This window comes from Vipera berus, assembly GCF_964194415.1.
Source record: "Vipera berus genome assembly, chromosome: 3".
Taxonomy (NCBI): Eukaryota; Metazoa; Chordata; class Lepidosauria; order Squamata; family Viperidae; genus Vipera; species Vipera berus.
Window position 1 is genome coordinate 69,310,676 of NC_138204.1, and position 487,587 is coordinate 69,798,262.

General features: G+C 39.6%; 6 protein-coding genes across 7 annotated transcripts; 5 read left to right on the plus strand and 1 right to left on the minus strand.

Moving 5' to 3' along the window:
• Positions 1-72,044: 72,044 nt before the first annotated feature.
• On the plus strand, positions 72,045-73,980 carry FOXD3 (forkhead box D3; the record flags this gene model as incomplete). The annotated part of the gene is made up of 1 exon (XM_081322462.1): positions 72,045-73,980. One exon carries the CDS (start codon positions 72,045-72,047, stop codon positions 73,362-73,364), a length of 1,320 nt encoding a protein of 439 aa, XP_081178588.1. The 3' UTR covers positions 73,365-73,980.
• Positions 73,981-88,272: 14,292 nt separating this feature from the next.
• On the plus strand, positions 88,273-116,591 carry ALG6 (ALG6 alpha-1,3-glucosyltransferase). Its single transcript, XM_081325879.1, has 16 exons — positions 88,273-88,287; positions 94,378-94,419; positions 95,030-95,131; positions 97,302-97,386; positions 100,969-101,058; positions 102,725-102,813; positions 107,252-107,334; positions 109,497-109,561; positions 109,867-110,061; positions 110,540-110,675; positions 112,270-112,355; positions 112,737-112,821; positions 114,618-114,688; positions 115,303-115,371; positions 115,503-115,701; positions 116,235-116,591. The coding sequence occupies exons 3-16, from the start codon at positions 95,050-95,052 to the stop codon at positions 116,430-116,432; spliced, it is 1,533 nt and encodes a 510-aa protein (XP_081182005.1). The 5' UTR covers positions 88,273-88,287; positions 94,378-94,419; positions 95,030-95,049; the 3' UTR covers positions 116,433-116,591.
• A 5,200-nt stretch (positions 116,592-121,791) lies between these two features.
• ITGB3BP (integrin subunit beta 3 binding protein) lies at positions 121,792-162,660 on the minus strand. The gene is made up of 10 exons (XM_081322645.1): positions 162,648-162,660; positions 151,691-151,733; positions 148,641-148,773; positions 147,681-147,719; positions 143,494-143,569; positions 141,186-141,264; positions 139,417-139,510; positions 138,204-138,263; positions 125,849-125,902; positions 121,792-122,382 (listed from the first exon to the last, which is right to left on the minus strand). The coding sequence occupies exons 1-9, from the start codon at positions 162,653-162,655 to the stop codon at positions 125,850-125,852; spliced, it is 585 nt and encodes a 194-aa protein (XP_081178771.1). The 5' UTR covers positions 162,656-162,660; the 3' UTR covers positions 121,792-122,382; position 125,849.
• A 20,424-nt stretch (positions 162,661-183,084) lies between these two features.
• Positions 183,085-224,821, plus strand: PGM1 (phosphoglucomutase 1; the record flags this gene model as incomplete). 2 transcript variants are annotated; one of them, XM_081325322.1, is made up of 11 exons in its annotated part: positions 183,085-183,378; positions 210,492-210,654; positions 212,770-212,916; positions 213,069-213,194; positions 213,970-214,160; positions 215,517-215,671; positions 218,096-218,211; positions 219,407-219,542; positions 221,339-221,522; positions 222,574-222,708; positions 223,803-224,818. In XM_081325322.1, the coding sequence occupies 11 exons, from the start codon at positions 183,133-183,135 to the stop codon at positions 223,890-223,892; spliced, it is 1,689 nt and encodes a 562-aa protein (XP_081181448.1). In that variant the 3' UTR covers positions 223,893-224,818. The 2 variants fall into 2 exon arrangements, with proteins under 2 accessions (XP_081181448.1, XP_081181449.1); XM_081325323.1 differs by lacking the exon at positions 183,085-183,378 and adding an exon at positions 196,106-196,363 and having other exon boundaries at positions 223,803-224,821.
• Positions 224,822-252,564: 27,743 nt separating this feature from the next.
• On the plus strand, positions 252,565-439,170 carry ROR1 (receptor tyrosine kinase like orphan receptor 1). The gene is made up of 9 exons (XM_081322646.1): positions 252,565-252,846; positions 386,280-386,351; positions 399,732-400,019; positions 401,128-401,158; positions 426,636-426,763; positions 427,442-427,759; positions 428,461-428,706; positions 432,860-433,071; positions 435,353-439,170. Exons 1-9 carry the CDS (start codon positions 252,744-252,746, stop codon positions 436,769-436,771), a joined length of 2,817 nt encoding a protein of 938 aa, XP_081178772.1. The 5' UTR covers positions 252,565-252,743; the 3' UTR covers positions 436,772-439,170.
• Positions 439,171-445,257: 6,087 nt separating this feature from the next.
• On the plus strand, positions 445,258-475,633 carry UBE2U (ubiquitin conjugating enzyme E2 U; the record flags this gene model as incomplete). Its single annotated transcript, XM_081322463.1, has 10 exons — positions 445,258-445,326; positions 446,434-446,515; positions 447,314-447,406; positions 447,820-447,917; positions 450,204-450,330; positions 451,407-451,476; positions 454,066-454,154; positions 457,252-457,333; positions 461,247-461,344; positions 475,497-475,633. The coding sequence occupies 10 exons, from the start codon at positions 445,258-445,260 to the stop codon at positions 475,631-475,633; spliced, it is 945 nt and encodes a 314-aa protein (XP_081178589.1).
• Positions 475,634-487,587: the final 11,954 nt, after the last annotated feature.

Sequence of the window (487,587 nt, forward strand, 5' to 3'; positions counted from 1 at the left end):
AGTGCAGCGCCTGTGATGCTTTCCACACCCCATCAAATCTGCTACACATGTAGGGTGTGAAGGGGAAAGCACTGTGATTCCAGGTTCCTGGGTGGCTAATAGATTGTGACATGAGAGAAGGAAACCTTTATTTTAAATTTTAAAAAAAAACACCAAAAACCAAATAGCCCTCTTCAGGCAATGCTGAACTTCTTCAGTCTCCATTCTTCCCTTTACCCTTCTGGACCATGGCCGTCTCTTTTTCTGTGGCTCCCTTTCTTGAGTGGAAAGTATTCAAATGCAAACAACTTTTGGCTGGCATCAAAGGAAAAAAGAGGTATTTGCAGATGTGGAGGAAGGCACAGAAAACATTTTTCAAATCAAAGGCTTGAATTATTGCATGGGCTTTGAGAAGTTTTGCAGGCAATGTAGACATGCCATTGTGTGCAGCTCCAAACAAGCTTCCCATTCTTCCAGGAAAGGGGGGGAAAAACCCAACAACTTCAGCTTTCTCCCAGTCCAATCTGCATGTATCAGGCAGCTATCTATATTTTGAAATTCTTTGCATTGTCTGGAGTATGGGTGTCCTGTTTGGGCCCAACAATAGCAACATTGATTTTAGAATTTCAGAATTTTGGTGTGCAGAACAAACTGCGGAACAAAAACCGCCTGCTCACAGTAGCACAACAACAGTGCTCTTACACAAACTTGCTTCTTTTTTTTACATAGCCAGAGATCAATATGCCTCATTCATCCGGCATTATTAAAGCCATTTATTTGTCATTCCCCTTTTCTAGCTCTCTTGTTCCCTTTTGTTAATAACAAGCAACTTGCCGACAAAATTATGTCATCTTCCTCTCATTCAGGGGCAGCGCAAGATAATTAGCTTTGTTGTCCCCATCCAACAATTGAGCTTTGTATATGAACTTACATTTATTAAGTGAAAGTATTTTGAAATGGATTGTACATTGAGGCTGGGTTGCCATGGGCAATGATCATCCTCGGAAAGCCGTGACCTCTCTGTTATGCAGCTAGTAACTAATTGAAATTATACAAATTACTCCGATTCTCTGTCTGCCAGTTTAGAGGCTGGTTCTGGTCAAGGGTCAAATGAGCTCCTATTCATGAAGCTATGTTTGAAGTGGCTGCTACCACAGCAGAGGGATGGAGCAAGGAGGCTCAGACTCCTCTGGATATGACCACATACTGGGGGAAAAGAGTGTTGTGGTGTTAGTAAGACAATAAGTCCCAGAAGGCTACCTTTATTTCACACATCAAAAGCTCTGCCTTGTCACTCAGCTTGGTTTTCTCTCAACAGCAGTCCTGTACACACCTTATTCAGGATAATGTTGCATTTATCTGCTGAGAAGGTCCTCCGTTATAGATTTAAACTTGTTTGCTAACCGCTGCATATTGAAAGAGGAGATGGGGGAAAATATTGCTGAAATCTGTCTTCATGTAGCCTCTTGATTATGGTGCTGCTGATTTCTATAGAAATACTAGCTTTGAAAAAGTAGCCACATAGGGATAAATGCCTAGTGAATTTCCCTTTGGGCTCATGTAATAAAATCCTAAAAGGAACACATAGGTGAAAATGTGCAGAAGAAATGACAGTTCTTCAGATGAACGCATAGTTGAATATCTCTTCTTTGGGCATTGTGGGAAAAGTGGAGAAAAAAAAGGGGTGGAAAGGACAGATTGAAGTATCCACACATCTGTTTGTTGGTTCCTCTTGTAATGGCCCAAAGCATGTTTGATTTTCAGCAGATAATCTTGGGAAACTCAAAGACAATGCTGCAACATATGAAACAAATTCTTCTGGAGCTTGCTAAAAGGCTTGTCATTTCCTATCTTCTGTCAGCTTTTGCCCTACTGGTTGCCACTGATCATGAACATAGGTTTACCTAGAACTCACTGATGGCTATTGACAGTTCTCACAAACATTCCCTGTGTCTATTCTGCTTTTGTGCTTTACTGCCCAAACAAATGATTAATTTCAACCCACCTTCAGAAGACCTGAAATAATATAGAAGAATTGTACTGTCTGAGGACTGCCCATTTTTTCATCCTATATAGACAATGTATCAATTGTGGTCCTTTTGTTAATGTCCAAGCTCTGGCATATTACCTATGTACAGCATCATATTTTTTGCTTTTCTAAACAAACTGCAACCTAAGATATCAAATGTTTGTGTTCAACTTACAATAGGACTAACACACCTACATTATTCTACCTAAACTTCCTAAATTCTCTTTTCCCCCCATTCCAAATTTTAAGAAATGGAATGGACATTCTAGACCTCCCCACTAGTGACATCATTGAATCACTGATGCCTGTTGTGTAGCCTTTAGACTTTTTTCTTTTTCTGTTTCAAAAATGGCCTGAAGCATCCTGACATTGGTGGCCAGGAATTCAGAAAAGGGTCAGGCTTTTGAAGCTGCCCTTCATTTGTGCAAAGATGAAATCCCTGAAATTGTCTAGTGCAGATCATTAATATTTGAAATGCAAATATCTTTTTTTAAAAAAAAAACAAACAAACCTGTATCCTGAGCTTATGTTATCAACATCCTCCTTTCTTTTCCTCCTGAAGTTACTCTTGAAAACTCAAACCATAACCCCTCGGCTTTCAACCTGCCATTCCACTACTTTATTGTGTTAAGTTCCAGATAAGCAAAAGGTCAGCAATATATATGGTGCATCTTCCTTTAACAAAAGAAGTGGGGGGGGAATCCTTACAGCTTGTCAGTTCAAGAGTAACGATGCTAAATGTTAATCTAAATGAATCTGGAGAAGGCAGCAATAAAAGTTAATAATTTACAGAGAATCTGTCCTTTAAGAAATCTTGACTGAATGCAGAGAATTCTGCTCACAGGCATATTAAACATGTCCCAAATGCAGGAGTTTACAAGATGCAGCATTTAAAAAGCACCAAATATGTTTCTTTTTCTTTTGTTTAAGCATCTACTAAACCTATCAGGGATCAAGAGAAGCAGCATGCTACATGAACAAGATTCCAGTCCTCTGATAATGAAGATTTAACATTTTCTGAGTTTCATATTACTGTCTGAAAGATTTGCCCACCTCATTTTATTGGAGTTACCGTTCCAATAGATGAAGAGAGCTTTAGGGCAGATTAACGCCTTTTCATTGATTATATGTCTATAAAGTAGACTCTCTTATAGTCACCAATATTCATGAAACACCCAGAGGAAGGAGCGAGAAAGAGATTTAATGCATCAAGGATGTGAACAAATACCTAGCAATAGAGAAGGGCTCAGATTGGGCTAGTATTACTTTTCACTAGGCTGTGGGGTTTAGTTTAACACTGTAAACAGAATGCTTAAATACAAATTCCACATAGTCATGATTCTAAATCAGAGATGGGCAGCTATGGCCCCTTTATGACCTATGGACTCCAATTCCCAGAATTCCTAGGCCTGCTATGCCACTATTCCGGCTCAGGAATTCTGGGAGATGAAGCCTACGGGTGGCCACAATTACCCACAGTTACCCACCATTGTTTTAAAAGGTGTAAATAAACACATACAGTATCAATAGCAAGCTACATCTAGTAACAGATGAGCAGAGTTGGAAGGGACCTTGGAAGTCTTCAAGTCCAGCCCTCTGGTCAGGCAGGAAACCCTATACCATTTCAGACAAAATGGTTGTCCAATCTCTTCTTTAAAATCTCCAGTGTCCTACCAATGGGACAGTACTTACACTATTCATTTTCTAGCCTTTATGTCGAAAGAATCTCTGAAGGCTAAAGGAAAGAGTACATTTTAGTTGGGATTGTGAACCTTTCAAGTGGTATCCAGAAGATAACATTTTGATGCAATATTGAAGTGAATTTATTTGGAGCAATAACCAAGGCATCAGATTCTCTTGCTTGTGTTTATTCCTGGGAAGGAAAGAAGGTATCATCTCTAATCAAATTAATTGAGACTTATTTTATCCTTATTTAAACCTTAAATTCTGAAACATAGACAGGCAAACAAATGCTTATCTATTACCAGCTGATATAATTGGAAGGAATGACCTGTGGTCTGAGAGTCATGTAACCTTTCCTATGATCCCACATCCCCCTCTGAAAATTCCCACTGAATTGCAGCTCTTAAGGCTGAGAAAAGAGGGAAATTTTGAAATAAAGAAGAAATAAGCATATTTACGCAGTCAAATAAAATGGTAACTACTTCTGTCCATTTGGCCCAGCACTGTCCTCTTCAAACTCTTGCTTTTTCCTGTTGTTGTTGTTGTTGTTGTTGTTGTTAGTTGCGACCCATGTGTCCGACCCATCACAACCCCATGGACAACGTTCCTCAAGGTCTTCCTGTCCTCTACCATCTTCTGGAGTCCATTTAAGCTCACGCCTACTGCTTTTTCCTACTCATAACAATTAATTTTAGAGTTGAATACCTTCATTTAGAAGGACCACATTGGGGACGGGATTTAAATAAATATTCCATAGAGCGGGGGATCGTTCCATTATTCTGATGGAAAATAGCAATAGCACTTAGTCTTATATACCGCTTCACAGTGCTTTAAAAGCCCTCCCTAAGCGGTTTACAGAGTCAGCCTATTGCCCCCAACAATCTGGGTCCTCATTTTAACAACCTTGGAAGAATGTAAGGCTGAGTCAACCTTGAGCCCTGTCAGAATTGAACTGCAATCAGCAGAAGTAGCCTGCAGTACTGCATTCTAAGCACTCAGCCACCACGGCTCTTTCTTTTTGTTTGGGGAGAAGTCTAGAGATTCTCTCATTAATACTTTTAATCTGCCTAATAACATCTCTAGGCATGTTGGCAAGATCAGATGCCTCCTTTAAAAACAAAAGTAAATGAAACTGTGACGTGCAAGAAAGACAAAAGCCATTATTCCAGCATAAAACTGTCATTTAAAATAAAACTAGGTACAGAACTATAAAAAGTCTGGAGGAATCTGGCATTTTTTCCTGCCAGAATGTTCTTCTGATTACTTTCTGGAATACACTCAGCCCTCATTTTCACAGATAACAACAGTTTTGTCAAGGTTTCCATGGTTCATATTGAAAACTATTTGTAGCTTGAACTGCACACTCAATATCCAGAGACGTGCAAAGTTCTCGCATTTCTCCTTTTGGAGACCAGTGAGAAAACCAAATAATAGGAAACCTGCTAAAGGTCTCCTTGGCTCCTTTCTGAAATCTGGAAGCCACTGTTACAGTTAGTCCTTGCAACCGCAACTGAGCCTAATTTTCCATTGCTAAACAAGAGAGTTGTTAAGTGAGCTTTGCCCCATTGTACAACCTTTCTTGCCACCGTTGTTAAATGAATCACTGCAGTTGTTAAGTTGGTAACATGGTTGTTAAATGAATCTGGCCTCCTCATTGACTTTGCTTGTCAGAAGGTCACAAAAAATGATCACATGACTCCAGGACACTGCAACCGTCATAAATACATGCCAGTTGCCAAACATCTGAATTTTGATCACATGACCACGGGAAAACTGCCACAGTCATAAATGTGAAAAACTGTCATTCGTCATTTCTTAGTACCATTGTAACTTCACAGTCTCAAATGGTTGTAAGTCAAGGATTACCTGTAGCGTATATATTTGTTCCCTTTTGCAAGTATTTGAAGGAATAATTGCAAAACATAAATGTCTTTTCTAGAATCTCATCAGCTAGTAAATATTGCTATCTAAGGGGTTACTTTTAGACATATTATCAGATGGACAATGTCAAATACGTTCTGTAAAACTGAGGGCGCCAAAAATCTTGACATTAACAGTACAGTTAGATTCTGTTTAATGGAGCATTGCTGAAGAGATTGGACAACCATTTGTCTGAAATGTTGTAGAGTCTCCTGTTTGAGCAATGGGTTGGACTAGAAGATCTCCAAGGTCCCTTTCAACTCTGTTACTCTGTTCTGTTAATGGAAGCATATTAGCACAACTACAAATCAGACACTGAGCTTGGAAAACATGATAGAGGTAGAGAAAAGGAAGCAATAACAAGGGGGGGAAACCACTTCTTTTAAGCATTTTGGCCTGAATGCAGTGGTAGGATTCGGGCGGTTCGCACTACTTTGGCAGAACCGGTAGCTAATTTTTTGTTGCCCAGGCCCAGAATGGATTTCTGGAAGCAGCATCCACACAGACAACTGGTTGTTCACATATTTGAATCCCACCACTGCCTGAATAGTAATAATTGTTTCTATTACAAAACAGTTGTTCAGTTGGATTTATCACAGGAGAGTAGAAACGAACCACGTTTTATGCACTATCACTGTATGTCATAATCATGATGGATCATAAACTCAGGTAAAAAAAGAAGCAATGGTCCATCAAGTCAATGATACTGTTTCTCCCAGGCTTCCTAAATCCAGGACCGAGGTGTCTCATCTTCAATTTAAAGAGTTCTAAATAGGTCTTCGCTTAATAAAACAGTGATCTATTTGAAAGGCCGTATTGTGGACTGTGTCAACTAATCCCTCCCTCCTAAAAAGGTCTTCATCTCTCCTGGAGATGCTCTTTTTTATTTTCAATTGCTACTTAGCTTCCTTTCTAAACCCCTCTTTTCTTCAAGCCCCTTGCCTTTACAATTATTACAGCCTCCAGGCATTCAGAGGGGGGGCGGGAAGAGAGAGATTGAAATCCCTCTTGATGACTGAGCATCCAAGCATCCTGAATTTTAAAACAAATCTAAATAAGTTGTCCACAGAACATGCGTACATTGTCTTCTTCTCAAAGCATATTATTACAAAACTATTTTTTGTTTATTTTATTAATCACATTTACAGGGCCACCCATTTCATACACACACACAAAAAAAACAACTCTGGGTAACCCTCCCACTTCCCCCCACCACCACCCCGTATCTAATTTTCTCTTATCCTTTCGATTTAAAAGCATCCATCAAACAGCTTGCCTATAGTACATTATATCTGCTAAGTATTGAAAGACAACTCAAACTTCCTAGGATGCATTCAAAGATAGGTTAGGAAGGACGAAGAACGTGAATCGTAATTTATTTATTAAATTTATATGCCACCCATCTGACTATCAAGCAGCCCTGGATGGCTTACAATGCCATAAATAATAGTACAAAAATATGAAAAGGTTAAAAATATTAAACCGTTGGATGCTGAAGTTAAAGCATTCAAACTGATAACAAAGTGGATAAAAAGACCCAGTGTATAGACAGGATGGAGGTGGGATCTTCTTCTAATCTGCTAGCTACCTCCAGAAAGGATGTGAGTGAGCAAATGAATAAAGTATGGATGAAATACAAAACTATATACAACTGGGCATCATCTTGTGGAATGGCGTATGCACAAAGTTAGCCAAAGACTTATAGTTTAAAGTGACGTCATTAACACTTGCACAAGATATAGAAAGCTGCTAGAAAAAGAAATAGAAAGCTGCTTGACATTGTAACCATCAGATGCCATGCTCTGTGTTCTTGAAACCATGACATATGCTGCACCGTTTGGCCACAGTAGAAAAAAGCATCTTTTAACAAGCAGAACTAAAATGTACATCGATAATCTGCATTTTGCCCCGATGATATATTTAACGTATATCATGCGTTAAGCATGTAGGCTACCTTGCATTAAATATAAACGGATATAAAAGATGTTATTAAAAATCTAAAATAATAACCCAACTGTTTTTGATGATATAGCAGATAAATTATTATTTATCAGTTGTTTGCTTATTTAAGGTCACTGGCCACCCACTAACTGGAGGTGCACAAAACTAGAAAAAAACCCCCACATAAAAACAGCTAAAAACATACAGTGAGACAGAAGCCCAAACTAAAATGATGCAATAAACAACTAAATCAACAATGAAAAAGATGGGTTTAAACAAATAGTGAATCTCAATACCAAAGACAGGTTTTCAAAACTTTCAAGAGCCTCAGGAGAGAAGGCAACATCCTTATCTCATGGGGTTGCTGTTCCAGAGGATAAGGACCACCACAGAGAAGACTCGCTTCACGGACCTCCAAGATGACAGTACGGAGAGACACGGAGTGCCCCCACTCTGCTGGAATATACTCAGTGGGCAGAAAAGTCATTTCCCCCCCAAAAAACATTAGATACATTCACTGAATATGGTAATAAAGATACAAATGTTGGGAGTGGGCATGGAGTGGAAAATGTTCTTTCAACTTTTGGATTGATCATCTGGAAGGACTAATGACTGCTCACCCTGTTCTCAGCATATTGAGGTCAAACAGGAGCACATTCTTTTTTTGACATCGAAGAAAATGTTCAAAAGGAAAAAAAACATAGAGCTGGAAGAAACTTCTAAACGAAAAAGGAATTAAACTAGGTATAATCATGTGGGAAAGAAGAAATACTAAAATTAACAGTTCCTTCACGCCTTTGGGCCTTTTTATGTCAGTCCACTGACACAAAACATTTCCCCTTTCTTCACAGAAGTGCTTGTCAGATTTGTTGTTTTTTTTTTTTAAAAAAAAGCCCTGCTTCCCCAGTTATTTTTCTTCTGGGTTTCTGTTTATTAAATCATTTGGCTCAAATTCAATGAGAGATGAAAACAGATGCAAAATGAAAAAGCCGGCACTAACAATGTGTCTCCAGTCACACCTCCCAACAAATAATAATGGTATGTTTATGCTGCATTACTCTTGTCTAATCTTCACATTTACCATAATTATTAACTACTAGTCCTAAAATCTATAGAGTTATCATTATTGTTATTATTATGAAACTCAATCCCATTTTCATGTCATGAAGATAAACCAAATCTCATTTCAATTAGTTGCAGCAGGAGAGAATGAACTTTAAAGAGACATTTAATTTCGGGGGGGGGGAAATTAGGAAGTTCTTCATGGAAATGTTATGGCATTTTGAAACAGATTAATAGTTCAGAATGAACACATCCACCCTGCAGCGATATGACGGCTGTGCTGTGATCAGAAGACAGGTTAAATGAGCAAAGCTAGTTGATACCACTGGCTTGGATCTAATCAGAGAGTCTTTGCTTTTTATGACTTTTATCTATACTGTTTTCTTATTCCTGCTACAATTTAGAACTGTTTCAGTGGGTGATTTGATTTGTGTCGGTGAACTCTTTGTTTCATTACGTAACTGGTTTATAAAGATGCTTTAGTGTAACCAGAAGACTGGTGCCATGTTTATTTTATTTATTTTTTATTTTTATTCCATTTATATCCCGCCCTTCTCCGAAGACTCAGGGCGGCTTACAAGCTTAGCAGTAGCCTTCATTCTATGTATATGCCTGCTTATTAGGGCTTTCACACACACACCCCAAGCGGCATTATTACAAAGTCAGCTTAATTGCCCCCAACAATCTGGGTCCTCATTTTACCTACCTCGGAAGGATGGAAGGCTGAGTCAACCTTGAGCCTGGTGGGATGCGAACCTGCACTAATTGCAGGCAGCTGTTGTTACTTAAGGAGGCATTAGCCCACTGCTCCACCAAAGCTCTAGAGAGAATGTTAGAGAATCTTTGGGATATCTCTTCAAGAGTTGTCATGGGGCACCAGAAGAATTAAAGGAGAACAAACTAACAGCACCAGTCATGAGAAAAGAATCAGCTACCAGACAAAAACCATCATGAATATATCTGGATAAAGACTGCCTCTGTGATACAGTAAGTCCATTTTGGTAGTCCAACCTCAGACTCAGCCACACAAATCCAACAAGAACCACCCCATTACAATTTCAGTGAAAATGAGTCCACAGTCAGAATGAGACCACTCTAGAAAATTAGGATTTTTGATGATGGAGAATCTGCTTGAGGAGAGAGGTTATGCACTGGAAATATTCACCTCTACACATGGAAAAAGAAGTCAGCAAAATGAAGCTAATTTTTTTTTAAATTTATTTTAATTCCATTTATATCCCGCCCTTCTCCGAAGACTCAGGGCGGCTTACAAGCTTAGCAGTAGCCTTCATTCTATGTATATGCCTGCTTATTAGGGCTTTCACACACACACCCCAAGCGGCATTATTACAAAGTCAGCTTAATTGCCCCCAACAATCTGGGTCCTCATTTTACCTACCTCGGAAGGATGGAAGACTGAGTCATGTACTAACCAAACTGGATTAGAAGTCTTAAGTGCCCTGAGTTCAGTGATAAACATGCATAATGGAGCCACTGAAAGCCAGTTTGGTCTAGTGGTTAGGGCACTAGTCTAGAAACCGTGAGACTATGAGTTCAAGTTCCACCTTAGCCATGAGCTGAGTGACTTTGGGCCAGTCACTCTCTCTCTGTGTGTCTGTCTCAGCCCAACCCATCTCCCTGGGTTGTTCTTGTGGGGAAAATAGAAGGAGGGAAAGCCTGTTGGATATGCTTGCCACCTTGAGTTATTTGTAAAAATAAGAAAGGTCAGATGCAAATTAATTAATTAAATAAATAATTTTCTTAAGACTCGTTCAAGATGAAAACTGCAAAAAAACAAAAAAACCCTACATCACAGCCCAATAGTTTCTTGCCCACTTTTCATTCCAGCTTGCATGTTCCCAACATCACAGTACCCAACACTAATTTATTTGGGTGTCAGTGACTGGCAGAAGCAGGCAGAAGTTTATATAATCTAATCAAAACTTCAATAATCTTTTTTTTTTCAGTGTATGAAAATGCCTGACAGGCTGAGTGAATGGTTTGTGTGCATGGTATGTATGTATGTATGGAGATGGATAATCTATTAATTTTTAAAATAGGAGTTTTTGCTTGTCCTTGATTTTTTTTTCCTTTTGAAGTGTGGCCTCTGACCAATGCTTGTTGACATGTTCATATGTGCATACGCAAACGGGTTAAACGCACACATTTGTGGAAGGGAAAATAACATCCAAGATGAGTTCCTAACTGACAAAGCAGGGTAGTGTCTTAAGACTTCATATCTGGGAGACAAGCTCTGTGGGGGTGGGAATGTCTTTCTATGGATCAATATAGTCTGGGGTTTTTTTTTAATTTGTATATGTCATTTGATCCTGAGGTATGTCTTCCTCAAATCCTTAAATTCTGAGCACACTCATCTGCTTCTCAATCCTGAAGACTACAGTGTTAGACAAATGTTCCATATGTATTAATCATACATTTAGACCAGGGGCTCCCAACCTTTTCTATACCCCACGCCCCTAGAACGCTTCTGATATATTCTCGTACCCCTTACAAAAGTTCAAAATAACAGCAACGAATTATGCATATAGACCAGGGGTGTCAAACTGCCGGCCCGTGGGCCAGAGCATCATGGAGAAACCGCGCCCATCCCATTTTCGGCAATGGGAAAAAGTTCCAATACGTCGCGTGACGTCACGTGACATCACGTGACATCGCGAGTTTGACATGCCTGATATAGACCATCATTTTGAAAACCTAAGTTTTTCGCACCCCCTGGAATATCATCTCGCACCCCCGGTTGGGAACCCCTGATTTAGACTCATATATTTGTTCAGTTCTATCCACATAAAAGGGCTACTCAGTGGCTCTGAAAGTGTGTCCTATAATTTGTTCGGTTTCATATTTTTGGAGATAGAAATGCCTATTTGTCCCAATAGACATAGACTCTTTTTTCATAGGAAATATACATTTAATCAATCCAGAGGTTTTCCTGTCACAAACAAAAGGTAGCATGGTTTCAAAAGCTATACTGGAATCTCATTTAGAATTTGCCACTAAATGACCATCTTCAGGCAGGATGGGGGGGGGAAGAATCTCTGCCTAGGGCTTTCAAAAGCAACAAATGTTACCGGCTGCAAACAACTGCATTACAATTGCTCAAAAAGAACATTATTTCTTCTGGAAAGCTATTGTTTCATTCTGATAAGAGAAAGCTACTTTGCAAAGAAGCAAGAACAATTATTTGTCTCATGATGCAGAGTTGGGCCAGTGAAATTATTTACATGCACTAATACCTACAGAAGAGAATATTTGTATTTCAGAATAATAGAATAACAGAGCTGGAACAGACCTTAGAGGTCTTCTAGTCCAAACCCCTGTTCAGGCAGGAAACCCTATACCATTTCAGATAAATGGTTGTCCATTTGTCCCGTGTTGTCCAACTTCCAGTGTTGGAGCATTCACAACTTCTGGAGGCAAGTTGTTCCACTGATTAATTGTTCTAACTGTCAGGAAATTTCTCCCTACTTCTAAGTTGCTTCTCTCCTTTATTAATTTCCATCCATTGCTTCTTGTCCTGCCTTCAAGTGCTTTGGAGAATAGCTTGACTTCTTTATAGCAACCCCTGAGATTTTGGAACACTGCTATCATGTCATCCGTAGTTCTTCTTTTCATCAAACGAGACATACCCAATTCCAGCAACTGTTCCTTATTTGTTTTAGCCTACGGTCCCCTAATCCTCTTTGTTGCTCTTCTCTGTACTCTTTCTAGGGTCTCAACATCTTGTTTACATTGCGGTGACCAAAACTGGATGCAATATTCCAAGTGTGGCCTTACCAAGGCATTGTAAAGTGGTATTAATACTTCACGTGATCTTGATTCTATCCCTCTGTTAATACAGCCTAGAACATGTTGGCTTTTTTGGCAGCTGCAGCACCCTGTTGGCTCATATTTAAATGATTATTTACTAGGACTCCTAGATCCCTCTCACAGTTACTACTATTGAGCCAGGTACCAGCTCAAGGTTACAACTTGGTGTTCTCTGAGCTGGGTTATTTTCTCGCAGATGTTTCACTATCCAACTGGTTCTGATGATACTGACAGTTCATCACTGATGATGCTACCTAGTTAGGTAATGAAATGTCTGCAAGAAAATAACCAAGCTCAGAGAACGCCAAAGACCTCACACTTGCAGTAATATTAAGGTTACCAGAACTGGGTTGCAGAAATCTGGAGGGCCATTAGAGGGCAATAAAGTCTGCTTCTTTGCTGGACTCTATTAATCATCCAGATTTTTGCAACCCAGTTCTGGTGGTCTTACAAATAACTAATTGTTTCTGGAATGACTTCCATGTTTTCCTTCAATAGCAGCTTCACTTTATTAATTTAACCAGGGAGGGAAGGGGAGGATTATTTTTGATATTTGTGTTGGATTTCCCCTGATCTATTTTCCTGCTGGGCTGAAAAAAGAGTTTTATGATCCTTACAAATCCTGCGGTTCTAGTCGCAGCAAAATGTGATTTACTGTAGTTGTTCAAATAAAATGGAAGGGGAAAGTGTTATAGGCCTTGGGAACTACAGAGAACTGCCATTTAAACCTCCATGAAATTTCAAGGGGAACAAGGAAATCTCCAGAGAATACATAAAGGAATATTTCTCCCGAGAGTCATTGAGAAGCAAGGGCAATTCTTTAGGGTGACCAATTGCCAAAAAAGAAGAAATGTTTCACTTAAAAAAGAAGGAAAGAAAATGAAAATTTGCATAAAATTTGCACAGGCTGATTTATGAAGAAAGACATATTGGAAAAATTGAAACCTAACATCTGCTGGGACATTTTTAAGGTGTGGATCGTCTTTCTTAATCGTTAAGCCATCCCATTAAAAAAAAGATACCTTCAAATACAGATTTGTCCTCTATTGAGTAGAACCCACAGGCACCCATTCTGCTTGAGTGATTTCTGGAGGAAATAAATATGCAAATACTGCATATTTATATTTCTGGTAAAGGTTAATGTGTACTCTCCAAAGTTGTAATTAAGGTGAGTGAAGAGTAAGCAACCTTTCTGGATTGGTAGTATGAAATGTTGGAAGTATGTTTTGGACTTTTTTTTCACAAAATAGTCACTGGGAAGGGTTTCCACCTGAATAAAATATCTGCCATGGATGTGGTACTATGTTTTCAATCATGGTAGGGTGCAATATATTCACATATTTTTATTGAAAAGAATGATGAATGCATCAGCCGAGGAAGCTGTGGATATTAAAGGATGTGTCCACAGGTGCTTGGATTTGTAAGAGCTCCATGTTGTCTATTCCAGGGGTCCCCAACCTTGGTCACTTTATGACTTGTGGACTTCAACTCCCAGAATCCCTCCCAGAATTCCACCACCATCACCGAAGTTCAAGCTTTGCCCATAATTCTCAGGCTGATCCCTCTTTTAATTCCGCCCCTAAGTTGCACCACATCACCTTTTTTAACTAATGGCTTAAGTTTATCATGTTATTTGAACTCAGAATGGCTGCCACTGTAGCTTTATAAAAACCACAGTTGGTAATCATGGAGAATAAAGCTGTAGTGCCTACTCATTAACAAAATGCACCATGTATTGTCTTCAAAGTTCTGCATGAAGAAAGAGAAGCCTATCCTTCCATTAATCTGATAATTCAAGGACAGAGAAAAAACTCTCAGGTGAGTTCTGAAACCTCTAAGAATTATTTGGGGTGTTCCAAATCACATATTTTCTAGTAAAAGAATGTTGCCTTTAGTTGCAACAAGACAAACAGAAATCCAATTCATATACATTTTTGGCATGGAGATGTAGCATTTTGAAAGAGTTCTCTGATAAATGTTTGCCTGAAATATAGACTTTATAGTAATTTACACCAAAGATCAATACCTATTTACCCTGGAGTAAGCATCATGGACTTCAGGGAGACTTGAATAGCAATTGATAAAAACTGTACAAAGACTTTGGTGTATATTTGTTGACAATTGACAATCCAAAATCGGTTCCATTCTATTTATTCAATGGAACAGCTGTTTGACAAAACAAATTATAGTTTTATAGTATAAAACCAAATTATTTGTTTCTCTAGCTTAAATTATGTCCTAAACAAGCTTGATTTATGGGGGGAAAGATCAAAGGTTGGTTGATTATAAAAATATGCTTGTGAAATGCAATAACTAAAGTTGTTCAATTATTATTTTATTTCAGTGATATTTTGTTAATCAATTGGTCTGTAATTATCCCATAATAATTGTTATTAATTGAAAATTAATTCTGGTCTGGAGTCACTTAATTTAAGTTGACTGTATCAGAAGAGAAAATATGTCAATGCTAGCATAAAGAAATCACTTTGAATGATAACTATTTAGTTTGTAGCAAGCTGAAATGACAGTGGATATGACTATCACACAGGAACGCCATTATCACATGTTCATAGTACACAAAATGAAGGGTTGCTAACAGCATCACTCATATTGGAATGTGTAAAATATACTATGGTAGCTAAAGGTGCTGTGATATTTTCACCACTTGTACCTAACTATGGTACAACCATTCCTTGGCCATGTATTTTCTGCTGTGTCTTTGTGAATAACTTTTTTTATCAGCAGCCCATTAGTGAGTAAGGTTTACATAATCCTTAGCAACATTAGAAACCACGAACATGTTATTTAATTATTGACTACCTGACCCAACCAAATATGTTCACTATCTAGTGAACATTCTCATATGCAAAATACAAAATGCCATGTTCAGTTGGTTATCTGACCAACTGATATCTTTGGGAAGGGTTAAATTCTGAATTGGATCATTTTTTACCTAAATTCTGGACTGGCCAATTTATAGACAATGTATGGCCTTTCCATATACCCAGTGCTTTTTTTTGTAAAAGAAAAAGTTGCCGGAACTCACATATGTCATACAACCTGCCTTGCCTAACCTACAAGTTTCCATCCAAAAAAGGTGCCGGAACTCCATTCTGCACGTTCAATGAGAAAAAAAGCCCTGCATACAGTATACCAAAAGGCCCTCTCTTTATTGGAGTATTTAATCAAGGGGCATTCAGGCTATTTTGACCTTCTAAGATGCTGGTGGGCTTGGTCAACATGGGACAGTGTTCTCCAGTTTGCTCTGCATTCATCTATATGCAAATGGTACAAAGAATATGATTTAAGATCTATTTGGGGTTTTTTTAATTCTTCAGATACATTATCTCAGAATATTCCTCCTAAAACCTCCTTGGTAATGGCATTCCTTTTTTAGATACAAGGAAGAAATTGGGGCAGAAGGATAGTAATTTTTTTTCAATCCACTGTGAACTGAGAACTATTTTATACGTGACATATGTATGCAAGAATTATATGTATGCAAGAATTATTAAGTACATTGTAGTGGGTCCACGGTAAGAATACAAAGCCTGTAACAATATCTTCAAAAAGACAGAAATTCCGTATCTTTCTTTAATTTTCCTTTGTACATTTAATCCTAATTATTTTAATAATAACAGAGATATGGTTTGCAAGCAGATTTTTGCAGATAAACATGCACGCACACATGCACACATACAGTACACACAAAGAGAGAGAGAAAAAGAGAGAGAGAGAAGCAGAAAAGGCCATACATTGCAGTGCCATCATTTCCTTCCTATCAAAATTGTGAATTGTGTGTGATGTCAAATGAAATTCCCCATGCCTCCTGAGATACAAAAGGCAAACTTTAATTCTTTTCCTGTTGTACGTGTCCCCTGCACACAGCTTGAGTAAATCATGTTCTGGCTGGGCTGTGTCCCAGAATTACCACAACCGGTGTAAGTGCTCGCCCTTCACCATTTTTACATCATGATTCATACACCCTGCCTGCACTTCTGGACTGCTTGCAATTGCTCTTGACAAATGGCTCATTGGTGTACTTTCTGCTTTACCTTTTCCAAGTGTTGCTATAGTTCAGAGATAAGTCAACTAATGTACACTCGGCTGCCACGCACAAAGTAAATCCCCAAGGTACACACAAAAATCGATCCAGTGCCACTTCTTCGGCACAGTTCCTAGAGCCACTTAAGGACTCAGCTTTTGGGTAGCTCAGGCAGAAAACCTGACTAGTGCTCAGCAATAAAAGTAAAATAGAATTAAACCCCCAAATAATTTCTAATGTTTATTATATTTCTATCTGATCCCTTCAAAACTGGATAATAGCAGGATTGGCCTTTCATCTGCTTTCCATATTAATTTGTGTCCATATATTTATTTATTTGATGTATGGTAATTAGATTTATTACGGCTACCAACTCCAGAGGACTTTAGTTTACAAAATCAAATGAAAATAAAAGTATGAACATACCAGTTCTAATGTTATAGTACAATTGTTGTAATGTTGCAATGAGGTTAAAATGTATGAACAATGGTTGCAGGAACTAGGTAAGTCAAGTCTAATGAAGAGAAGGGCTAGGAGTGACATGATAGCAGTCTTCCAATTCACAAGAGAAGAAGGGGGTCAACCTATTCTCCAAGCACCAGAAGGACATGAAGCAATGGTTGGGAACTTATCAAGAAGAGATCCAGCCTAGAACTAAGGAGAAATTTCCTGACAGTGAGAACAATTTCTCAGTGGAATGGCTTGCCTCCAGAAGTTGTGGGTGCTCCATCACTGGAAGTTCTTAAGAAGATTTTGGACAGCCATTTGTCCGGGATGGTAAAGGGTCTCCTGCTTGAGCAAGGGGTTGGACTAGAAGACCTCCAAGGTCCCTTCCAACTCTATTATTTTGTTAATTGAAGTCTCAATAGAAATCACACAAATATTTTCAATGCCTAAATCAAGATTGGGCAAGCTGATGGTCTTGATATTCAAGACTTCAAATGTTATTTGAAAGCATTGCTATCAGCCTAACTAATAACAATAGATTTATAGATTTTTAGTCCAAATACCTGGAAGATGCTAGGTTGCCTAGCCCCAGATCTACATAAAATTGGAGTTAATCCTTGTTCTTGGTCTGCTCCCATAATAACATTCAGAGCTGGATGCAACTAACAGAACAAACACAATTTAATTCCTGCCCCCACCTAACCCCACTCCACTGGATACAAACTAGGAGTATAAATAAGCAGTTAACTCCATGCAATGGTGTATTTGCTACAAGGTCTTTATCAATTATTTTAAAAATGACACACAATACTTTTCTCTAACTGGTAGGCCGAACGCTTTCACTGAGATTTTTCAGAGAAATTTTATTGCATTTGTTTTTAGTAAAAAAAAAAGAACCCAAAAGTTATAATCCTCCAAGAATAATAAATTTATATCATTGTGGGGGTTTATATTTGCATTTTGCCATTTTGCATCTATAAATCGCAATTTACACAGATTGTTTTAAGTAACCTCAGTTTCCCCCACACACAAAGAAAAGATTCAATCAAATCCAAAGAATTGTGTGGATGACATCTTGGTATATAGTTTGGCCCCCTATCTTCTCTTTAAAACAGTCACTGTAATTTGCAGGATTCTTCTAATAGTGGGGAATTATTCAAAGATCTCACTTTTACACATAGCTTCTGTCTAACAATTTGCACAGACCTACAGTAAATTCATTAGTGTCATTGTTTATTGGGTAACTGAAGGAAGCATTTGATAACTGGCCCAAATATTCTTAATTCAGCCAGACTGAAAGTCTCATTCTGGCTTTTCCTATCAGTTTTCTTCCTTAATAGCTAAAGACAGAAGCATAGAAATAAATGTGTCTCTACTTTTAGGCTGTTGGATCCTGACTACATTTTGTTAGAAGTACATTCTATTAATTTCAATAGGTTTGTCTTCCAAATCAGTATACATAAGATGGCAGCGGCATATCCATCTGACAATTAGCTATTGCTAAGTGTGACGTGTCTGTGTTGTAAAAATCAGAGTTGGAAGAGACTAAGCTGAGGCTGGAAAAGCTTAAAACAAATGGATTGATTGACATTCCAGGTGACAGCTCCTGACCACCTCATGTTTAACAGAATAACAGAATTGGAAGGGACCTTGGAGGTCTTCTAGTTCAACCCCCTGCTCAAGCAGGAAACCCTATACCAGGTGTGTCAAACTGCTGGCCCGCAGGCTGGATGCATCATGCCAAAACTGTGCCCACCCCATTGCCAGCAATGGAAAAAAAGTCATGATACATTGCGACACGTCACGTGACATTGCAAGTTTGACATCCCTGCCTTATAGCATGTTTCACTGAGGTCCCTTGGCCTGACTGTGTTCCTGTCCCTCTGTCTGTAAAGCACAGTTTTTACAAACTGCTTAGTTCTTGGTAAGGTTAAGCAGGGTTAACATGAGCAGTCTCTGCAACAAAGGTGAGCAACTATGGCCTCTTCATGACTTGTGGACTTCAACTCCCAGAATTCCTGAACCAAAATGGCTGGCTCATGAATTCTGGGAGTTGAAGTCCACAAGTCATAAAAGGGCCATAGTTCCCCACCCTTAGTCTACAACACGGGTGTCAAATTCACCATGTCACATGACATGTCGTGACGTATCATGACTTTTTTTTCATTGCTGGAGCTGAGGTGAGCGGGGCCTCCATATGATGTAACCAGCCGCAGGCCAGCAGTTTGACACCCCTGCTCTACAATGTTGCCAATAACATTAGCTTTCTTACAAAGCAGGTCTCAGTTTACAGCCATTGATTGGCCAACTGTTTGCAGTTACAACATTAATGGAAAAAATAATTTATGACTGGCCCTCACACTTACAACCATTGCAGCATTCCGTGGTCATGTGATCAAAATTCAGCACCAGCATGTATTTGCAATGGATGTAGTGTCCTGGCATCAAGTGATTGCCATTTGCAACCTTCTCAGGCAGTTTCCAATGACGAAGTCAATGGGGCAAACCAGATTCGCTTAATAGACTGATTCACTTAATAGCTTCAGTGATTCAGTTAACAACCATGGCAAAAAAGGGTCATGCAATTGGATGTGACTGACTTAATAACGTCTTTGCACAGTTACAGAAATTCCGATCCCAATTGTAGTCATATGTCAAGGACTACCTATATCGAGGCATTCATACCCTTTCCCAGTTGTGTATTTCCTGTGCCTCTGGGGGGGGGGGGGAAGAACAAGGAAAGACAATAATGCAGAAAGTTAAGCACATGTAACTGGCACCATAAATACTGTGAAAGTAGAGCATCAGTACCATAATGCCAGTAAATAGGTTTGTGGGGCAACCAGAATTGAACATCTGTGGATTGTTCTGATTGCCTTACCTTATCTAAAGTTCTTAAAACGATCAAGGGGATAGAACTGTTGATTTTAGGAAAGAAAAAAAAGTTAAGGAGAGAAAAGATGTATTAATGCAGGGGGTCCTCAAACTTGGCCACTTTAAAACTTGTGGACTTCAACTCCCAGAATTCTGGGAGTTGAAGTCCACAAGTCTTAAAGTGGACAAGTTTGAGAACCCCTATATTAATGGAAGATGAGCATCATTGGCTTAGTCTTCACCATGGAAAATCCTCTCTCTTTCTCTCTGCTCAAACTACCTTGCAGGGTTGTTGTGGGAATGAAATGAAGGAATAAACCCATATAAGCTACCTTGATCACTTAGATAAAAGTCTAATTATAAGTCAAATCCATTAATAGAGGATGATAGCCACGTACTACCAACTGCATTAGAGGCTTAATGCTTTTAATACCAGCTAGGGTAGAAGAACAGCAGGATTTTATCCACATTCTGCATATTAATAAACAATGATTTGGCTTTGTGGGAATCAAAGGCAGAGTTAACCAGGCCTTTTGACTGGATGAAGAAGGGTCTTCTTGCGTTCTTGCTTCAGTTGACACATAAAAGAAGGAAGAATTGTAGGTGAATTGTATGGCCTGTTTACGGAGATTTATTTTTATGCAAGTTTGTCAAGTTGTAGAAGAGAAGATACACCGTACAGTTGCCACACCAATTTGTGCAGGCTCCAGAAAGGCATTGGAGAGAGAGAAAAAAGTGATGGCAAATTGCCAATTTTTGCCAATATGATTTTTAATTTTTCTTCCTGGAGCAAGGGCTAAAATGGATGAATTAAGTCTAATCGCAGAGGTAGGCAACCTAGCTGACTCAGGAATTCTGGGAGTTGAAGTCCATGACTCATAAAAGAGCCAAGGTTGCCTACCCCTGGTCTAATGAATGTGTGCAAGCTTTATCCCCTTCCCCTTAGCTTCTTCAAACTGCTAGATAGCAGCTCAATCCCTTCCAGCATCGTTGCCCTTCCTGTTTGCCTCAGAAGGTGAAAGGAACCTGCGCTTTCGAACTGCCAGAGATTTTTGAGATACTGAAAATCAAAAATATATTTTTATTTCAGGATTTAAAGTAACTTTTCTGGCCTGTTGCTGGAATGCTTGCACTGTTAGTAGTGGAGGAGGATTGCTGCTGGATGATTTGTCCGATGGATGTAACCAGAGTCCATTCTAATGAGCATCTAAATAAACAGGGGGGGCAGGGGAGCCTATAGATAGGAAGTTTGCAGGACATACATGGAGATCTCAACATGCAACCATTCATTTAGTGACCATTTGAAGTTACAACAGCACTGAAAAAAATGACTCATGACTATTCCTCACATTTATGGAGTCATGTGACTTTTGTGACCTTCTGACAAGCAAGGTCAACGGGAAGGCCAGATTCATTTAACAACCATATTACTAACTTAACAAACTGAAGTGATTCACTTAACAACTGTGGCCAGAAAGGTCATAAAATGGAACTGTTTTGCTTCGCAATGGAAATTTCAGGCTCAATTGTGGTCATAAATCAAGGACTACCTGAAGTCTCTGTTTGATATTGGCTGAATATGTGTAAGCAAAATCAGTCCCAACTCAGTTGCTAAATGATTCCTTCAGTTAATTTTAACCATCTCTCCCCCCCCCCCGCCTTGTGTGTTTGTGTGTGAGAGAGACAGAGTATGTACATATACTTTCAAGTCAGCAGCAAGGATTTGGATTTTCATTCTTAAGGTGGACTTTAATGTTAACACAGGCAGAAACTAACACACATAGAATTTTCTTCTCTTTCTTATAGTTCTTCATATGTCTTCTAATTTGCTCAAGATTGTCATCCAAGAGAGGATGAGCAGGAAGCTGCAGTGTTGGGGAGGCTGGCAGACGTTGTCCAGTCCATGGATAAGAATCCCCTGGATTGCACTGCTGTATCAGTGCAGGATTATCATTCTCATATTGTGTTCTGTACCAGCCTGCTACCGGCCCTGCAGAAAAGGCAGGGACAACCCTGCAAGAGGCTGGAATACGCCTGCCAAATTTATTACCACAAAAACAAACGGAACAAGACAAACCAAGAAACAGGAGCTTTAAGAAACATGAACTATCCAAGCGGTTGCCTTCAGCAAACCAGCCCTCCCCACACATTCCCCTTATATAGAGTTCAGGGCGTGGCTTCTCTCTGCCTCCTTCCGAGAAGCCCCATTGCCTTCCTCTGTTTACTCCTAATTGACTGCCTCCTGCGTCAGGCGTCCTTGAACAGGGCCAGCTGTGGGTCATCTTCATCCACGCTGTCAGGCTCACACAGCTGGGTCTCCGTGGTGACCAAGTGGGAGGGGCCTGGCTGAGGGCTCTCATCAGCAAGATCTTCAACCCCCTCAGCAAGGTCTTCAACACCCCCCCTCCTCCTCCTCTGAGTCGTCCGACCCAACTGCCGAACCCACAGGCTGACCCTGAATCACAACATATTGCAGATGACAACCGTAATGTGGGAAAGTTCACTTGCTGACCTTGTGACTTTCATAATAGGGGATGGAGCACATCCCCTTTCATACACGTTACCATTATTCCACTTTAAATTTTTCCCAGAGATCCTGTTGCAAAGATTTGGGGAGCAGTTGCTAAGAGTCATTGCCTGTTAGCAACCAACAGCCTTCAGTGCACATTTCTGTCTAAGGGTGGAGACACTGAACAACTCACAAATGAAAAAGGTTTCTGCAGCCTGTTGCAGGATCTTATTGATGTCAATTATTTATTAAATGCATCTATAGCCTACCTTTCTAGCTAATCAATATTTAAGGTGGTTTATGACCCTCCTGGTTACCAATCCTTGACTAATAAGGAGTGCACTGCCTTTGCTGATTCTTATGGGCCAAAACAAGATGGTGGCTACAGGGATAAAGAGGACTGCTTGCATTTGACTGTCCAAACAAGAGAATAGAGAGGAAATTTTATATTCACTTATAAAACAGTGTGGTGTTTTTTTTTAAAAAAAAAAAACAAAACTTTCAGGTTTTCTTGCCCAAGCTTCTTTCCTTCTTTTCCCCCTCTCAGTTCAAATTCTTCTTGCTTGTCCTCTATTCTGTTTCTGGGCATGAAGGACCAGACAAGATCCAAATTAGCGAAGAATGAAAAAGATTCAGCAAAGAGGCCACCTGTGCCAAATAAAAGCTTTTTAAAAAAGAAAGAAAGAAAGAAAGAAAGAAAGAAAGAAAGAAAGAAAGAAAGAAAGAAAGAAAGAAAGAAAGAGGAAAGAAAGGAAAGAAAGAAAGAAAGAAAGAAAGAAAGAAAGAAAGAAAGAAAGAAAGAAAGAAAGAAAGAAAGAAAGAAAGAAAGAAAGAAAGAGTGGTATAAAGTTGAAAACGCATCCTCGATCTGGGTGTTTCATGCACAGCAACGTGAGTTATTTTCCAGTCTTTCAAAAGAAGCCTCTTTCTTTCATTTTCCCCCTGATTTTTACAGTTCGATAAATATTTTCCCAAGCTCCACTTGTCAAACAAAAGAGTTTAGCCTCAGTGTTCCTCCTCTGACAAATCTCCTTATGGTGTGGCCCCTGTGAGCCATTGATAAACAAATTAAAATTCTGTCCCAGCGCAGAGCTCAGCTGGCCCATTTCATCTTGTAGTATAGGTTCGTAAAGGTCTGGGTGTCTGTCATCCTCCCCTAACCTTGTCTTTGTCAAAGGGATACAAAAGCCTGCATGCTCGGGGGCCTTACGATACTGATTAGTGTGAGTGACAAAGTGGAGAGCAACTCCACTCAGCCTTTCATAATAAATCCATCAAAGAGTAATAGAATTCCATCAATCCTGCATCGTCCCCAAGGGTCACTATGCCAGGATAGAAAGCGTGTTCCGTTGGGATTGTACAACTGTTATTATTCAATTACACTCTTTTCTTCCTAGTTAAAGACCATGATATCATTATCACTTAATGAATACATATAATTGGATCTGGATTCTGTGTTTGGCTGATGAATACCGTTCACTATTCATTCAGTCTCAGCTCATCTTCTGACCATTTATTATAGACTTTTGGCTGAAAACCACGATGACAAAGGGAATTTGAAATTAGCTGAGGTTTCATTCGGTGCTCAGTTAGACACAAAGGCAAAACACAATCCAGATGCCTAAATGAAGCTGAGGCCACATGGAGAAGTTTTGTCTAACTTAATAGCCCCTCGTTTATATAAAATAGAAAGACACATACACTTAATCATGGGAAAGCTGTCGGCTTCCTTTTTCCCTTTCTTTCTTATTTCCTCCGAGGAATCCCTTAACTTTATGAAAGAGACAGCCCAAGAATGTTTCCGCATACCATCCAATCCCACTAGAAGACAGCTATTACATAAAAGCTAATTAGGACTACTACAAAAAATTATAACCTTTTTTCAGCACTCCCCCAACAAAAACAGCAATCCCCCTCCAAGTACTGTCATTTAGACCTCAAAAACGCCTCACTACTCCTAACACCATTTTTACAGGGAAAGAGCATTTAAACTGGAGATAAAAAAACTTTCAGCCCCATGTATTTATTACAGCTTATCAGGAGGCCATCATTAAGTTTCATCAGTGTGCCCCCAAAGGAAACTCGTCCTCCTCTTCATATTGTTGGGAGTAAATGTAGCATACCTCCTTTGGATCACTGGTGAACAGGGCACCTCATTAATCCTAGTTAGTCAATGCTGCTGGGCATGCGGAGCAGCCAAATCCAGATGGTACCCACAGAGACTCTCTAGGCAGTTGGGAATCACAGAGTATCACCTCAAGCCTTCCATACATCACTTCAAATTAAATTTACATTAAGTGCTACTCCATCAAAGATGAGAGAACCTGACATATCTGCAAAATACAGATAATAATCCATTACCTCCTATTATATGCATGTCTTCTCATTTTACCTGAGCTCGCACATATCCGAGTGTGAGTTTGTGTTAAAAATTAAAGACGTCTTACTAGAACAAAAGACTTTATGAACTGTTGACTTTGGGAAGGTTTATTATATGATTCTGTCAAGACAAGTAGTGGATTCATTTTCTTTCTTTCTCTTTCTCTTATTTTTCCTTGCCATAACATTTCTGGTTAATTATTTGTTTCTGGAATCACTTTTCTAACCTCTAAGCTATCCACTTCACACTCTTTGTTCTCTTTTCTAAGAACACAGCCTCTGCAATTAATCAAATGTTATGAATGAAACAGTGGGACTCATATTGTCTCTTTTTGCAATTAAGAAAATATTTACTGGCATTGCCCAAACTGGCAAGCGTAGGAACATGCTATAAAATCATCACAGTAAAAATGCAAAGGATTTAATTACCTCATTACCACATATGTTAATCTCTTTTTATTTTCGTAGTGCTTGGTTGCAGTTACTTTTACTTTGATGAGTCTTTCATTTCACAACCCTAATTTTATAATTATTTTGATTTGCAATACTTACATTTCTTTTATTTAAACTGTAGTGTTTTATATATTCATATTTTGGATCGGAAGTACTTGAAGCTCAATGGGGGGAAAATGGAAATTCAGTTAACCTCATGTTTTGTTCAGATATTAGGCAGTATATATTTCAAGGAACACAAACTTCTTCCCACTCACAACAAATAGTCAAATCAGCCATTTCAAATTTTAAATTACATCAGGATTATCTAGCAGTTAAAATCAGTGGTTTAAAAGAACTGCCCAATCAGGTAGATACACTCAATATTGTAGCTAAAGTATGGCTCATGCATTTGTGGCTGGAGAATTTGGTTTACTTCAGTAAACAATGGTTTAGCTGATTCTGGGTTAGTATATTATGCAAATAGAGCCCTCTTGTTTGGATCAGGTAGAAGTATGACAGGTAACCCCTGAGTAAGTACTGTACCTGAACATGCTGTACAAAAGCAAGGATTCATAAATTAAGAAAGGATATGTTAAGAATCAAAGCCTGTGAAAACATACACTAGGCAAATACTGTATCTGCTTGGACTTTATCTTGGCCAGACTGTATCGTAATCAATCTCATCTGCTGAAAACTGATCAGGGGCAAAGAAGTCACTCATTGGCCAGCTGATTTTGGGGCATAGGTTTGTTTTTATGGATTTTATGTAATTTTAAGTAAATTGCCAGGATTCTTTATGTAGCTGGAAGTATACAGATGCTGTAAGATGGATGGGAAACAAGGAAAGAGAACCACTGAATCTTAGAAAAGCAGCGCCAAGCACCCCTTGTCTGTGGATTCCAGACCCCATGGCCCAAAACTGGAATCGGCAGTGATTTAGACTCAGATCCAAAGAACATGCTTTGCCTATGTTTAGAAAAGCCAAATACTTGTTCTGTACCAGCCTGCTACCGGCCCTGCAGAAAAGGCAACCCCTTTACAAACGGCAAGAGGCTGGAATACGCCTGCCAAATTTATTACTACAAAAACAAACAAGACACGAACCAAGATACAGGAGCTTTGAAACACTATCCGAGCGGTTGCCTTCAGCAAACCAGCCCTCCCCACACATTCCCCTTATATAGAGTTCAGGGCGTGGCTTCTCTCTGCCTCCTTCCGAGAAGCCCCATTGCCTTCCTCTGCTTACTCCTAATTGACTGCCTCCTGCGTCGGGTGTCCTTGAACAGGGCCAGCTGTGGGTCATCTTCATCCACACTGTCAGGCTCACACAGCTGGGTCTCCGTGGTAACCAAGTGGGAGGGGCCTGGCTGAGGGCTATCATCAGCAAGATCTTCAACCCCCTCAGCAAGGTCTTCAACACCCCCCTCCTCCTCTGAGTCATCCGACCCAACTGCCGAACCCACAGGCTGACCCTGAATCACAACAATACTATTAATTCTGCTGCAGCTTTCCTATAATAATAAAATAATAATAATAATAGCATTACAGTACCTGGAGACAGAAAAAGAGAAGAGAAAGAACTGGTGAAAAATCACAAAATATAAAGACCCACAAATAGAAGTAGAATGACTGTGGCAAAAGAAAGCAAAGATAGTACCAATAGTCACAGGAGCCTTGGAACCATCTGGAGTACCACTTGAACATCATTGGCATTGACAAAATCATCATCAGTCAATTGCAAAAGGCAGCTTTACCTGGAATAGCTTACCTCCTGCAAGGATTACTTTTAGCACATCAAACAACCATCTCTACTCATCCCAAGTCCTTGGGAAGGACTCTGTTAAGTAAATAAAAAAGCTAAATCAAGTCTAAACGTATAGCTGTGCAACCAATCATAATTTAAAATTAATCTGTTAGCACTTCAGAACTACATTGAATACTGCACTGCCCATATTGAGATTTACACATTACATCCACCACCGCCACCACCACCCAGAACCATGGGCGCATCTTCCAGAGATCTCCAAACATTTCCCCAAAGTTAAAAATTTTATGTATCCCTTAAGACATTTCCCACCAAGGTACCCTGTAGTTATGGTAGCCATCCCCAACATACAGTATTTAGAGGACATAAGATGGGGAAGCATGCCTTAAGATCACATGCCTTAAGATCACCCGATCCTTCTTTAAAGTAATCTTATAGAGCCCTTGACAATATAGCAATGCCCTGAGTTCTTAGCATATGATACAAGAAGAGGCATTCTTAAAGACTTTTCAACAAGTCTTGAACCTTATAAACCTTTGCTTGAGTGGAATTGTCCCTAGATTGGGCTATTTTCCATTGTTGAATGAAATAATTAGAAGCCATCAGCATTCTATGTATTTCCGTATTAAGTATTGCAATCATGTTAGTTACAGTAGTCTAATGAGTATATCGAAAGAAGTTTTTAAAAAGGAGATAAAGTAAAGGTCTATAATAGAAAAAAGAACATAGATAGCTAGATCAGCTTGCTTGTTACAGCAGAGATGCTGTTTTTCTTCCTCTTAGTATTTGACCAAGTTTTAATCCTACTAAATTTTGAATATCGTGATCCTGAAACTCGTGCGTGAAGCAAGCAAAAAAATTCAGCCTCCATGCTTAGCACCTGAGTCAGCACTGTCATTTAAACAGGACTGGGGGGAAAAGAGAGGTCAAGAGTCATACTCAGAAGAACGACCAAGACAGCTTAACACAAGCTGAAGGAAGTGATACTATGACTCCGAAGACTTTTGCAACATTTCTTTTTGTACACCAGTTGCGCCACTCCTGTTCGGTAAGTCACTGCGCTCAGTCATTCATGGTAAGTTACCTTTTGTCTGAGTTATTCCGATGTGCTCTACATCAGTCTTGGAAAACACCCAGAAGTTTATTGACTGTATTTTAATGGTTTGCTTTAATTACATTGATTGTTTGGCTTTTTTTGTTATTAGTTGTACTGCACTGCCCAGAGTCACAAGCATGATATCGTTAATAAACAATAAGAATATTAGTGATTCCAGCAATTTGGAGAACAGGGAAGAGGAAGTTTATTTATTTATTTATTTATTTTTGGGACTTATATGCCAATGTTAAGTGTACATTCCTTTGCTATGTAGTTTTTGCACAAGGAGAGAAAAGTAAAATACTTATGGGGAAACCAGATTCACTTAACAACCATGTTGCCAGTTCAACCACTGCAATGATTCACTTAACAGCTGTGGCAAGAAAGGTCACGAAACGAGACAAAACTCACTTGACAAATGTCTCACTTAGCGGCAGAAATTTTGGGCTCCTTTGTGGGCATAAGTCGAGGACTGCCTGTAAAAGGAATATCTGTACTCGGATACATTTTCCCTTCAGGTAATTTATAGCTGCAGTCGCTTACAATTTTTGTTATACCAGTGCAGGAGCACCAGAATTCTACTGCCAATGTTGGTGCGGTGTGATTTTTTTTGGGGGGTGGTGGTGGTAGTAGCTAATATTTGACTGATGTTTTAAAAGAAGTGTTTTTCAGTTAAACTTCTGAGAGCTTAGGAATTCTGGGAGTTGAAGTCCACGAGTCATAAAAGAGCCAAGGTTGCCTACCCCTGTACTAGCCCATAATACCGGATATGTTTCAGTCTACAGTATATGTTCCAGTATATGAAATAATAATATTAACAAGGACCACATCAGATGCTAACGTTCCTGGGCCTCTGTTGATAAGTGAGCAATGAGACTCAGGAACTATGGCTAGACAACCAGGAGCCCAGTAGAATTATAGAAAGGACAAGAACCACAGACAAGACAAAAGTATATTGTGTTTGAAAATTGCACCATTGTGGCCTGCTCTTTTAAATTGGAAGCAACAAATGGGAGGTCTTTTGGGGCACTACTTTCAATGCTGGCAGTCTTTGTCTATGGGTGATTCTACACGTGCCATAATCTTTTTTAATTCTTTTTGTTGGGTCGTCAGTTCATAAGTTGTTTCAATGCTGGCCTGTATTGGTTCTGTTTTGTTTTTTTACTTCTTCTAAGTTCTAATTTGTGTAGTTCATATCACTTGTTTGCTTATAATTGTTCTTATCTGAATTTCCTTTACTATTCTACTGTTGCCTTTGGGCCTTCATGATTTTTCTGAATCTCTAACAATTTTGCTTCCTTGAATTTTTTTTTCTGGTAATGAATCTCCTTTGATTTGCTAATAATTTTTTTCAGTGATATTTAAGTTTGGATAAAGTCTTTTCCAATGTTCAGACACCTGACACCTATAATGAAGGATATGAATAAAGCGCTTATCATATACCAGTAAAGAAAAATTGGTGGGAACATTGAGTTGAAAAAATAGTTGAAAATGAGCAAATTAAAATATTATGGGCTTTCCAAATGCAGACTGGTAATGTCTTGGCTCATAACACACCAAATATAACTGTGATTGAAACGAAGAAAGTGTGGATAATTGATGTAGCAATATCAGAGGGAAATGGAGTAGAAGATAAAGAATTGGAGAAGATCACAAAGTATCAAGATCTGAAAGCTAAAGTTGAAAGATTATGACATAAACCAACCATGGTGATCCCAATGGTTACCAGCACACTGAGTGGCATACCAGAAAAATCTTAGATAAAAAATCTGCACATTGACAAAAAGTCCATCAGCCCATTGCAAAAACCTCACTGCTTGGATCCACACATATAATATGCCAATACATTATGACATCCTAGGTTCTTGGGAGGAAGTCTATGCTAATGAAGATCATCAGCAAAAGAAATGGTAGCTGTGATTACACGTTGTTGTGTATATAATAATAATAAATATCAGACTAGTATTTATTTATTTTCCTGTACATGAACGATTTATAGGCCCTTATTCTACATTCTTTTCTCTTTCAATTTAACTTTTTAAAAGTTCTTTTTTAGGATTTAACTTAAACATGAGTTACATTATGGTTAGCTTATATTATGATAACTTCCATTCTTCATCCTCTAAAGAAAGCAATAAAAATATTAGAGAGAGAAAAAAAACACACAGAGAGAGAGAGAAACACACACAAAGAGAGAAATACACACAGAGAGAGAGAGACACAGACATACATATTTGGAAACCAAAATCAGGACTGTATGGTGCACTATTTGTAAGAACCATGATTAGCTTAAATCTAGTACAACTAATGACTACAGTAGGATCAGAGCAACAAAAATAAGGGAAAGCTAAAGAATTTAATAGGTATAGTAGGCTACAGTACCCCATATTCCATAAAAGGACATATTGGTTGCAACTATAATTGAAGTTCCTTGGAGGTTTTACTGCTATTACAAGAGCAATTCAGAAATAAACCTCCATTTGGTTATCAATGACAGACATTTGCAGATACAGAACTTTTATTATACACTTTAGAAAACTACAACATTACATTATTTTTTGACATAATTGCCATTCAAATTGAGGCACTTGTCATAACGTCTTACAAGGTTTGAAATTCCTTAATAGTAGTCCCTCGGCGCCAAATTGGGCTATCGGGGGGGTGATCAAAAATATCCCAACGGAACTGCTTCAAAAGTTCTTGGATGTGTCTAGTAGTGTGTGCAGGCAAGCATTATCATGGATCAACACCATACCAGAAGTCAGCATGCCCTGACGCTTGTTATGGATGGCTCGCCTGAGTTTTTGTAACGTTTCACAGTAGACTTCTGAACTGATGGTCAAACCACGCTCCATGAACTTCACTAGCAGTACTCCTTTGGCATCTTCACATTTGGCGGGATTTTCTATGGCACCACTTCCAGTGTGGTGTTGGTCAAAATTCTTGATAGAGGATATTTTTTGCCTAATGTCTTCCCTGTCTTCAGGCTTATAATTTGACACTGAGCACACAATGTAATCAATGAAGTTTGTAGCACTTTTGACCAGGTTAAGTTGTTCCCTGCTGCATAATTATCATCCTTGTGATAATCACGGTGATAATTTTCCAATTATAGACTAATAAACCCTTTTTAATTTGTTAGGATTCATCGAGGTCAGGTTTATAAGTTCCTTATGAAACCCCTAGCAGAATGGCAATTTATTGTTTTAATTATTCCAGTTAGGGAACAATGTGCATCAACAAGTAATTTTTTTTTTAGAAATTTTGCATTAAAGGCCCTTTTTAGTTAGAAAAGGGGCACCTGGGAAAAGTAATTTTGAGATCCAATGTTAGGGACTTTTATAGATCTATCTCCTTTCATTTTAATCCTATATAACTGCACAAAGCAGAGAATAGAATCATAGAATCTCAGGGCTTGAAGTGACGTTGGAAGATTTTTAGTCCAGGGACTCCAACCCCATGTATGTGGATCAGAACCAGTACACCACTTGCCAGGAACCAGGCTGCGAGAGTGAACGAAACCCCATCTGTGGAAGTGTAGGATTCAGGCAGTGCGCAAAACCATGCACCCCACCCGGTCCCCAGAAAAACCACCTTCCCCAGAACCGGTCCCCTGGCACCCCAAAGGCTGTGGGCCACTGTTCTAGCCCTTATTTTGTTGATTCCACTGCTGAGTTAAAGGGCCAAAAATTACCGTGATGTAAAATGTACTGCCCCTTTAATCAATCCTACTGTATTGAGTTTGTTCTGAGACACTGCCAAATCGTTGTGTTCTTCTGGAAATTCTCAGTTATGGAAGGTAGCTTAGAGGTTGAACTGTAACTCCAATAATATGTCACCATGGTCTAGTCACTAGTGGGAAGCTTTGAAAGAATGTTCCTTGCCCATCTATACTTTAAAAGAGCTGATAGCGTTTTGGGCCAATCCAAGCCAATCTACCAGAGGAATTGAAAATGGCAGCAATGCACGCTACTTGGTGGAGAGTTTGTATTTTGCAACATACAACACTCTGGAATATCTTTCAGACACAAAACTCAAATGTGATATATTTGAAAAGAATATATTTAGCTGGGCGAGGAGTGGACTGATAGATACCAAAAATAACAATGGAAATTAAATGTGTTCATTGGTTCCCTCCAATAAAAATAATGCATACAGTTTATGTTTCTCATTCTTTTGTTTTTGATTAAGTAGTTACCCTACTCAAGAGATCACAGCTTATCTTGGATGAGAGGAAAAAAATATTCCTATTTCTGGAAGTTACCTCCCTCATTCATGCTATTTTTCATTCCTCTTTCCATGTTTCTCCTTCAATGCTTCTTATATTACTATCTGATCACTGAACAGGATGTGAAGTGCTACAAATCACATTATTAAATTTGCTTGAATATTAAACTTTTCACCAATGTTTATCTGGGTTGGGAAAATTATTTTTTTTCCATGTGACCAATGGCATGTAATTAAAAACAACAAATAATAGTCACATTCCCTAAGAGTATAATTATGCTCATATGAGGGAGCTGTAATTGAAAGACTGAAGATGTTTCACTCTGTATTAAAGAAGAATTTCCTTCAATGGGTTTCCTGCAGCTCATTAGCTATTCCCTGGACGCTTCTCATAAGTAATTAGATGTTAACAGGATTTGCAACAGATCACAGCAATCTCAGTGGGTGCCAGTAGGATTCACTCCCTCTGGCCTTCTCAGCACAGCAACATGGATAATACCCGCACTGGGAGTTAATAGGGACCATTACTGAGCCTTTTTAAATGAGTTACATTAATGCACTTAAGCTAAATGCTTCTGTATGTGATTAAATATTAACATCTGCAAAATATGAAATCGCGATATGCAATCAAGGTTTGTTGTTTTAATTTTTCCCAACGTAGGGGCTTCTGGCTTTCTTCAGCTGCATAGGAAAATGTTCAGTAAACATGTTCAGTAAAATTGTCAGAACTTAAATGGACCATTTTGGCCAATTGTTTTTGGTTGGTGCAAAAGAGAAAAAAGATAGAGAAAAGGAGTAGCGGGGTGGGGGAGAGGAATGGTTGCATTTTTAGAATTCCTTTACTGATATACAGGATCAGTGCTTTAATAAAAGATGTTGACCGCTAAGATAGATTTTTTTTATTATCTTCATACAAAGCAATGATGGAATCAATTAACAAAGTTTCTATAAATATTGGGAAACTTTGTTTAACGATTTTACTAACCCTTGATTTGACTTGAAAAGTTCATCCTGCAAACTGGAGGTATTTGTGAGATTCCATGAAACATGCATCTGTGCTAAATATATTCTTAAGTGACCCTCTAGCTCAACCTTTCTGGCACCAGAGACTGGTTTTGTAGAACACAATTTTTCCAGTGACTGGGGGGAGGCATTGTGTTCAACCAAGATCCTGCACATGTGCAGACGAAGCTTCACTTGCTCATCGCTGCTTGCATGTCCCAGTTCCTAACAGGTGACAGACCAGGACTGGTCCATGGCCCAGAGGTTAGGGATGCTGCTCTTCTTTACATCACATTTCCTGGGATAAATTTATTTGTGAAACAAATGCAAGCATTGAAATAAGCAAGAGCCAGTTTGGTCCAATGGTTAAGGCATCAGGCTAGAAAGTATTATTAATTTTAATTATTATGGTGCAGATTATTTGATAATTTTGTAAATTAGTATTACTATTTGTTAATAATTTATAGTATAAGTGATTTTTATTTTTTTCCTAAAGTTATTATAATTATTTCAAATTTGCTAGATAACTAAAGGATTTATTTCAATATAAAAGTGTGTGATATTCTCTTCCAGTTCTATTTCTGTGCAATCATATGTTATCTAGTTATCTAGTTATCTGCTCAGAGGTAAGCCACATTAGTAGTAGGAGTAGTAACTTTTATTTAGTGTGTGCACATAACTAAGCACAGTATGAGTAAATTAGTTCAATAAAGGTATATACATAACTAAGGTATGTAGGAAGCACATCACAATAGTAATGGGGGACTTTAATTATCCTGACATCAACTGGGAGGCAAACTCTGCACCAAGTGGAAGTTCAAACAGATTCCTGACAAACCTAGCAGACTACTTTGTCTCCCAAAACGTAGAGAAGAGAACTAGGGGATCAGCCATATTGGACTTAATTCTCACTAACAGAGATGAAATGATAGAAGGTGTTGAAGCCAAAGGAACCTTGTGGAGGAGTGATCATGCAGTATTGGAATTCAACATTATGCAAGCACAAGCAATAGAACACAGTCAAACTAGAGTCTTGGACTTTAAGAGAGCTAATTTCAATAAATTTAGAAAGAGCTTGGGAAGGATTCCGTGGATGAGAATCCTCAAGGGTAAAACAACTCAAGAAGCTTGGAAAATTTTAAAAAGTGAGATAATAAAAGCCCAGTCTAGCACAATACCAACAAAGAAGAAAAATAACAGCTCTCAAAAGAAACCAACATGGCTGCAAAAAGAACTCTCTGACAAATTGAAAGATAAAAAGGACAAGTATGAAAAGTGGAAAGAGGGGCACATAACTAATACCAGCAAATAGCCTGACCCTGCAAGAATGAAATGAGGAAAGCTAAGGCTCAAAATGAACTAAGGATTGCAACAAAAGTAAAAAATAACAAAAAAGAGCTTCTTTCAACATTTAAAAAACAAGAAAAAAGTTAAGGAAATTATTGGTCCTTTAGTGGGAGAAAGTGGCAAGAAGGAGACAAGCAACAGGGAGAAAGCAGAACTATTTAACTATTTTTTTGCATCCATCTTTACATAAGAGGGGGGGAAAGTCCAACCTATCAAAAACAGTACTGTAAAAACAGATTAAAAACACAAGTTAAAATAGGCAAGAAAATGGTAACTGAGCACATGTCTACTCTAGACAAGTTAAAATCACCAGGACCAGATGGATTACACTCCAAGGTTCTGAAGGAAGTGGCAGATGTGATCTCAGAACCACTGAACTATATCTTTCAAAGATCCTGGAGCACGGGGAACTACCAGAGGACTGGAAAAGAACTGATGTAGTTCCCATCTTCAAAAAAGGGGGGAAAATGGATTCAGGAAACTACAGACCTATCAGCCTGACTTCAATATCTAGGTAGATTCTGGAAAAGATAATCAAGCAACAAATCAGCAAACACCTACAGCAGGGGTGTCAAACTGCCAGCCCGCAGGCAAGACACATCACCAGGAAACCACACCCACTCCATTGCCGACAGTAGGGGAAAAGCTCCAATATGTTGCACGACATCATGTGATGTCGCGAGTTTGACATGTCTGACCTAGAAGAAAACAAAGTCATTACCAAAAGCCAACAGATCGTGACAGACAAATCTTATTGCATTCTTTGGCTAGGTGACAAAATTAGTGGACCAGAGGAATGCTGTGGATATAATTTACTTGGACTTCAGTAAGACATTTAATAAACTAGACAACAACCTACTACTTGATAAGATAGAAAAATGTGGGTTAGACAGCATTGCCACCCGATGGATTCATAGCTGGCTGACCAGCTGTACTCAGCATGTGGTCCCCAATGGGGACCCAGGGCTGTTCTTTTCTGAGCCCACTGCTCTTCAACAACTTCATCAATGATTTGGATGAGGGGATAAATGGGGAACTCATCAAACTTGCAGACAACATCAAGCGGGCAGGAATAGCCAACATTCCAGAAGATAAGCTTAAGATACAGAAGGATCTTGACAGATTTGAACATTGGGAGCTTTTATTTTATCTAATAAAATGAAATTCAGTGGTGAAAAAAGTAAGGTTCTACATTTAGACAAGAAAACCAAATGCACAGGTACAATATAGGTGGCACCTTACTCAATAGTAGTAACTGTGAGAGGGATCTTGGAGTCCTAGTGCACAATCACTTAAATATGAGCTAGCAATGTGCTGCAGCTGCCAAAAAAGCTAGGCTGCATTAACAGAAAGATAGAATCAAGATCACATGAAGTGTTAATACCACTTTACAATGCCTTTGTGAGGCCAGACTTGGAATACTGCATACAGTTTTGGTCATTGTAATGTATTGGGCTTGTTTTGTTAAATACCACATGGTATTGCTGGGAGGCTATTTAAGCTGGGAGCTAGCTAACGGCTCCCAGCACCTCAGACAACCCGTCTCCAGCGCTGTTATTGGTTGCCCCTAGGGCAGCAATAGGTTGCTTCAAACCTATTGGCTGCCGCCTAGGGGCCAGGGTATAAATTGCTGCATCTGCAGCCCTGTTCTTTAGTTCAGATCCTGCAAGCAATAAACCATGATCTTTGCTGAACTCACTCGCCTCGTCTTCATTCCTGCGCAACGAACCCAGTACACAACAGTCACCATGATGTAAAAAGATGTTGAGACTCTAGAAAGTGTACAGAGAAGAGGAACAAAGATGATTAGGGGACTGGAGGCTAAAACATATAAAGAATGGTTGCTGGAATTGGGTATGTCTATCAGGGGTCAGCAACCTGAAACAGTGAAAGAGCCACTCGGAACCGGTTCCCTCACAAAAGGAAAAACTGGGAGCCGCAAAAAAATGTGTGCGCATGTGCGTACATGCACACATGCGCAGAACAGGGTTTGATTGAAGAGTGGAGCCAAAGCGAGATATGCATCTACCCTGCATATTTGAATTGATTGGTTGAACTTTTTTAGTCCCACTTTTTTTTGGGGGGACTGCACATGGCAGAGGACTGGGAGCCGCAGGAGACGACTGAAAGAGCCGCATGCGGCTCCGGAGCCGCGGGTTGCAGACCTGTGGTCTAGTTTAATGAAGATAAGGAGTAGGAGAGACATGATAGCAATGTTCCAATGTCTCAGTGGTTGCCACAAAGAAGAGGGAGTCAAACTATTCTCCAAAGCATCTGAAGGCAGGACAAGAAGCAATGGATGGAAACTAATCAAACAGAGAATCCACCTAGAACTGAGGAGAAATTTCCTGACAGTTAGAACAATTAATCAGTGAGACATCCTGCCTCCAGAAGTTGTGAAAGTTGGGAAAGATTTATTTCCAGGCCCGTTAATTCATTCTGATTTATCTCTAAAAAAATACACATGATTGTAATTATTATATTTTAATACTTATTATTAACAAGCTTCTAAATAAGACAGAATCAGCAGATAAATTCAGGGATGTTCAACCTTGGAAACTTTAAGACCTGTAGACTTCAACTCCCAGAATTCCCCATGCTGCCTAGGGTATTCTGGGAGTTGAAGTCCACAATTCTTAAAGTCTTCAAGGTTGGACTCCCCTGAGATAGATAAAACTTGCTTTCTCTTATAGGTAGCTTTCTGTGAACTTTCCTTTTTTTTAATCCCCTGTGTTAGTCAGGCCACCAGATTTGATGACTAGGAAAGAAATATTTCCCCAAAGTATCACAATTTATGGCATTTGTATCACACTTTTTCTCTGAAAGTTCAATGGAAGTCTTCCCTAATTATATCCCCATAATAATTATATCCCTGTATAATTGTCACAGGAACCAGCCTGTGAAAAAGGTTGGACTGTGCAAGAGTGGCTGATGTGAAGTCACCCAGTGAGGTTTGTGGTCAAGTGAGAACTGGGTCTTCATATCCAAGACCAGAGCTTGAAGCACTAGAGTAGAGGACTGATTTACCACCACAGCATGGAGAACTTTAAAGGGTTGCAGGTACACTCCATCCTCATTATTCCCACACCATTGCCCCCTCTCTCTTCTTTCCATTACCATTTCATTCACTTTTCTTTAAGAATAATCATCTGGCAAAAGGGAGGAAGGAGGAAGAGGGGCTTGGTTGGCAGGGATACATCCAATATCATGTGAGAGAACTTGCACAACAGGATTTGGTTCAGCTCTCCTCTCTGCGTGTTCCTTAAGACCCCTCCATTCAGTTCCTTTAATTAAACCTAGATAGAGGACATATGAAGCGGCAGGGGGCAGAAGATCCTAATTCTCCAGGATTGATTTTACCCAAAGGTAATTGGTCCACTCCATTTACATATTGGTCCCTACCTAGTTTTTGTTAATTGTAATGTTTTAATTCTTATTGCTGGATATTTTAATGTTTTTAATGTCTTTATTGTTTTGCATTGTGCTTTTATGATACTGTGAGCTGCCCAGAGTCATATGAGAAGGATGGTAAATATATAAATTTAATAGTTAAGCAAATCATCATCTAAGCCAATTTAATTAAAATTAAATAAATCTTTTCTCATTTCTTTTAAGCCGAAGAATTTCTGAGTGCTGAAATAAAAGTGAAAAAGAATTAAGCTTCAAACCTGTACTCAGATATCCGAAAATAAATGTAATAGAAACCAGCAAAAGATTACATCTAAGTAAGGCACACATTGAATTTAAATGTAAGTCCATATATATTCCTTTCTGCTTTGTGCATACTTTGTATACATACCACAGACTTCCCCAAAATAATTCTTGGCTGTTCGGAGAATCACCATTTTCACAGTGTAGGTTTTATTAGTAACACACATTCAGTTCTGTCATTTATGATAAATAATGTTTATCGAAGTTTGCTTCCATCAGTGAAATAAAGTGTCTAATAGTACATCAGCATTAGCCCATTTTCTTTGCACATTTTATGTGATGTGCTTTTTAAGTTACATGCCTGATTAAAAATTTAAACATTATTACCATCAGTATTAAAATATCCTGCCAGCAAAGCTATAATTATGCTTATTCTATCTGCTCCAAGCAGAAACTGACATTTCTGGGGCAAGGTTTGGCTGAAGGAATTATCTAAAAACTACTTGTTATCCTCACATTGACAAAAAAGGCAAAACAGGCAAACTCTACTGAATTTACAGAAAAACAAAAAAGGGATGCAGATTTTTTTTCGCTGATATACTTTAAAAATATTCTTTTGTAATAATTTTTTTCAAATTTTCCTTAAACAACTTTATTAAATTTCAATAAAACAGAAAATAACAACAAAAAGGGGGAGAGAGAGGGATTCAAAATGGAGTATTTTTACTGGGTGTTTGTGTGTGGGGGTGTGTGTGCGCGCATGCGCGCAGGCGCGCATGTGTTTTTGTATGAAAGGTTTCCAACTTTCCTAAGTACAGATACAACTATATAATCAGGTAATCTCTTACTTTAAGTTAAACACAAGACAACCAATGTTTAACTCTTAAGTTTAACAAAATGTACAATATTTCCAACAATACTTACCTATCATTATCAAAAAAGATTTTTAAATGCTCTGCAATTTAGTAATAAACCTAAATGAAATCTTAAAATAACCATAATATTCAATTTCAACATCTCCATCAATTCATTTTTCCAAATCCACTTATTTGTTACTGGTTTTTATATTTGTTTTATCTCTATGCACTGTATTACTTCACTAACATGTTCCTTAAAAAATCCAATATTTCTTCCATTCTATTCATCCATCGTAACAAAAAATTCCTAATCTCAATTACACATCCATCCTTACATTCTTATATAAATCTTATTAAAAATATATTCCACCGTACAGTTCACTGCAGGTTATTTTTCACTTATATATTTTAAAAAATATTACTTTGTATAATTCTGAAATATCAACAAGTATAAGAATTTTCTTCCTGAATCAAACCATGTGTGCTTTTCCCAAGCACTAGTCAAATGCTATGACTAGAAAGGCATCAAGCCACAGGTCCAAAAGGCAATGTCACCCATCGATTCAACATCTGGACCTCAAAGAGATTTGTAGCTTTCTTTAACCCACAGCCATCCAGATGTATTGCATTGCAAACCATCACTTGCAGGCAGCAATACCTATTTGGAAGGCAGACATTGGGACTTTTTATCCCGAAACAAATGGAGAGACAAAAATTATGGAGGGTTGCTGTGCTATTTTGATAGTTGGGGATTCCATGCTAATTATTTAGAGAATCTAATTATCAACTAAGATAGTTATCATCCATATACGTCTTTATGCAGGGTTAAAATCTACACATAGGAAAATTATGAACTGGAAAACATTTCTATTGTTTATCTGAGCTTCAATGCTTCAAATTTATCTGTTTGAAATACTGTCCTCTAAAGCTAAGCTATCTTTTTTAAGGCTGTATTATCCTATCGAAACTTAAAGAATCATCAGTCCTCATGCACATTATTCAACTTAGTACAGACTATAATGAAATGGCAGGAATAATTCATCCAGGAATTATAAAGGTACTTACCGTATATTAAAGATGTAGTCCCACTGGGATTTATTTCAGAATAAATATATGTTGTGCACGGAGTTACTTTTTGGAAGAGAAAAATGTCCCAAAGTAGCAATATCTAGGCTGTCAGTTGGTATATAACAGAAAAATTATATGTTGTATTAAAAGATTTCCACAGATTGGCAGTTGTTTATTGGACATAATTGAGGATATAGGTATTGATATTCAAAAGCCTTCAACAGCTTAGGATCTGACGATCTGGGAAATGGTTTTATATCTTCTATATCTTTATGAACCTAAATAGGCTTCAATAACTTCAAGATAAGCTCTTCTGAAGAGGCTCTTGCTGTCAAGAGCTTGTCTATCTGGCACCAGCAGAAATGCATTTCTCTCACTAGATTTTAATTGTTTGTTAATTTAATATTAGTAGTGTTTCATTTTTAATTTCTTTTCTATTCTTTTCAATTTTGCTCGCTGCCTTGAATATGATCTTATGGCAGGAAACTGCCCATTGACTATAAATGTTGGGATTGGAATTCCATAATACAGATAGTCCTGGTTTAGTGATTGCCTCGTTTAGCAACGGTTCAGTTACAATGAGGACAAAAAAATAACTTTGGAGTCAGCCCTTGCATTTACAATGTTTTCAAGTTTGTAAAGTCCAGGAAAGCTGAAGTCAGTTTGTAAAATTGTGATATCTTGCTTAATGATCAAGTTGCCAGTCCTAGTTGTGGTCACTAAATGAGGGCTACCTGCAACTGGAAAGCTAATCACATCAATTATAGACTACTTTTTGCATGGACCAAAGAAACAGATGGTATAAAAAAAGTTTATTGATAAAAGAATGATGTGCTTTTCAGCAAAGAGTGAACGATAGTGAGGATATAGAGCAAATACATATTTCTAATGAAAACTCTGTGTGCACTGATTAAACTCTTATTCCACTGATTAATTTTCATAAAATCTATAAGTTTATCATCTCATAGATACCCACAGACTGTGAGAAATCACTATCATTTCACAGCTAAATCAAGACTCATTTTTCACAGCTTCTAAAATAAATATTCTATATACTGTAGAACATTATACAACAATCCAGCCCCTTTGTCACATAACCTCTCCTATCATTCATACCACTTTTTAGCCCAGAGAATACACTTAGGAGGGAAAGGCTGCATAGTTCAGTAAAAACATTTCAATAAAGTAATTTAGCTCATTAAAGTCAGGCCATTACAGTAAATCAAAAACTTCATCAGGATTAAGGAGTGTATACAGTTGTTTGTTTGAATAGTTAAGCTCCGCAAGTCAATTCTCCTGAAGGTCAAAGACACCATTGCTTCCACATTTTGTCACTGGGAAAAAAACAACAGCCTGCATCATAAGATAATATATTATCTCAACCTGATCAACTTCCTCCACCCTTGCTTTCCCGACTCTGGCTGATCATGTTAGGAAGCTATCTCAGATTAAATATATTGGAGATTTAAAAAAAAAATTTGCATAAATGAATCTCAAACAGTGGGATTTTTGCTGGTTTGCAGAAATATTTTTAGTTTGTTTTTCAAATGAGTGCCACAAACCGTACTATCGGAAGGCTTTATTTGTTTAATTCCATGCTAAGGATATGAATTGCTCCACGTTTTCACAGGTTCTATTTAGGCAAATGTCGGAAGCGAAGAGGAATATTTTCTTTCCCTTTTAAGCCATTTTTTTTCTATTTTCTTTCTTGCTTTTCTCATGTCAGGTGTACTCCAAAGGCATTCATTAAAAAAATAATTTTGTTGCCATTATAGCTAAGGTATAAGACAAAGGCAGGAAATGGCATTTGCAGGAGCCCCCCACCCTACCCCAAAAAAGCACTAAAAAGAGACAGACAGACACAGGGGATAAGACAATCAAAGGTGTTAGCAGAAAAAGAGAGACAAAGGGAAAAAGAGAGGTTATCTTGGCCCCAGTTGCTGGCTTTAGCCCTTTAGCCCACTGACAACATATATCCCTTGATGGGAAAATCATTTTGGGGGGACGGAGAGAGAGATGACCCAGTCAGGACAAAGAATGTGAGGCCATCGAGCAGAACTACTGGATCTGGATAGCCAAATCATTTAAATAATAAAATAAATGTCTGAAGGTCTGATGAGCTTTATTTAGCTCATCCTTGCCTATCTTCCCTATCTCTCTTCAGGTGCTTTTACAAACTATGTTACTGTGGTCCTCTAGCTCTGCTATTCAGGAAGAGGCACCTCAACTGCAAGCAGGAATCTTCATGCAGAGGCAAGTCTCTGCCCTCGCACCCTGTCGTGCGCAGATGATGCTGCGGAGCACAGGTGGAGGGCGTCGCTGCCATGGCACTGCAGGGCCACCTGGGCGATCTGCTGCGGCGGGCCATGGAGGCGGTGGGTGGCCCTGTTAATGGGCAGAGCGGAGGGCAGGCAGGCAGGGCGGTTTTGGGGCACTTGGTCTCTAAAAGATTCACCATCACTGCTCTGTGGCTTAGCATCACACCCAAACTTAGTATCAAAGTTCCTCAAAATGTTTCTATTTAGGCAAATCCATTAATCATTCTCCAATCAATAGAGAATAGCTACTGGCACTGCCTGCCAGGCCCTGAATTTATTTCTCCTCTGTAGGCATGTCGCCTTTGCTCACACATTAATCCACCCCAATGTCCCTAAATAAAAAGCAGCATAACAAGAGCATTTAAGAAGGACCCTGCTAAATTCTCCGGTGTCTCATCAGATCCTATAAATCTTCTGCTGGATCAGGCCAAAGGCTCAAGTGGTCCAGCATTCTGTGTCTCATACTCATACTTCCTAAATGCATTTAGATGCATTTAGGAAGCTCACAACACAGAAGAACAATAGCAGAGTTGCTGTCTACCAGCCTATCAGCCAGCAGAATGCCCAGTCTTTATAAATTGGTTGCCTCATTTAAGATCAGCCAAGTGTCTATCATCTATTAGGGTTTAATTCTGTCTTCTAGAAGTAATCCTTGACTTACAGCCATTTTTTATTGACTGTTCAAAATTACAAGACACTAAAAAAATGACTTATGACTGGCCCTCACCAGCATCCCCATGATCAAAATTCATGCACTTGGCAACCAGCATATATTTTCAATGGTTGTGATGTCCTGGAGTGATGTGATCTTCATTTGCAAGCTTTCCAGCCAGCTTCCAGCAAGCAAATCAATGGGAAAAGCCAGATTCACGTAATGACTGCATGTTTCCCTTAACTATATGGATTCGTTTATTAACTGTGGCAAAAAAGGTCATAAAATAAGGAACAACTCATTTAACAACTGTCTGGCTTAGCAATAGGAATTTTGGATTCAGTTATGGTCATAAGTCAAGCATTACCTGTATTTGTATCATATCTTTTTCTGAATCTGCTTTCACTCCCAAATTAAAAAGAGCAGTGATTTTAGTTGTTCCTTTAGCTTTCTTAACCATTTGGATGCAGATTTTTTGCACCCGGGCTTTCTTTGATATTTTAATTTGATCACAAACATGTGACTAGTCTACAATATAAGCTATTAATATAAGCCATTAATGATCCTTCAGTCTTGATTTTTCATTCATAATGGGGATTTGCTTCACTTACAAGCTATTGGAGAAGAGGAAGAGACAGCTTGTAAACTGCTAAAAAATGATGAACATTAGAAATGATGGATCATGTTCAGTCTGGGTTTGAAACAATCAGAAGCTTGTCCCCAAATTGGACATTGCCTATCTGTGTTTGTGGGGTTAGTTTAAATAAACTTGCTCCTTGTCAGGATCTATTGTAGCAGAGCAAATTTGGCTCAAGGGTGTGTGTGTGTGTGTGTGTGTGTGTGCGCGCGCGCGTGTGTGTGTGTGCAAAATGACACACTTCCTGAAATACTGAGTTCACAAAGAGAAGTGAAATAAGGCATTTGCATTCAGAATGATCTAGGCGGGTGCCCCAAAGCTGTGTACCTGGCATTAGGCATTAACACCCCTGAAAATGTGCTAATCCATGGTTCCTTTCACACATCCCTGAGGCTTAGCCAGCTTCATCAATTGCCTAGCAGAACCCCACCAAGGTTTACTCATGCTAATGGCGTTATAGGCACTTCCTCCTTTGCCAAACGTCAGTGACTGCTGATCACACAAATCTGGGTATGATTCAAAAACAATGGGAACTGCACCAAACCCTGTGAATGCCATCACTCCAACTCTTCGTTGTCTGATTATTTCTTGTTGCCGTGGTTAAAATCTGGAGAAGTTGACCAGTTCAGGGTTCAATAATATGTATGTTTCTTGATTCATTTCAGTGAGGGTTGTGTAGGAGATCTTCTGGAATAAGAAGAGAAAATTGTTTCTAGCACAAGCTAAAGTATTGCTATTATAACTGCTTCTTGGATGCAAAGATTGGATGAAAACTTTATCATTATGGCCCCCCTCCTGGGTCTTGGGAAGAAGTGGCCTATAAATCCAATTATCCATCCTCTGTTCACATCAGAATAATTTTTATACCTCAGAATATGCTTATATAAAGGCAGGAATTCTTAGTCATTGTTTATTGAACAAATCATAATTAGCTAGATGTGCACAACATGCTAAGTCAAAGACCATGCTTTACAAATCACAATTGCTGGATTTAAACAACATTTTAAGCCAGTGTGTTGATTAATTTTTTTATATATTATGTGTGAACCAATCAATATGAATTATGTACCGGTATTTGTCTTTTGGGGGGAATGCGTTTCCTAGTCTAAAATATTGTTGTTGACGTTTGGACAAAATTATCTAATATTATTAGAAATTACAGCAGACCTAAACAAGTGACTTCTAGATCTTTTTGAAATGTTGAGCCTTTAGTCAAGATCTATTAATTGGCTTAACTACTATGAATTTGGGAGACTTCAATATTTTGGAGTCTTGTCTAGTGAATGACTATTATGTGGACCAGCCTCAGAAGGCACCTATTTACAGTTTCATTCTGGTACAATTTTAAACTATATTTGACAATTAAAGTACCAAATGAAGCATCAACATGATAGCCGTTGTAACCATTTTGGATCAGATGAAAACAAGATGTTAGTTTGTTGTCCAGGGTGTGACACAATTACTGGTTAGTGCGGGGCTATTGAGCAAAACTTTCCACAGCAGGAAATGCACTGGAGACCAGTAAGTTCCCAGGGCATGGAAGGCGATATGTTTTGGGCATGCACATAGACACAGATGGCAGATTTGCAATAAACCCTCTGGACACAGCAGTCCCAGGATTGACAGCCTGCAAAGAAATGGCTCTAGTGCAAATGATCTTAGCCAATGAGGAAATCTGGCAAGGATCTCTGAAGCAGATGCTTTCAAAATGCCAGATTGCCCACTGGGAAATAGCCGGGGAAAGAAGCAGGGCAGGAGTAAGGATATGACCAAATCTTGCAGGATTCTAAGCGTGCTTTGCTAGAGGAAAGATATGTAATAGCAGGTGCTCAAAGTTGCCAGAAGGACATGGAGTCTGATGTGATGTCCTAAATATAGTACAGGTCCTCGAATTTAGTCATCAGATATATATTCAATCTGGCATCACTAAGCACAGGCTACAAGTTCTATTTTAGGGCAGGGTACAAAAGGGTGGGACCTGTCTCCGATGATAAGAGTCCAGGCATGTCTCTTACAATAGGAAAAGATGCAGCCAAAATAAGCAGCAATTGCAGACCTTTATGGTAGCATCATCTTGTAGGGCCACCCTTGAAGAGACCCTGTGCAAATAACAATTTGGTATCTCTTCCAGCCTGTGCATTCTGACAAAGGTAACCTCATGGGAGTAATGACAGTCAGAGAAGCAATGTCAAAGCCGGCTTAAGTTAGCTGGATGTCATTGTATTTCTGTGATTGTGTTTTATGTCTTCCATCTACATATATTCAATGTAGATCCTGACTTTCTTCTAAAAAGCGCAGGGCGGTATGAAATGATCTCTTCTAATCTTATCCTCAGAGTGATCCTGTAGTTGTGTTCACACAGTTCAGTAAACTCACAGCCTCACTTATCACTCTGCAAGGCCAGGACATGAGACAGGAAACTGGTTAACCAAGCACTCCCATTTCAAGCCCTTTTCAGCTCCTCCACACAGTGAGCCTATAAAGAGGCTCTGTTTTCGCAAGGCCTGAAGAACCCTAGGATATTATCTTTGCCATGGATGAAGAAAGACCCAGTTAGCATCCTAATCAGTTGTTTTATCTCAAATATATCTCAAGCAAATTTGACTTCTTTGACTTGTTGACTAGATCAATGGGCTTGTTCTTTCTGTTTGCACAACATACCCTTCTCCCAGTGATAGGATTCAAATATGTGGACAACCGGTTCTCTGTGTGGATGCTGCTTCCAGAAGTCCATTCTGGGCCTGGGCAACAAAAAAATAGCTACCAGTTGTGCCAAAGTGGTGCGAACTGGCTGAATCCCACTAATGCCTTCTCCCCATACCCATCTATGACATAGTCAAGCTTATCTTGTCAATAGGTTCCTTTGGACCAAGCATTATTTCTCAGTCCAATGTGCAGGACCTGTTCTATGGTTGAGTGGGGACTTGATACTGCATGTCCTTGGTCCCAGCCCAGCAGCTTAACCATACTAACTCCCTTACCAAATCCCATTGAAATTTTTGTCATGGTATAGAGAAAATTAAAATAGGCTACATTCAGCCATTCAGTTTCTCAGAGAGGTAGGTGGATGGACGATCCATTGCAAGTATCACCAGCAGAACCACGTCACGTTTTGACAGTAATGTTGCTTGCTTAAATAACCATTATTATATTATGTCACCTTTCCACAACCTGACTCCTTCCCAGTGTGATGGGCTCCATATCCCATAATTCCTAACCATCAAGCTCATGCTTCCTATAGATTATAGGAACTGTGATCCACCATATCTGAAGAATGCTAAGTAGGGGAAAACCAGACTAGAAGGGTATTTATTGAGTCTAAAGATTTTACAGCAGTGGCCTTCTTCGTGAAGATTGGTAAAGCATCACTCCACATGATTATAGACCATGTGGTCTATAATGGTGGTCTATATGTGGTCTATAATAATATGACCTGTTTGATCCTTTAAATGCAGCTCCGGTTGGGAGAAGACACTGCATCTGAACATTGACCATGTGTATTCCTCCCTGTGGTGAGCACAGAGTGAATCGTTATCTAAATGAATGTTTAACAAAGCAATAAACCTGTTTGAGAAATAAATTGATTGTATTGTAAGATTGTGCTTTGAGTCTGTCTATACTAGAAGAAAGGAACCTTGTCATTAGGTTTATATACAGTGTGAAACACCAGGCTGCATAACAATTTAAGCAATTAGTGGTCTTAATTCTCATGAAGAACTGCCTGCTAGTATACAGTATATTACTATAGATTTTGTTCACTTACAATAGTTCCCAGTCAGCAAAAATAATTTCGGCTCTATAGCAGCATAATGAAATAATTATATGCAAGGGAGGACTTCTGATCTTTTTAATTATTCTATTTCTCTTTTCTAAAGGAACTATTTGAAAATGCACTCTCATAATTGATTGCTATAAATCAGTCAAAAGCATTCTAAGGATCATAAATATTCTAACTTTTAAAAGACAAAGAAATGCTAAATATTCCATGAAATCCTTCAACATTCAGAAAATTTAATCTAGGGTAAAAGGATAGAGTGCTCTTTTGAAAATAAAAAGTAAATTTGTTGTCCCGTGAAAAATGAAATATCCTGAATGTCAGTAACAGAAGTGGAATTAACAAGAGATCCTTTTATTGTTTTTTAAGGTCATTAGGCTGTGAATTCTATAATTATGGAAATTGTCAGTCCAGTTCTGTAGAATGTTTGCTCCCATCCATAAGGTATTGAAATGTTCAATCAGTCTCTCTCTCGTGGGAAAGTTAGGTCATAACTGTAAGTGTACCAGCAAAATTGAATTAAGCAAAGAGATTTCATTAGTATTTATAGCCAGAAGGCATCTGTAAAAGTACAGGGCAAAGAAGTTATGTAGAAGTCAAAGGAGAAAAATGGGTTTCTGGTGACAAAGGCAAATCTGAAAGAGATATAAGTGTATAGAGAATAAAGGCTATTGAACGCTGTTCAGAAGAAGGAGTTGCAAAGATGTCAAATATTGATTTTCTAGAGTATGCTGTTGGACTAAATATGTAATTGTTTGGATTTGCTGTCTTCGTGATACTACAATATTTGTTGTCAAAGGTTAAAAAGCAAGATAGGAAATGACTCCAAAAATCATGAACATGCCAGAGAATAATAATAATTTTACAACTAAGATTCCAGAAAGGGAAATGTATTATTTTGTCTTGTAATTGCATATTTCCAAAAAAAACCCTAAAATGTGAAATCTGATTTTGTGAAAAGTGAACTAACATTCTAAAGATCAGGGCAGCAGCTGTAGTGTGACCTTGATATTGAGGGAAATAGACTATATCGATTCAAATGTCAGTACAAACCTAACAGATTGTACCCTCACCCTATTGTGGCAGGATGTGTACACAGGCTATGTTGTGGCATGGACTTTAGTTTGCACATCAGAATAACACTTGAACTATACAAAATGATTCATACCGTAGATTTTCTATTGGATATTATTACCCATTATCTTTTTACTATTGATCCATTGTTACATTCTTTTTAAGAAATTTCATTACACTTCATATAAACAATACAAATTCTGTATTTAAAAAAATCCATATCTTTGAAATAAAAAGCATGTCATTTAATGTCTTTATGTGGGTCTGTGTGCACACCTCTGTTTATAGACATATTAAAATCATTCTGTTTAGTCCATGGACACAAACAAAAGTCTAGAATTCATTTCAAAATTTCTACTAGTTAACATTAAGAATGATTGGATTCATCTATCACATTAAGCCAATGCATGATTTGCTTGCTTTGGAATCCATGTTGTATGGATTCAATCGCTGTGATTTGTAAGCCGTGTATATAGTATAATATATACACCTTGCCTTGAAGTTTATTTTTTTAAAAAATTAGCTTAATGCTGTGTGTAGTACCAGTTGGGACCACATATCATTTATTCAGTTATTCTTTCAGTTATTCATTCATTCATTCAGCATGTATATGGCCTCCTGCATGACATATGATTTTGGACAGTGAACAACAAATTGAAATAATTCCCCCAAAACTACCACAGTATACGAGGCAGCATATACATTTCTATCAATAACCCCAAAATCAGATCACTTATATTTCATGGACAAATATCTGGGGGAAATCCAAGTTCTAAAAGGTAAAGGTAAAGGTTCCCCCGCACATGCGTGCTAGTTGTTTCCAACTGTAGGGGCTGGTGCTCATCTCCGTTTCAAAGCCGAAGAGCCATCGCTTGTCCGAGGACGTCTCCGTGGTCATGTGGCCGGCATGACTAGACGCTAAAGGTGCATGGAGCGCTGTTACCTTCCCACCGTAGTGGTCCCTATTTTTCTACTTGCATTTTTACGTGCTTTCGAACTGCTAGGTTGGCAGAAGCTGGGACGAGTAACAGGTGCTCACTCTGTTATGCGGCACTCGGGATTCGACCCGCCAAACTGCCGATCTTCTGATTGACAAGCTCAGCGTCCTAACCCACTGAGCCACCACATCCAAGTTCTAAATACCTATAAATGTATTTAACTCATTGGAACTTTCTAAGGAAGTGTGTGGGGAATTACGGCCACCCAAATCTCATACGTTTGCTGTTCTGGAGGGCAGGCACAGGGACAAAGAAGGCAAGTTTCCTGAATCCCATCGGATGGCATTGCTTAGTCAAAGGGGACTTAAACAATTTCACAGCTCCTTCTCACCACTATCACTAGTCACCCTGTGCTGAACTTGAAGTGGGAAAAATAATCATGAAACAATAAGCAATACATACTCAATAAACCACCAAAAAAACGAAGTTTTACATTGATAGAAGAGAATATTTGTAGCTCAGGGTTCAACTGTGGGATCCTTGGTACTCTCTGAGCTTGGTTGTTTTCTTGAAGATGTTTCATTCATTCAATCATTCATTCATTCAATCAATCAATCATTCACTCATTCATTCATAAAAAATTATTTGTCACCCATCTCATATCCAATGACCCTGGACAGCTTACAACATAGAAACATTGAAAAACATTAAAATCATATTTTGTAAAAAGAAAAACACGCAACAGATAAAAAAACATTAACACATAAAATCATGGACACAAGATAGCAAAGAGGGGAGCCAGAGACATGAGGAGGAAGATGAGGGTTAGAATTTAATGAGTCAACCACCTCCAGTATGAAGCTGCCTGGCAGAGCCAGGTCTTAAGGTTCTTAAAAACATCAGGAGGGTGGGAGCCAATCTCACTTTAGGCAGTGATCCCCAACCTTTTGGGGACCAGGGACCAGTTCCATGGAGAAAGTTTTTTCCACGAACTGGAGGGGGCGTGGTTTTATGTGCTGCCTGCATCCCATGGGTGGGGCTTCGCTTGTTTGCATGGCCCAGTTGTTGGCATGCTATGGCCCGGTACTGTACCACGGACCGAGGGTTGGGGAGCCCTGCTTTAGGGGGAAAGATGTTCCAGAGGACAGGAGGCAAGGCAGAACAGGCTCTTCTCCTGGATCCCACCAGCTGAAATTCCTTGGCTGATGAGATCCTACCGTAGGTCCCCTCTGCTGGTGTGGGTGGAGCAGTTCAGTCCCATTTTGGTGAGACGGTTCCTCGAATAGCCTGGACCCATGCCATGCAGATGTTTACACTGATGATGATGCCTAGTTTGGTAATGAAATGCCTGCAGGAAAACGATCAGGCTCAGGAAGCACCAAGGACCTCAAAGTTTCACACGATATGTAAAGCCAGTCAACCTGTTATTTGCCTGTGAAATGTAAGTCTTTAAAAAAAAAGTTCAGCATCATTTACTGTACTCCTTTATCATTTTGGCGGGTTGAATCCCAAGTGCCACGTAGCAGAGTGAGCGCCTGTTACCCATCCCAGCTTCTGCCAACCTAGCAGTTCGAAAGCATGTAAAAATGCAAGTAGAAAAACAGGGACCACTACGGTGGGAAGGTAACAGCGTTCCGTGCACCTTTGGCGTCTAGTCATGCCGGCCACATGACCACGGAGACGTCCTCGGCAAAGGCTGGCTCTTCGGCTTCGAAACGGAGATGAGCACCAGCCCCTAGAATTGGAAATGACTAGCACACATGTGCGGGGGAACCTTTACCTTTATCATTTTAGAGAGCTAATCCCTCTGCCATTAGCCTGCAATGCCACATGGGAAAGAAGAATAGGATGAATATTGGGGTGTTGGAGTGGGAGAGTCAAAGATATGGTGGTAGGAAGAGAAAGGGGGGAAAAAGTGATCAGATTCATAGCTTGGGTACAGTAGCCTCTACAGGTGGGCCTTGACTTACAACAGTTCATTTAGTGACCATTTGAAGTTACAGCGGCACTGGGGGAAAAATGACTTATGACCATTTTTCACACTTATGCCACATCCTCATGGTTACATGATTTATATTCGGATGCTTGACAACTGACTCACATTTATGAGAGTTGCAGTGTCCCGGGGTCGTATGATCCCGTTTTGCGACCGTCTGACAAGCGATGTCAATGGGGAAACCAGATTCACTGAACAATGTGTTATTAATTTAACAACTGCAGTGATTCACTTAACAGCTGTGGCAACTGGGCATAAAATGGGGCAAAACTCAACACATATTTCATTTAGCAACATACATTTTGGGCTTATTTGTGGTCATAAGTTGAAGACTACCTGCACAACCTTTGCCAAACTGAAATAACTGAGCAAACTTGGTTTAATAAATAAGTAAACATGTTGGACAAATCTACCTAATCTCTTCAGGCCTGTTAACCATTAACACACATTTCCTTTTGACATAGGTTTTGCGGCCTAAGGAGTTAATTCTACCTTATCCTCAGTTGCCCACTTGTTACACAGAACGAAATGGGGTTGTTTTTGATTATTTTACACGGGTGCTATTCCTTTGGAAATTCTTAAAAGTTGACAAAGACCTGCCTTCTCAAACATCCTGGTGTTTTCACCAGTGAAAGAAAAGATGGTTTTAAAACACACAAACACTTCAATGGTGCTTTGCCAAAGCCATTTAAGTGGAAAGTCCTGCAATTTAGCAAGCCATCAGCCTGCTATACATTACAATCCCACCCATTCCCTCAGCCTGCTAATCTTTCCTGCTTGTTCTCTCTAGAACTAAAGAGGCTGGAAGTTTTTGGAGCCCTGCTGGCAAAATACAATGTTGCCTAAGCAAGCATTAAGAGATTATGGTAATGCTAGCCATGCTTTTCCTAAATATACGGTTTCATTAATCATACCATATTGAGATAAACCTGTCAGTGGGCAGAGGAAACCAGAAATCAAATACTGTGAAAGTTCTGACAGAGTGTTAAATAGAAACCCTTTAAAATGGAATTTAATTTACTGTGATATTATAGATATTTATGCATCAATAGGCAAGTGCAAATTGAGTTCAGGGGTCAGCTATGGTGCTTGAAAAATAAAAGCTTGGGAATGAAACAAAAGGTGACAGTTACCTGTGAGAGAAATTAGAGTTTACTAACCCAAATATCAATGTCCAGTGATTAGTATTGTGTGGAAGACATAAAAGCAGCTTGTAAATTTGGGCAACAGAGTAGATACCTGTTAAGGAAACCAGACCAAAGACTTGCCCCTTCTAGCGGAAATCACAATTGACCTGTAAACTTATGGTAAATGATGAAAGCAGAGAATGGCACAAATTATCTAGGAAGGCACTTGTTCCTCTATGGAAGGTGATACTTCAGGCATAGTCAAGGTAAAATCTGACAGTTTTCACTCAGTCATCATAAACTCAGGTCCCGATATTGTGGCAAGTATGTGATAAGGTGTTCAGCTGGGACCACAAAGATCTAAAGTCACGTTTCTGCTGTCTTGGAGATCTCTTTAATGGCTATTGCTATTTATTTAGTCTTTCGGTTTAATCCCTCAGGCTGCTTGTGAGGATAAAATAGGAAGGAATTCATAATTAGGATCTCAAAACTTGTTAGAGGAAAAAGTGGGACTTATCAAAGCAAAATTAATTTTATCTGGAATTCATTTGAGTAAGCAGTTGGCCTCCCATATTACAAAAAGGTATAACGCAGAGGGGTTTTGACATAAACTTAATATGCTTTCTTAAACCAGCTATTGTGATTTGTAGACCAGTGGCCTAAAGTGTTGCATGAACTCAAAAGGAGACCATGGTTGACGAAAGTATATGAAGCCAGTGAACAACAGTGCAACCAAACATTGGGTAAAATTGTTTAGCTCTGTCTCCTTTGCAATAATTTTTATTACGTGCATTTAGACTAGGTTTCTGTTTTCGTTTCTCCTGTTGTTTATTCTCTGCTCAGTTTTAAAAGGAAACTTGAAAGGCAACTTACTTGAAAGCTCTGGAAATCAAGCAGCCATGTTTTATCTGTGCAAAATAACTGTAAGACAAAAAAAGAAACCAAAGAAATTCATGAGTCCCTTTTTATTAGTGTACTGCTTTCTGCCCAGCTATACAAAGAAAGCCACTGTTTAAGAGTGATTCAAAGTGAAAAAAGGGGGAAGAAAGGATTACTGGAAGCAACCCAGTGGAATCTTATGAAAAGATGCTGTTTCTGGATCACACGGATTACCTGATTGCTTTTATAAGCAACCATTGTCATTTATAGGCAAACAGGCATAAATAATATTATATGGGCGTAGCAGATCTACCTTTAATGTAACTACTTAAATCTAGATAAGCTGAAACACTATTTCCCTCTTTGTGTATCCATTTTATTCTGAAGAACAGTTTCTTATAAATGGAATGAAAGCTTAAACTGTGTTCTTATAATAGTCATTGCCCTGTTTCAATGTATTATATAGTTCACATTATGAGGTTTATTGTGGGCAACCCTTGGGACTCATCTCAGAATACCAAGGTTGCTGTAAAATAATAACTATGATCTTGTTTCAAAAGGCAGTGAAAAAGTGATCTCAAAGCAGGAGGTGGTAAAAATTATCTAATAGTGCCCTTTGAATAACTAATAAACACATATGGGCTGAGGGTTCGGAGTTACATTTAAAAAGCCTGTGAAAATTTCTTGCCTCTACGACTCTCCTTCCTTCTTTCCATCCTTTTCATCTTTAACAACGGCAGCATGAGCAGATAAGATGGGGGGGGGAGTTGTTTGAAAATTAATTAATTAATTAATTAAATGTGTTTTCTCACCTTCTTTTTTGCAAGACTCAGGTGGCTTACAATTGAAAATATGTATTCTAAGGCAGAAAAATAAAAGAAATTTAGTTAAACCCAGAGATTTATGGAAGCATATTCCCATGCAGGACACCCTCCTCTCAGTCCAAAAGTTTTGCTTTTTCCTTACCTATATACAGAATCTCGGTTCTACCTGGATTTAATAATTAAAAACGAATCATGCCAAACCAATCTTATTTCATTCTTTAACGAAGTGGCTAAACTAATAGACCAGCAAAATACTGTGGACGTAGTATACTTAGAATTCAGTAAGGCATTTAATAAAGTAGACCACAACCTACTCCTTGGTAAGGTAGAAAAAGGTGGAATAGACAACATCACCACCAGATGGATCTGTAGCTGGTTGGCAAGCTGAACTCAAAGAGTAGTCCTCAATGGCGCTACATCCACATGGAGAGAAGCAAGCAGTGGGATACCACAAGGTTCCATCCTAGGCCCAGTACTCTTCAATATCTTCAATGACTTAGATGAGGGAATTGAAAGGGAACTCATCAAATTTGCAGATGACACCAAACTGGCAGGAGTAGCCAACACCCCAGAAGACCAACTAAGGATCCAAAAAGATCTTGACAAACTTGAACAATGGGCCCTATCCAACAAAATGAGTTTCAGTGTGGAGGAAAGCAAAGTTTTACATTTAGGCAAGAAAAATCAAAGGTACAAGTACAGATTGGGGAGACCTGGCTTAAAAACAATATCTGTGAGAGGGACCTTGGAGTCATAGTGGATGATCATTTAGCCATGAGCCAGCAGTGTGCAGCAGCTGCCAAAAAAGCTAATACGATCCTAGGTTGTATAAACAGAGGCATAGAATCAAGATCATGCAAGGTATTAGTACCGCTTTATAAAACCCTAGTAAGACCACACCTGGAATACTGCATCCAACTTTGGTCACTATCACAAAAAAGTTGTTGAGACTTTGGAAAAGATTCAAAGAGCAACTAAGATGATCAAAGGCCTGGAGACTAAAACATACGAAGAATAGCTGCAGGATTTGGGTTTGGCTAGTCTAAAGAAAAGAAGACATAGGGGAGACATGATAGCAGTATTCCAGTATTTGAGGGGCTGCCACAAAGAAGAGGGCATCAAACTATTCTCCAAAGCACCAGAAGGCAGGACCACGTTTTCTTCCAAATGTGTTGTCCTTTCATCTTTGGGGACATTTCTAAGAAAACATGCCTACAACCCAGTGGCTTTGATAAGAAGGCTTGTGAGGCAAGGCTGGGAGGTGATGTTATGTTCGTGGAAATTTTTTACTCAGCATGAATTAATATTGACTTGTATTGTATCCCTTTTATGTTTGTGTGTGTATTCAGAATCTGTCTATTTATGGGCTTTGCATTTCAACACATGCTCTGTTCTGGGTAATAAAAGAAACCAAGGATGTTCTCAGTGTGGCAGTGCTACAGGCTCAAAAGTGTATTTGGAAAAATACGCACAAAGCTTCCATTGACTCCCAGGGAAACAAGGGAACATGTGAAAGGGCAGAGCTGCCTGCATTGGAACTTTGGCCTGCTGTTCTCAAAGGACTACAGGAAAAAAATAAGTGAGAATGGGAAAGTGTGTCAGGAGTGGGGGAAGGATAGAGAGAGAAGGGAGAAAAGTGGGGAGAAAAGTGGGGAGAAGAGGAGAGGAGAGGAGAGGAGAGGAGAGGAGAGGAGAGGAGAGGAGAGGAGAGGAGAGGAGAGGAGAGGAGAGGAGAGGAGAGGAGAGGAGAGGAGAGAAGAGAAGAGAAGAGAAGAGAAGAGAAGAGAAGAGAAGAGAAGAGAAGAGAAGAGAAGAGAAGAGACCAGCCTGCTAAAGCTAATCTTGGAATTCACAAGAATATCTGGACATCAGCAATATACAGTAGTTTATTTCACATACCACACTACCACAATACAAATTCATACACTCCCTGAAACATTTTTTGAGAATTGTTAAGAGAGGAGTTTGAAGGGTATTTTTTTCATTGCTAGTAAGAAAAGCATTAATTGCCCCTCCTTTCTACAATCTTTCTGATGTAGTATATCCAACCCATCGCCAAAAATGAAAACAAAGCAAACAAAAAGGAATGAAATTTGGTTTTGAGAAAGATATGGGAGCAGACTCTGCATGTTAAATTCCACATGTCAGCTTAAGTTCCCATGATATTGAGGTTAAGATCCTGTCTTATACCATGTGTAAGTACACGTTCAGTTTGTACTGTGTCAGTCAATACGAGACCTTGGGAGTGATGGAAACCGACGTCAAGGAATTATCACTTGGAAATATCAGCCATAAATTCACATGATACCAGTCTTAAGGTAAGCTATTATTCTTTCATCCTAAGTCCCTTCTCTACAAAGGAGATGATAATATTATTCCTAATTGTCAAGGTTGTGACAAGGATTACTTTAATCGCTTCATATGAACTGATTTGAAATTAAGTATGCTATATATAGCCATGTGCCTCATATTAAAGCAAATAATTACCAATGCCTACTAGTGAATACGTGCACACACGCACACACATACACATCAACAAACATATGTGCATAATGTATTCTTATATCCTAAGAACTGGTGAGAATCTGCTTCTCCTTTTGGAGTTTGGGATTAGTCCACAATGAGACTCCAAGGATTTTTCTCTCTAGATGAGGCCCATCCCTGTTTCAATTTATCAGTGTTGATTCTCCAGTGAAGTTAAAATTGAAAGATTTTGTTGAAAAATACATTTGCATTCATCCTACGGTAGAATAAAACAAGGGACAGAGAAACTTATCCTTCTTTTTCCTTCTTTTATTACTGTACACTGTAGCATACCAAAAGTGTAACTTTGCTGCACGGAATTGTAGAAGAAAACTATACATGGATACAGATTATGCAGAACCATCGTCATCCAGCGGGATTGCCAAAAGCACATTTCCCTCACCTGTTCAATAACTGATGGAGGCATAAGAGATATCTACTTCTTGCCCATGACTAATGTGTCTATACTTGGATTTTCAGTCATTGCTGTGTTCCAAAGTCAAAAACAGGCTGGGCTGTTAGCGGCTGGATGATACATTTCCAGAACTGGAAATGATCTTTACAGTATCTGCTTGCTTCTTGATGTCAGCAAGCTTTGGGGGAGTCTCTGGTGTGACCTAGTATCTGCTCCATTCCTAATAAGGACCAACAATGTATTCAATTTATATCTAGCATGTTCACCAGGAGCTCCAGGAACTTACCTGGGATTTCTCTTCATTTTTCCACTCCAATAGCCCCTGTGTGATAGACTGGCATGATAGATCAGGGCTTTTCAACCAGTAGTACGGGTACCACCTGTGGTACATTGGCACCTGGCAGATGGTATGCGACCATCCTAGAAAAGTGGTAATGGGGTAGGGGAATGAGCTGAACCAGTGGTGGCACTGCACAAGCATGAGCGAAAGATGGCTGGAGCTGCAGGGCTGTCAGGGCTCAGCGGAAGCGTCAGGATCAGTGCTTCTTCAGGGCTGTCAGGGCTCAGTGGAAGTGCCAGGATCAGTGCTAGGCTCCACCTGGAGCTTGGCGCTGATCCTGGCGCTTCTGAGCCCAGAAGAAGCGCCGATCAGCTGGAATGTTGCAGCATCTCCAGGGTCTTGTGATTTACATTCAGATGGTTGGCAACTGATTCATATTTATGACGGTCAGTGTCCCAGGGTTAAGTGAAGGGACCAAAACCTGCTGCAACCACCCAGCAGATGGGGGGAATAAAAACCAAACACCCCCCCACCCCACCCCCGCTGCCAATCCTCAACAGAAATGCTCACAACAATGAAAACCTCAGACAGGAGGAAGAGCACCGCCAGGCGGGCAGGCAGGTGTCTTGCTTGGCTGTGGCTTGGGGGGCACTTTTTTCAGTGCCATTGTAACTTCGAACAGTCACTAAGCGAACTGTTGTAAGTCGAGGACTACCTGTACTTCATCACCTTTTTCCTTTTTTGGGGGGGGTCATCAAGTTTTTGACACCTTGCTAGGCGACTGGTGGTACTCGGATGTTGCCATATCCTAAAAGTGGTACAATGGGTAAAAAGGTTGAAAAGCCCTGGGATAGATGGCCTATCATCGTAGAAACTCCCATCATTCAGCAAGTTTCCATGGTTAATGGTGCCCACTTTGAACACGAATATGGGATCTCATCCAAGGGTTTCAATCAGAGGACAGGAAAGTGATCGTAACCTATTATATCATTTTTCCCAGGATCCCATTGCCCCTTTCTATCTTTTTGCAAGACCCAACACATCCATTTCATCTGGGGTATTTTTTTTATGAATTACTCTGTGGATTCTATTAATTAATATTTCAGTTGTTTAAATTATGCTGCAAATTTTTAGCCATACACGGGGCTAACTTTGTATTTTCCACTGCATCTTGAACACTTTCTCTCCCAACTCTTCTGATGAGTTGGATTGGGCTTCTTAGCAGCGCATCTGGGATTTGCCTTAACTTGCAGTTAACCATGGCACATAAAAAGCAGATGGAGGTTCCATCACACCATTGAGGTTGCCATTTTTTGAAGTTTTTTAACCAGGCCTTGAAGACACACACACACACCCGAATGACTATCAGGGAGCAATTTTTAGAGGAGCTCTAGGGGATTTCACCCCAGCATCAGCCTTTACCCCTCCTGTCATGTCAAAGAAGGATACTATGCAATTGTGAGCAGGAAGCTGCACATCAACCATAGAGAATTTGAATTTGAATTTGAATTTTATTGAATTTATACTGTATACCGCCCTTTCCCGAAGGACTCAGGGCAGTTTACAGGGTATATAAAACATCGATACAAAAATTAAGACCAATTTAAAAAGATTAAACTAAGTCCCTGCAACATGTAAAACCCCAGTTAAAACCCCAATTAAAACTCAGCCTGAGCCGGAAAGCTCGAAGAGCCAGGTCTTCAGGTCTCGGCGGAATGATCGAAGGTCGGGGGCAGTCCTAAGCTCCACGGGCAGCTGGTTCCAGAGGGCAGGCGCCCCCACAGAGAAGGCCCTCCCCCTGGGTGTCATCCGCCGGCATTCTTTGACCGGCGGCACCCTGAGAAGACTCTCCCTGTGGGAGCGCACAGGACAAAGGGAGCTTGATGCCGGCAGCAGGTGTTCCCTCAAATATCCTGGACCCAAGCCATATAGGGCTTTATAGGTCATCACCAGCACCTTGAATCTCACCCGGAGGGCAACTGGAAGCCAATGCAGCTCGCGGAGCAGAGGTGTTACATGGGAGTAATGGGAAACTCCCATCACATCTCGGTCCAGATAGGGTCGCAACTGGTGCACCAGGCGAACCTGGGCAAAAGCCCCCCTGGTCACGGCTCCTATATGATCATCAAAACTGAGCCGTGAATCCAGGAGGACACCCAAGTTGCGAGCCCTATCAACGGGGGGGGGGTAACACCTCACCCCCCATTGTTAACGATGGAATAACTTGGTCAACCCGAGATGCCGGTATGCACAGCCACTCAGTCTTGGCAGGGTTGAGACGAAGCCTGTTTCTCCCCATCCAAACCCGGACCGCCTCCAGGCAACGGGACATCACGGTGAGGGCATCACTGGGTTGGTTCGGGGTGGAGAAAAAAAAGTTGGGTATCATCAGCGTACTGATGATACCCCACCCCAAAACCAGAAGAATGAGTGGAGGGGAATGTCTATGGAGATTCTCAGTCATCCAGGTAATGATTGCCCCAATTGTGCTTTTTCAACTGGACTTCCTTGTTTCTTTGTTTGTTTTCTTTGAAGACGTTTCATTTCTCATCCAAGAAGCTTCTTCAGCTCTGACTGGATGGAAGGATTTGGAAGGAGTATAAATCCTTCCATTCCCCACTATCCAGTCAGAGCTGAAGAAGCTTTTGGATGAGAAGCGAAATGTCTTCAAAGAAAAACAAGAAAGTCCAGTTGCCTTGTGAAAAAGCACCTTTGGGACGAGTGGAGAGGAACAAGTTTCTACCAAAATTCAAAGCCTCCTATCAATGAACATTACTTGTTATGGGTCAAGCTTTAGACAAAGCACATCTGGTTTAGCCATTCCAGCTGGCCCCTGAAGACTTTTTAAATCTCCTTCAAGTCGCGTTCAGTTGTTGATGACTTCAACATTTTGCCTTTTTTTCAGCAACATCATCAGCGTGTTCTGCTATTGCCTTGTTCCAGGGGCAATAGTCTATCCAATAGGCCTTGAGCTTTCCTAGTGGTCTCCCATCCAAAGATTTTAGGGAGTCTTTTCACCCAACCTGGTACTTTCCATGTGTTAGATAAGTAACACTTTAATCTAGTAACGTCCTATGTGGAGGTCACAAAGTTTGGGAAGATAACTTTCCCTCACGTGCCCATTCTCTGCATCTCCCTAACATTCTCAACCAACTCATCATAGAGAATTTCCAGAAATGTTGATCTTTTAAACGGACCTGGGTCTCTCTCTCCACCCCCCCTGAACACCTCCCAAAAGAAAATTCAAAAAAACAAACAAACCCTTGTTGATGAAAAGAGTTAAAGTATGGATACTATCTATTTGGGTCAAAGTGAAGATCAATGGTTTCTGGGAAGGAAGAGAGTCCTGGTTTGGGTCAGTTGACCAAGTATATATAGTGGCATTTCCCATCCCTCCAGGGGTCCCTCCTGAGCACAGGAAAAAAATATGAGAGGATGCAGGTCTCAAGTGCTCTTGGCCTTCAACAGCTGTGACGTCTTGGGGTGAGCGAGGAACAGCCCAAGTGATCATCCCCTTTGGATCTCAGGACTCCCTGACTCAGCATCCCCAGCCCATTAATACACAAGTGCTTTAAATAGCATTATCAACAATAGAATAGAATTTGCTCTCATGTATGATGGTCACAAAGGGACGTGGTGGCTCAGTGGGTTAGGACGCTGAGCTTGTCGATCGGAAGGTCGGCAGTTTGGCGAGTCGAATCCCGAGTGCCGCATAACAGAGTGAGCGCCTGTTACTCGTCCCAGCTTCTTCCAACCTAGCAGTTCGAAAGCACGTCAAAATGCAAGTAGAAAAATAGGGACCACTACGGTGGGAAGGTAACAGCGTTCCGTGCGCCTTTGGTGTCTAGTCATGCTGGCCACATGACCACGGAGACGTCCTCGGACAAGCGCTGGCTCTTCGGCTTTGAAACGGAGATGAGCACCAGCCCCTAGAGTTGGAAACGCAGGCATGTGCGGGGGAACCTTTACCTTTACCTTTATAAAACCCTAGTAAGGCCACACCTGGAATGCTGCAACCAATTTTGGTCACCATACTACAAAAAAGAGGAATTCTGGGAGTTGAAGTCCACACGGCTTAAAATGATCAAAGGCCTGGAGACTAAAACATATGAAGAACAGCTGCAGGAGTTGGTATGGCTAGCTAGTCTAAAGAAAAGAAGAAACGGGCGCGACAGGATAGCAGTATTCCAGTATTTGAGGGGCTGCCACAAAGAAGAGGGAGTCAAACTATTCTCCAAAGCACCTTAGGGCAGGATGAGAAACAATGGTTGGAAACTGACCAAAGAGAGAAGCAACCTGGAATTAAGGAGAAACTTCCTGACAGTGAGGACAATTAACCAGTGGAACAGCTTGCCTTCAGAGATCATGGGCGCTCCATCACTGGAGATATTTAAGAAGGGGCAGGCAACCTTTGCTCTTTTATGACTCGTGGACTTCAACTCACAGAATTCCTGAGCCAACCTGGACTAGACAGTCACTTGTCTGAAATGGTATAGGTTTTCCTGCTTGAGCAGGGGGCTGGACTAAAAGACCTCCAAGGTCCCTTCCAGCTCTATTCTATTCTACTTTTGCAGGTTTTATCCTTAGAACTATTTTGGTCCCAAGCCACTGCCCTGCTTTTCTAAGAGGGGAGATGAACAAGCCAGACCATTGAGATACCTTGGCAACTTTTAAACCTTGTGGACTTCAACTCCCAGAATTCCCCAGCCAGCCATGCTGGCTGGGGAATTCTGGGAGTTGAAGTCCACACGGCTTAAAAGTTGCCAAGGTTGAAAAGCACTGATCTAGGGGTAACGAAAAAGAAGGTTGGGTACACCTTGCTTCATTTCACGTGGCTAGAAGACGACCCGGCGGCGTAGCAGCTCCGGTGAAAACCCCCTCAAACCGATGGACGGAATCCGCTTCCGCGGAAGGCCCGCCAACCTCCCGAAGAAACCGTGGCGTGGTCCCGTTCCCAGTCGCTTCGGAGGCGAATCTTCTTTCTCTCTCCTGCGAAGGAGCCGCGAACTCGCCTTTCCAGCCGAATCCTAGGGGATGCCTTTCGCCTGAGAAGGAGCCGTCAGGATCTCCTAGTGAGAGGAACGAAAATAAGCCCCTTTTCAGACGCTGGGGAAGGGGGGGGGGGTCACTTTTATTTCGAACTTTGGTTTAGTAGTAGTAGTAGTAGTAGTAGTAGGAGGAGGAGGAGGAGGAGGAGGAGGAGGAATATAGGGCGGTATATAAATATAAATAATAAATAATAAATAATAAATAAATAATAAATATGAGAGAGAGAGAGAGAGAGAGAGAGAGAGAATAATACATTGCTTTCGTCCTCAACGACTTCCTTAAATAAACTTCTGTAAAACCAGCCTCCGCCACGCCAGATTCTGATCCAAATCGGCGTCTGCAGGAAAGGCTGCGATCATTTTCCTCCGCCTTGCTACAGGAGGGGGGAACCTCTTTGCAGAGCCCACCACCATCACCACCCCGCCCCCCCCCAAATGGGTGTTGTAATTAGGCAGAGGGGTCGGATTTATTGGCGGAGAAAGAAAATCTTGTTTTGCCATTATTTCGATGCTTCTTTTTTTTTCCCTCGGCCTGTAGAGGCGGGCCGAACGCAGGCGAAGATCAAGGATCTCCCACCCAGGAGGAACCGCTACAAACCATCCCACAAGCAGTTCCGCGTCAACCAAGAACAATCCTAACTACCCAAGGGTTTAAAATCGTGGGCATAATTTCAATCCCCCCTTTTTTTAATCTGGGTTCCAATGCGCCCTCCCCCCCCCCCCACACACACGTAGCTGCCCGTTCTAGAGAATCGGTGGGGGAAGTCTTCCCGTTGAATTCTGTGGGGCGTCCTCTCCACTGCCCTAGTTATAAATTAAATACAATCGCCCACCCTTCCAGACATTTGGAAAGATAAGAAACGACTCTATATTCCTTTCCGTGGAGGGCTGGGAATTGAGCAGGTTGAGAATCCGGTAATAAAACTGAGGTGCTCTTCTAAGGCAATGGGAAATCAGCTGTCATTCTGATTTCCTTCATTTCCGCAGTTGGATTGATAATCGAAATCAACTCGATCCCTGCTCAAAATGTTGAAGCTGGAGGGATCTGGGAAGGGCTTGGGCGGGGGTCTCCCCTCTCTCCTTTTAGTATTCCCCACTGTTAGTTTCCATTGTTTGGATTCGATGGGGATGCCTTTTGTGGCAATTGGGGTACTTGAGTGGCATTGGAAAAGGAATCCCAGAACTCTGCAATCTGTCGAAGTGGCCAAAGCGGAAGTCTTGCGCTGGGCTAAACATTGCCTTGCTTTTATGAGTGGGATGCTGACAGCTATGGCTGCCTCCAAACGGGATGCTTTTCATAGCTACGAGCCCGACGTACAGCGTTCGCCTCATGGGCATTGTTAGCATCTGGAGACCATAAGAGATCCCCCCCCATCTCTCTTAGATTCAGAAGCCCCTTCAGTTGCTGAAGTTGTGAACTCGCCGGGTCGCGCCCGTCTTCACGGGGCCTGAATGAAGGCGTCGATGTTAAATCTAAATAACCAATCCATCACCCTCCATTTAAGCAAGAGGAACGGATAGGCGGTTCTCAAAATAACTCGGCGGCTGCCCCTGATCTTGAACTTCCTCTTAACCAAGACAAACGGGAGCTCCCAGGTTGAGAATTCGGAGGAGCTTCCCCTCGGCCGTGGAAGTTCACTTTTGAGACAGCCGCTATCTTTGGGCAATTGGTTTCATTGGGTTTCTATTGTGGGGTAAGGAGGGGGAGGGGGGCAATGTACCTTGTCCGGAAGGTATTGAGGAGAGGAGGAAGGTGACTGGAGAGGGACGGAAGTCCAGGTAGCGCCAAGTTCCTGAAATCTCTGCCAGAAAAGGAAGGAAGAGTCCTAGTTGGGAAGAGGAATCTGCCTGAAATTGACTAGTCAACGGGACTTCAGAGTTTTCCCTTTGGGGGGTAGGTCCGAGAAATTGACAAGACCCACTCTCGAATCCGTGTTGAATTTAATAAGGTCACTTTATAGTCCAATCCCCTCCATGCTGAGAAGTAGCCGAAGCAAGTTCCGTGAGATTCATTCCCAGGTAAGCAGAGACTTCCCAGTACGTTCGACTACAGCATCCCTCATCCTTGATTGACCCTGGACGAATTGGTGATGACTGGGACTTGAAATCCAGGACATCGAGCGAGCCCGGGTTGGGAGGGGAAAGGGGGAGGAGGGGGGTAGCCTGGACTGTGGGTCTGCAGGTTGAAGGAGGCAACAATCTGGGACTGGCTTAGACTGAGCTTAAGTCCCCTTAAATTGAAGACTTTTCTTCCTGAGAGGAACAGAGTCTAGAAAGTGGCTTTGGGGGGCAACAAAGACCCGCTGCATGCCCCAAGACAGTTCTCGCTCTCGCATCCAAGGCTCGCTTCCCCACCTGCAGGCAGGAGCTCCCCTTACTACCTGACGCTTTATTAAGAGGGGGGGACGCTCCCCTTGGCGGCCTCCCTGACCCTGATGGAAAGGGCACCCCTTGTACTCTTTTTTATATTATTGGCCAGTGCCGGACACCCCAGAATAATTTCACAGGGCAATTCAACCCCACCAAGCAGCCTCTGAACCTTACACTGTACGGGTTCTCCGAGGTGTTTCTCTCTCTCCCCCCCCCCGACTCCTCTCCCCCCCGCCCCGGTTTCCAAGCCAGGGGAGGGGGCGATGGGGCGAACTTTTCCCAACCCAAGACCGCGGGAGAGAAAATCTGGGCCACATTTTTGCAGGAGACACCCTCAGTCGGGGCCAAAATCCGGTCCCCCCCCAGGCGCCCCCTCCCTTGGATCCGGGCTCTCCAGTTCTTCCTCATCCTCCTCCCGCCCTGGGCTGGGCTGGGACCAGCGGATGCTCTAGGTTTCGGGGGATGCCAGGGTGTTTGGCGAGCGCTTTGAGCCCGGCCCGGGGGCGGGGGCGGGGGCGGGAAGGAGGGGGCGTCTGTAAAACGGGACGGATAAAAACGAGCCGGAACATCTTGTTTGACAGAGCGATCCGGCGTGATGAAGCGGCCTCTCTCTAAAGAAGGGGCGGAGAGGCGAAAGAGGGGAAAGGCCGGGCCAAGCGGTCTTTCTCGCCTCTCCCCGTCCTTTGGCCCGGAGGGGGATCTCCGGAGGCAGAAGCCCGAGCAGGATCGCGACGGGGAAGTCGTTTATTTTGTTCCCCTGTCGACCCTGGCCTTTTTTTGGAGGGGCCTCGGCTCTGCCTGCTCCTCTCTCCGCTGTCCCTGACGGCGGGTGGAAAGAGGCCATTTTCAAGAGAAAGCCTCGTTTTGATTAAAGCTGACAGGCCGCTGATAACTCCGTGCTAATGGGCAATAATTAACCTAATAGCCATAATTAAAAGCACGCTAACAATGCCATAAATTTATCGCACCATTTTAGTCGGGTTTTGGCCCCTAACTGCTCTCTCTCTCTCCTCGTTAATTAAACACGTTGCCTTTCACAAAATGGATGTTTGTACATTTCCAGGGCAAAGATATCCGTTTGGAAACACGAGGCTCTTCTTCCCCCACCCCACCCCACCCCACCTCACGACCCCACCCCACCCCACCCACCTCCATCCTTCGTGTTTGGGCACTCAAACGTCTCCCGTTGTTTCCGTTTCACGGCGGCAGCACGATTTAACACGCGATTTGTTATTCTTCCTTTAGAGATAACGGCACCAACAACTTTATATTACAACAGCCCCATCCGCACCATTCCATCACACAGAAACGGGGCCCGGATTGGATAGATTTCGATGGGATCTCGTGTGTGTGTGTGTGTCTGTTTGTGTTATCAAAAGGCCAAGCTGGATGCGCCTTCAGAACGAGCTCCGGTTGTGACCGTGAAACTCTTGCGGGGGGGGGTGTCAATTAGATCCTACAACTACCACCACACTACTACTTCTTCTCCTCCTCCTCCTCCTCCTTCTCCTCCCTTCTACCTTCCACCTTCCTTCCTTCCCCTCGCCGTATAGAAAGACTGGCCAGAGCGCGGCTTTCCCCCCAATTCTTTTTCCGAGCTGCTAACGAGAAAAGGCTGCCCTCTCAGTCCAGTAGCTGGGCTATTTCACAGCATCCACATCGAAACCTACAGACAGCGGCACTTTTCTTTTCTTTTTTTTCTCCCCTCTCTGCTGGCATGACAGTTGATCCGTACGCTTTCCCCTCTCTGCACTTATTCCCTCTTCGATTAAAAACGCCCCGGGGTTTTTTGTTTTTTTTTTAACGGTAAGGATTTAGGTCAACGGTTTCTACAACTATTCCGTGAAAGTCACGGGGCACAGGAGAGGAGCAAATAGATAGCTGGTTCCGGGAGAAGAACCGTACCCCCAACGCAGCTGGTCGTTCTCCCCTCTCCTGCTTTTCAGTCAGTCCTACCTCCCGTCCGGATTCATTTTTAACTCACTTTGCGAGCAGACACTCACTTGCTCATCCTAGGTTCCAAGTGAACTGTAATTAATTTCCCCTCTGCTATCATAAGTTTTCGTTCCGCATCTCCCCCACCTCCCAACTCCCCGCAGCCTAGCTACGTCTCTATTTGACTCCCTATCGATCTGGACAGTAGTTTCCGCCGTTGCTAAATCGCGCCTGGACATATCTACACGTAGCTCTTCTCTCTCTCTCTCTCTCTCTCTCTCTCTCTCTCTCTCTCTCTCTCTCTCTCTCTCTCTCTCTCTCTCTCTCTCTCTCTCTCTCTCTCTCTCTCTCTCATATGACTTGGCTCTCCCCTCTGTTTCAATAGAAATCTCTTTTTCAGCCTTCTCTTTCAGGAGAGAGTAATTAGGAGCATTTGTTCAGAGAAAGTTGAGGTGTTGTTCTAAAATTATTGTTTTCTTCAGCACACAACACAGAGGCTCCACAGACACCAAACTGGACGCAGTAGGGAAGCTTCGCCACGAACTTGGAAAACAGGGATATCAAGAGCAAACTTCACTGAAAGGTTTCCTTATTATACCCATTCTCTGGTGGGTGGTCCTGGCCTTTGGCTTAAGTTCATCCTTCCTTCTTCCTCTCTCTCTCTCCCTCTCTCTCCCTCCCTCTCTCTCTCATCCACTCACTCATTCACACACACACACATGCGAGGAAAGAGAGAGAGAGAGGAGAGAGAGAGTGACTGTCCCTTTCTTTCCCAAATTATCTTTTGGATGTGAGCGCCCGGCCTTTGTGCTTCGGACACTTTTCCAGATGAGAACAGCTTTCCTCTCCCTCACACCTCCTTTTGGGGAATATTTTACGGGAAGATACAATATACGCATTGATCAGATAAATAAAATACATAAATGTGGGGGGGGGTTGTTAACGGTTAACGGGAGACAAATCAAAGATGGGTTCCAAAGCCAGGTGAACCCCAGGTTGGCCCTTCCTCAAATGACACTAGCTTTGGGGATAGTGCCTGGCTTCAAACTCGGGCGCCCTGTTCCGTTTGCAAAAGCCCCAAACTTTGCCCTCCATGCTTTCTCCTGCCTCCTTTTTCTCTCCTTCCCCACCCCCACACAACCCCCACACCCCTCCGACCCGTCACCCCCCCTCTTCTTCCCAGCATCAGATGTTAACACTGATGGAACAAGAGATTAGCACAATAGAGTCCTAATCGAAGGGATACGTTTCTTCCACGCTAAGCACTGTAATTAATGGTATGAATCAATTAATTTGACTTCAGTTATGTCAAACCAAAAGCTCAACAAATGAAGGCGACGCTTTCTAGAGTGGTGTGTTTTCTCTCTCTCTCTCTCTCTCACTCTCACTTTCTCATCACCTTGTTACAATCCCCGGTAAGGTTTCACAGAAAACCACCCAAGAAACGGATGTTTTTGTAATGCGTGACTATATTTGAGGAAGGGATTTCTTTTTTTTTTCACGGAATGACGAAATCGGCCCGCACCTGCTCGGATCCCTTTTATTCATTGCTGTTTAAACGCGCGCACGGAGATCTGCAAAGGTTTGATGGTCCAAGGGGCGGAATTCACCCGAGGACCATTGAAAGGAAAAGCTCCATCACGAAGAGACCGGGGCGGGGGGGGGGGAAGAGAGAGAAAGAAAAATGGAAGGAGAAAGCCTCCCACGGCCACCCGCAGCGACTGGAAAGGGGACGCGTGTTTGTGGGATAGGAGAAACCTGGTTTACAATCCCACCCGCGAACAGGCGTCGCGCATCTCCTAAATCGTCCGAACTAGTCAACCTGGTTACTTCTTCGCTCATCTAAATCAAGACTGGGAAACGGCCGCCTTGCTCTTGCTACCTTAAGGAGTCCCAGCTGGATTGAATCGCTCCAAAGCAGCGATCGTAAAGCAGGACTGCACCCGAAGGTCTTCTGTAAAGGTGAGCTTCCGGGGAAAAAATGGAGCTACGGAAAGTCCTTTTCCTCTGCCCGAGGAAAGCGGCAGCGCTTTTGCAAACACAGAGGAGGACAAAATACAACGCGTCGCATTTGCTCGAAGTCCTGTCCGCTTGTTTTGGGATGTCCTGTGGCGGATCACCCAATAGGACGGTCGCCCCTCCATGCCATACCGATTGGCGGTGGGGGGGGGCGGCGGCGGTGGGGGGGAGGGAGGGAAGAAATGTAACTTACGGATGCCGTTTTTTTTCCAGAGGTGAAACTTGTAAGCCCCTCTCGTGTGAACAGTGACCTGGAGGTATAGTCTCCATTGCAGAAAGTCAGGTTTCCCTTGTTACTTTCCCTTTGCTCAGAGCATAAATCACTGGGGTTTCCCCCCCACACACACACCCAAACCCGGTGCCTTCTGTATACTATTCTTGCCATTTCTGTCTTCATTAGCACGTTTTGACTCTCGGTCTTAGCCAACTCCGCTTTTCTCCTCGCTAGAAGGACCCACCTTTTTGGTTCGTGTGTTTCGCTCCCGTTAAATATAAGGAAGTCTTGCTTTTTAATCCGAAAGCTGTAAAATGTTGTTACGAAAACAAAAAGCCGCAACACACAAGGAGACTCCAGGCAGGCAGGTGGATTTGGGCATTTCTTTTGGAGATTCAGAAAGACACAGATTTATTTTTTCCTCCCGAGGACTGTTGTTTTTGTTTTTGCTGTTGTTGTTCCTATCAACATTTCTCCGAAGTCACAACAATCATTACAACACTACATAGGGCGGAAAAACAAAAAGAAAAGCCACCTACCAAGCGAGTCATTTCCTACCTAAACCCCAAGTAATTGTTCTCTCTGGAAATGGAGGCTTTTGTTGAAAGAGGAGGAAATACTGTAGACATTTGCAAGAAACTTTTGACAACTGGCTACCTCCTGGAGTTTGTTTTCTTGGGACAAGGTTTACCTTGCAGGGAGGTGAATTAAAAAAATATTTCCATGCACACACATTCCCCCTTCCCCATTTCCTACTTTTTAATATGCTAATGAGCTATTATTACGTCGTTAACACCTCTGCGTGATACCACCAATAATAATAAAGCTACAGCCGAAATGCATATATATACACACACACACTATGTTCTTTCGGTTATTTTTCTTTCTCTTCCCATTTTTTTTTTTTTTTGGAGGGGAGGGAGGCGTGGTTATTTTATGTCTTTTGGTCTTATTGCGACCCCCAATTGACCTAAAAGATGAACAGATAGGCATCTTTTCCTTCTTCGTTTCCCAGCGGATGCTGGCTTATATTTGGTAAAGAGAGGAAAAGGAGAAAAAAAACCATTTTCTCTGAAGTTGAGGGGGATAGAGATGTTCAAATCCTAAAAACGGATTATTATTATTTTTTTTTAAAAAAAAACAAGGCAATATAATAATTGCATTTAAGACGCTCTATCATTTAATTCCTAATCCAGCCTGACTGACAGTTGAAGACTTCTTTCCATTCTCTCCTTTTAAAAATATTATTTTCCCAGATGCGGGGGGGGGGGGAAACACCCAGTTCTGAAAAGATTACATAGTCTCTCTCTCTCTCTCTCTCTCTCTCTCTCTCTCTCTCTCTCTCTCTCTCTCTCTCTCTCTCTCTCTCTCTCTCTCTCTTGTGTTTGTGTGTGTGCGTGCATTCATCGAATTCCAGCATGGTTGTTTTGTTTTGATTTGTTTTGATGCTCCATCCATTCCTATTAGAATAAACTCGGCGACCTGGGCAGATGTTTGTTTTTAAGGGGCCATGCCGGGGAGACCTGCCACGAGGCCTGTTTAGGCAAAGTTTTCCCTAAAGGGAGCTGAACTGATCACTTGGCGGTGATCAAGGGGAAAGAAGCCACCGTTGTCTCTTTGTTGACAATCCCCTGAAACAACTTGAGCCGGGCTTGGCCTGCCAGGGGGGGCCCTGACGTCAAGCCATCACGTGGCCCCGCCCCCTAGTATATCTTTAACTGGAAAGTAATCTATCAGGCAGCCTTTTTTTAAAAAAGGCACTTTCTAAGTGGCAACCGAGTTCCTTATAGCGCCCGTGGATTTCCCCGCCCTCTCCTGCTCGCTGGGCTGCCAAACCGAACCTTTCTCCCTCCGCCCATCCTCCCTTTCGGGACAGGAAAAAAAAGAGGGGGGGGACCTAAACAGAGAAGACGGAGGGGGTGTTTGTGGGATTTGAAAACAGCGAGGTGGGGGCAGAGAGAGGAGTAAAGGCAAAGAGAAAGAGGGAGGTTTGGAGCGAAGGCGGAGGAGAGATGGAGATCCCGCAGCCGAAGACAGCTAACCTGCAGCAATAAGCTCGGTGGTGGCGGGCAGAACCATTCCGATGAGCCGGGAGAGGATCGCCGGTCGCCAATCGCTTCGGCTGGAGAAAAGCACCGTCCAGCGCCACAACACCCGAGAGGCGTCTGGAAGCCGGGAGTCCTCCCGGGCCGGAGGAACCGTGAAGGGCTCCAGACCAGGAGCAAAAAACGGTACAGAAGCTCGAATCGCTCGCTCGGTTTTGCCGCCGCCGCCGCCGCCGCCGCCCCTTCGGCCTCTGCCTGCTCCCTGCCGCCCCGTCGTCGCTGCTGCTGCTGCCGCCGCCGCCGCCGCTGCTTGTCTGGTGGCCGGGAGAGGCTGCTGAAAGGAAAGCCCCGAGTGGCCGCCCCGCTTGCCGGCGTCGCACTCGAGCCGCGTCCAAGGCTTGGCCCGCAGATCGCCGGCCGCCTATCCGCGCAGTCGCCGCCAAGGTGGGCAAGGAAGGGTTGCGGTCTGCTCTCGGATGCCGACAGCTGGGTGAGGAGGAGGCCCCCGTGGCCGGCAGGTAGCGGAGGAGGAGCAGGAAAAAGAAGAGGAAGGCTGGGGGGGGCGGCCTTCGTTCTCTGGCTGCTGACGCCGCTACCTGTTGGAAAAGGGGCCGGATTGGCGTCCAAGTGTCCTCAGGAGCCCCCGTCTTCCTTCCTTCCTTCCTTCCTTCCTTCCTTCCTTCCTTCCTTCCTTCCCGTCCCCTCCCGACAGCGGCACTTCTCGTCCCTTCTCCTCTCCCAACTCTCTCCTTCCGGCTCTTCCCGATTATAGCCGCTGCAATTAATTGACACCCACCCGCCCTCCTCCCGCTTTCCCTTTCCTGAGCTGGGATGACTCTGTCGGGCAACCTGAGCGCCAGCGACATGTCCGGCCAGACGGTACTGACGGCGGAAGATGTGGACATCGACGTGGTGGGTGAGGGGGACGACTGCATGGAGGAGCGGGACAGCGGCGGCGGCGGCGGCAGTGACCTGGAGGCCGGCGGCAGCCCCGGCGGCGGCGGCTTGGGTAGGCTGCCCGCCACGCTGGCCTTGGACGAGGCGGCCGAGCTGCTGATGGCCAAAGAGGCGGCGGAGATGAGCTCGGCCAGCAGCAGCAACGGCGGCGGCGGCGGGAGCCCCGTCGAGGAGAAGGGAGGCGAGGAGGGCTCGGCGCCGTCCGCGGCGACGGCGGCGGCGAGCGCTGCGGCTGCTGCCTCCAGCGGCGGCAAGCCCAAGAGCAGCCTGGTGAAGCCGCCCTACTCGTACATCGCGCTGATCACCATGGCCATCCTGCAGAGCCCGCAGAAGAAGCTGACGCTGAGCGGCATCTGCGAGTTCATCAGCAACCGCTTCCCTTACTACCGGGAGAAGTTCCCGGCCTGGCAGAACTCCATCCGCCACAACCTCTCGCTCAACGACTGCTTCGTCAAGATCCCCCGCGAGCCGGGCAACCCGGGCAAGGGCAACTACTGGACGCTGGACCCGCAGTCCGAGGACATGTTCGACAACGGCTCCTTCCTGCGGCGCCGCAAGCGCTTCAAGCGGCACCAGCAGGAGCAGCTCCGCGAGCAGACGGCGCTCATGATGCACAGCTTCGGCGCCTACAGCCTGGCCGCCGCCGCCGCCGCGGCCGCCGCCTCCTCCTCGGGCCCCTACGGCCGCGCCTACGGCCTGCCCCACGGCGCCTACCCGCACCCGGCCGCCCTGCAGTACCCCTACATCCCCCCCGTCGGCCCCATGCTGCCGCCCGCCGTGCCGCTCCTGCCCTCGGGCGAGCTGAGCCGGAAAGCCTTCAACGCCCAGCTCAGCCCCAGCCTCCAGCTGCAGCTCAGCGGGCTCGGCGCGGCCGGCGCCGCGGCCGGCGGGGTCAAAGCCGAACCCAGCGGCCGGCCTTCCTTCAGCATCGAGAATATCATCGGGGCGGGCGGCGGCGGCGGCGGCGGCGGCGGGACGGCCGCCAGCTCCTCTTCGGCCGTCAGCGCCCAGACGTTCCTCCGCCCGCCCGTCACCGCGCAGTCGGGCTTGCTGGCCCACCAGCCGCTCTCGCTGGCCAGGAGCACGGCGGCCATCGCGCCCATCCTCAGCGTGCCTACAAACCTTCTCTCCGGACAGTTCCTGCAGCCCGCCGCTTCGGCCGGCGCGGTCCAGGCCAAGTGGCCGGCGCAGTAGCTCGGCCGGCGGGCGAGCGCGGGACCCGCTCTCCCTCCCTCCCTCCCTCCCTTCCTTCTTTCCCTCCTTTCCTCTCTCTCTCCTTCCTCCGCCTTTTGCGCCGAGTCTGCGGAGAAGTCTTCGAGGGGGTTCGTGGCCGCCTCCCCGCTTCGCCAGAGAGTAGACTCCTTCCTCGCCACGGCCCTCTGCGGACTCGATCGGCTCCAGTTGCCCCATCTCTGCCTTAGTCCGTGGCCTTCGCGGGGTAAAACCGGAGGCTTCGGAGCCCCGAAATAGGCTGGAAAGAAGGGTTCTGATGCCGCAGGTAAAGCTGACCACGCAACCCGCCGCGACCTATTTCTTCAATAATTTCTAGTGGGGAGGGCGAGAGGCGACGGCGGACTTTCCTTTGCGGTTTTTGTTTTTTTTTTAAAAAAAAAATGGTCCATATTTGGCAAAAAATAAAAATTTCAAAAGCGAAGAAAAAAAAAATGCAGAGAAAAAAGGAAAACGGAAAGTCGAGAACGCTCAAGCTTAGGAGTCCCGAACTTTCACTTTTGTTGAAGGTTCTTATTTTATTTTTCTCCGATGATTTTCTTTGAAATAAATGCAAATTTGCAGCCAACGATAAGGGAAGTCGTTTTAATTATGAAAGAACTGAGCAGAAAAAAGGGGAGAAATACCCCTGTTATTCTATTATAAAAGTCTGTTTATATATGAATGAATATATGTATTCTAAATGTTATTCCTTCGTGTTGTACACAGCTTTGTAAATAAATTTTTAAAATGGCACTTTGGGTGTTTGCTTTCCAATTAGTACAAAAAACGTTTTTGCTCCATTGGGAAAATTCTGTACTCATTCAGCTAGATGGAAACAAAAAAAAATCAATAGAACCTATATATGGGATACAATTATTCTGTTAAAAATACAACAGACTGAAAATTTTAACACCTTAAAGACCAAGAAGATACTTCCCAAAGATCATCCTTGACCTTTTCCATTACTCTATATCTAAATCTAGATATATCTACTGACACATCTCTAAAAAACGATATAAAATTGCTACAGACTGGACCATAATTATAGGTGAATTATTTGGATATTATATAAATATTAAGATAGAATTGGTAACTTCCATAATAAAGAAATATGACTGGGGCAATTTGTCAGATGATCTGGTGGTAAAAACAATAGGAAGGAAGGAAGGAAGGAAGGAAGGAAGGAAGGAAGGAAGGAAGGAAGGAAGGAAGGAAGGAAGGAAGGAAGGAAGGAAGGAAGGAAGGAAGGAAGGAAGGAATTTTGAATTAATACAGAATCAGGAAGACAAATCTCATTTCTGTTTTAATTAAATTTAATAAGTTAAAAACTTGAATTCTCCACCAGGGTTTTTATATTAACTGCATTTCCCCCCTCCCCCTGTTCAAAGAAATTCAGAAGGTGTTAGGATTCTGTTTATCTTTAAATTAAATACGTTTTTCTTCTGATGCAACAGTATCTAACTTTAGTCTCTGGAATGAAGTTCAAGAAAGCTTGTAATTCATTTCTTTTGACCTGCAATCAAAGTCACAAGACTCAGAATTTGATACCAATGCTCGCTCAGTTATTAACTGATATGCCACTGTTGACAGCCTGCCACTCCACAAAATTAGGAGAGAACCTTATTGCATATTCCTAATTGAATCTTGGTGAACAAATGCTTTGATGTACAAAATGACTTTAACCTAATTAAGCATTCTGGGCCTAATATAGGGAACTTCTTCGTTGATGTTATGTATTAGTCTTGCAGGCAAAGACCCGTGGCATCTTTTAAATCGGGATCGGCCTGGGAAATCAGGGCTCGGCGTCGCCGCACCGTTAGAGCCCATGGATATCATCACTAATTTAGAAGAGGGCTATGTTTCCTTTCTGTAAAATAAAAGGGAGATAAGATCAAAGAAGGGAGGATCATTTCCTCCTCCTCCCCTTTTTTTTTTTTTTTGAGGAAGCCGCGGGAATAAAATAACCCTTTATTCGTCCCAAAATGTGAAGCATGTGCCTTAGGGAAAGAAGGGAAGGGAGGAAGGCGCCTTTCCGCCGCTCGGCTGCAGAATATGCCCTCTCCCGTTAAGCAATCGGCTGGCGGGAGGAAGCCTGCCGGACAAGGGCCGGAGGACAAGCCTTGCCCGGGGCCCGATTTGTTTTCTAGAGAAACCATAAATATTATTCCACCCTAAGTAAACATTTATACCCGCGGATATGCGGACGAAAATAAAGTAAGCCGCCCGTTGACTTTGGGGGGCGGGAGGAAAACAGCTTGAACTTTATAAATAAGGACCTGCTAATCATTTGACACTCCGAGGCAGGCCAGGTGGCCTCCCGAACGAGCGGCGGATTCGGTGTCAGTCGCTGGTCCAGCAGGTCCCTACGCGGACACAAACCCGCCCCCCACGCCAGCTCCGCTCCCGAATTACCAAATCTCCTTAATACGAGACACGCAGGCGAGGCCGAGCGGGGTGGGGGAAGGACCGCACCTCCGCCGCCATTAAAGTCCCGCGGCGCTTCGCAGTTGTGTCTCGCTAATCGTTTTTTTACAACCCGCGGCCAACGGTCCGGGGGTTGGGCCCAGAGCCAAGCCGAGGGCCTATATTTAGCTGATCCCCCTGGGAAAAGAGAGCAGGGGCCTTTCCTGACTCGCCCAGCGGGCTCCCCGGGCTCGGCCGTGACATTGGATCGCGAGGCCTCGCTCCAGGCCGGAGCCTTTGGTAGCCGGAGTAGCGCGCCCTCCGCGTGCCTCGCATAGCTCCAATACCGCGCGGAGCGGCCTGGGCCGTGTGCGCCTCTCTTGTTTTTTTTTTCTCTAGGCGGGGAGGGTGGCTCGTTTCCCCGGCCTCAGGTTCAGGTGGGGAAGGCTTTCCCGTCCGCCTCTCTTCTGGAGGTGCGGGGGGGGGGGAGCGGGGAAGACCACCGGAGGAATTCGGGGCTTTGGCCTTCCAGGGATCCGAAGTGGGCAGGTCTTTCTGGTGTGCAGGTCCTCAGATTTGGGAATGGCAGGTTGTCCTCCTGAAGCTTCAGGGCAACCCCAAGCCTGGTGGATGATAGGGAGGCAGGGAGATGCCCCATGAAAGTAAAAGTGCCTAATAGCTTCTTGATCTGAATGACCCCATCCAGTGCTTTTTTTGTAAAAGAAAAAGGTGCCGGAACTCACACATGTTATACAACCCGCCTTGCCTACCCTATAAGGTTCCATCCAAAAAAGGTGCCGGAACTCCGTTCTGAGTGTTCTATGAGGAAAAAAAGCCCTGACCCCATCAATCTCAGCCCTTCTGCAAACACCCTTGCTGTGTTCACGTGGCATGGTGAACTTGGTGGCTCATCTTAAGTGGCTTCTTCTTTTGCCTTTAAAAGGTGTGGTGGTTAGTCTCCTGGCCTCAATTCCCCCAACACATTAAGCCATTTAAGAAAAGGAATAATCATCAAAAGTTAGCCACTTTGCTCGATCAGGTTTGACATGGGATGCTGACACAGCCATAGATGGTTTTGGTGCATCAGGAGCGACTTAAGGATGGCAAAGGAGTGTGTATCCAAATCCAGAAGCTGCTCAACTTTTATCAGATATAAATTACTGCATTAGCTTTAGTTGACCACTTGGTTTAGAGAAGCAGAAACAACCTACTTACAACCAGCTTTTTTCTGAGTGCAAGGGGGGAGGAGGGAGGGAGGGAGAGAGAGAGAGAGAGCTGGAAGAGGGCATCTTATCCCTTCATTTGGCCTTCTTCCATGAGAAGTGTTAAGGAATTTCTCCCAATGTGGGGGTGGGGCCTTCCAGATTGGAGAGGTTTCAACTCCCAACCATGCAGTGGTGGAGTGGTGGCCTAAATCATGGAGGGGAGGGGAAGCTCAGAGAGAACGAGGCCTAGTGAAACCAAAGATTCTCATTATAGTGAGCCAAAGGTGATCTTGGTTTATTGCTTTACAAGGGATAACGATTTGGAATACATAGGAAATATATTTAATTGAGGAAATATTTTAATACTTAGAGAGCAGAATGGAAGAGGAATTTGAGAGAAGGAATACTATGTAGATCCTTGAGCTCAGAGATAATGGCAACCAACAAAAAGAAGGCAGTCCACACCTACAGGCTGGTGTGGTTATGGTTCCTTTGATCAACCAGAGGTCAGATAATCTCATTGTTCACAGTCTGAAACCTAAGATCCCTAGGTAGCGCTTGAAAGCCTTGGGTGCAATCCCTGGAGGTATCCAAAAGTTGATATTAATTTGTGACTTCTAAAATGATAAAAAGGGAAAATGATCAAAAGCATGACCAGAAATCCTTTTTAAAAATCAAAGTTGATTAATTTTAATTACATTTATATGTAAAATATTTTGAAACATATTTAATTTTTGATGTGGTCCCATTCTTTGGGACAGTGATCCCTGGAATGCCACTTAAAGCTCAAGAGAAGCCTTTGGGTTTGCTTTTTAAAAGCCATGTTAGTTAAGTTCCTATGACCTGATTTCAGCTAACAAGGGGGCGGCTCTATGGGTATCATCTGATAGGAAATGTAGGCCTTAGATTAAGTCAGAATCCCACTCTGCTTTGATTTGAATGCACAAGCATTGTTTACAAGTATGACAATGAAATGCAATGGATGGAAAGGAGGATTTGGCAATATGAAAATATACAGATTGTTTGTAAGAACCACTTGGGACAAAAGAATTACATATATGTGGATACTTTCCTTGCTAACCTTTTTAATACAGCAAGTATTCAGACTGGTTGAAAGTTGGTTGCCTGCATGTCCAAATTTACAGTGAACTTGTGCCACAGACATTTATATACTTATAAGAGTTTACATGTTCTTTATGACAAAGAGGAACAATGGAAATGACAAAGCAGTTCTGGGGGCCTTTTCTCAAATTATTTCTTGAACTAGCAGAAGCCTATTCCAGTCCAAATTACACAGATACATCATAAGCAGAAAGGACCCATGTGTTACTTATTCAAATTTAAAATACATGGATGATCATCTTCCCTTCCTTTTTTATGTATTTTAAAGGGGAAACATAAAAAATAGGAGTTGCAAATACCTGCACATAAAAGCTCTCAGTCACTTATGAAAGGTTTACAGCACTTCTAAACTATAACTGATGACTGCAAAGAATCTAGGAAGAATTTCAGTGGGTGTCCATAGGTGTCACTATCTTTCAGTCTGGTTATCAAAAGACTGCTATGAAACCAACATTTCCGAATTTCTTCAAGGAATGGCATGGTGGAAGAACAATTAATCATAACACTATTCAACCCTGGTTTGTGCTGGTAAACTGCGAATAATAGTTACAAAGGGCTCTAAAGGTAGGCTTTATGACAAGTTGTGACCATCATAAAGGTAAAGGTTCCCCCGCACATGCATGCTAGTCGTTTCCGACTCTAAGGGCCGGTGCTCATCTCCGTTTCAAAGCCAAAGAGCCAGCGCTTGTCCGAGGACGTCTCCGTGGTCATGTGGCCGGCATGACTAGACGCCAAAGGCGCACGGAACGCTGTTACCTTCCCACCGTAGTGGTCCCTATTTTTCTACTTGCATTTTGACGTGCTTTCGAACTGCTAGGTTGGAAGAAGCTGGGACGAGTAACAGGCGCTCACTCTGTTATGCGGCACTCGGGATTCGACCCGCCAAACTGCCGACCTTCCGATCGACAAGCTCAGCGTCCTAACCCACTGAGCCACCACGTCCCTTTGTGACCATCATACATGAGAGCAAATTCTATTCTATTGTTGATAATGCTATTTAAAGCACTTGTGTATTAATACAGAGCATAAAGTGTATTTTGTTAAAGATAAGGTTGAATTAAATTCTGGTATAGACTGCTTAAGTTGCTTAATCATAACACAGCAGTTTTTTGGATGTTTTTTTTTCCAGTCTAATCTTTGACAAGGTGCAAAAAGAGGAATCCAAAATGATCAGGATGGATGGAGAAAGTTCCTGTGAAGAAATGCAGGCAGTGCTTTTTAGTTTAGAACAAATATGATTAGAAAACCAAACAAACATTCATAAAATTATGCATAGCAGAAACAAACTTAATAGTTATAGGCTCAGGACAGGCAAATCAATGTGCTTCTTTACATGACACATAATTCACATACAGGATTTACTTCCATATGTGAGAGTGATGACCATTAGCTCTGATGGAGTTTAAAGGAAACTCAGGAAATTCATGAAGGGTGAATCTATTAATGCCATTCACATAATGAATTCACTAATGTAATTGAAAGAAAATGCAATCATGGATTATTTATAAGAATTAAAATACACAGAGACAAGAAGGAGGCAGACTGTATGCAAAAGTTTTTTTTTTCAAAAGCCAGGAAATACTGTAGGTCATTGAGTAAAGATAATAGAACTAAATAAAGAAAGAATTGAGCCTGAACCTTATCTGAATCTCTAGATGGATAGGAGGAATATATGCCGCAAGATTTTGTGGCATATCCTATTTTGTTAATGGCTACTTCTCATACTAGCTATATGAAATTTACAGGGCACTTCTTTCCAAAAGGATTGGATGGAAAACAAGATTAATTAAATGAAATATACCCTGGTCCCAAAAGACATGTGTAAACTTGCATCAAATCAAATCAATTCTCTGTTTCCTCTATCTGTGTCATGAATGCAAAATCTACATTCATCGGATTATACAATCAGTTGACTGTCTCTTCCACTTTGCATTGTGTGGTTATTCTCAGAAATCAGAGACTAATATGGCTTACAGAGAATAAAATGGAGGAGCTTGAGGAGATGGAAGAGATTTGTATCTTGGATGGAAGGCTGTATCTCCCATGAAAGGAAATTGCTTATAAATTTTATTCCAGCCTGGATGAAGTCTCTATTGTGTTATTCTTTGGCTCAACAGAGATGACCCAGTGATACCTTTTCCCCTTAAAGTGTAATTCTAAGCATGTTTATTCATAAGTACAAATCTAGTTTGACTCCTGGCAGCTTACATGCACATGTCCATGTAGTTCTATTGACATAGTACAGGGGTAGGCAACCTTGGCTCTTTTATGACTTGTAGACTTCAACTCCCAAAATTCCTGAGCCAGCCATGCTAGCTCAGGAATTCTGGGAGTTGAAGTCCACGAGTCATAAAAGAGCCAAGGTTGCCTACCCCTGACATAGTAGATGTCAGTATAGAATGGTTTGTTTTGCCTTCTTCCAAGATGCTTTTCATCTTCCCAGTTTTGCCTACATTCCTGGGATTTTGGGATAGTCTTCCATCCCAGCCTAGGGTTTTTTTCCCCCCAAATCAGCTAACGATGCATAAGTGCTGTTTCATTCCATCAATATCAAATGGACATACCTGAGAGTAGCTATTCTCAACCACACAAACTAGGAATTCACTGTACTGAACTGAGACATCATTCATGATAGATCTACATTGGAGGATTGTGACAAAGGCGTCCGAGTTCCCATCCTGCAAAAGGGAAAATTGTAATAACTTAGTCCCCAATTCCTAAAATAAGATGATGTCTAGCTGATATTAGAATTAAACCCAAGGAACAAGTTTGGCCTCCAAATACATTGAGATTTCCCACAAAGCTTATTCTGCTAGGAGTATAATTTACGATTAACCTTTAGAAGCATAGGAACTCAGTTATTTCTTTAATTAGGATTGGGAATAACCTCATTAAACCCAACAGAACATCTTTTTGAGTTAAATGTAGGATCTATTACTTTTGTATCCGTGTTCATTCCCTTGGCAATTTTTTTTAAAGTTATTTACAAATAGACGATACAATTCTGCCTTCCATTATGATAGTATACAGGGTCTTTTCAAAGGGAGAGGCAATGAAATAATAACCCCAGATCTCCCACACAGAAGTTCACATTAAGTAGAATTCATTGTCTGAAATGCTCAGATGGATCTTTGTTTTTCCTTTAAGACATTAAAGCCAATCAGTTAATATAATGCTAAGTGATATTTCAATGTTTCCAGTTTCCCAATTTTTGAACCCCTGACTCTAATGGATGAACAGCAAGGGAGCAAAATACATAGGTTATAGGAAGAAGAAAGCGGGGTCAAGGCCTCCTGAAGTCTTAAAATGGTCCTAATGGAATGTCAGATTATGGTAACTGAATGGCTCTCTGCCCCGCCCGCCCGTCCCAAATAAATTTGTTTTTGCTTAATGTGTTCATGTATATACATTGTGCACATCACGCTATCCTTTCAGCCTGCCAGGCTACAAACTGATTTGTGTCTAATTAGAAACCAGCCCCATTTTGTTTAATAGGACTTTGTCCCCCTAGGTACGCAGAGGACTGCAGCAGGAAGTTGACCTAGTTTATTAAAATGTCTGTGAATGTGAACTGTGTAATCGTTCAGCCTGCCTCTGTAACCTGTCCTACAACAGCCAGGGTAAGCGTCACATTTCTGAGATCACTCACTTTGGCTTTGTTTGTTTGCTTCCCTGCTTGATTACTGAAGCACTGTGATCCATCCACTGAAAACCTGATGCAATATTAAAAGAATTCTGAGCCCAATCATGTGGAGTGCCTTCCAAATAGCAGGTTACAATAGCCCAACCTTTCCCCACTTCAGTAACACCATGGGTGTTATTTTGTTGTGGCATTGCTAAACACCTGAGTCAGGAATCCTCGTCAATCTATTGCAAATCACCAAGACAACCACCTGTTCTGCAAGATTAAATAACGTGGGCCCTTTCCTCACTTGTGATTTATTGCGTCTTATAGGATCATCCAGCCACCACTGAGCTGTGATAACAGTAGGGAGGACAAGCATTGAGTTTTTTCCCCACTTGCTATTAACACAACGCTGGCAACATCTCTGCCCTGGCCCTGGGATGCTGCCTTATCTTCTTGATCCATAAGTCAATCAATCAATCAAAATAGAGCTGGAAGGGACCTTCAAGGTCTTCTAGTGCAGCCCCCTGCTCAAGGAGGAGACCCAATACCATTTCAGAAAAATGGCTGTCCAGTCTGTTAAAAATTTCAAGGGATGAAGCACCCACAACATCTAAAGGCAAGCTGTTCCACTGGTTAATTGTCCGCACTGTTAGGAAGTTTCTTCTTGATTCCAGGTTGCTTCTCTCCTTGATTAGTTGCCATCCATTGTTTCTTGTCTTGCCTTCTGGTGGTTTGGAAAATAAATTGACTCCCTCCTCTTTGTGGCAACCTCTCAAAAATACTGGAATACTGCTGTCATGTCCCCCCTAGTCCTTCTTTTCTCTAGACTGGCCATACCCAAATCCTGCAACCGTTCTTCATATGTTTTAGTCTCCAGGCCTTTAATCATCTTAGTTGCTCTTCTTTGCACTTTTCCCAAAGACTCAACACCTTTTTTGTAATGGGGTGACCAAAACTGGATGCAGGTATTCCAGGTGCGGCTGTACTAAGGCTTTATAAGGGAGGCTTAAGTTATCCTTAGCAAAAATGGGTGCTGAAGTGGTTATTCCCGCCTTCCTTATTCTGACATCCCCCAAGGGCAAACCTACAAGTTTTCAATCTATTAGGTTTTGTCAGTCAAGGGAAGAGGCAGGTAGGGATGGTAGTAGGGGCAACAAAATTCATCTGATCTGGTTCCTGCTCACTCAAGAATGGAAGGGACAACAGTACAATGGGACAAGATCCTAAATGTTCCTGTGGTTTTTGTCTTTGTTTTTCAGGTCTAATAGGCTGTCAATCCCTGTTCTACCCGCCCTCCTAGCATTCCTTTGGGCTTCATTTCAGTCTTGTCTGCCTGTTGTCAGTCTGTGGCAAGTGGCTTCTCTCAGACTGCTGAGGGAATCATAGAATCATAGGGCTGGAAGGCCTTGGAGGTCTTCTAATCCAACCCCCTGCTCAGAGCAGGAGTCTTTATTCCATCCCAGACAAATGGTTGCCCAATATTTTATTGAAAACCTTTGGCAATGGAGCACCCACAACTCTGGGAGGCAAGCTGTTCGTATTGATTAGTTGTTCTCACTGTCAGGAAATTTCTCCTCAGTTCCAGGTTGGATCGTCCTCTGACAAAATTCCACCCAGTGCTTCTTCTCCTGACCTCAGAAGCTTTGAAGAATAAATCGACCCCCTCTTCCCTGTGACAGCTCATCAAGTGTTGGAAGACAGCTATCATGTCACATTCAAGCCATCTCTTTGTTAGGGTAAACATACCTAGTTCTCTTAGCCATTCACTGTACAAGTTAGTTTCCAGATCCCTTATCATCTTTGTTGCTCTCTTCTGCACTCTTTCTAGGGCTTCAGCATCTTGTTTGTATTGTGGGGACCTAAACTGGATGCAGTATTCCAAGTGCAGCCTCACTAGTATAAGTATAAAGTGCGGTACTACCGGTTCTCATGATCTTGATGCTGTCCCGCTGTTGATACAGCCTACGACTGTGTTGCCTTTTGGGGCAGCTGCAGCACACTGCTGGCTTATATTTAAGCAAGGGTCTGCTAGGACTGCCAAAAATCTTTCTTGGACTATTTGCCTAGCAATGACAATTGTGGCAATCTGGGAAAGAAATTAAGGAGGACACTTCAGAGCAAAGCTCAAGGAAGATGAGGGGATAAGTGGAAAAAAGAATCTGAAAGACAGCTACTGCATGCTAATTTTCTACACAATGGGTGGCTTTCTGGACCTGTCCTCCTTTCCCCCCCCCCAAAAAAAAAACACCTCAGTCCACTCATGCACCCTGGAAGCATAGTTCAGCTAAAGTGATGGAGTGGTGGAAGATGTCAATCTTCCAAAATGAAATTCAATTAAAATGCATCTCATTTAGGAGGCCAGCAAAAAAGCATTATAATAACTTTTGTAAATCACAGAAAGGTGGGGAGGTTTGTAGCAAAGATCACTGTTCAATTCCTCTTGGATTTAGAGCACTTGTGAGTAGTGAGAGCAGAGGACAAAATAAATATATTAGCAAGCAGACTCTGGGGGTTCAGACATTAGCAGAGTCTGGTCGATTGAAAGTAGTATATCCTAATTCTAAAATATTGACTTCTTGGGAAGTACAAATTGTCTTGATACAGATGGGACTTGTTGTGAGAAGTCCTATATTGGACTGTATAGTTGATTTTCTGGGGGGAAAAACATACCAGTAATACAATGGCTTATTTTCTAAAGATGTGATGTCAAGCAGTACAGTATTCGTAAAATAAATCAAATTAATGAAGTTTATCTATGATTGTAAGGCCAGAGTATACTCCTGAAAATAATTCTTAATTGTTCAGACAAATTCATTTTGCCCAAGCAGACCAATCTTATAATCTTTAAAAAATGTGCCCAAGCTAGGTTTAAACATACCCTCAGATGATGAATTGTTCGCCTGAAACAGATATTGGTCAAAAACTACTATAAACAAGTAGCCTTCTCCACTACTATCATTTAGTGTTGAAGGCAATCTTTATCTTATTGACCTTTTATTTTTTTTAATTTCTCATTTTAAAAAAGAGGCTGGATTAAAACTGGATTTATTTTCAAGGATTTCACCAGTGTTACCTAGACTGTTAAGTACATTTTATGAGGGGATTTTATTTTCTACATTTCAGCCCTGATTCACACCACACAGTAGAACTAACAGCTCTTAAATGACTGAAAGTTAAGCAGAAACGTTGTATTGCTATTCAATTTTAGAATATTTTCCAACTGTCTTCTAAGTCAGTCTAAATATCTTTTGGAAGGATGATTAATAAATACAAGTAATAAATAAGCATATCTGAGCATGCAGAAAACATGTCTTTCTAATTATATCTCCAAACTTATTTGAGATGGCATGTGTTCCAAATTAGAGCAGCATGTCTGAGTTCAGAGCAACTAAACATTTTCTTATTTGAAAACATTTAATAAGTGACAAGGGTTTCACACAATCAGATTAAAGAGTGAATTAAATGATTGCAGAAAAGTGCTGGATGGATAAAATTAGATGGAAGCATGAAAATGGAAGATCAGAGAGAAGATAAGAGATGGCCAGAGTTCATGGAATAGTTTTTGTCAGAAAACTGAGAATACAATCCATATTTTTGCAATTCTTTAAAGTTTTCATGAGGAAAGTGTCTATGCTTACTGATTGACCACATGCACAGATGAGAGTAAGATAACATAATGCCAAGTAAACTGAGCCTTCATATTATCAGTAAGCAATTTAAAGATTACAGTAATCCTAGTCTTATAGAAAAATCACATGTGTCTGGAGGTTTCAGAATATAGGCTAAGATAATGAGAAGACTGGAGGCTGAATGATTATATGAGCTTTCCCTTCTTTTTACTGCCTGCTATATCAATTATTTTTCCTCCATTATGATTTTTCACTAAAGTCAAAATAAATGAATTACTTCTTGGGCTTATATTCTAACTAACTAAATAGTTGTATTCAGCATGAATATTGTTCCATCTGATCATTTCAAATGCTGAATTGTATATTGAACCATATTCTAAGTGATTGCCCAATTACCTCTCTCAAATGGATGTTTTAATGTAATTTAGATGTCCCCATTTATGGCTTAAAAACAAACAAGAATCATTGACACTGATCTCATATAAGTAAATATAATGGCCAAACTGTTTTAGTGAGCAGGAACTAGCATTCTGATTATTTGAAATGTCTTACATATGAAGTGAAATATAAATATTTCCCATTATCATCCTTTTTTCTCTCTTCTTCTTATGTGGGATTCAGAGACCAGTCATCGCAGGGTGTCCCAAAAATGTCTCTCTGCCTACGCAGAGTTTATTATATTTATACAGTTTTAACAAGCAGGAAATTACGCACAGCAAAAGCATTGTTTATTGGTGTACTCCCTAGTCAATCTTAGAGAACATCCGAACATCCCAAGCCAGGGCAGAGTCTTCCTTATCTATCTGGTTCTTTGCAGTCCTTGGCAAGGCTAATTCGAATGAGCTCATAGACATGTGGATAACAGGATACTGAGGCAGGCAGTTTTCTGCGCACGGTCCCTTCATATCCTTGACCTCCATCTCTACATTCTTATATTATTTAGCCAAGTTGGTTACTGAGGAAGAAAACTTGACTGCAACTGGCCAATGCTATGTTGTTCTGTTGGAAGTGCATTAAAACACGTATTACCAATTTAAAGGTGAACAGTTGGAACGTCTTAATGTTTTTTATACATTCTATTAAAGCTTATCAGTGTTAACCTTAAGAAAAAGAACTATGGTTAAAGAAATCCACTCTCTTAGATCCTTCTGAAGTAAAGTTGTCAAGCAATTATTTTTTATTTTAATCTTGAGGTTCACCAAACAGGATTAGGAACCACACAGTGCTAGAGGAACAGAGCCAATACGAACATAAATCAACACTTGAGTTACCATAAATGAATCTCATATAGGACCATAAAACTGAGCAGAATTACAAAGGCCCTAACCAAAAGTAATTTAATACTAAGTAAGTAAAATCACTAGGCAGAAGGACATGAATTATAACTGGATCAGTCATAGCAGAACATGCTATCTGGGGCTGCACTGCCCCAGACCGACCTGGTATGTAATCTGGGGGTCCTCCTGGAGTCACGACTCCTGCTCAAAGGATAGCTGGCAACAGTGGTTAGGAGGGCCTTTGCTGAATTTTATGTTATGCAGCAGTTACAACCCTATCTGAATCAGGAGGCCCTTTTTTTCAATCACACATGCCCTGGTCATGTCCTTTATGGTCTACTACAATGTGCTCTACATGAAGATAGCCTTGAAGTATCCAGAAGCTTCGGCTGGTGGCTGCACAAGTAAATTTTTTGCTCAAGGATGGTGCATGTAACACTTCTGATGCGTGAAATGGATTAAATGTCAGTTTGCTTCTGGCGCCAATTCAGGGTGTTGGTTATTACTTTTAAAACCAAGAGGAACCATCCTACCCCCATCACGTCAGCTTATCCCACCCATTCAGGCAGGAAAAGTAAGTTACAGTTAAAGAATTTTGTCTGGTGGGGTCCAGGAAGAAAGCCTTCTCTGTTGTTTTTCCCATCCATTGGAATGTCTTCCCTCTAGAGATGAAGCAGGCCTTCACCCTCCTGACATTTCAAGAGATTTGAAAACCTGACTCTGCAAATTCACATGGGGCTTGCTGAGTGGTACACAATCCTGAGCGTGGTTAGCACTTTGAAGCCCCCCAACACGGTCTTTTAAATTTAGCTTATCCTTGTGTTTACTCGGCTCCTTTTATTGATGTATTGTATTTTTATATGGTTTTTATGCTTTAGTTGTACACCTGCCAGAATCACTGAGGGTGAGATGGGCACTATGTAAATATGACGAATGAATGTTATCTACTTTGTTTTTTTGCTTATTTTATTAATTTGCTTCTCCACAGACTTTAGACTTTCTCCACAGACTTTAGACCCTTGCCAATGTAAATACAAATAACTTATATAGTTGATCAGACTGTGATCTGTTTCTGCTTGTAGTGTTCTGGAATTATAAAATATGGCCTGAAGATGCATGATAATTTTTGCTAGAGTGAGGTTGTGTGTGCCAAACCGCCTCTAATGCATTTTTTAATTTTTCCCCGTGGGTATTATTATCCCTATTTTGATGCACACAAGGATACTGAACTTTGATGCGCACAAGGATACTGAACTTCTATAATGTGGCTTACTCAAGACATCATGATTAATAAATCCATAGCTTGGTACAGTATAACGTGCGATCCCAGTCTAAATAAAACAGCGGGCTACATTTTTTATTGCTTACAAACTAAGCAGCTTAACGTTGTGACTGTAAACACACAGAGACTTATCTCGGTGTCCGCCGGATTAAGCCTCACCTAAAATCAGCAGCCACGCTCCCTGATTTTGGACGAGTCTGCTGAAAAACTCAGCCCAGAGCCTGAGCGAGCAGAGAATAAGCGACGTCACCCACTCAGGAAATGAATTGCGCATGCGGCCGGGCCAGTAAGGCGGGACCAATGAGCGGGTCAGACGTGCGCACGCCCATTGGAACCCCCTCTCGCGCCTGTCAGTTTCGGTGAGTTGGGAGAGTGTCCAATGGCGGGTGGGGAGGTCGGTCGCGGTGGAAGACATGGCGCGAGGCAAAGGCGGGATTTATAATTTATAAGCGCTCCTGAGGGGAATGGAGCACGCGCTTAACAGCTGGATGAGGGCTCGGCTCTTCCTCTCAAGAGCAGCGCCTGTGTCCCTTCGGGGGTCAGGTGCTGCAATTCTTCCCCTGATGGGTGGCTCAGCTTCGTGCCTTTTAGACCCGGGAAGAAAAGCCCAACGGCCGGCAGTTACCTCAGTGCGCCGATTTGGAGGGCTGCAGGCAGGGAAAAGCGATGTAGAGGCGGGGCGACTTTTGATGCGGAGCTGAATCTTCTTCCGTTGAGGAAGGGAGGACTGTGGCAAGACAGAGATTCGTTAGCAGCCTCCTCTTCTTCAAGAGCATTTTTTACCTCTAGAGCAGGGGTCTTCAAACTTGGCCCTTTTATGACTTGTGGACTTCAACTCCCAGAATTCCTCAGCCAGCGTATGCTGGCTGAGGAATTCTGGGAGTTGAAGTCCACAAGTCATAAAAGGGCCAAGTTTGAAGACCCCTGCTCTAGAGACTGTGCTCCCACCCACCCACAGCGTGTGGGATGTAACACATGAAGGCTTTCCGTACTAAAAGTAATGGGCGTCGAGGACGTGCTAGTTGTATGCGCAGATTGCATATGGTTTAAATATTCACAGGAGCCCTAATCTGGTTTCCTTTCATAAATACCGAGGATGCTTCCTAGATAACTCTTGATGCATTCTGTGGCATGTTTACACGGTCTTTATTTTATATACCGTGTACATCCCCATTATGCTACTCCCTTTCTGGTATGTAATGTTTTGCCACGTACAGGGAAATAGCAAGAAATTTAAAACATGAAATAAAAGGAAATAGTGTACATTTACAGTTAAAACTAGTTTGCATCAATACCATTCAGGATATTACTTGTCATTCTCTAATTGTGAACCAGTCTTGCTTCTGCCATGTCTGTATATATTGCTTTCCTTAAATTTCTCACATTTCCACTTTTGAGGATCCAATCCTAACTTTCTCAGTTTTCCCTTTCCTCTCGGCCAACTCTTCATATTTTTGCAGTACAATTTTTACTTTCGTCCCTCTATGATCAAATCACTTTAATATACTACTTTCATGCCAGCAATTAACTTCTTTATTTGACTCATGTTAACTTGGTACCCCCTCCCCACTTTTTAATTTTTTTTATCTCTTCTTATTTTAACACCCAGCTCTCACACATATAGTGAGGAAAAAAATATTTGATCCCCTACTGATTTTGTACATTTGCCCACTGACAAAGAAATGATCAGTCTATAATTTTAATGGTAGATTTATTTTAACAGAGACAGAATAACAACAAAAAATCCAGAAAAACACATTTCAAAAAAGTTATAAATTGATTTGCATTTTAATGAGTGAAATAAGTATTTGATCCTTATCAATCAGCCAGATTTCTGGGTCCCAAGTGTCTTCTATACAGGTAAAGAGCTGAGATTAGGAGCACTCTCTTAAAGGGAGTGCTCCTAATCTCAGCTTGTTACCTGTATAAAAGACACCTGTGCACAGAAGCAATCCGATTCCAAACTCTCCACCATGGCCAAGACCAAAGGGCTGTCCAAGGATGTCAGGGACAAGACTGTAAACCAACACAAGGCTAGAATGGGCTTCAAGACTATTGCCAAGCAGGTTGGTGAGAAGGTGACAACAGTTGGTGTGATTATTCGCAAATGGAAGAAGCACAACTGTCAGTCTCCCTCAGTCTGGGACTCCATGCAAGATCTCACCTCCTGGAGTTTCAATGATCATAAGAATGGTGAGGAATCAGCCCAGAACTACACGGGAGGATCTTGTCAATGATCTCAAGGCAGCTGGGACCATAGTCACCAAGAAAACAATTGGCAACACGCTATGCCGTGAAGGACTGAAATCCTGCAGCGCCCGCAAGTTCCCCCTGCTCAAGAAAGCACATGTACAGGCCCGTCTGAAGTTTGCCAATGAACATCTGAATGATTCAGAGAAGAACTAAGTGAAAGTGTTATGGTCAGATGAGTCCAAAATTGAGCTCCTTGGCATCAATTCAACTCGCCGTGTTTGGAGGAAGAGGAATGCTGCCTATGATCCCAAGAACACCATCCCCACCATCAAACATGGATTGGAAACATGCTTTGGGGGTGTTTTTCTACTAAGGGGACAGGACAACTTCACCACATCAAAGGGATGATGGATGGGGCCATGTACCATCAAATCTTGGATGAGAACCTCCTTCCCTCAGCCAGGGCATTGAAAATGGGTCGTGGATGCGTATTCCAGCATGACAATGACCTGGCCAAGGCAACAAAGGAGTGGCTCAAGAAGAAGCACATTAAGGTCCTGGAGTGGCCTAGCTAGTCTCCAGACCTTAATCCCATAGAAAATATGTGGAGGGAGCTGAAGGTTCAAGCTGCCAAATGTCAGCCTTGAAACCTTAATGACTTGGAGAGGATCTGCAGAGGAGTGGGACAAAATCCCTCCTGAGATGTGTGCAAATCTGGTGGCGAACTACTACAAGAAACGTCTGACCTCGGTGATTGCCAACAAGGGTTTTGCCACCAAGTACTAAGTAATGTTTTGCAAAGGAGTCAAATTCTTATTTCACTCATTAAAATGCAAATCAATTTATAACTTTTTTTAAAATGCATTTTTCTGGATTATTTTTTTTGGTTGTTATTCTGTCGCTCACTGTTCAAATAAACCTACCATTAAAATTATAGACTGATCATTTCTTTGTCAGTGGGCAAACACACAAAATCAGTAGGGGATCAAATAATTTTTCCCCTCACTGTACATCTTAAATACTACATTTCCACTGCCTTCATCTTCTCTGTTTTTCCTGACATATCAAATTTATATTTCCCAATAAGAGGGTGAGCACAAGCATAGCTATTTTTTCTACTTCTTTTGATAAATGTTTCTTCCTGATAGAAGCATGTATCAATGCATCACCTGTTTTTATACCAACATTTTTCTAACCATTTTTCCATGCTACCAAGTCCTCAATTTCATCTACTTTTTATAGTTTTTCATCATCTACAGTCTCCAATTATTCACTCCACATCTCCTGTCAAACATAGCTACTCTGATTTTTGATTCTTTAATTTTCAGAGCCTTACTCCTTGTCACATTGTGCATTCTGTCTAACATTGTAATTAGTAGATTTCTACATCACTGCAGTCTAATCAAACTTTTGGTGTCTTACAGATAAGATAAAATTTATAAGATAAAACCACATACAGCAAGAACAACCCCCCAAATTAATGATTCTACAAACATTCCCTAGACATTTATCTATAAATATATTAAGTAATTCCAGGAACATTACACGTCCTTATCTTACTCCTTGTTTAATATTGAATCATTTGCTAAGAATTTCATTTATTTTCATGCATTTTTCATTGTCATTCTGTTTTCTGCATTTATACAAACTGAATCCTAAGATAATTACATAGTTACAATGTGATTGAGTACTGTGTGGTACTCTGCATTGCATGAACAGTCATTGGTATGGTTACTGCAACTGATGGGACTATCAGGGTGCATCATTCCTGGCTGGAGAAGGTTGCTTTAACAAACGTTAGAGGCCGGATTCATGCAAGCTGCAGCTCTGCCATGGTTTTCAGGTGACAACTACTCAGTTTAATTCAGAACGCTAAACTATATTGGCGGGATTTCTAAAATGCATTGCTTTGGGTAGTTTGTGTTTGGCCCTTTCTCTATGACTCGGTTAAAATGATATTCATCTGTCCTTGAGCCAGCAGATAACTAAAATCAGCACAAAATTTGCTAACCCTACTGCCCATTTCAATCTTACAGAAGGCAGTTGCGATGGACTAAGAACAACCTTGCAGTTTTAGCAAGCAGCTCCCTGGAAGACCATACAGTGGCCGTGACTAGGGGGGCTTTCGCCCAGGTTTGCCTGGTGCACCAGTTGCGGCCCTATCTGGACCGGGATGCCCTGTGTACGGTCACTCATGCGCTCGTGACCTCTCGTCTGGACTACTGCAATGCTCTCTACATGGGGCTGCCCTTGAAGACCACTCGGAGGCTCCAACTGGTACAGAATGCAGCCGCGAGAGTTGTCTTGGCAGTTTCCCGGTACTCCCATGTTACACCTTTGCTCCGCGAGCTGCATTGGTTGCCAGTTGTCTTCCGAGTGAGATTCAAGGTTCTGGTAATGGTTTTTAAGTCCCTACATGGCATGGATCCGGAGTACCTCAGGGACCACCTGCTGCCGGCGTCAACTTCCCTCCGCCCTGTGCGTTCCCACAGAGAGGGCCTCCTCAGGGTGCCTCCAGTCAGAGAATGTCGGCTGGTGGCCCCCAGGAGGAGGGCCTTCTCTGTGGGCGCTCCGGCTTTATGGAACCAGCTGACGGTCGAGCTCCGGATGGCACCGGACATTCGCTCCTTCCGACGCGGTCTGAAGACCCATTTATTTGAACAAGCTGGCCTGGCCTGATGGGGGATCTTAGGTTTTTTAATGGGGTTTTTTACATTGTTATTGTTTTATCTGGGCTATTATTTAATCCTTTTTAATTTTTGTATTTTCTATTTATATGTGCCCTGTTCACCGCCCTGAGTCCTTCGGGAGAAGGGCGGTATATAAATATAATGAAATGAAATGAAATGAAATATGCCATAGACTGGCTGTCAAGTGTCTTTGCAATTAACTCGGAGAGACCCAGTTGGTTGCCTGATAAATCAGGAATGTTTCTCCTTTCTTACTAGATAGCTTGGCATCAGGAGAGAAAAGGAAAGGGGAAAGGGAGAGGAAGGAGAGGGGAAAGGAAAGGAATTCCACTTTTTCTAGGTTTCCTGATTGCAGTACTCACATTTGTTCTAAGAAAACATCGGTATACATTCACTTGTTATGGGTTGTTGTCATCTTACGTGGGGAAAACATGGCTTTAAAAATAGAACAACAAAGTATTTTAAGTTTTTGTCATGTGTTGCTTGGGAAGGAGATGCCTTGGGGTATAATTCAAGGTATAATCCCAAAGGTATAATTCATACTGTAATTAAATTCAAGCAGGATGGAAACCAGCCCATGATTCTTTGGACAAAAATTAAGGTACAATTAGGTTAAAGTTCTTAAATTAAGAAGATAGGATCAGGTGTGCTATCACATACATGTTTCTCAAATAGAAACAAAGACTGGTTTTGCACAATGCACGTTTTGGTCTAATGTTCTGCAAACCCAGTCAATTCATTAGTTTATAGTCCAGTCTGTATATAAACACCGGAAATTGAGTTAACTGAATAATTTGCAATCTGGCCTGGGGATCCAGTGACATTGGTGGAAAGCTCACAAGCTATATGTCTAGGGAAATGAATATCTCAGATTTTGTTTAGATGGTTTTAAACATTTTAGATTATTTTTGTAGCTATTTTTTGGTTGTTTTTGTATTTTCTTGTATTTTTATTTTGTATTTGAAAGGGGGATTTTTTTTAACTTGTAAACCATCCAGTGTCATGGCAACAGCATGGGCTGCTATATAAATTTAATGCTTAATAACACATAACATCATTTGAGATGTTACATAATATTACTTTATAATAAAACATATTTTATTATATTAGAGAAATTAAATATAACACTTTAGTTCCTTTCCCATGTTTATACAAATAGTCCATAACTTGCAACAGTTGTTTAACAATCATTCAAAGTTACAATGGATGTAAAAAAAAGTTACTTACAATCCAGTCTCAAAGTAATGATTGCCGCACCACTCCAGTGGTCATGTGATTACATTTCAGCTGCTTGGCATCTGACTCCTGTTTATGAATGGTTGCAGTATCCTGCAGCTACTTAATTGTGTTTTGTAATTTTTGTTATGTTTTCCAGTAAAACTCATTGGAAAAAATTGATTTGCACTTACAATCATGTAGTTCGCTTAACGACCATGTAATTCACTTAATAACCACAGTGACTCACTTAACAATCATAATTAAAAACATGTAAAATTGACTCTGGTGATATGATGCCTCAACTTACAGTATGACTGCAATGACTTATAACTAAAATTCTCTTCTCAGCTGTGGTCATAAGTTGAAGACTCCTGGTACCTGTATTTGGGAGTAAGTTATCAATAGAATTTATTTCTAAACAGACTATATATATACAGTAGTTATGTATATATTTTGAGCAAGACCAAGATTTCATGTATAATCCAACTTGTTCAGTATGCTATGCAAACATAATCTCTGCTTGCTATAAATTTTATAGAAGATGCGATTCTTGTAGAATTATAGAATTTTGTTCCTAGAATTGAGATGATTACTTTAATTATACTATTAAAAAATAGTAGAGGGGCACACATTCCATTTATTTGTGTTTTTAGCTTGCCCAATTACTCTTATTACCAACAGTTCAAATATTTAAGTCAGCTACTTTTTCCTTTATAAAAAACAATCATCTTACTGCACTGTGGAATGGTATGTACGTCTAAGTGCTATTACTATGATTCTTTCAATAGCATTTCTGGTTGTTGCAGAATAGCCCTCTAATACTGTGCTGAATTCACTCATTGTTTTCACTTCCCCATAATAGTATTATAAAATGCCCACATTAGGTTGCTGCCTTTTGGAACAGAATTGTGTATATCATAGAGAAATGGTTTTATTATGGTCATAGACTAGGACTAAACTAGTATAAAACAATGTGTAACATAATTGTTCTTATTTCCAGACCTTGATTGAAGACCAGCAATGGAAAAATGGATCTTAATTACAATTACTGTGTTACTTGGACTTATTGTCCGATGGACTGTGTCACTTGGTCCTTATTCAGGTAATACACATTCATAATTTGAGCTAGTGCATGGAGATAATTTTCTTTAAAAGTTCAGATTATGATATTGGGAACTCTTAAAAATATATGGGATTATACAAAATGTAGGAAATACAAGCAACTATTTTGTATTTTTATAGAGCCAAAAATATCAGCATAATGAAATAAAAAACATTTATTTGATGTTTGCTCATTCTTCAGTATTATTCAGATATATCCTGAGCATCTTTGTACTATTTGAACGTCTTATAAAACTTAGATCATTCTTAACTGATCCAAGAATGGTCCATATATGAACAGACTAATCTAGTATTTCATCACTGTGTTAGTATTTCATCATTGTGTTACTAGTTATATAGGTTTAGGGAGTACTTACCTGAGCTGTTTTATTTAAAAATGCAACAACAAAATATTTGATGCATATAAGTTTAATTAAGTTTAAATGAAAGCAGATTTACTCTTTTCCTGACCTTATCTCACCCACACTTTAAATTGTGCCTCTTAGGCACCTAGTTGAGAGGTCAAGTACTGTTTGGCCTTCTGCTTCTCTCCCCCCCTGCCCCCATTCTATTTGTTTTATCTTTAATATGATTGAAATCATGTGAAGAAAGTAAGCTCATAGTTGCTGACTTTATTCAATTAATCTATTTCTGCCATTGTCTATGTGCTGTTGTTTTGAAGACTTGCAACAGTAGAAATTTCCAGAATAAAAATTGAAAATGTGGTTTTAAAATACTTCAGTAGCAATATTTCTTATACTTCGAGTAGAAGTAAAATAAATAAAAAGACTTATTGTTGAAGTTGTCTCTTCCTTGTCCTTGTTTAGCAATCGCTATGTCAATGCTGCAAACACTGACATGTTTTTGCACTGACTATATAAAAGACAGCCTGTTACTTTAATTGCTTCATTTGGGGAGGAGGAAATCTACCCGGATGTTGTGAGAAGATGAGAAAAGCCCGCGTACAGAATGGGAAGTGAAACCTCATATGTAAAACTAATTGGATAATGTGATTTATGACGTGTAGATAAGGGCAGGGATTGTGTGTGTGTTATGATGGGTTTGGGGGGAGGAGATTTCAGATTCTGGCATCCCTCCATGAGTGCCGATGTTTTGTTTCATTATTAAGACTTTTAGATAAACAATGTTTGCATTTTATTTGAACTTTCTCATTTATCGGAACCATGACACGCTAAAGAAGTTGTTAAGTGAAATGGTCATTAAGTGATTATTCAGAGGGCATAGGCTCTAATCATTACAATAAAGTAATAGTGGCGTGCTACTTTGAAGATTTGCAAATATTTAATAATAACTTTGAAATGTTATGATTGGCAGCTTTTTCTCCCCCACCCAAAGAGTTATAACATGAGTATGCTTTCATTAGCTAATCAGGAGACAAGAAATAAATAATTGTATATATTAAATATTAAACAGTTACACTGTTTCATATATCTTGCTTAAAAAGAAGCCCATTCATAAAAAATACTGGCTGAGAATAGCAAGTAGAAATGAGCAAAATGGAAATTTATATTGTTAAATATAAAACTGGTACAACTTCAAGCTGAATTTGACACAGATTTGACTCAAGCATAAAATGTTACAATAGCAAGAAATACTTTTTTGTGTAAAGCTTAAAAAGAGTGATGTATCTCCTTCATTGTGCATTAGTAAATGAATGGAGGTATATAACTGCAGTAGAGACCATATTTTTGAGGAAACCAGATATTAGGTGTTAGGTCCAAAAATTATGATTAGAGAAGGCCTTTGGTTATACGGCTGTACTTTTGCATTCCTGTGGCACCCCAATTCTTTTTCTTGAAGTTCAGAAGATCAAATTATATATTGCATGCTAATTGATCAGAGGAATCTGTGAAATGGGAGATGGGATACTGCATTAAGAAACATGGAAGATGGAATCTGCATATACTGTATGATATCATGTATGATTGTATGCTTCAGATTGCAGAATACCAATACTGTTTTCATTTTTGTATTTGAAAGAATTTGAAATATTTTTCTCTTTAACATGGACACACATTTAGAATAGAAAACATTTATTTCTCAAGAATTTAATAAAAAAGCACGAAAGTAATCATAACAATGGATAGCGTGTAATTTAACAAACAGGCACACAAACATATCTCTCATCTTTTCTTCCGTTTGTGTTTTAGGTGCAGGAAAACCACCTATGTATGGAGACTATGAAGCTCAAAGACACTGGCAAGAAATTACTTATAATCTGCCAGTCAAACAGTGGTATGACTTTATTTCCATTTATATAAGGAGAGACCATATATATATGCTTGGGGGGAAAAATCTTAGGTGGGCTGTATAGCTTTGTACATTATGATGTAGAAATAAGACAACTTTTCTTCAGTGGGATATCCCAAATAGTATTATAGGAATGCAATTATTTTTCATAACCCATATATTATATCTGTTCAGATTTATCTCAAAAGACACATTCAGTATTGATATCTACAATGGTTAGGCAGATTAATTAAAATATTAAACAGGTTTGCAAGTGTTATAGAAACATAGTTTAGAAACACCATTTCTAAAATACGGAATTGAAGCAGAAAGAATTGGTTTCTCATATATGGCTTTATATCTGTTGCCTCTATATTATGCTCTCCCTTTGAATGGAAGCACATGTCTCTTCTGTGCTGTTGCTTCTCTTTAAGAGACCTAGTTTGATTGGAATCTGAAAAGAGGAGAAAAATGATAGCTGTATTACATTCCTGTTTACCCATTAGATGAGCAAAGCACAGGAGAGAGAGCACTGAAGCTTTAGTTAGGAAAAACTGGTATCTAGTATTTACCTTTTCTCTCAACAATATCATGGGCAAGGGAAGATTATGATTCAGGACAGATAATGATTGGGAGGGTACACTAATGGAAGAGTCTGCCTGAAGGAGAAAGCCCATTGCCAAATTTTTCTCATCTTCCAGATGTAATAAAGTATCCAAAAAGATAAAAAGAAACAGTGATATTATAGAAGTTCTCTTCTTCACCCACTTTTCCTTTTTGTTTATTAAGCTATGCCTGTTTTGCAAATGAGTTGAAAGGTGCTGCGTTTTGGACATTGCAGGAATGCAGGCATGTATTGCAAGAATGCAGCCCCTCTTTTTTCATGCTTCTGTATCAAAGTTGAAGGTGTGACTGCTTAAGAGTCACCTTAACTCTAACAAGTCAGCTCTTTTAAAGCGAATGCACCTTTTTCAGGCTCACACAAAATTCTAAAGGAAGCTGGACTGTTTTACTGAATAGCAAAAAGATGCTGCACTCACATCAAGTTTTGAAAATGTGCACTGCCCTGATGTTTATTAAATGTATTATTTTAATTTCTAAAGATTCAGACTCAATATTTCCCTTCCACAGTTAAAACAAAAGATAGTGCTAAGACTAATAAATTTGGGATTTGTTGCTTACCAGAGCACAGAGTCCAGAAGCTAATGAGCTAATGTATAGACTCAGTATAAGTCTTCAATATATAATAATGGGAAATGTTTTTTGTGTAAATTTTATTTATACTTTTTATTTATTTATTATTGGGACTTATATGCCACCCTATTTCCTGAAGGACTCAGGGCGGCTAACAACAATAAAATACAACAATACAAAAGTTAAAAAGAATTAAATTAACAGCCCCAATAGAATAAATTAAAATTGTAGTTAAAAATTGAAAAACATTTTAAAATCCCTGTCATCAGTCCAGGTCAGCCTGATGGAAAAGAAGTGTTTTAAGGCCGCGGCGAAAGGACCGGAGATCCGGGGCCATCCGGAGCTCAAGGGGAAGTTGGTTCCACAGGGCAGGCGCTCCCACAGAGAAGGCCCTCCCCCTGGGGGTCGCCAGCCGACATTGTCTAGCCGATGGCACCCTGAGGAGGCCCTCTCTGTGTGAGCGCACTGGGCGATGGGAAGTCGTTCCCGGCAGCAGACGGTCCTGCAAGTATCCCGGGCCTAAGCCATTTATTATGCTTAATAATAAATACGTTTAAATTATAAGCAAATTGGGTTTGATGAAGTGATGGGAAAGGGAAAAAAATTGTTCCGCTCTGAAAGATTAATAAATGTAAGAATTTACAAGTAAGAGAATAAGTGCACTTATCTGCCATCAAAACATATAATTACAGCTACTGACTCCATTCTACTAGTTTACTATTTGGGTAATTAGAATTTTCCTTCAGGTATTGCTGAATAACAGGGTATAGCAGTATAGAGAGTATATTTGGAGGCAATTTTATATTAGCTTTGTTTTGCAACAGCATGAAATATTTTATGATAGATTATACTGCATGCAACTTGGCATTTCTAGAAAGTTGGTTCCCCAAAGTTTTTGCCTTTGAAGAGGCTACAGTGATAACACTATGCATATATACTCAAGTGATATTGCATGTACTTCACGTTTGCCTCCTTTGTTCAGAAGCAAAGTATATTAAAAAGGTGGGCAATAAACTAGAAATGTGATTTGTATGTAGTTTTCCTATATGTGGTTTTCCTGAGCCAGAGGCATGAATTTAAATCTTTCTGCCTTCCCTATCTTGCTTTGGAGTCCATGCATATATTTATCAAAGACAATCTTGACAGCATCTTTTCTTCCTTATTGCTAGTTAGAAATATGGAATTTCTTTGCCTTCTCTTCATCAGTATGCACAAATCTTTTCTAATGGAGTCTAAGACTGAATTAGAGGGCAATGCTGGATGAATAAATGAGATATTAACAAGTAAAATGCAGAATATTAATACTGTAATAAAGAAGTTAAAACTATCCTGGTGTGAGAAAATTTAAATAGTGGGATAAAAGGGTAGAGATGCAGCTGTAAGAAATATGATTTATCATGAATTGTTCATAAGATACTTCAGGCTGCTTATAAGGTATTCAAGAAAAATCATTTATTGCAATAAATGTCAGAAACTAGCTGCATTTGACTGGATAGACTGGAAAAACTAAGGACTTGCCCCTGGCAATTATAAAATAGTAGTCACTCTGTTTCACACAGATTTAAAGGTTCTGATATCTTATTTTTGTAATTTTTATTTTCATTGAATAAAATCTTCTGAAGTCTTTCAACTTGAAGATGTGTCTAAACTCTGATTACTTTCCACTCAAATGTGCAGTACAGAAGACTCTCATACTGAAAGACATTTTTTGTCTTTGCACTTTTGTATTATTCTCTAGAGGATTTAGAGGACCAGTTGAATTTGTTACTATTGATAAAAGTCTTGAGCTGGTTCATGATGCTTGTCCCTTGTGTTGAAATTCTGTAGTATCAACAGTTTTGTTACATTTGGTTAAGCTGCAATTAGTTTCCAAAAGCTCATCCTTCTGTAAAACTACAGTACCCTCTGAACACACTTGACATAGAACAGTGTTTTCTTCTAACTGCAGCATTTGCGTACTGACAAAAACAGTCAATCATTCCTTTTTATCTCTGGCGTTTGTGTGTTTTTACAGTGAAAGTAATAGAATTAGATCTTGGTTTCCCCTAAATATAGAAAAAGCTACATTAAAGACTACAAAACCTCTGTGAAATCTTATACCTATATTAGAGATTTTAAAGCCACTGTGGCATCTTATACAATTACATATAGTTAATATAAAAAACACATTTTATTTCCATTATTATTCTGCAGACTATTATTTAAGAAAAACTTATTCAGAAAACTGTCCAAAGATGATTTTGGGGAAGAAAAAAGCTTGCTTTCTCAGAAGCTGTCACAAAATAGCCTCAGATTTATATAAGAAAATAAAAGAGATATAGTTCCTAAAATATGCTATATTTATTTAGAATTTTAGAAGTGTATATTTATTTAGAATTTTACTTTATTTTTCAGGTACTTTAACACGAGTGACAATAATTTACAATATTGGGGCCTTGACTACCCACCTCTTACTGCTTATCACAGTCTTCTGTGTGCTTATGTGTAAGTTAATTATTATATAGCCAATTGTTTAAAATAGTTTTTTAAAAAGAAAAAAAAGAATGCTGATTCAGAAGTTCTTTATATCCCTAAGTGTTCTGTGGTACATTCAGAGATTAATATCCCTAACAAGATTTTTTTTATGGAGAATAAAGAAAATGATTGGATATGGATGTTATATATAGAAAGTTTGAATTCCTGAATTGGGGTCATATCAAGAAATTATTTCCATATTTGTTCCTTAAATTTTACCTCCTCTAAATTGGGGAGGTAAAATTCAATATACATTCTCCAAATTTTCCCCAAAGCAACATTCCAGCTACTTTGAAGAATTCTAGTGACCATGCTTTGGGTGCAGGAGACAATTGTAGGTTGCAAGTTGCCCACTCCTGTACAGTTTATCTTATATTAGTTAAAGCATTCATATTATTTCACCTTTTGCTAACAAACTGTATATGAAAGTACTACCCAAATACCAAAATTGTTACAGATGAGACACAGAGGAGATTATACACTGCAAATGGATCTTATATATAGCCCAGGATTTATGTATTCAGCTTAAGCATCTAATTCTTTTTGTCTGGTATATAACTACGTATATCTTATGTTTAAAAAGACTATTTTATTTTATTTTATATTATTGTATATGTCCAAGGCATTTTTCATTAAGATGTTGAAATATTTTATAGTTTTGATCATACAGTTCACTATCACAAGCTACCCAAAGTTGTTGAGAGTTGGGGTGGCACACAAATTTGATAAATGATCATTATCAATATCAATATCAGTATAAGAAGGATAGGCTTTAAGTGGGACTTCTCTGTTTTAATCTGTAGCAAGATAAAAAAAATTTGTTCACAGTGATCAATATGTACCTATGTTTCTAGTTTGCAGAGGCCAACTGAGAAGCAGCTTTGAAGAGATAATCACTTTAAAGTTTAAAAATGACAAATCTTGTGCTGCAGGACACAAAAGACTTTAGACTTTATTTCTTATATTCTGTCTCAGAAATGGGCAATCTCTCTAGATATTTAAAACTGCAGTTCTATGTAGGTGGTTATCCTACCTTGTGCTGACAGGACTGAAATTAAAAATATCAAGAGAACAGCAGGTTGCCTATTCTGTTCTTAACAAAATTGTAATTAACAAATTAATGGCCACAATTTCCTTTTTTTACTTTTATAAAAGAAATATAACTAGCTGATAAAAGCTCTGCATAGATCTAGAAAATTGTATGCTATTTTATTGCCTTGAACTGGCTTTATAATACTATTGTTACAATATGAGTTTTACTTTTTTTCTGTGATCAACATAGCTATTTTTTGTTTTAAAAAAACACTGGAATAGATATGTTGAAATTATCAGCAGTGTTTTACTATTGCTTTTAGTTGTCAGAAACTGGACTAAAAGCCAAAGAATTTTTGTAAATTCATTTAAGGTGAAGAATATTATTCAGAGTTGTCTCTGCTACCTTGTTTTACTGTTAAAAATCTGAGGAATATGTTTACAATATTCAAAAGAAAAACTACTATAAGGTTTTTTTTACATTTGATGATTAAGTACCATTAAATGAACAGTTATTACAGATTTAGATTAATTTATCCTATCATACCTTATAAGTATTCACCTAGGAGAATTCTCTGTTTTTTCTTATTTGTCACTTTTTTAGGGCAAAGTTAATAAATCCCAGCTGGATTGCTCTACACACATCTCGTGGGTATGAGAGTCAGTCACACAAGTTATTTATGCGTGCATCAGGTAGGAAATGTTGTTGTTTTTTAACAAAACTATACAAGGCATTTCATCGGATCCTATATTGTTCATTTGGAGATGCTCCATATAAGAAGAGTTTGCAGAGTTTGATAGAAGTAATTATAATCTCTAATGGCACCGGTGTACTATTAATAATACAGCTTTATACTTACAAAATACTATTATGAAAGGGATTGTTCAAGGAACTACATTACAGAATTCTGAATAACTAGCCAAATACAAATGATTATATAAATTGTAGCAGTTACATTGTTTTATTTTACATTAGGTAATTAAATCTGCTTTGTCTAATATGCAGGTAATATTTGAATACAAAATGCTCAAAAAATAATGGCAGTAAAGTAAAGTAACAGCTTGTCCTCCATTCCACATTATATAAAACTAAATTTTTGATAACACTGAAGCTCGAGTCAATAATATATAAAGGTGTACAAGATGACAACACTAAATGAAATAGAAGCTTTGACTAATTCTAATTTCATATATTATATAACGGGGTGTTTCTTCTTCCTTCAAGTATTTTCAGTTTTTATGGAAATACTAGACTAAACTTTGATAGAGTAGATCAGGAACGTTTGGCCTTGGCAACTTTAAGACTTGTGGACTTCAACTCCCAGAATTCCCTAACTAGCCAGGCTGGATTTGAAGCCGCAGGTCTTAAAGTTGCTAAGGTTGGATACCCCTGGAGTAGATGTTACCCTCCACGCTTCCTGGAAAGTTATTGTCAGGGATTTGGTGATTTTCCATAGAGGACTGGAACAGCAAAGAGAAAAAAAAGAGACAGTTGTATTGCTTGTCCAGTGCTCTTCTTGCAGTAGAGCTGGAACTGTTAATTTGGGTCCAGCCAACATTTTTAGGGTGCTACTGAAATGGATGCTAATATGCACATACAAAATTAAATGCTTCTTACTGTATAACAATATTTTTCTTATTATGTAATAACTTTTCCCAGCCATTTAAAAACTGCTAGTATTCTATACAGAATCATAACATTAAGTAGTGATTACTTTTACAATTAAATCAAAATGATTATTGTTTTCATAAACACATTAATTGATATTAATATGGTGGTTAATAATGATAGAAAAACAAAGCCAGCATATCATATGACTTCTTTATTAATCAGCTTAAACAATTAATTGGTTTGTGTTATTCGTTCTCTAGCAGTGAATAGAATTGTGCAAAAAAAACCCAAAAAACAACTTACATTAGTTTCTTCTTATTGCTGATAAACTTGGGCAGAATTAGACACTCCCCTGCATCACCTCTTATGTTGGCCACAAACCTTTCCATCTGGTCTTTAGTAATTGATTGCACTTTAAAAATCACTAGAACCAAATTACCCTTGAAATAGTCTTTAATAACACTCAAGTCAACACGCCTGATAAATCATTGATGTACAAACCAAACAAATGGATAGACATTTTTTAACAATAGCCATTAAATGAATGTTATCAAGGTTACAGAATCCAATATTGTTAAATGTTAACCATTATTTTTTTCCCATTTTAGAAAATTCTCCCTCTATATCTATATACTGGGGGGAAAACCCTAATGTTTTGAAAAATCACTCGTGTTGTAATTTGGCAGTATAATTCTATTTTTTTTAAAAAAAACTAACTTTATGTATATACGGTAATAATTTTATAATTATTATATAACAAATGAGTCTGCTTCCTATACCATGAAGTGCACACACTCAAGTGGGTGGTATAGTGGCAATAATCAAACGTAGTATTATGAAAATGAACCTCTGTCCCACATACTTCTTGTACTGCTCCCTTTTTTTGAGTTAGAAAATTGTCAACAGTTTCATTGGGTTAATATGAGCTTCAGCTGATGTTTTATTTTGGTATCTTTTGCTATGAATTGCTGCGATTCTATTTTCTATTTTTATAGTCTCCCTCAATCAGAGAATTCTAGGTAGATTTCAACAGCATAAATATAGAACAATAAATAAATTGTAAACATCTTCAAAATGGATGCTTCTGGCAATAAAATAGAGTCTAGATTTTGATGGTCTCCAAATACTTTGATAGCCTCCAACTTCCCAGCTGTTGCAGGCAGCCCAACAGAATACGAGGGCAATTCAGAAATAAACCTCCGTTTGGTTATCAATGACAGCCATTCAAATTGAGGCACTTGTCATAATGTCTTACAAGGTTTGAAATTCCTTAGTAGTAGTCACTCGGCGCCAAATCTGGGTTATAGGAAGGATGATCAAAAACATCCCAACGGAACTGCTTCAAAAGTTCTTGGGTGCGTCTAGCTTGGCGAGTGTTGTCGTGAACCAACACCACATCGGAAGTGGTGCCATAGAAAATCCCGCCAAATGTGAAGATGCCAAAGGAGTACTGCTAGTGAAGTTCATGGAGCGTGGTTCGACCATCAGTTCAGAAGTCTACTGTGAAACGTTACAAAAACTCAGGCAAGCCATCCATAACAAGTGTCGGGGCATGCTGACTTCTGGTGTGGTGTTGGTTCACGATAATGCTCGCCCGCACACTGGTAGACGCACCCAAGAAGTTTTTAAATAGTTCCGTTGGGATGTTTTTGATCACCCCCGCCCTATAACCCAGATTTGGCGCCAAGCTACTAGGGAATTTCAAACCTTGTAAGATGTTATGACAAGTGCCTCAATTTGAATGGCGATTATGTCAAAAAGTAATGTAATGTTGTAGTTGTCTCATGTGTATAATAAAAGTTCTGTATCTGCGAGTGTCTGTCATTGTTAACCAAATGGAGGTTTATTTCTGAATTGCCTTCATACAATGATGGATGGTAACAAACACCAATAGAGAGTTTAAAGGACCAAGAACAATACACTTCCCTCTTTGAGTTACTAATAAAGCATGCTCACTTCATTGAATGTAATCTCAAAAATATCTCAGATAACAGTACAGGATCCAGATTTGCTCACTGTATTTGCTCACCAGGCTTCAGCTGGTGCAGAATGCGGCCGAGTGGTGGTGGGGGCTTCCTGATACTCCCATGTAACACCTCTACTCCGCGAGCTGCATTGGCTTCCGGTTGCCCTCCGGGTGAGATTCAAGGTGCTGGTAATGACCTATAAAGCCCTAAATGGCATGGGTCCGGACTACCTACGGGAGCACCTGCTGCCAGCATCAACTTCCCTTTGTCCAGTGCGCTCCCAGAGAGGGCCTCCTCAGGGTGCCGTCGGTCAAAGAGTGTCGACTGGTGGCCCCCAGGGGGAGGGCATTCTCTGTGGGCACGCCAGACCATTGGAACCGTTTACCGGTTGAGCTCCGGATGGCTCCTGACCTTCGCTCCTTCCGCCGTGACCTAAACACTTACTTATTTGAACAAGCCGGCCTGGTCTGATGGGAGTGGGGTATTTTAATATTAATTTTATTAATTTTTATTGTAATTTTGGGCTACACTATTTAATTCCTTCTTAAATTTTGTACATTGTATTTTTTATTGTATTGCCCTGTACACCGCCCTGAGTCCTTCGGGAGAAGGGCGGTATAGAAATTAAATTACTATTATTATTATTATTGGGTTCTGTCCCACTGGCATCCAGCCCACGTGAGCAATGTTATGTGCCAAGAAACCCACAAAATCATTTACTGAGCCTGTAGGTATTTTAACCCACCCATATTTCCTTAAAAAAAACCAACCTCCGATGGCTTTGATTGAGTCTGCTAGGAGAAAATCTGTGAATGCAGTAAGTGCAGAGAATTCATGCTAGGCTTCTCTTGCTGCTCTGTGCAGCTTAAAAACAAACCCTTATCAGTACATGATCTGATGAATTTCTGGTTTTTCTGTGACCGCTGTTTGTGGATGTCCCTTTAGTCATTTCATTTCCCTTAATTCTTCATTAAACCAAGCAGCCACCCAGGATCATCAATTGGGAAGAGCCCTTGTAGGAACAGTCCCATCAAGCACTCCAGTGGTCTCCATGTTCCAAAGGCCCACCTGACACATGAGGATGTTTTGGTTGTTTTTCCTAGCTTTTTAAGCATCAGCAGTGCCTGTAACTAGGAACTCCTTCTCTAGGATTACTGCACACACACAAGCAAACATACATGCAGACACATACAGAAACAGCCATGTTTGCACATATTATAGTCATCTAGGTATGTATGAAATATGGACAGAAAATGTAGATGTGGATAAGCCTTCCCCATTTTGGCCATAGTGGTTTAACCTTGATTAGCTCATTTCAATGGAACGTTTAATTAGTTGTTGTTTTTTTCAATAAAAAAGAGGCAAAGTGGCAACCACACAGCTGTGGATAGTGCCCATTTGATCAGGTTGCATTCCTGAACCATAACATGCAGGGAAAAGTATGAAGGAAACTCCATCAATGGTTCATAATGAAAACAAGAATTAAGGAAAAACAAAAGGGAATTATGAGAAATATTGGTTTGATGATTGTATATCATTTTCTGTCTTGCAGTTCTTGTTGCTGATATGCTAGTTTATATTCCTGCAGTAATCTTATACTGCTGTTATTTAAAAGAGACATCAGTAAAAAAGAAGGTTGGTATATTTTTCTTTGCAACAAAAATAATGTTTCTATGTGAAAAAAGTAAGGAATGTAGTGAATAATTAGATAAACAATATTAGTCCAATTATAATAAAAACATTAATTTAACAGTGTTTATTATGGTATTTCACAAGAAAAAATACATGTTGATCTATTTATGTAAAATAAACAAGGATTACAATTAAAACAGGTAGCATAAAATATGATTAACATAGAGCCAGTTTGTTCTAGTGGTTAAAGTACCAGGCTAGGAAGTGGGAGACAGTGAGTTCTAGTCCCACCTTAGCCATGACAGCTGATGGGATGACTCAGCCCAACCCACCTCACAGGGTGGTTGTTGTGTGGAAAATAGAGGAAGGATGCTATGTTGGATATGTTCGCTATCTTGAGTTGCTTATAAAAATAATAAAACACAGGAAATAAATAAAATTAATTAATTAATTGCAATTTCTTTCTAATGACAATGCAAGTCAAACTTTTTCCCCTCCCTCATTGTATAGAAGTGAAATAATCAAGAGCACGAGGATAAAATAGAACTTTGTATTACTCCTCAAGTCAATGGCTGCTGGGAAGAGCAAATGTTTCAAAATCCTATCTCAAACTAATCTGTCAGAATGGATCAACATCACCTCTCGGTTCAGCCCAGCCAAATCACATAGAAGAATATTACTGTTGGTTGTATCGAAAACTGCCGAGGAGTCCTGAAAACTAGAGGTTGCCTAGATACAGAACTAGACATTAAACCAAATTTGAATGAATTAAAATTGTGCAGGACTGCTCTAGATTCTTATTCAAGACTTAGGATAGATAGCTGAATCAAATGTAACTTTTTAATGAACTGTAATATCCTTAGACCTGAGAGGCACTGTTCTACTCTCAAAATATACATTATGTCTGAATTCCAAATTCTTAGTCTTATTCTGATAAAAGATGAAGCAGTATGTAGTATATAGGAAATAGATATCAGTTCTCATAAATCTTTTCCAGATCTTCAGATTGCACAAATAAACCTCACTATGCTCCCAGAAACTGAAGAAATATCTTAAGCTTCTGTGATACTTATTTAGTTCCGTAATGCTATAACTTTTCCCAAAACCTTTTTCCTCAGAGACAAAAAGGACTAGTTTTGGTCCCATCTCCATTAGCGAGATCATATACACCTCTTATAATCTTTATAGACAGAACCTGTTTTTAAAATAAAGGAAATATAGCCCATAGTTAGGACAGATTATTTACTTTTTATTTGTTTATGACTAGAAAAAGCATACAGAAGTAATAGCCACTGCCAGTTTAATAACAATGAAATGCAATAGCAACCATCCAGTGTAAGATGATGATGATGATGATGATGATGATGATGATGATTATAATAATAATAAATGTAATTAATATAATATTTCTGGCACTAGAAATTTTATATGGGCTAGTCTCAAAGATATCCTGTTTTGACTAGCTAACAGGGTAAGGGGTCAAGTCCAAAAATGGAAGTTGTAAGCCTACAGAGAACCTTGTCTACTTCTTTGTAAATCACTGGCTGAAAAACCTCCCCCATGCCACCACAAGGCACTACCTTTGCCACCCCATGAGATACCTGTCCACATAGCATCCAATTCAGAGCACCTCTGAATGATTTCATACATAAAATCATCAGAGACATGTCATTCTTGTCTAGTGGGTGTTTCTATCAAATAAGCCCACTGTAACTTGTAATTCCTTGGGCCAAGTAAATCTCAGATCTTGTTATAGTAAAATGTCTGTGTGTCACGATCATTTTATTTTATGTTTCTGAGTCACAAAGGTACCCTCAGCCATGGAAGCTCACTTTGGGCCCAACACACACTGGCTCCAACCTGCCTTACAGGGTAGTTGTGGGGGGAAATGGAAGGCAAGAGTGTTACACTGTCTTGAGTTTGTGAACAAAGGTTGGAATATCAAGTTAAGAAACAAACATTAAACATGTAATTGGGTTATACTTTTGAAAAAAACCAATCAAAAACAAAATAGATTGCATCGCAATAGATTTAGCACTGTTTTGTTTGCATCTTTTTAGATGGAAGTTCAATGGGCTGACAGTTCCAGTATAATCTTTCTAAAGAAAAATGAATGTTCCCATTTTACCTGTTTCGTTGATTTTTGTTTGTTTGTTTGTTCTCAGATTTCTAGTGCTCTCTGCACATTGCTTTATCCAGGTCTCATTCTGATTGACTATGGACATTTTCAGTATCTTTTTTGTTGTTGTTGTTCTGTGAATTTTTTTGTAATGCATGGATATTGTGGAATAGGTCTGTTGCTGTGTGGGTAAGAAAAGGGAAGGGTTAAAGTGCACTAGAGTGCAAGCTACATTTTTTTCTGCCCCGTTTTATTATGTTAAGACATAAGAATTGCTTTCCTGCCATCTCAGAATGATGCTGTGTTACCTCTGTGGCATGAGGTAGGTTTTGGTGGCAGCGGACAACCAATAGAATCCTTGTTATATTTGCATATTCTTCAACAGCAAGCTCTTTATAGATTGTTACCCTTAACAGAACAAACATATATAATTCCGTGAGTCTTGGTCTCACTTTGTGGGGAGTGCTGTTTCTCTCTTATGACTTTGACCTTTTGGGCTCGATAGCATTTTGTTTTGCTATAAACTACAAACAAATGGAGCTCTACCACGCTTTGCCCTTCTTCTGCTACCTGCTGGGAAAGTGCTTCAAAAAAGGCCTGATGGGCAAGGGGTGAGTATCTTTACAAGCTGACATCCAGAAAATGGTCCTGGAATGCACTTAGGCTGTTTTGCCTTGGGAATTTGTGCATGTCATTCATTTCTTGATTAGCCTTTGCAGTAGGGATTCATGTCATTATCATCCCCCTTCCCCCCAGAGAAGCATGTTTCTCCTAAGTCATTAAATAACATACTAAATAGTTTTAAGAGTGTCTATAGTGTATCAAAATACACACAACTATCTTTTCTCTTCAACACCTGTCATTAGTTAAGCACAGGTCACAAATGTACACCCATATTTAGAAGATAAGAGTTTAGAATGTTTTCTTCTTCTTCTTGGGGGTGGCAGGGAGAGCATATTTAACAGTTTTCTTAATTTTTCTAATAGATATCCTACTTGGGAAAGTAAACTTTTAAGTTTGAAAGCACTATACATAAAAATCCACTTCTTCAGGGCTTGATATATTTTTTTTCCTTCTTTTTTCTTACAGGTTGTGGCTGTTGATGAAACTGTCTTTTATTGTCATTCTTTCTTTTGCAATCTGCTGGCTCCCATTTTGTACGGACACTGAACAAATTTTGCAAGTGCTCAGAAGGCTCTTTCCAGTAGATCGAGGTTTGTTTGAGGTATGCTTCATGTTCCCCCTCCCAAGCTTCTTGTAAATGTTTTATATTTTTAGCTCCCTTGAGAAACCTTCACTTTGACCCTTAGGGATTTCATGTGGAAGATACACCAGAAGGCTAGTAATATGATCTGGCTTCTCTGACTGTCATTTCTTGCCAGTTATTTAATCCAGCATTTAACCCCTAGCTCAGCTGGCATCTTCTAGGATATTATACAAATAGAATTAATCCCATCGTCAGATCTATAGTTCAGGCATACATTTTTCAAATACATTCCACAATAATAAACAATGTCCTTGCACAATCTAGAGGTTTTAAAAAAATAATACAATATGAAAAAAAACACGAATTCAATGTTTCTTTTTTTAAAAAAACAATCTTCCGAAATAGATATTGGGTTGATGCTCAAATTTGCATGATTTAAATTTGTCCTGGTGGAAAATTTACAATTTTGTTTGGGTGAGGTAAAGCCTAAAGATGTTGACCATAAACTGGGTGGTTTTTATCACTGGTATTACATTTATTAATTTGTTTGCACCAGACAGAGAAACAGTTATACAGTTTGCAGCAGACTCGCCCCTGAAAATCATTAAGAAGCACAGCATTGGTGATGGCACATTGTAAGAAACACTTAGGATCTTATTCCCCAGTCATATACTGACTGAAATGTTACACGATGAAATAGAAATAGAAATGTGACATGAAGAATAGAAATTCATAAACCAGAGGACTGACAAGCAGTTTGTTTTTCTGACTGTTAATCTCGCTTTATGCTTTTTTAAAAAATGTGTTGTAGATTTTAATAAAATGGGTCTGTATGATTTAAAAACTTCACACAGTGTATTCAGTGTTAACTGAAAGATTTTTAGAGCTGGCACAGGAATGGCTGATTGGGATATTAATCTGGGTAAACTAAGAAACTGTCTACCTAAGCAATGCACAGTAAGTTTATACTGGGGTGCCTATGACAGGTTCTTTGAATTGATTCCCATTTACAGACATGTCTTCAGTGCTGATAATTGTAAAACTTCACTGGCTATTAGTTTGGCACCTTATATGTTGGTAGTGCTGCCAAGCACTTGTCACCTTCAGCAAATTTGCAGTGCGCGTTCTGTATTCTTGTAAGAGAACAAGGAGATTGTTCAGTTGTTTGTAGTAGCTTTTTTGCTGTTATGTCTACACAGCTGTGATTCAAGCAGCTGTTTAGGGATGAGTTTCATGAGTATGCTAGCTGTGTGGTTACAAATTTAATTTGGAAAGTGATCCTAGCACAACTGCTAATGTCTTTAGACTTCGTGATTTATTAGGGGTTAACTCTGTCATTGCTGGCAGCTAGCAAGCGGTGCTAAATATGTACTAGTAAGAGAATGTGGCAGAATGTAGTATGGCTTCACATTTGGAAAAAAAATGTTTCATGTTGCTTTTTAAAATCTGGGTAATAGATAGTTACAGGTGATTTTGTAGCATTGACAGTCTGTGGTCTCTTCAAAAAGAGTACACAGATACGTTTAATTTCATGTAGATGATTTGTGCCATTCCATGTATATAAAATTATGCTTTACTTTCAATATAATGCATACATTAAATATATTTTCAGGATAAAGTAGCCAATATTTGGTGCGCTGTAAGCATTCTTTTCAAAATAAAGACAATTCTGCCAACAGAGATACAACTTAAATTAAGGTATGTAAATATCAAACTCCCAAGCAGTTTCATATTATGGTTTTAGCAAAAGATGAATTTCAAAGAACATAATTTAGAATTATTTAGATTTAGAATTATTTATGTTATATAAAACTATATAGAATTATATTTAAACGGCTTCGATAAAAAAAGATTATTTCAACATTTTGTGGAGCTGTTCTCTGCTTGTTGGTTTATTAATTTGTGATTCAGCTGAATCGATAACATCATCATCATGAAAGGAATCTTATTTCTCTTCGTAACTATAAAAACTGAGCAATACCAAAGTGTTCCTAAACAATTCTCATCTGATTCTTGATTCAGAATTAATCTGGTTATTGAAATCAATGGTTTTAATATATTATTACTTTATTTTTTTAGTTTTGCTTTAACATTCCTGACTGTACTTCCCAGTTGCATAAAACTGACTCTGCAACCTTCACTCAGAGGATTTAAATATGGCTTGGTAAGTGTTTAATAACACATATTTAAATATAGTTTAATTCATAGTTTTGCAATATGTAATAATCTCTTTTCTTCATCTCTGTTATGGCTGATAGGGATGTGGAGAAGTGAAAAAAAAATCCCAATTCCAATCAGTGATTCCCTATAAAACAATCAGTTGGGCAAAATGTTGCTGACTTCCCCATTCTTAATTTCCCCTTTCCTGCTTCATTTGAACATGTGATCTAGTATGGAGTTGGAAAGAATTGAAGAAATTATGTTCTGCATGCTTCCTCTTATTTATTAATTTGTGTGTGTGTGTGTAGTGGTTAAGGTTGTGGCCTAGAAACTAAGAACCATGAGTTCTAGTCCTGCCTTAGACCTGAAAGCCAGCTGTGTGACCTTGGGCCAGTCACTCTCTCTCAGCCCAAACCAGTTCACAGGATGTGTAGTGGGGAAAATAAGATAATAAGGAGTATTATCTATGTTTAATATGTATGCTCGCTGCTTGGGTTACTTAAAAAATAATAAGGTGAGGTAGAAATCTAATAAACAAAACAAAACAAAACATTTCTTTCCAAAGGAGGCCATCAGAGGCAACTTAAAACTTCATATTTTGTTCCTTTTTTTCTTTTGCCAAAAATTCCTTTAATTTTCTATTACTGAAGGAAAATAACATAGTAAAATTGATAAAAACAATTTTGGAATGCAATATTTATTTAGCAAAGATACAAATTACACCGTAGCATTGGGAATCATCATAAAATGAAAAGGATCTTACCGGTTATTTTGGTTAAAAAATCCCGAGTTGGGAAAATACGCCAAATCTATCTTTTATAATGCTTTGTCTACCATATTATTATGATTTGTCCATTTAAAGATTTGTTTTTATCAAGTTCTTTTAGTATCCTAGAATGCAGCTAATGGGAGCTAGATTTGTGGAGACCTTGATGCTCTCTGAGCTTAGTTGTTTGCTTGCAAACATTTCATTACCCACCTGGGCAACATCATGATTATGGCACATAATGATAACCCTAACCTTTGATGTTACCTTGTTACCTAATGAAATATCCTGAAGCAAACTAAGGTCAGAGAGTATTAAGAACTCCAAGTTCAACCCTGTGAACCACATATATTGCCTTGTGTTGTAGATAGCTATTTTCCTATCAATTCTTTTAAGGATCTTCAACTATGGTCTCTAATCTGTCATCATCTGCATGCACAATAAGTTAGGAGATATTCTACTCCATAGACAATAGTCTATTTATAAGGTCCCTGGAGTTATTTGGCAATAAAATAATCCATAATATCTCATTGAACAGTAAACATGGAATGAATAACTTGCTTAAATGATAGGCTCTTGCACTGTTAGTGGTCCTTGACATTGGACTGCTACCTCTCATATTTGTCAGAACACTGAAAAACTTAAAGGTGTGATTAAAAACTGATCATAAAACTTCACAGCCAAATTTAGTATTTCAGATCAGAGACGGGTAGAGCTCCACCATACCAGAAGCCTATTTTAAATCCTTCTCAATTTGTTTAGATCACTTAGTTTTTACATCAGTGATTTGTCAGTTATGTTCATTTGTTTAGAGGCCTTTACCTGGTTGATGGTTCATGCTAGCATCTCTCATCAACTAATCAGCTAATTTGAGGTATCCTATTGTGAGCCTTGGCCAAGTAGCCATAGTTTATGATACAAATAAAAGCTTTTGGTAATAAAAGTGTGGAATTGATGGCCATGATTAATAGCACAAAAATCCTCAGTAGCAGATCTTGTCTAGCATTTAACATTGTTAACTTTCTTTTTCAAAGGTTTGCTGTTCATTGTCTTTCTTTCTCTTCTCATTCCAAGTGCATGAAAAATCTATTCTTCTTGTTTCGGTGTAAGTAGTATTTTATATTAAAAATACTTTAATTATTATATTAAAACACTTCAAACTGATACCCTGGAAATATGTGTGAGAAAAACTGTAGTGCTGACAAAAAGGTTCTAGAATAAGATTCAAGCTCCTATACAGGACCACTACATTTGCATAACATGTGACTTGTGTCTACGAATTTATGCTCTCCCTTTCCAATAGAATCAGGAAGGTGAAATCATGGATTTTTCTTAGGTCCCAGAATACTGAGTATGCATTGAAGGTGTAGCTCAGGGGTGTCAAACTGCCGGCCGGCAGGCTAGATACGTCATGCTGAAACCGCACCCACCCCATTGCCGGCAGTGGAAAAAAAGTTGTGATATGTCGCAACAGGTCACATGACGTTGCGAGTTTGACACCCCTGGTGTAGCTGAGAAGCAATGACCACGCAACCAGATTCTTTTATTGCAGAAGGTATCAAAGACATGAAGTATTGCTTACTCCTATAGAAAGATCCAGTATTTAGTGTTAATTCATTTATTTTACTGCCCTTTACGATTATCAGAGAAGCAGCAGCTGAAAAGTTATTATGTTTCTTAAACAATGCTTTTGAGCTTATATTTCGGTTTTCTCCTTAGACCAGTCTGCTTAGTTATACATGACATTCCTTTTATCTCTACATGGTTTCTTCTAGTTTCAACTTTCAGGTGAGTTTGAATGTTATTTCTAAACAATTCTTCTTATTTTAAGAAGACATTTTAAGATTTATTTTACATAGTAATTATTTGGCTTGTATAACCTTGCTAGAATTCACAGTAATTCATGTTTCCCTTTACAGCATGCTTCCCCTTCTATTAAAGGATGGCCTTTTTTTGTCTTACACTGTCACAATGTTGGCTTTCCTCCTGGTGTGTACAACGTCTTTTTCAATATTTGAAAAAACATCTGAAGAAGATCTGCAGCTAAAAAAGCTTTCCAATTATCTAAGGAAATACATTACTTGGTTTAAGACATTTTCAAAAGTCATGAAGAGTTTAGTAAGTAACTGTTTCATATACATATTATGTGTACTAATTTTACCAAGACCACATTCATGATTTGCATTTGTTTTTCTTACCAAAGCACAAACCACTATATTAAGTTGCCAAACTCCCCAGCTGAATTATTGAATTACATTTATTCAGTAAGACTGTTATCAAATGACTGCTAGAACACGTATCCATTCTGCATTACTTCTGAGCAGCATCTAGCATCTTATAACCATAATCCTTCAAGTTGACTAATAAAATGAACTCCTTCATTCCAGTGTGTTACCATGTTGGTAATGCTGTGAGCACTTTATATACATTAGCAATAGTAGGATTATTTTTCTACTATTTAACGTATATTTAATGTTATTTGATTAGCATCAACTGGCAACTGGTCAATATGATGTGCTGCAGAGACAGTAAATTCATTGAAATATTTATTTATTAAATGTATATGCCACCACCTAATGAAAACACTTACTGGGCATTGTAAAGCTGTAGTAACCATCACCTCTTTTCTCTTCTCCTACCCCAACATTCAGTTCTTCATCTCAGTAACTCTGATGAGCATCCTGGCTCTACTGAGCGCTACGATGGAACCTCCAAAGCATCTACCAGATTTATTTCCAGTAGCTGTCTCTGTTGTATCCTGCTTACACTTTCTCTTTTTTTTACTATATTTTAACATCATTGCAATGTGGGAATCAAAAGATGGTCGAAACCAGAAAAAAAATAATTAATTTTAAGTGCCAACTTGGAAAATTAATGGCTCTTACTTGGGACATGCCATTAATGTTTCCATAGATCTTTGTCTTGAAGTGTTCTATAATGGAATGAAATTCTTTTTGTCATTTGATATATTTTCTAAGAAAAGCCAAATTAAAATATTTACATGTCAATATGTGCTGCTCATAAGAGGCTTGTGCTTACCTGCTCTTTTCTGTACAGTAAGTTTGATAGTAAGTTCAAAATAAATCCAGAAAATAAGAAGCATCTCAACAATCTGTGCAAGTTTATTTTAAACAGATATAATACCCCAATAATTTAATAATGTTATGATTGGTTTAGTGCACTTCCCAAAATAAAACATGTTGACGTTACTGATTGTATGTTACAGCAATTACTCATGTCTATTGCTGCTAAGTGCTATCTCTTACAGTGTATTTGATTACATATAATAAATTGCCTTATACTAAATTTCAGTATCCTATAAGCTTAAAATCATCAAGATCCAGTGTCATGATTCAGTGTCATCGTTCGTGCTTTCCTGACAGTCTTAATTTCAGTATTAACCTCAATAATATCTGAAGGCCATAACAGGAATCACAATGTATACTGTAGCTGTGGTTAATACTTTCCATGTATATTTTATTTATTTATTTATTTTATTTTATTACATTTATATACCGCCCTTTCCCGAAGGACTCAGGGCGGTTTACAGGGTGATTAAAAAACCAAGATACAAAAGTTAAAAACAAATTTTAAAAAAATTATATTTGTCCCTGCATAAATAAAACCCCAGTTAAAATTAAGATTAATTCTCAGCCTGGGCCAGAGAGCTCGAAGAGCCAGGTCTTCAGGTCCCGGTGGAATGAACGGAGGTCGGGGGCAGTCCTCAGCTCCACTGGCAGCTGGTTCCAAAGGGCAGGCGCCCCCACTGAGAAGGCCCTATCCCTGGGTGTCGTCCGCCGGCAATCTCTTACCGGTGGCACCCTGAGAAGACCCTCCCTGTAGGAGTGCACTGGACGAAGGGAACTTGATGCCGGCAGCAGGTGTTCCCTCAGATAACCCGGACCCAAGCCATTTAGGGCTTTATAGGTCATCACCAGCACCTTGAATCTCACCCGGAGGGCAACCGGGAGCCAATGCAGGTCGCGGAGTAGAGGTGTTACATGGGAGTATCAGGAAACCCCCATCACAACTCGCGCGGCCGCATTCTGTACCAGCTGAAGCCTCCGAGTGGTCCTCAAGGGCAGCCCCATGTAGAGAGCGTATCAACATGTAAGTCTTAATAGTATTGGAGATCTACACGCATATGAGTCACTGTGGTCATTAGGATTCAGATAATTGATTTAGGACTAGGGAGACCTGGGTTTTAGTCTTTTCATAGGCATGGAAGCTGGTTGTGTAATTTTGGGCCAGCCACGCTTTCTCTTCTGACTGGAAAGTTGAAAAACATCCATATACCAACGTGCTGGACTAAGAGGCCTCATTCTTCAGTAGGCCAAGAGAAAGAGAACCTCACTTCAGCACTAAAACTAAAATGCTTAATTAACAGATCACTGAGAAAAGCTCAAATCACGTTGCAAAATAATCGGGTTGTTTTGCATGTTGTCTTGTAAGAGACTTGCCTTTTCATAAGCTGACAATTGAAGGTAGTTTTATAGTACAAGGTCCTAACCAAAAAAAATTATTTCTTTAATTAGTCAGATTTCCATTCTGAGTAACAGAAGATTTAAAAGAGTTTTGCTTTTCTGTTATATATAAATATCCTCAATAGAGATGCAACTAAGTACAGTAAATCTTTCTTAGCCAAAGATCCCTGTTCAATTGACTTTGGATATTATTCTCTATTTCTCTTTCCTTTTTCCTCAAGATTTAGAGTATGTATGTATGTATGTATGTATGTATGCATGCATGCATGCATGCTTGCTACCTAGCTTGTCAGCTTGTTTGTTAGCTTGCCCTAGGGCAGGGGTAGGCAACCTCGGCTCTTTTATGACTCATGGACTTCAACTCCGCTGGCTCAGGAATTCTGGAAGTTGAAGTCCATGAGTCATAAAAGAGCCGAGGTTGCCTACCCCTGCCCTAGGGCATTCAGTGATGATTCTGGGATGAATGTAAACTTCTAAGTTCTGAAGAAATGGATGGGGTTCTCTTTGACATCTACCATATGTAGTCTGAATCCCTAGCATTAATGGCAGTGATCACATAACTGATTTGGGGCTGGTTTGAGGTACAGTCGTGGTAAATGTATATTTGCAGTGGTTCTTTTCCTTCCTAAAGGGTTAGTTTCATTCAGAAGTGGTAGGAAAGAGAGATTGTTGTGTATGTGGGCAAGTCTTTTTATGCAATACTGATTTTTATTGATGTACCATAACCATCCTCAGCCAGTACTGGCATTTCAAGACTATTCCAAATATTATCAGATTTATATTTAAACTTTTTATATTGGATAAAGTCTTTTAAAATACAGACACAATAGGTCTATTTTTGATAATTTTTTTCTCTAGATTCAGCTACCTGCTAGAAATACACATATGGAAAAACCATACCAATTAAATAGTACTATTGAATCTGATATTAGGTGTAATTTGGGAGGATCTATCACAACTTTGAACAGTTGCTAACTGGCACTCATAAGTTAAGGGCAACCTGTACTGGGCTGATGTTTTTATTACCCTACGCTATCCTTTTTCCCATGCAGTAATTAGAGGTCAAGAGTAAGTGCTCATTAACATAGAAAAATCTTAGTAATATATGAATTGTTTCCTTTCTCCTTCTGATGGCTTTCAGTAAGGGAGAAATATCTGATATTCCTTACATAGAAATATGAAATGATTGTTCACTTACACAGCTATTGTTGAAAAGGGGAAAGTGTCTAAAACTGGTAACTGTGATGCTTTAATAGATGAAATCCTTTGGAAACATGTAGAGAAGTAAATTCCATTAAAATTGGCAAGACAACTTGTAATTAAGAAATTTAGAACCAGCTGTGTTGTGTACTCAAGTTGTACTTACAACTTGCTGTAATACATTAAGCTCTTTGGAAACATGTTGATATGCTTGATTAGCAATTCCCTTTTATGAATAATTCCCTTTTCCTGCTTTTAAAACTGTGATCAACCCTATCCTTCAGTGGGTGTGTGTTTTCATATAACATACATACATTTTAGGAAAAAAACTACTTTTTAACACTGAAATGTCAAAATGAAAAGAACTGATAAATGGAAAATTATCAAATAAAAGTTTTACTGTATTAAAATCAAACATTATTATAATTTATCAGATTTATCTCTTGCTTTCCCACATGAAGACAATTTCCCATACAGGGCATCCCTCCCATTTTTCCCCAATAGCCATCTTGTGAAAGGCGCTGAGCTGAGAGTGTGATTGGTCCAAGGTCATTCAGTGGCCTTCAGCTCGGCCTCTCCACTCCTGGTCCAGCACCAGACCCACTACACTAAGCTAGTCTAATTCATACGTTTTGAAACCACATGGTGACTTTTCCCAACCAAGCCAACATGGTACAGAATAGTTCTATACAAACAGAAGCACTTTCTACTTTTTTTTAATGCTGTTCCTATAGTGCCTTCTCATGAGCGGTTTTTCAAAATGCATGAACAGCTAAACATGAAGAAAAACAAGAAAAAAGGGCTATAAGATGTAATGGTTTATGTACAAAGAGCAAATGCAAATTTAAAGCTCCAGTAATCTCCAGGCCTGTTCTCTTTGTGACTGATAGCTACCGATAGTGTTGGTATGAAACCTGTATGGAGAAATGATGTAGTCTTGCTCTTTCTACTGAATATATAGGCTACTTAATCCTTATGGAAGCCCATGCAATGGTAAAGCATTCATTCATGCTCCTGAATTTTAGCACCCAGTGTTAGACTGCTGCAAGCCCTGTTATTTACACAGTTTAACCGTAAGTATAGATGGCCCTTTCCTAAAGGTTGTTGTAATAAGTCTTCTGATTTCATTAACCTCCTTACTCTTGGAGACTTTGCCCCAATGGCTCTAGGGAGACAGATATAAGGTGTTCCGTACTGTGTATGGTATCCTGAGATGTGTTTTTTCCTCCCCAATTATTTCTAGATTTAAGTGTCATACAGATAAATGTTATGTTCTTTTCTTTAAAAAAAAAAAGATGAGAATTCTTAATTCACATTCTAGGTTGCCAAATACCTTTATTGAGTTATACAAGTACACAAAGTATTTGACTTAGAGGTGTTGCTCTTTTGTTTTATGATAATTTCTTGGTAATGAGTTTTCCGAAGCCATCTATTTTCTATCTCCATTTTTAAGAGAAAGAAATAATAAATAATAAAAGCCGTGCTGGCTAAAGGCAATTAGAAAGTAAATTTCAAGTTTCCAGTCTTTGCTATTCGTAAACTACCAAGCTATCAGTAATTTGGAAAAGTATACATTTTCATAAAGCAAACAAAACCTTTCATTGCTTCCGTTCAAAATAGTCTGTCTTAAAAATGTGCCTCTAATATGCAAACTGAAATGTGAAATCATTTATGGGTCCCCATGCATATATAGGTAGTCCTCACCAAGAGTAATTAGGACTAGTATAACAATCCGTGGAACGGCTTGACTTCAGAAGTTGTGGGTGCTCCATCACTGGAGGTTTTTAAGAAAAGACTGGACAGCCACTTCTCTGAAATGGCACATGGTCTCCTGCTTGAGAAGGGGTTGGATTAGAAGACCTCCAAGGTCCCTTCCATCTCTGTTATTTTGTTATTCAGTCATAAGATGGGTGGTGGTGTCATGACTTCACTGACTGACAGCATTAATTCCAGTAGTCCCAGTGTTGTCATCGTTTAGATGAATCCCAGGTAGTCATGTCCCACAGTCATGTGATCACCATTTGTAACTACCTTCTGGCTTCCCCACTGACTTTAATTGTTAGATGCTGGTAGCAAAGGTCACAGCTGGTGATTACATGATTGTGGGATGCTGCATCATAATTGTGAGCCAGTTGCACAGTGCCTGGATCTTGATCACATGATCACAGAGATGCTGGAATGGTTGTAAATTTGAGGACTGGTCATAAAGCTACCGTGAGGATGCTGTGAGGGTCAAAACTACAAGGATCCATGGGTAAGTACCCCTCGTTCAGTGCTGTAATTTCAAATGGTCAATGAACAAGTGGACATTAAGCAAGGATTACCTTATATTAGAACTAGTTTAATTTTTATGCTTGCAAATACTATTTCACAAAAATACTTAACCTTTTAAGGATTGAGTTTTAATGTATTAAGTAGTTTTAAGTTCCAATAACACAAGAGAGATATTAGATGGTTTCACTAGCAATAAAAAATACTGAACTTCACTGGGAAACCAATGTTGCTAAAACAGTAACTGCATATACAGTGTTTGGATCTGTCTTTATTAATAAATGAATGGTTATATCCAAAGATAAATGGCATATTTGCTTGAATTTGTGTGTGCTGATAAGATAAACAATGTGCTGTAAATTGGCAAGGCATCTCCATTGTTTGTGGTAGAATTGGCAGGGCATCAGAGGCAGCATGGAGCATATAATTACTGTGAAATTTGCAGTTTGTTTGAAGGCCTGGGAAATAGCATCCATCTCTAAGAATAGGCCTTCTTTCAAAATTTAGTGAAAAGCTCATTAAAGAATTTTTACCAACGCTGGGCAAGTTTTCTTAGCTTTTAAACTATACAGAAGGAATACAATTTGTGCCATTACATATTTGCATAAAAAGCTATGGCAAGTGTATTATTTACATTGAGATTAACTGGTTGTACAGATTGTAAGGTTTAAATTAGATGCAAGAAACTGTATCTAGATGTGCACCTGCCTGGTACACTGAGCAATCCTTAGCTGGTATTTGTTGGAGAGATAGATTTACAGGAAGGTTTTTTTTTAACCTTTTAAGTAGGATCAGACAGTTGTAGAATCTTGCAGCCAAGCTTGATATATTCTTAAGATAAAACCTGTGGTTAAAAAAAAGATTAAAATAACAGGAAATAGCACCAATGTTACAGTTTACCATTGCCAATTACCATTAAAAGGTACAACATACAAGCACACACAAAAACCATTGGAAAATAAAATATCCTGTTTTCCTTAATGTGCAAGGAAACATTTGTTACAATAGAAATGCTCACTACTGTTTTAGTTTATTTAAAATGGGAGCGTAGCCAAATGTCTTCATATTTCAAGAAAATAAAAAGGATGATGTTTAACGTAATACTGTTATTTTCATACTGTTTATTTGATCTATGTTGCACAAATAAATAAATACTCTTAATTGCTGTGGTAACAGACAACTTATAGCTACCAAGAACCAATAATAACACTTAAGTGTTCAAAGGTTTGGATTCGGAAACATGTATTAGGAAATTACTATAATAAAACAAATGAGTTTATGTCTCTTCAGGAAATTCCCCTTTTTACAATAAATTTAGGTTATTTTTTATTTTCTAAATATGCACTCTAATAAAAATAATAAAAACTCTAATAAAAACTCAAGGATTATGAGATACAGTGAGAACATGCATTCCTACTACTACTACTACTGCAGCTGCTGCTGTTGGGGGCCAGAGTCAACTGTCAGCCTGTCAATAACTCATAATCTACTGGAATTCTCCTTTATTATTAGGTAAAAAAGGTAAAGGTTCCCCCGCACATGCGTGCTAGTCGTTTCCGACTCTAGGGGCCGGTGCTCATTTCCATTTCAAAGCCGAAGAGCCAGCACTTGTCCGAGGACATCTCTGTGGTCATGTGGATGACTGGATGCCAAAGGCGCACGGAACGCTGTTACCTTCCCACCGTAGTGGTCCCTATTTTTCTACTTGCATTTTTATGTGCTTTCGAACTGCTAGGTTGGCAGAAGCTGGGACGAGTAACAGGCGCTCACTCTGCTACGCGGCACTCGGGATTCAACCCGCCAAACTGCCGACCTTCTGATCGACAAGCTCAGTGTCCTAATCCACTGAGCCACCGCGTCCCTTTGTTATTAGGTAGTGGTACTTAAAAGTTTATGAACCCTTTTGAATTTTCTGATAGTAACGGGAAATATAATCGTATTAACAAACTGTTAATCAATCTTCCTCTGGGGAGTTCATTCCTGTTTGCAGGGACGTCCCCGATGGAAAAGAGGATGCATAAGCCATTAAGCAGATGCTCACTTGACTCCACCAGGACCCTGCTTTATCTAGGATTCTTATTGGTGAACTCACATCTACTATTCTCATGCTCGGTGCACGAGGAAAGCTGAGCATTAACGAGAAGAGAGATTTCATCTGTTGGCTTAAATAGTAACACTGAACACTCTACTCTGCACTACCTGAGCAAGATGAGAAGATACTCACTTTTTGGCAATCAGTGCTCATATCTAACTAGATCCCAGCAACTGTTTCTCTGTACCAGCATCCTGAGCAAGACTATTCTCTGGAACAGGTTACGTAGTGACACTCCATGACTTAGTAGCAGAGTTAACCCATGCTTCCTGAGACAATATTGCCTCTATGGATCTGTAGTGGGACTGAGGGCTGGCTGCTTTTTCATTGGTAGATCCCTAGCAGCCACTTGCCTCTCAAAGCCCAGAGGAATGCTGTCTCCTAGACATTAACTCATCTGGGTTATATTCATAGCAGGTCATTGACTCACCTGAGAAAGTCATACCTCCGCTTCATGTTAGGAATACGTAAAATGCTCTGACATCAAATAGTACTTTCAATAAAATACATTTGTGGTGAGTGAAATTTAAAAAAAAACAACAACACTGGCTTTTTCATGTTTAAACTTTCTGGCCATTTTAAATGCCATGTTGTGGGTTGTTATACTATCATTTATGTGCAAGTTTCTTTTTCCAAACTTTTCCCCACGTAGCTAGTATAGCAGTCATTCCTGCTACTACTGGTTTATGCTGAATGGAATAAGAAGAGGAGAGAGTTGGACGGAAAGCAACAGATAAGTACATAGCCAAATGGAATAAGACTGCTGCAGGCGTGCTGGACATCTTGGGAAAACACTTTGGTCTTTAAAAAAAAATCTTTTCTGCATCAAAAGTACATATGGATGAACAAGTTACATTGTTCATAAGCATACATTCTTGCTTATGTGCTCTGCGGCATTTTGCAGACAAATAATGCAAAAAGTGTGCTTGTGTGTTCATACATGCATTACTATGCTTTGCACAGTTACTAATGCTATCTTGGTTGGTTTGTTGAGCTTTGGGGTGCACCCCTATTCTGTGTAGCATCTAGCATTCTACTAAAGCTGGGCTTCCGGGTATTTTTAAGATTGCCAAATCTCTCTCAGCTTATTGAGTGTTTAGGATGCACTTTGTGCATGCTCTTCTGCTGTACTGTTGAGTTTAAAGATTGTGTTTCAAAATGCCAAGGCTGAAGAAACTATATTGCTTTCTCACTGGCAGCAAATAACCTGTTTTTGTTCTGTACTGCACTAAGTTTTGTTGCTCAGCTTCTGCTGATTCAGCTCCAAACATGTATGCTTCTTTCATCCCTTAAGCCATTCAGAGTGCATTTTTCTTCCTAGCTGAACAACCTAAGACAGCACTATTTGTTGTTTTTCTTACTGCTGTACTCTTCAATAAAGTTATATTTATTAATATAAGTGTTACAAGCATCAGGGCTGCAGTGCAAACTGCAGTCCACTTGCTCTGATGATACAACAGTAGCAAACAAGGGAGTAACATTTATTTCATAGAATAAGAGGGTGAGTAGGCCCCTATGCAACCCAGAATCATCCACTTTTCAGTGATGCTGAAGCACAGGGCTGCCATCTTAAATTCCAATATAAATCAGCCTGGGATGATACAATACTGATTCTGTATTATATGTAAATTTTGTTTGACGATAAGATGACCATGGTCTTGAAAATACTATATACTTAAATGAGTACAACCTTATCTTGACTTAATAAGGAATAAACAACATTTAACTTGATGAACATTACTTCATGAAAATTTGTTCTAACTAGCACTGGTCTAGCACAACATGATTTTACAAAATTACAAAAGCAAACTAAAATATATTCTGGAATATGTTCTGAAATATGACCGTCTGATCAAGGCTGAATGAAATGCATTTCTAAAAACAAACACCAAACTGTACATTCCCTCTGAATAATGCAAGGATGGAATTACAACCTGTGAATATACAATTGGGTTAAAGAATGCTTTTTTGATTATATCATATATGCAACAGTACAAATTGGTGCCACTTGGGAATCACCCATTTGCATAGAAAATAATTATGATCACATTTGAGTTATTTTTCCATTGACTAATTAAACCAAGTGAACACTTTTGAAACATTTTTTTCCTAAATATTACATTACAAATGTAATGCTATCAGAGGTCTATAATTCTTGCAAAAATTCCCGTTACATGATTTTCTATATTATACTTTAGAAGCATTAATGTCTCCTCACCTTAGCCAATGAGAGATTTCAGGAATGCAAAGCTATCGTCAGGTTGGAGATTCTCTGCAAAACAAGAACAACTCACTCTTAACGTGGTGTTTTAACACACTCATGTTTCAGTTCTTCTCACTTATTAATGGGCTATAACAGAGTACAACCTATGACTAAATTCAAATAAATGTGAAGACTGAGGATTTTTCAGCTGAACAGCAGTGGCCAGAATGGATATTTACTTTTATAGGATTATTGGTATCTTATAATTATGAAACTGAACAAAAATAACCAAAACCCAAAATCCAATATTATTCCCATTCCATTTCCATTGCATTAGTCATTTTGTCCTGTTTTTTATTTCAGAGAAAAGGACCTCTTTTGTTAAAACTTTTTTTTTGCACTTTCCCTCCCCCCTTTTCCCCCCTCTCACAAGTAGGAAGATAGAGGTAACGTGGGACCTTCTACTTCAAGTGGGATTTGTAACTATTGGGTAGTCAGTAATCTCATCCATATCACAAGAGTTCACAAGCTCTCTAAAACTTTATTCTGGATGTTTGCTTTGATTTTTGCAAGTGCATGCAAAGTTTGAGCATTTTCAGCCATGTGCAACTCCAAAATGGATAAAGAAAGCAGAGACAGGGGGGGGGGGGGAAGTCACTTGACTGCAGTTATAAAACCTCTCTTTTCTTAAATGTGCCAGAATAATTTTTCTCCATAACCCTCAACCACAGTTAAAATCTTTAGACTATTCATTATGGTTCTTTTTATAGTATTTTTATTTAATAAAACCTATTAAGACTACCATACAAATCTCTTTACTTATGCTTTTATCTTTTAACTGATCAATTTTTATATTGCTGACATCTCCTCTTCACCATTTGCTCATTTAAAAATTCATAGTACATGAACTACGTCTCTGGAGAAAATGTCTATAAAATTTGTTACAGCTGGCAAATGTGTATGAGTCAGTGATAGCACATGACTAAATGCTTTGCAGAAAATAAAACTTGTTTCTGTAGTAAGCAGAACTGTTTAAATGTTATTTATTTTTATGTTTCAAAGAAAATATATTGTGAAGTGCTGCATTGATTTAATACGCAACATTGTCTGTGTACACGCTGTACAAGGAAAATTTATGAAACCTTTGCACAACTCCTTTAATTGAATTTTCCAAATCTCTCACCACACACAAATAATCAATATCTTCTGCAGAGAAAACCAGTCAGAATTATTACCATCTTTCTTTTCAATTTTGTTGTCATCAGCACATAAAGAGCACCTGGATATTTGTAATGTCTGGATAGCAAGTTATTTACACCTCTTTAAAAGTAATTGCTATTAATCGCCTCCGTTGTGCCTTCCCACACCCTGTTTTATTTTAAATAACCATTACATGTCTGAAAGAAAAGAAACAGGTATTCTTTTTGAGCGTTTGTAGTCATGAAGGAATGCAGTACTGATAACATTTTATAATTTAAGTTTTCATTTCACTTGATATTCATATTCCTATATTATTGTAAGGTTCGCTGAAAAAAACCCTATAAGAAATAAGAGCATACAACAATTGGATCCAAGTTCATGAGGCAATCTTGAAAGGTTTACCTATAAAAATGCAATTTGGTAAACTAGTGTATGTCTGGGTGCATTTGCATAGTTGATTTTGAATATAACTGAAGATATTCAGGTAAATATTTTCTGTAAATGTGTATCATGGCCAACATGATAAGTAACATTTAATCTTAAAAGTATAGAACATTAATCCACACTGGAAACATTCAATTTGCTTTCAAAATATCTAACATTACTGTAAACTATGATGCTACATACTTCAAATGTGGTATTTTAAAACTGAAATCTTAACTACTGCTAGGCCAAAGATTAAAATGACCACATTTTATACAGTGAAAAAAGTGTTATATCCTACAATATTCAGAAGTCAAAAGAATAATGGAGGACTAACCATTTTTCTTCCCACTAAGTAGCATTTCTCTGCTAGACAGATTAAAATCTCACCTAAAGCAAAAAAAATGCCACACAAAATCAATACAGCCCAAACTTAGTTCTTACAAAATAATTTCAAGAGTGGTTCAGACTTCAAAGGAAAGTGAAACCACAGTATTGTTCTCCTATTGAACTCTTGAGTTTACCTCTGAGTAGGCATGCATGGGTTTGCAATGCAGTTTCAGTCTTACATCATGCTATTGGAATTTATTTCTCAGAAATAAATAACAACATCAGCCATATTGAACATACTGGGGATTACTTTTGACTACACTTGTATGAAAGCATGAAGCGACTGGGCCAAAGCCAAAAGGACGCTCAGCTGTGGATGTATCTGGTGGTGAAAGGAAAGTCTGATGCTGTAAAGATTTTTTTCTCCATAGGAACCTGTTGAACAAGACTCCTGCGAGTCCCTTGGACTGCAAGATCAAACCGGTCAGTCCTAGAGGAGATCAATCCAAACTGCTCCTTAGAAGGCCAGATCCTGAAGTTGAAACTCAAATACTTTGGCCACCTAATGAGAAGGAAGGACTCACTGGAGAAGAGCCTAATGCTGGGAAAGGTTGAGGGCAAGAGAAGAAGGGGACGACAGAGAATGAGGTGGCTGGATGGAGTCACTGAAGCAGTAGGCGTGAGCTTAAATGGACTCCAGAAGATGGTAGAGGACAGGAAGGCCTGGAGGAACGTTGTCCATGGGGTCGCGATGGGTCGGATATGACTTCGCAACTAACAACACTACTTGTATGGGATTGACTCTAGGAATGTATTAAAATTGTAAAAAAAAAATAAGAAAAATATTGTAACAAATACCACAACAAATCCTATCTTATAGGTAAGCAGGTTTGATTTGCAAGTTGAAAAAAACTTTAATAGAAAGAAATGCAGAAAGGTTATTAAATAACATTTTAAAAAGCCTATTATACTGACTAAATTTATAAAATGCACTACTAAGTTACAAAACGATTTACTATGATCCAGTTTTCCATGATTCAGGTGTGTGGGACTATAATGCCCATTATCTCCAGCCAATGATACTTTGAATCCCTTACAGAGCAATTTCAGAATATACCTTTTTTAATGGAGAAGATAATAATGTATAAGGAAACTGCTATGACCAGCAAGTCTGTGGTCTACACTTTCAGATGATGTAGGACTTGGCCAACCTTGGTTAGATTGGGAAGTCAAGCAGATTTAGGCCACATGAGCATTTGAGTGGGAGAACATGACCAACTGATGTAGGTAACTCTGAACAAAAGGGATTAATGGTCTACCTTGGTATATGACACTTTTTATCTTCTCATGTGAAAATGTCATGTCTAAAGCAATGCTTTTCACTATTAGCAACTTTTAAGACAAGAACACTGGCTGGGGAATTCTAGGAGTTGACGTCCACCTACCTTAAAGCTTCCAAGGTTGACAAACAATTGTCTTTGTGGTTTATCTTGCTCTAAATATCAGGTCTAGACACCATTTGCCTTTTACCTGTCCAAAGATTCCATTCTACCTTTTTGGGATCAACAGCTGCAACCGAGGCAATATACAATTGTGGCAAATGGCAAACTGACTGGGGGAGCAAGCAAAGTCTGCTAGCTTTACATTGCTTGATTTTTTTCACAACAGAAAGCTAGATTTGATGGATTATCCAAAGCAGACTAAATGCAATACAATAATACTGCAAAACTCGGAAGGCAGCTTTACAAAAAAAAAAAAAGAAAAGAAAAAGACTGCAAAACTCCATTGCTTTGTCTTGGAGATGGCAAACCCATTTGTAACAGATCCTTCTGTTTTCTAATCAATTGGGAATTTGCCCAGTGGATAAGCACCACTTTTTCTATCTGGCACAAGACACAAGCCTCTCCCCAAGTGATCAAGTACTATCCGGGACTGAGCAGGATAAAGGTTAATTGTGTTTGGATTTGCTCCTCCAAATGCCGAAACACAAATTCCCTTTGGAAATATGCGGCACCCATCCTACACATAGACATGGCATGCTTTAGACAGCAGCAATGCAACTCGATTTCATCTCCTGGCAGCTGCTCTCAAGTTTGCTTACACTGTCTTCAAAAAACATTTTGTTTACTGTAAATGCTAGTCATGGGCAAACAATGGTGCTATTTTTTATGCTGCGAAAATGATATACTAAGATCTACATAATGCTGTCCATTGATGAAGGAATGCTCTGAATTAAGTTGTTTTAAGTAGAGGTTGTTTATGTAAAGTAAATAAATTTCATGCCTCACCATGTGATAATAACGTGACATTCTATCAGTACCAAGCCAAAGAACAGTCATAAGTTTTATGTCCTTAGCATAACTAATTAAAAAATAATTATAGAAAACAACATCCCAAAGTAAAAAAGCAAAATAAAACACTATGTTCCTTCTTCAGTTGCCCTTCCCTCCTTGCTGTTATTTTTGACACAGCCATTCTTATCAGGACAACAAAATATATACCATTGCAGCAGATAAAACCAATGTTGTTCAAATCTAAAAAAAAAACATTTTGTGTTCCACAACCAATTTCATACACCATGCTAAATTCTATGTGCTTTTGAGGGGCGGGAAGGAGTGTTAAATATGCCTTTAGCATTCAAAATGGAAGAAATCTTCTCAGTTCAACATCTCTTCAATCGCTGTTCTTGAACACTTAAACAATCAATGCTTTGTTCTGTGTTTGTATTAATTGACTACTACATTGAAAGGAGGTTCTGAGGAGGCTATGATATTGATAAATAAGCTTGGAATTTACTATCATGAGATGTTGTGCTGGATAACAGCCTGACTGGCTTCACAAAAAGGTTGGACCAATGGCTATTGGCCTAGATCAGGGGTAGGCAACCTTGGCTCTTTTATGACTCATGGACTTCAACTCCCAGAATTCTGGGAGTTGAAGTCCACGAGTCATAAAAGAGCCAAGGTTGCCTACCCCTGGCCTAGATCATCCGTGTTAAACTCGATCACATCATGTGATGTATCGTGATGTGGTTTTTTTTGCCTTTGCGGAGCCTGCACATGACACATCTGGCCCGCAGGCTGCCAGTTTGAAACCCCTGTCCTAAATGAAGTGTGTCATAAAGGCCATGGAAGACTAGTGGGTTTCTTGGTGCAGTTGGCTGGCCACTGTGAGAACAGCCTGCTGGACTAGATGGGCCAAGAATCCAATCCTGCTTAATTTTTTAGTTCCTTTCATTAGCTAATGGCCAGTTTTTAAAATAACGTCTGATTTCAAGACCAGAAGATTTCCATCATGTTAACATTCTTGATCTCAACTAGCAACTTTGATCTGCTTGTATCGTCACTGGATCTTCAGATTTCTCTGAAAACATAAAAATTTCAATGTTAGCCATAGATGATACAATAGATTTACTTTCCTCATAGCTATGCTATACATTAGTAAATGTTTGCTTGATTTTTTTCCCCCAGGGAACAAGAGAGAAAAGATGGGGGAAAGGACATAGCACTATCCTCAAAGCTTGTATAGTTTCTCTTTCTAACACTCCTGACCTAAGGAATTCATAGGTTGAAACCACAGTTTGACCTAGTTTTCCAGCTGTGGTTTGAAGTCTAGCTATAATTATAAAATAAGGAAAGCTTTTATATTACGTTCTTTCTTTAGTGAAAAGGGACATATTTCTGAGTAAAGCTTCAAACTTACAATAAATATTAAGAAAATACTGAAAAAACAAAAGCACAATCAGAAAAAGGAAATTTAAGAGAACCCCAATAATAATAAAAGTAAACGTTACAAAATAAAGTGATCCAGGTTAAACTGACACAGTAGTAGCTAGGCCTGTGATCTAACAGGTACAGGTGGCTAAAATGACCACGACCAAGAGAAATTTCGACAGTAACTCTTAAGTCAGATTTAACTAATTGCCCTTGCGTCATTCTATTCCATATCAAACAAAGATAGTAACACGTCTCACTACATATATATTTATTATTTATTAAATTTATAGGCTGTCTAGCTCCCTGATAAGGCAGCCCTGGGTGGCTTACAAACAAAAATAAAAAGATGGATTTTAAAAACAATTAAAATTTTAAAAACTATATCAAAACTAGAACCAAGGAAATACATCACACGGGGATGAGATCTTCTTATCCCATCAACCACCTCCAGAGCTGAGTGCCCCATTCAAGGCCCAGGCCAACCAGCAAAGCCAAGTTTTAATACCCTTCCAGAAAGTGAAAAGGGTGGGAACAGTTCTCACCTTGGGTGTAGATGTAAAATTTATATGAGGAATGATGTCAGGCTGAAGAAGTCAGGAGCTGGGATAGAGTTAAAAGCAGTACTAGTTTATTTCATGCTATTTATGCACAAGAATCTGATATACAGGGGAAATTGGCGGTAGATAAGAGTCAACAGAATTCACGGGGAGGAGGGGGGGCTGGACCTAGTCTCTTGTAGGAGCATAGCAAAACTCAAACTTGTGACGTGTTTGACTCTGCCCTCTGGCTCAGCTTGGTCATCCTCTACAGATGAGCAACCTTTGGGCCCTCAAGGCCCCAGCATCTTCTTGGTCACACCTTAGGAACTGCTTTTGCACACTGCAGAAGACGAACCCCCTTACACAAAAGCTAGCAAAGGGAAAGGATTCTTAGTCTTGTCTGCTATGAATAAATGGGAGTCCTCGTGGCTTCCCATTGCTCCCAGCAAATCAACTAGTGGCAGAGATATAGCAAAAAGCAGAATTTTTTTTTAAAAAAAGAAGACAAGTAGCAAAAGCAGAGAAAGAAAATCCAAGCTAAACCATTATTGGCTTTCACCAATGGGGCTCCAGGTTTTGCAATCAATTGATTAGTGCAGTATTTTTCAGCCTTGGCAGCATGAAGAAGAACTCCCAGAATTCCCCAACCAGCCATGCATTAGTGGCTTGCCTGGAACCACAAAGAGTTATGAGATTTTCAGCAAGCCACATATATCAACCGGAGGCTGTGTTCAATCTTTGGGCCATGCTCATTCCTGCTTTACATAGCTGGACTCTCTAATAAACTACATTTCATTGCTACTGTGGTAGTCCTATCATTAAAGTAAATTTTAAACAGCAACACCATTTACTAGATATAATGTTTTGATTAAGAACTGAAAAGCCCATCCTAAAGATTTCTATATACAGACACAAAGCATGTATAAAAGAACGTAGTAAGATTTGGGGGGGGAGAAACAAGGCTAGAATGCTATACGTTCAGTACATGTTAACAATAAAGAATGAGAAAACTCCACTCAACACATCTGACACCCAGCAAGCTAAGTCTTCATTGCTGAAATGTCCTTTATTCTGTTTCTTTTAAAAACTAAATCATAACCACAAGGGAAAACTAATCTATTTGATCAAGATGTGTGGATGCCTGTCTGGCACCAAGAACACACTGCTGAGCTACGGAGATTTCAGATATCAATAGAAACGCGAAATGACTTCAAGCTCAGGAAAAAAAAAGAAGTATTGCCTTGAGCTTTAAGACACAAGATTGGGAACTAGCTCTCTTCTCAGTTCACTTTTTGCCTGTGAGGATAGACAAACTACTTATCTTCCTAGCCTTTAACCAAACTTTGTGAAAGAAAACACACATTCCTGTCCTGGCATAAGTCGAAGGTTTTGCTCCTAATTCATATCCATTACTCGCATGTACCTAGGTAGTGAATACATCACCAAGAATAAAATTAGGCTCATAGCTTATGGAAGTGCATCTCCAAATATTATGGAAACAACGCTACATGGACAGCTATACTGTATACTGGTAAAAAATTTCTTTCTAAATGATCAACTAAGAAGTGATCGAACTTGGGATCAAGTCTTCCTGTAAACACGATCAGTGTACCAAAAAAGCAGACACACACATATGCCACAGCAAACATGACCCCATTAGAGGAAACAGAAAAGGGGGTTTTTTGCCTTGTCTTTTTAAGGAAAGTTCCACAGGACCCTGGACAAAGCAGATCATGCAATCCCCTTCCAGTTGAGTTTCACTATGGAACTGAGATGGCATTGGCCACATTCCTAGATGACCACGGGAGGGATCAGGATGAGAGTATAGTGTCCTTGGGTACTGCATTTCATGACAGAGAGCCAGTTTGTTGTGGTGGCTAAGATGCTACTTCTCGATCTCGCCTAGATATGAAAGCCGGCCAGTCCCTGTTTCAGCCCAACCAACGTGACAGGGTTGTATTTGTAGGGAAAATTGGAAGTGGGAGAACTGAGTACGAGCATTGTCTTGAACTGACCAAAAAAAAAAATATGAAGGCAGGATAAATCAAATAAATACATTTTCCATATATAAAAAGATAACATACAGCAAAAGACAAAGAGTGTTTCGATGTATAGGATATGGAATTGTGGTTTTAATATGAAAGAAGTCATAGAGCCTTGGTGGAGCAGTGGGCTAATGCCTCCTTAAGTAACACCAGCTGCCTGCAATTAGTGCAGGTTCAAGTCCCTCCAGGCTCAAGGTTGACTCAGCCTTCCATCCTTACGAGGTAGGTAAAATGAGGACCCAGACTGTTGGGGGCAATTAAGCTGACTTTGTAATAATGCCGCTTGGGGGGTGTATGAAAGCCCTAATAAGCAGGCATATACATAGAATGAAGGCTACTGCTAAGCTTGTAAGCCGCCCTGAGTCTTCGGAGAAGGGCGGGATATAAATGGAATTAAAATAAAAAATAAAATAAAAAATATCCTAATTGAATGTTCAAAAAAAATTTAAGAGCAAAACCTTACAGTCATCTGACGGGTGCTTTAATTTTGAGTCTGCACTAACAAGGAATTGGATTTGGTCTAAATAATCTTTCCATGAATCAGTGTAACACATGATATATTTATGTTTTCAAGGTGGATTTCCTTTTTCCTCCATCTCTCAAACTTGGATAACTTTAAGAAGAATCTCTGTGAAAATCTGATCAGAAATACTCCTTAAGACCATAGAAACAGATCATTTTATCTCACCAGCTCATAACCTCCTGATTTTAAGCCACTGAAGTGCATAACATGAAACAGAACTATAAGGTGCTTATTTTTAAATAAGATATGCTTAAACCTTCAGGTGGGTCAGCTAAGCAGTTAAGCATCTCATCTTTTTAAGTGCCTTGCTGAGATTGGACTTTGTAAAATAGAGTTCATTTGTCTCTGCAATGTGGCAAGGCTGTATTCATAAATGTTGAGTGCTCTCAAGTCCCCCCCCCCAGTAATAGACATTAGAGAAATATTATCATTATTAAAGCCTTGGGTGGCACCAAGGTTGTACTGTACATGGAAAGATTTGAAGGTAAGAAATGGTGATGTGGGTACGACAGAAAAGATACAGAAGTGTGTATGTGTGTGTGTAAATCCAGGCATCCACAGACTGTACTCTCTTTAAATATGCTGCTTGCATGGCGTCAAGAACACTAAAAACATTGTTATGTTCTGGCTCCTATTTGTTGTAAGCTTCCCAAAGAGCACTGCAAAAAAAGGTAGCTTTTATTAAGATCAATGAATTAAAGATGCCTGGGGGAGGGGGGGGGCAAAATAGCAGCATGTGTTTCCTTAAAGGGAGTTAAGTACTAAGTGGGGCTTAATCTGTATTAAAGACCAAGGATTCCACCAGCTATGAACTAATAGAGAGAATGGGGTTTGTGCAAAGTGCTCCTCATGAAAAAATGGCCATATCACTGCTGCTGCAGAAAACTGCACCACTGCCTTACCATAAAGGATAGCAACTGAAGTGCTCTAAGATCACATGGAGGCTCTAAAGCAGGGGAGTCCAACTGTGGCAACTTTAAGACTTGTGGACCAGAATTCCCAGAATTCCCCAACCGGCCATGCTGGACACCCCTGCTCTCACGTCTTCCTGGTCACGATCACAGAATCACATTGTCTTGCATTTTGTCCCACTCTTTCAAAATGGGAAACACAAACATGGTTGTATAAGTCCTAAAATAAAGATAGCATTTAAAAAAAAAAGCAAGCAACTCCCCAAAGGCGTACATACTGTTTGGTTCTTCTACATGTATTCAACATTACAAAGAAAAGGTTTTTGGTAGGAAAATAAATTTCATAAGAAAGACTTCTAAGTAAGCTGCACATTTGCATAAGGGCCTCCAGGGAGTGCAAAACAGTTTCAAAATAGTGGTGGCCAGTGCTTTTTTTGTAAAAGAAAAAGGTGCCAGAACTCACACATGTCATACAACCCGCCTTGCCTACCCTACAAGGTTCCATCCAAAAAAGGTGCCGGAACTCCGTTCTGAGCGTTCTATGACAAAAAAAGCCCTGGTGGTGGGCTTTAAGCACCTGGAGGGACGTGGTGGCTCAGTGGGTTAGGACGCTGAGCTTGTCAATCAGAAGGTTGGCAGTTTGGCGGGTCGAATCCCGAGTGCCGCATAGCAGAGTGAGCGCCTGTTACTTGTCCCAGCTTCTGCCAACCTAGCAGTTCGAAAGCACGTAAAAATGCAAGTAGAAAAATAGGGACCACTACGGTGGGAAGGTAACAGCGTTCCGTGCGCCTTTGGCGTCTAGTCATGCCGGCCACATGACCACGGAGACGTCCTCAGACAAGCGCTGGCTCTTCGGCTTTGAAACGGAGATGAGCACCGGCCCCTAGAGTTGGAAACGACTAGCACGCATGTGCGGGGGAACCTTTACCTTTACTTATAAGCACCTACGCAAAATGTTCCCAACTTTCTCCTCCCTCTCCAGACCTCTTTCCTATAGTTCCATTGTTTTATAAGGGCTCGGTCTTCTATAAAAAAATCTTTTGGACAATGCAAGAGCTCTGTGAGGAAGAATATACTTGTACTTCACTGGATATTATTTAGGATCTCTGAACAGCCCTGGTATCCTTTACAAAAAAACTTGTTGCAAATTCATTTTAGAAAATCAAAGAAATAAATAAAATAAATAAAAAGTCAAGAGCCACTATAACTGTCAAATTGCAGATCTAAAGCAGACTTGGTAAATAATAAATACCAATTCTATCAATGCTCATCCTGTAAGACTAAATTTTCCAAAGATGTAAGAGAATTATCAGATTTCATGGAAATTGGATTTCATACAGCTTATTCAAAGACCACAACAAAAGGTTGCAAAAACCAATGTTATGCTGTAAATTCTGTCATTTTATTATGTGAAAGCAAAGCTGCAATACAAATCAAAATTGTCCCTGATTTCTGGATCCTCTAAAGCAGGTGTGTCCAACCCATGGCCCATGAGCCTCATGCAGCTCTGGACAACTTGTAATGGGCCCCACAAAATCATAAAAAATATTAAAAAATAAAGGAACTTCGTTATTTATATACATTAACTATATTTTATGTGCGCCCAAGACCATTCCTCTTCTTCACTCTATGTGGCGCAGGCAAACCAAAAGATTGGACAACCGTGTTCTAAAGAGTTCCCTCTCAGGGCTTCCAATGAATTTGCAGATATAAAATAAATATTCCACCAATTGGTTCAGTTTGTGATACCCTACAGTAGTTGCTTTTGCACCAGCCAATCATCCCTGTTACAAAGATAAATACAATTTCCTTCATGTGGTCTCTTCAACTGTGTTGGACTTTACCTTCACCACTCCATACCACTTATTGCTGGGAGTTGAGGGAGAGAGTGTTAATTGGGGAAGCTTGTTAATAAAGTGAAAAAAATGGGAAGGAGGTTTTTGCAGTTCACCAGCAGTATGTGTCTTTCTCCTGGGGTGCCTAGGCACCTGCTTGGAGAAAACTGGGTTTGCTACTTCTGCTTCTGTGGTTCTCAATCCCTAAGAAAGGACGTCAATATCACAAGGAGCTGTAGATTTTCCTTCACCTCTTCAGCCAGAGGGGGAAGGTATATAAATAAGCATATTCAACATCACATTTGAAGTTTAAAAAATGAAACATCTGTCCAAGATATGTAGTTTCTTAGCATTTGATAAACTGCAAAATAACTAATACCAAACACAGCTCCTTAGACCATATCACTTTGGTTACACTAGGAGTCTCCAACCTTGGCAACATTAAGATCTATAGACATGGCTGCCTGGGGAAATTCTGGGAGTTGAATTCCACAGTTCTTAAAGTTGCCCTTGGGTTAGACCAGGGGTGTCAAACTGCCAGCCCATGAGCTGGATGTGTCATCTGGAAGCTGCGCCCACCCCATTGCCGGCAATGGCAAAACTCTCCTGATACGTTGCGCAATGTCACGTGACATCACGAGTTTGACATGTCTGGGTTAGACCCTAAAATGTGACAATGTGTTTTTATATATCTGCTTAAGTGCTTGGGGAAGAGAAGAAAGTTATATTATACTGCAAGGGGGTGGGTGGGATGGTGCCTTGTGAAACAGCGTGTCGAGAATGGTGTTCCCTATTAAGTTAGCCAGCAAAGCAAATGTTATACAATATTAAGGGGGGAAAAACGTCACCTTGAGTAGAAAATCCAACAGCACCCAGTTTTTGCAGATTTCTCTTTCTGACTTGCTCAACTGAAGAAGAAACAATATTTAGATGTCACAAGAACACTATTTGTGTGATTCTGATGTACAAAACGGTGGTTATGTAACATCCAATGGAATCATTACATAAAAAATGTTGAATTAGATGCAGATTTCTTCATGGAATGACATTTCTCATAGAATGATAACAGAGGGTTCCAGGTAGACAGGAAACCAAGCCATTTTATTTACATGACCAGCTATAGGCATAAAAATCAAATTTTAAATACTAACCAAGGTCTCGGAGATTTTATGCTTAATAGACCCTAATAATCCAGTCTGTATGTTTTGTTATTTTTCACTATTGCAACTTTTGTCCAAATTATATTTTATCACAGTTTGTAGGGTTTTTTTTCAGTTTTCTCATCTTACTTAAGGAAAAGAGAAGGGAAATCACCCTTAGACCTTATATCACTTCTATATTATCCCCAAAAAGAAGAGCAGCAAATAGAATCTTAGTAAATTTTACATAAATGCCAATAACGTATCTTAATTTAACATATGGACACCTTCAGTGGAGTTTAGGGGATGTCAGTGTTCTTCTGTTTTTTAAGTGCTTCAATCAAGTGACCCTCACTTAACACACTCACACCTGAAGCCCTTATAAACAGAAGAACACAGACACTGACATCCCCTAAGCTCCACTGAAGACGTTACCTAGCCAGGTAACAAAACGTTCAGAAACCAACCCACAAGCTCAGATAATGAACCTTGACCCTGGGTTTTATATATGAATGGGTTAGTAAGTTGAGAAATACAGTTAGGATGCCAAACCTGGGTCGTTTCATCTGTGAAGAATTAAACAGTAGGTTAATTTTTAACTTCCGCAACAGAACACTTATTTAAGGGTATAGTCCTATTTGCATGAGAGTGAGTCTCGCTAAATTTAATACTATATTTAACTAGATAAATACAGGATTGAGCTGGGTTGCCTTAAATAACTATTATTGTCACTTATCTTTTGTCATTGTTTTGTTCCATGTAAAGTTTCTTTAGAGCCTTCAGAAGTTATAAAAAAATAAACCAATGAAGGGAAAATGGTACATATTACAATTATAGCTCCATAATAACTACAAGCCCTCCTACAAAACGTAAACTTTAAATTCTGTAAAAAAAAACTGGAATGAGATACAGTTCTTCTTACTCAGTTTCCTGGATTTTCTCACTTCAATTTTTAAGTTACCAGACTTGTTTGAAGTGCCCAGAATATTTTCCAGCTCTCTGGTGCCCTCTAAAGCCTGAAAAACAGGGTTTTTTTGGAAAAAGTTAATATCATTGCTAAGGTTTTTAACCTAAAAACAACATTCCTTAAATCTTCCACTCTTTTCAATTAATAATGACTATACAAGCATACTATGTTACTAGTATGTGATATTAGAAATAGGTCCAATATGATCAGCCAAATGAAGCTGAAAGTTAATTTCCTGACTATATTTGATAAGTTAGAAAACTGGAAAATTAATCTTTGGATTATTTTAACATCTCTCCTAGAGCAAATCAGATCAAATGAAGGGTTCCCCATAACTCTGTCTTAATATCATGCACCAACATAGCCCAATGAAAATGCAGAGATGGTTGAACAGTGATTTCAATTCAGATGTCCCCCAATCCAAATTCATATTCAGATACTATATCAAAATCCAAACATTTTTTTTGGGGGGGGGGCGCTAAGGGAAGCATCAGACTTTTAAAAAGGATATCAGAGGTTGCACTGCAAAAGAATAGGGTTACTTACACATTTTAAAGATGTTTTTACTATTATTACTTATAATTAATTGAATTATTTCACGGTTACATTTTAGCACATTCACTTACAGTGACCCCCCACATTTTTTTTTGATGATTACTAACTTTAAACAAAATTAAAAGTATGAGCAAAGCCATCCCCGAATCCTCTTACACACATGCACCTCTCAGATTGTGGAAGTAGCAGGTGAATGCAGAAAGGGGCAACTTGCTAGCAAAGAATTTGTGAGAATGTAGAGACCCTCCTAGAAAGACTAATGGGCAAAAAGAAAAACCTTAAGTAAGAGGAGGAAGATCCATAACCGAGATTATAGTCAGAAAAGAAATCTAAATCCAGAGCAAAACTGTAGCCTGAGCAAACAATAATGATAATGATAATGATGATGATGATGATGATGATGATGATAATAATAATAATAATAATAATAATAATAATAATAATAATAATAATAATAAGAAGAAGAAGAAGAAGAAGAAGAAGAAGAAGAAGAAGAAGAAGAAGAAGAAGTAGTTGGAAGGGACCTTGTAGGTCATCTAGTCCAACCCCCTGCTCAGGCAGGAAACCCTATACCATTTTAGACAAATGGCTGTCCAGTCTCTCCTTAAAAACTTCCAGTGTTGGAGCATTCACATCTTCTGGAGTCAGGTTGTTCCACTGGTTAATTGTTCTAACTGTCAGGAAGTTTCTCCTTAGTTCTAGGTTGCTTCTCTCCTTGACTAGTTTCCATCCGTTGCTTCTTGTCCTGTTTTCAGGTGCTTTGGGGAATAGCTTGACTCCCTCTTGTTTGTGGAAGCCCCTGAGATATTGGAACACTGCTATCATGTCCTCCCTCGTCCTTCTCTTCGTTAAACTAGAGATACCCAATTCCAGCAGCCGTTCTCACAAAGACAAAGGGAGAGAGTGGGGAACGCACTCAGACTTATAAAATTCTGGTACTAAAAACTTATAAGGAATTGAGCATTAGCATGCATGACTTTGGTTCCCTACTCTGGTCTACCTTGAAGGGATGGCACAAGCACACCTATGCATCTATGGAGTGTTTAGTATTTCTACTGAACTCAACTCACAGTGTGAAAAGGAAGAACATAAAGACTCAACTGTAATAAAGAAAAAAAAATCAAGAGAACTGAATTCATTTGATAAAGCGGAAAAGAATAACGGTAGACCTTCAGATTGGTTAGTTTTTTTCGGATTTGCAGGAATCTTTCCAGGGAATGTTCAACTTCAGACTGCAATACCAAGAATCTAAGCAAAAAAAAAAGACAAATACAATATTAACGGTATGAAACAAGAATAAGCAAAATACAAACAAGAAAAACTAGACCTTCCATGTAAGATTGTGTTTTTAAGCAAACAGCCCCTCCCTACCCCAATTAAGGTTAAAACAACAGCCATATAAAGTTGCAACTATTTACATTATGGTATGCATCTGAAAAAAAACTATTTCTAGTTCATCAGGTTTCTTCCTGGCTGCATTAAAATTGCAAACATGCTTCGGTATACTAATTTAGCATCTACTGTATATCTTACCCAGATATCCCAGTGTTAGTGCTGTACATAAGAATTCCAACCAAGCCCCATTCCAAATTCATGGTTGCTCAAGATCAAGGAGAAAGTAAACAGTCGATATAAGAACAGAGAAAAAGAACAATGGAAACCACAGCTCTATTCTGAAGGCCGTTAGAAGGTCGATACTTGACAGAAGGACTACACTGTACCAATATATTAAGTAAAAGCTCAAGAAGCAATTGCTTGCTCCGAACAGCTGAAACAATCAAACTGATATTATAGGATAAAGTTGAGGATTCCACAGATGTTGCTAAGCTACAACTCTTAACCTCTCTCATCATCAACCATATCGCATGGCATTGAACTGCCAAATCCAGTTCCACAACACTAGAAGGAATAACAATTTCTTACAGGATTAGGCAATCCAGGTAATCCTGTATAACTGTTGAAACTATTCAAAGACCATTTGAATAGTATTGATGCTTGGTCCCCAAAGTTATGGCTGTTGCAGTATCGTCGAGGTCACATGCTCAAAATTCAGGCATGGTGGTTCACTCACACAAACAACTCATGACTTCAGGGGCGCTTCCAGTGTCCCCACCTCAGCCCGAGTGCTGCTTCAGTGGTGCTCGTAGTGCCAGCTGCACAGGGGCTGAAGTTGAGGCCTTTCAAAGAATCGTGAGAAGGGCACATGCAATTTGGAGAACAGTTCATACATATAATAGGGACGCGGTGGCTCAGTGGGTTAGGACGCTGAGCTTGTCGATCAGAAGGTCAGCAGTTTGGCGGGTCGAATCCCGAGTGCTGCGTAACAGAGTGAGCGCCTGTTATTCGTCTCAGCTTCTGCCAACCTAGCAGTTCGAAAGCACGTAAAAATGCAAGTAGAAAAATAGGGACCACTACGGTGGGAAGGTAACAGCGTTCCGTGCGCCTTTGGCGTCTAGTCATGTCGGCCACATGACCACAGAGACGTCCTCGGACAAGCTTTGAAATGGAGATGAGCACCGGCCCCTAGAGTCGAAAACGACTAGCATGCACGTGTGGGGGAACCTTTACCTTTTTACCTTACATACACTTATTGGGGAAAAAAGAAGAAGGCTGGGGCGGCCGGTGGCTGCCTTGCATAGGGCCAGGCCAGAGGTGCTTCAGCAGCAGCAGGAGAGAGAAAACAGCAAAGGTCACCTAGGTGCAGTAGGGCTGGTGAAGCACAAGATAGAGTAGACACTTGGTGGCGGAGCAGCTGTGGCTTTGTGCAGTGGTGCTGGGTGGCTAGCTGCAGCATGGAGCTTGAGGCAGCACTCCGCCATGGTGTTGGCAGTGCTGGGGCTGAAGTAGAGGCCCAAGGCCAGCTGACTCTGCTGAAAGCATTGGACTTTTACGTCAGTCCCAGAGCTGCCACTGCTGCTGAAGTGTGTCACTATGCAGGGTGTCCAAAAGAGCAGGGGGAGGAGCTAGGCAAATGGGGGGACTCCAAGAGGAGAAAATCCCTTATTTTACTGAGGCTCAGGGCTGGGAGGAACCAAGTCAGGAATGGCTTGGATTGGAGTGGGTCCCCACCAGGGGAATTCAATTAACCATACCAATGGGGACTGCTGAAATTTCTGCCACTAAATAATGGGATGGACTTTGTGCTTCACGACATTACTTTGTGATGGGAATTCGGGTTACAATCACCATCCTTAGCTAATAAATGATTTAACCCAGTTCACAACTTTCAATGACATAACATAAAATACAAAGGGAAAAATACGACACGTATGGTAAAAGTGAGGGTCTTATTCTCCCTTGCCAATCCCTTGGATGAATGTGTCATTTGGAACATTAAAACATGGAAATGCACAGGAAATACTAGTGCAAAAAAAAAAGTATTTGTACATATGTCATCTAGAAGCGCTAATGCTTTGAAGACTCCCAAATCACCTGCAGTTGGAACATCGTGATAATCACTCCCACAGAAAACCTTACTTGTCATCGTCTTTCATTTGACGCTGCTCCTTTCTATTGGATTGGATTGGCAGGACTTCGGAAGACACTCTGATTTCTAGAAAGAGAATTAAAGAAGTAGAAATAACAAGACACTCAATTTGAAATGGTTTGAAAAAATATTCAACGGAGAATATGCAAAGATTATCTCAATAATTTTGAAACCACTGAAAGGAAACAGCACACAGACTTTGATTTTAATTCAATGTCACCGCGCCATGTAATATGTGCAGTATCACCCCAAAGTGAGGAAAGCCCTATGGAAAGTCAGTCCCTTAGCAACCATGACACTTTTTAGCAGTCACTCTCATTGCAATAGCTGGGTAAGATAGGCAAACATTTTCTACAGAACAGAGGTTTAATTCCCAAACAGTGGCTTTTAAGTTAGGGGTGTATTTTCCTCTCTAGCCAGAGAAAGCTCAAAGGATCTGGAAAAAGGAATTCAACTAGAGAACTAGAACTTTTTGTATCATGGAGATAGGGGAGAAAGCAGGATAAGAAGCAACGGATGGAAACTAGTCAAAGAGAGAAGCAACCTAGAACTAAGGAGAAACTTCCTGACAGTTAGAATAATTAACCAGTGGAACAACCTGACTCCAGAAGCGGTGAATGCTCCAACACTGGAAGTTTTTAAGAAGAGACTGGACAGCCATTTGTCTGAAATGGTATAGGGTTTCCTGCCTGAGCAGGGGGTTGGACTAGATGACCTCCAAGGTCCCTTCCTTCTTCTTCTTCTTCTTCTTCTTCTTCTTCTTCTTCTTCTTCTTCTTCTTCTTCTTCTTATTATTATTATTATTATTATTATTATTATTATTATTATTATTATTATTATTATTATTATTATTATTATTATTATTATTATTATTATTATTATTTTCTTTCCTTTCCTCAAAACCCCAAATCCATCCTTTAACCAAGAAAGTTACAAAGAGCATGGAGGGGTTCCAAGCCATAGATTCTTCCCTCTCTTTACTGTTTTCTACTCTCTGGTTGCATAATTTAAAACCAATCCTTAAGGGGGCTTGGAAACAAACATGTGCAGTGTGAAAGGCTTCTGAATGCTTATGTTCAGCTTTGACTAGGCGACCAGTCTGCTTCTGGAGCCGATGCTATGGCAATAGTCACTCATGCCCTCATTACCTTGTGCTTGAGTTAATGTAATGCACTCTGCACATGGTTGCCTTTTAAGGAGTATTTGGAGGTTTCAATTCACCTTGTCAAATGTGGCAATCAGGGTGCAGACAGACAAAAGCTAAGTCAGCTAACACTGTCTTTGGTCCTGAACTGGTCATGTACATGTTTCCAGGCACATTCTGGTTATCACCTATCAAGTATTTCATCGTTTGAGTTCTAGTTACCTTCAGGCCTCTCTGTTTCGAATGGAAACTTACACTTTGGAGTAATAAGCATGCTAAATAGACAGGACATTTGTCTTTTGTGGCTGGCTCAGAGTATCAAGAAGTCTTCAACCAATGTAAGAATGGACCCCTCCTATTAAATTCAGGAGGAAAATCAAAATATTTTTTGGAGGGGTGGGGGTGGGGTCTGGATTTTGCTTTTGTAACAGGATTGCTGTTGCCATGGATTATCAATTACCTTTATTTTATTTGCACTATTTTAATAATGGTTAGGGCTTTAGGATTACGGCTTTATCTTTTTAGTTACAGAAGCTGCCAAGAGAGAATGTCACGGAGAGGATTGGGATAAAAATCCGAGCAACTAAATAGCTGCTGTTGAGATTCTGGCCAAATATTATCCTTGCAGTCTGTCTTGGTGGCAAATTGAATAAGAAAGTATATGCCCATAGCCTAACACAGGATGGGGAGATCAAGCCAAAAACAAGCAACAAACGTTCATTCGCACATGAATTAAGCTCACTCAAAAGAATCGCAACAGTTATATTCAGAAAACTAAAACGTCATCTGCATCGTGTTCAAATTAACAGGAAGGGACAATACAGGCAACATGACTGGGCTCATGTGAGTCTCCATTCTGAAGCTGGCTGGCTCAATTATTTTTCCTCTCCTGCCCTTAAGGAATAAGGCAAAGTGATAATCCACTGTGTGGTCTATGTCGCCTCCCTCTGGGAAGCAGGATGGACTGGGCTTAAAAGAAGAGGCAACAAAATTAGTGCTTAGCACACAGAGCACGAGTAGGAGGTGGCGAACCACTGAGCACGGCTTGCTCCCAAGTCTTGGGATACCAAATGATTCCAGCTAAGGGAGAGTTAAAGGCTATCTGAAAGCAAAAGAGGTGGATGAGGAGCGAAGTACCATGTGAATATCATTAGAAGTGTTTTCCTGCACTACGCTGGATCTATTGATTGTATGCGCGTCAAAGTCATGGCTTAAAATTTTTAAATCTAGAACATTGCCATTTTATTCCTTCAGGGATATATCTTAACTGCAGAACTGAAGTAGAGAAAGGCTGCAGGATCTCTACACGCAACCTTTCTGCAGATTACAACGTTCCCAAATTTAAATTGTGTTCGAAACACGATCAGATGGACCTTATGTTTGATTCATGAATAACAGTGCCTTTTATACTGGACCTAAGCTGAATGCCCTGAACATCCTGGAAAAATAGTCTTGAACGATTGCAAAATGTGTCCTCCTGGTTCCTGAATAACTATTATTAGTCTGAGAAACCTGGTCCTTTCCCATATTTGATACAGAAATAAAGCTCTCTCTCGTTAAAGTATATTAATTACCTTTCTATTTGGTCAGTGAATTTGGCACTCACAGATTTCTGCATTTATGTATAGCCATTAAAGGGATTTGTAGGGATTCAAATCCATTTTTAAAACATTAATTGCTTAGAAATCTAATTAAATTAGTAAAATAGCCTGTTATTATGTCATGCTAATATGGGCAGAATACTAGCTATGGGATCATATATTAGTTTATTTTATTTTCTTTTAATTTATTCAATTTAGGCACCGTCCAACTCCAAAATCACTTTGGGAGAGGCATAATAAAACAAAATAGAATAGAAAACACAATGTAATAGTTACAAAAACAAATAAAAAAGTGATAAATGCTAAGAACCAACGACAAAACCTCTGACCCTCTCAAACAAATCCTGACCATCCTAGCACGAAGCCTGGGAGAACAGCCAATTATTTAAGGCAGACATGTCAAACACAAGGCCCGGGGGCCAGATCCGGCCCGCAAAGTGGTTTCATGTGGCCCGCGAAGCCATCCTGCAAACAGTGAGGGAACGGCCCCCGCTGCCTTGGCCCTGGCCCAGAGACCCTCCTTCTGCCAGAGACCCTCAGATCTGTCCCACTCCTGCCCAGGCCCCAGCCACGCCCACCCAGTAGGCCACGCCCACCCTGGCCATACCCACCCGGCCCCCTGAGGGCAACCGCAATGCTGATGCGGCCCTCAATGAAATTGAGTTTGACACCCCTGATTTAAGGCCTTCTGGAATGAGAGCTACAGGGACATTAGGGGGAATCTGATTTTAGAGTCTGTGTGGGATCAGAAACAGAAAATACAGGCAGTCCTTGGTTAATGGCTGCCCTGTCTAGCAACCATTCAGATTTATTATGGCACTGAAAAAGTAGTTTTATAACTGGTCCTCAAACTTACAAGTATCATGGCATCCCCGTGGTAAATGTGACAATTTGGGTGGCACACATTTACAATCCTGCATCACAGAATCACCATTTGCAAGCTTCAGAGCCAGCTTCCAACAGTCAATGGAGAATCTGGCAACAAGTGACAAACTGTGGCCATGTGATCTTGTGCTTAACAACCGCAGCCGATTAATTTCACAACCACAGCAGAAGTGATGGACTAAGTCTGGTGCAGTCATGTGAAGTTTCACTTAACAGCCACTTCACTTAACCACGGAGTTATAGGTCCCAACTGCAGTTGTTATATGAGGCCTACCTGTAGCGTAACATGCATTAAGAAGGTATGTGGAACAATAAGGGATTTTTATTTAAAACCTTGCCTTAAATCAGGCTTAAGGCCAAGTAAAATGTCAAAACAGAGATGATATAGAGACACTGAAGAAAATATCATTTACTATTTTTAAAATGTTTCAATTTCCAACTATGCATTATGACATCTTTATCCTAATACACACATAACTTATTTATGTACACACTATTTGTAAGAAATTAAATTTAGCATTAAGAGAAGAATAAAGAAACAGCTTACCATCCAATTCCTCAGCATTATTTTTGCAGCTTGAATAATCTGAAAAAAAAAGGAAAGCTACTGAGGCTTTGCTGTATAATTATCCATCTAAATGTCAGCTGAGAACATGTGATTCCTTCTTTTATGTGCAAAAGGACTGCTCCCTTATGCCCATACTTAATTACAGCATGGAAATATAGCACACACTCACCTTTGCCTTTGACACTTAATGTTCAGGGAATTTTACTTCAGGCATTTCTCCTTTTTTCCTCACTCAAGAGTACAGGCATATGAAAAATTCAATCAGTCTCTATGTCACACACACATGTGCTACACAAACTAGAGATCATAGAGTTGGTAAAAGCAAACGCTTTGTATACTGTCGATAAAAGATTGATTCAGGAAATCCAATATTTGGAGTTTTGAAGTTATAGATCACACTATTGATTATGAATATAGATAAATCTATTATCAATATTCAGCTAAGAAGACAGGAATTACTGAGTGAATATGATAAATTCTTCAACTTGTATTGTTTTTTTTTACAAAGTAGCTCTAACTTACAATACAATGTACAAAGGGCATAGATTCACCTTATTAAGCCATACATTTCCAAATAATATTTTCTTTCTGTACTTGACTAACAAAACAAAGGCTTCTTCAAAATTGGCTTAACTCTTGACCCATGTAGGATATTTTTTTTTTTTTGGCCACAATTTTGCCACTGCATTTTTTTTGTTCCAGTTTTATTATTTTTAACAACTTAATATTTGCAAATCGACTTGAGTAAATTAGTGAGATTTCAATATTATCCTCATAATCCAATTTCATTGAGGGGTGGGTGTGAGAGAGAAATAAAGAGAATTAAAAAGAAATGATAGTTATTTATGTAACCATAGACATAAATTACTAAATCAAGAACCTGACTTGATCAATAACCAGAAAAGTTCTACAGTAAGTAGAACAGAATGTTCAACTAACCATTTGATAGGTCATTTCTCTGTTCTTTGACATGATTACTCCTGGGGCTTGAAAATGCACTGAGTAGACATGTTCCTGTCATTGGTGAAAAAGGGCCATTTTTCTTTCCTTTTACTGATGATGTTGCTGGCACCTGGACCAATAAAAAAACAACAAAGAACATTTTTTCTGCAGTAAAAAGCATCATCACATTCTCCCTTTCAATGCCTATACACTTATTATTTAAAATAGTCATTGCAGTGCAAAGAGAATGTAACCATCCTCCTCTCCCCCACACCAATGATCCACTTTATGCTCAGTTAATAAATCTTTAGAAGAGACTCCAGATTTAAGAACAAGAACAGACTCCAGATTTAGCAAGAATTCCCCATTGATATAGCTTATCCCTCAGCTGGACCTAACTGATAACAACTTAGAGCAGTGGTTCTTAACTTTATCTTCATCATGGACCCCCTTTTTGTGGCCACAGACCCCCAAGATTTAAATCAATATTTCAATCATAACATTTCTTCAAGCTTTTGTGGACCTCCTATGAAAACATTGTGGAGCCCCAGGTGTCCAATGACCACAGGTTGAGAACCACTGACTTAGAGGGCATTGTAACTGCCTAATGTACCTGTTCAATGCAGTTCCAAGAAGATGGGATTACTTCTATAGGCTTCAGCCTACAGTAGGACCCAAGAGTTAAGCAGCATGGTCCTCAAAGGCAAGATTTTCTCTTGTCTGATATTGACTTTGATTTAGACTGTGCTATACAAAATAACCTCTTAATCATCCTGTCACCGCCCTATTTAGAGGGAAGCTGCTACCTTACCTTTCACATTTTACTCCAGATGTTATTTCAACTTAAAAAAAAGGCTGACAATAGCCTAGCCTTCCCCAATCAATCTACTACATACCCTCAGAATTGGATGATGCTACTAATCATGAAATGAAATCATGAGGCAGGCATCACCAAACACTCAGATGCTGCTTATAGATGACTCAGGAGAAAGGGAATCTTCAACCTCAACAGATGCATTACAAAGATGGAGGTCAGAATGTGAATATAATGAACTATTGCTTTTTTCTTCCTTCATCATCACATTATAACTAAGCATGAGGCTATTTAATATAAAATTCCATGTTCCTTTCCACATCTCCATATTGCTAAAAATTAAAGTGTGTATGTGTGTATAAAACATTGATAATGTTTATTGCTCATTTATAATTGAAAATCTCTTTGCTCTTGTAATAGTATGTACACCTGAAGTAGTGTGTGTGTGTGGGGGGGGGATTTTGGTAAAAGCACTATGGTTTACCATGAAGGCGATGGTACACTCCAGAGAGAAGCCCAAAATAAGACTGAACAGTCCTGAACTGGATCGGAGGAGGATGAAGAAATTCAAGGAAGCAACACGCTATAAGCTCTCAGGGGTATATCTATTAGGTTAGAAGGTTATAGCTTTAATCTGGCAAGATTCTATCTATTAGGTGTAAGCCATTAAGGAGTGGAGTCAATTGGATTTTGCTGTCTAATGGGCTTGGACCTGATAGCCGCAAGTTTTTATTATGATTATTAATTCAATATTTAATAAATGTCATATAAATAGACATTTCTAACTCCCGTTTTACTACTCAAAATTTAGGGGAAAGTAAGAGGGGAAGGAGGAAAAGTAAAATGAAATAAGAAATAAAGGACATTCAGAACTTAATTCATAGGATTATAAATCAAACTTTCTATCACCTACATATATTCTCAAAACAGCCCACAGAAGTTACCTCTGGATGAGATATATTATAGCAGTCTTGTAATTTGAACCCTTTCCTGCAACATTTAGCAATACAGTTTTTACTCTTGAGCAAAAAGGTAGTTCTCCCAATTTTCACGATTAATTTTACCTCTGATTTTTGAAAAATTAATGAAATTATAAACCTGCAGCAAGAGGTCTGACTGAGCAAACATGCCAAATAATTATTCTTAAAATAAATATTTCCCCCTTTTTAAATTTCCATTTCAGAAAAAAAAGCAGCTTTAGGGTGGAATAAAATAATTTCAAGCTGGATCGCTTGTTTCCAAAAACACCCTTCGGACCTAGAAAGCAGATGCAAAATTACAGTCACAGCTGTACTGTATATACTGCAAATAATGAATAACAGAAAATGAAATTGCAAATTACATTGCTAATGATTGTTATTGCTATTTTGTCACTTTTGTTTCAATACAAACAAAGAGAAAGTATACATATCTTAATACAGTCAGATTTTCAGTTTAGCTAAGGCTATAGCAAATCTTCTGCAAAATAAAAAAATGGCACGTGCAGACAAAACTGGAGATTCATTTTATTCACATTTTGATACATTTTCCTATTATTTCTTCTCTTCCACAAGCTACCTGGCTAAGCTTCACAGAAACTCCCACAACTGGTATTGGAAGAAAATAAACTGGTATATGTCATGGCACAGTGTGTCTAGAAACACACAGTGCCACATTTTACCAAAGAGGGAGAACAAGAAAGAAACCCAGAAAAAATATAATTTCATTTTTATTGTGATAACTGTATGGGTAATTTATTACAAGGTTACAGTATATTATTTTATGTTAATCTACTTCTCTCAGCTAATTACATTCTCATCATAAAAATGTCTTTATTGTTTTGCTTTCAATTTCGCAGTTTATAATATGCAGATTATAGTATTATCATAATTGCATATTGTTATATGTACATTCAGATAGCAGTGCATTTGTTTCAGCAATTATAAAGCTAATTTCTAATAAACAATGTCATAAAAAACATTTGGCGCTGGAGAGATTTGAATATAACAAAACAAAGAATAGCGCTATATTTCTTTAGTTATAGTCAACTGTTTCATACAAAGTCAGAATATTATATAAAATAGCACTGCCTTCAAAGGTCTCTAGCAATCACTTCATATACATTAAGATATATATTATCATTGATTATTGAGTTATGATTTCTCTGAACTGTTGCTCATTTATACACCCACACATTTTCTACAAAATAATTTACAAATTTAAACACAGGACAGAAAAACAAAAATATTCTTACTTTTTCTGGAATAAGATTTTCCAGCTTCAAAGCTCTTTTAGCACTACAAAAGAAGGAAAGCAAGTGTTATTATTGCTCAAAGGGAAATTTTAATCTAAGAACATCCTTCACTGGTAGCTAGTAGTAATCCCCATTAACTAACCCTAACCACATTCAAGCAACATTTTCTTACAATAAGAGCTAACCTCATACAGGTATACATGAACAAGATGGTAAATACTGCTTTGAAAACTGATCACATTTGTGCTGTTTTCTCACATGTGGCATACAACTGGATCAAACAGGACATCAATATCAGATTACCCAAAATATTTATTAACTATAAAGTACTAATAATGAACATTGCTATACAGAATTGCATAGTAACTTACCTTGTTATTTTTCAAGGTGAAAAAAGCAATTCTTATATTTCAGCTCAACATGATTCAGTGCTGCTAGACTATGACTGAATTAAGGAACAGATGCTCTCTGACTTTACAGGTCCCTAAACCATAAGAAAACATTTTCTTGCATTTTTCACTGTACTGATTCAGGAACGTGCCAGCTTCTTCTGCAAAATCTGTTTTCCTGAACTGGATGCCCAGTTGTTAGTGGCAATACTAGGAATGAAAAGCTGAATATTTAGAATATTTTAGATTGTACAGCTGTCTTCTAAAGAGTGGTCGTCAGAATTTTATTGAATGCAGACTAAATACTTTAAAGAAAGAAAGGTCAAGGTAAATTAAGACTATTGTTCCCAGAGATAACTCCAATTTTCAATGTACTTCCTTAAATCTTTATAAGGAGGTATCGCTTTTTTTCCTGTAAAGCAACTAAACAACTAAGAACCTTTACAATCATTTAATAAATGTATCATAAGATAATTTTAGATTAAATAAGATTTGCAGGGGGTTTTCATTTTAGAAAAGAACATTACAGGTATCACATTGGAAACAGGCCAATTTTTCTGTTTCCAAACAACCACAGTGCTAGAAAGAGTAAACCTTACAAAAAATTACTGGCATAAATGACACTTATGAGCCAAAGACCAAGCTAATCACCCACAAAATATTTTTTTACTTTATTTTTTGTGATGAAACATATGAGAAACGTTTATGGACATCTTTGAAGTACGACTTTATATATTGCTAGCTTGAAATGAAAATGAAAAACATTTTTGTCTTTAAAACAAACAAGCAATGCTATATAGTATATGGTATTTACATTTTTCATGTTAAAAGCTACTTGCATTCTTGCCAAGATACAATCAAAGCTGAAAGAATTGGATAAAATTCTTAACGGCATGTTCTTTTTAAATATAGTGCCCTGTCTTGCTTAAAGAATGCAGACTCCATTACATCTTCTGTATCTCAGAGGCAGCAAGGAAACACTGTGTACATTAATACATTCACTCTGCAAAGATGCTGTAGGGGACATGCGTGCATTTGCATTCCACACTAAGGCATGTTATGATGGAAGTTTTTATGGTGGACTTCAAAGAAAGCTGGAAGCAAAAGTACAGTGGAATCTGGACCCAAGATAGCTTTATGATTAGAATAAATGGCAAATTACATGAAAATCCCATTAAACTACAGTATAGCAAACTGGGAAAAAAATCTAGGAAAAACGATAGACTGGTCAAGCAGCATACTATTTAAAATCTGTCAAAGACTTTGGGTGGCAGCAGAGTTACAGCACACCCAAATTTTCTTTCCTCTGCCTGTGGAGATGCTGAAAACTTGGAAATAGCTGAACTCGTTAGCCATTCTCAGTCCAAGAAATTACCACTTTACCGTGAGAAGAAAAGTCATTTTGCCACATTTCTGTTAGACAATTGTTTTAGGTACATATTTCCCCTATGCAATAATAGTAAAACTCAACAGTTGCAAAGACCTTTGCAGATTTAAGGAATGACATTTCTTAAATGGGAAAGCGAAGGGGCATCCATTCAAGGCTACATTGTGAAAAAGAAAGCATAATGTGAGAAGCATTTATTATATTTCTTTTGTATTGCTCTTCTATATCATACAGTTAGAGGAGCAGAAAATACCTTTTATTTAAGCAGGACTGGTTTATCATTCAGATCAAAAAGCCAAATGGGACAGTGAATGAACGAAATGTATTACAGTGTGGGAGGTAGCTTATCCTCATCTTCTCAAAAGGTAAGTCCTACTGAATGCAATGTGACATGCTTCCATGTAAAAATATGTAAGGAAGGCCAAAGCTCAAGCCAATCTTCCACAAAATATTTTCACTTTATTCTTTGAGATGAAACATACTGAGAAATGTTTAAGGACATCTTTGAAGCATGACTTTATATTGCTAGATTTGATTTTACAATTATTTTGAAAAGGGATTACTGAAAAAACATTTTTGTGTATAAAAAGAATAAGCTAAGTTATATGGTATTTATGTTTTCACAGTTAAGAGCCATTCGTATTCTTGCCAAGGGACAATCAAGTCAAGTCTTTAGTGTTCTCTGAACCTGGTTCTTCCTTTGCAGATATTTCATTACCTGACTAGGCACAGTGTAGCGAATGCACTGTGTGCTACTGAGTGTGGTGTTTGCTCCTTGTTTATAAACAGCAACTTGCCTTGTCATTGTCAGTGGGGGCATAGTTTTCTCATTACACTTCCTTGATTAGGCTTCCTTAATTCTTCATAGGCTTTCAGGATCAGGGTACCAAGGAGAACACCATTCCCTTACCAATACTGGCAAGACAGGCTACTGTATATAAACCCACAGCAAACACCACGATGGTACCTAGTCAGGTAATGAAACATCTATGAGCAAACAACTAAGCTCAGAGAGCACCAAGGACTCCACAATTCAACCTTAAGCTGCATATATTTTCTTCTATTGATAAAGCTAAAACAATTTTACAAGATTCTTAGCAGTATGTTCCCTTTTAAAATACAGGGCCCTGTAAATATAAAGGTAAAGGTAAAGGTTCCCCCGCACATGCGTGCTAGTCGTTTCCGACTCTAGGGGCCGAAGAGCCAGCGCTTGTCCGAGGACGTCTCCGTGGTCATGTGGCCGGCATGACTAGACGACAAAGGCGCACGGAACGCTGTTACCTTCCCACCGTAGTGGTCCCTATTTTTCTACTTGCATTTTTACGTGCTTTCGAACTGCTAGGTTGGCAGAAGCTAGGATGAGTAACAGGCGCTCACTCTGTTACGTGGCACTCAGGATTCGACCCGCCAAACTGCCATCTGATCGACAAGCTCAGCGTCCTAACCCACTGAGCCACCGCGTCCCTATACCTGTAAATATAGGGCCCTGTAAATATACATAAGCCTGTTTTAATTATATTTAGTTTCCAAAGAAATCCAGTCATGTGAAAGTCATAACACTCTTGCTCAGATGATTTCAACAGAATCTATCATAAATGATTAACAGCCTGGAACTAACAACCTTGTCTTTTGAGCATAGGCTCAGTTGTGGCATGGAATTCTTATGCTCTTATGAGGTAAGGTACACATATACCCATTCATTAAAGCTGGTGTGACATGATATTTGAAAATTGGCATGTTTTGAATAGCTTCCCATAGTGAACTTCTAATTTAGGGCATCAAGTTGCCTATTCCAGCAATAGAGTTTTTTGCTCTGAAGGAAATCCTATAATTTTCTTAGTATTCTGAAACCCATTATGTTAAGAATCATTGTATATTCATTTTTTGGCCATCTTGAGAATCAGCAATCCAAAACAGCAACATATAGCTGTTCTGCTCATTTAACCTCAAGAAATCTACCACTGTTACATCGAGTCTACCTGAAAAACATGTAGAATCTGCATTACATGAAAAGCAGCTAGAATTCATATTTCTATGACAATCATACACTTTAAAAGTCCTAAAAAAATTGGAAGCCTAATCAGGTCAATTTGCCCTAAGAAAGTGTTTCTGAGTAATCAGCTGCTTTTTTCAACCAGCAAGATATTTAAACCAAATAAGGTTTAAACTCAAAAGAACACTAACCTATTTCAATATCCTTCCAAAAGCTGATCTCAAGTGCAAATACTACACAAAAAAACTCTTTATAAGTGGAGATTGTACCCTTGTGGGAAAAGAATCATTGAATCCATTGCTCATGGCCTGTAGCTCCCTCTATAAGAACCCCAGTTCTTGCTTCATAATTCCCTAGTTCGCAAAGTATCCAATTTTGAATTATTTTTGGTACGGTTGTTTTTATCATACCTGTACATTTTATTTCTTTGAATGTAGTTAAAATTTGTTACACTGTCTATAAATTAAACATGCCCTGATTGCCTCAGTGACCTAGTTATAACTTTAAGTTGTTCTTGGTTTTATTCAAAGTAGAAATTATATGAACAACTCTGAGAATCCCAGTCAACCATAATAAATTATTACTATCACCATTTCTATGGATACATTAAGCTTCTTGAAATACTTCAAATATCCATTATACTATACCTCATAATCTCTCAGCAATGGAAATACAAGATCTAGAATTTGATTCAAGTCATTTTGGGAAATCTGAAATATTAATGAGTCACATGCAGAACACAGAATATAGCATAGTAGAATTGGAAGGGACCTTGGAGGTCTTCTAGTTCAACCCCCTGCTCGAGCAGGAGACCCTATACCAGAGGTCTTCAAACTCGGCCCTTTTATGACTCATGGACTTCAACTCCCAGAATTCCTCAGCCAGGCACACTGGCTGAGGAATTCTGGGAATTGAAGTCCATGAGTCATAAAAGGGCCGAGTTTGAAGACCCCTGCCCTATACCATTTCAGACAAATTGTCATCCAGTCTCTTTTTGAGCCTCCAGTGATGGAGCACCCACAACCTCTGAAGGTAAGCTATTTCATTGGTTTATTGCTCTCACTGTTAGGAAATGTCTTCTTAGCTCTAGGTTGCTTCTCTCCTTGGTGAGTTTCCAACCACTGTTTCTTGTCTTGCCTTTTGGTGCAAGATTTTCCACAGATTTTGGACCATATTTTCTGCATCCCTGATTTTAAAGAACTATAAAATGTACAGCAAATCCTGAAATAGACCCAGCATAGTTTAAAAATAAAAACTCTTCATAGTATCAGGGCCAAATAATAATAATAATAATAAAAAAAATCTTGTCAGACTTCCGGTTTGCGCTCATAGCGCATTGCTGCACGAGAGCCCTGCCAGGGGGATCCTAAATGGGTCTGAAGTTGCCCCGGAGAGTTGACCGCAAAGGAGGGGCGCCCTGTTGATCACGAAGTGATGGCAATCGCTTCGTTTGATCTGGGAAAAGGCTAGCCACATGCCAGCATGTAGCCCAAGCTACTGCAGCTGAAGTCCAAGAGAACCGGTGAACAGCATGCTTGGAACTGATGAGAGTATTTGATCTTCTCTCTCTTATTTTACAACTAGTCTCTGGGAAAGATCCCCAAAGCAAACAACCTCTGAAAGTGAGGGGAGGGGACTACATTTCCATTCCCCCATAGACAGAGGCAGCAAATTAATTTTTAAGGAGAAAAGAACCTTATTGAAATTAAATTCAAAATACTACAGTCTGATAAAACTTAGAAACTAAAACAAACTGCTAAGATTATATTCTAAAGGATTTTGACTGAATTACATAAAAAAAGAAAAATAATAAGAAATTTTTGTCTGAAAGAGCAGGAAAATAAATATTTGCTGACATCTAGTGGACAATGAGAATATAGCACATTAAAGACAATGCCCAGAAACAAAGAAAAAAAATCTGTTCCCATGAACTCTAATAACTTTTAAGAAGACAGTTGCTAAGGAACAGAGAAGAGATTGTATACTGGGGCAACTATAAGACTGGAAAGTGTTTGAAGGAAAAGAAATACTTTGATTGTGGTTTAAATTTATGAACTGTTTAAAAATGTTGATCTATGATAAATTATTGAGAAGGGAAGTTACAGGAAGGATTTAAGCTCGCTAAATATATTGAATTGACAATTGACTCCTGAAAGAAAGAATTGTTATAAAACATTGATTTTACTGAAACCCTGACAACTGAAAATTACAGTGTATTACAAAAAATTATATATAAAAACAAGAACTATACAAAATTGGACTGTATGAATTTTGAGTTTTGGTTAGCTTGACAAGGCTAATTACAGAGACTATGGCATTTATGATGGACAACTCGAAAAGGGGAGACAACATGGATATGACATACTCATCAAAAAATGATAGAAAACCACACTTATTATCTACTCCTGAAACATTAAAGACCTTTAGAAACATTTCAAGACAAGACAAATACTTCCCAAGATGAAATTTATGCAATGCTATGACAGATATAAACTACAATAGACTTAAACCACGAGATTAAACATAACTTTGATACTATAAGGAAGGGGTGTCAAACTGCCAGCCCATGGGCTGGACATGTCACGTGGAAGCTGCACCCACCCCATTGCTAGCAATGGCAAAGCTGTCCCAATACGTTGTGCGATGTCACATGAAAGCGTGGGTTTGACATGTCTGCTATACGTGAATATATTTCTAACTTAAATCTACAATGAAAAAACATCCAAAGAATAATGGTAAAGAATGAACAAACAATCCAGACAACAGAATGTAAACTAGAAAAAAATTATTTAACTGGTGAAGTTACAAATGAAGGGAATTATAACTTAATACAAAGAAGAAAAAACTTACAAGACTTGGATACAACAATAAATATGGAAAAGATATCTTATGCCCATGGTGGCGAACCTGTGGCACACAGAGCCCACTCTGTGGGCACACGCGCCGTCTCCCCAGTCCTAGGACTTCAGCTGGGTTTTATAAAACCTTTTCGCTTTAGGCCTCCACTGCCGTGTACCAAAAAAAAAGTTTCGATCAATCAATCAATTTCAACTTCTTGCGGGAAAAATGAAAGATCTCTCAAAGTTGAAATTGACTGAGTGAACTTTTTAGTCCCACCCAGTCTGCCATTACCACTGCAGCCACACCCACCCAATGGGCCATGACCACCCAATTGGCCACACCCACCCAATGGGTCACACCCATCCGGCACCCGACGATACATAAGTGGATTTTGGGTTGCAGTTTGGCCACTCAATCTCTAAAAGGTTTGCCATCATGCCTTATGCATTAGAATGTCAAAATAAACCTGAGAAAAAGCCTTAACAAAAATGGACACTGCTAGGAGAATCATTGTTTGGGAGACAAAAAGCATACATCCTATCTACTATGTATCCCCTACTCCTAACAATAATTACAAAAATATAAGAACTGGACAAGTTGAAAATATTAATTTGGGAAACAATTTGGCAAAGGAAGAAAATTAGAGACAGGCTGAAGAGACTGGATTAGCCCTACCAGATGGAATATTATATGAGTAAATAATTGTTTGAATATGGCTAAGTAAACAAATAATAAAGGGACTTTAGAATAAGTGTGATAAGAGATATAAGCAATATAGTATTTTTTTGATAAGATACAAAATGTAAAAATATTAGGATGTTGTAAGTGAAAGGAAAAGTTTGGATTTTAAAGACAAATTAAGTTTGAAAAGATTTAGGATTAAGGAAATTGAAATTGAGTGGAAATTAGGCTTAATAAGAACTCTGGAAAAAAGGACATATAGTGATTTAAGTAATTTTTACAAATAGAAGAGAAATATAAATTGACTAGAAAGATATGGATAGATGTTATAGATAAGTAGTATAGTATCTATAATATATGAAATATGAAAATATTGTGATATATTTAAATGGAAAATTTGAATATTTAGATGTTAAATATTGGGAAAAATATGATTGACAAGAATTGTTTGAATATTATGGAGAATGAGCTTAAACAAGATTATGAAAATAAGATACATGGTGAATCAAAAAGATGATTCTTACGAAAATAACATAAGCTGATAAAAAAATGCTATATATGGATGCTACTATTGTTGGTATAAATATAGAAGAAAATGTTTTTATTTAATCCTTTAAATATGGAAAATATCAAATATTAGAAATTATATTTGTTTAATGTTGTAGGAGGAGAATATTACTGGGTGAAGAGAAGATCAAGGAAATATATTATCAATTGATATACTAATTATAGAAATATAAAAATTAATTATTGTTTAACTATTATTAATTGTATATTCTTTTCTAAAAAATGTATGAACCAAGACAACACACTGTACACCAGGCACTAAGGTTGTTATTGTAAAAAACCAATAAAACTTTTTACAAAAAAAAAATCTTGTCTACTTACCTACTTAAGTACCTGTGTAAGTCCTCAGCTCTCCTCCATCATGTTAAGTAGAACTCCCACTCACCAAAAATTGATTAGTTGGAGAATAGAGGTCCGTCACATATGTGTCAGATCACATATGTACATGTGCCTGAACATTTTTAAAGCAATAGCTAATGAATACCTATGTTGATTATGGCTGGGTTCACATAATATTTATTTTATTTTATTTATTATTTATTTTATTACATTTATATACCGCCCTTTCCCGAAGGACTCAGGGCGGTTTACAGGGTGATTAAAAAACAAAGATACAAAAGTTAAAAACAAATTAAAAAAAATTATATTCGTCCCTGCATAAATAAAACCCCAGTTAAAATTAAGATTAATTCTCAGCCTGGGCCAGAGAGCTCGAAGAGCCAGGTCTTCAGGTCCCGGCGGAATGAACGGAGGTCGGGGGCAGTCCTCAGCTCCACTGGCAGCTGGTTCCAGAGGGCAGCCGCACCCACTGAGAAGGCCCTATCCCTGGGTGTCGTCCGCCGGCAATCTCTTACCGGTGGCACCCTGAGAAGACCCTCCCTGTGGGAGCGCACTGGACGAAGGGAACTTGATGCCGGCAGCAGGTGTTCCCTCAGATATCCCGGACCCAAGCCATTTAGGGCTTTATAGGTCATCACCAGCACCTTGAATCTCACCTGGAGGGCAACCGGGAGCCAATGCAGCTCGCGGAGTAGAGGTGTTACTTGGGAGTATCGGGAAACCCCCATCACAACTCGCGCGGCCGCATTCTGCACCAGCTGAAGCCTCCGAGTGGTCCTCAAGGGCAGCCCCATGTAGAGAGCGTTGCAGTAGTCTAAACGGGAGGTGACGAGCGCATGAGTGACTGTGTGTAGGGCATCTCGGTCCAGATAGGGTCGCAACTGGCGCACCAGGCGAACCTGGGCAAAAGCCCCCCTGGTCACGGCTCCTATATGGTCTTCAAAATTGAGTCGTGAATCCAGGAGGACTCAAGGTCAACCAAATTAGCAAGCAGACTATGGTCTAGCATTTAGTATAAATTCCAAGTTTGATGTTGCTCACTTTTTACTTTAATTGCATATCTTACTAGGATAGCATTACCTACATTTGCCTGCCAAATTAAACCATAAATCATAGTCTAGCATAGCATGTGGTATGAATCCAACCCTGATAGTTAATGGTCAGTGAAATGGATCATCATTATTGTATGGAGTTTCCAGCAGCAGCAGCTGTCAAGAGGAATGCTTCGTTAAAAAATAAAAACTTTACACAATAGTTGGGATCATATATTTAATCATAGGTTGCTGAAGATCCTAATAACATTGTGCTAAACCACCATGATTTAATGTGATGTGTGCACACATCAAAGTAACCTCATCTTTTATTATGCTAAATATATAAACTTTTCTGAAATAGTATAAAGTCTCAAAAATAAATATTTAGGACAAGCATTTAAATGGGAATTCTCATCAATGCTAAAGTACTATCAAATGAAGACAGGTGGAAAAGAATGCTTCAAATCACACTAAGAAACAAAGTGAGGTATATGTACTGCATTTTTTTTTACCTTTTCAGGTAAGAGAAAGGACATCCTCAACCTAAACATTATAAATCTCAGCAGGACTTTTTCCTAATTTATCAAGCTAAAACCTATTTGGTTCTCTAACCAGCAGATGGAAATCACTTCTTTTCACCTGAATATTCTACCTCATAAGTTCACAGCAGCTTTTCACAATCTAGTGCCCTTTTCATTTCATTCCCAAACAAAAAACCTGGTGTCACTTGGGCTGGAAATGATTGGGCTGCTAACGCAATACATTTGGGGGCACCAGACTAGTGGAGGCGGTTCAGCTAAGTGTTAGAAATATTTATTATGAGAGGAAGCTCATGGGCTGTACACACTTCAAAGCACAACTGCCTTAGTCATTTCTATATATTCCTGCATTAATAGCACTCTGAGAGGCAGCTTAGTGTAATGGTTAAGGTATTGGGCTAAAAACCAGGAGACCATGAGTTCTAATCCTACCTTAGGCACAAAGCCAACGGACTAGCCTTGGGCCAGTCACTCTCTGACCTAAGCAGCAGTGGCAAACCAACGTCTGGAAAACCTTGTCAAGAAAACTGCAGCGACTTTTCCAGGCACTGCCAAGAGTGAAAAAACTGACTTGGCAAACGCACACAAAAATTAGCACCTTACCTACAAAAGCCACACCTAAATACACTCCTCTGTCAGTGTAAAGCAGGGGTAGGCAACCTCGGCTCTTTTATGACTCATGGACTTCAACTCCCAGAATTCCTGAGCCAGCTTGGCTGGCTCAGGAATTCTGGGAGTTGAAGTCCATGAGTCATAAAAGAGCCGAGGTTGCCTACCCCTGGTGTAAAGGAACACAGATATTAATGCAGGGGTCTTCAAACTTGGCCCTTTTATGACTTGTGGACTTCAACTCCCAGAATTCTTCAGCCAACATGTCTGGCTGAGGAATTCTGGGAGTTGAAGTCCACAAGTCATAAAAGGGCCAAGTTTGAAGACCCCTGTATTAATGCAATAGGGAAAGAGGTCTCTGTCCGTCCTCCGGCTAACAGGCACTCTTAACTGACACTGTGTCATTATCAGAACCCGTTTGTCTTTGGCTGCGTTCGCAAGACCTACTGAACAGGATTCTCAGAACACAGTCAATTGAATTGCGACAAGCAAACCCAACCTCGGCTCTGCGCTGACATGACACTGACACACACACACACACACACACACACCATTTCCCGCTTCAGCTCGGGACTTACCGCGGCATCAGGACCGCTTCCAAAGCCTTTCCTCTGCAGCGAAGCTGAGCCTCCCGCCCTAAGTCCGAACGGTGCACCAGTCAAAAGGGGCCGGGCGGGAACACCAACCCTCAGCCTGAAAACGGCTTGGCTTGGCTTAGCATCAGTGGTCGAGTCTCTTATTCTGCTCGCTTACTCCTTCTCCTCTTTCGTTTTGTTCTCCCCTTGCCCTTTTCGAGCACCATCAGATTCTCACCAAGATAAAATTTCCCGAGCAGTGGCAAGAAGCAGAAAAGAGGCAGTCGTAAAACTCCTAATTTCATCTTAAAGATCAAGTAGAGTCACAATGAAAATAATCAGAGTTGGGTTGGTATTTTTTCTTTAGGGGTTATGACGAATTCTGCTAAGCTATAAGTTTTGCTGAAAAGAATTCCAGTGTTTTAGGTCCTTTGGTGTTTCACAGATGAAATTAAGGCTGTTGTCTGGTATTTTAATACTCTTTCTCCTTTCATTCTTTATTTTAAAAAAAGTTCCTAGAAGACTAGCGCTCTCTGCAACTATTCTGTTCTCAGTCAAGCAATTTATTGCAATACTCTTCTTATACACATGTGGGCGCACCGACAAAGGTTTAGAATAGATAACATCGTGACTAACTGAAAGGAAAATTAGCTATAATTTTTTCCAGGTGTGTGAAAATACTGTAGTAAATAAAAAGTGAATGTTATCTGTTGTTATCTCAGATGTTCTAAGAATAGTTATGCTTGTGCTCTGGAAAGAAAAAAGCTCTCTATACAGGCCTTGACATGTTTTGACTTACTTTGCCAGTTCCAAGTATAAAACTAATTTTGTAAAAAAGGGTTTTGGAATTGATTTCTAACGAAGATTTTTTTTATTGCATAAGTGAACCACTGTATGTGATATCCTAGGAATTAGCCGTTTCCTTACACCCAATGGAATATGTTATAGATTTTGAAGAGTGGCACTGTGGCCAATGGCCATGGAATCTACAAAAATATACTGCTCAAAAAAATAAAGGGAACACTTAAACAACACAATGTACTGTATTTAATAGTAAGATGTCTTATTTTCTGTTCCCTTTATTTTTTTGAGCAGTATAGTTGCTTGTACTAATAGTCATATATGTTACTGCTTCTCAATTATTTGTAAACTTAAGATATAAATTAAATGTTAAATGAGTCATTGCATCTGAGCCTCCCAAATCTTACCTATTTCTGGCTATCTGTTGAGCACATCAACATTTCTATACAGTAATACAACATTGCAGTTTCCCAATTCATAAAACTAGTTCTCCATTAATATCAAGCAAGTTCTCATTAAAGCAACTCAACAATACTTCTAACTACCCTTTTCCTTTAATGATCCTGTGATTTGTTCATCTCTCTTATACGCTATGGAATAAATAAACCTTGGTTTCCCCCTCTCCCCCAGCTATCAATTATCATCACTTTTGAGTAATATTTTTATTGTCAGATGCAATTGATTTCTTTTATTGAGGTTTATTTATTTAAAACATTAATTCTGGGCAGCTCCCAATCAATATGTTTATAAGCATAGATCTTCATTAGATGGAGGCATGTGCTATTATCTGAAGCATAACAGAATTATGTTTACATTGTTTGCCATTTTCATTCAGTTGTGGCCATATTATAGGTAGTATCTGAGAGAAGACATGTTAAGTGAGTAACAACTATTCCCTAATCCTGCAAAGCCTCAATTGCAGAGTAAAGAAAAGTAGAAACTAACAGTTTCCTTTAGTACAAATCAGATCTACTATCCTAGTACATCAAGGAGACATTGATAACATATTGGGAGGGCTGCTATTCAATATGCATACTGTATAACTGCCCAAATGAGAAATGGCTAAATAATAACAGAATTCATGAACAGAAACACGTGTTCATCCTTGATGGAATGGGTGACTGTAAAATTAACATTCTTTTGTTCACTCATTGGCTAGAACTCACTGTTCCTTGTGTGTGCGAACACTGGTCCTTAATTATTATAGTGACACAAGTTTGCAATAACTGGACTGTGTCCGTGGAGTCCTCCTTATGCCACTATAGTATGAAACTGTCAAGCAAGGCAAACAGTGTGTTATAAATAGGATGCTTTATCCATGATAAGTGATTATTATCTTTCTTTCCCAAGTGTAAAAGGCATATATCATTCAAAAGGTTGCAAGTGATTTAGGCCTCTCAAGTTAAGACTCCAATGAGTCCTGAAGGGGTCCCAACCTATTGTTGTCTTACTGAACTTGATGTATTCAATTTATTATACCAGAATATATTTTTCAGAAGTCAGCCATGGATAAAATGATGTTACAGGCTGTTCTACCAACAGTACAGTATACTACAGTTTTATGCATTTTGTGTTGGTCTTCTAAAAGCTTAAATCACTTTTGGTAAAAAAAGAAAATGACAATTGACATTTACTAGTTATACAGAAGAAAAAGGCTTGCTCCATCATAATTACTTAAAAAGAAATGCTGTATGGATTGCCACTTATAGTGGACAATGTAGTGCTGCTTTCCATAGACCTAATGAATTTACGTTCACTTGACTCTTTTCTGGGAAAAATAAAGCCCACAGCTCTGCACGAAAGGCAATAATTGACAGAACTTTTACAATAATTTTGACAAAACCTATTTTCATTGATGCATGCTTAGCAATTCGAACATCTACATCAGGGGTCCCCAATCCCCGGGCCACAGCCCATTAGTGGGCTGTGGCCTGTTCGCAACTGGGCCACGTGACTGGCTGGCTGGTGCACAGGTGCAACTCAATGTGCAAGTGGCAGTCTGGTGTGCATGCGCGCAGGTTGACTTCCACAAGTAGGGGGCTGGCATGCACGCAACTCAATTTGCACAAGTGCAGGCTAGCACATGTGTGCATGACGGGCCACCATTTGCACAGTCCCGTTCCCTTTTCTTTCCCCAGCCAGGCCGCCAAGCCGTAAAGGTTAGGGATCACTGATCTACATAGATAACCAGATGTGCCACAATAGCTCCCGTTCAGGTGTTACAATTATTTTGTGTTTCAATTTTCCTCTGAGGAATTCTAGAGAATTTTCCGCTTATAGGATAAGTATGGTAAGTGATCCAAAGTCAGTGAGTTTATAGCAGTTTAGCGATTTGAATCTGGGCCAGTTCTGGTCTAAAAATAACTGCACTCTTAAGCATTCTTTCTAAAAGGCAAACTCCATTCCGCTTGGTGGAGTTTGTATTATTAATTACATGGAATTAGATTGCAAAGAATTGTATTTTGTTTTGGTCTTAGCATGTAAAGCTTAGCACGGTAGCTTTCCAGTTATGGTTTACAACTTAAGTTACACAGATCCCAAAACTGGAGTTTATTCCACTCAGGGTCAGAAGAAGTCATGATTTAGCATAATGTGTAAATCTAAATAGGGGGAGGATAAAACCTAGCAGTTGTTCATCCGTAGTAATTACTACTTTGGACGGCATTCTGTTTATTTTGCAGATGGGACATTGCGGTAGAGAAGAAAAGTTGAATCCTCTAATCTCAGGCATCTGTGCTACATGGCCGGCAGTTGGCAAAATTGAAATGTATTTAATTTTTGCTTTCTGGTTGTTTAATCTTCAGAAAGGCAGCTCAGTGTGTGAGAGCCGTACCTCTCATATGCTCAGATTAGGGAAATGATATCAGTGAGGTACAGACAATCCTTGACATATGATCATAGCAACCATTCAAAATTATGATGGTGCTGAAAAAAAAATTGAATCATGATTAGTTCTCAGACTTACAACCTTTGCAGTGTCCTGGTGCTCATGTAATAAAAAATTGGTTGATTGGCAACCGGCATGTGTTTACAGAGGTTGCAGCATCCCAGGGTCACACGATCACCATTTGCAATCTTCTCAACTGGCTTCTGACAAGCAAAGCCAGATTAGGGCAAGCCAGATTCACTTAACAACTGCATGATTCACTTAACAATTGCAATGATTTGCTTAATGACCATGGCAAAAAAAAATCATATAATCAAGCACAATTAACTTTTTACTGATGGAAGTTCCAATTGTGGTCATAAATCAAGGACTACCTGTACATCTGGAAAACGGGTTGCAGCAGAAATTACCTGTGTATTACTCCAAAGCAAGAGGTAGGAGCACAGGAGAAAAGGAGATTGGTATCTTCCGGTTTCTCTCTTGGGAGACCTAACACTTTGCTGCAGAACGTTATCTTGTACCATATTCATGGATTTTCATTTTTTGCGTGTTATCATGATACTGTGATTTATTTTAACGAAATGCATTTTGGAACTGCACCTAAAATCTGAGTATTGGCAGAACAATTGACTTATGAGTTTGACATTATTATTGTGAACTGTTCCAGAACCACTGTGGTTTAATAGCAGTATACTAGCGTTACACTTTTGTATGAAAATGTAAATGTACATGGAAGTTTGTGAAGGTTTCTTTTTACAGAAATGGAAGTACAGTACACTGCTAATTTTTTAACGTATTTCCCATAAAGAGAAGGGATGGACAGATGGTGATGTGTAATGAAGCTTCCAAACAAAAGAAATGGGCTCTAAATATGTTTGCATTATTCACAGGATGTCTGGTAGTCAAAAGAGCACTACATTGCCATTCTGTAAGCAAATGCCATTCTCTTAAAAAAAAATCAGCATTATAAAGGGGAAATGTTTTATAAAGATTGCAGAGAAGCTTATTTAGCTGTCTCAAAAAGTAGCTTGGAAACCACTGAATCAAAAGAACAGCTGTATTTAGGTAAGTGTTTTTAATTTAAATATCATTAAGAAATGTGTTTGAATGGCAGTAGTGCATAGCATGTGTTTAATTCACCATTTTGTCTTATAATATATCTGGGAAACGTAGATTCATACTTTAAAACCATGGTAGCATATTTTGGATCATCAACCTGCTGACTACCTCTGCCTTATCTGCCCGCCATTGTTATTATACTGTGTTGGTGGATCTTAAATGTGAGGTATCAGGAGCACAACTGGAAGGATTAATTATGATAAGCAAATGAGGCCCAAGGAGAAAGAGAACACTTTTTCAGATGATGTTTGCTTTCCACTTCCCCATCTAACCAAGTGCTAGATATGCCCCATGCAGAGGACCATAGAATTTGGCTCAAAAAAGATGCATTAAGCCCACTATAGGGTTAATACACCTGTGGATAATTTCATTTAAAAATTGGGAAAAAAACAATTGCCCAAGTTAGTGATTTGCTGCAAATCATAAATTGTTACAAATCACTAATCAAAATGGCATATGGTATTCCTAGTTTGGGGGGGGGGGGTCATAGGTTTCATGGGTTGTCTACCTCTCATTTACAGGAACATGCTGAGTTTGCAAGAAATTGATATAGAGCAGGGGTTTTCAAACTTGGCCCTTTTATAACTTATGGACTTCAGCTCCCAGAATTCCTCACTCAACATGCCTGGCTGAAGAATTCTGGGAGTTGAAGTCCACAAGTCATAAAAGGGCCAAGTTTGAAGACCCCTGATATAGAGAAAACAAGAAGTACAATGGACATACTTTTTAATTTTTTGGTATATTTATCCAATATACAAAAAAAAGTGTCAACATTTTTGGTGTTAAAATTTTTTTGTAGTCTCCTTACTTGGTAGGTAGTTGTGGCTTTTACAAATATCAGCATTAGCTTTTGCTAATCTGCATATTAAAGATGATGTGAACTTTTCCCTCGTGTTTCTTTCATCGTTGTCCAAATGACCCTTGAGTACATAACAAATATTTGCCAAGGCCCATTTGAAGATCTATTCAATACAGACAGTACTGAGTTCAAGCTTTTTAGATAATTAGAAATGTCTGAAAAAAATCTGTTAGTTTATATCAAACTGCTGATAAGGAGTCAAATTACTAGACTGGGATAGAATGCAAGATAGTTGATAAATAAGATAAATTCTGCTTTATAATTTGTAGTATTTATAACATGTATAACTTGTATGTTTCAATTTTTTTCCCCATTCAATCTTGTCCAATTCTCTGAGACTACCAGGACAAATCTCTACAGTTTTCTGGACAAGATTTTTCAGAAGTGGTTTGCCATTACTTCCTTCCTAGCACTGACTAGCTCAAGGTCACTCAACTGTCTAGGTCAAGGGTAGGCAACCTGGGCTCTTTTATGACTCATGGACTTCAACTCCCAGAATTCCTGAGTCAGCTGACTCAGGAATTCTGGGAGTTGAAGTCCATGAGTCATAAAAGAGCCCAGGTTGCCTATCCCTGGTCTAGGTGCTTAAGGCAGGACTACGACTCAGTCTCCCAGTTTCTGGACTGATGCCTTATCCACTGCACCAAACTTTCAAATAGAGGTACATAAATGAATTGTAACTACTTGCCGAAATAGAAGGTTATGAACTAGGTAAAAATGTCTCAAGGCACTTAACGGTATCCAACTGTTCTTTTCAAGTACATTTAAAGAGTAATGTAAAAGACCTTGTTTTAAAAGTCTTTGGAGGCAAGTTAGCATTTCACAGCTAAGTATAGTTCCCAGGAAGTACAATATGCAGGTAACAGAATTTTACAGTATCTCTCTAGATAGTTGGGGTTTCCCCAGGTTTTTTTTAATGAACATTGTGTCAAAGAAGAAGGCTAATAACCTCTTCAGGAAACTAAAATAGCTATATAGCAAAAAAAAAACACCATGTAGTCGTTAATCGCAAAATATGAATAGTGGAAAGTACTGTAGATATAAATGCTGCCAGCCTTTAGAAGGGTTTTTTTTCATACCTGAAGCCTTCTCACAAACTATGCTGGAAACTTAGCAGAATTCAGATTCCTGTATAGTTAAATCATTTAGCATTGGAGGCTGCTGTTAAAAAAAAAACACCGTAAAAGTGCCATTAGGTAATACAGTGCCTAAAGGAAATTTATGGATTGTGATCTATGTTTCTAGATATGATTTAAAAATGTAAATAGGTGCTGTAAATTGTTTCTGATACAGGTTTTATTTCATATGCCCAAAATATGCTGTTTTGCTATGTATTGATCAAACTGATAGGAATCAGATATCAAAAGCCTCCATACAAATTTATTTTATAATAGATTTCATCAGCAATGAATAGGTGGGTCACATGTTATACCTGCATATAAGGTGTGGATTGAAGCCAGTAAAGCAGAACTATAGCAGTAATTTTAAAACAAATTGTGACCCTCAGGGCAATGTGGCAATTGGAAAAAGATAAGTCAGCCTAAGTTTTACAGCAAAAACTGTTAGTTCAAGAATGATTGCAAAAATAGTAGTTTTTATTTGGTTTCTGGTATTGTGCTAATGAAACAGAGATGAGCACCACCCACTATAGTTGGCAATGACTAACAGAATAAAATCCATAGGACTCCTTTACTTTATTGTGCTAATGGATTTTAAATAGTTCACAGTAGAATTGAAGTAGTATTGTAATCAAGAAAGTGAAATTTAAATCACTACAAATTTGGATTGCTTTGAAAAAAAAACAAAAGTATCAGTTTCAACAAATCTGAATATTTTGCTTTATTGTACAGTCCTTCTGCAAGCTGGGCAAAATCCATCTCAAAGGCCTGTTACAGTAATAAACATTAGACACTACTATACTGTATTTTACAGTGGACAAAATCAGTTTGGCTCCATTATTTCATTGATAACTTTAGCTTCATTAACGCCAGAAATTATAATTTGTCAATATTCCCACAGAGTTTTAAAAAAACTTGGTAATATCTGTCATTCTAGTTCTTTTCTTTGTATATTATTAGTTGACTCATGTACCACGTTCAAAAATTGAAGAAACAGTTGAACATAAAATATGGTATATCAACCATCTGTGAATCACTCCATTGATTTGACAGATTGAGTAGATTTTACTTCAAATATTGGTTGCGATGCAGCTAGTAAAAAACATTTAACTGTGCCATTGGCTGTAGTGCAGTAAGCTTAATTAGATACTTGATTGTCCCTCTAAAAGCAGGTGGACTCAAAACTACTGAAATATCATCATTGGCTGTGATTTGTATTTTAATTTGTGTTCTTCCCTCAATTGCAAAAGAAATAGCATAAAAGTTCCATAAATAAGTATTTCTTTTTTGCTTAAATAGTACAAATACAGCTTACAAATAAGATTATGTACTAGCAGTGCTCTGTTCTTACATCTAAATTCAAGTAATAAATATGCTATTGGGCAAATAATATGAGCTTAAGAACTTTCATTATACCCAGTCATATAACAAGTCAGTCATTGATTAACTGATAAAAACTTTTTTTTTAACTTCTGGCTGTATTCAATTCAGGCATTATTTTGATAATCTGGAAAAAAACATAAGCTAATGAACATAATGAGAAGGTTGTCTTTGCTTACTGCCAACTGTTTGAAGTTAGAACCCTGAGGGGAAAAAATCAACTTTGTGACCAATCCTCACATTTATGGCCATTGTAGCATCCCACGGTTAAATGATCAGCACTCCCGTGCTTTGCAACCAGCTTGTGACAAGCAGAGTTATTTGAGAAGGCAGAAGTAAAATCATAATTTGCAGTCATGTGGGGTTTTTTGCTTCTCAACCATGCCGCTTCGGTTAACAACTGAAAGGGAAGTATGGTCATACGACCGTCAGTCATGTGATTTTTCCACTTAGCAATTGTAGCAATTAGCAGCCAAGCTGCCAGTCCCAATTATGGTCACTAAACTAGAGCTCCCTTTAGTACAGACATGTCAAACACAAGGCCTGGGGGCCAGATCTGGCCCATGAAGTGGTTTCATGTGGCCCCCGAAGCCATCCTGGAAACAATGAGGGAACAGTCCCCACTGCCTTGGCCCTGGCCCAGAGACCCTCCTTCTGCCAGAGACTCCCAGATCTGTCCCACTCCTGCCCAGGCCCCCATAGGCACCCTTGATGCCAATGATGTAGAGCTGGCCATGCCCACCCAGTAGGCCATATACACTCCAGCTGCGCCCACCCAGTAGGCTGCACCCACCCTGGCCATACCCACCCGGCCCCCCAAGAGCAACCACAATGCTGATGTGGCCCTCAATGAAATTGAGTTTGACACCCCTGCTTTAGTATAATAATGATGCTGATTTCAAAATGTGGATTCTAATGTTTATTAATACAAACCAGATGGTAACTGTTTACTTTGACTACAGTATTGCTTGGCTGATGTAGGATGGAGGCTTATTACCAGTTATTAGTGAAGTCAGTGAAGATCACATGTACTGCTCTATTAGTATGGATGCCAGGAACAACAAAACCTCAAAACTTATTGAGGCAAATGAAACAAGTAAGGGCTGTGTTGTTGTTTTTGCTTTCCTCACCAGATTCAGGTCCTGCAGGTGTGAAAGTTCGGTAGAACAATCTAAATGTCTTTCCATAAAGCAAAGCATTATTGAATAAAATTGCACCGAGAAATTCAACATTGAATAATTTATTAGGACCTTAAATGCTTAAGTAGCCTGAAAGATTATATATCACAACCATCTATAGGAAAGGTAATTGGAAACAAATTTCTTCAAGCCTGCTCAGATCAGAAGACATTAATTGGTAAATATACACTGTTACTTGAAAATATTGACTGTTATCTAGACTAATAAGTTTTACAGGTAATTTCTTTTAAGTAAGTCATCCATTCAATACCCATTCCGGTGGGAGAAAAGCAACCAAGTCACTTTGCTAAGTCAATATTTGTAGAGTCTTAATATTGATCTTTTCCCATTTGTTTTCCCTTTCCTGATTCAACCTTTACTAATTTTCTTTCAACAGAAAATAATAGCTAGAGAAATAAAAAACATTAGTTGGAAACTGTTAAAACGCATTAAAAATGTGCACCTTGAAACCACTGTGTAAGGGAGAGAGAATGGTTATGACCACGTAATGTAACTGCAGCTAGAAGACTGAACTGATTGTTCTCTGGAGTTACATTTTTGTCTCAAATAACAACTCTCTATTTGTTATTGAACTCTGAAGTCCTTTATATCTTGAACACTGCTAGGCAGTGACATTTGTTCTATATTAAAATTTTAAAGAATCCTCTCTGAGGATATTTTTTCTCTGTGTTTAGATATTTGAACCCCTACACAATTTAGCCTGTAATTCCAATATGTTCAAAGATGATATATTGTGTGTGAAAATATTGAGTTCTGTACCACTAATAACAGGTTCTGTTTCAACAGCCTAATAAAGAAATAATGAGAACTAGCTTTCCAGTCTCTTGCTAGTAAACTATCAGGCTGGTAGCTATAAGAAATTTGTTTGGTTTGTTCAGTTTAGGCTGTATTTCTATGTAATCAGTAGACTGTCAGATGATATGAAAGTGATCTTTTGCAAGGAGACAGAATTCATTTATTTATATTGCTTAAATGCTGCCCATTTCAATAGGCTAGACAACCAGCATAGATGTACAAAGTTCTCCAAGAAACTCCTTACGTATCCTTACATTACATAAAAATTAAAAAACAAGCACCAATAAATACAAATACCACATGCCAGCAAAATCACCTCTCAGTCTAAGAATATTTATTTATTTATTTATTTATTTATTTGATTTGTATACCGCCCTTCTCCCTAAGGACTCAGGGCGGTGAACAGTGACATAAATATCAAAATGCACAAATACAGAAATTGAAAACAAATTAAACCCTAATGCCCAAATGCAGAAGATAAGTTATATTAAAACAATAATTACAACAGAACCCGTCAGACCAGACCGGATTGCTCAAACAGATAGGTTTTTAGGTCGCGTCGGAAGGAGCGAAGGTCGGGAGCCATCCGGAGCTCAACCGGTAAACAGTTCCATAGGTCAGGCGCGCCCACAGAGAACGCCCTCCCCCTGGGAGCCACCAGACGGCATTCTCCGAACGGCGGCACCCTTAGGAGGCCCTCTCTGTGGGAGCGCACTGGGCGGAGGGAAGTTGACGCTGGCAATATGTTATATGTTATATGGAATATGTTACTTCTCTGCAAGACAGAAGAGTTAGGAGTTTGATAATAAATCATATGTGCTCTATGTAGATTCTCAACCCAACCCAAAAAACGTGTACCACATTTACATAAGAAATGTATAAAATAAGTCTCTCAATTTAGAGAAAAGTTCAAGACCGAAATTTCCATGGAATAAAGGATTGAAAATCAGTAATTAGATACTTAGAGGCCTTTACCTACTCAATTTGGATGTTATTTTTATTTTTGTCTTAACTCTGGAAACCAAGCACACACAAGAAACAAGAGGGTCCTACTTATAAGGTGCCCAGACAAACACCCTCATGCCTGGCAAATGCACAACATCCACATTTGTGTTTTATTTTGCTTGTGCCTACTTTCAAAATGACTTTAGTAAAGACATGTTAGGGAATAAGAAAATAAATTAAAGCTATCCTTCCATTGCTCTATCTTCTCAGTTACCTGTCCTGTTGCAGCCTCAATAAATCTCACGTCAGTTATGGTAGTATTCCAGGTGGTCATTTTATTGCACAATAAATATGTAGCTATTCTCTCTCTCTCATTCTCAATCTCCCCCCTCTCTCTCTCTCTCTCTCTCTCTCTCTCTTTCTCCCCATCCTTTTTTTTGCAAGAGATATAAATTTCTTTCCTTTAAGGAACTCTCTCCTTTCCGATTTCCTAGCATTCCGAAGGTATTATTTTGTTCATGGAAAAAACATGTTATCTTCCAACTAGCATACTTTGTGGATTTCAAAGAAGTGCTTTTTGGAATATTTATGTTGAAGGCAGCAGGTGACTTAGGCTCCTGAGATTATCAGCAATGAGTGATAGGTTTCCCATTCTTCTTTCAGAATCGTTTTGAAAGGTTTTCCCCATGCCATGTCTACAGTAATGTCTCAGCAGCCCACCATATCCTTTCAAACTGAAAAGGAAAAATAGTCTGCCAAGTAGCAAGAAACCTATTCCACTGTAATTTCTTGCTGCTTGTGTCCATTATTATGCTGCTAAAATAGTGCGCTGATGTAGCCACCAACAGTCTAAATCAACTTGGGAGCAGCTTTATTTTTTATTTTTTGAAATAAATATTTCTAAATCATAAATTTTAGGGAGGACTTCTTTGAATAGAAGGATCTCTTGTCAGCTGCTTAGAAAAAATAGGATTCTGTTAAGAACTTTGTTAAAAACCCTAACTGCATACATTTTCTATATGTCATATTTCACTAAAAACATTCAAATGACCACATCCAAAACTGTAGATGCCTTGATCCAACCAAAAAAATTCATGTCAATCTATTGTCTTTTGGAATTACCTGAGTTTGTACAATAAAGTATGTAGACTTAAATGGAAGCCAACAGAGCTCCATATGTTGTCAAAATGGCTTTATTATAGTTCAATTATAAAGCTGTAAAATTATGTTTGCCTTCTGATTCTTTAATGAAACCATATATAGGTAATCTGCAGATCCAATTCATTTTAACACTTTTAAATCACCTTTAGGATAAGGTAAGGAATTGGGAACAGCATCCAGAGAACAGATTCTCTGGCACATAGATGTCAAATAGATGAATTCATTAATGTTGATAAGAAACTACACAATGCAGAAGAGAAACTGAAATTAATGAACTGTCTCAGGATTCCAACTATGAAAGAGCAGCAGCACATCAAGCATCTAAAGAATAAAGTTCAATCTGTTTATAATGCCCTGATTGTTTATTTCCAGCACTACATAATATTCAACATTATCTTGAAATGCAGAAACATTTTTTAAAAATATGTTATGAGAACATTTACATTTTCTGTTTATATGCTGATCACAAATATTTCAGTAGTTGATTTTCTACCCAGGGCATTAAGTGAATGATATTGGAAGAGCGGTACTTTTTACAAATTGTCTATCATTACAGATAAAATATATCATAAAAGGCTATTCTTTTCTGTGTTGAGACTCAATTATTATTGTCACAAGTAATATTGGGGACATGGTTGTAACAGCCCTATTTTCATTATGAGCATCATAAACCCATCCTTTATTGCACCCTGTGGAAGACTCTAGTTATACTTTATATTCTGTACTCTTTTACTCAGGTATATCTTGGCTTCCATTGACTAAAAATCTAAAGGATGCTTTTTTTAAAAAAAATAGGAAAAAATGATCATACAGAAGATGTAGAATAATTGCTTCACCTGCACTTAATGAATTAGCAAACTGTATTGGTTTTGAAGTGTTGATTAAGAGTATAGTTACTGGAGATCAGATATGTAGTTTTCCTCAGTGATTTTTGAAAGCCCTGGGAAGATAACAGAATCCTAAACAGGGAGATGATTAATTGAAATCTTCTGGAATGAAGGGATTATGCAGAGTAAATACTATTCTTTGATCATTCATAATTGTCTTCTCCTTTATATTTTAAGTCAGGGGTCTTCTGACTTGGCCCTTTTATGACTTGTGGACTTCAACTCCCAGAATTCCTCAGCCAGGCACATTGGCTGAGGAATTCTGGGAGTTGAAGTCCACAAGTCATAAAAGGGCCAAGTGACTGTGACAGTTTTTGTGGCTTTTTTACATTTTTCTTTGTTCTCACTTTCCACTGAACCCGGTATATTGTAATGTTCTGCTTCCATCCAAATATGTTTATTGTCACTACTTGAAAAGGCCCAGTTGAATTCAACAGAGCCTCACAGTCAGGGCTTTTTTTCTCATAGAACACCCAGAACGGAGTTCCGGCACCTTTTTGGGATGGAACCTTGTAGGGTAGGCAAGGTGGTTTGTATGACATGTGTGAGTTCCGGCACCTTTTTCTTTTACAAAAAAAGCACTGCTCACAGTATAGGATTGCAGTCTTTGAGTAAGTTTGTGATTAAATAAGATTTATAGGGAAAAAATGAATATTTTCTCAAATTGTTTGAAAGGAATATGTTGTCAGTTTCAGTAATGAAAACATTTTCATTGCCAACCATAGAGTCTCCAGAATCCTGGCATCACCATTGAATATGTATTTTTATAACTTCCATGATTAAATTTTCAAATCTGAGCATAGAAAAGGGTTGAGAAAGGCTGGTTATATAAATTATTTGTAGCATGTTGGTTGGATCCAAATTAAAAAGACTGAAAAATAGTAGTTCTGTCCAGTGAATGGAGAATTTTTAAAATTCAATGTTTCTTTACATTAATACTGAAATACACTGCTATTCCATTTATTTATTGTGTTTATTCAGTCTGAAGATTGATAGTCTTATCTGTTGCCTTCCTTCTACAAACAAGCTTAAAATTTCAGTAAGATACAGTATCAGATTTATATAACCTTCAAAAGCAAGAACTATTGAAATGCTATATTTATCTCAGAGTCCATCTCATACATTAACTTCAGAGGTAACAGAACACTGGACAAGTAAATGTCAGTTCTGAAATTAAAACCATGCTAGTAATTTCAGAATCTGTCCTTCAAGTCAAGCTGAAAGCATTCATACTGATGCTTAGTATAGCTGTATTTTCATTTATGGAAGAAATGAAATTATAATTAGAAAACAATTTTTGAGTCTAAAGCCTGCTTTAGACTGAAGCCACCGTTGGAATACATCCAGCATGGTAGGTCCCACTGAAAAAGAAAACCTCATGCAGCATTTTTATTCCATTAAACAACCCATAACCAGGGGGTAACATGGTCAAATAATAAGAAACTTGGTTATGGAGTGCCCTGTTGCAACCTCACCAAAGATGATACTTAGGATTGTGACTGACAGTGAAAAAAGAGCAAATGTGTACTCATTGCTATACACTTACTGAGGGGAAAAAAAGAAAATTGTTTCCAGTTTTCATCCATGTAAACCCATACTCAAGGGACAAAAATTGTGCTCTTAAGAGTTAAAGATCCACCTTCCTACTTACCAAAAATCAAATCAACAACATCTGGAAGACTTTGTGTGATATGATTGAAATGTATCATGATTTTGTAATTTATTGAGATTTTCTAGAATATAAACCTTCAAAATCTTTATTGCTAGTGTTGCATTGCCAACTCTTGGTGTAGTATGCAGACAGAAAAAAAGAAAAAAATGTATATGACAAAATATCCATCAATACAAGCCTGACTGGTAATCTATGATAATTCTGACCTGTATTGGCTCAACAAGTTTGTACTCAAAGAAAATAGACCAGGGGTGTCAAACTGCCAGCCCGCAGGCCGGATGCGTCATGCAGAAACCGGGCCCACCTCATTGCCAGCAATGGAGAAAAAAATGTGATACATCTTGACACATCACATGACGTTGCGAGTTTGACACCCCTTACATAGACCATGACAAGCAAAAACTTGGGACTTTTTTAAGTTTGCTCCCTGACTTAATTATTCATATCTTACCTTCTTATTTTTAGGTTTACCTGTTTACCTGTTAAACACAAAGGACACATATCAGGAACTGGGAACTTATTTCACACTCCCAGTCTGCAGCTTCTTTTTCATCCTCATATTTTACTATTTAGTCTTTGGTTATGCTAAACCCTTGTTTGTGCAATGTTTACACCCAGCCATTTTTCATTCATGCATGTTCTTCAAATCATAAACATATTCATGTAATAATAATAATAATAATAATAATAATAATAATAATAATAATAATAATAATAATAATAATAGTAATAATAATAATAATAATAATTGGAAGGGACCTTGCAATCCCCTGCTTAGGCAAGAAACCCTATACCATTTCAGACAAATGGCTGTCCAGTCTCTTCTTAAAAACCTCCAGTGTTGGAGCATTCACAGCTTCTGGAGACAGGTTGTTCCACTGGTTAATTGTCCTAATTGTCAGGAAATTTCTCCTTACCAGTAGTTCTAGGTTGCTTCTCTCTTTGATCCATTGGTTCTTGTCCTGCCTTCAGGTGTTTTGGAGAATAGCTTGACTCCCTCTTCTTTGTGGCAACCCCTGACATATTGGAACACTGCTATCATGTCACCCCTTATCCTTCTCTTCATTAAACTAGACATACCCGGTTCCAAATCTTTTAAGTATCATATCTTCGTTAAATATCAATGTTAAATGTGGGATAGAAGCAGTAATTGATTAACTCTTTGGAATTCAATCCAATGAATTTTGATTTTGTACAATATCCCAGGGTAAGATGTAGTTAGCTAGTTTATGGCTTAAAGAAACCAGCTGGGCTACCCTAAGCCAATCATTGTCTTTCAGCCCAATTCAACTCAGAAGGTTGTTGTGGGGAAAATAGGAGGAGGAAGGTATGTTGGGTAAGTTCACCACCTGAGTTATTTGTAAAAATGATAAAGGCGGGATACAAATAAAATAAAGATAATCTCAGCCTCAATTACTGTTGTGCAGGTCTACCCAACTGGATTAATCCCATAAACCACGGTTCAATTAAACATAAGTTAGTATGTGATGTGAACAGTCGTCATGCGTCTGACTGATTATTCATTCTTTGCATCATGGCTTACTCAGTCTCTTTCTTTAGGTGATGAAGCCGAAAGGATCTGAAGTAACAAGGCTAAAGATAATGGTTACAACAGTTAGTAATTTTGATTAATATTGGAAAAGTGTACATTTACATCATCCTTGATAAATATCTAAGAAATTCCTAGGTGTGTATGCTAAGTGAAAAGTTGGGATAATTAACTTAATTAAGAATTCTGGAAGAAAGCATGGCAACCTAATTGTATATTACTACTAAGGAAATTGCAAGAACAGGTCCATGTAGTCACCAAGAGTTAAGCTTGACCTAAAAAAATGCACCTTTCTAATATAGCCGTAACAAGGATGTAAAAATAGGAAGCTCAAATGGGAAGCTAGCTCATCCCCTTTGTAGGGAGAAGAAAAGTGAGATACTTCTAACATCAATACCTGGGAAGATCCTACAAAAGATAATCAAACAAACAGATCTGCAAACAACTAGAAGCAAACAAAGTCATAACCAGTAGCCAGCACGGGTTTGTTAAAAACAGATCATGCCAAACCAATCTTATTTCATTCTTTGATAAAGTGACTAAACTACTAGACCAGTGAAATGCTGTGGACGTAGTATACTTAGATTTCAGTAAGGCATTTGATAAAGTAGACCACAACCTACTCCTTGGTAAGGTAGAAAAAGGTGGAATAGACAGCATCACCACCAGATGAAGCTGTAGCTGGCTGGCAAACTGTACTCAATGAGTAGTCCTTAATGGCACTACATTCACATGGAGAAAAATAAGCAGTGGGGTACCACAAGGTTCTGTCTTAGACCCAGTACTCTTCAATATCTTCATAAATGATTTAGATAATGGAATTGAAGGGGAACTCATCAAATTTGCAGATGACACCAAACTGACGAGAGTAGCCAACACCCCCAGAAGACAAGCTCAAGATCCAAAAAGATCTAGACAAACTTGAACAATGAGCCCTATACAACAAAATGAGTTTCAATATGGAGAAAAGCAAAGTTTTACATTTAGGCAGGAAAAATCAAAGATATGAGTACAGATTGGGGAGACCTGGCTTAAAAACAGTAACTGTGAGAGGGACCTTGAAGTCCTAGTGGACGATCACTTGACTATGAGCCAGCAGTGTGCAGCAGCAATCAAAAAAACTAATACAATCCTGGGTTGTATAAACAGAGGCATAGAATCAAGATCACACGAAGTATTAGTACCACTTTATAAAATCCTAGTAAAACCACATCTGGAATACTGCAGCCAATTTTGATCACCATATCACAAAAACAATGTTGAGAGTTTGGAAAAAATTCAGAGAAGAGCAACTAAGATGATCAAAGGCCTGGAGACTAAACCATACAAAGAATGGCTGCGGGATGTGGGTTTGGCTAGTCCACAGGTCTGCAACCTGCGGCTCCGGAGCCGCATGCGGCTCTTTCAGCTGTCTCTTGCGGCTTCCAGTCCTCTGCCATGTGCAGTCCCCCCCAAAAAAAAGTGGGACTAAAAAAGTTCAACCAATCAATTCAAATATGCAGGGTAGGTGCATATCTCGCCTTGGCTCCACTCTTCAAACCCTGTTCTGCGCATGCGCGCATGTATGCGCATGTGCACACATTTTTTGCGGCTCCCAGTTTTTCCTTTTGTGAGGGAACCGGTTCCGAGTGGCTCTTTCACTGTTTCAGGTTGCTGACCCCTAGGCTAGTCTAAAGAAAAGAAGAAAAAGGGGAGACATGATAGCAGTATTCCAGTATCTGAGGGGTTGCTACAAGGAAGAGGGGGTCATGTTGTTCACCAGAGCACCAGAGGAAAGAATGAAAAACAATGGTTGGAAACTGATTAAAGAGAGAAGCAACCTGGAATTAAGGAGAAACTTCCTGATTGTGAGGACAATCAACCAGTGGAACAGCTTGCCTCCAGAAATCGTGGGCACTGCCTCACTGGAGATTTTAAGAAGAGGCTAGCGCTAGACTGTCTTCTGTCTCAAGCAGGTTCTGCTGCTTGAGCAGGGGGCTGGACTAGAAGACCTCCAAGGTCCCTTCCAAATTCTATTCTATTCTATTCTATTCTATTCTATTCTATTCTATTCTATTCTATTCTATTCTATTCTATTCTATTCTATTCTATTCTATTCTACTCTACTCTACTCTACTCTACTTTAGGCTGTAAGTTTTAGACAGAGAAAGCAGGTGGGTAAGTGAGATAGCATCCTTCAAAGCCCAGTTCTGTAATGGTGTGTGAGAATGTCCTTGAGACAGGAGGAGGAGGAGGAGAAGAAGAAGCTGCAGAAATTTGGCTATTTCTAAAACTCTAGACTAGAGCAAGGGTGTCAAACTGCCAGCCCAAGGGCCGGTTGCATCATGCGGAGGCTGCACCCACCCCAGCTCCAGCAATACAAAAAAAGTTACAATATGTCACAATACATCACGTGACGCGGTGAGTTTGATACCCGTGCTCTAGAGGATCTTCTTAGGAAGAGAAACTGCAAGATTGATGTTAGTTTTGCAAGATACTCCAGACAAAAAGCCCCACCCCCCAGAAGTACTAGGACTATCTTTATTGTGAGGTTAATAGAATCTTGCAAGCCTGACATTACATCTCTCTCCCCTCACCATTACAGTCCAAGAAACTAGGGAAGATGTTTGCCACACCTTCTTTCCTTTTGTGGGTATTGCTTTTAAGAGTCAGGTTGCTGTGTAACAAAACTGTCCTTGTCTACAACCTTACCTTGGAGGAGGGCACCAACCTGGCACATCTTACAGGAATCTGGTTTGGCTCAGAGGGTGAGGATCCCCTCTCAGAAATGTGCCCACTGGGTTTCAGGTGTTGGTGCAGTTGAGAGCCCAGGGGAGAGAGGAGAGGTCTGTCTGAAGCTGGGTTGAAAGGAACAATTGGGATTGCTGCTACTGAATCACCCTCTCCCTTCTGCCCAGTAGCTACCCTGTCTGAGCTACTGGATTCCCTGGCAACAGAATCCTGTAGCTGCTAGTTCTTGGAAATTTCAATTTGCCAACAGTAATGTTGAGTCTGGAGCAGCTCATGAGTTTGTAGCTTTCCTTGACAACCATGGATCTGTCCCATGTCATCAATGGCCTGACGCATACCAGAGGCTGCAGGTTAGATCTGGGTTTTGTCTCAGGGTAGCTGAGATGTGACTGACAGTGGAGGACATAATCTTTGATCCACCACTATGGAAAAATCATTCTTAGTTGACTTGGATCACTGGGATTACCCTTCCTATGCCGGGAGACATGGTCTGTTGGATCAGCCTGTGCCAGGTGTTTGATGGATCCAGGGGACTTCTAACAAAAGTTTGGAGTTTTCCCTGAGGATATAGCGGCGGTTTGGTGGAGGACGCAGTCATCTTTAGACATCTTAGGTATCCTTGGACAATGTCAGAATAAGGCATGAAATACTAATTTAATGGCAGTGCAGATAGGGACTCCTAAATATATATAGGGGTTTTATTTTATTCAAGGACTAAATTTAATTATTTTAATTGTTCTTAACTTTTGTAATGTGTATTGTTATTTTAAATTCCTTGTGAACCTACGGGAGAAGGGTGGTACATAAGTCCAATAAACATAAACGTATCTCAGTCATGGGCTGAGAGTGAGACAAAGGCACATCCTGAGGTCACACTAGATTTCCTTGAGCCCAGTGGGTGGTGGCACAGCTTACAAATTCCTACACACCTTGAGACTGCTGGATGGTGCAGAAATGAGTACAGCTAAGGACAATTTTAGACTGACTCTGATTTTTTTCCCCTCTCCACTTGTATCTAACTAGTGTACAGACATGCCCTGGAAATTTAGTGTGATCTCAGGATGTGCCTTTGTCTCACTCTCAGCCCATGACTGAGATATGCTTAGGAGTCCCTGTCTGCACTACCATTAACTTAGCATTTCATGCCTTATTCTGAGCAGGCTGGCACTAAAGAGAAGGGAAGGATCTGCTTAGGCAGCGCCTGGATACGGGCGCTTTAAAGGCGTTTTAACCCGGTCGTGGGGAAAGGATCCTCTGCCACTTTAAATTTCAGTGGGAGGAGATGGCTGCTTGGGATAAACCCAGCCCCGCAGCTGCTACGAAAGGTAGAGTCAGTCTGCAGCCAAGCCAGCTCCTCTCCGAGCCGCCCCGCCAGTCCCGGCCACCATGGTGCAGATCGTGACCGTCAAAACCAAAGCCTACCTCGACCAGAAGCCGGGCACCAGCGGCCTCCGCAAGCGGGTCAAGGTTTTCCAAGGCAATGCCCATTACGCCGAGAACTTCATCCAGAGCATTATCTCCACCATCGAGCCGGCGGAGAGGCAGGCGGCCACGCTGGTGGTGGGGGGCGACGGGAGGTTTTACATGACGGAGGCCATCCAGCTGATCCTCCGCATCGCCGCCGCCAACGGGGTAAGTCGGCTCTGCCTGTCGCCTTCCCGGCTCCCTCGCCTCGGGCGAAACCCCGAGTTTGCATGCCGGTTGGCGGGCACGTCGCGTTGTACGTGCCGGGAGAGCGACTCTTTCCGGTTGCCTTCCCCTCCACCACCACCACCTCCGCCCAATTCCGTTACCGGTGAGCTCGGTTTACGGGGCTGGGAGGAAATGCCTTCCGGAGAAGCAGCCAGCGGCGCTAACCGAGGCTCCTTTTTTTTGGCGGGCGCCTTTCGGCCTCCACCATTGGATTGGCTTGAAGTCTGCCTGCGGGGCGGGGGGGGGGACGGGACGCCTTAGGACAGGGGTCTTCAAACTCGGCCCTTTTATGACTCATGGACTTCAATTCCCAGAATTCCTCAGCCAGCAAAGCTGGCTGAGGAATTCTGGGAGTTGAAGTCCACAAGTCATAAAAGGGCCAAGTTTGAAGACCCCTGCCTTAGGAGTTTGAATGGCGTCTGCGAGCTTCGAGACTGGTGGAGAGGGGCAGTGCAGCGAAGTGCGCCCGTTTTGGGGACTTGGCTTAGAGACCCTTTCCTAACCGAGAAACCTGCTTCGGTTCCTCCCCGCAGGCCTCCTTAAGCCACGCACCAAGGCTCGGGGCCCGCGGCTTGCATCTTGTCAGTTCCCGAATAAAGATTACGTTGGGGGGAAGCGCACTCGGTTTGCAATGGGCCTTCCTAGTTGGTGCTGGGTTTTTGTTTTTATTGGTTTTGGGTGGGTTTTGTTTTTTGGGGGGGGAATGTCTATTCGGAGCTGCATTTATTTATTTAGCGTATGGCTGGTCACACGCAGAATTAAAAGCACTTCAGATTTACAAGTTAGAACAGTTAAAACAATTTTTAAAAAAGCAATTATAAAGCCTAAGAGGAAAACAGAAATAACATTTCAGAGTTTAATGTTGAGTTTGGAGATCCAGTCAGTAGCTGCCGTTGTTATGCAGAGGAAGTCCTTAAAATCTCCTGGGTATCTTCTATTAGTGCATTTCCTCACTGTATGTTGGATAGTCTGTCGGGAAAGCCCCGCAATCACATTGTGCTGAAGGTGTCTTTTCCCATTTATACAGAGAATCGGCACACACCCCATGAGTCGTTCTAATTCTATTGTATGTCACCCATATGTGTTGGGGTAGATTAAATCCTGGAGGTATACTATTAGGATTAATATGCTCAGAAATATCTTGGGAGGTATAGCTACTCCAAGGGACGCGGTGGCTCAGTGGGTTAGGACGCTGAGCTTGTCGATCAGAAGGTCAGCAGCTTGGCGGGTCGAATCCCGAGTGCCGCGTAACAGAGTGAGCGCCTGTTACTCGTCCCAGCTTCTGCCAACCTAGCAGTTCGAAAGCACGTAAAAATGCAAGTAGAAAAATAGGGACCGCTCCGGTGGGAAGGTAACAGCGTTCCGTGCGCCTTTGGTGTCTAGTCATGCCGGCCACATGACCACGGAGATGTCCTCGGACAAGCACTGGCTCTTCGGCTTTGAAACGGAGATGAGCACCGGCCCCTAGAGTCGGAAACGACTAGCACGCATGTGCAGGGGAACCTTTACCTTTACCTTTTATAGCTACTCCATGCTTCCATCCACTTTTGTATAGTGCTCTGATGTTCGGCCATCAGCTTAAGTGCTGTGAGGAGTGGTGGATTTCTTGACTTTAATCGACATCTTAAGAGATCAGAGGTATAGGCATAAATGGGTAGAGAGGAGTTTAGCAGGATCCTACTATACTCCCGGAGCTGCAAATAACCCTTCTTGAGGGAAATGATCTCTTGCAGAGAATGGAGGCAAGGCTCGCAACGTTAGGGCGATTTGGGATTGTGACACTGGCGAGATAATTATTTTTACACCCGGGTTCCTTGTCGTTTTTGAGGGTGTGTGTGTGACTGTGATGGCACTTACGGCTGGCTAAGCTGTACAAGGCTCTGCAATCTTTGACATTTAAGTTAACCTTTCGGGCATTGGAGATACGGTTTCTGTCCTGAGGTACTAGTCCGTCTAAAGGTTATCCTTGTTTTAAAATAAATAGGGTTTTCCTAACATGGGGAAATAGGCTTCATCTTGGATTCCTTGCTGATTTAAGAACGTTTTGGACAAACTTAAGTCTTCCAACTTTTCTGCGTGCAGGTGCAAAATTCATGGCAATACTTTTGTGAGGACTGGATGGTGCAAAACTCTGTCCTTAAAAGAGCAAAATTGATGTTTTAAACAAGTGTGCATTAAATTCCTGTGATTAAACATTTGTGTGATGAGTTGCCTATATATTTTAAAACATTTTATTTATTTACAACCTGCCTTTATTATTTGTACAAATAATTCTTTCCAATCAGGAACTGCACTAAACATTATTGATTCAAAAAAACTATCCTATTGGTATGATTTTCAGAAGGGCTATTCAGAAGCAGGGTGGAATTGCTGCTCCCTTAAACTGAACAGACTTTCTCCTCCCAACCTTTGTATCATGTTTTTTTAATGTTTTAACTTCTTGTAAGATGCCTAGAGTCCCTCTTGCTGAGATGGGCAGCATATAAATTTTAAAAAAAATCTAGTGCTTATCAGATCTTCATTTTCAAGACCTGTCTCACTTAAAAACACACCTTTTGGGGAGGGGTTATTATAGTGAATTACAACATGTGTGAAAGATACCAGCTTGAAAACAACAACAGAAAGATAGACGTACCTTTCCTGGGGCAGGGGATTAAATTGGTAAAGTTCTGGTGTATGTCAATTTTCTTGCAGCCTTTTTTCCCCATCATTTGTCAAAAGTTTCTCAGCTCTTTTTTTCAGATCCAGAAAGGAAACTCTTAGGGTCCTGATGCAATGGTAGCCAGCTTTTTACATCTAATGGGCACATCTGGAAATCTTATGTTATGAATTTTTGATCATGGGACCATGGGGATGCTACGATGGTCATAACTGTCAGGACTAGTTTTTTTTAGTGCTGTTGCTTGAGAAATATGTGCATGCAAAGTCACTCTCTCCTAGCCCAACTCACCTCACAGTGTGATTGTTGTGGGGAAAACAGGAGGTGGGGAAAACAGGAGGAGGAAGGTATGTTGGATATGTTTACCAGCTTGAGTTATTTGTAAAAATGAGAAAAGTGGGATATAAATAAATTTATATCTAACATACCTCCGGTTTTCCCCACAATAACCACCCTGTGAGGTAAGTTGAGCTGAGAGAAAGTGACTTTGCATGTGCATATTTCTCAAGCAATGGCACTGAAAAAAACTTGTGGGTGGATTCATCTAAAATTTGCTTATGATACATAGAGCTAAAATGATCCATAAAACAATGCAAACATCAAAAGAAAATCAGTTGCTTTCCTAACTAAAATGTTCCTGTGAAATGTTTTAGGGAAGAGGATTTACTTTACTAGTTTCCAGCTTAGACAAAAGGGTAAAGGGCAGCCTTGCCTCAAGGAACATATTATTCCCAAGTGAGATTGCTACCCTCAAGGATGTCATACTCTGTGTTCCAATTACCCAGTCTCTTACAGGGTAAGATCAATCTATCCCTGCTAGATTTGGTAGGGTAAGCATACTTTACCTGGATAAAATAGAGGGTAACAAGAACCCAAGCTATACATCAGGGGTAGGCAATCTTGGCTTTTATGACTCGTGGACTTCAACTCCCATAATTCCTGGGAGTTGAAGTCCATGAGTGATAAAAGAGCCAACACTATTGGCACTATTCAGCAAGTGGACAACCAAACAGCCACATTCTATGTTAGCTGCAGCTTTTAACTTTTCTTTGAGGGCAGGCCCCCATTAAGGAAGCTACAGTAGCTTGAGAGATGCCAAGATGGTGCACTTTAGATAACAAGATGAGGCATATCATTTTAATAAATAAATTAATCACGATCTTTAATATTTCATTGTTCAGGAAGGGGCACAATAACTAACCTGTCAAAACTGGACAAAGGTTCTCCTGGCTATCACTTCCATCTTCAGTTCTAGCAGGAGCCATGAATCTAGGAAAAACCCCAGGTTGCATACCAGATCTTTCAGGAAAGCGCATCCTCCCTATCTAGAACAAGAAATATGATTATGCAACAATGCCCATCATTTTTTTTAACAATTTAGTTTTGTATTGCTGGAATTATCTCACCCATTCAATCCCTCACAACTTCCAAGTACCAAATCAGGACATAATTATCATATTTATATAACATCCATCTGACAGAAACATGACTCTGGGTGGCGTACAATAAAACCATAAAAGAGAATAATTACAAAAATATTCTAAAACTAAAACATAAATATTTTTAAAAACCTAAAAATGGAAGGGAGAGCATAGACGTTACATACAATGTAGCCATCTCATTAAAACCTCATTTTCATGAAACCTCAAGCCTTTAGACATAACCAAGTTTATCAGACTTCCAGAATGACATCAAAAAAGGAACCAGTCTTAGGGAGGGGGGAACGGTGGCAGTGGCAGTTAATGTTCCTCAGGTTGGGCTCCATGGGAGAAAAGGCTCATATCTTGGGTTTTGCCCAACATAATTCCTTAATAATGGGACCTGGAGTATGCTTCTTCTGATGAACCTGATTGGACAGATGGAAGTATTTGGGAAAATGTGATCTTTTAAATAACCTGGCATCATTTCCTGTTTGGCTTGAGATGTTAAGTTGAATTGATTGATTGATTGATAAAAGTTATAGCCCGCCCATCTTATCTCAAGGTAACTCTGGGCAGCTTACAATCATAAAATATCATCAGCATATTGAAGATGTCTAACCTCAATCTAATGGATGACTCCTCCATTGATATGGGAGAGTGGGCCAAGTCCTGGGCACCCCACATTGGGTGACCCAAGGACTCAGTTTCTCTTTTCCATTTATAGAGATAGGAACCACCCAGTCAACAAGGAGGGAAGCAACTATAGAATAGTGCCTCCAATCCCCAATCCTTGATAACCAATTATGCCTGTCTTTCAGCAGGTCAGTCTGTTGAAAGCAAGATCCCATCTCCTCAGCAGTATATGAATCCCTTTTGTTCATATACTGCTGGTGCACAATATGACGGTGCTTTAATTGACAAGCATCAGAAGAGTTTGCAGATCCCCATGATGCCTAGTGAAAATTCATTTTAAACTACCGGTAATACAATTTCCCTAGTATAAAAATAAAATGCATCTCTTCTGTTTTATAGTTAATATCTTCTAGGTTACAGAAGAAATGTTCCCTTTCTTTTAAGATAAACTAAGAATTTTTCCCCTACAAAAGAGACCTTACAGAATAAGAGCTGTGAATAATTCCACTGAAAGTTACAGAGATTCTTTAGAACAGACATGTCAAACACAAGGCCCGGGGGCCGGATCCGGCCCGCGAAGTGGTTTCATGTGGCCCCCGAAGCCATCCTGGAAACAGTGAGGGAATGGCCCCCGCTGCGTTGGCCCTGGCCCAGAGACCCTCCTCCTGCCAGAGACCCCCAGATCTGTCCCACTCCTGCCCAGGTCCCCATAGGCACCCTTGATGCCAATGATGTAGAGCTGGCCATGCCCACCCAGTAGGCCATACGCACTCTAGCCACACCCACCCAGTAGGCCACGCCCACCCTGGCCATACCCACCTGGCCCTCCAAGGGCAACCACAATGCTGATGTGGCCCTCAATGAAATTGAGTTTGACACCTCTGCTTTAGAAGAAGAGATGAATAGTACAATATTATCCTAGTTTTCAGGTCACAGCTAAGAGGTTGTACAAACCCCTCTTGCCTGCAGAAAGCATGCAAATGGGCAATGCTCGCAATTAGTTAAATAGGCTGGTTTGTCCTGAATCTGGAAACATAGACGATCATAATAAAAGGGACATTTCCAGCACAGTAAGTAGCCGTCCAAGAGCAGCAGTCACTCTGCATGCCAAGAAGGAATTACTGAATACAAATCTAGGTCATGTTCAAGTCCCCAGCTGCTGCTTCTTTTGTTGTAGTTTTTTTGGGGTGGGGGGAGTTGGCTAGGAATATAGAAGGACTGACTCCTCAGTATCTATAGGTGGGATTTTCTGTACTTTTCTGAAACTGCCACAGGAAAAAAAGTTCCTCTTTCCTATATTCCAAATTTCTCTTTTTTATGGTACAGAGACCTGCCTCACATACCATAATTGTTGAAAGCTAAGATCAGATTTCTCTGTCCCACCTAAAATAGCAGGTTTATATGCTCATTTGGTTCCCCAAATTCATATTGGAGATTAGCCTTCCATGATCTCTAGATGTCTGAGTGTTAATTGAAAATTTGAACATAGTGAATTGAGGCACAGCATGCCTTGATTCTGCTAAGACTAAATTTGAGGGGGTTTTTACCCCTAGTGCAGGGGTAGGCAACCTCGGCTCTTTTATGACTCATGGACTTCGACTGCCAGAATTCCTCAGTCAGCATAGCTGACTGAGGGATTCTGGGAGTCGAAGTCCATGAGTCATAGAAGAACCGAGATTGCCTACCCCTGCCCTAGTGGGATAAAACATAATACGTTTCTGCAGCAAAAAGCCTGGATACAAGTAGTCCCCTTCCTTGTTTGTACAGAGATAAAGAGAGAGAAGAGGAAAGCACATTCAGACTTGCAAAATTCATGTCAGTCCTTCAAGGAAGATCACACTGGGAAATCGAGGTCATGCAGGCTAATATTTTTATTACTGTATAAAAATACAGTAACAGAATTTTCTCTTTAAGATATTTTCTTAGGCATAGTTCTATCCAGACTCAGGTTTCTTTTATCTGATCTCTGTCTTAGGAATAGCTGTTGTTCTTGTCCCTCCATCAAGTCCATTTCCTCTTCCCACAACATGCGTTAAATAAACACTTCCTTTTTAATGGTTCTCACCGTCCTAGTACGCAGCTAATTTTTCATAAGAAATGCTGAACAGGAAAGAGGGATTGCAGGCTAAATAACTTGCTCGGCAGGATTTCTAAAGTGTGGGAAGCTGTAAAATCCAGTAAACTACCTCCTAACATTGCTAGGATTAAACTGGGATTCTGAGATAACAGGCCTTAATGCCTTTGTAAGTACTTCAGGGCTTTCTAACCTCTTAGCATAGATTTTGACCTATTGAGGCTAGCACCTGAAGCATCTTCTTCTATCATTAGTTGCTATGATCTTTACAAGCCATCGAGAATGTTCTTGCATTTGCTTAGCATCTTTCTTTGAGATGTTCTTGTAATTCACGTTTTAAATACTGGTAATATCATTGCTGGAGCACAAAGGTTTATAACCAGCTATATAGTAAGAGAGGTCATTGCATAACCTCCAGGAGAACATACAGCCTGTTTAAAGCTAGCGGAAAGATATAATTTGTGAGTAGAGAGTAGCTTTAACCTGTAAATTGAGCTGTTCTGCATTTTTATAGGAGGAACTGTTTTATTGTCTGCAACACATGTTAACTGAAAAATAATTACCAATTAACCAGTACCTCCATTTTCAGAACCCATTACTTGTTGTGCTAAGTCATGTTTATGCAATCATATTTTGTGGAGTAATGTTAAGCTATAAACCATGATTTTAAAAATTCAGTGGCTAGATCTTACTAAATTGAATTAGGTACAAATCCTATCATGATCAGGGAACCTAGCTAATGGCCTACCATCAGAGATAGATGGCTATTATATGAAGTACTGTAAACTCTTATTAGACGCATGCAATTTAGGATACAAGCTTAAATATTTATTTAGGATGGAACTAGTACAAATGAATATTACTCATGAGAGTTATATATATTTTGTAAACAAACTTTGTTATTTATGGTAGTATCACAGATCAGGAGAATAGAGAGGGCTAAATAATAATAATAATAATAATAATAATAATAATAATAATAATAATAATAATAATAATAATAATAATAATAATAATAATAAAAAATAATTAAGGAGCCTTGGTGGAGCAGTGGGCTAATGCCTCCTTAAGTAACACCAGCTGCCTGCAATTAGTGCAGGTTCGCATCCCACCAGGCTCAAGGTTGACTCAGCCTTCCATCCTTCCGAGGTAGGTAAAATGAGGACCCAGATTGTTGGGGGCAATAAGCTGACTTTTTAATAATGCCGCTGGGGGGGGGGCGAAAGCCCTAATAAGCAGGCATATACATAGAATGAAGGCTATTGCTAAGCACATTGGTTTGTGCTTAATTTGTAAGCCGCCCTGAGTCTTCGGAGAAGGGCGGGATATAAATGGGATTAAAATAAATAAATAATAATAATAATAATAAATAATAATAATAATAATGGAAGGGACCTTGAAGGTCATCTAGCCCAACCCCCTGCTCAGGCAGGAAACCCTATACCATTTCAGACAAATGGCTGTCCAGTCTTTTCTTAAAACTTCCAGTGTTGGAACATTCACCGCTTCTGGAGGCAGGTTGTTCCACTGGTTAATTGTTCTAACTGTCAGTAAGTTTCTCCTTAGTTCTAGGTTGCTTCTCTCTTTGATTAGTTTCCATCCGTTGCTTCTTATCCTGCCCTCAGGTGCTTCAGAAAATAGCTTGACTCCCTTTTCTTTGTGGCAGCCCCTGAGAGATTGGAACACTGCTGTCATGTCACCTTCTCTTCATTAAACTCATTAAACTCATTAAACTCATTAAACTAGACATACCCAGTTCTAGCAGCCGTTCCTCCAGTCCCCTAATCATCCTTGTTGCTCTTCTCTGTACTCTTCCTAGAGTCTCAACATTTTTTTTTACATCGTGGTGACCAAAACTGGATGCAGTATTACAGGTGTGGTATTAATACTTCACGTGATCTTGATTCTATCCCTCTGTTAATGCAACCTAGCACTGTGTTGGCTTTTTTGGCAGCTGCAGCACACTGCTGGCTCATATTTAAGTGATTGTCCACTAGGACTCCAAGATCCCTCTCACAGTTACTACTACTGAGCAAGGTACCCCCTGTACTATACCTGTACATTTGATTTTTCTTGTCTAAATGTAGAACCTTACTTTTTTCACCATTGAATCTCATTTTGTTAGATAGCACCCAGTGTTCAAGTCTGTCCAGATCCTCCTGTATCTTAAGCCTATCTTCCTGAGTGTTGGCTATTCCTGCCAGCTTGGTGTCGTCTGCAAATTTGATGAGTTCCCCATCTATCCCCTTGTCCAAATCGTTGATGAAGATGTTGAAGAGCACTGGGCCCAGAACAGAGCCCTGGGGCACCCCACTACACACTACCCTCCATGTAGATGCGGTTCCATTGAGGACCACACGCTGAGTACAGCTGTTCAGCCAGCTACGAATCCATCTGGTGGTGATGCTGTCTAACCCACATTTTTCTATCTTATCGAGTAGTAGGTTGTGATCTACTTTATCAAATGCCTTACTGAAGTCCAAGTAAATTATATCCACAGCATTCCTCTGATCCACTAATTTTGTCACTTGGTCAAAGAATGCAATAAGATTTGTCTGGCATGATCTGTTTTTGACAAACCCATGTTGGCTTTTAGTAATGACTTTGTTTGCCTCTAGGTGCTCGCTGATTCGTTGTTTGATTATCTTTTCCAGAATCTTCCCAGGTATTGAGGTCAGGCTGATAGGTCTGTAATTTCCTGGATCCATTTTGTCCCTTTTTTGAAGATGGGAACTACATCAGCTCTTTTTCAGTCCTCTGGTAGTTCCCCAGTGCTCTTTGAAAAATATAGTTCAGTGGTTCTGAGATCACATCTACCAGTTCCTTGAGAACCTTGGGGTGTAATCCATCTGGTCCTGGTGATTTGAACTCGTCAAGACTTTGTACATAAGTATTTTAAGAAAATATTATATAACTGTAAGTCCAATCATTCATTTCTGTAGTCTAGCAACTAGTTCATGAGTTAGTGAAGACAAACAAGGATCCAACTTAGGTTTCTGCTCCAGATTTTTTTTCTTACTGAATTTTAAACATATCAGAGTTTCTTGGAAACCAACTTTTTAGTTGCCAAGCTTTATTTAGTTGGACAACATCAAGGATATATACCAATCACAGATTTATATAAGATATCTTACTAAAGGTAAATATGAGATGTATGAATACATAATAAGAATTTCCAGTCCTCATTTACAATGAATTATTTAAGATCATGGCTTGATGAACTGAAATGCTTGTCCCCATGTTTTTTGTTACTGAACATGTTATTTTAACTTATTTACCCTGCCTTTATTATTTTTATAAATAACTTAAGTACTCCTCCTCCTATTGCCTTTTAAGATGAAATAAGCTGCCTATGGATTTATCTTCTCTCTTTTTATTGTTCTGTACTATCTCACTCAATGTCACATATTGCAGATCATTTTTAGGATAAAAGGTTTTTTGGGGGGGCTGTTCTTATAAGGAACTCAGATTAGCATTTCTTTTGTTTCAGTTTCACAAGAATCTGGTGAAATTGGACAAAGAGATGCTTTCCCAAGGTTGTGCAGTGAATAATAGGATACAATAAGAATATGAATGCAAATTCTCCAATGACCCATGTTGCCTTCAAATTGTTATTAAAAAAACCTCATCACTATAGTGAAAAAATAGAGTTTCAATCCCACACAATGATCTTAAATGTCTGCAGTGCAGTCTGTTGTCTGGCTAATGTAACGTAAATTAATAGTTACTGCAGACTGTAACTATAGGATATTAGTTAACTTTGAGTAATTAAGTTGCTGTAAATTATTCACCAATATACAGTCCTTACTGGTCAAAACTCTCTGAATTTTATGATTACATTGTATACCACAAGAGGGCAGCTTCTACCTATGAATTTAGCCTGCAATGTATCCTAGAATTTTCAAGAACATCTTTTAAAACAAATATTGTTTCTCTTTTGTGTCCTCAATTATTTTCCATGCTATATACTGTATACACCAGCCAGCTTTGAAAGAAAGGTTAACAAAGTTCATAATATTGAGAATTATGTACTTTGAATACTCTTAGTAATCAGATTGTATGTATCAAGAAGAAAAAAGGTGATATAATCCACATATATAAAAAGTATAAACCTGTAGCAAAAAAAGGGGGCAGATTTTGCTTTGCAACATAGAATGAAGGCTATTGCTAAGCACATTTAATTTGTGCTTAGATTGTAAGCCGCCCTGAGTCTTCGGAGAAGGGCGGGATATAAATGAGATTAAAATAAAAAAATAAAAAAAATTATTTGCAACAGAAAGGCTATTTATCAGCTATATTAATTTAGGTGTTTTTATACACTTATTCTCTTTCTCTGCAAAGGATCAAAGAATCTTTACCCAGTTCATTACACACTAGTTGCATGCTTGGACAGCCATCATGGCAGGAAATAACTTCATGGAAGCTTTTGCAAACAATCACACTTATAACAGGACAGGATGTGCAATGTTTACCAAACTGAGGGCAACAGTCAACATTTAGTAGACATGGGGTGCAGAAAAAAAATACTCTCCCAAAAACTAATCAGAAGGTAACTTAACTGATTTAGATCAGTTAAAATTATTTTTATTATGATGACAATCTATGTATTTAATAATTTCCCCCTTCTGTTACATTAAAATTTTTAATTCAGCATCACTATTTAAAGCAGATTTGGGAGCCAAATTTGAATCTCTGGAGAAATGCAAGCCATCTAGGAAAGTAAATACCAAGAACCAGTGCTTTTTTTGTAAAAGAAAAAGGTGCCGGAACTCACACATGTCATACAACCCACCTTGCCTACCCTACAAGGTTCCATCCAAAAAAGGTGCCGGAACTCCGTTCTGAGCGTTCTATGAGAAAAAAAGCCCTGCCAAGAACTTATATTTATCTTAATTCCTCATGAAAAATGGTCAGATAATTTTCAAGTATTTCCAAAGAATAAAAGAAATGTATGCACTCAAGTTAAGAAATCTGCATTAGTAATATATTTGGTACACATGTAAATTTCATTTTATTACAATTTTATATAGTGTTTTTACTTAATATGAACTTGAAACAGGTTAAAGTCTTAAGTATCAAGCTGTGCTTTATGCGTGAGAATAAAGAAATTAAGAAAAATCTTGACGTTGCTAGATAATTCTTTTGATTGTCTCATTAATATTATGGATGACATTATATGCTTTTGGCCCTATCGAACCTCTGGTTATTAGAGTAACAGGTGGATAAAGAAACTGTAAGCAACTGAGAAGTCCTGACTTCCATTTTAAGAGTGACCTTTAAAGTCTCCACAAAATAACTTTAGCATTTGGCTAGCACTCTCCATTCAAGACCTACCTTTATGACATTCGTGTCTGGATGAAGACTAGGTGAAAATGGAAGCCACAACTGAAACCAGGCAGTCATTTATTAATCTTGCCTACCTAAATCAATTTAGCTTTACCTTAGTTGGACCTCACAGCTGGAGACAATTCATCAGTACTTCTGACTGAAGAGACTCTTGTATAGCCTTCTCTGATAAAAAGAAGAATACCAGGCAGAATTTACGGCAGTCAAATCTTGTTTGTGATGTTATAGGAGACCCAAAATTGTGGCACCACAGCAAACAAAAGACTTTCAACATTTTCCAGAACATCCGCTTTCCTGAGGGATCTCTGTGTGAAATTTGTATGTGTTTTCTCTTGACAGTGATCTTTCAGAGCAAGTGCAAGAAAGCTCTTCAATTACAGAAACCACATTTGGCTGGAGGTTCAAGGAGCTATTTTAGGATATAGAACTACTTCCACTGAACCTCTATTTCATATTATTGGTATCCAAGCTGATCTTAAACCTTCACCGTTAATATAATTCCTTATTTTTAATGCATTTGTATCAAAAAGGATCATGGAAGACAACCCACTACCAATATTGACTTTGCCAACAGCACCTTATAATGATCAGAAACCAGGAACTAGTGGCTTACGGAAGAAGACATTCATTTTTCAGACCAAGCTAAACTACCTGCACAATTTTATTCAGAGTATATTCTTTTCCATAGACCTAAGAGATCGACAAGGAACCACCATGGTGGTAGGAGGAGATGGGAGATATTTTAATAAGATTGCAATAAAACTGATAGCTCAGATGGCTGCTGCCAATGGGGTTGGTATATCATAAATATTATATCACTAATGCTTAATACATGATTGGCTCATTTAAGTGCATGTCTATAATATTTTTTGTAAATGTGCCAATATATAATTTTACCCGGATGATTAGAAGGAGCTGAGGAAAGAAATGCTTAAGTTAGTGCTGAAAATATTGATCCTTATTCCATGGTTTGGTTTGAAAAGTAGATGGAAATTATTGCAGATAAAAAAGATATTTTGGTTATTTGTTTCTTGGTTATCTGTTGCAAATGACTGATTACTATGTGAATTTAATAATAGATTCCAAGTTTGTGCTTAAATTAGGAAGTATATGACTGTGTGTGCATTTTTTCCTGCTATAGTTAGAATACAGTAGCCGAAATTCTCGCTATGCATCTGAGCCACACAGTAGATGATGTGACAAAGCATGAGTTAAGTTTTTCAATGAGCATAAATAATTTTGCCATGAGAAATATTGGTGTGTTTGAAAACCATAATATTGAGTAGGTTATCTGGTAAGCTTCAGGTGTGACAAAATTCCCTTAGAGTTCTGCCTAAATGTAAAGTAATAATTTTTATCTTTGCTGTCCCTGAGAAAATTTTAAAAAAATGTTAAAAATTGCAGTCGATTCTCGCGAATGCCAATTTTGTGCCAAATGTGAATATTATTAATTTGGAAGGGAAATCAGTCATACTTTGGAAATGAAATTATTTTATGTAAAGGTTTGCTTGGTTCTGCTTAAATTAGTTCAACAGCAGATTTGGGTGGAAGGCATCTGTAGTTTGGATGGTTTGTAGAAGACAATGGCCAAATCCAAACATACAAAACAATTTAACTGTAATTAAGTCATTGAAGGCTTTTAAAAGTTCTTATAGTTGCAAACTGAACCAGAAGTTTTCTGTAGTTCATTTTCAACATGCCAAACTACTGTAATGTGATATCTAAAAGGTTTCTTTCAAATGGGGAAATTTAAAAAATCGAAAGAATGCACCATCCTTCATAAACTGATGCCCTTCAGGTAAATTGGTTATACTCTCTATTATGTGGAATGATGTTCTCTTTGTGCTTCACCAAAACTTAATTCTGATATATTTTGGGCAGTTTTTTAAAAAATGCACCTTTTTATGTTGGCTTCCTTTATGTAATTTTTTTTAAAATACAGATACTTTTTTTATTCTGTAGTTTGATTAGTGTAAACTTTTAGGATTGTCTTTCGCAAGAAATGGCACTTCAGACAACAAGAACAAATTCCATCCATATCAGTCACAGATTTCCACCGAGGTCTTCCTAAGCCCCAGAGAAAGGTTTCTTTGGGTCAACTAATTTCTTACTTTCCTGAATCAGAAAGAGGGTTTCATATTTTATAGCACTTTAAACCAGAGTGCCTCAAAGCTTATCATAAGGTATGTACCCCTCCTTTTCTCTGCCAAAACAAGGAAGAGAGAAGAAAAAGGATTAGGTGATGAAAGATGTTAAAGCAGCCACCACTGGATGGCTTTTAAGCCAGTTCAGACATGTGGATCCCAAGTGTATTATCTGTTTAGGAATATTAGAGCTCTGTCTCATTAGACAAACTGTTTATCTAATTCAGCACCCCATTTTTCAAAGTAGCTCATTGGAACTTTAGGAAGTATTTAGGACATGAAGACAATAGCCATTTTTGGATGATGCTCTTGATAGCTTTATAAGTGCTTTATAAGTGAGTTCTTCCATCCTTACAATATGGACACCCGGATTGTGAACGTCCCACTTCATGTTAGACATGACTGTCACAGCAATAAGGCAGATTTCTAATAGAGGTATAATGGCTTCGTCTGATCACAAGGCTGCTAATTCAAAGGGAGAAGTAAATTCCTATAACTTTCTATGGCCATGTAGGCTACCAATCCAATGCAAAAATCATGGAAAGAATAACAGTGAGGCTGAATGCTAAATAATGAATGGACGCACCTCTATTTCAGATGTTTTAAAATGACAACCTAAAGCTGCTCAACGGGGAAGAGTTTTAGTCTTGCACATTATTCTGTAAATGATCGGCTGGGTGAGGAAGCTCTGCTTTAGGAGGATCTGCATGTAGCTAACTACTCTGCACCATTTCATTCTTCCTACTACATAAAGCTCATGTGGAGTTGGCAGTATAGGAATACTGTAAATACATATAAAATGGATTTGATGTCTTATTTATATCTGGAGCCCAAGGCGCCATACATAGCGATCCCTCCTAGTTTTCTGCACCAGAACTGTCTAGAATGGGCTGAGAGAGAATGATTGGCCCAAAGGCATTCAGTGACTTTCCATGGTGGAAGGTGGACTAGAAATTGTTTCTCCCTGCTACTAGTCCAACACCTTAAGCACAGTGGGTATTGACAGGCATGGTTTAGGAGCAAATTCTACATTGGATTGTATTTTATTCCCTGTTCTTGAAAATAACATGCTGTTGCTTGGTTCAGGCCTGCTGTTAATCTGTATCTTTTCTGACCAGTGCTGTGACTCACTGGCTGGGTTTATATAATGTACTAAACGTGGTGGCTCAGTGGGTTAGGACGCTGAGTTTGTTGATCAGAAGGTCAGCAGTTTGGCGGGTCGAATCCCAAGTGCCGCGTAGCAGAGTGAGCACCTGTTACTTGTCCCAGCTTCTGTCGACCTAGCAGTTCGAAAGCACGTAAAAATGCAAGTAGAAAAATAGGGACCACTACGGTGGGAAGGTAACAGTGTTTGCCTTTGGCGTCTAGTCATGCCGGCCACATGACCACGGAGACGTCCTCGGACAAGCGCTGGCTCTTTGGCTTTGAAACGGAGATGAGCACCGGCCCCTAGAGTTGGAAACGATTAGCACGCATGTGCGGGGGAACCTTTACCTTTACTAAACTAGGGTGAGCTCAAACATTTGTTGAATAAGCTGCCTTGAGTTGGTTTGATGCAGCAGCCCCTCCCAGAGGTAATAAGCTAGAATGGCTGTATTACATATTTCACTAAACCTTAAGGGAAGGTCCACATTATTATGGCTTCAATGGGTCAACCTGGGCAACGTAAGCCAGCTTCCTAGGTTCTTACCCAAAGGAACAGTCAGCTTCAAAGCGCTTCTCCTCTGAAGTAGCTGAATTAAAACCAATTCCCAAGTTTGCTTCAGCAAATCCTGATAATGTGAGATTACTGCAGGACTTTTCCCCTATAGGACCTTTCGCCTGTTTTAGTTATTTACATTACTATATCGTGCGTGGTGGATGGGCTCAGTCATAATCATCCTATGTATGCAGGTAATCCTTGACTTATAACAGTTCATTTAGTAACCGTTTTCAAAGATACAAGGTAAAGGTTCCCCCGCACATGCGTGCTAGTCGTTTCCAACTTTAGGGGCCGGTGCTCATCTCCGTTTCAAAGCCAAAGAGCCAGCGCTTGTCCGAGGACGTCTCCGTGGTCATGTGGCCGGCATGACTAGATGCCAAAGGCGCACGGAACGCTGTTACCTTCCCACCATAGTGGTCCCTATTTTTCTACTTGCATTTTTACGTGCTTTCGAACTGCTAGGTTGGCAGAAGCTGGGACGAGTAACAGGCGCTCACTCTGTTACGTGGCACTCGAGATTCGACCCACCAAACTGCCGACCTTCTGATCGACAAGCTCAGCGTCCTAACCCACTGAGCCACCGCACTGGAAAAAGTGACTTTTGACCATTTTCCACACTTAGAACTCTTTCAACATCCTCATAGACACATGATCAAAATTCAGATGCTTGGCAACTGACTCATATTAATGATGGTTACAGTTTCCTGGGGTCATGTAATCCTCTTTTGCAACATTCTGACAAGCAAAGTCCATTGGGAAACTAGATTCACTTAACAACTTAACACTTGCAGTGATTCGCTTAATAACTATGGCAAGAAAAGTCATAAATTAGAACAAAACTCATTTAACAAATGTCTCAATTAGCAACAGAAATTTGGGGCTCAGCTGCGGTCGTAGGTTAAGGACTACCTGTAGTTGATTTCCGTTTGAATGGATTCCATACTCATTTTTGATCTGGATAGTATTGTGACTCACACTTCTGCCACTGCTGTTATTTTGTGAGCTTTTATTTATTGGGTACCCAATGAATTGCAATTTCACTTTAGATATTTCATGCTTTGATCAATCTGAAGAGGTAGATCTTGACCAATGAATGTACAAGACATTATACATTTTTTAATCTATTTGGTGCAGACATTACAAAGGATTTTGCGGGTTTTTTAATTTTTGCTTCACAAAAATTGAGCTAGCTTTGTTTTAAGATTTTTTTTTAACCCAACTGGCACCTGGACCAGTCATCCATAGTTAGATTTAATTAAAATCTATTGATATTGTGCCCTTCTTAAGAGATGGTTGCATCCAAATGCATCTTTTGTTGGAAAGCTCTTAAAGTTAAATTGGGTAAACATATTACTTGAACGTCTGTTCTGTCAATATATGGGAGACGCAGCAAATGGAATATGTAATTTTAAGAAGGATGAGTCCTATTTTCCAAATAAGATAATATTATCTCTATACTAGTTTTTTCTTGCCAACTCATTAATTTATATATTGAACGTTGTTGTAAGAATATATGGATTGATATTTGCCAGAAGTGATAAACAGTTAAATAATTGTATGCCTTTATTAATTTCTGACTTTAATTAAAATAGAACTTAATACGATAGAATTCCCTTAGTTTGCATGCCTACACAGGGAAATCTATAATTAGAGTTACAATTATAGCAAGGTCCAGGGGCTGCTGAAGCCATATTTAGAATGTTGATCTACACTTCCGGTTCCTTCCTGTCTAATAGATCTTCTTCTTCTGAAGAAGAAGAAAGCATTTAAGGCAGCTAACGCAATTGGGAATCTGATCTTTACCTTTTAAGGTTCCAATAAACTGTGTTTCTACTGAAAGGGAAAATGAGATATGTACCATGACCAGCAATTTGCCAAAAATTTAGAAAGTACTACATAATTCTAGATGGGGGAAAAAAATCCATTCTCGTTTAATCAGTAGATCTATTTGAATATTTGAATCTCAAATATTTTTGCCTTTATAGAAGAAATAAACAAACAAACATTTGAGCTTTACCTGAGTGTTATTTCTTATCCTACAGAAATTGCTAAGCACATTGGTTTGTGCTTAAATTGTAAGCCGCCCTGAGTCTTCGGAGAAGGGAGGGATATAAATGGGATTAAAAAAAAATATCTCAGGTGATCAGAGAATGCTTTTACCTGGGCAGTATGGATTTTTTTTAACTTGCAATTCAAATAAAAAATTCATGAGATTCACAGAGCATTTTAAATATTGTACATTTGTAAATATATTATGTTTACAGTCGTACGCCTGTCTTCAGTGAATAGCTGGAGAGGATAAAGACTGAATTGTGCATGTCTGAAGTGTAAATTGTAAGTGAGACCAATTTCCACACTCACCATCCAACTTGATCCTAAATGAGAAAGTCATAACTTACATAGAGTCATGGCAGGCTATCAGTATACGCTATCTCTTACAGAAGCCTCCTGAATACAGTTAGCTGAGTCGAAGTTCACATACCTCACGCTCCACAAGGCCAGGAGAGAGTCATAATGCTCTTTTTACTCTAATAGGAAAGCACCAGAAACACCAAAATAACTCTGTGCATGCACAAGTGGGTGTGGAAGAAGAAACTTGCCCTTACTTTGCTTTGCACGCAAACATAAAAATATCTACCGGTAAATGTTAAATCTCATCCGAGATAAAAATGGCTCCAAATGTGGTGAATTTTAATTTTTTTGATTAATATCATTGTAGTTATTAAAGCGTATCTATTCCATTTGGGAGGAATCTCTGATCACTTGGGATGAGTAGATTGATTCTCGGACCTGAGTGCCATCTTTGGCAAGTGAATAGAATTTGAGAATTGGGTTAAAGGCATGTCAGAGCAGACATGTTCCAAATTGGGACCCATCCCGAGTGCCACGTGCCTACTGGTTAGCTTGAAACATAACTTCCATAATTTTGAGGTCCCATACCCACACATCTGGGAGCAACGACTTGTTTACAGACATATTGACTCAGCCTTCCATCCTTCCGAGGTAGGTAAAATGAGGACCCAGATTGTTGGGGGCAATAAGCTGACTTTGTAATAATGCCGCTTGGGGGTGTGTGAAAGCCCTAACAAGCAGGCATATACATAGAATGAAGGCTACTGCTAAGCTTGTAAGCCGCCCTGAGTCTTCGGAGAAGGGCGGGATATAAATGTAATAAAAATAAAAAATAAATAAAATATGAAAGTAAATTAGCATCCTAGTTTATTTTATAAATGAGATGTTGCTACTTACTGTAGATGCTCACAGATGAACCAGACAGGAAGCATGATCAGATAAGCTAATTCTACTTTATTGTAAGGCTACATGAATAGAATTTTGAAAGTCTGAAAGTACAAATCTCCCTGTGACAGTTTTAGTAGTCTGATCAATTAGGGCAGGTCTTCCCTAAGTTTCTTTCTCCAACTGTTAAGCAAGGGGGGCCCCTCTCCCTATTTTTGCCTGATTATTTATTTCCTAGGCAGCAAATCTCAAGGTCATTTTTATATATCATTATATTACAAAAGTAAAGAATAACATGTTTAGTTTTGGAAAAGAGGTTGGAGAATAATTTCAATCATTTTACTATTCTATAATGTAACCTTATTCCTCAGATGCAGTATAACTTAGGGGTATGCATATTTGGCACGAAGCTGCAGCAGAGACAAAAAGAAATACAGTTTAATAGCTTAAAGCACCTATAAATGAAATATTTATTGAAAACCTTGACTTTATCAGAGGATATTTTGGTCATCAAAATGTAATTGAATAATGTTCTCTTGGTTTAGATTAGTTTACTAGAACCTGAAGGTGCTGTTAAATATCCAGAGATTTTTTTAAGCATATAGTTGCATAAGTAACATTTTGTGAGGTGGACTCACAATGAATCGTTAAAGGAGCTCCCAAGCAAAGGCAGAACGCAGAGATGCAATCATATTAGTTTTATTCATGATAGATCAAAGAGAAAGAAATACTTGGCATGAAAGCATTCATGCCTGCATGTGAGAGAGAAATAAAATAAAACAAAACAAGCTAGGATTACATGACTAAACTAACTAGGAGTAGAAGCAGAACAAGAAGCTGGAAAAAGGAGAACAAAGAGCAGCCCCTCGTGCAGAGGTATTTATGGGGGGTCTTGGCCCCTCCTTGACCATAAAACTCTCTCGCCAATGGGGCTGTGGGTCTGGGACCCTTGGCTCATCAGTGGAAGCAAAGAAGTCTCTTTGCCTCCATCTGATGACCCTTTTGGGGAACTGCCAATGGCTGGCACTAAACATCTAACAATTCCCCTTCTTGCCAGCCAATGACAGGGACCAGTGAATGTATGTAAGGGGTGAGCAGGTGTCATGGACATGCATGAAAAACATTCAGAAGGCCAAACACAAACGCTTACACAGAAGGTTGTGCCGGTCAACGGGAACAGGCTTGGTAAACAGATCAGCTATCTGGTCAGCTGTATTACAGTGCTCAACATGTATAAAACCCTCTTTCGCAAGGTGCCTGACATTTTTATAGCGTATGTCTATATGGCGAGATCTGGAGCCTACTGCATAAGCCTCCGAGATTGCAATTGCGGCAGTGTTGTCCTCTAGAATTTGGATGGGCAGAGGGGGAGATGCCCAGATGTTTGTTATCAGCTCATTGAACCAAGTCAAATCATTGGCCGTGTCTGACAGACTAGCAAATTCAGCCTCGGCCGTGGAGCAAGAAATAAATTTTTGCTGCCTAACATGCCAATGTATTGGGCAGCCATTTAGCAATATGAGGAAACCAGAAGTGCTCCGTCTACTTTTGGAGTCGCCAGCCCAGTCTGCGTCTGAGTAAGCGGAGAGCTGGGCCGTTTTCCCCTTCTCTGGTTCTAGCATGAGAAGAGCATCAGCTGTGCCCTTTAGGTATCTGAGCACCCTTTTGACAGCAGTCCAGTGGAATTCCTTTGGGTGTTCCACGTGCCTGGACAATAGATTCACAGCTAAAGCTATGTCAGGTCTGCTCCAATTGCTGATGTATAGCAAGGAGCCAATCACAGATCTGTAGAGCGTGTTATCTGTGAACTCAGGACCGTCCTTATGGGTGTGGTTGTAAAAGTCGCTTTGCATTGGGCTATGCGTAGGATTGGATTCTGTCATTTTGCATTTGGCCAGTAATTCCTCTATCTTTTCTTTTTGAGATAGAGCGAACCCCCCTTTAGTGGCCAAAATATGCACACCCAAGTACTTGTCAACCCGCCCCAAAGACTTCAGAGTAAACTTTTCTTCCAGGGCCTTGGCAAATTCATCACACCTTTCCTTGTTAGGCCCTACATATAATAGGTCGTCCACATAAACTAACACCCGTTCTGTGGTACCTTTGGAATTGCGTGTGAAAACACATTGATCTGCATGAGATTCTGAGAAACCAACTCGTTCTAAACTCTTTCTAAGACAGTCATACCATAATTTCCCTGACTGCTTAAGACCATATAACCCTTTGTGAAGCAACCATGTATTTCCCCCTTCTTGCTGGTAGCCAGGAGGAGCCTTCACGTAGATCTGCCGGTCCAAGTTGGCGTGGAGGTAAGCCGTCTGGATGTCAAATTGGAAGACTTCTTCTCCCAGAGCGGCTGCAGTCACGAGGGCGGCCTTGACGCTCTCTGCCCGGACGGTTGGAGAGTAAGTCTCCGAGTAGTCCTCCATATAACGTTGAGCGAAGCCCTGGGCTACCAAACGGGCCTTGTATAGGTAGAGGCCATTGGCAAGTGGTTTGGCCTTGTAAACCCACCTTGTGCCAATGACTTTCCTCTCCTTTGGGGGTTGCTGGGGGGTGAAGACCTTGAGTTGTTTTAAGCTCTGCATTTCCTTCTCCATCGCGAGCTGCCATCTCTCCTGCTCCTCGATGGGCAGCTCCTGGATGTCAGAGAAGGATTTTGGGGTGACCACAACGCTGTTGACAGACGCGATGTGGCCAATGTCAATTCTCTTTGGCGGGACCCCCTTGTTGGACCGCTTTGACCTCCTTACCTTCTGCCACTCACCGCTCTTTTCTTCCGCGGGTTTCTGAGGTGTCGCTGGGGGTGAAGACGGTGTGTCTTCCTCCATGGGACTGGACGCATCTTCGTCTTGTTCCTCACTTTCGTCGGTGGCAGGGTACGAGGTCGCCTCTGGTGATGTCGCGGTCGGGGTGTCCTTGCTGGGTCGGTTGGCATATGGGCTCAGATCATTTGAGTGGATCTGAGTCCAATTGGAGTCCTCTTCGAAAGAGGCAGATTGGGAAGTCACAGGCCTGCCCCCTTTTCCCAGGAAACGATAGGCCTTGGAGCCAGGAGCATAGCCCAAGAACCTTAGTCTCTGGGAAACAGATCTCCCCTTCTTCCGCAGCTGCTTGGGGATGTGTACCCATGCATAGGAGCCAAACACACGCAAATGTGCCAGATTTGGTTTTCTACCGTGAACCAGGAAATATGGGGTCTGGTTCACGACACTGCTCCAGGTGCGGTTTAAAGTGTAATTGGCATAATGAATTGCCTCCCCCCAGTATGACTCTGCGACACCCGCGTCTGCAATCAGACTACGCATCATGGTTTGCAGGATTCCATTCCTTTTCTCAGCTACACCATTTTGCGACGGGGTGAACGGTGCAGTTAGAAAATGGTGGATGCCCTTACGCCTTACCCAGTCCTGGAACTTCTGAGACATGAACTCAGCCCCGCGATCGCTCTGCAACTGTGCGATCTTGGTCTTGTACTGAGTCTCTACGAAGTTGTACAGCGACTTTATGGCGTCAAAGGCTTCAGATTTCTCTGTGAGAGTATACACGTGACCGTAACGTGAAAAATCATCAACGGCAGTGAGAAAATACCTTTTCTTTCCTAGGGATGGTGTAAAAGGCCCAACCAAATCAACATGTACTAGTTGGTAAGGGTGTTGAGTCTTACGGGATGACACCTTTGATATAGGAGCAGCCTTCCTCTTTGTTTTCTTGCAAATGGCACAGTCCAGAAACACGTCACAGTCCTTGAGCTGGACTCCCTCAGCAAATTCTCCCATCTTTTTAACTACAGGGAAGCTTGCATGACCCAGCCTTCTGTGCAATAAGTGGGCACACTTATCGTGAATTGGCTTCCCTATTGACACTCTCTTGGCTCTGGTTGCTTTGAGTGGTGCTGCAGGTGCCTGCTGAGATTCAGGCTTCTTGCCCACACTGCCCTTGGAAAGCCTTGGGGCAGGCTGTGGTGGCTTGGGAGAAAAATATGGCAAGCCATTTATTATTGTAATATTTCCAATGACCTTCTGGTCCCGGGTGACATGACCTCCCCCCTTGCGAAATAGGACTTCCACTTTGTCATCGTCACACAATCTGGTGATGCTCAAAAGGTTGTTGGCTATAGAAGGCGCGTGCAAGACACCCTCAACTTTGCCAAGCCCAGGTACAGAAACGAAACCCTCCCCAACAACTGAAGCAGTATCACCGTTTGCAACCTTGACAGATGAGTTAATTTTCTTTAACCTTTTAAAACCTTGACTCATATTAGTAATGTGAGAAGAAGCTCCAGAGTCCAGTAACCATAAGTCAGTGGAGCTATCAGCCTTTGTTGTGGGGGTGAGGGAACAAGTATGCAGTGAATTTCCCTTGCCCCTGCCACGCCCCCTTCCTCCCCCTTTGCTTCTTACTTGATTGGGACCACGTTTAGGGGCTTGATGTTGATGGGGGCAGTCTTTCTTGAGGTGCTCCTCAGAGCCACAGATGAAACATTTAAGCAGAGCATTAATTTGCTCTGAGTTGTGGCGCCCCCTTCTGGCTTGCTGAGTGGTGACTCTAGCGTATTCTCCAGCATTTCTCCTTCTCCGATCTTCTTCGATCAGTCTCCCTGTGAGGTAGGACAGATTTATGTCTTCCCTCTTGACCGCTTCGAGTGAAACAATGAAATTGCTCCAACTCCTGTCTAGAGAAGTAAAAATTATGGAGAGCATGCTCACATCAGACACAGGAAAATCTCTGGAAATCAATTCTGCCCTGAGTGCCTTTAATTTTGCAAGATGTTCAGGCATGCTGGCACCAAACTTCAGTTTGGTTGTATAAAGCTCAGTTGTATATCTGGTGATGGAACCAATGGTATTGCTGTTGAATAAATTGTATAACAGTTTCCAGACCTCAGCAGCTCTGAGACCAGCTGGAATGCTTGGGAACAAGTTATTGTCCAGAGAACTGAGTAGAGCAGAATAAGCCTGCAAGTGTCGCAGCTCTTCTTGACGTCCCCATGGGGGAGGGGGGGGTTCCGAACCATTTGTAGAATCCCATTCTTTAAGAGATGTAGCTGTATATCTTTACTCCAACTGCTATAATTCTCCCCATCCAGCTGTAGTTTTTTAAAATCATTTGGCAAATTTGCTGCAGGAATATAGTCCTTATCAGACCCATTTTCAAAAATTTTTGATATGTCCATTGATGTAAAAGGAAGCGGAAAAATGCTTAATTCTGAAGTGAGTTCTTCAGTGAATCCTTCAGTGAAAGGGTTCCCTCTAGTGGTCGAGGAGGGAATCCTTTCTTGATTACTTATTGACTCCAGGTGGGCGTGCCCGGGAACCATGTGACCCGGGGGAGGGCGTTGTTCAGGGTTTCTCCCTTCTTCCCATGAGGCATTGGGGGGGCGGAGCCCAGATTTACCAGCCCGGGGTTGTTTGAATGGATCCTCCCGAGAATTAAAACCACATGGATTTTTATCAATGCCTGTTTTGCCCTGAGGAGCCCATTGCTGGTCCTGAAGACCTGAAGAGAAGGTGGGAGGCCTCGGGGGTTGATTGTTGGGAGGCTGCAGGCTGGATTCCCCCCGGCAGTTTGGCCCTGGGGAGAGGATGGGAGGCCTTGGAGGGGGGGTGGGCACCCCCGACGTCTGCTTGGCCGCTGTCTTGCTAGCCTCTAAGGCAGTGGCCAGAGCTTGCATTGCTGTCTGGAGAGCCGTTGTAACAGTTTTGGCTGGGCAGATCTCATTGCTATCATAGCATTTTAGGCTTTGTGGGGGGGAGAAATCAGGAATATGCATGCTGTCTTGGCTGGAAGCCAGGGATTGCATGTCATTTCTGCTGTACGCCAGGGAGTGCTGGCTATTTTGGTTGGAAGCCAGGGATTGCTGGCTCTCCAGACTTAAAGAAATCAAGTCTTTGTTAGATATAGTGGGGGCCGCCATCTTGTTTCCTGTGCCAGACCACGTGGGCGGAGCCATCTTGTTTCCGCTTGCCCCAGGAAGCTGTAGCTCACAGCTGGGGGGGCAGGTTCGCGCCAAAAGCCTTGGGGTCCCGGGGTCACTAAGGGAGGCGGGCGCCATATTTGGGGGCCTCGTGGTCTCTAGGGAGAGGCTCACCAGGGGTTCTGAGGCTTTCTGAGCTGTTCCCTGGGCTGCCCCTCCCTCCTCCTGCATTGCAAGGATCTCTTTAAGCAGCTCTTCACGTTCCTGTGCAGTCAGTTTACTCACGCGGCGTTTGGTCTCAGCCAGGTCCGTCTCTGCAGCATCTGAGCAGCCTTGGACAGTCTGTAATCCTTCTATGCTCTCCTCTGTGGCGTTCAGTTGTAGAGAGGCATGTGAAGGGGTCCTAGACGCTCTGCTGGATCCTCTGACGGGATGAAGGCCATTTGTGCTTTCATCTGCAGCTGAGGTTGCTTCAGGGACTGAAGTCTTGGATGTAGGCAGGGAGGCTGTCTTCGATCGATGACTCCTGGTCACGATAGTAGAAGTCCTGCCATCTGTTATAAATGGATTGGAGCCGGGTCCTCCAGACATCTTATTGGTTAGTTCCTGGCTGGCTTGGAAGCTTTCCTTTAAACCATCCTCTGCTACCAACTTGTGAGGTGGACTCACAATGAATCGTTAAAGGAGCTCCCAAGCAAAGGCAGAACGCAGAGATGCAATCATATTAGTTTTATTCATGATAGATCAAAGAGAAAGAAATACTTGGCATGAAAGCATTCATGCCTGCATGTGAGAGAGAAATAAAATAAAACAAAACAAGCTAGGATTACATGACTAAACTAACTAGGAGTAGAAGCAGAACAAGAAGCTGGAAAAAGGAGAACAAAGAGCAGCCCCTCGTGCAGAGGTATTTATGGGGGGTCTTGGCCCCTCCTTGACCATAAAACTCTCTCGCCAATGGGGCTGTGGGTCTGGGACCCTTGGCTCATCAGTGGAAGCAAAGAAGTCTCTTTGCCTCCATCTGATGACCCTTTTGGGGAACTGCCAATGGCTGGCACTAAACATCTAACACATTTAGAAATTGATTTAAAAATAAGCTAAAGAATAATGCAAATTTATTTATTTTTTATTTATTTTAATTCCATTTATATCCCGCCCTTCTCCGAAGACTCAGGGCGGCTTACAAGCTTAGCAGTAGCCTTCATTCTATGTATATGCCTGCTTGTTAAGGCTTTCACACACACCCCAAGCGGCATTATTACAAAGTCAGCTTATTGCCCCCAACAATCTGGGTCCTCATTTTACCTACCTCGGAAGGATGGAAGGCTGAGTCAACCTTGAGCCTGGTGGGATGCGAACCTGCACTAATTGCAGGCAGCTGGTGTTACTTAAGGAGGCATCAGCCCACTGCTCCACCAAGGCTCATTTAGTAACTGATGAGAGATTATGCCAGTACTCTGAGTCCCTGGGTTAGGAATCCCCTCTTTTAAGGACAACCAGTAATTAAGAATGGAGCCTATTGTAGCAAAAATTGAATTAAATGCACAATGGTTCAAGTTCATTACAAAATACCAAGTTTACAATATTATACAACAATACTGTTCCACTTAAGGACAGATTTTGGGAACAGAATTCGCCCTTAAACTGGAAACTACCTTTATAGTAACCAATACAGTTGTTTAAAATGAAGCAAATTTGTTGTGCGTAATTTGGTAAATGGAACAAATGCTTAAGATAAAGAAACATGTAAATGCTTTTGTCTGCCCAATTTTTTTAATAGGGTGTCAAATGTGAAAGAAACACTGGCTGTTGTAAAAGCTGAAGAAAACATTGGTAAATATTGCAATCTAAAAAAAAGCAACTTTTTGTGTCTCCCAACACCCTTTTGTGAGTTTTGCTTTTCTTCTGTTCTTGTTTTAGATTGGCCGGTTAGTAATTGGACAGAATGGAATTCTTTCTACCCCTGCAGTGTCCTGTATTATTAGGAAAGTAAAAGCCATTGGTGGTATAATTTTGACAGCAAGTCATAACCCTGGTGGACCGAATGGAGATTTTGGCATTAAATTCAATATTTCAAATGGAGGTAAGTAATTCTAATCTTCTCATCTCCATTCTTCCCAAGTTAACTTCTCTCTGACTCCTATGTTGAGTGTATAGACACTACCCACCTATGTTGCACTGCTGACTATAGTATGTTTATGATTTGGATCTATTAAAGTAATACAGTTGGCTTCTGGAGGAAAAATATTTAATTGAAGGAAAGACAAGGAAGGAAAGACTTAAAGATATAAGTGCCTAGGGCCTAGGCTATCCTGAAATATATACTTCTATCACTTTCTGATAGAAATTATCTGCAGTCAGTCTTACTATATATCATATTTTAATAAAAGTTTTTAAAAGCAGTCTTTGCATGTACAATTATATTCTTCCTTCCACAACAAGTGATCTCCTGTCTATGCCTACATAGAAATAAGAGAGCTTTGGGGGAAAACTAAAAAATTGTAAGAGAAAAATGTTGCATGTTCTCCCTTTCATTTCTCTTTTCTTTTCAATTTTTATGAATGTTAACACTTTTTCTGTCCCCCTCCACATCTACTCAGTTTTTCTAGCCCTTTACAACTCTTAGTCCATGTACAGATAGTCCTCATTCAGCAACTATTCAAGGCTACGATTGTCCTAACAAGGGGGAACCTATGACAGGTCCTCAAAGTTGTGGCTGTTGCAGCATCCCTAAGGTGACATGATTGCAGTTTGGGCACTTGGTAAACAACACACATCACATTTACAATGGTTTGCAGTTTCCCCCTGAGATCATGTAATTGCCATTTGCAACTTTGTCTGCCAGCAAAATCATGGGAAGCCAGCAGACAATTGCAAGACGCTCCTGTAAATTGCTCTTGGTCCAGTCCCTTTTTCTCCTGAGAAGCCCTCGGGTGGCGGACAAATTTTATACACCATGGTGCCTGCTAGCCTGTCTGCATTTGCACTTGCCATAGCACCGACCCAGCTGCTTGCACACTACCTGTACACTCTCCTGCCTGGAGCTAGCATTTGCACTCATGCCTGCCCATAGCATCCACCCACACACTTGCTTACACTCGCATCCACCGTTCCACACTCCATAGCGTTTACCCACCTGCCTATCGTTCTGAGCTACCAACCTGCTTGCAAACTGCCTAAAAAGGAAAATCTTGTAGCGACCCCATCTTGTGACTTCTGACTAACTTCCGCATTCATTTTACTTGTTGGAAAGTGGCCAGAAACTGGCCAAGTCATGGTCATATGAGGTCTTTGCTCAATGACCTATGGTCCTTGTTTAATGACAGCAGTGAGGATTTCTGGGATAACCATCCAATTATATCACGCTTTACAACCATATCACTTTGCAACAGAAATCTCAGAGCCAATTACTGTCGTGACCTGAGAACAACTAAACATTAACTACAACAATGCTGTAATAGTCTGTTTCTAAGATGATAATCACTGTTTGCTTACCAAGGACCTGTTAGAAACCAAGTAGATTATATCTTTTAAATGCAACTGCAAAACACAATAGGGTTGTAATAATGATACAGAGGAGAAAAATTTGGCAGAATGTGGACAAGCAACGCCACTCTGTTACCTACAGTAGTGGTTGCTTGCACGAAATTCCTTCTGACATGTTGATTAGCACATATACAGTATATTTAAAACTTTAACAAATTATTATTACTATTACACCCTCTCCTTGTTTAGCAAACTAGTTCCCTTCCAATGACTAGATTTTTAATCAGACTGGTCATTAAGTGAACACTGCTAGAGATAGAGAGAAAGGCTATGAAGATCACTGATTGCTGCCAAGTCATTCAGATAAATTACTCTTAAACTGTAGTGCTATGCTGGTATTATTCTTACACTGTCATGCATCGTTGTCAGGCACACAAATTTAGTCATAAATGCCTGCATTGGTTGTAAAATTATTTCTATTACCATTTATTACAGTCTTATTTGCAAATGGTTTCTAACCAAAGTAGTCACTAATTAAGGAGTGAGTATATCATTGCTCATATTACTTTGGCTCATGATATTAAAAAAAAATACTGTTTTTGGAATGTGATACGTTGTCTCTGTTAAGTTTACATACAACTCTAATAAAATGTCCTACACTTAACATCTTTTCTAGAAGCCTATTTGTCTCTTAAAATCTATTTCTTACTAGGTCCGGCTCCTGAAGGAATTACTGATAAAATTTTCCAAATTAGTAAGACTATTGAAGAGTATGCTATATGCCCAGATCTAAACGTAGACCTCAGTACAATTGGAAAGCAGCAGTTTGACTTGGAAAACAAGTTTAAACCATTTACAGGCAAGTAAAATCTGTTTCTTCCCTCATTAAAAGGGCTCCCACTTGCATCGATAGCTTTTCTTGTAACACTTTATCAAGGCGCTTATTCAATAGTTGTGGATGCTTCGATCTGGTTAGTTTCTTCTGTTTAATTTCTTGCTTTTGTTTTACAGTTGAAATTGTGGACTCTGTAGAAGCGTACGCAAATATGTTGAGGAATATTTTTGATTTTAGTGCACTGAAAGAACTATTGTCAGGTCCAAACCATCTAAAGATTCGGATAGATGCCATGCATGGAGGTATGTAAGATAAGTGCAGTAACTGTAAGCTCTGACTGCCAGTCTAACCCATATAGATCATCATCCAGTTCCTTCCCTTTTCATATGCCTGGGGAAAAAACTAGTCTACATTCTCCTGTAGATTGGAATCGATCTTACATAGGTACACACCACACACACACACACACACACACACAAACACATACCACTTCACCATTACGAATAAAGTTTACTTCTCTTAGGGCTAGGGCAAGGGAAAGTTAGTGCATTTCCTTGGGTGTCGGTGGCAGCATCTGTCCTCTTCTTGATGTGTAAGGATTGTCATGTCTGTTTTTGTAAATCTTATTGATAGTATAGATAGAAAGTGATAGCAGATGTGTCAGTAAAGACAGTGTCTCTACTGTAAACAATAACCCATTGAATATTTGTAAACGTTCATTTTTTATATTTTTATTGATATGGGAAATTTATTTGAATATCATAGAGATAAAAACTTTAATGAATATTAACTTTTGAAGCTCTAGAGCAGGGGTGACCAAAGTTGGCAGCTTTAATATGTAGACTTCAACATGGCTGGCTGAGGGATTCTGGGAGTTGAAGTCCACAAGTCTTAAAGTTGCCAAGGTTGGACACCCCTGCTCTAGAGAGAGGAACATTATAACTTATTAGTTTTATACTTATAGGCCTTCAGATGTGAGGGGAAGATGGGGGAAAGACATTTTCATTAATATTCCCCCAAATTCTTCACTACTTTAAAAATGATACTCATGTATATTCTTATTGTTTGCTGAAACAGTTGTTGGGCCATATGTTAAAAAGATTCTCTGTGAAGAGCTTGGAGCAGCTGCTAATTCTGCTGTGAATTGCGTACCTCTTGAAGACTTTGGTGGCCACCATCCTGATCCAAATTTAACTTACGCTGCCGATCTGGTGCAGACCATGAAGACAGGAGAGTATGATGTTGGTGCAGCCTTTGACGGAGATGGGGTACGTCTGTGCTTTTTGGATTTGTTTTTTCTTCCTGTTTGCAAGCACGGACTACAGGGCTTTTTTTTCTCATAGAACGCTCAGAATGGAGTTCCGGCACCTTTTTTGGATGGAACCTTGTAGGGTAGGCAAGGCAGGTTGTATGACATGTGTGAGTTCCGGCACCTTTTTCTTTTACAAAAGAAGCACTGACGGACTATACCAGGAAGCAGAACCGGATTTAGCTGATGCATGCCTAAGTAGTTGGACTGCCTTGATAGAAACAAATTGAATTCCAGTTGACAGCTTTACACCATAGTGTTGTTTGGGGAAACATGCTTGGTGCTGAATGTTAGAAAAGTATTCACATTTAACAGGTGACAATATTTTTCAAAGAGTGCTTCTGAGTTGTCACAAATCCTTAAGAAATAAACACTGCAAGATGGTTTGTGCTATTTTCCATGTTTTTCGTTTGGTAAGGAAAGTTGTCATTCCAGTTACACATGCTATTAAGTGAATCCGTGCTTCTTTTTTATTTTTTTACTCATGTTACTAGTGGCAAAACCCAAAATCTGCAGTGCAAATTTCTGAACATTGCAGGAGTACATAGCTGTTCATCATTCCCCTTTTGTCTTACAGCAATGTACAGCATGTAAAATTAATGACATAAGATTGCCTTAATTATTAGGTCCTGTGCTCGTAAATCATTTAAATATATGCATTTCAGTTTAAAGATGGGGCTTCTGATCTCTCAGAGTTGGAGAACAGAGTTAAAAGATTACAAACAAAATCTGCTGAAATTTTCCTTTGAAGGTGATTATTAAAGATGGGGGAGTCCCCCATTTCTTGTTTATATATTTATTTAAGGCAGTTATCATTTTTTGATCAGCCAGTATGAAAGTACATTACAAACTAGGGTATAAAGTAACAGAAGTTACTTATCGAAAGAAGGAAATATTTATAGCCCAGGGTTAAACTGTGAGGTACTTGTTGCTCTCTGAACACAGCAGTTTTCTTGCAGACATTTCATTACCCAACGGTAACATTATCAGATAGAGCTAGCACTGATGACGTTACCTAGTGTGATAATGAAATGTCTGTAAAAAAAAAACAAAAAACAACCAAGCTCAGAGAGAACCAAGCATTCAAAATTACTTACTTTCTGGAACTACCATAAAAGAATTGATTTAAAAGGCCTAAAGAACAATTCTGTAGATTGGGGGGATTTTTTATACAAAGGAATTGACCTCAGTTTTGTAGCCTCTGATTACTTAAATTGGGTGCTTCTTTTCAAATTGCAGACATAGCAACCAGTTAGAAAATAAAACTTTTCAACAAGGTAATTTCTGCCACCCTTTTTTTTAATGCCTTCATTAGGATCGCAACATGATACTTGGAAAACATGGGTTCTTCGTGAATCCTTCAGACTCGGTTGCCGTTATCGCTGCAAATATTTTTAGTATTCCTTATTTTCAACAAACAGGGGTTCGAGGATTTGCCCGAAGTATGCCTACAAGTGGAGCAATTGACAGGTAAATTTTTTTAAACAAGTGGAATAGCCTTTCTTTCTGAGCTTGATTACAAGCTGGGACTGAGCAACAAGATCATAGACGGTCCCATTTTTTCCTGTGTATCTTTTAGCCAGTTTAGTCTTGTGGTTAAGGCACCAGGCTAAAAACCAAAAGACTGGGAGTGTTAGTCCCACCTTAGACATGAAAGCTGGCTAGATAACTTTGTGCCAGTCACTTTCTCTCAGCTCAACCCACCTCACCTTGTTGTTGTGGGGAAAGTAGGGGGAAGGAGTATTAGGTATCTTTAATAATACTGGCTTAAAAGAATATTCTTAGAAAATTAACATTGAGGCAGGGGCACCCACAATGAATCAGAATTGCAAATGCACGTGGATGATTCCTTGTGCCTAACCGGAAGAAGATACATGCAATTTTCATTTAAGAACTACACCATCGAGATTAGCTTTCCCCAGCTTGGTGCCTTTTCAGATGTGTTGGATTACAGTTCCCATTTCTAAAGAATGACCACTGTCCTGCTTTGGGACAATGGGACTGCAGTCCAACCTATTTGGAAGAAATCAATTTGGAATAAGCTAATTCCATGCTCAGATTTAGGATGCTGACATTGTTTCTTTAAGGTGACTTCTATTTTAAGATAGCTTAAGAATGAGGTCCCTTAGCTGTCACTATTGGATGCTCTTAATACTTCTCGGGCCATTCACAGTTTGTATCGGCAGGGGGACAGAGATCTACCCCAAGGCCCCTCTCTTGTGGGGTGCCTCAGGGGTCGGTTCTCTCCCCCCTCCTGTTTAACATCTATATGAAGCTGCTAGGTAAGATCATCCGTGGCTTTGGGGTGAGGTCTCACCAATATGTGGATGATACCCAGCTGTTCATCTCCACCCCTAGCCAACCCAGTGATGCCCTTGACATGATGTCCCGGTGCCTGGAGGTGGTGCGGGTCTGGATGGGAAGGAACAGGCTCAGGCTTAACCCCTCCAAGACCGAGTCGCTGTGGATACCGGCATCTTGTATGGTTCAACAAGTTCCATCTCTTTTGATGGGGGGGAGGCACTGCCCCCCTCAGAAAGGGCCCGCAACTTGGGTGTCCTCCTGGATTCACAGCTTAATTTCGAAGATCATCTAACGGCCGTGACCAGGGGGGTCTTTGCACAGGTTCGCCTAGTGCGCCAGTTGCACCCCTTTCTGGACCGAGATGCCCTATGCACGGTTACCCATGCCCTCGTCACTTCTCACCTGGATTACTGCAGTGCTCTTTACATGGGGCTGCCCTTGAAGTGCACCCGGAGGCTTCAGCTGGTGCAAAATGCGGCCGCGAGGGTGCTTATGGGAGTATCTCGATACTCTCATGTTACACCGCTCCTCCGCGAGCTGCATTGGCTTCCAGTTACCCTCCAGGTGCGATTCAAGGTGCTGGTAATAACCTTTAAAGCCCTACATGGCTTAGGCCCGGGGTACTTGCGACACCACCTGCTGCCATTATCAACCTCCCATCGCCCAGTTCGCTCTCACAGAGTCGGCCTCCTCAGGGTGCCGTCGGCCAGGCAATACCGGCTGGCAACCCCCAGGGGGAGAGCCTTCTCTGTGGGCGCGCTGACCCTCTGGAATGAACTGCCTCCGGAGCTGCGGATGGCCCCTGACCTTCGGTCTTTCCGCCGTGACCTGATGACGTGGTTATTCCAACAAGCGGGTCTGGACTGACTATGTCTTTTTAAATTTGGCTTTTATTGAGTTAAATTGTCATGTATCTATTACATTTACTGTTTAATTCTTTTTTAAATTTTGTATTCCATGTTTCTTAAAATGTTGTGAGCCGCCCTGAGTCCTTAGGGAGAAGGGCGGCATATAAACTCAATAAAACTAATCTAATCTAATAGTGTCACTGAATCATTGTGTGGTTTAACTTGCCTGAATGATTTCATTAAAATTTATTAATTTAAGTTCTTGATGGAGGAGGGCCCCACAAAGAAGTAAACATGAAATAGAAATAAAATTAGGTACCCTTGGAAGAAAATGAATAATAGTATTATTGCTAAATATCGAAATGAATCTTGGCTTCAAGAACCCGGATGGGCAGCCAGCGAGATTATGACCTTTTTTCTTTTCTTTTTAACAAAAGAACTGGACAAATAAACTGCTTTTAAAACTCTTCTCCAGTTTTATATGTAGCTTCTGTTCTTGAAATATAGATAAATGGTTACAGCATTCTTTGAAATGTGGTTTCCCTCAGTTTAAAAGTTGAAATGTAATTACAATCAGCTTAATGCTGGCTATCTAATGACTGAGTACAATAAATATAAAAGGAATGACTTCTAAAATGAGATTTGTGATCTTGTTTATTAAATGAGATGCCCAACAACAGTTCCTGTGTTTCTACAGTAAGTTATTCATCAAAAACGGTGCTATTATTCCTGTCTTTTGAAGGGTGGCCAAGGATACAAAGATTGCTTTATATGAAACTCCAACAGGTTGGAAGTTCTTTGGAAATCTGATGGATGCAAACAAACTCTCTCTGTGTGGAGAGGAGAGTTTTGGTACTGGTACGTAAACATTCCTACTATTAATTATTTTTGTTACAACATTAGTACCTCACATTTCTTCCCCAAACAAGACCTTTAGACTTTTAAGACCAACAGAGAGCACATTCATGTAATAGTGGCTAGGTTTACACATTACAAGAAGTCCAACTTTAGTTCTTTTGGCTTATCAACCAGGTGACAGGTAAATTCAGTCAGTGTTTCTTATGAAGCTTATTATATGCTTTTGAATTCTGTCTGAAACTAGACATGACTTGTACAACAAACTATTATTATTGCAAGCCACAGTTTACTGTAAAGTTTGAAAAGCATGGCTTAGAAGTAAAATGCAACTCCATTTTGCAATCCCTAGATTGGTGGACTCCAAAATGTTAAAAGACATTATAAATGTGCTAAGCACTGCTAAGCACTACTTTTACCCCTTGATGTCCCCATAACGCTCGCCAATTGGTCCTTATTTTTACTGCTTTAGAGAGTGTAGCCCTTGACATGCCACTCAAAGCCTGGTGTGGCCCTCAAGCCAACATACGTTGTTCAGCCTTACCTTAGCATGACAGATGAATTTAGCCACTTGCATTATTTTCTGCAGCAACATCTGCCATTGTGTCTATGTTCCTGGATTTTGGGGGGGGGGGGTGTCATTCTCTTTCAAATGTGGAGAAAGACAGGCCTAACATGTTTATTTATAAGATGTATAATATATTACACCCCCCCCCCCCCATCTTATGCAGCATAACTCTGGGTGGCTCACAAACCACTATAAAAACATAAAAGTCAATATGGAAAATTCCTGGTATCAAAATATAATCTTTCTGGGGTTCAGCCTCATTTCATCCTACGTGTTGTGGGAAGCAACAGGTCTTGATGGTTTCTCAGAATGCCACGAATCCTGCCAGTTCTTAGGGGAAGGAACAGCTATGGAAAAGGAACACTGCCTAGGTCCAACTATATGGCAACATTTGACAGAAGGGACACAGATCACATCCACCCTGTTAGATCTAATGGAACAGGCACATACCTTTAGGAAGAGGTGTCCCACAGTTGGCCCTGTATCACTCAGTAATTTATAGGTGGTCCATACCTAGTGAACCACCTACCTGGTGGGCCACAGGTTATCCAATCCTGCTCTGTTCCATCATTCTTCACATAGTTGAAGGATTGGTCCCATTTATATGCTGTTTATCTGTCTGTGCTGCAGGATCGGATCATATTCGTGAAAAAGATGGCCTCTGGGCTGTCTTGGCATGGCTGTCAATTATAGCTACCCGAAAACAGAGTGTGGAATCAATCCTGAAAGATCACTGGCAACAGTATGGGCGGAATTTCTTCACAAGGTAGTAATTTCATAGGTTTGAGATGTGATTAGTTAGAATAGATAAAATCACTGAGTTCAGCTTTCATGAAATAATACAGTTAAAGGACAGACGTTCTTGGGAGTCGAGAATTCTGTTTTTAAACTCTCTTACGTAAAATGAATGTAGAATTTGCTGTTTGAAAGGTAAGATTCTAAACTAGCGATATAGAAGTTGTGCGAATGTTTCATGTTCCCACAGTATACTGGACCTGCTTTTCTTCTAACTTCTGTGGATTTCTAATTTAAATCTAGAACTGTTGGATGTATAATTTTAAAAAACTGCAAAAATCTCACATTGCAAAATGCATAACATGATTTTCTTAATTGCCCCATTATTGGGTTGGCTCAGGAATTCTGGAGTTGACGTCCAGAGGTCATAAAGGTCCATAGTTGCCCACCGCTGCTTTACATTGATTTCCACCTACCTAAACCCTGTGATGATATTACAAAATTCTGCACTGTCTTTGTAGAAGGTTCCCCCGCACATGCGTGCTAATCATTTCCAACTCTAGGGGCCGGTGTTCATCTCCGTTTCAAAGCCGAAGAGCCAGCGCTTGTCCGAGGACGTCTCCGTGGTCATGTGGCCAAAGGCGCATGGAACGCTGTTACCTTCCCACCGTAGTGGTCCCTATTTTTCTACTTGCATTTTTATGTGCTTTCGAACTGCTAGGTTGTCAGAAGCTGGGACGAGTAACAGGCGCTCACTCTGTTACGCGGCACTCAGGATTTGACCCGCCAAACTGCCAACCTTCTGATCGACAAGCTCAGCGTCCTAACCCACTGAGCCACCACGTCCCATATATGTGTGTGTGTGTGTGTGTGTGTGTGTGTATACACACACACACACACACGTACACGTACACATACACATACAGATTCTTTACTACAGTCTTTATTACTAGAATGTAGAACATATGGCATACATAAAACTAATATTTATGAATTAATTTAAGTAAGTGAATTGTTGCATATTGTACACATTGGCATGACAAAATTTGTTTATGCTTGAAGAAATTGAGAGTCTTTTGAGTCTGGAAATAAGAGTTATAAATAAAATTGACTGGGATGGCCAAGAAATTTAGTTCAAGAAGAATGTTGGCTGGCAGAGACCAGGAGATGTGCTTTTGCTGCTCTAGCCCCTGCCCTTTGGAACATCCTTCCTTCAGAGACTGTATGGCCCCAACCCAGTTGGGCTTTTGCAAGCCCTTAAAAGCTTGGCTAGTGCCCAGGCCTGGAGTCCTGAATGTGTCAAGGACACTGTTTTTTAGCTGTACTAACAATTGTACTGATAATTATCTCAGATGCTGTGTATATTCATTTTTGTACTGTTTTCAAATGTTTTCATTGTTTTAGAATTGTTCAGGCTATATAATTAGTTAATTAAAATACACGCCCATACATACAGATACACACGTGTGTATCATGTGTAGGTATATGAGTGTTTGCGTATGCTATTGTTTCTCAGAAAATAGTCGCATGTGACTCTGAATTTAATAAATAAATATCCATGAACTTAGAACACAACAATAGCTAAACACCAGTTTGCTGAGAGAGAAATGCCAGTGGGTAGGAAAAAAAGAAATACAATTCTGCCATTTTTTTTAAATAATGCTAATTAAGGCTTGATTTATGACATTGGTCTCCAGCATCCTTGCTCTTTTTTCTGCCTGAAAAAGGGAATAAATGATTGCATACAAAGTTCTAAAAATAAAACGGGGATTGGAGGGCTAGTTGCGGTCTGCGTTTCTATGATCAAAATTTCCTGACTATTCCTAGATATGACTATGAAGAGGTGGATGCTGATGGTGCTAACCGGATGATGAAAGATCTAGAAACTCTGTTCTTTGACCGGTCCTTTGTGGGCAAGACCTTATCAGCTGCTGACAAATCATACGTTGTAGAAAAAGCTGATAATTTTGAATACAGCGATCCTGTAGATGGAAGCATTTCAAGAAATCAGGTTGGGAAAATGTTTAAACTTGAAGCTTTGATATCTGGGAACAGTTGTTCTTCTTTTACCAGTATATTTAATGATGTTACTTTTAGCTGAAGTACTGCATTTGTCGTACAGGGGTAGGCAACCTCGGCTCTTTTATGACTCATGGACTTCAACTCCCAGAATTCCTGAGTCAGCTGAGGAATTTTTATTTGCAGTTGCCTTAAAAGTGAAGAGTTTTTACTTAATTTCTTATCTGCTTAAAGAATTAAGGTGGAGGACAGCGATGATGATTATTTGCAGCGTAGTAGAAGCACTGATAATTATGTTTTAGTGTTTAGAAATTAAATATTTACTAGTAAATAGCTTTCTATATATGTCACTATTGATAGCAGTAATTTAGCAAAACAAATCATAACATACAATCTTTTCATATTCATTATTTATTAGTATCTAGTTGACCTTGGCTGATATTGAAAAAACTAAAAAACTAACAAAGTTGAGCTGTCAATATAAGAACGGAAATCCACCTGGAGATTCCAATCTATAGACCAGGCTGGTGCAGACAGATCCATATTGTTGCCATCAACACCTTGATGTTGACAGCCGGAGCTGAACTCAACCTAAGGGAGATGTTACCAAAATCCTAGCAATAACAAGAACATTTTCTTTTGCTGTGATTCTGGTTCTATTGCTTATTTTAATTAAAGCTTCGCTAGCCTTGGTGGCTTATTCTGAAAGGATATGGCCAAGATAAATTATATCTATCATTGTCAGGATCCTATGCTTACTGAACTAGTTTGATCAAAACATGTAAAGATACTTAAGAAATGTAACTTATTTGGGAAAGAATGGTATATAAAATAAACAAATTAATGTTTAATTCCTACATGTTTTGAAGCACTTTGAGCTCTGCATAGCAAAATAAAAATTAGGAGCCCATCTTTCTTTTCAGGCATATTATTAAGATTGCCATATAATAGCCATGTAATAGCAGTCAATGAAAGTCGAGTAGTCTTTTATAGAATAGATTTCAGGAGACCTGAAATTCTTTTTCTTTCTTTCTTGTTTTCAGGGTTTGCGGCTCATCTTTGCTGATGGTTCTCGCATCATTTTCAGACTTAGTGGCACAGGAAGTGCTGGAGCAACTGTGCGATTGTATATTGACAGCTATGAAAAAGACGCACCAAAAATATATGAGGATCCACAGGTAGCTTAAATTATTAGGTCATAGATTTATTGGCTGTACTGATGTGGCAATTTTAATTTGTAAACCTTCCTGTCACAACCAATGGATCAATGCTCCAAAGAAAATGGATCCTACATTTGTGGGAAGCCAGAGATAAACTAGGAAGAAAAATAAAGGACTCATTTTTCTTTGTGGGGTATATGAAATATTAAAGGCTTTTCTATGTCTGATTCCAAGACTTCAAGACTACCACTTCTAGGGTTCTTGTTTAATAGCTTCATAGAGAATTTGAAACTTGTTTACTGAATTAAAAGCTATGCAGAAGTGTTGGCTGGGTTAGGATCTGGTCAGAAATGTCAAGGTAACAGTCATGATGTTGTTCGATGCTCATTTTTGGGAAAAAAGGAAGCTTTACTTACAGTCATGGCTGTCATCTTTGACCATACCCAGCAGACATCCCAATGTGACTAGCTCCATCCGTTTCTAGAATCCTAGTTTGATCCTTCTGCACATGGCAAATTCTGAAGAATTCTGGAGACTAGCAAGTAGATGGCTGTAGGAGACAACCAGACTGAGCCTGAGGGCGGGCTTAAATACATGATCCGTTTGGAGTCTATGCCGGCATCAGAGACCCAAGTCCAGCCCCCCTCTCCTCCTCCCCGCAAGTCCGACCTAACCCTAACCCTAGGTGGAATTTTCCTAAAATGGGATTTTCCCATGTATTTTACCAGGAAACATAGATAGGGCGCCCTAGAAAGGTAAGTGCCCTCCTAACCATCCCCAAACACTTCACGTTTGTTGGCAAAGTCTATTTTTTTTGTATGCATTCATAGTGACCTAGCCCTAACCCTAAGTGGAATTTTCCTCCAATGGGATTTTCTCATGTATTTTACCAGGAAACATAGATAAGGAGGCCTAGCAAGTCCATTGACTCTTAACTAGCGCCAATTCAACTTTGATCGTTAGTTATTCAGAGTCATATATATAGATAGCATGAAATACACCGTAGTGCCTTTGAATTCCACCTGGTTTCTGACTTCTTGAAACTGACATTGGTTTCCAAAAACTGGTGACTGATGTTCCTCTTCATTTTTCTTTCTCTTTCTTTTTGGTAGGTCATGTTGGCTCCTCTCATCTCTATTGCACTGAGCCTTTCCCAGCTTCATGAGAGAACTGGCCGCACAGGCCCCACCGTCATTACATAATGTAATGCTTGAAGACATCTGAACAGAAACGGTTTGGGTACCTGGCTGCTCCCCGTCAGAATTTGCTAATCTTGCCCCCAGCAATCAATTATCTCCATTCTCTCCCTCTCCCCACCTTAACACTGTATCCAAAGGCATTACAATCTGCTAAAAGGGTAGACATGATATTGAAAGTTTACACTAAGTGTATGCTGATATACATTGTCTTTTTAATGTTATCTATTACCGGTCTGTGTTGCCTTTTGTTTTAAGTAACCATGGAAAAGGTCACTGTATAAAAACAGCAGGACTAAATAACAATATAACTTTTATCGGGTATGATCCAAACTGCCTCAGCACACCATTCGGGTGTGTAATATGTATGTGGGAATATATCCATATATTTGTGGGCAACATGCAGACTTTTTAAGTTTTGTGCCTCTAAAATTGCCAATCATTGTGAACTGGTCCCCCTGAAATGTATACTTATGATTTGCTGTACAAATATTCCATTGTGTCTTCTGGACAAAATTAATCACTAATATATATATAAAATTAATCATATTAAATGAAATAAAGCAGCGCAACTTGAACGAGTTCAATTTTCAAAAATGGAATTATGGATTGCTCATATACAACCAGGATCTCTCTGGAAAATGACGGCTGCAAGCAGAGCAAAAAGCTAGAGATGTTTATTTTTTTCAGTCTGCATATTCATCTCATCCATTGCCATTGTTTGTCTTATTATTATTTATAACAAACCTAACATGGGCTTGGCTTCCACAGAAAAATGTAAGGAAAGACACACACATATTTCCACATGCGTGTCCCAGCCTGCATTCTCATAATTTTGGCCTTTGCTCTACTGGATGAGATTATATGTAGAGATGTAGTTATTCTTCAACTCCCATTATTTTGTACTTTCTCATGTCCTTTTGCTATTCAGATAGTTCCCATCAGATAGTGATGCAATTTCTCATTTCCTCCACACTTACACATGCTCAGCTTTGGCTCCTCCTCCCACCCTTTCTCTTTTTCCATAGGGAATTTTGCAGAGCAATTCTGCAGATGAAGTTATCCAAAGGAGAGGAAACCTTTGTGAAATTGTCCTTAGTAGGCAGAGAATGAAAGCACTGGTAAACTGGCGCTCTTGGGTCTATGGAGATTCTCAGTCATCCAGGTCGGGGTTGTCCCAAAGGTGCTTTTTCAAAAGGCAACTGGACTTTCAGTTGCCTTTTGAAAAAGCACCTTTGGCCCTCTTGTGGTCTTGCTAGAGTTATAGCTGAATTGAGCTGAATTAGTGCAATGTGTTGCCTCAAATGCACGCATAGATAAACCTTGTCCAGCATTCAAATGAGACAATTAACTAAGAGCTTATGTGGTGAGGAGTTAAGGTGTTGGGCTAGGAGTGGGGAGACCCAGGATCTAGTTATACTCAGGCACAGAAGCTCACAAGGTAACTTTGGGCTGGTCCCTGTCTCTCAACCCAACTTTCAGTTGTGCTAAGATAAGAGGTAGGGAGATCTTCATAAGGTAGTCCTCACTTGATGACCATAATTGGGATTAGCAGCTCTGTTGTTAAGCAAACCCAGTCATTAAGCCAGACATCACATGACAACTTACAATCTCACTCCCACCGTGACTGTTAAGCAAATCGTCCACTGTTATTAAATGAGATGTCACGTTGATTGTGACTTGAGATTTTGCTGCCAGCTTCTCCATTGACTTGTCGGAAGCCAACTGTGAAGCATTCAAATGGTGATTGTATGACGGCAGGATGCTGTGACAGTTGTAAATGCCTGCCAGCTATGAAGCACTTGAATCTCCAACATGTCACTGCAGGGATACTGTGACGATCGTGAGAGGATTGGTCATAAAGTTGTTTCTCCAGCACTATGACTTTGAACTGTCACTAAACGGGGCAATTGTTAAGCAAGGACTATCTGTAGAAGCCAGTGTGTAGAGAAAGTGTGAGATAAATATAGCAAATACATAATTATAATATTAGAATACAAATTATGTGAGTGAAACATCAGGTTGCATAGAATCGCTACTCTCATAATGCTCAGATGCTTGGTTTTGCACTTAAAACAGCAGTTGCTGTTGAATGCAAAATCATATAGTAGTGATTAGTAATGTTATATAACAATAAGAGCATGGCTGTTTGTTAAATCTCGTTTCATTGATTCTGATAGTGAAATGAAGGCACGCCTTTTGGAATCTAATGCCTAAGGTATGGCATTATAAAGGATTTGTTATAGATATATACATACTGGAGAAGATTTCTATTTTTACAATGCAACCTGTCATTTCTTATGTGCAAAGGATTATCCTTTTCATGTCAATTGATGTTTAGACAAAAGATGCTACATTTGCTAGCCCTAAGTCTAAGAGATTTTTTTTTTAATCCTATTTATATCCTGCCCTTCTCCGAAGACTCAGGGCGGCTTACAATTTAAAGCACAAATCAATGTGCTTAGCAATAGCCTTCATTCTATGTATATGCCTGCTTATTAGGGCTTTCACACACACACACCCCAAGCGGCATTATTACAAAGTCAGCTTATTGCCCCCAACAATCTGGGTCCTCATTTTACCTACCTCGGAAGGATGGAAGGCTGAGTCAACTTTGAGCCTGGTGGGACGTGAACCTGCACTAATTGCAGGCAGCTGGTGTTAGTTAAGGAGGCATTAGCCCACTGCTCCACCAAGGAGTGCATTTATTTTATGCAAGTACATTTATTTTATGCAAGGTGATTCTCTCTCTCTCTCTCTCTCTCTCTCTCTCTCTCTCTCTCTCTCTCTCTCTCTCTCTCTCTCTCTCTCTCTCTCTCTGTGTGTGTGTGTGTGTGTGTGTGTTTATAGAACCTCCCATCCCCACATGAAAATAAAGGTAAAGGTAAAGGTTCCCCCGCACATGCGTGCTAGTCGTTTCCGACTCTAGGGGGCGGTGCTCATCTCCGTTTCAAAGCCGAAGAGCCAGCGTTTGTCCGAGGACGTCTCCGTGGTCATGTGGCCGGCATGACTAGATGCCAAAGGCACACGGAACGCTGTTACCTTCCCACCGTAGTGGTCCCTATTTGTCTACTTGCATTTTTATGTGCTTTCGAACTGCTAGGTTGGCAGAAGCTGGGACGAGTAACAGACGCTCACTCTGCTACGCGGCACTCGGGATTCGACCCGCCAAACTGCCGACCTTCCGATCGACAAGTTTCATTTTCCTTTCTCAATTTTTCTTATGTTTATATTCCCAACTATGGAAATATATACCTGCCATATAGATGCCATACAGTAATATTATTTCAGTATAATATTTTAAAGGGTCTCTGGTATTTTATCTTTTTACTAAAGCTACATAGAAATCAAATCAAATCTTTATTATGGTCATAGACCAGCATAGCTAAGCTACAGTACATTTAATGCAATTTACATATCCCTTCCTATCTCAACATTTTGTTCGAAGTACAAACCAAGTTAAATATAGACAAAAGTGGATCTTGAAGATTTGAATAGATCTGACAATCAAGTTACCTGTGTGCTTTAATGTTAACAGGTTATGTTGGTCTAGGGCCATAATAAAAGCTTGATTTGATTTGATAGTATTAACAGGAGTCTAATAAACACTGTTCTACAATTCTTAGCATTATTAATATTAGCCATTCTTATCGCTTGGAAACTACTTCTGTTCATGAAGTCTACTGGAGCAATTGCCTTTTTTTTGTAGCCACTGGTGACTCATTGAAATAAAGCACATAAAATGGAGTACACAATGAGGCCTTCAAATTCCTTTTAAGTATCTTTCTCCAATGGTGCAATGTGCAGTCTAAAATAATTACCCATGGCTTTCTAAGTCCTGCAAAGGAGCAGAATCATTCCTTTCGTTTTTATTTAGTGACCTGTTCAAACTTAATAATAAATGCTAATATTTATCTCCCTTTAACCTGACCACCAATAATGCAAGTTGCAATTCCTTAACCAACAAGCATTTACCTAGGTAGTTGCATCATATGAAACATTTGGGGAACATTCTTTTAAAAGGTATTTAAAACTTACGATCAAAATGTTAAATTTGTATGGGTCACCTATCGACCAATTCTAAACATCTTTATGCTGTGACTTCATTCTAATTTAGTTTAGGATTATATGCCTGTTTGAAAGGAATTCTTATAATGTTCCAAATATTGACAGGGATAATTTGGCAACACTCTCTTGTCCTTAGATATATTTGGATAACTGTTACTTTTATAAATTATTTCCTGATCGGATAATGACAAGCACATTACTTAATACTGATGTTTCCATCTTTATTGTAATTTTTTTGTGCCCTGAATTACTTAAAATCATTCTAGCATACAGTATTCACATGAATGAAATAAATTGGAAGCAGAACATAGTGTCTTGGTTCCAACTTAAGAATCACTCCCTTTCTCTGTCCTCCTCTAGGAAAAGATTAATAGTTTAGTCTCCTAAATGCTGTCCTTTCCAGGAAAAACCTGCAGATTCATTTATAACCTGCAGAGGCCGCTGTGTTCCCTCCAGTAGAACTTCTATGTTTTAAGTGTCCTGCATTTTACAGGTTTGGTGATGAGCAGGGCAATCATCTTAAGTCACTTTGCTTCTGTGTTGATCCTTCCCAAAAGCAGAAGAGAAATTTTAGGTGAACAACGGCTGGCCAGTGAGCAGAAGCAGATTAAAGAACGTGAAGTCGCTTTTTTATCTTTCCTATTTTTTTCTTTCCCGTTTCTTCTTCCGTAGAACAGTTTTGTTTCATTCTCCTTTTGTCACAGGTAGTCCTTGATTTACGACCACGGTTGAGCCCAAAATTTCTATTGCTAAGTGAGACGTCTGTTAACTGAGTTTTGCCCCACTTGACAACCTTTCTGGCCATAGCTGTTAAGTGAATCACTGCAGTTGTTAAAGTTAGTGTCACGGCTGTGAAGCGAATCTGGCTTGCAAAAGGTGATCACGTGATTCTGGGATACTGCAACCGTCATAACGGTGAGTCAGTTGCCAAGCCTCTGAATTTTGATCACATGACGATGGGGATGCTGTAATGGTTGAAGGTGTGAAAAACGGCCTTTTTCAGTGCTGTTGTAAACTTTGAACAGTTACTAGCTGAACTGTTGTAAGTCAAAAACAACCTGTAATTCTTTTCGAATCCTTTTAGAAGTACTTCTTCCTTTTTTTTTTGTTCTTCCAATGAAGTTCACAAATGGTGCTAGACAAAGGAAAATCACCTTGTAGAGAATTTTAGACCAAGAACTGCACTCTCACTCTAAAACAGATTTCAGGATCTTTCTTGTAGGATCAATCTCTATTAATATTTTTTAAAGGAAGCACAAAACCTAACCTGTGTGCCATTATATATCCTACTGGATTCATCTAACAAGGTATTTAGCCTGGATGAGGCTTAGACTTGCTGACACCTACAGGTATTCTGATGTCTAGTGTTGTACAGTCATGACTGACATTGTCTAAGCCAGGGGTCCCCAACCTTGTCAACTTTAAGACCTGTGGATTTCAACTCCCAGAATTCCCCAGCCAGCCTGGCTGGGGAATTCTGGGAGTTGAAATCCACAGGTCTTAAAGTTGACAAGGTTGGGGACTCCTGGTCTAAGCCATTTTTTTTAATCCCATTTATATCCCGCCCTTCTCCGAAGACTCAGGGCGGCTTACAAGCTTAGCAGTAGCCTTCATTCTATGTATATGCCTGCTTATTAGGGCTTTCGGGGGCCCCCCAAGCGGCATTATTACAAAGTCAGCTTATTGCCCCCAACAATCTGGGTCCTCATTTTACCTACCTCGGAAGGATGGAAGGCTGAGTCAACTTTGAGCCTGGTGGGACTCGAACCTGCACTAATTGCAGGCAGCTGGTGTTAATTGATGGCAAACCTTTCGGACTCAGCTTGTCAAAAATTGAGAAACTGCCCAACGTGACTGTGCTGCATGTCACCCTTCCAACAAAAGAGAAACAATTCTTTATATATTAATTATTTTAAAAAGGCCAATCATGTGTGACCCCCCCCCCCAAGGATCTGCCGTGCACTGCTTACCTTTTGGGCAATGTCCTCTTTTTGGTCCTCTGTTGGCCTAGCCAAGGTAGTTCAGGTTTGTGCAAGGCCTTCGCTCTTGAAGGAGCTTCAGGGGACATTCTTCTGTGGCCTTTGCAGCCTCAGAAAACCATATGAAAGCACACCCCATTCTTGGCACAATTTTTGGAGGCTGCGTGACAGCACACCCTATTCTCTGAAAATTGCAGAAAAATGGGGAGTGCTTTCACAAATAGTTGTCAGGTGTTGGTGAAAGATGGCCTGGCATCCAAAATGTGGCATGTCATCTTTGACACGTGTGTCTTAGGTTTGCCATCACTGGTCCAAGCAGATGATGACTAGAAGATGGCATTACTGCCTGTTAAGACTGCATTCCTACTCTCCTTGAAATTGTTGCTTTGTTTTAACAATTTATGTCTAGATGGTTAGGCAACCTTGGCTCTTTTATGGCTTGTGGACGTCAACTCCCAGAATTCCTGAGCCAGCCTTGCTGGCTCAGGAATTCTGGGAGTTGAAGTCCAAAAGCCATAAAAGAGCCAAGGTTGCCCACCCCTGGACCAGCTCACATTGTCATGGATTCAGTTCTGTTATTCTGTAACAATGAATTCAAAACTTTGATGTAAAAAAACAACAATCCCATCACAAATCATTCCTTTGCAGAAATTTATTTTTTTAGTTTAAAAGCGTTAAAATTTACATTTAGGTTAAACTGCAGATACTTTCATAAAACATTACCTATTAAAAATCTGAATGTGCCAGCGTGAGTTCAATCTAGAGACCTAACAGATTTTATGAAAACTGACATCGCTGAGGAAAGAGGATTGGAAGGAAGTGGGGTTGGAGTGGGGATTGTATACATACAACATCATTTTTTAAATTGCTGCCTGGGATCCAAAACACTGCTTTATTGTAGTTATTATTTTCAACAATTAAGGCCAATGAGTACCTGAATAGTCTGTGCAGTTCATTTGTCAATTGGGTAGAGACTTTTTTTTTGACAATTTTGAAAATAAAAGTATTTTAGCTACTGACCAGCCAAAGATGCTTCTGGTCTGTAGTTTAACAAGAGTCGTAATTGTCTGTGAAGAAGGGGGAACAATGGCCTAATGCAAAAGCCACGATCTACGTACATGTATTAAGAATTGAAATGCTGTTTCATAAGAGTAGCATTTATGTGATGACATGCGTGTTTAATCATTTTGGCATCACTGCAGATGTTTACAGATGTGGCTGATTAAACACATGGATCCTTACAGCTAAATATAAATGCGTTCTGAAAACAAGGTAAAGAAAACTTCAACCTTGGCCCAAAGAGATGCAATGCAAAGACAACCTTACGACCATCCAAGCAGCCCTCTTGATTCTGTTCATTGTCACATTTACATGTGCAATTGCTCAGGTTTATTCTTGGCATTACATGGGAAGTCCAGACTGTCACATACTCATCTCCTTTCTCTGGATTTTCTAAGATTGGCATCTCTCCCAATTAATTTTGGAAAGATGGAAAAAATGGAATAAATTGAGTAACAGCCACTTATGATTAGTAGCATTAGTAGCATCTATTTGGCAGCACTTTTATTTGCTCTCTTTAAACATTGTGAGAAGATCAGATATGATTTTAGTGGTCTATATGAAACTATTTTCCCAGTAGGAGTGTTCTTTTGGGTGGGGATATAAAGCTGGTGGTTGCAATGGCATGATCAAAACTCTTCCCTTGTTATGTTTGTATCAATATGCTTTTCAGACTTCCTGTGCTTCTTTTCAATCTTGATATACTTGGATGGTGAGTGCTGCTTTTATTTATTTTCTCTGTTAAGGATCCCCTTTTCCTGCTTTTCTTCTGTTCATGTTGTAGCAATATTGAGAAGAAAATCAACCTAGAAAATTTATTTTGTCTTCTTTTCACAGGATACCGTGTGGGGGAAGAGAGTATTGTAAGAAGACAAGAATTTGTCTTTTGTGTTTCAGCTGACAATGGCAATTGAGATCAGTTTGTCTACATGCCTGAATAGAATGGGAAAGATAGTTACAGGCAGGCATTGGTCAAAAACAGCTGTATGTTCAGTACATCACATGCTTTTTTTGAAATACTGTGACACATCATCATTTAGCAATCCCCCTGAGAACAGTAGATAACTTTTCTGAGTATGTATTACCAGCAAATAGCTCACATTTTTGGGGCTTTACTGTAGCCACTGGGTGTCAATGCTGCTAACATCGGATGTTCTTGCTTTGACAACAGATGGAAATGCAGCCATTTTCTCTACTGCTTTTAGAATCAGTTGCTGCTGGGAGGGGGAATAGGGATTACAGTCCAGCTAGTCATAACAATAATAACATTGTCGTGGGAACCCAAGGACACTGGACCCAGAGCTGATAGTGTTTTGGCAGGCTGGAGAGCTGGGGAGAAAACCCGCCTTCAAGCTAATTGGGGAATGTGATTTATGACTGTTTTATTGGAGGAGGGAATTCCACTTTGTTACTTTGTATCCAGAGGAGGGGAATTTAGTTTCTGGTTTCAACTATGTAGTGCCGATACTTTGTTTCTTGAATAAAAGATTATTTAAGGTAAACAATGCCTCAAAGTTCTTTTGAAGAGTTTCATCTGTCGGAACCATGACATTGGGTTAGTATTGCTGGCAATTTATGGGAATCCAGTCAAGCTCACTTGACTTGTATCAGTCTTCCAATCAATACTTGAAGGGCTGTCACTGGGAAGACCATGTTGATTAATTCTACATAGCACCTGAAGGCAGAAGAAGACGCAATGGGTGGAAGCTCATGAGAGGAAGATCCGACCTGGAAATAAGGGAATTTCGGATGGTGAGAACAATTAATAAACGGAATAGCATAGCTTACCTCCCGGAGCTATGGGTGCTCCATTGCTGGAATTGGAGAAAAGATTGGACAACCATTTGTCTGGGATGGCAGAAGACAGTGGTCCCCAACCCCTGGGTCGTTGCCCACTGCCGGGCCTTGAGCTGTTCAGAACCAGGCTGTGGAAGGGATGGGCAAGTGCACCCGTGCACCTATCCTTACTTGCACAAACACTGGGCAAGCACATGCACACATGCTCCATTTGTGTGAGCAGCAGGCACACGTGCTTGCCACTCATGCAAAACCATGCCCTTCCCCCCCCCGACTGGTCCCTGCCTTGGACAGCGAGTTGGATTAGAAGACCTCCAAGGTTTCTTCCAGCCTTACGAATCTATCCAAGTGCCCATGAAGTCCAATCCATCAGACACAAAGTGCTGGCATACACTTGCTCACTGTTTTCATCCAGCCACCATTCTGTGCTAGAACTCTGCATTGGATTTCCACTTCATCAACTGAGACGGCATTTTATCATCTACTGAGGAATGCTGGAACACCACCTCTGAAAAAGGTGGATGCTTAAATCTATCCTGCCTTGGAGATGCACAACAACTACATATACTGTACATAACAAGACAGCAGACAAGTTTTAAATATGTAGTAATATGCTCAGACTGCCCTATTTCTTGCCCTAGAATCACCAGAACATTACTATGATACCGAGGTTGTCTCTTCAAGGTCAGGGAAGGGGGAAAAAAGAGCATATTTCAGAATCCCTCCTATCTGTTATTATCATAAATGGCCAGCCTGGTTCAGGATTTGCAATTTTGTGATGTAAATGGAACGAAAGGAAAACTTGAGAAAAGCTGGTGCCTTGTTTTAAATACATCATAATCTGCATGTATTGGGTTAAATCTGCATATTTGTGAATTGATGGATAGTATGCCCCTTAAGCCTTATGATACACTAAATCTCACATTGGACAAAGATAACAGTAAATATTTTCACAGAGGACTAATATCCAAAGGGCAAAAGAGCAGTTGCCTGAGCTATTCCTCCCACACTTTCTCTTCCTCGTGGCTGTTGCTCATCCTACCAGCATCAGATTGGATCCAGATGTTGTGAAATTTGCAGTTGTATTCCTTTCCCTCTTTGTGTAGCTTCATTTAATGCTTGTGACGTCTGGACTTAAACAGCTGAAAGATTGCAACACCTTGCTAAAGTCATTTGCCTTTCTATACCTCTTCCTTTCTAAGCTGATTAATTAAAACATGGACCTACATAATAATGAAACTATGAGTTATAGATTCCATGAAGATGGACTGCTTAACCAGCTTCTTGATTAATACCCTTTTTAAAATATGGTTAAATATAGTATTCATCTCATGGAATAATATTCCTTGATGTTCCTGTAGTGACTCTTCTTTTTTTATAAGAGTTTTTATTGAATTTTATAGGGTTAGGAAGAGAATATAATCAAGGTAAGGATCAGGATTTGGGATGGGGTTAGGACTGGGATTGGGGTAGGAGCAGGGTTGGGAACAACATTGGGGTTGCCCCCCAGTAACATTTTCAAGCTTTAGCAAACAGATTATTGTCTGGGTACATATGTTCAATTAACATTAATTAATATAACAGTAAATAGCTATAATATATATGCTAAACGATAATCATAAATGGTATCAATTAGTCAATACATATCATTCTCCTTACTAATATACTGTATATTCAAAATAACATATCACATTCATTTCTCGCTAGTTCGTTTTCCTAACCATTAGTAAAATTTGTCCCATGTTTTAAAATAAATTGAATCCTCTTTCTCTTTAATCTCTAAATCTTTAATCTCTTTCTGCACACTCTAAAATTTTCTTGATTAAAATCTCCTCAGTTGGGCAGTATTGGGCAAATGCTACTCTCGCTGCTGTCAATACATGCAATATTAGATACTCATTCTCCTTCTCATACTTAGCTCCTAATATTCCTAACAGAAACAGTTCTGGTTTAAATTCAACCTGTATTTTAGTCATCTTTTCCAACCATGTATGTGTGCATCTCAGGACGCCAACTTTAATTGTTATTCCATAAATTTAAAGTGTGTGTGTTGTTTTGCTTTATTGGAGTTATATATACTGTAAAGTCAAACTTAGCAATAATGCAAAACAAGACAAAACCTTTCCCACTTTACAGTTTTTTTATCATCTATTTTATAATTCATTTAATTGAGATCATAGACTTTGCAACTTGTGATTCCCCAGTTGTTGTTGAACCAAGTCTCAAGAAGTCCCATCAGGATACTCAATGGAAAGAGCTGGTGGGATTTGTGGTTCAGCAGCTTCTGGGGTGCTGATGGGTTCCTCAGCCTATCAGAGGATTTGATTACACTATAGTTGCATCCACCGGGATAAACTGATTTTATTCCTTGGATTAAGGCTGAGTTTGAACCTGAGTTGATAATAGTAAAGTTTAAATCATTCATAAAATTACAAAATAGGTAGCTTTTTTTTTTTAGCAAGGAAGAATACGCTTTCATCTGAGCATAATAAAAGATAGGTTACACAAATTCTACCAAATGGGCATATTTGAGCTTCCTAGATTAAAATAGCAAGTGTGTCAATCTGAGGAACAGATGGTTGAAGATTTTTCCCCCCAATATGTTTCCCCAATATGGCAGCAAATGGCAGGAAATGTGCTTTTTAAATAGAATTTTGAACCAAGAGTTTTGTTTGAATTCGCACAACCTACCTTACAGATTTACTGTTCAAAAAAGCAACTGTTGGCTACAATGTTCTGGGTACTCCCTGGTTGGCTGTATTGGGAAGTGAAATTATTTGGTCATATTGATCTACCTAAAGTATGTCCAACCTGCGGCTCCTGGGCTCCATGTGGTCCTGGGCAGTTAGTAATGAGGCATCACAAGTTCATAATAAAAAAAATAAAAATTAAGACCTTTGTCATTTATATACATTAACTATATTATATATTTTATATGAAAGCCAAGACAATTCCTGTTTACTCAGTGTAGCCCAGGCAAGCTAAAAGAGTGACACGCCTAACCTATCAGTGAGCACAACTCCAGTATAACATGGGTACCCTATAATAGGGGTCCCCAACTCCCGGTCCGTGGACCAGTACTGTGCTGCAGCATGTCAGCAACCGGTCCATACAAATAAGCAAAGCCCCATCCGCGAGATGCAGGCAGCACACAAAACCACACATTCTTCAGTTGTGGAAAAATCTTTCTCCATGGAACCACTCCCTGGGGCCCAAAAGGTTGGGGACCTCTGCCCTATACTATCCCTTTCTCTTTTCTTTTTCTCTTTCTTTCCCACCAACATATACTTTATAATGAAAGGAGCACTTAAATTGTTTCTACATAATTGCAAATTCTTCCTCTGTACCTTTTCTCTGACATAAAACAGAGCGAAATCAGAAAAATACGAATGCCAATTTACATTCCCTCCTCCCTCCCCACCTCCACCCATGCAATAAAGATAAAAGCATTATGCTTCTCTGTAATTATAGGGCCTCAAAGAAGAAAGTTTTATAATGGCCATTTTCAGAATCTCCACTTTTAAAACCCATGGCACAAAATGAAAGAACACGTTTCTAAACAACGCTGAGCTTTTAATTCTCCTTCCTTGTAGGAGGAAAGAACTTATTTCAGCATTGTGCTGAAGTGGTTGACAGATACAAACATTTGGAATAACTGTAAACATTGTTGCTGCTCCCACTGAGAGAGAGATATAAGATCTCTATACTGTACTTTTATATTTCAGACTTATTTCAGAAGTATTTCCAAAGAGCAGAACAGCTGTGATTTCTCTAATGTGGCTGGCTTACAATGCTCAAAAGCTACTTTCCAGTTATGCAAGGAGTGTGTCTTTGAACACATTTCAGGTATCCCAAAGGGTTTTCTTACTCTGTTCTGTTTTGAATGGAGGTAGTCTTCATTTAATGATCACTACTTAGTGACCGCATGAAGTTATAATGGCGTTGAATGAATGATACTTATGACTGGTCCTCGAAATTCTGCCTGTCTCAGCCCCTCTGTGGTCACATGGTTACAATCTGGCTACTTGGCAACTGGCTTGCACTTACGACAGCTGTGGTATCCCAGGGCGACATGGTCGCCATTTGCAATCTTCCCTGTTGACTTTCTACAAGCCAAGTCAATGGGAAAGCTAGGAAGGAAGGTCTTAAGTCACTCTAGTAAGCCTCTCACAATCTTCCCCTCAGCTGGCACCTCGGGCCTGCCATGCTCATTCCATCCTTCGCTGGCCAACTACACACCTTCTCCCTGATCCTGCTGCATTCAGACTGCATTTTGAGGGGCCTCTGTGCACCCTCCTTCATCCAGCCCCTCACTTGCCTGCCAGTCTGCTTGTGAGTCACCTGGGAGTAAGTCACTCACTTAATGATGACAATGGTGACAGCCAGAATTGCTGTCACTAAGCAAGGTGGTCATGCGAGATCATGCTTTAAAACTGCATCGTAACTCATAAATTCCAGTCCCAATTATTGACATTAACCATTAACGAGGTAATCAACATCCTTTCAGTTTTTAGGATTTGTTTCCTACACGTTTCCCTAAGGTAGGTAGTAATTCAATGTAACAGTTAAGGTGAAAAAACAACTGTGAAAACTTTTGAATTTAATATAAAGCTAGTAGTTCTTTATTTTGAGATAATTATATAAATGCAGGCAGGATCAAAAAGTCCGTTTATATACTGATATTAATCTCTTCTATATAATTATCTTTCAAAGCATTTATTTATTTTAATGTTGGTAGGATTTTCTTTTTTTTTAGAAAAAAATCAAGGCTGCAAGTTTATCATCTGATGTAGAAACTAAGAAAGCCAAACTTTCTTTCAGGCTCCTTACGTTATGAAAACTGACTTGCAGAATTTCCTCTTCATTCTGTAACATTATCAGGAGTTTCATAACTAGGACAATCATGAGATTTTTCCATGCAGGATGCTGGTGTAGGAAATCAACTAGAACACAAGGTAGATTTGATTTTCTGGAAAGGAATACCTTTCACAGAGTGTGGTAAAAAAAAATTAAAGACAAACCTGATGTTGCAATCAAAGGTCCAGACACATGATATACAGGAAAAAAAAACTGTGATCATATTGTTGTAGCCACCATCTTGACTTTTTTGACCTCTGATCTATTTGTTTGGCATCAGGAGGCAACTTCTCTGGACCCTTCTGAAAGATGGGGCCCACTAGAAGTATAATTTGATCCACTGTGATAATCAGTGCTTTTTTTGTAAAAGAAAAAGGTGCCGGAACTCACACATGTCATACAACCCGCCTTGCCTACCCTACAAGGTTCCATCCAAAAAAGGTGCCGGAACTCCGTTCTGAGCATTCTATGAGAAAAAAAGCCCTGGTGATAATCAAGTTTGCAGATGATACAACTGTGGTGGGTCTTATTACAGGTGGGGATGAGACAGCATATAGGGCGGAGGTACAAAAACTATCCATATGGTGTAGTAGCAACAACTTGTACCTAAACATTGGCAAGACGAAAGAGATGGTGTTAGACTTCCGGAGAAAAAAGGAGGAACCTGCCCCACTTTACATTGGGGAGGACTGTGTGGAGAGAGTTTCCTCCTTTAAATTTCTGGGAGTCTACCTCTGTGAAGATCTGACCTGGAAAGTTAACACAACCCAGGTGGCTAGAAAGGCCCAACAGAGGCTTCACTTTCTTAGGGTCTTGTGGAAGAACAGGGTAGAACAACGGCTAATGACCCTCTTTTACCGGTCTACTATAGAGAGTGTCCTCTCGTATGGTATTGTGGTTTGGTATGCTGGTCTGACAGCTGCGGACAGGAAAGTATTACAGAGGGTAGTGAGCACAGCACAAGACATTGTGGGCTGTCCCCTAAAACCACTGGATGACATCGCCAGGGCTCGTTGCCTTGGAACAGCGAGGAAGATTCTCAGGGATGACTCACACCCTGGACGGTATCTCTTTACTCTCCTACCATCCGGTAGGAGATATAGGAGTATAGCCAGCCGTGCCAACAGGCTGAAAAATAGCTTTTATCCGTGGGCTGTTAGGCTTTTAAATGGGATATAACCTCTGTGAACCTATGCAGAATTGACTTGGGAGGCCGGTGTGTGGTGTAGTTGGTTCACATGGTGTGGTAGGATGGAGGGTTTGTTGTCACTGTGTGTTGGGGGAGAGAGCACGGGGGGAGGCTCAGCTAATCTCAATGTACACATGTTGTACTTTGACAATAAAGGTTTATTATTATTATTTATTATTATTATTGATATTTGAAATAATAGGTATGTCAATAATTTTCATCCAAGGCAGCAAAACTAATCAGTTAAAAGCTATTTTAATATTTCAGGTTTTCCCATGGGCTCCTGATTGGGACTACAGACTTCCATGGAGGCAAAAGTAGAGAAAAAAAATTATATCAATATTGTATGCAATGAAATGGCAGTGAAGATGGCCAAATGAATATTTCTGCCTTTCATCATGGCTTAAATAGCCCTCTTGTCCTGGCTGGATCACTTACTTTTTAAACAGTCAGTGACTTTGCCCTTCTGTAAATGCAAAATAGTCTGTAATGGCGATTAATGGATTCTAATGGGTTTCTGAGGGGTCTGGATGATTTCTAACTGATGTGTCTTTTGAAGCTCTAATAGTCACTTCTATAGAAAGATCACTTGAATGACTGAGATGGCTATTCTAAGTTTCCCCTTTGGTTGAGTAGGATACATGAGCTCCTAAAATGTAAACAATGAAGAAGCAGGAAGACTACTGTAATACAAGTACAGGAAGGCCCCTAAAACATCCCGCTGAGAATTCATTACAGGACTTAGCCTGCTAAAGATGGAACATTTCATTGCATATGATATACTCCATCACTGCATCATTCAGTCCTGCCCAATAGAGCTTTTTCCGTCTGTGGAACCTGGTTTTATATCTGGCCTTTGAGAAACCTGGAGAAACCTTAAGGAACATGCTGTGGCAGAGCAGCAGAAGAAAGCTGTTCATTTTCATCATGAGTTGGACAGGAAAATGCAAGAGTTTGTAGCCCTCTCCAGTTTGCTTATTTTGGATATCTTTCATTTGTTGATGTCTGAGGATGTTAGACCTTTGTTTAGACTTATTAAATCTAGAGGGACTTAATGTCTACCTTAGCCCAAGAGGTGAGTAAAACCTTACTGAAAGAGTAAATCCGATATTTTTTTAAAAAATGACCATGATCCTGAAGAAGCTGAGTTTGAACCCAAGTGGCATTTACTTAGAACCTTATTTGTTAAAATCCTTTTCCTAGGTAAAATATAGGATGAGAATGCTGACTATGTAATTAAGATCAGGTTTCAGTCCTCAGTTCCTACAAGCAAACAAATAATTCTCTCCCCACCACCACCTTGCTCACTTTGTGGAATTAGTTTTATCGGAAGACGGGAGACTTGTAGTTCTTTTCATTTTTTTTTCTGACTGCTTAGCAACTTTCAATAGTACTGATTATGGCTATGATTGTTCAAGATTATCTTCTTGATAAGCTGTCCAAATTGAGTAAGAAGCATTACTCTGAGCCTGCTCTCTAAAATAGGCAACACTTTTTCCAATGGTAATTCATTATGTTAGTAGAATCATAAAGGGTTCAGGCTAAGCAGCATTTATGGCCTCACTGTCTGGGGATGAAGGATATGAATTTTAACAGATTGGGAGCCCTCAGTTTTCTCAATTTGAGATTTCTGCACAGCTGGAGCAGTGGCTAAAGTTCCTACATATTACTTCTGTACTGCTGTGGGCACACTACAGTATAGACCTGCTCAGAGCCTCCCTTCCTCCAGACAAGTTCTGAGTTATAGGATTTCTCTAGCAGATACTCCCTGTTGCATGTACTTCACTAAGGACCCCTAGTTGCAGACCCTCTAGCCTGAGTACCCCAGAAGCTGTCAGGACCAAGCAAGGGTAAATCTCAGTAATGAGACTTAATTATTGCTACCCTGAAATAGAAGCATTGTTCCACACTGGCTCCTGAACATCCTGCTTGGTCCACCTCTAAACAAGGTTGTTCTTGATTCGGCTACTGCAGTTTTATATGGGCCCAGTTACTGCTAAACTCACTGCTGAGGTTGCAATAGTGTGACAAGCATTTCTGCTTGTCACATACTGCAGAAAAAAACTGTGGAGCTACCCTTGCTGCAAGAAACCCTATGTGCCATGGTTTTTCAGACCAGGAAGACAAAATGGTTGAACAGCCTGCCCTTCAGAGATAAACTTTCTAAGAAAGATCTTCTATTGTCTGAGCTCCAGTGATCTTAAATAATCCTCTTAGCCTCTTTCTTAATGGTAACTCAGGCAGGATACCAAGGACCAACTCACTCTTTTCCAGGTGAGTTGGTGCCTGCCATTCTCAGAAACTTTGCAGAACAATTTAGCAACTGTTTTGCATGAAATGGATAGAATGGGTTAGTGCTTAGAGTCTTATATGACTCCATTCTTTTTTCTCATGTTGTGTCCAAAAAATTCCTGAGCACGTCCATCAAAGATTTTGCTGATACTTCTAAACTTGTAGTACAATATTCAGTGCAAGACCAATTTAAGGATTAAGTGAAAATGGAGCCTGGAAGCCATGAAATTTCTCCTCAGTAGATAGGAGCTGGCCAAGTCATCTGCGCACAGTTATTCTAAATATGGTCATATATATTTCTATTTAAACTGCAATAATTATTAATTAGCATATGTGTTAAATAGCGGGTTCTTTGGTGCAGGAATGAAGACGAGGTAGCTGAGTACAGGAAAACTCATATTTTATTTCGTGCAGAATCTGTACTGAGCAAATGGCTGCAACTAGCCTCAGTATATAGTCTAGCCCCTAGGCGACAGCCAATAGGTTTGAATCAACCATTGCCGCCTAGGGGTAGCCAATTGTAGCGCTGGAGACTTGTAGTCTGGGTTGCTGGAGAGCCGTTAGCTGCTCTCCCACATGGTACTACTATGAGCCCAGTACATAACAATATGCATATTGTATGTAAATATACATTCCATTTTTGATGTGCCTTGGTTTTCTTTGAAGAATAGATGATTCAGTTAAGCTGTGTGCAAGTTTGGAGAGTTTGAAAAGACATTTATAGAGATTCGCCCTCCCCCCCCCACACACCCATTTAAATGTTGCATTAGTTATAAAGTGACAAAAATACAATCTTTTTTAAAATAATGAAAAGGTAATGAGAAGAGTGATAGTCCAGCATCTGTGTATTTATAAAATATTTTTGTTTCCTTCCAAAGCATGCACAGTTTTCAGAACTTTTTAGGTGCAGCTTGTAAGTAGAGGGGACTTGTAGACCTTCATACCAAAAATTAAACATCTTTTCAAAATGCCTTAGAACATGTAATCTTTGTTTCTAGTCAAACAATCAACATATATGTACTTGAAGATGGAAAGAGATATCACCTCCTTTTATATTCCAAAGAGGAATGGCAGGAAGGGGATTAATAGAAGAGAATAAACAATTACAAACAATTAGCCTTCCTTTCTCCATCTCTTACTTCTGTTCCTCATTTACAAGCCAACAGTGCTGTTCACCAGATGACTGCCTGCATCTCTCCACAGCAAAACCCACTTTATGTTTTGATGGTATTTCAGATGATCACATCAGGCCGTTAAGATTACACAGTTCTTCCATTGTTTCCACATGATTTCTTTAATAGAAGAGCTTTATTCTATTCCCATAAACTTCAGGAAGAGTTGATAGGCCTCTCATTTCATACCATACAACCTAGTGAGCTGATGTTGTTCTCTTTCATTTAGAGAACAGAACAAAAATTTATAGTGACTGGATATATCCTTACCTGCACACACACACACACACACACACACACACACACACACACACACTAGGGCAGGGGCTGTGGACTTCAACTAGGTTATATAGGGGCCCAATTACCCACCCTTGCTCTAGGACAGGGGAGGGAACCTTGGCTCTTTTATGGCTTGTGGGCTTCAATACCCAGAATTCCTGAACTAGCCATGGTTTCATTTCAAACCCTCTAAATAAAACTTCCAAGAAATTAAATAGCAAGATTATGCATTATACAACTTCATTCTTTTGTACTCTTCATTTTAGATATTTCTGGGCTGTGGGTGAAGTAGAAAGCCCTGTGGTTTATTATTTATTTATTTATATAATTTATTAAATTTATCTGCCACCCACCTTGTCACAGGCGACCCTGGGGCGGTTTACAACATTAGACATGCTTACACTACTAATAAACACAATTAGATTTTCTCATACAAAGTCACTGCTAAGTACATAAATAATTCTCTCTGAAAGCTTTTTTTTACAAAAAATAATGTACCCATGTATTTTATTCATGTATAGGATAAATATTGTGGATTGTATTGAAGGATTAAAATATATGTCTGTAAATATTGTAGCCTTACATTTTACACCAAAGTAAGGCTTTTGGTGACCTTGAATCAGCTACCCTCTTGTAGGATGATCAATTTTTATAACGTTACTCAAGAATACTAAATGTCATAAATTTGGTAACAGGCTTCATATGTTGAGGACAAATGCCCAATGGTCTTCATCAAAGAAAAAAGGAAAATGTGGTAAACCAGTTGATTTCAGACACATCAACAATCAAAGTAACAGAAATCATGGGCATTCATTGCAAGCCAGTATAATGCTTCATGGACCATGATATCATCACACAAATGACATGAATATGTAGTATGCAAATTACTTTATTAGTATCACTTACATGACCCCACCTTTCCAATCCTATTGTATACAAAGGTAGTAAATGTTACAATACTAAAGAGAAGTAAGAGGATATCCAGGGCTTTTTTTCTCATAGAACGCTCAGAACGGAGTTCCGGCACCTTTTTTGGATGGAACCTTGTAGGGTAGGCAAGGCGGGTTGTATGACATGTGTGAGTTCCGGCACCTTTTTCTTTTACAAAAAAAGCACTGAGAATATCTATCACTTTCATGAATGGGCATTATGAAGCACTGAATGATGAATACGTAGAAAGTTGGAATAAACTGACCTTAAAAAAAAAAAGTATAGATGAACATTCACCATGAGGGAACAGACAGAACCAAGGGACCACTTTCAAAAAATGCTCCCCAACTTTGATGTATCCGTGGTTTTTCTTTTTCCTTCTATTTTATCCCAAAGGATACTTGACTGAGAATGTTGACTAGGCTTTCCATATGTTCAAAATGTGTCAGTAAAATATAGCATTTAGTGGTATAATTGAAAAATATGAAGTGGGTCTCATATTTTGGAAGGAAAATATAAGCAGTCATGCAATGTGGTTGTGTACCAGAAACCACGCAGCCCAAAAAAAACGTGCCCTGGATCCGAACCTAATTCCAACATTTTGCTTTGATATCTTTATATCTGCTGCAACAAGTTATGCTTCATGGTTATCTTTACATTAAATAAGGAGTTGTCTATAATACGTACAAATTTAATCTTCTTGATATTGGCATAAAGACATTGTTACTATTGCTTTTATTTCACATGTTGAAATGCTCAAGTAGAAAATAGTTTCTGAGAGTTTTATCACAACAACATAAGAAAAGGAGAATCCAGTCAAAACATGTAATCATCCTTTTTGGGTCTACCTTTGTTTTAATCTTGGTTACTCTTCATCATTACTGAGTTAAATGAGTCTTCTTTAAAAACAGATATTTTAATTTTTTTAAAACTAAAGCATTTGTTTTGCTTCTTTTTCCTAATTTTCGAGCGTCTTTTATTTTCAGCTTTTCCATTATAGCATGCCACAGTCTTTGCAACTGTTGCAAGTTAAAGGGAAAAATAGCAAAAATATTTGTGTTGACTTCAGAATGCTGCAGATTAAAAGCAGATGCATTCTCCAAGCATGTGTTTTAACTTTCATTGATGTGCTCTGCAGAATAGTCTCTAAGCCCGGAAGAAATTGTATTTGCTAATTGTGGGCAGTTGGACAGATGGGGAGCTAAAAATAATATTTTTATGTTTTATTACTATAAATTATTTTATTTCTTCTAACAGATCTGGTGAATTTCTCGTACTGGATTTATATAAATTTTTCCAACAAAGTTGTCATCAAGATGAGTTCCTTATTAAATTTAACTAATTGATAGTATCTATTTTCATATTTTTTTTTAAAAAAATTGGCAGCTGAAAGAAAATTATAAAAGTAGCACTAAGTTGTGTATTTATCATTCTTAACCTCATGGCAAGCTCATGGCAGTAGGTGCGTTCACAATTTCACCATGGTTTCACAATCTTGTTTTATTTAATGATATAATTCATAAATCTACCTGCTTCTGGCCTCAGGAAGGTATCTGTGCAAATTAGACCTTAAAAGTGAATAATTCTATGCCCCTTACTCAAATTTTAGTTAACTCATCCAGTGATAGAAATATATTTAGACATCAGCCTTATGAACATGCTTCTAAACCGATGAAGGTAAATAAATCTAAAAAGCTGTATTTATTAAACATACTGAATACAACATCTAAGCGAGCGACACGGGCATTCCCAGGATTTTTTTTTCCATTTCCATTTTTATTATGATTTAGAAATTAAATAGAAATCATCACATAGAAAAAAGAAAAAGGCGGCTATTGATATACAAAAGAAAAGAATCAACAAACCATTACAATATTTGGAAACAACTTGATTACAAATAACAGGACGTCCTCGCTTACCAACTGCCTCGTTTAGCTGTTTGAAGTTATAATGGTGCTGAAAAAGTATATTTATAACTGGTGCTTGAATCTGTGTCTATTGCAGCATCCCATGGTTATGTGATTGTGACTTAGGTGATCCACAGCTGGAGCTCATTTGCAACAGTCACTGCGTCCCACAGTCACATGGTCGCCATTTGCAACCTTCAGAGCTTGTTTCCTGCAAGCCGAAGAAGTTGCAAGTTGTGGTCATATTCATTCACTTAATAACCACAGCAGCAGTCCAGTGCAGTCGTGAGAAATTTCACTTTACATCCATGTAGCTTAGCAACAGAGTTGCTGGTCCCAACAGCAGTCAATAAGATGAGGCGAGGCAAGGCGAGGTGAGATGAGATGAGATAAGATATGATAAGATAAAATAAGATAACCTTTATTGTCATTTTTACTGTGGGCACAACTGCACACATTAAAAATGAAATTTAGTTGCCGCTTTCAAAGTGGAACACATACATGACACATACCTAACCATACTACATACAACATATATGTAGACCCACACCCCTACATATACAGAGAGGCCAGGGCAAATTTCAGAAGAGGCATTAGGATGGCAAAACAACAATACAAACAAAAGGTGGAGAACCATTTAGCGAACAACGATCCGAGGCAAGTATGGCAGGGACTGCAGCACTTAACCAACTATAAGGGCAGCACGAGGAGCATGGCAAACACCGATGCCTCATTGGCTGAGGAGCTGAATATCTTCTTCGCCCACTACGAGGTTAAAAGACCAGACCCCGTAGCCTCTGCTGGCCGGCCTTCTGACTCTCAGCCACTCACCCTGTGTGAACACCAAGTGAGAGCTGTATTGAAGGCTGTGAATCCCAGCAAAGCCGCAGGCCCAGATGGGGTGCTGGGGATAGTGGTCAGGAATTGTGCCGATCAATTAGCAGGGGTCCTGACAAGGATTTTTAATATCTCCTTGCAAACGGCATGTGTACCATCATGCTTGAAGGCAGCTACCATTGTCCCAGTCCCCAAGAAAACTGCAGTTGAGTGCCTGAATTACAGACCTATTGCATTAACGTCTGTAGTCATGAAATGCTTCGAAAGATTGGTTCTCCAACATCTTAGGACATGCCTCCCACTGGACTTTGATAAACATCAATTTGCCTACAGGGGAAATAGGTCAACAGACGATGCCATAGCTACTGCTTTACACTCTGTAGCAAGTCATCTTGAGAAACCTGGAAGTTACGTCAGGATGCTTTTTGTTGCTCGGCTTTCAACACCATTTTGCCGAACATTCTCATTGAGAAGCTGACTGACTTGAAATTCTCCCCCGCTATCTGCGATTGGATTCAAGACTTTCTTAGGGATCGGGTACAAACAGTGAGGGTCGGGTCTGCTTTGTCCACCCCCCTGAAGCTTTGCACCGGCACGCCACAGGGCTGTGTGCTTAGCCCCTACCTGTACTCTTTATACACTTATGATTGTGTATCATCTGACCCATCCACTGCGATAATCAAGTTCGCAGATGATACAACTGTGGTGGGTCTTATTACAGGTGGGGATGAGACAGCATATAGGGCGGAGGTACAAAAACTATCCATATGGTGTAGTAACAACAACTTGCACCTAAACATCGGCAAGACAAAAGAGATGGTGTTAGACTTCCGGAGAAAAAAGGAGGAACCTGCCCCACTTTGCATCGGGGAGGACTGTGTAGAGAGAGTTTCCTCCTTTAAATTTCTGGGAGTCTACCTCTGTGAAGATCTGACCTGGAAAGTTAACACAACCCAGGTGGCTAGAAAGGCCCAACAGAGGCTTCACTTTCTTAGGGTCTTGCGGAAGAACAGGGTAGAACAACAGCTAATGACCCTCTTTTACCGGTCTACCATAGAGAGCGTCCTCTCGTATGGTATTGTGGTTTGGTATGCTGGTCTGACAGCCGCGGACAGGAAAGTATTACAGAGGGTAGTGAGCACAGCACAAGACATTGTGGGCTGTTCCCTGACACCACTGGATGACATCGCCAGGGCTCGTTGTTTTGGAAGAGTGAGGAAGATTCTCAGGGATGACTCACACCCTGGACGGTATCTCTTTACTCTCCTACCATCCGGTAGGAGATATAGGAGTATAGCCAGCCGTGCCAACAGGCTGAAAAATAGCTTTTATCCGTGGGCTGTTAGGCTTTTAAATGGGACATAATCTTATGCAGAATTGACTTGGGAGACCGGTGTGTGGTGTAGTTGGTTCACATGGTGTGGTAGGATGGAGGGTTTGTTGTCACTGTGTGTTGGGGGGAGAGAGCACGGGGGGAGGCTCAGTTAATCTCAATGTACACATGTTGTACTTTGACAATAAAGGTTTATTTATTTATTTATACATAACAAATAAATATCAAATGCTGTGCATCTTGAATCTATAAAGGAAGGTGGAAGCTTGAGAGTTCACAAGGTTAATGCTGTATGGAATGAAACTATGGCTGAATCTGGATATTCTGCTACAGATACTATCTGTATACTGTTCCCTTTCTATTGTACCCTCAACTGATCATTCAAATATTTGTATGCCTTAGGAATTGTTTCTGATTTCTACTTGAATCCTTTCATCTATTTTGTGTTTTTCCCCTTAGAAACCATTCTCTAAATATCTGATTTGAAGTGTTCACAGGATTGAAGGTTTTCATTGAAACAATGAAAGGACCATTGTACTGCCTTGATTCAAGTCAGCCCATCTGTACATGCATGCAATGCCACAACACATAAGCATAAAGGACAGAGCTTGTGTTGTAATGGCATCATAGCCTTTAATAATTCACAAATCCATCTGCAAAGTAGGAGGATTTTGCAAATGGGGTAGAATTTGAAAGGAGGCCAAAGTCAGCCTCAAATTAAGTCAGAGTTTACGTTAAACCATGTGATGTAGATTTTTCTACCCTGTGTGACTATCAATAAAATATAGTATTAAATCTTCAGTGACCAAAGTTTCTAGGGAAAAATAAAGGACAACTTGAAAAACAGATTAATCTGAAAGAGATTCATCCAGATAAAAAAATTAACTGTTTATGTTTATAACTTTGCTGTACAATGGAAATGTCAAGAGCAAAACTAAGAAAAACTTTCCAAAAATGCATATTCTAAAACATCTAAAATTAAAACTTTCAAAAATAAATCTAAAGGACAGCTTTCTATAATAAAGGATTATTTTCACTGTAATTATATCTGAGATCTAGTTAAAACATCTTGACACTCAGAATAGTCTATGTTAGGGCTTTTCAACCAGTGGTACAGGTACCACCTGTGGTACATTGGGACCTGGCAGGTGGTACGCGACCATCCTAGAAAAGTAGTAGCGGGGGAAGGGAATGAGCTGAACTGGTGGTAGCACTGCATAAGCCTGAGCGAGAGATGGCTGGAGCTGCAGGGCTGTCAGGCCTCAGCGGAAGCCCCAGGATCAGCGCTTCTTCGCGTCTGTCAGGGCTCCGTGGAAGCGCCAGGATCAGCACCAGGCTCCAGCTGGAGCTTGGCGCTGATCCTGGCGCTTCTGCTGAGCCCAGAAGAAGCGCCGATCAGCTGGAATGTTGCAGCATCTCCAGAGTCTTGTGATTTACATTCAGATGCTTGGCAACTGATTCATATTTATGATGGTCACAGTGTCCCAGGGTCATGTGAAATGACCAAAACCTGCTGCAACCACCCAGCAGATGGGGGGGGGAATAAAAACCAAACCCCACCCCATCCCACCCCTGCTGCCAATCCTGAATAGAAATGCTCACAACAATGAAAACCTCGGACATGAGGAAGAGCGCCGCTGGACAGGCAGGCAGTTGTCTTACTCGGCTGTGGCTTGGGGGGCACTTTTTTCAGTGCCATTTTAACTTCGAACAGTCATTAAGCAAACTGTTGTAAGTCGAGGACTACCTGTACTTCATCACTCACAGCTCGGCAGATGCCTTAGTGGAAGCTTGGGAAAGGGCAGCCACTGAGGCTCTTGACCGAGTTGTACCCTTGCGGCCCCTGACCCGATGCAGATCCCGTCGAGCTCCATGGTTCTCCGCGGAGCTCCGGGAGATGAAGCGCCGGAGACGGGGCCTAGAGAGCGGTTGGAGGTCCAGCCGATCCGAATCCGACCGATTGCGACTAAGAACCCATATTAGGTCTTATCTCGCTGCGATAAGGGTGGCGAGGTCTAATCACTTCGCTACCCTTATCGCGTCCGCAGATAATCGCCCGGCCGCTCTGTTTAGGGTGACTCGCTCCCTCCTTAATCAGGAGGCGAGGGAGGAACCCTTGCAGGGTCGTGCCGAGGAGTTTAACAATTATCTGTCGGACAAAATAACTCGGATTCGGACCGGTCTGGACTCCGACTGGGCAGAGTCTGGCGATCAGGACGCGGGTGGTCTTGTCGATATCACTTGGGAGGAGTTTGATTCTGTGACTCCGGAGGAAGTGGACAGGATTATGGGGAGACTGAGCTCCACCACATGTTTATTGGACCCGTGCCCTTCCTGGCTGACTTATGCAGCCCGGGAGAGGACACGCAGCTGGTTCCAGGCAGTTATATCAGCTTCTTTGAGTGAGGGTAGCTTCCCTGCCGTCTTGAAAGAGGCGGTGGTGAGGCCCCTCCTCAAGAAGCCTGCCTTGGACCCAGCTGTATTGAACAACTTTCGTCCGGTCTCCAACCTTCGCTTTCTTGCGAAGGTTGTTGAGAGTGTGGTGGCGCACCAGCTCCCTTTGGTCCTGGATGAAGCGGATTATCTAGACCCGTACCAATCGGGTTTCAGGCCCGGGCACAGCACGGAGACGGCATTGGTCGCGCTGGTGAATGATCTCTGGAGGGCTCGGGACAGGGGTCATTCCTCTGTTCTAGTCCTATTGGACCTCTCAGCGGCTTTCGATACCATCGACCATGGTATCCTGCTGCGGCGTCTCAGGGGATTGGGAGTGGGAGGCACGGTTTTACAGTGGTTCTCCTCCTATCTCCAGGGACGCTCGCAGTCGGTGTTGACAGGAGGGCAGAGGTCGACCGCGAGGTCTCTCGTTTGTGGAGTTCCTCAGGGGTCGGTCCTCTCGCCTCTCCTGTTCAACATCTATATGAAACCGCTGGGTGAGATCATTCGTGGCTTTGGAGTTGGGTATCATCAGTACGCTGATGATACCCAGCTTTTTCTTTCTACCCCAAACCACCCCAGTGATGCCCTCAACGTGATGTCCCGTTGCCTGGAGGCGGTTCGGGCCTGGATGGGGAGGAACAGACTTCAACTCAACCCCGACAAGACCGAGTGGCTTTGCATACCTTCATCCCGGGTCTATTCGGATATTCCATCTCTTTCTATGGGGGGTGAATTATTACCCCCCGTAGATAGGGCTCGCAACTTGGGAGTCCTCCTAGATTCGCGGCTTACCTTGGAAGATCACATGGTGGCCGTGACTAGGGGGGCTTTCGCCCAGGTTCGCCTGGTGCGCCAGTTGCGGCCCTATCTAAGCCGGGATGATTTATGCACGGTCACTCACGCGCTCGTGACCTCTCGTCTAGACTACTGCAACGCCCTCTACATGGGGCTTCCCTTGAGGACCACCCGGAGGCTCCAGCTGGTACAGAATGCAGCCGCGAGAGTTGTGTTGGGAGTTTCCCGATACTCCCACGTGACACCTCTGCTCCGTGAGCTGCATTGGTTGCCAGTTGTCTTCCGGGTGAGATTCAAGGTGCTAGTAATGGCGTTCAAAGCCCTCCATGGCATGGGGCCGGAGTACCTCAGGGAACATCTGCTGCCGGCATCAAGCTCCCTGCGCCCTGTGCGTTCCCACAGAGAGGGCCTCCTCAGGGTGCCACCGGTCAGAGAATGCCGTCTGGTGGCCCCCAGGGGGAGATCCTTCTCTGTGGGCGCCCCGGAGCTATGGAACCAGTTACCGGTTGAGCTCCGGACGGCGCCCGATCTGCGCTCCTTTCGCCGCGATCTGAAAACATACTTGTTCGAGCAAGCCGGCCTGGCCTGAGGGGGGATTGGTGGGGTTTTTATCATTTTTATTGGGGTTTTTATTATGTATCAATTGTATTTTAATCGGGCATGCATTTAATTATTTTTTAATTTTTGTAAATTTCTGTGTTTTATTCTTGCCCTGTACACCGCCCTGAGTCCTTCGGGAGAAGGGCGGTATAGAAATGATAATAAATTAAAATTAAATCACTTTTTCCCTTTTTTTTTGGATGTTCATCAAGTTTTTGACACTTTGCTAGGCGACTGGTGGTACTCGGATGTTGCCATATCCTAAAAGTGGAACAATGGGTGAAAAGGTTGAAAAGCCCTGGTCTATGTCATACATTAGATATATACAAAATCCAACAAACCATGATAGTTCATAGAATTATGTGAACCAGGCTACTTTAGAATAATATAGTTTTGCTTTTCTTTAATGTGGAACATATATTTCACAATTTATGCTTCGGTATTTTCCAATAGGCTAATCTGTTAATTCTTTTGAAATGCATTTTCCACATTCTTATCGTGCGCTATTTAGTTAAGCATAATATTTAAAATCAAGCCATCACTTAACAACCCCCACTCTCCACAAATGGGCTCAGAAGTGGAAAAAAAGCCACTGGCAGAAATCCACCATTCACCAAGCCAGTAAACAGCTTTTGCTCAAGCTGGCAACAGGGTAGCTTTTTCAATGTGGCTTTTCCCTTACCTTCTCTTTCTTCATCCCTCTCTCACTGAAACTAATCCTTATGCCTGCCGCCATAGGTTTTTTTTTATTTATTTTTTTTAAAAAAAATCGTTAAAAAAAAAGTTAAACCTATTGGCACGCAGCAACTACAGTTCCACCATCGATATTTCTAGAAAACTTTTCCGAGCCACGGAAACGGCAAGAGGGGGAGGCTTTTTTTTTTTTGCGCCTCAGTGGATAGTTTTCCAACGCGCGTGAAATAAAACTCAAGGTGCGTCTAATTAAGCGGCGAGTTGGCTTTGAGAGGCGCCGCCGCGGTACCAGGTAGCGAAGCGCGTCCAGGCTGGCCCAGCAGGGGGCGCGGGAGGGTCGATCAGGGCGGGCGGACTGGCCGGCCCCCTTCCAGGCGGCGGGGGCTGCCTCGGCTCGGGATGGGGCGGTCTGGAGCTCCGGGAAAGTGACAAGCCAGGAGGCTGAGGAGCGAGGGAGGCCAGCGAAGGCAGCCTCCCGCCCGCCCGGAGAGGCCAGTTTCACAGCCCGCCCTTCGACAGAGCGGCGCGGAGAAGAGGGAGAGGACGGGCGAGCGAAAGCCCGTTCCAGGCCAGCCGGCTGGGGATTCCTGGATGTTGGAGTAGCGAGGAGGGACGAGGAGCCGGCTCAGGAATGCAGCGTCGGCTCCATCCGGGCAGCTGGAAAAGGAGCCCTTTCCTGCTCCAGCTGCTCCTGTGGCTGCACACCCGGAGCCTGGCCGAACCCGCCGCGCCAGGTAAGCCAAAGCCAGCCCGCCCAGCCTCCTGTTCCCGCGGTTGAAGATGCCCCGGCTGGCTCGCTTCTTCCTTTCTTCCCGCTCGGAGTTCGGGCGGCTCGTCCGAGTTTGCAATCAGAGGGATTCGTTTCTGCGGGGTCGGGTGGGGAGAAGGAGCCTTTTCACGTTGGGCGGCGCTCGAAGGGCACTGCCCGGTTGGCCTTCGAGCGACTGAACACCAGATCAACGTGTTGCGCGCAGAGGTGTGTGTGTGAGCGCGAGCGAGCGAGTTGAGTTGCGTGTTTGCTAAGACCGGTCAGTTCTGGAGCTCAAAGGTACTTGGAGGCGGGATTCAAGCTTCCCTAGCATGCTAGGGAGGGTCGGGAGTGTCAAAGCGCACGTGAGAAAGAGCAAATCTCTGAACACATGCAAGATAGTTTTCTTTGCAGCCGAGGGAGGGGAGATTGCAAATTACCCGTCCCGAACAGGGATTAACTGGTATAGCATTTAGGGCCTGCATTTGATCGTGGTTTGTGCCTAACTCCCTTCTTTGTAACCAAGGCGGGTTTTTGTTGGTTTTTTTGCTACAAAGTCCGCACTAAAACACCCCGGGATGCTGCATAAGACTCCAATCTTTTCGAATCCCCTGCTTTCCCTCTCCGGAACTAGTGGCCGAATCCGATAGCCGTGGCTTGCAACGAGCGAGGTTTCCGTATCCCCAAACCGGCCTGCCCTCCGCGCCTTTTGCCTTGAAAGGCTCCTTTCCCCCAACCGTCGAGCCCTCTGGAGTCAGTCGTGCACCGCTGCAAGGCGAAAATACTCTGCACGTGCCCTGAGCAAGCCTGCCCGGCAGTGGCGTTGCAGCCCCTCGGGTGATGGCTGAACCCTTAGCTAAAGCGCCGGCGGGAAAATTCAAGGATTGGGAAGGGCGTCAGGAGTTTGGTCTTTTTTTTTTTTGCCGCCTCGGCTCCTCTTTAGGATTCCCTCAGGCTTTTCCCGCTTCCTCGCCCCTTCTTTATGCTGCAGGAAGCATCCGAACGGGCCGCGTCCTCCCTTCTTCTTCCATCCTCGTCCTCTTTTACCCAGGTCTTGCCTTGAACGACATTTGGAAGTGGAGGTTTCGATCGGAGCAAACCAGGATTTCAAACTTGTTTACTTGCTTAGCTTCCCTCTTGTCCCAGAGTGCGGGAGAGTCAGTCTGCAGAGATCTGAGAGAAAGCTTTTAGGGTAACTCTTTGGATAGCGAGGTGGGGTTGTGGATTCCTAAATATCGCTGGGTTTGCATCTTTGAAAATCAAAATGACACACTGGCAACATTTATTTTATTTTATTTATTTTTATTTTAATTCCATTTATATCCCGCCCTTCTCCGAAGACTCAGGGCGGCTTACAAGCTTAGCAGTAGCCTTCATTCTATGTATATGCCTGCTTATTAGGGCTTTCACACAAACCCCAAGCGGCATTATTACAAAGTCAGCTTGTTGCCCCCAAGCCTTGAACGACATTTGGAAGTGGAGGTTTCGATCGGAGCAAACCAGGATTTCAAACTTGTTTACTTGCTAGCTTCCCTCTTGTCCCAGAGTGCGGGAGAGTCTGCAAAGATCTGAGAGAAAGCTTTTAGGGTAACTCTTTGGAGAGCGAGGTGGGGTGGTGGATTCCTAAATATAGCTGGCTTTGCATCTTTGAAAATCAAAATGACACACTGGCAACATTTAACTAATCAGTCTAGCTAGCCCTAGGCCTTATTACTCCCCCCCCCTCCCCCGAGTTTCTGTTTTTTTTGCTTGGGCTGAAGCAGAATGAAAATGGCAGATAAGAGGGCTTTATTGGATTCAGTTCAATTAGTCTTCAATTAAAGGGCTGGGAAAACTTGGTTAGAAAGGACGGAGTTGGGGAAATGCTGTTCTGAAGTTGACAGAGTCAGAGGAAACTTAAACTGGTTCCCCTGGTAGATTGTGGCGGAGTAAATTGTTTTTGGGTGGTGCGAGTCTTGAGAGGTGACACAAAGAAACCTGGAAGCGCAAGTGTGTTGGCACCACAATAAAGGAAAGGGAAAGTGTGTACTCCAGAATGATACTAGACAGGAATTTTTGACATCAGATTTTGTTGGAGATTACTGTACATGGAAGAGCCAAATCAGACTCGTTACATTCAGAAGGATTTACTGCCAAAAAATGTTCACAGGACTGCATCGAGGCCTATGTCTCAATTCAAGATAAACTAAGAGTGTAACATTGATGGGGCTGAACAGTATTGGTTGGGCCTGGGGGAGAGGTTATTTGGAGCTACATGTAAACTACTCCCACTCAACTGTGTAAATTGGAAAAAAAGATCACAAGCATGTGATGTTTACACATTTATGTTAGTGAAAAAAATTATATGCTCCTTTTACTCAGTGGATTCCAAAATGGCATACCAACCAATCACAACATTTAAAAAGCTATAGCAATAGTATTTTTTTTTATATTTTTAATATAGAGTTTTGCTGTATTGTTGATATTCAACAAAACATCAATTTAAAGTGTAAGTAAAATAAGCTAGTGCATTTAAAGTATTGAAATAGAGAAAAACAACTTGGAACGGAAAAGAACCAAAGGCATTTCTTTTTGCTTAATTTTTTTTTAAAAAAGTAAAAGTTTTGGACTGACTTATATGGAGAACTGTTTGGATCTTAAATCATTTATGATTTAGAAGATAGTTTTTTTAAATTGCTACCAGTGAATAACCGTTTTAAAATAATCTTTATTGCTTAATATTCTGGAAATCATATTTTAGAGGTAGTTGAGGCTTCCACAGTTGTTTTCAAAAGAAAACCCACACATAAAGTTTAAGATAAAAACAGGAATAAAACCAACACCTAAAAGAGGAAAACACTGATCCCAAATATTAAAATTAATGCAAACATGTACTAAAATACTAGGGGATGGGTAAACATCCCTCCCCAAAATCTTCTATATATACACGTACTTTCTTCTTCAACGGACATGCTGAAATTCAAAAGATAAGGACTCAGATTTATTCGCCTCATATTGAATTCATTTCCTGAGGTTGTAAGTGTTGGAAAGTTGCTTTTTCAGGTAACCGTTGTCATCCCAATTAAAGTTGTGAAGATAATTTGAACTGTGGACTGACTCTAGAAGTCACAAGCTGAAGTTTGGAGTTCTCATCAAAGACATACATTGCAAATAGCACCTTATAGTAGACAACCTTAGATATCAGCTCTACATGAATAACAAGCAGTTTGGTGTCTAGTAATGAAGCTGGATTTACAAGCATCTTTATACTGCATGCTTGCTTTTTGAGTGAGCAAAGGAGTTAAATCACATCCTGAACAAATGAAAACTTGAGTCTTCATGTATTTGATCAGGTTTAACCTTGTCTTGCCTATAGCAGACCATATTCATGATGTCATAGCTTAAATATTAATATTGGTTAATATACTTAAACCACTGCTACAGCTACAATTACCGGTATAACTTTGTGTATTGCACAGTATCTGGCTAAAGTGTATGTACACTGTTAAATTAATACATATTTACTCTTTGGCTGTTAAGTGTGTGAGTTGATTTAAGTCTAAGGTAGTTAATGTGTGATAGTCTAAGATAATATGATTTTTTTTCCTACAGGATTAGTACTCTGCTGTTTACAAAATATTCAGTGAGTAAAGTGGTGCTAGAGAACTAGCATCTGTAATTATACAGTATTAGATTAGGACTGGATTTTATTTTGGGATAAATTCCAGCAGATCAGAGTATCAGTTGTTAATCCAGAGGATTGCTATCAGGGAAATAAAGCAAATATGAGAAATATGGTTGCACCTGAAAATCATTCTGCATTTGGAATATGTTTTTGTTTGTATATGAGACAGGATTCGGCTACTACCATGCTAATATTAAAGCTTTACCAGAATAATGAAGACTTCATTATGCAGTTCTTAGCCTTGAATTTACCTACTTTGGAACTATTCTGGCATTGAGATGCATGAGACACACAAGTAAGGATATTCTCTTTTATATTCCGTAAAACAGTGAAGTAGGTAAGGTTGAAAATGGTGCATTGTCCAAGGATTCACAGCTGTATTAATGTAAAATAAAATCCCTATTGTAATATTGCCAATTATTTGTAAAGACATCAGTAAAGCAGATACTATTCAAGAGAAAGACTTCGACAGTTTTGTCTTCAAGATTTCCTTCCCATTGTTTATGGTGATTACATCAAATTATGCATATTAAAAATGCTTCTGATTGCTGTCTTTATATCAAATATTTTCCCCTTAAAAACACTACAGGTAATCCTTGTTTTATGGCCACAATTGAACCCAACATTTCTGTTGCTAAGCAAGGCAGTTGTTAAGTGGGTTTTGTCCCATTTTACAATTTTTTTGCAGTTGTTAAGTGAATCACTGCACTGTTAAGTGAATGATACCGACATTAATTGAATCTGGTTTTCCTATTGCCTTTCCCTGTCAGAAGCCAATTCGGAAGGTTACAAATGGTGATCTCATGTCCTCGGGACGCTGCAACTGGTATGTATCATAAATACATACCAGTTGCCAAGTGCCCGAATTTTGATCATGTGAGTTGGAAAACTGATCGTAGGTCAATTTTTTCAGTAGTTATAACTCAACAGTCACTAAACAAATGGTTATAAGTCAAGGACTACTTGTAGTTTGTTTTTCTTCTGATAAGTGATTAAAGTCAATCCAAGTGTTAATAGTTGTACTTTATTTGCTTTCATTCTAAATTTATTGTATGCATGCCAAATACCAGTCTGGAATGAATTTACAACAGATAAAATTTCTGATTTTAAACAGCTATTTTTTTAACATTCTTAAAATGCTGTAATTTTTTAAAGCTAGAGTTTGAATGCTACCAAATATTAAAAACCACTTTTATTTCTTAGACTTACAGTAACATGTTTTAGTATTTAACGTGAGTCACGTGTAGTTTTTCGGTTTAAAAAATTCAGGAATTCTTGTTCAACAGAAAATTACTTTAGCATTAGGAGAACCTAGTGTTTTGAGTAAATATATGTGGAAACCTGTGTTATCAAAATAATTCCCATGTAGCAAAAAATTTAAATTTGCTTTTTCAAAAATAAAGCTCTCAAGCTTCTGTAGCAATTGAAATCTCATGCCATCAATCTTGACAGATTGAAATTTCCATTCCCAAAGTTACTCGCATATCGCTAAGGTTATATGTAAATCTTCTATCCATTATTATTAGAATTATTATTATTCAATGTAAGTTAGTGACTGCAGTCACAGTCCATTTTAAGCCATGTTTTATTTGCTTATTTGATTAAGCCACAGTTACCTCGGTTCTCACAATGCAGGGTTACAAGTTGTGGTTGATGAATCACAGCATCCTATTCATGCTGCAAAGCCACAAACAAGCAAACTGTTGCATTAGGTACCCTGTTACTCTTGAGTTCTTGAGTTCCTCTAAGTTTAATGCTGAAAGACAGCATTAAAGATCAGCATTGTGGGCCATTTATTGAGGTTCACTCCCAGTCCCGCTTTTCTGTCTCTTTGCTATCATTGTTTCATCCCTCAGAATATGCAGACCAGAGTACAGGTATCCTCAACTTACAACAGTTCATTTAGTGACTTTTCAAAGTTACAATGGCACTGAATAAAGTGACTTATGACTATTTTCACAGTTACAGTTACGATCTTTGCAGCTCCCCATGGTCATGTCATCGAAATTCAGAAGCTTGGCATTTGGTTCATATTTATGACAGTTGCAGTGTCATGTGATCACTTGTAACCTTCTGACAAGCAAAGTCAATGGGAAAGTAAGATTCACTTAACAACCGGATTACTAATGTAACAATTTCAGTGGTTCACTTAACAACTGTAGCAAGAAAGGTTGTAACGTGGAAAATTCAGTTAAGTGTTTCACTTGACAACAGAAATTTTGGGTTCAATTGTGGTCATAAGTCGAGGACTACCTCTCTCTGGACAGGTGCATGGGTTGGGATTACAAGAAAAAATAGACCAATAATAGTAAAGGATGAGAAGGGAGCACCTACTAAGAAATAAACAGAAATACAGCACAACAATGATGAAAACTGTCCTGAATGCATTTGGGTCAATATAAAAGGGGGGGGGGATGACATTGCCATAGGAGTATACTATAGGCCACCCAGCCAAACAGAGCAAATAGATGAACTTTTTGCTAATCAGTTAACTAAGGTATGTAGGAAGCACATCACAATAGAAATGGGGGACTTTAATTACCCTGACATCAACTGGGAGACAAACTCTGCACCAAGTGGAAAATCAGACAGATTCCTGACAAACCTAGCAGACAACTTTGTCTCCCAAAAAGTAGAGAAGGGAACTAGGGGATCAGCCATATTGGACTTAATCCTCACTAACAGAGATGAAATGATAGGTGTTGAAGTGATCATGCAATATTGGAATTCAACATTATGCAAGCACAAGCAATAGAACACAGTCAAACTAGAGTCTTGGACCTTAAGAGAGCTAATTTGAATAAATTTAGAGAGAGCTTGGGAAGGATTCCCTGGATGAGAATCCTCAAGGGAAAAACAACTCAAGAAGCTTGGGAAATTTTGAAAAGTTAGATTATAAAAGCCCAATCTAGCACAATACCAACGAAGAAGAAAAACAGCTCTCAAAAGAAACCAGCATGGCTGCATAAAGAACTCTGACAAATTGAAAGATAAAAAGGTCAAGTATGAAAAGTGGAAAGAGGGGCACATAACTAAGGTAGAATATCAGCAAATAGCCCGAGCCTGAAACGATGAAGTGAGGAAAACTAAGGCTCAAAATGAACTAAGGCGACAAAAATCAAAAATAACAAAGCTTCTTTCAACATGTAAAAAAACAAGAAAAAAAGTGAAGGAAATGATTGGTCCATTATTTATTATTGGGACTTACATGCCGCCCTATCTCCCGAAGGACTCAGGGCGGCTAACAACAATAAAACACAATAATACAAATGTTAAAAAAGATTAAACTAACAAGCCCCAGTGATAAAATATTAAAAACATTTTCTTTTTAAAAACCTCTATCATCAGTCCAGGTCAGCCTGATGGAAAAGAAATGTTTTGAGGTCGCGACGAAAGGACCGGAGATCCGGGGCCATCCGGAGTTCAAGGGGAAGCTGATTCCACAGGGCAGGCGCTCCCACAGAGAAGGCCCTCCCCCTGGGGGTTGCCAGCCGACATTGTCTAGCCGACGGCACCCTGAGGAGGTCCTCCCTGTGTGAGTGCACCGGGCGATGGGAAGTCGTTCCTGGCAGCAGACAGCCCTGCAAATATCCCGGGTCTAAGCCATGTAGGGCTTTATAGGTAAGAACCAGCACCTTAAATCTCACCCGGAGGGCAACCGGTAACCAATGCAGCTCACGCAGGAGGGGTGTAATATGGGAGTATCGGGATACTCCCATCACAACCCGTGTGGCCGCATTTTGCACCAGCTGGAGCCTCCGGGTGGTCTTCAAGGGCATCCCCATATAGAGAGCATTGCAGTAATCTATACAGGAGGTAACGAGCGCATGAGTGACCCTATGTAGAGCATCTCAGTCCAGATAGGGGCGCAACTAGCACACCAGGCGAACCTGGGCAAAAGCCCCCATGGCCACAACTCCTATATGATCTTCAAAACTGAGTTGTGTATCCAGGAGGACGCCTAAGTTGCGCGCCCTATCAACGGGAGGTAACACCTCTCCTCCCATAACCAAAGATGGAACCTCTTGGACTAAACGAGATGTTGGTACATAGAGCCACTCAGTCTTGGCCGGGTTGAGCTGGAGCCTGTTCTTCTCCATCCAGATTCGTACCGCTTCCAGGCAGCGGGACATCACGTCGAGGGCATCACTGGGTTGGTTCGGGGTGGAGATGAAAAGCTGGGTATCATCAGCATATTGATGATACCTCACCCCGAAACCACGGATGATCTCACCCAGTGGCTTCATATATATGTTGAACAGGAGGGGAGAGAGGACCGACCCCTGGGGCACCCCACAACTAAGGGGCCTCGGGGTTAACCTCTGCCCTCCTGCCAACACTGTCTGTGAATGGCCCGAGAGGTAGGAGGAGAACCACCGTGGGAGAAAGTGGCAAGAAGGTGACAAGCAACAGGGAGAAAGCAGAATTACTTAACTTGTTTTTTGCATCTGTCTTTACAAAGGGAAAAAACAGTCCAATCTATGGTATCAAAAACAGTATCATAAAAAACAGATTAGAAACACAAGTTAAAATAGGCAAGAAAATGGTAAGTGAGCGCCTGTCCACCCTAAACGAGTTCAAATCACCAGGACCAGATGAATTACACCCCACGGTTCTGAAAGAACTGGCAGATGTGATCTCAGAATCACTGAACTATATCTTTCAAAGATCCTGGAGCACTGGGGAACTACCAGAGGACTGGAGAAGAGCTGATGTAGTTCCCATCTTCAAAAAAGGGGAAAAATAGATCCAGGAAATTACAGACCTATCACCCTGACCTCAATATCTTGGAAGATTCTGGAAAAGATAATCAAGCAACGAATCAGCAAACACCTAGAGGCAAACAAAGCCAACAAGAGTTTGTCAAAAACAGATCCTGATAGACAAATCTTATTGCATTCTTTGACTAGGTGACAAAATTAGTGGAATGCTGTGGATATAATTTACTTGGACTTCAGTAATGCATTTGATAAAGTAGACTACAACCTACTATTTGATAAGATAGAAAAATGTGGGTTAGACAGAATCACCACCAGATGCATTCGTAGTTGGCTAACCAGCCGTACTCAGCATTTGGTCCTCAATGGAACTGCATTTACATGGAGGGAAGTGTGTAGTGGAGTGCCCCAAGGCTCTGTTCTGGGCCCAGTGCTCTTCAACATCTTCATCAACAATTTGGATGAGGGGATAGATGGGGAACTCATCAAATTTGCAGACGACAGCAAGCTGGCAGGAAGAGCCAACACTCAGGAAGATAGGCTTAAGATACAGGAGGATCTGGACAGACTTGAACATTGAGTGCTATCTAACAAAATGAAATTGAAAGGTGAAAAAAGTAAGGTTCTACATTTAGACAAGAAAAAACAAATGTACAGGTACAGTATAGATGCTACCTTCCTCAGTAGTAGTAACTTGTGAGAGGGATCTCGGAGTCCTAGTGGACAATCACTTAAATATGAGCCAGCAATGTGCTGCAGCTGCCCAAAAGCCAACACAGTGCTAGGTTGCATTAACAGAGGGATGGAATCAAGATCACATGAAATGTTAATATCACTTTACAATGCCTTGGTAAGGTCACACTTGGAATACTGCATCCAGTTTTGGTCACTACAGTGTAAAAAAGATGTTGAGACTCTAGAAAGAATACAGCAACAAAGATGATTAGGGGACTGGAGGCTAAAACATAAAGAATGGTTGCTGAAATTGGCTATGTCTAGCTTAATGAAGAGAAGGAGTAGGGGTGACATGATAGCAGTGTTCAAATATCTCGGGTTGCCACAAGGAAGAGGGAGTCAAGCTATTCTCCAAAGCACCTGAAGGCAAGACAAACTGATCAAAGAGAGAAGCAACCTAGAACTAAGGAAAAATTTCCTGACAGAACAATTAATGATGGAGCAACCTGCTCCAACACAAAGTTTTTAAGGAATGGTATAGGGTTTCCTCCCTGAGCAGAGGGTTGGACTAGAACAGGGCTTTTCAAACCTTTTCATCCATTGTACCACTTTTAGGATATAGCAACTTCCGAGTACCACCAGTCGCCTAGCAAAGAGTGAAAAACTTGATGACCAAAAAAAGAGGAAAAAAGTGATGAAGTACAGGTAGTCCTCGACTTACAACAGTTCACTTACTGACTGTTCAAAGTTACAATGGCACTGAAAAAAGTGCCCCCTAAGCCATAGCTGAGCAAGACACTTGCCTGCCCACCCGGCGGCCCTCTTCCTCATGTCCGAGGTTTTCATTGTTGTGAGCATTTCTGTTCAGGATTGGCACGGGGGTGGGGTAGGGGGTGTTTGGTTTTTATTCCCCCCGTCTGCTGGGTGGTTGCAGCAGGTTTTGGTCACTTCACATGACCCTGGGACACTGTGACCTTCATAAATATGAATCAGTTGCCAAGCATCTGAATGTAAATCACAAGACTCTGGAGATGCTGCAACATTCCAGCTGATCAGCACTTCTTCTGGGCTCAGCAGAAGTGCCAGGATCAGCGCCGAGCTCCAGCTGGAGCCTGGTGTTGTTTCTGGTGCTTCCACTGAGCCCTGACAGCCCCGAAGAAGCGCTGATCTTGGTGCTTCCGCTGAACCCTGACAGCCCTGCAGCTCCAGCCATCTCTCGCTCAGGCTTGTGCGGTGCTGCCACAGGTTCAGCTCATTCCCCTCCCCCGCTAACACTTTTCTAGGATGGTCACATACACCTGCCAAGTGCCAAAGTAGCACAGGTGGTACCCGTACCACTGATTGAAAAGCCCGGGATCAGAAGACCTCCAAAGTCCCTTCCAACTCCTAGTGTTGTTGTTGTTGTTAGCCCTGGTTGCCTGCATGCAGTCCAACTCAACAGTCTAAACCCAGAAACTCCAGGCTTTTGGCGTGGCGGAGAATATTTGACAGCCAAATGGTGGCTCTATTGACCCTTATCATGGTATTATTTGGGGAAAATTATGGGTACCATAGAGAAAGAAACATTTCCCTATTGCTCTGGTGGGGTTTCCCAATAACCAACTTATTTTGTGACTGCTGCAGAGTGGCAGCTAGTGAAGAAAAGATTTGATAAAGGTGCTTCACATTAAAGGATGGTACGCTATGGTGGTATGATGGTTCTGCATTTCATCACTTTCTCATTGCAGTGATGTAGTAGCATCTTTTAAAAACTAGTCATATTAAATGTAACTTTTTTGGATTATACTGCCTTTAACATAAAATGCAAAATATTTTACCATACAGTGCTTTCAACATTCAAGCAGATATATTGTTATATATAGTGAACCACAAGTTTACATGTTTCTTTATACTTAGCATCATATGAAGTAACCCTTGAAGTTAGTAATTTATTAAACTCATATATCACCTGACTCTTAACAAAAACTCGGGGCAGCTAGAAACATAGAAAACTGACGGTAGAAAAAGACCTAATGGTCTTCCCTCTGAGTTTGTTTGTTTTTTGTTTTCTTTTTAATTTATTTTACTTTATTTTAATTATTTTTATTTTTTATTTTAAAATTTTTGTTGGATGCTGGACATGTGTTTATCCCAGCAATGCATTTCAGTAAAATTAATAGAACTAGAAAATACTTCCAGTTTCATTTATAAAACATATCTATTTTTTTGTAAAATCTTGCTGATCCCTGCTAAGTACCTGTTAGTGTTTCAAAGCCCAGCAAGTATATTTGCATAATTTCTGTTACTGAGAAATCTCCCTATAAGACTTTTTATTCCTAAGTCTTCCCCTTTGACCCATGCTGAAGTATAAAGCCAATGCAATTAGTATTTCAATAGTTACAGCAATATAGATTGCATCTTTTAAGTGTCCATTAATGATGAAAATACAAGCCCACTTCAACATGAGAAAGGCAGATTCAAATTTAAGACTTTTAAGAATGTAACGGTAGACTAGATAAGCTTTTAATATGATCCAGCAGGACTGTTCAGAGTCTTTCCTTCAGTGCTCAAGTCCTTTTGGCACTTCTAGCCAGTAGACTGTAAAATCCTAATAAGAAAAATATCCAAAGATCCTTCAAGCTGAATTTAGCCCTCTTTTGCAGAAAAAAATATTGTTCATTTCAGTAACTTAAGTTAAGCTAACAGTGGTCCTGGGCAAGGTTCTAACTTCCCAATTTTATCATAGCTGGTCCTGAGCATTTATCACAATTTTATCACTTTACATCCATACTACAAATGTTATCTTCAGTTTCCAGCTGCTCTTCATATTGTACTTCATGAAGTTTTAGAATGGGTTTGTTTTTAAACTCTGTTATAAATTTGTTTTGCTGTCCAGCAAAGTATTTTCCATAATAAAATTGAGAAATTTTTAGATAAATCTCTTCAAAATCTATATATACTTGTCAGATAACCTATTATAACAAGAAGGAACCATGTTAAATAATACTTTTCTGGCACATGGCAAACACAGCAGAGTGGGGGAAAATGGGTAAAAAAAGCAATTAGCATAAAATTCTTATCTGCCAAGGACAAGGCACCAAAATGCTTTGTCACAAACCTTGATCTTCATTAATAGGAGTGGACTATTTAAGGTTTAGGGACGCGGTGGCTCAGTGGGTTAGGACGCTGAGCTTGTCGATCAGAAGGTCGGCAGTTTGGCGGGTCGAATCCCGAGTGCCGCGTAACAGAGTGAGCGCCTGTTACTCGTCCCAGCTTCTGCCAACCTAGCAGTTCGAAAGCACGTAAAAATGCAAGTAGAAAAATAGGGACCACTACGGTGGGAAGGTAACAGCGTTCCGTGTGCCTTTGGCATCTAGTCATGCCGGCCACATGACCACGGAGACGTCCTCGGACAAGTGCTGGCTCTTCGGCTTTGAAACGGAGATGAGCACCGGCCCCTAGAGTCGGAAACGACTAGCACGCATGTGCGGGGGAACCTTTACCTTTACCTTATTTAAGGTTTGTTTATTTATTTGTTGCATTTTTACCTACCTTTCTGCCTAAAAATACTTAGTAAACCTTATCTTCACAAGCCACTCTAATGAATGTTCTTTGGGAAGTTTGAACTGATTTATGCACTCAGGAAAAAGTGTGGGCAGCATAAGTTAAATTTTCCCAAGAAAGAGCTAGACATTTGAAGGTTATTTGTGAGTATATAAGCCTGAGCAAAAAATGCTTTCCCTGAGGTGTGACATTGGATACTGTTCTGTAGAGACAAGCAGAGAAATGCAATAACCATTTGGGACTGAAAATCTCACAGTTGAAAATGCTTCAAAAACCCTTAACTAAAAGCAGGTGCTTGTTACACAGATGTTATCTTACATACCAGGAATATCTATAAAGCTACTTCATGCAGAATAAAATAAATAGCCGTGTGTAAAATTGTTTAAATAAAAGCCTATCTCTTGTCACTCATCCTAATAGTATCTTGTTTAAAAGAACTTAAGGTATAATATATGTGTTCATCTTTGTGGACCCATAAGAAGAAACTGTGTTTGTTTCTATCTAAAAGGGTTGTCCAAGCTACTTATCTGGAAAATGTTTCTTTAAAAAAATGGAAAACCTTTCTTTAAAATTAGTATTTTAAACATTATTTTAGAATAGGACAGTTTTTCCCCCCCCTGAAAATAATGTTGCATAACCTAAGGTCATTTTTTTAAGTATTCAGTCTTGCAAACAACTGAACTAGAAAATGTTTATAATGCTAAGGCTTGTTTGTTAGTAAAGAATCAATTATTAAGTTTCTTAGGAATTTGTCAGATAAACTGGATCTTCCATTGTAAGAATAGCTTGTAATTTATCTTTGTTGTAAGAGTAGCCTGTAATTTATCTTTAAAGTACTGTATATCTCTGTTAACCTATATTATGCTGTTAGTATTGCATCAGCATACTCCAGATTGCATCCATGAGCTGTAGAAATAAAGCATTTACTAGTTGTTGGGGAATAACAAGTGATAAATTCTGCTTTTGTGGAAACAGATTTGGTAATCTGTGGAGTGAATTGTAGTGAGTAACTGATACTATTTATTTTAAACCCAAACTGTAATTGAAGGATTAAGACTGTGCTACTTTACACTAACATATGGCAACAGTCCCTCCTCTCCTCTTTTTAAAAAATATCAAAAACAGTGGTGGGGCATTTAGCGGGAAAGAAAATGACAGGAAAGGAAGAAGTGTTTAATCTTTTTCTGCCAGTCATTTTTTTGGCTCAAATCTCCTGGTTCCTTTCCATTTCGCAATATTTTATTAGGACAAATATATGTGTGGAGTTCCATATGGAGGAAAAACTCCAAACAAAATAAAAAAATGGCTAATGCTAAAGACCTTTTTTGTTCTCCAGATATTTTATCCTGAATCTTCCTTAATACTTATTTGATTTTCTTCTTTATGCCTCTTTAAGCCTTTGAATGAATTTAGTACAGGTTGTCCAAATATTGCCACAAAAATATTATGTTTGTGTCAAGAGGGGAACATAAATATAGAAATATCGGTAAGAATTGTACTGAACGTTACTTTCACTTTTAGATTATTTTTATATCTATCTTAGTAGTGTCATGACTTTGTATAGCATGCCAAGTCCAGACATAGCTCTTAATCAGAAGAAATTTTTCAACTCAACCCAAAGCATCTCTGAAAGCTTAAGTCCAACTTGCATTGGTGTAATTTCTCTGTCTTGAAACCACATTGCCTTCCATAAGATCCCAAAATGAATTGCAACTGATCCAGTTTTATACAGGCTGGTTGGTAGTACTATCTTACCTGTTTTCAAGTCATTTGAAATTGTGTGATACAGTACCTATTTATAATCAAATGGCTACGAGAATGAATGCTCTAACTCCACATTTCTGGGGGTGAATGTCTGTGTTAAGAACCTTCGTAATCCAAGAAGAACAAGAATATGCAAAAGCTCACCTCTCCATGGAAAGGGTTAGGGTTAGGGTTATCATACTGGATACTTACCTTGTTTCACCTTTTAAATATCACTCAGTTTTATAAAGACTGAAAATGGTTGCTAATCTAATCACTTTGTTGGTGCTTCAGTCTACTAAGGGATCAATTGCAGGAGTGCGCAAATCAGAATATTAATAGAATATTCCAGGCAAAACTTGATTTATCTTCCCAACTATGCAAATCTAGCATTTCTGGGGTTGCCAGTTTGACTTTTCAAAGCTGAATCAATACAGTCCAAAAATAAATGGAAATATTCTCATGTCCTCCTGAATAACCAAATTAGAAAATGTTTGCCTGTGATAGACATGAAAATGAGTTGTACTTTTTTTAAAAAAAATCGATGCATAGTTTAGATATTTTTAAGGATTACACAGCTCCGGATATAAATTAAAGCTCCGACAATCATAGGGCAGTGAGTCTTTATCTGAACTACATTTTAACGTGTTATTTTGGGAAAATATTAAACATATAGAAGTTACTAGAAAAGGAACATTTATGTACTTTAGATAAGTTATCATTCATACATTTTTGGATTTATTTATTTATTTATTTATTTATTTATTTATTTATTTGTTTGTCTAGTGAAATAAGATGGGAAAGGCAGCTCTGTTTTATGGCCTTAGGGTTTGCATCAGGAAGCAATTCTTGTGGTGTCAAGCAGATTGTTTTTGTTTCCTGTTACTTTCATTCACAAAGCTTTTGTTGTGAAATCTTATACATTGGATAATAATTGGCTTAATAGAAGCCAGTCTGCATGTTGCATTTTTATGCAAACACTAGCATATTAGAGAATGGCTGATCATTAGAACATCAGATGTTGTAAACATATGGATAAATACTGGATGAATTAAAGTCTCACTGAGCAAAACCCATGGGGTTGCATTCCTATCTTTTCTTCTCCTTTATGATAGCTACTTGGAGATTTTCTGTGTGCTTGCTGATAAATTAGTTTGTCAATATTCCTATATAGCATTGCTTTAATATATTGTACCTTTCTGAAAGAGGGAAAGACACAGAGACAATATTAATGAATTTTGTTGGATTCTAAATGTAAAAAAAATGGCAGTACATTTAATCTGTAATCCATTAAGGTTGGCCACCTCATTCTCTGTCGTCCCCTTCTTCTCTTGCCCTCAATCTTTCTCAGCATTAGGCTCTTCTCCAGTGAGTTCTTCCTTCTCATTAGGTGGCCAAAGTATTTGAGATTATATATCTAATACGTAATAATTGTGTGATAGACAGTTTGGTATAGTGGTTAAAGCACCAGATTAGAAATTTGAGATACTGTGACTTCTTGTCCCATGTGAGGCACAAATGCAGCTGGGTGACTTTGGGCCAGTCATTCTCTCAGCCCTAAGAAGCAGTCAATGGCAAACCACTTCTGAAAAACCTTGCCAAGAAAATTGCAGTTGCCAGGAGTTATAACACTACATTTTGAAAGCACACATGTGGGCACACTCACACACACAAAAGCTTTACCTGTCCATTTTTGTGGTGAAAGAGAATAGGAGATGAAAATAGATGACACAGAAATATACTTGCTCCATAGCTTATTTTTAAATAATACTCTTTATGATTTAGAAAAATTATATTTACATCACTAACTCTTATAATAGTTATGAATGATTTATGAATACAATTAAATCAGTGTTCCTGTTGTCCTTTTTTTCATTGGGGGATGGCTCATGTTTTAGGTTCAGTTGTGGTTTTGTGGGATATCATCTTGAGTTGCTAGTGTAGCTATCATTATCTTTTTTGAGATGGAAATTTGTCATATAACTACTATTCTGGATGCTTTTGAATTATTTCATGTTTTAATTATCATTTAGATTGATAGAACATTAATTATGTTGGTTTGCTGCACTTAAACACAAAATTAGAAAATATAAGAGAAAATAATTTTACAATTAAGGAATTCCTTTCTGAGTAAAGAATACTTTATTTTTCTATCAGTGTGCGCTGCCCTATCTTAAGGGTACAAAGGCTGCAACCTGCCTCACAAGTGGTGCAACTTACATAAAAAAAAATATCTCTGCAGTGTTTTTTGAAGATGGGTGTGAAAACATCTAAACGTGAATATTTAAACTGTTCTTTTCTGAACGTTACGCTTACTTTTGATTAACTGCATTTATCCAGTTGTTTCTAGGTAGCTATTATTCAAATCCAGTTGTAGGATAAATTTTGTGACAGTGTTCACATAATGTTAGAAGATAGCTTCATTATTTTTGGAGCCAAATCAAATAAGATGCTTTAAAGTAAGTACTGCATTGTTCCAGAGAAGAAAGATTGCAACAGTGTGGATCCCATTTTTTAGTTATTGCCAAGTCTACGAAGATGTTATTTGCTGTTGGTGCTGCTGCTTTTGGAATTACTTCAGATAATCCTATAGGATGATAAAAAGTCCTAAGGGTAACAGTCCTTTCTTCTAAAGTAAGGGATTAAGTATGTTTCTATTAAATGTAATTAGTTAAAAGGATCTACTTACATATGTTATTTGTCAAAGAGTTGTAAGAGCCATTCATATCATTAAAAGTATGTAGATAAATGTTACATTGAGGAAAGATTATTTTTTACTTTATCTTCGCATAAGAGTTACCTCCTTTTGATGGAGAGGTAATAAAAAAATCCCATTCTTTTATTCCTTTATTTTTAAATGTATATCTCTGACTTTTAAAGCAAAGATCTCCAAACTGGATGAAAAAATAAAAATAAATAAATAGGATTTTAAAAATGTATTTTTAGTAAACAATACTGTTTATTGAATAAACTAAAAGCATATCTACTCGTATCTAGGTGATAGTAACAACAGGGTACTATTTAAATGCTGCCTATATTTAATTAATAATCAATTTGGCTTTCTTTTCTTTCATCAAAAAACAACAGAACAAAATCAAATATCCATAATCATTATGGACAATACAACATTATGCAACAAAGTCAAGTTTACTCTAGACCAGGGGTGTCAAACTGCGGGCCGGATGCGTCACGTGGAAGCCGCACCCATTCCATTGACGGCTATGGAGAAAAAGCTCCGATACGTCACGCGACGTCGTGAGTTTGACATGTCTGCTCTAGACAATAAAAATTTGGGTTCAAAAAGTTTCCAAAGTACTGTTCCAAAGTTTTTAAAGTATATTTTAGGGAAAATATCTTACATAGTATGTAGTCAAATAATACAGTAACATATCTATATTTAACTTAAATATGGCAAATTAACTATGTATCTAGTTCAGGGTTGAACAAAGTTACTTTTAATTTGTGCAAAAGCTTTAACACATTTATCAGAAAAGAAATAGTGCTCTATACTTTCTTCTGTTTTGTTTTTTTTTAGAGGAAAACAAAAAGGAAAACTATTTCTAAGGGTTTTTTATTTTTTAGTTCAAGGAATTTACTATTGTGAATAGGAAATGGTTGCTTTCTTTGGTTGTCTGTGTGGCCTTTCTGTTTATACTGGCTTACTCACAATTTGTTCAGTAAAAAGATCCATCTGAGTCCAGAAAAATGTGCTTGTTGACTATAGCCCTTAAGATATTTCTGCATCCTTTTTAGCTATCATAGTTTTTGTTCAAAGAAAATGTACTTATTATCTTTCAACATGATTAATTCATTTTGGATGATATGTGGATCCATTCAGAGACATGTTACCCAGTGGAGCTGGGTGACTTAGATTCAACATTGTACAGTATTGAATTTGTGATTTTTCAATGTGTTTTTCTTTCATTTTCAGTTTATCAGATTTCAGTTTTTTTAATTAATATATTGTATTTGTGAACCTGTGAGAGAAGATAGTCAAAACTGAATTTTTCTAATAAAATCTTCTAGTCAGTGCCTCCCTTTTGGATTACTTTTTTCTTAACATTCAGTTTATAATTCCTGGATGCTGAAGTAATTGTGATAAATAGACATTACCACTACTAGATTACGGAATATATTACTAATAATTTTCTAGTGTGACTTTTCTGTTTCGGTAGTATGTGTGAGCCAACTTCATTTAACGTTTTGAAAATCTGAAGGCCTTTACTAGCTTAACTATAGGAGATGATGTGGCTGAGCCAGAGGGCAGGATCAAGTGCGTCATTAGTTTGAAGCCAGCCAGGCCTTCATAAGAGATCCAAGTCCAGCCTCCCTTGAAAGCCATTGACACTTGTCTGGCACCAATTGCCTTCAACAATTAGTAGAAGGTCGGCAGTTTGGTGGGTCGAATCCCGAGTGCCGCGTAACAGAGTGAGCGCCTGTTACTCGTCCCAGCTTCTACCAACCTAGCAGTTCGAAAGCACGTAAAAATGCAAGTAGAAAAATAGGGACCACTACGGTGGGAAGGTAACAGCGCTCCGTGCGCTTTTGGCGTCTAGTCATGCTGGCCACATGACCACGGAGACGTCTTCGGACAAGCGCTGGCTCTTCGGCTTTGAAACGGAGATGAGCACCGGCCCCTAGAGTTGGAAACGACTAGCACGCATGTGCGGGGGAACCTTTACCTTTACCTTTATTAGTAGATCAGATTCTTCTAGATAGGTTGCATGAAATAAAATTGTAGTTCTTTTGAGCTCTATCCTGACTCTTGATTTCCTGAACCTGACATTTAATTTTTATAATACATATTTTGTTTTAAAGTGTATATTAAAATCTGAGCACAATTTGCCCATATTTTCCCCCCACCATATCTCCAATAAGAGGCCACCCACTGCTGCTGATATTGACATACTCTATATGCTTCTCTGGCAGTAAGTTTAAGTGAAGTGCTAAGAAGTTGCTGAGTTAATCGAACCATAACGAAGTGCATTTTAAAAGTGATTTTTTTAAAAAAAATCTTTTTGAAATGGTAAATTAATATATCTTATTTTTGTACAATGTTGCTTTGGATTGCTTTGTTAGCTAAGTAAGTGTGACTTTTGTTGTTGTAATGTGTATAAATGGCAGCTTTCATGTTAATAAAGTATATTTTACGCTGTGATGTGTGAATTATGGCAGCAATTTTTTTCGCTTTCATCTTTTTCTGAACATTGGCCAGGATTTTATTTTATTTTTTTGCTTTTGAAGTTTTGTTTCCTCCATGAGGAGTGAATAATTACTTGGTGTTATTATAGTAACATTGCTGTATATGCATCATGCCTACCGAAGTAAAACTGGTGCAATCTCATGGAATAGGATTCAACGTTATTTTGTTAGTTGTCCCACTCAGTAATGAATACATTTTCTCTTGCGTTCCCAAAATAATTGGATCTTGTTATTGTTTATTTGTTTTGAGTCATTAACTTTTTAAATCTAGACATTCTCAGTAACTCTAAAATACATTTTCCCGATTTATTTTTTCCATCTCTGAAAGTATTTGAAATCTAATAATATCAGAAAGGGTTGGTTATCTCCTTTCTGGCCTCTTCATGGTATTATACTCTGTATTTTTGAAATGTATGCAATTTTATAATGGACAGACCACTCTTAGGATTGTTCTAATGAGCTAGAGCAGGGGTGTCAAACTCAATTTCATTGAGGGCTGCATCAGCATTGCGGTTGCCCTCAAGGAGCCGGGTGGGTATGGCCAGGGTGGGCGTGGCCCACTGGGTGGGTGTGGCTAGAGTGCGTATGGCCTACTGGGTGGGCATGGCCAGCTCTACATCGTTTGCATCAAGGGTGCCTATGGGGGCCTGGGCAGGAGTGGGACAGATCTGAGGGTCTCTGGCAGAAGGAGGGTCTCTGGGCCAGGGCCAAGGCAGCGGGGGCCGTTCCCTCACTGTTTCCAGGATGGCTTCGCAGGCCACATGAAACCACTTCGCGGGCCGGATCTGGCCCCTGGGCCTTGTGTTTGACATGTCTGTTCTATAGAGTCAGCCAGGAGAGGAAGAAAGGCAGGTAAAGTGAGATGGCCATTTCTGCTTCATTGAACTATCTTCTCTTTTCCATAGTACTAGAGGAAGCATTACTGTCATGAAAAGTGAGATAGGCAAAGTCAAATGTCAAATTGACTTTGGAGGATCAAATTGAACTTGCCTCTTGTACTCCTTTGTTCCTATCATTGGAAGAAATGCTTTCCTGAATCTACATACATAGATACATCTATATCATGTGGTTCCCTTTGAGGATTAGCAATTCTATGGAAAGTTTGGAGGAAAAGAGTAAGAAGTAAAAGTAAATAGTAAGAAGAAATTAAAGGCAGCAAAGTAGAGGAAAAGAAAAGAAAATCAAAGTCTCACTGACACCAGGACTGTGCACATTATACCTCCATATTTTTTCTATCTTTGATTCAGGGATCAGAGAACTATTATTACAACCAGGGATGATTGGTGTTGCCTCCCAACTAGGAGACAAAGTTAGGAAAGACTAAACAGTTCAGTCAGAAGATTTCTGTTTGTTTTAAATCTTTTCCATCCTGGAGGTTATATACATTGAAATGGTAATATTTGGGTATATATTCAGAACTAGGTGACTAAATGTTTCCCTGTTTACAACTAAGATAAATCTTTGAAAGATAGCTAGATTTGGTGAACCCAAAGGTGCTTTTTTCAAAAGGCAACTGGCCTTTCTTTGTTTTTGCTTCTTCAGAACAGAAGAAGTTTCTTGGATGAGAAGCAAAATGTCTTCAGGCAAAAACAAAGAAAGGCCAGTTGCCTTTTGAAAAAGCACCTTTGGGACAACCATGATCTGGATGAGAGAGAATCTCCATAGACATTTAAATTTGGTGAACTTTGTGGATACTTTTTTAAGTGTAAAAATTGGATTTTTTCCAGCAATGGGAGGAGAGAATTCTAAGAATTCAAATAATTATCAGCTATTATTGGATTATTATTGTTCTTGTAGTGTCTTAGAGAAGTTAGATTGAGGGATCCTTGGAAGAAGAGCCTTCCAAGTACAGCACCATTGACTATGGAACTCTCTTAAAAGAGAGTAAGGTTCGTTGATTCTTTACTCTGCTTTAGGCAGACATTAAAGGCCGACTGATTGGATTGTGAGGTTTTGTAATAATATGTCATCTCTTCTAATGTATCTTGCTTTTATGATAATTTGAACTGGTATTTTAACGTATATTAAACCAGGTATCAAATAGATATTTTTTAAAAAGTTCAGTTGGCTTTCATGGGGCTGATAGAAGGAAATAATTTAAAATGGAAAGGATCATTTTGGGTAATTTGCCTGATACTGGTAGCTCTCTGTTCTCTTTCTCCTACTGTTTAAGAGACCCTCTAACTGTTTTAGAGACCGCTTGGCCTTGTGATAAACCCATATGGTACAAGATTATATATGACTGCTATAATGTTGTAGCTGTACAGGTAGTCCTCGACTTATAACAATTCGTTTAGTGACTGTTCATAGTTACAATGGCACTGAAAAAAGCAACCATTTTTCACACTTATGACCGTTGCAGCATGTCCATGGTCACATGATCAAAATTCAGACACTTGAAAACTGACTCACATTTATGATGGTTGCAGTGTCCCAGGGTTACGTGAACACCTTTTGTGATCTGACAAGTAAAGTCAGTGGGGAAGTCAAATTCAGTTAACAACCATGTTAGCAATGTAACAATTGCAGTGATTTGCATAACAACTGTGTCAAGAAAGGTCATAAAATGGGGCAAAACTCACCGACAGAAATTTTGGACTTGAGTTGTGGTCATAAGTCAAGACTACCTGTAATATGTTGAAGTAGAAACTAACCAACCCCATTTTAGCTGAGTGTTTTGAGTCAGCCTGTGTTGGTAATGGTACAGGGTGTCTTGCCAACTGAAAAAAATTGGCTTAATTCAAACTTTCTTCTAGTTATCTCTGGGTACTGTGTCATGTAAACACAGCTATGGCTACATATAACTTGGATAAAGGTTACTGGTTGTTTATGTGCAATAAAATCTCTTTTGTTCATCAGCTACAAAATCCAGCTTACCAGCTCCTACTGTAGCCGAAGGTTTTCCATCTGTGGGTTTTGAGAATGGCCCTGGTTTGCTCTCGAGAGAAGAAAGAAGCTAAAATGCCCATTCTAAAAATGTAGTTTTCCCTGTTCATGGAAAGATAATTTCAATCTATGACAATGATTTATGTTCATATTGAAGAGCCATTATAGAATATAAATGTTCTAAGCACAGCAGAGATAAACTGTGGGGGGTACTCGCTCTTATTAGAACAGTTTATACTGGCATTTTACACTGTTGGAACTATTTCTGGGCTACGTTTGTATTCAGTCAGCAGATGACTGAATTAAAAATTATAGTAATTTGCTGGGAGACCTAAAAATACTTTATGACTGTTTCTCTGCAGATTGGATGCCCTGTGAATTAAGTACGTAAACTGTTTTTTTTTTCCTGGGTTGAAATAGTCACCTAAAATATAATGTTCTCCATGCTTCTCGGAAATGGTCAATGGTCATCTTTTTCCATGATAAAAAAGCAAATAGTAAGAAGGTCTATATGCTTGTAAGAGACTTAGTTGTCTACTGTATTTGTATAAAAATACTTTAAAAACTATTTTTAAACCAAGAAGCAAATTTACAGTGATTAATACTACATGTGGTGATGAACTATAAAGCCCAAAATGGCTAGGGTCCGGGATATCTGAGGGAACACCTGCTGCCGGCATCAAGTTCCCTTCGTCCTGTGCGCTCCCACAGGGAGGGCCTTCTCAGGGTGCCCCCGGCAAAAGATTGCCGGCGGGCAACACCCAGGGGGAGGACCTTCTCTGTGGGTGCGCCTGCCCTTTGGAACCAGTTATCTGTAGAGCTCAGGACTGCCCCTGATTTTCGTTCATTCCGCCGGGACCTGAAGACCTGGCTCTTTGAGCTTTCCGGCCAGGACTGAGAATTTTAATTTTTTAACTTATTGTAATTGGGTTTTAATTAGAGTTACAGGGGTTTTATATTTTACTCAAGGATAATTTAATTATTTTAATTGTTATTAACTTTTTTGTATTGTAGTGTTATTTTTAATTGCCTTGTGAACCGCCCTGAGTCCTATGGGAGAAGGGTGGTATATAAAATCAATCAATCATTAAATAAATAAATAAACTACAACTTCTCCTATGGTATTTAGGCAGTATTTGAATTGCAATGTCGGATAAAGTGTATGAATACAGTACACATATGCATACAAAATAACAGTTCTTCAGCTGATTATGTATAGGCAGCCTTGGCTCTTTTATGGCTCGTGGACTTCAACTCCCAGAATTCCTGGCTGGCTCAGGAATTCTGGGAGTTGAAGTCCACGAGCCATAAAAGAGCCAAGGTTGCCTACCCCTGGTATACACATATTCTCAGTGGAGCTTATTCTTGGACAGTGTAGAGTTATTAGTAATTCTAGTTGGCTTAGAATAGGAGTCAAATTCAATTCTTGAGCAACACAGGAAAAATCCCTTAACCATGCTAGGTTTGTGATCCTCTGGCAAGTGGGTATGTTTTCAGAGGACTTTCCTTGTAGATCATAACAGAGGTGATGCTTCTTCATATAGGTTAATGCCAACACTTTAAATTATACCCAAGAAGATGTTCCCAACCAATGCAGTGCTTTCAGTATAGATGCATAGATTCCTGAAACTTGCCTTGAGATTTTAACAGCTGGGCTGTTGCACTGGTACCAATTGCAACTTCCAGTGATTTTCAAGGATGATACCAGTGTAAAACACATCATAGTACTTAAGTTGAAATATAGCCCAAACATGGATAACATTTACTAAACTTGACAAACTCAGAACATTTGCAGTTAACACCCTGCAATTGAGCCAATGTGTTCCTCTGTTCATTACCGCTATATACGGCTTTATATTTTATTTAAAACCGTGGGAAAGAATTGTATGACATAAAGTGTCTCATAATGGCTTAGCCCTTAGAATGATGCAAAATGTGCTGAGTGATTTAGATTGACTTATCAGTTCGGTATCATTCAGATTTTCCTATTGCTTCATGTCGCTTAAATATTGTCAGTGTTTTGGAAAGCTCACATTTGATCACAGTAAATTGGTTTCTATTTCAAGCAAGGCAGTTATTTAATTTCCTGTTGGAAGTCTACATATGATGGGGCTGTTTACAATTTGGCAGTATCCCAGAAAAATCTATTGAATCATTAATAGGTTGGAGTCTGTTGGAAACCTTACCTAATACTGTAATAGGTTCTACCAGTAGTGAATGCTGACTCTTAGCTACCTCTACAGGGGGGAAAAGTACATATGAAGACAAGATATTTTTCTATTAATCTTCGTCTATACTGACGTCATTCCTAATCCTTACTAAGTACAAGAGTGGCAAACCTATAAGGTTTTATTTTTACTAGAGTAACCTTCAGGTTTCATTATGTCTCACTTTCAGTTTCCTGCAGGTGATTTTTTTGGGGGGTGTGTTTCAGGAGAAAGGTTTGCCTCTCAGCCTGTCATTACTTCAGACAAAGCACAATATGACAACCCATCACTACTTCCATTGTATCAACACCGATTAGAATAGCAGCTGAATCTGATTTTAACTCAGGTTATAGGGCAGTATAATTTCCTGTTCTGGAAGGCACCAGCGTAATTGAAGGGCTTGCAGACTAGATACAGCTGTCTCTATTCTGAGAAGCCAGTTCCTATTGCTCTATCAATGAGATGGAATCAGCTTTCGTCCAAGAAATTAAACTACTTATTTATAAAGGAAAATTAAGTGCTCCATCAAGTTTAGCCTCATAAACAACCTTTGTCTTATTATTATGTAGTTGCTAGCCAGAACGTTGTTCTTGGAAGAAGAAAAAGAATGGTGAAATTGGTTAGTTGACTGCCAAGCAATTATACACAAACGGCAATCTATCCTGTTCCAAATCCAGTGAAAATGACCAAGGAACACAGGATGTCTGCTTTCCTTCTTGAATAGGATACCAGTTATCATGGAATAGGTTTGCTTCACAGCAGATGGACAGGTCAAAGATCTTGTAAAAGGCCAGATTGGATTTGTCTTGATGGTTTTACATTAGATAGAAATTTTGGAGGAAGCCGCGTTGAGCAAAGCTTAGAAAGCAATAATGAATGGAAAACCTGAAGCAAAAAGATAAAAAGAACTGAGTCAGTCAGCAACATATTTAGAAATAGGCGCCTTTAACAATAGCCAGTAGCTGTGTTTAATGAGTAAAAGCAGACACTCTCAATGACCAATATTATTGTCACACAAGGTTTCATGAATCCCAGTTCACTTTATCAAATGAGTGAAGTTCCAAGAGAAGAGACTTTTTGGTGTGTTTTTTTTGCAACTACAGTTATGTGTGAGAGGACAAGAAGTTAGGAAGCCCAAAAGAGGAACCTTTGGAAACAGGCAGATGGGCAAAACTACTTTGAGTGGCAATCGTAAAAGTAAAGTTCATCATGTTTCCAGAATATCCATCCTTTTTCATACCTTTTCAGCAAACATGATAGGTATGATGGAAAATCATTTATCAACTGAAAGACTAGTAAATACATTATCACTTGAGTATAAAGCATAGTGAAAAGACTATGTATTTTAAAAAATGGAAGAGGACAAAGGAGAAAAGGTGAAACACACAGCTGGTTTAGAAGCGACTTTACATGGGAAAAATATAGAATATAGCATAAATATTGCCCTGGAAGTCTAGCTAACAGTGCAATGAGATAAGCTGTGTTTTATATTAAAGTTACATTTTTTGCTTGTCAATAGGGTTGACAAGCTAAAGACAGGAAGTGATGTCACTAAAGTTTGATACAGGTAGTCCTCAGTGTATCACCACAATTGAGGTCAAACTTTCCATTGCTAGGCAAGACAGTTGTTAAGGGAGTTTTTGCCTCATTTTACAACCTTTCTTGCCAGTTATTAAGTGAATCACTGCAGCCATTAAAATAATAATATGGTTGTTAAGTGAATCTGGCTTTCCCATTGACTTTGCTTGTCACAAGGTCACAAAAGTTGATCACGTGACCCCGGGACAGTGCAATCATCATAAACATGAGTTGCCAAGCATCTGAATTTTGATCACCGTTTTATGCTACAATGGTGATAAATTTTTTCCAGTGTCATTGTAAATTCAAACAGTCACTAAAGGAATGACTGTAAGTTGAGGACTACCTGTTCATTAGCTTTTGCTTTCTTAGACCAGAGATCACCACCTTTTCTCGGTTGATGGATTGGAGGAAAAGGAAGGGGGAAGCATTATAAATGTGCGCATATGTGCGCACGTGCACAGCCATAAGCACATATGCAATGCAAGCGGGGTGGTGCTAGCGCCCATGTGATACTCACTAGCCCTACCCTGTTCTTGCGCAGTGCAGCGCCCCATTTTTGCACCCCACGGCGGGGCGTTATTCCATTTTCATACCTCATTTTTACATCCTGCTGTGCAGCAGCATCCCGTTTTTGCACCCCACGCCATGGCTGTGTCTTGTAGCACAGTGGCAGCCTGTTTTTGTGCCCGGCAGCCGTGGGGCTAGTGCGAGTAGGTGGGTCTGTGCACAATGTGTGTGCACTGGCCAGCCTATCCTGCGGCCCAGTGGCCAGTAGGCCACGGCACACTACCATGCCACGGCCCACAGGTTGGAGACCCCTGTTCTAAACAATGACAACTGAAACAAATTTGCTTCCTTTTGTTGGGCCAAAGTCTGATTTTATATTCTGATTTTTTTTAGTTTACAATTTAGAACATATTGTTACCCTTGAGGTCCAGCAGTATGCTTTTTATCGAAACATGATGAAAAGGAATTTGGAAAATATTTCAAAGAATCTGAATAATAACTTGAAAAGAGTACAGTTCTTTTCTGATGTTTAATCTGTCTTTTTTTTCCAGACTGACAGAAACATTCCCGTAATTTATTTTTCAGAATTGCCTTTAAGTATTTTGTTACATGCTTGGGGCCTCTATATCTCTGGCTGTAGGAAATCTAGCTTTATTTTATATTATTCTCTACCTGCTGAATGATGTTTAATTTTATAGCTTTTGTCTGAAATATTTGCTTTACTTATCTTTTATTCTTGGAATAAAACAAATATGGTCATTTTTATAAAAAGGATTGGCTTATGACCAAAGAATTATTGTGGAGTCAATTTTATCTAGAAATAATATGCAAAGATAAAATGTAAATAAACCAAACTAAATTAAATGCAACTGATCTCAATTCACCTGAGATTAAATTTCATCCAAAAAGTTTATTAATTGAATTCTGCTCTTATGAGATCAGACAGCCTGACTCTGTTGCTGACTGATGTATTTTGCAAAAGTTTTTTAAAACAACGGAAAGGAAAAAATACAGAATTACATATTGAATTATTAATCTTTCTAAATGTGTATTTGTGAAGGAGGAATGATGAAGGATGGGATGGGCTAAGTCCTGTAATGCACAGGTTCCAAACATTGGGGAGCCACCTCCCTTTCCTTTTTTAGAAGCCCTCATTCCTTCCCTCCATTAGGCCATTCTCCCTTTTAAAAAAATTAACTCATAATGAAAATTAAAATTAAGTTTGATGCATGTTTTCTCCTATGTTCCTCTTTATTCTAAAATGCAGCTTTCTGATTTGTCAAGCCATGTTGGTATGACTTGATCTTGGTCTTACAGGCTCCAGTGTTCATCTTAGGATGATTGTAATAAGTCATTATAAAAAGAAATTTTATAAGTTGTAATGTTTTGTAATTGTAATTTTTGAATCGTTGCCTTAATGTAAGATTAGTCTGGAGATTTTTAGTTTGCATTAATGACACATGAAGAAACCGGATTGATACATGATTACACTTTTTTTACTTGAAAGTAAAGGAAATGGTTTAATCATTATTCCCTAAGAAAAGAAATAACTGGCACTGTTTTATTCATTTCTGCTGTTGAAGGATCTATGTTTTATTTTAGGAAAGTTCTCTCTCTAATAAAATACAAGTATTAACATCAGTAGTAAACCCAACTACTTCAGTGACATTCAGCACAGACTGTCATGTTCCTGCAGAACCATTCTAAATTCTGGGTTTCCTTCATAATGTTTATATGGAAAAGGATTTTATCATATTTGTGATTATCATGATTTCAGATCTGCTAGAGCTGGCCAATTCTGGACAGTATACAAAACAAACAAACAAAAATCCATGAAAACAAAATATAAAACCACTCAGGCAGCCTGGACTGTAAAAGATCTTAAAAGTAAAAAACTTAAAGTAGCTTTCCCCCCTCCCCATGTATTAATGCAAGGGTCTTCAAACTTGACCCTTTTATGACTTGTGGACACATATATTACAGAGTTTGTATTTTCTTTTACCTAGAGGCAATATTGTATTGTTTTATAGCTATGAATAAAAATCAGTGGTGTTTGGTTTGAAAAACAAATCTGTGATTCACATATTCCATGACTGAAAGATATGCATAGTAGACTATATCAGAAGCTTATTTGTCCTCTTGCCAGAATGTAATCTTAAATGGAATCAAGTCAACATTTCAGCTTCTAAAAGTTAATGGAAGATTTTTTTTCTTAGATTTTTTATTTAGAATGCATACATAAATATGCAGATGGAACTGCATATGACTTGTATGTGATAACAATTGCAGTAACCTATTTTAGGATGGTACACCACAGAGTAATCAAAATATGCTTTGGAAAATAAGTTGACTGCCTCTTCTTTGTGGCAGCTCCATAAATACTGGAATACTGTATCATGCTCCCCTAGTCCTTCTTTTTTCTAGACTGGCCATACCCAATTCCTGCAACCCTTCTTCATATGTTTTTGTCTCCAGGTCTTTAATCATCTTAGTTGCTCTTCTTTGCACTTTGTCCAAACTCAACATCTTTTCTATAATGTGGTAACCAAAACTGGATACAGTATTTCAGGTGTGATTTTACTAAGGATTTAGAAAGTGGTACTTTATGTCATGTGATTTTGATTCTATGCCTCCGTTTATATAACCAAGGATCGTATTAGCTTTTTTGGCTGCTGTTGCATACTGCTAGCTCATGTTTAAGCGATAGACCACTAGGACTGCAAGGTCCCTTTCACAGAATTTCACTAGTCTACTAATTTAGTCACTTTGTCAAAGAATGAAATAAGATTGGTTTGGCATGATCTGTTTTTAACAAACCCATGCTGGCTACTAGTTATAACTTTATTTGTTTCTAGATATTCACAGATCTGTTTTTTGGTTATTTTTTCCAGAATCTTCCCAGGTATTGATGTCAGGCTGATTGGTCTATATAGTTTCGTGTTTACTGGTTGTTTTAGAAAATAAAACAACTTAGCAGTGAAGCTGTGACTGATTTGGATATAGTCTTTAACTTTTGCAATCACATGAATTCTTACATGGTCTGGGTGGGCTGGTTTTGGTTAGAATAGCTCAAGAATGTGTTTTGTATGAATTTAGATCTTTTCTAGACTAATAAATCAATTAGAACACATCTATTCTTCAGTTTGTGCTGTTCAAATGTCCAATTCTTTTTTCACACAATTGTATCAGAATGTTTATAAATTTATTTTAAGTTAGAATGCATTATCTTAACCACTGGATATGTTTTATAGCTAAGCTTGGTATAGCAAATAAATCAGCAGTTGATATAATAACCTACTGCAATCAATAATAACATCAAAATATATAAAATAAGGAATGTCTAAACTGCTGCGTATTGGAGTGTGTATTGTATTAAGCAATAGCTTAACAGATGACAGCTAGAAGGGGCTGTACATAACTGCCGCAAGGCATGGCTCAGCTTTCGGCGGGAAAGCCTGGTTAAATTGATTGACTGTCAGCTCAGCAGCCAGAGTATATAAAGGGCACAGGCAGCCCATTCTGTTGCTGGTTCTTCTCTACAAATAAAGAGCTGAATTCACTGCCTGGCTTTGTCTTGTGTGTGTTAACCCACTACACTTCACTGGCGATGAGGATGGGATCCTGCTTCAGAAAGAGCTGATTTAACAAAGGGCCCGCATTACTCACTGGGGGAAGAGGCATCTTCCCCAGCTACCGAGTTTAAGGGCTATTTGAAGCAGGATCTGCAGGACCAGATGCTACATGGCACAGTTCGGCCAGATCCAGCCATTTGACCCAAGGTGTTCCGAGTGATGGGAATCACACCTGAGTCAGGTCGAGTTCTACCTATGGGTGAACAGAATCACGGAGGACAGTATGAAGGTAGCGGCTCTAATGTGCATAAGCGGCCCAGCCGTTCACGATCTGGCCGTTGGACTGTGCGTGCCAACAGCCATTGGAGCCGTTACGTACAACGACCTCGTGGAAAAACTGAACAGGCATTTCAACAGAAGAATGAGCTGACCTGGCGATTCCATTTTGAAAAAAGGGATCAGCGGCCGGGTGAATCAGCGGCAGATTTTATCGCGGGGGTGCGACAAGCCGCTCGCCTCTGTAAGTTCACGAATTTAGATGAGAGGCTTCGCGACCGGGTCATTTTTGGCCTCCGGGACAAGCGGTTGCGGCAGAAACTTTGCGCCAAGCCAAACCTGACCTTCCAGGAGGTCCAGGATGAGGTTTTGGCCAGAGACTTGGATGATGGTGCAGATCAGAGTGACCCTAGACCCAGCACTACCGGAGGGGACATGCACCAAGCAAACACTATGTACGACGGGAGTGGACATTGGGATGAGACAAACTGACATCAACGTGGTTCACCAAGACCAGATGGCACAACAACAGCAAGGGCACAACAACAGCAAAAGGACCCAGAAGAAACCAACAACACCAATGACACAACACAAATGCACCTGCTGCGGATGCGGCACGACCCACCCCAAGTGTGTAGGCTGCGGGGGAAATCACACCAGAGTGGCCTGCAAATTCCGTACGGCCAAATCTCGGGCCTGCGGAAAAACAGGCCACATCGCAGCAGTCTGCCAAAATCGCCCCGGAGACGGCCTGCACAAGATCCAATCTGAGGACAAAGATCTAACAGGTACCTGGGGGCCCCAGCAGTTGTCCATTGGCAATTTCAAAATATATAACACCGGGGTTCACCGGCCACTCACCCCAAAAATCAAATTGGATATCCGTTGCAGGGGATTCCCTGCAAGATGGAACTGGACTCCGGTTCAGCAGTCTCAGTAATTTCAAATGAGACTTTTGAACACGCGTGCAACCGGAGTCAGCAGTGGGTCAAGTTGAGGCCTTCCGATATCAAATTAGCAGATTTCCAAAACACTCCAATTAAAATTAAGGGGGAAGCCACATTGTCCGTGGGGTTCAAGGGGTTCCAGGGGCACTTGGATGTCCTCGTAGTTGAAGGCCGAAGGACTAATTTAGTGGGGTTAGATTGGTTCAAGGCCTTGGGTATCGTGATTGGAGGGATCCACAACACCTAGGCCAAGAGCATCGAAACCGTCTGCAAAAAGTTTGCAGACGTGTTCAATGATCAACTAGGCAAATACACTGCCCCCCCATTTCGTTTAAGTTAAACCCTAAGGTACCACCCATTAGAATTAAGCCCCGAAGAGTTCCCTTCGCTCTCAAGCATAAAATTGAGAGCGAACTGGACAAACTAGTGGAACAATAATAATAATAATTTTATTTATATACCTCCCTTCTCCCGAAGGACAAGGGGTGTTAGAGGCCGTAGAAGGGGGTGAGTGGGAAACCCCAATAGTCACCCCCCTCAAATCAAACGGGGAGGTTAGGATTTGCGCAGATTACAAGTGCATGATCAATCGAGCACTCAATCCGCATGCTTACCCGGTCCCAACGGTCAGCCATGTCCTTGCTTCCCTACAAGGCGGTGCCATTTTCGCTAAATTAGATCTTGCGCAGGCGTACCAGCAGCTCCCGGTTACCAGGGAGACAGCTGACGCACAAACTATTGTAACTCACCGTGGAGCGTATAAAGTTAACCATTTACAGTTCGGAGTGACTGTGGCTCCAGGAATTTTTCAGGAGGTGATGGAGAGGACTCTGAAAGGGATTCCAGGAGTATGTCCATACTTTGACGATGTACTCATCGCGGGGAACACGGAAGAAGTATTGGCTGACCTATTGGAGACAGTGTTAGGAAGATTTCGTGCTGCAGGGTTTACGTTAAAGAAAGACAAATCCAGCATTGGCGTAAAGGCCACTGAATTCCTGGGTTTCAGAATTGATGCCAGGGGAATCCATCCTGCAGAGTCCAAGGTAAGGGCCATCAAGATGGCCTCCACCCCCAAGAATAAGACAGAACTGCAAGCATTCCTGGGGCTACTAAATTTCTATCATTCATTCCTCCCAAATAAAGCAGCTATTGCTGAGCCCCTTCACAGGTTGCTGGATAAGCAGGCAGTGTGGAACTGGACCCCTATACATGAAAATAGTTTCAGGAGTTTAAAGAAACTGTTGTCCAGCAGTTCAACTGTGACTCACTTTATAGAATCTAAGCCCATTTGCATAGCATATGATGCTTCCCCATATGGAGTGGGCCCAGTTCTGAGTCATTTGGAAGGGGATGGGGTCCAAAGACCCATTGCCTACTACTCCAGGACACTGTCAGGGGCTGAAAGGAATTATGCTCAAATTGATAAAGAGGCCTTGGCAATAGTGGCTGGGGTTAAAAAGTTTCATGATTACCTCTACGGCTGAGAATTCACAATATTCACAGATCACAAGCCACTACTGAGGTTGTTCACATCGGATAGGCAAACTCCTCAGATCTTATCCCCAAGAATGTTCAGGTGGTCCATTTTCCTATCGGCCTATAATTGTAAACTGGTGTACAGGCCAGGGAAGGAGATGGGTCACGTTGATGGACTAAGTAGGTTGCCACTAACGCAAGCGGATCCGGATCCGGCACTGGCAGCTCAACTACTGACCATTCAGGACCTGCCAGAATGCCCACTCAAGGCAAAGGATATCGCTGCTGAGACAGTGGCAGACAAGATCCTGAGCAGAGTTTTAACATGGGTGGCAACTGGTTGGCAGGAGAAAAGCCCGGGGCCAGAATTCCAGGCGTATTTTATTCACAGGCATGAGATGTCCATGCACAAGGGTTTCCTATTGTGGGGCAGCTGAGTGGTAATTCCAGAAAAGCTAAGGAACAGAGTCATCCAATCTCTACATGAGGGGCATCCAGGAATAGTAAGGATGAAGGCACTAGCCAGAAGCTACCTGTGGTGGCCAGCCCTAGATAAGGCCATAGAGGAGCAAGTAAAAGGGTGCTATGTGTGTCAAAGGTCCAGACCTGAGATGCCACATGCGCCCGTTCACAAGTGGGAGGCCACACACACCCCATGGTCCCACGTCCACATTAACTATGCAGGGCCATTCCAGGGACAGTTGTTTTTAGTGGTCGTAGATAGCCATTCCAAGTGGTTGGAGGTAGTTCCAGTAACTAGCATGACCACAGCAAGGACAATCCTAGTGCTCAGGGGACTTTTTGCCACACGTGGCCTCTCGGATGTGTTAGTATCAGATAATGGCTCTCAATTCACCTCCTCTGAATTCCAGGCTTTCACGAGGAGCTACGCAATTGGACACGTCACATCAGCACCCTTCCACCCGGCCACCAACGGATTGGCAGAACGCATGGTGCGCACAACCAAAGATGCATTAAAAGGAATTATCAGCGGCGACTGGCACCAAAGATTAGCCCAATTCCTACTTAACCAACACACCACACCATGCACAGCTACCGGAAAGAGCCCAGCGGAACTTCGTTGGGGCAGAAGGTTTATCACCAAGCTAGACAGACTGCACCCTGACAGAGTGGCTGCGGAGTCGGATCGATCCAACCCCCCTAGGGAACTACACACAGGCGACTTGGTATGGGCAAGGAACTATGGGCCTGGACATGTATGGATTCCGGGGGTGGTGGTTGACAGAACGGGGCTGTTGTCTTACATTATAGGGGTGGAGGGGGATCGACAAATAAGAAGACACATTGATCAGATCAGGTCACGAGTTTCTGAAAGACTGCCAGCCAGCAACCAACATGAGGGACACTTGTCAGTACCACCCACGATTCCGTATGATCACCAGCCGAACGCAAGGGGGGAACTGGATCTGTGGCCAGAAAGAACTGTTCAACCCGGGCAACAACAGGCACAGGGAGCTCACAATGAGCTGGAAACTGGGGGTGGTACACTGGGTGAGGACAGAGCAGAGGCACCCACTGACTCATCGGCTCAGGACAGGGGCAAGCCTCTGAGAAGATCTGCTAGGAATCACAGGCCACCGGCTTACCTCAAAGACTATGTGCAACCATAAGAACCAACATATTGTCTGGAAAAATGTATATATAGTTGTATTATATTGTTGTATTATATTGTTGTATTGTTCATTCTTAAGAGGGAAGGGGTGCTGCATATTGGAGTGTGTATTGTATTAAGCAATAGCTTAACAGATGACAGCTAGAAGAGGCTGTACATAACTGCCGCAAGGCGTGGCTCAGCTTTCGGCGGGAAAGCCTGGTTAGATTGATTGGCTGTCAGCTCAGCAGCCAGAGTATATAAAGGGCACGGGCAGCCCATTCTGTTGCTGGTTCTTCTCTACAAATAAAGAGCTGAATTCACTGCCTGGCGTCGTCTTGTGTGTGTTAACCCACTACACTTCATAAACTAACACCGAAAATAATATCAATCAATAAATAAGAATGCATTTATTTTAATGCAACTTCACAGAAAAAAGAAGTATTTTAGTGCTTTTAGAAACATTAAGTGATCCAATTTTAAGTATAATTCTGGTGGGAGCATCTTCTCTAGACACAGATAAGAATAACTTTTGACTACTGTACAATGTGGTGTAAATAAATGTTAAATGCAATGCCATACAGGCCACCAGCAGGTCTATCAAATAATAATAATAATAATATGCTTATAGTCAGGAGGCAATGCATCAAAAATCACCAATAGTTATTAGCCTTTTTCTCAGATTTCCAGTGTATCAATTGGCAATAAAAATAGATGGGGACAAAATAAGGTAATTTGAGAATAATGCTCTGAAAACAAATCAAGGGATGATGGAATGAAATGTTAGGTAACCCATAGGTAGGCTGCTGCAATAATCCAAGCACAACACAGCACAACCAGAACGTGAACCAAAAGCTTGGTTGACTTGGTAGAGAAGGATTGAAAAACTTCAGAAGTTTAAATCAAAGTGCATTCTTTACCTGTTTTCTGCTTTGTAGAAATTTGAGGAAGTATATCCAATCTGAGAGGGACGTGGTGGCTCAGTGGGTTAGGACGCTGAGCTTGTCGATCAGAAGGTCGGCAGTTTGGCGGGTCGAATTCCGAGTGCCACGTAGCAGAGTGAGCGCCTGTTACTCGTCCCAGCTTCTGCCAACCTAGCAGTTCGAAAGCACGTAAAAAAAATGCAAGTAGAAAAATAGGGACCACTACAGTGGGAAGGTAACAGCATTCCATGTGCCTTTGGCGTCTAGTCATGCCGGCCACATGACCACGGAGTCCTCGGACAAGCGCTGGCTCTTCGGCTTTGAAAAGGAGATGAGCACCGGCCCCTAGAGTCAGAAACGACTAGCACACATGTGCAGGGGAACCTTTACCTTATCCAATCTGAAATTCTGTCCGAGGGGTTTGAAAGAGAGGTGTACATCATTTCCCAGGAACAGATTAATAAATTTGACAATTGTCAGCATAAATATGGTAGTATAATTTGAAATTCAACATCTTATGGTAGTATCTAGAGAAGAGCTCTTAAAGAGAAAAAGGGACACTCAACACAGCGTTGAGGATCTCCTTTAATGGAAAAGACTGAGAAATGGAGCTATTCCCCGCAGCCAAGAATTTCTTGTGAGAGAAATTAGTCTAAAACCACTGAAGAACATACTTGGCAATATTAAATCTTAACTTGCATATAAAAGCAGAGTTCTGTTTCTTTAACTCTTCTTTAATTCTTAACATACGTATTTCCTTGAAGGAGGGAGAATTGAAAACCAAAAAAACAGAATGATATCATTTGTTTCAAGCAACAAACATGTTTTAATTTTTTTTTCCGGTTGGATAACATCCAACCCATATCTTAAATCTGATTATTTAGATTTTGCTCATTTTAAAAGCAAAACTAACCCATCTTAAGTAGAATTGTTTTAATGTAAATATGCTTATGATTACTTTAAAAATATACAAATGATGTAAGGCAGTCTTAAAGGGATACTGATATTTTTTTATCTCATATTTTTATTTGAAATTGTGTATCACGTTCATTGAGTGTATATGGAAGGAACAGTCATGTTGTCAAAGCAAGAACACATGTCTTATTTTGCCAATAAAGATGCAGATATCCAGAAAGTCTGAATAGACAGAAGAACCGCCTGATCATTGTTCTTGCAGATCATAACCCCCCAAAGCTGCATAGGTTGGTCAATTTCAATAAAATTTAAAAATTGAAACTATTTTGAAAAAGAGACATTTGGTGATTAGCATTGAACTAATTTTAAATAAAGCATTAAAATGTTGATAATGGTGCTTTTACAATAATCAGTTTATTAGGGTCTTAGACCAGTAGTCATTTTATTCTTTCAAATTACAATAAATTTAGAGAGACACAGTCTCTAAGTTCCTTTACATACTTGAAGGGTAATGTTATATCTCCTTTAGTAGTTCTTTTTTTCTAAATAGATTAAATCCAGCTGTTCCACTATCACAGGGGTGTCAAACTCAATTTCATTGAGGGCCGCATCAGCATTGCAGTTGCCCTTGGCGGGCCTGGTGGGTGTGGCCTGGGTGGCCATGGCCTACTGGGTGGGCGTGGCCAGCTCTACATCATTCGCATCAAGGGTGCCAATGGGGGCCTGGGCAGGAGTGGGGCAGATCTGAGGGTCTCTGGCAGAAGAAGATGGGACCGGGGCAAGTGCCAAGGCATGGTCCACTGGAGGAGCCTCACTGTTCCTCTCAGGCCTTGGGGGGGGTTGGACAGTGGTGCGGAGGTCAAATGCCCAGCCCCGCCCTCAAGCACTCGCGGCACTAAGCCCAGCTCCATTTCCCCAAGGTGGCGCCCAGCTGCACTTACCTCCTCCTCAATGCTACTGCTGCTGTGCTTGCTCTCCTTAGCCAGGTTGCTCATGATGGGTACGAGGGCAAAGTCAAGAGGGAGGCCCACTCCCTCTCCATGTGAGGAGACCTGGCTTTGTATCCAAAGCTTCCTTAGCAATAGGATGGGAGACCCCCCCAGGATAGGCCAGGAGGAAGGGGCAAGGGGATGGTGGAAGGGCAGCAGGGCAGGACTAGGCAGGACTTCCCTCAGACCCTCCCTCTCCTTCCTTCCTTCCTTCCTTCCTTCCTTCCTTCCTTCCTTCCTTCCTTCCTTCCTTCCTTCCTTCCTTCCTTCCTTCCTTCCTAGAACAGAGTGGTAAGAAAATATTTGAGATGAGGCAGGGAGAAAAACAGGCAAGAAACGCAGCTGGGGAAGTGCCATCCTTCATGAGGAATAAAGAAATGCACCATCGCCTGGAAGTGCCCAGTGCAATAAAACAGCATGGGCCAGTCCCTCACTGTTTCCAGCCGGTTTTGTGGAGCTAAGACGGAATGTATTTCAGCATAGATGACCACCACGAAATTGTACATTGGCTTCTGGCCAGCTGGGGCCAAGGCAGCGGGGGCTGTTCCCTCACTGTTTCCAGGATGGCTTCGCAGGCCACATGAAACCACTTCGCGCGCCGGATCTGGCCCCCGGGCCTTGTGTTTGACATGCCTGCACTATCAAAACTGCACACACCATAGAGGTTAATATTCTTGGTACATATTGTTATATTTTACAGTGTCTAATTGAGCTGCATCCACAAAGTTATACTGATATTGCTTTCTGACTACCTGTTTTTCTGAATTGCTATAAAGTAGTAAAATTGAATTATAACTCCTTTCTCCTTCCCTCACATAGGTGTTTTTTTATCATTTATTCATATTCATTTGCATAATCATGCATACAGATCATAGAAAGAATATTTCCTAGGGGAGCCACTGGTAATAGACAATCCAGTAATTTGGTTACCAATTGCCCAAAGATATATTTATGCTTTACATTTGTTTTAGCTTTCCAGAAATGTTTTATACTAGCCCAGGTTGGACATATTTTTATGGTCGTTGAGGAATGGATTGCTCTCTCTTTCTCACTTTTTCAACATTTTGTAAGTGTGTTGTTTTTCAGTCTGAACTTTTCCTGAAGTACAAAATGTTAAATAATCAAAACTAGACTTGAGTTATTAAATGATATATTTTAAATATGGAGAAATTGCTGCACTTCGCTGAGCAAACAGAAAAGGAATAGAGTTATTTGACGTTGCTATTTGATAACATAGGGTTATAAAATATTAGGGTAGGACTGAACATTGTAAAAAAATAAGACTTGCCCATTTTTCTTAAACTTTTCCTTAATATTTAGAAAGCACAAAATATGACAAAACTTTATAATCTTGTTTGACTTCATTGACTGCTGGCTGTAGTAATGAAAAACCTGGGAGTTCTGCTCTTTCCAAAAATCAAATTTCCAGTAAACGTTCTGCAAATATGAGGCATAATCGTAGTCTGAGGAAAAAAAGAGAAACTTGCGCAATTGGACATAACCCAATACCAGCAGCCGAGACCTCATAGAACACCTATGAGAACTGCTATCTGAGCTGCCTTTGTTGCCAGTATGCTTCTGGGTTCAATCCAAGGTGCTGGTAATTAATTTAAATCCCTTCCAAGCTTAGAACCTGTTTCCTTGCAGGACTGTTTCTCCCTGGGCCTGGTTGTATCTACTCATCATGTTAAACCCTGCAGGAGATAGATACATGTTCCATTTCAGGTCCTGTCTGGTGTGGAATATGATATGGTGCCTGCCTTCTGGAACATCATTAAGCTGAAGATTTGCCCTGATCCTGCAGGCTTTTTGTAAGCTCTTGAAAACCTGCCATTTGGCACATGCCATACCTCTGCTCTGTGGCCTATTTTCCCACAAATGCAAATTTATGTCACTCAGACAACTTCCATGGCTGGGAAGTTTTGAACCTGACTCTTTCTGCTCCTTAGGCATTTTTTCCAAGGTGTCTCTAAGCACAAAAATATACTTAATATGAAAAGATACATTATACAGGGCAGGAGGCTCAGCTGTCCGCAACATAGATATCCCTTAACATTCAAAGATCTGGTATTTATGTCCTCTGTATATGTGACCAACACATCCAGTTACCAATTATTTCTTGGATGTTGATAAATATTTGTGGTAATGTTTACTACAAATGTAAGTAATACATTTGCACTATATACTTATATAGTATTGCATATACGGTAATATTTATAGTATATCGATTTATCCAGATACCTAAAATGTTACTTTATCAGAAAAAAAACCTGCATTAATTGAATTAACTAACAACTAAAAATATATTCTGATGTAAACTCTTCAGTAGAATATACTTTGAGATCCAAGGATGGGCAGGATTGGGTTAATTTTGTTAACCTGATCCTGTTTTTTGTTAAATTCATACTAACTTGTCTTCTAAAAGAAGGGCGCTTTTGCCTTTTGGATGACATATTAGAGAAAGAACAAAGAGTTGGACAAGTTCTATATCAAAATTTAATTTCAATAATGCAATTCAATAATAATTTTTGGAAGTGCTTTAGGGAACCATACACAAGTTTTTGAAAGTGTGAGGTTATGTATCTGTTTCTAAAAAATGTGAAAATTCAGACAAGGAAAATAGTGTACACATAGTCCACCGTTTATGTCCAGCAACCATTCAAATTTGCAATAGCACTGAATTAGGAGGGCTTACAACTGGTCCTTGGAGTTCCAGCCATTGCAGCATCCCTATAGTTATATTACTGTGGGCTGTGGGGCTCCTGATTACATGTCCGTAGGCTGCGGTCATAGTGATTTCCAATGTTCCCTACTGAAACATAGGGAAGCTGGCAGGAAGTTGGAAGTCAGGGACTTCCAAGTTGAGGTTCTTACTTAATGACAGAAACCCAAGACTGCCAGAACTGCTGTCGCCAAGTGAGGGATTCATGTGACATCTCACTTTAACAACAATGTCACGCGATGGGAATTCCAGTCCCAATTACCGGTGTTAACTAATGATAATCAGTAAGGTATATAAAGGTAAAGAAGTAAGTGTACCACAATTTCTGTGCTTCTTGTTAGATGGAAAATGCTAAATGAACAAAGAATAATTGGCCTTAATGTCTCTTTCTTTATTCCAGGTGTTTTTCGGCATTAGGAAATATTTTTTCTTTATTTTCTTAATCAGATATATTTACTATACAATTTAAAATTAATCTTCTGTGACAAAAAAAACCTTCATGTTTTTTTTTAACTTTAATAGCCAGCTATCAATAAAATATGTTTTATTTATATTAGTTCTTTGGGGATTAAAAAAAACTTCCAGAGATTTCCTTCTCTAACTTTATATTTCAGGTTTCTTTTTATTTTATTCATTCTGTTTGTTGTTTATCTGTTTGGTAGACTTTCAATTGCTATTTTTACTTAACATATTTTAAAGTAATTTGATTCTTGGTGGTCTTGGAAGAGGCCCAGAAATTGCTTTGGCTGATACTGTATAATGTGAATAGAATTTGTATGTGTGTTTTTCTTTCCACTTTCAACAAAGACATCTGTAGAAAAACAATACATTAGTAAATGTGTCAGAGCAAGGAATATTGTAAAATTGTTGAGCTGCAAATTATGAAGAAATATCTACTATGTTTCTTTTCCAGATAAAAATGGCTTAATAATCTAAATGTTTACATTATGTATTTTAAAAGATCTTATATGTGCCAATAGTGCTTATATCCTACATGAAATATCCTATTGCCAACATAAAATTAAAAACAACTGCTTTGCAATCTGCCTCCCTCCCTTTGACATTTTGGGATTTTTATATGGAAATACGTTTTTGGAAGCAAAGAAATGTTTGTTTATAAGGTTCATAGTTCTCCGGTAGTAAATCCTTTATCCAGAGTCGCTATCTAAATAAAAACCATGACTAAATCTGAGACAGTAGTGAAAAAATATAAATATTGCACATTACTGAGCTGAGTATGAATACAGAAGATATTAACATGTAAACAAAACAAAAATCTGAGTTGTACAAATTGGAGATTTGAAGTTCACAGTAGAAATTGGAGAAGAAACAGGTTTAAATTTAATGAATAGGATATTTTATAGTACGATATACAGTTCAAAGTTATGTGTAGAGCTGTTGTTATCGGAACTGTGTTCATTTTCATACATAAGGTAATTCTGTTTGGCCTATGTAAACTTTGTTATGCACATGTTAGTGGAAGATAAATTTATGACATTATAAGATATGTGGGCCAACCTTTCCAAACTGGTGCCATTATTTATATTGGACGACTACTACTATTGTATCCAGCCAGTACCTGTTTTAGAAAACCTGTTCTAGTGAAAAGAACGCTAATGTTCTGGTTCACTAATGTTATGTCAGGTATGAAGAAGCAGGGCCATAGCTTAAGTTCCAATTAACAAGATTTATTGCTCAAGCCTTTATACAGATATCTAGTCAACTAACAGTTAGCCCTAAATAGTCAATATTAGCACTAAATAATCAATGGAATTCAAGTATAACTAGTCTTTGAGCGTTTGTGGACATGTAATGATTCTAGGCTCAGTCCTCTCTTGACTCCACCTCTAGGTTCTGCCTCTTCTTCTCCTACATGTTATTGGCTAGAACTATGACTGTTTTTTATTTGTAGGTACAAATATGCAATTATTTGGTGGTTTTCTTTTTAGCTGATGACACCTGATTATTTTTGAAAAATCAATTTGTACAGTTTTCTTAATTTTGACCTTTCGGATTTGACATCAAAAGAAGCCACCAGTTGGAGCTCCTAGAGTTAAAGGAGCGCAACTTATATTTTCCACAGATCTACGGGAAGAAAAAAATCAAATTATTGAGCCTGTGAATAGGTGGCTTATATTAATTGGAATGTAAGATCCATGAATCAAGGAAAGCTGGACGTGGTCAAACAAGAGATGACAAGACTGAACATCGACATCTTAGGCATCAGCGAACTAAAATGGACAGGAATGGGTGAATTTAATTCAGATGACCATCAGGTATACTACTGCGGGCAAGAATCCCTTAGAAGAAATGGATTAGCCTTCATAGTCAATCAAAGAGTAGGAGAAGCAATACTGGGATACAATCCTCAAAATGACAGAATGATCTCAGTTCGAATCCAAGGCAAACCATTCAATATCACAGTAGTCCAAGTCTGTGCCCCAACCACCAGTGCTGAAGAGGATGAAATTGACCGGTTCTATGAAGCCCTACAGCACCTTATAGAACTAACAACAAAAAATGATGTCCTTATCATCATGGGGGATTGGAATGCTAAAGTAGGAAGCCAAAAGATACCTGGAATAACAGGCAAGTTTGGCCTTGGAGTACAAAATGAAGCAGGGCACAGGCTGATAGAATTTTGTCAAGAGAATACGATGGTCATAGCAAACACTCTTTTCCAACAGCCCAAGAGACGGCTCTACACATGGACATCACCAGACGGTCAACACAGAAATCAGATTGACTATATGCTCTGCAGCCAAAGATGGAGAAGCTCTATACAGTCAGTAAAAACAAGACCAGGAGCTGACTGTGGCTCAGACCATGAGCTTCTCCTTGCAAAGTTTAGGCTTAAACTGAAGAAAGTAGGGAAAAGCACTAGGCCACTCAGGTATGAATTAAATCATATCCCTGTCGAATATACAGTAGAGGTGACAAATAGATTTAAGGAATTAGATCTGATAGACAGAGTGCCTGAAGAACTATGGACAGAGGTTCGCGACATTGTACAACAGGTAGCAACCAAAACCATCCCAAAGAAAAAGAAATGCAAGAAAGCAAAATGGCTGTCTGAGGAAACTTTGCAAATAGCTGAGGAAAGGAGGGAAGCGAAAGGTAAGGGAGAAAAAGAAAGATACGCCCAATTGAATGCAGAATTCTTAGAGAATAGCTAGAAGAGATAAGAATGCCTTCTTAAATGAACAGTGCAAAGAAATAGAAGAAAACAATAGAATAGGGAGGACCAGAGTTCTTTTCAAGAAAATTGGAGAGATGAAGGGAACGTTTAATACAAAAATGGGCATGATAAAGGACCAAAATGGCAGGGACCTAACAGAGGCAGAAGAGATTAAGAAGAGGTGGCAAAATTACACAGAAGAACTATACAAGAATGAGCTCAACGTCCCAGATAATCACAATGAGGTGGTCACTGACCTCGAGCCAGACATCCTAGAATGTGAAGTGAAGTGGGCCTTAGAAAAGCTGAGCAACAACAAAGCTAGTGGAGGTGACAGTATTCCAGCTGAGCTATTCAAAATCTTAAAAGACAATGCAGTAAAAGTGCTACACTCAATTGGCCAGCAAATTTGGAAAACTCAACAGTGGCCACAGGATTGGAAAAGATCAGTTTACATTCCAATTCCAAAGAAAGGCAGTGCCAAAGAATGTTCAAACTATCGCACCATTGCACTCATTTCTCATGCTAGCAAAGTCATGCTTAAAATCCTACAAGCTAGACTTCAGCAGTATGTGGATCGAGAACTACCAGAAGTACAGGCAGGATTTCGAAGAGGCAGAGGAACTAGAGATCAAATTGCCAACATACGCTGGATCATGGAGAAAGCTAGGGAGTTCCAGAAAAACATCTACTTCTGCTTCATTGACTATGCTAAAGCCTTTGATTGTGTGGATCATAACAAACTGTGGCAAGTTCTTAAAGAGATGGGAGTACCAGACCATCTTATTTGTCTCTTGAGAAACCTATATGCGGGTCAAGAAGCAACAGTGAGAACTGGACACGGAACCACTGATTGGTTCAAAATTGGGAAAGGAGTCCGGCAAGGCTGTATACTGTCGCCCTGCCTATTTAACTTATATGCAGAGCACATCATGAGAAAGGCAGGGCTAGATGAATCAAAAGTTGGAATTAAGATTGCCGGAAGAAATATCAACAACCTAAGATACGCAGATGATACCACTCTAATGGCAGAAAGTGAAGAAGAACTAAAGAGCCTCTTGTTGCGGGTGAAGAAAGAGAGTGCAAAACTTGGGTTGAAACTTAACATTAAGAAAACCAAGATCATGGCATCCGGCCCTCTCAATTCCTGGCAAATAGATGGGGAAGAAATGGAGGTAGTGACAGATTTTATATTCCTGGGCTCCAAGATCACTGCAGATGGGGACTGTAGCCAAGAAATTAAAAGACGCTTGCTCCTGGGGAGGAAAGCCATGGCAAATCTAGACAGCACACTAAAAAGCAGAGACATCACCCTGTCAACAAAAGTGCGTATAGTCAAGGCTATGGTCTTCCCAGTTGCAATGTATGGCAGTGAAAGTTGGACCATAAGAAAGGCTGAGCGCCAAAGAATTGAGGCCTTTGAACTATGGTGCTGGAGAAGAATCCTGCGAGTCCCTTGGACTGCAAGGCGATCAAACCGGTCAGTCCTAGAGGAGATCAATCCTGACTGCTCTTTAGAAGGCCAGATCCTGAAGCTAAAACTCAAATACTTTGGCCACCTAATGAGAAGGAAGGACTCACTGGAGAAGAGCCTAATGCTGGGAAAGATCGAGGGCAATAGAAGAAGGGGACGACAGAGGATGAGGTGGCTGGATGGAGTCACTGAAGCAGTAGGCATGAGCTTAAATGGACTCCAGAAGATGGTAGAGGACAGGAAGGCCTGGAGGAATGTTGTCCATAGGGTCGCGATGGGTCGGACACGACTTCGCAGCTAACAACAACAACAATTAATTGGAAGAGAAAAGTTCAGCTGCTTGCTACCTATAAAACATCCAACCTTACGTTAATGTTAATGTGTTGACACTAACTGATACTGCAGTGTTTCTCACAGCTGTTTTACAAAATAAGGGCATTTTAAAAACATACATAAATGCTTGGAGTAATCCATGATATTTTGAATGGTTCCTTGCCAGCGTGCTGAAATATTTATAGCTATAACAGAAATATTGAAATATTTGTTTACAAATGTGTGCCTGTAATAATACAAATACTTGGAAGCCTGACAGTGGTGCTTTTACACTTACATACCATTTTTGCTTATGCATGCACAATTATTAATACATTTCTTGAGCATGCATATATTGTGTCCATGAAAAATATACTTATTATGTTAAATTTATGCATTCATTTCATAAATGAATGCTAAATACTGCAATCTGTCATTGATTCAGACCATAGCCTAAGTGCGTTAAATGAATTCATTCACTCATGGCTTAATGCAATTGAGAAGCCAGTGCTTGTAGCTTAGTTAACAAACTGGTTAAAATAAACCCTTTTAGCACTTTGTATGAACCCTGCCATTCAACAGGAACTAGATAATCCTAAGTCTGCACAAGAAGGATAATTTTAATTTACCATCCTTTCTACTTTCTATATGAATGGAAATGATAACTAACATAATTCTCATGGTCTATATTGGGAAAGCTGGGGACTAATCTTGTGTTTTTGAAAATTGGTGATTATTCATAGCAGAGTTAGCTTTGGGGCAACTCATTTGGATAGCTGTACTGGATGCAGTACACTTAAAGGTGTGTTAAAAAGACAATTTATCTTTATCTATCTATCATCTATATGATAAATTGTCTTTTTCAATATATGTATGTATGTATGTATGTATGTATGTATGTATGTATGTATGTATGTATGTATGTATGAGAATGATTGTAAAATAAAGATAAATGTCACAGTCCTAATGTCCATTCCAGCAATTTTCACCAATCCACTGAATTTTATTTCCCCTTTTCACCACTGGACAAACCTGCAGTGCCATAGCTTAGCCTTTTTAGTTTCTTAGAAAAAGACACTGTTGGTGCAGAAATCACACTATTCAGCTTGTTGTTTGCCCTGAAATGGTTAACACAACAATTAAATCGCTGCACTTAGTACATTCTTTCAGCTGAATGTTACGCATCACAAAGAAGTTTAACAATGATAACACATAAAAAGTCTCTCCGCAGGGAGTTGGCCTGGCTTGGCAGAAACAGCAGGGTGCTAATAGAGCTAGTCAAGCATCTTAACTCCCACAGAGTTTTGTTACCTTTTGTACTTTTAAATCCAGCAATAGTGACTTCTCTGAGAAAAAGAGAACTAACCTAAACATGCAACAACTATGCAAGTTGAGCTTGACACTTCCATCACCATTCTTCCATTGGCTCTTTTATTTAGCCGTAATGGTGGAATTCTGAAGGTATTATTAACTAATGTGTACAGAGCAGCAATGGTACAAATAGGAAGAATTCACAAAAAGTTATATGCATCATCAGCCTTTTAAAATAATCTTGTTGCATGCTGAGAAGAAAGATTCAAGCCAGAGGCTGGCAATTGCAGCAGCACACATGAAACCGAGGGGCAGTTTTTTGTTGCTTCAATTATATCTTACCCAAATATTTGTGTTGGTGTCTTTCCTTTGGATGTTTGTGTACTTGCATATGGTCGTTCCGGTTGTCGTCCTTCCCAAGTGAGATTTAGATAAATGCTGAAACAACTTGAAATGGGGCTGCTGGATTTTGGATGGAGTGGTTTGAGGATTGCAACACATAAAAGATGTAGTTGAGGAAGATTATATGATTTCAAAAAGAGCAGTATTAGGGATTCTTTAAGGGCATGTTTTAGGAACCATGAATGCATAAAACAAGCATGCATGTTTTGTAAGAAGCTTGTCCAACTGAACTAAAGGAGCATAAACTGCATGATCAGAAGGCAGACATTTATGCAGAAACCAGCAAAGGGGGAATCAGATTGCCAAAACAGAAGGATTTGCATGAAACTTGGTATCTGTTTAGTTTTAATTTAGAAGGAACTACTACCTTATTATATTAATACTAAATGGAATATATTAAACATATTAAATGGAAATATACCATACATACCACTATTGTGGAAGAGGCTGTGACCAGACTACAACTTATTGTTCTTTAGTATAGTGACTTCATCTGCTATCTTATTTTAGGTTTTGTTACCTTTAACATTCCAAGTAGTAGAGTATTGCCTTTTTTATAACCTAGGAAGCATCATTTCTTTATTTGTAACATTAAAAGGTATATTATACTTAGATCATTTGAGTAATTCTTGACCTATTGTAGATGTTCTTTTAATCAACAGAAGAACATCTGAGTAAGTGGAAACAAAGCTGTCTGGGAGCAACTCTCTTGTGATCCTTAATTTTTAATTTTCTGGCAAATCCCTATGGATGGAACTTCAGTGTTGATAGCTGAGAATAATCTTAAAGAGCTCTTGTTACTCTGCAAACTTCTTTGAAAGGGCCAGCTGAAGCAGAAAGCCCCAGAGGGTTAAGTGGAGGTAGGTATTCCATGGACATGATAAGTTATCTGTCATTCAAAAAGGTTTCCTGTTTTTGCTTTAGAAAGATTTTGTTGTTGCATTTCTGTGTCCACATTCTTTTAAAAGGCTGATTGGATTTCCTTGAGACTTTTTGTAATTCTTGAAACACAAGTAGCAGAAAATAAAATTTATCCCTGCCCCTTTACCTGTAAGTAATTACTAATACAATTAAATATAAGTAATATGAAGGGAAATGAGAAAGATACAAGCTGAAAATAGTCAGCAGAATTGTATAAAGAGCAAACTCTGAGGTTTATTGTTCAAGAAAAACTGTTATAAAATTTCCAGTAAAAAGTGGGACCTGCTAATTATCCAGTTTATGATACTGTGAGACAGTATACACAGTGAGCCATTTTTGTAAAATATAGATCTTTACTAGGAGCTCTTAAAAGCCCTGAGAGTTCAATCTGGCAAGTGTGAGAGATTGTAGGGAGGTTGAGAAATCAATGGAAGGGAGAATAAACACAAAAGAGAGAGTGGGAGAAGCAGTTCATACTTTCTTATAAATGGCAACTTCATCCACATGGGGAAAAACCTGGAAAGAAGCAGTTCAGATTATTTAAAAGAGATTCTATTTGAATCAACTCACTGTGAGTGAGGCAGGAAATTCTTCTCACAGTTTCCAGAATTCTGTATTTGTCTCTGACCAGCCGTAAAGATATGAGCCAGTTTACTGTAGTATTTAGGACATCTGGCTAAAAAATGAGATGTGATCTCTGGTCCACCCTGAGTTGACCAGAGCCAGCTGGGTGACCTTGGACCAGTTACTTTCTCTCAGCCCAAGGAAACAGGCAATGGCAAACTACTTCTGAAAAACTTTGCTAAGAAAATTGTAGAAAGTAGTCTAGAGAGTCACCAGGAGTCAAGCAATGAAGATACTTAAATTTGTCAAATTTCGTGATCTTAGTCAGCTGTGTAGGGCTTGATGGAAGCAGGAGTAGATTTTAAAGAGCACTGCATTTTAGTACAATTCTTCAGATCCCACAGTATTTAAAACGGCAAGGGAATTTGCACCAGTGGACTATGAGGTAGCACAAAGTTGTCCGGCAAAGATGCAGAGTTCCCGCAGCTAATTGATTTCAGAAGGTGCAGGCCAGAGCAAGACTCCGCAAAGACCAAAAAAATGTTGTGATACGTCACGTGACGCGATCGAGTTTGACACCCGTGTTGTAGATAGAAGAAGACAGCTGCAAAACTGTAGTTAATGAGAGCAAAGAACAATGCAGGTCAAAAGCAGAGGAAATGCAGATTGAAGACGGTTATATGCTAATCCTTCAGCAGACTGAATGGAATGAAAAACAACAATATTAACTTGATTTTGAATGAAAATGAACAATAAAAATGCTGGTAAGTGTATTTTACAGATTTCTACAGAACCTAGGCGATTTGTTGGAGAATGGAATTGAAATGTCAAAAGCTTCTCCCACAGACACAAGAAAAAGGAGAAAAAAACCTTCCAAAACATTGGTTTTACAATTTGTTTTTAATGTTACATTTCTTATTTTACTTTGGGGTTGTAAACTAGCCAGAGTTAGGCTTTAAGATAAGCGGCTATACAAAATGTTTTAAAATAAAATACTGTAAGTAAGTAAATAAATAATGAACTACAGTATATAGAACGTAGCTATTTAATAAAGATGGTATTGAGCCTTGACCACACTGGGTAATTTTGGCCAGGCTTTCCATTAGATTGATAGCTATTCATAAGCAGGCTAGCAACATTTACAATCAAGATAGCAAGTCTGGGTGGTAAAGTCTTTCCATCAGAGCTGGGTAGTGAAGTCTTTCCATTAGAGCAAAATAATTGTTTTGGCTACCCACCCCCTGCCGCCGCCCCCATGGTCTATAAATCTAAAGCAAGGAAATCGGAGCTATATATGTTATGTGAGCATTCAAAAAGGAATGGCAAAGCTGCACATATAAATGCTATATCTGGGGAACTGTTAAATTAGGGATGTGAAATGCTGTTCAGCTTCTTTAATGAGTGTGAACTCTGCATCTGTGAATTGAGAAGAATGTTGTTATTGTTCCTCTGTACAAAGAGGAAGATAATAAGACTAATGAAAACCTCATACAATATCACACTGGCTGTGTGTACCTTGAAAGATGTTTGTCTGATTTTTGTTGAAAGGATAGAGAAGGTAACAGCAAAATTTGGAAAGTGCAGTATAGTTTCATACCAAGGCGAGGGTCTACAGACCAGAGGTTTAACCCGTTAGCTGACTATTGATAGGGTTGTGCAGTATTCATATCTAAAGCAGGAAAGGGTGTGGTATGGACTAGATCCCTAATGAAGCCATGCTTTTTGGGTTTTTTTTTGAAATAGCACTGTCTATACTACTGCAGGGAAGTGTGAGAAGCATCGAGCAGGCAGCCGAAGGACATGGACAACATTGAGGCTTTTTTGGGAATCAAGAAAAAAATTCTTAAGAGGGCATTAAAGAGTACTCACACCCCCTCCAAAACACCTTTCCTGCATCAGATGTACACATCCTTGGTCAGGAGAAGCATACAAACGAGTGGCATGCTGTGGGAATATGGTAGAAATGTGGCGAATCGAGAGGTAAGATCAAAAATAAAACGGAGGTTGAATGAAGGTGGATTGCACACGAAAGTGAGGGACTACTATGAAAGCAGCATGATGAAGTGTGTTGGTTATATAATGCATGCCAATTGAATCACAAAACAAAGGAAAAGTGAATGGGGTAAGAAAAAAAGGGTAGGACTGAGAAGGTCATTGTGTTGGAAGGAATTGATGAAAAGAAGTGAGGAGCTAGAGAACAAAAGGCAATACATGGATATGATAGACTCGGATAGAAAGATATAGAGCTGTACAGTGCATAGATGTAAAATAGGTCTGTCTGTGTGTTGGATCCCTTTTCTGTTTTCTGCACAGCATTGTTTATCCTGAAAGAGAATAGCTTTGGTACAATACTTTCATACCACTTTTTTTAAAAAAAATCTTACCATGCACGACTAAATTGACAATGTGCTTTTTTAACTGATGATCTTAGTACTCATGGCCATTATTTTTTGCAGAAAACACCAAGAGGTTAGAATAAAAGAGCAGCAGCTTCTTGCAAAAAACAGAGAAGAAATTGCTTTTGTTGTTGTGGCTGATGTTTCACTGTTTATTAATTCCTAGGGAATGTCATTGGGTCAGCCTTCTTCTACCTGGGATCCCAGGAAAGTAATTTGGGATTTCTGCCCAAAATGCTAATTTTCCTACAGTGGGAAAAGAGAATTCAAGACACATATCTACATTTGTCATTGTCTCTGTCATGACACATGCACCCTAAGCAGGTCTTAGCAGGCTCACTCTGCTTTTAATAACCAAGTCAAGACTTAACCAGTTTAGATGTGCATTTGCTGCTTAATCTTCATTTTATTTTCGTTCTTCGTGTGAGTGCCTATAGTTTCATTCTGAAGTTAATGTATGCAAGCTGCTTTGAGAACTTGCTGTGATGCACAGCATAAGCAAGTTGTTCTTGTTTTAAAGAATGAAGTTGACTTGTTTTATAGGGCTGCAGTGGCATTTAAGGATTTTGTCTTCTTTTTTATTGCCTCAGAAACTTAATGCCAAGTAGCACATATAAACAGATGATATCATGTAAACCAGACATGTCAAACTCACGACGCCATGGGACTGCTTTGCCATTGCCGGCAATGGAGTGAGCGCGGCTGCTGTATGATGCATCCGGCCCGTGGGCCGGCAATTTGACACCACTGATGTAAATTGACTACAGCACTGTGATTAGTGGTAATGTATTTTGAATAAGCAGTAAAAAAAGTTCTCTTGGTTCAAATAATTAATGTGCTCTTACCAACAGAAATTGAGATAATGAAAACCATTACCATAAGTAACATACTTCTCACATGTTTGGGATAAGCATCATATCGTTGTCTTAACAAATTGCTTTGTCATGGATATTTCAGAATTTATCTATGACATTTTCACTTATAATTATATGTATTGCCACAGTTATTACATTATTCTTGTTCTCATCAGTAAGTCCCAGCCTAGTCTTTCTGTGTCATATTATCATTTTTTTCTCTTCTATTTGTTTCATCCACCTGCTTTTCATGACCAGTGGATCACACATGAATGTATTTAGCTTTACCAAACTTTGGCATTTGAATGTATTCTCAAATCCAGACGCGGTGAGATAGTTTTGGTTTGAAAGTAGGTCATATTCATATTCATATTTTTCCCTTGGAGAGGATATCATCTTCTAATGTTTTGCTCTCATTATTTCCATATGCTAGAAAGTTTTGGAGTGGACTTTTCAACTTTCTTTTGCAGAGTAACAAATGTAGACGATAGCATTTGACGTCTTTTTAATAAGAATAGATTAAGAAAGACAGGCAAGGCAAGAATGGACAGTTGTTGACTTAGGATCACAACTGAGTCCAAAATTAATGTTGCGGAGACAGTTGTTAAGTGAGTTTTGCCCCATTTTACGATGTTTCTTGCCACAATAGTTAGGTGAATGATGGTGGTTAAGTTAGTAACATGGTGTTAAGAGAATCTGGTTTCCCCATTGACTTTTGCGGGCCAAAAGGTCACAAAAGGTGATCACATGACCCCAGGCTACTGCAAATGTCATAAATGTGAACCAATTGCCAAACATCTGAATTTTGATCACATGTCCATGGGGATACTGCAGTAGTCATAAGTGTGAAAAACAGCTATAAGTCTTTTTTTTTCATTGCTGTTGTAAGTTTGAACAGTCACTGAATGAACTGTTATAAGTTGAGGATTCCCTATCTTAATTTTTAAAACAATGTTGGTTTTCCTTCCAAAGTATTGTATAATTTACTTCTTGTTAGAAATCTCTTTTTCCTTTGCTGGTTTAAACTCAAACTGTCCATTTATTGTTTCTTTTCCTTTCCCAAGTATGGCTGGGGAATCTGTTCACTTTTAAGCAAGCATCTGTAGTTATTTACTGTTATCTGAACAATATACTTATAACAATGTTCGTATTGAGGAATAAAAGAAAAGAGAACGGAGGACAATGGGAGAATTCCAAGTGAAGGCCAGCCCTGTGAATGTTCATAGCCCAGTAGAAGAGGCCTCATTATTCTTGCCAACCAATGTACAAATGACAGTAATATGGGCACTCAGATGTGACACATTCCTGCCAATTAGCGGAGGATAAAAAGATCTTCCATACGAATAAATCAGTCATTGTTTGCTGTGCTGATTCATAATTAAACTAATTTAGATACACATCATGGATTTGATAACTTCAAAAGATGGTCTGGGAGGATTTATTCAAGAAGCATGTTCACCAGGCATGAATTCCAGTAACTGAAAAAGGATAACATAAAATGTACTGTTTTCTTTGCCTTGGTTATATGGGGGTGGGGGTGGATTTTTCCCAATTGTTAAAACACACTGTCTTCCTAGGTTTCGTAGAAAATTGTTTGACTAATAGGCTGCATTCACTTCAAATGTTCAATATAATGTTCCCTTCAATTTTAAAAGAACAATGTACAGTGCAGTTATTGTTAACATTAAATAACACATTCTTTTCCAACTTTATTTTTATCTTGGGCAGGTAGTTATGGACTGGGATACAGGTTTAAAGAAAAGGATGTTTTCTGAAACTTGCTATATTTTTCTCAAATTGGGAATGTTAGACAAGGAGTATAATTTCATCCTTGTGCAATTCAAATGACTGATGGTAAATATCCCTTTAAGAGGACATATATAACTTTAAAAATATTTAAATAACTTTGTATAGATGAACTAATTGGGAAGGATGGGTACCTATTAAAGGTAAATGGTTTTTAAATGATGAATTGGATTTACAACCTTTCATTTAGTGACCATCCTAAGTTACAGTGGCACTAAAATAAGTGACGAATGACTTTTTTCACACTTAGAACCGTTGCAGCGTCTCCATGGTCACGTGATTAAAATTCATACACATGGCAATTGATTCATATTTATGATGTGTCCTGAAGTTATGTGATCATCTTTTGCAACCTTCCTGACAAGCAAAGTGAATGGGAAAGCCAGATTCACTTGTTGTTGTTGTTAGTTGCGAAGTCGTGTCCGACCCATCGCGACCCTATGGACAATGTTCCTTCAGGCTTTCCTGTCCTCTACCATCTTCTGGAGTCCATTTAAGCTCACGCCTACTGCTTCAGTGACTCCATCCAGCCACCTCATTCTCTGTCGTCCCTTTCTTCTCTTGCCCTCAATCTTTCCCAGCATTAGGCTCTTCTCCAGTGAATCCTTCCTTCTCATTAGGTGGCCAAAGTATTTGAGTTTTAGCTTCAGGATCTGGCCTTCTAAAGAGCAGTCAGGGTTGATCTCCTCTAGGACTGACCGGTTTGATCGCCTTGCAGTCCAAGGGACTCGCAGGAGTCTTCTCCAGCACCATAGTTCAAAGGCCTCAATTCTTTGGCGCTCAGCCTTTCTTATGGTCCAACTTTCACTGCCATACATTGCAACTGGGAAGACCATAGCCTTGACTATACGCACTTTTGTTGACAGGGTGATGTCTCTGCTTTTTAGTGTGCTGTCTAGATTTGCCATGGCTTTCCTCCCGAGGAGCAAGCGTCTTTTAATTTCTTGACTACAGTCCCCATCTGCAGTGATCTTGGAGCCCAGGATCTGGGCTCCAGATTCACTTAACAACCACCTTAGTTAGTTCCAGTTAGTAACAGTTAGTAACAAACTACAGTGATTCACTTTAACAACTGTGGCAGGAAAGGTTGTAAAATGGAGCAAAATTCACTTAACAATGTCTTATTTAGCAACAGAAATGTTGGGCTGTATTTAAGTCCCATGACACTCTAGTATAGCATAAATGTACCTCCTTGTTTTACCTTTTCTAGCTTTTTATTGTTCTATTCCTTTCATACTGAACTCACTATCTTCCCCAAGTCTAGAAGATCTATTGCTGTTTCTTGCTTTTACCCCAGTTGATTGCTCTAGTAGGCATAAACCACAGAGGTGATCTTGGTGAAATGAGAGAAAGGAATATTGTAGGCTTTCCCCAAATATGGATTGCAGAGTGGCACCCAACTCTGAGCTAACAGAGGATGACCTGGAACGGTGGGGCAGGTGCCTGGGAGCAAATCTGCCTGCCTCCCCCATCCACGCTTCTTGTTAAGTGCTCCTAGTAAAGAAGTGCTAATATCAGAAAATTAGATTTAATGAGTAAACAATGATTTGGTAAACATGTTTTATCAGCCTCACTCTTTTAATTGCTTTCTGCTTTGTGGCCAGGTATCTTGCAAATACAATTCTGTACAAATAATGTCTGAAGAATAATTGTTATTGCAGCAGGAAGTCCCACTACAATAATGATAATTCAGGGGAAATGTGAATCCAGCAGATACTGTCCATTAAATCTGAAGTCAATAAAATCAAGGTCTGTTAAATTGAGAGTTTACTGTACTAGAACATTCTGAATAATTAAAGCAATATATTAATATTAGTAGACCTCGGTGCATAGGAAGAAGAAAATAGAAATTTATTTGTTCTTAATTAAGTTTTGGAGTACTTGCATACTGTCCAATTTTTTGTTAATCACTTGAACACTATTTAGTATGGAACATAGAAAATCTACTTATTTCCATTTGCCTTTTACATTAGGAGAGTATAAAAATTAACCTGTCCTGAGAAGTGGCATATTATAAACCTGGGGTACAATTTAGCAATTTTTCTTAAAATTTAAGAAATAAAATTAAAGTTTAAGAAATAGTTTTCAGAGTAATGATCTATTTCATGTTAATAACAGGTAGCATTTTTTTCAAAATAAACTGAGTGCAATAAATTTGAGCATTTAAACATAGTTTAAAATTAAATATAGAGAAAAATAGTTTAAAAAATGAATATGATTTTGGAAAGAAAGAGGGAGTTAGTTTAGAACTGTTTAGAACTGTGTTCGTAACTTTACAGACCATAGCAGAAACAGTAGCTAATTAGTAACTAGCTGAGCTGACCAACTTCATTAACATCTCATTAGCAGTCCTTTGAACAGAACAGTTAATTGCGTTATGGCTGAATCTACTTCTGTTTGGTATAGTAACTGTGCAGTAACTGTGAGAATTTTACACAGCTATGAATTCAAAGTAGTGAAAGAAATATGTGAATGCTTTTCTCTGTTCTCAGCTATTATATTTTTCTGATGGGAAACTGTCTCCCAGCATCCATTTTAGTAGGAAATCACCTTTTAATTTTCACAGAAGCATTGAGCTGTATTCAGGGTGCAACCATATATGCTGAGGTTGTATGCTTACAGAAATATTTCACTCTGTGTCTGAATATTGTGGGAGGAAAAATGGAACTAAATTCTAACATCTTTTATGTACAGTCTCTTACAGAATAATAATCATAGGAAGTTTTATAGAAATAAGTTTTTATAATGTCTGCTCAAGTAATTTGAAACACTGCTTGTAGCTATTTTTCTCCTGTTGATAATCATTTAAATTCAGACTACTGTATTTCACTTTTTGATCATAGTGTGCATGCTGAAGATGTATTTTATGACACAAACCCCAATCAAATTTCTTCCATTGGTTTTAAATCAGATTACCAGATGGAAACACTTTTAGCTGTTGAGTGGAACCATGTATTTGGCAGGTCTAACTTTCTAAAAGCTATATCTTTCCTTGTACAAGAAAGTATTTTTAAAAGGTCTTTTCCCCCAAAAAAAGATATGAGTCTCATTATCTTAACTTTCTGTCCAAAGATTTCAGTGGAATTGTTTCTTTGTTAAGTGCTTTTGGGCTGATTCGTTGGATTGATGAATTTCAGTCCACTCATGAATGGTTTCCAAGTACTTTGTTGACTCATGACTGACAGTGGAAACTAGAATTAAATAAAAAGTTTGCCACGGTAAAACATGTCTATTTCTCTCTCTGTAAGTTTTGTATTTTTAAAACATAAGTTTGTGAATCTGATATACAGTAAATATTTTTCCTTAGTCTGTACAGAAAATAGTGCATATTTGTATTCAATAAAATATAATTGTTAGCAAGTACAGATGCATCCAAATGTTTGAGTAGATTGATTTCCATTAACAGAGCCCCACGTGATGCTGTTTGGTGTCCCAAGGGTATTTTGGGGTCAGATAGGTATATTACAAAATAACAGGTTCACATTTAATTATGTATTTTTAATTAAAATAAACTTAATACAGTTAAATATCATATAGACTAGGAAATTCCAACATGTTTCAATACAAATTTATTTCAATGTGCTTTTCTCTTTTGTCTAAGAAATGTTTTGCAATGTTTGTAGAAACATAAAATTGATTCTTTTTTTAAAAAAGTTTGTGAAATGCAGATTGGGTCAATTCATATTTAAAAGTAAACCAGTATAATTATTATTCCCACCCTTGGTCTAGATTTAAAAAGAAATTGGTTCCTAAAGTTACACTGTAAGTTTTGATTTTAAACACAATTTGGAAACATTGACCATAATGTATATATAATGCCTGGAAAAAAAATTGCCTACCTTTTTAAGGTTTTATAGATCATAAGGTATATATATCCAGGAGCATTGATAAGTATTTCGGCACTGAAAATTTATTATGTCTGGATTAGTCCAAATACAAATTATGGAGGTTGTTGCCCTTAAAAATCCTTTTACACCACCTTTTCTACTGTTTCATAAAGGCAGAATAAAAGTAATATCTAATTGCTTCCATGTGTTGACTTTGGTCTTTAGAGTTACACAGTGACTTTAGTACTTTTCTCTTTATTTCTTGATAAAAGAAGGCAGGCCTCGTTAGGTCACTGAATATGATAATTTTTGACATAGTCAGAATGGGGCAATATCCAGTCAGACTGCTGTAGCTGTAGTCTTCTGTAAGCCATATATATGCAGCCAAACTGAATTTCCCAAGCTGCAGAAAATAGAGGTATTTAGGAGGTCCCTCAACTTTTGAAGGAAATAGTACTTGCTTTAAAATTAACTTCTGCATTCAGTTATGTTGAGGTCTACTTAAGACATTTTGTTTTCCTGCCTGGTAAGAAGTCTGCATTCTCTTAATTTAGTATTGTTCCTTTTTTAATGTATATTTTATTGATTTTTACAGTAACAAACTTTAGTATTTAGTAAGCATGTTTCCCATGTTTGAAAGTATTCTGAATCTTGCTTCCCCTTCATTTTCAGTGTGAGCCTATCCATTTCTGCACAGTCCACAAAATTTTCTTAATTATGTCTTCTTCAGATGGTATTTCTTCATTTTTCCAGTATTGAGCAAATGTAATTCTCGCTGCTATTAATATATGTAATATTAAGTATGCACATTTTTTATCATAATTTTCTGAAATTATACCTAAAAGAAATAATTTTGGTTTATAGTCTTTCCATCGCCCTGAGTCCTTCGGGAAAGGGCGGTATATAAATCCTGAATTTTGTCTGCATTTCCAATTTCTAGACATATTTTTAAACATTTTTGCTAGTCTTGCATGTGGTAATCTATAGAACATTTCGTATAAATTTTCTTTATAAGTAGCTGCCCTTGTTATTTAGTAGTTTCTTTCCCATAAGTTTTGCCATTTTTCTAACTCTACATTGTGCCCAAAGTTTTTTGCTCAAATTAGCATTGTTTCTTTAACTTGTTCATCTTCCATCTTTAAATTTAACAGAAAGCTGTACAGTTTCTTAATCAATTTGTCATCTGATGATAATAGTATCTGGTCTAACGCTGTCTGGTCTTTGTAAAAACCATGTATTTTTGCATTTTTCTCATATCTCATTTGCATTTATTTATTTATATTTATATTTATTAAAATTTTTATACCGCCCTTCTCCCGAAGGACTCAGGGTGGTGTACAGGGCAATAAGTATTAAAAGACAAAGTACAAAAGTTAAAAAATTATGCCCGATATACACAATAATTAAAAACCATGTTAAAACCCCAACCCCCAAACCCATCAAACCAGGCCAGATTGCTCAAATAAGTAAGTTTTTAGATCCCGCCGGAAGGAGCGAAGGTCGGGGGCCATCCGGAGCTCAACCGGCAAGCGGTTCCACAGGTCTGGCGTGCCCACAGAGAACGCCCTCCCCCTGGGGGCCACCAGTCGACATTCTTTGATCGGAGGCACCCTGAGGAGGCCCTCTCTGTGGGAGCGCACTGGACGGAGGGAAGTTGACGCCGGCCGCAGATGTTGCCGTAGGTAATCCGGACCCATGCCATGTAGGGCTTTGTAAGTCATTACCAACACCTTGAATCTCACCCGGAGGGCAACCAACAGCCAATGCAGCTCGCGGAGCAAAGGTGTAACATGGGAGTATCGGGAGACTCCCAACACAACTCGCTCGGCTGCATTCTGCACCAGTTGGAGCCTCCAAGTGGTCTTCAAGGGCAGCCCCATGTAGAGAGCATTACAGTAGTCCAAACGAGAGGTCACGAGCGCATGAGTGACTGTACGCAAGGCATCCCGGTCCAGATAGGGCCGCAACTGGCGCACCAGGCGGACCTGGGCAAAGGCCCCCCTAGTCACAGCTCCAATATGATCTTCTAAAGAGAGCTGTGAGTCTAGGAGGACCCCCAAGTTGTGCGGCTTATCTACAAGGGGCAATAGCTCAGCCCCCATGGCAAGAGATGGAGTAATCTGAATTTCCCGGGATGCCGGCACGAACTCAGTCTTGTCAGGGTTGAGCCAAAGCCTGTTCCTCCCCATCCAGACCCGGACCGCCTTCAGGCAACGGGACATCACGTCGAGGGCATCACTGGGGTGGTTTGGGGTCGAAATGAAAAGCTGGGTATCATCAGCATACTGATGATACCCAACTCCAAAGCCACGAATGATCTCACCCAGCGGCTTCATATAGATGTTGAACGGGAGAGGCGAGAGGACCGACCCCTGAGGGACTCCACAAATGAGAGGCCTCAAGGTCGACCTCTGCCCCCCTGCCAACACCGACTGCGAACATTTACAGATGTGGCCACCATGCTAGCTCAATGCCCTGTTCTTCCAGTTCTTGTTTAGTTTGTAGTTTCCCATTAGTATTCAAGATATTTTATAAGTCACAGGTTTCTCATAATTAATTAAGTTTGGGTGCACGAACGCCTCCATTGTCAAAATCCATCCTGGTATTTTCAGGTAAGTTCTTGATTTTACCTTTTCTCGTGTCAAAAGCAGTGCATTTCTTATGTAGTGGTTTTGAAAGTATTTGTGAATTTTGTTCTTTCCATACCATAGGAAAGCATGCCATCCACGTTGTAGGTCATGCCCTTCTAAGTATAGTAGTCTTTTATTTCTAAGAGTTATCCATTCTTTTAACCATGTTAGTGCGGCTGCTTGATTAGCCTTATGTCTTTTTTTTTAAAAGGCAGTGGTGAATATTTTGTTCTATATTAAGGAGACTAATTTCAGGGACCAAAAGGGTGGAAGAGAGAGAAATAATTAAACACCTCTTGGGTACATGGTGACTCTTATCCAGATTATGGTTCCTGGTTATTTTCAAAAATAATGAAGAGAGTCAGTTGCATATTACATAATCATTATAACAAGTGTTTTGGTCCTAAATTTAATGGAAAGGCACACCTGCTTTTAATTTTATAATTCCTCCTTCTAAAGTGGGAAAAACATGAACTGGTGTGATTTTAAAATAAAAATGGAATCAAGATTAGAGCTTTGGAGAAATTTGAAGAAGTTATGTACTATTAGTAAACAGGATCTTTTAAAAAATAAAATATTCTCTACATAAAGTAGCAGGATTTTCTTGAGGAAACACTACTTTTGATGCAGATCCTACACACCTGGAACATATACTCATAAAAAGTACCGTATATACTTGAGTATAAGCCGACTCGAGTATAAGCCGAGACCCCCAATTTCACCCCCAAAAACTGGAAAAAGTTATTGACTCGAGTATAAGCCGATCCGCCGTTCTGCAAGCCTCTGCCGCCAGCAGAGGCTCGATCCGCCATTTTGCAAGCCTGAATACACAGGAATACCCTGTGTGGCCGCGGCTCGTCGGCAGGTCTCCGTTCCTCCTGCCGACCTTTGGGGAGGTTTGGGCGCCTCCCCAAACCTCCCCAAACCTCGGCAGGTCTCCGTTCCTCCTGCCGACCTTTGGGGAGGTTTGGGCGCCTCCCCAAACCTCCCCAAACCTCGGCAGGTCTCCGTTCCTCCTGCCGACCTTTGGGGAGGTTTGGGCGCCTCCCCAAACCTCCCCAAACCTCGGCAGGTCTCCGTTCCTCCTGCCGACCTTTGGGGAGGTTTGGGCGCCTCCCCAAACCTCGGCAGGTCTCCGTTCCTCCTGCCGACCTTTGGGGAGGTTTGGGCGCCACCCCAAACCTCTGCAGGTCTCCGTTCCTCCGCGCAGACCTGCCGACCTTTGGGGAGGTTTGGGCGCCTCCCCAAACCTCGGCAGGTCTCCGTTCCTCCTGCCGACCTTTGGGGAGGTTTGGGCGCCTCCCCAAACCTCCCCAAACCTCGGCAGGTCTCCGTTCCTCCTGCCGACCTTTGGGGAGGTTTGGGCGCCTCCCCAAACCTCGGCAGGTCTCCGTTCCTCCTGCCGACCTTTGGGGAGGTTTGGGCGCCTCCCCAAACCTCGGCAGGTCTCCGTTCCTCCTGCCGACCTTTGGGGAGGTTTGGGCGCCTCCCCAAACCTCCCCAAACCTCGGCAGGTCTCCGTTCCTCCTGCCGACCTTTGGGGAGGTTTGGGCGCCTCCCCAAACCTCCCCAAACCTCGGCAGGTCTCCGTTCCTCCTGCCGACCTTTGGGGAGGTTTGGGCGCCTCCCCAAACCTCCCCAAACCTCGGCAGGTCTCCGTTCCTCCTGCCGACCTTTGGGGAGGTTTGGGCGCCTCCCCAAACCTCGGCAGGTCTCCGTTCCTCCGCGCAGACCTGCCGACCTTTGGGGAGGTTTGGGCGCCTCCCCAAACCTCCCCAAACCTCGGCAGGTCTCCGTTCTTCCTGCCGACCTTTGGGGAGGTTTGGGCGCCTCCCCAAACCTCGGCAGGTCTCCGTTCCTCCTGCCGACCTTTGGGGAGGTTTGGGCGCCTCCCCAAACCTCCCCAAACCTCGGCAGGTCTCCGTTCTTCCTGCCGACCTTTGGGGAGGTTTGGGCGCCTCCCCAAACCTCCCCAAACCTCGGCAGGTCTCCGTTCCTGTTTGGGGAGGTTTGGGCGCCTCCCCAAACCTCCCCAAACCTCGGCAGGTCTCCGTTCCTCCGCGCAGACCTGCCGACCTTTGGGGAGGTTTGGGCGCCTCCCCAAACGTCCCCAAACCTCGGCAGGTCTCCGTTCCTGTTTGGGGAGGTTTGGGCGCCTCCCCAAACCTCCCCAAACCTCGGCAGGTCTCCGTTCCTCCGCGCAGACCTGCCGACCTTTGGGGAGGTTTGGGCGCCTCCCCAAACGTCCCCAAACCTCGGCAGGTCTCCGTTCCTGTTTGGGGAGGTTTGGGCGCCTCCCCAAACCTCCCCAAACCTCGGCAGGTCTCCGTTCCTCCGCACAGACCTGCCAACGTTTGGGGAGGTTTGGGGAGGCGCCCAAACCTCCCCAAAGGTCGGCAGAAAGAACGGAGACCTGCCGAGGTTTGGGGAGGTTTGGGGAGGCGCCCAAACCTCCCCAAAGGTCGGCAGGTCTGCGCGGAGGAACGGAGACCTGCCGAGGTTTGGGGACGTTTGGGGAGGCGCCCAAACCTCCCCAAAGGTCGGCAGGTCTGCACGGAGGAACGGAGACCTGCCGAGGTTTGGGGAGGTTTGGGGAGGCGCCCAAACCTCCCCAAACAGGAACGGAGACCTGCCGAGGTTTGGGGACGTTTGGGGAGGCGCCCAAACCTCCCCAAAGGTCGGCAGGTCTGCGCGGAGGAACGGAGACCTGCCGAGGTTTGGGGAGGTTTGGGGAGGCGCCCAAACCTCCCCAAACAGGAACGGAGACCTGCCGAGGTTTGGGGACGTTTGGGGAGGCGCCCAAACCTCCCCAAAGGTCGGCAGGTCTGCGCGGAGGAACGGAGACCTGCCGAGGTTTGGGGAGGTTTGGGGAGGCGCCCAAACCTCCCCAAACAGGAACGGAGACCTGCCGAGGTTTGGGGAGGTTTGGGGAGGCGCCCAAACCTCCCCAAAGGTCGGCAGGTCTGCGCGGAGGAACGGAGACCTGCCGAGGTTTGGGGAGGTTTGGGGAGGCGCCCAAACCTCCCCAAACAGGAACGGAGACCTGCCGAGGTTTGGGGACGTTTGGGGAGGCGCCCAAACCTCCCCAAAGGTCGGCAGGTCTGCGCGGAGGAACGGAGACCTGCCGAGGTTTGGGGAGGCGCCCAAACCTCCCCAAACAGGAACGGAGACCTGCCGAGGTTTGGGGAGGTTTGGGGAGGCGCCCAAACCTCCCCAAAGGTCGGCAGGTCTGCGCGGAGGAACGGAGACCTGCCGAGGTTTGGGGAGGTTTGGGGAGGCGCCCAAACCTCCCCAAACAGGAACGGAGACCTGCCGAGGTTTGGGGACGTTTGGGGAGGCGCCCAAACCTCCCCAAAGGTCGGTAGGTCTGCGCGGAGGAACGGAGACCTGCCGAGGTTTGGGGAGGCGCCCAAACCTCCCCAAACAGGAACGGAGACCTGCCGAGGTTTGGGGACGTTTGGGGAGGCGCCCAAACCTCCCCAAAGGTTGGCAGGTCTGCGCGGAGGAACGGAGACCTGCCGAGGTTTGGGGAGGTTTGGGGAGGCGCCCAAACCTCCCCAAACAGGAACGGAGACCTGCCGAGGTTTGGGGAGGTTTGGGGAGGCGCCCAAACCTCCCCAAACGTCGGCAGGTCTGCGCGGAGGAACGGAGACCTGCCGAGGTTTGGGGAGGTTTGGGGAGGCGCCCAAACCTCCCCAAACAGGAACGGAGACCTGCCGAGGTTTGGGGAGGTTTGGGGAGGCGCCCAAACCTCCCCAAACGTCGGCAGGTCTGCGCGGAGGAACGGAGACCTGCCGAGGTTTGGGGAGGTTTGGGGAGGCGCCCAAACCTCCCCAAACAGGAACGGAGACCTGCCGAGGTTTGGGGACGTTTGGGGAGGCGCCCAAACCTCCCCAAAGGTCGGCAGGTCTGCGCGGAGGAACGGAGACCTGCCGAGGTTTGGGGAGGCGCCCAAACCTCCCCAAAGGTCGGCAGGAGGAACGGAGACCTGCCGAGGTTTGGGGAGGTTTGGGGAGGCGCCCAAACCTCCCCAAAGGTCGGCAGGAGGAACGGAGACCTGCCGAGGTTTGGGGAGGTTTGGGGAGGCGCCCAAACCTCCCCAAAGGTCGGCAGGAGGAACGGAGACCTGCCGAGGTTTGGGGAGGCGCCCAAACCTCCCCAAAGGTCGGCAGGAGGAACGGAGACCTGCCGAGGTTTGGGGAGGTTTGGGGAGGCGCCCAAACCTCCCCAAAGGTCGGCAGGAGGAACGGAGACCTGCCGAGGTTTGGGGAGGCGCCCAAACCTCCCCAAAGGTTGGCAGGAGGAACGGAGACCTGCCGAGGTTTGGGGAGGTTTGGGGAGGCGCCCAAACCTCCCCAAAGGTCGGCAGGAGGAACGGAGACCTGCCGAGGTTTGGGGAGGTTTGGGGAGGCGCCCAAACCTCCCCAAACGTCGGCAGGTCTGCGCGGAGGAACGGAGACCTGCCGAGGTTTGGGGAGGCGCCCAAACCTCCCCAAACGTCGGCAAGTCTCCGTTCCTCCGCGCCCTGCCTGCCTGCTTCTTTCCGCTGCGGAAAGAAGCAGGCAGGCAAGGCGCGGAGTTTGGGGAGGTGCGCGCGCACCTCCCCAAACCTCCCCAAACTTCGGCAGGTCTCGGACGGCGGTGGCTTGGGAGAGGTGCGGGCGATCCCGGAAGCACCAAAGCCTCGGCCGCGCACAAGTCCTCGGTAAGTTTTTTTTGTTGACTGGAGTATAAGCCGAAGTGGAATTTTTCAGCCCAAAAAGTGGGCTGAAAAATTCGGCTTATACTCAAGTATATACGGTAACTCAGAATATGCCCAGGAACATAATAAACACAAAGAGACTGAGATACTATAACAGTATTTTTCAGTTTTGGCAACTTTAAAATATATGGACTTCAACTTACAGAATTGCTGGGGAATTCTGGAAGTCCACAGATCTTAAAATTGCCAAAGTTGAAAAACCCTGCTATTGACCTATGTTTTGAGTATATAACAAATTGAACTTATTTATTGAAGTTATTTTTTTAATAATAAGGTTATTAAATTAAAAGCTTAAATTAGTGACTATTTAACAAGCTATTTTACAACACAAATTCTGTGCACATTATTTCAGGAATAGTAGTCCTAAATGTTCTTAATGTCACAATATTTGTAATAGAAATACAAATAGTCAATTGTGATGTTTTAAAACCTGACAGTCAAGTTTGTTTAGGTGTAATGGATACTTAATGATATTTTGATTTTCTTAAAACTTGTTCATATTGGAAAATATCCTGAAATCCTTTCCATTAAAAATAGTATACATTTTTTATATCTTTACATAACTGATAAGGACATATAAGGTACATAAAAAACAGGCAGAGGTTGGATCACACCAACCATCTTGACCTTTTAGCCCACACTCTGTGGACACTCTTGATAATAATGAAAGCTGATAGGGAAAGGTATATTGAATACTCTACTGCAGTGTTTCTCAATTTTGGCAGCTTGAAGATATGTGGACTTAGATTCTCAGAATTCAGTCTTCTGATTACATGTACATAAAAATGAGCCAGATATTATCATTAGTTTAAAAATTAAGCAAAATGAAAAACCTTACAGAATTTAATTCAAACTGGTGTGGGGGCAAATCATTGTTTTGAACATTTCAGACATCGATACATACGGTAATATAGTGAAAACTAGAAATAAGGGGATATGTACCTGCTTGCCTGCCTGCCATTAAATTTGAGTGAAAAATAATTATATTTCTGCATATTAAGTTGCTGTACTAACAAGTCTTATGACCTTTTTTGTTAGACAAAAATGTTAATTCAAAAAAGTTCTGTTCCTGTACTTGATTCTTTCATTCAAAGCTATGATTACTCTGCTTTAAGATTCTAGCTTAATCTAAATCTGAGCATAGATTTCTGAGTCAGACAAGATGGGAGTTTCAATTGTTTGAAGACTTGCTATCTTAAAGCATTAAAAAGTAAAGTGTGGTAAGAGCAATGGAGTGTATAGCTAGAAAGACTTTTATAGATCTGTAATTATATGGTATACTGTATAGTGTATATATAAAGGTAAAGGTTCCCCCACACATGTGTGCTAGTCGTTTCGAACTCTAGGGGTCGGTGCTCATTTCCGTTTCAAAGCCGAAGAGCCAGCGCTTGTCCAAGGACGTCTCCGTGGTCATGTGGCCGGCATGACTAGACACCAAAGGCGCACAGAACGCTGTTGCCTTCCCACCGTAGTGGTCCCTATTTTTCTACTTGCATTTTTACGTGCTTTCGAACTGCTAGGTTGGCAGGAGTTGGGACGAGTAACAGGCGCTCACTCTGTTACGCGGCACTCGGGATTCGACCCGCCAAACTGCCTATCTATCTATCTATCTATCTATCTATCTATCTATCTATCTATCTATGTATATAAGTTTGTATATATAAGTTTGTGTAATTTTATGAATTGGCTCAGTATTTGTGGCAAACAAAAACAATGTATTGCTGGATTTTGTCTGAATTATGTTAAGTCTGATAAAATAAATGTTGAGAGCATATTTGATTTTTGATGCTTATATTGATGCAACTCTGCAGTTTTCTTAGCAGTAGTTCAGAAGCAGTTTGTCTAGCTGTGGTGTTTTAGGATATGTTTTGTTTAGTTTTATTTATGGTGAAGTCCATTCAAGTTACAGCCAGGTCTGGTTCTAGCTAACTTCTGAACCAAACAAGATTGGATTGATGCTGCCTCCTGCAGAGATTTTTACATATGTTAAAGAAATAGCTAGATGTAACAGATCCACTTATTCAGAATTGATAGGTCAGTTTAGTAAAGGGAAATAAGTACATTCTGTTTATGTTAATTCAACTTTTAGGAAGTGGTAAGATTTATTTATACTAACATATCTTACATAAAATAACAGCATTTGCACAATTTGGGAATTAGAATGTAATATTAATTTCTTAAATACCTTAAATAACAGCCCATTTCAGTTTTACTATATATGAAACATTCTTACCCCTCTTTGACATCTGAACAAAGAAAATATTTCCAATTTTGGGCCATATTTCACATTTTATCATAAATCCTATCATGATTGACTAGGAAGCAGAACTCTTCTAAAACAGATGAATTAAATAGGAAAAATGCAGGTCACTTTGAAGTCTTGTTGATTGGGATAGACAGAATTCCTCAAGGACTTTAGTCTCAAGCTAGGATAGAATGTCATTTTAAAGTAAGAACTGGTTTGGTAATTCTCTCCTTAATCAGATTTCCAGATTTCACTTTGCATTCTCAGGGGAGCAACATTTCTTTGTTGCTTTATCCATCAGTAAATCTCAAATATATTCTTTACCTTTTCTTTTCCAACTTTAAAATAATCCTGAGGAACAGCTGGAAAGGGCTATGCTCTAAAACAAAACCAATTCAATTTTAAAATTAATAGATAAGCTTAAAAGTTAGGACTATAATTTATGGCATTTCAGAATTTCATTGCAATTAAGGTGCCTGGTTTCTTTTTCCTGACATACATATAGTGAAAATCTTCTAAGTCAAACAGTTTGCTCCTGAAACTAGAGCAAGGTCAGTGCTGTAGTTTTATACAAACCCATCTGAGATCATCATGCTTCTGAGTAGTTATATGCAAAACATTGTTTTAAAAGATGTCAAAGAAAAGTTTCTAGGTTAGATTCCACTCGATTGCTGAAAATACAAGTCACCCAGTTAAATTGTTGCTCAGCCATAATTATGGTAGAATGCTGTTCTTATCATAACCAGTAAAATATTGATAATGCTATTCAATTCTTGATAGATTCAGAAAATTAAGATGAAATAGCAATTAGGTCACAAGATGCTTTGCCAAATGAATGTGAAACTGAATTGTAGCCAGTTTTATCTTAGTGAGAAAACTAATGAAATAGCATTGTTGCACTGTTGTGAGGGTTTTTAACTTTAACTAGATTTGAGTTGAAGTCATGGAATCATAGAAGCTGCTTTGACTCTGTTACTGAAATTCAATATAAAAATAAAGTTGTATATGCAGTTTCCTGATTTTAGAAGTTAGTGTAATGCTTTTAAAGCATAGTACAGACATGTTGATGAAGCAAGAAACTTTAATAGTAATATTGAGGTCTGAATTATTATTTTTATCATACATACCCAGAGTGATTGTGATAAGATATTCTGGAAGTCGTACTCCAACAACACATTTTGACTTGTTTGGAAAAGCTTTTAAGAAGCTAAAAAATCTTGAGCTACCAAGATTTTTAAAAAAAAAAAATATTTCCAGATAACATAAAATCTAATCTTTTGCCGAATTGCACCTTATTTTGTGAAATGCTTGTAAACTTGTGAAGCTTCAATACAGGTAGTCAACGTACGACCACAATTGAGCCCAAAATTTATGTTTCTAAGTGAGACATTTGTTAAGTGAGTTTTGCCCCATTTTAGGACTTTTCTTGCCACAGTTGTTAAGTGAATCATTGCAGTGGTTAAGTGAATCTGGCTTCCCCATTGACTTTGTTTATCAGAAGTTTCCAAAAGGTGATCCCAGGAGCACGGGACACGGCAACCGTCATAAATACGAGCCAGTTGCCGAGCATCTGGATTTTGATGACATGACCATGGGGATACTGCAGTGATCGTGTGCAAAACGCTCATAAGTCACTTTTCCCAGTAAGTTTGAACGGTCATCAAATGAACTGTTGTGAGTCGAGGACTATCTATATTTTATTGTTGAATCAGTTGGCGTGTGATCATGTCGGTGCTAGCCAAAAAATGATGTTTTCCTTTCCTTTCCTCATTCACGTTGGTAAAGTGCAACCATGGGGATTCTAGGAAGAAATGCAGATGGCCGTATGAACTGTGTTGGTGGGAGCAAAAGCGAGAGCTCAACCAACTTGCTTTGACATGATAGTGAAGTCTGACCTTATACTGGTGAGAATGCTCCTCACTACGCTCAGCTCTACTTTTTATCATGAAAGACCTGATGAAAATATAGGCAGCGTTTATTTGAAGTTACCTGGCACTGGGAATAGTGATTTACAACCATTTTTCACCCTTATGACCATTACAACATCCCCATGGTCACATGATCAAAATTCGGATGCTTGGCAATGGATTCATATTTATAACGGTTGCTGTGTCCCGGGGTCATGTGGTCACCTTTTACAACCTTCTGACAAGCAAAGTCAATGGCGAAGATTCACGTTAAGAACCGGGTTACCAACTTAGGTAACAGCAGTGATTCACTTAAAAGAGTGGTGACAAGAAAGATTGTAAACTTGTCAAAACTCACTTAACAACTGTCTTGCTTAAGCAACAGAAATTTTGGGCTCAGTTGTGGATGTAAGTTGAGGACTCCCTGTGTACAAAGAGTGACCATATTCTTTCAACGCTTACCAACCCCAGGAGTGCAAAGAAAGTCTTAGGTGTATGGAAAGTGCTAGGAACTGCTTCAATTGCTGCTATTCTGTATCAAAAGAATATCAGGGGGAAAATCCTGCTGTTACCTACTCCAATATTACCAAAAGCAAATGGAACATCTACCAAGACAGATGATTAAACTGCTTGAAAAGTGTGTATTTGCTAGATTCAAGGCTGGGGGTGCGGGAGGAACCAGAACAGTGAGACAGTTACAATGGAAGAGAGAGTCTATGGGAAATTAGACTGTTAAAATATATAGGTTAGTGCTATAAAACATTTAAATGGAGTTTTAATTGGACAGGGCAGACATAGAGATAAAGACTAAGTAAATTATTAGCAATCATACAGAACATGCAGGAGCATGATAAAGTGCCTGAGCATGTTTTGTTCACCTGAAATAACATGTGCATACTGCCTTTATCACATATGGAGCTTCTAAAAGGCTTTCATTGATTAGCATTTCAGTAACCAATGTGATTTTTTTTTCAATCACACCTTCTGATAATTCATTATTCTTATTATAAAGCCTGTGATTGAAGGTCTTAGCAAAAGCCACACCCCACTGAGTTTAAGGTTGGCTTGGGGCCTTCAGTCCTGATTTTCTCATTACACAATGTACTTACACTCTGTGGCTAGCAAGAAAAAGAATTTTGTACCTAAGGTGTTTTTGAATTCTTTTTTGGGTGCAGACATTTATTCCCATGCATGGTTTTGAAATGGGCTTTAGAAGCCTTTGGAAGAGTTGCGTTCAGTGGCCATCAGAGGGAATTGTGGAACAAGCTTTCACTGTGCTCAGGAATGCAGTGATTGTAGGCGAGATTAGTTGCTTTTCATTTTTTTAATTAAAAAGTTGGTTGGGAAACGGAATACTCAAAATAATATTCTGAGAAATAAAAGTGACTTGTACTAGTAGCAAACAGGTGCATGCTTAACTCAGTTCCTGCTAAGTATGGGTGTGTATATGTGTGCACACATACACTCACACGCACAACATTTTTATCTCACACACATACACATTTAATCTTTCTTTCCTTCCTTCCTTCCTTCCTTCCTTCCTTCCTTCCTTCCTTCCTTCCTTCCTTCCTTCCTTCCTTCCTTCCTTCCTTCCTTCTTTCTTTCTTTCTTTCTTTCTTTCTTTCTTTCTTTCTTTCTTCAAGTACAATAGAACATACTTTTGTTTTTATTTCCCTTTTTTCTTTTATACTGAATTATATTTCAAAAAGCAGTTCATTAGATCCTGTAATTTTCCTTCTCGGTGTTCCACATACCCTGGTTGCGTTGAGAAGGCTACATATAGATTGAGATGGTAATGACTAGGTAGGACTGATCTGATAATGGACAAGCCTAGGCATCATGTGCAGAAGGCTATTTTATGAATACCTAAATGAATTGCAGAAAAACATTTTTTCAAATGAAATGTAGTTATGCTGAAATGATACATTGATTTAGGATTAGGTAGAATTCATAAAGTGATCCTCAAAGCAGTAAAAAGGAAGACATTTGTACTGAACAACAGTTGCAGGCCACTTCGTACCACATACATATTTAGCTCCTAGAGCCTTGCCTTGTTTCAGATATTTTTTGTAAGATAGCAAATAGTGATTTACACCATTCAGAAGATGAAACTGTTATCAAAGAATGTTTCTTGGCTCCAGTATAAAAGACGCATCGATGGGATCAGAGTGCAGCTTGTTCTCTGAGTTTTTGGACAGATGCAATTTTTACAGAAAAATGTGTTAACAGTTGTATCAGTGTACACTGGCAGGCACACATGTGGAATCTTTCTTTTCCAGAGACGGGAATGGAATGAAAATATGCATTCCGCATTGACTATGACTTGATCAGCTGAAACTGCTAACTTGCTTAAAACCTTTTTCTGATTATCAAAGAGTGACGAAAACAAGTCAGCACTATAAAAATTTTCAGAGATTCATAACAAGAAATTATTTTATTTTATTAAGCAAATTTGTATCGCCACCCAACCAAGTGACTCCAGGTGGCTTACAATATTTAGAAATACACCACATTAAAAAAAAACCCATAAGAAACCATCACGCATTCATACTCTTCATGGCAACAACAACACAATCAGTTGATTGGCTCCCATCTCCATTCGTGGTTCCCACACTCGCTGGCACATTTTTAGGGCCTTTTGAAAAAGGTACAGTTTGAGTAAACTGGAAAACATAAATATAAATGTATCCCTATTTCTCCTTTTTTTTCCGTGGAAATATTTGAACTTTGCCCAGTTGTCATGTAATGGAGGCATAAATTTGCTTTGCTTCAAATACTCTGGAAGCATTGTCTCAAGCGATGGGTCTTTGACTCCAGGACCAGCAAGAGCATTGGGTGCCTTTGGACTAGAATGCTCAAACAACACAACATCTGTTATCTCCACAAAGCCAAAAAGTCTACAGAGCTGTGGATATCCCTTCTCTCCTATATTGATTTTGGACTCTGTACCAACGACACAGCAAACAAAGGGAGAAATCTCACATGCATGTTCTCCACTCCACTTTCAGCATTTGTTGACAAGTCTGTGTCATCAACCACATGGTCTTGGATTGTGTGAAATGCACCGCATTGAGTCCCTGATTATCAAAGATGAGGTGAGTGGGACACAAAATCAGAATGAATGACCACTATATACCTGGCCAATTGCTCTGTGGTGAGGTATTGGAGTCTGGGAAGAGGCCTCAGGGTCGACCATGCAAATGCAACAAAGACACCATGGAAGAACCCTTATGCATCCAGCCAAGGGAATTGGAAGGTGCAGCTGCTGACAGAAGCTGGTGGTAAGCTCTGTGCTATGAAACCACTGGAGCCAGTTTTGAAGACATGCACTGTCAAAAACTGATAGAAAACCATGACCGGATTCACAGGATAATGCAGTTACTACAATAATGCCCCGATTATGCTAGACCAGCGGCCCCCAACCTTTTCTATACCCCGCACCCTTAGAACGCTTCTGATATGTTCTCGCACCCCTTACAAAAGTTCAAAATAATGGCAACAAATTATGTATATACACTATCATTTTGAGAACCCAAGTTTTTGCACCCCCTGGAATATCGTCTCGTACCCCTCGATTGGGAACCCCTGTGCTAGACTCTCTGGTTACACATTGGGACTACAGACCTTCCTCTGTGTCTACAGATAAACTGCAGAACAGCATATCTTCTTCAAACCCAAAGGACTACCTTATAACTATATGAAAGTCTCTAGCTGTTTGTTCTTTTATTTCATTATTTACAACATTTTAGGAGACATGAAAGAAAGAAAAAAGAAATAATGACATCTGAGCCACAACCATGGAATTTACAAATGCATGAAATCAGCAAGACTGAAAATACCAGTCCTTGTTCAATATGGATGGGGGAGCTTTTGCCTGCAGGATGATATGGAATACTAATGACATCAATCTCACCAGCGTTCCCAGTTATCAAGAATGATGGGAGTTTTAGTCTAGCACTATCTGGAGATCTACAGCTTTTTTTTTCATGCGAGTTCATCAATGTATTTGTATCCTATCATTCTTACTATGAAGTTGATACCAATATGAGAATGGATGAGAATTACTGAAAGAGTTGTGTCAGTGCTGAAGCTAAGTCCAACTCTGATTCTTTTCAGAACTATCATTCGAATGGACTTTGTAAATTCTGAAAGTTTGGGATATTCGTATGATTGCTGCATTTACGTTTATTAAGCTCTTCTGTTAAGGCTCAGATTCTGAAGCATTTGGAAAGATAGGACAGCAAACCTCAATGTTGAAGAAATTTTGCTTCCAAATGGAATCCCTTCCTTTCGTAACAATTGATGAAGAGGGAAATTGCTTCAACATGAATGAAATTGTTTTTTTTAGAACCAATGCAAAACAAATGCTGTTTTGGATTCTGTTAACTGAAGCACTTAATGCAATCAAATTGCTGAAGATTCACAGGAAAGCCACAGAAACAATGATTACTTTGAAGACATGGCAAGGGGCCAGTCACATTTATATTGTCCAGAAGGCTATAAGATTAATGGGAAAATGTCTCTCTAAAAAGCTTTTGAAAGGCATAAGCCACGTAACTATTTCAAGGCTAGTAACATACGAGAAAGAAAGAATGGGCTTAAGTTATAGCTGCACTAATTTTGGTGAATATTGCAGAAAAATTCCTAAACAAAGCTGTGGTTCGAATGCTTGCTAAAGGAACATGAGAATATCTACTTTATAGAATCACTAGAAATGTTCAAAAATAAGACAGATGTGAAGATGTCAGTGAGAATTTAGATCTGTTGAATATATATGGTAGAAATATTAGGTTAAATCATCAGTAAAATTGTTTTTATTGCCGTGACCATTGGGCATGAACTTACATTCATAGTTAATGTAAAACTGAACATAAAGTTAATTTAACAGAAAATACTTGTTATTAATATGTTCATAAGATGAACAGTTCCAAAGTTGTGCATAAGGATTCCTTTGCACCCTGGAATTCAAATAGTTGAATTATAGCCCGAATTATCACATTGTTGAAATTATAGGGATGTATAAAAAATTGTACTTACATTGCAGGAGACATGTTTTGGTTGTCTGTGCAGTCATATACTTTGCACAATCATGTTCAAATTATAGGTAAAGTTTGTACAAGTAGTCCTTGCAACAGTTCATATAGTGACCGAACTTGCAGTGGCACTGAAAAATGTGATTTTTTCACACTTATGACTGTTGCAGCATCCCCAGAGTCACATGATCAAAATTTGGAACACCTGGCAACTGGCTCATATTTATGACAGTTGCAGTGTCCTGGGGTCATGTGATCACCTTTTGCAACTTTCTGACAAGCAACTTCAGTGGGGAAGTCAGATTCATTGTTAAATGAACAACCGTGTCACTATCCTAACAACTGCAGTGATTCACTTAACAATTGTGGCAAGAAAGTTCATAAAATTGGGCAAGATTCACTTAACAGATGTCTTGCTTAGCAGCAGAAATTATAGGCTCAAGTCAAGGATTGTTTGTTGTTGTTAGCTGCGAAGTCGTGTCCGACCCATCACGACCCTATAGACAACATTCCTCCAGGCCTTCCTGTCCTCTACCATCTTCTGGAGTCCATCTAGGCTCACACCTACTGCTTCAGTGACTCCATCCAGCCACCTCATTCTCTGTCGTCCCCTTCTTCTATTGCCCTCAATCTTTCCCAGCATTAGGCTCTTCTCCAGTGAGTCCTTCCTTCTCATTAGGTGGCCAAAGTATTTGAGTTTTAGCTTCAGGATCTGGCCTTCTAAAGAGCAGTCAGGGTTGATCTCCTCTAGGACTGACCGGTTTGATCGCCTTGCAGTCCAAGGGACTCGCAGGAGTCTTCTCCAGCACCATAGCTCAAAGGCCTCAATTCTTTGGCGCTCGGCCTTTCTTATGGTCCATAATATTTTCCATTTTATTGGATCTATACTTAATCAATGTGACAATCAGGGTTGCTCTTATATAGTGTATAACGAACAGGCACAATCAATATAGCTTTATATTAAAGCTGTTATTTAACAGCAAGCATTAACATTTGACAATTGTAATCTAGGCGGAACACACATCTTTTTAACAACTTTCTAAAAACTGAGACAGTGGAAAGCAAGCACAACATTGTGGAGAACTATGCAGGGGAAGGACCTTTCCAGGATATCTGGTTCCAAATTTATTGTAGTCTCTCCTACAGAACTTTTCCTGTTGATCTTAGTAACTGGACAGATTCATACAGGTAGTTTTTGACTTACAGTCACAACTGAACCCAAAATTTCTGTTGCTAAGCAAGAAAGTTGTTAAATGAATTTTGCCTCACTTTATGACCTTTCTTGCCACAGTTGTTAAGTGAATCATTGCAGTGGTTAAGTGAGTAACACAGTTGTTACGTGAATCTGGCTTCCCCATCGACTTTTCTTGTCAGAGGTTCTCAAGTAATGATCACATGACCCCAGGAAACTGCAACCATCATAAATATGAGCCAGTTGCCAAGCCTCCAAGTTTTGATCACATGACTCTGGGGATGGTGCAACAGTCGTTAGTGTGAAACACAGTCATAATTAACTTTGATCAGTGCTGCTGTGACTTCAAACAGTCACTAAAGGGATGGTTGTAAGTTGAGGAGTACCAGTATTGGGAAAGGCAGTACCACAGGAACTTCAATTGTATCAAGTAGAGTTTTACCAATGAAGGTCTTTCAGTTCAGAAATCATACATATGCACAAGCTAGCAGCTTAACTGCTACTTTTCTATAATTGCAATTTCTGGACACTTTCCAAGCACACTGCAAATTAATCATGTGCAACAGTATACACAGAGATTATGTGCAAGCTTTCTTTACAGGTGTGTTTTCACTCATGTCTTTCATGTTGAGGAAGATTCTCATTTCTAAACTTTACAATAGGAAACAAATATTTTCTTATCAGATTCCATATTTATTCAAACTGGGACTTGCAGATCTAACTCTTGAATCCATTATTTCATGATGACAACTAGTGAAATGGAAATACAATGTTACCATATTAGTTCCCATTTCAGATTCATGTGTGGTTAAATACCATAAAACAGAAGGAGATAGGTTGAAACACATGAATAATTTAGTTGAATCTTTGAGATTTGTCCCAGAGTTTGAACATTAGACAATCTAGCACACTACCTCTTAATCATAATGATAGATGGGTTGAAATTAGGTTCACCATGATTTCTGAATTAAAGAGAGGAATCTACAAAAGCCAAATAAAGTTACAACACTGTAGTTGTAAATGACAACACGTATGATTTGCATCTGCACATATGATTCATAGTTAAAAGGAAAAGAGAGAAAGAGAGAAGAAAGAAAAGAATTGGAACTGTTTTTATGAACTATGGGTGTGTTCACTGCAACATGCTCCAGGGTGTGTTTCAACTTTAATGGAAAGAAATGAGGCGATGCAGAGATAAAGAGAGTAAATATATGTAAGAAAATTGCACTCCTGATCAAAAGAACATAGCAGTTCTAATTGCAGGGAAATCAGTGGGTGAACTCCTGGATATTATGCTCTACTGTAGATTTTTTAAAAATATAAAATAGTTCATCTGCATACATTGTCATCAAAGAGTGAGTAGGACAATTTTGTAAACTGTTTCATCAAATTAAAGAGTGAGATCCCTGACAAAGCTACTATGTCTGGTAAATTAATTATATAAATAAAAACAAAAAAATTGCTTTGAAAAAATACCTAGCTCCTATTGGAAAGACCCAAGAGTTTGTTGTAAAGTTCAGAGTGAGTTAGCATGATGCAAGTTGTAAAGCATTTCTTAATCATCCTGCCTGAATTAAGGTGTCAGGGACATACCTTTCACTTCAAAGGAAGTTCTCTGTTTAACATTTCACCACAGCTTTAGATCCTTGAAATATATGTTTTCTAATTTTAGAAAATACCATGATTCAGTTTAAATATTTTTTAAAGCTGTAACTGATTTTTTTAGTTAATAGATTAAATACATCTTTGAATACTGGCAACTTCCATTTGACTGAATAGGAGAAGCAATAATTTAATGCTAAATGAACAGCAAGAAGCAGTAAATTAATTCTCTAAATTCCAAAGAAATAGATTGCTTTCCTGGTGAGTCCTCTCACAATTTGAGTTTAATTTCATCAGCCACTTAAAGCTACAAAACTATTTCATTCTTTTTCGAATACCAATGTTGCATCTTTTTAAACCTAAGAAAGGTACTTTTTCATTTTGATTAGAGTTACTAATCTTTAATCACTGCTTGGAGAACACTTTGGGGTACATTCTGTTTTGAGTTTATTTGTATCATGACAATTTCAAAAAAAATCTGCAGTTGAATGGTTTAGAAAAGGGTAATGGAAACAATTCGCTTTACAAATATTCAAGAAATAGCCTTTATAAAGTGACTTTTATTTTCCAAACTGAAATGCTATTCCTACCAACTTCTCAGTTGTTTTGCGTGGGAATTCAGTTTTCATTAGCCAATTTTAGGTGATTAACTGTATTTTTGTCTATGAAAATTCACCTAGTAAATGCTAGAAGATTGGTGAATAAAAATAGTACTCAATTAGATGTTTGTTGCTAGCAAATTTTGCTTGCTGTCATAGATATTTTGACTGGAGTAAATCTACAAATTTATTAGAATAATAAAGAATAGTGTTGGAATAGTGGTTTGAAGGTAAGAATTGGATAAATATAGGTATAGTGAGCAAAGATATAAATTGCCAGTGATTATTGTTACTTCAGTTACAGTCTAGCTGGATATCAGTTTCTGGAGACTTTAAAACCTTTATTGTAATTGATTTCCCTAAGGGAACACAAAACTGGACTGAATAAGTAGGGTTTTATCTTCTGAAGATTTCATTCTGTGTTAATAGATAGCTGAATATAGAATTCCATACAGAGAGAAAGCAAAATAAACCATGACCAGGAATGTTTGAAGCTTCTTCTTTCTCACATCGTTGGCCGAGGCAGTAAAAGCATACTGGTGGTATATTTATCTTTATACCAGGCAGATGAACCTGTCAATTTCAGAAAGAGAAAATTGTATTGTCTTATCTCCCTCTGCAACAGGAGTTATTTCTATCCTAATTCATTCCATGCTCCATAGTTTCTAGCAACTGTGATTGCTAGAACAACAAATGATAGTGTCAGCAAACTAAGATGGTCAAAGATTTGAAAATTTCAGGAAAGAGCAAGTGTTCTTGGCCACAGTAAGACATGAAATACAAAGAAGAAATGACGAACGTGGAAGAATATTTCTATATTCTTTTTTTTATTGAAAAGTTTTAAAATACATTTTTAGAACATATACCCCATCTCCCCCAACCCCCTCCCCTTCCCTCCCTTCCCAACACCCACCCCCCCGAACTTCCCAGAGCTGAATATAGGGTATTACATCATACAATCTTACTCTAAAGGTAAAGGTAAAGGTTCCCCCGCACATGCGTGCTAGTCGTTTCCGACTCTAGGGGCCGGTGCTCATCTCTGTTTCAAAGCCGAAGAGCCAGCGCTTGTCCGAGGACGTCTCCGTGGTCATGTGGCCGGCATGACTAGACGCCAAAGGCGCACGGAACGCTGTTACCTTCCCACCGTAGTGGTCCCTATTTTTCTACTTGCATTTTGACGTGCTTTCAAACTGCTAGGTTGGCAGAAGCTGGGGCGAGTAACAGGCGCTCACTCTGTTACGCGGCACTCGGGATTCGAACCGCCAAACTGCCGACCTTCCGATCGACAAGCTCAGCGTCCTAACCCACTGAGCCACCGCGTCCCCCTAATCTTACTCTAAAATATTCTAATTACTATAATTACTCTTTAAATCCTATCGCACTTTAACTCTCCTTAGCCATAGAAAAGATAAATAATATATCCTCTAATTATAATAACTAATAACTATTCATATGCTAAATGATACTTAGTAGTCCCATATTTATTCTGAATATAATCAATCCATCTTCTCCATTCCACTATATATCTTTGTTGCGAGTGATCTTTCACATATGCCTAGATTTTGGCCATTTCTGCCAGGTTCAAAACTTTCAAAGTCCATTCTTCTATAGTAGGCAGATCCTCCTTCTTCCAGTATTGCGCTACCAAAAGTCTTGCAGCTGTTATTAAGTTCAGCATCAATTTAGTTTCTATAGCAGTACAGTCAGTGATAATACCCAACAAAAACAATTGTGGTGAAAATCGTATCTTTTTCTTAAAGATCTTCTGCATGTTCCACCAAATTTTGATCCAAAAAGCTTTAACTTTTTTACAAGTCCACCATACATGATAATACGTTGCATCATCACAACCACATCTCCAACATTTTGGCTGACAATTTGGATACATACATGCTAATTTTTTGGGATCTAAATGCCATCTATAAAACATTTTGTAAAAATTCTCCCTTAAGTTTTGTGAGTCCAATTCCTCCTCAATATCCCAGCAAACACTTTTACTATAAAAGGAGTGAGAGAGGAAAGAAAAAAAACCCCTTCACTTCTTATAAAAAAGAAAAAAAAATCTTCCCCTCTCTTTTCTCTGTTCACTCGGGCGCCATTTTCCCTTTCTTTTCCAAGTAGTTATTGAGATGAAAAAAAATTATTTTTCGAGAGTTAAAGCCTTGTACTTGCTGTTTATACGACTCCTCCACTCCAGAGATTCCCAGGGGAGCTCTACCCCTACCTGGGAACTCCCCTTCCCCTCTTCGCCCGAGGAGTGGGGTTTTCATGCCGCGGAGCAGCTGATTGTCGTCTGCTCCACGGTTTAAACAGCAATGAAGGGCCAGCGGTCGATTCCGACCGTCCGCGACGCTGGAGAGCCACCCGGAAGAGAATATTTCTATATTCTTGTAGATAAGTGATAGGGCAGGGTATGGTAGGGTAAGGTAAGATAAGGTAAGACAAGATAAGATAACCTTTATTGCCATTTTTTTTACTGTGGGTACAGTAGCACCCATTAAAAATGAAATTCTGTTGCCTGCTCTCAAGGGGTACACATACATAACATACATATAAACATAATGTATGCATACAGATGTATGTATCTACATCCTTACATATAAATACATATAAATATTAATCACTGTTAATCAAACAGTTCAAAGAGGTGATACAGGACAAACTGAGAAGTTCATGTCATATAAGGCAACCAACTTATCATCTACTTTATCAAATGGGATTATGGCAGTCTACTTACAGATGTCAAATAAAACTTCTGTAATACTGTAATAAAAAAACCCTGTGAAATCAAAATATCTTGTATTATTCAATTATTATAATAGAAATTGTCTTAGCTGCTACATAGAAATATAGGTATATCACAGTATAGGTATGATACCACCTATTAAGTGAGTGTAAGAAGGATTTTTAATCTTGACAGATTTCTCCTAGATAAAGTATTGGGGAATACTTACATTAACATGAATGGAATTTCAGTCTGTTACTCAGAAATGAAACCAGTGCTCAGTTTCTAAAGTACACATGGATTTCTATTCTTCCGCCCACCCTTAAAATACTTGGAAGGAAGATAACAGTGAAAATCTTGACTGTGTGAAATAAATTGTTGCCCTGACTATTTCCAGTCTGAATGCAGAATTCTCACAGGACTACTGCGAAATTTATCTTCTACATCATATGAAGTGCCTACTAATAGCAAGAATATATATAAGTCAATATATGGAATATTTCCATATCTGGTGGAAATAGAAACTATTTAAAATTAATTGTCTAAGACATTTCTGGCAACTATGTGCTGTAAAACTACATGCTATTTGTTATACCACTAAAACATTATGGCAGGGGTGTCAAACTCAATTTCATTGAGGGCCGCATCAGCATTGAGGTTGCCCTCAGGGGGCCAGGTGGGTATGGCCTGGGTGGGCGTGGCCTACTGGCTGGGCGTGGCTAGAGTGCATATGGCCTACTGGGTGGGCATGGCCAGCCTATGGGGGCCTGGGCAGGAGTGGGACAGATCTGAGGGTCTCTGGCAGAAGGAGGGTCTCTGGGCCAGGGCCAAGGCAGCGGGGGCCGTTCCCTCACTGTTTCCAGGATGGCTTCACGGGCCGCATGAAACCACTTCGCGGGCCGGATCTGGCCCCCGGGCCTTGTGTTTGGCATGTCTGCATTATGGAATCTGAGGGGTTCTTATTGCTCTGTGGGCTTGGTTGTTTTCTTGCAGATGTTTCATTACCCAAACTATGTAACATCATAAGTGCTAGTAGGGAGCACTAGAACAACAAAGCTCAGAGAGCACCAAAGACCCCTAATTTTACCCCTGAACCACTAACATTCTCCTTTATTGGTACTAATATGGAATCTGTTCACTATGAAAGCAGTAACTTAAGAGGACCAAAAGTATTTTTTTAAAAAAACAAACACCATTATTTTCCCTTTTGCCATCTTCAGTATTTCATTGTAATGATTTTGGCAGAAACAAGCAAAGTGTTCTGTACAAATTCAGGTGATAATTGAAAATGTGAAACTGCGCCATTAGAAAGAGCTGCTCTTTGTCCATTTATAGCTGGATCTATATGTTTACTTAAGCTGGCTTCTTGTTTAGATTTCTTTTATCCTTATCATTTAATTTGCTTGCTATTTTTCTATGACCATGGCTGCTTGTGATTTATTGAAGAAAGAGGTTTTTAAGGAGAACATGCTGGGGGGAACTCAGCAAAGTTTTTGTTATTTCTAGTCTCTTTCTTATACTGTATATTGAGGACCAAATATACTTATTGTACACCTATAGGAAAGAATCAGATGGGAGATTTGGAATTGTTCATGTGTTCATTGTGTCTACATTGCCTTGGCAAACTTAGTATTTAAATATGGTAAATAATAACAATGACAATAACATCTTACACTGTGCACAATAACATGTGGCGTTGTTTAAGATAAGCAGTGATTGGTTTACGGATAGTTGTTTACAGGACTGCACTAGGAAAGTAGGATTCAAATTCTGTCTAATATTTTAGAAGGCCTGATAAAACCTCTTGGTCTATATAGCTTTTCATCAAAACCAACAATTTGAAAAAAGAATTCTGCCATGTTGTACCTCTTGGGAGATACATTATTTCATTTCATTATTCTGTATTTCTCCACTCTTCATCTTTAATAGTACCAAAGTGGTGTTTGGACATCTTAGGCAATGTGCCTAACATTTGATGAAATCCTGAATCCCAAGCAAAAGCAAACGGCTCTGCATGGATTCTTTTCACCTGAAGGCACATTGCAGAATTTCTGTGCAGCATGGTAAACAAATTTGGTTCAGTCCAAGGAAATTTGCTGTGTTTGACTAATGCAAAACACAGGCAACATGATTCCAGTGTGGGAGAGGAGTTGAAAGATTGAAAAATCTACCCAGGGAATAGGACAATCCATGAAAGGATGAGGGGAGGATGCAATGGACGAAACACATGTGACTGCCAAACAAGGGAGGCGCCAGTTTGTAATGGTGACATTTATGTGGTGATTTCACAGTATGTGTAGTGCCATCTTGGTGTCACTTCGCTTGCTATGGATACAATTAATAGGAAGATACTCTGATTTGAAGAGTTTGTAGAACTTGGTAGCTATTGATAGCTGATGAATTTCTCTTTGATTATTTAGCTGGCAGTCTTCACATTTAATCGTAATAGGGCTTTATAAATTATAAATTGCAAACCTGGCTTGATACCATTTTCTTAGTTTTTTTCATGTGTCTTACTTTCCTTATGAATTCCAGCTGTGGGATTTTTCTAGGGGGGCTATTTCTGTATTGGTCAGTGAAAGTAATAAAGAACTGTGATGGCTTCACACATTTTTAGTGCTGCTTACAGTTGTAAGGAGTTTGGTGCAATATGCTAAAGATGCAAACCATGGCTTACAGTAATAAAGAAATATTCACACAAAATATAAAGCCAAAACCAGACAGTCCATATTATAACTCTGTATTAAGTTATGCGCACGTGTTAATTATCCCAAGAATTATAGATACAAATTTATGAATTTAAAAAAGGATTAGGCTAAAGGATGGACTTAAATATTTTTTTAAAATCCCAGAAAAAAATAAAGGCAAATTATGTCCATATTGTTATCAAGAGCATGGACTTGAAGTAGACTTGTTTATTTGCTATAACAAAAGGAAAATTTCAAAAGGCAATAATGAGCATGCCAGTCTTTATTTTGGACAGAGACTGGCATAAGACTATAGAGGTATAACTCAATACCACTTTAATTCTAATCTACAACAATGTCATCTGTGTAATATATAATTGTTTACAACACTTGCTGATTGCTTTTTTTATTCCTGATGAGTTTTATGAGCTGCAATATATATACAAAAGCAGTTTTGTACATTACTGAGTGTTGTAATTTATAAATTTTAGCATTTGCAGGCATGCCTGAGTAGCATGATCTGGTAGAATATTACATGCTTCTGTATCATGGCATTGAAGAACAACTGGCTAAGAGCTGATTCAGCTTGTTGAGTCCTATAAGGATGTAATTGTTCTAGGGATAGGGTGATCTCATGACCCCTTTCTCCGTCAGCAAAGGACAAAGCATTCAAACACTTCAGTATTTTGGGACTTCTTGCCTAGATTTTTATTTTTATTTTTTTGTAAATCCAGTTGGCAAAGAGAGACTGCTTTCAACGGGCACCTACAAAATACGGTGGGACTGAGCTCTTGCTCTGCTAGTTTAAATGCCAGGCTACAGTTTTGAGGCATTGGTTTCATAGTACATTAAAAGGTAATTACTCCTTACAGTTCTAAAAGGAAAATACTCTAAACAAGAAGAGACTTTTATTTTCTGGTTAATACAGCATCATGAAACCAGCTGTGGACAGAAATGGTTGCCTAGGCAAGCCCTGTGGAAAAATTGCTTAATCATCCCTTATGCATGATGCATTTCTAAAGTCAAAGGGAACTGCCAGTCATTTTATGCTGGTTTGACTGTTCTCTAGAATACAGTGCTTTTGCCAAAATAGTTTCCAAAGAAATTAGGTTATTTAAATGCTAGGAGGGAGTAGATCAGGAGTGTCAAACTGCCGGCCCATAGGCCGGATGCATCATAGCGAAACTGCGCCCAACCTTTTGCTGGCAATGGCAAAAAGGTCGTGGTACGTCGCGACACATCACGTGATGTTGTGAGTTTGACACTTATGGAGTAGATGATGATTTACTAAGTTTTCAAAAAGTTGAGTTGAATGGAATTTTACTTGAAGGCTACAGATGTACAATGTGTTTAAATGATTCCCTATACTAGTGAAATAATTGTTACCTACATTGTATTTCAGAAGGCCATATAATACATTCATATATTATTCAGTACCCCTTATATTGAATTTCTGGGAATGACATGGTATAAATTTTCCAGCTAGTTCATTGGAAAGACACCCTTAGAACTTATATTCTTCACAGTTAAATTAAACAAAATGTTACTTCATTTGCCTTTCCAGTGAATTTAGATAAGGGTTTATTCTCCCCTCCCCCTTTTCTTCTAGGGCAGCTGAAAAAAACATTTCTATTCTGCAACCTCTAAATCTCCTTAAATCAGAAGTCAGGGTAGGTAAACATTCTAAGGTGCAGTTGATGTTTTAAAGTGCTCGTTCCAAAAACTTTTTTTTGCCAGCTATCAATATTTTGCCTGCCTTCAGGAATCTGCCCTTGAAGTACAAAGCCATATGTTTTAAGAAAGGTTAAGTATTCAACAAGCTGTATATTTAACCCTTAACAGGCAAGCTTAGGAAGACACTTACATAGTAATTGCAAATATGAGAAAATGGTAGAACGGCAACCACAGCTACCCATAAAGGGAATTAATGTATAAAATTTTACCAATAACATGCCTACTTTTCTTTCCTTCATTAAAAACTTGATTTTATAAAGTTAAGATTCCAGTTGAAAAATGGTCTGTGGTTTAGTTAAGCTCCTGGACTTGAATAATCAACTGGAAACACTTGAAAAATGAACCTGACCTGAATGTTCATGCAGTATTTACTTATTCACTAATAAAATATAAAACATTTTGAACAGAACTTTAAAAGTTATTCAAACTTATAGTCAAAACAATTCCATAACTTCATTCTTCAGTCTTTGTTCATTACCCAGTCAGACTTTCCAGAGAGACATAGATCTCCAGTGTCTATACAATAGAGAGCTAGTAACATTGTAAAATTTTATTGGCTGGACAAAAAACATAATTTAGGGTAGGATTCTGTTTTTAAAATGCAAATCCCAAACTGTTTTTAAAACTTGCTGTCTTTCAGAAATGAGTTGCTTTGTAATGTAGAATATTCAATTTTGGATAATGCTTTGAAGATTTTGAAGATTTTATACCATTTTACCGTAATCTGATCTGGAATGGGTACAACTTATGTGATGTCTGAGGCAATTTCAGTAGTCCTTCATTAATGACTGGCCTGTTTAGCAACCAACCTAACGACAGTACTGAAAAAGTAGCTTTACAACTGGTCCTGACATGTAATAGTATGTGAAAATGACTTCGACAGCAAGAAGAAGAGATACTGCAATCAGATTAAAAGGGAAGGAGCCCACAGTTGTTTTAATGGTCAGAGAAATAAATTTATGGACCCACCATAATTGATCAGGCTGTTAAAATGATGGCAGGTGATCTGTACAGATTTATTAGGGATTCCTGGAATTAGATTTATATATTATAAAACCTTATTAAACACTTGCCAGAAAGGTGACAGAAACTTCAACAACCTTGTCACGGTAATGAAAGTGATTTGAACATAATTTTTTTTTAAAAAAATTCAGATATGTGAAAGAAATGAAATTGAAATATAATATTAGGAAATTCAGGTTAAAACAGTGCTTTGTTAGCTTCCGTATCATTTTCCTGCTTTAAAACCAATTCAGAATTTGAAAGTGATGGTATCTGTTACTAAAAATGCAAAAAATAAAGAGTGAAATTTCCATTGTTGATCAAAGTGAGCCTATCATGGCTACTGTGCAAGTAATGCGGTTTTGATTATTGTTTGAATGAGTTAGTTGCAGATCCTAACTTTTCTAAAGCAGCAGTTAGCAGCTTCTACAGAAAAGTAAAAAAGCTACTCTGTGAACGTTTATACGATCAGAAAAGTTTCATTGGTATTCAATGTGTATGATTTTTTTTTGGTTGTGATGATAAGGACCTTTTCTAACTTTTTGGTAAAGGATTAATGAACTCTCTCTGACTCTTACAATAATACTTGAAACAGCCCTGCAGTTCATCTTGTTTATAAGTAAACAAATTTCTTTACTATTCACCTCTTTGACCTGAAGTTGCCAGATGGCCAAGTTATTTTATTTTGTGACTACTTTGGGCTACCTCTCCAATACTATTAGTGTTACTACAGTATAATAGTAATAAACAAGCCAATAAATATTTTAAAATTGTGATATTTAAAAAGTTATGTTAAATATGTAGTTGTATGCACACTTCTGTTCCTAATTGATTTGAGGCAGGACATAAAGTGAGAAAGGACATAAAGTGAGGCATAAAGAATACACGTGTATTAGTTGGAAAAGAACAAGGAAATGGAAAATGCCAAACCACAAGTTCATCTGTCTGTCACACCTATTTGTCAAGCACAGAGCTCAATTACATCTAACCACATGCTAGGAACTTAGGTGCTTCTGCAAGAAACCTACCTGTGACCTTGATCAGTGAAAGGTTGCAAGATATTTAGCTGAATTCAGCATAACAACAGGGTGGGGGCTATGGGCTGTAATTCAGGTAACCAATCAATGCTAATAAGTTACATTTCCGTGTTTTGCTGTTTTTGAAGAGTATATATGTACTTGCTTTTCCATGAAAACTTGTTCAGATGTTGCTACGACTATTTTTGCTTTGAACCTTTGCGCAAATAAAACAAACTTCTTTTGAATCCGGGGTCTGAATCTCTTGATTCTGGAACAGATTTGTTAACTAAAAAGTTACAGGCCTTGGTAGAGTTTATACTTTTCATGTTGCTCCAGCAAAATTGAGTACCATATTTTCCGGCGTATAAGACGACTTTTTAACCCATGAAAATCTTCTCAAAAGTTGGGGGTCGTCTTATACGCCCAGTCGTCTTATACGCCGGAAAATACTATTCACCTCTCTGATCTTTTCTCTTTTCTGCTGTACGGCGGGATCGCTGGGTGAATGGAGGTAGGTGATGGCGACCCGTGGTTAAGCGGCCGACGGCAAACGGGTGATGGAGGGCAAACTCTCGTCAGATCATGGGGCGGCTGCTGCAGCTGTCGCCATTGCTCTCTCTAGGACTGGCCATGCTGGCGCTTCCAATGCTGGCTGTCAGGTCCCCGACGAGAGGAGGGGCAGGCGGTCCCCAGAGGCGCGCCGCTCGATAGTAGGAAGGGAACACCTTTGCTCCCGCCAAGGCACCACCTGACCCACGCGGACCAGAAGAATCGCTTGCCCGGTCACGGAGTGCAGAACTGAGAGCAGCAGCGCACTGAGCGAGAGAGCTCAGAGGAAAGAAGGCGAGGCCCCCCTTTGGCGGGGAAGGAGCAAAGCTGGGCAAATCACAGAGCAGGCAGAGCAGGGAAACGTTACAGGGGAAAAGGGGGCGGGGTTTAAAAGGCGAGGCGGGCAGGACGTGGGCGTGGAGACGTTCCGTTAGAAGTAACGAAGGAGCCTCCGGGTGCTTTCTGGATTGGTTTGTGCGAACTGAGGGTGCTGTTACAGTCCTCATGTTTCCCAGGGTTGCCCGTCATGCCAGAGGCATTCCCTGTAGCCCCAGATTCTTTAGCTCCCCACTTTCCTTAATTCGGGCGAATTTTGTGCTCCGAAACATTAATACGCAAATGCCATTTGTTTAACCGTGCAAAACTCGGGGGAAACCTTGGTATTTGGGAACGGAAAGGCTTAAGACTTTTCATTTCTGTTTTATGCACAGGCTGGGAGGGTCACGAAGTTTACCTCTTTTATTTTAGCAACATCGTGGCACTTATTTAAAAAAGGGTACTAACGCTAAACGAGTTGTTAATATGCAGATTGTGTGCCAGGAAGTGAAATATTGAGTTATTAGCCCAAACCCTATAATTTAACAGGAAAAGTAGGGGGTCGTCTTATACGCCCAGTCGTCTTATACGCCCAGTCGTCTTATACGCCGGAAAATACGGTAGATGTTTTAGAAAGTGCCTACCAATAACAAGGTTCCTGCTTCAACAACTGAGCTGAGCTGGAAAATGCACTGTTGAATTTTTATTAATTTGTATAGATTAGAATCCACTAGTAATAATCAGCTAACCATACCTTTCTTTTAACATGAAAAACAACTTTTTCCCCTTGTGAGTTTTAAAAAGCTTTGGTTTCTGAATTGAAGACCAGATTCTGTTTTGTTTTTTTGTTTTTTTACTCCCTGGATCATTGAATTTCTTGATCCACTGAGTTCATTTCACTTCTCCAATTCTGACTTAAGCATCTTAAAAGTAACTTTGATAGCCCTTATATGTTTTTTTCTGAATACATTTTAATTTCACCTAGAAGTTAATTGATAATCTTGCTGTCATTTATCACTAGTATTCATAAAATCTACACATATTTTGTCATAAAAATTAAATGACCACTTCCTGGAATATTGTTCACATTGAAGGAAATATTCTCATATTAGATTGCTGGTTCACAGAACAGTCACTTACTGACATCTTAGTTGAAATGTTTTGCTAATGCTATCATTCTGGTAAAAAACTTTGGTGACTGAGCTTGCAACCTGAAACCCTCCCTGGATGTCAGATACAATTTATGTTACATCAGTCAACCCAGGTTATTTCAGTCATATGGTGCCAAGCCCCCAGTGACAGGATTAGATATGACAGCGAGATCCAAACTGATCATGTTGCTTATTACAAAACGAAATGACTTTTCTGATTCCTTTGTGCTTAGAGGAAAAGATGAAAACACAATCACACTTCAGACAACCAGGCCCAAAACTGAGGATTGAAATGGATGTGGTGCTTATCCAATATCTGTTCCAGTTTTAGCTAACAATAACAATAGCAGACTATTTCATTCTCAGAAATGGCATACCTAAACATGTACTATAAAATATGAAATGAGAAGCTATCTACAAAGAACATTTCTGTTATTATCAGTTGCAGTTGCTTTAGCGGTGTGTCATGATAGAAACTAATTTAAATTGTTTATCTATTAATTGCCCAACAGTTGTGATCTTGGCCAAAAACCACAGCTAGAGAATTAGGTGTGAGCAGTAGAAAACTTATGTACCCAATAGGACATTTGCTGAATATTAATATATTCCACACGGAATATATAATTACAAATAAACAGTATAATTCACTTTACATATTTAGTAGTCAGGTTCTCTGGGCCCCTGGAGATCACGTTGCAGCATCCCCATGGTCATATGAACAAACTTGGATGTTTGGCAACTGGCATATATTTATGACAGTCACAGTGTCCCAGGGTCATGTAATCGTTTGTCATGTAATTCTGACAAAGTTAATGGGGAAGCCAGATTCACTTAACAACCATGTTACTAACTTAACGACTTCAGTGATTCCCTTAATGGTGACAAGAAAGATTGTAAAATGGGGCAAAATTCACTTAACAGCTGTCTCTCACTTAGCAATGAAAATTTTGGGCTCAATTGTGGTGGTAAATTGAGCACTACCTGTATAACAACAATATATAGGAGTGGAATAACAAGGATAACCCGAAGTCCCTGGACATCTTTTTCATACACCTCAAAATTATTTCTCAGTTTAATTTCTGAACATTGGCAACCTAGTTTCCTAGTTAAGCACCTGAAAGCAGGACAAGAAGCAACGGATGGAAACTAGTCAAGGAGAGAAGCAACCTAGAACTAGGGAGAAACTTCCTGACAGAATAATTAACCAGTGGAACAACCTGCCTCCAGAAGTGGTGAATGCTCCAACACTGGAAGTTTTTAAGAAGAGATTGGACAGCCATTTGTATGAAATGGTATAGGGTTTCCTGCCTGAGCAGGTAGTTGGACTAGATGACCTCCAAGGTCCCTTCCAACTTATTATTATTATTATTATAAGATTCCTAGGTAGAAAACTCATGAAACAGCAATGAAGGCTGTATAACAGGCATGTCACAACCATGAAAGCCTTCCCAATCTACTCTGTCCATATTGTATGGCCTCTCCCCAAGGATAGCAAGTGTAAATCTTCGCCAACATAAAAGTTGTATATTCTTGAAATAAATAAGCAAGCAAATTATTCTTATTTGTTACAATGAAAGACGTGGATCTTGTTCATTTCATTTGTTGAAATCTGAAGTTTATAAAGCTCCCTCTATAGAGAGTATTCATAGAATGAATGAATGAATGAATGTAGAATGTAGCACAGAAACCAAAGAAAGAAGCGACAGGAAGCCTTGAAATTCTCATCTGCTACTACTTCTGAAATATTTTCATGAGACATCAGAACCTTCTCTTAATACATTACAGCTTAATAATGTTTCACAGTTCACTTTTTAATAAATTTTGTGGCCTTTTTCTAACCTGCTAAGGAAAATAGGCTGTATCCCAGTGTTCAGTAGAAGGTCAGCAAAAGGACAGGCACACTACTTTAGGCTAGTAATATAGCAGCATGTAACTTTAGTTTGATGTTATATGGTAAAGCACTAATTGGATACTGCAGGAGATTTCTAACTTTATAAGGTTGTAAAATACCCACAGCCAAGGTAAGCACACAGCAGCCTAAGGGGGAAAAAAACTTTGTGTCATTCTTTTTTTATATATACCGTATATACTTGAGTATAAGCCGACTCGAGTATAAGCCGAGACCCCCAATTTCACCCCCAAAAACTGGAAAAAGTTGTTGACTCGAGTATAAGCCGATCCGCCGTTCTGCAAGCCTCTGCCACCAGCAGAGGCTCGATCCGCCATTTTGCAAGCCTGAATACACAGGAATACCCTGTGTGGCCGCGGCTCTCGGGGAAGCCCTGGCTGTCAGCTTCCTCGCTCCACACTGCCATTCGGGGCCCGCGCGTTCCCCGGGCAAATCGCGGCGCCCAGCAGGCGAGGAAACACGCCCGCTCCAGTCGCCCCCCCTTCCCTCAGGAGACGCGAAGCAAGTGACCGCCCGGAGCTTACCGAGGACTTGCTTCGGTGCTTCCAGGATCGCGCGCACCTCTCCCAAGCCGCCGCCGTCCGGAGACCTGCCGAAGTTTGGGGAGGTTTGGGGAGGTGCGCGCGCACCTCCCCAAACCTCCCCAAACGTCGGCAGGTCTCCGGACCTCTGCGCCCTGCCTGCCTGCTTCTTTCCGCAGCGGAAAGAAGCAGGCAGGCAGGGCGCGGAGGAACGGAGACCCGGCGACGTTTGGGGAGGTTTGGGCGCCTCCCCAAACCTCCCCAAACGTCGCCGGGTCTCCGTTCCTCCGCGCCCTGCCTGCCTGCTTCTTTCCACAGCGGAAAGAAGCAGGCAGGCAGGGCGCGGAGGAACGGACACCTGCCGACGTTTGGGGAGGTTTGGGTGCCTCCCCAAACCTCCCCAAACGTCGCCGGGTCTCCGTTCCTCTGCGCCCTGCCTGCCTGCTTCTTTCCACAGCGGAAAGAAGCAGGCAGGCAGGGCGCGGAGGAACGGACACCTGCCGACGTTTGGGGAGGTTTGGGCGCCTCCCCAAACCTCCCCAAACGTCGCCGGCTCTCCGTTCCTCTGCGCCCTGCCTGCCTGCTTCTTTCCACAGCGGAAAGAAGCAGGCAGGCAGGGTGCGGAGGAACGGACACCTGCTGACGTTTGGGGAGGTTTGGGCGCCTCCCCAAACCTCCCCAAACGTCGCCGGGTCTCCGTTCCTCCGCGCCCTGCCTGCCTGCTTCTTTCCACAGCGGAAAGAAGCAGGCAGGCAGGGTGCGGAGGAACGGACACCTGCCGACGTTTGGGGAGGTTTGGGCGCCTCCCCAAACCTCCCCAAACGTCGCCGGGTCTCCGTTCCTCCGCGCCCTGCCTGCCTGCTTCTTTCCACAGCGGAAAGAAGCAGGCAGGCAGGGCGCGGAGGAACGGACACCTGCCGACGTTTGGGGAGGTTTGGGCGCCTCCCCAAACCTCCCCAAACGTCGGCAGGTCTGCGCGGAGGAACGGAGACCTGGGGAGGTTTGGGGAGGCGCCCAAACCTCCCCAAACGTCGGCAGGAGGAACGGAGACCTGCCGACGTTTGGGGAGGTTTGGGGAGGCGCCCAAACCTCCCCAAACGTCGGCAGGTCTGCACGGAGGAACGGAGACCTGGGGAGGTTTGGGGAGGCGCCCAAACCTCCCCAAACGTCGGCAGGAGGAACGGAGACCTGCCGACGTTTGGGGAGGTTTGGGGAGGCGCCCAAACCTCCCCAAACGTCGGCAGGTCTGCGCGGAGGAACGGAGACCTGGGGAGGTTTGGGGAGGCGCCCAAACCTCCCCAAACGTCGGCAGGAGGAACGGAGACCTGCCGACGTTTGGGGAGGTTTGGGGAGGCGCCCAAACCTCCCCAAACGTCGGCAGGTCTGCGCGGAGGAACGGAGACCTGGGGAGGTTTGGGGAGGCGCCCAAACCTCCCCAAACGTCAGCAGGTCTGCGCGGAGGAACGGAGACCTGGGGAGGTTTGGGGAGGCGCCCAAACCTCCCCAAACGTCGGCAGGAGGAACGGAGACCTGCCGACGTTTGGGGAGGTTTGGGGAGGCGCCCAAACCTCCCCAAACGTCGGCAGGTCTGCGCGGAGGAACGGAGACCTGGGGAGGTTTGGGGAGGCGCCCAAACCTCCCCAAACGTCGGCAGGAGGAACGGAGACCTGCCGACGTTTGGGGAGGCGCCCAAACCTCCCCAAACGTCGGCAGGTGTCCGTTCCTCCGCGCCCTGCCTGCCTGCTTCTTTCCGCTGCGGAAAGAAGCAGGCAGGCAGGGCGCGGAGGAACGGAGACCTGCCGACGTTTGAGGAGGTTTGGGGAGGTGCGCGCGCACCTCCCCAAACCTCCCCAAACTTCGGCAGGTCTCGGACGGCGGTGGCTTGGGAGAGGTGCGTGCGATCCCGGAAGCACCAAAGCCTCGGCCGCGCACAAGTCCTCGGTAAGTTTTTTTGTTGACTGGAGTATAAGCCGAAGTGGAATTTTTCAGCCCAAAAAGTGGGCTGAAAAATTCGGCTTATACTCAAGTATATACGGTATACTTTTATTTAATGAGAAGCTGCAATTTTTTTTGGCACCATTTGTGTTTCAGAGATATATAAAACAAATCCCACTGTAGGAGTTCCTTCTACACATGAAAACCTTGAGTCCCTCCTCTTCCATCAATATCTTTACTATAGAGCAGACATGTCAAACTCAAAACGTCACATGACGTCGTGCAACGTATCGGAGTTTTTTCTCCATTGCCAGCAATCGGGTGGGTGCGGTTTTGGGATGACGAATCCGGCCTGTGGGCCAGCAGTTTGACACCCCTGCTATAGAGGAAGTGTATCAGAGATTAATATTCCTTAAGTCAGAACTGACTTTTGGGGTCTGTTCAGTTTTCTTGTTTCCAAGAAGTAGTGTGCTATTGCCGTCTTTCAAGATCATTTTCAGCTTCCTAGTCTAACCCATTACTTGGTGTTTCCTTATAGTTTTCTATCCAAGGATTAACCGGGCCTGACCCAAATTAGTTTTTGATCTAGATGAAGTCAGACAGGTGCTTCCACCTGCAGAAGCTTAAAGCTTTAGCTGGAAGCTTTATAGTTCATCTCAAACAGGCTACATTAATACAGAATGATAAATCAGAATTGCTCTGAACAAGCAGAATTCGGATCATTCAGCTCCTTGAGTATTCAACTTTGTATGAGCACATTTAATAAAAGGAGAAAGTTCAGCTTGTTATTCAATCCTAAATTCCTAGTTCTTACATAATCCAAGCTTGTAAATTAATGTCATTGTTGATTTAGGGATCTTAATTTGCTTGGGAACATCATCATAAGAGTTCTAATCTGGATATCAATCAAGACTTTATTATATATAGTATTTGCTGTAAGGAAGAAGGAACAAAGTGGTAGTGTATTTCAGTTGCTTTCTCTAGCAAATGTCATATATAGCAGGGGTCCCCAGCCCCCAGTCCATGGACCAGCACTGGGCCTTGGCATGTCAGCAACCGGGCCACACAAACAAGCAAAGCCCCATCTGCGGGATGCAGGCAGCACACACAACCAAGCCTCTCCGGTCCATGGAAAAACCTCTCTCCACATAACCAGTCCCTGGTGCCCAAACGTTTGGGGACCTCTGATATATAGTTAACCGGGATAATTCTGCTTCTTTATTTTATGCTTATATGAGTAAATTTCTAAATTTAGAAAATACCCATTGAAATATAAGTTCTGGGAGGGTTGTATTCATACTTACTGTCCATTCCACACTAATTGTGAATATGGGTATAGAAAATTACAACACTGATTTTGAGAAATGGTAGAAGAATACATTCAACTTTTTTCCAAAGCATCTCTTATTTCTTTATATATTGGGAATGGTTTGTACTGCATGGATGTTGGTTGCAAAGTGGGGAATGGGCCACACACACACACACACACAAACTCATAATTTTATAATCCATTATACTGTCTTCATATGTGAGATCCTCTATGTTGTTCACTTTTCTGCTTTCTGTTCTTCCTAGTGGACAGCCTAGCAATTAAATAATGTAAATAATTAAATGTATTAGTTATTAAATAATTATTTAAATTTGCATTCTTAGATTTTTATCTGAGTTTTTCATTTTTATTTTTCTTAATAAAAAAGACGGCTGTATATCATACTGGATACTTATGTGCCTGGGAAACTATTTCCCCTCACCAATATTAAAAGAAATCAGATTCATGTTCATAGTAGTCTAATTATTTATATAGAAGTAGTTCAATCCTATGTAAATACCGGTAATTAGGTTGCCATGAACATGATCTAATTCTTTCTAACTATTACGTGCCTTTGAGACGATATATATCATTTTGAAGATGTTTAAGGTGTTTTAAAGAGTATATAAATCTGTTGCAAAGCCTTGAGGGATTACTGTTCTGAACTCACACAGATGCATGTATTCATAAAAGCAATAAACTACACAGATAGATTGCTGGACATTGTTTCATCTTGAAAACCCACAAGAAAGAATTACTATTAAGAGAGATCTACTACTAAAGGGGAGAGAGGAGATTGTAAAAGCATTTCAAAAGCCTATGTGAATAGATTGCTGGGTGAAATTTTTGTTTTTCTATTTTCAGAGTTAGGGCAGATGTCTGCCTTACGTATTTATTGTACAAGCCTTAGGTATTAATGAATTAAAATAAGAGATTTTTGTTTGAAAGCCTTGGTAGTAAATAATTCCATATATGTTTATATTTATGTGTACACACATATACAAATAAGAACAGTTGGCAGTCTGTTCTGTCTACTGAATCAAATCTTTAGTAAACTTGAGAAAACATGACATACTGTTGCATTTTATGCATATAATTTTGTCCTTATTTGCACTGTACAACCAATTTGCTAATGAAAATGATGGTTCCAGGTAAATGATTCCATGTACATTTCATAGGATGAAAACATGATTCTATGGATAAATCCAGTTCTTTATCTCCATGTGGCTACTGGTGGGTTTAGATAAGGGGATTCAAGTCAGAAGAATACTACAAGACGAACAGGGTTAAATTTCCCGTCATGTCAGTTCATTGATCAAATTAGAATCTCAATATGGCTCTTTGGAAGCTGTTTGTGCTGCATATTGTATACCCTCATTTGAGTTGAATTTGACTCCTGATTACGTAATGGATATATCCATCTAGTTATGAGACGGAAGTGGTTTACCATTGTCTTTTGCAATGCTTGAAGGGAACCAAAAACGTTTCAAAGCAAATCTGGCTTTAATTCATAAACTGACATGATTGTATATACATTCTAAATATATTCATTAATTTAGAGCAAGACACTTTCTATTTTTAACAGTCCTACATTTAAGATCTAGCAATTCAAATAGAAACCCCCCCAAAGAAACCAATCTTTTTCACAGAATAAAGAGTCATCTCATCTTAATGACACTGAAATAAGATTGCCTCCTATTGAGGAATTGTACTATAATAATAGAGAATGTGTTCATTCTTATGTATTCTTCAAATAAGTGTACCAGTTAGGTTAAAACTAGTTAAACCCATTTCACATGGTTGTTGTTGTGGGGAAAATAGGAGGAGTAAGGAGTATTTTGTGTGTTAGTTACTTAGTTACAGAGATACTTATAAAGTAGGTAGGATAAAAAATTAATATAAACAAGCAATTTAAACAAAATGTAGGAGTTATGATATCTGTGGTCTTCAGATATGAGCATCTATTATTTCCCTTAAGGCAGGGGTCCCCAACCCCTTAGCCTCGGCCCACTATGGGCAGCGAACTCTTTGGAATCAGGCCATGGAAGTGGCGGGTGAGCGTGCACATCCCCATGTGCTCCATTTGCACAAGTTGCAGGCACATGTGCAGATGGAACTGCACATGCACTTGCCGGCCGCTCTTGCGAAACCATCTCCTCTCCCCCTCCCCCCAGTCTGCAAAGCCAGAAAGGTTGGGGAACTCTGCCTTAAGGTATTTCCGCATTAATTGTCTGTTATGCTGTAATTGTATTGCAAGTTTTTTAAAAAATTGATATGAATTCTGTAATTAGCAAGTAATCTGCACATCTTCAAGAAAGTACACAACATCCTACAAATTCTCATGCTTTTGAATGAGAAAAGGAGTCCATCTACAAAAACGTACATTTCTTGGCAAATAGTAATCTCTTATTTCATTCATCATACCTATAGATGTCCTTGGGAGATTTCAGTTGTCATCAGGAAAAAAAAACCTATGGTGTCCTTTGGTGGTAGAAAAATATTGTCCACCAGCCTGCTATTGAGTGTATCAGTTTTTTAATACTTAATCCTTCATTTAGTGCAGGGGTTCCCAACCAGGGGTGCTCACAAACACCCCTGGGGGTATGAGATGATATTCCAGGGGGTGAAAAATCTTGGGTTTTCAAAATTATAGTGTATATGCATAATTTGTTGCTGTTATTTCGAACTTTTGTAAGGGGTGTGAGAATATATCAGAAGCGTTCTAGGGATGCAGGGCATAGAAAAGGTTCGGAACCACTGATTTAGTGCATAATGGGATTATAATTATCCCCTCAACAATGATTTGCCCTGCACTAATTTCCTAGTATCTCTTGTAAATTTGTGCTAGATACACATGATCTTAAGTCAGAATGTCATTGGGAGGGTACTCAGAGAGATTCTCACAGGATTGGGAAGGAAGCTATTTTTGTATTATGGTAACATTTCTTTCCAGTATTCCCTTTTACATCTTTACAGAAAATGTCCTTTTTAATAGCAAAAAAGGAGTGTTAAAGCGCACCAACAGCTTGTAAAAGGAAAACAATTGTTGTGAGATTAGTCCTTGTTGCTCAGCTCTCAGCTCAGCTTAAGCAATACTTTCCAAGCTCTGTAATTTTAGTCATTACATCTGTAGCCATTCTTGTCTGCAGACATAGAACATACCATTAAAACACCGCAGTCAGTCTCTGTAATCCTACAGCCATTCTCTCAGCAGCTTTAATGAGGCATGTTTGTCACTGTATCCACCTTGTTTATTCTCCAGCGTTTATTTTGTTTTTGTGGACTTGTTTGGTGTGCGTTTCCCCTGCCTCATCTATTATTAAAGATGTTGCTGCTGGATATGATTATCTTATATAATCATCCGTGGGGATGTTTTTGTACAAATTTGTTAATGCATAGAGGAAGTTTATTTGGGCTTTCCAGAAAGCTGGCTGAAGGTTCCTTTGAGCAAAGCACAACTTTGCTGCTAGTGACTGATGGCAGGAGATTTGTTTTTTTGATGGCTGTGCAAAATGGGGAGATATACACAACTGGTTTTCTATACAGAAAGGAGCTAAGACATTGAAATGAAAAGGAGAAAAGATGAAAGCTTGCTTGAAAGAAGGTAGTGGATCAAAATGGAAGGAGGAAGAGTGTGAAGAAGAAAATCCTGATTAAACAGGTGGCAATTTCAGGACGTATTAGAAAGAGGGTAGCAGACAGACCTCATCTTGTGTCAGGAGGATAAACAGCTCCGTCATAGCAGGTCCTACTCCGAAAGAGATTGGAATTGACCTGTAGTCAACTTCACTTCAGCAAGCCTTGAAATGGATAAGCCAGTCAGTCCTCTGTTTGGCTGCCAATCAGCAAATACAAAAGATTATAATTAATTCAACATCCTGCACCTCAAGCTGCTGCGAGTCCCTCATTCCAGCCTATTGCAAAAAAACCAAAATAACTTAAGTTTGCTGTCACCCAATTTTCAGTCTGCCTTATTACTGTTCCTTCACTGCTTTTAAAAGCCTCAAAAAGTGAAAGAATAGCATATTAACAAAGGAAAGACCTCTCGTGCTAGTAGGAGTGGGGTGAGTTAAGGGTTCCTGCCCATAAGAAATGAATTGCCTAAAAGCTCAGAAGATCTGCACTTGGAGAAAAAAAATCCACCAATATGCTTCAAGTAGTAGACAATAGGAGTATGTGTGTATGAGGTAAGACTCCCTCCTCAAAATCCCTAATGTTATTTTTCTGAACTGATTCAATGACCATTTAGAGGTTGCCCCTCTTATAGAAGCCATTCACCCTAACCCTAATTAATTGGTTGCCTACATCTGTTTCATTTTGTAAAAGCTAGTGAACAACATAGCCTGCATGAAAATAAACTAAATATGACTATGGTAGAAATGTCTTCCTACACACAAGTTTTTATGCAAATTAAAGTTCACTTCCTACTGGAATGGAATGGGAATATACATTACTCGGGAGAGTTACTTTTGGCTACTCCTGGGTAGATTCTCCTGTGTATCTGAGCTACGAATGGAAAACCATGGCTGGCTGCAGCACCATTTCAGAGGTGACACATAAAAAAGTAGGAAAAGCTCAATGTCTCTCTCAAAAATGCTCCTTTTTCTGTTTAAGTAGCACACCATGAATATCATCTGCCTTAGATATGAACAGAGATAACCCTTTAATATTGAATCCATTGTCTAAAGGAGTTACTTGCAGTTTACTCACTAAACAATTTTAGGTTACTAATATAGAATTTTAAAAAATTGCTTGCTTGAAAGTGAACTTTTCTTGTCATAGGCAGGGCCATAACAGGCTATTTGTAAGCTAGATATATAATTATACATATATGATATAGATTTGCATTGGGATGGTTTAAGGTTTCATAGCACTCATTATGTGATGTAATTTTTTTCAGTAAGATTTTAATTTGATTAATTGTTATAATATGTAAACGCTATCAGTATTACATACTTCTGTAGGTACTCGGGTTTTTTTTAATTAACAGCCTTCCTGCCATATTTTCTTTAAGAAAAGCGATAGCTTAGGAATATAGCAATACACAGCACAGACTTCAGCATAGAAAGAAACTATTACAATGCTAGAATTCTTAGTAATATAAACATATGGTAAGAATTACTCGAGAGACAGGGAGAAAAACATTTATAAAGGAGTGTTTGAAGTAGATAGCTGATATTGAGTAATTTGACTATTTTATGCTCAAGATTTCTTCAGTTAATATTTTAAGTATATATACATAATGGTCTTTTGGCAGAATTGTGATAACATTAAGTGACTGAAATGAATTTTTGAATTTTTCCAACACAGAACACACATACTCTTTTTTTGTTACTTGGAATTTGTATGTGCCAAAAGAAGAGAATCAGCTTAGAGAAAACCTGAATGATTGATTATCTGAACTGATTGCTTTAAATTATTTCATCTTATTTTTACATGCTTCCTTTGCGTGCTAAAACTGTTTTCCACAAGTTGGTTAACTTCTTGAAAAGAGCCATTCCAACTTGGAAAACAAATATTTTAAATAGAAATCTCTGAAAGATATGAACCTGAAAATTACTCAACTCATAAATGTCCTGTGATGGCAACTAAAAGAAGAGGCAAGAAACTTTTCCATTTTTCAGGTAAAAGATACATTTGGCATAAGTGACGAAGGCATGTAAAGAGTGGTACAGATATAGATTGATTAACAAGCTGTGTAGAAATTGGAATAGGTTTAGTATAGTGTGCTCTTGGCTTGTGGAAAACATTGTGAGGCCAAAAGTAGTTCATCTGAAGAAGATGAAATAAAGTTTTAAATGTTTACTTCAGTCACATTTTATATTACTTCTCGTTGAAATAAACTTCAGTGTTTTATAGAAAGGTTCTTGATGAATATGACAGTGACATATTCAGTGTTTGACAGTGTCCATTCCATTCTCAAAGTGACATTTCCTCTGACAGCATAAACAATAAGGGCAGGAAAGAAGGGCAGCGATCCAAATAAAGAGAGAAATTATGCCTTGGACAGGACCTACAAGTATTGTTTCATGCTGAAGATATGCTGCCAGCAGTGGAGAACTACAAGTAATAAGTGGTTTGAGAATTAGAAACAGAGATTTTTGGCAGGCATCTGACCACAAGTTACAAAATCACCCTTGGTACAAGTTACAGTTCGAGACTTGTACACTCCTGGAAATAAAATATTATTTGTGCTAGTCTTGACTAGGAGGGCTTTTGCTCAACTTTGAGTTGTGCACCAGTTATGCCCCTTTCTGATTTGGGAGAAACTTTTCTCAAGTCACTCCTGTTTGGACTATCACAATGGTTTCTATATGGGGCTGCACTTGGAAGAGTATCTGGAAGCTGTAGCTGGTGAAGAATGCAGCTGTGCAAGCAGTTTTGGGCACCCCAAGGACTGTGATGTGGTTATAGTGACGGTTACCTGAGGATCTGTCTTGTTCCACTCCATTTCATTTTTGGTTTTAATTTGATTTTAACTATCTTTATTATGATTTTATGACCTTTTTATCTGTAAAGCACACAGAGTCTGTAAGTAGGATAGTGAAATGGGCTGCCTAAACTTGATAAAATAAGTAAATGTGTTGGATAGAAGTTAAAATCTAAACAGGACAATTTCTCAGACATAATGTACCACATGCTGGTTCAGCAGAAAACTGTTGTACTGGTAGGATGGATTTGGCTTTATTAAAACACAAGAAAATGTATTTTGGACAAGCTGGACTTTCATTTATTTAATTCCATTTGAATCAAAATGTAACTATATTGCTGGTAATTAATAGCACAGAAGATGTGGATCAGTTTACGTTACCCAAATATGTAGAAATTAAAATTTAAAATAAGTTTAGACAGATGAAAATGATTTCAAATAATAAGTTCAAGAACAAACTGTAAGCCATAAACTGCCCTGAGATCTTTTTTTGACAAAAGAAGACATGACGTATTGTATTGTATTGTATTGTATTGTATTGTATTGTATTGTATTGTATTGTATTGTATTGTATTGTATTGTATTGTATTGTATTGTATTGTATTGTATTGTATTGTATTGTATTGTATTGTATTATATTATATTATATTATATTATATTATATTATATTATATTATATTATATTATATTATATTATATTATATTATATTATATTATATTATATTATATTATATTATTATATTAGAAGAGTTTGTGTTTCCATTAGAATTGGAACTTTTGATTCAAGAGGTGTCACAAGGTTTGTGGGGACCTTAAGATAGAATTTCTGCAGGTTTTTCTCCATCACTACTCCACCACTACCCAAGAAGAAGAGAAGGAGATCACTGTACTCTGTGGAAGTTGTAGTGGCCTCTGCAACCTCTTTCACGTCTTCCTTCTCCTTACTCCAACGGTCACACTGACCTCTGTCTTCTCTTTCTCCATTTTTTTTCTTTGCTCCAGCCAACATGCACTGTAAAAATGGTGTGTTAAATAAGCATTGGCTGATCAGTTTGCCTTGGTAATGACATTTAGTGGTGGCAACAAGGCTAGTAATGATGATGTTATCTAGTTTGGGTAATGAAACAAGCTCAGAGAACACCAAGGCACTCAAGTTGCAAGGGCAGTAGGCCAGTTGCTAGGTTCCCAGTGGACCTGTATTCCTAAAGGAATAATCTGTATTTCTCAAACTACCATTAGTGCTCTTAAGTGCTAAGATCCAGCTAGTGGGGTTTCCCTTGGTCACTGGGGAAATTTATTGAGGTGACTGATTTTATGCCAGTCATTCTCCCTCAGTCCAGTTTGCCTCACAAGGTTGTTGACAGGATAAAATAAAGAGAGATTCCCATGTAAGCTGACTTTGTCTCTAGAGAAAGGGCAAGATAGAAAAAGTAAACAAATAAAATAATATTTTCAGTGTGAACTTGCTTATACGTGACAGTTAAGGGACAAGCAGTAAATATTCAGGCATTGTGTGCTGTTTTAAGAGTTATAAATTATCTTTTGGTGATGTTATTTAAAAACTTCCAGTCTGATATATATAAAACTTGAAGTCCATAAATTGTCTGCTTAAAAATGAAAAAACCCTCCCATTTTGGTTAGCTGGCTGAGTACCGCTTTTTAGTTATGAATGTGCTGATATTTTAATGCACAAATTCACAGTACTACCTCTCAGAATTTAAAGAAGCCAGAAAATAAATGATCTTCCTCGCATCTATATTGCCATCATCTTACCTCCCTAAATTAAAGATATTTCTGAACTTGTAACATGAGACCATTTCTTTGATATTTTTCCCCTTTAAAAACTATTTTTAAGAATGACAGCACATTTATTTGCCATTAGGAGTCATTTCTGAGACTCCATTGTTTCTACTGAAGGCAGTGTGTTGTAGGTCACTATCTTATTTCAGTTCTATCAAACATTTGTCAACCCTTCCTCTTTTAAATCTCAGCAAGCTTGTGCCCCTTTTATAGTGTGCATTTATTAGACCCTGCTGAGAAATGGGTGGCTGGATGAATGCTCCTTTTGTATACATACGTCTGTATTGAAATAGAGGTGGCATTCGGCAAGTGAAATGAAGGATCATTTTGCCTGAACAAGTTATAGCTCATTCTATTAATCTGTGGGCTATTTTAATCTACCTAATCAGCATTTCTTTTGTGTTGCTTTTTCATTGAACTTTTATGATGACGTCTTTGATATATCCAGGTGAGAGGGTTGTTTTTGTATGCTAGTTTTGATTTATGACCTATAATTATTTTTTATGTCTCTTCATGAATTGGTTTCCGTAAGAACGTGAGGAATATTCTGTTCCTTCTGCAGGACTATGAACTGCAGTGGAGTAAAGGAGAAATATTTCAAGGCAATTAAACTTTTTCTAAATTTTAGAGTTTTTTTTTTAACTGAGATGCCTTTGTGTGTATGTGAATATGTATTGTTGAATAGTAATATATAGTAATTAAGTTAAACTGCTTTTGTTTTGAGGAGGTATTTCTACAAAGCCAGATGGAAGAGAAGGAATCATTGTTTGGGAGAGATTAAATGTAAAGCTTATTGAAATTCTGCTAAACCTTATTCCAAAATTCTGGATGTGATAAATCACTTAAAGTAATTTAAAAGAAAATATATATACACACATACACATTCTTTTTCACATTTGTGGAATTTTTGCTTTTGGGATATTTCAAGTTATTTTTTCCCCCTCCATTTGTTAGAAGCCACCATAATTTCAACAATCATATTGACACTGCCAAATCATGTATGCAGATAATGCATGTTACCATCATTTTTTTTTAATGAAAGCTGCATATTGCCTCCCACTTTGCCCAGAACTAAGGCTGGATTATATTTTTACATTCCATTATACTAGTTCAAAAAATTGGCATTAGAGTGTGGGAAAATCTGATCTAACTTCAGCTGAGCACACAGCAGGTTATAGTGGGTGGCTTTTCACTACAATCTTACAGGCTGCTCTATCCTTTCTCTCTTTTTGGTTTTCCAAAAAAGAATATTAGAAACATTCTACTCTGTTTATAGATTGACTACAGTTCCTTAGAATGTGTGACCTTGGTACACAACGTTTGTTTAAAAAAGCCAGTATTGGAAACTTTGATTCTGGAGTGTTCTATCAAATAGTTTGGACAAACTACAGTTCTCAAATTCAAACATTATTGGGAACTGTGGTTAGTATAAAACAAGAAGCAGATGATTCCGGTCTTCATTACTGATGCACTAAAGAGACAAATAAGAGCAATTTTCTCGATTTGGATCAAGTGATTGCTTTTCACATTTCTAGCTTAGCATTTCTCAACTTCTCTATACTGTTGAAGGATAGCTAAAACTGTTACTTTCCACAATTTTAATATTTTTTAATACATGGAGAAATATGTGTGGTTCTTTAAAGTTACTACTTCAGTACCAAGCAAGAAAAAAAAGAACTTTGTACAGGTAATCCTCGACACGTGACCACAATTGAGCCCAAAATTTCTGTTGTTAAGCGAGATAGTTGTTAAGTGAATTTTGTCCCATTTTATGACCTCCTTTGCCACAATGGTAATGACCTACAAAGCCCTCCATGGCATGGGTCCAGAATACCTTGGGGAGCACCTGCAGCCGGCGTCAACTTCCCTCCGCCCAGTACGCTCCCACAGAGAGGGCCTCCTCAGGGTGCCGCCGGTCAAAGAATGCCGACTGGTGGCCCCCAGGGGGAGAGCGTTCTCTGTGGGTGCACCGGATTTATGGAACCATCTTCCGGTTGAGCTCCGGATGGCGCCCGATCTCCGCTCCTTCCGGCGCGACCTTAAAACCTATCTCTTTAAACAAGCTGGCCTGGCCTGATGGGACGGGGTGGGATTTTTATTAATGACTTCAATTTTAAATTTGTATTATCCTTGGGCATTGTTTAATTATGTTTTAATAATTTAATTTTAATTTTTGTATCTAATTTTTATGTATTGCCCTGTTCACCGCCCTGAGTCTCTTGAGAGAAGGGCGGTATATAAATTAAATAAATAAATAAATAAATAAATAAATAAATAAATAAATAAATAAATAAATAAATGTTAAGGAATTTCTGCAGTTGCTAAGTTAGTAATATGGTTGTTAAGTGAATCTGGCTTCCCCATTGACTTTGCTCGTCGGAAGATCACAAAAAGTGATCACATGACCTTGGGACACTTCAGCCATCAAACATATATGCCAGTTGCCAAGCATGTGGACTTTAATCACATGACCATGGAACCACTGCAAAAGTCCTAAGAGTGAAAAATGGTTATAACACACATTTTTAAGTGCTATTGTAATTATGAACAGGCACCAAATGAACATTTGTAAGTCGAGGGCTACCTGTAGTTTAGCCCATTGATAATGTGCTTATCATAAAAGATGGCCCAAAACATTGATATACATCTGAATTATAGTATCTCCTGATAACTACCATGATTTTAGATTTTTTCCCTACGTATTTGATTATATATTTGGGGTAATACTTTAGCAAGGAACTCAAATATGTTTTTTTTAAAAAAATAATGTTAGATGACATAAAGAGAATGGTTAACTTAAACATAGAAGAGTGGCATGAAATGGAAATATCCATCATGAGATATCTACGGAATCTATGTTGGAGCCTCACTGAGATGCTATAAGAACAACGGTTTTCTAGAATGTGTTGCTAAGGAGGTCCAAGACAAGAATAGCCACTTGATGTACATTATATTTTATTTATTTGTTTGGTTATTAAATTTTTATGCCAGCCATCTCATCAAGTGGCCATTTATAACTGTGGGAGAAGGAGATTTTAGAAAGTCGACTGTGATCAAAAGCATTCCATTTTCAAGCGTTAAGTATGGTAGCTGCTGTGTATACTCACGCTCTTTTAGCCCAGTATTCTCTTTGTGGGAATGTATATCCTCAAGCATAATTGTTCCTCCTTTCATTTGCAATAGGCTTTTAAAAGAAAGAAAGAAATCCTTTGCTGAGAACTGGTTCTCATGTCTGATTGGAAAAAGCTAAGCAGGGATATGTCAATAGGTTATCAAGGGTATAATGTTGCACTTCATATGAAACCTACTATTGTCTTCGTTTTTTAAATAAGTCTTCAGGGTAGCCCTCAGTTTGGTGTTGAATGTACACACATAATAGATATCTAGGCCCATATGTATAACTAAACAACTGGACTTGTGTAATAATTGTGCAATGCTTTCTTTGAAAAAAAAATCTGTATTTTTATGGAGATATATTAATCTAAAGGGACCCGGAATATTTTAACCTATTTTATTGGCTTTGTTGATAAGGCTCAGCTATATGTCATATAAACTTTCTGCCAATTTAAAGAACAGATAATTGAGCCCTTGCAATTAATTTGAAAAGAAAAAGAATCTAAAAGCAAGGGCAAAGACCAATTGGATTTTAAATGTTCATTTCTCTTTTTATTAAGGAAGTAGAATTTTGGATGTCTTGGATTTTAAGGCAGAGTAACTCCTTTTTAAAGGAGTTTAGAAGGAAAGTAATATGCACATCACATTTACTAATTTTAATTCTTGAGGACACAGTATGATTGCTGTTTTTCAATTCTAATAAAAATGGGAAGCTTTTCCATTAGTCAGAATGCAACTGTAAACAGCTGAAGAGTCCAGGAAAAATGCCCTGCAGCTTCTAAAAGTGACAGGGTTCTCTTGACCTACAGATCAAAGGGTTGATTGGTTGATAGACGTTTCCCATCTCAGCTCTGTAAAAGGCCAACACCTACTTGCTGATGCTAAGAGCAAATTACAATAGACCCAAAAAACGACATACCGTATATACTTGAGTATAAGCCGACTCGAGTATAAGCCGAGACCCCCAATTTCACCCCCCAAAACTGGAAAAAGTTGTTGACTCGAGTATAAGCCGATCCGCCGTTCTGCAAGCCTCTGCCGCCAGCAGAGGCTCGATCCACCATTTTGCAAGCCTGAATACACAGGAATACCCTGTGTGGCCGCGGCTCTCGGGGAAGCCCTGGCTGTCAGCTTCCTCGCTCCACGCTGCCATTCGGGGCCCGCGCGTTCCCCGGGCAAATCGCGGCGCCCAGCAGGCGAGGAAACACGCCCGCTCCAGTCGCCCCCCCTTCCCTCAGGAGACGCGAAGCAAGTGACCGCCCGGAGCTTACCGAGGACTTGCTTCGGTGCTTCCAGGATCGCGCGCACCTCTCCCAAGCCGCCGCCGTCCGGAGACCTGCCGAAGTTTGGGGAGGTTTGGGGAGGTGCGCGCGCACCTCCCCAAACCTCCCCAAACGTCGGCAGGTCTCCGGACCTCTGCGCCCTGCCGACGTTTGGGGAGGTTTGGGCGCCTCCCCAAACCTCCCCAAACGTCGTCGGGTCTCCGTTCCTCCGCGCCCTGCCTGCCTGCTTCTTTCCACAGCGGAAAGAAGCAGGCAGGCAGGGCGCGGAGGAACGGACACCTGCCGACGTTTGGGGAGGTTTGGGCGCCTCCCCAAACCTCCCCAAACGTCGTCGGGTCTCCGTTCCTCTGCGCCCTGCCTGCCTGCTTCTTTCCGCTGCGGAAAGAAGCAGGCAGGCAGGGCGCGGAGGTCCGGAGACCTGCCGACGTTTGGGGAGGTTTGGGGAGGTGCGCGCGCACCTCCCCAAACCTCCCCAAACTTCGGCAGGTCTCCGGACGGCGGTGGCTTGGGAGAGGTGCGTGCGATCCCGGAAGCACCAAAGCCTCGGCCGCGCACAAGTCCTCGGTAAGTTTTTTTTGTTGACTGGAGTATAAGCCGAAGTGGATTTTTTCAGCCCAAAAAGTGGGCTGAAAAATTCGGCTTATACTCAAGTATATACGGTAATATTAATTTTAGAACTATTGCTCTTCTCAGAGTTACAAATACAAAACATTTTCTTTTTGGATTAAAAAACTGAACGTGAATGTTTTCAAAATATATTCCCATTATCTGTTCTTTCTAAATCTTACTCATTGACAAAACTATTTTATCAAGATAAATTGACAGTGATCTACTTTTCATTCCATGATAAGGCAATTCTCTTTTTTGAAGCTGGTTATCTGTTGATCATGATTATGAGACCAAAAAATGATAAAAAGGAAGGGCCATGTCTTCATCAAATAAAAGGGGAAGGTTAGGTTATAGATAAGATTGCCCAGGAACCAAACCCTACGAAAACATCTGTGGGAATCAAGATCAAAAATCAAAGTAGGAGACAGAACTCCTGAGTACTTTAAATGGGAATCTTTTTTTAAGATGGGTTGGAATATAGGGTGCAATATCCTCTCTGAGGCTGATGGAACCATTTCTGGATTAATCCAAACTTTGGGTTCTAATTCTGCTCAGAAATAAGTAGGTGTCTCTAGTACAAGGACCAGAGATTTGGGGACAAACAGGATTATGGTCTCAGGAATACATCACTTAAGATGTCTGCCAATTTAAATTTTGTAACCTGTTTTGTGGCATATCTTTTTAATAAATCTATACTTATTTAATATTTATTTTCCCCCAAACATCGTTATTTAACATTTAATGAAAAATAGAAGAGCTGCTTATCTAAGAGTAATAAATTAATTTAATCCAAAGATTTGGGGGAGGCGGTTGACAGTAAGCCATGTTATTTTTGCATTTCTTAGCTCTTTATAACTTAATTAATGTAAGCTTAAAATAGTTTTTAAATGCTCCTGAGCCCATTGATTTTGATTTTTGTTACACTAGAATGCAGCAATATTTATTCTTCTTCTGCTCATGAAATTTTTTTGACTTGCTATTGTAGTGATTTATATGAACAGTAAAGCAAAACTGAGGCTGATGCTATAAATTTGTCATTGTGTATTCATTCATTCATTCATTCATTCATTCATTCTAACCCAACAAAGTGTCATATGCCACTTTGAAAACTCCTTTAAAGAAACATGTTTGTATTTGTTTCTTTTACCAGTAATGCCATTCTAGTCTCTCTCTTCCATCTTAATCTTTTCTTTGACAGACCAAGCTTATTTGCTTTGTAACAACAAAGTAGCCTTGCAGAGAATCCTGTAAAACCATTAAATATATTTGTTACTTGAGACTTCTTCAGTAATGTTGATGCTTCCCATTATTTTGTTCTACACTTCTTCAGATATTGGCCAAGAATCCCTGAACCCAGTTTCAGTAACTTGATATAAGTTAAAATTCATTACATTCTTGGCCTTGCAATTTACAGTATGTAGTGTCCCTATCTCTGCAAATTGAAAGCGTATGTCAACAGATGCCTACGTGAACAATAATCTTAACTTTGTGTCTGTGTATATTTGCCTCTCCATAACTTGTTTTATAGCTGCTAGTAGGTGTACATTCCTGATTTAAACCACTTATCTAGAGATCTGTTGCTTCCTAGAAAAATAATCAGTGACCCTAGTCAGATTGTGTCCAAATAAAGCAAAATATGTGTCAATTTATGAATACAGCAGTTAAATTCAAGAATGGGCAAGAAGAAATAGTCCAAAGTTTCAAGATTTCAAAAGTGTACAAATCACACAGTGGATATTTACAGTGCACTGGCAAAGGTTTCAAGAATGAGCAGCAAGCTGCTTTAAATCTGCTGAATTAGGACTCTTATCTCCAAATGATGATTGATTAAGTAGTGAGACCGTCTTGCCCCTGCCAGCTCTTAGCTTCAGTTTTGTACTGTTTCACTGGCCTTGAAACCAGAGAAACTTTAACTCTTGGAGAAGGAGACATTGGCGCTCACGGGTTGTTGTATCCAATGTCTTTAGCTTGTGGAAAAGTTTCTTCTCCTCTCCATTTGTCTCCTGGCAGACAACTATGATTCCCTGATCTCCTGCAGAGGAGTTCTGGTCCTGCAGAAGCATTAGCATCAATCATAAATGAGGTCTTAGAGCAGTGCTGGTACTACATCATTTTTGTATCCAGATATCAATTTTCCTCTTTAGTGAATGAAGAAAATGTGCAGCAGCAATATAGAAAGATGCCAGAGATGGATGATCACTTTAGTGACAACAGCCAAGGTTTCATTTCATACCGTGTGGGAGACGGCAATGGTATATCATACCCATTCATTACCAAGCATCTGGATAAACAATATAAAATGACTGATGATACAGTGCCACATGATGGGCCCCTTGGATCAGATGGCATTCGACATACTGCGGAGGATTGCTGAAGTTCTTTTGGTGAATTAATAGTGCTTATTTGGGACCTCTAGTTGCTGGTGTTGCCATCATACAGGAGGAAAAAAAATCTGAACTAGTATTGACAGAATTGCACTGGGAACATGGAACATGAGAAGAATGAACATAGAAAGCTCAACAAAGTGAAAAATAAACTGACTACATATTAGTATTATACGTTTCAATGAATTTTTGAAATTGGAACTGGAAACTTTCATGAAAAAGATCATACTTTTTATTATTCAAGTCATGGAAAACAGAGAAGAGACAGTATTGCTTTCATAGTTAGGAACGATGTAGCAAAAGCAACACAATGCAATCAATGACTGAATAATATCAGTTAATGGACAATTTTTTAATATAATCATTGTCCAGGTATATGCTCCAAACACTGATGCAGACGAAGAAGACTTTAACAATTGTTGTGGTGAAGATTTATCTGAAATCTAGAAAACATACAATAAGATATCTCTTTGTAGTTTGAACCTGAAATGTTAGCGTTGGAAATTTTGAGAAAAATGTAATTGGATTGTATGTCCTAAAAAACTGACATAAAGTAGAAGAACATATTATTATTTTCTCCTAATCCAGTTATTTCTTCATAGCTGACAATTTTTGAACAATGAAAACAGTGCTTGTATACATGGACATCACAAGACTGAGCCTATAGAAATTAAATTAACTATATTATTGGTATAAAGAGATGGAAGAGCTTAGTCAAATAACAAAGAAGTGATCATGGGCTGATCATGGAACAGATAATGATGATAATAAATATGAAAAGAGGCTGTCAAAGACCAGAAACAGAAGAAAGTAATCTGAATGTCATAAAAGATGATGGAAATTGCCAAAAAGCCAAAGTCAAGAAAAACAAATTTCTCACAACTTAATGAAGAATTTCAAGGAGCAGTTACAAAGATAAGAAAAAGAATATTATGGCAACACTAAAGATGGAAAGAGGCACAAAAAATAGCATTCCAAAAATTGTGTTCAAAAGAAGATTGCAACCTCAAATTGACATGCTAAAGGATACCAAAGGGCAGATTGTACCTAATTCAGGGAAGGTCAAACAATGATGAAAAATTTGAGTCAATGTATTCCATATGTACAAACACCTCTAGTAGTAAAAGATGATGTTAAATCAGGATTCAAGCCATCATCAAGTTGAAAACCTACAGGAATTGATGGAATAGCTACAGAAGAAGAACTAGTAAAGGTTCTAACCAAACTATGAGAGCACACCTGGAGAATAATCCAGTGGCCAACAATCAGTCCACATACCTGTACCAAAGAAAGGAGAGAGAGAGTGCAAACGTTTGCTCAGTGCCTTAATTTCACAAGCTGGTAGAATGAAGCTTAGGTTCATCTAATGTGTATTAGCCCTGTATGAAAAAGAGAGAGATCAGTTGATCAGACTAATTTTAGAACAGGCTGAGGAACAAGAGCTATAGTAGATGGAAGTTGATAATTGATTTTTGGTAAGAAAAAATATCCCAATAAGTGAAGGTTCATTGACTTTTTATTGTGTTGACCATGTCAAGATGTGGTATGTCCCTAAGAAAATGGGAATCCCAGAAGATCTCATTTTCCTCATGCAAAACCTATACACAGGAAGCCATAGATGTGATGGAACATTGTGAAACAGGCTGATTCAGGTCGGCAAAGGCATGAACCAAGACTATGTACTCTTTTCACCTTTATTCAATCAATGTGCTGAATAAATATTGAAGGTGGCTGGATTGGAAGAAGTTGAAATGATTTTAAAATTGGATGAGGATACACCTGCACTCTGCTGATGACACGACACTGTTCTCTCGTAATGACAGTCAAGTAGCTAGTGAAAAATCTGATAAGGTTAAATTTAAAGCAGACCAAACTAATTACAGCATTTAGAGCAGTCAACCTTAGAATTGACAAAGAAGATACCGATATGGTGGACAGCTTCTGCCTTTTTGTATTGACTATCAACAGAAAGGGAGTCAGCAACACACAGATATGCCACAGACTAACTGATGGTAGCAAGTAAGATTTTGGATAAGATATTCAGATGCTACAATGTGTCTATACCTACACAGATAAGAATAATTCAGATAATGTTTTTTTCCCTGTGATACATTATGGAAGCAACAGTTGGATATTAAAAAAAACAAATCGAGGAAAAGCACTGATACTTTCGAACTTTGTTGGAGTAGAATCCTGAGATAACACATATAAAATAAACACATCAATTCAGAGTTACCAAGCTCAAATTATCATATTTTGTGTATATTGGGTGAAGATATAGCTCTCTTAAGAAGTCTATCAGGTAGTAGAAAGTAGCAAGGGGGACAGACCCAAATCACACGTGATGTACGGACTGTTGGAAGATCTGAAAAGCCATGTTGGGGACAGAATCAGGGAGAAGGCCTGTGTATGTGTCCTTTTTTCACACCACCTGGATGGCATGTGAACAATAATCGTATGAACCAGATACAGCTAAAGAAACTATTAATTCTCCTGGTGTTACTTATGTTTTATATTTCCTTATCAAGATATAAATAAGACTGGAATTGTGCCTTAGAAGCACAATTATGTCAAAATCTGCAGTGCATGTATACAATGACATCATCTTGCTTTGAAGTTTTTCTGCCTCTGTAATTGTGACTACGTTTGGGGTGAGATGAGAAGATGTGAGCCATGATAATATCAGGTCACTGGTTTTTCAAGAGGCAAAGAAGACGTATGTGGTTGTTCCTTTAATAATGACCATATTTTAAAATAATAAGATACGTCTGGCTGGATCATTTTCATTGAGCTTATTATCCAACAGTAGATATGGATAGTTAAGGTCCCCCGGGAGACTAATTCAGTGTCAAGTAATCTTAGAATACAGTTTGAAGATAAATGGTATTGATATTTATCTATAATGTTCCATGGAACTATTCTTATTCTCACTATTGTAATATTCAAACAGAAAGAAACTTTTATCACTGTTTGGAGTTTTACAAGACCTGAGGTAATCTTTTCTGCAATCTTAGGCTGTAATTTTTTTTTTTATTATCTGCTTTGGTTGCTAAGTTTCTATCATCTCTATGGTTGATGAAATAATGGTTTGGCAAACCTGATCGTTAAGGCTTTCCAAAATTGCACTGTATTCCTGATTCTTTTACTGTGATAAGTTGTCTTTTTTTATATTAAGCTGCTGTTAATGAATAGAAGTGCAACACTTACTAACAGAGCGGTTGTTTTAATTAAACTATTTTCTAATGCTGTTGTTGAAGAGGAGATTTTTGTTTTATGAAGTGCATTTTTATACAATTTTATTAGATAAAATGGTGATTGCTGAATAAATTTTTATAACCCCAAAGAAAATAACCCCTGTATTTTATCTAAGTTTTCTACTTTTTGAGCTATAGTTGTACATTATCAGTTAATTGTTAATCAAAGTTGGTGCAAATTCTTGGTTCTGGCTGTAGTAAGAATTTGGTTATTGTTTACAACTGAAAATGATCAGACACATATGGGTACTTTTAGTATTTTTTTTAAAAAAATCAAAATTTTAGCTCTTATGATAAATTGTTTCAGATAAGTAATCCTATTTAAAACAAACTATTTAAAAATAATTGGAAAACATATTTTAAAAATGGCATCAATAGCTATTCAAGTAGAGACATTCTTCCTTTTTTAATCAAACAAGATATGTGTCTTGATAAGATATTGTCTGTAATGACATATTTATATCATATAAGACAAAACTATAGATGTTATAATCTAATAATGCATTCATGCAAAGAGAGATGGATTTAAAGTACAATATTCAATAAACGCTCAGAGACGTTTGATGATATATTTCTCTTCTGCTATACCTTTGGGAAACAAAAGTATTTCTTTTAACTTCCTCTGCCAGTATGAATGGATGCTTTGTGAACCTTTTGCAACCGATTCCTCCAAAAATGAATAACAAGGGAATTTTCTTATCAAAGTTGATATTGCCCTTCATTTAAGGATTCTCCTCCTCATATGATATCAAAAGATGTTCAAAAGAATTTTTTAAAAAGTTGTTTATATTCATAACCCGAGAAAATAAATAAATAAATCAAAAGGGCAGCTGCCTGAAACAAATAATTTCATAATAAAGGATGTGTGATCACTGTAACTGAAGCATTGAAAGCACTTCCAGCAGTCAGAACTAACCGGGAAAGAACGTGATTTTTGTTCAGAGGATGACTTGCTTATTTACATCTTCCCATTCCCTTCCTTCACTTCTGCAAGGGACACAGTTACATAAACACGTGCACAGACATGCTCACGAGATAGCATCAAAGACAGTCTTGACAAATCCTTTCGTAGTAAAGCAAATTCGTATTTTGTTCCTGATGACGGAAATGTTGGGTTTCCTTTTATGAGCCAGCGGTCTTGTCTTTCCCTTAAATACTGATGTTAATCTCTTTCATTGGAAACAAACCAAGCTCCTGTGTTCCTAATCCTCTCAAAGTCTATAATTTGGATCATTTTACATGACCAGACATTTTTACGTATATACTGTCAAAGGTCATCCTTGAGATGTGGGCCCTTCGTTAATATTTTGGTGTTCCCTCATTACCTGGACTCAGTTGAGCTCTCTTTGGAAGAGATTAGATGCATTGTAAAATGTGGACATCCTTTGCATGTTATCATTTGTTATTTCAATTAATTATTGTTATGGCAATAAGTTTCCAGGTACATCTTTGCTCAGAGATTTGTCTTTTTAACTGTATGGAGGGAAAACATAGCCATGTTGATGGCTAGAAGCATTGGTTATACAGAGCTTGCATCAGCATTTTTCTTTCCTTACTCAACTAGAAGTGAGTCGTTGACTCAACTGGCAGTAAATAATTGACTTGACTTTAGGGTCACTGAAAGAGATTAGGGAAGCCTTATTGCATCTACCTCTTTGCTTATGACCTGCAGAAGATTTCTGCATTGTCCTTCTATCTCAGCTGCTGCTTCTCTTCCACCATTAATATTGGGAAACATAATATTTAAACTTCAAATTAGACTTGTTTTGTCTTTCTCATCTCTTTTCTGTGAACTTCAGTGATTTTTATGTATTATTTTTAAATATCAACAATTGTTCATCATTATACAACAACGTATGAATGTAGCATCTGCTAGTTTGTGACTACATTTGGGAAATACATATAGTCCTCACGGACCACAGTTGAGACCATGAAACTCCTAAATAGGGAGGATGCTGCAACAGCCATAAATATGAGGATTGGTCACAGAGCTGGGGTTTTTTCCCAACTGTTGTAATTTTAAACAGTCACTAAACAAGACAGTCAGTAAGCGAGGACTGTCTGAATTGTTCAAGTCATATAGCATACATTATGCAAATAATTATTGCTCTATTTGCAAAGAGCAAATAGAGCAACTCTTATGTTTGCTGCTGAAATAAAAATGCTAACTACTTGAGGACAGGATTTTTCTGATATATTACAAAAAATAATGTACATTTTTCAGTATATTTTAAAATTTTTGTAGTTTATTAATGAGATTTTTTATTCATGTAAGAGTTAGTAAACTATCCAGTACTTTTAATACTCAGGTTTGACAGGATGTAAATGAGAAAAATAAATGTAACAAAATAGCGAAAGCCTACTTATTTATTTATTACTGCTTTTAAAATAATAACAGAAAAAGAAAAAAAAATCAGAAAGAAACAAAACACAAAGATACTTATGTTGTAAAACAATGCATAATATTACATACATACAATTTTTGTTGTTGTATAAGTTATAGTTTAAGGAAAACATAGCCATGTTGACACTCTTGCAATAAAAGTTACTCATTTCCCCCCAAAAAACTATATTTTGGCAATCCAAAAAACATTTAGCATTTTCTTAGATTTCTACTAATATTTAAAAATCCCTATATGCTGAAATGGGTAGGTGTACATAAATGGTGCCATAGTGTCTTTGGTCTGTGACAAAGCAAATTTCTGTAAGTTATGTAATTCTCTGCTGCAACATTTGAATTAAATCAAATGTTCTGCACGTTACAAGTTGCTAAAAGGGAAACCTTTCATATAGAGGACTGGAACACATCAAACTTCCATTGGCAGATGTGAGGGCATCAGATTTCACAAATAACCCAACGCTAGTGTACTAGCTAGTTTGCCCTATGCGTTCTCTCACAGTGTAATGTTATTACTTATTATCACAATTTTTGTTTCTACTTTCCAAAACTATGGTGTAGTTTTGGTGTATAGTATCTGGCACCTGAATTTCTGCAAAGAAAGACAAGTTTTATTGCTGGGAAACTATGTAGATGCTTGATTGCTTCAAAACGTCTGAAAGTCTACTTTTTAATGAATCTGCATTTTCTAATGATTAAAACTCACATAACTTGCCGTTTCAAAGTAATTCAATAAAATGGAGAATATCTTGCAAAACAAAATCCCAAAGAAACCGATTGTGCCAGGAGGAAATCTCTATCCCATATTGTTGAAAGATAGATTCATATTTGGCTCTTTTAAGTAAAAGTTTCTGCAGCTGGCAAGCTGGCCTTGTCTGAACTCAGAACCTGTTTTGAAAGGTTGGATTTACTTTGAGTTTCTTTTTCCATGTAGCCCTTCTAGGCATATACAAAATGATAAGTCAGCCTACTAGGGAATCTAGCTGACTCTGCTGAGATATATTTCAGTCTAGTGATCTTATATCTGACCTTAACTTGAAAGACCGAGTTACCCAAAATAGATAAAGTAAATCATGAGGTGTTCTGGAAATGCTGCTTAAGTGTGCATCAGTAGTCCGTTAGATGCATACCAGCTGTTTTTCTCATCATGGAAGACAACAGCTCCATAATTATAGCATAACCCGTAATCACTGAAATTTGCCTTTTTACACAAGGACAAATTCCCAAACACTACCCGGGCTAACATTGCCTGGGCTCGGATGCTACGTGTGTTTGCATTCCATCACTGAAATATTCCCTCATCTAACGCCACTGACATAAATAGTGAAATGGCATGAGAATGCAGGCCTCCAAAATATAAGCCTGTCTATCCCGAATCTTCTATCTTCTTGCAATAGTTTTTCAAGTGCTGGACCTTGATAGTTAATCTGTGATGTATCATCATTACCAAATCCTACACCTCATCCATCACTCTTGGTAGCTTCAAGCCTTTCCACTACAGGAGATGGCATAGAGATAATACTTATTGGTTAAAAAAAAACTGAAAGCCTCCCTCGGTCTAATCTGATTTATTACATGAAGAGGTTATAACAGCATTGCTGCATTGGCCGGCATTTTTTTTGTTTTTGTTTTAAAAGGTGAAAATCAAAGTACCCCCCCCCCCATCCAGATCCATGGAAGAGATCCAGCAGTTGCTAGCATATCCACCGTGTATATCTGTGCTATGTTTGTGGAGAGCTTTAACCCAGCATTTTGTTTAAAGGAACATTTGATAACAAACTGCCGACAGTAAAATGTTAGTAAAGGCCAGTGCCAGGCTAATTAAATCTGGAATTTCCAGACATCAAAACAACAACAAGAACCAACAACAAGTGCAACTTTCCAGGAATTGAAGCCAGATAGCAGCTATTTGAAAAAACACTTTCACTTATAAAAACATTATAGTAAGATTGTAAAGAAATGGTTGTAGCGAGCATGATGGAATGTGATGTATTCTAGAGAACAGCCTGAGTCCCTAATACATGGCTGTACAGAAGCCATGGTTCAGCGTGATCCATTCTTTGTGAATAGAAAAGCACAAAGAATCCAGTTAAAAACCAGCTAGAAATCTATCAAACATCAATTAAGGCCCCTGCTGAAGAGTGACCACCGTAGCATTCTGTGGCAAGGTCAGCATTTTAAATTGGGCCATCTAACTTGGCCTCTCACTAGTGCCCTTTTTAAGAAATTCATCTTAACGTAAAAACATTTCTAGGAATTCTTCTGTTTTCCTTTTTTATTTTAACAGAAGTCACATTAGGAGACCTCTAGTAAAAGTAACGTTTAAGGTCTTCAGTTCTTTGAAAACATTTGAAATTGATCTCTTTGATCAGATGTCATTCACATGTTGTATAGTTGGCAAGGCCATTGCTAAATACTAGCATGGATATGAAATGCTATACTCCATCGTAACAAAATGTTTAAAGAAGTCTTTCAGTAACCAGCTGACATTTTCAAACAGTGTATTTTGGGGAGTTAGTAATTAAATGTAGAACAATGAGGCAAACAGATGTAGAGCAGAAATAAGTGTAATGACTAAGAAAACACAATGGATGAAATCCAGACTATGTTGAATTATTTTTTTTAAAAAATCTTGCCCTTGCATTTTTTTTCCAGATTTCAATGTAAAACCTTAAACCCTATTAAAAGTTTAACAAACAAGAATAACGGGTGTTCATGAATGCCATATCAAGTGAGACTTCAATGCTTTTAATAAGGAACATCCACGTTTATTTATTCTAAAACATGAACTCTGTGTGACTTCTTCAATCCGTAATACCATATTTTTAATTTAATTTAATTTAAGAGCTGTGGTGGTGCAGTGGTTAGAATGCAGTATTGCAGGCTGACTCTGGCCACTGCCAGGAGTTCAGTCCTGACCGGCTTTCCATCCTTCTGAGGTCAGTAAAATGAGGACCCAGATGGTTGGGGGCAATATGCTGACTCTGTAAACCACTTAGAGAGGGCTGTAAAGCACTGTGAAGCGGTACATAAGTCTACATGCTATTGCTATTAAGTACATTTGGAAGATGAACTTTCCAAAACATAGTACTAGATAAGGCCCTTAACTAGTATTTCATTTCTTTCTGCAAAGGAGATGTGTTAAAGAGAATATGAAGCCTTAAATACAATTTGCTTGCCTGTGCACTAACAGAGTATTATTTGTTTTAAGTAACCCCTTTCTGAAAAAACTGCTTTGACTCCAATTTTTTATTTTTGCAAACAAATTGAGGAGACTTTCATGTAGGAAGAATTAGGCAGCTGAAATTGACCAAAACCAGCTAATCGTGAATGTACCAGTTGTTGGCAATAACTGATGATGGTCTACTACAGGTAGTCCTAGACTTAAAACCATTTGTTTAGTAACCATTTAAAGTTGCAATGGCACTGAAAAAGTGACTTGAGACCAATTTACACACTTATGACCATAGCAGCATCTCAGGGTCACATGACACTGACTGGTATTTACAACAGTTGCAGCGTCCCAGAGTCATGTGATCATCTTTTGCAACTTCTGACAAGCAAAGTCAATGGGGAAGCCAGATTCATTTAACAATTGTGTTACTAACTTAACTGCAGTTATTCACTTAACACAGTGGTAAGAAAGGTCACAAAATGGGGCAAAACTCAATAACTTCCTTAGCATTAGAAATGTTGGGCTCCATTGCGGTCGAAAGTCAAGGACTACCTACAGTTATTACTTTAGTTATATACTTTCTTAATTTCACCATATATATATATATATAGTCATCAATACTCTAACCACATTTATATCTAATTGTTCCAGGTCATACCCCAAAAACATCACAGAATCTGCTACATTTTCTACACTAGCTTGTAGCTGTTGGTTAAAGGCTTTCAGAACACAAGTGATGAAAAAAGGTTCATCCTGTCTGTCTGTCTGTCTGTCTGCCTATTTATCTATCACCTACAGAAACTTGGCCAAGGGGGAGAGGAGGATGGCAGAGGACAGAGGGGCCTGGTGTGTTATGGTCCATGGAGTCGTAAGAATCAGACACAACTTAGTGACTGAACAATAACAACAAATAGAAACTTGTATCAGATTTGATGTTTGTAAGGGCTGGGGTTAATATTTGGCATATTTGTGAAGCCTGAGCACTGCTGATACTTTGATTGACTGCCATCTCCTGCAACTTCTTTGAGGGACACAAGTGGTAGTAGGCCTCCCATTAATCCTTGCCCCTTTTCCAAACATCGTATGTGTAGTTGGTTAGGAATAGGTCAGCATCCAATGACATGCAAACTAGGCAAGGAGATTAGTCACTGAGCAAAGACCTTTCCCATCAAGATACTTGATAGAAGAACCAAATAATTCCTCCTCCCTTCCCTTTCAGTATTAATACTAGCTTGTAAATGTTGGTTAAAGGCTTTTAGGGCACATGTGATGAAAACGGGTTCATCCTAAATGAGTAACAGTCATAAATATATTCACTGATTTAAAATACAACAGAAGCACACTCTTAATAGGTGATTGACAAAATACATATAATCCAGCACTAAAGCAGTTAACTTTCCTATATGGCAATGGTGAGAGAATCTCCAAGCAGGTAATTAGCCATGTTACAACAAACAGTAGATAAGAGACTGTTCCGGGAATAAAAAAATAAAAAGAAAGCCAAGCAATTATGACACCAGAATAGCAAAATTATCATTACAACGGACTAACTTAAATTGCCTCTGACTTATATCTGCCAGCATGCATTTCCCCATCCCGGAGGGAAGTTCCACTTTTTAATTTTTAAACAATAAGTGATTGGGTAAAATAATTGAAACACCCAGATGTAGCAATAACCACTTAAACCAGCCATTCTTCTCTTTAGCAACACTTATGAGAAATCTAAAATTCAACCCGATATAGATGCTGGGCCACAGATGGAATAATTCCACTAAAGCGACTAGGCTCCTGTCCCAACCTATTACAGTGCCAGCCAACATGCCTGAATCACATTAAATGTAGAGAATAAAGCTTTCGCTATTCTCTTTTCTTTAAACATTTAAATAGATAAATGCCTGCAGGCATAACAATCTAACTGCAAATCAGACAGGAACAAGAAATGGCTTTCATTTTGTTAGGAAGAACAGGTTTGCCCTAAAGTACTTTTGATCTAGTCTCCATGTATGACTCACTCACCTCGAAATTACTTTGGCGAGCATGCCATTTTCTATTTTGGCAGAAAATTGTTTTAAAAAATCAGGTGAAATATGTTTTGCCTCACCATAGCTCTTCTGAATTATATATTTTACCATGGTTCTGTTTCTTAACTATAGATTGATAGCCATCTGCTCTAAATGATGATCCAATGTCCTGAGGAAGAAAACAATTAATTTTAAGCGAACGGCTTGTATTTTGGTGATTTGCTATTCGGTTTGTGCTGGATTTCAGTCTCAAGATTATGAGCACCATTTACAATGCATTCAGAAAGTATTCAGACCTCCTTCACTTTTGTCAATTTTGTTATGCTGCAGCCTGATTCTACAGCTGTTGAAATTCATTTTTTTCCTTATTAATCTACACTCAGTACCCCATAACGGCAAAGTGAAAACAGAATTTTAGAAATGTCTGTAAATTTCTTAAAATAAGTATTCAGACTTTTTGCAACAACAAGTGAAATTTAGCTCAGGCCCATCCCATTTCTCTTGATTGTGGCTGACATGTTTCTTTCTACATCTTGATTGGAGTCCACATACAATGAAGATCCATATATTTCTCAGTGTTATGCTAAAAAATAAAATATGGCCTTCCCATCCCTTATTGTGCTTCTTAAGAATTTCATACTTCATCTTTCGTGTAAGCACTCTTAAGACACCCTTGAGTAGTGAAATAAACAGTGACTAATTTATGTAGATTATAGTTTATCATGGTAAGGTTGAAGAGACTTAAGTTACTGTAAATGTTGAAGAACGTACGGAAGGCTTTGGAGTTAAACCGTGTATGCATAATAGCTCAGAGATATTAATGTAATATGCTCATTGATTATTCCTTTCTACTGAATCGATATGTTAACAATGATAAAAGTTTTCTTAAAAGTACAGGAATTCATATCAAATACACATGTGACTATCCCATAATAACAATGTTTCTGTTGGCTTTATGATGTTTAGAAAATGTTCTTCACATGGTGTTTTGGAATGCCTTGCTTGTTCATAATTTTGCAACGTCAACGTTGAGGGATTTGGGCCTTGTTTAGAGTTTTGTATCTGTTCCCTTATCTCTCAGTGAATGGATATTCAATCCTTCATCATCATTTATTTTTTAAAACAATCTTTAGATTCTGTCCAGTGCTGGTGTCTGCCAACAAAAGTATATCCATTGCTGGAATAGTTTTCTCATTCCATCATGCAGCCCTTTATCCAGAAATCTTCTATAGTACCAAAGTAAATTATAAAGCTTCAGTGCAGGGAGGGAATGTGATTTGAGCAAACATCCATTCCTACAAATGTAATGCATAATCTTTCAGCTTTTCACAAAATGATACTTCGTTAGTGTTCATGTTAATTTAAAAATTAATCATTTCTAAAATTCTTCAAATGAGTTTGCTTAGAAGATTTGCCTAACATCTGTAACAGCAAAATATATTTTCACATTATTTGTTCTGGAGAGCAAAAGCAACCAAATCTCTGTTTTAAATCATTTTTAGTTTTAATAGTTTTTATTGCTTTAGAAATTTCAAAGTACTAATTACTTTTTTTGGTTGTACAAGAAAGAAAGGCTGCTATATTTGATAATGCAATCCTAAAGTGATATATAAGCAGGCACGTTTACTTTTTACAACTAGAAATTCATTGAGAAATAGTTATTTCCATCAATATTCATTACAAACATTGAAACTATACATATGTGGGTGTTTTATGTCTTATATTCATGAGAATCTACCGGAATTATTCCAGAAAAAGGAGAGGGAAAACTTTCTGGTGGGTGACAATTGTAATATATACAATTTTGCCCCTTCTGTGTATGGTTTATTGTTTATTATTATTATAAAGCATAATATTTAGATGATAGGATATTTTGAGAATTGGACTGCATTAAGTTATTATATTCAGGATTCATTGTATTCAGTCAATACTGGTGAACAAGAAAACTAAGAAGAAATGAAGTTAGTCTCATCAGTATAACTATCTTGATGTGTAAGCAGGCATAACTGTTTTTGCAGTTTTAAAAACAACATGTGATATGTCAGGAACATGATCCAGCCTCCTGCAGTGTTTCCTTCACTTTGGAGACATTGGTGTAAACTGTACAATTGTATAGCATGAGAAAAGAATTTCTTGGGAAGAATGAGTACAGTAAAGGGTATAATTGGGCCAATGCTTGGGATTATTGAGGAGGAAGGAAAGACTATTCACTTCATTTTCACACTATAAGTATAAACTTTTACATTTCATAAAGAAAAAAATTGTGTTTGTATAGGTCAAAGCAGTTCCCAAAGTTTTGAATGTTGCTTGTATGGGAATATTTTCCTGACATAACAAAGACATTCTCTTCAAAACACATTGAGGCCTAGTTGGCAATACAGTATATCATCTATAGTATTTTTATTTCTCCATCTGCTTCCTTAAATGTATGTCCTGTTGTTTGACACTATTTTTCATTTCAGTAAACACATAAAAGTGACCTTAACTTACATGTTTTGCCTGCTTACACATTTAATAATAATAAAAAAATCTTATAGGATCCAGCGTTTCTAGTAGAGAGGAAGAATGAGACCTGACAGACCTGGTCTTAAGACAGTTATATAGGTCTCAGTTATTATTTCTCACTAGGTAGATCTGAAGCTTGAGTTCTGTTTTTCCAAAGAAAGCTGAAAACCTTTTTTCCTTGGCTTCATTCAGTTTGCTTGTTTGGTGCCTATAGCTTGCAATTAAATCTTAGGTAGTGCCCTCTAGGCAAGACATATTACCACGGTACATAAGAATTTTTTAGGAAGTACACTGACAAAGCAGCAAGTTCTAAAATAACAGAGAGTGAGAGACAGAGAGACATACTGTATATTGAAATTATGACTCTGTAATAGTTGAATTGCACTATTACTATAGGGTCAAATGGTTTCAATATCCTTAGAAAGATTTTGTGCACCACTGTGCACAGAAAACTAGGTGTTAACAATATACAGATAAACAGCAATGAATTTCTGCCATTTCTACCACCGTTTTTGGTTTTTTTTTCAACTACTATCCCAGGTCCAGTAAAATCCCATTTTTATTTTTTAATGAGACAGTGATCACTACCCTCCAAAACAAGACACTCCTTTTCCAAACTGGACTTATCAATGGTTGTTGTTTTTTTCAAATAAGAACTAGCAAAACATTATGTGCAATGATTTTCTTTAGATTTTGTATTCTAGAAGAGCTAGAGATTTTATTTTAATTTTTAAAGAAAGTTTAGGTCAGGGGTGTCAAACTCAATTTCATTGAGGGCCACATCAGCATTGCAGTTGCCCTCAGGGGGCCAGGTGGGTATGGCCTGGGTGGGCGTGGCCTACTGGGTGGGCATGGCTAGAGTGCGTATGGCCTGGGTGGGCGTGGCCAGCTCTACATCATTTGCATCAAGGGTGCCTATGGAGGCCTGGGCAGGAGTGGGACAGATCTGAGGGTCTCTGGCAGAAGGAGGGTCTCTGGGCCAGGGCCAAGGCAGTGGGGGCCGTTCCCTCACTGTTTCCAGGATGGCTTCGCAGGCCACATGAAACCACTTCGCGGGCCGGATCTGGCCCCCGGGCCTTGTGTTTGACATGTCTGGTTTAGGTGAAAACCAAAAGTTACAGTTCATCTACACTCAGAGAATTGCAAGGGATTTTGGAGTCATTCACAGGTCCACTAGGACTTGCAGAATCCACTAGAGAATCTCTGACAAAATGCCATCCAGGTTTAGATAAACAGATTACTATTCAGACTTCAACAGATCTCTAAAGAAAGAGAAGTCACCTTTTCATGTGGCAACTTGTTCCAGTGGTTGACAGCTAATACCAGTTCCTCCTGGTATCTCGGCTGTACCTACTTTCTTGTGGTTGTGGAACAATAGATAATAAGACTATTCTGCTTTCTCTGTGATAGCTTTTCAGATATTTGAAGACTATTGTCACATTCCTCCTCAGTTGTTTTTTCAGTATACTAAGCAATCCTTTAATCGGTAAGTATGATTTCCACAACATTCATCATCTTGGTAGATCACCTTTGAATTTCCTTCTACCTTTCAGGGTGCCTTTGAACTTTGGTGGCCAGAATTGGACACAAGTCTTCAAGTGGGGCAAGCAATTGCTTCCCATGAGCCGGACACTATGCTTTTGTAATGCACTCCAAGAAAGCATTTGTCTTTTTGTGCAGTTGAATCATGCTACTGGCTTGTGTTTGACTTGTGGTCACTAAGTAATGCAGATAGATTTCTCATGTAATACTACCAAGCAGGTCCCCCAAATTCTATACTTGTGCCTTATGGTTTCCCCACTCTGATGCAGGACTTTGTATTTCTGTGTGGTAAATTCCATCCTATTCATTTTGGTTATTGCTCGATCCTTTCTACAAATTCCTATATCATCTCTCACCTAAAATTAGCCATCTTTCCCAACTTCGTGTCATTTGCAAACTTCATAGGTGTCTACTCAACTCCCTCTTTTATTTTTGTAATTGTTGTATTGTTATATTTGTTTGTGGGTGCTGATGTAGTTATTGTTATCATTGTTGTGTTGTGATTGTTGGGTTTTAATCTATTCATGGGTGCTTCAACTTTGTTTTATTCAGCCTGTAGGCTACCAATAGTATTTTGATTTAATATATAAATAAATACAGTGAGCATAAAAATGCACAGAGCATTTATGTTCTCTGCCCTGCTTGCTAATATCACATCCAGCATTTTTAATATCTTCACACCTGGTGTGGATTAAGGACATAGCAGTGTGGTTTAAAGCAGTGCAATTTTGCCAAGTACCTTTTTTGTGTATTTCAGGAATGATTGACTGCAGAGTTCATCCAGTAAAGCACATCTCCAAGCTTACTCACACTTTGAGAAGGCTTGTGAGCTTTAAAAGACTCGTAGCTCTGTGTGTGTTCTCATTCCTGGGTAAAGCATTCCAGTCTGAAACTAAAATCTAAGCAAAATATAACCTTGTACTATGCTTCATAATAGCTAATGAAAAGCCAAACGTGGTTGGTTATATGTTCTCACATAACTTTTTTTTCCCTTTATATTGGGCTTCCTTAATTTTATATTTTAAACTCTACAATTGAAATTGAAGGACTAATTAAAGTTTTAGAGATGCATATAGAATAGAATAGAGCTGGAAGGGATCTTGGAAGTCTTCTAGTCCAGCTCCCTGCTCAAGCAGGAGGACCTACCTATACCATCTCAGACAAGTGACTGTCTAGCCTTTTCTTAAAAATCTCCAGTGATGGAGGGCCCAAGATTTCTGGAGGCAAGCTGGTTAATTGTCCTCACTGTCAGGAAGTTTCTCCTTAATTCCAGGTTGCTTCTCTCTTTGATCAGTTTCCAACCATTGTTTCTTGTCCTGCCCTCTGGTGTTTTGGTGAATAACGTGACCCACTCTTCTTAGTGGCAGCCCCTCAAATACTGGAATACTGCTATCATGTCTCCCCTATTTCTTCTTTTCTTTAGACCAGCCTGCAGCCCAAGTCCTGCAGCCATTCTTTGTATGTTTTAGTTTCCAGGCCTTTGATCATCTCAGTTGCTCTTCTCTGAATTTTTTTCCAAACTCTCAACATCTTTTTTGTGATATCGTGACCAAAATTGGCTGCAGTATTCCAGCTGTGGTCTTACTAGGGCAGGGTTGGCGAATCTATGGCACACATGCCAGAGGTGTCACTTAGAGCCCTCTCTGTGGACACATGCGCTGTCGCCCCAGCTCCACCTCCCCCTGTGGCCCCCTCCTCACCAGCAGCCCCCCCCGGAGAGTTGCCCCCGGATGCAGCCCGCGCAGACCAGCGCAGCCAAGGACATGGCAGCCGGGCAGCAGAGGATTGGAAAAGAGCTGATGTAGTTCCCATCTTCAAAAAAGGGGGAAAAATGGATCTAGGAAATTACAGACCTATCAGCCTGACCTCAATACCTGGGAAGATTCTGGAAAAGATAATCAAACAATGAATCAGCAAACACCTAAAGGCAAACAAAGTCATTACTAAAAGCCAACATGGGTTTGTCAAAAACAGATCATGCCAGACAAATCTTATTGCATTTTTTGACCAAGTGACAAAATTAGTGGATCAGAGGAATGCTGTGGATATAATTTACTTGGACTTCAGTAAGGCATTTGATAAAGTAGATCACAACCTACTACTCGATAAGATAGAAAAATGTGGGTTAGATAGCATTACCACCAGATGGATTCGTAGCTGGCTGACCAGCCGTACTCAGCATGTGGTCCTCAATGGAACCACATCTACATGGAGGGAAGTGTGTAGTGGGGTGCCCCAAGGCTCTGTTCTGGGCCCAGTGCTCTTCAACATCTTCATCAATGATTTGGACAAGGGGATAGATGGGGAACTCATCAAATTTGCAGACAACACCAAGCTGGCAGGAATAGCCAACACTCCAAAAGACAGGCTTAAGATACAGGAGGATCTGGACAGACTTGAACACTGGACGCTATCTAACAAAATGAAATTCAATGGTGAAAAAAGTAAGTTTCTACATTTAGGCAAGAAAAATCAAATGTACAGGTATAGTATAGGGGGTACCTTGCTCAGTAGTAGTAACTGTGAGAGGGATCTCGGAGTCCTAGTGGACAATCACTTAAATATGAGCCAGCAGTGTGCTGCAGCTTCCAAAAAAGCCAACACAGTGCTGGGCTGCATTAACAGAGGGATAGAATCAAGATCACGTGAAGTATTAATACCACTTTACAATGCCTTGGTAAGGCCACACTTGGAATACTGCATCCAGTTTTGGTCACCACGATGTAAAAAAAGATGTTGAGACTCTAGAAAGAATACAGAGAAGAGCAACAAAGATGATTAGGGGACTGGAGGCTAAAAGATATAAGGAGGGGTTGCTGAAATTGAGTATGTCTAGTTTAATGAAGAGAAGGACCAAGAGGGACATGATAGCAGTATGCCAATATCCACAAAGAGGAGGGAGTCAAGCTATTTTCCAAAGTGCCTGAAGGCAGGACAAGAAACAATGGATGGAAACTAATCAAGGAGAGAAGCAACCTAGAACTAAGGAGAAACTTCCTGACAGTTAGAACAATTAACCAGTGGAACAACCTGCCTCCAGAAGCGGTGAATGCTCCAACACTGGAAGTTTTTAAGAAGAGACTGGACAGCCATTTGTCCAAAATGGTATAGGGTTTCCTGCCTGAGCAGGGGGTTGGACTAGATGACCTCCAAGGTCCCTTCCAACTTTATTATTATATAATATGTTGGAAGAATTTTTTGTATTATCCTTGATTTCTGTTGCAAGTCTTTGTTTGTTCTGAGCCTTTGCTTTCCTGACTTCATCTTTGCATGTTCTGGCTGTCTGCTGATAATTGGCCTTAGTTATGTGCCCCTCTTTCCATTTTTTGTATTTGTCCTTTTTGTCTTTCAGTTTGTCAGAGAGATCTTTGTGCAGCCATGTTGGTTTCTTCTTCAATTTCCTGTTTTTTCTTTGTCAGTGGTATTGTGCTGGTCTGGGCTTTTATGATTGAATTTTTCAGTTTCCCACACTTCTTGGGTTGTTTTCCCCTTTAGTATTTTCATCCATGGGATCTTTCCTAGGTTCTCTCTGAGTTTGTTAAAGTCAGCTCTTTTGAAGTTTAAGACACTGATTGGATTGTTTTCTATTGCTAGTGTTTGCATTATATTAAATTCCAGTATGACGTGGTCACTTTCACCCAAGGTTCTGGCAACTTCAACTCCATCTATCACTTCTTCTCTATTAGTAAGAATTAAGTCCAGTATAGCTTTATGTCTAGTTCCCTCCTCCATCTTTTGGTTGACAAAGCTGTCGGCTAGGTTGGTTAGGAATCTGTTTGATCTCCCGCTCCGTGCAGAGTGTTGATATCTGGATAGTTGAAGTCTCCCATTACTACAGTATGCTTCCTACGTACATTTGTTAACTGGTTGGCAAAGAGTTCATCTATTTCTTCTGATTGGTTGGGTGGGCTGTAATATACTTCTATGGCAATGTCACTTTTTTTCTCTTTTATATTGACCCATATACATTCTGGAGAGATTTTATCTTTGATCATGTGCATTTCTGTAGGTATGTAGCATTCTCTTACATATAGTGCAACTCCCCCTCCTCCTTTTGTAGACCTGTTTCTTTTGAACAATTTGTATCCATCCATCAGTCCATTCCATTTATGGGTTTTGTGCCACCAGGTTCCTGTAAAGCCAATTATGACATACCCTCCCTCTTGTACTATTGCTTCTAGTTTGCCCTATTTATTCCCCAAGCTTTGAGCATTTGTATATAAGCATTTATATAAGCATGGATCAGACCTATTTCCTGTTTAATGTCTTCTACATTAGTAGAAGACAGTTGTGCCTACTTAAAACAAAACCTCACAGGATCACAGGATCGTATGAATTGTATAAATTACAGTTTCCAGCTATCTTATTCCTTCCTTTTTACAGAAAACTCCACAAAGACTCTTGTAGCACCTTAGCCACAAGATGTCTTGTGGCATATACTAGCAATCACACAATTTCCTTTTGGTGTTAACATCATCATGCAAAGTGTAAAAAAAAAAAGTCAGAAGCAAAAGCAAATAAGATCTGCTTTCAATCAACTTGGTTCCTCGATATATTAGTAATACCGAAGACAATTCCTGTGGAACTAGCAGGTTGTATATACTGCTCATGACATATTATTTGTTCAATTTTATATGGGATTTGTATATTGCTTCTCATTAAAAAGTCTTAAAGTATTAAGACAATTAAAATTATTGTAATTATTATTGTAGATAATAAGGGGAAAAGGCACAAGGGAGGTCAAATTGACAAAGGTAAGCTCTTCAAGAAATAACCTAGAAAGAGCAAGTAGTGGAACTTTTTCTTCTTCTTCTGATATTTATCTAATTCTAGAGCATGGGCGACAGAGAGAGAAAGAGACACCTTATCAAATAGTTGATCATCTAATGGCAAAATACTTTTGTACACTGGGGGTTTCATCTCCTAACTTCTTCTTCCAATTCTAATAGATACTCACCATGGTGTTTATGGTAGTGTCCTTGTCAGTGCTTTTTTTCTAAAAAAAAAAAAAAAAAAGTGCCGGAACTCAGAGGTGCTCTCATTGGGAGCAATGCAAGTGTCTTGCTATGGCGTCGCTGTCCGTTCTTTGCACCCCCGCCCCTGCGGCTTAGAGCCACATACCGCGGGGATTCCCTTCCTCACAGCCGCCGTGGGGATTCCCCTCCCCGCAGTTGCCACGCCACGGCCCGTGCTGAGCCCCCACCTGGAGCTGCTCCGAACCCCGACCCAGAGCTGTATTCCTCGTGGCAGTGGTCTCTGGCACCAAACAGCTGATGGCCTCCGGCACCGGCACTCATTCACTTACTGCCCATCACTTCCAAATGTAGTAAGTGAGTGAGCGAGCAAGTGATGTTTGGAAGCGTTTGGAAGCGATGGGGCAGTAAGTGAGTGAGTGAATGAGCAAATGGCATTTGGAAGCGTCGGGGCAGTAAGTGAGCGAGCGAGTAAGAGGCCTTTGAAAGAGACAGAGTGAGTGGGAGAGAGACTGAACGAGGTGCCTTTGAAAGAGACGGAGGAGTGAGTGAGAAGACTGGAGGCTTTTGTGAGCAAAATGTGAGTGAGTGGGGGGGCTTTTGCGACCGAAGGGTGAGAGAAAAAGGGAAAAGTGAGGGGGAGAAGGGAAAAAGAAAAGGCACTGACTTCTGACTTCCTCTGTTACAGGAGTAGAAGGAAGCATTAACATTGAACCTCAACTTTTTGCTTTTCTATAATAGAAACTAGCCATTGCTATAATGATAAATGAATCTAACCAATCAAACCAAAATACCCCCCCCTTTTTTTAGTCAAGTTTTTGACACCTTGTTAAGCACTGGTGGTGCTTGAATATTGTCATGTCCTAAAAGTGGTACAATTTCTGAAAAGTTGAAAAGCCCTGATGTAAATGCAGCCTAAATTGTTTATTGCCATCCTATTTGCAAATAATATCTTACTTACTTGTGAGTAAACAAAATTTTAATCTACAGATAATACCACCAGAAATTATTTTAGCCTTTGTAATAAATGTTGTTATTGATGTTAAGCTCACCATGGAAAACATCATATACTGTATTATGTATATACTAGGTTAATTATTTAAAGACTGAAGTGCAACATAACTAGATTCTAAAAAATCTATTTTTCAAAACAGACAGTCCAAACAGTAAAAGTCCAAATTAAGAATATTTCATTCTTAAGAATTGTTTAATTTAAACTGGTATAGTTGTAATAGATTCAAAATAGTTTTCAAGAGTGTACAAAAGATACTCTTTTTTTTCTAGCATCAGCTAAATTAGACACATTACATTGAGAAAAATGTTTCTCATTTCTTTCCTGTTACCTTTATTGATTTCATTGCAGAGATGTTAACTTAGGAAATAGATTATTTTGTTATTACCTTCCAAAAGACAGAAGCAGATGAAAAATGTGAGGTTCTTTCCTGTTGGCTTTTTTGAATTAGCTGTTTTAGATTCTAAAAGTTTAGTTCCTAAAGAAGTAACCTTGTAAATAATTTTAATGTCCTCCTCTAGTGCAGGGTAGGCAACCTTGGCTCTTTTATGACTCAAGGACTTCAACTCTCAAAATTCCTGAGCCAGCATGGCTCAGCTTGGAAACTTCTCTCTTTCCCCTCAGCGTGGCTGGCTCAGGATTTCTGGGAGTTGAAGTCCATGAGTCATAAAAAAGAGCCAAGATTTACCCCTCCAATAGGCTTTCCTATTCCTATATTTCCTATAGAGGGAGCTTTTTTTTGCAAAAAAAAAAAAAGGTGCCAGAAGCGTTCTATGAGAAAAAAAGCCCTGGGCCGTGTAACTAATCAGATTGTATATTCATGTAACAGCCATTTTTGGCCTGGGATCTATCTATTTATGTGGTCAGTCCTCTCATCGCAGCAACTCTGGGCAAGAAAGTTTACAATTTTTTATTAAAAAAACACCAATGTAAGTAATTGTTAAAATATGTAACATAAAAATAAAAATGAACAGGTAACTGAGAATAAGAACCACAAAATAATAGCAAATTGTTACAGGAATGAGAAATTGTGATGCCCAGCTTATGAATATCAGTGGAAAGTGAATTTGACTTTTAGATCACGTTTCTATAGATTTAAAATTAGAAATAATTCCCCTGAAATTATGATTTCGTATACACCTGACACCTATTTATCATATTATAGAGAAAATGAAAGATTCAGCTAATTGGCTCAGTTGGCTGAAATATGTTCAGAATACAATATTGATTCATATGATCTGACTGTGAGCTATAGTTACTTTTTGGATTTAAGTTGTTCCACATACATTGTTCAGAAAATCTTATTGATTTTCGTAGATGGTTGCATTCTTTTGAATCAAATATGTTGTGGAAACTAAAAGGAAAACAAAGAATATACACTTTGGATGTTTTTATAGTTGCAAAAATTAAGACTGGACACATTAGTTTGCAATGGTTTGAAGAAGTTATCTTTCTGTATTTGTACAGCATTTTAACCCACTGTATTGAGTTAGAAATATTTGTCTTTTTAGGAACGTGTGCTGCTTATACTATTGTATATTTAAGTACCCATTTTTCTTATTTCTGATTAAACTATAATATAAAATAAATATATATGAAAAACTAGTTTATTTAATATATATATGTCAGAGATATGTTTTGTGATTTACTGCTCTTTCCTTCCTCTCTTGTTCTATTAAATATAGTAGAAACAAGAGTTACTTAAACACCATGAAATCTATACAAATTAAATGTATTTTTATACTCACTGCCAGTAGCTAAAATAAATATTTCTTCTACCTAATTCATTTGTGCGGCATTTTGAAATCAAAAGAATTGCTGGTAGTATCTTCTGTTAAAATAGATTGTCAAATTCAAGTGTTTAAAAAAAACATTGCATAGATAAATTTATAGAATTGGCCCATGCTTATAATATCTTAATCTTTTTTCTGTGAATATACTTGCCCAAAATTTTAATGCTTCAATTACTATTATTATTTAAATTACACTACTGCTCAAAACAGTATAATTGTGTAGTGAAGTGATCTCCTTTTACCACAATCTCGATGTACATTTTTTAAAAGCAAAACATGGGCACTCACACTTCAGTAGAACCAAATTCTCTATAGAATCAGCAATCAAGTGTTGAAAAACGAGGTCCAATAGATCAGTATTCTTATTTCCTCCAAAAAGTACAAAGAAATTCACCCATCCTCCCTACCCCAGTTGCCTGTATGGGCGAGTATTATTGGAACAGATCAGTGGTGGGTTTCAAATATGTGAACATATTTGAGAACATATAGTTCTCGGTGTGGATGCTGCTTCCAGAAGTCCGTTCTGGGCCTGGGCAACAAAAAATTGGCTACCGGTTCTGCCAAACTGGTGCAAACCGGCTGAATCCCACCAATGGAGCAGATTCTGAGGTGGGGCGGACCATCTACCCATTCTTAGAATTCCTCTCTGATGGCTCTCATTATCTTTTTAAAACTGAAAGACTAATTGCAACTTTTTTCCTTCATCTCTTTCATTTCATTTCATTTTTCTTTCCTTTACAATTCCCATCTTTTCAACATACCGTATTAATTAATGCCGCAGTAGAATTCTGTTGCCCAAAACAAAAATAACGTGAAAAAAACTGAACTCTCCCAATGGTTTGCCATTTCAGATATTTACTGATTTGTTTTTTTGAAACAATCAGGAAATCTCCAAGACATTATTGATTTTTTCCAATAAGCATTCCTTTTGCTGTACCTTCTGAACATTTCTGCCAATACAGCATACTCATGAGATATAAACAAAGTAGAGCATGTATTTTTGATATGTAAAAGTCTCTTGTCAAATTATGTGAGTCCTATATTCCCTAATTTATATAATGTTTATGTATTGACTTTTTTCTCTTTTCTTTCAGGAACAAATGTGTCAGCCACTGCTGATTTAATGCCTACGTCAAATTGGAATATGTCAAATGAAGTAGATAAAGGTAAATAATGAAAAAGAAAATAAATGCCATTTCAGATTTTAAACACTGTTAAGTGTTCCTTATTTTTTTGAAAAGTGATACACAAATCTGCTAGTAAAGTTAGAGGCAAAAGACAAGGCCAAAACCAAATTATCATCTGATGTTTCGTCTGTTATTTCTGAAATGAGGATTTCCCTTTTTACTTCAAGTAACACATTCCACATGTTTGGGATTTTTTTAAAGTCAGGATGTGAATTATAGGAGTTTATGACCTACCTGACATTTCATTGTTTGTCTCTTGGAATCTGGATCCAATAGGAACATGTTTTAGTCTGAATTGCTTTGCATGCAATTTTTGGTACGAAATTTGGAATGAAACCATTATGGCCTGGGATAAAGAATGCAAAATATTTTGGATTTGTTTAACCACTCATAAAGAACATTGAACACAAATCAGCACTAGTTACTCTACGGTCACATTCTGTAAGACATTTTTCATAGATGAACGTATACCGTATATACTTGAGTATAAGCCGAATTTTTCAGCCCACTTTTTGGGCTGAAAAATTCCACTTCGGCTTATACTCCAGTCAACAAAAAAAACTTACCGAGGACTTGTGCGCGGCCGAGGCTTTGGTGCTTCCGGGATCGCGCGCACCTCTCCCAAGCCACCGCCATCCGGAGACCTGCCGAAGTTTGGGGAGGTTTGGGGAGGTGCGCGCGCACCTCCCCAAACCTCCCCAAACGTCGGCAGGTCTCCGGACCTCCGCGCCTTGCCTGCCTGCTTCTTTCCGCAGCAGAAAGAAGCAGGCAGGCAGGGCGCGGAGGAACGGAGACCTGCCGACGTTTGGGGAGGTTTGGGCGCCTCCCCAAACCTCCCCAAACCTCGGCAGGTCTCCGTTCCTCCGCGCAGACCTGCCGACGTTTGGGGAGGTTTGGGCGCCTCCCCAAACCTCGGCAGGTCTCCGTTCCTCCTGCCGACGTTTGGGGAGGTTTGGGCGCCTCCCCAAACCTCCCCAAAACTCGGCAGGTCTCCGTTCCTCCTGCCGACCTTTGGGGAGGTTTGGGCGCCTCCCCAAACCTCCCCAAACCTCGGCAGGTCTCCGTTCCTCCTGCCGACCTTTGGGGAGGTTTGGGCGCCTCCCCAAACCTCCCCAAACCTCGGCAGGTCTCCGTTCCTCCTGCCGACCTTTGGGGAGGTTTGGGCGCCTCCCCAAACCTCCCCAAACCTCGGCAGGTCTCCGTTCCTCCTGCCGACCTTTGGGGAGGTTTGGGCGCCTCCCCAAACCTCCCCAAACCTCGGCAGGTCTCCGTTCCTCCTGCCGACCTTTGGGGAGGTTTGGGCGCCTCCCCAAACCTCGGCAGGTCTCCGTTCCTCCTGCCGACCTTTGGGGAGGTTTGGGCGCCTCCCCAAACCTCGGCAGGTCTCCGTTCCTCCTGCCGACCTTTGGGGAGGTTTGGGCGCCTCCCCAAACCTCGGCAGGTCTCCGTTCCTCCTGCCGACCTTTGGGGAGGTTTGGGCGCCTCCCCAAACCTCGGCAGGTCTCCGTTCCTCCGCGCAGACCTGCCGACGTTTGGGGAGATTTGGGCGCCTCCCCAAACCTCCCCAAAGGTCGGCAGGAGGAACGGAGACCTGCCGAGGTTTGGGGAGGTTTGGGGAGGCGCCCAAACCTCCCCAAAGGTCGGCAGGAGGAACGGAGACCTGCCGAGGTTTGGGGAGGTTTGGGGAGGCGCCCAAACCTCCCCAAAGGTCGGCAGGAGGAACGGAGACCTGCCGAGGTTTGGGGAGGTTTGGGGAGGCGCCCAAACCTCCCCAAAGGTCGGCAGGAGGAACGGAGACCTGCCGAGGTTTGGGGAGGTTTGGGGAGGCGCCCAAACCTCCCCAAACGTCGGCAGGTCTGCGCGGAGGAACGGAGACCTGCCGAGGTTTGGGGAGGCGCCCAAACCTCCCCAAAGGTCGGCAGGAGGAACGGAGACCTGCCGAGGTTTGGGGAGGCGCCCAAACCTCCCCAAAGGTCGGCAGGAGGAACGGAGACCTGCCGAGGTTTGGGGAGGTTTGGGGAGGCGCCCAAACCTCCCCAAAGGTCGGCAGGAGGAACGGAGACCTGCCGAGGTTTGGGGAGGCGCCCAAACCTCCCCAAAGGTCGGCAGGAGGAACGGAGACCTGCCGAGGTTTGGGGAGGTTTGGGGAGGCGCCCAAACCTCCCCAAAGGTCGGCAGGAGGAACGGAGACCTGCCGAGGTTTGGGGAGGTTTGGGGAGGTGCGCGCGATCCTGGAAGCACCGAAGCCTCGGCCGCGCGCAAGTCCTCGGTAAGCTCCGGGCGGTCACTTGCTTCGCGTCTCCTGAGGGAAGGGGGGGCGACTGGAGCGGGCGTGTTTCCTCACCTGCTGGGCGCCGCGATTTGCCCGGGGAACGCGCGGGCCCCGAATGGCAGCGTGGAGCGAGGAAGCGGACAGCCAGGGCTTCCCCGAGAGCCGCGGCCACACAGGGTATTCCTGTGTATTCAGGCTTGCAAAATGGCGGATCGAGCCTCTGCTGGCGGCAGAGGCTTGCAGAACGGCGGATCGGCTTATACTCGAGTCAATAACTTTTTCCAGTTTTTGGGGGTGAAATTGGGGGTCTCGGCTTATACTCGAGTCGGCTTATACTCAAGTATATACGGTATATATTTTTCTTTAAATGTTGCTATCTAGCATGTCTTTCTGGGATTCAAGCTCCTGGAATTTTACACTGCCTATCTATAAAGGGACGCGGTGGCTCAGTGGGTTAGGACGCTGAGCTTGTCGATCAGATGGTCGGCAGTTTGGCGGGTCGAATCCTGAGTGCCGTGTAACAGAGTGAGCACCTGTTACTTGTCCCAGCTTCTGCCAACCTAGCAGTTCGAAAGCACGTAAAAATGCAAGTAGCAAAATAGGGACCACTACAGTGGGAAGGTAACAGCGTTCTGTGCGCCTTTGGCGTCTAGTCATGCCGGCCACATGACCACGGAGACGTCCTCGGACAAGCGCTGGCTCTTTGGCTTTGAAATGGAGATGAGCACTGGCCCCTAGAGTTGGAAACGACTAGCACACATGTGCAGGGCAACCTTTACCTTTACCTTATCTATAATGAACAGTTATAACTCATTGGTAAGACAGCTCTGATAATCTTTAAGGGCTAGATAAAATGGCAAGCACTCTGAAGCTATATTGGTACCCATCAAAATCCTTTGGCTACAATCTTCCTGTGAAATCTCATCATTGGCAGCTTAAGACACTAAGGAGCTGGTTACCTTTTGGTCATTGTTAGGATGGATCTCTATCTCCAGTGAACACACCAACCTCAGAAGTCAGTAGGACAAAGTAAGCAGCAATTTAGGCAGTAATTCCAGGTTACAATACACCTGACCCTTTAATGCATTCCTCAGTTTTGGCATAAACCACCTAAGGTTATCCAGTCAGTCACATTGTTTTCTCAGTGGATGAATAGAGAGGCATGTGTCCAGATTAGGTAGAACTGCTACAGATATGTTTTAGTGTCTTGCTGCCTAAGGAGATTGTCTACTCAGGTTACTGCACATTAGTGCTGGAGAAAATAACACAAAAGTAAAGCAACAGAATTATTATGGTTCACCAATCTTTATTCATTCATACCTTCTTATATCATAAGCCAATGGTGCTTCAATGAATGTATTTGCCACTGGTTCGAATAGGATGTAATATTATTCCACAAAGCTCAGCCAGGCAAGTTACCAATGAAATCTTAACAGAACTACATAAATTCCTAAGGTGATGCAGATCCTTCTGCTTGCCTCTGCCTTATTATGGTCAATCTATGCTGGAATCCTAATGTCCAGAGCTTATGGGTCATAAATGTGTATGAATTTGCAGTTCCTTCCTGGTTCCCAATTGTCACTTGAAGTTGCTTATTCTACTGATGTCTCTTTTCATTTATGTGCATTTATAGCTTATACATATAGCTTGTCGATCAGAAGGTCGGCAGTTTGGCGGGTCGAATCCTGAGTGCCGCATAACAGAGTGAGCGCCTGTTACTCGTCCCAGCTTCTGCCAACCTAGCAGTTCGAAAGCATGTAAAAATGCAAGTAGAAAAATAGGGACCACTGCGGTGGGAAGGTAACAGCGTTCCGTGCGCCTTTGGCGTCTAGTCATGCTGGCCACATGACCACGGAGACGTCCTCGGACAAGCACTGGCTCTTCGGCTTTGAAATGGAGATGAGCACTGGCCCCTAGAGTTGGAAACGACTAGCACGCAACTGCGGGGGAACCTTTACCTTTTGACCTTTATAGCTTATACATATACATAAATAATCACCCTTACAGCTTTAAAGTCCTTGTCACATTTTTGCTAACTTAGAATGAAAAGAGTAGCAAGGTTTATCACAGATGGTGATATAAGAACAGCTGGTGGTCAGTTAACCTCTACCCATTGAGGTTAGAGTTCATTAGAAGATGCCGGAAGCTAGAGTACATTTTTTGGAGAAAGCTGAAGTTTTAAATGCAAAGTATATATCAGGATTCTTCTCTTCTTTCTTGTTGGCAGAATTAGCAACATTTTATTAACTCATAAATCTATGTTGTTTGCAGAGGTCCTTTTTTCCAGGCTCTGAGTGATTCCATTTGTTTTTTCCTCTTGAGTCCTTTTCCAAGTACAGATCTCCTAAATAGCAATCCAACTTTCAGGCGATTATAAGGCAGCCCCCAAAATCTGAGAGTAACGTACAGGTAGTTCTCAATTTACAAACACAATTGAGCCCCAAATTTCTGTTGCTAAACAAAATTTTTGTTACGTGAATTTTGCTGCATTTTACGACCTTTCTTGCCACAGTAGTTAAATGAATCACTGCAGTTGTTAAGCTAGTTTCACGGTTGTTAAGTGAATCTGGTTTCCCCATTGACTTTGCTTGTCAGAAGATCGCAAAAGGGGATTACATGACCTGGGTCACTGCAGTTGTCATAAATATGAGTCAGTTGCCAAGTGTCTGAATTTTGATCACCTGACCACGGGACTGCTGCAACAGTCGTAAGTGTGAAAAACGGTCATAAGTCACTTTTTTCAGTGGCATTGTAACTTTGAACGGTCACTAAATGAGCTATTGTAAGTCGAGGACTACCTGTACTAGGTCTATGTCACTGAAGAACAATGCTGACATTCCTTTCTGCCTATCCACCTATTTAATTAAAACCTCTACATGGATAATCCTGATATTTTGAAAACTGAGCTAATATTCAATTGCAAGACATCACTGTCTTTATGAGGATTCCTTGTCATTTTCATAGATTTCTTTTAGTCAGCTGACATTTTTCCCTTGTTTAGAGATGGAAGAGCTTGGCCATTCTTTCAGGAGCAATCATATCTGTAGGTTAGTGTTCTTTCTTGCAGCAGCTTTAATGACAGCATCAAGCTTAATGTCAGTATCAATAATTGGCAGCAATAGCTCTCATTCTTCCTTTTATTTATCTTTTGTTATCTTTCTCAACTATTTATTTTTAATTTTTTACTACTGTGATTTCTGTAAATTCTGTTGTAGGGGATTAGTGCATTGAAAGTATAAAACATAGCCCAAGGGAGTGTTTCTCAACCTTAGGAATTTTAAGATGTATGGTCTTCAGCATGTAGGCGGGGGAATTCTGGGAGCTGAAGTCTACATATCTTAAAGTTGCCAATGTTGAGAAACACTAGTTTAGGGATATTATCAGAAAATCTTGCTAATACTCATGAATCTTATGACCATGTGTTAGATTGTCATAAGCCCCCTATTGTGGAGTATTTATACAAATTATCCGCAAGTAAGTTTGACGTGGCCTTTCTCCAGAGGCTGTTTTTAACACTTTTCGTTCTGTACTATTGAGTAGATTCCAAGAGATTTCTTACAGTCATAGACTTTGCCATTTGTGGCTCTCGGGAAGTAGAAACACAATGCTCATGCTATTTTGACAATGTCTTTTTTAATGGTATTTATTTGTTTGTTTGTTCATTCATAAATTGACTTGCTTGATTTCTATAGGCACCCAACTCAACCAGGTGACTCTGGGAAGCTTACAGTACTAAAATTCTAAAACAATTAAAACAACTTACAAAATATTAAAAGAATAAAAACATCCATAAAATATATAACTACAAAGAGCAGCCGGGACAATTAATCAACTAATAGTAAAGCCAAGTAACAGGGTCCTTAACACATTCCAAGCGCCAGGGTACTGTGTTTCCCCGAAAATAAGACCCAGTCTTATTATTATTATGTGCCTCCAAAAGAGGCATCAGGTCTTATTTTCGGGGGAGGAGGTGTCTTTTCCATTCATCTCGTGGCAGCGGCACCAACAGCCCCGCCCAGCCGGGGCTGAAAGAGCAGCATCATTCTGCACCTGAGAATGGAGCTCTGGCCTGCATTTCACCATCAGAGGCCTTTCCAGAAGGCCTATGCAGCTGAGAACCAAGCTACGGAATCCATAGCTCGGTTCTTGGCTTTACAGGAAGGTCGCTGATGGTGAAATGCAGGTTGGAGCTCATTCTCAGGTGCAGAATGAAGCTGCCCTTTCGGCTGCAGAAGAAGTGGGTCAGCGAGGCAAGTGTTGATCCATGGGAGGCCTGGCTACAATGGTAAGCTCCACCCCTGCCCTAGCTTGATTTTTGGGCAGGCACCTTGCCCCCAAACTAGGGCTTATTTTTGAGGTAGGGCTTATATTAGGCCCACCCACCCCCAAAATCAAGCTAGGGCTTATTTTCACGGTAGGTCTTACTTTCGGGAAAACACGGTATATAGCCAAGTTTTTAAAGTTTTTCAAAAAGCCAACACGACTGGGACCATTCCAATCTCTATGGGGAGAATATCGAACTTTGAAAAAAGAGCAGTAACTTTTCAAACTACATATTGTTACTAGTTCCTCTTTTTTGAGTGCTGCAATTTCATCCATTCAACGCTCAGTGAAAGCAGCTTTTCGTAGGAGGTCCTCAAAATTTTCAGATACCGGTAGTCTTCCATCTTAGAATGATATATGCTGTAACCCAGCATATCTCAAGAGTGCCAGATAACCTAATAAAGCAAGTTCTAAAGTGCTATGATTTTGAGATTATTTTTTTTTAGATTTTACATTTGGTGGAAGAAGGTAGAGTTACAATTCTCATATTCATGCATAGTTTAACTTTTTATTTTCTCTTTGTTTATTAGGGATGTTCTGTAAGTTAGGAGGCTGTAAAGAATAGCATTTTTTGAAACAATCTATTTGTGGGATCCCATGAGTAGCTGAGGAACTAAATTACTGCAACTTTGTTTGAGATTTTTTTTAGTTACAGGACATTAGCTCTTTTATTTGCTTTTCAGCTGATAGTGTATATGCTTTTCTTTGACAATTTGTATTTCTTCAACAGTAGATTCCTGAGTAATATAGGTGTAAAATGTGAAGGTCGTAGAAGAAAAGTCACTAAAGTCACCAGGCTGCTAAAATGTTTCAGAAAATGTGCAATTTATTTTGGATTTTGCTTGATTCCTCCTACCACCTTTGTTTAAACTCCAGTGAGGATAATGAATGTCTGACCATTATATACAAAGTTACGATATATAATAACCTTTTCATGGCTCATCCAGTTTTCTGGCTTTAGCTGAAAGATTAATAGATCAGTAGGCCAAGGGACACATTTTATTGTACATTTCTGTTCCAGATATCCTGACATTTCTGGTTTAAAAAATAGATCTTTAGAAGCCAAAGAAAGGGCTAATAAGAAGCAGAACATAAAGTGACTGACTAACTGCATATCTTTGACTTCACAACATTTATCTTTAACAAGCAGACATCCATATACAAGCACACATACATATATACACATATTTTAAATTTGCCAATGGAATTTTTTGGTACCTGACTGTTTATGCCTATTTCAGTAATATCAAATCCATGTTTTTATTCACTGGTTTGCAAAATGATAAGGATTTTTTCCATCAAATATTTATTTGTAATAAATAAAGTATGAATATAGTGATGTCTGACATTTCATACCTTTCTCATAGTTTATTTTTCTCTTCATTATTTCCCACAAGCATTTCAAACTGAATGAATTGTAAATAACATCTTAAAAAATGATTCTTTATAAACTATTTGCCTCTTACTTAATCAAGAATATAATAGTAAATAAAGTTCCATTTTCCACTCAATAACTTTCACTGTTTCAAAGCTTTCGAGATTTAGGAAAAACAGTTCAGAAAATAAACTGGTTGAAAATAAAAGCAAAACGTAAGTAGGTAGAGAAAATTGGTCAGAGGTAAGGAGAAGGACACATTATATTTACAGGGACTAACGCTTGCTTTAAGAATGTAAGTCTTTTTTGAGTTGAGCATTCATGAGGATTTCCTGGACATATCAGGTAGTTTTTAATTTCCAGAAGCCTCAAATATTTTTAATCAAATCATTAATTACTTGGTATCTTCTAGATGTTGTGGACCCCAGTTCCTAGGAGGAATGAATGTTGACCCCCTGTTCTATATTTATACATCTTTTTAATTAAGGATTTTAAAGGGAAAAAAAGAAAAGAGTTAGGGAAGTCATTGACACAAGATAGATGCAAGAAGTTTCCACATACCTGGCCTTTTAAAATTATATCATGGTTGGCAAGGGCGCACTGTCTCTGCTTGGAGTTTACTTAATGCAACTATATGAAACCATATGGGTGACTTTATGTTTGAGTGACCTTATTTGGCAATGAGGCTAACCTTAGCAGTCAGCAAGAGAAAATTGTCTAGAAAAAGCTGGAGAAAAAAGAAATATTGTTCTATCTTTCAGCATCAACGGAAGGAATTAATTGTTTAAGAAGTTGACTGTAAGAATATGCAAATTCACCCTTATAAAATTAATAAAAGGAACGCTGTTACTCATTGGAATCCCCTTAATTGACTGTTACCTTATTGTTATTTCTGGATATAATGCCTGAAAACTAATCACATTTATCTCTCTAGTGCAGGGGTAGGCAACCTTGACTCTTTTATGACTCATGGACTTCAACTCCCAGAATTCCTCAGCCAGGGGTAGGCAGCCTTGGCTCTTTTATGACTCGTGGACTTCAACTCCCAGAATTCCTCAGCCGGGAGTTGAAGTCCACGAGTCATAAAAGAGCCAAGGTTGCCTACCCCTGCTCTAGTGTATTTTTATTACATGAACAAAATCCTGTCTTATGCTTGGAATGAACTGAAATTCAGACCATGTGTCTATATTTAAAATGACATGAAGGAACCTTTCTTTGTGCAAGGCACTATTGTGCTCATGTCTCCCTCTTCACCTCACCCCACCTATGCATCTTTCCAGAGCATATTTGAGAACTTGAAGAAAGAAGAGAAACCTGTTTACTCAAAGAGATCCTATTCCACTCTTGGAATTGGGCCATCCAGATATACCATTGATGCAGCCCCTGCAAGCATAGCTATTTGGACAGAAACACTTTTTATTAAATCTGTTGCAATGGTAGCAATCTGGGTGCTCTTAGACCAGTTCTGCATACACAATTAAATACAATTAAGCAAGAGCCTGTTTGATCTCTTGATAGTTTTTCATTTCATACACCTTAGCTTTAAGGCTGAATGATGTAATGCTATTTTGTTTTAATGCTAGGTACTATAATTGTGCCATTTTTTTAAAAAAAACTACAATTTTACTTTTTACGGCATTAAAATTGTAATGCAATCCAAAAGTTAATGCTTGCGTTGTTCATTCCCTACAGCTGATATAATTGTGCATTAACCACAACAATGGTTGTAGTGCACAATGATGTCACACAAGAAATACTGTCTGGTTTTGGATGCATACTCACTTGCTTTTGTAAAAAATGAATTATTTTTCTGTGAATACATTCAGTGACTACATTTAAAAATTTGGCCTGTATAAAATGAACTATTAAAATACAGTTAATGTTGTTTTATTGTTTCTACATTCATCATAGGTCACATATCTTGGAGTCTGATTTAGTTGCTTTTGATTTTCAAATCTTGGGAGATAATTTATTTACAGCATTTGTATTCTGCCTATGAGCACGGTCATAGACTCATAGCATATATAGATGTAAAAAGAGTGAAGTATATTTTTAGAATTTCCTGTCCATCATTCACATGGAATAATTGGAATCTGAAGCTTGGTTGATTATATAAATGGTGAAACAATAAACCTCTAGTTTATTTTCACCAAATTTCTTTACACATTTAAGTAAGATTTTTATAAAATAGAACTAAACTGGCAAAGTAAAACCAGTGGCTAATATTTTCCTATTGAAAAGATTCAATAATAGACTTCATATGAATTGCCAAATAGGTTGGTTGTGAAAACAATGCTTAACCTATTCAAGGGAAGATCTGAAGTGAAATCCCCACTTAGGCATGAAGTTTGGTATTCATTTTTGGACCAGTTGCTAACACATAAACTAAACTACCTTAGTATAAAAAGCATGTTTACTGTCCTGAAAGGAAGTGATAAAAATAAGAAAGGAACATCAAAAATCTCACGGTCCATTTTCTTAATACAGACCTATATTTTTCTCATTAGGTTGTGAAATGCTTCATTACAGATATATTGAGAACAAAGTTAATAGTGCAAACCTAAGTATAAAAATTTACTCCTAGAAAAATATATTTATAGGACTGTCTTCCTAATCCTGTCTATAAATTCTATACATTCTTCCTAGTATTTTTGGTTTCAAGACATTTGGAGGATATGAAGAAGAATAACGATTTTAGCATAGGTTGGTGTAGGTTTTACAAATGTGAGCATATAAAACAAAATTCTTCATTAAAACACAATTCTTATGGAGACTTTAGCAAACTTAGTTAAGTACAAACATCCAAATTCTGAAAATTAAAGGTTTTAAAGGGAAAAATACCTTAGAACAATGAAAAATCTGAAAGCTTCTCATTTGACAATTGCAAGAAGGGAAAATTTCACATACGTTCAGCATAGGTATGTATTATTTATTTATTTATTTATTTTATTTATTTTATTAAATTTATATACCGCCCTATTCCCGTAGGACGGGAATATAAAATATTTTTTATTTTATTTTAATTCCATTTATATTTATAAATATATAAAATATATAAAATGTATTTTGTATATAAAAGCGAGACTGTATTTATTCCATCACTCTCATATACACATATACAAACAAATTTGCCCCAATACACCAATTTAGTAGTATTTAGGTTTAATATTTTCTGTTTCCAGTTTGTACTTCTGAAGGTGACTTATAATCTTCAGTATCTGCATTGGCACCCAGTCAAAAGCCAGAAAGGTATTTAAGACTGAGTTTTCCAGATATTATCTCAAGTAATTTAAAAGTTCATTATGGGCTATCCACTAGGCCTGCTACAATCAAGGTCTGTAAGCAGAGTTCAGTGGCTACAACTAAGGCATTAGAAAGAGATTAGGTAGGGTTAATACTTGACATTCAGAGTTAAAGACCAGGAACAAATTGTTTCAACAAATTAAAAATACATTTGGCTGTTACTATATATGGTCTGAAATGTTTTTTAATATTAAAAAGTTGTATGAAACTATTTTTAGTAAAGAGCAAGTCTCAAATGAAGGAGGATGTTGATATAAACTGAAGGCTAATTCTGATTTTATGGTTACTGCCCTTAAATCCACAGAGATAAAGAAGGTAATGAGAACTTTTCAGTAGAAAAATTTATAAATTGAGATTGGATTTAATTTTGCAACTTATTTTGAAAGCTGGCATTCATAGCTACTTTAGGTAAATATGATTTTGCTGTTATTCTAGAATTGTAAAGTCTAATAGTACCTATATGGCTTCATTATTATAATCTTCATAATATAGACTTATCTTAATAATCCCCTTTTAGAGCAAAGTCTCAAATCGGAATATCTGTAGGTAAAGTCAAAATTTGGAGGAGAAATGCTATATCCACATCTTTTGACACTTCACCCACCTGACTGTGTTGCGAACAGCCAGTATCTAATCATCCTGAATGCCAAATGAAGACTACGTTATTAGCTAGACCCAAAGGAGTCATGCTTATCTCTTTTCATAAACAGTTGCAAGAAACTGAAAAGTACTATGGCATGCCATTAAAATGAATTATTAAATTTAAAAAAGTCTTTACTGTGAAACAAAGCAAGGTTTTTTTTTGCCATCTCACTTATTCCACTTATGTTCCAGTAATGGTTACCCTGTGACCCTTTGGTTTCCTCTTAATTTCAAAGTTGGCTGGGTGGCAGATAGCTTCTGGGGAGAGATTGGGGGTGGGGGTGGGGGCAGCAAAGCTGTTAACAGTGCAAAATAAACTGCAATGTAAATGGGGGCCTACGTGGGACCTCGTGAATTATTGTAAATACAAATGTTGCTAGACAAGTGATTTATTTTTGAAGCGCACCAGCTTACTTTTTAAGGCAGGAAATTTTAAGAAAACAAGTTAAAGAAAGGTTGACCAGAGAATCAGCAGGTCATGACAGGGAGGGCTTAGAGGAATTATGTTGTCTGACTGGTACATCATATTAAATCTTCTATTTGTGTATTATTTCTTAATGTATTACCTTCTATTAACCATCACAGCTACTATACGCCAATAATTCCCATGGCATCCTGTTAAGCCTTTAACCAGCTGCAACTTCCATAATATGGGAATACTTTGACCCCTTGAGAAGATGCTTCCTGGCTTTGAAGAACAGATCCAAAATGAGGACCTTGACTGGAACGATTGGCAGAAGCTGATGTTAATTATATCTCACGTGTGCTTTGCTTCTTTCAAAGGGCTGCATTTATTTTCTACTGATTTTTTTTTATTTGAAGAACTCAGTGAAAAATGCTCGATTACAGTTAGTCCTCAACTTATGACCACAAAATTTCTGTTGTTAAGTGAGACATTTGTTAAGTGAGTTTCCCCCCATTTTACAGTCTTTCTTGTTGCACAGTTCTTAAGTGCATCACTGCTGTTGATAAGTTAGTAACCTGGTTGTTAAGTGAATCTGTTTTCCCCATTGACTTTGCTTGTCAGAAGGTTGCAAAAGGTGATCATATGGCCTTGGGACACAGCCATGGTCATAAGTATGAATCAGTAGCCAAGGATCTGAATTTTGGTCACATGATCATGGAGATGCTACAAGGGTCGTAACTGTGAAAAATGGTCATGTCACTTTTTTCAATACTGTTGTAACTTTGAACAGTCACTAAATGAACTGTTGTAAGTCGAGGACTACCTGTATTTAGAATTATTTCCATTTTTCCCAAGTTAAAACTAATAAAGTCCCTGTTTTACATATGCTTTAGTAAAAGTGTGATCCTGGTTTGTTGCTAGATTTATGTTGCAACAGATCTTTAGCTACTTTTTAGAGACAACAATTTGATTCTTGCAAATAATGTGCAGAGACATGTAGTTGCCTCATCTAACTCTTTTACTTTGTCCATTTGGCAGATTATTTCTTAACGCTTGATGAGCCAATGAACAATATCACCACTACTCTGGGTCAGACTGCAGAACTGCATTGTAAGGTTTCTGGTAATCCTTCTCCGACGGTGCGTTGGTTGAAAAATGATGCTCCTGTTGTGCAAGAACCCAGGAGGATATCCTTTCGTGCCACAAGTTATGGGTCCCGATTACGAATAAGAAACCTGGATACCACAGACACTGGTTACTTTCAGTGTGTGGCAACAAATGGCAGGAAAACAGTCTCTACAACTGGGGTGCTATTTGTGAAATTTGGTAAGAAGCTGCTGCTACTACACAGAAAAAGATTGATTTTAACACACATTGCCCAGCTCTATAGCTGTTAAGGTCATTTTTGGTTAAGAAAGGGGAGTAGGTCAGAGATTTTTCTGTCCCATCTTAACCAAAGTAGACTTTCTTTTGAGACTAACAAAACAGTTCTTTGTTCAAATAGCTAGTTTTCAGATAACAGCTTTAGCCAAACATTTTAACGCTCCCATTTGCAATATAAATATGTTCTAATATGAAATGAACGATCGCTTTTAAATAATCAGTAAAGGAAGCAGGGGCAGGTTTAGTATGAAGGGCCAAAGTTAACATTCTGGAATATATTTAACTGAATGGAAAACAAAGTGCTTTTTTAAAAAAAATAAAAAAAAATCCTGTTAAAATGGAAGTATATTCATTGAGAAAGGTTGATTTCCAGCTTGGATTTTTATAAATGTTTGTTTGCATAGTAGAAAGCTTAAAAACCTTGATATTATGATTCTTCATAACTCCAGTCTCCTATAATTTAATATTTTAAATAACAAAAACATGCGCCTTCAATGGAAAAAAACTAAAGCAAGGAAATAGGTATTAAAGCCAAAGTAAATTATAATGTGGAAAACAAGGACTCTTTCGGCAAATATTGACACCTAGTGAGCTGGGGAATGTGAGCCTTCGCCATAGCTGCCCTGGCCCTTTGGAATAGCTTCCCACCTAAGATCCAGAGGTGGGATAGATAGCTTTTTAGTGTTCCAGAAAGTTGTAAAGACCTGACTTTTTCATCAAGCTCTGGCCTAGGAGAGTGGGTTAACATTATGTGTTGTTCTGGTGTCCTGATGGGGAGGTCTTGATGTGTTTTTATATTGTGTTTTTTATTTGGTTGCTATGAACTGCCCAGGATGCAGTTCAATAAGTTCTTTCAATAAATAAAAAATCTCGATCATATTCTCTCTTAAGGTAGAGGCTTGTTCAAAAGGGCAGAATGTGTTATAATCATTGCTTTCATTTTAGAACTTTAGATAATAAGATAACGTAGCAGCCGATGGAAGTGACTTTTTTTTTTATGACAATGCATCTTACACATTGCTTTTTTCTCTCCCAAATCTTGCTTCTCTAGGACCTCCTCCAACAGCAAGCCCAGGAACATCGTGAGTTTGTTAATAATTATATTATCTTAATTAATCCTGCACTTTAAATCAATATTTAAAAGTACAATTGTTCAAAAATTATAAATGGTATTCTAAATTAGAGATATATTACTATTGAATGTATGTGAATTGAGTGTGATAACAGTTTTATTTCTTTTTATGAATTCTGTATTGTAGGAACCAGGTATTTTATTTATTATTTTTTTAAAAAAATTAAAGATGCACATAGATCCAGAGGTACCCTACAAAGAGTTCTGTAGTCATTCCCACCCAAGGAAAAGATCTCATCATCTCTCCTTAGTTGAACCAGGCACCTTCTTCATTTCCATAATTCCTCGTCCATCCTAAATGCTGGCCTCTAAAGTATTAAAAAGTTAGCAGACAGGAGACCTGAGAGTTTGGTCTCTATCAACTATCTGTAAATTGAGGTCAGCTCTCCCATCTGAGTGTCTGGCAGAGAGTGTCTCCAATCATTTCCATATGCTGCCTTCACTTTATGAGCTACATAAGTATAAATAAGTGAACCCTACTTCTATCACACAGAACTTGGTCAGAAGTGATTGAAAGTTTTGTCATCAAATAGGGTAGGCAAAGCAAAGATCGTGCCTCAAATCCCCAGTGAGAGTAGGCTGGCTCAAAGTGCTACTCTGAATGGTTTGGAGATCCCTCTGCTGGATATAAAGCTAATATATTAAATAATTGGGTTAGGTGTATTGACTGATTTGTAGTTCAAGGTCTCAAAACTAGCAAAACAAGATTTGTATACACACACTGCTCATGAAGAATGAAAAACTTTCTAGGAAGATTCCACCCCCCAATCATACTCTTGCTTTGTAGTTCATATTTATATTTATTTTGGACCAGTAAGGAAAAAAAACAATTAGCTTCAGAGGGCGAAGTCTTTTTACTGTTAAAAAAACTTATTCTTGAAGAAAATAATTTCAAAGGGGGATTTCTAACATGATAATTGTTTTTTCTCAGTATGGATGTCTTTCTACTAAAGGTGTTAATTAGTTCAGCAACAACAGGATGTTTGTGTTATCAGCAACACTGGTGTGTTATTAGTCATTTACAATTTAACTTAATTAGCACAATCTATACTTTTGTGCTTTACCACTTTCTCATCTTACTATTTTTGTTCTTCCAAACATATGTGTTTGTGTGTGTATGTGTATGTGCAGGCGTGCATGCTCACAAATTCATGTAAAGTCTAACAAAGCAAAGATTTCTGTAAAATATGATATATCTCTTAATATATCAAATATTGTAATAATGCGACACATAACTATTATTATAAACTAAAATAGATATAATTTTGTATCAGTGGAGCAGTCCTGGCAGTCAATTTTGCATATCTTATCATTTGTTTCTCTAATGTTTTAGTTGATCTTGACTAAACATTTTATTAATACCTGAGGCCAATAGAAGAGGTCAGGAAATGAACTAATTGTATTAAATTATATATTAAATAAGGGACACGGTGGCTCAGTGGGTTAGGACGCTGAGCTTGTCGATCAGAAGGTCGGCAGTTTGGCAGGTCAAATCCTGAGTGCCGCATAACAGAGTGAGCGCCTGTTAACTCGTCCCAGCTTCTGCCAACCTAGCAGTTCGAAAGCACGTAAAAATGCAAGTAGAAAAATAGGGACCACTACGGTGGGTGCGTCTTTGGCATCTAGTCATGCTGGCCACATGACCACGGAGACATCCTCGGACAAGCGCTGGCTCTTCGGCTTTGAAACGGAGATGAGCACCGGCCCCTAGAGTTGGAAACGACTAGCACGCATGTGTGGGGGAACCTTTACCTTTACCTTTTTATATATTAAATATTACCTATATTTAGATAGTACAGCGTACACAGAGCTGGGAGAAAATAGATCAGACTGTCACACAGCACACAAAAACAGAAATGGAGTGGGGAGGGTGGTTATCAGATCGTGTGTCAGATCATTAATATATGGTCTCCTTTCCATTAGTAACATGAACTCATTTTTATAGGTATTTTTAATTTATTTTTATTCTGTTAAATAGCCACCAATCTCACCTAGGCAAGTCTGGATGTGAATGCCGTTAAAAACAAGAATTAAAAGAAAATAAGGTTATAGACTTAGAAGAACAGAAATAGCATTTTATTACAGTTCAAATGCTTTACTCTTCTGAATGCATTTTGCTGTAGTATCCCTGCCATAGCACACTTTCTTTATTGGACTTTCACTTTTTGATGCACTAACATTTGAATATTTATTTATAACATGATGGAAATTGGGCAGTTAGAATGGCTTATGTAGGATTGGTTGAAATTTAGGATTACTCCATAAATTTTCCAAACTAATTCTGCATTTCTTTACTATAAAGCAGTAGGTATCTATCTCCTTTTGCATTTTCTAAACATACTTTTTGAAGTAAGAAAGAAATGACTGAAGTCTTTGGGGGATTTCTCCAACATGATAAAATCATCTTCAGCAGTAATCCATTATTTGGTATCTATTGGAATCTGAGATAATTTCTGTGTTTCATTGGCCAGCCTACCGATCTCAGAACTGTTGCTTTCTTAATTTTAATCTGCTCTGCTGCTGCCGTGACAGACTAGCAGTCAGAGGGGAGATAGAACAGTCTGCTGCAGGCATGGCAGAATAGATTCCTAAAGATAAGAGGAATTCAAAGAAGGGGAGAAAATACTTTTATCCCGGGAAAACGTTAAAATGTTAGCCATTTCCATCATGATGTCGTTCCCCCCCCCCCCCGTTTCTGCACATCTTATATCATTAGCCTAGATTTCTTGGTGCATTTACATCAGTATAAATTAGTTGCTGAAAGTTCTTCAGAGTTTTCACTGAAGTAGCTGAGAGCAAAGCACAACTCCACACAATCATCTGGATATTAAACTAAGTGTGAAGCACATTTTGCACTTTTAATGCAAAGTTGTTTTTATTGTATCATGTTCTACAATGCTCCATTTCTCCTGCCTGTATAAAAATTATTGAAAGCGTTTCTTAAAAAAAACCAACAACCAGACATTAGAATACTTCTGTAAAGTTGAAAGCAAGCGTTCTGTTTGATCTTGTATTAACATAGGTAATTTAGTGCGGGATTTTGAAGTATGATAATTAAAAATCTGAACTTTGCATAAGACAATCTGCAGCTGAGATTTCAGTTGTTGTTTTTAGACAGAATTCCATTTTCAGCTTTATGGCTCAATATTGGAACACAGGGAGACTTCAAAGGATGGAGCGAATGGGGCCATGCCCATAGCCCTTGCCCCATTTGTCTCTAACCTCCATGCAATCAGACAGGAAATTTGAAGAAGAATGATATCATATGTTCTGTGCTCAAAGAAAGCAGGGATGCCCTTTGTCCTGTTTGAAATGCTTTCTATAACTCTATCATGAAATGGTCTAGGACCGTAAAACCAATCCAAAATGTAGAGCCTCAGTATGGTTACTCTGATTTTTCTTATGTGATTGTTGATTATTTATTTATTTATTTGTCTGTTTATTAAGTTTATATGCTGCCCATCTCACTATCACGCTTATGGTTCCATAAATAACACATTAAAAACAATTCAAAGGTTAAGAATATTGAAATATTAGGCACTGAAAGTAAAACATTAAAATTAATAAAAAAGCAGATAAAAGAACCAGTACATAGTTGGGGTGGAGATGGGGTCTTCTCCTAATCTACTAGCCACCTCCAAAATGAGAAGGTCCCAAGCCAGAGACATATTTTCAAGCCCTTTTCAAAGGCCAAGAGGGGGCAGGTCTCACAATATTTCAGATATCATGTTTTAGGATCTTGTGCAAGTCCAAAGCCTGTGACGCTCTTATCTGTGCCAAAATGCCTTCTTTGTAGAATCCACCATAATAAGCATGCATTATCACTGGCTACTTTTACCTTACAAAATTCCTTTATCAGAAGAACTCCTTATGAATGAAAGATTTTTTTTAAAAAAATTTCAAACTTTGTGAGCTCTTTGAAAGTATAACCTTAATAATGTTGTGTAGCTTATATTGTTTTAAGTGATTTTAAATCAAATTGCCCCTTCATGGATTACTGCCTTGTCGTGGCGAAGGGGCTTGCGTAATTCAATGAAGCTATGAGCTATGCCGTGCAGGGCCACCCAAGACGGACAGGTCATAGCAGAGAGTTCTGACAAAACGTGATCCACTGGAGAAGGAAATGGCAAACCACTCCAGTATCTTTGCCATGAAAACCCTATGGACAGTACCAAAAGGCAAAACGATATGACGCTGGAAGATGAGCCCCTCAGGTCGGAAGGCGTCCAATATGCTACTGGGGAAGAGCAGAGGGCTAGTACTAGTAGCGCCAGAAAGAATGAAGCGACTGGGCCAAAGCCGAAAGGACGCTCAGCTGTGGATATGTCTGGTGGTGAAAGGAAAGTCCGATGCTGTAAAGATTTTTTCTCCATAGGAACCTGGAATGTAAGATCCATGAATCAAGGAAAGCTGGACGTGGTCAAACAAGAGATGACAAGACTGAACATCGACATCTTAGGTATCAGCGAACTAAAATGGACAGGAATGGGTGAATTTAATTCAGATGACCATCAGGTATACTACTGCGGGCAAGAATCCCTCAGAAGAAATGGAGTAGCCTTCATAGTCAATAAAAGAGTAGGAAAATCAATACTGGGATACAATCCTCAAAATGACAGAATGATCTCAGTTCGAATCCAAGGCAAACCATTCAATATCACAGTAGTCCAAGTCTATGCCCCAACCACCAGTGCTGAAGAGGATGAAATTGACCGGTTCTATGAAGCCCTACAGCACCTTATAGAAGTAACACCAAAAAATGATGTCCTTATCATCATGGGGGATTGGAATGCTAAAGTAGGAAGCCAAAAGATAACTGGAATAACAGGCAAGTTTGGCCTTGGAGTACAAAATGAAGCAGGGCACAGGCTGATAGAATTTTGTCAAGAGAATACGATGGTCATAGCAAACACTCTTTTCCAACAACCCAAGAGACGGCTCTACACATGGACATCACCAGACGGTCAACACAGAAATCAGATTGACTATATGCTCTGCAGCCAAAGATGGAGAAGCTCTATACAGTCGGTAAAAACAAGACCAGGAGCTGACTGTGGCTCAGACCATGAGCTTCTCCTTGCAAAGTTTAGGCTTAAACTGAAGAAAGTAGGGAAAAGCACTAGGCCACTCAGGTATGAATTAAATCATATCCCTGTTGAATATACAGTAGAGGTGACAAATAGATTTAAGGAATTAGATCTGATAGACAGAGTGCCTGAAGAACTATGGACAGAGGTTCGCGACATTGTACAACAGGTAGCAACCAAAACCATCCCAAAGAAAAAGAAATGCAAGAAAGCAAAATGGCTGTCTGAGGAAGCTTTGCAAATAGCTGAGGAAAGGAGGGAAGCGAAAGGCAAGGGAGAAAAACATAGATATGCCCAATTGAATGCAGAATTCCAGAGAATAGCTAGAAGAGATAAGAATGCCTTCTTAAACGAACAGTGCAAAGAAATAGAAGAAAACAATAGAATAGGGAGGACCAGAGATCTTTTCAAGAAAATTGGAGAGATGAAGGGAACGTTTAATGCAAAAATGGGCATGATAAAGGACCAAAATGGCAGGGACCTAACAGAGGCAGAAGAGATTAAGAAGAGGTGGCAAAATTACACAGAAGAACTATACAAGAATGAGCTTAACGTCCCAGATAATCACAATGAGGTGGTCACTGACCTCGAGCCAGACATCCTAGAATGTGAGGTGAAGTGGGCCTTAGAAAAGCTGAGCAACAACAAAGCTAGTGGAGGTGACAGTATTCCAGCTGAGCTATTCAAAATCTTAAAAGACAGTGCAGTAAAAGTGCTACACTCAATTTGCCAGCAAATTTGGAAAACTCAACAGTGGCCACAGGATTGGAAAAGATCAGTTTACATTCCAATTCCAAAGAAAGGCAGTGCCAAAGAATGTTCAAACTATCGCACCATTGCACTCATTTCTCATGCTAGTAAAGTCATGCTTAAAATCCTACAAGCTAGACTTCAGCAGTATGTGGATCGAGAACTACCAGAAGTACAGGCAGGATTTCGAAGAGGCAGAGGAACTAGAGATCAAATTGCCAACATACGCTGGATCATGGAGAAAGCTAGGGAGTTCCAGAAAAACATCTACTTCTGCTTCATTGACTATGCTAAAGCCTTTGGTTGTGTGGATCATAACAAACTGTGGCAAGTTCTTAAAGAGATGGGAGTACCAGACCATCTTATTTGTCTCTTGAGAAACCTATATGCGGGTCAAGAAGCAACAGTGAGAACTGGACACGGAACCACTGATTGGTTCAAAATTGGGAAAGGAGTCCGGCAAGGCTGTATACTGTCGCCCTGCCTATTTAACTTATAAGCAGAGCACATCATGAGAAAGGCAGGGCTAGATGAATCAAAAGTTGGAATTAAGATTGCCGGAAGAAATATCAACAACCTAAGATACGCAGATGATACCACTCTAATGGCAGAAAGTGAAGAAGAACTAAAGAGCCTCTTGTTGCGGGTGAAGAAGGAGAGTGCAAAACTTGGGTTGAAACTTAACATTAAGAAAACCAAGATCATGGCATCTGGCCCTCTCAATTCCTGGCAAATAGATGGGGAAGAAATGGAGGTAGTGACAGATTTTGTTTTCCTGGGCTCCAAGATCACTGCAGATGGGGACTGTAGCCAAGAAATTAAAAGACGCTTGCTCCTGGGGAGGAAAGCCATGGCAAATCTAGACAGCACACTAAAAAGCAGAGACATCACCCTGTCAACAAAAGTGCGTATAGTCAAGGCTATGGTCTTCCCAGTTGCAATGTATGGCAGTGAAAGTTGGACCATAAGAAAGGCTGAGCGCCAAAGAATTGAGGCCTTTGAACTATGGTGCTGGAGAAGACTCCTGCGAGTCCCTTGGACCGCAAGGCGATCAAACCGGTCAGTCCTAGAGGAGATCAATCCTGACTGCTCTTTAGAAGGCCAGATCCTGAAGCTAAAACTCAAATACTTTGGCCACCTAATGAGAAGGAAGGACTCACTGGAGAAGAGCCTAATGCTGGGAAAGATCGAGGGCAATAGAAGAAGGGGACGACAGAGAATGAGGTGGCTGGATGGAGTCACTGAAGCAGTAGGCGTGAGCTTAAATGGACTCCAGAAGATGGTAGAAGACAGGAAGGCCTGGAGGAATGTTGTCCATAGGGTCGCGATGGGTCGGACACGACTTCGCAGCTAACAACAACAACAAATCAAATTGCATTTAGAAACAGTCAAATTGATAAATATTTTTTAAAAAGCTGTCCAAGTAGAGACAAGGCACAAAAAGGCAAAGCTTGCTTAATGTTCCAAAATGCTGTATATTTAAGTTATTCTCTTTAATCCAGCAGCATGACTGTACATATAAAGCATTTTTTAAAAAATTGAAATCTAGCAATTATGTGCTGTTTTATAGGGAGGGGAAAAGAAATCTGGATTTAATCTGCATTTTCAAGAATACTAATGTGGCCTAACTGCCACTTGCCAAAAATATCAACCTACATAAATCCTGTCTCCTTTTTTTTAAATTCCTAATTAGAATCATTTAAATATTTTTTTAAAGCTGCGGGTACTTTCTAAATATTCTCCAGTGGATCAGAAATGATAGAAAATTCTGTGATCCAAAACTTCCATGAACTATTTGTATCCCAAGTGTGAATTAAATGAGAAATACCTATTGAAAAGCAAGTTGCTTAGGGAATGGGAATTTGGCTTACACCTGTTATGACTAATTTCCTCCATAAAATAGTTTGGTTTTACAGCAGCTACTTTGCAAACAAAATCGAATTGTTCATGCATTCTAGAAGCCATGGGTTTTGAGAGACTTAATAATTTATTTTTATCTTCAAGTACAAAATACAAATATTTCATGTCTTGAATATATTGGGTGAATCAACAGGAACAGACTTTGAAAAGTCCATCTGCCCACCCTTGGCAGCAGGAATAATATACTCACAGTTTCCACTGCCCAAGCTTCTGGCTTTTTTAGCTACCTCCTGAGTAGTGAAATCTATGTCTCATTAGATGAACAGAACAACTTTCCAGAAGGAAACACCCCAACTGCTCAATTTCCTGTCCTTCCTCCATATTATTAATGGCATACACCCCAGCAAGTCTACATGTTAAAAGTTTGGATCAATTCTGCGAAATTCAAGCAGTCTGGCATTTTTTGGCTTATTGTCATTATGCAGTTTTTCAGCAATTTCCTTATTCAGATACAAATGTGAAAGAAGGTGAAAATATCCTCTCTCTTTTTGTAATATCTTCAAAGGCTTCTACAGAAATCTGACTGGTTTGCTTCTTCTTTATTAGAAATGTCAAATATACAATTTTAGGATTTCCTCAAAGTGTTATTGTAATATGGTTGCTGCAGATCTCTGGTTTTGAAAGATTTTAGCTTCATTTCCTTAAAAAGAAATGAAAGTCTAACCTTTCACCTTCCTTCTGTGTGTCAATCAGCCAAGGGTTATAGTAATTCTTGTGTGGCAATTCAAGATGTGTGCATAAAGATCTGATTTCAAGGTTCTGAGATATACGCCTTTCAGAAAGCAGAACAAGATAATCTGAGCTTGTAACGTTAAGACAAACTCAGGTTGCCTCAGTTTGGCAACCAAGACTTAATAAACAACACAAAAGTAAGACTTCAGGCACTAATGTTACCTTTCATGAGCTGCAAATCCAGTTTCAAACATATAACGTAACCTCACAGATGTGTAAAGTAAATTACAATCAAGAAAGAAACCAAAATAAATCCTCCATTGATTTATCCTACTGACTTAGAATTCAATTAGTTTGAGGCATACTTTGTGGTTCTCATTAAAATATCGAACTCTTTAAAAGTGTTATAAGAGGCTAGTTTGGTGAGTAGAGACCATACACCAGACCATATTCAAAACAGAACTTGACAAACAATCCTTGCAATAATCATATGATTCCATGTTGGCCTTCCTTTTTGTCTAGTTGACTGAAAGAAGCATACCTTTTCCCTGATGGGTGGAGAGGAATCTGCAAGCTGAAATAGACAGGGAAAAATGAATTGTCCCTGTATTTGTCAGAAGGTATATGCATAACAGGGACGCGGTGGCTCAGTGGGTTAGGACGCTGAGCTTGTCGATCAGAAGGTCGGCAGTTTGGCGGCTCGAATCCCGAGTGCCACGTAGCAGAGTGAGTGCCTGTTACTTGTCCCAGCTTCTGCCAACCTAGCAGTTCAAAAGCACGTAAAAATGCAAGTAGAAAAATAGGGGCCACTACGGTGGGAAGGTAACAGCGTTCCGTGCGCCTTTGGCGTCTAGTCATGCCGGCCACATGACCATGGGAGACGTCCTCAGACAAGCGCTGGCTCTTCGGCTTTGAAACGGAGATGAGCACCGGCCCCTAGAGTCGGAAACGACTAGCACGCATTTGCGGAGGAACCTTTACCTTTATATGCATAACACTTGGTGGCAATTAGAAAGCCTGTGTATGTGATTGTCTGTTATTGCAAATGGCCCTGGGTTGGCAAAAGGGATTCCCACGGTTTCGTTATAAATATAATGACCAAAATTAAGTCGCTAAGATCAAATGCAGCAGAATTTGTGGAACTAAACCATTTGATAAATCCTTGTTTTTCTGTTCTATCCAAGGGAAAAGCAAAATAAAAACTCTTCACTAATTCATTAACAGAAATGGATCTTTAACATTTTTGCTCCCATGAAGTTTCCTATCGGAGACTAAGTTAAACACTAGCCCTTAAATTCTCTGTTAATGTATGTTAAAATCTGAAGAGAACTGGTATCTGTATTTGTACAGTTGATTCATTCATTTACATATTTTGTGTAAATTCACATGACTCCAGACACTCCACATGGGCCATGTTATTTGAGGGCCCAACTCTCCCCATCATGCTCAGTCTAACAGAATGTGAATGCTTCAGGTCTAGTCTCTTAGGGAATGCTAACTGGTGGACTTCAGAAGCAAGCCATTTCTGTTGCAAAACCTGTGGTCTGGAACATCAAAGCACCTGAAATCTAGCTAGCCCCCAACTCTACTAGCATTCTGAAAAGCCTTTTTCTTGTGCATAGGCATTGGGAGGTTGATGGGGCCCAGGACGTGATTGCCATTGTTATGGCTATTGTTATTGCCCACGATACGTCTACTAGTTGTAATTTTAATTGTTTTGTTGAATTTAAACTTTATGAGCTATCTTAAGTCACTACAAGTAAAATTGGAAAATGGGAAGAATATTAGAGCCAGTCTGGTCTTGTGGTTAAAGCACCAGGCTAGAAAGCAGGAAACCATGAGTTCAAATCCTGCCTTACCTATGAAAGCCAGCTGGGTGACTTTGGACCAGTCACTCTCTCTCAGCCTAACCTACATCACATGGTTGTTGTGGGGAAAATAGGGGGAGGAAGGTGTGGGTCATTTATAAAAATCATAAAGGCAGGATACAAACAAATAAATAAAAAATAAATCTAAGCGTATAGGTTTTTCTCCACTGCTATGTAGTGAAATTAGTCATTCTAGCCAAATTAATCAGAATGGGCTAGATTGTTGAACAAATCAACCTACTCTGTTCACCTTGTCAGCATTTTTTTCAAGAGTAGATGTTTAAAAAATGCCAAATAGAAGAGAGGACACAATAATGTTGTAGGGGGAAAAACAGTTAAATTTGAATGTCCAGATTTTGAGAGAAATTTGCTTTCATTTCAATTGCTTCATGTTGTTGATATTTATGACAATGACACATGTCACAAAGATATCTTAGGAAAAAACAGGTCAAAAGGATAGGCAAACACAGGCCCGATTATGATGACTCAGTTGTCATTAAATTCAGAGAAGTGGTATTCATATGAACCACTAAGCCAGGGATGTCAAACTGGCGGCCCGCGGGCCAGATGCGTCACATGCAAGCCACGTCCACCCTGGCTCCGTAAAGTCAAAAAACATTGCAATACATCATGATATGTCACCTGACGCGATCGAGTTTGACACCTGTGCTCTAAGCCACATCACAGGCAGTAAAAGAATAAACCAGTATTGGCTGGCCACCTACCAAAGGGATCTTAGCCAAGGAAGAGAGGGCAAGGCATACTGCTGCACTAATTTACTAGAGAATGACCCCATGTTAATTCATAGATTTCATGAATTTGGTGGATTTGACTGGATGGTAAATGGGTGACAATAGCAGAGCCAAAAGGATTTAATGTTGAGCATTTTCCAAGCAAGTACCCAGCCTTCTGGGTCCCAATATTCCAGTAAAGCTTTGCCTTGGGAGAGACTAGCAATGAATATCCCTCACTTAAAATTCTGCAGTTTGAGGAGTTATGTGTCCTGCCAAACACTAATCCAATAACTCTTCAAGAAGATTTCGATTTGTTTTAGAGGAATTTGTGTTAGAGGAATTCCTCAGTTATTTGGTGATGTCCCAAATTGGTCTGAACAAAATAAATGCATTATAATCATTAGTTTTGTATTTAGATAAAATATACAAGTAACAAGAAGATCTAGCTTGGCAGTTAAAGGTCTCCTAAGGTTGTGGTAAAAAAAGTCAATATGGTGGCCACAGCGATGCAGTCAAAGCTCTACTCATTTTTAATGCCCCCATTTCTGAAGCCCTGCATGATTTTTTAAAAAAATCTTAACAAATCATTGCTTAGACTGTATCAATACTAATAAGGTTTCTAAATTGCAAGAAGCAATAATTCCACATTGATTAATTAGTTATACCTGCACCTTAAATAAGAGTTCAAAATCTTGGCACTAGTATTAGAGAGAGAATAGTTTCGGCACTAGAAACTAAATTCTTTCAAAATGAAAGTTTGAAGGAATGTATTGCTTTGAGAAAAGAAAATGGGTTGCAGGAAATATGATAGGACTGCAAGAATCAAAAGGAATATTTTTTTCCCTATTGGTCCCAAGTCCAGGATGTGGTATAATAGATTTAAGTTACATGGAGGTAGATTTTGATTGAATGTTACGAAAATGTTCCTAGCAGTAAAAGTAGTTTTGACAGCGGAATCCATTCCTGAAGGCAGTCACAAATTTCTTGCTGGGTGTATACAAACAGAGGTAGATATCCATGTGTCAGAAAAGATTTAATTAGGATTGATTGATTGATTGATTGATTGATTGATTTTGTTTGTTTGTTTTGATTTATATACCGCCCTTTTCCCGAGGAACTCAGGGCGGTTTACAGGGCAAATTAAAACAGTGCAATGTACAGATTAAAATAAAATAAAATTAATAGCCCCAAAAGAGTTTAAAATTTAAAACCTTAAAACCCCTCAGTCCAGGCTGGCTAACTCAAATAGCCAGGTTTTTAGGTCCCGGCGAAACGAGCGAAGGTCGGGGGCGATCTGGAGTTCCACAGGCAGTTGATTCCATAGGGCAGGCGCGCCCACCGAGAACGCTCTCCCCCTGGGGATTGCCCGCCGGCACTCCCTGACCGGCGGGACCCTAAGGAGGCCCTCTCTGTGGGAGCGCACAGGACGATGGGAAGTTGATGCTGGCAGCAGGTGCTCCCTAAGATAATCCGGACCCATGCCATTTAGGGCTTTATAGGTCATCACCAGCAGATTGATTGATGCACTGAGCAAGGGATTGGAGTCATCACCTAAATGGCCCCTTCGTGATTCTGTGAAGCTGTAATCAGATGCCTTCTATCCAGGAAGTTAGTTGTTCACCCTATTCTGCCAAGAAAAGACAGCAGGTATGAAAGATGTCAGTTTATGTTGCAAGATTTCAGCTGAAGTGTTTTTATGATTCAGTTCCATTCTGGCAAATTCGAACGATGCTAGCTCATGGTATTCTGATTTAATATCAAGAATCCAATGAAACCATATATTTTTACAAACCCAAATAATAGGACATTTATTTCCCTGTGAAGAAATGCTTTAACTTATCCTTTGGAATCTGTATTCATGGTTGAAAAGTATATTTTCTATGCTGGCTACCAGAAACCAAAAACAATAGTTCCACTAGAACAAAAGCTTTCTGTCTTAGTGCAGGGTGACGTTTTGGTAGAATGTGAACATTTTATACATACATATAAAAAAAAGAAACCTTGTGATGAAGATGACTTGAAACTCAATATGCAACCAGTAAGACCAGAAACTTTTATTGCATTCAACGGAAGAAGGCACATTGTAAGCTATGGGGCCCAGACCATTTCCATGTAAAGCTAACAAAGCTACCCATTGTTGTAAAGAAGTGTCAATCTTGCAGACTTCAACTTAAACAAGTTTACCTTGTGCTTTGCCGATCTTTGGAGTAGCCAGTGGCCTCAATCCTTGGGAATGTGTTTATTCAGTCTAGGAAAAACATTAAAAAGGGGGATAAATCTCTGGTGACCTGAACTACATTTCACTGCTGCAATAAACCATAGGACATTTAGAAAGGACTTTTAGAGGTAAAGATAATATCGTTTCTTTAGCCAGTGTGTATGTTAAGAAATTGAGTGGTGGTTGCAGAGGTCAGTTGCAGCTTATATTACTTCATCACAAAATCATTAAGGGTATGGAAGAAAGGCGATAAGGTGTTGCATCATTTATTCTTATAATTCAGGCCACCGCACAGTGCCACAGAATTAGCTGAATTAAGGTAGCAACATGGAAGGAATACAAATGTAAAAATCTACCAGATTTTCAATTGCTATAAAAAGGCATGAAACACTGACTTCACAAGGTGATAGAGCTACTAATTTTGTGAACAGCGTAGGTTTTATTGTGGAAAGAAAACCAGATTTCTATCTTTTTAGTCAATTAAGGCTCATGATAGATAGATAGATAGATAGATAGATAGATAGATAGATAGATAGATAGATAGATAGATAGATAGATAGATAGATAGATAGATAGATAGATAGATAGATAGAGAGTAGAGTCTTTGCATTTTTGATTGACAAGTTAAACATTGCTCACATTCAGGTTCATATCTTGTTTCAGAAGGCTTTGAATAGAGTAGGTGGCAGTGAGCAGTTTTTTACGTTCCAATCATGCTATGGAAACTTTTCTGAAGTTCTGTAGAGACTTACAAGAGACCCAAAGGTGGAAAATGGATAAACACTGAGATAATCATATATATTTAATTAGCTTGGTCTGGATTTGAACTTAATTTCCTAATATGAAAGTGGAGGAACAATATCATCTTAAATTGTATCGTATTTGTATTAATTTTAGTACATTGGTGAGATATTTTGCTGTGAGAGCAGGATGCTACTGATCATACTAATATCAAATCTAACTGTCCACTAACAGAAACAATGTTATAGAAACAGCTGCATATGTTTTGATTCACATTTAAAACATTGCTCATAAATTTAACATAGCTTCATTGTTTGATAGCATACAGACATATTTTTAGAAATAATACTTGGCTGAGGCTACAGTAGATTTTTTTTTAAATGCCTTGGTAAAATACATGTTTTCTATTACCAAGCTACGATAAGAGTTTCTCTTGATGTAAACCAGCTTTCTTGCTGGTCCTAGACTCAAGCTTTTAGGCATGATAAAAAGCAATGGTATAAGTATGTTATAGCAAAGTTTATTAAAACAAGGTTTTCTTAAAGAGACAGCTTCCTTAAATATATCTATAATCTCCAGTAATAATTTTTCCAGGGGCAGTCTAGATTAATGAAATGATTAATGCACCTAGGTTTTCTATTGCAATTAACATTCAAAAAATAATTCTTGTTATGCAACTTTTAATCTAAGAGCAATCACCACCTTATGTACTACATGTTTATATTTTTCTGGTTTGTCGTAAAGGTTGGGATGATAATGCAGTAAGGAAAAGAAAGGCTTACCTTAAAATGTTTGCATGAATTGCAAGTACTTATCAAGGGTATGGCTGAGATTTTAACAACTCTGTATCTGTTCTAGGATTTCTCTAATGTTAAACCATAAGAACAACCATTACCTAGATTTCTTCCAAAGTCTAAAATTTCTTTGTAGTTGATGTATAGTTTGACATTACTTCTTAAGAAAGAAAAGGCTGGAATGAGCTTGAAGGATATGGTTTGGGGTTTCTTTCACAATCAAAAAACAAATCATGATATATATCTACATCTATATCATCTATAGCTGTCTGTTTGTTCATCCATCCATCCATTCCCTAGTAACAGATGTATGACAGTATAAGGATTACTTATGCTTTCTGTGGCAATGATAAGCAATTACATCATAAATCTGTACAGGTCACTGACACATGGATAAAATATTGCATATTTGTTTCATATGTTCCTTGTGTATTTTTTAGTCTTAACTGTAGCAGGTTGCAAACTAACACATACTTGTCTAGATATCTAGGCTGCCAAGTGCCTGTGAATCTACATGCTGGCAGGCTCTGTTTTGAAATGGTTTTTGACCATCTTTGAATCTATACATTTATGCAGTGTCCAAGAATCTGAAAGTTTTTTTTTTTGAGCCAATCACAATATCAGAATAACAGACTTTGGAGGACTTCTAGTTCAACTCCCCACTCAGGCAGGAAATCCTATATTATTTCAAACAAATTGTCCAATCTTTTCTTAAAATGCTCCAGTGTTGGAACACCCACAACTTCTAGAAGCAAGTTGTTACACTAGTTAATTGTTCTAACTGTCAGGAAATTTCTCCTTAGTTCCAGGTTCTCTCCTTGATTAGTTTCCATCCATTGCTTCTTGTTCTGCCTTCAGGTGCTTTGGAGAATAAGCTGACCCCTTCTTTGTGGCAGCCCCTTAGATATTGAAACACTGTTGTCATGTCACCCACAGTCCTTCTTTTCATTAGAGTCGACATACCAAATTCCTGCAACCATTCTTCATATGTTTTAGCCTCCAGTTTCTTAATCATCTTTGTTGCTCTTCTTTGCCTTGGTAAGACCACACTTGTATTTGGTTGCCACAATATACAGAAGTTGTTGAGACTCTAGAAAGAGTGCATATTCAGTCAAATGGTTGAATAACTAGAGGTTTTTTGTACTGCTTTTATTGCTTGCAAAGCTGAAAAGAAATGAAGCAAGATTCAAGAAACCGGAAGAAAGATGTCCACCAAATAGTCCACAGATACCGTCATTCTTTTTGTGAGCCTTGCCTTGAGATTAACCCTTTTTGTGAGAGGAGAAAAAGTAATCTTTGATTCTTCTTCTGTATATAGTCATTCATGCCTTGGTGGAGCAGTGGGCTAATGCCTCCTTAAGTAACACCAGCTGCCTGCAATTAGTGCAGGTTCGCATCCCACCAGGCTCAAGGTTGACTCAGCCTTCCATCCTTCCGAGGTAGGTAAAATGAGGACCCAGATTGTTGGGGGCAATTAAGCTGACTTTGTAATAATGCCGCTTGGGGTGTGTGTGAAAGCCCTAACAAGCAGGCATATACATAGAATGAAGGCTACTGCTAAGCTTGTAAGCCGCCCTGAGTCTTCGGAGAAGGGCGGGATATAAATGGAATTAAAATAAAATAAATAAAAATAAATGCCATATAACAAGACTATCAGCCTACCTGGAATTGTATCAGCAAAATCCAGAAGGGAATTCATCATATCCTGACTAGAAGTAGTCTGATAAAAATGGGGGAGGAGTTTGTTTAGTTTCTTTTTCCTGTAAACTGACCCACTTCACACTTCAAACCTATGGAACGTGTTTGTCCTTGTCTATGTGTAGTGTGCAAGAGAGAATTGCAGATGGCAATTTATCTTGCAATCATTTTTAAAAAGTAAATTTGTACCCAGGATGAAATTGAGTAAAGGCTATGAGAGTATTAAAAAAAAATTACAGTCATCTATTTTGATGAAGTAATGGCATGTTTGAGGAGAGTAATGGCATTTTGAGACATACTTTTCATACTACAGGTAGTCCTGAACATACGGCCACAATTGAGCCTAAAACCTCTCTTGCTAAGCAAGACAGGTGTTAAGTGAGCTTTGACCCCCATTTATGACCTTTCTTGCCACAGTTATATTAAGTGAATCACTGCTGTTGTTAAGTTAGTAACACAGTTGTTAAATAAACCTGGCTTCCCCATTGAGTTTGCTTGTAGAAAGTCACAAAGGCGATCCCATGATTCCGGGACGCTATAACCGTTCTAAATATGAACCAGTTGCCACGCATCCAGATTTTGATCACATGACCATGGGGATGCTGCAACAGTCATAAGTGTGAAAAACAGTCGTAAGTCACTTTTTTCAATGCCGTTGTAACTTGGAACGGTCACTAAAAAGGCTTTGTATTCCAGTAGCTCACTTCCAAAAGAAACATGGAAACAAAATGTGTTTCAGCTCTCGTAGTAATGATTACCTGTGACCTTTCTAGCCATCAGGTTCCTTCGCCTTTCTAGACTTCTGTTTGAGTAGTTTTGAAGAAAACTCTCATGGGCCCCTTGACTGAGTCAGTTCCATTCATGGACACAGAACACGAACTTCATTTTTCCTGAAGGAAATGTTCATAGTTGCTGTCTTATGAATCAATTCTTATCTCAAGAGCATTTTGCCCTTTTTCCGACTCTCATTAAATATAGGTTTATAAAAAAATATTAAAGTCAGTGAATTACTTCTCTGTGAATAGCTTCTATTTACTGCATTCATGTCTGTCAGAAGGACAATTTGTTTTTATTGCCCTAAACGATTTTTTTTTTAAAAAAATCACCAACAGTAACAAAACTCTAATTTTTCCTTTACATCATAGACACATGGGCCTGTATTGCGGAGCGAAGGGAGAAATTTCTTTAATATTTAATGAACTGGTTTTATATAATGTATTTTTAAAGCAGTGGCGTGGTGTTTCAACAGTTCTTCCACTTTTTTTAATAAGTAATGTTTTAAGTAAGAGTGGGGCTGATTTACTACAGCTTCTTCACCCTGCTTTTGCTTGCTTTTCTATAGATAGAAATGTATGGCTTCATTTCATACTTATATCAGCAAGCACCCTCTTATATCAAGTCAGACCAAATATTGTTCTAACTCAGTCATATCTATCCAGACACGCAATGCCTCTTAGGAGGCTCAGACAGAAGTTTTTCCCAGCCTGATTATTCAGCATATCTTACCTTTCATAGAAGCTGGCTCCAGAGCTTTCAACATATAACACAAGTGGTCTGTCGCTTTGTCACAGGTGCCTCCAGCAGTTGTATCATCTTAACAGATTTCTGATGCGTATTTGCATATTTAAAAGGTGGGAGATTCGATCGTTTGGTCTGCTAACGGGATGTTCCTATCCCTTTTGAGGGCAGACTCCTTTGGATCAGAACAGAAGAAAATGTAGCGGGGGGGGGAAGTATGTTTACTTTTACAGAGGCTGGGTTGCCATGGTTAACCTGCTTTTGTTTATAAAATTCAGGATGATTTGACTTTTCTTTAAAAAGTATATAAGGTTACTGTTAAAATAAAACATCCTGCCACTCAGTTAAATCGAAATGAAAACAATTGTATATAGTCCAAGTTCCACCTTAATCAACTGGGAAATATGAGCCTGCACATTTGCCAGGAAGGTGTCCAGAAACAGCCAATCAGAGACAAGCTTGGAATATTCAGATTCCCAAAGCATCTGGCTCAGCAGCGCAGATGGCTTTAAGGGCAACAGGAAGGCTAAGGGAACTGTGGTCTGCCTTTTGGAGACAGTTCATAGATGAAGTATATCAGATTTTTGACAGGATGATACCCTTCCCTTCAAGGAAATCAATATTCCCTCTGTTCACCGTGTGCTGTTTCTCATTATTTTGAACCAGATATGGATTGATTTCTGCTATTGTGCTTCTAAGGAAAAGAGAGAAAGAAAGACTGGTCAAGCGAAGATACTTTCAAGGTTTTCAGAATAGGACAAAAATATCCTAGATTACCAACGGACAGGCCAATTCTACTTCAATTCTACTTCAATGGTGTAAATGGATTTGGCTGATTTGGACTTGGACAGAATTACTGTTGAGACTGTTGAAACATAGGAAAAATGCATCTTCCTGCTGTAGCAAGCAAAATATTAATATTAATTAACAGTATTGCAGAATACATTAGCACTTACTAACAATAGGACCTCATTGCACATGTGATGAAAAAATATGAAAGCTATATTTCTAACAAGCGTTGTCATATATTTAAATTACACAGGTCTGCATTCAGGTTGGGAAAGTAATTAGCAGCGGCAAGCATGCTGTAAACTCAGCTAGATTGTTATTTTTGGTAAGTAGTCAGTACTAAAGCTTTGGGCACATGCCAGGAGCCATAATTAAAAAGAATTCTCCAAATTAAGACCGAATGTCACCCTTTTTAACTATAGTATTTAAATACACACAATTACTGTACCTACTCTATTACTACTTAATGAGTGCTGCACAAAGATCAGAAATTGCTATTATCAAGGCATAGTGATGGGGCAGAAATGAATTTAGTTGGTATTTGAATTGGATCACATTTAATTTTACCTTTTCAAATTAATCTATGAATCCAAATTCAGTCATCATTTAAAATTTGAGCGAATCAAATTTTGCAAAGCATCTGCCAATTAAAAGTATATTAAAGAAACCTATAACCATATACATATTCATGATAATAATGAACAAAAATATTGGGAAATGGTGAGTAAAAAACTTTGCATTAGATAACATTGCTACTAAAAATCAAGTTTGGACACCTGCATATCATAATAAAATCACATTTGAGAGCTGGTTGAAGAACAAGGACCTTATTGCATTATGCATTCTAGCTCATTGTACAATCTAGATAAGCATACTGCAAACAGGCTGAAACTGCAACCAAAGGAATAAGCACCAAAAAAAATATGTACATATGTATTAGTGCTTGTTAGAATTTTGGCACACTTTCTATATTGAAATATTCAAAATGAGTTTATTTGCATTATTAATCACCTGGAATGCCCATGAATAGAAAGATTATTTATGAAAGATTTACCTATTTACTACAGTACTGTAATTTACCTGCAATATTAACATAAAGTAGAAGAAGAATAGTAGGCTAAAACCTAAGGTGTAAAGAACTTCTATCTGAATAAGGATTTTATAGAATCTAAGCAGGTACTTTGGGATTTAGTACAAAGCTCTAAAAATCACCCCGTGGAGTTTTGAAAAGTAAAAGTAATCCTGTTTTCTACCTCATAAGTTAAAATATGTGCAAGGTCATATTGTTTTAAAGTAAGGTAATAACTCCTACTTGCAGAGAATATACAAATGTAGCATTTCTCCAGAGAATAGCTTCTTCCTGCTCCAATACATCAGACATCTAGATGTTGCATGTGTAAAAATAGAAGAATATTTTACTAAAGATGACCTCTGATAAGTTAGACCTATATTATTTATGTCAACAAAAGCAAAATAAAACCATGAAAGGCTGTCCATCTGGGTGGTCAACAAAGTTATAACTTGTCTAAAAAGTTGTTGCACTTCATTGTTGTTACTGAAACTCATTTTTTAAAGGTATAGAGTGACAACTAAAAGGAATCTAGTCGAGTTTTAAAATAACCTAAGGGCTAAAACATTGCTTGGTTCCAGAAAGGAAGTTTTGAGCTCTCATGTTTCAGTTTAATTGGGATTTCCTGGGCTGACAACTGACTGGGAGCATCCGGTATTACCAGATAAGTAATACTAAATCCAGCTGCATTGTAAAAAGCTGTCACTCTAAAACCAATTGATATTCAAAGCTGGTATCATTTCTTATTGCCGTCATCCAGAATGGAGTATTGGAGAACCTAGATAGTAAATGATGAACTGGTCAGCCTAGGTGGGAAGGACAAAGGATAAGGACAATTTTATTTTATTTTTTTTATTTTATTTTTTTAAAAAAATCTAAAGTGATAAACTGAAGCAGATTCTATATTTTTAGTAAATTATGCAAGCCCCAAAATGCAATAAATACGTATATTTGCGTAGTTTTTGCTTTGTTGTCCATAAAGTTCTTTGTAACTGCAGTTAAGTATCTAGTTTAGCATTGTGTTTTAGATATCTCTCTCTTGTTTCTTCCCCAAGCTTTCAATATTATCTGGGCCAGCTATCTTGAAGTATCGAGCTTCACTTTCTTACCCATATGGTGGTTTCAGCTTTCTGTGCATCCTTTTCTTTTGTTTTTAACAAAAGCTGAGATTCTCTGAAAATCCATTTCAGCACCAGATGCCAAATTCCAAGTGAAAATATAGCAACCACAGATGTGTAAGGTGGAGTTTTTAATATGGTTCACTAAAATAGCCATAGTTGAGCATCTTATTTGTCTGATCTTTAAGTTGTGTATATTTCTTTACCTTACGTTTGAATGGCTTTGCCATCCTCCAGGAAGAACTAAAATATGTCTGTCAAACAAAATGTGAGTTCTAGGAGTTTCCTGTCCTTTTCATAACTGTGAGTATATGAGGTGCGCTTCAGATTGAAAAATTATGTAAGAAAGCTACCAAGAAAGATCCAAGCAGTATTACCAATGCTGTTTCATAAGTAGTCACAGCTGCTGTTGATCCAACTGTTTTTCCCCCCTTGTCTTCCACGCAGCACTAGATTTCTTGAAAGGGAATAATTAATCCAGCTGGGCAATGTTTTAGAAACAGTTCCATAAAACTAAAGGCTTTCCAGCATGTATATAGGTAGTCCTTGTCTACAGCTCTTTAAAACAACTGCATCTTTTCTTTGAATCACCTGGCGGCGGCAACAGCAGTGGTTCAGAATGGGACAGCTTGCCGTAGCCAATTCACTATGGTCAACTTGCCACGGCCATCTTTCCGCAGGACAACTCTGTGGGACAATTCAACCATTCAATTTAATTATGTAAAATAATAGAAAAATTGTTTGTCATTTACATTTCATTTTGTCTCTCCTTTGATACCCTTTTTAAAAATGATTCTATTCCACTATTTCCTTGATATTAGTATAACTCTTGTTGGCCATGGCAAGCTAACTGCAGCGAGTTGTCTATGGCGAGTTGTCGTAGACCCGCAGTGAGCAGCTAGCGAATGCTGTGAAAGGATGTGACTGTTTTAAAGAGTTGCAGACAAGTGCTAGGACAGACACTGGCAAGTTCATCTCTCTTGAAGGATTCCAAAAAGTTATATACTCGCCTGCAATTGAACTGTGAAATAAAAATTATTTCTGGAGTGTTGCACAGCCTTAGTAAATATGGTAATGCATTGCAGTTAAGAATGTAAATAGATTACTTTCAGATAGATTTGGCCCCAGCTCAGGACATATTTTCCAGAATTGTTCATAGCATTACATTTAGATTCTGACAGTTAACATTTCCTTTGTAAACGTTATCTGATATACATGTAACATCATCTTCTGCATTTTGAGAACTAGTGCCATAGACTTTATAGGCATACAATAAACTTGGTTGGTGCATCCAGAAGTGAAGTTGTTATGCAAGCTTTTAATTGTCTGTAAAGAATGATATGGTTTTAAACCTGTCAAAGATAATGAGGTTATACATGAGACACTTTGATTGCCAAATTATAGAGTCTATGCATTTTTAATTGGTTCACACAGTCATTCAGTCTACCTCATTTTCAATAGCAGAGAGTGTATTTTCTTTCTTATGCCAATTTCAGATATAATAGACACACTAAAATGACCTGCAGTGGTGAATTGTCAGCATAATTAGACCTCTGTCCTCAAATCCTTATTCTGAAATAGCCCTGTAAGAAATATTAGGATTCTGAACTAAACATTTAAAGATTCTAACTTAGAATAAATGTGCTCAGTTATTTACTTGTAATGAACTGTAATGTGGTCAGTTGTGTTAATATATCATATATACCACTAAATTAGAACTGTGTTTTAATCTGTTGCAGGTTGTTCACATGGAATTGTCTATGTTAGCTTTAATATAGCATGTAAGTAATACAGGTAGTCCTTGACTTACAACCATTCATTTAGTGAATGTTTGTAATCACAACGGCACTGGAAAAAATTCACATGTTGCAGCATCCCCATGGTCATATGATCAAAATTCATTTGCTTGACAACTGGTTCATATTTATGATAGTTGCCGGGTCCATGTGATCACCTTTTGGGACCTCCTTGCAAGCAAAGACATCTGCAGTGATTTATTTAACAAAATAAATCTGTGGCAAAAAGGTCATAAAATGGGGCAAAACTCAATAAATCTCTCACTTAGCAACAGAAATTGTGGGCTCAATTGTGGTCGTAAGTCGAGGACTGCCTATATAGATCAGTTCTAATTTTAAGTAAAGTAAAGGGCTGCCGAAGTTTTCAGTTGCTGAAGATGGATAGGTTCACAGGCATCCATGGGAAGAGCAAGTACCAAATGTACATCGGGATGCAAACTCTTCCCCTTACATATCTGCATGCCAAGTCACAGGGCAAGTATGAAAGGCTGGAGTTTGTGCTGTGACATCACACTACAATTTGTCATTTTGGTATCATTGGGGTTAGGAATGGGCACCTATCAATGGGTAAGGATCATAGAACATTTTGAGCCAAAACCAAGCTAAGTAATAGCTTAGTTAGTACAATCATAGCCTTCAAATAGAATCCACAATTATGTTAGGTATGTCACGACGTTACCCCAATTTATAATTTATACAGTAACATTGGGGTGCGTGTGACATCACTTTCTTCCCCTGCCAATGCCATGAGTATAAAAATAAGCATTGTTTTATACTCATGGCATTAAGAGGAACTTTAGTAGAAGATACCGTTTGATCGAATTAAGATTAACTACCACTCTGACATCTATACTAGAAGTGGGAAGGTACATAATATATTAATATTTTGAAAAACTTAGTGGCTTCTTACTAGCAGTATTTTCTTTTAATTGGATACATAGTTCCAAGCAGTAAGAAAGAGTGTGAATCAGTTGGCCCAATCAGTCTTGAAGGATTTGAGGATCAGAATGCTGGGGATATTGCTATTAATGAGATTTCAGGGTAACTGACTTTCTTGTCTTGGGGGATTCGGTTTGTAGCTGCAAGTTTAATACTTACATAATTACTATTAATAGAACACAATTGTACTGTTGTATTTAATAGTAATATTACTACTATTCATGTAATATTATTGAATTAATACAATAATACAATGCCATAAATTTTTTTTCCATATAATTTCTTCAAGGCTAAGGAATTAAGATTAAAATAGAGTAGTATTATGCGGGGTCCCTGGTGCCCTCTGAGCTTGGTGGTTTTCTTGCAGATGTTTCATTACCAAATTAGGTAACATCATCAGTGCTAGTAGGGAGTGGGGTTTGTTCTCAACTTATATTTTAGTGGCTTGCCCTGTCAGTGTTAGTGGGAGTGTCTTGGTATTATTGTTAGAAAGTATTATTGTTATTTCCAAGAGCAAAAGTTTAAAACATTGAATAGATAACCTAGAAATGAGAATGTGTGCATCTTAATGATTTATTACAAAAAAAAATAAACAGGACTTTATTTCTTAGTCAGTGTATTAGCCCACATAAAAACAAACATGATCAATTACTGGAAAAAACCAAAAGCATTTTGGTCCATGTACTGATTGTAATGACACCCTCGCCAATTTATTGGCAGGAGGAAAATCATTACTCCTACTGCTGGATAATAAAAGTGACACTGCACTGATTAATAGGCTTTGGATTGCGTTAGTGCTGGTCTCTCTACTCAATGTATAAAAAGCGGGGAAACATAACTTTTCATCATTGCCAAGTGAATATGCATACAAAGTTCCATGTTTAAGACTCCTTTGTAGATTCACTACATCAGCCAAGGAGTTAAATGCATATAGTAATCCAAGATTTGTCCTGATACCTGTCCTCGTAAAGCAACTGTAGCTCATTCCAGCTTTAAATATCAGTTTTTATTTACATTGCATAAGTCCTACCCAGCTGTAAAAGCTTCTCTGTCATTGCAAAACACCATTGGGTAAGATCAAATAAAGCTGAGTAATATTATGTAGGAATGCTGTAAACCTTGCCTACAACTTTGCCACTGCAACTCTAGCTGGGCTCAGCTATCTGTCATGGCTATCTAAACACTGGAGAAAATTGGGAGAGAAGATGGAATTACTTAACTTGATTTAGTAGAATATCTAAAAAAGATTGGTTGGACAAAATGGAATATGGCTACAGTGAAGGAAAAGTCATAAAGTTCATGGTTCACTACAGTCACTTTACATAACCATATATGAGGTTTTTAAGACTATGATATTTTCAACTATTACAGCAATTCTGAATGATTTGGAGCTGAGAAAATATTAACAGTTGGCAATTTGGAATGCTTTCCATTTAATATTTGTTGACTTTTGTGAACAATTTTAGAAATAATAATGTTCTTTTTGTTATGTTCCTTTGAGTCAAGCTTGACTCCTGGGGACCTAGATCCATGCAATTTTTAGGATAACATTTTCAGAAGTGTTTTGCCATTATCTCCTTCCTACCATAGGGCTGAGAGAGAAAGGCTGGTCCAGTTTACTCACTCCTCACTCCTAGTTAGCACCTGAACTACCACACTAAAATGGCCATTTAACAATATAATCCTATGTTATACATTAGGTCTGTTTGATTTTAGGGATGAATATGAAGAGGATGGATTTTGTCAGCCATACCGGGGAATTGCATGTGCAAGATTTATTGGAAATCGAACCATTTATATGGAATCTCTGCATATGCAAGGAGAAATAGAAAATCAAATTACAGGTAAGTAAATTTTTTGCTTTCTCTTATTCTGTTAGATAGTCATCATGCTTGTCATAATCTACAATTCTGGATTTCAAATCCTCAGTGTACTATATGTTAATTTTACATGTTCAATGGAATATATTCTATATTTAAAAGAAAAAATATATATTACTCATTCTGAAAAGCTGTAATGAAAATGAAACTTTTAAAAGATAGTAAAAAAGCAGCCCTGCATATTATTTTAATTGTATTCTTAGTTTTTCTAGTGAATATGTTAAAAAACAATAACATTTGTCATGATTTTATTCTGATTTCAAACATGTTTTTAGAACACACAATCGATTACATTTAATTCTTAATTTTATTTACTTATCGATCTCCAATTGCATAAACTTAGTTTTTTTAAAAAGCAAGATCACATATTCAGCAAATAATAAATATTGGAGCCTACTTCATACTTAATCACTCTTTGACCAAGACAGCATAGTCCAATCAATGGAAAGAATAGCAGATGCTGATAGAAACTGCATTTAGCAGAGTATTTTGAATGCGAAAAAGGGTATTTCTTTTAAAAAGTGCTTATTTCTACAAAAACCATACTTCCTATCGTGTCTTTATTTGGAATTAGTTGTTAATGCATATGTTCTACTATATATTTGCTACTATCTCAACTGATTTGGTATTTGTATGCTGCAGCTGCCTTCACAATGATTGGAACTTCCAGTCATTTATCGGATAAATGTTCACAGTTTGCTATTCCATCTCTGTGCCATTATGCATTCCCATATTGTGATGAGACTTCTTCCATTGCAAAACCGCGAGATCTGTGCCGGGATGAGTGTGAAATTCTGGAAAATGTGCTTTGCCAAACTGAATACATATTTGCAAGATCGAATCCTATGATTTTGATGCGGTTGAAGCTGCCGAATTGTGAAGATCTTCCCCAGCCTGATAGCCCTGAGGCTATCAACTGTATCCGCATTGGCATCCCTATGGCAGATCCAATCAATAAAAGTAAGTGGCAGTTACATTGCTTTGTATGCAGGATACCTCTAAAACTCAAAAGGATCAAGGGCACAGTTGTTAAGAATCAAGGCCTGACTATTTCAGTCAATATCTTTCATCAAGCAGATTAAGTCTCATAATTTCTCCTGCCAAGGTAAGGCATGGGTTTCAAGATTTTGAGTTCTTTTGCATATTTCTTAAAACTATTTTTAAAGAAGTGTGTAATTTTTAAAAAGAGCATCGTTACATCTCTGTATGTAAGACTGAATTAATTTTCAGGTCATAAATGAATGAATGATCTTTATTGTCAGAGTACAACTATGTATACATTGAGATTAGCTGAGCCTCCCTTTGTGCTCCCACCCCCCAACACACAGTGACAACAAACCCTCCATCTTACTACATCTTACTACACCATGTGAACCAACTACACCACACATCCAGAAAGAACATGTAATATTGTACTGTTTGTCATTTATATGCATAGATGCAGTTTCCATTCCCCAACAGTCAATTAGAACTGAAGAAGCTTCTTGGATGAGAAGTGAAACGTTTTCAAGGGAAAAAAACCAAGAAAGTCCAGTTGCTTTTTGAAAGGGGGGGAAAAACACCTTTGAGACAACCATGAGTTGGATAATTGGGAATTTCCATACACATGTGTGCATAGTGTTCTTTTAATGCATCACAGAAAAGTGACCTTTCTGTTACAGATCACAAATGTTTCAACAGCACAGGAGTGGACTATCGGGGGACCATCAGTGTAACCAAATCTGGGCGACAGTGCCAGCCGTGGAACTCCCAGTATCCACACACCCACACGTTCACTGCTCTCAGGTACCCAGAGCTGAATGGAGGCCATTCCTACTGCCGAAACCCGGGCAATCAGAAAGAGGCACCTTGGTGCTTCACCTTAGACGAAAATCTCAAGTCAGAACTTTGTGACATCCCTCTCTGTGGTAAATATAACGAACTCTTTTTTTTTTTAAACGGAATGAGATTTGTTTGTTGTGTTTTGCAGTCCGCTGCAGTTCAAGAGCCAAACTATGTGGCACATTCATCGCATGTTTATAGAAGCTGACTTACCCCGACAATTTTAATTTGGAATGAAAGTGCAGCTGTAGAGTTTAGATACAGCCCCTGTTTATGGACCAAATGGAGCCTCTTGGTGGTCTTCTGTTTGGGGGGCTACTTGCCATTTAAAGGATGTGTTTTCTAACGGCCTCACTTGGCAGGAGGGTAAAAGGCCAGCAGGAAGAAAAATTCTGAAAACCAGCAGGGGTCCGAAATCCAGATCTGGAGCATGTGCAGATCTAAAACTTTTTCCCCAAAACAAAATTCTTTGGCTCAGCATGCTTATTTGAACAAATGACTATTGTGTGAAACATGATTCTAAATAACCATTATTTTGTCTGAAATGGTATTGAGAATCTCTTAAGTGGTTAGAAAAATGCCAGCAAGATTTTTGGAAAAATGACAGCAATATTTCCCAAGTGCTTTCTGGTAGTTCTATAGAAGCAACAGTGTAAAATGTTTTTAGGGAGTCAGAAAAGCTGTCTAATTAGTTCAGAAGAAGAGTATTTGATGATTTAAAAAAAATGGCATAAGTTAAATATTTCCATTGAGCCAAGTTACAGGCCAGGCCTTTTTTTAAAAAACAGGGGGATGGGATTACTCATTGAAGTAATATACCTTTTTCTGGAACAATCGCTTCTTGAATAAGCCAGAATTGTATAGAGTCATATATTGTGATAAGTGCTTAGCCACAGTTTACAAACCCCAAGTGAAGCCTGACTTGGGTTCCAATAACAACCTTCAGTTTCTAAAAATGACCACTAGATGGCAACATAGACATAAAGTCTTTACTGCCATCTTGCCCTATCAATAATTTTGCAAACTCATAATAGCTTTGACAGATCTAAGAAACTAGGTGTTTTTTTTCCTTGCAGATCATGAAATCGTAGGCTATAAAATCTAATTTGTAGAACAACTTAAGCCAGGTTAGAAAAATGTGATTCAACCAACCAGGAAGAGAAGTAATTAAAGAGAAGTAATTAAAGCTTGCAAGTAAAACACTGCTAAAACATCAAGATTCTTATTTTATAAGGAAAGGGTTTGGGACATCTTTCCTTGCCTTTGGCATAGACCTTGTCTTACGTATTCCAATATGCCCAATTAAAAAAAACTGAAAAGGTAAAATGCGAATTTTACTGCCAAAAATTCACATATCTGACTTATTCTTATTGGTAATGATGCATCCAGCAATTGTGAGATTCTTCTTTGCTTGTGTCTTTCATCACACTGACATGTGGTTTCTTGTCTTGGAAGCTCACATTTCCTGAGATCTCTTGGGATTTCATATCTTCTTTTCCTGTTTTTCTGACTTTGCACATCAAAATATCTTATGTTAGTGCTCAGACTCCCACTCACTGCTTTTAGCAGGGCCTGAACTACTCAAATGCTCAGATTGTTGTATGAAATCTCTAAAGCATTTGTTATGGCTGCCTGAAGAAAGTGCTGCATATTGAAACGGATCAGCTGTTAGCAATCTAGAAGGAACAGGAGTCCCCAGAGGGTTAACTTTTTGCAAGATCAACAGTGAAGAAGACCATTGACTTTATTGTTAAGAAATGGATTAAATAAATGCACAGTTCTTCTGTTTTAAAAACAGAATAGGTTTATCTATCTTCAGAAACAGTCAATCTTCCCAGGATGGAGAGGGATGGAAAAAGTCTCTTTATATATTTCCAGTCTTCAAATTCTGAAATGTGTTTTCATCCAAATTATATGTATTCAAAAATTTAAAAAAGGGGGGTTCATTTTTGTTCCTAATACAATAAGCTTGTGTATATGCAAGTTTGTCCATGTGGAAAACCCCACTGCTTACTTAGTGTGTGGAAACTGGGACCAGTTTTGGAGACCATTTTTTAACCATAAAGACTTTAAAAATAATATGCTTCAGTATCTAAAAATATCCCTAATGCATCCCAAAGATGCTTTTTCACGAGGCAACTGGACTTTCTTGTTTTTCTTTGAAGATGATTTGCTTCTCATCCAAGAAGCTTCTTCAGCTCTTGGATGAGAAGAAAAACATCTTCAAAGAAAAACAAGAAAGTCCAGTTGCCTCGTGAAAAAGCATCTTTGGGATAACGGTGACCTGGATAACTGAGAATCTCCATAGACATCCTTAATGCATTCAGAATGCATCTACCTGAAGTCTGAGTAGCTCTTTGTAAACAATTTTAGGCAGGGAAAGCAATGTAACTGGGAAACTGAATTTGGTCTAATGCAGGGGTGTCAAACTGCCAGTCCACGGGCCAGATGCATCATAGCGAAACCGCACTCGCCCCATTGCCGGCAGTGGGGAAAAAAGTCACAATACGTCGCAACACATCATGTGATGTCGTGAGTTTGCCACCCTTACCAGGCTAGAAAACAGGAGACTGTGAGTTTTAGTCCCCCTTAGCCATGAAAGCCAGCTTGGGTGACTTTGAGCCAGTCAGTTTCATCCTAGCCCACCTCACAAGGTTACTGTTGTGAGAAAAATATGAGGAAGAAGGCATATTGGATATGTTCACCACCTTGAAATACTGATAAAAACATTAAAGCAGTATACAAATAAATAAATTTCATAAATAAAAATTGAAATGGCAAGAAATAAGAAAAATACATAAAATACATGCAAATATAACGAAAGTGATATAGGAAGGAAACATAATAAAATGATTCTTATGAATTTGAGAATTGATGATGAGGGGGAGGGGGTAAATAAAAGACCAAAATGCTGGTTTGGGGTAGCAGCTCCATATGTAAGAATACAATTAAGGGGAGGGGAATGGAAGATTAAGTTGCACTTGATTTTTAGAAATGAAATTCTGCCTGAAGATCTATCACAGGGGTGTCAAACTCAATTTCATCAGCATTGCGGTTGCCCTCAGGGGGTCGGGTGGGTATGGCCAGGGTGGGCATGGCTAGAGTGCGTATGGCCTACTGGGTGGACGTGGCCAGCTCTACATCGTTTGCATCAAGGATGCCTATGGGGGCCTGGGCAGGAGTGGGACAGATCTGAGGGTCTCTGGCAGAAGGAGGGTCTCTGGGCCAGGGCCAAGGCAGCGGGGACCGTTCCCTCACTGTTTCCAGGATGGCTTCGCGAGCCACATGAAACCACTTCGCAGGCCGGATCTGGCCCCCGGGCCTTGTGTTTGACACGTGTCTGATCTATCATGTAATACAGAGCCTTCAGGTCCTTAAAATAACAGTATCTATTGAAAGACCTGAGAATCTTGGTTCGGCCAAGAAATTTGTTGGCAAATTTTCAGTATAATAATACCGTAATATTTTAAAAAATTGGCAAAATTCACTCTTCAGGGAAGGGCTTTCCAGATAGACAGCCATTTGTGTATTGCACCATTGACATTGTGGTTGAACATTTTTGTAATGTTACTTACATAAACCCACACTCTGCGGAGAAATCTGATTTTTCCTCCTCTATCTAGCAAGATGCCTTTGTGTCGCAATACTATCATGGGCCTTTAGACAAAAATTAGTAGAAAAATGTTGTTATGTAATGCCCAAAGATTCTTGTTTTTGTCACATCTTATATGGATAATTGCAGAACAAATACACCCCAGATAGTGAAAATAGGTATTGTTTTGTCTAGCTTATCTCACTTTATACTTAGTAATTTTTTACTGTGGAAACACACAACAATGGCATGTGTCAGATCTTTCAGAGGTGCATAAAATGCAACAATAGGTACAGTGCTTGTTAGTAATGTTAAAGGTGCTCCTTGAAGTTTATTGCTTCAAGGAGGGTTGTTGCTGAATAAGCTAAGATTTCCCAGTTGAATCTATGACTTACCTGTAGATAGCCCTGGATTGATTGATCTAAATGAGGTCAAATTTAATAACACAAAGGTCACAACCAAGAGAACCTCTGCTGTTTTTTCTGCTATTGCTGCTCACTCAGGAAACAAAATCAGCATTAAAATGTGTGATACGTTTTCATACATTTTTACATACAAAAATTCACTGTTTATAATAAATTGTAATTTTTTTAATCCTTCTGGTTTTCCCCTTCTCCCCTCCCCTCCTTTCTTTCCTCTGAATTTAGATCCAAAGGACTCCAAGGAAAAGAGTAAAATGGAAATCCTTTATATATTGGTGCCCAGTGTTACAATTCCTCTGGCTATTGCCTTACTGTTTTTCTTCATCTGTATTTGCCGGAATAACCAAAAATCATCTTCTCCACCCGTGCAAAGACAGCCTAAGCACGTCAGAGGACAGAACGTAGAGATGTCTATGCTTAATTCATATAAGCCAAAGGTACTGTGAAACAAATCTGATGCACAAAAATGAGAAACCTTTGTTTTATGCTCAAAGAACCTTAGCTCTTTGGGGGCTCTGCTTTTCCTAATGATGCCTCCTACCTGGCTCTATTTCACCATTTTATGGAAATCACTCTTATTACTATCTTATCTCTGGATAGGATGTCAAAAGTTTCTTAGAAATAAAACAATACTGCATTTTGAGAGATCATGACTGAGCAAAGAAAAATAAAGTCCCCAAATTTTGAATACAAAAACATTAGGTAGGGCTGTCCCATCTGGTCTGCAAAACCTGGGGGCAGCAAAGAAATTACAGAAAGCAATTCTGCTAGCATTTAGTGGAGTTTTGCAGCCCTGGGCTGATAGCTCTACTTTAGATTTGTCTGATTTCCCCTGGTAGTAAGCCCATTTGAACCCTAACAGCTTCCTTGAGTAAGACACACATAGTTCTATTGTTATGCTGGCACATTAGCGAGTAATCCCTAATTTCAGGTACTTCCTACACTTTTAGTATTTTTCCCCTTAATTATCCTCCTCGGTATCCTAAATTGAATCAATTGTTGTCATTAATGTAATAGAAGTGACTGATAAAGACAGAGTGTGATAAACTCCCTTTGTACTTGGTTTTCTTTGGCACAATGTCTCCTCTGTTTTTTACACTTCTATGCATCTTGTACACCACCAAGTGACAAATACCTGTCAAACAAAAGCTAAGCAGATTTATAACTGCTTAACTCCAAATGAACACCCTTCTGCCAAATTTTATGACTTCATTTTCTTTCAGTTTTCCCCCAAGTTGGTTAAAACAGACAGCCCTGCTTGAGGTCAGACAGAGGTCATTTCACTTTCATTACTAAAATATAATTTACAATATGCCAGACCTAAACAAGTTTTAGCCTAAAGGATTTGTATAATATAAACCATCTGCTTTGCAATAATACATCTAATTTCCCGCCATCCTGCAGTCAGATAACTGCTTGTTCAAATGCTATACAATATATTAATTCACACAGTATTTGTCTAAAATACATAAAATGATCAGAAAAATTACAGTTTATTTTATGTGTCCCACTTTCAATTATACTTACTTACTTACTTACTTACTTTACTTACTTATAGTGATTTATAAATGAGATAAGAATGAAGGATCAGTTACATTTCTAAGGGATGTGAGCATTTAGCTCTGCATTCCTGGTGGCTCTGCCGCAAAATATTTATTTCCACAAAAGAAAGTCAATGACTTCAAGTAGGGTCACTCAGAAGAATGAAGCCTTGCCATTTTCCCCCTTCTTCCCAGCAACTCTGCTATAATTTTGTTGAAAAGGCTGGGACTTCCACCTCCCCAGCAACTTTGTGATAACTAAAGATAGTCTTCGTTTTATGACCAAAATTGGGACCAAACTTCCATTGCTAAGTGATGTGGTCATTATGTGAGTTGTGCCTGATTTTATGACCTTTTTTGCAACAGTTGTTAAAACTAATCACTGCAGTCCTTAAGCCAATTACCATGGTCATTAAGCAAATCTGGCTTGCTCCATTGACTTTACTTCTCAGAAGGCCCCTGGGAAGGTCACAAATGCTGGAACACTGCAACCCTCATAAATATATGCCGGTTGCCTTCCACCCAAATTTTCATCATGTGACTGCAGAGACTCGGCGGTAGTCATATGTGCAAGAACCAGTCATAAATCACTTTTTTCAGCACCATAAGAACTTTGAATGGTCATTAAATGAATGGTTATAAGTCAAAGACTACCTGTAAGGTAAGGGGAAAAGAGGGGGAAGTGCTTCCAGTGACTGTTCAATATTCTGTCCTATTATTAGTTCCAGTCATCCCAGTCTGTCCTTTTTTTCTGTCCTATTCTGTAGAAAGAAAAAAAAGCTACAAAGCACATCTTGAACAGAAGCCCCCTAGTCCAACTTCTTTCCTGTTAAGATAAGGAGATAATGTGTATTTGGAAATGGGTTATGTATGGCTAGGGACAAGGTGTTGTCCCAGGATATTAGATGTATTTGAGTTTGGCATATACCCACACAAATTGGAAATCCAAGCTACTGATGAACAATTGCACATTCCCCACAGCTAAGAAAAATATGCCTGCCCCAGTTATAATGCTTTTCTTCCTTTGATAGGCTTATGTAATAGATGGTGAAGTTTTCATGACAAACATCATGGTTTACTTTTCCAATGTCTCCCAGCACTATCAGTTCTAAGACCATTCAAGGGCCAACCATCTGATCCAAAAACTGTCTTCCTTGTATTTTCTTCTTTCTAACAGAGCAAAGCCAAAGAGCTGCCCCTTTCTGCCGTCCGATTTATGGAAGAGTTGGGCGAATGTGCTTTTGGAAAAATCTATAAGGGACATCTTTATTTGCCAGGAATGGACCATGCTCAGCTGGTTGCAATAAAGACCCTTAAGGACTGTAATAATCCACAGCAGTGGGCAGAATTCCAGCAAGAAGCCTCACTGATGGCAGAATTACATCACCCAAACATTGTCTGCCTTCTTGGGATTGTGACACAGGAGCAACCAGTCTGCATGCTTTTTGAATATATGAACCAAGGAGACCTCCATGAATTTCTTATTATGCGATCTCCACATTCAGATGTTGGATGTAGCAGTGATGAGGATGGCACGGTAAAATCCAGTTTGGACCATGCTGATTTTCTGCACATAGCTGTCCAGATTGCAGCAGGAATGGAATACTTGTCAAGTCACTTTTTTGTCCACAAGGATCTGGCTGCTCGCAATATTTTAATTGGAGAACAGCTCCACGTGAAGATTTCTGATTTGGGACTGTCAAGAGAGATCTATTCAGCCGACTATTACAGAGTTCAAAATAAATCCCTCCTGCCCATTCGTTGGATGCCACCAGAGGCAATTTTGTATGGAAAATTCTCTTCCGATTCAGACATCTGGTCCTTTGGTGTTGTCTTGTGGGAGATTTTTAGTTTTGGTCTTCAGCCCTATTATGGATTTAGTAACCAGGAAGTCATTGAGATGGTCAGGAAACGACAGCTTTTGCCATGCTCTGAAGACTGCCCTCCCAGAATGTACAGCCTGATGTCAGAATGCTGGCATGAGCTGCCGTCTAGGAGACCAAAATTCAAAGATATCCATGCTAGACTGCGCTCTTGGGAAGGGATATCAAGTCATACTAGCTCTACTACTCCTTCTGGTGGAAATGCTACCACTCAAACTACATCTCTCAGCGCAAGCCCAGTTAGCAACCTAAGCAATCCCAGGTACCCTAACTACATATTTCCAGCACAAAGTATCCCACAGGGCCAAATAACTGGATTTCTTGGCCCACCAATACCACAAAACCAGCGATATATTCCTATTAATGGATATCCGATACCTCCTGGATATGCTGCTTTTCCAGCTGCCCACTATCAACCTGCAGGTCCACCAAGGGTCATTCAGCACTGTCCTCCACCCAAGAGTCGTTCACCAAGCAGTGCAAGTGGATCAACTAGCACCGGCCATGTGACCAGCTTGCCTTCTTCAGGATCCAATCAGGATGCCAATATTCCCTTGCTGTCTCATATGTCAGTGCCAAATCATCCAAGTGGGATTAGTATAACCGTTTTTGGAAACAAAACTCAAAAACCCTACAAAATTGACTCCAAACAACCATCTTTAGATTCTAGCATTCATGGGCATAATGAAACTGTGATTTCAGCAGAGATGTAATAAATAAGGGAGGCATTTGTAAATGAATCTTTTTATAATACGAACTAGAGGGTTTTAGAGATTTATATTCAAATATTTTATTGGAGATATTTTTTTCCAGCTGTATAAAGAGGTGTTTGCAATAAGTATCTTCTGTGAAGTTCTTAACAGGAAGTGCCATTCAAATTTTTAAAAATGTACTAACACTCAACACTGGCTGCAAATTTATTTTACAAATGGTAAAGGGCAAAAGTATTTCTATGTTTTTTAAGAAACATATTTAATCATGGTTTTTTTAAGTGAAATGTTTTCTGTCTCAGCAGTCTGACTATTTGGAACACATGGTGATGAAATGTTAGGAAAATTAATTATACTTCTGTTGGATGAAAATTTCACTATTGGTCTCACACTATATCCAAATGCGTATTCCATTAAGCCAGAACATGTTTCTCAACCTCAGCTGCTATCGACACATCTTAAAACTTGCTGAGATGGAGAAATGTCGAGCCAGACTACAACCAAGCACTGCTGAATTCATACAGTACGCTAAACTAGATTTGTGAAATGTTTCTTGACTAAGCCACAGTTGCCTGGCTTCACACAAAATATTAAGGCATAAGCTAGGATTTACAAATCACAAGCTAAAGTTCAAAAATACTTCACATACTTACTTGGTGTGTCGTCTGAACTAAGCCATTGGCAGAGTTCACATTGTGATAAACCATAATGGGTTTGTTATTTTTGGCTTAGACGTTGAGGTTTCTAAATGCCAAGGCTTAGCATTGTGTGTGATTTAGATCACTGTAGCTTGTTTAGCAAATTAAACTAGCAGTGTTGAAAAGCTGCCACTGACTAGCTTAAATGTACTAAATCATAATGTGGTTTGTCTGGTTGGGCTTTCAAATAGTCCTTGCGTTACAACCACTCATTCAATAACCATTCAAAGGGGACTTACAATGAATCCTTGGAGTTCTGGCCATTGCAACACCCATCCAATCACATGAGTGAAATTTTCAATATTCCCTGCCACCTTCCCCGCAAGCAAAGTCAGTGGGGAAGCCAGCAGGAAGTCAGAAGTTGCGGTCATGTGAAGCTCTCACTTAGTGACCCACATGACCCTCACTTAACTATGGCAACTGGGACTGTCACTAAGTGATGCAGCCACATGACATCGTGCTTTATGACCACCTCACTTAATAATGGCAATTTTGGTCCCCATTGCTGTAGTAACCCAAGGACAACCTGTATGTTGCATTTGAATCCTGGCACTATATTGTGTAAATCATGTTTTTAATATTGGGTTGTGAGTCCAGAAAATTGGACCTTTTTCAGCAGATCGTGATTAATGAAATCATGACTTAGGGATGACAGCTAAATCGGGCCAATGACATATTATTTGTATCCCATGCTCTGATACTTATAGGACTTTCATCTGATTTGGATTTTTTTTTCTAAATTAAAAGGATATGCAATATCACACATTTATTCCACTATGCTTAGTCCATGCTAATGTGTTTTTAGAGGGTTTTTTTTTCTCAGCAACTTATAGTCACTGGTTTATGAATTTTGGACATACAATCTGTGAATCTAGTCATTCCTATTTGCCCTTGTTAGATAAATTATTTTCAAAAAACAGTCTCTAATGATAAATCTACAACCATGTATAAAACTCAAAATGAATAATTTTGTATTAAGGAATGTGTTAATAGCAGAATAAAGCCAGGAAGACATTTTTTAAAAAAAAAACCTTCGTGAAACTACATGCATTAATGAATGAAAAATATATTTCTTAATTTTATATCTGTAGTTGCAATAGAACTTTGTATCCTTTTGTTGCTATGCAACCCTTTAATTAAATATTTCAGTTCTTATTTTATAATAAAGCGACAATCAATTTTCCCAGTAATATTTATTATTTCAATTAAATCAGTAGCTTTTCTAGTATTATCCCTAAAATTCTACATTCCATTAGATGTACACAATAATTTTCTAGAAATTGCCTATAATTTTTGTATTATATCAAATAATGTGAATTAGAATTAATTTTACTAGAAAATATGGCCTTTGTGTTATTGAAATTTATTCAGATATAATCTATCTGAATCATTTGAAACCACTGTAAAATTGTATAAATTACAGCTTTTCAGATTTGGAATGGATTATGTACACAATCTTTCAGACACTTGACGTAATTTTCTTCTTTTTGCACAAAAATGTTTTTGTATAGCAAAACTGAAAATACATCTTGTTTTCCACTTTTTTGGTTTATTTCTCTTTTTCATTAGTGAAGATATCTTGAAACATAGAGTGATTTTGAGGAACCATTTTGATTTGATTTGGTTATTTTCATTGCATGCATTTATTTACTGTATTACTTTATAGATTGCACTAAAGCATGAATGTGTAATAAGATATGGCTATTTTATACAGACGTTAATTGCATTTTTGTATCTTGGACACTAGAGTAATATTAAACACTGATTATTTTAAACCACTGGTTTTGAAAACATGGCTAAGATAAACACAGAATGTTTTGGGGACCATACTATAATAATCATACACAGAAGCTCATTTGAAGAAGCTACATCTTACTCACCATCTGCCTGTTTTAAATATCACCTAAGACAATTGTCCATTGATAATTTTTAATTCAAAAAAAGTACTTTCTTAATAAACATGCCTTTTTAGATATTAAAATACTGGGTAAAAAAATGCTGGAAAAATGATACAAAAGCTGCGATATGGAAAAAAAAACTAGATGAAAATTTTTGCTGCCTAGTTCTGAAAGGTTTCACAATAAATCTGTTCCTAATCTTTTGGCAAATATGCATACAATAAGAAAGGTTTTGCTGTGTATAACCTTCAACCCTGCCCGAAGACAAGAAGCTATAGAACAGAAGCTTTGATATGGGTACTACTTAGAATAAGTAACGTCCCCTGTTCTTGCCAGTAGGTCTAAAATGTTTGTGGTAATTAATATATGTATAGGAGTTTGTGAAAAACACTGGCCATAATCTTAGAAAAAAGAATGCATTCTCACCTCTGGAAAATCCAGAGGGTCTTGTGGTTATTTTTGAGTTTTCTAACAAATAAAAAGCTTATTCATTAATGTTTTTGCATTATCTCACTGAAATAGCCCTGCCGTGAAAGTTTGGAAAACTGTCCTTAAATATTCTGTAAGAGATTTTATACAGGAGAAATGTTGAACAAGCAAGCCAATTGTCTTCCATGAATGAAAACTTTGTCAATGGCAGACATCCGTTTTTTGGCTTCATAAGACAAAATTCAGTTTGTTAATAAACTCTAAAACAGCAGCAGAAGTTCCTAGGGGAGAAAATAAACAAAGGGAAACCTCTCAAAGTAAATTGGGTAATGTGGAAAAAATTCTTATGCCAAAAAAATCAGTATTTTTCAAAATCCAGATGGAAAAAATGGGGTTTTTACATCACAAAAATAACAGAGAAAGAAACCACAAACTTCCAAATTGCGCTTCTTTTTTAAAATCCAAAATATAATTATTAAAACTATTACTTCTAGAATAAAATTCATATCTAATCTGCTATTTAATAAGGCAAAAATATTCTAAAGCTGAACAATTTTAATACCACTTTCCCCACATATTTTCAATTATAATCACCTCATTAACTATGAGATATTTAGTAGTATCTTTACTTTTATGGTGTTGACAGCTATATAGTATGAATTATTTCTACTATATTCTTAATTAAGTTCAAATACACTTTTCTTACAAATTATTCACTGTTAGAAAAATGGTAGTGTTTATGGCATTAATTCATTTTCTTCCAAGGGTTTTATTTGCATCAAAATGAAAAAATACTTCAACAAATTCTTTGAAGCAGTTTTGTACAATTTATTCAGTAGATAAATGAGGAAGTCTCACAGTTGGAATCCTATACACTATATGCAATGCGAACACTGAAAATCATTTGCAACGTCTATTATGAAAGACAAACTCTAAAAATGGAATCAATGATTATGAGGTTTTACATTCTGATCTAATGTGGAAGTTACACTGGCTTAGAGGAAACCTGAACTCTATCACATTTCATAAACCGTGATACGTGGTTGCAGTTTGTACGGTCCTGAGCTATTTTACCTAAGTCAAACATTTTAGCTTGATTAAATGCATCATAACAGCATAGAATATGATTGCTGCCACCCAAATAAAATTGGGTTTGAATAGTCACAGAAGATGTCTGTCTTGTGAATGGTTTTTCAGATTACCAGCAACCTCATTGCTACACAATGTGATAATGTGTCATCAAGTTGTTGCTAACTCTTAGCAACCACACAGTCTTTCTCAATGATCATGTCATTAACTTGTTCTTCAAATTTTCCCAACTGTGCACTCATGGTCACTTAACCGAGTCTATCTACCTTGCTGCTGGTCATCCTGATCTCTTTCACTTGTCCCACCATTAGAGGCTTTTCCAGAAAGAGAGATTTTCACATAAAGAGTCTGAAGTAGGATAATTTCAGCCTGGTCATTTGCATGAAAACTATATGTTGATTTGTTCAATGATCCATTTGTTTTCTTTCTTGACTGTCCAGGATTTCTCAGGAAGTCTTCTCCAACACTAAAGTTCAGAAGTGTCAACACAGGTAGACCTCACTTAATAACTGTTCTTTTTAGCAACCATTCAAAGTTAAGATGGCACTGAAAAAGTAACTTTACAATCAGTCCTCACACCTATAACTTTCAAAGCATCCCCATAGTCAAAAGATCAAGGCTTAGGTACTTTGCAACTTGAGAATTATTGCAGCAACCTAGCAACAAGATCACCATTTGCATGTTTCATAGCCAGCTTCCAATAAGCAGTGGAGAAGCGGACAATAAAATCATAAGTTGCAGTCATGTGATGTCTCGTGTAATGACTGTGAGTGATTCACTTAAAGCAGGGGTGTCAAACTGCCGGCCCAGAGGCCAGATGCATCATGCTGAAACCACACCCAGCCCAGCTCCGGCAATGGGGAAAAAGTTACGATACGTCGTGACATGTCATGTGACATTGTGAGTTTGTCATCCCTGACTTAAAAGACTGCAGAAGTGAGATTGTGAGCTCATCACAGTCATGTGATGTCTTGCTTAACTACCACATCATTTAGTGATGGAGTTGCTGTTCCCAATTATCATTAGGCAAGGACTATCGCTACTCTTCCTATCTTGCATCTTCAAAAGCCATAGCTAAATTAAGTTAATGGAAAATTCCAAATTTTTATAGCTGCATTTTTCTGAGAGTATGATATATATCATAATATATATTATATGATATATAACATATAGTCAACTTTCATAAAAGCTAGTAAGAAAAATGCATCACTGACAATATTTTATTAAATGTAGGTGTCCCCCTTCTTGTGCAGAGATGACTCTGGGCAGCTTACAAACCCTGTAAATATGAATATAATATAATATCTAGAGTGGGGTAAGTTTCATCCATGGCTGAAGCTAATATGGGATAGGACTCAATTCTCTCCTATTTAACATAGGTGATCAATAGTTTGGGGTGAGATATCAATATGCTGATGATACCCAGCTTTATATAGCCACCTCTGGCTGCCTGAGCAATGCTGTGGATGTCCTGTCTCGGGGACTGGAGGCCGTAAAGGTCTGGTTGGGGTGCAATGGGTTTAACTTAACCCAAGTAAGATGGAATGGTTTACTTGGGTATTTGGTCCGCCTAATCATAAGGTTTTTACACCATTAGTGCTGGATGGGATGGCACTGCTCCAGATGGACACGATACACAATCTGGGAGTCTCTGTATGAACAGCTCTTGCTAGAAGAGCAGGTGGCAGCCATGGCCTGGAGAATCCTTGCACACCTGAGGGTGGTGTGCCAGTTGTGCCTGTTCCTTGATTGAGAGACTTGGCTCTCAGTCACTTGCCCTCGTGATCTCTCATCTGGATTATTGCAATGTGCTCTGTATGGGACTGGCCTGGAAGAGCCTTCGGAAGCTTCAACTGGTTGCAGAATGTGGCTGCATGGGTTGTAAAGGGTGTTGGGTATTTGACACATGTAACCCTTCACAAGCTGCATTGTGTTTCCAGATACAATTTAAGGTACTGCTTAATATCTTTAAAGTCCTTCATGGCCCTTACCTAAGGGGCCATCTTCTCCTAGTTCTACCCATCCAATTCACTCAGGCAGATTAGGCATGTTGCAAGTTTTATCAGCCAAGGAATGTTGGCTGGCAGGAACCAGAAGACATGACTCCTCTGGAATATTCTCCCTTCAGATTACCCTGACCCTGCTGACCTTTCATAAGGCCATAAAGATTTGGTTATGGGCCCCAAATGTTTTAAGATCCCTGTTTCCTGGCTGTATTAACCTTTATAATTAACAGGTTTACTTGGTGCCATATATATTTAGGTTGTACTGTTTTAATAGTTCTAATGATGTTTAATTGTTTTTATTTCTTAAGAGGTGCACTGACCAGAGACACTGTTTTTTATTATTACATTTATATCCCGCCCTTCTCAGAAGACTCAGGGCGGCTTACAAGCTTAGCAGTAGCCTTCATTCTATGTATATGCCTGCTTGTTAGGGCTTTCACACACACACCCAAGCGGCATTATTACAAAGTCAGCTTAATTGCCCCCAACAATCTGGGTCCTCATTTTACCTACCTCGGAAGGATGGAAGGCTGAGTCAACCTTGAGCCTGGTGGGATGCGAACCTGCACTAATTGCAGGCAGCTGGTGTTACTTAAGGAGGCATTAGCCCACTGCTCCACCAAGGCTCTTGCATCAATGGGTGGCCATTGAAATAAAAAAACAAATGAACAAACAAGTAAAGCAACACCCAACCTCTATGTTATTAAATTCCCTAAAAATGTGTGATTCTTCTGATTTGATTTTAATAAGTACGTTTTTTCAAATATATGCATTCTCTGTCATGTAACAATGTGTTAATGACAGGTGAGACCAAACATTGTATGTATCTGAGGGAATTGGCTTCCTCTATGTGAAGCAGCAAAGATATCTGAGCTAGATGAACATAATACAATTTATATTCCAAGCACAGAAGGAGAGAGGCCAGTTGGATACAGAGCACTTTCTTTTTGCCCTGAGGGCTCATTACGGGAAGGAGACAACAGATGTGTTTACTATAAGAGACGCCTTCAATGATATAGTGATATCAATAGGAATGAAGCCTTTTTATATCATTGGATAGTGTGGAGCACAGTCACAGTCTCTATGACTGTGATTACAAACTGGGCAAGTTGATCGGTTCACTTACGAGATTGCAACATTCTGATTGCCATTTGTGACCTTTGCTACCGGCTTCTGACAAGCAAAGTAAATGAGGAAGCCAGCAGGAGGTCACAAATGGCAAATGTGAGGTCTTCACTTAACAACCTACTGATTCACTTAATGACAGCAACTGGAAGTGCCATATTTTCAAAAGCAGCAAGATCACTTGACATTGCACCTTATGACTGTACTGCTTAGTGACAGAGGTCCTAGTCCCAGTTACTGTTGGTAAGTGTAGAGAACTTATATGTATAAAATTATTATTATAAATCCCAGGAAGCTGCAGATTCCAAACTTAAAATCAGGAGGTAGCAACTATTCCAGAGTAAAAGCTGGAGGAGTGAAATGCTTAGCTGAGCTTCTAGCTTATTATTCAGAATCTTTTCAAGAAGAGCCCAAAAAGCTCAGAGTCCTCCAAATCTGAAAAAAAATCATATATACATCTTATATAGTGATTAAAACATTAAATGCTTATTTCATCCCTTAATAAGTAGCACAAGCATCTCAAGGTTACATCTTGCTTCTCTTTAACCAATTTTCTCATGGTGGTCAGCAGCTCTTTCTGTAAATTTCCACAGACCAAATTTGCCTACTTAACTGGAAAAGCAATGTGAGAATTTTTCTCCTATAATTATCTCATGGCCAAGTGTTATTCGGATAAGATGCATTCCTTGACCGAAAAGTAAATACACCTTTGCTTCGACTGGCATCGCTGAGTACTTCCTGGGTTTCAGTTTCAATGTTTGAATGGAAGAGCTGTCACGATTGGTGTTTGACACAAGGGTGAAAGCAAAACTGACACTGATTGGTTGAAAGGGAGAAGAAAGTTAAGACAGGGAACTGTCTCCCTTGAGGAAAAACTGGTTGCTTGGTTACATTCTCTGTACACAAAGCCTGGCCTGCTTTATTCTATGCTTCTCCATGCTTCCTACAAAGGCTATGCTTGTAGCAGTTCAGCTGTGAAAAGCAAGGAATGGAGATATTTTTTGCCTACTCCTTCAAATAGAAGTATAGAGAATTTTCTTTTTTGGTGAGCCTCAGGCCTGTTGGCAAGGTGTTCACTATTAGGCTCAAATCCATTTCAGTTCCACATGAAAAAGGGAAAATCCTGTAGTATTTTTTTTCCTGCCACTTTTCCCCAGTTACCTATTCATTCTGCTGGCTCCACTTGAATGCAAAATTGTCATCTGAGTGAAACTACAAGAGAAGAATAAGAGGCTCCTGAGAACATGTTGCATTCAAGAGCTTTCTTACTTTTGGAAAGAGAGTTTGTGGAGTTCAAGCAAGCAAATATATTTGTGAGTAGAATTTATTCCTTATTTTTTCTAGCATGGGCATCAGTCTGCTGCCTGTTCCTTGCATCCAAGGTGGCTTACAATCTTACAAACAGAAAACAGGCAAATAAAATAACTCTTATCCATAACAAGTCCTCATAGAAATAGGGTTCTCCTCCCCAAAAGCCCTATGGAACAGTATCATTTTAATGTCTGCTATTTTGCTTATAACACTCAAGACCATCAACCCTGCATTACAATAATGCGTTTATTTATTTATTTATTTATTTATTTATTTATTTATTTATTTATTTATTTATTTATTTATTTATTTATTTAATTTATTTAATTTTTATACCGCCCTTCTCCTGAAGGACTCACGGCGGTGTACAGGGCAATATATGTATATGACCGCTTCAGGATCTGCTCTCTACTATTCTATCAGTCTTCAAAGCTGGCAAGCATTTCTTTTTCCCTTTTAAGAGCCTTTCCCCCCCAGGGATAGTTAATTGGCAATTACTCAGTTTTTAAGTCTAAAGCTAGCAGTAGGTGGGGGCAGAACCAGACATGACTAAGAGGCCATTCTCTGATACAACCTGGTTTTATATGTTGTTCTATTTCAGTTGAATTCTGTTTGAAAGTAATTTAATTCTTCGGTTATTTTGCACTACCTTTCATTAGCATGGAGACTGTGCTATACTACTAACAGTCATATGATCGCAACAATATCAAAATGTATATAAATCAATGCACAATGATTTCTCTAGGACCAGAAAGAGGAAGAGAGATGATATCCATTAACTATGAATAAGTCAATCAACAAGAAGTGCAAACTTCTGACAAAATTTGTCTGGGCTTCAATGCTGGGTAGAAATAGGTCTGATTAGGAAATGGAGGATGGGAGATCTTGTGAAACAGAAAGACTGTTAAGAAAAATTGCAAGCAGAACCCATAGCAAACCTTAAGGAAACCTCAAGGCTGAAGGGTAGGCAGAAAAGTTAGAAAGTTATATGACAAAAAGGCATTTGCAAACCACATTTGTATTATTGTTAGTGTCTACAGAGTTGTGATGAGTTATTTTACTTTTATCTCACTGAAGCCAAAACCATTTGTTATCTTTTCTTTCTTTAGGGCATTTCTATTATGCCTGTGGAGGACAATTGGATGGAATGGATAGCTGAAATTGGAGGGCTGAAGGATACCTTATGGGAAGGTGGCTACTTTTTCCTAGAAATGTTACAATGTACAGTGGTATTGCACTCCCTAAACAACATGGATGAAATCAGAGAGTGCAAAAAGCACTCATTGAAGTTGAAGTTACAGAATAGAATACTTAAATAATGGAAATACTGAACTATCAAATATCGAAGGTGGAAGTAGCAAGGAATAAAAATAAGAACATAAGAAGGCAACCTTGTTTTATGCCATTAGGGGCACTGAAATGTATGCACCCTCTGTTTGCATCACAATAGATGTTTTTTGCAAGACTTCAATCTATACTGTTTACTATTGAAGAAAAGTCTATTCATTTCCAACAAATACACATTATTTTAGGCTGTATAAATCCTTCCAGAGTCAAGGATAGACAATCTTAATTTCAAGAACCACCATTCCCTAATGCAGTGTTTCTCAATCTCAGCAACACTAAGGTAGAAGTCTGGGAGTTGAAGTCCCCACATCTTAAAGTTGTTGGGGTTGACAAACACTATTGTAATGAGAGTTGCGTTTCATGCCATTTGGTAAATGGGTGAAGCAAGTGGTGGATGAAATCAGGCAAATTATTTTTCTCTTGCGCCTCCTATTTTTTTGATGAACTTTCCTCCTTACAAGATATGCCAAAGATAAATTTTCTAGAAATCCAAATGGATTGTTTCCAGAGGCTTTTGAGATTCACCTGGGGGGGGGGGGGTGAGGTAAAATTAAGTCAAATAACACTTGTGAATTCATATTTACAGGCTCCCTCTACCTGGCATACAATATAATGCCTATATATTTTTATATATTATACTAGGTGCTGAACTTCAGCTGTCACTGAAATATTGTGAAGACTACAATATAATGCCCCCAACTATCACATTCACCACTATTCCTTTCCATCCCAATGGTAAGCGTGTTATTAAGGACAGTACAGTGTCTTTCATATGTAACTGATCAAAAACAATTTGCTGCTCTTCTGGTAAGGGTTGTTTTCCAGAGTAATATAACAGCTACATATAACCATAGTTTATGTGGCTGTTTCTATCTATAGTTTCTATCTATATTGTTTTCATAATTTTGATTTTTATCTGCTTTGGTGTAAATGCACTATATCAAATTAATAATGAATCAATATTTTTGTAATATAAAATATTCAGAATAAATAAAAACCACATATGCTAAATGTTAAAATTTTGTAAAATCTTTCTTGTAGAGATTAAAATTTACATAACTCATTACAGTAGAATGTAACGTGCAGAATTTAGCATATTAGTAAGAAAAGCTCCAGTTTGAACATTATGTATTTGTCTTTTATCCAAGTGGATCCAAAATCTGGGAGACCTTGTGTGGATTTTCTAGATAACCTTAACAAATGGAACACTAACTTCACAATGACTAGTATTTTACTTACTATCCAGGTAAGAAAGAATAATACGAACAATTTTTTTCTTAATTTTCTTTTGTTTATGGGAGAAGTAGACTTAGTTTATTTTTGTAATACTGGGAACTTCACAGCAGCATACGCTCACACAAGGCATTTGCACTAATCCAGTAAAATTGTTATTTTTTTTCCTTAAATAGTTTCCTTTAGTTCTTTTCATAAGTTGCTTTTGAGGATATATATATATAGCAAGGTAAGCCTAGCAAGGTAATCTAATAGTTAACAAGCATTTGTCATATATCTCCCCTTGCTTCTCTGCTAACAAAGCGAGAGAGATCCTGTGGCTTAGAGGTGAAAACAACTGCCTAATGTGTAATCAGCCCAGGTTCGAATCTCGGAAGGGTATGGCTGACTGATGAAAACTAATAAGTTTGAAATGCATATCAGTCTCCCTTAATGCTTTGTTAGCAATTTAAAATTTACACAAATATGAGCTGTCACCAGTGTGACTACTGCCTGTCGATGGCCTTCAGGATAGGCTGACACAGGAGATAAAGATTTGTCCCATGTTTGGGGCCTAGCAAGGTAATCTAATAGTTAACAAGCATTTGTCATATATAGAGCCTTGGTGGAGCAGTGGGCTAATGCCTCCTTAAGTAACACCAGCTGCCTGCAATTAGTGCAGGTTCGCATCCCACCAGGCTCAAGGTTGACTCAGCCTTCCATCCTTCCGAGGTAGGTAAAATGAGGACCCAGATTGTTGGGGGCAATAAGCTGACTTTGTAATAATGCCGCTTGGGAGGGGTGTGAAAGCCCTAATAAGCAGGCATATACATAGAATGAAGGCTACTGCTAAGCTTGTAAGCCGCCCTGAGTCTTCGGAGAAGGGCGGGATATAAATGGAATTAAAATAAATAAATAAATAAATAAATAAATAAATATGTAAATAAATAAATAAATATGTATATATATATATATACATATATATGTATATATATATATATATATGTATAACGTCGCCACAACTTTCTGAAGATGAAAGGAACGCGGGAAGAAACCCGAGACTCTAGACCTACATATATATATATATATATATATATATATATATATATGGATCTTTGGTTATTCGGGTTTTTCCCCGCATAGAACTAAAGGTGTAGGCGCAACGTTTCGACGGAATCCCATCCGTCATCATCAGGCTGGTGGCTTTAGCTTCCTTCTTCTGGGAGAAGCATGTGGCTGCTTCTCCCAGAAGAAGGAAGCTAAAGCCACCAGCCTGATGATGACGGATGGGATTCCGTCGAAACGTTGCGCCTACACCTTTAGTTCTACGCGGGGAAAAACCCGAATAACCAAAGATCCACATACAAACACCCGCGAAAACCTCAGAAAACATATATATATATATGTATATGTATATGTATATGTATATGTATATGTATATGTATATGTATATGTATATATATATATATATATATATATATATATATATATATATATATATATATATATATATCTCCTCCAATAATTATCAATATCTCATCAAATTTATAGTGAGTCTAATATTCCATTCTGAACTGGATGCATCCAAAGAAGAAATGCTTTTCATGTTCCCCATATATTCATAATTTGTGTCTGCTACACAGCCAAGGTTAGAGTAGAGTGGAAAGAAAAGTATCGATCTTCTGTAAGTTTTCTATCTCTATGAAAAGCAGGATTCATGCCTTCTAACTGCCATGGCTACCCCAACAAAGCCATTTATTGTAAATAGTGTTAAATTTCAGGTACTCTTCGACTTGCAAACATTCATTTAGTGACCATTGTAAGTTACAACAGCACTGGAAAAAAGTGCATTATAAACAGTTATCCCACTTAACAACTGTCACAGCATCCCCATGGTCACAGGATCAAAATATGGATGCTTGGCAACTGGCATGTATTTATGACAGTTGCACTGTTCCCAGGTCATGTGATCACCCTCTGTAATCTTCCCACTGGGTTCCCCGAAGCAAAGTCAATGGGAGAAGATTCAATTAAAATAGGGATCTTCAAACTTGGCCCTTTTGTGACTTGTGGACTTCAACTCCCAGAATTCTGGGAGTTAATCCACAAGTCATAAAAGGGCCAAGTTTGAAGACCTCTGACTTAACATCTGTGGCAAAAAAAGGGCCGTAAGTGAGGCAAAACTCATGAAAGAAGTGTCTTGCTTAGCAGTGGAAATTTTGGACCCTGTTCTGATCACAAGTCGAGGACTACCTGTGGCTGGTTGAATTTGTAATCAATAAAGCTTTGCAGATTGATGTATGCATGTCTTTCCATGCAGGTTTTGTTGTCTAATCCTGTTCTGAACAATACAGTGAACCTGGAGGCAGCTCAAATGCTGAGAAACAATTATCGGCTATACAGAGAAAGAGTTGTACAGTGTGTCACAAATAGCAAGCAACTCGAAGGTAATAAATGCCTGCGCTTTAGTTTTTTAGTTGTAGATAAATTCTTTCTGCACTATGGGGAGTTTTAGAAGAAATTATTTGAATTGCATTCTTTTAAAAAAAACACTATTTTATATCCACTGTCATAAATTTTAATTAGTATCATTGGCAATGTAACTTGAGCTGCAAGATGAAATTCTTCTCATTGGTATCTACCACTCTGGTCCAGTAAAGGCAGGCAGCCAGAGGAGAGAGAGGGAGATGTGTACATATATACACATGCATGCAGGTAGTCCTCGACTTACACTTAGCTATTGTTCAAAGTTGTGGCTTACAAGCCAATTCCAAAGTTCCAATGGCTGCCCCCTTCCAACACTTCTGTGACTGCATGTTGGGCGCTCAGCAACTTGCAGAATCCTGCAGTCACGTGACTGTCGTTTATGACATCTTTGCCAAAGAGTGGCATTTACTTCCAGTTTTAGGCAAAAACAGCCCACAGCGAACAATGGTTTCACTTTATGACAGTGGGGTTTGCTTTACAACTGCCACGTTCCCTTTACAACCATCATGTTTGCTTAACAATTGCCACAAAAGAGGTCATAGAATCGGCTTGGTTCGTGGGTGATCCGCTTTACAACTGTCATTACAACAATAATGGGGAAGCCCCATTACGGTCATAAGTCAAGAACCACCTGTATATGCTTTTGGGTAACCACACAGCTGAGCCAGAAATAAAAGGTCTTGGCTGCCAAAACTGTGAAATTAGATCCAGAGCTTCATGAGCATTAGAACTGCTAATAACTTATTCTGCCAGTAAGATCAAATAAAGTGTTATCTCCACATAATGAGTCTGTATAATTTAGATTATTGTAACTATATCTCCTTATAGTTACTAATCCTATTGCTGTTGTGACAACAATAGCATTTCAGCACTCACCTCATATTTAAAAGTATCCTTTTCATTACTGGTAATAAAGCCGCTGGAATCTTCTAGTTGCAATTATATGTGGCGCAACAAAGTCTTTGTTATTTTACAGTATTGGACTATAAAATATTCACAACAAACAGGCATTTTTAAAACTTCTTTTCTTGTCCAGCTATTACCAAAGATTGGGATACAACTTCAACCAAGTTTTATGAAAAATCAAAAGAACCTAGCTTGCACAGGTAATGACATACAGTTAAGCTCACAAATGTTGTAATGCTATCAATTATTATTTGAATACTTGAATAATTTATATGTGCTTTGAAAAGCAGCATTTCATGAGGAAGTAAAATTTTCTAGCAGTGTCAGTATAAAGCCATAAATACAGTGTTTCCCTGAAAATAAGACCCAGCTGGAAAATAAGCCCTAGCATGATTTTTCAGGACACTCGTAATATAAGCCCTACCCCCAAAATAAGCCCCAGTTAAGATTGTCAGCCAGATGGACACATTTAGTACCGTATTACTCTGAAAATAAGACCTAACCTTAAAATAAACCCGAATGCATCCTTTGGAGCAAAAATTAATATAAGACCCAGTCTTATTTTCAGGGAAACATGGCATGAACAGAACAAATTAAAACCAATCTCAATACAAGATCTTCTATTGCTCCAGAAATATATCAGAGGCAATTCTGCTTGGAGAAATACTGCTTGGTGTGGCATCACCAAAAAATGGTCTGTCCGTCTTGCCTGTCTAGTATCATATGGAAAATAGACATAAAGCATTACATTTTATGAGGCCTACAAAATCTGGGCATAAACTGAAAGAAGATTTTGGACTTCAAACTGGCATACACTGGACTCATACATGGAAATGGGCCAGGATTCAGTTTTGAGAATTGGCAAGATGTCACTTATATAACTGATCCCAAACAGTAACTTAGCAGCTGGCCTTCCTGATAATCAAAGAAGCAAAAATACATTTAAAAAAATACATTTTAACTTGAATAAATCACATATTTATATACACATAAATATATCTAACTATGGTGAACCATTTCGCTTCTTTAAAGATTTTTTTAATTTTAGAAGAAAGAAAGTCAAACACTAAAATATAGGTTACATGTTTTATCTTAAGGAGAACTACAAACATTTTAGATATCCATGTTCAATATTATCTACAAGTTCATTTGAAAAAGTAAAAGGTAGTATAATAGGAAATACATTTTAATATCAATAAGAAACTGATCATATTCAATTAACTTTCCCCAATATTATATGCTTCTTCAAAGCCATATGTTATATCAGTTTTTGAGATAGACGGTTAATATCAGTGATCCAGTGAAGTATGTATTGTAATTTTATGTAATAACAAACGTGGTATCTAACTACAGGAAGGTAATCATTTCTATACCACACTAGTATATGCCATAGGAAATGTTGCCAATAATTATCAATATCTCATCAAGTATATCAGCAGGATTTCTTATAAAATACTGTTACATAACATTTTCCAAAACTCTTCAAAAAAAAGTTTAACCAAAAGAACCAGCTAATTGGGCATTCCTGACATTGTATTATATGCCAATAGCTTACAACCTCCAACACAATATGAAAACGTTGAGCTTGGTTGCTCAATAGTGAGACACTGGTGCAGCGGGCACAGCAGCATCTGCATTTTCTGCGTCGCAGAAGAAAAGCACGTCTTCCTGACAGTTAGAACAATTAATCAGTGGAACAACGTGCATCCAGAAGTTGTGAATGCTCCAACACTGGAAGTTTTTAAGAAGAGATTGAACAACCATTTGTCTGAAATGGTATAGTTTCCTGCCTGAGCTGGGGGTTGGACTAGAAGACCTTCAAGGTCCCTTCCAACTCTGTTATTCTACTCTATTCTATTCAGCACCATCCTAACTTTGAATGATCAGCGAACGAGTGATTGATCAAGAGGACTACCTGTATATGATAGAGCGGTGTAGAGGCTGGGAGACTAAATATCTTTAATGCTGATGGCATTAGGAAAGTAAAAATGTGTCAGTCAGTGTTGCTGTCAGTCGCCAAAGAAGGGTTCATAGCAGAACAATTTCTCACAATTTCGAAGAAAGGCAAAGTTATAAAGTCCTTGATGAGCTGCTGCTGACATTGAACAGGACAGCAACAGCCAAAGATAGAGAAATTAATGCAAGGCTTTCAAATAAAGCAGGAATAATGTGATGATTATGCTCTAGAATTTTGTCATTTCATACAATAGCATGCTTGACATTTTCTTCTTCAGAGTCTCATTAATGTCTGTTGAAATCAGAAATAAGCACACAGAAGAGAAGGGGGGAACAATTGCAAGCATAAACACAGTTCTCTTTGACTTCTTTATCAAATAGCTGGCTCATTTAGTATGACATACCTAATAGTACAACTCTCTTTTACAAAATACATCCAGCATGAAATAAATAATGCCTGTAGATTTTAGCACCCCAAGGAGCAATAGAATACATTTTAATCTTAGGAGGGCAAAGGTTCCCAAGCCATGCTGATAAGACTCCTACCCCAAAAGACTGAATGCTATCATAAAATCAAAAGGTGCTTCAACAAAGTATTAAGGTTTTTCATATATATTACATAAACCTAGCATTTTCACAGGAAAGTATGAACTTTTTATAATCATTGTAATCTATTGGATTTTCTTTTATTTGTACTGAAATTGGAAGCAGTTTCAACCTTTAAACCACTGTTCTTTCTTCTTGGTGAAATGTTCTGCAGAAATATGTTAGCCCCATAAGTATTTCCATACGCTAGTTACAGATAATCCTTTCTTCCAAATGTATATTTTCAGAAAGACAACAGTGGTATCATATGAAGAATATTATATAACATGGTTTAAAATTGCCACATCAAAACCTGCTGAAGATTTTAAACATCCAGGTAAGTTGATGTTTTGTTTTGTTTTTAAATTAAAAAGAACAGGTCTAATTTTGCACAAAATGTAAATAAATCAAATAGATCTTTCATATGATGATGCCCTGCCCCCCAGTATGGAAGTTGCAGCCTATAGGGACTTTCAGAAAGAAAATTATTTTGGGGGGGACCTTTAAACTTGTGTGACAATGTGGTTGCTGCTAATAGAAGTATTGCTATACAGTATATATATAGGAATTTTATGATTTTTTTCTTATGGGCAAAGGCAGAATTGTGCTGTTTTAAAAAGAAGGCAGCATATTCCAGAGGTCTCAAATTCAAATCATCATGAATGTCATAATGACTAGTTCAAAACTAGGAATGAGGAATGCAACACTGAAACCTTTTCTTATGGAGATATAAAAAGCTTTAGTCAGTCAAAAAGATAAGAAAATGAAAAAAGATTCCTGGTATGCCATCACACACACATTTATTACATTTAAAAACCTTGTTGTGGAACACAGCTATTTGCGAAGGAGGACTGTGAAACAGCATTTCACTTTGGTGACTTGGTTAGCAGTATTCTCATTAAACAAAATACCAAATTTGGTTTTATTACTAAAATGGAGCAAAGCCCGTCCCATTTAAAGCTGTGCAAACCTGTTTTTCTCTTTCTTTTTCTCCCATATGGAGCTTGTGGATTTTCCTCCCTTTTGTCATTTTCTAGGTCACTTTCTCTTCACTCGGCCTGTCATAGTCCCGCCTTCCTTCCTTTGCTTAGCAGAGAAATCTTGCTTGCTCACCTGCTTATCATCCCACAGTGGGGTCCTTGATGCTCTCTGAGTTTGGCCGTTTTCTTGCAGACATTTCATTACCCAGCTAGGTAACATCATCAGTGCTAGAAGGGAGTGGCAATTTGCTCTCTATTTATATGCAGGTGGATTGCTCTGTTAGTGTTGGCGGTTCCTTGATTAGGCTGTTGTCTGCCAATTCCCACTCCTTGGTTGGCACAGAGGTCCTTCCCTGGCTAGGCCTTATCTCCAGGTGAAGAATACCTGATACAATATCAGAAGCAGTGCTCTGCCCTGGACCTTGAGAGCAGACAGTATTTTCAGATGGCACAGTATTTTTAGTGCTACAAAGCCTTGGAGGACCAACTATATAGCTCTCTCCTCCCAAGCCTCACTCTTGTTGAAAAATTCAGCAAGATGGGCTGCTCCTCTCCCTGAAGTACTTCCCATGTCCTTCACAGGACTTTGTGTCCTAGGCTTGCTGTGCAACACCTTAGGTCTCTACAAAATGTACTACAAGCAAGTTTGAGACTGCTCTTCTAGAGAAATCCTGAAAAAATGGGTGCCCAGGAGAGGAAATGACAGGCAGACAAACAGATCTAAATCACAATGGCTGAACGCTAGTTAAAGTATCAAGAGAAAGCACCGGCCCGTACCCACACTTCTGAGGAGATGAATTTGTTTGCTTTTAATAAAAAAAATAACAAAATCTTCTTGCAACTTTAAATTTTGACTTTTCCGAATCACATTCTAGAATCAGAAAGGTCAATTCCAAACCAACCTGAGATGGAACGTGCTATTTTCTGAACATTGAATCACTAGATTTGGTGCGTCCTAGGTGGTCTCTGCACAAACCTTATAATTACATTGTTTTAGATTAACTACATTTTCAGTAGCGAGTTAAAGACTTTATTATATAATGGGTATAATGGATGATGGGTACATGGAGCAAGTAGGCATTATACATTGAGAGAGCTGCTATTCTTAGTGAAATTTGCTTAATATAACTTGCCATAACATGAAGTCAGGCAGCATCTGATTTGTCATAGTTGAACTCATCATTAAGTCCCCCCCATGGCCTCTGGATATGTGTAGTTTGAATGCACAAATAAAACTGCGTTCTTAGTCAGATTCAAAATCTTCCTTATTCCAAGCATGTGTTATACCATTCAGCTACAGCTCTTTCCCAAAGGCTTATATACAAAGGGAATTAAAACGAGCAACGCATACATTAAGTTGAATGATGACAGACTACAGTAATTCTGATTATGTGCATATAGGACTGTGAAGCAATTTGGAATTTTTTTATGAATGGATAGTAGAAGGATACGGTTTTTAACAATTTAAGTTAATAAAATACCTATTGAATATTGGCCAAGTGACAATTGTGTAGACAGTGAATGTCTTCTAACTTCTTAGTAAAGTTTGTTTCAGTTTTGATGTCTATATTGACTACAAAAAAACACATTTAAATACAACTTAAGTGTGATTAAAAATATATTGTAGATCCAATATATACATAAATAAAGCTTTTCCATAAATGTGAGAATGAATTTCCATTGTACTGTAAAACTAGGCAAAAGGGGATATGGAATTATATACCATTAGTATTATTATGTGCACATCAATGTGAAATCCCAACTGCCAGCTGGCATTGGTATTCCCATCCAGTTCTTTCCAAGAACTTAGGGTGTTGTAATGTACTGACTATTAGGCACAAGCAACCAGATCCACATGTGAAACAAAGCTGGCTTTCTTATTGTGTTCTATTCTGTAAATCGGAAATCTCTCCAGACTGCTTGCTTTCCTTGAGAACAGACAGATAAGGTTCCATGGGACTTGGGTGGGGTCAGTCTATCTTGCCGCTGCATAAGGATTCAAGGCTAGTTCCCCACTGGATCCCTCCTCACTGCCTGACTTTCTGCCAGCATTCTGTTCATGTCTGTAGTGCATTAGTCTGATATTTTGTTTCCCGTACATTCAACATGTTCGAATTTTTAAGTTGCAACAATGCTTGTTCTTCGCAGTCTATTATGTAATAAAGAATTGGTGCATGCGTTATCAGTGGTTCTTTCTTTCCTAAGGGACCAACTGCCTTATCTTTGCTGGTGGTGTCAGCCAGCAGATTTTTGAATCTCATATGCAGTAAGATTGTTTGTGTTATGTCATATCTATGTCCTTCCTGTAGCTTACTGAAGTGAATTATAAGACTCCTTCAGGTTGGATGCCATACAGGAAGATCTAAGGAATTCAGATGCTTGTTTAGAAAGTTAGCATTTTTTTATGGAATGTGACCATTCCAATTTGAAATTTACTTGGAATTGTCCTTCCAGTGTTTGAAGATCCGGAGTATATAGGAAACCGTTACAAGTGGATGGCAGAGAATGTGAACAGAGGCTCCTGGGATGAAAATTTGTAGGTATCTGATGAAAAATCACATGTATACAGCTATGGCAGGAAAGATTTTTAATTTGTATTTTATCCATTTTAAGTTCTTGATATTTAGTTATAGATTTATTTTCAAAGTGAAAAATCATCAGTAAAAAATCTAAACGAATGCCTTTAAACATTAGCTGCAATACCATATTCTGCTGATTCTTAAACTACTACATAACTATTTATTTATTTATTGTCAAGTGGCTCATTTGATTGCCTGTTTGATTGTCTGCTGATTGCCTGTGAGGGATTATTGTTTTTATTTTTATATATATTGGGTTTGTTATTGTTTGCATGCTGCCCAGAGTCAGTGAGAGCCATATAAATCCCCTAAATAAATAAATAAATGTGTTAAGTAAAAGGTATGCAGATTCAAATTATTATTCTTTCACAGAACCTGCCTTTTTAATGAAAATTATGATTTTATAGTTACTGTAAGTAGAGGCATTTACTGGAGTTACAATAGAAACTCCAGAAAATATGATTAAGAATAATTTTATTCAGAGCATCAATTTGTGAAACATAAAATATTCATGTGTATTATGAACCTGAATATAAGATCCAATCCAGGCTCCCAATCAGGATTCAGAAATGGGGATTGAACTTTGATACAACTGGAAGTCACTGCAGATCTTTTAAACCAGGCGTGTACAATCCCTGCACCCTACACCTATTAGCAACCTGGCTGAACCTTTTCAAGGGTGAGGGTACATATTCTGTGTTGCAACTTTCTTTCCCTTCATAAAGCTTCCTCTTTACACACACACCCTACATTTCTACACTGGGGATTTGTATATATTTATGGGGAGAATTTGTCCTCAGGGTCTCCCAGAAAACAAATGTATGTGGTCCTTGGGATTAGGGAAGATGGATGGAGGCCCATAGTTCTAGAAGAAGAAGGAGACAGCCTAAGAAGCAGGCATATACAGCAGATGTCACGTTCTCTGTGTGCCTGGAATCATAGCGTTACTGATCACTGAAGCTGAATAATTATAGTAAATTATCCCTCCAATATAGCCAATTTATTTTAGAGTATACTAAAAAGTTTGCAACCAGTCATTTCATACACAAGTGGCTATTTCACCCAACAATGTTGCTACAAACTGCCAGACACCTTAGGAAATCTAATTTGGGCTTCCAATCAGATAAAAAAAAATGGGCAAAATTGGTTCGTTTTTCTCTTGAACAAGACTCTCTTAGTTGAAAGGGTTAATTTTTCCTTGGATACAACTTCCTCGTTTTATTTCTCTTAACAGAAGTTCTTTGTTTCATGTATTTGATAATTGCTTCATTATGTCGTGCCACACAATATATGTGTGCCAAGAAAGCATTTCAAAAACTAGCAGTCTTTTCTGAGGTTTTTTTTTCCATTTTTAATTTTTTAAAAAAATTAGCAAAGAACAAGAATAGGCTAGATTTCTTTGAGAAAGCTTTGAAATAATGCAACTTTTGGTACTAATTTCATTGAAGCTTGAGCAAAAATGGCTATGATTTTTTTGACAGTTAAAGGCCCACCTTTTACTGCCATCTTGTGGTTGAAAACAGACTTTTGTAAAATTATTTCGTTCCTCCCTCAAATAAGAAGATTCCCCAGATTGTAGTTTTTATATGCATGGACCCATCACACAGCGAAAGCAAATATTTGGCTAAGTTAAGACTTCCAACAGCAGTGCTTATTTGAACCTTTACAATAAAAATCTGTAATTCAGCCAAAGCTTGTAAACAAACTGTCACAAGTAAATAATAATCTATGTGGAGCATAAAAGATGTTAAAGAAATATTTGGGGATAGTCCATGGAGGAGGAACAATTGTGATTTTAAAAAGGGAGGGGAAATTTGGAGTGTGACATTTGGATATCTACATCCTAAATCCCCTGCTTTTAATTCAGCAGGGTTTTATCAAAATTCCAAAGCAGGTAGTGCTCTGGCAAAGTGAGACCACAATATGCCAAACCATCATTATTTTGTCTTCTTAGATTGGAAGACAACCTATCCAGCAAGGTGAGATGATATTCCCCAATCTAAAACAACAAAGCGCTAATTCAACTCCAAGGAAAATGTAGCTAAATTCTAATCAGGCTAGAACAGGGGTAGGCAATTATGGTAATTTTAAGACCAGGGCTAGCTCAGGAATTCCATCAAGCCCAGCAAAGGGGATAATTTTACAGAAGGAACTTCTCATTTTAAGAAATGGATCAAGGGCACGAATCTGTTTTTGAAAAGTCCCAGTACTTCAAAAGCAAGAAGCAATATGTTTTTATATGGTCTCAATGATAAGATTATTATCTTATCTGGTGGTGCAGTGGTTGGAATGCAGTATTGCAGGCTAACTCTGCCCACAGTCTGGAGTTTGATCCTAACTGAGCTTGAGGTTCACTCAGTCTTCTATCCTTCCGAGATCGGTAAAGTGAGGACAGATTGTTGGGGGCAATATGCTGACATTGTAAACTGCTCATAGAATGCTATAAAGTCTATGGAGCGGTATATAAGTGGTATATAAGTCTAAGTGCCATTACTATTGCTATTAAGTAGTCTAAGTGTTATTGCTATTAAATTTTATATTGCTATCTGTAATTACAATATGATTCTTTTGTCTCTTTTTTCTGTGAATTCCTTTTCTCTGAGGTTTTTGCCGTATTTATTTTAATCTCTATAATATATTTAGGTTTTTACTTCATAATATCATTTTTTTCTATTGGTTACTGTCATTATTTATATTTCACTATTAGAGTATAAAATATTTTGAAATTATCTACAAATTACAAATTGCCCTGAGGAAGGTACCTATGAAGAAAGACAACTGAACGGAAATGAGAGTTTCTGTCTGTGTGAAAAATAAGAGAGAACAGGCGGCGGTGTGTGTGTGTTATTAATGGAGTGTAAATATGATGTAATCTTTCCTTTCCTTTCCCTTTCCTTTCCCGTCCCCATAATCCAGTGGTGGACAGCTATGGCAATTTTACAACCTCTGGACTTCAACTCCCAGAATTCCATGTTGGCTCAGGAATTCTGGGAGTTGGAGTCCACAGGTCTTAAAATTGCCATAGTTGCCCATCCTTGCCATAATCCTTTATACCCTAATTAAATTGTTTCTTTGCTGAAAGCAATATATGTTGTGTTTCCCGTCCAGTTTGATTCCCTCAACTGCATGATGATAGCAACTGGCCCAAATATGCTGTATCTTGAGGGCAGTTTTTAATCAGGTTTCCTGAATCCTAATCCAGCACCTTAACTATTAAGCCACTCAAGGGATGTGTCAAATAGCTGGACTCCTTTCTAGCGCTTCTTCTTAACTATTTTTTTGCCAGAAGCAAATTCTGGCAACAAATTGGGAGTTATAATAACTCAAATCAATTTTGTTTTCTACAAACAGCGTCCCAAATTATAAAAATGTCATCACTTTTTTTATAATTTCAATAAAATTGTTAGAGACACATGATTCTTTCTAGCATGATTTCATACAAAAAGCATTTTAAAGGTTTTAATGTGTTATTTGAGAATTTATAAAGACTAACAATAAGCATAGAATCATAAACTGTAACGGGATTAAAATGGAATACAATTATTCTCACAATCCTTTCCTACCACTTTATTGTTGCAAGGTGCTAAGGCACACTCGTGTACTGTAGATCCACAATGAAAGTCTCTAAGAAAGCCGGTTATTATGATGGGTATTTTTTTCTCCTAATTTTTTTAAATTAAATTTTTCTAAATGGTGTGTAAAATATGTTGCAAAACAAGTCTCCAGCTTCTTCATTTCTGCATTCTGAAATATTTTTCCCTGTATGAAAGCTATTCATAAGGTTGGCTTTATTCCTGAACGTGTAGTAAATAAGCTTATATTTCTGCTATATTCTGAAGTTATATTAATTTTCTTGTTTTTTAATTTCAGACATGACATTTTTGTCTCTGATTGCATTGAAAAGCAGAAGAAACAGCTAATGTTAGAAAACTGGACAGGCCAATGCATTATCCCAATCCCAACTTCGGGTAAGACAGGAGAACTAATTTTGGGACAAGCTTGCAATTTTTCTATACACACCAACAGTAGTATATTATAACTGAAAATAGACCTTTTTACCCTGATAAACAAGTAAGTATATTTGAACTCATGAAACTCTTGGAAAAACCTCATTTGGAGGAGGGAAGCAGAAAGCCCACCCACCATCCTACCATTTTGTGTATCGTTTTTTGTGTGTTGTTTGTCTCCATGTATTGAAAAAATAATTTGTGATTATAAAAATGAAGAGAGATAAAAATACAGTTTGGATGATATCTTCTGTTGGTGATTCATTTCAACCCAACTACCAAGTTATAATTTTTATTTATTCAAACAATCTGTTACACTGTTCCCTTTGGGAATAAACAACAATTACAAAGAGCATAGAAAAAGGGTAAGATATACTGTAATTAGTCAAAAAAATTAAAGGCAAGACATAAGAAAAAGGAATGTAACTAAATCTATTTTAAACCAAACTCATTCAGTGTTCCTCTCCACATCTTTTTCTCCTTGCAAATCATCCTTGTATCAACAATCGCCATGCACCACATCTGTCTCTTTTTGAGGTTCTCAGTAGCTTTACCCAAACACAAATTCTTAATCTTGTCCTTCCTTCTAAATAATTCACTCTTCCTCCATAAATTTATTTCATGATTTGATCCTAATTCACTCTCTACCTGACCAAATCACCTCAACATATTTATTTTAATATTACATTTTTAATATTATGTAAACATTGATGGGATCCTAAGCCAATATGTTAACTATGCAGTTCATGGTTTTACTTTGATCCTTCTAACTATAATAAACCAGGAAGAACAAGAGCAGCATGCTATTTACCCTTTTTTATACCATACATAATACCTATAAAAGTTTATATAGATGTAATTTAATAATGCATTTTTTTATCCAGTGAGCTCAGGGCAACCAACAGCATCAGTTAAAACAATGCTGTAATTATTGAAAAATATAGCTTTGCAATGATAGATGTTAAAGCGGCACCTATAATGAAGATAAAATGATAATATCTTATCTGTGGAAGGTAAATTCATTTGGGAAAGAAAGTCACCATTTATTATTTGACGGTTCCTCTTTGTACAGGATCCCAGCGCCTGGAAATACCCTGGCTCTGAACCCATGTAGCAGAATTTCTGGAATAGTGGAACTCCAGGAAAGAGTTTAAAAAGACCGATTCAGGGGGAAATAACTTTCAGAAATCATGCTGTGAAACTGTTAGCCATTTTGAGCCGAGCGGGAAAAGAAATGGGAAGCTCTTTGGTCCATGTTTACTCAGTTTATTTATTTATTTGTTAAATTTACTTGCCACCTATCTTACTGTAGTGCTACTCCAGATGGTTTATAATTATAAGAAGGAAGAAAAATTATAGGCATGTAAATGGAAGTAAATGGATATCTGAGGGAACACCTGCTGCCGGCATCAAGTTCCCTTCGTCCAGTGCGCTCCCACAGGGAGGGTCTTCTCAGGGTGCCACCGGTAAGAGATTGCCGGCGGGTAACACCCAGGGATAGGGCCTTCTCAGTGGGGCCGCCTGCCCTTTGGAACCAGCTGCCAGTGGAGCTGAGGACTGCCCCCGACCTCCGTTCATTCCGCCGGGACCTGAAGACCTGGCTTTTCGAGCTCTCTGGCCCAGGCTGAGGATTAATTTTATTTTAACTGGGGTTTTATTTATACAGGGATAAATTTATTTATTTTTTAAAAAAACTTGGTTTTTTAACTTTTGTATTTTGGTTTTTAATTACCCTGTAAACCGCCCTGAGTCCTTCGGGAAAGGGCGGTATATAAATGTAATAAAATAAATAAATAAATAAATATAATAGAACTGTTATGTATGCAGGCACCTGCATAGCAACAGCCACCAGGGGGCGTTGGCCTGGACAGTTTCGGCGGGAAACCTAGGGCCAACCCCATTGGCTGTTAGCTTACCTGGCCAGGTATATAAGGAGGCCAGGTAGCCCTCATTCCTCAGTTCACTTCCCCTTCCAATAAAGAGCTGAACTCACACACCGGCTGGCGTCTCTCCCTTGCATCAGACCCACTACACAATAGTGGTGACGAAGGTGGGATTGCTGCCGACCAAGAGCTGAAGTCACTGGGGAAACGCTCCGCGAGCTGAAGGGAAAGGCATTTTTCCTTCTTCCCCCCACGACCACCAGCCGAACCGGCAACGCCAAGCGCCACATCCACAACCAACTGCCGCCATGGCTAGAGCTGGACAACCCCGCGAATTTGAGACCCGCCCCCCCGAAACCTGGACCCGTTACCTGGCTCACGTTGAACTGTACATGCGGTTCAATCAGATATCGGAGGACGGTGCAAAGGCGGCCGCCCTGCTCTGCCTTGGGGCGCCAGCGCTGCTGGAAGTCGTCGCGAACCTGTTCCCCCAGGAGGCCATCAACACCGTCGCGTACCGAGACCTCGTGGCCAGGCTCAACGCACATTTCAAGCCCCGGCGCTCCAAGGTGGCCGCACGGTCACAATTCAAGAAAAGGGACCAGCGCCCCAACGAGACCGGCGCCGACTTCCTCGCTGCCCTGCGGGAAGCTGCCGTCGCTTGCAGGTTCACAAATTTGGAGGAGCGACTACGGGACCGGCTGATTTGCGGCCTACGCAACAGGTGGCTGCAGGAGCGCCTGTTCGAAAGAGAGGAGGTCTCTCTCCAGGAAGCCGAGGACGCCATCCTTAGGGAACACCTGCTGCCGGCATCAACTTCCCTCTGCCCTGTGCGTTCCCACAGAGAGGGCCTCCTCAGGGTGCCACCGGTCAGAGAATGTCGATTGGTGGCCCCCAGGGGGAGATCCTTCTCTGTGGGCGCCCCGGAACTATGGAACCAGTTACCGGTTGAGCTCCGGACGGCGCCCGATCTTCGCTCCTTTCGCCGCGATCTAAAAACATACTTGTTTGAACAAGCCGGCCTGGCCTGAGGGGGGATTGGTGGGGTTTTACTGTCATTTTATTGGGGTTTTTATTATGTATTAACTGTCTTTTAATGGGCATGTATTTAATTACTTTTTAACTTTTGTAATTCTGTGTTTTATTCTTGCCCTGTACACCGCCCTGAGTCCTTCGGGAGAAGGGCGGTATAGAAATATTAATAAATTAAATTAAATTAAATTAAATCCTAGCCCACGAAGCGGCCTGCGGGGTCGTCCAAGCCTGCCAGGGAACCTGGCCCGGCAACCAGGCAACCAGCGTCCACCGGCAAGGGGCCACAGAGGAGGACAACCTGAGCATCGACCTCCTCCAGTGGAGGTCGACCCCCGCCCAGCGAGCCAGATGCCCAGACAGGCCCAGGCCTCCCAGCAACACCGCCATTCCCCAGAGGTGCGCAGGGTGTGGTGGGAACCACATGCGCAGCCTCTGAAAGTTCCGGTCCGCCACGTGTCGGGCCTGCAAGAAAACAGGCCACATAGCCGCCGTCTGCCGTAGCCGCCACCCCCGGGAGGAGATCCACGAGCTGCAGCCGGAGGAACCGCTGTTCGAAGGTACTGGGGCCCCCACCACAACAAAAATTGGCTATGTCGAGAGCCGGCTGGCCATTAACCACACGGGTAGCCGCCGGCTGCTCAAACCCAAAATTAGATTAGCAATCCGTTTGCAAGGCGTCCCTTGCAGCATGGAGCTTGACTCCGGATCAGCGGTCTCAATTATTTCGGATGAGACCCTTAACCACATAATTAGCCGGAGCAAGCAACGGATTAAATTACGGCCTACTAAATTAACCCTGACCGATTTTCAGAATTCGCCGGTCAAGGTGAAGGGGGAGGCCACCATTTCAGTGGGGTTTAAGGGTCGCGAAGGGCACCTGGACATTGTAGTGGTAGAGGGCCGCAGAGCCAGCCTGGTCGGGCTGGACTGGTTTGAGGCCCTGGGAATCTCAGTATCCGGGATCCATTGGATCCAGGGGGACTCCGTTGAGGCCGTTTGCCGGGAGTTCGCCGACGTCTTCGCCGGGTCATTAGGCAAGTACACCGGGGCCCCCATATCGTTCAAGCTTAACTCGAACGTCTCCCCCGTTAGGGTCCGGCCGCGGCAAGTCCCTTTCACACTCAAACACAAAATTGAGCGCGAACTAGACAAGTTGGTGGCCCAGGGAATCTTAGACCCCATAGATGGAGGGGAGTGGGAAACCCCCATTGTGACCCCCCTCAAATCCAACGGGGAAATAAGCATCTGCGCCGACTATAAGTGCTCGGTGAACCACGCCCTAAACCCGCATGCTTACCCGGTTCCCGCGGTCAGCCACGTTCTCGCTTCCCTCCAAGGCGGCGCCATCTTTGCAAGGCTCGATCTTGCGCAGGCGTACCAGCAACTCACGGTCACTAGGGAAACAGCTGACATCCAAACCATAGTAACCCATAGGGGGGCGTTCCGGGTGAACAGACTGCAGTTTGGAGTCAGTGTTGCTCCCGGCATTTTCCAGGAGGTTATGGAAAAGACACTCAAGGGCATTCCAGGAGTCTGCCCCTATTTTGATGACATCCTGATTGCAGGAGCATCAGCAGAGGAACTGGCAGGTAGGCTTAGGGAAGTGCTGGCAAGGCTGTGCACAGCTGGCCTCAAACTCAAAAAGGAAAAATGCAGCATAGGCGTTCCTTCCACAGAATTTTTGGGGTTCAGAGTAGACGCCAGGGGAATCCACCCCACAGAATCCAAGGTGAGGGCCATCAAACTAGCACCCACACCCAAGAACAAAGCAGAGCTTCAGGCATTCCTGGGTCTGCTGAATTTCTACCATACATTCCTCCCACACAAGGCAGCCATCGCTGAACCGCTCCACAGGCTGCTAGACAAGCAGGCAACATGGGCCTGGACGGCCACCCATGATCAGAGCTTCAAGGCCCTGAAGGCATTGCTGTCGGACAAGTCCACAGTAACCCATTTCATCGAGTCCAAGCCCATTTGCATCACCTGCAATGCATCCCCTTACGGTGTGGGCCCTGTCCTAAGCCACCTTGAGCCTAACGGGGCACAAATCCCCATAGCATACTATTCTAGGACACTGTCTGGAGCAGAAAGAAACTACGCCCAAATAGACAAAGAAGCCCTGGCAATCGTGGCAGGAATCAAGAAATTCCACGATTACTTATATGGCAGGGAGTTCACTGTCTTCACGGACCACAAACCACTCCTGGGCCTGTTCACCAGACAGGCAAACCCCCCCGATTCTGTCCCCCAGGATGCTCCGGTGGTCCATCTTCCTTGCAGCATACAATTGCAAGCTGGTGCACAAGCCAGGGAAGGAGATGGGCCACGCAGACGGTCTAAGTAGGCTCCCCTTAGACACACACGACCCAGACCCAGCACCAGCCACACAGATCCTAGCCCTGCAGGAACTACCCGAGTGTCCAGTTCTTGCCAAGGACATTGCCAGCCACACAGCCACAGACAACATCATGGGCAGGGTGCACTCATGGGTTTGCACAGGGTGGCAGGACAAATCCCCGGGACCAGAGTTTCAGGCCTATTTCAGTAGACGCAATGAAATCTCCACACACAAGGGGTGCCTCCTTTGGGGTAGCAGGGTCATCATTCCACCCGCACTATGCGCCAGGGTATTGGACTCCTTACATGAAGGGCACGCGGGGGTGGTCAGGATGAAGGCACTGGCTAGGAGCTACCTCTGGTGGCCCGGGTTGGACAAGGAGGTTGAGGATCGGGTCAAGTCCCGCATTCACATTGACTATGCGGGGCCATTCCAGGGTCAACTATTTTTAGTAGTGGTGGACAGTCACTCCAAGTGGTTAGAGGTAGTCCCTGTCCCCAACATGACCTCAGGGAGGACAATCCAGGTGCTCAGAGCTCTCTTTGCCACACACGGCCTCCCCGACGTAATTGTATCTGATAATGGGCCTCAGTTTACTGCTGCTGATTTCCAGGCGTTCTTGAAGGCGAACTGGATTAGGCACGCCACCTCCGCGCCTTTCCATCCATCTACCAATGGGCAGGCCGAACGGATGGTAAGAACGACCAAAGACGCACTCCGGTGCATCATCAGCGGGGACTGGCACCACAGACTGGCCAAATTTTTACTAGCCCAACACACAACACCATGCGTGGCTACCGACAAAAGCCCAGCAGAACTGCGATGGGGACGGCGCCTCATCACCAAGCTGGACCGCCTACACCCAGACCGGGTAGCAGCCGAGACCGGAAGGGCAACATCACCATCATCACCATCACCACCAGCATCACTACCATCACCATTGTCATCATCACCCACACACAGGGTCCTCAACCTGGGGGACCTGGTCTGGGCAAGGAACTATGGGGCTGGACATCCTTGGGTTCCGGGGACAGTGGTCGAGAAAACAGGACCCCTTTCATACATTGTAGGGGTGGAGGGGGACAGACGCATAAGGCGACACATCGATCAGCTCAGAGGAAGAGTCCCTGAGCACATCACACACGCCCCTGAGCGCGTCACACACATCCCTGAACTCAACGCACACGATCAACAGGAGGACCACACTCCAGGAGGGGTCAACCCAGCCGAGGACGTCACAGAGCAGGGACCAGAGGAGGAGGACTTCCTGATTCCGGCTCCTTGCAGCCCTGCACAAAGGCCTCAGGAACCCACGGTCCAAGCCCAGGGGCCAAGCACACCCAGACGATCCACCCGTCCACACAGGACACCAGCCTACCTGTCGGACTATGTGTGCAAGTGACCCTCACACAAGGACACCACTGTTTTTTTATATATATATATATATAATCATAGTTATAGTAGTTGCATGTTGTTGTTGTTGTTATGTGGGTCTTCTCTAAGGGGGGAGGGGTGTTATGTATGCAGGCACCTGCATAGCAACAGCCACCAGGGGGCGTTGGCCTGGACAGTTTCGGCGGGAAACCTAGGGCCAACCCCATTGGCTGTTAGCTTACCTGGCCAGGTATATAAGGAGGCCAGGTAGCCCTCATTCCTCAGTTCACTTCCCCCTTCCAATAAAGAGCTGAACTCACACACCGGCTGGCGTCTCTCCCTTGTGTCGGACCCACTACACAATAAGAACAATAAAATAAACAGTGATAAAGGAACACAGTGAGATTAGATACATCAATATGATAACCAAAAAGATGAATGGGTGGAGAGCAGAGAGCGGGGGGGGGGGAAGGGGGAATCTAACATCAATCTAGCAGCACCTTCAGGGTGGAACTTCCCCATTTGGGCCTGAGGCCAATCAAGGCTCTTGCAGAGTGAGGGGTTAGTAGCCATTTGCAATTTGTTAGGCCGAATGTCATTTCCAGGAACTTCGGTGGTTGTGCTGGGATGGGTCAACATGTCAACATGAGCGCAACCATCAAATGACATAATTACCATTCTGAATTTTTTCAGCCTTCCACACCCACAAATGTTACTGGTGGTTTTTGGGTACTAAACACAGGTAGGACGTATTGCAGAAATACAGATGCTATAGGTTATCTTAGCCATGTGTGCAACTGAATATCAATGTAAATCGTAAATTAGTAATTTCTTTTACTGATGATTTTTATGGCTGCAACTAAGTATGTGTCAGGACCCACCTCAATCCACATCTTAGGAAATAAGAACTCTTGGATGCAAGTTTAGTCCAAAAGGAAAATGTTTACTAGGATGGAACCGATTGTGGGAATACAAGACGGAATCTGACAAAAGTTACATTTCAATCCTATATAAACCATTCCCATTCCAGCCCCTCCCCTCATCCATTTGGTCAGGCTGTCGTCAGTTGCTAGGTGTCAGGTCCTTCCATGGGAAAGGGAACTCTCCTTGGTTTTATGGTTATTGCTTTCCTTTTCAGTTGTAAATGAAGATACAATCCAGACCTGTCTGTCCCCCTCCCTTCCCCAGTTAAAACATCCCCTGTTGTTTGAAAATCGCTTTAGTAACCATCCTCTCCCCCCCCCTCGGAGAGATGGCAGAATCCCCAGAAATAGCACGTTGTTCTACCTATACAATTATGAAATGTGATATAAATGGATTCTGACATTCGGCTCTCCTTTCAGAAAAAAGATGAGTCCATCTGTGGGGAAAGAAAACATATAAATGTTAGCCTGGTTTGTTTGGATATTCTGTATGAAACCTCTTAAGCAACTTAGGTGCTTTAACATGGAGTTTGTTAACCCACTCATTTTCTGAGGAGGGGAGGTGTTTCCATGCCACTAAATATTGTATCGTTCCATGGTGTTTTCTGGAATCTAAGATTTCTTTCACTTCAAAATGTTGTTCTCCTTCCACCATGATGGGGGGTGGTGGTGGTGGGATTTTTTCTCGTAGTGGTGATTGTTGTTCTCTCTTTAATAGACTGCAGTGGAAGGTTGGGTGTATTCGTCTAAGATTTTTGGGTAGTTCTAATTCAACTGTTACTGTGTTTATGATTCTTTTAATTGGAAAGGGTCCAATATATTTTGGTCCTAGTTTTTTACAGGGTTGGAGTGATTTCAGGTATTTTGTGGATAAATATACCATCTCTCCTACCCTAAATGGTGTGGGATCGGTTCTTTTTTTGTCTGCCTGTGTCTTGTATGCTTTTCTGGCATCTTCCAACGCTTTCCTAACGATTGGCCATGTATTTTGTAATTGAGCAATCCATTCCTTCAGATCAGGGATAACCGGTTCTTTTGGGGTTAGTTCTGGTATTGGGTTGAAACTCTGGCCTGTAGCTACTTGAAAAGGAGTGTAACCTGTGCTTGAGTGGACTGCATTATTATATGCTACTTCTGCAAAAGGCAGTAGGTCCGTCCAGTCGGACTGCTGAAAATTAATATAGCATCTCAGATATTGTTCAAGTATATTATTAAGTCTTTCAGAAGCTCCGTCTGTCTGAGGATGGTGACTAGATGACAGTCCTTGGGTGGTTCCTAAGAGGGATAAAAATTCTTTCCAAAATGCCGACGTAAATTGCACCCCTCTGTCAGATATGATGCGTTGTGGTACCCCGTGCAATCTGTAAATATGCTGTACAAAAAGTTTTGCTAATGCTTTTGCAGTCGGGATTTTTTGGCAAGGTATGAAATGTACTTGCTTAGAGAACAGATCTGTGACAGTCCAGACTACGGTGTTTCCATTACTTTCTGGCAGTTCTACGATAAAATCCATGGCTATTTCTTTCCATGGGGCTGAGGGGTTTGCCACTGGTTGTAACAGACCTGGCGGTTTCCCTTGCAGTCTTTTGGCCATCGCGCAAATTTGACAGCTACCCACATAGCTTTCTATGTCCTTTTTCATAGATGGCCACCAAAATTGCCTTTTAGTTAAGTGTAAGGTTTTTACAAAGCCAAAGTGTCCTGCTGATTTTGTATCATGGCACAGTTGCATGAAATTGATTCTCTGTGTGGCAGGTATATATAGCTTCTCCCCCACCCACGGCAGTCCATCTTTAATTGTGCACACATGTTTATTTTTCTGGAACCATTCATCACTTTCCAAAGATTTCCTGAATTCTATTCCAGTTTGGCTATCTACCTTCGGCTTCATTTTTTCTTGTGCCCTGGTGGTGACTGGTGCTGCCAGTTGTTGTTCCGGTACAAGTGGTTTAAAGTCAGTAACTCTTGTGCTGTTATATTGGGGCATGCGGGATAATGCATCTGCCAGGAAGTTCTTTCCCCCCGGTAAGTGTTTGAGAGTGAAATTGAATCGGTGAAAATGTTGGGACCAGCGGGCTTGCTTAGGAGTGAGCTTCCTGGGCGTTTTTAGTGCTTCCAAATTTTTGTGGTCTGTCCAGACCTGGAAAGGTATTTTATTTCCTTCTAAAAATTGGCGCCATGTTAGTAATGCCCACCTCAACGAGAATGCCTCTTTTTCCCATATTGGCCAGCGTTGTTCTGTTTCTGTGAGTTTTCTGGATGTGTATGCGCATGGTTGCAATGTCCCCCCATCATTTTCTTGTAATAGTACGGCTCCTACCGCTACATCACTCGCATCTGCCTGTATTACAAAAGGTTTGTCGGGATCTGGGTGTTTTAGGACAGGTTCAGCAGAAAAAAGTCTCTTTAGCCTCTCAAATGCTGCTTGACATTCCATTGACCATTTCAGAGGCTGGCTGGGTTTCACGGGTGACCCCCCCTTCGTTTTCAACAAATTTGTGAGGGGCATGGCTATTTGGCCAAATGCGGGGATGAATTGGCGGTAGAAGTTTGCAAACCCCAGGAAACTTTGCAATTGCTTCCGTGTGCGGGGGGGTGCCCACTCTAGTACTGCCCTGACCTTCTCAGGGTCCATTTCGATGCCCTCTGGAGATATGCGATATCCCAGGTAGTCGATTTTTTCCTGATGGAATTCACACTTCGATAATTTAGCATATAAGTGGGCAGCTCGCAACTTCTTCAGGACTGCTCTGACTAGTTTGATATGTTCCTCTTTGGTTTCTGTGAAGATAAGGATGTCATCGAGGTAAACCAGGACCCCCTTATATAGGTGCTCTCTCAGCACGTCATTAATTAATTGCATAAAGACTGCGGGGGCCCCTTGCAGTCCGAATGGCAATACTTTGAATTGATAGCACCCCATTGGGCAGTTGAATGCAGTCTTCCATTCGTCTCCTTCCTTAATCCTAATACGGTAGTATGCTTCCCTGAGGTCTAGTTTGGTAAAAATCTTTCCTTTCGATAGGTGGGATAACATATCCTTCATTAGGGGAAGGGGGTACAGATTACATTCATTAATTGTGTTCAAATTTTTATAGTCCACAACCAAACGAAAGGACCCATCCTTCTTCTCCCTGAACAGAACCGGGGCGGCCACTTTGGGTTTGGCAGGCTCAATAAATCCTCTTTCTAAGTTTTTCTTTATGAATCTCTCCATTTCTGCCATTTCTCTTGGGCTCATGGCATACATCCTGGGTTTTGGGAGTTTTGCCCCAGGTTTGAATTCTATGGTGCAGTCTGTGGGGCGGTGGGGGGGGAAGCTCATCTGCTCTTTCCTCACTGAAAACCTCAGCCAGGTCCCTGTATTCCTCCGGTATCTCTGGTAATCCCTTCTCTTTCCCCACTGCTGCTGTCTCCTCCCTCTGGGTTGGGGGGGGTGCTTTTGGAGTCTAAGTTCTTCTGCCCCCCCTTTGGGAAATTGAGTTCTGCTGTCCTCCAGTTTATCCCGGGGTTCCATTTCTTCAGCCATTCCAGTCCTAGGATCATTGGGCATTCCATGCCTGGGGCCACTATAAACATTATGTCCTCCTCATGGGGCCCCAGTGGTAGGTGGATTGGTAAAGTGGCTAGGGTGGCTGGTCCTCCCCATGCTATTGTCCCATCTAATTGACTAAAAGAGATTGGTTGTTTTAGCCTCCTCACTGGGATGCTCAATCTCTCCACCAGTGTTGGGCTGATAAGGCAGCAGATGCACCCAGAGTCTATCAGAGCTTTTATTTTGGCTGCTTCAGGCATAGGGGAAGCTAATATAGTCACTGTCTTAAGTATGGGTGGAAGGGGTCCACTTACCAATGGTTCTCCCTCTGAGCTGTCTTCCGAGTTGTCCACCGTCCCTGCGGTGCAGGCCGGAGTCCAGTCCCAGTTCCTGGCAGGAATTGTGGACTCTACAGCCTCTGTCCCCTTCATGGAAGATTCTTTTGTGTTGCCTTGGGGCTTCCCCGGCTTCTTGGAGGATGATGCCTCTGGTTTTCGTGGGGGGGCTTTTGAACGACATTCTGCAGCACGGTGGCCCTCTCTCCCGCAGTTGAAGCAACTTGTTGATTTTTTGGCTGTGGCTGGTGGTTTTTCCCCCTCGCGTGTTTGCTCGGGTGGCAGGCGGCCCCATGGTTTTCCTCTGCGGTGTCTCTTCAGTAGGTCTATTTCCACTTCCTCCGCCAGGATGTACCAGTCGTCGAGGTGGGGTGGGTCTCCTCGAGGCAGGCAAGCATCATACAGGTCGTAGTTCAGACCGTCTTTGAAGTGGCTAAGGAGGATGTCTTCTGGCCAGTTCAGCTTGCTGGCAATGGCTCGGAATTCTTGGGTATAATCAGCCACTGCTCGCCTGCCCTGCCTCACCGTTTTGATTCTCTCCCGGGCCTTACGGTCAGCCAAAGGATCCTCGAACCGTCGCCTCAAAGATGACATGAATAGGTTGAAGTCGTTGAGTTCTGGGGCGTTGGAGTCATGCAAGTTCACCACCCAGTCTGCAGCCGTCCCGTCCAGGGCAGATTGCACAATTCGGATGCGTGTTTTGTCACTGGGGATGTCCCGTCCGTACTCTTCCATGTAGCTGAGGACTTGGGTTAGGAAAAATCCCAGTCGTGATGGCTCCCCCTTGAATTTGACTTCCAGGGGCGGGAGTCTTTGTCTGGAGCATTGTCTGCGCCGTGGCCGGTATCGCTCCTCATCCTGGTCCCCATCTGTGGTTCTGGGGGGGGGGGTACTGCTGAGGCAGCAATTCCTGTTCCATTGGATGGCCCCGGGGTTTCAGGTGTTGGATCCCCTCCGTTACCTTTCCAGTTGCGTCCCCAGGCGCTGCCTCGGTTGCGATTTTCAGCTCTCTCCTCCCTCAGTGAACTCAGGGTTGCTTTCATCAGATCAATGGCCTTTTCCAGGATCCGCTCCTCCTCGCTGGCGTGCAGGGAACTCTCCATCTCTTGCCTCCATTCCGGTTGGTGGTTACTACGCCTCAGGGTCGTTTCTCCCGAAGCCTTTTCCCACTCACTTTTCCTTCCAACGCCCATCGACCACCGGGGTTTTCGGTCGTACTGCTCCACCGCTTCTTCCCCGGGGGAATATGCTGCTTCAGCTTCCCATTGTCTCTGGGATTCCATTTGGGGGGAAGACTCCCCCTCCATGGGGCTTCCCTCCTCTCTTGCTTCGTCACCAGACATTGTATTTGTTGCAAAGTCCCCCGGTAAGGTTTTCCCTTCCAGGTTGACTCTTAAAGCAGATTCCGTCTACTGTCAGGACCCACCTCAATCCACATCTTAGGAAATAAGAACTCTTGGATGCAAGTTTAGTCCAAAAGGAAAATGTTTACTAGGATGGAACCGATTGTGGGAATACAAGACGGAATCTGACAAAAGTTACATTTCAATCCTATATAAACCATTCCCATTCCAGCCCCTCCCCTCATCCATTTGGTCAGGCTGTCGTCAGTTGCTAGGTGTCAGGTCCTTCCATGGGAAAGGGAACTCTCCTTGGTTTTATGGTTATTGCTTTCCTTTTCAGTTGTAAATGAAGATACAATCCAGACCTGTCTGTCCCCCTCCCTTCCCCAGTTAAAACATCCCCTGTTGTTTGAAAATCGCTTTAGTAACCATCCTCTCCCCCCCCTCGGAGAGATGGCAGAATCCCCAGAAATAGCACGTTGTTCTACCTATACAATTATGAAATGTGATATAAATGGATTCTGACAGTATGCAGTAATAATTAATAAGCAGTAATAAGTAACGTTTGTGAAGTCATTAGAACTGTCCCTGATGACTTTTATTACTGCCCTAAGAATATACAATCATGCATCAAAAATACAGTAATTTGTCAGTCTGCGGGAATCTGTTTTTTTATTTATTTAATCAGGGCACTGAAGGCTGCAGAACGTGTAGGACTGATCATTAGAACAGAAAATGCGGCCACAGTTTTAATCCCTCTTTGGAGAGAACGTTGGGATTTGGGTATAGTTTTGGTTTATTTTATTTTATTATATTTTTTTTAATCCCATTTATATCCCGCCCTTCTCCGAAGACTCAGGGCGGCTTACAATTTAAGCACAAACCAATGTGCTTAGCAATAGCTTTCATTCTATGTATATGCCTGCTTATTAGGGCTTTCACACACACCCCCTAAGCGGCATTATATTCCAAATAGCAGTGTTATGCCTACCAGTGTACTTATTTGGTGAAATATTTTAGTTAAAAAGCAATGTATTATGTCATCAAAACGTACCACTTCATAATCAGATTTCAGTGTGATCATGGGGTCTTGGAAATTTTTAGAAGTAGGGTGGGGGAACACATATTAGTTTTCTAATAGTTAGCAATATCATTCGGCTATAAATGCTAACAAACAAACTTACTTCTCTACAGGACAAATCTTGCACTTGCTACAAAATGGCCTCTCTCCCACTCACATCTGCATTCACAGGCACACAATTTAATGTGTTGTGTGTCCCTATGGTTGAGCAGTTGCTATAGTTCATGTAGTCACGTTTTTCATTTTGTCTTACTTCTACTATCTAGGAGCATCTAGATCTTCAAAAACGCCTGCCGTGGAATCCAAGAGGATGGACAAAAGCAAAAATGAAGAACAATGGGAGGATGAAGTCGAAGGTCTTGTTATGTGGTCTACAAAACTTGACCAAGCAAAATTAGATTAAACAACAGTCTTTACTTCTATTGCTCTTTTAAAAAAAGTACTTATTTGTTGATATTCAGACATTGGCTGGGGAAAACCCCATGCAGTTCAGATAGAATCTGACTATTACCATGTTTGCATTGCAAAATGCCTTTGACGGCCTGAATTACAGCTCCCCGAATACCCTGTTTATATAAAAAAAGTCCAAATGCAAGCAAGCCCTTGGACATTTATTCTACCGTTAAACCTGAGATGATTTTATCAAACGGGCAGAAATTCATTTACGTTTTGCACAAGCTAATGTTATTCATGGCAGGGTAGATAGTGTAAACTGCTTTCCAAAGTATGAAGTTACTGTAGAGTTACATCGTCTGCTGACAAAACAATTCTGACGATACAGTAGGGCAAATCAAACAGAAGGGTTTTTTGAAAGTCACAAAAGCTTCGAAAGAAAGATACTACATTCTCAGCCGGGCTTCCAGGAGTCTCTCATCATTATTATCGGAGGGAATTCCAGAAGTGCAAGGTACAAAAGAATGGATAACTGAGAAAACAAGATATGTTGGCTTCATGTGCAAAAGTCACATTGCATCACAACTTTTCCTTTTTAGTTAATGAAATGCATTATCACTGATGCAAATTGGCAAGAATGTCATTTCTGCACCAATATTCCAGGGAAACTGGCTATTGCACATCAGCATTAATCAGCATCCAGCTCTATGAGCAGTAAGTTTGAGTTCTGTTTTAATTCTTGTCTCCTTTTCTCTGCCTTCTGTGGGAAGCTTCTTTCTTCCAGCCCATTTTGTGCAAAACCAAATATGAATGGGCTTTGATCTAATCCACATCGCTGGAAACAACTGTACCATAATTATATAATTTCAAAGTGACTGTGTGTATCTTCCTGCTCTTTGAACTACTTGGACAGTGCCACTGAATGCGGCAAGGCCATAGTTAAACATTTTGAAGGAGATGATTATCAGAGTTCTGTCAATTACAAGTTTAAAAAAAGACCTCAAGAGCTGTTAATCATAAATTGGTTTTACACACAAAGAGGCCTATGAGCAGAACCAGGCTTTTCCGTTCGAACATTTTTATAGGCCCTATTTTATTGCAGGCTCTTTTTATGAGCCCTAGGATCATGAGGCTTAAAAAGGGTCCACAGACAGTATTGGATGTGGGAGGAACAAAGTGTCAAGCTGAACAGAGCTCCATATGCACATATGGGATCACTCAGAAAACATATTCTTTGTTTTAAAAGTACTTCAACTGAACACTGTACAGGCAAGCAGCAAGTTTGTTAAATGAAACTAACAGCACAATCTATTGGGGATGCTAATACCGGGGGGGGGGGAATTGGGCAAATAATATGGATTAATCTGGGCTTTCATTGACTTTAAAACATGTTGCCTCTCTAATTGATGAAGCTTCATGCTAAAACTGACAAACTAATCTTGGGCAAAATTAGCTGAGATGCATGCTTAAACCAGCCAGTGCTAGTTTTGCGCACAATTAAACTGCAAATGGGATTGTTGTTGTTGTTGTTTTTATTTTGTCCAGTTGGTTTTGAATTGTATTTTTTGTTTAATTGCACTTTTTCTCCCCAAGGAAGAATGTGGTGTTGCTAACCTTTTTTAAATATGAGAATGTTTCTTAATTCACAGCTGCTGTTATGGTAATAGAGCAGGGGGTCTTCAAACTTGGCCCTTTTATGACTTGTGGACTTCAACTCCCAGAATTCCTCAGCCATGCACACTGGCTGAGGAATTCTGGGAGTTGAAGTCCACAAGTCATAAAAGGGCCAAGTTTGAAGACCCCTGTAATAGGGCAATGCTGCTAGTGCTGTTTGAAAACAAGAAGAGGATGAGTTATATCCAACAATATTCTAATAGACCTCTGGAGGGCCTGATGCTCTCTGAGCTTCCTTGTTTGCAGATATTTCATTGCCTGAAATAGGTAACATCATGACAGTTCAACAGTTCAATCCTGAGCTTCCTATATTCTCTTTTAATAGACATCCGCTACTCCTACCCACATGAGGTGACTTTCTGAAGCCAGTTGGGGACGTTTGTGAGTATGATGCAGGATAAATCATCTTCATCACCACAGCCACCATTATCTGTACCCACGACAAATGTTAATCCAGCAGCAGATGGACACCACTAACTCATAGTCTGGAACCCCCTAATTTTCTGACCCATATGAGAAACTCCTGGCTGTATTCACTGCAAGGCAAGCATATTAACCTGTCTTACCAACCTCAAGTTCTGCTAAAGGATGCATAGTTTTTTTTCCTTTATATTTTTTAGGAATCAACATTTTAAGCTTCTATAAAGATAGAAGTAACTTTTCTCCTGCATCTAACAAAAATGGCTGCTGTACTCTTTAAACTGACCAACCCAGTCCCTATTTTAAAGTAACAAAACAAACGTATATGCATATGAATGAAAAACTGGATATCTTTATGGCTAAATAATACTCAGCAACAATTACCTAGGTAAATTGATGAAATCTACTCATAATCTTGATTTTGTAGCTTCATTTTAGTGTGGCTTTGATTTCAGCAAGTACTCTTCAGCCTTGTGTCCTCTAGAGGGCGCTATTTCACTGCTATATTCACATTTTAACTCTTGAAAAACTCTTCCTGCCCTATTTTAATGAAACCCAACCATTATTGATGCAACAGACTAAATCTCTGGGTATGAGAATGTGTTGCTGAGCATGAAGGTATGAGAAACAGCCTATTTTTTAATGAAAATATCTGAACAAGTGTATGTTATTTAAAGTGTTGTATCTAAAATTCCTGGGAACAATACTTATAATATATGTTTACACACATGTACATACAGTACTTGTATAACCACTGCCACTATATGAAATCGCTTTTAACAAAATTTTAAGAAAATGTAATACAGCAGTATAGTTTACTAGTGTTCACAAAGATAGTACTTAGTTTTAAAAGCCTAGTGGCATTATTTTCCTCTGAAGCTGACCCTCCCTCCATTAAAGTCAATGTAAAATTTTCATCCGTTTCAGCAGTTGCTTGTATCTTGTGAAAGTTAGCAAGTTTGCTGGAGAAAATGAAAATGCAGTATCTCAATATGGTTGCTAATGTTGTTTGGTGGGCTTAGGTGTTTCCTGGTCATCCAGCTAGATTTGAGGCCCAGTAAGAAAAAGGTAGACTAGCAAGGCAAAAATAAAAGCAGCTTACAAGGAACTAAATTAACTTAAAAAGTGCAGATGAAAGTATAAGAATGAGTCCTAGGACTTCAACCCTTCGAATGTAATGAATCAAAGACATTTTTTTAGAAAATTAAATTCATGAGAAATTCAGTAAGATTAGCAAAACTATTGTTCCTCTACACTGGCAGGTCTTCATTCCTCTGGTACAGTTTATTCCTCACTGCTTGAAGTCGGACTGGGCTGCATTTCTGCCCTCTGTGTAATATCTTTGACAGTTTGTAAATGGGGAAATGAATTAGAATTATAAAATGCCTTGCTATCTCTCTTCTTTCTTTCTGTAAATATTGTAAATATTCATGAGGCTGCCCTATAGTAATTTAACTTCCTTTTAGTTAATTTAAAATCGATCATAATCAAATCCAGTGCCAGTAGTGTTCCATTAACATTCCTGAAATAGCTGTGTATTTATTGTTCTCAAAATAAAAGTATTAATTAAAATATATAGGAAATTCCCAGTGATTGTTCTTTTTTTTGCTTTTATTATTTCTACCTGTAATATACTTGTAATGGAATAGTTCAGTGCATCCCAATATACGGTTCACTACAAAACAGCTGAAGCATATTTTTTCATTCATATGATTGTTGTGGTATTTGGAAGATTTTTTTAAAAAAAAGATCTAACATTTCTGAAAAATACTTCCAAGATTAACAGTAACAATTATTGATACATTTTGAACATTTTGATAGACCTTTTCTATCTGCATGTTTTTTCCTCACTTTATTTTGTTAAAAAAAAGAATCAACTTAAAATAAGCATTCAGGGACATATCGTGCAAATTCCAGAATGCACATATTTACATGTTAATGTAATAAAATTCACATTCATATCAGTTATCACTGTGGAGAACAGAGTATTATTAATCTGTGACACACTTTTTGTCAGAAAGCTCAATTAATTCCTTCACAAAGGCCACTTAGATTATTCTATCCGGATTGTAGAACTGGATTGGCTCCCTTTTGGGTCAGTTTTATATGAATTTACATGATTTTGTTCTGCCACATTATGACGATTTTAACCTTGGCTACCATCTGAGACCATTTGTCCTTTTACTTTTTATTGAAGGCTTTGTATGTGTTATTTTCACATCCCAAGAACCAATATTCTATCTTAAATCCAATTATATGTCAACAATCTGAAGAAAAAGCTAGATAGAGATATGGTGTCTATTCACAAGTTATTCATTTTTCCAAGAACCAGGCCTTTTAGAGGTAGTCTACGCCGCAACTAAGCACAACATTTCCATTGTTAAGCAATACAGTTAAGTGAGTTTTGCCCCATTTTATGACCTTTCTTGCCTTAGTTGTTTAGTGAATCACTGCAGTTAAGTTAGTAATATGGTTGTTAGTGAACCTGGTCTCCCCATTGACTTTGCATGTCAAATGGATGCAAAAGGTGATCACATGATCCTGGGACACCACAACCGTCAGTGCCTTTTTTTTGTTATAGAACACACGGAACTACATTCCGGCACCTTTTTTTGAAGGGAAGAACCGGCTCCTTCTAAGCTGCCAGCATGAGTAAAGCTCTGGCTCTGTGAAAGGAAGCTGCCTGGGGAAATCGGGGGCATCGAAGGTCGACCCGGAAACACTTCCGCGGCCCTGAAAGCAGACCCTCTTCTTTGCCTTGGTTCATGGGGCTCCCCCCGCCACTGCCGCCTGTCCTCACCCCCATGTTGGCCACCAGGGACCAGGACTGACTCCTGGAGCGAATCTCTTTGAAGGACCAGCCTCTGTGTCATCAGAGGCGGAGGAGGACGAGGTGGCAGAAGACATCCCAGCTCTGAACAAGTGCCTTCTCAAAAGCCGTGACGATGACGTCCATCAGCTGATGCTGTCACATGATCTAAAGCTCAAAAACTCCCTAAAGCAGTTCCCCCCCTCCCCCGTAAAGGGCTTTCGACTGGAGCTGGAGCTGTCTGTGAATTCTGGCACCTTTTTTTTTTTTACAAAAAAATCACTGGCAACCGTCATAAATACATTCCAGTAGCCAAGTGTCCCAATTTTGATCATGTGACCATGGGGATGCTGCAACAGTCATTAAGTGTGAAAAGCAGTCACAGGTCACTTTTTTCAGTGCTGTGGTAACATCAAACAGTCACTAAATGAATGGTTGTAAATCAAGGACTACTGTAGTTGGATTTTAAAGGCAGTAAGGCACACAAAATTTCAAGCAACACTGATTAATTCTTACGGCTTTCCCGATGGCTATTACATTTGTCATTATGGGATTCAGTGCTTAAGAATTTGGGTTAATACAAAAAGGCCAATAATCATCCTCTAATTGGGATGCGCAACTAACATTAGCTGCAGTATGCATGTAAATATGTAACATATAAGAGAACGAATGTTATAGAGTAGAGGGACTGGTTCCGCGGAATAAGGTTTTTCCGCAGACTGGAGAGTGCGTGGTTTTGTATGCTGCCTGCATTCCATGCATGGGGCTTTGCTTGTTTGTGTGGACTGGTACTGATCCACGGACCAAGGGTTGGGGACCCCTGTTATAAAGTATCTTAAAGGTTTTATATACATAGAAAGTTATGGGACTTGTTCCTGACAGGGTGAAGCCATTTTTTATTTCTGATCCCTGTAAAGAGAACAGACTTAAAGCTGCTAATTACAGACAGACATTCTCAGGCAGCTTTCCTTCTGCTGTTTTGAGTAAGAGTCATTCTTTGTAAGTGCCATGTGGACTTTTCCTCAATTAAGCATGCATTTGTTCTCCACCCATTCGTCTGTTTAAAAAGTGGAACAAATGAAAAGTGTTGAAAAACGTTCAGGAAAGAAGATGAGCTAAAGGCGTCATCCTTTAAAGGCAGGTCTGAAGAGTGTACCTCTCCTAAATGTCATCCAGGAAAGATGACATGTCTGTCTACACATTATTTTGTAGCCATGATAAATGACGCAAACCTGTATGATATGTTAAAATTAAGAATTGCTATTGAGTTAACCTATTCTCCTTTTGGGGAAAGCTTCAAACAAGTTCAGTGCTAAATCTCTCTCTTTTTCTTATCTGGCACATTTCTTCCTTTCAAGACAATGAATTTCCCAGTTCCTCATTTCAGCTCAGCTTGGAAATTGGTCCTTCTTCTCCCCCATGTGTTCCTACCAAAAAGAGCCATCTGTGGAGTAGGGAAAGGGAGAAAGCATTGTATATTTTCCATTCAGATTTATTTTTATTGAATAGCGCCTTTCCTCATGAGGAAATTGGCTTTATAGGAGAATGCCTATTAAAGCAGAAAGACAAAAGTGAGAAAAGCAAGGATATATGAGATTTCTGTGGAGATCTTCAATCATCCAGGTCATGGTTGTCCCAAAGTTGCTTTTTTCCAAAAGGCTACGGGACTTTCTTGGGTTTAGATTTGAAAAGGTTTCAAAGAAGGGAAAAAAAACAAGAAAGTCCAGTTGCCTTTTGGAAAAAGCACATTTGGAAGGATAGGTAAATGCTTTTGTGCCACTTATAAACCTTTGATTCAACAAGTAATAAAGGCCAGTTACGGCAGGGTGAAAAACTAGTGTTGAGGAGAACAGAGCCGCTGGCAAAGGAAGGACTCTTAACAAACTCTACCAGGATTGCTATTAAATGATAAAATTTGCCCAAGAGGAAGAAAAAAAAATGCTTGGAGCAGCCCAAATTGCTGCGGGATAAACAAACTTCAACAACAGTCAATAGAGAATGGATGCTACCTTTCATCTGAAGGAGGGGTGGGACTACATTACAACTCTTGCAGACTGTCTCTCCCAAGTTCATGTTGCACTTTGGAAAGTGCCACTTAGTACCATAAAGCAAGATAATTGCTATAAGAGCAGCCAGGTACATCACAGAATGCTACTAACATTATGGCCACTGTGTCCAGACAGAGATAGAGATATCCAAATATCTGTAATTATGAATTTGCTCATTTGCACTTTGCTGAATGAAATTAAATCAATGAAGGCAAATATATGTGTCCCAGGATAATGTTGCAGGAGCCAATCTGGATCAGTCACCGGGACCAAAGATTTAGTCTTCCAAGCTTTCAGACTCGTGGTGGGGCCCATCCTCAGGGAACAAAGTTGAAAGCTCAGAAGACTAAATCTCTGGTCCCGGTGACCGACCCAGATTGGATCCTATGAAATCAAATGAGTTGTCATAGCTCTCTGTCGGACAAGCAAGGTACTTTTCTAATACATTAATACATTGAATAGACATTGTTTTACTCTGCGGTGCAGCACACAGCTAAAAGATTTGGTGCGTTTGCATGTCAAAATGGAAAGTGATTTCTGATTCTTCCTGGCAAATCAACTTTGTTTTTTTAATATTTATTTTAAGAAAGCAGCAAAACTGTCAATGCGAATTCTAAACAACTCATTGGTATGAATTTTATGAAAATAATTGTGTTTTTTGGACAATATTTTCAAGTTGCATTTTTTATTGTAAGCCACCCAGAGTCACTGAGCTCTGTAGAAATGTGATGAATGAATGTATGAATAAACAAAGAAAGAAAGAAATGATGGTGGAGCTGACTAATGTTTATGCTGAGTCTAGAAAAAGCTGCTGCTGGAAATTTCCTCAATCCACTTGAGCCTGGGAACACAGATAATCTCAAAATTAGCTGATCTAGAAAATGCTTGCTGAGTGGTAAGTTTACTATCCTTTCCCTACTGAATGCCAACATTACTAAATGTATTGTAAGCTATTTCTTATTCTGGATATTCTTATCGTATTATTGGATTCAGCTGCTCTGTAAAAAAACACCCTTGAATCCAGTTTGATTTCTAGGAGTCCACTGATCATAGATTGTGTCAATTATGGTGTATTTAGCCTACTGTTCTAGTATTTCTCAATGGAATTCCATTGAAGTCTTAACCTACCCTAACCCTTTGTGGCTTCTGTGACCAAAAATACCCAGTTGTTATATCTACCGTTATTATATGACTATAACGTATCTGGTTCCAAGGAATATATTATCCTTCAAGGTGTGAGGTTTGTTGATCAAATGTGACTGATGCCACCACAATTTTTGAATTCAAAATCCCACTCAGTACATCTGCAAACAAATAAAACAACATGCATATGAACTTCTTCTTTCTGTTTTTTATGTGACCATAACTGAGAACATCTGCATAAAGTCACAATGTTTTTCCAGGGCCTGGTAACATAATCCTATTGTTTTTAAGTAATGAAATCTGTGGCATATTTTAACATTGCAAATCTCTCTGTGTTTACCTCTTCTACTGAGATTCCTTTTCAACATGAAATTAAGAGTTTGGGTTGATTTGAACAATTCAAAAGCAAAGATAATAAAATTGGCTTAGATTCTAGGAGGCCGTCATATTCCCCAAGATTTAAAACTGCAGCTAATTCATTCTTAAATCATATTCCTAGTGAAGCTGAAACTTTCCATTGTTCATGTGAAATACTCTATCATATCATTCTTGATCATGTATAAACTGACTGTGACTGCAGTTGCCAATTTCCATCAGTAAAATTTGTGACCAGCATTGGACCAGAATTTGTGACCAGCATTTCCCATATACACATCCAATATTTTCCCTGCTTTAGCCTTTGTATTCATGTTTGTGTTCAGGAAAGAATAGGCTAGATGCTAATTATCTAGTCTAGACCATATGATGTAGAATGAAATACATCAGCATAGGAAATCTCAAATACCTAATGTATTGTAGATTACTCAGGGCTTTTTTTCTCATAGAATGCTCAGAACGGAGTTCCGGCACCTTTTTCGGATGGAACCTTGTAAGGTAGGCAAAGCAGGTTGTATGACATGTGTGAGTTCCGGCACCTTTTTCTTTTACAAAAAAAGCACTGATATTACTAATCTGTAACATCCTTATTAATCTTAGAATTTTTGAAGCATTCTCACTAAGTGAATCAAACAATTGTGTTTGCATTTCAGATTTAATGGAATTTAACGCTAAATTAGCAAGCCTACATGTTATGGATGGCATGTCTCCCTTAATCTCCTTATCTGTGGTTTCCAGTATCTTCAAAGTGATTCAACCAAATTTGATGGCAAATTGACAAATCACAACACCAAACTTTTCAAAACAGGAAGTATTTTGCTGGTTTTCTTAGCTCCTGCCCCCATGACTGTGGGTCCTCTTGTTTTTTTGCACTCTGATCACCTAATGCACAGAATGAAAATAGCAGTGCATTTGTCTCCTTGCCATTAGGCATTAATATCTTCATTGTGTGAATTATCAGGCCAGCTTGTGGCCAAGGTTGACCTTGATTTGGGATGAGAGCACGTGACTGGGCCAAAGTCCCTCAGCTGTTCCTTGTTCATCTCTCTTTATATGTAAGGAAGAGCAAAACAGCACATCTACATAGGTATTCAGACAACCCAGCTCTCAGGCAAATCAGGCAAATCCTGTCTATTTTTTAAACCACCTCCCACGATGTCAGCCCTTCAGAGTAAACCAGACTAGGAAACCAAAGTTACACAGGCCAATATTACTTTTATTGCAAAGATCTAGTAACTGTTCTACCCCGGACTCAGGTTTCTTTTATCTAATCATTGTCTTGGTAGGCCTTTCACTCTTCCCACTACACGTGGGTCATTCTATAAGGAAATATGTGTGGTGGTGGTGGTGGGGAATCCCACCCTTGAATGCATGCATCCGCCTTCACCTCAACTCTTCTTCTCCTCATGCTGTCTGAACATCATCAGGGATGCAAACTCCTTTGTACTTTTCCTTTGTAATCCAGACAAACATTTCTGATTCTGCAAGAATGATATGGTGAGTCCCTCCCTCCCTCTTCACTTTCCATGCTGCAGACAATACTTGAGTTGTAAGCATGTGTGGTTCCCCAAGAGATCTGCTTAAAAATCAAGAAGGCATTTTGTGCATATCTACTTAGGAATAGGTCCCCTTGATCTGGGTAGGAATTAATAAAAAAATGTAGAATTGCATTGCTCAGCTGCAGTGCAAGTGTGTCTCAAAACTCTTGGGAGTGAGACTTCTTCTGGAATAACCATAAATGAAAATCACATTTGCAGAGGCAGGCAAGAGGAAAAGGTCCTCATATGGCTTCAACCAGGCAATCACAATGGAGAAAAAGTGTCATCCACATCCATTCTAAATATATAGCCAACAGTATAACCACACTATTTTTCTTTTGTTTTTCCATTAGTCCTAATAAATAATTAAATATGTTGCTGCTGCTTCCAATAGTGCAAGTTTTGAAAAATTAAAATAAGGGTTGAGTGATTTCACATTACAAACATTTCCTCAGGTAGAGCTAAGTATAGATATTTCTAAAGGATATCATAAAAATGCCAGTATAGAACTGAAATATGCATTGATGTTTTTGGATGCTCAGAAAGCATTCGATAATGTGAATTGGCAATTTATGATAAGACAACTACAGATTATGGATTTTGGGGAGAAATTTATAAATGTAATTAAAGCAATCTACAATAAGCAAATAGCTAAAATAATGATTAATGGAGATATGACTGAAAAGATTAATATTATGAAGGGAACAAGGCAGGGATGCCCTTTATCCCCATTATTGTTTGTATTGACACTAGAGATACTAAATAGAACTATAAGACAGAATAAGGATATAAAAGGTATGAAAGTTAAGAGAGAAGAATACAAGCTACAAGCTTTCGCAGATGATCTAGTATTTATCTTGGAGGAGCCACTAGAGACAGGACCTGTATTAATAGAACAAACAGAAAAATATGGCGAGGTAGCAGATTTGAAGATTAATAAAGATAAAACAAAAATGTTAGTGAAAAATATTACTGAAAAACAAAAAAAAGAATTGAGGGGAAAGTTAGAGATACAGATTGTAAAGAAGGTAAAATATCTGGGGATTCACCTGACAGCAAGATGTATAACAATTAAAGAAGTTAACTATTATAAGTTGAAAAGAGAAATTGAAGTAGATTTGGATAAATGGAAAAAGGTACAACTATCATTAATGGGTAGGATTGCAATAATCAAAAAGAATATATTACCACGATTGTTGTTGTTTTTTTCAACAATACCAATAAAATTGGAAAAGAAATATTTTGAGGGGGCTAAATAAAATAATTTTGAAATATATTTGGCAGGGGGGAAAGGCAAGGATTAATACACAGCTATTTCCAGAGACATCATATCAGGAATTCTTTATTGATGGTTTGGGAGAAAATAAAGAGGAAGCATTACTTGAGGATTCCAGATTGGCTTTCAACTATGGAAGCGTTAATACACCCCAATATGTTTAACATGGGAAACATTATAAGATATAAAGACCTACTAACAGATACGGGGAAGCTGAAAACCAAACAACAATTAGAGGAACAAGGAATAAAGATGGATTGGTACATGAGAAAGCAAATACAATCTAGATATGAAAAAGATGCGAAAATAGATGGTTTTAATTTGGGGAGAACAGAGTTAGATGAAATACGGGAACTGAAGAAAAATGGATTTTAAAAATGTATAGCTACTTACTATATAGGGAATTAGAGGAGGAGCAAGTTAAGGAGTCAATGATAAAATGGTCAAGAAATTTTGGATATACGATTGAACTAGATAGATGGCAGCAGTTATGGGAAAGAAACTACAAACTGACAATGGCGACAGTGTATAAAGAAAATATGTACAAGATGTTCTACAGATGGCATATGTCTCCAGAAAGACTAGCTAAAATGTTTAAGGACAGATCCATGAAATGTTGGAAATGCCATCAAATACCAGGCTCTTTCTATCATATGTGGTGGACGTGTGCAGAAGCTAAAA

What these genes read in the sequence shown, in the direction of transcription:
- ALG6 (XM_081325879.1), top strand. Translation starts at nt 95,050, where the DNA reads ATGGAAAAATGGATCTTAATTACAATTACTGTGTTACTTGGACTTATT. An exon ending in AATCTGCCAGTCAAACAGTG is followed by an intron (nt 97,387 to 100,968) that starts GTATGACTTTAT and finishes TTTATTTTTCAG; the next exon opens with GTACTTTAACACGAGTGACA. An exon ending in AGACATCAGTAAAAAAGAAG is followed by an intron (nt 107,335 to 109,496) that starts GTTGGTATATTT and finishes GTTTGTTCTCAG; the next exon opens with ATTTCTAGTGCTCTCTGCAC.
- ITGB3BP (XM_081322645.1), bottom strand. An exon ending in AAAATCTTATTCCAGAAAAA is followed by an intron (nt 148,774 to 151,690) that starts GTAAGAATATTT and finishes TTATTGGTCCAG; the next exon opens with GTGCCAGCAACATCATCAGT. An exon ending in TAATGCTGAGGAATTGGATG is followed by an intron (nt 143,570 to 147,680) that starts GTAAGCTGTTTC and finishes TTCTCTTTCTAG; the next exon opens with AAATCAGAGTGTCTTCCGAA.
- ROR1 (XM_081322646.1), top strand. Translation starts at nt 252,744, where the DNA reads ATGCAGCGTCGGCTCCATCCGGGCAGCTGGAAAAGGAGCCCTTTCCTG. An exon ending in GGCAGATCCAATCAATAAAA is followed by an intron (nt 427,760 to 428,460) that starts GTAAGTGGCAGT and finishes TTTCTGTTACAG; the next exon opens with ATCACAAATGTTTCAACAGC. An exon ending in TTGTGACATCCCTCTCTGTG is followed by an intron (nt 428,707 to 432,859) that starts GTAAATATAACG and finishes CTCTGAATTTAG; the next exon opens with ATCCAAAGGACTCCAAGGAA.